Source organism: Coregonus clupeaformis, chromosome 30, assembly GCF_020615455.1.
Source record: "Coregonus clupeaformis isolate EN_2021a chromosome 30, ASM2061545v1, whole genome shotgun sequence".
NCBI lineage: Eukaryota > Metazoa > Chordata > Actinopteri > Salmoniformes > Salmonidae > Coregonus > Coregonus clupeaformis.
In genome coordinates, this window is record NC_059221.1 from 30,536,627 (window position 1) to 31,002,398 (window position 465,772).

Consider the following 465,772-nt stretch of genomic DNA (forward strand, 5'->3'; position numbering starts at 1 on the left):
GACCCCCTCTCAATCAGAAAGATTTCTGGCTCCCAGGTGTCTTTTATACAGGTAACAAGCTGAGATTAGGAGCGCACTCTTAAAGGGAGTGCTCCTAATCTCAGTTTGTTACCTGTATAAAAGACACCTGTCCACAGAAGCAATCAATCAATCAGATTCCAAACTCTCCACCATGGCCAAGACCAAAGAGCTCTCCAAGGATGTCAGGGACAAGATTGTAGACCTACACAAGGCTGGAATGGGCTAAAAGACCATCGCCAAGCAGCTTGGTGAGAAGGTGACAACATTTGGTGCGATTATTTGCAAATGGAAGAAACACAAAATAACTGTCAATCTCCCTCGGCCTGGGGCTCCATGCAAGATCTCACCTCGTGGAGTTGCAATGATCATGAGAACGGTGAGGAATCAGCCCAGAACTACACGGGAGGATCTTGTCAATGATCTCAAGGCAGCTGGGACCACAGTCACCAAGAAAACAAAGGACTGAAATCATGCAGCGCCCGCAAGGTCCCCCTGCTCAAGAAAGCACATATACATGCCCGTCTGAAGTTTGCCAATGAACATCTGAATGATTCAGAGGAGAACTGGGTGAAAGTGTTGCGGTCAGATGAGACCAAAATGGAGCTCTTTGGCATCAACTCAACTCGCCGTGTTTGGAGGAGGAGGAATGCTGCCTATGACCCCAAGAACACCATCCCCACCGTCAAACATGAAGGTGGAAACATTATGCTTTGGGGGTGTTTTTCTGCTAAGGGGACAGGACAACTTCACCGCATCAAAGGGACGATGGACGGGGCCATGTACCGTCAAATCTTGGGTGAGAATCTCCTTCCCTCAGCCAGGGCATTGAAAATGTGTCGTGGATGGGTATTCCAGCATGACAATGACCCAAAACACACGGCCAAGGCAACAAAGGAGTGGCTCAAGAAGAAGCACATTAAGGTCCTGGAGTGGCCTAGCCAGTCTCCAGACCTTAATCCCATAGAAAATCTGTGGAGAGAGCTGAAGGTTCGAGTTGCCAAACGTCAGCCTTGAAACCTTAATGACTTGGAGAAGATCTGCAAAGAGGAGTGGGACAAAATCCCTCCTGAGATGTGTGCAAACCTGGTGGCCAACTACAAGAAACATCTGACCTCTGTGATTGCCAACAAGGGTTTTGCCACCAAGTACTAAGTCATGTTTTGCAGAGGGGTCAAATACTTATTTCCCTCATTAAAATGCAAATCAATTTATAACATTTTTGATTTTTTTGTTGTTATTCTGTCTTTTTTGTCGTTAGAGAATTGAATTGTCTTAAAATATTGTTTAGATGTGACGCTTGGCATTCAGGCCAAAGAGTTCAATCTTGGTTTCATCAGACCAGAGAATCTTGTTTCTCATGGTCTGGGAGTCCTTTAGGTGCCTTTTGGCAAACTCCAAGCGGGCTGTTTTTTACTGAGGAGTGGATTCCATCTGGCCACTCTACCATAAAGGCCTGATTGGTGGTGTGCTGCAGAGATGTTTATCCTTCTGGAAGGTTCTCCCATCTCCACAGAGGAACTATGGAGCGCTGTCAGAGTGACCATCGGGTTCTTGGTCACCTCCCGGACCAAGGCCCTTCTCCTCCGATTGCTCAGTTTGGCCGGGCGGCCAGCTCTAGGTAGAGTCTTGGTGGTTCCAAACTTCTTCTATTTAAGAATGATGTAAGCCACTGTGTTCTTGGGGACCTTCAATGATGCAGAAATGTTTTGGTACCCTTCCTGTCAAGCCTACTCCTGCTCCCTCCCTCCGGCGCTCGACATCGCCGGTTTACTAACCACCGGCCCTGGCATCTATTATTACGCACACCTGGTCATCATTTACTCCGTGATTACTCCCCTTTTATTTAGCCCTCAGGTAACATTAGTCATTAGGTAGTATTGTTTTCTCTCACATTCTGTATGCCTCTCATGTTTGTTCATCTGTATAGTTTCTTTATTAAACTCACCTTCTGCACCTGCTTCCTGACGTATTACGTTACAGAATACTACCTCCGAAAAATGGAAGCAGCAGAGGATAACATCATCTTCCAGACGGTCAAGGAACAGATATTCTAATCCACCAACACCACGACCAGCTGGCGCAACTGGGTGCGGAGGACCAGCTTTCCTGCACCCTGTGGTTCCATGTCGGTGGAGGGTCCTGTGAGTGTCCTCCAGCCCATCAATCTGTCCACCTGTATCATTGGCCCCGTGTTTTGGAACGTAGATGTGGACATCCGCCAGGCTCTGGAGAGGGAACCCACTCCTGCTACCTGCCCTCCAGACCGCATCTACGTCCCCAAGGGGGTGAGACATCTGCTGTTGACCTGGGCACACACATCCCTCGCCGCTGGACACCAAGGTATCACCCCCACCATCCAATCCCTCTCCAATAAGTACTGGTGGCCCACCTTGGCGCAGGACGTCGCCTATTATGTTAACTCATGCTCCGTATGTACCCAATCCAAATCTCCCCGGCACAGTGGTGGCTGCATCATGTTATGGGTATGCTTGTAATCATTAAGGCCAGGGGAGTTTTTCAGTATAAAAAATAAAGCGGAATGGAGCTAAGCACATGCAAAATCCTAGAAGAGAACCTGGTTCAGTCTGCTTTCCACCAGACACCGGGAGATTAATTCACCTTTCAGCAGGACAATAACCTAAAACACAAGGTCAAATCTACACTGGAGTTGTTTACCAAGAAGACAGTGAATGTTTCTGAGTGGGCGAGTTACAGTTTTGACTTAAATCTACTTGAAAATCTATGGCAAGACCTGAAAATGGTTGTGTAGCTTGCGTTCTTCTTTGCAGCTTTCCAGACAGAATCCCTGTAGAATCTGGCGGCGAAGAAGATGATGATGCCCCTTGGTCTTGAATCGTTTTGCTGTTTCTTTTTGCTGAGGCGATGCACAACATCGGTGCTATCAGCAACTTTGTTCTTCTCTGCAGGCAGAACGTCTTGGCAGATGCGGATAGCCTTGCGTTGCACTTCCTCATTCTCTACCTCGGGCACACTGTAGAGTCTCAGGTTCCATCTTCTCGTGTATTGCGCCAGATCAGTGAAATGTCTATGGTAGACATTGGTCTTCTGTTCCACCTTTTCTACACTCTTTCCAATGTTAGCCACTCATTTTCACATCCTTGATTAAACCACATGCAAACTCCACAGTCTTTTTCAAGCATTCGATTACCATGGTGTTTGCGCCTACCATTTTCTCAGCCATGGAAAGCGTGAGATTATCCATGGGGCCAGCATAGTTGGTCCGTATGCTTATGGATAATTCCTATTTCCTTTCATCATGGCAAGGCCAAACAAGAGGAAATGTATCGTTTTATCAAAAACCCCCAAAAAATATTTGCCAATTTCAAAGATAAAAATTATAAAACGCTAAACGCTTGGATATCCCACTTTTCCACTTATTTCAAAATTTGATAACGGTAGCAGACAAAATCTAAAAATGTGATTGTTCTATTCGGATCTTTCAATCAATATCCAAACTTAAACAACGAAGACGGATAATCATTTTGACTGCATGAATTCATTTTTCCACAAGATTGAATTAATGAACAGAGACGGTGTTGGCCTGGAGAGGAGGGGCTGCCACAGGATACAGTGGTTCTTCCTTTAAAAGTTTTGAGCTTATACCACGACCGTTTGTGGTAGATGGTGGCAGATTGTGGTAAATTGCGTCATTCTGTCATTGCACCACACTTTCACAAGGGGGAGTTAGAACGCTGATCTGTCGGTCTAAACTGTGGCATAAATTGTCTATCTTTTCGTAAGTTAATGGAAGTGTTTTCAGTCCGAGTGTCTCTCTTCTCTGGCACTAGAGTCCTGCATCAGGCAACAACAAAACAATGTGCTGGCGGTGGTCCTGGAGTTGAGAGAGAATTTGGGTAAATACAATGGCGTAATTAAACTTGATATGTGGACTGACGATTTTCGAAAAATAGGCACGGTGGGCTTTCGGTTTCTCTCCCTCTAAAACCAGAAATAAATCATTCTAAATAACTGGCTTTTTTACCACAGTGTGAAAGAGTGTTAGCCCCCCTATATAAAGTGAGTTTCTGAAACACTGAGTCCTTCTTTGCTGATGTGAAGAAGAAACGGAATGAAAGAGAGTCCAGTGAGGATTTGTCAGCATAAAGCTGAGTGACTCACTCATTCGTTGCTTTGGATCAAAATAAATAAAGTACCAACATTCTTTCTGATAGTCTTTAATAAAGAAATGTTTTGACTGTTTTGACCAAGTCATGTTGTGTGTGTTCAATTATGTGACATTGTGGTTACAATGAAGAATGTAAACGAAATAAATCAAATAAATCCTATTCATAATGAATAATCAGATGTGTGTTGCAAGCTTTTCATTTTTCCTTATTTATTTATTTTTGTACGAATTTATTGTATATTTTTAGACAATACAAAACATACACATACAAACGACAACTACATCACACCTGCCCAGACCCACCTGCTCACACCCCCATCTCCAGTGCCCGCATCACTCTCTGCCACATTGCCTCAAACTGCACCATTTTGTTTCTCTCTGTCGCCCACACACACTTTAAACATTTGGATAATAAAGCATTGGTTGATTTTAATTCTTCTGACAGCCACATTTCTAATTCCACCCATAACTTTTGGACTTTTTAACATTCCCAGAAGGCATGGATTATTATAACCTAATGAAAAATGAACCTGGTAATCTAACTTAATTTACTGCATCCTAAAAGCTGTGGGTTTAAACTTCTGAATTAATGATTATATTGAAGATAGAAGCCGCCTCTTAATGAGTACTGAGAGCCGATCTGTTACCCAAAAAATAATATCAATTTATTTAGCCTAATTGTTTTTATGACTACAGACAGTAGGCTATTATTCCTAAAAAAATAAATAGAAAATTATTACAATGTAAATCCAATGACATTTTATTGATCTGCCAGTATTTTAATTGACAGATTCCGGAAAACTCTTTGATGTTTCATTTTATGTGTCATACCAATTATTATTGGATTATTCACCATGGCAACCACTTGTTAGTATAAAACCAAAACTTATTTCTCAGTTCAGTTGGCTTTAGTGGAGATCAGACCGTTTTCATTTGCAGGGATATTTGTGCATTTTTGACCAAATGTAAGTCACGAGTGGACACAGAATACCAACTGGGATGGATCCCGAGGCAAATGTGGCTTTTTAAAAATAAATTCAATAATATATTTGTACCAATGTAGATGCTGTGTTTTTATTTACATTAGTGATGGACAGATGGAGGCATTTTGAAAACATGTTTTCAAACACTAGTTTTTCACAAGTGTAGGAGGTTGTGAACTCTGCAAATAAAGTTTCAATGATGGGCTAATAGCAGGACAATAGACTCTTCATATCTCCATTAATTTACAAAGAGCTCGGCTAGGTGTGAAAAATCCCCCTTACCGTGAAATGCTAATTTACAAGCCCTTAACCAACAATGCAGTTCAAGAAATAGAGTTAAGAAAATATTTACTAAGTAAACTAAAGTAAAAAATAAAAAGTTACACAATAAAATTCCATAACAATAACGAGGCTATAGACAGGGGGTACCGGTACCGAGTCAATGTGCGGGGGTAAAGGTTAGTCGAGGTAGTTTGTACATGTAGGTTGGGGCAAAGTGACTATGCATAGATAATAGGGCGGCAGGTAGCTTAGTGGTTAAGAGCGTTGTGCCAGTAACCGAAAGGTCGCTGGTTCTAATCCCCGAGCCGACTAGGTGAAAAATCTGTCGATGTGCCCTTGAGCAAGGCACTTAACCCTAATTGCTCCTATAAGTCGCTCTGGATAAGAGCGTCTGCTAAATGACCAATTATTATATAATAAACAGTGAGTAGCAGCAGAGTAAATAGTCCAGGTAGCCATTTTATTAATTGTTCAGCAGTCTTATAGCTTGGGGGTAGAAGCTGTTAAGGAGCCTTTGGACCTAGACTTGGCGCTCTGGTACCGCCTGCCATGTGGTAGCAGAGAGCAGTCTATGACTTGGGTGACTGGAGTCATTGACAATTTTTTGGGCCTTCCTCTGACACCGTCTAGTATATAGGTCCTGGATGGCAGGAAGCTTGGCCCCAGTGATGTATTGGGCCGTACGCACTACCCTCTGTAGCGCCTTACGGTCGGATGCTGGGGGGGAAAATATGTTGTCGTGCCCTCTTCACGACTGTCTTGGTGTGTTTGGACCATGATAGTTTGTTGGCGATGTGGACACCAAGGAACTTGAAACTCTCGACACGCTCCAGTACAGCCTCGTCGATGTTAATGGGGGCCTGTTCGGCCCTCCTTTTCCTGTTGTCCACGATCATCTCCTTTGTCTTGCTCACATTGACGTAGAGGTTGTTGTCCTGGCACCACACTGCCAGGTCTCTGACCTCCTCCCTACAGGCTGTCTCATCGTTGTCGGTGATCAGGCCTACCACTGTTGTGTCGTCAGCAAACTTAATGATGGTGTTGGCCGCGCAGTCGTGGGTGAATAGGGAGTACAGGAGGGGACTAAGCACGCACCCCTGAGGGGCCCCGGTTTTGAGGATCAGCGTGGCAGATGTGTTGTTGCCTACCCTTACCACCTGGTGGCAGCCAGTTGGGAAGTCCAGGATCCAGTTGCAGAGGGAGGTGCGAATTAGAGTGGGTCTAAGGTTTCCGGGATGATGGTATTGATGTGAGCCATGACCAGCCTTTCAAAGCACTTCATGGCTACCGACATGAGTAGTCATTTAGGCAGGTTTCCTTCGCATTCTTGGGCACAGGGACTATGGTGGTCTGCTTGAAACATGTGGGTATTACAGACTCGGTCAGGGAGAGGTTGAAAATGTCAATGAAGACACTTGCCAGTTGGTCCGCGCATGCGCTGAGTACACACCCTGGTAATCCGTCTGGCCCCGCGGCCTTGTGAATGTTGACCTGTTTTAAGGTCTTGCTCACATCGGCTACAGAGAGTGTGATCACACAGTCGTCCGGAACAGCTGGCGCTCTCATGCATTCTTCAGTGTTGCTTGCCTCGAAGCGAGCATAAAAGGCATTTAGCTTGTCCGGTAGGCTTGCGTCACTGGACAACTCGCGGCTGGGTTTCCCCTTTGTAGTCCGTAATAGTTTGCAAGCCCTGCCACATCCAACGAGCATCAGAGCCGGTGTAGTAGGATTCAATCTTAGTCCTGCATTGACGCTTTGCCTGTTTGATGGTTCGTCTGAGGTCATAGCAGGGTTTCTTATAAGTGTCCGGATTAGTGTCCCGCTCCTTGAAAGCGGCAGCTCTAGCCTTTAGCTCGGTGCGGATGTTGCCTGTAATCCATGGCTTCTGGTTGGATATGTACATACGGTCACTGTGGGGACGACGTCGTAAATGCACTTATTGATGAAGCCGGTGACTGAGGTGGTATACTCCTCAATGCCATTGGATGAATCACAGAACATATTTCTAGCAAAACAGTTCTGTAGCGTAGCATCCGCGTCATCTGACCACTTCCGTATTGAGCGAGTCACTGGTACTTCCTGCTTTAGTTTTTGCTTGTAAGCAGGAATCAGGAGGATATAATTATGGTCAGATTTGCCAAATGGAGGGCGAGGGAGAGCTTTGTATGCGTGTCTGTGTGTGGAGTAAAGGTGGTCTAGAGTTTTTTTGCCTCTGGTTGCACATGTTACTTGCGGGTAGAAATTAGGTAAAACGGATGTAAGTTTGCCTGCATTAAAGTCCCTGGCCACTAGGAGCGCCGCTTCTGGATGAGCATTTTCTTGTTTGCTTATGGCCTTATACAGCTCGTTGAGTGCAGTCTTAGTGCCAGCATCGGTTTGTGGTGGTAAATAGACGGCTACGAATAATATAGATGAGAACTCTCTTGGTAGATAGTGTGGTCTACAGCTTATCATGAGGTACTCTACCTCAGACGAGCAATACCTCGAGACTTCTTTAATATTCGACATCGCGCACCAGCTGTTATTGACAAATAGACAGACACCCCTGCCCCTTGTCTTACCAGACATAGCTGCTCTGTCCTGCCGATGCATGGAAAACCCAGCCAGCACTATATTATCCATGTCGTCATTCAGCCACGACTTGATGAAACATAAGATATTACTGTTCATTTTCCTGGGCTTTCGCGTTCGGCGTAACACAAGCATCTGATGACAGTGTTTGTGAATAGCACTGTCATTGTTTAATTATTCAAGGCTCCTTTCTCTTCTCTGTGCTGGAGTTCTTTTAAGAATAAAAAAGAAGCCATCCATCCTTGATGGGCTATCAGCAGGACAATAGACTCTTGCAGAGTGTAGGGACTTTAAATGTATTAATGGATGTTTTCGAGGCATGTCACTTCTCCCATCTTTTTTGCATAGCCCACCAAATGCAGTTTTCTGACCACATCTGGATGGATCTATAACAAATTACTATGGGAATAAATATCACTGAATGAATATTGGAATAAAGTAGGCAAATGAAGGCAACATATTGTTGCTTACTGAAACACCCAAAGTCATCCAATTGTTATAATAGGATTTGAAGCAATAGCCTACCCTCATGTGGTCAACTATTTCAGCATCGTTCCGCGCTACTCTGTGACAAGCATGGGGACTGTTCTTGATATATCAATCAGATTTTTATTTTCACTGAATCTCCGTTTGGGTATTGGTTAGCCTATGTGTTTTAGCGGTTTCAACGTAGACCTAAAAGCTGTGTGACCACAGACAGAAGGGGAAACCTGCCGTCTGCACCCCAGCTCCCTCCAACCACAGATAGACCACACATTAACCACACAACATGGTCAATACACTGTCAAATCAAACATGACCTCATCCCCAGGCTATTGAGCACAGTGCATATAAGCCTGGGATATCAACAACTCAAAGTTGGCCTTACTTGGAGTGACCATAGAATTCTATGGGACCTACTGAGTAAAGTATTTGCATGCCTCTGTGCTTGTGGTGTGCTAGCATACAAGGGAGGGTTAGGGGGATGGTGTTGTGGGAGATGATTGGTTGGTAGATTAAGCCAATTAAGCCAATGCCTATGTGCCAGGAGATTCTCCCGGCACTCTGTATTGGATAACGAAGGCCAAGTTTGACGTGTTGGCCCATCAGACTCTTCGCCCATTTGGGCAGAAGTGTCTGGGAACAAGATTAAACATGGCAACAGTAAACATGTCGTCCCCCAAGAATCCCCCACGAATTATGACCGTCTGTGTATCTGTGTGTTCCTCCATTCCTGTGTGCATGTTACCTGTAGGAAGCTCAATTTCTATGAAAGTTATTCTCTACTGAACATGTGGGATATGAGGGATCGTAAGGGACTGTAACTCTGCATCCAGCGTCTCTATGGAGAATGAAGATTATACACAAATGCAAAGTCAATTTAGTTACTCGCACATTACACACTGTCTGTGTCCTTCTCTAGAAAAGCTACTCTAGTATATACAGAGCCATACCATGCAAGGCAGGGAAGGGAAGCAGTTTTGTGAAAGCCTATATGTGTAGTGTCACTGTCAACACTGCCAGCTTCAATCTCACCCAGTGGTGCAGGTGTAGTGGTTGCCATACGCAGGCATACGCAGTATGCCCACCTATTTCTGGTGTTGGTTTTCAAGGAGAAAAATTATTGTTGCCTCTTGTTTGGCCTTGCTGAGATGAAAGGAAATAGGAATTATCCATAAGCATACGTACTTACTATGCTGGCCCCCTTGGACTATCTGGCCCCATGGATAAAGTACATGGACCCAGCAGTTGTCTCCAAGCACATTCCTCTCTTGTTGATTAGCAGTAGAACGGCCTGCTTCATCCTTTATCTTTCTGTCACGACTTCGCATGGATGAGCCGCAAGAAATTAGCCACTTCTCATTCCAGTCACAGGGAAGTTCTTATACTTGAGCAAATAAAAACAAATAAAAACAGGAAAGTAGTGTTTTTTTCTCAAACATTTTCTGAAGTTTGGTGCGCAGCTCGGTAAAAAGCATCTGTTCAAGCCGTCATCTTGGCCCTCTCCAACTCAGTGATGGTTATAAGATGCCCCAACCAGATTTAAACCAGTAAAATATGTCTTTATCACATTTTATGCCCACTGGGCAGAGACTGAAGAGGAGGGTGGGGGGTGGGGGGGGTTAATGCAAGTCAATTAACTACAAGTAGACCAGACCCAGCTGCTATTGTGTTGGTGTCTATGGGAGACACATCCAGTTAAAGTGGAACTGACAGCATTTTAGCAACATTACATGTTCATATACACCTCCAGGAAGAATATTTGTACATTTTCTGACAAGCAAGCACTTAGATATGTTCATTTTCATAGAATGTTTGGGAATAGTAAGGCATTTGTGAAAATTCTATAGCAATATAGAAAAGCGGCCATGCGTTTGGACAATTAATAGACACTGCAGTAAATAAAACATCTGCCTGCCAATGCATGCTTGTCCCAACCCATGTTTTGACAACTGAATGTGAACTTGCCTGCCCGCCCATTTGATTGATGCCAAATACATTTGATTAACAACTAAGGGTGCTTTCATAAATTGCCTCCAGTGTGTCAGTGCGCTCTGGGGACAGAGGAACAGGTATAATTAAGATGATTTAATGTAGGTAGGCCATGCGCCTGACCACCTGACTGATGTATAATGTATGCGGTGCCATCAATGAAGGCGGAAGTCTTCTTCTGACGACAATTGTTTTGGAAAAAAGGCTGATCGAGGTGGACGAGGAAGAGGTTTGTGCCACACGTTGGCTCTCCATTAATATATTATTATTAAACCCACGGTTTCACACATTTTGGACCAGTGGGAGGAGCTTAGGCTGCATTTCGCAGTCACCAAGTCCAGTGAACACTGCTACATGGCTGAGGTTTTATACTCCATGTACAGTGATCCTCAAAACATATTGTATCTGACTTTTTTGAAGTCAGTGCTGGGTGAGGTACAGTTGGCCATCAAGGCTTTTGAGGGAGAGCAAGTAGATCCTCTTAAGCTACTTGACAGCTTCGTTAGCCTGATCAAGTCTGTGAGCAGCAGGGTGCTGAATCCACTGGCAAATGTTGATGTACTCAAAGGGCCAATAGATGGATACATCAGTCCCAAACCGTACCTTGGTTACCTTTTTGAGTCAAAGGCAGCTGAGCTCCACCTTGCGCCTGAGGATGAAAACAATGTCAGAAAACGGTGTGTAGTTTTCACCATCTCCCTCACTAATGAGTTGAGGGTGAGACTGCCGGACAACATCGAAGCATTGCAGTACATGTCAGTTTTCAATGTGGAGGAAACTCTAAAGCACAATAAGAGCCCTGGAGAAATAGAAAAGCTCCTTGGCTACTCCCCTGCGAGATAGACAAGATTGTCCAGCAATGGCATACCATCCATCTTAGTAAATGTAATGAGACAAAAAACACACTGGGCTTCTGGAGTGAGATTTGGAAGTTCAGGGATGCAGCTGATATCAACCCGTTTCAAGAACTTGCCATGGCTGCTGTGTCTGTGTTGTCCTTGCCACACTCGAATGCTGAAGTCGAGAGAGTATTCAGCCAGATGAGTGTGGTAAAAAGCAAACTTAGAAATCGGATGACCTTGCAGACCCTTAACTCCATCCTGTACATTCGATATGGACTGAAGCTGTCTGGTGAGGCTTGCTATGAGCACCAGCTGCCTGATATTGTTTTGCAGCTGCTAACTAATTTAAGTCAGCTCCCTCAGTTGCTGAACCTGCCATAGAGAGCCTTGACCAAAATGACAAGGACCCACTCTTTCTGTGAGCCAGCACAGCCTGTGTGTGTGTGGAGGGGGGTCTGAATATTTTTTTTTTTAACCTGAATTAGGGCCAGACTAGTTACCATCATTTTCTCACATTGCCATTGACAGTTTTTTCTGTTGTCTCTTTTTGGTACTGTGATGTCACGAGAGGCTGTGTCCTGGAGGGACGTTACATCCCCCTGAGGTGGCTGCAAACCCAGACAGCTATGGCTCCATCTGCTGGTATGGTCGGGAACTCCACCCCTCTATGGCCAATCTTCCCACGCAGCTGAAACAAATGAGGAGCTGATGAGCTGAAGGTTTGGGAAGTGAAGAGACACACTGAGGGAGTGTGTGGGGGGTGAAGAGACACAGTCTCCAACCTGGGCTCTCTGGAGGACAAGAGTGCTGCACGTCCACTTCCATGAGGAATATAAGGATTTGGAGATACTTACCTTTGGGAAATACTCACCTTTGGATATATGCACCTGTGGAAATACGTGTGGGACATTTGGAAGGACGTTTTGCTGGGTTGGCCACTAGCTGCAACGTGGAATACAGTAAGACTGGGGAAAAGTTATTTGAGCGAGGGAGAGTTATGATTTTGGATGTGGAAGAGACATCCCTGAACTGTTAACCCTTAAAGAGCCACCAGAGAACAGAATTGTGTTATAATTTCGTTAGTTTCCCAAGACCTTTAATAAAATCCTTGTTTTGGTTGAACCTGGTCTCCTTGCACTACTTGAGCAATCCCGCTGAAAGCTGTGTAGCCTCTCGTGACATCACAGATGGTGGAGAATACGGGCACGCTCAAGCGTTAATAGTGCATGTCAGAGGAGGATACCGAAGGTTTGATCACCCAGTTTTCCAAGTTGGCCGTAGGCTCCCCGCCCGACTGAAATGGAGGACATATTGAAAGCCCTTGTTGCTGGCCAGCAAGCCCAGATGCAAGCAAACGTGGCTCTCTTGGAGGAGCAAAAGAAAGCCAACCTTCTGAAGGCAGAGGAATTGCAGTTGCAGAGACAGAGGGTGGTCCAAAATACCCGCCCAATAAAGGCAAGTGACTTTATATCTAAGATGGGAGCTACCGATGACATTGAGGCATACCTGCATGCATTTGAGGCCACGGCCACTAGGGGAAGCCTGGCCCAAGCAACAGTGGGTTGGTCTGTTAGCCCCCTTTCTAACCGGGGAATCACTGAATGCTGTCCGGGACCTGGGCCCTGACCAGGTTACTGACTATGATGCCCTGAAGTCTGAGATCCTCAGCAGATATGGACTCACAAAGTTTGGTATGGCCCAGCGCTTTCACAGCTGGACCTTCCAACCAGACCAACCTCCTCGGGGCGCAGATGCATGAACTTGTCCGAATCGCAAGGAAATGGCTGGATCCGCAGAGGAATACAGCAGCGGCGGTGGTGGAGGCCGTTGTGGTGGATCGTTACCTACGCGCCCTGCCTTATGAGGCAAAACGGTTCATCAGTCAACAGGCCTTGACCACGGCTGATCTGACCGTGGAAGCTGTGGAAAAGTACCAGGCCACAGCGGAGATGCTGAATGCTTCCCGAAAAGACCCCAGGAGTGCGGCCCCACCACAAATGGGAAGAACCCGTCCAAAGGACCCCAAGGTCTCGAACCCAGCCACGTCAGGACTTATCCCGGCTCCAGGGGGAGCCAGAAACCAGGCGGGTCCAAGAAGAGTACACCAGGAGGGGGAAACTCGACAGTGTTACCGGTGTGGGGAGATGGGACATATCTCCTGGCAGTGTGGGAAACCAGCCGAGGAACCTATGCCCACTGCGGAGTCCTCCAGCTCAGCACCCACACACCGTTTTGCCTCGCTCTTGGGAGTCGTGGATGGCGGCCCAGATCGACCCCCCACCTGCCCGGTAACTGTGAATCACCATGATGTGGAGGCCTTACTGGATTCTGGTAGCCGGGCCACCCTGGTGCGTAAGGATTTGGTGGGCCCAACGTGTCTGACCCCGGGGAAAGTCCTCCCAGTTTCCTGTGTCCATGGGGACACCAGAGAATACCCCATTACTGAACTTACAATGACCAGCACACGGGGAACCATACACACGACGGCGGGGTGGTTGATTCCCTCCCGTCCCTGTCCTAATTGGACGAGACTGCCCAGCCTTTTACCCACTCTGGAGAGAGTCTCAGGAGAGGATAACCCGAGTACCTCGGAAACGGAGAGGCAAGACTCATCCTGGGAAGGCTCCGGTACAATCCTCCGAGTTACTCACTCCCGCCCGGGCTCTGATAGGGATGGCAGGTGCCCAGACCGACACAGAGACGGAGCTACAGAATCTGGACAAAGAAATGTCTGGTCTGAAGGGGACCGCTGAGAGGTATCGTTTGTTAAAGCAACAGTTAGACATGAAGACAGAAGAGTTAGATATCCTCCAGGCTAAACTCCAACAGAGCTCCTTCCATAAGCAACAGGAGGAGCTGGAGAGGCTGCGCAGGACCATCGAGGAGTGTGAGGAGACCCTGCGCAGTAGTAAGGAGGTCCAGAAGAAGGCAGAGGAGAAGTACAAGGTGTTGGAGAACAAGATGAAGAATGCGGAGGCAGAGAGAGAGAAGGAACTGAAAGCTGCTCAACAGAAGCTAAACTCTGCTAAAACCAAGGCTGATGCGTTCAGTAAGAAACTCAAGGAGAGACAACAGGAGGCTGAGTCCCTGGGCCTAGAGTTGGAGGAGTTGAAGAGAGAGCAGTCTGGCAAGCACCACGGCAATGCGGACGCCCTCTCCCGGCGTGATGCCTTCTTCGCTGCCTTTACCCCGACGAGGACGTCGGTCCCGAGGAGGGGGATGTGTGATGTCACGAGAGGCTGTGTCCTGGAGGGACGTTACATCCCCCTGAGGTGGCTGCAAACCCAGACAGCTATGGCTCCATCTGCTGGTATGGTCGGGAACTCCACCCCTCTATGGCCAATCTTCCCACGCAGCTGAAACAAATGAGGAGCTGATGAGCTGAAGGTTTGGGAAGTGAAGAGACACACTGAGGGAGTGTGTGGGGGGTGAAGAGACACAGTCTCCAACCTGGGCTCTCTGGAGGACAAGAGTGCTGCACGTCCACTTCCATGAGGAATATAAGGATTTGGAGATACTTACCTTTGGGAAATACTCACCTTTGGATATATGCACCTGTGGAAATACGTGTGGGACATTTGGAAGGACGTTTTGCTGGGTTGGCCACTAGCTGCAACGTGGAATACAGTAAGACTGGGGAAAAGTTATTTGAGCGAGGGAGAGTTATGATTTTGGATGTGGAAGAGACATCCCTGAACTGTTAACCCTTAAAGAGCCACCAGAGAACAGAATTGTGTTATAATTTCGTTAGTTTCCCAAGACCTTTAATAAAATCCTTGTTTTGGTTGAACCTGGTCTCCTTGCACTACTTGAGCAATCCCGCTGAAAGCTGTGTAGCCTCTCGTGACATCACAGTACATTTAGATTGTTCATGTAGATTGTATACAAAAAAATGTTTTAAATGTTATGGTTAAAAATGTTCATGTTTTACTGTGACTTGTTGTAGGCTCCTAAGTGGACCATAAGGTTAAAAACCAAACCAAACTTAAGAAAACTAAAAAAATAATGAAATAAAAAATGTTTGCCGGTCCCAAGCCCGGATAAAGGAGGATGGTTGGAATTGTGACATAAAAAAAAACAAGAACCGACAGAAGAAAGTTCATTTGTATTTGAAATAATATTTAGCGTGTTTTTTTACTCACTTTTTGTCCTTCCCACAACGTTATTCCTCTCTCCTACAGCGTCCATCACAATAACATGCACATGGCCAATTATGAAATCGGAGTAGATAACCAGAGTGAATTTGCAAACGCAAGCCAAGAGATATGCTAACTGGATAACAGTCGTTCAAGTGCAGCATAGCTAGCAAAGCGATTCACATTTGTTGCCAGCTAACCAAATTACACCTGCATCTCTAGCTGTAGCCACCAAAAAATTATATGAGGGGAGAAGTCGGTCACCCACCCACTTCTCCAATGACATGACATCCTCCCAGCTGCTAGCTGGCTAGCTAACGGTAGGCGCCGTGTTTGTAGCTTGCTACATAAATAGATACGCTAGCCTATTAGTCATGTTATGACTGACTTTTGATCATTTCCCTTGCTAGTTTGATTGTAGTGACCTCCCCAGCCTTAGTTTTTGTCATGAAACTGAAATAGTACATCCCGAATGGGTGGAGGCAGCAAACAATGTACCAGGCCAGCAGTGATTTACAACCTGATACCAATATTTTATGGACTACTAACAAATCTATTGGTGAATTATATTAATCATGCATTGAACTGCATCCATCTATTCTGCCAACAATGCCTTACTGTACGTCATGGAATCTTTGGTCAAATAGAACCTATTTTTAAACCTCTTATAAAGTTGGTTTTGTAGCATAAACTGGGAATTTGAAAATGTTTATATATATGCAAAGTAGTTAAAACGTTGTCAGTTCCACTTTAAGTAGACCAGAACTGACTATTTATTTTCCAATGGTAAACGGCCTGAGTGAACTATCTTCATTTATCCACCATCTTTGATGACATTACTGGTGTGTGACACATCTGATTCAGTATAAGCAGGCCCTGGTGAGGCAAAGAGGTCATGGCAATTGGAAGGGCTGTGGGAGATGATTAAGAGGATGAGTGGGGTCAGAAGGGAGTGGGATTACCCAGTGTTGACGAGTGGGGCGGATATGGCAGTAACATGAGGAGAAGGCAGAGATGATGGCCAAAGCTTTTGTCCAAGTGCATAGCTCGGCAAATTTTGTCAGAGAAGGGGCAGAGGGGGAGAGACAGAAAGAGAGAGGAGGACCCTGGAGTGCTGGATAGGAGGGGGGATGTAAATGGCAATAGGTAAAGCTGGGTTATCTTCACCTGGGAAAGATGAGGTATGCTATGTTATGTTGGCCCGTCTTAGTGATGAGGCACTGGATAAGGTATTGGTGTTGTACAACAGAGTGTGGGAGGAGGGGAAACTACCAGGCAGCTGGAAGGAGGCAGGAGTGGTACCAATCCGGAAGCCAGGGAAGGACCCAACGAGGCCATCAAGCTATCGGCCAATATCTTTAACATCACATGTATGTAAGATTATGGAACGTATGATTTCGGAGAGGTAAACTTACTTCCTGGAGAGCAGGGGGCTAGTATCGTCACATCAGAGTGGGTTCAGGAAGGGGAGGGGAACTATGGACCTAGTGTTCTGCTTAGAAGCAGAGATCAGGAAGGCTCAGGTGAACAAGGAGCCTGTTGTAGCTGTCTTTTTTGATGTGGAGAAGGCATATGGTATGATGTGGAAGGGAACTGGATAAAGGATTTCCTGTTTGGAAGGTCTATTCAGGTGAGGGTGGGGAAGTCTGTATCAGGCAGCTACCTGGTGGATAACAGTACACCGCAGGGGAGAGTGATTCAGTGGCTCTGTTGTTCTCAATCATGATCAATGATGTTTACTCTCAGGTGCGGCCGGATATTGGGAGGTTGTTATTTGCAGATGATGGGGCCTTATGGAAGAGGGGAAGAAATGTGCCATACATAGTCAGGAAGGTACAGGAAGCAATTGATGAGCTAGAGCGGTGGGCATTAATGTGGGGATTCAGGTTCTCTGTAGAGAAAACTCAGACAGTGTTCTTTACCAGGAGGAAGGTGGGAGATGAGGTACACTTGAGGTTATATGGGAGAAACTTGGAGAGGGTGGGGCCCTTAGTGTACTTTGACACTAGGCTGACCTGGGCAGAACACATTGAGAGAGTGGTGGGAAAGTGTAAGAAGGTGCTAAATGTAATGCGCTGTCTGACGGGGAAGGAGTGGGGGGCTGGCCGTTCCTCATTGAGGACCATGTATGTTGCATTAATCTGATCTGTAATAGACTATGGCAGTATAGCATATGGTTCGGCAGCCCGGACCTCATTAGAAAGGCTAGATGTCATACAGGGGCAAGGACACAAAATATGTAGTGGGGTGTTTCAGACCTCCCCAGTGTCTGCACTACAGGTGGAGATGGGGGATATGCCATTGCAGGTTAGGAGACAGCAGCTGGCAATTAATTATTGGGTGTTGATCAATCTGATTTGTTTAATGGACGTCTGGATACTGTGTATCAGGATTTTGTGGCCATTTACACAGATGGTTCAAACGACAGGACGTACTGGATCAGCATTTGTAGTGCAGGAATGTGGGGTGGTAGTCAGGAAACATATTACAGGTCATCTGGCTCTATATACGGCGGAGCTGATGGCCATACTGTTGGCCTTGCAGTGGGTGGAGGAAGTCAAGCCAGATAGAGTAGTTATTTGCTCTGATTCATGTGCAGTGTTGATGAGTCTGCAGTTCTTTAGCTCACGTAGCAGACAATACCTGCTTTATGATGTACTACAAACCCATGGCAGGATTAGACAGATGGGTATACAGATCATATTTACTTGGGGGTGGAGGGGAATGAGGCAGTTGATGTACTGACTAAACAAGCACTTAGTAGTGGGGATGTTGATGTTGTAGTTTCAATAAGCAAGGCAGTGGCAAAAAGCCTGATATGGACAGTGGTGGTGCAGAGATGGCAGGAGCAGTGCAATAGAGATACTAAGAGCAGGCATTTATTTCAAGTACATAGGAAAGTTGGGGAGGACGGCAGGAAGGGACAGAAGAGAGGAGGCTATTTATTAAGGGTGGGACACAGCCGATTGAATAAGACTTTAATGTTATAGGAATGCATGCAACAGGAAGGTGTGATTATTGCCAGGAAACAGAAACAGTGGAGCATGTATTGATACAGTGTGGGCAGTATGAGAGGGAAAGAGAGGCTGAGATCTAGTATGAGGGAGAAGGGGATACAGGAAATTAGTTTAAAGAGTATATTGAGTAGAAGGTAATTAGATACATTCTCTAATATTTTGTTTATTTTTTAAGAGAAACGGGGCTCACCGGTAGGATTTAGTTTATCCGTCTCTGGCCCACACAGCTAGCGAGATCCTATTGGCCCCTTCTAGCATGCATCTGCATATTTCCGTTAGAGAACGTCTACTCTGTGAAGTGTGCGTGTGCAATAACTCAATTCGCCTCTGTACTCCTTCTAAACAACGCAAGTTTTAACAACTTTGGCAAAGGGTAAAGTCTACAAAACTTAGTACACTCTGTTCTTAACAGATTGTAGTTTTGGGAACAGAAAACTCTATTGAGATGAAATGATTCATCGATGAGAAAACTTTCAGAATGTCAGTCAAAATCCATCTTCCCCCACTGCCGGCCACTGGGCTTCCTCTTACTACCATATTTGATAGTGAGCGGAAACGCAAAGCGGATGCTTCACATTTATACATCCGGTGAAATATCTGTCTCATTGTTCTATCTGTGTTACCGTGTGTGCATCGTCAGTCATTGCGCATGTTGATTTCCTTCCCGCAGTGTCGGGGGGGAGGAGCCAAACAATAGAATACCTCGGAGCGTGAGAGCAGACAGATGAAATAGCTACTGTACAGAGTGGTTACAAAGTGACATATTGTGTCTGTCGACTCACTTGTTGTCATTTTGGTAAGTGCTTCTGTAAATTATCCGTCGTGCTGAGGTGAAACGGTTGTTGTTGCATAGTATGAAGTTGTAGCTGAACCGGTCTTATGTCTTCAAGTTGTTGTAGATAGAACAAGCGTGTCATATGAACGTGTGAAAAAAAATAAACTGTCACTTTCTTCAGATGTAAAGGATATGTATTATGCTTAGCTAGCTAGACATATTTTGCACTGTAACAGTAGCTAGGCGTATTTATAGGTTAACTAGCTAAACTAATTGTGTAAAATATTTACTCAGCTAGCTAGCTATGATTGTTTGAAAGTAAACAATTTATGGAATCTGGGAAGATAGACTAAACAACTATGTTATCTGCAGAATCTTCTGCAGAGATGATGACCTCACTTAGCTAGAGTGTCCTGACCTCCCAGTCCCAGAGAGAGCCCCCAGCCAGGCGACCCTGCCGTGACAGGACTAGCCAGGCGACCCTGCCGTGACAGGACCAGTCATTGGACAGCACAGTGACAGTGTGCTGTGTCTACTAGCATCATGGCTGCCCGCCAACAGAAAGGCAGTGCAGTGCTGGAAAGTTCAGCAGAGGGGAAGAGAACGGAACTCAGGGCTAATGAAGTACTGAAGAAATGCTGTAAGTACTAGTGTCTTGTCTGCCTGCCTCATATGCTCCAGTCTATTCTGGTCCCTTTCCTGTATTAACCCAATTAGGTTAAATGTCAACCTGATCTTTGGGTATTCATTGCAAGCTGCTGCATAACCAATGTGAGCTATGTTCCTAACGACACAAGGCAATTACATTGATTACATGGAATTGAATTGGGCTGTGCAGAATCTGACATTTAGAAATGAACACAAAATGCAATTTTTTAGCAAGTAATCAGCCCTATTTTTTTGCCTCGCTGGCTTGTCACTTGGACAAACGTCCCCTTCCTCCCCTGTCATGCAATGTGAAACTAGGCATCTCTTGTCTCCCTACCTGCATACAACATGTGAAAGGTGCTCTGATAGTTTACCTTAGGCATAGAGCCTTTCTTCACACTTCTGTTCAAACTAGATTAGATGTGATGTGTGCAGTCATCAGCGCATGTGTTTTTGCGATCACCCCCAGTGAAATAAATCTAGCATTAAAGGCACAGTGCAGTCAACTAGATTTCCGGGTGTCTTTATATATATATTTCCACACTATGAGGTTAGAATGATACTGTGAAATTGTGAAAATTATGATAATGCCCTTTTAGTTTAAGAGCTGTTTGAAAATACCACCTAAAACTTCTTCCTGTTTTGGTGGGATGGAGTTTCAGCCTTCCATGTTGACATCACCATGTGGAAAATTAGTTAAATACCAATATGAAAGAGTTCCATACTCTGCCAATAACAGCTAATTGTCAGTTTTCCCCTCCCCATTCAGACCATGCAGACAGTCCCAGCAAAATTCTTGCTCGAGAAATTGCCCTAAGATGCTATTTTTGTTTATTTTTGACCATTTTAATTGAAAACAATCACAGTAAGGTACTTAATTGTTACCCAGAAATGATTTGATATTGAGATAAAAGCTGCTGCATTGGACCTTTAACTAGCCAGTCCAGTCCACTCTGAGGAATCTGTAATTAGGAACTGGAGATGGTTCCAAGATATCCCGAACACACTCATACCTCATACTCGCATTCACACACACAAATCTGTTGCGGTTGGCTGCTTGCTAACCACTGCATTTTTAAGCCACAGGGCTGGTTTAAGGAATGTGTAGCATGCAAATGTAATGCCTGGTCTTGTTAAGCATAGCAAGGGTTTGTGTGCAAAGGACTGAGGATTGGTGTTGGTGGTTTTTTAAATCTATCTGCATTAACAGACCAAAGGAGAGAGAGAGACACACACTAACAATAACATTCTTCAGAACACCAGGCTTAATTTTTACATTTCTGGGCAAGGACTTAACAGTGTCTGTGGACAGTCAGTTGCTAAGCAGCTGCTGTTTGAAAAACATTAACCACTGCTAGTGAGAAGATCTGGATGAAAAAAGAAACCCAAAGGAATAATTGAAAATAGATCAACTCTCTAAACATATTGGCCTTTTTTTTTTAACAATGATAAAATATAATGGAGTTACTGTGCCATGGTAAAATACTTAGCCTACGTTCTATTGACATTTCAAAGTAAGTTGTTTGGTTGGGATTTATGTTTCTCTGTCTGTGTGAACAGCATGGGCCTCTTACATGACCAACTCCCCCACTGTGATTGTGATGATTGGTCTTCCTGCCAGAGGGAAAACCTACATGTCCAAAAAGCTGACCCGCTACCTCAACTGGATAGGAGTGCCAACCAAGGGTTAGTATAAAGGCCTCACTCTATGTACTATACTGTATTTTCATTCAATATTTTTCCAGACCTGCCCAACCGGAAGATAAACATTGAAGCCACACTTTCCTCATTATTCATGTTACTGTATTCAATACAAACATAATCCTCTATACGATGTGTAAATTAATTCCTTTGTGTGGACTACCAATCAAAGGGCTCTTTTGTGTAGATATATTTACAGTATAGTGAATGATGTAATTGAACTGCGATGCTGCAGAACCCATGTCTTCCTTCCACAGTTCAGGAAAATGTCACATGACATTGTACTGATTACAAGAACATGTTGTGCCTTTCATCACCTGATGAAGGCCCTGTATTGTGTTGCAGTATTCAACCTGGGGGTCTACAGGCGAGAGGCTGTGAAAGCCTACAAGTCCTATGACTTCTTCAGACATGACAACGAGGAGGCCATGGAAATCAGGAAGTATAGTATTTTTGGACCTGTGGCAGAAGAATTAGGTTCCTTTGAGTTGTTCAGTATTACAGTAACCCTTTTTTTTTCTAGAATATGCCCTCCATGTTTTCTCCAGCTCCAGGCAGGTGTTATCTGTATTGAAAACCCTGCTGAGGTTTATAAGGCCCCCTACTGGATTGAGACAATTAATGTAATTACTTTTTTAGTGAGGATCTCAATGGTAGTGAGTCACCTGGCCGCCCGCCATTTTCCTTTCTCTCAGTTTAATGCTAGCTGCTAGACCAACAGGTATGATACTTGTTATAAGCGTTATATGAACCCTATAATGTATTATTATAAGGCTTGTAATATATTGCGTATTTCTATGCTATAATTCTTCAACAGATTGAACATAAATGTTACTAAGACATAATGGGGTCATCATACATGGTCTTACAATGCATTATAGCAACATAATGCATTATATCTGTCGGCTTTAAGTGAAGTGTTACTGATTTTTCATTTCAATTGTTATTGATGTGGGTCACTGTGTCCCTACAGGCAGTGTGCTCTGGTGGCTCTGCAGGATGTCAAAGCTTATCTGACTGAAGAGGGGGGCCAGATCGCTGTGAGTATCTACTCTCTGCTCTCTCTGCTGTTTTGAGTAATTGGAGACAAAATAGTAATATTAAACTGAAAAGACAAGCTTACTTTGAGATATCAGTGAGATGTGATTATGTCTTTCAGGTCTTTGATGCCACAAACACCACCCGAGAGAGGAGAGAATTAATCCTTAGTTTTGCAAAGGAACATGCTTACAAGGTCAGTGTTATTATTATTATTATTATTCCCAATTATTGTTGTCAAAATGGTTTAGTGAAGTGTATCTTCAAAGATTGGTCTCTTTCGCAGGTGTTTTTTGTGGAGTCATTGTGTGACGACCCTGATGTCATTGCTGCTAATATTATGGTAAATTAACTTGCATATTTAAAAACTTAACTACATTATGAGTTTTATTTCTCATTAAAACATTCTATAATAATCTTCTTAAGGATTTCCACACTTTAAGTCTTGTGCACCTCCCTCTCCTCCCCAGGATGTGAAGGTGTCCAGTCCAGACTACCCAGAAAGAGACAGAGAGAGTGTGATGGAGGACTTCCTGAAGAGAATAGAATGTTATAAAGTCATGTACCAACCATTAGACCCTGATGAACACGACAAGTAAGACGTTCTCTATTTTAAATGGTTAATACTGCATTTTGTACACTACCGTTCAAAAGTTTGCCTCTTCCATTTTTGTGGCAGAGCTGCGAAGAGTTGGTTATACTTTTGTATTGAGTATACATCTCCATAAACCTTTGTTCATTGCTTGTGTGACAATTTTACCGTCCTTACTTACAATTTAGAAACATACCATCCTTATACATTTCTTCCTAGAAAATTGGTCTTTCCTCTCAATACGTTGGAGTTTAGCCATATTATTTGCTGTAATATTTGTTCTGCCTCTTCTGGAGGATGAAATTGGAATTGTAACCAACTCTGTATGACTTCATCTAAAAAGGACAATACTTTAAACAGGGATCCATTGTCAATCCTCCGGAAATGGTTGGTTTTAATATGTTTAACAGCAAAAAGCCCCCATTTGAACATTGGATGTGCCTCTTAGTAGCGTGCTGGAAAACCAGTTTGGCTTTAGATATAATTTCAGTATAATGGAGGCTTTAAGAGGGAGGTTTAATGCCTTTAATATTTAATCGTTTTAACCCTTCAAACTCATGTTCACTATATACATATGCCCATTTAACTTTATCTGTTTTGCAATTCCAAATAAAATGAGATATATTTTTCTTGCATGATTTGAAAAAGGATTCTTCTGAAGTCGGTAGAGCCATGAATAAATATGGAAACTGCGATATCACTAGAGAATTAATAAGAGTAATTTTCCCGTAGATGGACAGGTGTTTCCCTCTCCACAGTTTCAAGATCCTATCTATTTTGCAAAGTTTTCTATCAAAGTTAATAGTTGCAAAATCGCTCAACTTTTCCGGGATATGTATACCAAGCACATCCACTTCACCATCCATCCATTTAATCGGGAGACCACATGGCAATGTTAAAGTTTAGATCTTTAAGAGACCCAATCCGTAATATAATACACTTATCATAGTTGGGTTTTAGTCCAAAGAAACAGAATACATTATCCAGGTCCTCAATAAGGCCCTTCAAGGTTGAAGATTAAGGACTCAAGAGAGAACTTTAATCACCGGCTTGCATTGATACTTTTGTCTCTAATGCATAATCTTTTGCCCTGTAATGTTATCATTAAATCAGATTTTTATAGCTAACTGTTCAATGGCCATAATAAATAAGTATGGCAACCTTGTTTTATGCCTCTTGACAATTCAAGGTTCTCAGAGAAGTAACCGTTATTTATTATTTTACATAAAGGATTGTTGTACATGACTGTTACCCATCTTAGAAAATCCAGGCACTTATAAACAGATTCAAAATCTGCTCTAAAGAGTATACCTGGTTTCCCTGCATTCTCATAGTTTTCAATTATTTCTAGTAGTTGTCTAATGTTGTCTCTAATATATCTTCCTTTTAAGAATCCTGTCTGATCGTGATGAGTAATGTCTGGTAGGACCTTTTTTAATTCTATGAGCAATACATTTTGCCAATATTTTTCCCGACGCAACATTGAAGGGTGAGGGGCCTCCAATTTTTTTAGAGACAGGGTCTTCAGTAGGAGAGAGATCAGTCACTCTTTTTGTGTGTCCGACAATTTGCCATTTATATAACAGTAATTTAAACATGATAGTAATGGATCTTTCAGTAGTTCAAAAAAGTTTGATATATCTCTATTGGAATGCCATCGAGGCCAGGGGTTTTCCCCGTCTGAAAGGAATCAATTGCCAACCATAGTTCGTCCTGTGTAATTAGGCCTTCACAATATTTGTTTTCTGTCACAGATAGTTTAATATGATTTTTTGGGAGAAGGATATCACAAAACTCATCATCAAGTGAGGTTGGAGGTACAGTGAGGGAAAAAAGTATTTGATCCCCTGCTGATTTTGTACGTTTGCCCACTGACAAAGAAATGATCAGTCTATAATTTTAATGGTAGGTTTATTTGAACAGTGAGAGACAGAATAACAACAAAACAATCCAGAAAAACGTATGTCAAAAATGTTATAAATTGATTTGCATTTTAATGAGGGAAATAAGTATTTAACCCCCTCTCAATCAGAAAGATTTCTGGCTCCCAGGTGTCTTTTATACAGGTAACAAGCTGAGATTAGGAGCACACTCTTAAAGGGAGTGCTCCTAATCTCAGCTTGTTACCTGTATAAAAGACACCTGTCCACAGAAGCAATCAATCAATCAGATTCCAAACTCTCCACCATGGCCAAGACCAAAGAGCTCTCCAAGGATGTCAGGGACAAGATTGTAGACCTACACAAGGCTGGAATGGGCTACAAGACCATCGCCAAGCAGCTTGGTGAGAAGGTGACAACACAGAAATAGAAACACAAAATAACTGTCAATCTCCCTCAGCCTGGGGCTCCATGCAAGATCTCACCTCGTGGAGTTGCAATGATCATGAGAACGGTGAGGAATCAGCCCAGAACTACACGGGAGGATCTTGTCAATTATCTCAAGGCAGCTGGGACCATAGTCACCAAGAAAACAATTGGTAACACACTACGCCGTGAAGGACTGAAATCCTGCAGCGCCCGCAAGGTCCCCCTGCTCAAGAAAGCACATATACAGGGCCGTCTGAAGTTTGCCAATGAACATCTGAATGATTCAGAGGAGAACTGGGTGAAAGTGTTGTGGTCAGATGAGACCAAAATCGAGCTCTTTGGCATCAACTCAACTCGCTGTGTTTGGAGGAGGAGGAATGCTGCCAATGACCCCAAGAACACCATCCCCACCGTCAAACATGGAGGTGGAAACATTATACTTTGGGGGTGTTTTTCTGCTAAGGGGACAGGACAACTTCACCGCATCAAAGGGACGATGGACGGGGCATTGAAATCTTGGGTGAGAACCTCCTTCCCTCAGCCAGGGCATTGAAAATGTGTCGTGGGTGGGTATTCCAGCATGACAATGACCCAAAACACACGGCCAAGGCAACAAAGGAGTGGCTCAATAAGAAGCACATGAAGGTCCTGGAGTGGCCTAGCCAGTCTCCAGACCTTAATCCCATAGAAAATCTGTGGAGGGAGCTGAAGGTTCGAGTTGCCAAACGTCAGCCTCGACACCTTAAGGACTTGGAGAAGATCTGCAAAGAGGAGTGGGACAAAATCCCTCCTGAGATGTGTGCAAACCTGGTGGCCAACTACAAGAAACGTCTGACCTCTGTGATTGCCAACAAGGGTTTTGCCACCAAGTACTAAGTCATGTTTTGCAGAGGGGTCAAATACTTATTTCCGTCATTAAAATGCAAAATCAATTTATAACATTTTTGACATGCGTTTTTCTGGATTTTTTTGTTGTTATTCTGTCTCTCACTGTTCAAATAAACCTACCATTAAAATTATAGACTGATCATGTCTTTGTCAGTGGGCAAACGTACAAAATCAGCTGGGGATCAAATACTTTTTTCCCTCACTGTACCAACTCTGGGGTCAATTTGACTAATGGTTTGAAATATTGTGAAATATTTTCAGCGTTAGTGTATTGGTATATTGCGGTCATCTTTGAATTCTGGTACATTATTTTGTTGAAATCTGTTTGTTTAAATTATCTAAATCTCAGTTGGTACACTCCACAATACTTCAATACACTCTCACAGCTGTAATATGCAGACTGCGCAAGCAGCAGAATTTTTCACTACATTCAGATCACATAATAGGGCAACTGTGATTATACAGATATACTAATCACGGTATTTCACATTATTCGTCTGCATAATTTAAACCCAACATTCATTTGCATGAGACAAAGTTCACTTGATCAGTAGATATTGCTCTAGTATCCTATGGTGCCAATTATGTGTGGTCCTCTGTAGCTCAATTGGTAGAGCACGGCGCTTGTAACGCCAGGGTAGTGGGTTCGATCCCCGTGACCACCCATACGTAAAAATGTATGCGCACATGACTGTAAGTCGCTTTGGATAACAGCATCTGCTAAATGGCATATTATAGTGCCACCAACTAGTTTGGTGCAACAATCAGGGTTAAAGTGACTTTATATTCACACAGCTTGAACTGAACCGATGGCCCCATGTCCATCGGTTCAGTTCTTATAGCCCTGGTGTGATATGGTGCCATCTAGTGCTGTAGCGTGGCCGACTTTGAATGCAGCAACTAATCATTCTCAAATTCATTAGAGGCTAATTTATTGAGTCTATACAGTATACCAAATCTGGAGTCAATCTGATTTATGGTTCATGAGAAGGAGATTTCTTAAGTATTTCTTGCGTTAGCATATGTGCTAACGTGCATCTATAAGTACAGTGCGGCCATATTTGAATGCAGCCACAATTATTTCGTAAAACCATTAAATACTAATGTAATGAGTCTAAATACAAAATCTGGAGTGAATCTGACATGGTTCATGAGGAGCAGATGATTTTGAGCATTAACGTTACATATGCAAAGAATTAGTTGTTAATAGTTTCCTCTTTTTTTATATATATATATATCAAATTCAGTGTGGTTCGTCTTAGAGACGTCAAAGATAGTGATGACAAATTTTAAGTTGATAGGCCACTGTGGAGTGGATTTACAGTGGTTGAAATGGACATATAAAATCCGATTTTTGATTTCTCAATAACTCAGCCATCTTTTGACCAATCTCTTAGCTTTTCTCAAACTTTTAGTCCATGAGAAGATTGTTTGTGTGATTATATTAAGCATTAGCGTTACATAGTCAAAAAAGTGAATTGTTAATAGTTTATTTTCTTTTAAAGATATCAATGCCAAAATTAACATGGTTCATCATTGTAATGTCTTTGATGATCCTAAAAAGTTGATAGGCTATTGTGGAGTGGATTTACAAAGGATTTAAATAGGCACGTAAAATATTCCTATTGTCAGACTTGGTTGCTCCCGGGAAGTGTGAAAACGTACGTAGTACTCAGAAGTCTTTACCAAGTTAGCTAGCTTGCTAGCTATCTTCAGATAGCTATCTAATCTTTTACCAGGCAGAGAAATTCATGGTAGCTATAACATTATTACAATGTACCCATAGCTGCGGGAAGTAGGGGTGTTGAGGGTGCTGCTGCACCCCGTGATAAATCACCAATAAAAAATAATTCATATATTAAAAAACCTTTTTGAGAAAATTGTGTTTTTCCACTAAATTAGTGCACTAGGCCTTTGACTCCTATATGAGCTGAGAAAAATACTTGCCAACAGAGCAGGGAGAAATCAGCCTATACTCTCTTTAGAGAGGATGTTGATGGACTACGTCATTCTAGCGACTACCCATGAGAGCGGGGGTTTCTGGGGAATTGTGTTCAAATCTAGATTATTTTTTGCATTCTTGCCACAGGGGTCTCTAAAAACACCAGTACATACAAAGTTCCACAGTGTAGCTTTAATTTATACATTTTGTCAGTCAAGCCATTTGTATTTACAAACCTTCATCAATAGTTCCATCGTTTGTCCAGTAGGTGGAGACAACACACAAGGTTGACAAAGGTGTTTTTTCAGATTATGGCCTGCTTTGTCACCACATTGACTCCTCATCCTAACATCATTGGTCTGATTTCCAATTCTAAATCTCCTGACAGAAAATTGTTTCTGCTTCATTGGTAATTATTCCTAATTCACCATAGTATTATTAGATATAGACCCTCATATGATAAGCCTTATAAAACAACACAATGATTTTGTACTGAAGTTAATCTTCTTCAAGAAATGTACAAAATACAATTTTATCTCGAGCCTGAGCTCTCCTCAAGCCTGGGCCTCCAAGTCATAACATCAGTAAATTCCTCTGGACATTGTCCCAGTTAGAGAAGAGGAACAGTTGCTTCACCTCTTACTGGGCCAGCCAGGGCCTTGCGAAAGCCTTTGTTTTCAGCAGTTCGGGCCATTTAATACATACAGATAGCAGGCACTGAATAGCTACTGTATATTCTACACAGAGAAATGTGTTAATATTTGAGAGAAGCTAATTTTATTATTAAAAGTTATTGTCAATTTCTTTGATTTCTCCGAACTATTGTATTGAGAATACATTTTGCTAATGAGTAGATCTTCATGATGATCATTATTAGCGTCATTAGCAATCAGTCTGCATAGGATCAAGATGCTATCAGGTCACTGATCAATTCCATCTTGACCTCCATTCTAACCTCTGACCCTTAGGGACCTGTCCTTCATCCAGGTCATCAATGTGGGCCGGAGCTTCCTGGTAAACAGGGTGCAGGACTACATCCAGAGCAAGATCGTGTACTACCTGATGAACATCCACGTGCACTCTCACTCTATCTACCTGTGTCGGCACGGAGAGAGCGACCACAACATGAAGGGACGCATCGGGGGTGACGCAATGCTGTCTGTTCAAGGGAAAAAGGTATAGATCGACTTTTCCTTTAGTATATCATTACAAGTACAGAAACCATTGTGCCACTTCATGCTATGTTGCTCTATGTTCTATATATATATTCATCTTGCACACTCAATAACTGTATGACTTCATCTCACTTACATACTGTCTACAAATAAACCTACAATGCCGATTCTAATCCTCTCTCAGTTTGCTGGAGCGCTGAAGGGTTTTGTGGAGGAGCATGGTCTGCCAGACCTAAAGGTGTGGACCAGCCAGCTGAGACGGACTATCCAGACTGCGGAGGAGCTCGGGGTGCCCTACGAGCAGTGGAAGATACTCAACGAGATCGATGCCGTCAGTACCACAACACCACGGTTCAATAGTGACCCATAGACGAAACATGGTAGGGGTTACATTTTTTAATAATGATTGTCGATAAATAAACGTATTTATGTTTCTCAGGGTGTTTGTGAGGAGATGACCTATGAGATGATTGAGGAATTCTACCCTGCGGAGTTTGCCTTAAGAGAGCAGGACAAGTACCACTACCGCTACCCAGGAGGAGAGGTACAGTTACTCCTTATCTCTCTACAGAGATCTGTCGCATTCATCTGAAGCAGTGAGCTCAGTTTGTTCCTCTCCTCTCTCTGTAGTCCTACCAGGACCTGGTGCAGAGGTTAGAGCCGGTCATCATGGAGCTGGAAAGACAGGGCAACGTGCTGGTCATCTGTCACCAGGCTGTCATGCGCTGCCTGCTCGCTTACTTCCTGGATAAGAGTGCTGGTACAAACACACAAACTCACTTACAGTGCCTTCGGAAAGTATTCAGACCCCTTGACTTTTTCCACATTTTGTTACGTTATAGCCTTATTCTAAAATTGATTAAATAATTATTTTTCCTCAGCAAACCCCATAATGACAAAGCGAAAACAGGTTTTTAGATAATTTAGATAAACAGAAATACCTTACTTACATAAGTATTCAGACCATGCTATGAGACTCGAAATTGAGCTCAGGTGCATCCTGTTTCCATTGATCATCCTTGAGATGTTTCTACAACTTGATTGGAGACCACCTGTGGTAAATTCAATTGATTGGACATGATTTGGAAAGGCACACACCTTTCTATATAAGGTCCCACAGTTGACAGTGCATGTCAGAGCAAAAACCAAGCCATGAGGTCGAAGGAATTGTCCGTAGAGCTCTCCGAGACAGGATTGTGTCGAGGCACAGATCTGGGGAAGGGTACCAAAAAATGTCTGCAGCATTGAAGGTCCCCAAGAACACAGTGGCCCCCATCATTCTTAAATGGAAGAAGTTTGGAACCACCAAGACTCTTCCTAGAGCTGGCCGCCCGGCCTAACTGAGAAATCGGGGGAGAAGGACCTTGGTCAGGGAGGTGACCAAGAACCCGATGGTCACTCTGACAGAGCTCTAGAGTTCCTCTGTGGAGATGGGAGAACCTTCCAGAAGGACAACCATCTCTGCAGCACTCCACCAATCAGGCCTTTATGGTAGAGTGGCCAGACATTTACATTTACGTCATTTAGCAGACGCTCTTATCCAGAGCGACTTACAAATTGGTGCATTCACCTTATAGCCAGTGGGATAACCACTTTACAATGTTTTTTTTTTTTTTTTTGGGGGGTTAGAAGGATTACTTTATCCTATCCCAGGTATTCCTTAAAGAGGTGGGGTTTCAAGTGTCTCCGGAAGGTGGTGAGTGACTCTGCTGTCCTGGCGTCGTGAGGGAGCTTGTTCCACCATTTGGGTGCCAGAGCAGCGAACAGTTTTGACTGGGCTGAGCGGGAACTGTGCTTCCGCAGAGGTAGGGGGGCCAGCAGGCCAGAGGTGGATGAACGCAATGCCCTCGTTTGGGTGTAGGGACTGATCAGAGCCGTTCCCCTCACAGCTCCGTAGGCAAGCACCATGGTCTTGTAGCAGATGCGAGCTTCAACTGGAAGCCAGTGGAGTGTGCGGAGGAGCGGGGTGACGTGAGAGAACTTGTGAAGGTTGAACACCAGACGGGCTGCGGCATTCTGGATGAGTTGTAGGGGTTTAATGGCACAGGCAGGGAGCCCAGCCAACAGCGAGTTGCAGTAATCCAGACGGGAGATGACAAGTGCCTGGATTAGGACCTGTGCCGCTTCCTGTGTAAGGCAGGGTCGTACTCTCCGAATGTTGTAGAGCATGAACCTACAGGATCGGGTCACCGCCTTGATGTTAGCGGAGAACGACAGGGTGTTGTCCAGGGTCACGCCAAGGCTCTTCGCACTCTGGGAGGAGGACACAACGGAGTTGTCAACCGTGATGGCGAGATCATGGAACGGGCAGTCCTTCCCCGGGAGGAAGAGCAGCTCCGTCTTGCCAAGGTTCAGCTTGAGGTGGTGATCCGTCATCCACACTGATATGTCTGCCAGACATGCAGAGATGCGATTCGCCACCTGGTTATCAGAAGGGGGAAAGGAGAAGATTAGTTGTGTGTTGTCTGCGTAGCAATGATAGGAGAGGCCATGTGAGGATATGACAGAGCCAAGTGACTTGGTGTATAGCGAGAATAGGAGAGGGCCTAGAACTGAGCCCTGGGGGACACCAGTGGTGAGAGCACGTGGTGCGGAGACAGCCCTTCGCCACGCCACTTGGTAGGAGCGACCGGTCAGGTAGGACGCAATCCAAGAGTGAGCCGCGCCGGAGATGCCCAGCTTGGAGAGGGTGGAGAGGAGGATCTGATGGTTCACAGTATCAAAGGCAGCAGACAGGTCTAGAAGGACAAGAGCAGAGGAGAGAGAGTTAGCTTTAGCAGTGCGGAGAGCCTCCGTGACACAGAGAAGAGCAGTCTCAGTTGAATGACCAGTCTTGAAACCTGACTGGTTTGGATCAAGAAGGTCATTCTGAGAGAGATAGCAAGAGAGTTGGCTAAAGACGGCACGCTCAAGAGTTTTGGCGAGAAAAGAAAGAAGGGATACTGGTCTGTAGTTGTTGACATCAGAGGGATCGAGTGTTGGTTTTTTGAGAAGGGGTACAACTCTCGCTCTCTTGAAGACGGAAGGGACATAGCCAGCGGTCAAGGATGAGTTGATGAGCGTGAGGTAAGGGAGAAGGTCACCGTAGATGGTCTGGAGAAGAGAGGAGGGGATAGGGTCAAGCGGGCAGGTTGTTGGGCGGCCGGCCGTCACAAGTCGCAAGATTTTATCTGGAGAGAGAGGGGAGAAAGAAGTCAAAGCATAGGGTAGGGCAGTGTGAGCAGGACAAGCAGTGTCATTTGACTTAACAAACGAGGATCGGATGTCGTCAACCTTCTTTTCAAAATGGTTGACGAAGTCATCCACAGAGAGGGAGAGGGGGGGATTCAGCAGGGAGGAGAAGGTGGCAAAGAGCTTCCTAGGGTTAGAGGCAGATGCTTGGAATTTAGAGTGGACAGACAGAAGCCATCCTCAGTAAAAGGCACATGACAGCCCGCTTGGAGTTTGCCAAAAGGCACCTAAAGACTCTGACAATGAGAAACAAGATTCTCTGGTCTGATGAAACCAAGATTGAACTCTTTGGCCTGAATGCCAAGCGTCACGTCTGGAGGAAACCTGGCACCATCCCTACACAGCCAAGACAACGCAGGAGTGGCTTCGGGACAAGTCTCTGAATGTCCTTGAGTGGCCCAGCCAGAGCCCGGACTTGAACTCGATCGAACATCTCTGGAGAGACCTGAAAATAGCTGTGCAGCGACGCTCCCCATTCAACCTGACAGAGTTTGAGAGGGTGTGCAGAGAAGAATGGGGAAAAACTTCCCAAATACAGGTGTGCCAAGCTTGTAGCGTCATACCCAAGAAGACTCGATGCTGTAATCGCTGCCAAAGGTGCTTCAACAAAGTACTGAGTAAAGTGTCTGAATACTTATGTAAATGTGATATTTCAGTTTATTATTTTTTATAAATTAGCAAAAATGTCTAAAAGCTGTTTTTGCTTTGTCATTATGGGGCATTGTGTGTAGATTAATGAGGGAAAAAAACTATTTAATACATTTTTGAATAAGGTTGTAACGTAAGAAAATGTGGAAAAAGTCAAGGTGTCTGAATACTTTACGAAGGCCCTGTATATACACAGATTCACAGACACACACACTGCCCCTCGTTAGGAAAATCAATTACTTTAGCCAGGATACAAGCATACAAACACACAATTTGACTTCTGCTTGTTTTGAGTGGAAAAGTTTGCCTTTGCTGATGTTCATCCTGGATGAAGGACAGAAATAGAAGTTGAGGCTAAACAGAATGTCACATGGCTCTCTTAAAGGTCTGCCAAGTCAGGAAAGGAAGTGGTTTGTGCCTTAAGGGGCATTTTAAAGGCTAGTAAAGCCATCCACACTGTGACTGTGCAGTGGGCACCTCTGACTGTCACTGCCCGATCCCTAATGTCAGGAAAGAGAAGTAATGAAATCTATTGAGTAATTATATCGGCTAATCTAAATATAATCTCTAAATATATATATATATATGTATTATTAACTCTATCATGTGCCATTAACTGCATAAGATTGAGTCCTTTTGAGATGACGCATTGATCTCACATGCAATGTTCTAAAGACAGTCATTGTGTCTTTGTTTCTGTTGGCACAGATGACCTGCCCTACTTGAAGTGTCCCCTCCACACGGTTCTAAAGCTCACCCCCATGGCTTATGGTAGGATATCTCATCCAAGACTACCCTGTGTCAGTCTCAGACACAACAACTTTCTCTCTCCTCCCTCTCTCTCATGTTAACATTGACTGTTATTTTCTCTCTCTCTCTCTCTCTCTCGCTCTCTCTCTGTTGTTGTTGGTTTTTCTCGGCCAGGTTGTAAAGTGGACACGTTTGACCTCAAAGTGGAGGCTGTGAACACTCACCGGGACAGGCCATTAGTGAGTTGCTCTCCTTGCCAAATCTCTGTTCAATCTACTGTGCGTTCTACTTAATTTCATAGGTTCATATACTGTATCCCTCTCTTAACGGTAACGCATGTGGCCAGTTCTGGCCACTGTTCCAACGACTTTCCATCAAGGGTCATTTTGATGTTTTAGTACAGTAAACGGCCGAGTCATAACAAACTGGCTGATCTGGGAAGTTGTCGTTGGAAGAGTTCTAGGTAGTAGTGAGTCAATCCTCAGAATATGAAGTTACAGTGGCTTGCGAAAGTATTCACCCCTCTTGGCATTTTTCCTATTAGGGGTTTGTATCATTTTATTTACACAACATGCCTACCACTTTGAAGATGCAAAATAAAAAGAATTGTGAAACAAGAAATAAGACAAAAAAACAGAACTTGAGCGTGCATAACTATTCACCCCCCCAAAGTCAATACTTTGTAGAGCCACCTTTTGCAGCAATTACAGCTGCAAGTCTCTTGGGGTATGTCTCTATAAGCTTGGCACATCTAGCCACTGGGATTTTTGCCCATTCTTCAAGGCAAAACTGCTCCAGCTACTTCAAGTTGGATGGGTTCCGCTGGTGTACAGCAATCTTTAAGTCATACCACATATTCTCAATTGGATTGAGGTCTGGACTTTGACTAGGCCATTCCAAGACATTTAAATATTTCCCCATAAACCACTCAAGTGTTGCTTTAGCAGTATGCTTAGGGTCATTGTCCTGCTGGAAGGTGAACCTCCGTCCCAGGCTCAAATCTCTGGAAGACTGAGACAGGTTTCCCTCAAGAACTTCCCTGTATTTAGCGCCATCCATCATTCCTTCAATTCTGACCAGTTTCCCAGTCCCTGCCGATGAAAAAACATGGTGTTCTCGGGGTGATGAAAGGTGTTGGGTTTGCGCCAGACATAGTGCGATGGCCAAAAGGCTCAATTTCTGTCTCATCTGACCAGAATACCTTCTTCCATATGTTTGGGGAGTCTCCCACATGCCTTTTGGCGAACACCAAACGTGTTTGCTTATTTTTTTCTTTAAGCAATGGCTTTTTTCTGGCCACTCTTCAGTAAAGCCCAGCTCTGTGGAGTGTATGGCTTAAAGTGGTCCTATGGACAGATACTCCAATCTCCGCTGTGGAGCTTTTCAGCTCCTTCAGGGTTATCTTTGGTCTCTTTGTTGCCTCTGATTAATGGCGTCCTTGCCTGGTCCGTGAGTTTTGGTGGGCAGCCCTCTGGCAGGTTTGTTGGGGTGCCATATTCTTTCAAATTTTTTTATAATGGATTTAATGGTGCTCTGTGGGATGTTCAAAGTTTCTGATATGTTTTTATAACCCAACCCTGATCTTTACTTCTCCACAACTTTGTCCCTGACCTGTTTGGAGAGCTCCTTAGTCTTCATGGTGCCGCTTGCTGCTTGGTGGTGCCCCTTGCTTAAAGGTGACTGGGGCCTTTCAGAACAGGTGTGTATATATACTAAGATCATGTGACAGATCATGTGATACTTGGATTGCACACAGGTGGACTTTATTTAACTAATTATGTGACTTCTGAAGGTAATTGGTTGCACCAGATCTTATTTAGGGACTTCAGAGCAAAGGGGGTGAATACATATGCACGCACCACCTTTCCGTTATTTATTTTGTAGACATTTTTGGACTATTTTGTGTATGTCCATTACATGAAATCCAAATAAAAATCCATTTAAATTACAGGTTGTAATGCAACAAAATAGGAAAAACGCCAAGGGGGATGAATACTTTTGCAAGGCACTGTATATACAAAATAGTGTGAGAAATTGCTCCAAAAAAAAGACCAGAGTACAGTTTCCACCCTCAACAATACAAAGGGCCTATTTTATGTAATTTCTTCTAATTTGGAGATCTGCTCTGCTTATACAGTACAGTATGTAGTTCTGGTATGAACAGGCCACACAGTGTCTCAGTGCTGTCCCCAGTACACTGTGTTTACCAGATGTCCCTTGTGGTGTGGGCGTCACACTCATAAACATGACCAGTGACCACACTGCCTTTTACTGAGCGTAGCCCTGCTAACATGTCTGGGAAAGGAACCGCGACACTGCCTTCAATATTCTGTTGTTTGTTCAAGCTGTATTGTTTTCACAAGATGTGTAGCATGCAAGACACGCGCACACACACAGTGAAACTTTATTTATCTCTGATTCTGATGCTCCTTCTCTTTCCTCCATCCTCTCTATCCAGGATAAAGTTCGTAATGACGTCGTTCCCAACACATTCCTCCGGAGGAACAGTTTCACCCCTCTGTCCAGTCACGACCAGGTGAAGCGTCCGCGCCTCTACAGCGCTGGCAACCCATCTCAATCTCGACGGCCCCTGGCCCCCTTTATACCCAGCATGCAGTCCTTCGAGGACCCTGAGGGAGCAGAGTTGACACAAAACCAAGTTAGTGTTGTCTTTCTGCATGAATGATGTCTCTCTCTCTCTTCATATGTTTTTATGATGTTACTTATGTCCTTAAACTGAATGTTCTAAAAACAGCAACTTCTAAAAACAGAGTAAGTTGTGTCTTGTGATTGACCTTACCCTCCTCTGTCTGAGCTCAAGTGTAGTAGAGGCCAGACAAAACAAACTGTATGGTGACGGCGCTCGGCCTTGGCACAGCTTAGCATGAGGTAACACTGTCTCTCCCTCCTTCTGCCTCCTGAAGGAGTCTCTCAACTGCTTCAGCCCAGGGGACTCAGAAGATGCTGTTCGCAGTTGAAGAGGACGGAGACAGGCGTCTCCACTCCCCAACATCCTCTCTGCCATCAGACCTGGGTTCAAATACTATTTTCAGTATTTGTAAATACCTTGAGTGTTTGCTTTAGCCTGCCAGGAGTGCCAGATGAGCAGTGTTTGCACTTTGGGGACTTTTCTATTGGTTCCATTTCAACATGCAAGCACTGTAAAACACAGCTAAAGTATTTGACATGATTTCAAATAGTATTTGAACCCAGGTGCCCTCTGTCTGTACCTAGTCCCTCCACTCCAGGAGGAATCATCACCTAACGCTCAGGCCTGCTACATACCATGCCAGCCTTACCATTTTGATTGTCAAGCAGTGGTTCAAGCACACCACCTCAGCCGCAAATGGTCACAGCGTGTGGTTGTTGTAGTGGCCAGAATTTGTTCTACAGCTGTTTCGTTTCTGTTGACATCTGTTAGATAGATATTGTGACTATTGTGTGTGGGTGAAGAGTGATATGATTTGAGAAAAACATGGCCTTGTTTGCACACACACTTATCAACATTCAAAGTTGAATTTACTGTAAACAGAACTTTTGGATGTTAAATAGAGGATATCTTTGAGGATATTTGTCTTAGTAGATTTTAGAGTAATTCAGTGATTTGTCTATTGCAATTTATTTTACATGGTAACTGAACATTTTATCAAAAACAAAGCACTGACTACAAACACTGTCGTATCCTTTAAGTCTATAATGTACAATTACTTAAGCTCTTATGAATGATATATGTATGTCTTAAATTGGATAGTTGAATATCATTGTTTTTGAACAGCGTTGTGACCAGCTTTGTTTTTCCTCAGTTAGGCTGAAAGACCACCATATAGGATTGAAAATTTCAGCTCAGGGATTCATGTTATTAGTTAGTCACATGTTACATGTTACATTACTGTGTGTGTGTATAGAGTTCACATTTTACTCTGCAATTCAGTTACATATTCATGGTCATGTTGTGAAATGCCAATTTATTTGCATTATAGATGCATTCATTACACGTCCTCAGCTAAAATGGCAACTACTATTGTAGTTACAGTTAATGGCAGCATTTATTCTTAAATTTGTTAAACTGACATTGTGTTTTTACTTTTCCTGATGTTATCTGCATGATTTTGCATCCTGAAAAAGCACAGCATAAGGAAAGATACCGTAGGTACTTTCATACTTACACATGGGTGGGCAAGATCAGTGAAGTGTATCTTATTGTTTATTACTGCCATAATGATATATGTTCAATGTAATGCTGCTCTAAAGTGCCTCTGTGACTGTTTAGTACATTTTAGTAATTTAGCAGACGCTCTTATCCAGAGCGATTTACAGTTAGTGAGTGCATAAATTTGTTCATACTGGTCCCCCGTGGGAATTGAACCCACAACCCTGGCGTTGCAAGCGCCATGCTCTACCAACTGAGCTACAGGGACTTCTAGCATTACTTTTGTGGCTCTTACAAGACATTGTTATTATATAAATAGGCAGAAGACAAGTAGCCTGTAAGACTACAGTATACTGATCTATATACTGGCACAATGCTGTAAAATGTTTTAAATCACTGGAATATTAATCTGATATGAGTGTAAATGATTCAATAAATAATGTATCTGTCAGAACGTCTTGCTCATGGCAGTTAGACTTGACTTGGTCCTCTGGTACACAGTGTGGGTGTGTCCAGATTTATTGAGCTCATTGGGTGGTATCTTCCTGTTTAGATGTTTCCAGCAATACTTCCTGTCTTATCTAAAGCCAGGGCATGCATGTGGCAGAACCCTGGCAATAGGGCAAGATTCTGAGGGATGCTTCCTGGGAATAATAACCTACAGTGCATTCGGAAAGAATTCAGACAACTGTTTTTGCTTTGTCATTATGGGGTATTGTGTGTAGATTGATGAGGAATATATATATATTTTTAAATCAATTTTAGAATAAGGCTGTAACGTAACAATGTGGAAAAGGGGAAGGGATCTGAATACTTTCCGAATTCACTGTAGGTCCAATAAATCACTCAACCTTCTTATATTAGACCTAGGATATGACCTGTGACACATCTAGGACTAATATAAGTAGCGTCTGTCAAAGACGTAAAGGACAGGTGGCGGGGATTGGGACCGTTAACTGATTGCAACCATAAACTTGTTTCCAGACTGGTCTGTCATAGGGGAAATGGGTTGGTGCCCTTGTACAGTAAACAAAAACATTCTCAGGGATGTTTCAATGGTTCAGTCAGCTAGGGGTTTCTAACAGTTCTTTGATATAATGTATTACTGATTACATTTACATTTTAGTCATTTAGCAGACGCTCTTATCCAGAGCGACTCACATTTGAAAAGGTACAGCCAGGGAAGAGACAACCACTAAATGCTGAAATTAAAGTAGCTGCTTTGTGGTGCACTGTAACATAGTTGTCATGCTATACCCACCCCTTTCACACCCTTCTTGTTTGTGTATCAGTGTAGGCATCTTCCACAAGACTGTTCAAGACTTCATTGTACCACAACAGGAGCTACCCTCTATCTAAAGTCCTAAACCAACAACACTTGAAGGTGTAATGCAATGTCATGAGTCACATAGAAACTTGTATTACACTATTTGTAATTGAGGAAAATTCTGATTCTCATTGTTGAATGGTGAAAGTACAAAATGTTGTGTTTTTTTTAATAGTGATAGTGTAGTTAGTAGATTGACACTGAAATTATGAGCTGTTCATCATTAATCAAATGCTGATACGGGCCTGGCTCCATGAGTGGGCTACAGGAGGCTTAGCCCCCTCAGTTTTAGTTTTATGTCCCTATATAAAAATATCAAAAAAATTCAAATGACTGAGTGACAGGTTGGCGCAAAACAAATCTATCTCCCCAGCGCACAATGGACAGGGCGCGCTGCGGTTTTAACAGGGCTATGGAAAGCCACTGGGAAGTTAGGTACGAGTCGTATGACACCTTTGGGTTTCTTGTAATATTTTATTTTGATTTATAAGGGCAGGGTCAAGTTTACAGTTGAAGCTGCTTCACTCTTAGCTAGCTAGCTGTAAAAAGTGTTAGTGTTATTAGCCTTAGCCTATTTAGCTAGCTCGAAGCAGCTAATCTACCACGATGGATATAAAAAAATTGGCTTCGCCAAAGTACCCAAACAAAGGAGGAGAACGATGAGCAGCAGCATTAAACCACTGAGGCCGCTGCCGAGCTCCAGCTATCTGTATGCAGAGCCCCACCCTTCCACAAGTGCCGCCAGGATAATGGCTCCACAGCCGCCTCCACCTCCGACTGTTCCTGATGATCTTGGAACAGAAGACTCAGCCCACGTTAGCCTAGAATCCTACCCTAGCCGCAGGTTTTCTGTCGAAAAATGTTAATTTAATAGCAACTGGTTCATAGGAAGAGAGTGGCTGGAGTACTCGGTTACTGCAGATGCTATTATAGTTTTCTTAGTAGCCTATTGGTTTTCGTTGCTGTAAACTGAACCGTATGTATTGGAAACGTGTTTATGGTAAGCTGGCATTGCTTAATTGATTAAGTGGGTCGAATTTGATTCACAGAAGTGTGTTCTGCGCAACCAAGCAAAAGAGCAGTAACTGCTCATAGAGTGAAACTGAGAAAAATGACTTCAGGTTTTTTTATTGTCCAGCCAAATTAATTGTATGCAGATCATTGGAGATGTGGTTATCTGTTGTCTTACTATGAGGTTATTTTTTATTCATATTGACGCCGACCTCTGACATGACCTTTGACCCTAGACGGCAGTTACTACCTTCTTGCTTGGTACACCCAATGGAATATGTTTCCATGACAAACATTTTTCAACACAAACTTTTGTTCATATATTTATTTGTATGTGACTGGTAGTGTCATATAGTTTGATACTTGTATCAGCGAAAAACAATAAATAATACCAAGGTAAACAGTAGACACTGCATGTGATGCGTGATTTGAAGGAGTCAGGCGCAGGAGGGTAAATCACAGTATACAGAGTTTATTCCGTAATCCATCGTAACCAGTCCAGTGCGCAAAACAGGCGCACTGGAACAAACATACACATGGGGAAAATACCCCGGCAATATAAAATACTGAGCTCAACCGAGCTACTAATCCTCACAATGAACAATCACCCACAAGGACAAGGGGGCAGAGGGAACACTTAAACACATACTAATGAGGGGAACAACAACCAGGTGTGTGCAATTGACAAGACAAGACAAATGGAATGATGAGATATGGAGCGGCAGTGGCTAGAAGGCCGGTGACGACGAACGCCGAAGCCTGCCCGAACAAGGAGGGGAGGCAGCTTCGGAGGAAGTCGTGACACTGCAGCCCAAAGCTCAGTGAAACCAAGGTAAAATGCAGTAACTGATGTGACTGATGGCAGTTACTGCCTTTTTCCTTGGTTTCACTGTAACTTTTTGCAGTTACTGTAAACATGACCCCCACATTTTCTCCATAACACAACACAATGGAGGCAGGATATTTCTCCACATGATAAAGCAGTTACAAGCATTTCGCTACACCCGCAATAACATCTGCTAAACAGGTGTATGTGACAAATGAAAAATGTGATTTGATTTGAAAGCATGTATTTAATGTACAGTGAGGGAAAAAAGTATTTGATCCCCTGCTGATTTGGTACGTTTGCCCACTGACAAAGAAATTATCAGTCTATAATTTTAATGGTAGGTTTATTTGAACAGTGAGAGACAGAATAACAACAAAAAAATCCAGAATAACGCATGTCAAAAATGTTATAAATTGATTCGCATTTTAATGAGGGAAATAAGTATTTGACCCCCTCTCAATCAGAAAGATTTCTGGCTCCCAGGTGTCTTTTATACAGGTAACGAGCTGAGATTAGGAGCACACTCTTAAAGGGAGTGCTCCTAATCTCAGCTTGTTACCTGTATAAAAGACACCTGTCCACAGAAGCAATCAATCAATCAGATTCCAAACTCTCCACCATGGCCAAGACCAAAGAGCTCTCCAAGGATGTCAGGGACAAGATTGTAGACCTACACAAGGCTGGAATGGGCTACAAGTCCATCGCCAAGCAGCTTGGTGAGAAGGTGACAACAGTTGGTGCGATTATTTGCAAATGGAAGAAACACAAAATAACTGTCAATCTCCCTCGGCCTGGGGCTCCATGCAAGATCTCACCTCGTGGAGTTGCAATGATCATGAGAACGGTGAGGAATCAGCCCATAACTACACGGGAGGATCTTGTCAATGATCTCAAGGCAGCTGGGACCATAGTCACCAAGAAAACAATTGGTAATACACTACGCCGTGAAGGACTGAAATCCTGCAGCGCCCGCAAGGTCCCCCTGCTCAAGAAAGCACATATACAGGCCCGTCTGAAGTTTGCCAATGAACATCTGAATGATTCAGAGGAGAACTGGGAGAAAGTGTTGTGGTCAGATGAGACCAAAATGGAGCTCTTTGGCATCAACTCAACTCGCCGTGTTTGGAGGAGGAGGAATGCTGCCTATGACCCCAAGAACACCATCCCCACCGTCAAACATGGAGGTGGAAACATTATGCTTGGGGGTGTTTTACTGCTAAGGGGACAGGACAACTTCACCGCATCAAAGGGACGATGGACGGGGCCATGTACCGTCAAATCTTGGGTGAGAACCTCCTTCCCTCAGCCAGGGCATTGAAAATGTGTCGTGGATGGGTATTCCAGCATGACAATGACCCAACACACACGGCCAAGGCAACAAAGGAGTGGCTCAAGAAGAAGCACATGAAGGTCCTGGAGTGGCCTAGCCAGTCTCCAGACCTTAATCCCATAGAAAATCTGTGGAGGGAGCTGAAGGTTCGAGTTGCCAAACGTCAGCCTCGAAACCTTAATGACTTGGAGAAGATCTGCAAAGAGGAGTGGGACAAAATCCCTCCTGAGATGTGTGCAAACCTGGTGGCCAACTACAAGAAACGTCTGACCTCTGTGATTGCCAACAAGGGTTTTGCCACCAAGTACTAAGTCATGTTTGAGCGCCATGATTTTTCATGTTTGAAGCGGGCCTGTATAAACCTATTTATTTGGCAAAACAGCTGTGCATGGCTGCATCTCACTGTAGGCTATGTTTTGGTTATTTGGATCTCCATTAGCCTTTTGTTTACTGCGCTTGTTTACTGTTAATGTAACTAGCCTAAATATAGATTGCCTTTATCGATCTGATATTTAGTTTACTAGGCCTACTACTTGGTACCGCTATTTTGTTCTGTTTGCATTCGTTCGCATTCACAGTTGGAGGAGAGCAACCCGGCTCTATGTATTTTACTGGTTTGTGACCTACTGACACCGCCCACGGTGAGAGGGGAATAAAGTAGCCCAAGAGTTCACACACACAGGAACTTTATTCACACACAGGAGAAGATGAATATGGGGATGTACATGGGGATGAAAAGCGGGAAAGGTAGTGGAACGGTAGTGGTTCTGTAGAAGGAAATGAAAGTCAATGAATATACTGTACATACGGTATCACAAGAGAAGTAATAAAGGACTGTATAAATGGTATATTATCCCTGAACATGTTTACAGGGTACAAGCTATACAGAGGCAGCATACATAATGCAACAACTAACTATTAAGCACAATATACAGTTGAAGTCGGAAGTTTACATACACCTTAGCCAAATATATTTAAACTCAGTTTTTCACAATTCCTGACATTTAATCCTAGTAAATATTCCCTGTCTTAGGTCAGTTAGGATCACCACTTTATTTTAAGAATGTGAAATGTCAGAATAATAGTAGAGAGAATGATTTATTTCAGCTTTCATTTCTTTCATCACATTCCCAGTGGGTCAGAAGTTTACATACACTCAATTAGTATTTGGTAGCATTGCCTTTAAATTGGGTCAAACATTTCGGGTAGCCTTCCACAAGCTTCCCACAATAAGTTGGGTGAATTTTGGCCCATTCCTCCTGACAGAGCTGGTGTAACTGAGTTAGGTTTGTAGGCCTCCTTGCTCGCACACGCTTTTCCAGTTCTGCCCACAAATGTTCTATAGGATTGAGGTCAGGACTTTGTGATGGCCACTCCAATACCTTGACTTTGTTGTCCATAAGCCATTTGCCACAACTTTGGAAGTATGCTTGGGGTCATTGTCCATTTGGAAGACCCATTTGCGACCAAGATTTAACTTCCTGACTGATGTCTTGAGATGTTGCGTCAATATATCCACATCATTTTCCTTCCTCATGATGCCATCTATTTTGTGAAGTGCACCAGTCCCTCCTGCAGCAAAGCACCCCCACAGCATGATGCTGCCACCCCCGTGCTTCACGGTTGGGATGGTGTTCTTCCCCCCTTTTTCCTCCAAACATAACGATGGTCATTATAGCCAAACAGTTCTATTTTTGTTTCATCAGACCAGAGGACATTTCTAAAAAAAGTACGATCTTTGTCCCCATGTGCAGTTGTAAACCGTAGTCTGGCTTTTTTATTACGGTTTTGGAGCAGTGGCTTCTTCCTTGCTGAGCGGCCTTTCAGGTTATGTCGATATAGGACTGGTTTTACTGTGGATATAGATACTTTTGTACCTGTTTCCTCCAACATCTTCATAAGGTCCTTTGCTGTTGTTCTGGGATTGATTTGCACTTTTTGCACCCAAGTACGTTAATCTCTAGGAGACAGAATGCGTCTCCTTCCTGAGCGGTATGACGGCTGCGTGGTCCCATGGTGTTTATACTTGCAAACTATTGTTTGTAAAGATGAACGTGGTACCTTCAGGCGTTTGGAAATTGCTTCCAAGGATGAACCAGACTTGTGGAGGTCTACAATTTTGTTTCTGAGGTCTTGGCTGATTTCTTTTGATTTTCCCATGATGTCAAGCAAAGAGGCACTGAGTTAGAAGGTAGGCCTTGAAATACATCCACAGGTACACCTCCAATTGACTCAAATGGTGTCAATTAGCCTATCAGAAGCTTCTAAAACCATGACATCATTTTCTGGAATTTTCCAAGCTGTTTAAAGGCACAGTCAACTTAGTATATGTAAACTTCTGACCCACTGGAATAAATAATCTGTCTGTAAATAATCGTTGGAAAAATTACTTGTGTCATGCACAAAGTAGATGTCCTAACCGACTTGCCAAAACTATAGTTTGTTAAAAATAAATTTGTGGAGTGGTTGAAAAACAAGTTTTAATGACTCCAACCTAAGTGTATGTAAACTTCCGACTTCAACTGTATACAGTACCATTCAAAAGTTTGGACACACCTACTCATTCAAGGGTTTTTCTTTATTTTTACAATTTTCTACTGTAGTGTCGAGAAAACGATGCTGAGATGCTGTGAGAACAAGGAAATCCGCTGACACTGTACTTTGATTATAAAGGTTTATTATATCAAAAGATTTCAGCGTCAATTTACAGGTATCTGCAGACATCTGGAGAATAACCGGTCCAATCTCTAATATGTTATTCTCCCCTCCTTTGTCCCAAACCATAGTATATATATCCTATGTAACCTGATATGGGTGTTTTCCCCTACAGACCATTCCCAGGACTCCACCTAACAGACTTCCTCTGTTTTAGGGTGCCCCTATAGAAATACTCTCCAGATGCTCCCTTAAGCTGAGTCAACATCCTCTAAGACCATTTGCAACCGTCAGCAAAGTCATAAATTGTTCAGACACTACATATTTTCCCCCTTCGAGACTAACTAAGTCTCGAAAACAAAAAGAATAGGATTATGACAAATAACAATTTTTCGCTTATTGAGTAACTTTAACAATAAACCAAAAACACATTTTTCTATGGAGTGTAAATACATTTCTATGAAATATGAACAAATCTTTATGGAGTGTGAGAGCGAAAAACCTGTCTGGCAGCTTTCTTTCCAAATATCCATCAATCAATCAAGACAGTAATATTCTCTCACGGCCCCTCTGCCCCAGGCAACCACTTAAGTACTCCAGATCAATTCATAAATCTTTAGCAATGCATTTTAATCTATGATGCAATTAAATACACATGAAAGCCTCAGCAAACAAAATACAATCAAATTTGTCCACATTCAGGCTGGTCGACCCATCGGACCCTCCTGTGGATTCTCTCTGTCCCTGCCTAGATCCAATATCCCTAAGCATCAACGAAATAAACAAAAACATCTGAGATCCCCACATGTACCCAACTACAGCAAATATCATTCTTCAAAAATTAATACAGAAAGAATATGACACAAATTATGTATTACACATGCAAATATGTCTATATATCATTGCAGACACTGGAATGTAGTCCACTACACTTCATCTCCTCAGCAGTGTTGACTTTCAATGCATCGTCGATGATGGAATCTGAACATTTCCACACCTTCATTGTTCCACTTCCTCCAGTCCACTCATATTGTCCCTTCATATTGTCCCCTCTACACATTCCCCCATATACTTCTGGAAGAAAAGAAAAGACCAAACAGTATCTTTTGCAAAACAACACATTCAAATTAAAACATCAATATCAACTAAAAATGATATATACAATTATATATAAAATGAATCACATTCCATTTCCCCCCTTTGATTCATCACAAAATACTAACTATCACAATAAGACGTAAAAACATGTGAAAAATGATCGGATATTCAAAATTGATATCTATCCATCAACACTCCTTTGAGTATTTGACAAAAGGTTAAACCCTCTTATCGTTTCATTCGCAAAACCCTTCAAAGTATAGGTAATATTATCTATGTGATATTCAAAGAATTTCACACCATACCATGGAAAAAGTCCAAGTCCCCACTTCTCTCCTAGACTTATCCTCCAATGGTAGGCTTCCAGACTATTAAACTTCTCTCTTTCAGAATCAGATTTATCTGTTTCCAGTCCTTCCCCTCTTTTAATTGTAAAAACCTCATATGGAAGCTTCAACATCGACATGTAACAACATCCTTTCCATCCATAGGGTAAGAATATATTCTTTCTCACCACAAACCCCCTAAATATCTCTAAAATTCCCAATAGTCACATTACCATGCAAAAACGTATCTTTCACCATCAAAGTCCTGCTCTTCTTACTAACTTCAACATAAAAAGTTACATTATATTTCTCATTACTAACCTTATGTTCATGCTTACCCCAAGTCATCATATAATCATCACCATCTGATATTCCCCTAAACATCCCCTTTCCGTCATATGTTTTATTTGAACAAAAACAGCTTTTAGCCCTCACGGGTTTCACCTCCAATGCTTCATGAAGCGCTGTTAACTGATTTTCCTTCCTATCTAACAAATTCACATAGGGTAATTCATTTAACCAAGAACACTTAAATCTAGGCCTAAACAAATGCTTCCACAACAACATTATTATATCTGTTAATGATTGTTGCTGATACAACAGCCATGATAAAGCATAAGATTTACACATACTTGATAAAGGTTGAGCTACCTTCTCTAAGATTCAACCCCATGTTCCTGGTGCTGGAATTCTCAACAGACATGGACCCTCAAGATTCCTCACTGATCTTACAGAATGAGGTAACTGCTTGAACCAAAGATTCCTACCTGCCCATCTATCTTTAATTTGCAAAACAGAAGAATCAAATCCATATGCCTTCCATTTAGTTTCTCTCTTCCCTAACGAGCGGTATTGATCAGATATATCTTCTTGTCTTCCATCAAAATCAAAGAACTCATCCTGTACCTCCATGATAGTATTCTCCCTGATCTTCCCCTCTAACATTACTCAAAATAAGTTAGCAATCACTCATAACCCTCTTCCACTTCATATCGTTGTACAAAATATACTTCCTTTGACTAGGTGAAACAGCTTCTACTTCTTATCCTGATAACAACACTTCTTCTCCATAATTATCTCTCCACATGAGAGGAATGTCACCTCCCCCACTCCTTCTCTCACATCTACAAGGAAGATGAGCTGTACCACCCATCCTAACCCTAATGACAGTCTTTTCCTCTAAAATTGGTGCTGGAGCGATTGGCTCCCTTGTAATCAAATGTGATACATTTATAGCTTTAATAACTGTCAATGTTGAAAGAGTTGAATTTCTTCTCACTGTTGTTGTAATAGGCTGAAGTGTTGATGTCATTGTTGTTGATTAATCTATTTTCCCTAAAGCTTTGAACTCTTTACTTGTATTTCCATCTATCACCACTAGTGTCACTACATTAACTCAGTCCCAACTCTAATCCCTCACTTTCAAACTGTGGATTATAAAAAAATACATTTATAATCACCTTGATCCCCCTGCTGGGAATTGTACACATAGAGACTACAATCACCCTCAATCTTCATTCTTCTCTTATCATTCAGCAATGCATACTTTCTTAATGCAACTGCTCCTAACCGATCTAAACTCCTACCATACCTATCTTCCCACTGAACTCTAAATTTCCCTTTACCACTGTTCTCTCTCGTGCACTTACATTGAAGCTGAGCTGACTGTCCTAGAGTTCCTTCAACCCTAGTTTTCATAACTTTTTAGTCTGACTTTTTCTCCTAATTCCTTTCCCACTAATTTTTTCAAAAACCATTTCACTGATTTATCCACAAATTCCTTTCCCACTAATTTTAGGATATTTGATCGGGAAGTCCCCACCTGCTTATGACTTCTTTACACAAAAACTTGGCAAACGATTGAGCATCTTTTAACTTAGTTTGAAATCTTATTCCCCTCTTGGTGTAGGAATGTAACCAAGAATAACAGTCACACCCCTGCAAACATTATTTTTCAGACAGATTGTGCACCTTCCTATGACATAGTCAATCTGTTCAAGCAAATATGGTTCCCAAAAACCCTACTCCTTTGTGATCTTTCTCCTAACCTCCCCCCTTGCAACATTAGCTAACCCATAGCTTCCTAAATCATCAGACCTAATAGGTCTAGAGGCGCTACTATTAACCCCTCATGGTTTCTCCAAAGACAACAATAGATTGCTACTCTAAGGATTTTTTCTATTGTCTTCAAAACACCTGCTTTTGAAAGTCCTTCAATTTATGGTTCAATCCCTTGGATTGCTTCATCTTTCAATGGATACTGATTCTTCCAAGGAGGTCTGCCTCCTAGTTGAAGTTCAACTTTCACCTCAATTGGGCTGATTTCACAAGTCCAATATCAGTACTACTTTGAGATCACAAACATTCTTGAACTTTTTGCAACATCTTCTCTTTAATAGATTCTTAATCCATCTTCACACTGCAAATAGATTAATGTGTCATCTGTACAGCTTATGACTCTCCTTGTCCTTGAGCCAAAATCATCATTTTGAGAAATCGCTGATCTTCACTCCTCCAAATCCCCATTCATCAGAACAAAAACAGCTTTCTCTGCTTCTGTCATCATTTCTCCTATTTGCTTCTGCTCATAGCCTTCAGAAACCAACAAGGTCACATTTACATTTAGCAGACGCTCTTATCCAGAGCGACTTACAGTTAGTGCATACATTATTCTTTTTTATTTTCATACCCCATGGGAATCGAACCCACAACCCTGGCGTTGCAAACGCCATGCTCTACCAACTGAGCTACCTCCCTGCCGGCCATTCCCTCCCCTACCCTGGACAACGCTGGGCCAATTGTGCGCCGCCCCATTGGTCTCCCGGTTGCGGCCAGCTACAGCAGAGCCTGGATTCGAACCAGGATCTCTAGTGGCACAGCTAGCACTGCGATGCAGTGCCTTAGACCACTGCGCCACTCGGGAGACATGTTGCACACTCTTCTCAATCTCAAATTCTTTATCCAGATAATCGTCTATGTTTATCTTCATAGCTGCTCCTTGTAGTCCTAAAATAATGCAACATAAGCTGAGTTGAACTTTCTTTGGTTGATGACTCAACCATTCCTCTGAGTTCAATTGGGCAGCATTCTTGAAATACTTTAGCTGAGTTGAAATGGATATTCCAGAAGCCTCGCATCTGGCATATTTTCCCCTTAAATTACTTCCATATCTTAGCCTGCTTCAAAAAATCTTCACTGAAATTTCCAATCCAGAATACTGAAGACGAATCCATCTCTGTCATCATCAACAATTGGTAAACCTTTTCCTTTGGCACTTCTACCAGACAGCCGTCTGATGTACATCTTATTGTACAGTTCAACTTACACAATGCAGCTCTTCCCAACAATGCAATAGGTGTATGTTCTGATACCAGTATGGGTATTGTAATTTTCTAATTTTCATAGCAGAGCTCAATTGGTTCCTTAAGAGTAATCAACTGTTTTACTCCCTCAAATCCCTATCCTAATTAGTTGATTGGACATAGTGAGATGTGTAACATCTTCAGGCTGAACACAGATAGAAGCCGTTCCGCTATCCACCATCACTTCCAATAGTCAGTTGTTTATTTTCACCTCAATTGTTGGATCTTTTTCCCCTAACTGGTGCTACCAGCTGACACCCCCCTTTCGGATCTTCTAGGCACCCCTAGAATCCTTGCTCCTGGCCCCTATAAGGGTTCACCTGTCCTCCAGATGATCTTCACTTGCCCCTGTATCTTCCTCTGAAATTCCCTCTTGTGTTTCCTTCTGGCCCATTGCACTCACAGGCAAAATCACCAACCTGTCCACAATCATAACACACTTCTGAAGATTGTTGGAAGTATGGCTTAAATCTTCCTCCTCTTCCTAAGCCTTCTCGTCCTCTTCCTCTCCAATTCTGTGTCTGTCCAGAAACTGGCTGTGGATATGAAACAACTTGTACCACTAGTTGTGGCTGGTACAATTGCATTTGACCTGGTTCAGTTGAAGCTGTAGCAGTGATTGTTGATTTGGTGCACACTGATTCTTCAAAACCAAAGCTTATTTCTTCTCCTTCTTATTCTCCCCAGTTGTATTTCATTGAGTTTTCTGAGAGTTTCTTGGTCCTGTTCTTTCTAGTTGTGTTCCTTTTTCCTGTACAGATCCACTTGATGGGCTATATGATCTATATAGACACCTTTTGTCATGCTTCCAAGTCCAACCACCTCTGCCAGTTTGCTCCTTACTTGTGAGGGCAGTCCCATCTGCAGTTTAGCTCTCAAAATTGACTGCTCAATTTGACTTACATCTGGATCATTTCCGGTAACATTTCTCCACACTTGATGAACTCTTGACACATAGGCTCTCTGATTTTCTTGTTGTCCTAGTGGGTCAATCAGAATGTTGTCAGGATACACATTTGTTGGAAATGTATCTTTCAGTGCTCTCCACAGCCGATTTCTACTTGCAGCCAACAATTCAGGGTCATTCACAGCAGTCCCCACATATCTATTAAGTCCAGCTCTCTGAAAAATGTCTTCCATATCTGGAATCCCAAGGAGATTAGCCAAAAGTCTCTTAATGTCTCCTATGGCAGACTGTGTTCCCACCGTAATTTCTTCAAATTTTGAAATCCAAGGATATGCTCCATCTTGAAGAGTAGGCAGCTTCTCAAGTATATCTGACATATCGGTATTCTTCAAAGGCTTATATTCTAGGTTCTGTCCTCAAAATATCATCTGGCATCATCTTCTTACTTGTGCTCTCTTTCCTTGGCCTCAATGTATACTTCTTCTCCAATTCTTGGGATCCTTTTCTCAGCAGTTTTTTCTTCTGTATCTTCAGCTTCTTGAGTTGTTCTTCCAGTTCTCTTACTTCTTCTAAATTATTCTCCTTATCCAGGCATGATACACATCGGTCTATATCTCTTTCTATTTATTTTGTGCTAATCATTGTAGGATAAAATCCTCCTGAAAGCACCTTTAATCTCCAAATCTTCATCGCTTTCTCCATCTTCACTTTCATCAGAGATCAAATCTCTTCCTTCTTCTTTCATCTCCCAACTTCCATCTCCCCTTCTTTCCTTTCTTGCCAACCTCCTTCTGATCACAGAGTCATATCCACCCATGATCTTTTCTGAATCACTCTGATCATCATCATCATCTTCAAGTTCCATCCTCCTGAACCTCACTCCACCCTTAGTTTCTAGACATCTCGTTTTCTTCTTACTTTTGGAATTTGGATTCATCTTTATAGTTGTTTCTGCTTCTCCTCTCTCTATTATTCAAGCACTTTCATTATGTTGATGACGTCTGGATTAAGATTCCCTTCCACTGGCCATGGTTGTTCAATGTCAGGCCAACGTTTATTCCACTTTCCAGATAACCTTGCAATACCATTAACTAAAGGATTACTATTTTCTACTACATCAACAGGAGTAATTACTTTCATAGTTTTGATGTCCTTTTCCCCCTTGTAACAACTCTTTTATATTCCTTTATTGTGAATTATTTTATTATTTTAGACTATGTAGCTTATTTTTCCCTCCCTTTTTTCTCTTTTCTTTTTTTTCTTCCCAAATTAATTAACCAAATAATTAATTAATTTATTAATTTATTCATCAATTTATTTATTTACCCATTTTATTTTATTTTATTTTACCAAATTATTGATTAGTGGCAATCTTACCACATCCGATCAGGAAAGTAAATGAAAGTAGTCAACTTCAGAGCAATCCAAAAAAAGAAAGACCTCTAATCCAGCAACACTACAGCACTCACAAACCAATTGCTTAATAAGCACCCAATTACCTTAATTTTACAGAATAATGTCAGTGCTGGATTTCCCCACTCAACTCTAATCAAACCCAACTCATTCACAAAAACTCCAAAATGCAATTCTTAATTACATCAATTGATCAGTCTGTTGCCAAGTCCCTGTCAAATTGTCACAACATGAAATATGCTAGGCACCCAAAATATCCTCTATGGGAAGGTAAGTTTTGTGAATAGAACAGTACTACCCTTGATTATACTTGATCCTTTGCAGCACACCCTGTCGCGTTATGCACTCGTCAGCACCTCCTCTCTCACTCTGTCTCCTCCTTATCGTCTCTCATATCACAGAAGAACAAAGAACAGACAATAATTTAGTATTTTATGCACTCATTTACATTTACATTTACATTTACGTCATTTAGCAGACGCTCTTATCCAGAGCGACTTACAAATTGGTGCATTCACCTTATAGCCAGTGGGATAACCACTTTACAATTATTATAATATTTTTTTTTGGGGGGGGGGGGTAGAAGGATTACTTTATCCTATCCCAGGTGTTACTTAAAGAGGTGGGGTTTCAAATGTCTCCGGAAGGTGGTGAGTGACTCTGCTGTCCTGGCGTCGTGAGGGAGCTTGTTCCACCATTGGGGTGCCAGAGCAGCGAACAGTTTTGACTGGGCTGAGCGGGAACTGTGCTTCAGCAGAGGTAGGGGAGCCAGCAGGCCAGAGGTGGATGAACGCAATGCCCTCGTTTGGGTGTAGGGACTGATCAGAGCCTGAAGGTACGGAGGTGCCGTTCCCCTCACAGCTCCGTAGGCAAGCACCATGGTCTTGTAGCAGATGCGAGCTTCAACTGGAAGCCAGTGTGCAGAGGAGCGGGGTGACGTGAGAGAACTTGGGAAGGTTGAACACCAGACGGGCTGCGGCATTCTGGATGAGTTGTAGGGGTTTAATGGCACAGGCAGGGAGCCCAGCCAACAGCGAGTTGCAGTAATCCAGACGGGAGATGACAAGTGCCTGGATTAGGACCTGTGCCGCTTCCTGTGTAAGGCAGGGTCGTACTCTCCGAATGTTGTAGAGCATGAACCTACAGGATTGGGTCACCCCCTTGATGTTAGCGGAGAACGACAGGGTGTTGTCCAGGGTCACGCCAAGGCTCTTCGCACTCTGGGAGGAGGACACAACGGAGTTGTCAACCGTGATGGCAAGATCATGGAACGGGCAGTCCTTCCCCGGGAGGAAGAGCAGCTCCGTCTTGCCAAGGTTCAGCTTGAGGTGGTGATCCGTCATCCATACTGATATGTCTGCCAGACATGCAGAGATGCGATTCGCCACCTGGTTATCAGAAGGGGGAAAGGAGAAGATTAGTTGTGTGTCGTCTGCGTAGCAATGATAGGAGAGGCCATGTGAGGATATGACAGAGCCAAGTGACTTGGTGTATAGCGAGAATAGGAGAGGGCCTAGAACTGAGCCCTGGGGGACACCAGTGGTGAGAGCACGTGGTGCGGAGACAGCTTCTCGCCACGCCACTTGGTAGGAGCGACCGGTCAGGTAGGACGCAATCCAAGAGTGAGCCGCGCCGGAGATGCCCAGCTCGGAGAGGGTGGAGAGGAGGATCTGATGGTTCACAGTATCAAAGGCAGCAGACAAGTCTAGAAGGACAAGAGCAGAGGAGAGAGAGTTAGCTTTAGCAGTGCGGAGAGCCTCCGTGACACAGAGAAGAGCAGTCTCAGTTGAATGACCAGTCTTGAAACCTGACTGGTTTGGATCAAGAAGGTCATTCTGAGAGAGATAGCAAGAGAGTTGGCTAAAGACGGCACGCAATACTCCTCTGTTCACATTCGCGCTAAGAAATAAGCAAACAGCTTAACTCAGGAATATTTATAAATAGCTCAATAACTTTTTATTTTATTTATTTATTTAATTATTTTTTATTTTTAATCCGTCAACATATCTCTCATTTATCAATTCAATAGATCTCAATCAAATAGTTTCATCATTAAGCAACAGCCGATTTAACAAACAGAACACTCCATTCGTGTGTAAGTCTCCCCCTCCTTCTCTGTCTGCTCTGAGTCTGCGTCTCCCAGCAGCTCAGTGCAGGCAGGGGAGTGGCATATTTGCTCTACGTAACTCTAAACTCATAAAATCACACGCATGCGTAGTTCATTCACCAATGCGATTTCAGAGTATGAAGAGCTCCCAAGCAGCTCTCTCCAAGCTAAACAGAAAGTAGACAGATCAGCTGTCGCTCCATTATTTCCCCCATATACAAACAGTAACACTTAACAGAACTCACAAACCAACACAAAACATAGAACACAAATCCTACTCTCTTCCACACACACACACACACACAATTTAAAAGGCTTATTTCCGTTCCTACGGACCTCTAAGGCAGCATTCTACCTCCATCGCGCCATTTTTTCCTTTGTTCCTAAATTTCTGCTACCTTGAGTTCGCGGATATTCAATGAGCGGTTACATCGAACATATACCTCGTCAGCTATAAGTCGAGCGGTAACTTGCAACCGAATGTATGTACCACAATCTCCAGTTCCCAGAACTGACCTCAAAAACCAACCTAATGAGCTTTCAGGATTTTCGGCCCATCCTAATGATCGCCTCGTTTGAGGGCTTGCCATAGATTCGCGATGTCCTAATTTGTATACATTTTCCTTAGTTCCTGGCCTTTCCTTCATTATATACTTTTTTGAATTTTATTCAAGCAAAATATCCCTTTGTCCAGTATTATCAATTCTTATAGACACTCCCCCCTGTTTGCGTTGTTACCAGCGCAAACAAATTTAGAAATTTAGAACGGACTCTTATCCCACAGCAAATAACAGCAAAGCACACACGCAAGTTCTTAACGGTGCATTCATTCAACGCACACACACGCAGACACACGAACTGACCAGTGCCCAAAGTAGTGAGAAAACTCACCCTTATCTGCCGGACTCTGGAGCGAGAGTCAGCTCGGCGCCCATGAATGGAACACTGAGAAAAGACGCAACACGACCCAAATACCTCGTCGCCATTAATGTAGTGTCGAGAAAACGATGCTGAGATGTTGTGAGAACAAGGAAATCCACTGACACTGTACTTTGATTATAAAGGTTTATTATATCAAAAGATTTCAGCGTCAATTTCAGATATCTGCAGACATCTGGAGAATAACCGGTCCAATCTCTAATATGTTATTCTCCCCTCCTTTGTCCCAAACCATAGTATAGATATCCTATGTAACCTGATATGGGTGTTTTCCCCTACAGACCAATCCCAGGACTCCACCTAACAGACTTCCTCTGTTTTAGGGTGCCCCTATAGAAATACTCTCCAGATGCTCCCTTAAGCTGAGTCAACATCCTCTAAGACCATTTGCAACCATCAGCAAAGTCATAAATTGTTCGGACACTACACTACATTGTAGAATAATAGTGAAGACATCAAAACTATGAAATAACACATATGGAATCATGTAGTAACCAAAAAAGTGTTGAACAAATCAAAATATATTTTATATTTGAGATTCTTCCAAGTCGCCACCCTTTGCCTTGATGACAGCTTTGCACACTCTTGGCATTCTCTCAACCAGCTTCATGAGGTAGTCACCTGGAATGCATTTCAATTAACAGGTGTGCCTTGTTAAAAGTTAATTTGTGGAATTGATTTCCTTCTTAATGCGTTTGAGCCAATCAGTTGTGTTGTGACAAGGTAGAGTTGGTATACAGAAGATAGCCCTATTTGGTAAAAGACCAAGTCCATATTATGGCAAGAACAACTCAAATAAGCAAAGAGAAACGACAGTCCATCATTACTTTAAGACATGAAGGTCAGTCAATCCGGAAAATTTCAAGAACTTTTACATTTACATTTTAGCAGACGCTCTTATCCAGAGCGACTTACAGTTAGTGAGTGCATACATTATTTTTATTTTTTCATACTGGCCCCCCATGGGAATCAAACCCACAACCCTGGCGTTGCAAACGCCATGTTCTACCAACTGAGCTACATCCCTGCCGGCCATTCCCTCCCCTACCCTGGGCCAATTGTGCGCCACCCCATGGGTCTCCCGGTCGCGGCCGGCTATGACAGAGCCTGGATTCAAACCAGGATCTCTAGTGGCACAGCTAGCACTGCAATGCAGTGCCTTAGACCACTGCACCACTCGGGAGTTTATTTATTTTAAAGTTTCTTCAAGTGCAGTCGCAAAAACCATCATGATGAAACTGGCTCTCATGAGAACCGCCACAGGAAAGGAAGATCCAGAGTTACCTCTGCTGCAGAGGATAAATTCATTAGAGTTACCAGCCTCAGAAATTGCAGCCCAAATAAATGCTTCATAGAGTTCAAGTAACAGACACTTCTCAAAATCAACTGTTCAGAGGAGACTGCGTGAATCAGGCCTCCATGGTCGAATTGCTCCAAAGAAACCACTACTAAAGGACACCAATAAGAAGCAGAGACTTGCTTGGGCCAAGAAACACGAGCAATGGACATTAGACCGGTGGAAATCTGTCCTTTGGTCTGTTGAGTCCAGATTTGAGATTTTTGGTTCCAACCACCGTGTCTTTGTGAGACGCAGAGTAGGTGAACGAATGATCACCGCATGTGTGGTTCCCACCGTGAAGCATGGTGTTGGGGTGCTTTGCTGTTGACACTGTCTGTGATTTATTTAGAATTCAAAGCACACTTAACCAGCATGGCTGCGTGCAGCGATACGCCATCCCATCTGGTTTGCGCTTAGTGGGACTATCATTTGTTTTTCAACAGGACAATGACCCAACACACCTCCAGGCTGTGTAAGGGCTTTTTGACCAAGAAGGAGAGTGATGGAATGCTGCATCAGATGACCTGGCCTCCACAATCACCCGACCTCAACCCAATTGAGATGGTTTGGGATGAGTTGGACCACAGAGTGAAGGAAAAGCAGCCAATAAGTGCTCAGCATATGTGGGAAGTCCTTCAAGACTGTTGGAAAAGCATTCCTCATGAAGCTGGTTGAGAGAATGCCAAGAGTGTGCAAAGCTGTCATCAAGGCAAAGGGTAACTACTTTGAAGAATCTAAAATCTAAAATATATTTTGATTTGTTTAACACTTTTTTGGTTACTACATGATTCTATATGTGTTATTTCATAGTTGTTATGTCTTCACTATTATTCTACAATGTAGAAAATATTAAAAAACAAAGAAAAACCCTTGATTGAGTAGGTGTGTCCAAACTTTTGACTGGTACTGTACATGTCACACAACTCACTTTGGGTATGCACTTCATCCCACAAGTCCAGAGATACGAGTGAGTCCAGTTGTTGCTCTCTGCCACTGCTTGAGGGAGACTGCAAGTGTTGTGTGACCTGTATAGTCAAAAGTATAGGCAGATGTCCAGCCCCCTAGTAACATCCCTAGCAACCTATCAGGGCACAGGTCACACAGGTCAGAGAGAGTTTGAGAGGCAGGTTTATGGTACCCCCTTGTCACGAATTCAGCCGAGGCTGCCCCTCCTCCTTGCTCGGGCAGGCTTCGGCGTTCGTCGTCACCGGAGTACTAGCTACTACCGATCCATGTTTCTATGTTCGACTTGTTTTGTCTTTATTGGTCACACCTGTTTCCCATCATGTAGTTATGTCTTCCCTATTTAACCCTCTGTCTCACAGTGTGTGTTGTGCATGTTTGTTCATGTTTTGGTTGTCGTAAGTGAGCGGGTTTGTTCCTCCCTGCGTGGAGGTTTGTTCTTTCTATTACCTACGAGTAAAGTATGTTTTTTCGATTAGCTCTGTGTCCTACGCCGGACTTCTTCCTACCGCATTACACTGACGCCTTGACAGAAACACGCACCAAAATATGGAGTCAGTAGGTATAGCAATGCTAGCCGGATCGATGGAGGACCGCGTCCAACAACAAGCGACCATGATCCAGGCTCTCGGCACCGCTATGGAACGAGTGGTGAATACTATGGAGCGATGGGAGAGAGGAGGTTTCCCTTTACTTCTTCCAATTACACCACCACCTACACTGCTGTCCACCGTTTCACCATCTGGGTCCAGTGGGTTCGGCTCTCGCTCCCGAGGGCATATGACGGTACAGCTGCCGGGTGTCAGGGTTTTCTGCTCCAGGTAGAGCTCTACCTGGCAACCATCCACCCGGTTCCCTCGGGATATGAGAGCGTGTCCGCCCTCATCTCCTGTCTGTCCGGTAAAGCGCTCGAGTGGGCCAACGCCTAGTGGGGAGGAATAGACGCAGCAACTGTAAGTTATGAGGAGTTTACCTGCCGCTTTAGGGCGGTATTCGATCATCCACCAGCGGGGAGAGTGGCGGGTGAGCGTCTATTCCACCTTAGACAGGGGAAGAGGAGTGCACAGGAGTTTGCCCTCATCGACCACTACCGTTGCAGCTTAAGGGAGGATGTTCGTCGGGAACTGGCCTGCAGGGACACCAACCTTAACCTGAACCAACTGGTGGATATGTCAATCCGACTGGATAACCTGTTGGCCACCCGCGGACGTCCGGATCAGGGGCCGTCCATTCCATCCCCCAGTACCTCCGACCCTACCCCTATGGAGCTCGGAGGTGCTGCTCTTAGGGAGACCAGTAGCGGGGCCGTCCCCTGCACCAACTGTGGCCGCAGAGGACACACTGCTGGTCGGTGCTGGGGAGGGTCTTTAAGGAGTCGAGGCAGTAGGCAGAGCACTGGTGGACCGTTTCAGGTGAGTAGGCACCCAACTCACCCAGAGCCCTCTGTTGCGCATATGTGTATAGATGTTGTATTTCCAGAGTTTTCTTCTCATTCCCAGCATAAGGCACTAGTAGATTCAGGCGCTGCTGGGAACTTTATTGATCGTCAGTTTACCCATTAGGTTAGGGATTCCTATTGTGCCAGTTGATGTGCCCTTCCCTATACATGCCCTTTAGGGTCTGATTAGGGAGGTCACAGCTCCACTCTGGATGAAGACGCAGGAGGGGCATGAGGATAAAATTAGTCTCTATCTGATTGATTCTCCTGCGTTTCCAGTGGTATTGGGGCTTTCCTGGTTAACCTCTCATGACCCCACTATTTCATGGCAACGGAGGGCTCTCAAGGGATGGTCAAGTCAGTGCTCGGGGAGGTGTGTAGGTGTTTCCGTAGGGGCAACTACGGTGGAAAGTCCAAACCAGGTTTCCACCATGCACATTCCGCCTGAATATGCCGATTTGGCTCTCGCCTTCTGTAAAAAGAAGGCGACTCAATTACCACCCCATCGACAGGGGGATTGTGCGATAAACCTCCAAGTAGGTGCTGCTCTTCCCCGGAGTCACGTGTATCCTCTGTCACAGGAAGAGACGGCGGCTATGGAAACATATGTCACCGAATCTCTGAGGCAAGGATACATTTGGCCTTCCATTTCCCCTATGTCATCGAGTTTATTTTTTGTGAAGAAGAAGGATGGTGGCTTACGCCCGTGCATTGACTACCGTGGTCTTAATCAGATCACTGTAAAGTACAGCTATCCACTACCTCTGATTGCTAGTATGATGGAGTCATTGCATGGGGCGCGCTTCTTCACTAAATTGGATCTCAGGCGCGCGTACAACCTGGTGCGTATCCGGGAGGGAGATGAGTGGAAGACAGCATTCAGTACCACCTCTGGGCACTACGAGTACCTCGTCATGCCATACGGTTTGATGAATGCTCCATCAGTCTTCCAATCCTTTGTTGATGAGATTTTCAGGGACCTGCACGGACAGGGTGTAGTGGTGTATATTGATGACATTCTCATATATTCCGCTACACGGGCCGAGCATGTGTCCCTGGTGCGTCAGGTGCTTGGTCGACTGTTGGAGCATGACCTGTATGTGAAGGCGGAGAGATATGTCTGTTCTTCCAAGAGTCCATCACCTTCCTAGGACACCGCCTGTCCGCGTCAGGTGTGGAGATGGAGATTGACTGCATTTCGGCCATGTGTAATTGGCCGACTCCAACCACGGTGAAGGAGGTGCAGTGACTCTTGGGTTTTGCCAACTACTACCGGAGGTTTATCCGGGGCTTTGGTCAGGTAGCGGCTCCCATTACCTCCTTGCTGAAGGGAGGACCGGTGCGTCTACAGTGGTCAGCTGAGGCGGACAGGGCTTTTGGTCATCTGAAGGACCTGTTTACTTCAGCTCCAGTGCTGGCTCATCCGGATCCCTCCTTGGCATTCCAGGTTGAGGTGGACACGTCCGAGGCTGGGATAGGTGCTGAACTGTCTCAGTGCTCGGCTACGCCACCAAAACTCCGCCCCTGTGCTTTATTTTCTAAGAAGCTCAGTCCGGCGGAGCGCAACTATGATGTGGGGGACCGTTAGCTGTGGTTAAAGCTCTGAAAGTGTGGAGGCATTGGCTTGAGGGGGCTAAACACCCTTTTCTCATTTTGACTGACCATCGCAATCTGGAGTACATCCGGGCGGCGAGGAGGTTGAACCCTCGCCAGGCAAGGTGGGCCATGTTCTTCACTCGTTTTGTGTTTACTCTGACTTACAGACCAGGTTCCCAGAACGCTAAGGCAGACGCCCTGTCCCGACTGTATGACAGAGGAGAGGTCCATTGAGCCCACTCCCATACTTCCGGCGTCGTGTCTGGTGGCACTGGTGGTGTGGGAGGTTGACACGGACATCGAGCGGGCGTTACGTACCGAGCCCACTCCCCCCAGTGTCCAGAGGGTCGTATGTACGTGCCGCTCGAGGTTCGCGATCGATTGATCTATTGGGCTCACACGTCACCCTCCTCTGGTCATCCTGGCATCGGTCGAACAGTACATTGTCTTAGTGGGAAGTACTGGTGGCCCACTTTAGCCAAGGACGTGAGGGTTTATGTTTCCTCCTGCTTGGTGTGCGCCCAGTGTAAGGCACCTAGTCACCTGCCCAGAGGGAAATTACAACCCCTACCCGTTCCACAACGGCCGTGGTCCCACCTATCGGTGGATTTTGTTATGGACCTTCCCCCCTCACAAGGGAACACCACGATCCTGGTCGTTGTGGATCGGTTTTCTAAGTCCTGCCGTCTCATTCCTATGCCAGGTCTCCCTACAGCCCTACAAACTGCTGAGGCCCTATTTACATACGTCTTCCGGCACTACGGGGTACCTGAGGATATTGTGTCGGATCGGGGTCCCCAGTTCACCTCAAGGGTCTGGAGGGCGTTCATGGAACGTCTGGGGGTCACGATCAGCCTGACCTCAGGTTTTCACCCTGAGAGTAATGGGCAGGTGGAGAGAGTTAACCAGGATGTGGGTAGGTTTCTGCAGTCCTATTGCCAGGACCGGCAGGGGGAGTGGTCAGGTTTTATCCCCTGAGCAGAGATGGCCCAAAACTCACTCCGCCACTCCTCTACTAACCTTACTCCTTTCCAGTGTGTGTTAGGTTATCAGCCGGTCCTGGCACCTTGGCATCAGAGTGGTTTCGGCGCTCGGAAGAGACCTGGAACGCTGCTCATGTACACCTGCAGCGGGCCATCAGGCGACAAAAGCCGATCGCCACCGCAGTGAGGCCCCGGTGTATGCACCGGGGGACCTGGTCTAGCTCTCGACCCGAAACCTGCCCCTTCGCCTGCCCTGCCGGATGCTGGGTCGGCAGTTTGTGGGGCCAAGTTTGAAATTGACACAATACCTGTTAGCAAAGGTGTCAGCTAGAGATGATGTGCAGAAGCTTGGGATTTGTAGTTTTGTATAATATCTACTTTGACGCTTATTACTGTAGCAGTGTCGAATCTGAGAGTAAATAGAGCCAACTGATTTATTTACATGGTTTTCAAAGCGTCACACCAGGGTAAGCCTACACGAAACACAGCCCTTATTTTAAGTGTTTCTAAAATCCCCTATGGAAAAAATGAATGGTGGAAAATTGTTCCTAATGTTTTGTCCACTCAGTGTACTCGATCGTATACTTTGAAATAAATCTAGTTGATGATCCCTGCACTACAATTTCATACTGTGACATAATCTTGCCTCTGCTTTTTGTGGGCAGAAGTTAGAAGTTTATAATCCTACTAAAATGGGAGTGTTGCTCTAGGTGGACGTGCTATAGGCTGGATCAGAAATGTGGGTGAAATTGAAGGATGGAGAGTGGAGGGGAAATCGGTGACGAGAAAGAATAGGCAGCTATGACAATGTTAATTTAAACAAAACATTTTCTGTAAAGTAAAAATTTTTTGCATCTTGTGCCTGTATCTTTGGCTTCGAGATTTGTCCCCAAAGTAAAATTGGCCGTTGAGTCAAAGGGCTGTCTTACACCTATCCACTCTTATTTGACAGACATGGGTGCGATACAAATTAAAGGATACAATTGGATATGTAAAACATACAACCCACTGGGCACAGACGTCAGTTCAACGTCTAGTTTTGATTTACATTTGCTTGAGTTGTCAACTAACTTGAATTCAACATGAAGTAAAAAAAAGTTGGGTGAAAACAATATGAAATGTCTTTATGTTGATGACTTTTTGCAAATCCAATTAGTTTTCCACATTGATTCAACATCCTCATGTAGATTTTGGGAGTTGAAATGATGTGGAAAGATGTTGATTTAACCAGTTTTCTGCCAGTGGTGAAAAAAGTAAGCAATTGTCATGCTTGAGTAAAAGTAAAGATACCTTAAATAAAATTACTCAATTAAAGTGAAAGTCACCCAGTAAAATACTACTTGAGTAAAAGTCTAAAAGTATTTGGTTTTCAAAATACTTAAGTATCAAAAGTAAATGCAATTGCTAAAATGTACTTAAGTATCAAAAGTGAAAGTATTAATCATTTCAAATTCCTTATATTAAGCAAACCAGACACCACCATTTTCTATTTTTATTTTAAGGACAGCCAGGGGCACACTTCAACACTTAGACATAATTTTAAAATGAAGCATTTGTGTTTAGTGAGTCCACCAGATCTCTTGATAACTGTGGGAATTGGACCATTTTCCTGTCCTGCTAAGCATTCAAAATGTAATGAGTACTTTTTGGTTGTTAGGGAAAATGTATGGAGTAAAAAGTACAGTATTTCCTTTAGGAATGTAGTGGAGTAAAAGTGAAAGTTGTCTAATATAAATAGTTAAGTAAAGTACAGATACCCCAAAAAACGACTTAAGTAGTACTTTAAAGTATTTTGACCGAAGTACTTTACACCACTGATTTTTGCCCTGTGGGAAACTTTGACTCACTCCTATTTTGGAGTGTCTTGATCCACTTATCAGACATGATTTCTGAATGTCATTGGAAAAACTCATTGTAAGCCAAGTAGTTGACGTAAATAAAATTATGAATAGCCTAGCTGCGTAGGCCTTGCAAGGCTACTCCCCCTCCAACTATAAGATACAACTCACTCGAGATACTATTTCATTAAGCGCAAAAACATTTCAACGGGTAAGCGTACAGATCCGAATGCACATGAAACGATGAATCTGGGATATAATGTCGTGTTCTTCTTATCAATTCCCCTATATGACTCAGGTAAGATTGTTGTATTCGTAAAAATAACATTGCACAGTCCACTCTAACACAGACAGTGTCATTTGTAGCATATTTACATATTCATCGGATGAACGCAGTGATTTAAATTGCCACTGTTGCTGATGTGGCTCATTTGTACTAAACAGCTCAAGTTCCATCGAAATGTGATACGCCGTCGTCCTATCCACACACGCAAGTCGATGACATATACCTAAAACCGAAAAATGGTATATTCAGCCATGGATATAAAGTCGTCTACAGATGCGCGGAGGGCTACACTCCGAACAGTCGTATTCGCTCTATCAAGTGTGAAGCTGGAAAATGGACACAACTAAACATGAAGTGTGAAAGTAAGTAATTGCCTACAGCTAAGCGTTTAGATCAGTATATATTGTTATTGTGCATAACACTGGTTCAATGAATGTCATGTCATCATATCATTATGGTTGTAACAGTCTCTGGGATGAGATTGTTGTGGCAAGGAGATGTCATTTGACACTTACATTTACTGGGGCCTTATGGTGGTTGCAAAGAGAGAACATTTGGGAATAACATTTATATTCAATCCAGTCATTGAGGACTGCAGTGTGCCTGTCTTAGTGCTTTTTGGCACAAAAACTTCCCTGTGGTTATTTATGTTGAGTTTGGCACAGTATCTCAACCTGGATTCATTCCCTGACTGCCTTGCTGTTTTCTAATGTGTCCCCTCCTCCTCTCTTCAGAGAAGAACTGTGGATCTGCTGGGGAGTTATTCAATGGGTACTTTAAATATATGGGGGCCTTGTTCGGGGACAAGGCATATGCAGTGTGCAATGAGGGGTAAGTAAGTGTCTTGAATGTAGTGAAATAGGGCTATAGCCTGAGCTTTTTCATAATCTCTGTGATATTTGCACAGGTTTACACTGAAGGGGATGGAATACAGAATATGTAAGGACTCTGGCTGGAGTGGAGAGATTCCCACTTGTGAAGGTATGTACCGTTCAATGATCAATCGTAAAGTAATATGCAGCAATAAGGTCTGGCCCTTTCTAAGTAGGACATAACATGCATCCTAATCAATTTAGTAGGTTCTGCTGTATGAAATACCAGACTGGCATGCCCTGTACTTGTCTAGGAGATTGTAGGCACGACACGCCAAGGTCCTGTTGTTGAGACTTGACCATGTTGGCCTTGGACATTCAGTCCGTAATTGTCCCATCCTTACAAAAGCATTATAATGTAATGTAAACAAATGTTCCTTTAGGCTACCACAGCATGGATAGTAATGTCCTATCTAATGTACTGTAAGGGTGATTTCTCACCAAACTAGAACAAAACAAGACCATTATTTTTTTTTGATTTTCACAAAAGTTAATCCATAGAAGGTTCCTTTGGAGGAAGGATTGTTGACATATTTGCCAATTGTATCTTAAAGCATAACTGAGAAATAATAAATTGAAGTTGGACTATTTGTGACATTTTGGCCTAACCCAGGCCTCCTTTAAATGGGCAATCTGCTGCTACATCATTTTTTAAAACGTATAAATGAATTATATGTACCCATTGAATCTTATAGAATATAACTTATAAATGCCGCATAGGCTTAGTTCAACTGTCTTGCCCCATCAGAACCCTAAAGATAAGCTTGTTTTACTCCAATGTTTGTAAACAAAGTAAATGTAAACAAACACTATGTAGCCTTATTACATGGTTAAAACTATCATGTTGATATCATGGATGGTCAGTCCTTGCATCCATAGCTCTGTCTATGAATTTGAGAGTGCTTACATTTCTCCAGCCCCATCCCTCAGCTTTTTACCGAAACAGGGCCGGGAAAAACGCTTTGTTATTGCTTCAACTGCTTATTACTGCTTTAAGACTCCACAATGTTTTATCTGTAGGTACTACAAAGTAAACATTGGTGTCATATGAATATCAATATATTGTTGAACATAATAAACTCTATGGGCATATCAAAGTTCCAGAGTGGGATCTCTGCTACTTTTAGAGTTATGATCAAGGGGCCAGCGTTCTTGTCTAGAAGCACAGTTTTGACTGCGCCTACAGTTTTGCTTTGGTACTGCAGTTTGTGACGCCTGGCCCAGAAAGACCGTTTCATAAATGGCCACATAGAGAAGTGAGATATGAAAATTCCTAATAAGACACTTTAGTCATCACCTTTGTGCACAAAACATCCATTGAATTATTCAAATAATTTCCACTCAGGCAGATTAAAAAAATATATATATATATATATTTTTTTTCACTCATAGACGAAGATATTAACATTTTATATTCATCCAAGGTCTGCCATGTTTTTGGATGACGTGATGACGTCGTCGCTGCTCCCTGTGCGCACTGAGTGCTAATGCGCATGTGATGTTGGTCAGTATAAACCGGATGCAACCCGGATATAGACGGTTCATGAATTGGAACTTGAGTAGATTACCTTGAAAACAACGGTCGGACATCTTTGACGCAGTTTCTAGTTCTTATTATACCTTAGTGGTTATGATCCAATTTGTAAGCATTACCAACATAGTGAATGTGAAATTGGATTCAAAATGGTCGCCCTCTGCTGGTAATTTACAGGATGTGCAGTGATACAAGTAAAACTAGGGCTTCAATTGGTTACATTGCCTACTATGCCAATTTCTCTGTATAAAATGGGCCGTAACTTTCAAACTAGCAGAGATCCTACTCTGGAACTTTGATATGCCTGTAGAGTATATTATGTTCAACAATATATTTTTAAAAATGTAGCCAACTAAAAAATGTTATTTTCAATATTCATGTTTATATTTTAAAACATTTGTAAATTAATGCAAGGAAATTGTTATTGAAATGAAATTACTACTCATATTACAGAGCAAATGGTAAATCTTCATATGACATCAATTTCTAGCTTTCTAGCGTTTACAGATGAAACATTATGGCATCTTAAAGGAGGCCTGGGTAAGGCCAAAAAGTCACAAATGTTCCAACTTCAATTAGTTATTTCTCAATTATGCTTTAAGATACAAATGTGAAATATATGTCAACAATCCTTCCTCCAAAGGACCCCTCTATGGATGACATTTTGTGAAAATCGCCCAAATCATAGTCACCCGTAATGTTGTTGTGCTTTTTACCAAAGCATGAGGTCATTGTCTCAATGGAGGCATCTGTTTTTCCTCTTTATCTCCAAGATGAGGCACACATTTTTTTCATGTCATTATAGATGCAAGAATGAATTGAACAAAACCACAGTAACATTTGAAATGTCATCATTCTAGAGGGAGGTGAACCACAAGTGGTTCCAGCAGAAGTGACCTGCCCGGCTCCTTCAGTGGCCAACGGTGTGAAGTTGAGTGAGACTGTCTCAGTGTACAGGGTCAGAGACTCAGTGACCTTGGCCTGCTCCGAGGGTTTCCTCCTGACTGGAGCCCAGCAGCTCACCTGTGGACCAGACGGTCAGTGGCAGCCCCAGCTCCCACGATGTCTGCCCTCTGTCAGAGGTGAGGTCCATCCTGGTTTGAATAACACATTGACTCAGTAGGGGTGCCCAACATCTCTTAAGGGTTCCCAAAGTTGAAATCTTTTCACTTTTCTGGGGTGTCCGGCCCATAATCATTGCTGTGGGTGCCTTGATATGTTATGGGTGTGCCTAGTCCTTGTAATTCCAACTCCCACTCTATGGAGACATTGCTGTGTCTGTTGCATAGTCTCTTGAAACTCTAATTATCATTCTTCAGTGATGATTTGTATGGAGTGCTCTGTAATGATAGGGCATGGCCGTCTGCCACAGAGACACCAAACTTCTATGAGCTATGTTCTTTTTTCTTTTTCTAGAGATCACTTGCAATGCCCCCAAGGCACAGGAATGGAGGTTGATCAACGGGTTGAAGCCAGTTTATAGATCTGGAGATTCTTTGTCTTTTTCCTGCAAGGACCTTTATTATTTGAATGGATCAATCACTGTTACATGTGGGGTGAAAGGAAAATGGACTCCTTCTATTCCACAGTGCACACGTAAGTATCTTGACATGATTAGGACAACTGCAATACAGACTCCGTGTCAAATGTGTTGTAACTCTGTTTTAACCTGCTTCTATCTTTTTTACCGATGTAGTGATCAAGTGCCCTATATTAAACATAACAAATGGTATGCCATCAAGCAAGCACAGAAGACCTGGATTAAATGTAACCATAAACTGCTCTAAAGGAAACCAGCTAAAAGGTGCTGCCCTCATAAAATGTTCAAGATCTGGGGAATGGATGGAGGAGATTCCACAATGTGTGTCAGGTAAAGGATCTCTAGTTTTCGAAGGCTTGAATGTACTGTAAGCCTAGTCTCTTTGTCCCTTTATAATAGCCTATGCATCTTTCCTATGATAATTTAAAACACTGACATTTTAAACTAAAATCCCAGCCGACTGGTTCAGCATTGGCATCTCCACATACCATTCATATTTTTGATTGATGTACAGTATTAGTAAATCTATCAAGGTCACATTTGGTTGTTATTTGAAAAGTTTTGTCATGTCATAAATGTCTCAATCCAGAGGGAAGACAGGCTCAAACTGTGGTTCCAGCAGAAGTGACTTGCCCTGCTCCTTCAGTGGCCAACGGTGTGAAGTTGAGTGAGGTCTCAGTGTACAGGGTCAAAGACTCAGTGACCTTGGCCTGCTCCGAGGGCTTCCTCCTGACTGGAGCCCAGCAGCTCACCTGTGGACCAGACGGCCAGTGGCAGCCCAAGCTTCCACTTTGTCAGCCCTCTAATGATGTAATTGAAATCCCCAAGCCTGATGGTAAACACAACACCAGCCAAGATCTGTCTCTATGATCATTGAAATATATAATAAATGTTATGATGCATTGGTTTTATACCAGATGTGATTTCTATCTATTGTCAAAATGGTCCATCTCCCTTTCCTGTAGGCAGATGTGGAGTGCCACCGTACCTCTCCAACGCACACATTTCTGACAGCTTTAGAGCACAGACATATTTTGGTCCTGGTGACCGGGTCAGGTACAGTTGTGCCTTGGGATATGTGAGAACAAGAGGCCCTAACCATAGTACCTGCATCAGTGGGAGGTGGACACCAGTAACTCTGAGATGTGAACGTAAGAAACCATAGGAAGTAGTATTAATGATGTGCCAGAATATATGAAAGTATATGTACAGTTAGTTACTCTACACATACTTTTCATATATTCTGGCACATCATTAATACTTCTTCCTATGTACTACAGTATTTAAAGTACATTCAACAAAAATGCAACTGCGCTGTCTCAGGCAGCACGTTCAGGAGGTTGCACTTGTCTTGTTTAAGCATTAGGTGGCAGCAGAGCCATAGATTATTTATAATATATCACTCTGGAGTGAATGTTTGTGTGTTTTGTGCCTTCTAAAAAAATGTAATTTAATGAAAGTTTCTTGTCCAAAGGCAAATTATGTGGATCGGCTGGAGAGATCTCTTTTGGTCAATTTGTCTATACCGGTGCAGAGTTTGGAGATAAAGCCACAGGGGTTTGTGATGAGGGGTAAGTTCTATTCTGCTAGTATGTCTATTTGCTCTCGAGGCTACTCTCATAATTGTTGCAGTGTACAAATAAAATGATGCTTTGTCAGATGAAATCACTTTTTGTACCCATTATTACACCAGGTATCAACTGGTTGGACATGATGTAAGAAATTGCATGAATGATGGCTGGGATGGGCGTGTTCCTGTCTGTGAAGGTAGGCTGTCACATTTATTTTTTAGATAGGCTACTGCACCACACAGTATTACACCTGGGTCATAGGTAAATTGCTTTAGGTAGCTTTGCTTTAGTTTATAACATCCCTGAACTTCCAGTTCTGTCGCCATAATCGTAAAACAATTTTTATAATGTTAATTGTGTGTGTGTTTCAGCTGTGCAGTGTGCTGAACTTCCTGAGGTGGTAAATGGAGTGACAAATGGCCGTTTGGAACCACCTTACGTTTTCAGTACTGTGATTGGCTATCGGTGTCGCGTAGGTAAACTGATTGGAGCGAGTGAGATCTACTGTACCAAAGATGGGACATGGAGTGCGCCACCTCCAGAGTGCAAAGGTGCCAATAGCTGTTCAACTCTATAGCTTCTATAGCTGCACTATTTTGCTATGTTTTTGTTCCCTTTAGCAAACTATGAACATCCCTTAAGTGTTGAGAACTTGGCCCTGAGAGTAATATTAAGGAACAAACCCCTCAACCCCTTTAAAACCAATAGAATAAAAGCATATGTTGACATTTTAATCTCTGTTCACAGACATTAAATGTCCCTATCCCAGAGTACAATATGCCCGAAGGACAAGAGGAATTAGAATGCCACTTGAGTTTGGTGACTCTGTGACATTTGTCTGTGATAGAGACATGGTGATGAATGGATCAGGCACCGTCACATGCAGCCTGGATGGGACATGGTCTCCTGCCCTTCCCACATGTGAATGTGAGTAATTCTGAAGGTTCTATTCACTGACAATATAACCCTTTGTAGGCTTGGCTTATACATAACTGGAGTGCATTGTATAAAATTGTCTCATTTTTTTCTTTTTTTACAGATTGGCAGCGCTGAAGGTCTGCTACCATTGATCATTATACTGAATGTTGCTAAATCAACCATTTTACCATATACTTTACCATAATAAATTAATATCCTAATGACTGTTTTCTTTAAATACCCCTTATGTCTTCTGGAATCATGTTATTAAACCCCCCCCCCCAATAAAATATTGCATCAGAGATGACACATTAACTTTTTTTTTTTTTTTTTGCTCTTTCACGTTTTTGTCTGTGGAATTTTGCTCCCTTTCCCTGAGAGGCAGGGCAGCTTTGAGGGGCATGTTGCTTCAGGAATTAATGAGTCGGTGATAAACTGCCAATACGTGCTGGACGAGCCCAGCCCAACCCAAGGGCAGCACTTTTTGTACATACAGTGAGGGAAAAAAGTATTTGATCCCCTGCTGATTTTGTACGTTTGCCCACTGACAAAGACATGATCAGTCTATAATTTTAATGGTAGGTTTATTTGAACAGTGAGAGACAAAATAACAACAAAAAAATCCATAAAAACGCATGTCAAAAATTTTATAAATTCATTTGCATTTTAATGAGGGAAATAAGTATTTGACCCCTCTGAAAAACATGACTTGGTACTTGGTGGCAAAACCCTTGTTGGCAATCACAGAGGTCAGACGTTTCTTGTAGTTGGCCACCAGGTTTGCACACATCTCAGGAGGGATTTTGTTCCACTCCTCTTTGCAGATCTTCTCCAAGTCATTAAGGTTTCGAGGCTGACGTTTGGCAACTCGAACCTTCAGCTCCCTCCACAGATTTTCTATGGGATTAAGGTCTGGAGACTGGCTAGACCACTCCAGGACCTTAATGTGCTTCTTCTTAAGCCACTCCTTTGTTGCCTTGGCCATGTGTTTTGGGTCATTGTCATGCTGGAATATCCATCCACGACCCATTTTCAATGCCCTGGCTGAGGGAAGGAGGTTCTCACCCAAGATTTGACGGTACATGGCCCCGTCCATCGTCCCTTTGATGCGGTGAAGTTGTCCTGTTCCCTTTAGCAGAAAAACACCCCAAAGCATAATGTTTCCACCTTCATGTTTGACGGTGGGGATGGTGTTCTTGTGGTCATAGGCAGCATTCCTCCTCCTCCAAACACGGCGAGTTGAGTTGATGCCAAAGAGCTTGATTTTGATCTCATCTGACCACAACACTTTCACCCAGTTCTCCTCTGAATCATTCAAAACTTCAGATGGCCCTGTATATGTGCTTTCTTGAGCAGGGGGACCTTGCGGGCACTGCAGGATGTCAGTCCTTCAAGGTGTAGTGTGTTACCAATTGTTTTCTTGGTGACTATGGTCCCAGCTGCTTTAAGATCATTGACAAGATCCTCCCGTGTAGTTCTGGGCTGATTCCTCACTGTTCTCATGATCATTGCAACTCCACGAGGTGAGACCTTGCATGGAGCCTCAGGCCGAGGGAGATTGACAGGTCTTTTGTGTTTCTTCCATTTGCGAATAATCGCACCAACTGTTGTCACCTTCTCACCAAGCTGCTTGGCGATGGTCTAGTAGCCCATTCCAGCCGTGTGTAGGTCTACAATCTTGTCCCTGACATCCTTGGAGAGCTCTTTGGTCTTGGCCATGGTGGAGAGTTTGGAATCTGATTGATTGATTGCTTCTGTGGACAGGTGTCTTTTGTACAGGTAACAAGCTGAGATTAGGAGCACACTCTTAAAGGGAGTGCTCCTAATCTCAGCTCGTTACCTGTATAAAAGACACCTGGGAGCCAGAAATCTTTCTGATTGAGAGGGGGTCAAATACTTATTTCCCTCATTAAAATGCAAATCAATTTATATAAATTTTGATGTGTTTTTCTGGATTTTTGTTTTGTTATTCTGTCTCTCACTGTTCAAATAAACCTACCATTAAAATTATAGACTGATCATTTCTTTGTCAGTGGGCAAACGTACAAAATCAGCAGGGGATCAAATACTTTTTTCCCTCACTGTAGACCCCCATTTTAGGGGACCAAAAGCATTGGGAAAAATTAACTTGTGTATTAAAGTAGTCAAAAGTTCAGTATTTGGTCCCATATTCATAGCACAATGACTGCATCAAGCTTGTGACTACAAATTTGTTAGATGCATTTGCTGTTTGTGTTTCTGATTATTTTGTTTCCAATAAAAATGTATGGTAAATAATGTATTGTGTCATTTTGGAGTCACTTTTATTGTGAATAGAATATGTTTCTAAACACATCTACAGATGCAAAAATATCATAGTGTCATAGTGTCTCCTGTAGCTCAGTTGGTAGAGCATGGCGGTTGCAACGCCCAGGGTTGTAGGTTTGATTCCCACGGGACCAGTATGAAAATATATATACAGTGGGGAGAACAAGTATTTGATACACTGCAGGTTTTCCAATTTACAAAGCATGTAGAGGTCTGTAATTTTTATCATAGGTACACTTCAACTGTGAGAGATGGAATCTAAAACAAAAATCCAGAAAATCACAATGTATGAATTTAAAGTAATTAATTTGCATTTCATTGCATGACATAAGTATTTGATACATCAGAAAAGCAGAACTTAATATTTGGTACAGAAACCTTTGTTTGCAATTACAGAGATCATACGTTTCCTGTAGATCTTGACCAGGTTTGTACACACTGCAGCAGGGATTTTGGCCCACTCCTCCATACAGACCTTCTCCAGATCCTTCAGGTTTCGGGGCTGTCGCTGGGCAATACGGACTTTCAGCTCCCCTCCAAATATTTTCTTTTGGGTTCAGGTCTGGAGACTGGCTAGGCCACTCCAGGACCTTGAGATGCTTCTACGGAGCCACTCCTTAGTTGCCCTAGCTGTGTGTTTTGGGTCGTTGTCATGCTGGAAGACCCAGCCACGACCCATCTTCAATGCTCATACTAAGGGAAGGAGGTTGTTGGCCAAGATCTTGTGATACATGGCCCCATCCATCCTCCCCTCAATACGGTGCAGTCGTCCTGTCCCCTTTGCAGAAAAGCATCCCCAAAGAATGATATTTCCACCTCCATGCGGTTGGGATGGTGTTCTTGAGGTTGTACTCATCCTTCTTCTTCCTCCAAACATGGCGAGTGGAGTTTAGACCAAAAAGCTATATTCTTGTCTCATGAGACCACATGACCTTCTCCCATTCCTCCACTGGATCATCCAGATGGTCATTGGCAAACTTCAGACGGGCCTGGACATGCGCTGGCTTGAGCAGGGGGACCTTGCGTGCGCTGCAGGATTTTAATCCATGACGGCATAGTGTGTTACTAATGGTTTTCTTTGAGACTGTGGTCCCAGCTCTCTTCAGGTCATTGACCAGGTCCTGCCGTGTAGTTCTGGGCTGATCCCTCACCTTCCTCATGATCATTGATGCCCCACGAGGTGAGATCTTGCATGGAGCCCCAGACTGAGGGTGATTGACCGTCATCTTGAACTTCTTCCATTTTTCTAATAATTGCGCCAACAGTTGTTGCCTTCTCACCAAGCTGCTTGCCTATTGTCCTGTAGCCCATCCCAGCCTTGTGCAGGTCTACAGTTGTATCCCTGATGTCCTTACACAGCTCTCTAGTCTTGGCCATTGTGGAGAGGTTGGAGTCTGTTTGATTGAGTGTGTGGACAGGTGTCTTTTATACAGGTAACGAGTTTAAACAGGTGCAGTTAATACAGGTAATGAGTGGAGAACAGGAGGGCTTCTTAAAGAAAAACTAAAAGGTCTGTGAGAGCCGGAATTCTTACTGGTTGGTAGGTGATCAAATACTTATTTCATGCAATAAAATGCAAATTAATTACTTAAAAATCATACAATGTGATTTTCTAGATTTTTGTTTTAGATTCCGTTTCTCACAGTTGAAGTGTACCTATGATAAAAATTACAGACCTCTACATGCTTTGTAAGTAGGAAAACCTGCAAAATCGGCAGTGTATCAAATACTTGTTCTCCCCACTGTATATATGAAAATGTATGCACCCACTACTGTAAGTTGCTCTGGATAAGCGCATTGCTAAATTACAAAAAAGAAATATCACACCAAATATGGAAATATTCTAACCTCCACTCTTATTGTAATAATGGTGAGAGGGTAGCATGTATTGGGGGTATGATATTTGTGCGTCTAACTTTCTCACTTAACGGTTCACCCGATATGGATGAAAATACCCTCAAATTAAAGATGACAGTCTGCACTTTAACTTTAACATAGTCATTGTATCATTTCAAAGTGCTGGAGTACAGAGCCAATACAAAACAAAAAATTGGTGCTCACTGTATATGTATATAATGGTGTGTATAGACCGTATCAAAGAAAACATTTTTTGTCACATGCGCCGAATACAACAGGTGTAGGTAGCAGAGGTGTGGACTCGAGTCATGTGACTTGGACTCGAGTCAGACTCGAGTCATGAATTTGATGACTTCAGACTCGACTCGACAAAATGTACAAAGACTTGCAACTCGACTTGGACTTTAACATCAATGACTCGTGACTTGACTTGGACTTGCGCCTTATGACTCGAGAAGACTTGCTACGAGGACTTGTAATGACTTGCAAAGGCTTGCTAAGAGGACTTGAAATGACTCGAAACTAAAATGTAGGACTTTGGACTCGACTTGAGACTTGATGGCTTTGACTTTTGACTCGACTTGGGACTTGCCTCATCTTTGACTCGACTTGACTCGGGACTCGAGGGCAAAGACTTGAGACTTACTTGTGACTTGCATAACAATGACTTTGTCCCACCTCTGGTAGGTAGACCTTACCATGAAATGCTTACTTATTGTATGGACAGTATATGAGTAGAAAAAGTGTGTACAGCAGTAGTTACAGTGCATTCGGAAAGTATTAAGACCCCTTTCCCTTTTCCACATTTTGTTACGTTACAGCCTTATTCTAAAACTCATTAAATTAATTGTTCCTCATCAATCTACACACAATACACCATAATGACAAATGAAAACAGTTTTTTTGTGTGTGTGGAAATTTATAAAAATAGAAACAGAAATACCTCATTTACATAAGTATTCAGACCCTTTGCTATGAGACTCGAAATTGAGCTCAGGTACATCCTGTTTCCATTGATTATCATTGAGATGTTTCTACAACTTGATTGGAGTCCACCTGCGGTAAATTAAATTGATTGGAAATTATTTGGAAAGGTACACACCTGCCTATATAAGGTCCCACAGTTGACAGTGCATGTCAGAGCAAAAACCAAGCCATGAGGTCGAAGGAATTGTTCGTAGAGCTCCGAGACAGAGATCTGGGGAAGGGTACCAAAAAGTTTGGATGCCAAGCGTCACTTCTGGAGGAAACCTGGCACTATCTCTACGGTGAAGCATGATAATAATATAATAAATAATATGCCATTTAGCAGACACTTTTATCCAAAGCGACTTACAGTCATGCGTACATAAAAAAAAAAAATTGTATGGGTGGTCCCGGGGATCGAACCCACTACCTTGGCGTTACAAGCACCGTGCTCTACCAGCTGAGCTACAGAGGACCACATGATGAGGACCACATGATGGTGGCAGCATCATGCTGTGGGGATGTTTTTCAGGGGCAGGGACTGGGAGACTAGTCAGGATCGAGGGAAAGATGAACGGAGCAAAGTACAGAGAGATCCTTGATGAAAACCTGCTCCAGAGTGCTCAGAACCTCACACTGGGGCAAAGGTTCACCTTCCAACAGGACAATGACCCTAAGCACACAGCCAAGACAATGCAGGAGTGGCTTCGGGACAAGTCTTTGAATGTCTTTGAGTGGCCCAGTCAGAGCCCAGACTTGAACCCAATCGAACATCTCTGGAGAAACCTGAAAATAGCTGTGCAGCGACGCTCCCCATCCAACGTGACAGAGCTTGAGAGGATCTGCAGAGAAGAATGGGAGAAACTCCCCAAATACAGGTGTGCCAAGCTTGTAGCGTCATACCGAAGAAGGCTCGAAGCTGTAATTGCTGCCAAAGGTGCTTCAACAAAGAACTGAGTAAAGGGTCTGAATACTTATGTAAATGTGCTATTTCAGTTTTATTTATTTTTTTACATTTGCAAAAAATTCTATAAACCAGTTTTTGCTTTGTCATTATGGGTTTTTGTATGTAGATTGATGAGGGGGAAAAAAACAATTTAATACATTTTAGAATAATACTTTCCGAATGCACTGTATATAAGATGAGCCTTGACTAGAATACACTATATACATATGAAGTGGGTAAAACAGTATGTAAACAGAATAAAAAATCACCAGTGTTCAATGACTATGTACATAGGGCAGCAATCTCTAAGGTGAAGGGTAGCGTACCGGGTGGTAGCCGACTAGTAACTGTGACTAATTTCAGGGCAGGGTACTGGGCGGAGGCCGGATAGTGGTAACTATTTAACAGTCTGATGGCCTGGAGATAGAAGCTATTTTTCAGTCTCTCAGTCCCAGCATTGATGCACCTGCACTCAGTGGTGGAAATATACTGTGATGGAAATGTTTATGTTGGTACTTTTCGATCTACCAATTTCTATGTTCTATGTTTGTGCTTTTCTATAAACCAATTTCTGTGTTCATCCTCTGTGTTCATGCAAGTGACTGACTGAACAAATCCTCAGTAGCTGCAATTTGGCAGTACGCCCAGACCTTGTTTGAGAACCAAAGACATCTCAGTTTCAAGGTCTCAGGTTACAGAGAAGAAGCCTCGTGAGGTATTGGTCTGTCACATGTTATGAACCAGTATTTGTCGGTCACATGAATGAAACAAAACGGTAATGATTAATTAATGATGCTAAATCATGCAAATATAAATTGTCTGTGTATAGCCGTATATAAGACAACTGCTGGGACTGCCCCAGCAGAGCTCCTGATTGACGTGTACTATGGTGCATTGAGTTGGTTGGAACCTCTCCAGCGCGCTGACAATAAACTATGATTCATTTAAGATTGACTTTGAGTGTCCCTGTGTAAGAATTTCCATGACAGTACCTTAATAGAAAATTACTCAAGTAAAACTGAAAGTCACCAAGCAAAATACTACATGAGTAAAAGTATTTGGTTTTAAATATACTTTAGTATCAAACGTCAATGTAATTGCTAAAATATACATCAGTATCAAAAGTAAAAGTATAAATCATTTCACATTCCTTATATTAAGCAAATCAGACAGCACGATTTTCTAGTTTTTTATTTTATTTACGGCTAGCCAGGGGCACACTCCAACATTTACAAACAAGGCATTTGTGTTTAGTGAGTCCGCCAGATCAGAGGCAGTAGGGATGAGCAGGGATGTCCTCTTGATAAGTGCGTGAATTGGACCATTTTCCTGCCCTGCTAAGCATTTAAAATGTAACGAGTACTTTTGGGTGTCAGGGAAAATATATGAAGTAAAAAGTACATTATTTTCTTTAGGAATGTAGTGAAGTAAAAGTTGTCAAAAATATAAATAGTAAAGTAAAGTACAGATACCCCCAAAAACTACTCAAGTTGTATTTTTTACTTGTACTTCATATTTAATTTCTGCTTAAGTACTTTACATCACTGCCTGTACTGTCTCCACCTTCTAGATGGTACAGGGGTGAACAGGCCATGGCTTGGGTGGCTGAGGTCCTTGATTATCTTCTTGGCCTTCCTGTGACACCGGGTGATGTAGAGGTCCTGGAGGGCAGGCAGTGTGCCCCCGGTGATGAGTTGGGCTAACTGCACCATCCTCTGGAGAGCCCTGCTGTTGCGGACGATGCAATTGTCGTACCAGGCGGTGATACAACCCGACAGGATGCTCTCAATGGTGCATATGTAGAAGTTTGTGAGGGTCTTAGGGGCCAAGCCGGATTTCTCCAGCCTCCTGAGGTTGAAGAGGCACTATTGTGCCTTCTTCACCACTCTGTGTGGGTGGACCATTTCAGGTTGTCAGTGATGTGCATGCTGACGAACTTGAAGCTTTTCACCCTCTCCACTGCGGCCCCGTTGATGTGAATGGGGGCATGCTCTGTCTGCTGTCTCCTGAAGTCCACGATCAGCTCTTTTGTTTTGTTGACGTTTAGGAAGAGGTTATTTTCATAGCACCATTCCGCCAGGGCCCTCACCTCCTCCCTGTATGGTGTCTCGTCGTTGTTGCTAGTCAGGCCTACCACTGTTGTGTTGTCAGCAAACTTGATGATTGAGTTGGAGTTGTGCGTGGCCACGCAGTCATGGGTGAACAGGGAGTACAGGAGGGGGCCGATTACGTCATTTGTGGATCTGTTTAGGCAGTATGCAAATTGTAGTGGGTCTAGGGTGTCAGGTAAGAGGGAGGTGATATGATCCTTAACTAGCCTCTCAAAGCACTTCATGATGACAGAAGTGAGTGCTAGGGGGCGATAGTAATTTAGTTCAGTTACCTTCGCTTTCTTGGGTACAAGAACAATGGTGGACACCTTGAAGCAAGTGGGGACAACAGACTGGGATAGGGAGAGGTTGAATATGTCCCTAAACCCTCCAGCAAGCTGGTCTGCACCGGTTTGTGTGAAGAACTGCAACGCTGCTGGGTTTTTCACGCTCAACAGTTTCCCGCGTGTGTCAAGAATGGTCCACCACCCAAAGGACATCCAGCCAACTTGACACAACTGTGGGAAGCATTGGAGTCAACATGGGCCAGCATCCCTGTGGAATGCTTTCGACACCTTGTAGAGTCCATGCCCGACGAATTTAGGCTGTTCTGAGGGCAAATAAATTCATAAGGTATCATTGTTTTTCATTTGTTTGACAGGTTTTCTAAATGGCTACTGCGATTGAGAGAGCCATTGAGAAGAGTACTGACATTTGTCATAGGGCATGTACAGCAGGACGCAACATTTTGGAACGTTCGGATATAAATATACTATCGATGTAGAACAAATATGCATCCCTGACATGTGGAATAAGGAATCACGTCGGCTCTATTTGTGGTATTTCTATCTGCAACGTTCAAGAACGTTTAGTAGTGAACGTGACCATAAACAGGTGGTCAACCTTCAGAGCTTGTGTGAGCACCATGTTGCAACTAGAGGGCACTCCAGGGTTGTGCTGGATAGGTGTGTATGTAGGCAGGTGTCTGTGTGAGCCTATGCAGACTAGTCTCTCCTCACAGCAGCTGTATATGCAGACAGGCACAGTGAGAGACTACAGAGCGGTGAGGTAATTGCACAGTCATGATTGAGGCTGTAACCTATTTTTCTACTTTTTGATTATTATTTGTGTACTACTTGTTCAACATTTTTGCTAGACTGTTAGGAGCTAGTAACACAAGCATTTCGCTGCACTCGCTACAACATCTGCTAAACTGTGTACACATCCAATAAACTTTGATTTGATTTGTGTGATATTATTATAATGCCTCATGTGATGATGGAAGACAACATACTGTTTACAGACCACTTTTCGGTGGACTGCTGGTGTTGTCCTTACTTTGATCTGCAGTCTGGTTAGGACCATTGGAATAAAGTGTTAGGAATGCCTCCAAAGGTTTCCACTACAGTATGTGATCCACTATGATCTTTGAAGTGTGGAAGATGATGATTAGTCCAGCCATAGCCTTACCACTCACTTAACAACTGTTGCGTTTAGCGGGACCATGTCTACAGTGCATTCGGAAAGTATTCAGACCCCTTGACTTTTTCCACATTTTGTTACGTTACAGCCTTATTCTAAAATGGATTAAATCGTTTTTTTCACCTCATCAAACTACACACAATGCCCCATAATGACAAAGCAAAAACAGTTTTTTAGACATTTTAGCAAATGTATTAAAAATAAAAAACGGAAATATCAAATGTACATAAGTATTCAGACCCTTTACTCAGTTCTTTGTTGAAGCACCTTTGGCAGCGATTACAGCCTCGAGTCTTCTTGGGTATGACGCTACAAGCTTGGCACACCTGTATTTGGGGAGTTTCTCCCATTCTTCTCTGCAGATCCTCTCAAGTTCTGTCAGGTTGGATGGGGAGAGTCGCTGCACTGCTATTTTCAGGTCTCTCCAGAGATGTTTGATCGGGTTCAAGTCCAGGCTCTGGCTGGGCCTCTCAAGGACATTCAGAGACTCCCGAAGCCAATCCTGCGTTGTCTTGGTTGTGTGCTTAGGGTCGTTGTCCTGTTGGAAGGTGAACCTTTGCCCCAGTCTGAGGTCCTGAGCGCTCTGGACCATGTTTTCATCAAAGATTTCTCTGTACTTTGCTCTGTTCTTCTTTCCCTCGATCCTGACTAATCTCCCAGTCCCTGCCGCTGAAAAACATCCCCACAGCATGATGCTGCCACCACCATGCTTCACCATAGGGATGGTGCCAGGTTTCCTCCAGACGTGACGCTTGGCATTCAGGCCAAAGAGTTCAATCTTGGTTTCATCAGACCAGGGAATCTTATTTCTCAAGGTCTGAGAGTCTTTAGATGCCTTTTTCAAGCGGGCTGCCATGTGCCTTTTACTGAGGAGTGGCTTCCGTCTGAACACTCTACCATGAAGGCCTGATTGGTGGAGTGCTGCAAAGATGGTTGTCCTTCTGGAAGGTTCTCCCATCTCCACAGAGGAACTCTGGAGCTCTGTCAGAGTGACCATTGGGTTCTTCGTCACCTCCCTGACCAAGGCCCTTGCTCCCCGATTGCTCAGTTTGGCCGGGCGGCCAGCTCTAAGAAGAGTCTTTGTGGTTCCAAACTTCTTCCATTTAAGAATGATGAAGGCCACTGTGTTCTTGGGGACCTTCAATGCTGCAGACAGTTTTTGATACCCTTCCCCAGATCTGTGCCTCGACACAATCCTGTCTCGGAGCTCTACGGACAATTGCTTTGACCTCAGGGCTTGGTTTTTGCTCTGACATGCACTGTCAACTGTGGGACCTTATATAGACAGGTGTGTGCCTTTCCAAATCATGGCCAATCAATTGAATTTACCACAGGTGGACTCCAATAAAGTTGTAGAAACATCTCAAGGATGATCAATGGAAACAGGATGCACCTGAGCTCAATTTCGAGCAAAGGGTCTGAATACTTATGTAAATAAGGTATTTCTGTTTTTATTTTTTATAAATTTGCAAAAATGTCTAAAAACCTATTTTTGCTTTGTCATTATGGGGTATTGTGTGTAGATTGATGAGGAAAAAAATGTATTTAATCCATTTTAGAATAAGGCTGTAACGTAACAAAATGTGGAAAAAGTCAAGGGGTCTGAATACTTTCCGAATGCACTGTATATTCCCTCAGCCCTATGTTCCCTGGGCCCCTATGTTCCCTCACCCCTATGTTCCCTCGGCCCTATGTTCCCTCAGCCCTATGTTCCCTCAGCCCTATGTTCCCTCAGCCCTATGTTCCCTGGGCCCCATGTTCCCTCACCCCTATGTTCCCTCACCCCTATGTTCCCTCAGCCCTATGTTCCCTCAGCCCTATGATCCTTCAGCCCTATGTTTCCTCGGCCCGATATTCCCTCAGCCCTATGTTCCCTCAACCAATGTTGCCTCAGCCCTATGTGCCCTCTGCCTTATGATCCATCAACCTTATATTTTTCACACACTTGTTGGTTGGTTTTGGTAAGTTGATCCACTGTTGCATGATGGAACAGAGACGACAGAATTTCTGTTACATGTTTTTGAAATACGTATTTTTTAATTTGTATTTCACTGGCCTGAACTCAAATGCAATGTATTTTGTAATAACACAATTACAAAATGCTTTTCTATATCGTTTTTTATAGCAGCTCACAATTTTGTGGCCCCTTAGCTCCCCCAAATTACTGCATTGGTGTCAGAAGTGTGATGGCACTATGGTGTGATAAAAGCATCTGCTAAATGACGAAAATGTTATGTGAAAATGAACTCTTTCAAAGCACACTGGGTATTATTTGAATGTTCTCCGTCCCCAAAAAAGGCCACATTTGATTACAATACAAATTATTTGGACAATAACCAGTTGTGCCAATTTTAATTGAAATGTATTAAGTTGGTACTGAGGGAACACATGGCCCAGGGAACATAGGGCTGAGGGAACAAATCAAATCAAATCAAATCAAATTTTATTGGCCACATGCGCTGAATACAACAGGTGCAGACATTACGGTGAAATGCTTACTTACAGCCCTTAACCAACAGTGCATTTATTTTAAATAAAAAAGTAGAGTAAAACAACAAAAAAGTGTTGAGAAAAAAAGAGCAGAAGTAAAATAAAATAACAGTAGGGAGGCTATATATACAGGGGGGTACCGGTGCAGAGTCAATGTGCAGGGGCACCGGCTAGTTGAGGTAGTTGAAGTAATATGTACATGTGGGTAGAGTTAAAGTGACTATGCATAAATAATTAACAGAGTAGCAGCAGCGTAAAAAGATGGGGTGGGGGGGCAGTGCAAATAGTCTGGGTAGCCATGATTAGCTATTCAGGAGTCTTATGGCTTGGGGGTAGAAGCTGTTGAGAAGTCTTTTGGACCTAGACTTGGCACTCCGGTACCGCTTGCCGTGCGGTAGCAGAGAGAACAGTCTATGACTAGGGTGGCTGGAGTCTTTGACAATTTTGAGGGCCTTCCTCTGACACCACCTGGTATAGAGGTCCTGGATGGCAGGAAGCTTGGCCCCAGTGATGTACTGGGCCGTACGCACTACCCTCTGTAGTGCCTTGCGGTCGGAGGCCAAGCAGTTGCCATACCAGGCGGTGATGCAACCAGTCAGGATGCTCTCGATGGTGCAGCTGTAGAATTCTTTGAGGACATAGAACATAGGGTGGACCCCCGTTTAGTTGCCTGTTGTCATCTTAATGTAATCTTTATTCATTTCAGGCAGGCAGACCAAATAGTCTTCAAAACGAACTGATGGGTTTACCGTCATCCTCTTTCATAACCCCCTGTAAGATGTTCATAATGACCTAATTGCTTCATTTCAGACAGGATTATGCTGCATATAGTGTGGATTTCTTATTTTATTTTCTATTGTTGCCGAGGAATGACGTGATGTGAGCACCGTCATCTAAAAACAAAAGCTACGGGAGGAGAAACAGTCTGCAATGTTGTTCTCTCATAGGAAAGAATGCTCCCCGTTAGTGTCAGACTTATATTTATATAATACCATTAGAATTCTCTGTCTGAAGGTTGCGAGAGGGAAATAATTAAGTTTTAACAGCTTTCTCTTTGGCGATAACACAGAGCAATAAATGAGCAGTGAATGAATGACTAATGCCCACTAATGCAATATCCATTTTGTGTTTTATGTATTTCATATTCCATACCGTTTATCATGAGCCATTAAGTAATACATTTTGTACAAAATGTTGGTAATTTGTAACTCACTAATAAGAAGAATTGCCTCCAGTTAACAGTATGAATGTTGAACTGTTGAATTGTGTTTTCTTCCCCTTGTATCAAATTGAACCTGCTTCCTCTGGAGATTTGAAATTAAGTATTTTGCTTGGGCCCTGGCCACAGTGCAGCGAGGCAGGCTGGATAACAATAACCAATTTCTTTTGAACTGAAAAGTGAAACCTTGGGTGACCCAGAGAGCTCAGAGTGGCGTGGTTGTTTTTATCTCTTTCAGAGGAAATCATTTATTTTCTCCAGAGTCAAAAACAAAAAGGTGTTAGGACTGGTCCTGACCTGTGGCACTTAGTCTGAATGTTTTGTATGAAAACTATTACTCAACAAAGCATCAATTGTGCATTCATCTTTTATCTAGTCTGATGCCTGTCAAGGTAAAGTTATAGGAATATTTTCACATAACATTTCTTAAAAGGATCAAAAATGTGTCTAGTCTACAAGTTTTCTGTTATTCTATCATCAGCATCCTTTTCTACTTTGTGAAGATACAAACCTCCAGGTTTATGACGCTCCTCTAAGCCTTGTCAGATGCTGACTGGGATAAAGGCATAAACCTTGTTGGTGTATGGCTACACATTGAGGTCATGGTCGTCTGTGTCGGTTGCTGTCTTGGGCGGTCGGTCGTCCTTTGACTGTATCTGTGTGGGAGGTTGCCAGATCTCATCCTCTGACCGTACCTGTGTGGGAGGTTGCCAGATCTCATCCTCTGACTGTACTTGTGTGGGAGGTTGCCAGATCTCATCCTCTGACTGTACCTGTGTGGGTGGTTGCCAGATCTCATCCTCTGACTGTACTTGTGTGGGTGGTTGCCAGGTCTGTCTCAGGCTGGATCTTAGATGATCATAGGGGGATTAGTGCAGATGCTCTGTACAGTAAAGCCACTGCTGAGTGTGCAGCTACCCAGCCCATTTAGCTCATTCAAACAGGTCACAAACAAAACATGTGGGAGGCATCGCCATTATCCTCCCTGCCTAGTCATCTACAGACTTGTGATTGTATGTGTGCAGACAGATAATAGTTAAGTACAACTGTAAAAGTTGATGACATAATAGCATGATATGACGATAATGCCTTTAGTAATGTGAGCACTCATACATTTAAGAAGGACTTAGCAGGATTAGGCATATCCTTTGGTTTTCCTGTCTGCAGTTACCTGTCCCTTATCGCGCACGCACACACCCACCCACACACACACACACACACACACACACACACAGACACACACGTCAATCCTGATGCACATCTTATCTGCCCCTCCCCTCCACTCTCATCTACATGATAAGACTCTAGCTCACACACAATCTACTCTGCACTGGAAAACAAGCCCTCATCACCCATAGCCTTAGAGCACAGTAATGACGTTCACTCATGCTGAGGTTCCAACTCATCTAACCCTCACTCAATTTTAAGTTTACCTGTCCAAATACCCAAAGAGCTCACATTTACTGGGGGGATTTCCTTCACTTATTCTTTCTGAAAAGACACACCTCTGAGAAAACAACAAGAGTGCGTTTTATTTCACCTACAGTCTGATAATGTTCCTTAGATTAGAACCATTCACATTCTTGCATGCATAGTAATACTGTATCCTAGCCTACCTGCTGACCAACCAGAGAAGGGCGGTCTTTCTCTCTCTCGTGGTGCCAGCGCCTGGGGCTGTGGTCAGGTGAATTCCTGGGGCCAGCCCACAATGTTCTCCGGGTTGCCAGTGCTGAAATGTGGTGTGCACCCCCCCTCCCAATCTGATCCCCTGTGGAGTTGGCATGGTCAATGCCAGAGACCCTGCTGGGCCTGTGGTGGTGACTGAAACCCAGCCGGTGTTGCCTGGAGGGGAAAAGCTGGGCACCATCTCGGTCCTGTGTGGCTCAGGCACTTGCAACATCAGGGTTGTGGGTTCGTTTCCCTCTGGGGCCACCCATACGAAATGTATGTTGCTTTGGATACATGTACAATGGTGTGGTAGAGTCCCATTGCCGAAGTATATGATGCCATTTGGTTGCATAGTGGGGCTGTGTGCTTATCTAATAGGAGAAGCCTGTATTGCAGCCTGCAGCTGTATTTTCTCACTCTCTTTCTTTACCCTTTCCTTTTCCTCCGGATTCACAGTTTAACTGAAGTCCTTTCATGACGACTAGGGTCATAAATTAAACATTACCTGGGCTTCCCCTATGTGTCTGTTCAAGTAAAAATAGCCCAGTTTGTGTGTAGAGTGATGCCCATGCACACCCCTCGGCCCTTAATTAAGTAAGTATTACTGCCGTACCCATATGAAAAACTATGCTGATGCTTGTGCATCACTTACAGCTCCCAGGCTCCCCTGCCACGGTGGCCTGACTTCCTCTGGCTCCCCAGTGACTCTCAGTTCATCTGGTTGTATAAGGGCTCACAATTACCTGGAGATTTGGGTTTAGGATATTTCCATATTTCATGTGGAGGATGTTATTATAATTACACAGGCCAGGCTGACAGACTTCACAGTTTGGATATGAATGGTCATTACTATGAATCCTTTCAAATGATGTATGTTACAAGCCAGGAGGGATTTCTTTTAAAGGGCATTTTTATACTTTGTCTGATTATTCCTGGTTATAAATACAACTCTAGGGAAACCATTAAGATTCACGAAATGAAGGTTCATGACAGAAGAGTTCCGCCCATGCCATGGTGATTCTTTATTCTAAATTCCAACACATCCTCAGATTTAAGAAAAAGTGTATGATCAGGCTTAATTTTACCCCCCAAATGTTAATAAGGAGCATTAGACATTCCCAGAAAGTGGCTTCCCCCCTGCAAGGTAAAAACACTTCAAAGATTAAACCTGGGTAAACCTCTGTTTCTCTGTACCTTTGAACTCTTGAACGTTTCAAATCTATCAGCCACAGAGATATCCATCTTTATGGACAAGCTTTTATCAGATTGCCTTCTATCAAATGTTCATCATTACCTGACTTAGCCTGTAGTAGATTGATTTGGAGATAACAATTATATCTTAATGCGAGACCATAATTGCACTTTTGATTGAAGAGAAATAACACAGAGGAGCTATGGAACATAATTATAGAGCATTATCTGTCTCAAAACATACATGTAAACATAAATGCATCAGCACAGCAGATTAATTCCTAGAGGAAAGAGAATATAATAAGCATATCTTCTGTCTGATACTGATGCCGTGCTGAATCTAATCACCATGTTCCAAAAGGCAAGGTGTGAAAAAGCAGCTCAGTTTTTAGGCTTTTGTTCCAGGTAACGTGGGAAGGAAGGAACAGATAGCTAGTGCTTTGATTCAAGCACATTTCAAGTCTCATTCCCAGTAGGCTCTCACTGCTAATGGTGAATAAAGCACATGATCAGTGATACAGTGTTCTGGAGGAGAGTGGAAAAGCAAACTGTCTTCTTTACCCTCTTTCAAGTTGAAAAGCAGCCATGGTATAATGAAAGAACAGGAACATGCTGATTCTTGTTTGTTTCCTTTTGTTCGGCTTTTATTGATTCTTGAAAATAGAAAAGGAAGAGATAGAGGCGGTAACACAAAGACATTTAAATATGGGACAATATCCTCTGGAGAAGGAAAACAGAGTCCTGCTGTGAATTGAAAGGAAATGTATTATTTGAGGGATGTTACAGGCAGATGATGTGAAGTTTAGACTGCTTGGAGATATCTCTTGCTATCTCTTGCTCTCAGAAGATATGAAAACCTTTTTGTGAGCTGTGGCCAGGTCAATCTAATAATTGTTCTGTGTCTATCTATGCCTTGTGTACTTCGGCTGTCCCCATAGGAGAACGCTTTTTGGTTCCAGGTAGAACCCTTTTTGATCCAGGTAGAACTCTTTTGGGTTCCATGTAGAACCCTCTGGGGAAAGGTTCTACATGGAACCCAATAGGGTTCTACCTGGAACCAAAAATGGTTCTTCAAAGGGTTCTCCTATGAGGACAGACAAAGAACCATTTTAGGTTTTAGATTTTTTCTAAGAGTGTACACATGGGTATAGCAATAGGCACATCCAGGCAGTGGTGCATACAAATTGGACAGGGTACAAACTAATTTCAAAAAGGAGTATGTATAGGCTTGAATAATCATGTCTAGATCAGGAAGATCATGATAATAGTGATAATCTTACACCAGACTTGTGGGGGCACAAAGATATAGGGAAGATGTGATAATTAAACAGAATTTTGGTGTTTGTCTCTGGATCTCTTAGAAATATGATTGGCTCATGGCTTTTTCTTTGGAGCTTGTGTTGGATTGACAGCCTACTACAACTACATTAGGCTATTAGATATCATCAAATCAAATTCTGATGACTGCTGGATATATAGTTAGTTCCAAGTTGAGTTGACAAAAAGGATGATACTTTAGTAGGCTTATGAGAGCCAATCATGGGAGATGGTGCAAGCGCAGGGGCTACAAGTCGCTATAACGAACCTACAGTGGCTACAACCTGTGCACTCCTTTATTTGTAAATCACCATATGTGTCTCTTGCACGTTTCGAGTATTTTTCCCTCGCACAATGCTCATTTCCCTTGTCAATTAATGAGAAAAGTGGCCTACTTGATGGTGGTGGTGTGGCGCGCAGTCCATTGTTTGCACATGGTCCCAGAGTCTGACCTCTCAACCGCGGAAGCTGTCTCCATGGCAACCTCCGACTACGGTCCAACCAGCAGCTGATTGTAAATTCCTGCAGAAAAAGAAATCCTTGCAAGTAGTTGGAAAAAGAGAGAGAGCGTGAGGGAGAGCGAGAGCAGGAGCAATGCGCGGATCCTAATCTCTCCTCCCCCTTCTCCTCTCCGCTCCACTCCATCTCTCTCAACCCTCTCTCTCCCTCTGTCTTATATTGAAATTGGTCTGGGTAGAACATGATCACAGAACACCGCTTCAGTATTGCTGCACATTGTCGGGCATTTCGCAAAACCCGATCACTTGAAACAGAATAAGCAGACATAAAGGAAAGGATTTCAGAGTCCCACATTATATTTTTAAAGGTGGACCAACACTTTTAAAAAAAAGACCGTCCGTTTGCGCGTGATAAGCGTTGCAAAGTAGCTAGGTGTTTAACTATAACAGTCTAACTACAGTATCAAGTAGCCATGCATATGCACGTTATAATGCGCGCAAGCATTGGATTAGTCGGTTTCTGTCTTGTCGCCTTTGTCCAACAGCCAGCTCGCGCTTCAGGAAGCAAATCCACTCAAGGTACGTTTTCCCATCAAAATACCTTTATTCCTTCACGCTTTATTTTTCTGGAGTAGCCTAACCCTAGACTATGCATGGTGATTTAGTGCAGATATTACTACTTCAATTTGCAGTGCATGGTGAATATGTAGGCTAATACCTGACCAATGTTTTATTAAGTTACAAATTAGTTAATTGTTAAAGATTACACACGCACTTGCACACACACACACACCAATAACTTCAATATAAAAATATAAGTATGGCTCATTAATCCTACTCAAAATGATATAAAGGTTACATTTTAAAAGAATAGGCACACTTGGTGAAGAACATTTAAAACTATTTTTTTGTATGCTAAATTCTACCAAGGAAATTCCACTCTGTTTAAATATTGTTTTTGCACTGGCATTTGTCAGAGTGCTGTTACAGAGATATAAAGGATTCTGGGAATTTCACCAACTACAGTACTCAATTATTCTCACATTGCATGCCCAGACTATATTTGTCTCTCCACAATGGTTAAACTACTGCTGCACTTTTCTGAGACTTAGGCACAACATTTTCAAATTAACCTGTTTTATAGGTCTGATTTAAAACTGTTAATACATGTTTAAATCCCCCTGACACTCCCATTCTCTAACCATGAAGAATAACTGGTGACACTTCAAACCGCAACAACAACAACAGTGTGAACAGAACAGGTTTGTTGCGAACTTCAGCAGAGGAGTAGTTAATGAAAGAGAGACCATGAGGAGGTATTTGTCACTACCAAGGCAAGTATTTGACACTACTCTGTAACACTCACATGGAGTGGCATGGCTCTCTCTCTGTCAAAGCCTCCACTGAGCTAGCCTACAGTACTGCACCCAGTTTTCTTCCATGACTTGCCTTCTCTTTCTGATTCATCATACACTGTGCCTGAAGAGTTTAAGGTGAAACAACTCTAAATCCTCATTGAGTGTTCAGACTCAAAATATGACGATGGTTATCAGGATTAGGGCAATGAAAGCCAATGAAAATGCATGCATGATGCATGTCATTGGACAACATTTTACTTGCAGTAATAAAAGTAATCCATTCACACAATAAAAGGACTGAAATATGTTGCTGCCTGGGTGCTGTTTTCTTATCCATTTACTATTTCCCCTATTCTGCTTGTTTTTCTCTTGAAATAATAATAGGAAGAAGAAGAAGGAGAAGAAGTTTATGTATGTCAATCTGTAGCCACTGTGCAAGCCTTAGCAGCTTTGATTGTGTTTGGTGCTGTTTCACACGCAGAGAGACACAAAAAGACATCCCTCTGCCCATAGGCAAGGAGTGAAGGAGGAGGGGGGAGGGGGAGTGACTATTTTGCATCCTGGGTGGTCTGCCCCTACTTGTGGGAAAACCCAATATTTACATTTTGCAATTAGAACTACTTTTTTCTCACTTAATTTTCCACAACATCGATTATACACTCCCTTATCTTGCGGAATGTTACCAGAACAGTGTTTTCACTCAGTAATGGCATGCACCTGTTTGTAGCCTAGGTGACAAGCAGCGCCACCATCATAGCCTGGCATTGGCTCTAGAAATGTCTGTCAGTCTACTATTGATAAGATATGGCATAGCACAGTCTAGGCTTTTTGACATGAGAAGTCTGAAGCGCAGGGAGGAATGTGTTAGTATAGTATGTGCCAAACTAAGCATGGCCTGATAGTGATCATGTATTGTTCATGTTCATGGACATATTTTTTTGATGGACCCTGGTTGTTGAGTGTAATCTTTAATGCAGAAGAGTGAAAAATGAACATTCAGTAGTGAGAATAGACTCAACAGAAATCTTAAGACTGGGAAGATAGTCTATGAATAATGTGCAGTTAGTAATATTTGTATGGCTTTTTATCTTTGGACATTTAGAAGAGAGAGAGAGAGAGATGCTGATCAAAAAGAAGCACAATTTGTCAGCTTAATATTTGTTTAACACAGATGTTGGCGACAAGCCTCTTTGTCCTTTATCCTTGTCATCTTAATTACAGGTCTGACTTCAGGCCAGGGCATCAATCGTTAGCTCATCTAAAAAGAGAAATGGAACAAAGGAGTGATGCGGAGGATGTGGTGAAGAAGAGGTAGAAAAAGAGGGAGATGAAGAAGGGAAATTGGACAGATTAGAGGGGCAGGCTGAGAGAGAGAGAGAGAGAGAGAGAGAGAGAGAAAGAAAAAAAAGGGAAAGAGTGAAGGGCCTTGGACGACAAGGCTAATCACTGAGCCTTTGAGCTAAGCTCAAGTCGAAAGCTCCTGGCTAGGTAATACAGCGCCAAGGCAACCGTTGGTGAGGTTCTGATATGCTGTGGTGCGGTGCAGAGCGGTGGCTTCGTTGGTGTAACCTCTGCTGGTGTAACCTGGGGGTCTCTCTGGCAGGCAGAGTGCCTACTACAGCCATGGAGGGAGCCAGAGGCAGCAGACCTGAGCCCTGGGTCTGGCCACAGTGTGGGAACCAACCAGCCCTGGCCTGGAGGGAACGACTCAGCAAAATGAGGCCCGAGGGAGGGAGGCCTACCTAGAAGTGGTGTGTCTCCCCCCCCCCCCCTTCTTTTTCTCCCTCCTCTTCTTTGTTTGCTTTGTCTTCTTTTTCTTTAATTTATACTTAATGAAGTAGCCATGTCTTTTTCCTCTGTCTGTCATAGGCTATGTCTATGTGTGTTACAGGCATCCACAAGCTCTTGTAAATGGGGCTCCTATTCCTCATTTTCTTATCCTCTGGTTTAAAATATTTAAACCTGTCCAGTCCTCATACATTCCCTGTTGTGGAAGATCAAAATGTTGATAGATTTGCTTTGCTTTTTGTCAGCAAAGGTTGCAGGCATTTACCTGTGAAAATCAAAGCTGTACAATTCATGAAGATGTCAAATACAGACATCTCTTGTGATCTCTTAGTAATAGTTCCTGGTAACCACATATGAAGTCACATGAAAAGATCTGCAAATATGTTTTCTTCCTGCTCATCTTTCTGGGCTTAGACCACCCTAAGAACACCACAGAAGAAGAATGCAACTCTTGTGGAGACAGCATTCTGTTCTCTGTGAATGTGATCATCGTGGCCAGTCCTTTCCCACCACTTCCCAATCATATTGTGACAACACTTCGACACACTTTTCTCATCACATTCACTCTGTTAGGTGCTGTTTGTGTGCTTCATGCATTGCTCTAGAGAACAGTGGTATTTGTTGTGCCATTACATGACTGTTATCTACTCACAGAGTGGATATGTGCCTTAAAGCGTACTGATGCAAAAGTCCCTTTCTGTTTGCCAACTCAGGGGTTTTGACACACAGAACACTTTGTCTTTATTATTTACTCAATATAGCTCCAGGTCACATGGTTGAATAGATGTTCTCTTGAGATACTGTCCTTTTCTTCTTGTTAATCTATACATCACCGTCCCCGTGGAAGTCTGTCAGGGTCATTGATCTTCATCAGTGTAGAGCAGACGATCAATTAAGTCATGCTTACCCACCCAGAGAATGGATATTCCGATACAATCTTCCTGAGAAGTGGTGCTCCAATACCACTGTACATGTTGTTACAGAGCAGTTGTGTGAAAGGAGGGAGATAATAATCTTTGCAGTGCAGTTGAGTAGTTGAAACCATTGATGACAGTTCTATCCAAGACAAATATACTGTATGAATAGTGAAAATAGCTTTGATCTTTAAGGACATGTGGTGGTGAGGTTAAGACAAGCATATAACTGATACTAGTTTAGTTTGCATATTGATATACTGTATTTACCCACTAAGTGTATTTACAGGAAAGGTGCTTTCACCACTAGACTGCCTTTTACAGTATAGTGTCTGGTGTATAGTAATGAGCAAGTTTTCAGTATTCGGAGGGATAGATTGGCCTATTTATTCTTAGTGAATAGGTGAAGAGGTATGCATGCAACTAATTGAACACAATCTTATATTGAGGACAAAAAAAAGACCATGATTTGGGGGATTTTCACAAAATTGAATTCATAGAATGATCCTTTGGAGGAAGGATTGTTGACATATATTTGACATTTGTATCTAAAAGCATAATTGAGAAATAATTAATCAAAGTTGGCATATTTATGACAATTTGGCCTGACCCAGGCCTCCTTTAAGTGTCCTAAATGTTTAATATGTAGGTGCAAAGCAAAAATTGGTGCCATATGAAGCTTTACTGCTGTAATATGAGTAGAATTTTGATTTAAAAAAATAATAAACAAATAAATGTATGAATATTGAAAATAATAAAAAATAATAATGAAAAAATAAATTTTTAGATTTAGCAAATTGTTCAATATATTGTTGAACATAATATACTCTACGGGCATATCGAAGATCCAGAGTGAGATTGTTGCTTTGTAGCACCTACAGAAAAGTTATGGAGTCTTAAAGGAGGCCTGGGTAATGCCTACAGAAAAGTTATGGAGTCTTAAAGGAGGCCTGGGTAATGCCAAAATGTTTTAGATTCAAATATATGTCAACAATCCTTCCTCCAAATGAATGTCATGAAAATCCCCCAAATCATGGTATTTTTTGTCCTGTTTTCATATGGAATCACTTTTCTATGTTTATTGTCAATGCTGTTATTGTTTCTAAGTTGCTGTTTGACAGAGGTTCTAGAGGGGCATACTGTAGTCAGAGCATGGTAGAGATCCACACAGTCGGACAGAGGGGCATACTGTAGTCAGAGCATGGTAGAGATCCACACAGTCGGACAGTTATCATGCATGTTTACAGCCATGTGTAAAAGCTGGGATGTCTGGTGCAGGCCATGACCCAGAGCAGTTCAGTAGCCCCAGTACTGGTCAGTCACTCACTTTCATTCTGGCTGCTGGAATTTAAAACCAATACATATTATTTTGCCAACAGTGTGTCAAAGATTCAGAGTCAGGCCAAGGGAAATACTGTAAGGCATCCCTATTCTTTCTCTGTAACTGATCCACTCTTGGTTACTAAAGAGTTAATGTCCAAAGCATTTGTGGCAAATTGATAGATCTGGCCTGGGTGATGGGGAGTTTTATTAGTCTGACCCTCTGGGTAAAATGTTTTGTTGTTGTGTTGAGTTCAAGAAAAACACAGGCTCTGTTTTCGCTTGAAGGTGTTTGTTACACTCTAGGTTGTACACTGCTTGTGGTAGCCAGAGAAAACGGTTTGCCATTCCACAGTGCTGTCAGACACAGGTTGAATTATACTGCAGGATATGGTGCTCTGAAAATGAAATATGTATCTATAAAGTTATTTAGCTTTAATTTGTGAAAAGCCTCCTGGAGTCGATATGGGGGTTTGACTGAAGTAGTGGAATTTCTGGCTCCTGCCTTAGTAACTGAGCATTGTTCTGGACATGTCGGATTGAGTCTGAGGGTTTGTGTCGTCACGGGGCATTCAGAACCTGCCTATGGCTGCCGACAGCATACGTACCTGCCCAGTGCCCAGGGGAAGCAATCTTTTTTTTTTTTTTTTTTTACACGCCTCGTAACTCTGTCATGGCACCTTTTCTTCTCCCCTGAAGCAGAGAAACCACTATATCAGCACCCAGCAGATCAACCCCCCAGTGACCAGCGTTCCAGCATTCCTAGTCTCAATTAGATGGTCTTAATGCTGACAGAGCTTCCACATGGACAGGACAGGAGGAGTGAAACTCCTCTTGAAACAGACTGAAATATTGGACCAATAACATCTCACACTCTCAGAAAACCTACATGATATTTTACCTTTCCCTTCCTACACACATGGACAAACACGTGAAAACACCAACATTAACTGACAAGATTACACACAACACACACATGAAGACACACGAGTCCAAACAATGTGGGCAGACTCAGGCTGTTCCTCCACACGCTCCCTGACTGAGACCCCTAGCTCTTAGAAGCCCATTTATTTATTGGGCCGTAATGTAAACAGCGTGCTCCAAATGAGGCTTGTAATACTTTTCCTTTGCGCTGTGGTGGGACGTCTGATAGCTCTCTCTCTCTCTCTCTCTCTCTCTCTCTCTCTCTCTCTCTCTCTCTCTCTCTCTCTCTCTCTCTCTCTCTCTCTCTCTCACCCTCTCTCACTCTCTCTCTCTTTATTTCTCTATCTCTCTGTGCTCTTTGTTCTCTGTGCGGATGTGGAGGCACTGCGTCCCCATTGGTTAGTGGGAGGATAAAGAGCAGAGTTGATGGTACACTGAACCCCAGCCCCGAGCCACTCTACAACTCCCTCTCAAAGTGCTGATGGCTCCAGCGAGGACAGGGGAGAGCTTCCAAGGCCGGCCTGTCCATCCCCCGTTAGGAGCCGACAGCTGGGGCTGCTCTCAGATCATTAAACCCCTCATTTGTTTTTCTGTTCCATGATTCACTGATTGGCAATGGTGTGATCCAGGACCAGAAGTGAGTGTCTGCTCTGTGGGATTGTCTGCTTTAGTTCTCTGTTCTCTCCACTGCTGAGGCTCAACATGGTTTGAGTGGAGAGGAGTGGAGTGGAGAAGAGCCTAGCTGCCATTGTCCCAGACCGTTCCTCCTCCTCCTCCTCCTCCTCACACCACTCCCTCCTGAGACCCCTTTGGCCTGGCCTAATAATGCGAGGGATGTCATTAGACTGGTCTGTGATGGTCAGTCAGTCAGTGTTGTTGGAGGGGGGTTGGGGGGCCAGAGAGAGCTCTGTTTACACACTGCTGTGTTTACATTCCTTGAGGCTAGAGCCAGCTTTGGGGACTGCTGTAAATGAAAGGAAATGCTCTTATTCTGCTTAGTAATAGAAAAACCCAACACATCAAGGATTGTTTCGGACAAATAAAATGAACTCATTTATTTGGTGCAGTACATGGGGTTTGGCTGAAGCTTTTTGGGGCTGAAATGATGGGGGTGACGTCACTGATGAAACAGATACTTACTTGGTGAGTAGTACTGAGCGATTAACCAACATTTATTTTTTGGGGGGTTATTAAACAACTAATTGACCGATGTCGGTTCAATTACTTGAATGTTTTTTTTGTGAGCCCAACGCTGTTTCTCTAGAGAGAAATCAAATAATTCACGAGAGAAATCAACTCAAGAACTATGTGGGACGCTGTGCTGAAGGGAGTTGTAGTTTTCACTATGCAAATATTCGACCTAGTTCAGCGCAGAAACGTTATAATTCCTCTCTCAAGCAGAGAGGGATACACTTTTACGCCTGCTACATTAGGTTAGATACACACAGACCGCATAGACCACATGAGAGAGGAATGTACACAACACAATGTCAAGAGAGAGGGATAGAGACAGTTTGTGAAAGTATGCCTTATCTTCTTTGAAGAACTAGTAAAATGATTTAGTCAGACAGCTCTGCAGCTAGGCTAGCTAAATAGGATGACTAAAGAGAGAACAGTATGGGAAGTACAGAGATAACGTTGTCTGGCTGTTTGGCTGCTACTACCTGAGCAGAGATGAGATGATGACTTTAAGGAATGAAAAATAATAAAGTCATCATATAAAAACTAAGTAATATACAACTGAAATATTTTATTATTTCATAGTAATGTCTACCCAATGTGGACCTGACAGAGACAATGGAATATTTTAAATGAGTTTGCAATTTAATGTATACTATTTTTGGCTTTGGGACTTGCATTAAAAAGCAACCAAAAAATGTGTGCCATTATTTCATAATGCATTTAATGTTATTTATTTTTATTGAAATTATTTTTTAAATAATCGAACTGAAACCAAACCGACCTAGAAAAGCACTAATCGCTCAGGACTATTGGTGAGAGGAGTCATAGGGAAAGCTGGGATCTTCTCAAATTGAGGATAATGTAGGAAGATATCCCAGGATGTTAACACTTGATATGTACAAAACATTAGGAACACCTACTCTTTCCTTGACATAGACTGACCAGGTGAAAGCTATGATCCCTTATTGATGTCACCTGTTAAATCCACTTCAATCAGTGTAGATGAAGGGGAGGAGACAGGTTAAATAATAATTTTTAAGCCTTGAGACAATTGAGACATGGATTGTGTGCGTGCCATTCAGAGAGTGAGTGGGAAAGACAAAGATTTAAGTGCCTTTGAACGGGGTATGGGGGTAGGTGCCAGGCGCACCGGTTCGAGTGTGTCAAGAACTGCAACGCTGCTGGATTTTTCACGCTCAACAGTTTCCCATGTGTATCAAGAATGGTCCACCACCCAAAGGACATCCAGCCAACTTGACACAACTGTGGGAAGCATTGGAGTCAACATGGGCCAGCATCCCTGTGGAACGCTTTCGGCACCTTGTAGAGTCCATGCCCCAACAAATTGAGGCTGTTCTGAGGCCAAAAGGGGGTGCAACTCAATATTAGGAAGGTGTTCCTAATGTTTTGTACACTCAGATGTGATAACATGCTTTTTGTTTGACCCTTAACCGGTAAGAGCATAATCTTGTTAGGAGGTGCCAGACGTTGCACTACCCCCATTTGGCAACCAATATCTTCCATGTACTCTAAGATTGACATTTTTCTGCTCTATTTACCTTTTATTTTATCCTTAGTAGTTTGAAGTGTGTTGGAGTTCTAATAGGAGAAGCCAGATGGACTGTCTCTCATTGGAATTCTGTTCTTGTGAAACAGAGATGTCTAATGAATGTCAGTAACACGTCAAAATTAACTATTGTTCCATATGGTGTTTGTCTCTAATGACACTTTTATGATGTCATTAGAACAAGTATTTCACTCCTCTGGCATTACCTCCTTGAGCTGTATATTTCAGATAAGAACTGCCATGCTCTACTCCGCATCTCACTCACACACAGAGAGCCATTCACTTTATACCTCATAGTTTCACAGGAAGCAGCTAAAAATATCAGACTAACACTTCTGCTGTAATTGCTATGTTTCCCTCTTTATAGTAGGTTCTGTATCTTGCTAAAGCAGCCGCCAATGAATGTAATTGCTGTGTGCACAGGGGAGAGTGTCATGTCATTTAGCTCTGGCTGTATAAATAATAAGGTATATAACAGCACTAAGTACCACCCTCCTCGTATATAAAATGAAATGTTATGTTATAGAGCTAGAGGCCAAGAAAACATTAGGAGTTTGTAAATTGAGGACATATGCCAAGATCGAAGAAACAGTGCATTAACCTTGTGAATGAACTACTTGTACTCTTCAAAACTTTGGATGCATTGTCATCATGTATGCAAAATTATAGGAAAGATGTATGCGATATTCTAGGAATATACGCAGTGGCAAAGAATGGACAAAAAATATTCCACACTGGCCTTTCTGAATGAAAGTGTCATGGTCCACTTACTTACTGTAAAAGGTGTTTTCCGCAGTATAGGAGGGTCTATGAGTCATAGATCAGTATGGCCACCCATGGCACAGCCATTCATTCTAATTCTATGGGCACAGCACAGCATGGTACCGCACACGCCGGATGCAGCCCATCAAAGTCACAGAGCATTGACCAGAAAGGTTGAGCTGAAGCTATAAGGTAGCTGCTCATTCAAAGATGTAAAAATAGAATGTTCACTCGAAGCATCTCCGTGCACTGTGGTCTCCAAGCAACACATGCTGAGCGAGGACATTATATCTATTCAGACTTTTAATGATCTTAGTTCTTCAGTAGAGAGAGGCACACGTTAATGCACTCCCAGGTCTTATGAGAGCTATACTGTTCTAGTATAACATTTAAGTCATTTAGCACACACTCTTATCCAGAGCGACAGCCAGGAGTAATTAGGGTTAAATGCCTTGCTCAAGGACATACAGTGAGGGAAAAAAGTATTTGATCCCCTGCTGATTTTGTACGTTTGCCCACTGACAAAGACATGATCAGTCTATACTTTTAATGGTAGGTTTATTTTAACAGTGAGAGACAGAATAACAGCAACAAAATCCAGAAAAACGCATGTCACAAATGTTATAAATTTATTTGCATTTTAATGAGGGAAATAAGTATTTGACCCCTCTGCAAAACATGACTTAGTACTTGGTGGCAAAACCCTTGTTGGCAATCACAGAGGTCAGACGTTTCTTGTAGTTGGCCACCAGGTTTGCACACATCTCAGGAGGGATTTTGTTCCACTCCTCTTTGCAGATCTTCTCCAAGTCATTAAGGTTTCGAGGCTGACGTTTGGCAACTCGAACCTTCAGCTCCTTCCACAGATTTTCTATGGGATTAAGGTCTGGAGACTGGCTAGGCCACTCCAGGACATTAATGTGCTTCTTCTTGAGCCACTCCTTTGTTGCCTTGGCCGTGTGTTTTGGGTCATTGTCATGCTGGAATACCCATCCACGACCCATTTTCAATGCCCTGGTTAAGGGAAGGAGTTCTCACCCAAGATTTGACGGTACATGGCCCCGTCCATCGTCCCTTTGATGCGGTGAAGTTGTCCTGTCCCCTTAGCAGAAAAACACCCCCAAAGCATAATGTTTCCACCTCCATGTTTGACGGTGGGGATGGTGTTCTTGGGGTCTTAGGCAGCATTCCTCCTCCTCCAAACACGTGAGTTGAGTTGATGCCAAAGAGCTCGATTTTGGTCTCATCTGACCACAACACTTTCACCTAGTTCTCCTCTGAATCATTCAGATGTTCATTGGCAAACTTCAGACGGTCCTGTATATGTGCTTTCTTGAGCAGGGTGACCTTGCGGGCGCTGCAGGATTTCAGTCCTTCACGGCGTAGTGTGTTACCAATTGTTTTCTTGGTGACTATGGTCCCAGCTGCCTTGTGATCATTGACAAGATCCGCCCGTGTAGTTATGGGCTGATTCCTCACCGTTCTCATGATCATTGCAACTCCACGAGGTGAAATCTTGCATGGAGCCCCAGGCCGAGGGAGATTGACAGTTCTTTTGTGTTTCCACCATTTGCGAATAATCGCACCAACTGTTGTCACCTCTCACCAAGCTGCTTGGCGATGGTCTTCTAGCCCATTCCAGCCTTGTGTAGGTCTACAATCTTGTCCCTGACATCCTTGGAGAGCTCTTTGGTCTTGGTCATGGTGGAGAGTTTGGAATCTGATAGATTGATTGCTTCTGTGGACAGGTGTCTTTTATACAGGTAACAAGCTGAGATTAGAAGCACTCCCTTTAAGAGTGTGCTCCTAATCTCAGCTCGTTATCTGTATAAAAGACACCTGGGAGCCAGAAATCTTTCTGATTGAGAGGGGATCAAATACTTATTTCCCTCATTAAAATGCAAATCAATTTATAACATTTTTGACATGTGTTTTTCTGGATTGTTTTGTTGTTATTCTGTCTCTCACTGTTCAAATAAACCTACCATTAAAATTATAGACTGATACTTTTTTTGTCAGTGGGCAAACGTACAAAATCAGCAGGGGATCAAATACTTTTTTCCCTCACTGTATCAACAGATTTTTCACCTAGTCGGACTTCAGGATTCAAATCAGCAACCTTTTGTTTACAGGACCAATGCTCTTAACCACTACCTGCCGCCCATAAAATGAGCTTGAGTTGCCCAACATGTCACAATGTAAGATTGTCAACATGCTGCCTTGTGAGGTTCCTACCCAGCAGGGTATTTATTTATTTTGTATTTTTGTCATGAGATGTTAGGTTGTTCCGTTCCTTTCAGGAGTGTTTGATCTAATGCATTCTGGGATATGTATTTTTTGTTTAATATTTAATATTTAAGTGGATTATGAATTATTATAAACAACCTACAAAAAAATCTAACAATATTTCCAGACCACTATACTTTAAAAAAACTACCTACAGAGGTGGTGATTTAGAATGTATCAGCAACTACCACCTACACACAGTACTAGGTGTTATTGACTGTGGTATACAATATTTACCATAACTGTCACTGAATAATCATTTTATAGTTGCTGCTACAGCTCTTATTTACAGTACAGTTTTAACTGTTTGTTTTGTTCTTGCCGTTTTGTTCTTGCCATTTTGTTCCATTTTGTTTATTACCGTACAGTAAGATCCATCTACAGTAGACTCTTTCGCTGCATGGTTGGTGGACCCAGCTAGGGAGGGGTCCAGCCAGGTTTGAAGTTGGTGTCATTGTTTTTAGAAGACCAGGATCAAGTCAGTGGTCATGATTCCTAAACATTTAGAGTGTGTGAAGGATGAGTGTAAATAGCCCAAATGGAAGCAGTTTATATTTTTATTCACAACTTTTAAAAGCTTTGCCGGACGTCAAACAGTGTATCCCTTCATTAGCTGGGGGGGATTTGGGTGGGGGCGGGGGAGGATGCTAAAATTTGCACTACTGTTGACGTCTGCATTTCATCAAACCCTTTTTTGGACCACCAGTCTCCTTCCCTAGTCGGCCTAATAACCCATGAGACGTGCACTGTGTGCTGTGAGGGGCTGTGACATTCTGCCATGGCTCACACTCACACCCTCCCCTCCTCTTCACCCTCCACTTCCGCTGCCTAGCTCCATGAAGGAAGGCAAGGCTAGCAGCACTTTATGGACCTGACCCCTGCTTCTTCTCCTCCTCTCTCATCATGGGTCAAGGGTCAACTGCTAGTCCAGCTCAGAGGGCGTGTTGATGTACTGATGGTGCTGGCCCCCTAAGCCCCATCAATACGGCCACTGATATTCTTTTTGTTGTTGTTGTTAAGAGCGATGATGGACTGGCCATCCTGTTTATTGTAAGTTTATCTCAAACTATTATGACTGTTAGTCTATTACTGTATGACTCAAAAATGATCTGCATTCATGTCTGGATTTGGGATTACTCATTTTAGTCTCAGACTCTTGACATTCCTGTTGGACTGATAAACATCTATTTCGTTTTGCATTGGTGAGCCACAACAACCCTGGCCTGGACTCATCACTGTTCTGTTTGCCTTAGTCCAGTGGTATTCAAACTTTTTCCACTGGGACCCCATTTTTTCCACTAGAATTTCTGGGGACCCCAACCCTATCCCAAATCTAATGACACAACCTTAAAATTGGTCAATAAAATGTTTTACATCTACAAATAACCTTAAATTCATTACATTTAAATCTCTTATCAAAATTAAAAGACACCAATAAATACATTTACTCAATAAAATTGTATTTTTCAAATTATCGTTATAAAAAACATTGTCCCATACAATAATCTGTACTCTTTTTGTTCGGAAATGTTGTATTATTATTTTTTAAAAGACCCCACTGCAGTTCCAGGTCATGACCCCGACTTCGAATACCACTGCCTTAGTCCTAACATGCCGTTCTGTTCTGCCAAGGGTCTACCCTATAGGGTGTCCCAGCGTTATTCACTCTATTTCTGTGGCAGGAGGAGGAAGGGGGATGGGCCGGGACAGGGCAGGGGGTGGTCTGGGGGGCTTGAGCAAACAGTGAGGGTCTCAACACACAAAGTAAACATTGCCCTGTGTTTGAACTGTACACCTTGGGTCCGGCAAGTCTCCCACACACTCACTCTCCCCTCAGCCCTATTCCCACTCACATCCCCCTTCCCTTCAGCCGACCGGCCCAGCTAAATACACTGCTTATCCCCCCGCTGAAGAAATCTGCATAGACCAGCATAGGCTAGTCATGCTGGTCACCAGTGCTCGTTTTGCTGGTGACTAGCCTTTCGCTGTGTTTTTGCTGGTGACCAGCCTTCGCTACGTTTTTGCTGGTGATCAACATTCGCTGTGTTTTTGCTGGTGACCAGCCTTTGCTGTGTTTTTGCTGGTGGCCAGCCATCGCTGTGTTTTTGCTGGTGACCAACCTTTTCTGTGTTTTTGCTGGTGACCAGCCTTCTGTGTATTTTGGACAATGGTGACCAGCAAAGGGTCACCAGCAAAACCAGCATCAAGTCACATTATGTTAGTTTGCAAAGTTATGGTCAATTCCTATTGGAATCCAGCCAGAGTGGGGATATCCAACAATTTGACATTTTATTCACCCACAATCTGTATTCAGAATGACTGCCAGGGTTAGAAAGATTAATACATTTGACTACCTAAACCATCTAAACTGGAAAAACTATTTCAGTAATGGGTGAAGTCTAACTAACAGATTGGATTAGTTTAGAAAAGGTGTATTTGTGTAGCAAAATATTAATTCATCAATCAATGTACTGTACATGCAAAAACACAACAAACAATAAATAATTCAAAAAAACTATTCTAAAAATCAAATTGCAATAGAGCATGCTGGGAAATATGATAATGATGGGCGTGGTTTTGCAGACAGGCTTGACCAGCTAGACCATGCTGGACCAGCATAGACCAGCATGGGCCAGCTTGGTCACCAGCATACCAGCATCACCAGCATACCAGCATAAGCTGCTCACTAGCAAAAACACAGCAAAGACTTTTCACCAGCAAAAACATAGCGAAGGCACCAGCAAAAACAGAGCGAAGGCTGGTCACCAGCATCACCAGCTTGACCAGCTAGTCGGCAAGCCTAACCATGCTGGTCAGACAAGCTTGACCAGCTAGACCATGCTGGTCAACCAGCATAACCAGCTAGACCAGTGGTTCCCAAACTGTGGGGCGCGCCGGGTCTTGAAAGTTGTAATATGGGTAGTGCATAATCAGTTCCTCTTGTCATGTTTGTCATTGCATACCTTAGAGAGCTATTTATAACTTGTCAGAAATGTCCAGATCAACTCGTTTTCTTGTTTAGGTTTTTTAGCCCATAGATATTGTTGTAATTTTTTTGTCACTCAAATATCACATGAATACACATTAGACATAGCAAAATGTATAGAATTGCAAGAATAATGAGCTTTAAACTGCAAAATGTTCTTTGCACCCCAAAACTAAATGTTTAGAATTGCAGGAAATAAGCTTTAAACCTGCAAAATTCTCTCCACCAACAAGAGGGGTGTGAACAGTTTGTGTCATGAACAGTGCTTGTGCCCATAGAAATAGACGTGGCGCGTGCGCACAGGGGGGGCACGGGATGTTCCCCAATGCTGGAAGGGGGACCCAGAGTGAAAACGTTTGGGAACCCCTGAGCTAGACCATGCTGGTCAGACCAGCTTGACCAACATCCGACCAGCACTGACCAGCATAGACCAGTATGGACCAACTTGAAATGTATGCTGGTCTATGCTGTTTTTCTGCAGGATCTGTCAATGTCTCACCTCCATGGCCAACAGCTCTCTCTGGCTCGCATGTGGGGGGTGCATTGGAACATGGCTGCACAGCAGTGGACTCAGAGAGTTGTACGGTTGTTCTTCTTTCAATATCAGAAAAAAATCCTTGACTTATATCTGAGTACTATAATGCTGAGGATGGAACCACATTTGTCTGCAGGTCTTTGTTAAACCAAAGCACTAATCAACATGATTATATAAATTAACTATCTCCCCTCCGGAACTTTAGACAAGACTAGAGCATGCGCAGTCACAGTGTCTTACAGGCTGACGATAGCAAAACCCTGGAGACACAGCGGCACTTTTCGATTTGGGTTTGATAAACCAGGGCTTAGTGCATGAAATGCTCTCTTTTTCACTTAATGTGGTATTAAGAGCAGCCAACTATCCTGGCCCAGTTATGAAGGGAAGAGACTGAATGATGTGCCTCATTATAGGGCTACCACTCAGACAAAGTGTACTGGCCTACTTCTTCCTAGGACATCCAACCGTGGGTTCAACCAAAGCGTTGAGCAGAAAGGTTAACTAACGTACATACAGTATGTAATTCTGGGCTCCTAAACTCGAAACTTCATGTCTACATGCACAGACCTACAGCAACAATAAAATATTGACACACATTCATTCCCCAAAGGAAATTGGGTAAACGTCTGAGCATTTCCCCCAAACATTTTTTTCCGTTCTTTAGTTTTGTTGTTTTGACTTTGTTTATTCATCCCTGTCTCAAATCACTGAATTCAATCTCTGCTGCTTAAACTTGTTCCCAACAACTTTGATACATCAGTGCCAAAGAAAAAAAGCCACATACACGGACAGCCTGAAAAAGCAAAGCTTTTCATATGTTGCATGAGTCAATTAGGAGGGCAGCGTTACTGAACACATTCGGCAACTTTGTTTCTGAAGTGTTCCGAGGAATGTCCTCGGGACTGTACCGTAGGACCTATTGATTCTGACATGTTTATTTTCACGGCAAAGGCCTTTTTTCGATTTGTAACAGATCCAGCATATTTTCAGCATTTGTTGTGCATGTGTCGGAGGGAATGCACCCAATTCCCCAGTTAGGTGCCTTTTTATTTAAACCACCAACCCAGCATCTGACATGTTCTTTTTACATGGCCAAGGTTCTATTTTGTTCAAAGTGCCACTTTATTGAACTACTCCTGAAGTTTGAGTGAGTGACTAACTGGACGTCTTTGTGAGCCGTTTAAAAAATGTCTGTTTCTGTAAACGAGAGATGTACTCAAGAGATTAAAAAAAGAAATAACTTACTCAATTTTATATTTTTGTTCCCTGACCTAAGCTGACAGCTCATGAAAAGTTATTGATTAAGCTCTTCTCAAAGTTCAGAATTATTTCTTAAAGATAAAGTGTTGGTATAATTACCCACTTTCCCCTCTATTGTTTGGCTAATGAGGGGACACAAATTGCTGTTGTCTTCAAGAACACTCAGCACTAGCAGAGTTGTGCTCGGCCCATGCTAGTTAGAAATGAATTAGTTATAGGGGTTTATCAAACTGCAAGCACTCTCCTATATAATGCTATATAATTGTAACATATCATGTGCATTGCAGAGATGTTGAAGTTGGAGAGCCTTGGCCTTACACAGCGAACACTGAACTTTGCTAAGGAGAGAGAGGTTCAGTGTTAGTGAATGTTGTTGTCCAGATCTGGGGAAATATACAAGGCTGTATAAAGTATGGCAGTGCTTGTTGAAATGTTGAGCTTGGCTTCAGCCGATGTTGTCAAAAGATTAGTTTGTGTAGGCTTGGCTTAAAAGTTAGTTCCTTACATACTCTTGTGCGTTGTGAGTGAACTGCTTGCTCGTGATGGTTGGGTCTGCTGTTACAGGTACGGTTGAGGAGGTTGATCTATGATGGCACTGGCAGTTAGATTGGAGATACAAGAGCAAATAGAAAGTTGAGAACAGTGCCACTGCTCAGTGAAGTTGTGTTCTAGAATGTGATTTTGATAATATAATACAACCATTATTATGGTTTATAAAGTCAAAGAAACATGAGAAGGTGAGAAAATAACTTTTCTTTTTCTAGGAACCCAATTCAATAATTTGCAGGTCATAGAGATCATAATTAAACTGCACTGTCGTTTTTAAAGTCTATTTGAAGGTTTTTTTGACAAATTGTTTTATTGATTTAGTACGTCTGTTACCAACAGTGAGATTTGTTGAGGAAATATGTTATACTGTCAACAGCTCAGAGATGCAAATCAAGCATGATACATTCAATACAGTGAGACATCTTGATGCTACACTCTGTGTCCTCTCTAATAGTATTATGTCTGAATCACTTCAGATATACTCAAAAACATATTCATAAATGGTTGAACATAAAATAAATGGTTGATTATTCAAAGTATATTACCACAGGTTATCTTGTTGTGTAAAGTATTGTATTGCATTTTTTAGAACAATGTTTCAGTGAAAGGCAATATTTAGCAGTAAAACCAAGTGCACCTTCTCCAGACAGTTAATTGTAAATGATCTGGAGTTCATGACCCGGATAGGAGCATTAATGTAGGCTAAAGTGGAAATGTGAGATTCTTTCGTTTTAGTTTTTAATGAATATTAATCACCATAGAGCCTTAGAATCCTTAATTTTTATTTTTTATTTTATTTCACCTTTATTTAACCAGGTAAGCCAGTTGAGAACAAGTTCTCATTTACAACTGCGACCTGGCCAAGATAAAGCAAAGCAGTGCGATAAAAACAACAACAACACAGAGTTAAATATGGAATAAACAAAACGTACAGTCAATAACACAATAGAAAATCTATATATAGTGTGTGCAAATGTAGTAAGTTATGACGGTAAGGCAATAAATAGGCCATAGTGCAAAATAATTACAATGTAGTATTAACACTGGAGTGATAGATGTGCAGAAGATGATGCGCAAATAGAGATACTGGGGTGCAAATGAGCAAAATAAATAACAATGTAAATAACAATATGGGGATGAGGTAGTTGGGTGGGCTAATTACAGATGGGCTGTGTACAGGTGCAGTGATCGGTAAGCTGCTCTGACAACTGATGCTTAAAGTTAGTGAGGGAGATAAGAGTCTCCAGCTTCAGAGATTTTTGCAGTTTGTTCCAGTCATTTGCAGCAGACAACTGGAAGAAATGGCGGCCAAAGGAGGTGTTGGCTTTGGGGATGACCAGTGAGATATACCTGCTGGAACGCATACTACGGGTGGGTGTTGCTATGGTGACCAATGATCTAAGATAAGGCGGGGATTTGCCTAGAAGTGATTCATTTATAGATGACCTGGAGCCATTGGATTTGGCGACAAACATGTAGTGAGAGCCAGCCAACAAGAGCGTACAGGTCACAATGGTGGGTAGTATATGGGGTTTTGGTGACCAAACGGATGGCACTGTGATAGACTACATCCAATTTGCTGAGTAGAGTGTTGGAAGCTATTTTGTAAATGACATCGCCGAAGTCAAGGATCGGTAGGATAGTCAGTTTTACGAGGGCATGTTTAGCAGCATGAGTGAAGGAGGCTTTGTTGCGAAATAGGAAGCCGATTCTAGATTTAACTTTGGATTGGAAATGCTTAATGTGAGTCTGGAAGGAGAGTTTACAGTCTAACCAGACACCTAGGTATTTGTAGTTGTCCACATATTCTAAGTCAGACCCGCCGAGAGTAGTGATTCTAGTCGGGCGGGCGGGTGCAAACAGCGTTCGATTGAAGAGCATGCATTTAGTTTTACTAGCGTTTAAGAGCAGTTGGAGGCCACGGAAGGAGTGTTGTATGGCACTGAAGCTTGTTTGGAGGTTTGTTAACACAGTGTCCAATGAAGGGACAGATGTATACAAAATGGTGTCGTCTGCGTAAAGGTGGATCTGAGAGTCACCAGCAGCAAGAGCGACATCATTGATATACACAGAGAATAGAGTTGGCCCGAGAATTGAACCCTGTGGCACCTCCATAGAGACTGCCAGAGGTCCAGACAACAGGTCCTCCGATTTGACACATTGAACTCTATCTGAGAAGTAGTTGGTGAACCAGGCGAGGCAGTCATTTGAGAAACCAAGGTTATTTAGTCTGCCAATAAGAATGCGGTGATTGACAGAGTCAAAAGCCTTGGCCAGGTCGATGAAGACGGCTGCACAGTACTGTCTTTTATAAATCGCGGTTATTATATCATTTAGGACCTTGAGCGTGGCTGAGGTGTACCCATGACCAGCTCGGAAACCAGATTGCATAGCGGAGAAGGTACGGTGGGATTCGAAATGGTCGGTGATCTGCTTGTTAACTTGGCTTTCAAATACTTTCGAAAGGCAGGGAGGATGGATATAGGTCTGTAACAGTTTGGATCTAGAGTGTCACCCCCTTTGAAGAGGGGGATGACCGGGGCAGCTTTCCAATCTCTGGGGATCTCAGATGATACGAAAGAGAGGTTGAACAGGCTAGTAATAGGGGTTGCGACAATTTCGGCGGCTAATTTTTTAGAAAGAAAGGGTCCAGATTGTCTAGCCCATCTGATTTGTAGGGGTCCAGATTTAGCAGCTCTTTCAGGACATCAGCTATCTGAATTTGGGTGGGGGGGCATGGGCAAGTTGCAGCGGAGGGTGCAGAGCTGGTGGCTGGGGTAGCCAGGTGGAAAGCATGGCCAAGGGAATTCTCGATTATCGTAGATTTATCGGTGGTGACAGTGTTTCCTAGCCTCAGTGCAGTGGGTAGCTGGGAGGAGGTGCTCTTATTCTCCATGGACTTTACAGAGTCCCAAAACTTTTTGGAGTTAGTGCTACAGGATATACATTTCTGTTTGAAAAAGCTAGCCTTTGCTTTCCTAACTGATTGTGTATATTGGTTCCTGACTTCCCTGAAAAGTTGCATATCGCGGGGGCTGTTCGATGCTAATGCAGTACGCCACAGGATGTTTTTGTGCTGGTCAAGGGCAGTCATGTCTGGGGTGAACCAGGGGCTATATCTGTTCTTAGTTCTGAATTTTTTGAATGGGGCATGCTTATTTAAGATGGAGAGGAAAGCACTTTTGAAGAACATCCAGGCATCCTCTACTGACGGAATGAGGTCAATATCCATCCAGGATACCCGGGCCAGGTCAATTAGAAAGGCCTGCTCACTGAAGTGTTTTAGGGAGCATTTGACAGTGATGAGGGGTGGTCGTTTGACCGCAGACCCATTACGGACGCAGGCAATGAGGCAGTGATCGCTGAAATCCTGGTTGAAGACAGCGGAGGTGTATTTAAAGGGTAAATTAGTCAGTATAATATCTATGAGGGTGCCCATGTTTACGGATTTAGGGTTGTACCTGGTAGGTTCCTTGATAATTTGTGTGAGATTAAGGGCATCTAGTTTAGATTGTAGGACGGCCGGGGTGTTAAGCATATCCCAGTTTAGGTCACCAAGCAGTACGATCTCTGAGGAGAGATGGGGGCAAGCAATTCACATATGGTGTCCAGGGCACAACTGGGGGCTGAGGGGGTTCTGTAGCAAGTGGCAACAGTGAGAGACTTATTTCTGGAAAGGTGGATTTTTAGAAGTAGAAGCTCAAACTGTAGATTGCAACTCCGCCCCCTTTGGCAGTTCTATCTAGATGGAAAATGTTGTAGTTCGGAATGGAAATGTTTGAATTTTTGGTGACCTTCCTAAGCCAAGGTTCAGACACTGCTAGAACATCAGGGTTGGCAGAGTGTGCTAACGCAGTGAATAACTCAATCTTGGGGAGGAGGCTTCTAATGTTAACATTTTACATTTTAGTCATTTAGCAGACGCTCTTATCCAGAGCGACTTACAGTTAGTGAGTGCATACATCATTTTTTATATTGGCCCCCCATGGGAATCGAACCCATAAACCTGGCGTTGCAAACGCCATGCTCTACCAACTGAGCTACATCCCTGCCGGCCATTCCCTACCCTACCCTGGACAACGCTGGGCCAATTGTGCGCCGCCCCAGTGCCTTAGATCACTGCACCACTCGGGAGGTATGCAAGAAACCAAGGCTTTTACGGTTACAGAAGTCAACAAATGATAGCGCCTGGGGGGTAGGAGTGATACTGGGGGCTACAGGGCCTGGGTTAACCTCTACATCGCCAGAGGAACAGAGGAGGAATAGAATAAGGATACGGCTAAAGGCTTTATGAACTGGTCTTCTAGTGCGTTGGGTACAGAGAATAAAAGGGGCAGATTTCCGGGCGTTGTAGAATAGATTCAGGGCATTATGTACAGACAAGGATATGGAAGGATATGAGTACAGTGGAGGTACACCTAAGCATTGGGTAACTATGAAAGAGATAGCATCACTGGAGGTACCGATTGAGCCGGACTCTGCGTGTATGGGGGGTGGGACAAAGGAGCTCTCTGAGGCTGGTTGAGCAGAACTTGTGGCTCTACAGTGAAATTGTATAATAAGAACTAACCCAAACAGCAATAGGCTAGGCATATTGACATGGGAGAGAGGCATAACGCAATCACAGGTATTATTTGAGAGGGCTGAGACAACAACTGGTAATGGCGACGAAAGTTTGGGCTGAGGCTAAATGGATAAACAGGATGGGGTACCGTGTAAAGGAACAGTCCAGCAGGCATTAGCTGTGTAGCTGAGTGATCATAAGGTCCAGTGAACAGCACTAAGTAAGTCCGGGAGCAGTTCGTAGGCTGCTACAGCACAGGCGAGCAGAAGGCACGGCAGTTGATTGCGTGTGCTAGCGGGCCGGGGCTAGCAGATGGATCTTCGTGGTCGTCGCAACGGGAAGCCTGTTGAAACCACATCAGACGATTACGTTAGCAGACCAGTCGTGATGGATTGGCGGGGCTCTGTGTCGACACTAGGAGGTCCCGTCCGGTTGACAGAGAGGTAGATAGCCGGGAGATGGGCCTGTCTCGAGGCTGGCTCAAGGCTAACTGATACGTCGGGCCAGTGGTGATTAGCCAACAACAGCCATTCGGTTGCAGCTAGCTAGTTGCGATGGTCCGGTGTTAAGGTCCAGTGATTCAGTGATTCCGGCAGAAAATCCGATATGCTCTGGGTCGATAGCACGCTGTGCAGACTGGCCGATAATTGTCCAGGCTAGAGCTGGCTGGTAGGTAGTGCAGGCCACGGACAGTGGTGAAGACCGCTAACGGTGGCAAATAGCAAGTAGCTAGTTAGCTGGCTAGTTTCAGCCGTAGGTTCTTGATAAAAATAAAGAAATAATAGAATCCGTTCCACATTGGGTGAGGCGGGTTGCAGGAAAGTATATTTAGTTAAAGGATGGAAAGTTAGAGAGAGAAATATATACGAAAAAAAAAAAAAACAGGCTATTTACATGAGGACACAACAGAATACACGACCGTACTACTACGTCATCTTGGAGACCTGACTAAAAGATGAATATGTTTTTACTCGACTATCAAAGGAACGTTGTCCTATTCATCCTTCAGGATAATCAGTGAGGAGAAAATATCTAGCTTGTGTTTCTATCCCTGAGGATTCCCATTGTTACCACTTCATATAAATCAATATGGATAAATAAATTACTTTGAGCCTTTGGGACTTGTGGTATTGCAAATGCTTGTGTGACTGAGAAAAGTATTCTACTAAACTCCTGTAGTCAACATGGCTTGGGATGGGGACAGATTTACAGATTGCGCAATAAAAATGTAAAGGTAATTTCCGATTGAGCCGACATATGCAGCGTCTACCATGAATGCATTCTCCGCTGACGCGGGAGCTTTTAAATTTCAATCTCACTGTAACGCTGAACTTCTGCGATACAGATTGAATAGAGCCAGATTAAAACATTATTTTCTAATTTAACCTCAAAAGGTCAAACGTGTGTGTAGTTGGCCTTACAGACTTCCCTTGGACAGGAAAAAATAAAAGCTTCTCCAAGGATTATTGAGACCTGACCTCTCCAAAGAACAGCATGGGTTTTTAATGTCATTGTCTTCTGTGGTCAGGCCCATGGAAGTGATGGCCTATGGCTCCCAGGGTAGATGCTAAACTAACAGGTCTCAGATTGCAGGCAGTGTACTCCTGGGATCAGTCCTCCGTGACCCTGCAGAGAGAGGACTTGTGATAAGGGTCGATATTGGAAGCTGTGTAAACCTTGTTAAGCTTTTCCCCCCTGCGAGCAGGGGTAATCCCAAACACCTGGGCTGGTTAACCGGGATCAGGTGGGATTAGAGAGGAGGGGGCCATAGAACCCACTCTGCCCCCACTTCACTCCGCAGTTCCCTGTTTTAATCAAGCCCATAATTTCACTTTTATGATAATATTTTATAAAAGATTGGGATTTTTACATTATCCTTTATTCATAAAGTATTGAAATTGATCTCAAACTAATATCCTATTTTTCCTGAGTTTATACGATTTCCTGATCACATCCCTGATTATACTTTTCTGGACTTCATCCTTCACTCTAACCTAACTCTGGTCCATGACCATGGCAGAGGGCTATCTATCCTACCATCCCAATGAAAACATTGACTTTTTACTCAATTTCTTGACCCGTGTATCAGAGGTACAGGTTATCCAAGCCAGCAGCCAGTCAAACAGAGGTTCATCACAGGTCAATCAATGATAGACTGTTTATTTACACGTTATAGTAATTAGTCAACTGCTTGTTTATTGTTATGAAGCAATCGGTTCTTCAAAAACGCATGAATTAACTGTTTATTTGTACAAGGGTTTCCGAGAACTATTAAGCTGTCAAACATACCACAGTGTAGCGGGGTTTATTGAGCTGAGTTGTTTTGTCTTTATCAAGTGTGACTGCTTCTATTCTCATGGTGGTCTGTCTGTCTGACAAGGTACTTTACAGGGGTTGTATATCCACAGTAAACATCCTATATGGTGAATACCTTGTCAGATTGATGATTGACCCTCCTCCCCTAATGTACACTACATTAGCCACTTGGGGAAATTAAACATTGTTAGTTGTTATTGTCCTTAGACGTCACTGTTCCCTCCATCTCTCCCTCTCTGTCAGATGTGGACGAGTGTGCAGAGCAAATTGACAACTGCAGCATCGATGCCATCTGCCAGAATACGCTCAAGTCATACAAATGTATCTGCAAGTCAGGCTACAAGGGGGATGGCAAGCACTGCGAAGGTAAGGTGTCAGAGACGCACACACACACACACACACACACACACACACACACAATTTTATACTTTACATGTCTTATTGGCTTTAAAACTTTAAAGCTGGAATCCTTCATGGGGAAACTGCCACATCCATTTGGGATATTACAACAACAAAGAAGTTACTGCAAACAACGAACACTGTTTTTTTCCCTCTGACATCATTGCATGCCCGATAGAACAGCAGAATATGTACTGCAATTTCATTTACCACACTGCTCGACGCACCTCACCTCTGTTTCGTCCACAAAACAAAAACAATAATAAAGGTGCTGGGGCGGACAGTGGCGCTGTTTTCCCTAATCCATCTTTAAATCCCAAACTCACCTGAAGAGTGAGGATAGAGATGCTGTGTAAAAGGAGAGAGAGGACAGAGATGCTGTGTAAAAGGAGAGAGAGGATAGAGATGCTGTGTAAAAGGAGAGAGAGGATAGAGATGCTGTGTAAAAGGAGAGAGATGATAGATGCTGTGTAAAAGAGAGAGAGGATAGAGATGCTGTGTAAAAGGAGAGAGAGGATAGAGATGCTGTGTAAAAGGAGAGAGAGGATAGAGATGCTGTGTAAAAGGAGAGAGAGGATAGAGATGCTGTGTAAAAGAGAGAGAGAGGATAGAGGTGCTGTGTAAAAGGAGAGAGAGGTTAGAGATGCTGTGTAAAAGGAGAGAGAGGATAGAGATGCTGTGTAAAAGGAGAGAGAGGATAGAGATGCTGTGTAAAAGAGAGAGAGGATAGAGATGCTGTGTAAAAGGAGAGAGAGGATAGAGATGCTGTGTAAAAGAGAGAGAGAAGATAGAGATGCTGTGTAAAAGGAAAGAGAGGATAGAGATGCTGTGTAAAAGAGAGAGAGAGGATAGAGGTGCTGTGTAAAAGGAGAGAGAGAGAAAAAAAGACAGGTGCAGCCGACTGCTCTTTTGTGTCAAAGATTAAATGAAGCAGTACATTTCGTACACGTTAGAGAAGAGAATTAAGATAGCGGTTGAAAAAGCAATCAGAGGCCTCTGTCTGCCAAGAAGTCAGGAAAGTTTCCATAACCCTGTTTTTGTAGTAGGGAGTGTTCAAAGCCTCTGGATCGTTATTTCCCCCTGTTTTTATTAGTATTACTGCAGAACCATATTCACAATGTCACCCCCCTAAGATTATTCTTAAATGTATTTGATTGTGTTTTTCATGGCTGTTTGCCTTCAGGTTATAAGTGCCCACTTGAAAGTCTAAACTGAGGAGAGAGTAGAGCGCTGATGCCTGAAAGAGTCTGTGCCTCTCTCTCTTCATTAGCAGCATGTCTGTAAAGACTCCTCAAGGCAGATAAACACCATAAGTGTAGTTGATGGCCATGAGCTGCCTGCCTCTCCTATACTGACTGTGGTAAATAATCATAGCAGGTATAAGGCAGTGCAGTACAGCACATGGCTGTTGGTCCTGCCCAGGTTTCTACACAGCGAGTTGTTATTGACTTTACCTGGTTTAAACTAAGGACAGGAGGAGTATGGCCTGAAATAAAATGTATGATCGCGATTTGGTTGAATCTCTTTGCCAATCATCAGAGTTTACATTACTGTGATTATTGTCAACTGTTAACCGATCCGTAATGAAACCATTGACTAGTAAGATTTTTAAAAAATTGTTATTACATAAATCATTTTCAAAGACAAACCTGCTGTTTTCTGCTACGGGCAACAAATCTGGTATTACTGAAACAAACCTTAAACCCTGGCAAAACATGGGCCAATGGGTTCAGCCGCTTGTACAGTTGAAGTCGAAAGTTTACATACACTTAGGTTGGAGTCATTAAAACTCATTTTTCAACCACTCCACAAATGTCTTGTTAACAAACAATAGGTTTGGCAAGTCGGTTAGGACATCTACTTTGTTCACAAGTAATTTTTCCAACAATTGTTTACAGACAGATTTGAAAAAATTATTGTAGACCTCCACAAGTTTGGTTCATCCTTGGGAGCAATTTCCAAACACCTGAAGGTACCACGTTCATCTGTACAAACAATAGTACGCAAGTATAAACACCATGGGACCACACAGCCATCATACCGCTCAGGAAGGAGACGCGTTCTGTCTCCTAGAGATGAACGTACTTTGGTGTGATAAGTGCAAATCAATCCCATAACAACAGCAAAGGACCTTGTGAAGATGCTGGAGGAAACAGGTACAAAAGTATCTATATCCACAGTAAAACGGGTCCTATATCGACATAACCTGAAAGGCCGCTCAGCAAGGAAGAAACCACTATTCCAAAACCGCCATAAAAAAAACTGACTACGGTTTTCAACTGCACATGGGGACAAAGATCGTACTTTTTGGAGAAATGTCCTCTGGTCTGATTAAACAAAAATAGAACTGTTTGGCCATAATGACCATCGTTATGTTTGGAGGAAAAAGGGGGAGCTTGCAAGCCGAAGAACACCATCCCAACCGTGAAGCATGGGGGTGGCAGCATCATGCTGTGGGGGTGCTTTGCTGCAGGAGGGACTGGTGCACTTCACAAAATAGATGGCATCATGAGGAAGGAAAATTATGTGGATATATTGAAGCAACATCTCAAGACATCAGTCAGGAAGTTAAAGCTTGGTCGCAAATGGGTCTTCCAAATGGACAATGACTCCAAGCATACTTCCAAAGTTGTGGCAAAATGGCATAAGGACAACAAAGTCAAGGTATTGGAGTGGCCATCACAAAGCCCTGACCTCAATCCTATAGAAAATGTGTGTGCAGAACTGAAAAAGCGTGTGCGAGCAAGGAGGCCTACAAACCTGACTCAGTTACACCAGCTCTGTCAGGAGGAATGGGCCAAAATTCACCCAACTTATTGTGGGAAGCTTGTGGAAGGCTACCCGAAACGTTTGACCCAAGTTAAACAATTTAAAGGCAATGCTACCAAATACTAATTGAGTGTATGTAAACTTCTGACCCACTGGGAATGTGATGAAAGAAATAAAAGCTGAAATAAATAATTCTCTCTACTATTATTCTGACATTTCACATGCTTAAAATAAAGTGGTGATCCTAACTAACCTAAGACAGGGAATTTTTACTAGGATTAGATGTCAAGAATTGTGGAAAACTGAGTTTAAATGTATTTGGCTAAGGTGCATGTAAACTTCCGACTTCAACTGTATATGCTGAGGTGGAATTACAGCCTTTGCTATCATAACATTTGCCTTGTGATTGTGGAAGAAGAAGTGTGGAAATTGAGATATTAGGATAGCTGTACAAATATACTCTTCCTGTGTTGCTTCTCAGTTCTTTCTGCAACGGTACACACATTAGAAGATTACTCAAATCAAATCAAATGTATTTGTCACATGCACCGAATACAACAGGTGTAGACTTTGCCATGAAATGCTTACTTATGAGCCTTTTCCCAACAATGCAGAGTTAAAAAGTAAGAAACATTAGCAAAAAACAAGTAACACAATAAAATAACAATAACGAGGCTATATACAAGGAGTAGCAGTACCACGTCAATGTGCAGGGGTACGAGGTAGTTGAGGTAATTGAGGTAGTATGTACATGTAGGTAGCGGTAAAAGTGACTAGGCAATCAAGACGTGGAGAGTGTGAAAGTGTGTCTATGTGTGAGTGTGTGTGGCGTCAATATGCATGTGTGTGTGTATTTTGTGTTTGTGAGCGTATGTGGTGTATGAGTGTGTGTTTGTGTGTGTGTGTGTGTGTGTATGTGTGTGTTGGAGTGTCAGTGTAGTATGTGTGAGTGTGTGGGTAGAGTCCAGTGAGTGTGCATAGAGCCAGTGCAAGAGAGTCAGGGCAACAAAAAAAAAACAAACATACAAAGCCATTTGATTAACTGTTCAGCAGTCTGATGGCTTACTGGTAGTATATGTAGTGTATGTTTGTAAGCTATCGCATGTCTTTGTTATCCCCAAGTCATGAGTGAAAATATACTATAATTGTTTTATGCATAAGCAATTTGAAAGAGTAGTTGAAATACAAGAGGGCAAGTCTAAACTCAGTCCAAACTCAAAATGGAGCATCCAGTCCAACTAGCTGATGTGTCTGTCTATCATCTACTCTCTATCCCACGTCAGGTACAGGATGAGGATTATTTCTATTGGAGGCTAAAGGAGCTATTGTCCCTCATACGGTAAAGGGATTATCATCTGCAGAGGCCTCATTATGACCGTAATGATGCGGAAACAATCTGATTTGAATGACTGACACACACACCAGACGCTCCTTTTCTCCCTCACACACTCTCATATACTCACACTACACCAGCCCAGAGCGCCCTGTAGGTGATGCTTGGATATACTGCATTGCATTTTATAAACTGGGTGGTTCGAGCCCTGAATGCTGATTGGCTGACAGCCGTGGTATATCAGGCCTCCTGTAGCTCAGTTGGTAGAGCATGGCGCTTGCAACGCCAGGGTTGTGGGTTCGATTCCCACGGGGGGCCAGTATGAAAAATGCATGCACTCACTAACTGTAAGTCGCTCTGGATAAGAGCATCTGCTAAATGACTAAAATGTAAATGTATACCACCGGTATGATTTTTATTTTATTTTTACTGCTCTAATTACGTTGGTAACAGTTTATAATAGCAATAAGGCACCTCAGGGTTTGTGATATATGGCCAATATACCACGGCTAAGGCCTGTGTCCAGGGACTCCGCGTTGCGTCGTGAATAAGAACAGCCCTTAACCGTGGTATATTGGCCATATACCACACCCCCTCAGGCTGTATTGCTTAATTATACTGTATGTTTTTGCCTATGTCTCTGCAGGTGTACCCATACAATAACACTAAGGTTGAGCATTCTGTATTCAACATTAGAATTCCATTGAAATACATAAGCATGTATACATAAAGACTGTTAGTGTTTCTACCCTGCTAATAGAGGTCCTTAGAGTCCTGCTGAGAGAGGGGGAGATAAATAAAGCATAACAGGGAGACAGGATAATAATACATATTGATGTACTTGTTCTATATGTGGTACTTGTTCTTCTGTTGCTGTTGAGTCCTGACTCATGGTGTGTGGAGGGAACTTTGGTCCTTAGTGTGGTCTCAGGTGACGTGCTGCTCTGAGACACCCGTTGACATGCTGGCAGACACGAGACTGGCACACACACCTTGGCAGTGGCACAGCCTCTGTCTGAGGATGCCAAGGAGGTTGTCTGGGAGAGCAGGGAACAGGGAACATGACAGGCTGGTTCAGAACCATTCTATCCACTCAATCTTCTAGTCCATCAGCATGAGAACCACTGCACTGCAGCATCATGCCTCAGTGCCTGTTAGCAGTCCCCTGACCAAGTCATCACAGAAACCGCTCTCTCTCATTTTCTCTCTCTCTCTCTTTCTCTTTCTCCCCTCTCTCTCTCCCCCCTCCCTTGCTCTCTCTCTTTTCTCTCTCTCTCTCTCTCTCTCTCTCTCTCTCTCTCTCTCTCTCTCTCTCTCTCTCTCTCTCTCTCTCTCTCTCTCTCTCTCTTGCTCTCTCGCTCTCTCTCTTGCTCTCTCGCTCTTATTGTCTCTTCCTCTCTCTCTTGATCTCTCTTTCTTTTAACCCCTAGAACATTACTTAGTTTTTATCTCACTGGTATTGCCCATGGAATAAATCCACCAGTTTGATAGGAATTTGATGGTGCTGCATTTAATGTGAATTAGTCAAATTGGTCTGTAACAGACTGAATAGTGAACAGACTGAACAATGGTGTTGGGTGGATATAATCATGTTGATCTTGAGAAATGTCAGTGTTGTGAACAAGAGGGAGGAAGCCTCCTCTCGTTGAGGGAATAAGATGCTCTTAGCCTGGGGTAGATGAGAGTAAGACTGGCATTAGTGTGTCTCCTGTGTGACATCATGGGATGGAGCAGCAGAACGTTGTGGTGGCAGGCAGCTCTGGGAGTTAGAGGGAGAGTGCACTGGTCCAGGCTCAGCCCATTGCTGTCGAGTCAAATCAAGCACTGAGGCATCTGTACCAGGCAACTACAAAGAGGAGCCGAACCACCCAGATCATTGGCCCTAAATGGGTCAGAAAATAAGAGATGGGGTGCATCTCCAATTCCGTCTGTCTCCCTGCCTGTCTGTCTCCCTGCCTGTCTGCCTCAGCTCCCTACCTGTCTTCCTCAGCTCCATGCCTGTCTTCCTTAGCTCCATGCCTGTCTCCCTGCCTGTCTACCTCCATGCCTGTCTCCCTGCCTGCCTGTCTCCCTGCCTATCTGCCTACCTCCATGCCTGTCTTCCTGCCTGTTTGCCTCCCTGCCTGTCTGCCTACCTCCCTGCCTGTCTCCCTGCCTGTCTCCCTGCCTGTTTGCCTCCCTGCCTGTCTGCCTACCTCCCTGCCTGTCTCCCTGCCTATCTGCCTGCCTCCATGCCTGTCTCCCTGCCTGTCTGCCTCCCTGCCTGTCTGCCTGCCTCTCTGCCTGTCTCCCTGCCTGTCTGTCTCCCTGCCTGTCTGCCTCCCTGCCTGCCTCCCTGCCTGCCAGCGCATCACCAGAGCCTCTTCAGCCACCTCCACAACAGGCCACTCTACTCCTCTGTCATCTTTATGTTGCTCGCTGACTGGAGTATTGGTTCAGCTGCACGTCTGCTTCTCCTCAGTATTACTCATGTCCTTTGCTTCTTTCTTTCTTTCATTTTTCTTTCTTTCTTTCTTTCTCTCGCTCTCTCCCACTCCCTCTCCCTCTCCCCCCTCTCTCTCTCCCACTCTAACTCTCTTTCTCTCTCTCTATCCTACCATCCATCATCTCATCTATAATATCACCTTGTGTTCATGGCCACATTCACATTCCCCATCCACACACTGTACCCCCAATACACTTAATGTACTGTACCCTCTCTGCCTGCTTCTAAAGTTTGAGAAAACTTCACTTACTCTGTCTGTCTACCATTATTTATAGAACATTGCAACACTGTATATTTCCCTTTTTATCTTATGCTCTTGGATTTGTAGTACTTATGCGGATTTCATGAGGGATACATGCACCAATGTTTCGGACTAAAATGCAAACTATTTTTGAAATAACATACTCCTTAAACGTCTTACAGGTAGCTACGTTTGTCATATCGATCTCTGAGTCCAAACATTGGGTGGTGGGGTGCAGGTCAAACATTAAAAGCCCATAGTCCTAACTCATCCCTCTGTCTCTACCTCCCTGCAGATTTAGACGAGTGTGCGAGTGAGTACAATGGTGGCTGTGTCCATGACTGCATCAACATCCCGGGGAACTACAGGTGCACATGCTATGACGGTTTCCGCCTTGCACACGACGGACACAACTGCCTCGGTGAGTGTGTGTTAGCTGATGATCAGCTTTATGACATTTTAGTCATTTAGCAGACACTGTCATACAGAGCAATTGCATACATTTACATACTGGTCCCAGTGGGAATCGAACCAATGACCCTGGTGTTGTAAGCACCATGCTCTACCAACTGAGCTACACGGGATCTTGTGTCCTTTCAGTCACTTTGCTTAGCATAGCCCAAGGAGAGAACTAAAGTACTGCCTACAGAAGGTCCCTGAGTAGGAAATGCCTGGTTTCCATTCAACTGCACATGTGCAAGTCCTAAACATTGAACTTGACATAATTCATGTTGTTGCATGAATTAATCTTCCAGACTGGATGTCTATCATACCTCAGAAAAGGACTTTGGGGGAGGGATCATTTATTTGTCAGGGCTAATGTGTGATGTTTAGACTACTACTGTAGTTCACTTCTGGCAGACGTTTCCTGGTCCCACATAGCAGGATGAAACTCTCACGCCTTCTGTTTTCCACATACAAAAAAAGCCCCCTGTTTTTTCAACAAGTCTGGGTAAAAATAGTGAATTTATGAAGAGCTTGACCCTGGGCTCAGGGCTCTGAGTGAGCTGTCAGTGGACCGTACTTTCTCATGGTTTAATATTACACCAGTGTGCCATTCATATTAGCCCCTTAGAGCACACATTCAACTTAAAAGGCTACAAAATTAAGGGAAAGTAATTCTGCTCAGCTGCTTAGCATAGCCACCCTCTCACCTCTCTCCTCTCCCTTCTCCCCCTCTCTCCCACAGTCTCTCTCTCCCTGCTCCAAAACCTCAAGTCAAACCTGGCTTCTCCTCAGACAGAAACATTTTATTTGAACCTCATCATAAAACATTTGAACCTTTGATGTTGTTTGTTGCTGTGTGTTGACCGTGAATGAGAATAGCAAGTGTGATATGATATAACTACTCATATTTCATAGACAGGTTATGTGTTGACAGATGTCTCTCTCTCTAATCTGTCTGTGAATCCTGTACTGTCTCTTTAGGTATTATTGTTGGTTTACAAAATGCTTCATTGGTGATAGGATAGAGTGATGTGTTGGTGGTGAATTAGATCAGTGTGTTCTTTCTTACACGCTAACATGAACAGTAGATAAACTATTTCTCAGCACAACCTACAACTTTACTTATCAACACGGTAAACATGCCATGGACAGTCAACAAGGACTCATATCTATTTCTCATGCCCTTACAGAACTGAAAGTAGCAAAGTGTCTCCGTAGACTGATAAACATGTACAGGCTTGAGGGGGCCGCTGTCTGCCTCGCTTTGTTACGCCAGTTTCTCTCTCTCTCTCTCTCTCTCTCTCTCTCTCTCTCTCTCTCTCTCTCTCTCTCTCTCTCTCTCTCTCTCTCTCTCTCTCTCTCTCTCTTTCTCTCTCTATCTCTTTCTCTCTCTCTCTCTCTCTCTCTCTCTTCCTTCACACACACACAAGCGCACACAACATGCATAGTCTGAAGCAGGGTTATTTTCCAAGTCATTTAGCAGAGCCCATTTATTTGTGTGTGGATCATTTGCTTTGCCTTGCATGCAGGTGTGTATCTGTGGTTATGGGCCTGCTGCCTCTTCAGGCCATGCTTCCATCAATCCCTTTGATATACAGTCTCTTCAGAAAGTATTCATACCCCTTCACTTATTCCACATTTTATTTTGTTACAGCCTGAATACAAAATGTATTACATTAATTTTTTTTCTCACCGATCTACACAAAATAGCCCATAATGACAAAGTGAAAAAATGTTTTTAGAATTCTTTGTGAATTTATTGAAAATTAAATACAGAAATATCTAATTTACATAAGTATTCACACCGGTGAATCGATACGTGTTAGAATCACCTTTGGCCACGATTAAAGCTGTGAGTCTTTCTGGGTAAGTCTCTAAGAGCTTTGCACACCTGGATTGTACAATATTTGCACATTATTCTTTAAAAAATGATTCAGGCTCTGTCAAGTTGGTTGTTGATCATTGCTAGACAGCCATTTTCAAGTCTTGCATTAGATTTTCAAGCCAATTTAAGTCAAAACTGTATCTAGGCCACTTTTTTTCAAAAGAAAAAACTCCCTAGTCTTTGCCGATGACAAGCATACCCATAACATGATGCAGCCACCTCCATGCTTGAAAATATGAAGAGTGGTACTCAGTGATGTGTTGTGTTGTGTTGGATTTTCCCCAAACATAACACTTTGTATTCAGGACATAAAGTTAATTTCAGTTTGACTTTAGTGCCTTATTGCAAACAGGATTCATGTTTTGAAATAGTTTTATTCTGCACAGACTTCCTTCTTTTCACTCTGTCATTTAGGTTTCTATTGTGGAGTAACTGGAATGTTGTTGATCCCTCCTAATTTTTCTCCTATCACAGCCATTAAACTCTGTAACTGTTTTAAAGTCACCATTGGCCTCATGGTGAAATCCCTGAGTGGTTTCCTTCCTCTCCGGCAACTGAGTTATGAAGGACGACTATATCTTTGTAGTGACTGGGTGTATTGATACACCATCCAAAGTGTAATTAATAACTGCACCATGCTAAAAGGGATATTCAATGTCTGCTTCCCCCCCCCCATCTATCAATAGGTGACCTTCTTTGCGAGGCATTGGAAAACCTCCCTGGTCTTTGTAGTTGAATCTGTGTTTGAAATTTACTTAAAGACAATTGTATGTGTGGGGTACAGAGACGAGGTAGTCATTCAAAAATCATGTTAAACACTATTTTTGTCCCCCAATGGTTGTGAGTAACGTGGATGAATCATTATTGTATCATTGAATCATTTTACCTCCATTAGAAACAATACAATAACACACGCAATGAAACATATTTTTATTTTTGTTGCACACATTCAACGATTAACAAAAGTAAAACATATGTATTTAGCGATGAACTCTTTTGATCAAATCTTTTGAGTGGGTCAAGTATTAACTAAATGGTGCTGAAAAGGTTTCTAGCTTTCTAGTGTCGCCTATTCTTTCCTAGCAATTACCCTAGCCTAGTCTTCTGGGCTTGATGAGAGTTTGGAGGATTTGGGAAGAAAACTGTCTTATACATCCCCGCTCTGGAATTCTAAGTGATTCATTCTTACCACAGAAGCATGAGAGGAAGAGGCATTGTGGCGGTTTCATGTTCCCCCTTAACTTCCTAGAGGTTTAAGCGCCTTTGGCCCCCTTCGATAAGATTAGTTCTATTGGCCTGTAACTGGAGTGGCTGTGCAGATGGTGCTCAGAGAAGCTCAGACCTAATAGAGGCTCTGGCTAGTGGGCTGGAGAGCAGACTGATACCTGGACAGTATCACTGTAATCAGTGAGTCACTCACTCCTAGACCCACCTGATCCGATCCTCCGAAGTTCACTTGTATAAGACATGAGGTTGATGATCCACATGCTTAGGTTGGCTTTGACTCCCTCACTCCTCTCTCACACGTCCCTGGCCCCTACTCTCCTCTCCTGTTGCCCTCTCTTACACGGCCCTGGCCCCAGCCAGCAGGGGGTGCTGTGTCTGCTAATCAGTCCAGGGGCCGGGTTGGGATAGACAGGGAAAGGGGAAAGGGGGATACCTAGTCAGTTGTGAGTCGCTAACAAGGCGTTCTCCTGGCCCCTGCCGACCGACCCGCACCACATGTCCTTGTAATTGGCCGCTCTAGCAGTGTTAATGATGTTGGGCGGCAGGTGGCAGAGCGTGCAGTCGACCGTAGCCTCACTGGGCTGCTCAGGTTTCTGTGGCCTCCCTTGTCTCCCCTGAATGCCCTAGACACCTCACAAAGACATCAGGAAGTCAGGAATTCAGGTGGAACCAATGTGATGTCACAGCACAGTGAATCTGTGCATGTGGAGTAAGACGTCGCTGTGGGTCGCTGTATAATTTACCTCATGGTGCGCTCTTGTATTCACTGATGTCTCGAGATCTCTACAAAGAGGCACACTGCAGTGAAGTAGTGAAGCAGAAACAATGTTATTATATTCTTTATGAGTGAAATGGCTTTTGTTTTGAAGACCTTTACTGAATTACCACACCTAGTTCATAATGGTGTTTGGGACAGAAGGGCTTTTTTAGGCACTTAAAAAGGAGCCTATAGCGATTCATAGATGCATGATGTCCATTATTCCCCGCTAAAGTGCAAATGTCCCTACATTTATGAGCTATGTGTTTTCTTTTAGGACCTCTAGAAACCTAAATTCCTTCTTATCATTGGTATGGTCCATTGGAATCACTCAAGTAGGGCTATGTGGTGCCAAATATCATTAACATCTGTGCAAATACACCCTGATGGATTTACAGCTAGCAAACCACAAATCACATCTTTACTAACCTTTGGCCCCGGCAGAAAAACATTATAGGGGATCACATTACTGATATTATGTCAAGCATGGCCAGGTCAAAGAGAGACACAGCACAGCAGAATGGACATAGACAAATAAAACACAGATGCCCTGTCTGTCTGTGTTCTCTGAATGGAAAAAGCACTGCCAAAACATGGCCGCCCCTGCTCCTACCCTACCACCACCACCACAGAGCCTGAAAGCCCACAGATAAACAATGGCAGACCCAGAATAGAACCACACGCCACAGATGGATGTGTGGAAGGCAGCAATGTCTCCAAAGCAGTGTGCAGTAATGATTCAGGTCCTGTCCTCTCCAGCTGGCCAGCTGTCCGAGCTGTTATCATCATCGCATTATGTTTACTTATTCATCGACATCACCTCTCTCTCTCTCTCTCTTTCTCTCTCTCTCTCTCTTTATCTCTCTCTTTATCTCTCTCTTTCTCTCTCTCTCTCTCTCTCTCTCTCTCTCTCTCTCTCTTTTCTTTCTCTCTCTCTCTCTGGTATCGTCCTGTCAGTTGTAGGAGCAGATCCTCAGGACTCACACAATTTATGCTCACTCAAAAGATCATCTCAGCAACAATATCAATACTATTACTGTGGTACACTTTATTTGTTAAACACTGTTTATAAAGGCTTTGCATAATGCTTATAATAATAATAATATAATATGCCATTTAGCAGACGCTTTTATCCAAAGCGACTTACAGTCATGCGTGCATACATTTATTTTTTTGTGTATGGGTGGTCCCGGGGATCGAACCCACTACCTTGGCGTTACAAGCGCCGTGCTCTACCAGCTGAGCTGGTAGATGCTTCACATCATACTAATACAAGTTTATGTCAGTGAAGAGCATGAATTTGTGTCATAGTATTCACTGTTCAAACCAAAGTTGTATGTGATTTCCGTATTATCTTATGTGATAATCCCATTCCCATGGCAACGGCCCCTCTGACTAAGTGGAAAAACGTTGTTTTCTCCCCAATCTAGTGTGACAGCTTTGAGTGATCGCTTGGTTGAGCCTGTATACCTCTAATCCCCAGGGATTTTGTTCTAAGGCTGGCTAATCAAACTGCCAGGATTCAGCCTGATGTATTATTGACCAGGGGGCTGTTGTTAAAGTGCAGTCATCAGAGAGCCTCACGTTGATTCGCTACATCCTCATTCTTTGAAGCAAGCACCCTTTAATGCAACACTTTTAAGTGCACTTGTTACAATTTAATGGTAGTGTAATAACCCCCCCCCATCCCCCATCACCACCCCTCACTCTCAACAGATCGTATTTGATTCTTTCCTGGACATGAGGAGATGACCTTAACCTCACTGTTCCCCTATGTGTGTCAATATGGTGGCTGTCTGAGAGGGGGCCCAGATAATGATGCTCTGGTAAAGTAAAGGCCATCACTCCTCTGGTTTGATCCAGGGGAAATCACAAATCCCAGGTTCTCTGGGAGCTTAGTAATAACCCTCCCCTCCACCATCTCTCCATTGCAGATGTAGATACCCAGAGCACTCTGGTCAGATACCATTCTCTCCCCAGAGTGCAATCACTTTTCTGTTGTTGTAACACGCACAGATCAGGTTTTGGCAGAGAGGCTTTCCACAGTCCAGGTAGGGGAGATGGAAGGTGGAGGGTGGAGTGATGAGTTGTAAGGGAGGAGGAGGATTTGGGTTTGGTGCATTAGCTAGCTCCTGAAGAGTATATCAACACTCTCTCTCCCTCAGGATTGTTCGGCCCCATCCACCATGAAATTAAGAATTCCATCTGAACCGACTGGCAGGGCTTGGGGGGAAACTCAAGCCTGGGATTGGGCTTTATGGATGTAAGCATCCAGCAGACAGCGAGCCGTCAGGCTGCAGACGTCAGAGCCTCTTGTCTTCTTGGCACGAGCCTGTCCACCCAAACACACATTCTGGGGTTTGTTTTTAAAATACTTCAACTTGTTTTGAAGGAACAGAGGAATACCATTTGGTATGACCAAAGCAACTTTTTTATTATGGAATAACCGAGTGAGACAGTGGAAGTTCAGGTTCTCTCTGTGTATATTTACCAAAAACTGTTACCTGAGCGACGAGTGCATCGTTGGAGACTGGGCTTCGATCAAAGCAGCATTAGCTTTGTTTATATCGTGTTAGTATGACAATAAACGGTTCCACTGAATTATCCCCCTAGAGTCAATCTAAGTAGCATAATAAAAAAATCCCAATCAAAATCCATCAGTTTTGCATTGGATGCATCTCAATCCACCGCATCCGCCTATGCTGAGCACTTGTTGGCTGCTTTTCCTTCACTCTGCGGTCCAACTCATCCCAAACCATCTCAATTGGGTTGAGGTTGGGTGATTGTGGAGGCTAGGTCATCTGATGCAGCACTCCATCACTCTCCTTCTTGGTCAAATAGCCCTTACACAGCCTGGAGGTGTGTTGGGTCATTGTCCTGTTGAAAAACAAATGATAGTCCCACTAAGCGCAAACCAGATGGGATGGCGTATTGCTGCAGCAAATGCTGTGGTTGCCATGCTGGTTAAGTGTGCCTTGAATTCTAAATAAATCACAGACAGTGTCACCACACCATCACACCTCCTCCTCCATGCTTCACAATGGGAACCACACATAAAGGAAAAGCAGCTAACAAGTGCTCAGCATATGTGGCAACTCTTTCAAGACTGTTGGAAAAGCATTACAGGTGAAGCTGGTTGAGAGAATACCAAGAGTGTGCAGAGCTGTCATCAAGGCAAAGGGTGGCTACTTTGAAGAATCTCAAATATATTTGTTTAACACTTTTTTGGTTACTACATGATTCCATATGTGTTATTTCATAGTTTTGATGTCTTCACTATTATTCTACAGTGTAGAAAATAATAAAAATAAAGAATAAACCCTTGAATGTGTAGGTGTGTCAAACTTTTGACTGGTACTGTAAATATATATATTTCCTGAGCTTTCTTATATCTCCTAGATAAAGGACAAACACTTCAAAATCTTGTTTCTTATGATTTTGTTTTTCACTGTCTTTTATGCCATTTATGAATGGTTTATTCAATGCGTTTTCTCTGGGTAAAGGCCAAATTCAATATTTTATCAAATAATTTGTTATATATTTTTTATACCTAAATTCAAAATCAAATAGCTAAATGATCCATAGTATGACCATCTTAAAACAATTCCATATGTCAGCTTAGAACCCCCCCCCCTCCACCCAACGGCTTAGACTTTTAAGAATTCAAATAAAAATGCAGCCTAAGCAAAGGCTTTGTTTGTGTCTGTGTGTTGTGGTCGGGCTAGTCAGGTTTAAATCAGCTTGAATAACACCTACACATTGGCTTAACCTAAGGAAGTGCATTGTCTAACCGATAAAAAGTATCTCTAGTCTAGTAGCTCTCCCACTGCTCAGAGTTTAGTTTCTCAACCACCCACCTAATAGACAGAGAGTGTTTGTGCTCAGGCAACACATTCACTTGTGCAACCTCCTGCTGACATGTGCCTGATAAGCGCAACGTGTTTGTTTACGCGTGGCCAGTGTCTGTGTGCACTCAGGGCTCCTCTCAGAGCGCCTCGGCTCAGTTCAAACCTGGCGCCGTGGTCACTGTTCAGTCAAGAGGGTGGAAAGAACGAGCCATGTCATTGAACTCCAGGGGCAACGGAGAGGAAAGAGGAAATCCCCTAATCCTGTTTAAAAAATAAAGGATCTTGTTTTAATTTGGGACTAGCTCTCTATGCTCCCGTCCCTCCCTCCCTCCTCCCACCTACCGATGCTCGGCAAAGCCAATGGGATGTTTATCCTCATAATGTCTCCCTCACCTACCAGGGCAGCTCAGGCAGCACAGCATGCTGTTTGTGTGCTGCCTTCAGCCTGGCCCTTATTGCTGCCTTATTAGGGAGTGTGTGTTTCTTATACCCCTGTAAAGGAAAAGCACAAACAGTGAGATTTCACCTCATGTCTCTGGGCTGTCTGCTCTGGTCTGGACCCCAAAGATATGTATGTCTGTCTGCCTGTCTGTCTGCCTGCCTGTCTGTTGGGTCTGTGGAAGCACAACTCTTGGTCAGCACTGTGGAGGAGATCCACATTGTTTTTTATTTTCCCCTCAATACACTGGTGCTGGGTCAGCAATAAATGTCCCGAGAGTAACTGAACCCTTTTAGAAAAAGACATGAGCGCGTCTCCAAAATAAGGGTTGAGGAGTTTCTGTAACTCAACCGCCATGTTTACACGGCTCCGAAGCTCAGCACAAGGCCAAATGTTATATATACAGTCAAGGCTATCTGAGAAACCAGCGGACATGGCCTCTGCAAACACAACCAATCTCTTAATCTCCCTCTGTTTGAATCTTCCCTTTTTCCCCTCTCCTCCTCGTAGCAAAGCGAGGGATAGAGGGAGAGATCTCATTTTTCATAACTGAGGCAACCCTTTTAACTTGATTAAGACATTTTTTCCATCCTCTCAAGATAATAAAAAAAAAATAACATGATCACTTCTCCTGGCCGTGCCAGAATCCCTTTCCGCTTGGAAATATTTGCTTTGGACGCCAGCCTTGCCTAGCCCACAACACAGGCAATTATTGCAGCTATTTGAACAGGAGAGATCTACTGACAGGCAACGCCTCATTTGGAGGGATGAAGGAATCAGGAAATGAAACCTTCATTGATGCGCTGGAGGTTTGGAAAGAGAATTCCTGATTGGCTTTTTGTGGCTGACTGCTTGTTTGGTGTGTATTCATGCATGTGTCATGCGTTTATTTCTCTCTATCTATGTGTCTGTGTGTGTGCCCACTTATTTTGGTGTGTGTTTATTTGGGTGTGTGTGTCATACAGGTTGGTGTTTGACTTTACGGTTTATCTGCAAAGGTGCAGCTGCAGGTTCCTTGCAGCTAAGCTGAAAGGTGTTACCCCTGCCACTCTCCCTTTCTTTCACTGTGGAGAAAGACTGTTAAGTTAAAGCCAAAGCATCTGCACTGAGGCTGTGGTGGATTGCAGCTCTGCTGCTCAAATGGAGTACACTTCACTCTGAAACAGCTCCAACTTCAACCTTCATAGGCCTTCCGGTCGGTACTTATAACACTAACTTTATTTAGCATCTCTTTTCAAGAATGCAGGGACAGACACGTCACCTGGCCAGCGATAGTGCTCAGGTTTTCTCAGTGGGCCTGAGTGACATGATGACATTGTTTTGAGAGGAGGCAGGCAGCGGTGCTGATGGACTAGACCTGGAGGTCAGGAGGGTCACATGCCACTAACCCACTTAGCTACCCCAGAGGTTTCTGTCTAGTCAGGTTCCACTATGACATCACTCAAGGGATCACTCTGGAGTTGGAGGTGTGTGTTTGCATGCATGTGTGTGTGTGCATCGGTGTGTGTCTATGTCTGTGTGAAAGAGAGGAGGACAGAGTGAAGTTTAATTTCTAACTATGCTGAGCTGAGTATCCCCCAGAAAGGAAACTTAATCCAGAGGCGTTCTCAGACTGGACAAATAGACAGAAAATCTGTTTCGCATGACGGTTTATTAAAAAAAGCCTTGTGTATACAGCAGATTATTGATGCGCTGAGCATGGTGATAGATAGGGTTCCAGCGCTGTCCGTTGTCAGGGACAGAGCACAGGTCTCCAGGGGAGGAGGAGGCCAAGCCAAGGCACTGTCACGCATAGGGAATGCTGGGATGGCTGGTAACATTACTAACATCTAATCCTGTAGACAGGTCTCTCTTGGGAAAGAGGTCTTCTGACCTCAATGGGACTTCCTGGTTAAATAAAGGTTAAATAAAAAATATACTGTATATAATATTGTATGACACTGTGCAAGACCTTCCATTTAAAAGGTCTTCAAAGATTAATGGATGGCCCCAAACGTCTTTAATTTGATACTGTTAAATCATTTTAGGGCTATGTTTGGATTTTTCCCACCGTAAGGATGGTGGCTTGATGCTATACATTCAAAAGAGTTTACATCTGGTTTCTCTATGGTCCGATACCCCATGTAGTTACTGGTGTGCTCTGACGTTTTTAACAAGTTGTTAATGAATAGATGTTGTGCTGTTAACACTGATTGGGTGTAGTCTCAGTTGGCTTCAGACAGAGAGTACCGAACACCTTTAGTAGTATCTTACGTAGAGTAAGGGGCCCAATGAAGTCTCAATGGGATTAAATGCTATGTCAGCACCTACCGGTTAGTACCTACTCATTAGTCTACGGCTCTACGCCCAGTGGCAAAGCATAGCCTCAGGAGATACCTCTGTACAGATTGCTGCTGTGTGCTGCACTTCACTAGGCTTCAAGTGCCTCAACTCCCTCTGCACTCCTCTCCTCTCCTCCCTCCCTTTCATTACCCCCTCCTTCCCCTTCCTCCCTCTCCCCTCTCTCACCTTCTCCTTCCACTCCCTCTCCTCCCCTCCGTTTCTTCTCACTCTTTTCCCTCCTCTCCTGGCATTCTTTCAGTGGAGGGGCTGACAGACGCTCGTCATCGACAGGTACTCTGTTCCAGGTGGATCAGGTTACCACAGTTGCCAGAGGATTGTGCTGCTCAGGCTTAGTGCTACACAGTTGGAGGCTTTCAAACCGTTAGCCCTCCGCTCCGTCTGCTGCCACGCCAGATAACTATTAACTGAGACACCAACTCTTCAGACACCTTTAGACATCCCCCTCTGGCTTCTCTTGACTATGTCTCATATCTCCCCCTCATTTTATGACCTCTGCAGTTTGCACTGCTGAAAACCACTCCCTTGGTTCTATTGCATTGATATGAATGTTATTAGACTCATACTTTTTCAGAAATGATCATGAACTCTTGTATTCTCCTGTGTCAACCCTTCCATGCCAACAAACTTGCGTTTTGTTATGTTGCTGTCATATCATCATATATAGTTTCCTTCAGTAAAATCTAACTGACTGGGTGCAAAAAAGTAACTGCAGAAGAAGATCCCTTATTCCAATTGACACTAATGGTCTATCTCCTCATTCCTGGACCCATTTCGGTGCAATGATAGTAATGATTGTTCTCTCTTCCTGTTTCATTGCAGATGTGGATGAGTGTTCGGAGGGTAATGGTGGTTGTCAGCAGATCTGTGTCAACATGATGGGCAGCTACGAGTGCCGCTGCAGAGAAGGATTCTTCCTGAGCGACAACCAGCACACCTGCATCCAAAGGCCCAAAGGTTAGCCTTGCATCCTCAACACACACACATTCCATTTATGGTGCAAGAGAGGATACCAGTATGAGCTCATTAGTCCTGCTCTCTGACCTGAGGGGGGACTTTAAACTGTTGGGGTCATGATCTCATTTTGGTTCCATTCAGGGAAAGTATCATTTACACTGCAGATGGTGAATTTTCAGTAAGCCTTGTTTAGGGTTTTACTACAAGTCATAGGCTATAGGCTGAGTCCCAAATGCCACAATATTCCCTATTGTCACGATCGTCGTTAAGAGAGGAGGACCAAGGCGCAGCGTGATGAACGAACATGTTTATTTATCATTAGCGATAAACACGGACAGTAAACAAAAACAACAAACGACTCGTAACGTCCTAGGTAACATAGACCAACACGGAACAAGAACCCACAACCACAAAGGGAAAACAGACAGTTTAAATATGGCTCCCAATCAGAGACAACCAGCCCCAGCTGACACTCGTTGCCTCTGATTGGGAGTCACTCTAGCCAACATAGAAATAAACACAACTAGAACTCCCAACATAGAAATATAACACATAGAAAGAACACACCCTGGCTCAACATATAGAGTCCCAGAGCCAGGGTGTTACACCTATATAGTGCACCCATAGGGATCTGGTCAAAAGTAGTGCACTATATAAGGAAAAGGGTGCTATTTGGGATGTACACATACTGTAGCAATACTGCAGGCCTACAGGTATGTATTCTGTGACTGGTCTGATATGATAGGGAATCAAACCGGGTCTTTGACAGCAGGATCCGCCCTAGCAGGCCTGCCCTGCAACAAAGGTGAACAAAGGTAAAAGTATGAGTGGTTAGAAAACACCTGAGCTGTAAGGAAAGCTGTGTGTTGTTCTTTTCAGTCCTTTTCAAATTGGACCGATCTGATCTGGCAGAGTCTGGCAGCTTTTTTAAAGCATCAGTTGTATGAATGGCCTCGGGACAGCTGAGATAAAGAAAGAAAGATTAATTGTGTAGCCAGAAGCGGGAACAATACTTGTTTATGGAGCTTTCCTTTGGAATTGGGATGGATGTGTCAGAGAAGGGAAGGCGTGGAGCCAATCTGTTCAGAGCCATACATATACAGTGCCTTCAGAAATTATTCACACCCCTGGACTTTTTTTCACATTTTGTTGTGTTACAGCCTGAATTTAAAATGGATTAAATTGAGATTGTGTGTCACTGGCCTACACACAATACCCCATAATGTCAAAGTGGAATTATGTTTTTAGACATTTTTACAAATTAATAAAAAATTAGAGCTGAAATGTCTTGAGTCAATAAGTATTCAACTCCTTTGTTATGGCAAGCCTCAGTTACAGTGTTTAATGGCTGTGATAGGAGAAAACTGAGGATGGATCAACAACATTGTAGTTACTCCACAATACTAAACTAAATGATAGAGTGAAAAGAAGGAAGCCTGTACAAAACATGTATCCTGTTTGCAACAAGGCACTAAATTAATACTGCAAAATACGTCCTGAATCAAAGCGTTATGTATGGGGAAAAAACATTACAACAAATTACTGAGTTCCACTCTTCATATTTTCAAGCAATGGTGTTGGCTGCATCATGTTATGGGTATGCTTGTCATAAGTAAGGACTAGGGAGTTGTTTAGAATAAAAAGAAATGGAATAGAGCTGAGCACAGGCAAAATCCTAGAGGAAAACCTGATTCAGTCTTTTTTCCAACAGACACTGGGAGATAAATTCACCTTTCAGCAGGACAATAACCTAAAACACAAGGCCAAATATACACCGGAATTGCTTACAGTTTTGACTTAAATCAGCGTGAAAATCTATGGCAAGACTTGAAAATGGCTGTCTAGCAATGATCAACAATCAACTTGACAGAGCTTGAAGAATTTTTTAATGAATAATGTGCAAATATTGTACAATCCAGGTGTGCAAAACTCTTAGAGACTTACCCAGAAAGACTCACAGCTGTAATCCCTGCCAAAGGTGATTCTAACATATATTGACTCAGGGGTGTGAATACTTATGTAAATGTGATATTTCTGTATTTAATTTTCAATACATTTGCAAACATTTCTAAAAACATGTTTTCACTTTGCCATTGTGGGGTATTGTGTGTAGATGGGTGAGATTATTATTTTTAGTTTGACCCATTTTGCATTCAGGCTGTAACAAAAGAAAATGTGGAATAAGTCAAGGCGTATGAATACTTTCTGAAGACACTGTAGATACCTGTAGAGGAACAGCAGCAATGAAATCCCCTCATCAACTTGACTGATAAGTACTATTATCATGCTTTTAGTTTGAGTAGCATGTCAATTCATGAATTACAAGATTATTATCACTGAATACGTCTTACCCTGACATTGAGATGAACTGTGCTATCAGAAAGCCACAAGGCCTCTTTCACAAGATGCCATTTTACCCTATTGTTCAGCGAAAATGTAGTCATCAGTATAGAAGGCCAGGGATCTTGGAAGCATGGTTTATGAGATCAATCTGGCCTAGTGAACTGTGAATGTTTACATTTCATAAGCACAGTGTTATTTGAGTGTAGTAAATGGCTGGATCGTGTGTTTCATTGGGAAGGGACTGCCCCCTCAGCTCCAGTGCTGTCTGTCTGTCTGTCTGCGATACCATCCTCAGGACCAGGCACCTAGCTCTCTCTCTCTCTCTCTCTCTCTCTCTCTCTCTCTCTCTCTCTCTCTCTCTCTCTCTCTCTCTCTCTCTCTCTCTCTCTCTCTCTCTCTCTCTCTCTCTCTCTCTCTCTCTCTCTCTCTCTCTCTCTCTCTCTCTCTGTCTCTCTCTCCCTCTCTTTCGCTCTCTCTCGATAAAGTACCCTGTTAATGTTCCATTTGTCATGTTAATATTGGTTTCATTGCTTCCAGATGAGCTCCATTTGGACGGAGAGATTAAAGCTGCCATACATCTACAAACTCACTCACTCAACAGATCACCGCCCTGTCATTTTTTCATTATTCTAGAAAAAACATTCGGAACATCTGCTTATTATTATTACAACAGTGTGTGCTAAGAGGAAAAGGGAAGTGAAGGAGGAAGCCAGTCCGCCGAGTTATTGAACAATAACCCTGACTCATCCTCAGCATTAACATTCTTGCTTATTGAAAAATGATGTTTAAGTGTCAAAGGCTACACTAAAAGTCATAGAGAGAAAATATGGAATTAAACATGAAATATTATTGAGTGTCTTTGCCAAGTCTGCTTAGAGGAGACCCTCAGTACTTCCTAAATACGGCCCTGGCCAGCCCTCCTCTTACACGCGCTAGGCCTGGGGTGCAGTTAGCTCATGAGTTCTATCACCCTCATTAAAAAGACATCAGCTTCCCATTCCTTTCATCATTGGATCAGGTGTTCCCCGGGTGAGTTAGGGAATGGAGAGGCTGATAAGGGACGTTGCAGCTGGGCTGGGGCAGGGGCTGGGCACTATCAGGCTATTCCCCTGCTGGCTGAGAGCCCTTGTTAGTAGAGAGCTTTGCCAATTAGGCAGCAGGGAGCTGCCAGCCTCCACAGCTAATGACAAGGTGTCTGCTGCTTGCCTGGCTGTCTCTTATTAGACCCCCCCATGAAAGGAATGAACAACTCTCCGTCCAAATAAAGGCTCCCATCGTTTTGCTGGACAGAATGTAACAGTTCATTTATTCTCCCCAAACATTTCTTCCCAGTCAAGACATAAAGTCTTTGAAAGACCAGCCAAGGTGCTTAGCGGTTGATAGGAATGCCATTCAGGTCAGTGAGGGTTCCACTTATTTGTGGTTTTCTTTTTTTTTGGGGGGGGGGATAACAGGGTCCCTGCTACCCACATATGTGTGTGAGATTGAGTCTGGCAGATGGGAATGCCTCCTTCAGGAATTCCGTGCTGCTCAGTCAACTCAGACATCTATAATTTTAGTTTCAGTATGTTTTAAAATATCCAGTATGACAGTACCTATGGTGTACACTGATGGGCTATATTCCATTTCAGACTGTCTACTTGTTTAACTGGCAAACTGCTGATTTTTCAACATTCATTACACCAAAACGTAACATAATATTGTAGAGAAAATAGGTATTTATTGTAGCATGCAGCGTGTATATGGTTGTTCTATACCTACACTGATGATTATAATCTCCTAGAGCAGATGTTCTGTGGGAACCCATTAGAGCCTTTCATCAGAGAGACGAGAACAGATATTATTTTAATGACCTCACACTCCCAATCACACAATCAAACTGATCAAATGACAGATGCTTCATGACACAAGGCCTTGGCAGCGCATGACACAGTACCCACAATTACTTGGTTACTGCACTCTCATCGATGTAGTCTCAGGATATCAGGTTTACAGAGATCTTGGAGAGGGCCATGAGAATTGTGTGGTATACACTAATCATACCAATCAATGTGCTATAGTCTTGAAGTGGGTTGTTGGCTGACAAGTGTCTAGCACATAATTTTCCTCAGCTCTTTCAAACATGGTTACCATAGCTACATATACATTCTGTTGATTAATCAGAGAATATAACTAAATGTCCTTTGTTTGCAATATTACACTGGACGTTTACCACTAAATTCACATCCAGTCATTTCTAGTCAGCTACCTGACCATTGGGATGACCAATGAATTCCTAATAATCTCTTCCCTTTACTGTAGAACATGACTATCTTTGCCATTCCTGGAAATGTTTACTTCGTCATTGAAAACCACTTCCTGTGTTTGGAGCTTTCATTAGCTTCCCAGGGGGGTTGTTTGCCCTTGTGCAATGAGACTTGCTGGCAGGGTCTCTCATCTCATCTAACACACACACACACACACACGCACACAGACACACACCCAGACGCATGTGCACACACACATACAGACGCATGCACACACTCAAGCATGAATATAGGCACACACGCACACGCACGCAAACACACACACACATGCACGTACACAAGAGTTTTTAATTTACTTTAGCTTTAGGCACAGTTTTTGAGACACATTCTATTATAGCATTTGGAGGCAGAACACGCCATGTGTACGTCAGGACATTTGATTTCATGTCCAGGCCATAACTGCAGCAGGAATTTTGCCATAAATATGATCAAATCCATTACACATGGTGGCATCATAGTTTTGCTGCTTCACTGCGGCTACATTATTTTTGTATGAGAGAAGCTGAGATAGGTGCCAGTGATCCCTGACTTGAAACATTCTTCATCACCAGGGGACATGTAACCCACTTGCTTTAACAGAGTAGCAGCTAATTGTCCCTAATTTATCAAACTCCTTTATCTGTGTTGCCATGGAGAGTATCAGGTGCTTGTTTTATACACGGCACACAGGACTATGACTGTTATTTCTATTTCTGGTTATTTTCTATAAGCGTTGATAGATTATTTGTATTCTTAAATGTTTCCCATTATATGATATGGTGTGCCATGGCTGGCTATAGGCAGTCGTGTGAAAAGAGAAGCCTCTCTTTCTCCTGCCTGGAGCCCCTACTGTGAAGGGCTTGTAGTGTCCCTTCCCTTCCCATTCCTGGAGCTGGATCTCAGCATGCCTGCCTGTCTGGCTCTATGCTGGCCGCAGAGCTGTTTTTACAAGTGCAGGAGTGGCTGCTCCATTGCTATGCAGCCCGACCGTATAACTAGGCTCTTTTCCTATTCTGGGGAAGTGGAGCGAGTGGAACGTCCCGCACTCCCATGGCTACCTATTAATTCTCACCATTAGTCCAGCATCAAAGACTGTTTCTCTATGAGACCTACAGGACGCTGCCCCTCTCCTCCATTCTGGCTTTTTCTCTCTCTCCCTCTTACTTTCTCTTTCTCTGCAATTCTCTCCCTCTCACCCTCTTTTTCATTCCTTCTCTCTCACTCTCCTTCATCCTCTCACTCTCTCTCTCTCTCCCTCCCTCGCTCTCTCTTTCGCTCCTCACTCTCTTCCTCTCTCTCCCCCTCTCCCCCCTCTCTCTCCCTCCCTCTCTCTGTCTCTTTTACTCCTCACTCTCTTCCTCTCTCTCCCCCTCTCCCCCCCTCTCTCTCCCTCTCTCTGTCTCTTTCGCTCCTCACTCTCTTCCTCTCTCTCACCCTCTCCTCTCCCCCCTCCCCCCCTCTCTCTAATTCTCTCTCATCTCCATTTCTAATTTACCTTCAGTTGCTATCCCCTCTTTGTCTAGACTGGGCTTTCATTGGCCCCATGGCTCCCCACGCTTCAACAAATATATACATCAGTGGCTTGGGCTCTACCAAGTTTTGGCTGCCCTACTGCTGAATCCTCCATACTTCTTTTGTGGCGGGCATCCCTTTTCATAGTCGGGTTTGTTGAAGGCCATTTCTAAGCTAGCTGGGCCAGCATGCCGCAGTGGACTGCCTTAGTGTCAGTGGGGGTTTTCCACTAACACTTTGTCGTCATTGCTTTACCCAGAGGGCCAGCCTGAATCCTGTCTCCTTCTCCTGTCAGACAGACGGCTGCTTTCAGCTGGTCTACCTTTGATTTCAGAAAGAATGTGGCATTGAAATGACATTTTTCTTTTTATTTAAGAGAGAGGATGGCCTCCTTTATTTGTGCAGGTATTCTGGTAAGCCTCTGGTGTGTTGTGTTGCTCTATTTTGTTCTGTGTGCCCTTCTCTGTCGGGGGGGGGGGGGGGACGATGGATTGGTGGTCCGCTGGGAGAGGGAGAGCAGAGGTGACCTTGAAATTATGAGAGGAGGAGTGAGAGGGAGAGGGGCATGTCCCACAGTAGCAGGGTTTTGGATGTTTTAACTGTCTTAAAATAATGCTTTTTATTCATTGATGAAAATACCAGTTGATGGAAATACATTTCACCATCATGCTTATCGGTCAATAGGTTAATTTTCTTAATTTAGTGGAATTAAATGTGCCTGTGTCCAACACAACTATCACACTCGCACAGCATAAAGAGCCTATTTTGAGCGAGACTTCTCCTGCTGCTCCTCAGCTGGTTGCTGCTGGAGTAAAACATGTGCTTTTATAACTCCATTCATTGCGCAACAATTCTAAATGAATGGTACATTTACTATTGGTGACATATGGAATGGGGAATTGATTAAATAAATCAAAACTCAAAGGGCAAACATTTCACACAATGAAACAATGAATGCACAAGAATTAGCGTGAGACAGCTGAGCCATTCTGGAGAGAGACTCGTCTATATCTTCGCCATACACCCCTCCCTTTCTTCTTGTCTCAACATTTTAAATTGTACTCAAGACATTATCATCACACATATTTTAGATGCTTTTCACTAACAGCCGCTGTTCAATAATCAGCTAGCCTATTGCCAGGCGCTCTGCCCAAATAGGCATAGACCTACAAACTATTATTTCCATTTACCTCCCTATTGAACCCACCGCTATGCCATTTCTCTCCTGTTCTATTGGTTTTCATATCAACTTTCTTTCGTTGTCCAGAAGTCAAAGGCACAATCCTAGTCATATTAGCAACCCATCCCCCTCTTTTCTAACAGAGATTTTCATCTCTGTCACATATGGAACCGCTATCAGGTGTGCTGTTTAGAATGGTGTTTTCCCGTTAATTGCATTTTGGCAAATGTTTGAAAATGACGTTTTATTGTCTGCTTCATTACATGAGTTGCATGTTTTGTTAAGATGCATTACCATAATCTAAATGTGATTTCTGTCATTCTGAGCACCGTGGGTGGACGCCCTAATGGGTTATGCACCCAATACATATGGGTCTGGTAAATTTCTCAAATGGCCGGTAAATTAAAATCTTCCCGGTCACGTTGTCTGGCACCACATTTTCCTAACGGAAAACCCTGCACTACAGGGGCTGCAGAATAGACACACATACAGATGGATGCAGTCACAAACACACACAAACACACACATGCATGTAAACTTGCGTGCGCACACACACACAGTATTCACACTGAAAGGCACATATACACAAAATAATACAAAGACATACACACCATCAACAGCAACAACAATAACAACAACATCAAGAACAGCAACAAGAAATAAACCATACACCCACAGGTAGAGAAGCAGAGACAAGTGAGAAAAGCCTTCAAAATCATGTCTTATCTAGTCTCTTAAACCAAAAGTATTTAAACCACTTAGCTATACAATAGTTAGGATCATTAGGAAACTATGCAAGTATTGTTTTGGAAACATAGTATAGAAATAATGTCATTAGGTTGTTGGTAGTTTAGGTGCCTTTCATCCTAACCACAGACATGCAGATGTATCCTATGGGAAAATATAATTCCACAATCAACTGCCACTTTCCCTGGCTGGGACTGTTTATGCCCTCTCTCTCTTCCCAATAAGTGAATAAGCTGCTGCTGTAACTGGGCCTTTGGGAGTTGAAGGGAACCAACGGTTGGAAGAAGGGCCCAAACAGTAGCACTTGGCTCAGTGGGCTGGCTCTGCTGTCTCTTTGAGGGCAGCCGCTTGCCGTCGGGACGGCGCTAGGTCGCGACGCGGACCCCCTGGATGCCCTGTTGCTCCCCGGGCCCATCTGCACCCTGGCCCGGTCCCGGCTCCCTCTTCGGCTCCTCTCCGCCTTTTCCATGCGCTGACATTTTTATCCTCCTGTTAAAAAGTTTTAACGGCCCATTATCTAAGAGGAAGGAATGCTGCTTTAATTGCCTGGTCGCTCTATGTTTAGGCCCTGTTCCCCTAGCAACCAACAGTGCCCGTACGCCGCATCGCTACGGCAGCCAGCATCAAGTCCATGGGGCTTTCCTCTCCCCTCCAGGGGCTTCTGTCCTGTATGACGGAGTCTGGGCCCCTACCGTACAACGAGTCCTCCTTTTACCAGCCCAAACACTTATACTGACTACGCCAATAAAACCCCAGCATGAGCTACCACTTTACAATCTATTGTGTGGGACTCTCCACTACATGGCCCCTAAAGTGGAACTGACCAGGCCCTCATGTTGTTGGGGAGCTCTGGTGAAGAGGCTCCCTGGATTAGGGCTTTGTTCCAGGAGCCCAACTGTCTCCACCGCAGTGAGAATTGGGGACTATATAACATGTTTCTTCTTTATTAGCTGAGGGCCACTTCCCACATGTCATTTTCAACATGCTGCAGTGCTTTGCATTGCAAGTTTTAAGTTGACCCATTTGGGATAGTAGCCAATATTGTAGCCAAAGTTGGAATGTTTTGTCCTGCAAAACATTTAAAAATAATTTACAGAAACAAAAGGCTGCCTTAATCCTACTGTTCCAGTCTATGGCTATGATTGTATCAAATTAATTTTACAACCTGTTGTATATGACAGGTTGTAATAACAATTTCCTAAATTTCTCCATTTAGTTGATAGTTTTAATGAAGCGCTACAGTGAGCTACAGAGGTATTGCGACAGTGACACATTTTGTTGTTGTTTTGGCTCTGTACTCCAGCACTTTGGATGAAATGATAACTATGAGGTTAAAGTGCAGCCTTTCAGCTTTAATTTGAGGGTATTTTTATCCATATCGGGTGAACATTTCTTGATAAATGTTTTGCTTCTTTTACTTTGTTAAACTGCACTTTAAAAGCCTTAGCCTTGAGCCTGAACACGGTTGTGTCGAGAGCTGGAGCAGGGAGGGAGAGGTTGGTTCTAGATTGTTTAGCTTTGGGCTGCTGCGGTGGCACTGCAGTACAGTAGTCCCTGAGTTACAAGCCTCTCCTGAGTGTCTGGTGTGCAGGTCACGACCTGGTTGGGTGGATACTGCTGCTGTGGCTACGTCGCTTCTGGGGAAAAGCTCTCTCCTTCTCTTGCTGTTCTTTGCGCTAATTGCCGGGTGTTCTTTTTTGTACCACTGCAGTCAGTGGTTTTCGATGATCGTTCTCCGTGTTCAATAGTGTGAGAACCAATGTCTAGTCTGACCCCTGGTAACCATTTGGAAGGTTCCCCTCTGGCTCCATGACTTTAACCCATATTGCTTATCCAGCGGTCTGTCTATAAAGTGCCCTGTGATATTTGTATTGGTTTCTACATATAGAGTTATGTTTTATGGGTCTTGTTTCAGTGGACCGGTGGTGTTCCTTATTTTCCTCCATCACTTCTCCCAGCTACTTTGCGATGGGCCATTTTTCTTTCTGCATCCCTATTATTTATTTATATTTCATTTCTCGACAAGAGACCCTGCATAAATTATAATAGCTGTAGTAGTAATGATAAAAACTGTAGGTATTTGGCAGCCAGTTGAAGGGAACTGCAGAGGGTGGTTCCATAGCTTGGCCAGGGAGAAAAGGACCATTGTGTCAGCACTTTGGCTTTTATAGGTCCTCAGAGAGAACAGGGCCCAGGTTCTGGCTCTGGCCCGGTCCGCTATTGATGGATTGGTCTGCGGTATTAGGGGAGAGGGGTGTCATATAGGTCTCATATAGGTGGGGAGAGAGTGGGGGGACTTTGGGGATGCATGTTGTGACCCTGGTAAGTGATCTTGAGTCTCTTAGGGGCTGCCAAGTGTTAAACTCTACCCCTCTCCGTCTTCACAGACCTCTCTGTCTGTGTGTTGGGTTCACCTCCCTTCTGTCTGTGTGTTGGGTTCACCTCCCTTCTGTCTGTGTGTTGGGTTCACCTCTCTTCTGTGTGTTGGGTTCACTGTCTGTCTGTGTGTTGGGTTCACTGTCTGTCTGTGTGTTGGGTTCACTGTCTGTCTGTGTGTTGGGTTCACCTCCCGTCTGTCTGTGTGTTGGGTTTGGCAATGAATTCCAACTTCTGCTTGAGTTTCCCACCGCCCTGACCTCCTGAGGTTTGCTGCACCTTAAAGAGGGTGTGTTGTTATATGGTCAGTGGACTCCAGTCATCGTCCCTGTACTTAATGTGTCTCAACGGCTGTGGTGGTGGAATGGGTTTTTTGTTCCGAGTTGACCCTCTGTCCTCGGTCTGTTTTTGCAGTCAGTGTCTGATTGCTCAGCCTCTACCATCTTTCTGACTGGGCCATCACCCCTTTTTACGGATCAGGAAAGCAAAAGCTGGGAAGCCTGACAGAAAGGCTGAAGCCTGACAACGTAACACCTCTTAACAGACTTTAGGTGATGGACAACACTAATGCAACACATCAACATCAGCTAGACAAAAAGTAGAGAGGGACTGTCTCTCTGACATCAGCCTAACTAAGTGAAACTAAATAAAAGGGCCAGTTCAGTTTGTTGGCACAACACATGGAAAACAAGAGGGTGTAATTATGGAAGGCTATGAAGGCAGGCGTTAAAGTATATAAATAAGGCATTAAGGATAAAACTAGGCTCAGCTCTTGTCTCTTTGCCATGGTTCGTCAGCACATTTACAATGATATAATTTTCTCATCATCACATCATACAGTATGTCCACAGGGCACGCACATGAAAACTGTAGAATGATTGTCCATGTACAGTACATTGCAGTACATATGGAATGTAATATATAATAATAACATATACAAATTAGCAGACATCTTTATCCAAAGCAACTTACAGTAGTGCGTGCATACATTTTTGTATGGGTGGCCTGTAAGACTTTTGGCCCTTGGGCATTCTGAGATGTACTTACAGTCATGTGCGCATGCACTGACAAAAAAAGGTGATTTACAATATGAATGTGTGTGACTGGAACAGTATACAGCGCTGAAGTGTAGACCCAAACATCCTTCTGAGTGTCAGCAGGTCCAATGAGACCTGGGTTTTGTCCCAAATGGGCCCTTGTCAAAAGTAGTGCACTAAATATGGAATAGGGAGGGACAGGGGTGGGGGATTAGAGATGTGTTTGGTTTTTAATGAGACAGTGGGTTTGGGGCTTGTCACTACAGCTGTAATAGTGACACTGTCTCACATCGCATGGAGTCAAATCTCTGCCTGTGATCTCTAAAGGTGTCATCCATAATACATAGTAGCATAACAGATGTGCCACTGACTCCTGTTATAATTTATAACACAAGTGAGATCTGGGATGGAACCCTCTTGAGTCATGGACGGTGTTGTACAAGTGACCTTCATACATACATGAGATCAAAATGCTGTATCTGCATGGCACTTTGAGTTTAGCTTTGAATGGCTAAAACACTCAGCTATTGTAAGATGGCTGTATATAATGGAGTCCAACAAAAGCATCCCTTTGTTGTGTTTGGAGAAACAATGGATCCATGCATCCACAGTAAACGGACCCATTTGAACTGAACCAAAGCATTGAGGTTAGAGTGTAGTAAACCTCTGGAAATAGGCTGTGTTTTTAGGCCTCTCCCCTCACGCCTCGGAGTTTGAAGAATTTGGCTGAAAGTTGAAATGTCTCCTTTGTGTCCTCTTTTCAGTTAGGGATTACCTCAATTAAGCTTACATGACTGCAGGATCAACTCCTGGTGGGAGTTACATCCTTTCTCTAGGCGGGCTAGTTTTTATAGCCTGGCACAATGCAGTGTGTTCTAACAGGCTATCATCAACACTGGAAATTTGGAACAGGGGCAATTGTGGATGTCAGTCACCAGGAGTAGACAGGGTTAGGGAGTCTGTGTGTGTGTGTATGCGTGTGCAGGAGGAGGCTGGTGGGAGGAGCTATAGGAGGATGGGCTCATTGTAATGACTGGAATGGAATCAATGGAACGGTATCGAACACATCAAACATATGGAAACCACATGTTTGATTCCGTTCCATTTCTTCCATTCCAACTATTACAATGAGCCGGTCCTCCTATAGCTCCTCCCACCAGCCTCCTCTGATGGAGGCGTGGGATCTGGACAAGGAGTAGTTAGTAGCACATAGTGTAAATCTATCAGGTCACCTCTAACTCACTTCTCCCTCTCTGTTTTCTCTCTGCAGTGCGATCAGAGGGCACCAAAGAGGGCCCCACCTGCATGGATAAGAACCATGGCTGTGCTCACATCTGCCGGGAGACACCAAAGGGAGGCATTGCCTGCGAGTGCAGACCTGGCTTCCAGCTCACCAGGAACATGAGGGACTGCAAATGTAAGTGGGCCCCCTGCTCCTCTCTACACATGATGTAGAGTCATTATAGTATTGCTCCATATAAACCACTTATTATCATGGAAGGTGGAGCAGATCATTCAGCTCATTCTACAAATACCTTCCAATAGATGCATCCAACAGATTTTTAAAACAGTGCCAGAAACAAACATTTTACATCAGTTATTTCCAAATGAAACTGCCAGTTTATCACACCAAATGATTTATAGCGTCTGATAATCGACACAAATAGAGTAACTAAGGGAGCGGTCAGCAGGTTTCTGTGAGACAGAGCCATTGTGATGGACAGCACATGCTTCCTGTTGCCTTCCAACAGGGCTCATCCTGTCAGGGCTGGGGCCGGGGCTGATGGGGGATTTGCCTGTGTTTGGATAAGGATTGGAGAAGTGTTATAAAAAAATAAATATGTGACAGCCCAGGAAAAGGGCAAAAGGTGCGGGGGTAGTGGAATGCAGACATCAGGATGGAGGATGAAGCCTTGGCTCTCACCCTTTGGCAGTCTGACATCGCAGGTGTATTTAGAATGCTAATGTCGACACAATCAACACACCACAAACAGACTCACGCATGTGCACACACACACACACACACACACATAAACACACAAACACACACACTAAAGAAGCGGTACTCTCATTCCAATGTGGAACTACAGTAGTGTTTTCAAGTGAGAATAAAACCCTGAACTCGGCAGTTCTGCTCCATTCCACTAAGTAGGTGATGGTTTAGGGGTGTGAGATCCTTCACACCAAGGTGTAAATGGGAGGACTGCCTAAACGTCTCCATCATACTGAGGTTGAGAGGGTGATGGTGTCACAGCACACGGACGACTGTGCAGCATGTTCCTACTGCTCTAACTGTGTGCTCCTTGGCAGTGACCTGTAACTACGGCAACGGGGGTTGCCAGCACATCTGTGAGGAGACGGACCACGGCCCCAGATGTGCGTGTCACATGAAGTTTGCCCTGCACACTGATGGAAAGACATGTGTAGGTGAGTCAGCACACATTTGACGGGTTGTGGGGGATAACTAAATGAAGGATGTGCTCTGAGATAGAATATTACATGTACTGTATCAATCATATCCACAACCTTACTCACATATTACCAGGTAGTTCCAGAGGCATCTGCATCTCCAAGTCGCCTTCTGCTGCTTCAGCTATTACACACAAAGACAAAAGCTGTGCCTCTCTCTGCTGCTACTGCTGCAGTCTACAGCTGTGACCCTCTCTCTCTCTCTCTCTCTCTCTCTCTCTCTCTCTCTCTCTCTCTCTCTCTCTCTCTCTCTCTCTCTCTCTCTCTCTCTCTCTCTCTCTCTCTCTCTCTCTCTCTCTCTGGCTACATTTGCTTTGGTCTTTCCTCTCTCCCTGCTTTGCTGGACACTGTGCTTCCTCTGCTTCTGCTTCACCACCCCATGTAGCCAGATGCAGCTCCTCTACTCTCTTAGGCCTTTGGTCAACTCCTCAATTATGTTACACTAAAAGTATACCTAATCAAACCCAATCTAAACCTTCATTGACATTTGTAAATGTTGTTTGCTTCGGTTGACATTAAGTAATTAAATAGAGGCTGTGTAGAATGACCCATGGAAAGAGACACGTTGAACCAGACTGACTGGTGTTTTCTGTCAGGTGGATATATAGTATATTTGTAGTTCACCTCTTGGCGTTTTGTAAGTGAATTGAGGCTGTGTGTAGGCTGGTTGGCTGGTTTCGGTGGCTGGTTGATTGGTTTGGGCGGCTGGTTGGCTGGTGTCGGTGGCTGGTCAGCTGTTTTGGTTGTCTGGTTGGCTGGTTTCAGTGGCTGGTTGTCTGGTTGGCTCAGTGTGTCTAGTCCCCCCCTCTCCACCATGGTGCTGATGAGATCCAGGCCCATGTCAAGGCCTGGTCAACCACCCTATCATTACCACCGTACTCTAGCGAGGCTGCCAGGACGCCACAAAGTCTGCTGTGGCCAAATTCAATGTCTGAGCCACCATTACCAAGATGAAGAGAACTGCGCCTGACGTGACAGATTAGGGAGCGCTCAGGCAGTTAGAGTCTTGGGTTTCCCTCCACAGGCTCTGGGGGTACGGTGGATTGCAGTGGGGGGAGACAAGGGGGACGGGGAGTTGTGGTAGCAGCCCACTCTGCGGTTTGGTGCTGGTGCGCTCCATCTCTCCGAGAGGCGCTATTAGTTAATAAAACCACAATAAAATAAACAAACCACCAAACGAGCCCCTGACAACGGGCTGACTGACAGGATGATTGGGACTGCTTCAGCCAGGCACTAACATTACTAAAGACAGCCAGACAGGACAGATTGGGAGATGGAGACTCCCAGTGAAAATGAATTTCCTCAGTGAAAATGTGACCAAATAAGGATGGGAGAGAATTTTTTTTATAGCAGTAATGTAGGATGATTCAAAGCTGAAAAACAACCAAAGCAACCTTTATGTAAGCTAGAGTATTCTGTTCATATAGCCCCAATATACTAAACTACAGTAGTTTAATTGAACCGGGACTACCACTTCAATGCTCTCAGTCCCATGAATGACACTGGAACAGGACCAACTAAACCATTGTTGACCATAGTAGTCCTACGGTGTGTATTTCTTTAGTGGGCTATTGATTTCGTAGTTGTTTTTTAGGTTTTTTTTGCTCATCGTGCCACGTCTTCATTCATTCTGTTGTTGTGACACTCTGGCTCCATGGACTTTGATTATTGAGCCAGGGTTGTTCATTTTCTTTTGGGTGTATTTCTATGTTGGTTTCTAGTTGTTCATTTCTATGTTTGGTGATTAGTCATATGACTCCCAATCGGAGGTAACGAGTGTCAGCTGTCGGCTCGTTATCTCTGATTGGGAGCCATATTTAAACTGTTGTGGTTTCACTGTGTGTTTGTGGGTTTTTGTTCCATGTACAGTCATTTGTCACTGTGGACTTCACTATCGTCATTCGTTTATTTGTTTTCGTGGTTGCTTTGATTAAATAAAGTCATCATGTTCACTCAACGCGCTGCGTATTGGTCCGCTTCCTCAGACGATCGTGACAGAAAAACCCACCATAAAAGGACCAAGCAGCGTGTCCAGGAGCAAAGAGACTGGACATGGGAGGAGGCGCCTGGTAAGGAGATTGAGAGGCTGGCGATGGCCCAGGTGGGCAAATCGTGGTCCTGGGAGGACATGCTCGGGGGCAAGGGACCTTGGGGGAAGATCAAGGCCCTGGCGAGAGAGGAGCAACGGCGTCAGCAGGGCCATCATCGTTGGAAGGACGAGAGGCAACCCCAAAAAGTTTTTTTGGGGGGGCACATGGCTTGGGCGGCTGGGCAGCAGGAGGCTGCTACAGGGAGACGTGGAGAGAAGGCTATCGGATTACGGGAGCCATTGGCGAGTAGAGGAAGGGAAGTTGTTGCGGCACGGCGTGAGAGACTGATGTGTGTTACCAGTCCGGTCCGGCCCGTTCCTGATCCCCAGTTAAAGCCAGTGGTGTGTGTTCCCAATACGGACCGGCCTGTTCCTACTCCACGCATCAAGCCCATGGTGTGCGTCGCCAGCCCAGCCCGGCCTGTTCCTGCTCCACGCACAGAACCTACGGTGTGCGTCGCCAGCCCAGCCCGGCCTGTTCCTGCTCCACGCACCAGGGATACGGTGTGCGTCGACAGCCCTGCCCGGCCTGTTCCTGCTCCACGCACCAAGGATACGGTGTGCGTCGACAGCCCTGCCCGGCCTGTTCCTGCTCCACGCACCAAGCCCACGGTGTGCGTCGCCAGCCCAGCCCGGCCTGTTCCTGCTCCACGCACAGAACCTACGGTGTGCGTCGCCAGCCCGGCCCGGCCTGTTCCTGCTCCACGCACCAAGGATACGGTGTGCGTCGACAGCCCTGCCCGGCCTGTTCCTGCTCCACGCACCAAGCCCACGGTGTGCGTCGCCAGCCCAGCCCGGCCTGTTCCTGCTCCACGCACAGAACCTACGGTGTGCGTCGCCAGCCCAGCCCGGCCTGTTCCTGCTCCACGCACAGAACCTACGGTGTGCGTCGCCAGCCCAGCCCGGCCTGTTCCTGCTCCACGCACCAAGGATACGGTGTGCGTCGACAGCCCTGCCCGGCCTGTTCCTGCTCCACGCACCAAGGATACGGTGTGCGTCGACAGCCCTGCCCGGCCTGTTCCTGCTCCACGCACCAAGCCCACGGTGTGCGTCGCCAGCCCAGCCCGGCCTGTTCCTGCTCCACGCACAGAACCTACGGTGTGCGTCGCCAGCCCAGCCCGGCCTGTTCCTGCTCCACGCACAGAACCTACGGTGTGCGTCGCCAGCCCAGCCCGGCCTGTTCCTGCTCCACGCACAGAGGATACGGTGTGCGTCGACAGCCCCTGCCCGGCCTGTTCCTGCTCCACGCACCAAGGATACGGTGTGCGTCGACAGCCCTGCCCGGCCTGTTCCTGCCACCCGCACCAAGTCTACGGTGTGCGTCGCCAGCCCGGTCCGGCCTGTTCCTTCTCCCCGCACTAGCCCTGAGATGCGTGTCCTCAGCCCGGTACCTCCAGTTCCGGCACTACGCGCCAGGCCTAAGGTGCGCCTCAGACGGCCAGAGTCTGCCGTCTGCCCAACGGCGCCTGAACTGCCCGTCTGCCCAACGGCGCCTGAACTGCCCGTCTGCCCAACGGCGCCTGAACTGCCCGTCTGCCCAACGGGCGCCTGAACTGCCCGTCTGCCCAACGGCGCCTGGACTGCCCGTCTGCCCAACGGGCGCCTGAACTGCCCGTCTGCCCAACGGCGCTTGAACTGCCCGTCTGCCCAACGGGCGCTAAAGCCGCCCGTCTGTACTGAACCTGCAAAGCCGCCCGTCTGCCATGAGCCTTCAGAGCCGTCCGCCAGACCGGAGCCGCTAGAGCCTTCCGCCAGACAGGAGCCGCTAGAGCCTTCCGCCAGACAGGATCAGCCAGAGCCTTCGGCCAGACAGGATCAGCCAGAGCCTTCCGCCAGACAGGATCAGCCAGAGCCTTCCGCCAGACAGGATCAGCCAGAGCCTTCCGCCAGACAGGATCAGCCAGAGCCTTCCGCCAGACAGGATCAGCCAGATCCGTCAGCCAGCCATGAGCAGCCAGATCCGTCAGCCAGCCATGAGCAGCCAGGTCCGTCAGCCAGCCATGAGCAGCCAGATCCGTCAGCCAGCCATGAGCAGCCAGATCCGTCAGCCAGCCATGAGCCGTCCAGCCAGGATCCGCCAGAGCCGTCCAGCCAGGATCCGGCCAGAGCCGTCCAGCAAGGATCCGCCAGAGCCGTCCAGCCAGGATCCGCCAGAGCCAGCCAGCCAGGATCCGCCATTCAGTCCGGTGCTGCCCCTTAGTCCGGTGCTGCCCCTTAGCCCGGTGCTGCCCCTTAGCCCGGTGCTGCCCCTTAGTCCGGTGCTGCCCCTGAGTCCGGTGATGCCTCTTAGTCCAGTGCTGTCCCTTAATCCTGTGGGGTTTAGTTGGGGGTGGTCATTTGGAGGAGGCTACGTAAGCGGGTAGTGACTATGGTGGGGTGGGGACCACGACCAGTGCCAGAGCCGCCACCATGGACAGACGCCCACCCAGACCCTCCCCTAGACTGTATGCTGGTGCGCCCGGAGTTCGCACCTTTAGGGGGGGGTACTGTGACACTCTGGCTCCATGGACTTTGATTATTGAGCCAGGGTTGTTCATTTTCTTTTGGGTGTATTTCTATGTTGGTTTCTAGTTGTTCATTTCTATGTTTGGTGATTAGTCATATGACTCCCAATCGGAGGTAACGAGTGTCAGCTGTCGGCTCGTTATCTCTGATTGGGAGCCATATTTAAACTGTTGTGGTTTCACTGTGTGTTTGTGGGTTTTTGTTCCATGTACAGTCATTTGTCACTGTGGACTTCACTATCGTCATTCGTTTATTTGTTTTCGTGGTTGCTTTGATTAAATAAAGTCATCATGTTCACTCAACGCGCTGCGTATTGGTCCGCTTCCTCAGACGATCGTGACAGTTGTCTCAAGTCTCTCCACCCAAACTCAGTCAATATTCAATGGGCAATGCATAGCCTTCTTTTATTTGAAACAGTTTGCCTTTCATCTTTCCTATCAGTCACTTTTGTTTGGGGTTTAGAGTTTATGGTGCAAGTCTCAACACATTTACTTCTACATGCTGTAAATGTACACTACCGCTCAAAAGTTGGGGTCACTTAGAAATGTCCTTGTTTTCGAAAGAAAAAAGCAATTTCTTTGTCCATTAAAATAACATCAAATTGATCAGAAATACAGTGTAGACATTGTTAATGTTGTAAATGGCTATTGTAGCTGGAAACGGCTGATTTTTTATGGAATATCTACATAGGTGTACAGAGGCCCATTATCAGCAACCATCAGTCCTGTGTTCCAATGGCACGTTGTGTTTGCTAATCCAAGTTTATTATTTTAAAAGGCTAATTGATCATTAGAAAACCATTTTGCAATTATGTTAGCACAGCTGAAAACTGTTGTGCTGATTAAAGAAGCAATAAAACTGGCCTTGAGACTAGTTGAGTATCTGGAGCATCAGCAATTGTGGGTTCAATTACAGGATCAAAATGGCCAGAAACAAATAACTTTCTTCTGAAACTCGTCAGTCTATTCTTGTTCTGAGAAATGAAGGCTATTCCATGCGAGAAATTGCCAAGAAACTGAAGATCTCGTACAACGCTGTGTATTACTCCCTTCACAGAACAGCGCAAACTGTCTCTAACCAGAATAGAAAGAGGAGTGGGAGGCCCCGGTGCACAACTGAGCAAGAGGACAAATACATTAGAGTGTCTAGTTTGAGAAACAGATGCCTCACAGGTCCTCAACTGGCAGCTTCATTAAATAGTACCTGCAAAACACCAGCCTCAACGTCAACAGTGAAGAGGCGACTCCGGGATGCTGACCTTCTAGGCAGAGTTGCAAAGAAAAAGCCATATCTCAGACTGGCCAATAAAAATAAAAGATTAAGATGGGCAAAAGAACACAGACATTGGACAGAGGAAGATTGGAAAAAAGTGTTATGGACAGACGAATCGAAGTTTGAGGTGTTCAAATCACAAAGAAGAACATTTGTGAGACGCAGACCAAACGAAAAGATGCTGGAGGAGTGCTTGATGCCATCTGTCAAGCATGGTGGAGGCAATGTGATGGTCTGGGGGTGCTTTGGTGATGGTAAAGTGGGAGATTTGTACAGGGTAAAAGGGATCTTGAAGAAGGAAGGCTATCACTCCATTTTGCAACGCCATGCCATACCCTGTGGACGGCGCTTGATTGGAGCCAATTTCCTCCTACAACAGGACAATGACCCAAAGCACAGCTCCAAACTATGCAATAACTATTTAGGGAAGAAGCAGTCAGCTGGTATTCTGTCTATAATGGAGTGCCCAGCACAGTCATCTCAACCCTATTGAGCTGTTGTGGGGGCAGCTTATAATAATAATAATAATAATATGCCATTTAGCAGACACTTTTATCCAAAGCGACTTACAGTCATGTGTGCATACATTTTTACGTATGGGTGGTCCCGGGGATCGAACCCACTACCCTGGCATTACAAGCGCCATGCTCTACCAATTGAGCTACAGAGGACCACGCTTGACTGTATGGTACGAAAGAAGTGCCCATCAAGCCAATCCAACTTGTGGGAGGTGCTTCAGGAAGCATGGGGTGAAATCTCTTCAGATTACCTCAACAAATTGACAGCTAGAATGCCAAAGGTCTGCAAGGCTGTAATTGCTACAAATTGAGGATTCTTTGACGAAAGCAAAGTTTGAAGGACACAATTATTATTTCAATTAAAAAAATCATTATTTCTAACCTTGTCAATGACTACATTTCCTATGCATTTTTCTATATTTCCTGTTCAAATTCATTTAATGTATGTTTTCATGGAAAACAAGGACATTTCTAAGTGGCCCCAAACTTTTGAACGGTAGTGTATGTATCAGTAGAGCTCCCCTATATGGGGAAAAACAGACATATCAAATTAGCATGGTGCAATATATCTAAACATATGGCTTACTTATTCCCGTCACAGACACGCAAATAAGCACACACACACACACACACTCAGTAAGTGATGTATGATCTGATTTACTATAAGGGAAACTCATCAGTTTACCAAATCTTCCATTAAAGTTGAATTAACACACTGTAAACTTCCCTCTTGGACTGGTCTCCAGTGTGTTTGCACATACAGTACGTTTCTGTAAAGCAAGAAACTTAACAAAACAGAAAGGAGCAGCCATCATGTGGAAGTATTCAAGCTGTTAGTACAGCAAATCATAAACATCTCCAAATAGCAGGCAGATGCAGACATGCTCAGGAACTAGTCACACTATGCCGTCCATACACACACACACACACACACACACACACACACACACACATATACACACAGTGGTGGAAAAAGTACCCAATTACAATACTTGAGTAAAAGTAAAGATACCTTAATAGAAAATGACTCAAGTAAAAGTGAAAGTCACCCAGTAAAATACTATTTGAGTAAAAGTTTAAAAGTATTTGGTTTTAAATATACTTATGTATCAAAAGTAAATGTAATTGCTAAAATATACTTAAGTATCAAAAGTAAAAGTATAAATCCTTTCAAATTCCTTATATTAAGCAAACCAGACGGCACAATTTTCTTGTTTTCTTTATTTACTGATAGCCAGGGGCACACTCCAACACATAATTTACAAACAAAGTATTTGTGTTTAGTGAGTCCGCCAGATCAGAGGCAGTAGGGATGACCAGGGAGGTTCTCTTGATATGTGTGTGAATTGGACCATTTTCCTGTCCTGCTAAGAATTCAAAATGTAATGAGTACTTCTGGGTGTCAGGGAAAATGTATGGAGTAAAAAGTACATTATTTTCTTTAGGAATGTAGCGGAGTAAAAGTAAAAGTTGTAAAAAATATAAATAGTAAAGTACAGATACCCCCAAAAACTACTTAAGTAGTACTTTAAAGTATTTTTACTTAATTACTTTACACCTCTGCATACACACACAGAAACACATACACACACATGCACACACACGTATATGGACATACATTCACGATCGCATGCATGCACAAAAGCGCACACACATACACTACCGGTCAAAGGTTTTAGAACACCTACTCATTCAAGGGTTTTTCTTTATTTTGACTGTTTTCTACATTGTAGAATAATAGTGAAGACATCAAAACTATGAAATAACACATATGGAATCATGTAGTAACCAAAAAAAGTGTTAAACAAATCTAAATATATTTTATATTTGAGATTCTTCAAATAGCCACCCTTTGCCTTGATGACAGCTTTGCACACTCTTGGCATTATCTCAACCAGCTTCATGAGGTAGTCACCTGGAATGCATTTCAATTAACAGGTGTGCCTTCTTAAAAGTACATTTGTGTAATTTCTTTCCTTCTTAATGCGTTTGAGCCAATCAGTTGTGTTGTGACAAGGTAGGGGGCGTATACAGAAGATAGCCCTATTTGGTAAAAGACTAAGTCCATATTATGACAAGAACAGCTCAAATAAGCAAAGAGAAACGACAGTCCATCATTACTTTAAGACATGAAGGTTAGTCAATCCGGAAAATTTCAAGAACTTTGAAAGTTTCTTCAAGTGCAGTCGCAAAAACCATCAAGCGCTATGATCAAACTGGCTCTCATGAGGACCGCCACAAGAATGGAAGACCCAGAGTTACCTCTGCTGCAGAGGATAAGTTCATTAGAGTTACCAGCCTCAGAAATTGCAGCCCAAATAAATGCTTCACAGTGTTCAAGTAACAGGCACATCTCAACATCAACTGTTCAGAGGAAACTATGTGAATCAGGCTTTCATGGTCGAATTGCTGCAAAGAAACCACTACTAAAGGACACCAATAAGAAGAAGAGACTTGCTTGGGCCAAGAAACACGAGCAATGGACATTAGACCGGTGGAAATTAGTCCTCTGGTCTGGAGTCCAAATTTGAGATTTTTTGTTCCAACCGATGATCTCCGCATGTGTATTTCCCACCGTAAAGCATGGAGGAGGAGGTGTTATGGTGTGGGGGTGCTTTGCTGGTGACACTGTCTGTGATTTATTTAGAATTCAAGGCACACTTAACCAGCATGGCTACCACAGCATTCTGCAGCGATACGCCATCCCATCTGGTTTGGGCTTAGTGGGACTATCATTTGTTTTTCAACAGGACAATGACCCAACACACTTCCAGGCTGTGTAAGGGCTATTTTACCAAGAAGGAGAGTGATGGAGTGCTGCATCAGATGACTTGGCCTCCACAATCCCCCGACCTCAACCAAATTTACATTGACATTTACATTTTAGTCATTTAGCTGACACTCTTATCCAGAGCGACTTACAGTTAGTGAGTGCATACATTTTTTTTTTCATACTGGCCCCCCGTGAGATGGTTTGGGATGAGTCGGACCGCAGAGTGAAGAAAAAGCAGCCAACAAGTGCTCAGCATATGTGGGAACTCTTTCAAGACTGTTGGAAAAGCATTCCAGGTGAAGCAGGTTGAGAGAATGCCAAGAGTGTGCAAAGCTGTCATCAAGGCAAAGGGTGGCTATTTGAAGAATCTCAAATATAAAATATATTTTCATTTGTTTAACACTTTTTTGGTTACTACATGATTCCATATGTGTTATTTCATAGTTTTGATGTCTTCACTATTATTCTACAATGTAGAAAATAGTAAAATTAAAGAAAAACCCTTGAATGAGTAGGTGTTCTAAAACTTTTGACTGGTAGTGTATATGCTAACGGGTGGTCCATACTGTATATTCATTCTTATGGTAGTTGTGTGTTGGAATACTTTTGACATCGGTCTGTCTTTCTGCCTAGAAGCATGGTTGTTGGATGGGGCATGTTAGGATGGAGTTGAACGATTCTACGCCAGCGTATGCCGAAAATATTTTTGGTATCTCAGATTGTTCTGGCAATTCTCACATAGTAACTTCATTGAGATACAATGATTACAAATGATTCAAATGTAAAAAGCATGTCAAACATCCTTCCTCCCAATTAAGTTTATATGTGAGAATTGCCAGAACAATCTGAGATACCCAAAATATTTTCGGGCTATGCTGGCATGGAATCACCCAGTCATGTTGGTATATCTATGGCAACAGTGGATGTAAACAGTGCATGCTGTGTGTGCGGTCTCCTCGCTGAGGTATAAAATCCTCAATGGTTCTCATGCGTTTCTATGAAAACAGAGAGTGACATGGAAATGTATAATCCCTCATTCACCTGAATGACATCAGAGGAATACATGTTCTAAGCATGTTGAGGAGAGTAGAGTGTCACACAACATTACACAACAGTAGCACCATGCTGTGAGACGTCACAACTTCTTCTTTTTAACCCTGAATGCCTGGCAGCAAAGCATGAGGGTGAATCTGTTTGTCTCTGACCTGTCTTCTCTTACAAACCACTAACTATCTGACTCTTGCTATAATGGCTTGCAGAGTTTGCACTAACTTGGCTTTACCTCAAGTCTGCCTCCTCTTGAACGTGTGGCTCTTGTATGTGCATGATTGCATGGTGTGGGTTTCTGCCTTTGTTTGCCTTTGTCATTAGAGGTGACCCTCTTGTTCTAGCGAGTTATCTATCATAGCCATTTTCTGTTTAGATTTAGAATGTACACAACATTGTCTGGCCAGCCGTCCATTCATTATCAATAGTACAATTATTATCAATAGTTTTGCCCTTGTGACAAATCAATGGTTTTCTGCAACTCCTCTGGGCATTGATTTTGAGTGTTACATCTAGTAGAGATGGATGACTTATGTGTTTCATGAATATGCTTAGTGAACCAGCCCAGAAATGGGGGCAATTGCATTGAACAGTACACCACTAATGTACAGTATTATATACATACAGGATTATTCTCATGATGACATCACAGATGTTCGGCCCATGTTTCTAAATGAAGCACTAAAGCAGTATTTTTGCAATGTATGTGTATGTGTGTGCAGGGGAGAGGAGTGTCCAGAACCAGGCAGCCCCACAGCTGTTCCCCAATGGTAAATATCTCTGTTCCTCTGGCTCCTCTCTGGGGGGCTCCACTGACCCCCTGACTCCTCCTGACTGCGCCCCTCTGTCCTTCCATGTGGGTGTGGGGTGTAGGCCGAAAGGACCCGGGGGAAACTAACTAACCTAACACACATTGCACCCCTCCCAAAGGGGCATCATCCCTCTCTGACCCCTGACCTTTGACACCTCTCCACCTTCCTCTTCCTTCTGTGAATGCCCTTTCAATAACAATGGTTGCTGCCCATGTCAAACCTCGCCTTTTCAAAACACAGCTGCTGTTAGGAAAAGAAGCCTTCAACTTACAAGCACAAAACAATATGATAAAAATTAAAGACAGATAAGAGATATATGGCATGTACTGAATGCTACAATATTGAGGCTTTAGAACAGACTTCCTTCCCTACCTAGAGTTAATCCCTGGCCAATCTGTTCTGTCTGACACATAAACGTTCTATGCCTCCTTTGATAGCTGTATGTAGATGTACTGGTGAAAGCTAGGCTAAGTGAATGGCCTGACTCAAAGTCCTCAACCTCTCTCTTCCAATTACTGTGATGGCTCTTTAGAAACAGGCCAAGCCAAGGGCCCTGAGGTTTATTTGTGTTTTGATACAGCTGCTATGAAGAGAATTAAGCCCTGTGCTGTGACGAGCACCTATCCGTGGCCGGTTTTGGAACGCTATCACAGAGTATTAGTGCTTGGAAGGGGGCCAGAGCCACGTCCATGACTTGACACTCAGCCACACAATAGACTGAACATAGAATACCTCTCTGTTCTAAAGTTTCACGTAGAGTGGAATGTATACTTCCACTTGGAGAAATGTACAGTACGGGTTTGATGTTTCTCAAGATTACTCTTAACATTTAAGAGGAGGTGCAGAGTATACAAAAGTCACTCTCTCTATCGAGCTCAATATTATGTGTTGCTGTATAAATTATGAGAGAGAGAGAGAGAGAGAGAGAGAGCGAGAGAGAGAGAGAGAGCGAGAGAGAGAGAGAGAGAGAGAGAGAGAGAGAGAGAGAGAGAGAGAGAGAGAGAGAGAGAGAGAGAGAGAGAGAGAGAGAGAGAGAGAGAGAGAGAGAGAGAGAGCGCGAGAGAGAGGGAGAGAGAGAGAGAGAGAGAGAGAGAGAGAGAGAGAGAGAGAGAGAGAGAGCGCGAGAGAGAGAGAGAGAGAGGGAAAATAGATAATTGTGAGTGAGTTGTTACCATGGCTCATGCTTTCTGCTGAGGTTTCAGTCAGCTCAAACTGAGCTCAAAGAGCATTGCTTAATGAGCCCAGAAATCCATACAGCCAAGCCTGACAAAAGCTCGCTCTTGGGGTTGCTTTCAAAGCTACAGCGGTAAAGGAAATTTGCAGACCATTTTCAGGGGTTGTTATTATCCTATTTCTTTTATTTTATGTTTATTGAAAAAGCATTCACTACATAATTTTTCTTCTGTCTGAAATAACCTTTTTGTGTACTATTTTCTGAATAACCCAATTCTAACTGCATGTCTGCTGCTAGGTGAACTCAGAGGCTTGGATTTTGAGGAGTATGTGTGTGTGTGTCTGTGTTTCTTTGTCGTTGTTCAAATAAACCATATATAACTCAATGATGATTTCTATAAAATCTTTGGTTCAACTATCCAATTGGTGGTAACAGCCACTTTGGACTTGTTGCCTATGTCATCCCAAACTCAAATGTATGTTATTGTCAGCCAGCAAGAGGTATGTCGCCCCTTGGAAAGCAACCAAAGCTTTTCACCACGTAGGTGTAATATAGCAGTCGAATGACAAAACGTTGTTATTGCTTCAGGGAGAGAGGTGCACTGTACATTACATCAACATATGGAACTGATAAAAATAAACACTGTACATATCAGAGCCTTCATATTGTGAATACTTACAAAAGTCTGTCCATATAACCCAATACACTGACTGTGGACGTGGCTGGTCTGCATCCTGCATTCAGAAAACACAACCCACACACATACCAGAGTGTGTCTCCCTCTTCATAAATATTTCTCTACCCTTATGATCATTACTGTTTGGTGTGATACTGCCTCTCTAAGCGTTTTGGAGGCATGTCGTGACAGTGCTGCATCACCCTGTCTGCCAACTCTCAGTCAGTGTGCAATTTGGACAAACACACTGGCTGTGCCACTCTCCCCCGCACAGCACCACCGTGGTTCACTAGGAATGCTCTCTCTCTCTACCCCAGCACAGCGCCCATGGACTTCCACAGGATGGCTGAGTCATGGCCTTTAAGTTACAGCCAGAGCCAGCCCCACGCCCATATCAGCACCAAACTGCCTGGGGTCTCTGTCACAGTGTCGCCATGATGCCACTGTCACCAGATGTGAAACAAGCAATAAACGCTTAAACACTTTCTCCCACCTAAATAGCATTCCATGATCTATGACTTGCAGTAGAGTTGATGTGTATCAAGAGGGTTTGGCCTGCCCCATCATGGCAGTTTCATGTTAGCTTAGGTATTCCTCACAGAGATCCAGTTATTCTCTGTGGAGACTGGGGCAGCTGTGCTTCCTCTGTGTTGCCACGTGTGAGAAGCCCTCTCCATACCAGTCTCAACCCTCTCAGCAGTCTGTGGTGAAGCCCACAGCCAGGCCAGCTGTTCTGGTGCACTTTATGAGATAGGCTCTTGGGTATTTAATAGACCTAGTTTGTGAAATAACTGCCGACTGGTATCCCTCAGCTTATTAGAGGAAAAGTGATGCTATGTGCTTCTCTGAGAGTGACCAGATGCCCTTGTAGCAAGGTATCGTGATTTCCCAGAGTAGATCAGGTTTTGTTTTTTAATGGTGTTATTTTTCCAGAGTGTTTGAAGCTATTGGCGATGCTACAGGCCACAGACGGACACCAAGCTCTTTAAAGTGGGAACACATTTCTTCTCTTCTGCCTTTTGTTAAAAGTCAGTCTTCTCTGTGAAATGTGTGGCAGTGCCTAATCTCTAATGTGTCTAGAGATGAGGCACTGCCAGGCAGCCGGGTGCCCTCCCTTCCCTGACTAAATAACCTCCATTCTTCAAATCAATCACGCTGACTGGCCTGGTGAAATTGCTTTTTTATCCCCAAAATGCCTGGAAGCTCTTGTCAAAGCCAGGGTAAAGAAAATGATTTTGACCGCAGCTGTCTGGAGGAAGAGCTGCTGTCCTCATGATAGGAGTTGGTTGATGTCCTATGAGGATGTTGGGGGAGTAATGGGGGTGGGGGTGTTTTAACTCACCTTGTCCGAAGAGCAGCCAAACATCCACGTGTGCACACACTCATTCATTTATGTCATGGCACTATGTTCTTAGTACTCTGATCCTCTATCATCCATAGTATCAGGTGTTGAATTACCTAACTGTGCTCTCTTGTTCACTTCCATTGTTCCACACAGGAGCAAACTACTGAAGCACTTTCCTGTCTCTTCTCTGTCTTTTTCTTATCCTCTTTGGAACTGCACTGTATAATAGACATCTTTTTTAAATGATAATGGAAAAGCAACCGATTTTGGGACCAGTTCCACCACCTATAGATCCCAGTGTGTGTGTCTAACTGTGATGTACTGCATGTGTGTTTCTCTCTGCAGAGACGTGTGCAGTGAACAACGGTGGCTGTGACAGCACGTGTCATGACGCGGTGACAGGAGTCCGCTGCAGCTGTCCTGTAGGCTTCACTCTCCAGCCAGACCGCAAGACCTGCAAAGGTAACCTAACACACACAGCCAGTCTCCCTCCCTCACCTCTCATCCTCTCAAACAGCAACTATCCACCTGTCAATTACATGATCTCCACCCCTTTCACATTGTCAATCATACAGTCTCCCAACCTCTCACACTGTCAGTCACATACAATGTGTTATCACTACTCACTAGACTTAACCCACACTTTGTCCTTCATGTTCTAAACCGTATTATTCTGTCAGTCACCCAAGCTCCACAATGTTACAGTACCAGTTAAACCTGTCAATCATTATTTTCCTTCCTAAACTATCCACTGATTCTTTCTATATTTTCCCTTTGATCTATCTTGCTGGTTCCTAAGCTTTTACTGGCCTCCCTCCAGCCCCCACAGCCCTCCATACACATTGTGTCCACCCACACACACACACACGGTGGCCATGGAGAGCAGGGACCTGACACTCTAATCAGAGATGCATTGTGGGCTCGTTGAGGCGTGTAGGACTGCTGCTGTCTGGTTCCCCAGTGGCGACTGACCTCGCCTTGCCACCCTGCTCTGCCTCATCCCCTCTGTCTCATCGGCTGCCTCTGCCTCTGTCACAACTCTCACATTGGGATGGAGTGGAGAGTTGAGGTCTAATGATGCCAACACTTCAACACTGTATATAGTCGAATGACCCTGCTGTTCTGGGTACTGCTTTGGCAGCAAATCCGTTTGTCAAGGTACCCATATGCTGTTGCTGCTGTCAAACACAAATAGCTTGATATCCTCACAATTTATCAAAAGCTGTTCTTAATTTATACAAACAAGAGCATGGGAGTAAGAACGGTTTAGATTAGGAGTACATTTCAGGGAGATAATAGCAAAGAGACAGAGCGAGGAGAGAGAGAGAGAGAGAGAGAGAGAGAGAGAGAGAAGAGCTCGGTGGAGAAACTCAAGACTGCTGCCAAAAAGCCTAGAATATGAGTCTGCTTCCCCTTCAGTGCTCATAACTTTACGCTAACAACTCTGATAAAAGTACATTGGGTTTATTAGTTTGGTTTGAGAGGAAAGAAAAGGAAAACAACCTCAGACAGCACTGGCAAGAGAAAACAGAGGCCCGCTGCGGGCAAGGGACCTCTCAGGGGGGAGAGACAAAGAGAGAGACAGGAGAGTATTATTATTTTATTCAATTTCTGATGCATTTATTTTAACCAGATGATGTACTGAACTCTCCCTCAAGAGACGGATGCCTCATTTACAATGATGATTCAGAGTAAATCTGATCGAAGCTGCTTGGCCAAGTCCCGATCAAAGCCCGGGTGAGCCATATGATGTATTGATTTGTTATTGACGATGAAAAGAATGGTCGAGCTGTGGTCGGTCTGTGCTGAGACATAGTTCTCCCCTGGCTGTCTCTGTAAGGGCTGTGATCTATTCTAACCACATACAGACCCAGATCATACCCATCCCAGATCTAAGGAGAAATCCTTAGTGCACTTTCCCTGTGCATCTCTCTCTTCTCTCTCTGGGATGGATCTCCAGTCAGCCATGTGGATCATCATCCTCTACTTAACACCCTGACTGCTCTCGACTGCTAGGCCCCAGAGTCATCCATCACACATACATATTTCAGCCCTCAAACGTACACCACATCCTTGCCATCTCTCTCTCTCTCTCTCTCTCTCTCTCTCTCTCTCTCTCTCTCTCTCTCTCTCTCTCTCTCTCTCTCTCTCTCTCTCTCTCTCTCTCTCTCTCTCTCTCTCTCTCTCTCTCCTGCACTTTCTCTTGTTCTTTCTCTCTCTTCCTGTCTGTGCGTTGAAGTGAGTTCTCTACTGTATGTGTTTTCTGTCCTCAGACATTGACGAGTGCCGCCTGAACAACGGGGGATGTGACCACGTGTGTCGGAACACAGTGGGCAGCTTCGAGTGCAGCTGCAAGAAGGGCTACAAGCTGCTGACCAATGAGAGGACTTGCCAAGGTAGGCCTAGAAAACAGCCATAACAAGACTCTATCATACTGCTCATGATCCAATGTCCCAGTGGCTACTGCCTGTTCTGTGTGCCCTTCACCTAATGACATAGATTTAGATGGTTATGAGTTAGGCAGGTTTATTCACCCTGTTACTGAGGTGAATGGGAAGGTAATAGCATTGTCGTGATAATAATAAGTCGTCTTCCTCCTCCCAAATTGTTTTGGCTTCAGCTCGCTGAGAGGAACTGCCAAACCAGGCCTCTCTCTAGCTTGTTTGTTTCTAAGATTCGGTGGTAGCCATAGCTCAGCGGGAGCCGGGGGAGCCAGCCGCAGAGCAAATAAAGAGTTTGCCATACAGGCCTACTACTACAGGTGTGGAATAAGAGCTCCAAGTCTAAAAAACCTCTGGGTCTTGACTTGGGCAAACCATCCCCCTCCCAAACATCTGGCACTGCTGGGAAGAGAAGCCAAGGCAAGAACTATGGAACCATGGAACTATGGAAATTAGTGGAAAAACAGATGATGTGCCTTTTATTCTCTCTCTGTATTGATGTGGTCAATCAGTATCAAGGCTGGTACATATCAGCGACATGCCTTGGGCTCAACATTGAAACACAGCATCCTAAACATGTACATCTATCCAAAGTATGGGCATTTAAAGTGTATGTTGTCCAACTCACTGTAAAGAGACCAACTGTTTCTGTAATTGAACTTGAGAACTTGTAAAGGTACATCAATCTGACTATTTGGGGGTCAGCTCTTTCTCTCCTCATTTGGAATCTATCTAAATAATGCTGTCATTTGGCACATGCTTTTAGCCAAAGCCTCTCACATTTAACACAAACAATATGACCCAAGGGAGAATTGAAAACACATCTTTAATGTTCCTATAGCACTTCCCAAAAACCAATTCAGCCACATGGTCTTGGGAATATTCCAAGCTGAGAGGAGGAGGGTGGTGTTGTGTTGTATGTGAGTGGGGCTACTTGGGAACAGTGTTGAGATTGTTAGGAACAGTTTGTTTTGTCTGCAGAGTAGGGGTGTTGATAAAACTGGCCTCCAGTTGAGTGAGGCGTTGTCAAGCCAACATGCTCGGCGGCACCCCTGTGCTACACTACACCTCACTACACCACACCACACTACACCACACTACACCACACCACACTACACCGCACAACAACACACCACACTACACTACACCACACCACACTACACTACACACACTACACACCACACTACACTACACTACAACACACCACACTACAACACACCACACCACACTACACTACACCACACCACACTACACCGCACTACAACACACCACACTACACTACACCACACCACACCACACTACACCACACTACAACACACTACACCACACCACACTATACTATACCACACTACACTACACTACAACACACCACACTACACCACACTATACTATACCACACTACACTACAACACACCACACTACAACACACCACACCACACTACACCACACTACACTACACTACACTACACTACACCACACCACACTACACCACACTACACACCACACTACACTACACTGTACACTGATCCGTCTAGTCTACTCTTCCTCATGCTCCTATCCCACCATCCCTTGCTCCGTGCCAACTGAAAAGAAGTAGAGAGAGCACGCCCAACAATAAAAGCTTAATTTCTCTAAATTGCTCTCCGGTTGGTGCAGCTGGTAGGGTAATTCTGGGTGTTTTCTACATGTAGGTGGCAGACTGACTGACTCACTAACTGACTGGGCCATGGAAGGGAGCCATAGGTTTCAGCAGGTCTATAGTGTGACTCTAGTTGACTGTTGGCTTTACAGTGCTTCTGATTCCCCCCTCTTATTTTATTTAATGAGATGTTTTGCCCGTCAGGATATCATGTTTAGGTAGTCCCACATGATCATACAGTATTTCCATGACAGGTAACTGCCTGGGAACCTCAGTGTTTTCAGCCCAGCACCAGCCACTTGGCTTTTGCTCAATGACTTCTTATATGCAGCAGACAGACAGCAGACAAAACATCACACCACCACAAGCACCACAGAGTATCACAGCAGAACGGGCTTATGGGTGAATATACTGCTTGGCCATTTTTTCTTAGCTGTGTTTTTCATGCAGATATTTTTTTGAGTGGACAATGTCCTAAGATCAACAGCAATTTACTCATTCTTAGGTAAGTGGTGTGTGGTCAGCACTTTCTCAGGCCCAGCTGGGTGACTGTTGCATGCTAGCTGAGATCTGGCCAACTGGCCATTGTTATTGGGAAGTTTGGGGTGCAAAAAGGAAGAAGGAAATGTGGTGAGCATAAAGCTAAATAACACTTTTATCTACACTACTTAAAGCCAGTGCCATGAGTGAATAAAAGAGCTATAAACTCAATCATAATATGTCCTGCCTTATCAGAGATGTGGTTGTGCTGTAACATTCTGTAAAAAAATGACCTACTACAGTACACAAAGTGCATAGTACAGTGTTGGGATATATAAACTGAACAGTCAGTATTTCCCAGCTGTCAGCGGCCCACGCGTGGCCCATCAATCAAGACGTGACATGTCTGTCCCAGCCAGGTCCAGGGCCTGGAGGCATTCCTTACCCCTTCCTCCCCCCTATCCTCCCCCATCCCCTGCTGATCCCAATGAGGGCATGGTGGGAGTGTCCTTATCAGATCCTACTAGGTCTCCCCCAGAAGGAGCATCACTGATAAAGGCCTTATCTACTCTGTGTAAACAGCCTTGGCCAGGCATTGTTTCACCATTCTATTGTTGTAACATTTATTTGTTCTGAAGGATTGTTATTTTGTGTAACTGAGGGGGGAAGAGGAGGTGATGGGGTGAGTCGTAGGCCAGTCTGGGACACTGTGAGTCTGCTACGGAGGAGGATTGTCGAAAGAAACCTGTGGCCTTAGGTTTTTTAATTTTCATCTTTCTCTTTCAATCTTACACTGTAAGGGCGATATGTCTGCCATAAATAACACACTTACAGAAATGTGAGATTGTTCAGATTGAAGGGCAAGACGAGGGTGTTTCTGTCTGTATTCTATTTAAAAACAGCAGCCACTGTTCTTTCAGTGTGTCCCTCATCTCTGGTCCCGTGGCCCCTTGCACGTACATGGGCCTCTAGCGCTGCCAACCCCCGCATACCTCACCGTACCTGCTGGTAAACAACAACCATAGTCCCAGGTATCCTGACACATCCAAGCCCATCCCTTGCTTTGTACAGTGCAGTACAATACAACGCTGCAGGTTTCTTCTTCCCATTGAATCCTATTGATCAGAGATGAATAGACTATGTCCCAGCAGCAAAGCATGTCCCAGTCAACACCAGTCCTGAGATGGTGGCTAGCATCCCAATATCCCAGAGGAGTGCCTTCAAACAAAACAAATGATGCTAGTTCATTTCTATTTTTGACTGGAGTTGAGAGCTCAGTAAAAGTTAGCTTTATTTAGCACCAAAATAATAAACCAATGTGGTAATACATCAAATCAAATCAAATCAAATCAAATTTTATTGGTCACATGCGCCGAATACAACAGGTGCAGACATTACAGTGAAATGCTTACTTACAGCCCTTAACCAACAGTGCATTTATTTTAAACAAAAAAGTAAGAATAAAACAACAACAAAAAAGTGTTGAGAAAAAAAGAGCAGAAGTAAAAAATAAAGTGACAGTAGGGAGGCTATATATACAATAGAATAAAGTGACAGTAGGGAGGCTATATATACAGGGGGGTACCGTTGCATAGTCAATGTGCGGGGGCACCGGCTAGTTGAGGTAATATGTACATGTGGGTAGAGTTAAAGTGACTATGCATAAATACTTAACAGAGTAGCAGCAGCGTAAAAGGGATGGGGTGGGGGGCAGTGCAAATAGTCCGGGTAGCCATGATTAGCTGTTCAGGAGTCTTATGGCTTGGGGGTAGAAGCTGTTGAGAAGTCTTTTGGACCTAGACTTGGCACTCCGGGTACCGCTTGCCGTGCGGTAGCAGAGAGAACAGTCTATGACTAGGGTGACTGGAGTCTTTGACAATTTTGAGGGCCTTCCTCTGACACCGCCTGGTATAGAGGTCCTGGATGGCAGGGAGCTTTGCCCCAGTGATGTACTGGGCCGTACGCACTACCCTCTGTAGTGCCTTGCGGTCAGAGGCCAAGCAGTTGCCATACCAGGCGGTGATGCAACCAGTCAGGATGCTCTCGATGGTGCAGCTGTAGAATTTTTTGAGGATCTGAGGACCCATGCCAAATCTTTTTAGTCTCCTGAGGGGGAATAGGCTTTGTCGTGCCCTCTTCACGACTGTCTTGGTGTGTTTGGACCATGATAGTTCGTTGGTGATGTGGACACCAAGGAACTTGAAGCTCTCAACCTGTTCCACTACAGCCCCGTCGATGAGAATGGGGGCGTGCTCAGTCCTCTTTTTTTTCCTGTAGTCCACAATCATCTCCTTTGTCTTGGTCACGTTGAGGGAGAGGTTGTTGTCCTGGCACCACACGGCCAGATCTCTGACCTCCTCCCTATAGGCTGTCTCATCGTTGTCGGTGATCAGGCCTACCACTGTTGTGTCGTCGGCAAACTTAATGATGGTGTTGGAGTCGTGCCTGGCCATGCAGTCATGGGTGAACAGAGAGTACAGGAGGGGGACTGAGCACGCACCCCTGAGGGGCCCCCGTGTTGAGGATCAGTGTGGCAGATGTGTTGTTACCTACCCTTACCACCTGGGGGCGGCCCGTCAGGAAGTCCAGGATCCAGTTGCAGAGGGAGGTGTTTAGTCCCAGGATCCTTAGCTTAGTGATGAGCTTTGAGGGCACTATGGTGTTGAATGCTGAGCTGTAGTCAATGAATAGCATTCTCACGTAGGTGTTCCTCTTGTCCAAACTCATCATCTCTCATTTCTCAGTGGCCCAGTGTTAAACAGTAACACTATAAGATTCCATTCAAGTTATTGTGAAAGTGAGTTCACAAAGTGAACATAAAGTGGAGATCACTTCCACTTCTTTAGTTGGATGAATATCTACTCTTTATGCCAAGTTGCCTTTTAGGGTTTTTTGAAATGTTCGACATCACCCTGTATTCCTCCTGAAACACTGAAGATAGGTGTTTAATCTCAACCCAATCCCACTTCTTTCGTTGGAGGTGTTGTCACAAGAGGCTTGCCAAAACTCCTTGGTTGTGTCTCAAATGGCACCCTATTCCCCATATAATGGCACCCTATGGGCTCTGGTCAAAAGTAGTGCAATAATAGGAAATGGTGTGCCATTTGTGACGCATCCCTAGACTAGTAGCTTCTCTCTCAAGGCTGGACAGAGTTCAATGGTATAAGGGATTACACCTCACATACGAACATATGGGGATGTCCACTGTGCTAAAAGGTAAAAAGAGAAAGAAAAATCCCTATATTGCAGCTGACAAAGTTAAGATATTCCTTCTGGTTTTTGGTAACCCAGTATTTTTTTGCTTTAGCAGTATTCCTATAATTGCCATGTAATGTATACTATCAAACCATTATCATCCTTTTGATGTTGGGCTGACAGTGCCTTAATGTCAGGTAAGACAAGGTTCAGGATGGGGAGAATATAGACTATGAAATGCCTGGGAACCTCCCTACCTTTTCTATCCTTTTCAATTTAGCCAATTAAATGTCCAGTAAAGATGTAACTAGGCCCCGTTCTCTCCAGTTCCCAGCTCTCTTCTCTGTAGAAGCTGTCTGGACTTGACATATGTAATTGCTGACATTTAAACATCGGATAGTAGGCTACCGAACCCAAATGTCCTCCACATTACTTCCTGTATTATTTTAATGGTCTCAGCCAGGGTTCCATTGTATTCACAGGCATGGAGAGTGATATTAGAGGTACATGTATGAGAGTCCAGTGGTGTTCCAATTATCTGATAAAGACAGGCAGGGAATAAGGATAGAGGAGGTAACAATAGACAGGAAGTTATTATTGTGCACCCAGTGCAAGGTGGTGGGGCTGGGAGGCAGGGGTCAGGGTCAGGGAAGATGGCTGGAGAGCTTCTTTAGACAGACAGATTCATGACCCTTTCTGGTCTCAAGTTACAGCATATTCCTAGATAAGCAGGACTGCTTCTCAGACAAATGATTTCCACAGAACACAATAATGAGACATTTGAGATAGTGAGACAGAGAGAAGTTTCATTAAATGGTTATTTTTTAGTGGACGAAACAGTGGTATAGTGAAATGATTGACAGGTAATTTGGGAATTGAAAAATGGCCCAGAGCTCCTGTTATCAGTAGGTGAAACAGTCTTGCTACTGCTCAGACTAGCAACCAATGTCTCATACCAAACAAAATGATATTCAATTTAAAAAACATTATTTATTTATTTTCCTGGGTCCCATTTCAAATTATTTATAATCCAAGTTGTCATAAATAGATTTGTTTATATTATAAAATCTCAAATGAGTTTTGAGAAGTTGTGTAAGTGAATAATGTGAACTCATACCTGTCTCTCTGTATATTCCCCCTCTTCCCAGACATTGATGAGTGTTCTTTTGACCGGACGTGTGACCATTCCTGCGTCAACTCCCCCGGCAGCTTCCAGTGCTTCTGTCATAAAGGCTATGTTCTCTACGGTCTGGCACATTGTGGAGGTGAGGTGACACTTATTCCCCCTCTCCACGTCTCTGTGCACCATTACTCACCCAGTCCACCTCACTTTCTCTAGAAACCACACCTTCCTGCTAAGTTATCCCTAATAATGTGAATCTTCATGATCATTACTTCAGCTAGCTTTGTAACCTGTTTGTATGGCTCCCTAGTTCATATTGCTTACCAGACCAGTCAGTCTAATGCTAGCAATCCCGAGGTGGAGGAAGACTGACACGTTAGCCTTGAGTAGTACACAGTAGCACACATGACTCCACCTGTTGCACTTAAACAAACAATTATTATAAGAGGTATGTGCTTGATGCTGTGGTAAAGTTGTTGATCTATTCCAGTGTGGTAGAGATAAAGGAGGCAGTCTCATGTTCCAGGCGGCTGGTGTGTGCCAGATCTGCAGGGTAGAGAGAGAGGGGGGCCCGTTTGAGCGCATCAGGCTGTTTCAGCGGCCCTTTCATGGTCTGTGTATCACGACTCTGAATCTGCTGCTGGCTTCAGAGCCTGAGGGCCTCTCAGAGGAGGTGTAGGTTAGAAAGAGAGAGAGAGAGAGAGGGGGTGCAGAGTATACAAAAGTCACTCTCTCTATGATCTGACAGAAGTGACAAGAAAAATAAGCAGAGAGAGAGAGAGAGAGAGAGAGAGAGAGAGAGAGAGAGAGAGAGAGAGAGCCTACTGTATGTACACACCCAACACATAGCTTTGCAATTATTTATTCTCCATTCTTGTTCGTTTTGACAGGTCTACCAATGCAGGAATGTTATGATAGCATATTTCCAGGACATGGAATGTGGTAATATGTGTGAATTAGAGGGATCGAGAGGGCAGGAAAATTGCCTGGCATAAGAGTTGTGTGTGTATCTGTGTGCCATTGTAGAGTCCTCCTAATGATGAATGACTCTCCCCTCCCTCTTACCTCCTAGTCTATGCTGTCGGAACTGTTAGATAACCCTGAAATGTATGTTGCTTCCCCTGCACCTCCTCTTCTACAGCAGTGACCAAGGTTGTCTTATTCCCCGCCATAGCTTATCAGTTGAAATATAGCTGCCAAACACTCCAGAGACTGCTGCTCAGTGCTTAACAATGGACTCACCCCAAACAACCCCTATAAGGTCAGTGACCTGCTGTCAAGGAAAGTGTGGAGGCCTGTCATCACTGGCTTCAGCTGACATCTGAGAGAGACTTTCCTGACTGAGACATTCTCTTCCAAGCCATTAGGAAAACGACATGTTAGAGTTACACTGTGGCGTTAAAGTGAGAGGCATGATATGAGGTGGCACGCTAGTAGATAGATCTGAATGAATCATCTGAATAAATCAATATGTTGTTTACATAAAACCAAGTTGATATTTGATAATTAAGAAACAATTTTATGTTCTATTTGACTCGGTTACAATCACGTGATAAGCATTGAGCAGACTTATGAAGACAAGAAAGGTCCCAAAGAACCTATCTTTGAGACAAGGTACCCCATTATAGCTAACAGCCCTAGATCTGTGCTCTACAGACGTGGTGCTCTCTGTCTACTGTTGACCTTCACAGTCAAACTGTGATTAGCCTATTCTACAGCCTCTCAGTCTCACCGGAGTCTGGGGCAGAAGAATGTGTGTCTGCGTGTCAGGGAGATGACAGGTATTGATGTCTATTGAAGAAAGCAAGAGCCGCCGGCTGAGCTAGCTTATTTTCATATTTATTTTTGTTCCCCCCTGGAATTGGAGTAATGCCTTCGACACTAGCGGATGATAGCAGCCACATACAATTTTCAGCATGCATGCCAATCTGAAAGTATTTTTCTTCTCTCTCTTTGACTCTCCCTCCTTATGTTCCTGTCCCACATTGGCCTCTGGGATACATGAGTTGATTTCCTCTGAGCATGCAGAAACAGAAACAGACAGAGCTAGCTCTAGAGATGGGTTGATAAAAGTATACTCAAAGTCTATTCACATTTCAAGCTTGTGAAGAATAAGAGAAAAAAGAAACTTTGGTTGGCATAGAGAAGTGAATCTCTCTCCATCTCCCTCTATTATTTAAATGGAGTTCTTCAATATGTTCAGACTTAAGACAAGTTGTTTGACAGACTGATGCATCTCCTTTGCATTGAGCGGAGCTGGCAACTCAACACCAGCCAAACACTTTTGATGAAGTCATCATCTCTATCGTGGGAGAGAGCAGCGGAGGCTCGCAGACTGTTTTTATTCACGCCGTACGGAACAGGGATGAACATTTTCTATCAGCAGGCCACATCATCAATCACTGTCATTATCTGTGTTCCTCTGCTGGTGTCCTTGTCACTTAGCCTGGCTGAGTGCTCAGCCCCGAGCCACACCGCCTTGCCTTGTCCCCCTCATCACACTAATAATGTAATTTTCTAGGCAACCTCCATCTGGTTCCTGTATGGTTTGAGTGGTTTTGGTTTCTGTGTGTTAAAAAGTGATTATAATTTACTCCTATCTGGCTCTGCAAAGTCCCTCCAAATGTTATTATTCCCAAAGAGAGTGAGCTTTGGTGGAAGAGAAGTTGAAGTTCCAACCAAGGGGAAATGCAGAGCAGTGATATCACATGCCCTGGATTAGACTTCAAATGAGCAGTCAGCCCGGTTTACCATAACACACATTCATCTTCTGTAGAAGTGATCACTGACAGTAGAATTGACCTCACATAAATTCTGTTCATGTGCAGCTGTCAGAAACTGTTCATTTGCAGCTGTCAGAAACTGTTGATTTGCAGCTGTCAGAAACTCTGTTGATTTGCAGCTGTCAGAACACGTTCTCTTTTGTTTCTTTCGATTATTCTCTCTCATCTATCATGATAGCTCCGTTATATTGATGCAACCAGGTTTACGGAGTGAGTGAGTGTTTGTGCATATGTCTATGCGTTTGGTGTGTTTTGGATTTCCACTCATATGAGTGTGGGGCAGCAAGTAGCCTAGCGGTTAAGAGTATTGGGACAGTAACCAAAAGGTTGCTGGTTCGAATCCCTGAGCTGACTAGGTGAAAAATCGGTCTATGTGCCATTGAGCAAGGCACTTAACCCTAATTTTTCCTGTAAGTCGCTCTGGATAAGTGTCTGCTAAAATGTAAAAGAGTGTATTGGACTCTGTGTCTAGACATACATGGTCATAACGCTCTGTTTCCCTTTGCAGATATTGATGAGTGCAGTATAAACCGCGGTGGCTGTAAATATGGCTGTGTCAACACTCTGGGCAGCTACGAGTGTACCTGTCCACCTGGATACAAGCTTCACTGGAACAAGAAGGACTGCATTGGTATGTAACAACACCGCCACCCAGTGGTCAGAAGATAGAAACATTGGTTTGGTTCCAAGTCATGGAAAGGATGGTGTAATTAAAGCGGAAATGTGTAACTTTTTGGGCGACCTGACCAAATTCACATAGAAATAAGAGTTATAGATCTGTCATTCTCATTGAAAGCAAGTCTAAGAAGCGGTTATTGAAAATATATTTCACAGCGGTTTAGATGGTACAATGATTCTCTACACTATTAATTGCTTTTTTTGTCACGTAAACTGAAATTAGGCAAACTATTCATATGCAATATGCGATTTCTGCATATTGCACCTTTAAAGAGTAGTGTATGATTGTGTGATGTTGTTTTTATGTTCATCCAGAGCTGGTGAAATGTCTGACTGGCCTAGCTCCCAAGACCACTCTGACCTGCAGTAAAACGGGCAAGAAAGAGAGCTGCTCCCTCACCTGTGCCTCCAAGGCTCACTATCTGGCAGGTAGTGACATCCACATACAATAAGTCCATTCACATTGCTGCAGCTCTTATTCTCTTAAAGTGATATGCTATTATTGATTTGAATTACTTCTGACTGAAGCTGTAACGATATGTTTCATCCTTTGCAGAATCTGACAGCAGCTATACAGTGAGCTGTGGCATCCCCATCCTTCGAGGCAAAACCCCAGCCAGACTGAACACAAGCAGCAGTCAGAGCTGCATAGGTACGGTGTCCCACAGAAACAGACTCATTCTTAGGACTTTGGTAGAAGGTTGTGTCTGGAGTTAGGGTTAGGGATAGGGCTATATCTGGAGCTAGGGTTAGGGATCGGGTTACATCTGGAGCTAGGGTTAGGGATCGGGTTACATCTGGAGCTAGGGTTAGGGATAGGGTTACATCTGGAGCTAGGGTTAGGGATAGGGCTATATCTGGAGCTAGGGTTAGGGATAGGGTTACATCTGGAGCTAGGGTTAGGGATAGGGCTACATCTGGAGCTAGGGTTATGGATAGGGCTACATCTGGAGCTAGGGTTTGGGATAGGGCTACATCTGGAGCTAGGGTTAGGGATATGGTTACATCTGGAGCTAGGGTTAGGGATAGGGTTACATCTGGAGTTAGGGTTAGGGATAGGGTTACATCTGGAGCTAGGGTTAGGAATAGGGTTACATCTGGAGTTAGGGTTAGGGATAGGGTTACATCTGGAGCTAGTGCTAGGGATAGGGTTACATCTGGAGCTAGGGTTAGGGATAGGGTTACATCTGGAGCTAGGGTTAGGGATAGGGTTACATCTGGAGCTAGGGTTAGGGATAGGGTTACATCTGGAGCTAGGGTTAGGGATAGGGTCACATCTGGAGCTAGGGTTAGGGATAGGGTTACATCTGGAGCTAGGGTTAGGGATAGGGTTACATCTGGAGCTGGGGTTAGGGATAGGGTTACATCTGGAGCTAGGGTTAGGGATAGGGTTACATCTGGAGCTAGGGTTAGGGATAGGGTTACATCTGGAGCTAGGGTTAGGGATAGGGTTACATCTGGAGCTAGGGTTAGGGATAGGGTTACATCTGGAGCTATGGTTAGGGATAGGGTTACATCTGGAGCTAGGGTTAGGGATAGGGCTATATCTGGAGCTAGGGTTAGGGATAGGGCTATATCTGGAGCTAGGGTTAGGGATAGGGTTACATCTGGAGCTAGGGTTAGGGACAGGGCTATATCTGGAGCTAGGGTTAGGGATAGGGTTATATCTGGAGCTAGGGTTAGGGATAGGGTTACATCTGGAGCTAGGGTTAGGGATAGGGTTACATCTGGAGCTAGGGTTAGGGATAGGGTTACAGCTGGAGCTAGGGTTAGGGATATGGTTACATCAGGAGCTATGGTTAGAGATAGGGTTACATCTGGAGCTAGGGTTAGGGTTAGGGATAGGGTTACATATGGAGCTAGGGTTAGGGATCGGGTTACATCTGGAGCTAGGGTTCGGGATAGGGTTACATCTGTAGCTAGGGTTAGGGATAAGGTTACATCTGGAGCTAGGGCTAGGGATAGAGTTACATCTGGAGCTAGGGTTAGGGATAGAGTTACATCTGGAGCTAGGGTTAGGGATAGGGTTACATCTGGAGCTAGGGTTAGGGATAGGGTTACATCTGGAGCTAGGGTTAGGGATAGGGTTACATCTGGAGCTAGGGTTAGGGATAGGGTTACAGCTGGAGCTAGGGATAGGGATAGGGTTACATCTGGAGCTAGGGTTAGGGATAGGGTTACATCTGGAGCTGGGATTAGGGATAGGGTTACATCTGGAGCTAGGGTTAGGGATAGGATTACATCTGGAGCTGGGGTTAGGGATATGGTTACATCTGGAGCTAGGGTTAGGGATAGGGTTACATCTGGAGCTAGGGTTAGGGATAGGGTTACATCTGGAGCTAGGGTTAGGGATAGGGCTACATCTGGAGCTAGGGTTAGGGATAGGGTTACATCTGGAGCTAGGGTTAGGGCTATATCTGGAGCTAGGGTTAGGGATAGGGTTACATCTGGAGCTAGGGTTAGGGACAGGGCTATATCTGGAGCTAGGGTTAGGGATAGGGCTATATCTGGAGCTAGGGTTAGGGATAATAATAATAATAATAATATGCCATTTAGCAGACGCTTTTATCCAAAGCGACTTACAGTCATGTGTGCATACATTTTTACATATGGGTGGTCCCGGGGATCGAACCCACAACCCTGGCGTTACAAGCTCCATGCTCTACCAATTGAGCTACAGAGGACCACGGGATAGGGTTACATCTGGAGCTAGGCTTAGGGATAGGGTTACATCAGGAGCTATGGTTAGATATAGGGTTACATCTGGAGCTAGGGTTAGGGTTAGGGATAGGGTTACATATGGAGCTAGGGTTAGGGATAGGGTTACATCTGGAGCTAGGGTTAGGGATATGGTTACATCTGGAGCTAGGGTTAGGGATAGGGTTACATCTGGAGCTAGGGTTACATCTGGAGCTAGGGTTAGGGATATGGTTACATCTGGAGTTAGGGTTAGGGATAGGGTTACATCTGGAGCTAGGGTTAGGGATAGGGTTACATCTGGAGCTAGGGTTAGGGATAGGGTTACATCTGTAGCTAGGGTTAGGGATAGGGTTACATCTGGAGCTAGGGTTAGGGATAGGGTTACATCTGGAGCTAGGGTTAGGGATAGGGCTACATCTGGAGCTAGGGTTAGGGATAGGGTTACATCTGGAGCTAGGGTTAGGGATAGGGTTACATCTGGAGCTAGGGTTCGGGATAGGGTTACATCTGGAGCTAGGGTTAGGGATAAGGTTACATCTGGAGCTAGGGCTAGGGATAGAGTTACATCTGGAGCTAGGGTTAGGGATAGAGTTACATCTGGAGCTAGGGTTAGGGATAGGGTTACATCTGGAGCTAGGGTTAGGGATAGGGCTACATCTGGAGCTAGGGTTATGGATAGGGTTACATCTGGAGCTAGGGTTAGGGATAAGGTTACATCTGGAGCTAGGGCTAGGGATAGAGTTACATCTGGAGCTAGGGTTAGGGATAGAGTTACATCTGGAGCTAGGGTTAGGGATAGGGTTACATCTGGAGCTAGGGTTATGGATAGGGTTACATCTGGAGCTAGGGTTATGGATAGGGCTACATCTGGAGCTAGGGTTAGGGATAGGGCTACATCTGGAGCTAGGGTTAGGGATAAGGTTACATCTGGAGCTAGGGCTAGGGATAGAGTTACATCTGGAGCTAGGGTTAGGGATAGAGTTACATCTGGAGCTAGGGTTAGGGATAGGGTTACATCTGGAGCTAGGGTTAGGGATAGGGTTACATCTGGAGCTAGGGTTAGGGATAGGGCTACATCTGGAGCTAGGGTTATGGATAGGGTTACATCTGGAGCTAGGGTTAGGGATAGGGCTACATCTGGAGCTAGGGTTAGGGATAGGGCTACATCTGGAGCTAGGGTTAGGGATAGGGTTACATCTGGAGCTAGGGTTAGGGATAGGGCTATATCTGGAGCTAGGGTTAGGGATAGGGCTATATCTGGAGCTAGGGTTAGGGATAGGGCTACATCTGGAGCTAGGGTTAGGGATAGGGTTACATCTGGAGCTAGGGTTAGGGATAGGGCTATATCTGGAGCTAGGGTTAGGGATAGGGCTATATCTGGAGCTAGGGTTAGGGATAGGGCTATATCTGGAGCTAGGGTTAGGATTGTGGTCAGTATCAATGTATTTGTATCGTGTTCCTATCTTTGCCACTGTTTCTTGGACTGAATGGTTCTATTCAAGTGTAATCCTTCTTTACACCCATCCACCTACACTGCTCTGTTTACCTGTAGAGACAGGGGCCCCTCCAGTGAAGCAGACTGCCTCTTTCAAGATCAAAGATGCCAAGTGCCACCTGCACCCCAAGCTGACGGGCCGGGCCGAGGACAGGGGCCGAGCGCTGGGGCCAGGTGAGGGGCCACATCCGGCCTACATGCCAGACCTTGGTAATGATGGCCTTACAGAAAGACCTGCATTATTTTTCTCTGTATGTCTTATATTCAGTATGTGCATATCAAGCAGCACATTTGGGGGTTTGTGGGCTGTTATGTACGCTACATAGCAACTATCAATGTGATTGTGCCTTGAAGCCAGTAATCTGTCTAATATGCTGTTGTTAACAGACCAGTGCTCCCCTAACTAACCCATGAAAGACCTCAAATGGATCCTAATTCCTGACACAAGGTAACATTTATGCCCCTAGGAGGTGGACAGCCCTGCAATAATTGCCTGGTGACGTTTGTCAACCTCAAATGTGACTCTACCAAGAAGACCAAAGGGCGTCGTGCCCGCAACCCCACCAACAAGGAAGTGACACGCATCACCCTTGAGTTGGAGGCGGAGGTCAAGCCAGGGGACACCACAGGTCAGTCTGTCTGTACACCATTACTGGGATTTACAAGATGTCCTCTTTGATATACCTCCTTGCCACTGTGCTGCTGCTTGCTCTTTGTGGGTCTGGGCCGGGTTAAGCACTTGATGCAAAAAAGGCTTTATAAATATATTTTGATTGATTGATTGATCTGCTGGCACAGTTACAGATAATATTGCCCTGTACTGCCCCTTCTCCCCCATAGGGAGCTGTAACCTGAGTTGCCTGCGCCAGCGCATGGAAAAGCAAGTGAAGACGTACATCAAGGCCCTGAAGAAGTCGATCAACCAGGACCGTTTCCTGATCCGCGTGGCTGGGCTGGAGTATGAGGTGGCCCAGAAGCTGCCCCAGGTCGCCTCAGGCCATGAGAACTGTGGGCCAGGCCGTGAGAAGGATAGCGGACACTGTGGTAAGAACAGTTAGTCAGACATCTTTCTCTGTCACTAGTTACCACCACCAGACTCTGCCTGAAACTGATATAATGCTAATATAACAGATGTTATAAACAGTCAAGACAATGTCATGACACAAACCATAAGCTGACATCCGTTGTCATGACTATTTATGACTCTTATGTATTTATGTACTGAATACACAAACATCTCCTGAGCTGTGTTAGTTAGTTTGGAGCCAGGAGTGTTTGGTGTCAGTGTATGTACTGGTCTGTATAGCTCTCTCACCAGAGACCCCCTGGCTATTCTCTCAGTCAGATGTTTGCCGGGATCATACTACCACGGGGAACAGGAGCGCTGCGTCCAGTGCCCACCTGGCACCTTCCAGGAGAGGGAGGGGCAGCTGGCCTGTGACCTGTGCCCTGGAAGTGACGGGCATGGACCTGCCGGGGCACGCAACATCTCCTCCTGCGCAGGTACATACACACCCCTTATGGCAGAGCGCACTAATGTCCATGTCTGCATGTGCCAACATTGTGCAATAGCCTATAGTGGAGTGTAGCACAGTGTACTGTACATCTCTATCTGACTGAAAATGTTTATTGTCACTGTTGTCTACATCAAGGTCAGTGCCCTACTGGGTACTACTCCAGTGATGGGTTTAAACCATGCCAGCCATGCCCGTATGGCTCCTACCAGCCAGACCTGGGACGGACCCTATGCTTCCCCTGCGGAGGGGGGCTGAGCACCAAGCGGGAGGGGGCCAGCTCCTTCCACGACTGTGAGGTCAAAGGTCAGTGGTTTATCCAACCAGTTACATCATATTTATTTAACCTTTAACTAGGCAAGTCAATTAAGAACAAATTCTTATTTACTATGATGGCCTACCAAGAGGCAAAAGGCCTCCTGTGGGGACCGGTGATTAAAATGAAAAATGTAGGACAAAACACACATCACCACAAGAGAGATCCTCAGATTTGTGCAATTGGTTCAATATTTAATCTCAGATCTGGTTTGTAAATGTGTGTATGCGTCGTCCCTCTCCTCTCTGCAGTTCAGTGCTCCCCTGGCCACTACTACAACACTACGGTGCACCGGTGTATTCGTTGCCCTCTGGGCACCTACCAGACAGAGTTCAGACAGAACTATTGCATCACCTGTCCTGGCAACACCACTACAGACTTTGATGGGGCCACCAGTGTCTCTCAGTGCAAGAGTAAGGGCCTGATTGTATAAACCTGCTATCTGCATACAGGATGCATTTTCAAAAGGAAAATCTTTCACTTTTGGACTTTCAAAAGGTCCATGCCTTTTCTCAGAATATAAAATTCAAAATACAGGATGCATAAATTATCAAAATGTATCCGAAATCCCCACCTGACTAATTGAAAAATGTTTCATTTATCCAGCCAAATGAAAATCTATTTTATTTTTTAAATATTGTCTCTCTTTCCAAGGCTCCAGATGGATTCACTAATAATGTGCATTTTTGTGTGTATATGTTAGACCGAGAATGCGGAGGAGAGATGGGCGAGTTCACAGGTTACATTGAGTCCCCCAACTACCCCGGGAACTACCCAGCTAACGTGGAATGCATCTGGAACATCAACCCGCCCAGCAAGCGCAAGATCCTCATCGTGGTGCCTGAGATCTTCCTGCCCTCAGAGGATGAGTGTGGAGACGTACTGGTTATGAGGAAGAACTGTGAGAACCTCTCATATATCCCAGCACGTGTTTGATACCATTCCATTTGATCCAGACATTATTATGAGCCGTCCTCCCCTGACCAGCCTCCTCTATAAACCAGTGTGGTGTTCCACAACCATAATATAAATCCAATATGCCAAGTTAGAGTATTTAGTCAATCTTCTCTGTCTTTCATGTCCGTTCTTCCAGGGTCGGCCACGTCCATCACCACCTATGAGACGTGTCAGACGTATGAGCGACCCATCGCCTTCACCGCCCGCTCCCGCAGACTCTGGATCAACTTCAAGTCCAACGAGGCTAACAGTGCCCGAGGCTTCCAGATCCCCTATGTTACTTATGACGGTAAACTCTCACCCACCACATGAACTCTCAATGATGAAACAGAGTGGGTAAGTCCTCCGATTCTGAGATGTTTGGTGTTTAATGTATCATGTTTTTTTGTGTATTTACAGAGGATTATGAACAGCTTGTAGAGGACATTGTCAGGGATGGACGACTCTATGCCTCTGAAAACCATCAAGAAATCCTAAAGGTTAGTGCCTGTTGCTAAGATACGTACTACTGCATCCCTCCGTGGGTCATGTTCATGTTCAAGTCAGGTATTCTCTGAATAAATAATTGTATACTTGTCATATAATTGTTTAAGTGTGCTGTGTTGTTGTCTTCTTCCTATCAGGATAAAAAGCTGATTAAAACTCTCTTCGACGTGCTGGCCCACCCAAACAACTACTTCAAGTACACCACTCGGGAGTCCAACGAGATGCTGCCGCGCTCCTTCATACGCCTCATAAGCAGCAAAGTCTCCGGCTTCTTGCGACCATATAAGTAGTTGCCACACCAAACCCCGCCCCTAAAGCACCAGACCCCGCCCCCTCGTACAGGCCAAACACCGAACTCTCACAGGACTTTAAACAAGTTGACAAAATTACTATTTTTTCTTCTATTTTTTCAAACTGTAGGCTTTGACGACACACTTCACTATGCAGTCTCATATGTTGATCTTCTTCATCTGTTTGGTTTTAAGCCGTTTCATTTCCTCCAAAACCATACAGTCTCTGAAGTCAACCAACTTGAGTCAAAGTACAGTACAGGCTGTCTTGCTCATCTCTTCTTTCTGAATATTTATCACCACTACAATATGTTGGTGTCTTTCTTAGTTTTTTTGCTGTTGTCATTCATGTTTCTATTAGCATATATGACCTTGTATGTCATTTTCACAGCAATCCCCAATGAGAAGGATGTGTGCGTATTTCAGATGACGCATGTTAAGTCTGTGTTGACAAAATGGACAACGGTAGTGGCATTTATGTCAGACAAGAAGAAGGATGTTACAAGGGTAATATGTTTGTCACATTTGTTTAGAGCTGGAACGGAGTTATCGTAAATGTGCTTTAATAAATAGTATTTCACTTGAGTTCCAGCTTCAGCTCTATCCATGCCAGGACGAGTCTGTTTTGATAAATGTATAACCTTTTGTAGATCTATATCCTCCATGAACACTCCTCAAGGAGAAGGACCTGTCAGTTTCATGTCATAGTTACATTCCACAACATTCAAAGCCTTACTATATTTGAGCTCTTAGAGCAACTTCTTGTTAAGGTATTACTGTTAAAACAGTTATTCTATGTTTTTTTTCTTCTTTCCAGATTGTATAACTGTCTGTTCCCTACCTTCAGACATTTTCTGTTATTCTATGTCCAAGTTAACTTAACAAAGCGCATACAATGTAGTTTATAATTTTTTCCAGAACGTGATGGACATTTTGGAAAATAAATAGAAAACTAGATTTGTGAAAGCCACAGGAGAGAGAGAGAGAAATATCTCTATGTCTCTGTGGACCATGACTGGTGAGGGAGAGACAGAGAGACGTTTTAATTAAGGGACACGCCTCTGTGATACAGACAATGTCTTTGTTGGACACGACTCTGTGAGAGAGAGACAGAGAAATGTCTTTGTTGGACACGACTCTGTGAGAGAGAGACAGAGAAATGTCTTTGAGGGACATACGTTTGCTGCTTCTTTTAAAAAGGTCACTTTAATTATTCAATCTCAAGTTCTCTTTCTGGTGTTTTCTGACCTCGCATCACACTAATAGTCCATTGCTTTAATACAGGGGTGTCAAACTCATTTTGCTCCGGGGGCCGCATTCGGTCTTCAACAAGGTCCGGAGGGCCGCACTGAATTGTTTAAATATTTTTTTTGCTGTCAAAAATTTCAAAATATTGTCCTCTATCGATCGTTTTGGGAATTTTCAATGCTCCCTGACTGTCTAGTGATTATTAGCGATCTGGACACAGTCAAGAAACTGTATGAATATAGGTCCATTATCATTTCTACACAGTTTCAATTTGGTTTTAGTCATTTTAACGTTTATGTTTTTATTGTTTTACTCAAACCACCCGCGGGCCGGATTGGACCTCCTCACAGGCTGTATGTTTGACACTCCTGCTTTAATATAAAATAAAGTTGAGAGAGATGCATCATAAATACAATTCTACCACCTGTCCTCATGTAAATTGATAGTCACATCACATTTGTCTCTTCATCCGTGGACTACCAACCAATTTTATTGAATTTGTCTTTCAATCTTGTAAATAATGAAAATAAATTTGATGAGGATTGAATCCTTTTAATCCTAATTAACTTGAGCAGGACCCCAAACTATTTTCCACCCATGTCCTCTTCACCCTCTCCCTAATCCAAGGACCCCAGCCAGCCCCCTTCCTTCCCAAACGCCCATGTCAGATTCTGTCCCAATAAGACCAGCTCTTCCAAAGACTGCCTGCACGGCAGGCCAAGTTATTATCTTGTGCACTAGATCTAGAGCCTGTCATCCTACCTTTGTTGTATAAGTGCAATGAATTAAGTCTCCATTGTGTTACTCCTCTCTCTGTGTCCAGAGAAATACTACAAAACAATGTTTAAATCTGCCAACACATATTGAGAACATATTATTGGATCTCCTAGGGTTGTGAATAAAGTTCAGCATCCCACTACAATAATGTTGAAATACCAATATAGTTGATCAATACAATAATATTGCAATTTAATTATTGCTAACAATTGCATTGTCAATGTAAAAGCTGATGACAATGATAACAAGTAATCCTAACACTCTCAAACCCTCGTTGAAGACAAATAAATATATTACTGCTCCTAAACATCATATGGATTTCCCTTGCAAACTCTGATGGTTAGTTGTTTTTCAGGTTTTTTTTTTGTATATAAAAGAGAAATTAAACAGTGTAAACAGTAAAAGCTACTGTACATGACCTTTAGATAGTTGTAAGCACATGTGCTTATGGATAAGGGAAAGGGATTTTGACCACATTGCTAAATTGTAAGACAAGGGTGGCCTAGCTTTGCAAACCTCATACGAGGAACTGTTTAATACACGTCACACATAATGCCATTATCTGTATCCCTTTGAATGTTTCCAAAAAAAGCCTAGCTACATTTATGGTTTTCTTAAGTTGCCATTAGTATTTATATCATCCTGTTTGCTTTTTAATTTCAGCATTTCGATGTCAATAGCAACAGTCCATAGCGCTCACTGCTCCCACATACCCCAACACACCATTCCCTCTCTCCTTCATCATCCTCCCTCTGTCCCTGCAACCTGAACACATCATATGTTTCTGTTTTGTAGTTTTTTTTAAAAACATGCGTTTGCTATGATGTATCATAGAGTTGATAATGGTATTTGCACTTGAAAATTGTTATTGCTCATGTAAAAATGTCTGGATTTTGTATTGTCTTTTTAAATGAATGGAATTGGTGTTCTTACATTTCTTGTAGCTCTCGTTTGTTCTTTAAAATGCTCGTCCACTGTGTTCAACCCATAAAGATGAAGATGCACACGTACATGTAACTTTATCAACAGTTAAAAAAAAAGTAAAAAAAATAAGTGTATGTACAGAGGTGAAATGAAAACACTTATCAAAATAAACATACTGTAATTGAGTTTAATTTCAAATATTATTTGATGTCTTAAGGTAGTCATTTTCTTTAAAGATGTGTATGAGACTGAGGACATCTCAGTCAATAACCATTTCTTAAAATCAATCAATAAGGGGTGTGTCAGGTAGTATTTTGTGTACTGGGTTAGGGTACTGGTCTTTCTGACTGACCCTTGAAACTGGGACAAGAAAATCCTTCTCGCATCAATTTAATCCAAAATTGTACTGAGATTGTATGCAGTGCTGTAGAATTTAATTTATGGCTGGATCCACTACGTATCGCGGAAGATCTGATTTAAAATGTAAAGGTAATTTCCGATTGAGCCGACATATGCAATGTTTACTGTGAATGCAGTCTCTGCGAACATTGCCTTAAAATTTCTATCGAGCTATAACGTGGATCTTCCGTGATACAGTGGCGAAAAAAAGTATTTAGTCAGCCACCAATTGTGCAAGTTCTCCCACTTAAAAAGATGAGAGAGGCCTGTAATTTTCATCATAGGTACACATCAACTATGACAGACAAATTGAGAAGAAAAAAAAATCCAGAAAATCACATTGTAGGATTTTTAATGAATTTATTTGCAAATTATGGTGGAAAATAAGTATTTGGTCACCTACAAACAAGCAAGATTTCTGGCTCTCACAGACCTGTAACTTCTTCTTTAAGAGGCTCCTCTGTCCTCCACTCGTTACCTGTATTAATGGCACCTGTTTGAACTTGTTATCAGTATAAAAGACACCTGTCCACAACCTCAAACAGTCACACTCCAAACTCCACTATGGCCAAGACCAAAGAGCTGTCAAAGGACACCAGAAACAAAATTGTAGACCTGCACCAGGCTGGGAAGACTGAATCTGCAATAGGTAAGCAGCTTGGTTTGAAGAAATTAACTGTGGGAGCAATTATTAGGAAATGGAAGACATACAAGACCACTGATAATCTCCCTCGATCTGGGGCTCCACGCAAGATCTCAACCCGTGGGGTCAAAATGATCACAAGAACGGTGAGCAAAAATCCCAGAACCACACGGGGGGACCTAGTGAATGACCTGTAGAGAGCTGGGACCAAAGTAACAAAGCCTACCATCAGTAACACACTACGCCGCCAGGGACTCAAATCCTGCAGTGCCAGACGTGTCCCCCCTGCTTAAGCCAGTACATGTCCAGGCCCATCTGAAGTTTGCTAGAGTGCATTTGGATGATCCAGAAGAGGATTGGGAGAATGTCATATGGTCAGATGAAACCAAAATAGAACTTTTGGTAAAAACTCAACTCGTCGTGTTTGGAGGACAAAGAATGCTGAGTTGCATCCAAAGAACACCATACCTACTGTGAAGCATGGGGGTGGAAACATCATGCTTTGGGGCTGTTTTTCTGCAAAGGGACCAGGACGACTGATCCGTGTAAAGGAAAGAATGAATGGGGCCATGTATCGTGAGATTGAGTGAAAACCTCCTTCCATCAGCAAGGGCATTGAAGATGAAACGTGGCTGGGTCTTTCAGCATGACAATGATCCCAAACACACCGCCCGGGCAACGAAGGAGTGGCTTCGTAAGAAGCATTTCAAGGTCCTGGAGTGGCCTAGCCAGTCTCCAGATCTCAACCCCATAGAAAATCTTTGGAGGGAGTTGAAAGTCCGTGTTGCCCAGCGACAGCCCCAAAACATCACTGCTCTAGAGGAGATCTGCATGGAGGAATGGGCCAAAATACCAGCAACAGTGTGTGAAAACCTTGTGAAGACTTACAGAAAACGTTTGACCTGTGTCATTGCCAACAAAGGGTATATAACAAAGTATTGAGAAACTTTTGTTATTGACCAAATACTTATTTTCCACCATAATTTGCAAATAAATTCATAAAAAATCCTACAATGTGATTTTCTGGATTTTCTTCTCTCATTTTGTCTGTCATAGTTGACGTGTACCTATGATGAAAATTACAGGCCTCTCTCATCTTTTTAAGTGGGAGAACTTGCACAATTGGTGGCTGACTAAATACTTTTTTCCCCCACTGTACTTATGTGATACAGATTGAATCCAGCCCTAATACACATTGTCAAAATGCTACGGTGAGCAGCTATATTTAGTACCCCTTAATAACAAGGGTGTGTAAACCATGTTTAAAATTTGAATCACAAATCTTTCTAAATGATAAACCATTGAATCAAGTCATACAGAGCTTGAACAATAATAGATGGAATAGAAAGGTTGTTGCAGCACAGAAAGGTTGATATGAGTTAATGAAAGGTTCCTCCAGTTTTGTGTCACATCCATTGGACCAACCATTTCATATTATATAGCACTATACCATACTCATCACGTTAAAAGTGTTGTATAAATTTAAGAGTTCATATGAAGATAGTTTCAAGGTTTATTCTCTATTTACAAACCAAACCATTGACATGGTTTAGAAAGTCCTGCCACGGGTAACACTTAATGAACCACTTCTGATTCAGAGGGGTTGGGTTAAATGCGGAAGACATTTGAATGCCTTTAGTTGTGCAACTGACTAGGCATTCCCTTTCCCTTGTCTTTCAATTCTAAATGCTATGCTAACAGTTTGAGTGTGATGGCCCTGTGTAGCTCAGTTGGTAGAGCATGGCGTTTGCAAAGCCAGGGTTGTGGGTTCGATTCCCACGGGGGGCCAGTATGAAAAATGTATGTACTCACTAACTGTAAGTCGCTCTGGATAAGAGTGTCTGCTAAAATGACTAAAATGTAAAAAATGAATTTTGACAGACAATGAATAGTAACTACATGAACTGATACAATCTTAGAACCATCAGGAACTCGCTCTCTCAACTAGAAAAACAGTATTTCAATCATCTCTCATGCTTACCACTGACAGACCTATATTGGACATTGTGGCTGCTGCTCAGCAACCAGTTTGTATTGGTTGTGATGTGCGTCACACCTAAAACCATGTTTCAGATTCCTATCACTGACTGGCCACTGACTGACTGAAGCTTCTATCTACGTACTGTACTATAGGCTATGTAGTAGTGAATTTTTCTACCTTTTAATTTGGTTCCATGAAAACTGCCAATCACTACATCAAACAAATTATTTTGACACATTGAATTGAGTCAGAGAGTCAAATTGCAAATCAGCAGCAACATTTATTTACTGGTTGCCATGGTCCTCCAAAAAACAATAACTTTAAGGTGAGGTTAGAGGAATTTTAGGAAGTTAAAACAATGGTATTCTTGTCAAAGGTTACGTGAAAGGAGAAGTTATAAAGGCACATCCCTAACTGTAACAATACCATCAGGTGTATTCGCCATTTGAGAAAACAGATTGTGTATTGGTCTGCCATACAATTTTATAACACACAAACATCCCTACATGGAGTTTATATTATTTTATTTAGAAAATTACTGAATATGTCAAATGAGGTTCACAAACAGCCTTTCATTTACCTACTGTACTGCATACTGTAGTTAGTGTAGTATCTCATAGTAGTATGATACTGTAATCATGATATTCATTAAAAGGCAGTCTTGGGGGTACATACAGCATTTCTATGCAGTAAGAAGGCAAAAAGACACTCCCCTCTATAAATATACACTATAGCTGTCTGTAGAGCCAAGCAATCCTCCATCAATCAAATAGTGCTCCTTGCATATTGCTTCAAAGAAGGCATTTTTATGGGGAGAATAATCTTCCCATAAATGTAAGTGTCCCAGTGACCAAATACTAGAGGAGGGCTTAGTTGTACGGAATCCATATTAAGAACATTCCTCCTCCTCAGAACTCACCCCTCATATGGATTCCGTAATGGTGCAGTTCCATTGCCCCTCTTCATGCCCTCAGTCCCTCAGCAGTCCTAGCTTCTTCAGGGCCTCCCGCCGGGCCTCTCCACTCTTGCTTTTGGGGCAGATGAGCACACTGATGCCATGGGAGCAGGGCAGCTTGTTCTGGGACCCCCCATGACCTGGCTGGGGGTGGGAGGCCTCACCCTGAACATTCACAAAGTCTTTCCCAGTTCCTAGGGAGGCGGGGCGGGGTCTAGAGTTGCGCAGGTCGCCAGGGAACAGTGGGACATTGGGACCTCGGTTAGCCCTGAGGGAGGCATTGCTGGCCATGTAGCTGCTCAGGCCCATGCCAGAGCGCTCCAGAGTGGCTGATCTAACCCTTATGGGAGGGGGAATATGCTTGGGTGGTGAAGGAAGTGTAGCAGGTGAGGGCAGAGGTTTGGCATTGTCACTGAATTGGGCTGGGACTGGGGCTGGGGTAGTGGCTGGGACGGGGACTGGGGCTGGGATTGGGGTAGTGGGAGGGGCTGGGGTAGTCGCTGAAACTGGGGCTGGGACTAGGGCTGGGGTTAGTGCTGGGGCAGGGACTGGGGTAAAGGTGATGGCAGGGACTGGGGTAAGGGTGATGGCTGGGACTGGAGCTGGGGTAAGGATTTGGGCTGAGGCTTTGGTCTGGGTGGCAACCAGGCTGCGAGGAGAAGGAGGGGGTGCACATGACTTCTGGGATTTGGATGAAACTACAGAGTCTCCATCCTCAGTCTTCAGGAGCCCGAGCTTCCGTAGGGCCTCCAAGCGCACCTTATGGGGGTCAATCATCGACCTGTCAATGGGCGAGGGCAGAGAGGGGCCTGGGTGACTGTCTAACTTGTGGAACTTCAGTATGATGTTGTAGGGAAGCCTCTTGGGCTTAGGGGCCACAGCGGGCCGGCTCTTTGGTTCCAGGGCCTCAGTAATGGGGGTGGGTAGGACATCTGAGGGGGAGAGTGGTGCTTGGGTACTGACAGGCAGATCAACATGGGGTTTAGAAGGTGGTGCCTCTTGGGTTCCAGGTGAGGCTGGTGCAGCTCTCTTCATGGAGACCTGCCTGCGTAGCTGCTCCAGCTCACTGTAGGTCAGAGGACCTCTGAGTTCTGCAGGCACTGGAGGATCACTCTCTTCCTCTAGCTCAACATCCCTGAAGTCTGAGGGAGGGGGAATCAGCTTCAGATCCAGCTCAGAGGGAACCTTAATGTTGCACTTCGCAGGCTTGCTGTCTACAGAGACTCCTTTGGGCATGTTGTCCACAGAATCATCTTTGGGTAAATCTGAGGTGGCTGAGGAAGGAGTTGTTTCCGATCCAGAGACTTGAAAATTAACGGCATACTCAAAAGCTTTGGGGTCTGTAGCTAACTCTGGGGTTTTAGACTCAGTGGACAGCACCGGAACTTTTGTGATAGTGGCCAACCCAGGAGCTTTGATGTCAGAAGTCAACTCTGAGGTCTTGGGCACAGTTGCTTTCTTTGGAGCTTTAGGGTCTGTGACTACCTCTGGGACTGTGGGTTCAGTGATTACCTTTGGGGGTTTTAGATCAGTGACTGCCCCTGCGGTACTGGGCTGGGTTGCTACTACTGGGGCTTTGGGCTCAATTGCTGCAGTTGGGACACTGGGCTGTGTGGCTTCCCCTGGAGCCTTGGGATGGGTGGTTGCCCCTGTGGCTTTGATCTGGATACTGGCAAGGCCATTTGCCAGTAGAAGTGGTGTAGGCACTCTGCAGTTCAGAAAGGACTTCTGATCTCTTCCTGAGTCATCATGCTGGAGTTTTGACACATCTAGAAGACACGCAGAAACAGCAGGAATTATTTTACTATAAAATTCTCACAGGTTGCTAAGCTTGGCTCGCACAATCCTGACCCAAAACCTGGACACATTAGTTAGTCTCCTGCATGGGAAAATCCTGATAAAACAACTGCATAGACGTGAACAAACTATTTTTAGTCGTACTCACCCTCCAGTCTAGTCTGTGCCATAGAGAGGTGGCCATGTTTGGCTGCCAGGCTGCTGGGGTCTGGCTCATCATTGGACAGGCCACTGTCCTCCTCCATCTCCAGAGACTCAATGGTGGACTCCAGAAACATGAGGCACGCCCGCTCCTCAATAGAGAGGTGCTCCAGACTGTCATCACTCTACCTCACACACACGCACACCCACACACAAACACAAACACAAAGACGACAAAAAGAAGAAACCCGTAAACATAGACAACCTGGAACTGTAGAGAACAAACAGATTCAGAATAAAATAACAATGCAATTAATTGCTACCCTTTAATCAAGATTACATAACTACTGTATGTAGAACTGTATGACAGCCCAGCTAGCACATAATGTTCTGAGAACCATATGTGGTTGTCCTATGGTTATTTTGTATAGAACCTTCCCACAACTTCTGGGAATGGTGCAGGACAGTTGCTTGGCTTTGGAACATTCTCAGCACATTTAAGGAACTTGACAAAAAAAAAGATATATATTCTTGGTATTTCATTACTTTAACAGAACGTTTCCTAAAAGTTAGAACATGGTTACATTTCATTTGAATTTTGGTAATGTTCTAGGAACGTTCTCTAACTGGTTTGACGTTGAGAATGTTCTCAAATAGTTTAGAGAATGTTAAGAAACAATGTTCTTCTGTGGGAATTTCAGTTCTTCAGCATAATGTTTCCTACAGGTTTCCTCATGGTTCTATTTAAAGTAATGTTCTCAAATTGTTCCAAGAAGGTTAAGAAACAATGTTTTTCTGTGAGAATTTCAGTCCTTCAGAATAACATTTCCTACAGGTTTCCTCATGGTTCTATTTAAAGTAATGTTCTCAAATTGTTCCGAGAACGTTAAGAAAACATTCCATAAAAACCACAAGAAAACTTTGGTAATGTTCAGAGAACGTTCTAAGAATGTTATTTTAAAACATTTACATTCCGTTCTCAGCATCAACAAAACTCTCTCTATCCTCAATCATGTTAAGTGTGTTCAGGTGTGTTGGCCATGCCCCCTAATTGGCAACTCCTGATCTTAATGAGTGCTTATATGGGGTGTGTTTGAATAGACTAAAATTAACAGCTTTGTATGCGTAAAAAAACATGGCATGCTAGCGCCATCCTGGTGGCGCAGTGGATTAATTCCATGGATAGAGAACAGAAGATTATAGGTTTGAATCTCACTGATGCCGTGTCACAATAAAAAATACATGATTAATGCCTAAGGAAATGAATTTCCATCTGTGCTTGAAGTTCAAAAAAGTTAACCCAAAATAAGTTAGCAGTGTTATTAAAACATTCAGTGAAAGTTTTAAGGAAGTTATTAAAAAACCTCCAAATAACCTATCATTTCTGTTCTCAGAGCATTAATAAAACCTCCCAGGAACACTTTCAAGGAACCAGAGGAAAATGTTCTCAGATCCTCCCTGCAACCTAAAAATAAACATTCCCAGAACAGGCGAAATGTTCACTTCTGTTCTCAGAATGTTTAAAAAACAATCAGTTTTACCAGTCAGGAAACGTATGGCTTTGTTCCCACAACCAATGTGAAACCAAAAATATACGTTCCCACAACTTCCAAGGAACCAAATGTGCTAGCTGGGAGGTATGTCTGTGTACAATATATCCTTGTATAAAGTTAGGTGAGGCCTTCAAACTCTTTTGGCTTGGTTTTCAGTTCTTAATAGTCAGTCTATGTGTTGCTTTCAGCTAGGCTGAACAGCACATTGAGGCCCAGTGAGACTGTAGACACAGAGCGGATCAAAGTTACGTTTACCTTTCACACAGCAGGGATGGAATTAGAAATTACCTCAGCACTCCTCCCGGCTAGCTTTTAGCTTTCATCCTATACTGCACTGCCAGAGGAATGTATTGCAGTGGATTTTAGTGAGGGGCCTCTGAACAGCTCTGAAATGAACAGACTGGGTCCTCAAAGCAGTCGCTCTCTCTAATGTCTCTCTCATTCTGTGGAACCCCTCAAAGGCCCCTCTCTGAACAAACATCTGAATCTCTCACCCACAACATGAACAAGCCCTGGAGCCCACTGACTTAGCATTGGGAGACAGTGGTACTACTGTATATAAACATATCAATTTATAGTCAATACATCCATTCCAAGACGGGAGCGAGAAAGGCGCTCTTTCAATTTTTGACACATTGCCTCTAGCTAGATCAATTCCAAAATGTTTACCACAAAGGCAGCAGTGCAGCACATAAACAAAATAAACAATAAACTGGTGAAATCAGGGTCTCAGCTATTCTCCTGGTTAGTGGTTAAGGGTAAAGGGGGAAATAGCTTCTGCACGCACAAAGCCAGAGTTCATGCTGACCACACTGTCATAGCTCCCAGCGCTGTCCATATTGATCAGTGATTCCATGGCAACGCCACCCGGCCACGTGTCACTCTTCGGCATGGCACAGGGACAGCGGGAGGGGCCAGGGCTTCAGGGGGCCTCTGCTAATTGGCTGGAAGTCACAGATGGGGAAGTAACTGGGGGAAAAAAGGAAGGAAATAAATGTTAACACTTGAGGCAAAAATCATCATGATGATCCATTCTGCAGAGCTTCCCTTGTGTAAATTGTGGCATTTCTCTATTACAGCCTATGTGGTTAAAGATTAGGAAATGTTACATACTCATGCTATTGCTTTTAAGCCAGGCCTTTTTTAGCAGTGACAAAGTTTGATCAGTGATATCATGGTAGAGTTCCACAACACACAGCCATCCTCAACGGCAGCAAGACAAATGAGCTGATCGTGGACTACAGGAAACAGAGGGCCGAGCACGCCCCCATCTACATCGACGGGGCTGTAGTGGAGCGGGTTGAGAGCTAAAGTTCCTCGGTGTACACATCACTAAGGAATTATCATGGTCCACACACACCAACACAGTTGTGAAGAAGGCACGACAACGCCTCTTCCCTCAGATCCTCAAAAAGTTCTACAGCTGCACCATTGAAAGCATCTTGACTGGCTGCATCACCACTTGGTATGGCAACTGGTTGTCATCCAACCGCAAGGTGCTACAGAGGGTAGTGCGTACGACCTGTGCTTCTTCATCTGCATTACTTGCTGTTTGGGGTGTTAGGCTGGGTTTCTGTATAGCACTTTGGGACATCTGCTGATGTAAAAAGGGTTTATAAATACATTTGATTGATTGATTGATTGATTGAGTACATCACTGGGGCCGAGCTCCCTGCAATCCAGGACCTCTATATCATGCGGTGTCATAGGAAGGCCCAAAAAATTGTCAAAAGTCATCTAAGTCATAGACTGTTCCCTCTGCTACAGCACGGCAAGCGGTACCGATGCACCAAGTCGGGAATCAACAGGACCCTGAACAGCTTCTATAAGACTGCTAAATAGCCATAAGACTGCTAAATAGTTAACCAAATAGCTACCCGGACTACCTGCATTGACCCCTCTTTGTACCAACTCTTTTGACTCATCACATATGCTGCTGCTACCGCTTATTATCTACCTCAATTACCTTGTACACCTGCACATCAACTCGGTACTGGTACTCCGTATATATAGCCAAGTTATCGTTACTCATTGTGTATTTATTCCTTGTGATTGTGTTATCTTTCTACTATTTTTCTCTCTGCATTGTTGGGAAGAGCCCATAAGTAAGCATTTCACTGTTAATCTACATCTGTTGTTTACGAACCATGTGACAAATCAAATTTGATATCTCTAATACAGTACTGTATATCTGTGTACAGGAGTGACAATAGTATGCCAAACAACAGCTTACAGGCAGGATTATTACATCACCAACACTGTCTCTCTATTTAGCATCTATGTGCCCTTATCCAATAGAGGGATACACGGACAAAGCCCTGGCCAAATCTCAAGCAGTGAGAAAAGGAAAGACTATTATTAGCCTTTGATTCACATTCGGAAAGTATTCAGACCCCTTGACTTTTTCCACATTTGTTTCATTACAGCCTTATTCTAAAATGGATTAAGTATTTTTTTCCCCTCATCAATCTACACACAATACCCCATAATGACAAAGCAAAAACAGGTTTTTAGAATTGTTTGCAAATTTATTAAAAATCAAAAACAGTAATACCTTATTTACATAAGTATTCAGACCCTTTGCTATGAGACTCAGAATTGAGCTTAGGTGCGTCCTGTTTCCATTAATCATCCTTGAGATGTTTCTACAACTTGATTGGAGTCCACCTGTGGGAAATTCAATTGATTGGACATGATTTGGAAAGGCACACACCTGTCTATATAAGGTCCCACAGTTGACAGTGCATTCCAGAGCAAAAACCAAGCCATGAGGTCGAAGGAATTGTCCGCAGAGCTCCGGGACTGGATTGTGTCGAGGCACAGATCATGGAATGGGTACCAAAAAAATTATGCAACATTGAAGGTCCCCAAGAACACAGCGGCCTCCATCATTCTATAATGGAAGAAGTTTGGAACCACCAAGACTCTTCCTAGAGCTGGCCGCCCGGGCCAAACTAAGCAATCGGGGGAGAAGGGCCTTGGTCAAGGAGGTGACCAAGAACCCGATGGCCACTCTGACAAGAGGTCCAGAGTTCCTCTGTGAAGATGGGAGAACCTTCCAGAAGGACAACCATCTCTGCAGCATTCCACCAATCACCCCTTTATGGTAGAGTGGCCAGACAAAAGCCACTCCTCAGTAAAAGGCACAACAGCCCGCTTGGAGTTAGCCAAAAGGCACCTAAAGGACTCTCAGACCATGAGAAACAAGATTCTCTGGTCTGATGAAACCAAGATTGAACTCTTTGGCCTGAATGCCAAGCGTCACGTCTGGAGGAAACCTGGCACGATCCCTACGGTGAAGCATGGTGGTGGCACCATCATGCTGTGGGGATGTTTTCAGTGGCAGGGACTGGGAGACTAGTCAGGATCTAGGGAAAGATGAACGGAGCAAAGTACAGAGAGATCCTTGATGAAAACCTGCTCCAGAGCGCTCAGGACCTCAGACTGGGGCGAAGGTTCACCTTTCAACAGGACAACGACCCTAAGCACACAGCCAAGACAAGGCAGGAGTGGCTTCGGGACAAGTCTCTGAATGTCCTTGAGTGGCCCAGCCAGAGCCCGGACTTAAACCCGATCAAACATCTCTAGAGAGACCTGAAAATAGCTGTGAAGCGACGCTCCCCATCCATCCTGACAGAGCTTGAGAGGATCTGCAGAGAAGAAAGGGAGAAACTCCCCGAATACAGGTGTGCCAAGCTTGTAGCGTCATACCTAAGAAGACTTGAGGCTGTAATCGCTGCCAAAGGTGTTTCAACAAAGTACTAAGTAAAGGGTCTGAATACTTATGTAAATGTTTTCAGTTTTAAATTTTTTATACATTTGCAAAAAATTCTAAAAACCTGTTTTTGCTTTGTCATTACGGGGTATTGTGTGTAGACTGATGAGGGGAAAAAAATATTTAATCAATTTTAGAATAAGGCTGTAACATAACAACATTTGGAAAAAGTCAAGGGACCTGAATACTTTCCGAATGCACTGTATATCTTTAAACTGTAAAGGAGCGTCCGGCATATGGCGTGGTCTTGTTGTGGGCTTAAGCTCCACATGGAGCAAAGACGAGTAAGATCTTTAAACGCACAAGATTCTTAGTCGGGCTAAGCTCCTTCTAAACCTTATCAAGTAGCACTGTGTGAACCCCATCACTCCATGCCAAGCCAGGCCACCAACAACCTGTTGACATCCAGGATATACTGTAGCCAAAATACTGTAGATGTACTAGTGTTGACAAAATATGCATGCAGGTTTTTTTATAGCAATTTCATTAGAACATAAAATATCTAATTACATTTGACCATCAGTTACTATTCAGATTGTTTTCATTCATTTTGCCCAGACATAGAGCTAATGGCCTATACTGTTGCTCAACTCTTTCAGGTGTGTAAGTGGCAATATAACTGTGTTTTATTGACTTCTATCATGAGACCATTTGATTACACATACAGAAGCAGAGAGGAACAGTAATGATAGTGAATTTCCATTGAAGTCTACAGTGCGTTATTTCCACCCAAACCCTGAAGATCCGTCAACAGGCCACACAATGCTGCTGAATTACCTTGGGGTTTGGGTTGGGACAATTATTACATAATATATTAATTACACTAATATTAAGCTATTGCCAAATATATCCTGGCGCTCTGTACAGAATATCACCCCACCCAATGAAACAACGGCAGCTTAAGAAACATGTGGGTCAATATAGGCCACACAGTACGGTGTTGTCAACAACAGATAGTGGGCTTTCTAGTTGGTTCACACAGCATCTCAGGGCTCCCTTGCAGTTAGTCTAGTGGCTGATAATTAGGCCTTCTGCCTGCCCCTCCCGTGAGGACATAATAGTATGAGCAACAGAGTGAAAGAGAATGTCCCAGCACCTCCCTGACCCAGCCTACACACCTACAGGGCGGTAGTGGGAGAGACAGCAGCCTATACTCACTACACCCACCACAGACATTTAATACACCTAGGAATGTCACTTTGCCTACTTCCTTGAAAACATGGTTTGTCATTGAACTAAGCGCCCTGGCTGGCACCCTATGCTCTGATGTAAAGTACCAGTCATAAATTTGGACACACCTCCTCATTCAAGGGTTTGTCTTTATTTTTACATTGTAGAATAATAGTGAAGACATTAAAACTATGAAGTAACACATATGGAATCATGTAGTAACCAAAAAAGTGTTAAACAAATCAAAATATATTTTTTATTGGAGATTCTTCAAATAGCCACCCTTTGCCTTGATGAAAGCTTTGCACACTCTTGGCATTCTCTCAACCAGCTTCACCTGGAATGCTGAGCACTTGTTGGCTGTTTTCCCTTCACTCTGCCGTCCGACTCATCCCAAACCATCTCAATTGGGTTGAGGTCGGGGGATTGTGGAGGCCAGATCATTTGATTCAGCACTCCATCACGCTCCTTCTTGGTAAAATAGCCCTTACACAGCCTGGAGTCATTGTCCTGTTGAAAAACAAATGATAGTCCCACTAAGTCCAAACCAGAAGGGATGGCGTATTGCTGCAGAATGCTGTGGTAGCCATGCTGGTTAAGTGTGCCTTGAATTCTAAATAAATCACAGACAGTGTCACCAGCAAAGCACCCCCACACCATAACACCTCCTCCTCCATGCTTTACGGTGGGAACTACACATGCGGAGATCATCCGTTCACCCACACCGCGTCTTACAAAGACACGGCAGTTGCAACCAGAAATCTCCAATTTGGACTCCAGACCAAAGGACTAATTTCCACCAGTCTAATGTCCATTGCTCATGTTTCTTGGCCCAAGCAGGTCTCTTCTTCTTATTGGTGTCCTTTAGTAGTGGTTTCTTTAGAGCAATTCAACTATGAAGGCCTGATTCACACAGTCCCCTCTGAACAGTTGATGTTGAGATGTGTCTGTTACTTGAACTCTGTGAAGCATTTATTTGGGCTGCAATTTCTGAGGCTGGTAACTCTAATGAACTTATCCTCTGCAGCAAAGGTAACTATGGGTCTTCCATTCATGTGGTGGTCCTCATGAGAGCCAGTTTCATCATAGCGCTTGATGGTTTTTGCGACTGCACTTGAATAAACGGCAACTCCTGGACAGTCTGTGGTGCAACGTGGCGTTGGTGGATGGAGCGAGACATGATGTCCCAGATGTGCTCAATTGGATTCAGGTCTGGGGAACGGGCGGGCCAGTCCATAGCATCAATGCCTTCCTCTTGCAGGAACTGCTGACACACTCCAGCCACATGCTTTAGTCCAGGTCTGGGAGGAGATCCCTCAGGAGACCATCCACCACCTCATCAGGAGCATGCCCAGGCGTTGTAGGGAGGTCATACAGGCACGTGGAGGCCACACACACTACTGAGCCTCATTTTGACTTGTTTTAAGGACATTACATCAAAGTTGGATCAGCCTGTAGTGTGGTTTTCCACTTTAATTTTGAGGGTGACTCCAAATCCAGACCTCCATGGGTTGATAAATTTGATTTCCATTGATAATTTTTGTGTGATTTTGTTGTCAGCACATTCAACTATGTAAAGAAAAAAGTATTTAATAAGATTATTTCATTCATTCAGATCTAGGATATGTTATTTTAGTGTTCCCTTTATTTTTTGAGCAGTGTAGTTAATGGTTTACAGTAAATAAACGTTCATAACAGACATTCACACCATGTTGTGCAACTCCCAACCTGCACAGAGAACATGCATGAATAAATATTCCATGAATATTCCTTGGTATTGTCACGATCGTTGAGGAACGGGTCAGACCAAGGTGCAGCGTGGTATGCGAACATGTTTATTAAACTGGATAAACACTCGACAAAACAACGTAACGTGACTTGACGTGAAGGTCCTATGGGCTATACAACAACCAGCCTACACGGAACAAGATCCCACAACTAAGGTAGGCAAACAGGCTACTTAAGTATGATCCCCAATCAGAGACAACGAGCGACAGCTGTCTCTGATTGGGAATCACACCCGGCCAAACATAGACACACAACCTAGAACTGAAACATAGAAATAGACTAACTTGAATGTAAACATAGAATATACAGTGGGGGAAAAAAGTATTTAGTCAGCCACCAATTGTGCAAGTTCTCCCACTTAAAAAGATGAGAGAGGCCTGTAATTTTCATCATAGGTACACGTCAACTATGACAGACAAAATGAGAATTTTTTTTCCAGAAAATCACATTGTAGGATTTTTAATGAACATATTTGCAAATTATGGTGGAAAATAAGTATTTGGTCAATAACAAAAGTTTCTCAATACTTTGTTATATACCCTTTGTTGGCAATGACACAGGTCAAACTTTTTCTGTAAGTCTTCACAAGGTTTTCACCCACTGTTGCTGGTATTTTGGCCCATTCCTCCATGCAGATCTCCTCTAGAGCAGTGATGTTTTGGGGCTGTCGCTGGGCAACACAGACTTTCAACTCCCTCCAAAGATTTTCTATGGGGTTGAGATCAGGAGACTGGCTAGGCCACTCCAGGACCTTGAAATGATTCTTACGAAGCCACTCCTTCATTGCCCGGGCGGTGTGTTTGGGATCATTGTCATGCTGAAAGACCCAGCCACGTTTCATCTTCAATGCCCTTGCTGATGGAAGGAGGTTTTCACTCAAAATCTCACGATACATGGCCCCATTCATTCGTTCCTTTACACGGATCAGTCGTCCTGGTCCCTTTGCAGTAAAACAGCCCCAAAGCATGATGTTTCCACCCCCATACTTCACAGTAGGTATGGTGTTATTTGGATGCAACTCAGCATTCTTTGTCCTCCAAACACGACGAGTTGAGTTTTTACCAAAAAGTTATATTTTGGTTTCATCTGACCATATGACATTCTCCCAATCCTCTTCTGGATCATCCAAATGCACTCTAGCAAACTTCAGACAGGCCTGGACATGTACTGGCTTAAGCAGGCGGACACGTCTTGCACTGCAGGATTTGAGTCCCTGGCGGCGTAGTGTGTTACTGATGGTAGGCTTTGTTACTTTGGTCCCAGCTCTCTGCAGGTCATTCACTAGGTCCCCCCGTGTGGTTCTGGGATTTTTGCTCACCGTTCTTGTGATCATTTTGACCCTACGGGGTGAGATCTTGCGTGGAGCCCCAGATCGAGGGAGATTATCAGTGGTCTTGTATGTCTTCCATTTCCTAATAATTGCTCCCACAGTTGATTTCTTCAAACCAAGCTGCTTACCTATTGCAGATTCAGTCTTCCCAGCCTGGTGCAGGTCTACAATTTTGTTTCTGGTGTCCTTTGTCAGCTCTTTGGTCTTGGCCATAGTGGAGTTTGGAGTGTGACTGTTTGAGGTTGTGGACAGGTGTCTTTTATACTGATAACAAGTTCAAACAGATGCCATTAATACAGGTAACGAGTGGAGGACAGAGGAGCCTCTTAAAGAAGAAGTTACAGGTCTGTGAGAGCCAGAAATCTTGCTTGTTTGTAGGTGACCAAATACTTATTTTCCACCATAATTTGCAAATAAATTCATTAAAAATCCTACAATGTGATTTTCTGGATTTTTTTTTCTCAATTTGTCTTTCATAGTTGACATGTACCTATGATGAAAATTACAGGCCTCTCTCATCTTTTTAAGTGGGAGAACTTGCACAAATAGTGGCTGACTAAATACTTTTTTCCCCCACTGTATAACATAGAAACTCACGCCCTGACCAAACCAACTAAAGACAACAGGCCTCTCGCGGCCAGGGCGTGACAGGTATTGAGTCAGTTTGCACCTGCACAATTATAATGTCAATGTTGGGCCGGCTTCGGGAGTGGTTTTGTTGATTGGCAAACATTGAAATCTCAGGTATGCATTGGCACATATTACTAACCTATTGCTCACATTAGAGCACACCCTTTGGTTTGGCCACCATACCACATAACAGTGATTATGATGTTGAATTATGTGTCAATCATCTCTCATGGGAAAACCTTCCCACGGTACACCTGTCTGACTCTATTAACCAACATGTTGGAGCAAGTCGGACAATTTTTATCCCCAGAATGCAACACATTTGAAAGGCGGTGACCATCGAGATGAGCATGAGGCAAGAGTTTGTTATCAGACAGTCACACAGAGTATCTGCGCATGTGTCCGGGTGCACTTCACGCTGCTACAACGTGGTAGCTGGGTCCTTCCTACCATGCCTTTTCTGTCCCCAGGAAATATCACTTCTCATTTAGTGTAAAATGTGGATTCCAAAAGGCTTTAAATATAAGGTCAGGTGTCCTTTACCTTAAAAACACATAAATATGGATGTTGAAATGGAATGTTATACATTATGAACACTTTTCTTCAGTGGATGTAGGTGTTTTGCCATGTACCCGGATGTTAATCATCAACAACTTCACACAATAAATATAAGACATAAAATAATAAAATACAGTTGAAGTCGGAAGTTTACATACACCTTAGCCAAATACACTTAAACTCAGTTTTTTTTTTTTTTTTTTTACAATTCCTGACATTTAATCCTGTAAAACTTCCCTGTTTTAGGTCAGTTAGGATCACCACTTTATTTTAAGAATGTGAAATGTCAGAATAATAGCAGAGAGAATGATTTATTTCAGCTTTTATTTCTTTCATCACATTCCCAGTGGGTCAGAAGTTTACATACAATCAATTAGTATTTGGTAGCATTGCCTTTCAATTGTTTAACATGTTTCAAACTTTTCGGGTAGCTTTCCACAAGCTTCCCACAATAAGTTGGGTGAATGTTGGCCCATTCCTCCTGACAGAGCTGGTGTAACTGAGTCAGGTTTGTAGGCCTCCTTGCTCGCACACGCATTTTCAGTTCTGGCCACAAATGTTCTATAGGGTTGAGGTCAGGGCTTTGTGATGGCCACTCCAATACCTTGACTTTGTTGTCCTTAAGCCATTTTGCCACAACTTTGGAAGTATGCTTGGGGTCATTGTCCATTTGGAAGACTGATTTGCGACCAAGCTTTAACTTCCTGACTGATGTCTTGAGATGTTGCTTCAATATATCCACATCATTTTCCTTCCTCATGATGCCATCTATTTTGTGAAGTGCACCAGTCTCTCCTGCAGTAAAGCACCCCCACAGCATGATGCTGCCACCCCAGTGCTTCACGGTTGGGATGGTGTTCTTCGGCTTGCAAGCCTTCCCCTTTTTCCTCCAAACATAACAATGGTCATTATGGCCAAACAGATCTATTTTTGTTTAATCAGACCAGAGGACATTTCTCCAAAAAGTACGATCTTTGTCCGCATGTGCAATTGCAAACCGTAGTCTGTCTTTTTTATGGCGGTTTTGGAGCAGTGGCTTCTTCCTTGCTGAGTGGCCTTTCAGGTTATGTCGATATAGGGCTCATTTTACTGTGATATAGATACTTTTGTACCTATTTCCTCCAGCATCTTCACAAGGTCCTTTGCTGTTGTTCTGGGATTGATTTGCACTTTTTGCACCAAAGTACGTTCATCTCTAGGAGACAGAACGCGTCTCCTTCCTGAGCGGTATGGCGGCTGCGTGGTCCCATGGTGTTTATACTTGCATACTATTGTTTGTACAGATGAACGTGGTACCTTCAGGCATTTGGAAATTGCTCCCAAGGATGAACCAGACTTGTGGAGGTCTACAATTTTCTTTCCGAGGTCTTGGCTGATTTCTTTTGATTTTCCCATGATGTCAAGCAAATAGGCACTGAGTTTGAAGGTAGGCCTTGAAATACATCCACAGGTACACCTCCAATTGTCTCAAAGTATGTCAATTAGCCTATCAGAAGCTTCTAAAGCCATGACATCATTAACTGGAATTTTCCAAGCTGTTTAAAGGCACAGTCAACTTAGTGTATGTAAACTTCTGACCCACTGGAATTGTGATACAGTGAATTATAAGTGAAATAATCTGTCTGTAAACAATTGTTGGAAAAATTACTTGCCAAAACTATAGTTTGTTAACAAGAAATTTGTGGAGTGGTTCAAAAACAAGTTTTAATGACTCCAACCTAAGTGTATGTAAACTTCCGACTTCAACCGTATTTATAGTCCTAGTTAAATTCTCTCTCATTAATATGTTTTTTTTAAACTGATTATTGTATTTATGATGATTTTATATTAGATTTTCTGTGTGTCCCTGATATCACTTTCCATCGTTAGTTTGTTGTAATTCTCCATTTAAGAAAACAACCCAGTCCTACAATGACACCACATTCAGGAAGTGTCACCATTTCTTAGCTGGGAAAACAATGGTGCAAAGCTAAATATAAACACTCAGTTTTATCAATTTTTCCATGTTTCATGTTGTTAGTCTGCATGTCCCACTCATAATTGTCCACCCTGTTAGGCTAAACTATAGAGACATTTTACCAAATGTAAAAATGCTCAAATACACTACCAGTCAAAAGTTTGGACATACAGAAGGTATACAGAAGATAGCCCTATTTGGTAAAATACCAAGTCCCATATTGTGGCAAGAACAGCTCACAAAAGCAAAGAGAAACGACAGTCCATCATTACTTTAAGACATGAAGGTCAGTCAATACTGAACATTTCAAGAACTTTGAACGTTTCTTCAAGTGCAGTCGCAAAAACCATCAAACGCTATGATGAAACTGGCTGTCATGAGGACCGCCACAGGAATGGAAGACCCAGAGTTACCTCTGCTACAGAGGATAAGTTCATTAGAGTTACCAGCCTCAGATATTGCAGCCCAAATAAATGCTTCACAGAGTTCAAGTAACAGACACTTCTCAACATCAACTGTTCAGAGGGGACTGTGTGAATCAGGCCTTCATGGTCGAATTGCTGCAAAGAAACCACTACTAAAGGACACCAATAAGAAGAAGCGACCTGCTTGGGCCAAGAAACACAAGCAATGGACATTAGACCAGTGGAAATGGGTCCTTTGGTCTGGAGTCCAAATTTGAGATTTTTGGTTCAAACCACTGTGTCTTTGTGAGACGCGGTGTGGGTGAACAGATTATCTCCACATGTGTAGTTCCCACCGTAAAGCATGGAGGAGGAGGTGTTATGGTGTGGGGGTGCTTTGCTGGTGACACTGTCTGTGATTTATTTAGAATTCAAGGCACACTTAACCAGCATGGCTACCACAGCATTCTGCAGTGATACACCATCCCATCTGGTTTGGGCTTAGTGGGACTATCATTTGTTTTTCAACAGGACAATGACCCAACACACCTCCAGGCTGTGTAAGGGCTATTTTACCAAGAAGGAGAGTGATGGAGTGCTGCATCAGATGACCTGGCCTCCACAATCCCCCGACCTCAACCCAATTGAGATGGTTTGGGATGAGTCGGACGGCAGAGTGAAGGAAAAGCAGCCAACAAGTGCTCAGCATATGTGGGAACTCCTTCAAGACTGTTGGAAAAGCATTCCAGGTGAAGCTGGTTGAGAGTGCCAAGAGTGTGCAAAGCTGTCATCAAGGCTAAGGGTGGCTATTTGAAGAATCTCAAAATATATATATATATTTTGATTTGTTTACCACTTTTTTGGTTACTACATGATTCTATATGTGTTATTTCATAGTTTTGATGTCTTCACTATTATTTTACAATGTAAAAAAATCATAAAAATAAACCATTGAATGAGTAGGTGTGTCCAAACTTTTGACTGGTACTGTACGTTTGATAGAGAAGTTAAAATCCTGTTCAAGTGTTCACCATTATGCTAGCTCAGTCTTGTTCACTCACAGAGCTATGGCTAATTTAGGCTCCAAATTTCCACCCTGTTAAGTTCCACTCTGTTAGGATTATGCAGGTTGGAAAATGCACCTAAAAAATTTTTAAGTGTCAGCTTGACCAATATATTTTAGTATATATATATATATATATGTTCTTTTTCTGAATGAATACAAAAAAAACATAACTTTTTTCCCCAAAAGCTATGATGTCCAAAAGAAACCGCATGCATTATAGGAACCTACACTATGACCTGACCCATCACCTTATGCATTACTGACCCAAAGTGGCAAGGATGACATCCCTAAAAACACAAAACTGGCTCCTAGCCTCCCAGGCATAGGCTTTTCTGTCCCTAACACTAAAACTAAAACTATAAATATAAATGTTTTTATAAAATTTAACTAAATAAAAACTATTAAAGTGGGTCTGAAAACTAACTGAATTTCAAAATGAATAGAAATAAAAACGAACATAAAAACACAAAACTGTTATAACCTTGCCCCTGACAGCATGACAGCCATGTAAATTAAGCCTCTGTCCAAGGCTAACCTGTATCCAACACACATCCACAACGGACCAACAGTCAAACTTTGGTCATAATGATATAAAAACATCTGTTGAGTAAAATATTGTTTTCCTGTTCCATTACCAAGAATAGTGTAGCCTCATAGACTATGGATTATCTACACATCACATAGATTCAAACCTTGTGTCAATTCATGCGTAGAGCCTAAAGACTTAAAAGGAGAATGCAAGTATAAAAAAGAAACGTACCTGAGAGCAGTAGAATATTACTATTCCCTTTTCACAAAGTTAATTTGCACTCAAAGAAACGTGGTATCTTCAAAATTATCCAAAGTCATTTAAATACAATTCCGGTTTTCTGTGCAACTATCCTATCTGCCTTGTTAAAGCAGTCTTGTTGAAGTTCAGGTGAGTGCGACAGGCTCACTTTGTCCGGCACCCTAATTCCTTTGTGTCCAATCAGCACATATCTCATTTACCGTGTCTTTGGTAGAGCCAATGGGATAGCCCATGTTTCAAGCAGGATAATGACACTGTATTACTGGGGTAATAATGGTAATACGGGTATTATAAATATTTTCTTATTAACTCTCAGTGAACCTGGATTCATACTTGCATATTATTACGCACAAATAATTTATTAGGCCTCATTGACATGTAGGCTAATGGTATGATATATTACATATGATACATTTATGATACATTTATTTGTATTGCACATATCTTAAGTGCAGTACAAAGTCGTTGGACTGTATGCAACACACATGAACTGCAATGGATTTGCAATTACATAACTCCAATTGTTGTCATTCCAAAAACAGCATGTACATTTTATCAACTCTTGCGATAACAGGTCTTTTAAGGAGAATGAAGGCAGTTTATTGACGTCTTTAGCATTTCTATGAAAATCAATAACTTTGCATAGAGTATTTCCGCCGCACACATTATAACACATTTTTATGACCAATCAATCAAATTGTATTTATAAAGCCCTTTTTACATCAACAGATGTCACAAAGTGCTATACAGAAACCCAGCCTAAAACCCCAAACAGCAAGCAATACAGATGTGGAAGCACGGTGGCTAGGAAAAACTCCCTAGATGATGGTTGTCCTATCATACAACGGGTGAGTCTAATCCTGGATGCTGATTGGTTAAAACCGCATTCCAGCCGGTGTCTATTACATAAATTACCACTGGCTAAATCTATGAAGTTGAAATGCCTATTTACTCTGTTCCATCTGACTGCGCAATCCACTGTCTCATCAGCTCTGCGAGGCAATTTATATACTAGATCTACACTGTGAAAAGCATCTAGACATTATCTCCCATTTCTTTTAGACTAGCATTTGGTTTTCAACAGCAGATATTTGTAATAACCTTGCTGTCTGTCTCTCCGACATTTGCAACATTGAAAATCGATCTCCAGCTGTCCCTATATATGGTAATGAAAGTGTTCGGAATCTGGACGAGACAGGCAGCTTTTCTCAGTCAGTCAAAATAACGTTTTTAATGAAAATATGTCAATCATTATTTGAGTATGTTGGTAACCCGTTATATAAAAGTGATAATGCCCTCAAAGCCGGTGTTTGGAGGATATATTGGCAAGGTATGCTGGCCCTCCACAAACACCAGTGCCAATATAAAGCAACTGTACACAAGAGGGCGTGCTAAACAACTTTTTTAGCACGGTTGTTTTGCACAACCTCGAATGTACAATTGCTTTTCTACAATGGGTTAACAAATAAATAAATAACATTATTTTGATAAATGTATTCATAGGCTACTATTTCATCCCCTATTTCATCCCTCAACAAAAATATAGGCTTAGTCCTGACACATCTAGGGTTGCTAGCCAAGCCGGCTGGCCATTCATTCATTCTATCGGCTAGGTTGCCAGAGATTCGACCCAGTCGTTAAGTCTTTTTGTTCTATATCTATAGACGCGACATAGTCGTTCACCCGGCTGGCAACGCTCTTACCCCTTGCTTGCTAGCTAGCCAACTACGGCTAACACAGTCAGGTCAAACAGTGCAGCTAGAATAACAGCAAGGTAGCTGCATTTGCTTAAGCTGTTTTGGATGCATCCATAACAATGAGCTAATGATGCGCAATTTCGCCTAGCATAGAAAATGTGCTCTCTCGTCAGGACACTGTTCAGAGGAGCTAGCCAACTACACAGCATTCACTTCAAACTGAAGCTGGTAAGACAGCAAACTAGCTGTATTTCATGTCGTTTGACCTGTTTTGCTATTTACATTTATTTGTATATATCAAATCAAATGTTATTCGTCACATGCGCCGAATACATTACATTTACATTTTAGTCATTTAGCAGACGCTCTTATCCAGAGCGATTTACAGGAGCAATTAGGGTTAAGTGCCTTGCTCAAGGGCACATCGACAGATTTTTCACCTAGTAGGCTCAGGGATTAGAACCAGCGACCTTTCGGTTACTGGCACAACGCTCTTAACCACTAAGCTACCTGCCGCCCTGTATACAACAGGTGTAGACCTTACAGTGAAATGCTTACTTACAAGCCCTTGACCAACAATGCAGTTTTAAGAAAGAATACCAAATTAATCATAAAAAAATACAATATAAAATAATACGAAATAAAAGTAACAAATAATTAAAGAGCAGCAGTAAAAGAAGAATAGAAACCCCTGTAATGAGGCTGGTATGATGAATACAGTAGCTTGCATACCTGTTCCCTGTTATTAATGAAAATCATAAATCAATGCTTGTCTTGGCATTGTGCAACTGAATTTCCAATTATCATTTAGTAACAATACATACAGTGGCTTGCGAAAGTATTCACCCCACTTGGCATTTTTCCTATTTTGTTGTCTTACAACCTGGAATTAAAATTGATTTTTTTGGGGTTTGTATCACTTGATTTACACAACATGCCTACCACTTTGAAGATGCAAAATATTTTTGGGGTGAAACAAACAAGAAATAAGACAAAAAAACAGAAACCTTGAGCGTGAACCTCTGTCCCCAGTCTCAAATCTCTGGAAGACTGAAACAGGTTTCTCTCAAGAATTTCCCTGTATTTAGCGCCATCCATCATTCCTTCAATTCTGACCAGTTTCCCAGTCCCTGCCGATGAAAAACATCCCCACAGCATGATGCTGCCACCACCATGCTTTACTGTGGGGATGATGTTCTCGGGGTGATGAGAGGTGTTGGGTTTGCACCAGACATAGCGTTTTGCTTGATGGCCAAAAAGCTCAATTTTAGTCTCATCTGACCAGAGTACCATCTTCTATATGTTTGGGGAGTCTCCCACATGGTTTTGGCGAACACCAAACGTGTTTGCTTATTGTTTTTTTAAAGCAATGGCTTCTTTCTGGCAACTCTTCCGTAAAGCCCAGCTCTGTGGAGTGTACAGCTTAAAGTGGTCCTATGGACAGATACTCCAATCTCCGCTGTGGAGCTTTGCAGCTCCTTCAGGGTTATCTTTGGTCTCTTTGTTGCCTCTCTGATTAATGTCCTCCTTGCCTGGTCCGTGAGTTTTGGTGGGTGGCCCTCTCTTGGCAGGTTTGTTGTGGTGCCATATTCTTTCAATTTTTTAATAATGGATTTAATGGTGCTCCGTGGGATGTTCAATGTTTCGGATATATTTTTATAACCGGCAGGTAGCTTAGTGGTTAAGAGCGTTGTGCCAGTAACCGAAAGGTCGCTGGTTCTAATCCCCGAGCCGACTAGGTGAAAAATCTGTCGATGTGCCCTTGAGCAAGGTACTTAACCCTAATTGCTCCTGTAAGTCGCTCTGGATAAGAGCGTCTGCTAAATGACGTAAATGTAAAATAACCCAACCCTGATCTGTACATCTCCACAACTTTTCTCCCTGACCTGTTTGGAGAGCTCATTGGTCTTCATGGTGCCCCTTGCTTAGTGGTGTTGCAGACTCTGGGGCCTTTCAGAATAGGTGTATATATACTGAGATCATGTGACACTTAGATTGCACACAGTTGGACTATATTTAACTAATTATGTGACTTCTGAAGGTAATTGGTTGCACCAGATCTTATTTAGGAGCTTCATAGCTTCATACTTTTTTCCCTCACTGTATATATATATATAATAAAATATGTTGTGTATACAATATTGAATAAAAGGGGACTTATTTGAGGTGTTTTATTGACACACGTCTTGTGTTGACATGGTGCACCCTGCTGTTCCAGAATAGCATGTATTTCCACACACACGCACGCACACACACACACACACACACACAAACATGCACACAGAGAGGCTTGGAGAATAGCAGGAATGCTGTTCTGGAGAGAGATGAAGGGCTGATGGGAAATCATTACCCATACACTCTCTGTCAGAGGGAGGAGAGCAACACATTCTCAGTAATGACTTTTTGAATTCACTCTAGTACTTACCTATGGGCATATAACTAGTAGATAAACCTTTCGGAGTGACATGAGACAGTTGTGTAGTACAGTCCTTCTCTTGTCCTATTTTCAGGTCAATGATTAACCAAAATAACACAGGCATAATCCCTATAAATTAGTGGTGGCTTAATCCTCCTTGGTGGTTTTAGGATACTTAGGTCAGTGATACACGATCTACCTTCTGCCACATACTCAGCGAGAGCATACAGTGATTCAAATTGGATGGGGGGAGTTGAGCCTTATTGTCAATTTGCACCTCCATCAATTATGGATTATTCTGAACAATTTCAGATGAAAAAGCATGGATTGATTCATTGAATTTATTTGACAATTTAAGAAATACATATTATACAGCTAGTACATGTACTATTATTTACATTTTACAGTATAAAATATAACACAATAAAATTATATATTATTTCTCATTGGACTTATTTCCATTGTGGTCATTTTTCGATAATTGCCAGACATGGCAAGACTGGCAATACACTACAGGTAATAGTCTACAGTTACAGATATCAGACTTTTAATGATTCCTACAGTCCTCATTTGAAAGTGCATGGTGCAATACAATGGATGGACTTACTTGTTTTATATTGTATTTGATTTGTCTTATGAAATTGTATATGCAGAGCTCCCATGTAAAAGAGACCCAGTTTAAATAAAGGTAAAATAAAAAAAATATAAAAACTTGTATGTTGATGAAATCATACTGTATAACATTCAGCTACACAGTTCAGGCTATCTCTGTGCCATTAACCATATTAGTGAGTTACCCTGGACATCACTGGAGTGCAAAGCTTGCTTGTTGATTAGTTCTGGATTTGTTCATTTCACTTTTGAAATAGGTGACCATCATCCACTTCCTTTCATCTTCAGCAGAAATGGTATGAGTACAGTAGTATCAATAATCTGTTGATTCTGTCTCTAAAGATTAGTTGATCTGTTCTGTCTCTGGAGGAGAATGGTTAACACGTTACGATATGAGTAGTATTGGACAGGAATTATTGAGTACAAGCCATAATGATATGGTATAGAGACAAATAAAAAATTAATTTAAACATACTTACCAGTATCTTTGGCAGCAGAGTATATATGTCCAGAAAATGGAGGAAAGCCTAGAAAAACACATTGACACAGGTAGGTCACCAATGGGACATGTCCTATCTTATTAGGATCCCCGTTAGGTGAGGTCTAGAGTTTAGGGAATGATTTGTATCAAATACAATGCTCTTGGTTTTAGAGATGTTCAGGACCAGTTTATTACTGGCCACCCATTCCAAAACTTACTGCAACTCCTTGTTAACGGTTTCAGTGACTTAATTAGCTGTGGTTGCTGACATGTATATTTTTACATTTACATTTTTAGTCATTTAGCAGACACTCTTATCCAGAGCGACTTACAGGAGCAATTAGGGTTAAGTGCCTTGCTCAAGGGCACATCGGCAGACTTTTCACCTAGTCGCCTCGGGGATTAGAACCAGCGACCTTTCGGTTACTGGCACAACGCTCTTAACCACTAAGCATACATGGACACACAGGCTTTGTTTAATGCCAGTGGCAGGTCATTGGTAAAAATAGAAAAGAGTAGAGGACCTAGAGAGCTGCCCTGCGGTACACCACACCCTACATGTTTGACATTAGAGAGGCTTAAGTTAAAGAAAACCCTCTGAGTTCTATTAGATAGATAGCTCTTAATCCAAGATATGGCAGAGGTTGAAAAGCCAAAAAACATGGTCCATAATATCAAAGGCTGCACTGAAATCTAACAGTTTATTTATTATTATTATTATCCATTTCTTTCAACCAATCATCAGTCATTTGTGTCAGTGCAATACATGTTGACTTCCCTTTTCTATAAGCATGCTGAAAGTCTGTTGTCAATTTGTTTACAGAGAAACAGCATTGTATTTGGTCAAACACAATTTTTTCCAACAGTTTGCTAAGAGCTGGCAACAAGCTGTTAGGTCTGCTGTTAGAACCGGTAAAGGCCGCTTTACCGCTCTTGGGTAGTGGAATGACTTTGGCTTCCCTCCAGGCCTGAGGACAAACCTTCCTCTATACTCAGATTAAAATATGATAGATAGGAGTGGTCATAGAGTCATCTACCATCCTCAGTAGCTTTCTATCGAAGTTGTCAATGCCAGGAGGTTGTCATTATTGATCGATAACAAATTTTCCACCTCTCCCACACTAACTTTACAAAATTCAAACTTACAAAGCTTTTCTTACATTATTTGTTTTTTAATGCATGAATAAGATGGCTCACTGTTCGTTGTTGGCATTTCCTACCAAAATTTGCCCACTTTGCCAAAATTATTGGCAACATAAAATGGTTTTGTGATAAGCCATCTGGATTCAATGAAAGATTGAGTTGAATTTGTCTGTCTGCCCATAATTTCATTTAAAGTACTCCAAAAACAATTTATTCTTTTTGTTGAGTTTAGTCACATAATTTCTTAATTTGCAGTAAGTCAGATGTGCAGCCAGACTTATTAGACACTCCTTTTGCCCCATCTCTTTCAACCATACAGTTTTTCAATTCTTCATCAATCCATGGATGATATGTCCATGTAAGACCATTCTCCACCTCAAGAGGGCAGCCTTATTTAATCAGTTATTGCATTAGTTCAACCAATGAAATCCATCACTCCAAATACAGAAGTTATCAGCATCAAAACACTTTCTGCATCTGTAGCCACGATTCTCTTCTTCTAACCCCAACTCACCTGTGTGTTTCCACTTCCACATGCCAAAAACAAGGCCCCCAATCAGAATTAACACAACTGCCATCACCAGGACAACTGGAAGGATGAAGGCGCTATCTGGGCCAGTATCAGGATCTGTCAATGAAAACAAACACAAGATTATCATTACATTATATTGTAAAAATGATGTATACATGACAGTATTACATGACTAATATTTATTATTGGAACAACTTTGTAATTTGTTATCTCTAACAGAGGTGGACCATAGTGTTTGCTAAAAAGCACATAATCTGATGATACTGTATGTCAGAGCATCCCTTGACTCCTAGTCTTACCCCAACTGACATCAAGCTTGTTGTCCATACTGAGGTGAGTGGCAGTGCAGGTGTAGTGGTGTCTCTCTCTCAGCTCCTGGACACTGATTGTCAGACTCTTTCTCAGCTGGTACGTCCTGTCTCCATTTGGCAGCGATTGCCCCCCTGTGAGCTCATGCTCTGCCACAGGCTGGCCGTCTCTCAGCAGGGTGAGGTTGATGTGGCGGGGGTAGAAACCAAAGGCCAGGCAGGTGATCTTGGACCCTTCAGAATCTGTGCTTTCTTTTGAAATGAGTCTTACTCTAGGATGCACTGAGGAGGAGGAAATGTGTATCAATGGATCAACTGTAGATTTGCTCCAGTTGTATTCCTGATGCTTTTTACACATGGTATAATAATGGCATAACAATAATATTTGGTTCTATTGTTTATGCATTGGCATGACTCTATTTATTTTTATAGTCCACAAAGCCTACCTTTTCTCATGACAAGTTTCTCCTCTTTCTTCAGGTAGTCCTTTAATGATTTAATGCAAATAGGGAGATAAACCTTGTCAAGACCCATTTGAACGTAATGTGTCCTTTGTTGATTAAACTCAAGTTCTGGCCACTTAGGATGGTAATTGTACTGCAGTTTGTTGAAATTGAGAACACCTCCATCAACTCCATTGAACGCTTCCTTTATCATGAGTTGGCCTTGCTTTTCATTGCCCATCAATTCACAACCAACAAGTCTCTGATGAACAAATAATCCTGTAATAATTTAAAAGCAAAGAACCAATATTTTCGATAATAATGACAAAAAACAATTTTAAAACATGAGCTGTCCAGCTTATTTAACACTTAGCAGAGAGAGGTCAATTGAGCCATTTATTACATTTACCATAACTGTGGTAAAGGAATTATAGTATTCACTTTATTATATATATATATATATATATATATATATATATATATATATATATATATATATATATATATATATATATACTACCAGTCAAAGTTTGGACACACCTACTCATTCAATAATTTTTCTTTATTTTTACATTGTAGAATAATAGTGAAGACATCAAAACTGAAATAACGCACATGGAATCATGTAGTAAACAAAAAAGTGTTAAACAAATCAAAATATATTTTATATTTGAGATTCTTCAAATAGCCACCCTTTGCCTTGATGGCAGCTTTGCACACTCTTGGCATTCTCTCAACCAGCTTCACCTGGAATGCTTTTCCAACAGTCTTGAAGGAGTTCCCACATATGCTGAGCACTTGTTGGCTGCTTTTCCCTCACTCTGCGGTCCAACTCATTTCAAACCATCTCAATTGGGTTGAGGTTGGGGGATTGTGATGCAGCACTCCATCACTCTCGTTCTTGGTAAAATAGCCCTTACATTGTCCTGTTGAAAAATAAATGATAGTCCCACTAAGCCCAAACCAGAAGGGATGGCGTATCGCTGCAGAATGATGTGGTAGCCATGCTGGTTAAGTGTGCCTTGAATTCTAAATAAATCACAGACAGTGTCACCAGAAAAGCACCACACAACATAACACCTCCTCCTCCATGCTTTACGGTGGGAAATACACATGCAGAGATCATCCATTCACCCACACCGCGTCTCACAAAGACATGGCGGTTGGAACCAAAAATCTCCAATTTGGACTAATTTCCACCGGTCTAATGTCCATTGCTCGTGTTTCTTGGCCCAAGTAGGTCTCTTCTTCTTATTGGTGTCCTTTATTCATGGTTTCTTTGCAGCAATTCGACCATGAAGGCCTGATTCACACAGTCCCCTCTGAACGGTTGATGTTGAGATGTGTCTGTTACTTGAACTCTGTGAAGCATTTATTTGGGCAGCAATTTCTGAGGCTGGTAACTCAAATGAACTTATCCTCTGCAGCAGAGGTAACTCTGGGTCTTCCTTTCCTGTGGCGGTCCTCATGAGAGCCAGTTTCATCATAGCACTTGATGGTTTTTGTGACTGCACTTGAAGAAACATGTCTTAAAGTAATGATGGACTGTCATTTATCTTTGCTTATTTGAGCTGTTCTTGCCATAATATGGACTTGGTCTTTTACCAAATAGGGCTATCTTCTGTATACCCCCCCCACCTTGTCACAACACAACTGATTGGCTCAAACGCAGTAAGAAGCACACCTGTTAATTGAAATGCATTCCAGGTGACTACCTCATGAAGCTGGTTGAGAGAATGCCAAGAGTGTGCAAAGCTGTCATCAAGGCAAACGGTGGCTATTTGAAGAATCTCAAATCTCAAATATATTTAGATTTGGTTAACACTTTTTTGGTTACTACATGATTCCATGTGTTATTTCATAGTTTTGATGTCTTCACTATTATTCTACAATGTAGAAAATAGTAAAAATAAAGAAAAACCCTTGAATGAGTAGGTGTGTCCAAACTTTTGACTGGTACTGTATGTATGTATACACTTCAAGATCTTGGGCATCCATGGAAACCGATATATTTCATTCTGACACCATAGTTAAAATCTGTTTGGTTATCTAGATTTTAGATAATGGGGGTGGCTGAATTTACACTGGCTCAATTTACCCTGTTCTCCCCATATTTATGGTCACAGAATAGAGAGTGTGGGGATCTAGATGTGATGACTAGCTTAGAAAGAATGCATTAATGATTAAACATAAAAGGTTTGTACTGTACTGATATAAATTGTTTCACATAACAAGCTGTGATTCATGTGAGGAACGTTAGGGGGTAGGATGAGATAAGACTTGTATTTCTCACAGACACGAACACTGCCTCTTTGTGATCTGTGAACCGTCCAAGGACGTGTACTGCAAAAAGGTGCTGACTCTACAGGTTGTGATGATAACAACTTATGCCTGGCAACAGTGTGCAACGGTGGAGCGCCAAGGAGCTGGGACCAGCCTGTGCGCCAACGGATAGGCTGAGTAAGTCTAAACCACGCTCAGTCTCTACTCTGATTGGCCAGCAGGGAGCAGGAACTATCTCTGTCTGAGTATTTTAAGAAGAACTCATAACAATGGCTTAGTTCTCTGAGTGCCCTGCGTGGTATTTCAGTGGACCCGTATTTACGAACATCATATTTACCATTGAAGTGGTTTGCATTAATTAAAATACTAGTCTATTTTAGAAGACGTGTATTGACCTCTTTTGTTCCTAATACCAGATTTGAATTGACGCAACTTAACAAGAGAGATATGGATCCACTCTTTTCCTGTTACTTCCTCATTCTACCAATAATTTAAATTGCAATGTGTGGCCAATGCATAGCATGAATCTAATCTCTATCTAATGCTCTTTGAGTGCCCCTTTATGTCCATTTATCGAACCCCACAATATTACTGTCCATTTAGGGGAACCGTTATGGCTCCGGCTTGTTCGGAATCTGAGAAACATCTGTTTATTACAGTTTGCTCACCTGTTGTGGAGTTAAAGCGGTGCTGTAAGAGGGACGACCGCTTCCTCATGCTGAGGTACATGTCCCAAGACACACCCTGAGCTACTCCTTCGTACTCATCTGTGTTCCCATCGGTCCTAGAGATAAATCTCCAGGAATTGGAGTCATAGTATCCCACCTGAATATCATCCAGCATCCACAAAACACAGAATTCAGGAAACTCTGTCTCTCCAAGTATGTGTGACGCTAACGCCCACAGAGAGTGGGAACCTTTACCTGTGAGGTGAGAGATCAATTAGTAATTCTCAGCAAGACTACATTCCAACAATCCACTTATGAAAAAGCAATAGACCTTACCTGCATTAACAGTTGTAAGATATATGAGAAATAACGTGTAGGTGTAAAGCTTCATTTCAAAATACTCCAGTTTCCATACAGCAGGTGTAGACGACCATGAAGCTCTGTAATCCTGTAAACTGATTGCGTACTTTCTTTAGCTGTGTCTTGAAAAATACCGGCACGCTCGTTTTGCATCCCAGTGCGCCGGATGTGTGAAGATTTCACTTAAGAACCAATAGATGGTCTAAAATGTGCAAGCTCTGCCCACTCAGGGCACCGGGCAATACAAAACTAACGCCTACCCGTTCTCAGAAAGTCACAGGTTTGCCTTTTACCGTCACACACAAGCTCTTACATGTTTATTGACACCCGATAAGCACGGGACATTTCAGCTTTTATAGTTACACATTAAAAGTGTTAAGCAATAAAATGAAACATTTTTATACAAATGTAGTTAGATTTTATGTTATTGACTATCCTGGCCTTCAGTAAACATTAACCACTAAAGTCCAAAGGGGGAATTCAGTTTGGTAATTGTCTGAATACCAACTTGATTGTGTCAGTAGATGCAACACCAAGCCTGTCAGGTAACCATGCTAAGACGTGATCATGTTGGTTCATCATACTATCATCATTACCTTTTCTCTGTCTTGTTGTGACTACACAAATGTAAGCCTACAGTACCAAGAATAGTATGAAATTCTTCAAGGCTGAATGATTGTCAAGCACACACAAAAAAAGACCAGAGGAATCTGGTTAATAATGTCTTCATTTATTAGTTGTACAATTATGGAAAATAATAGTCATAAAAAAGGACTGGAAGCCCAAGATTATTTACAATCTTTTTTCTTTGTTTCTGTAGTGAGGTCCCTCTGAGTTCTTTCTCTCAGTCTGTTTTCAATCGTAGGGTATCATGATATGTTGCACTTTATAAGACAGTCCTTTTTCTCTTTTCGACAAATGTGGCAAAACAATTACATTCGTACATACATACATATATATAGATATCTATAAAAGCAAAATCATTCAAGTATCAAAATACAGATTGCTAGAGATTAATTTACAATCCAATATCATTGTTCTCATCATCATCATCATAGTCTTCATCAATATCATCAGAATAGTCCCATTGTACTACCCATGATCCTTATGTGCAAACGAGGAGACAGGATCAGGTTGATGGCTGCAGGTGCTCACATCAACCAGCTAAAGACAGCTGTATCATATAGAGTGAGTACCATATAGCTAGTTTATGTACCCACAGAGGCTCAACACTCCAGCTGACCACAGAGTACCCAAAACAGTCAACGTACCAGGAGAGATACCATATGGGGAGAAAACGCTGTGTACCATATTGTACCTACAATCTTACATGACTGGTTTTCTGGATTGACTAGTTTAAAATAAAACAGAAATAGAATCAGGGGGAATAAAAGGCCATCAGTACCTCCTAACAGGTCCTATAGTTTCCAGTATCAGAACAGTTAAAACATACAAAAAGACAATCCCCGTTTTTTAAAAGTTGCTGTAGTGTCAGTTGAACGGCCCTCCAAACTTCATCCATGTCAGATAATTCCTCCTGTACACTATTTCATTAATTATCACGGTTCTGTGTGTTATGAATGAGAAAATGAAGATAACAAAGAGCTGCTTTGATGTAACTGACCCGGTGCTTGAACGGAGGGACAGGAGAAAGCCTGTGAACTGCTGTATCTCTCATTGTAATTATTCTGCCCAATCGTACCCTAGTGAGTAAAGCATACCGAGGACAACTTTAATGTATTCCTTTATCTAAATCTGTCTCCCATTTCCCATTGAGATATCAAGGTAGATCTCGATCTACTTCTCTGCTCAAAAAACTATTTTTATGTTGATTACCACTGTCTGTACCTTTATAAAATTCCCTGTCAGAGTAAACATTAGCTTAGCGTAGCCCTCAGTGAAGACACATGTATGTGTATGGGAAAGGCCCCTCTGAGGGAGAGTTGTGTGAGGGATCGCTCTAGAGAGGCATCTATCTTCACCTCTCATGGAATGGATACACGTCACAAAATGTCAGGGAAAAACAACAACTGGGAACATGACACTCTCGTACCCCCATTGATAGAATACACTGTCTGAACAGCATTCACTGGCCTGTCAAGGATAAACATGTTTTCATTTGTAACAAAAACAGAAAAGGAGGGACGTTGAAGTCGAGTGCTTCACATTGAAAGAGAGATGCCTACCAAACAAACACCCACCTTTCAATCTCTGGATAACTGACCAAGCTTTGACATATGGAGTCCATTTTCCAGCGTAAGTAAGTGGATGCAGTGAGGATATTGGTTGTTTGGGCCTACTGCCTGGGGGCTGACTTCCTGTCTGTTTGATACAGAGCTACAGCGCTGACCCCTGGAGCTGAACACCTCTCTCAGTGGAGGTGAGAAGGAGTGGAGCATGAGGAGAGGGCCAGGGGTGTCAGAGAGGAGGTAGGGCCTTCCTGGTGTATGCAAGCACAGTCCCCAGTGTTACTGGTAGGAAGGGTGCATGGAAAGTGGCCTTTCTCCTGGTTCCAAAAATGCATCCTGCCCAACAACACAACCCCATGGGTATGGGTCACCCCTGACCTCTCACTCTGGCTGGGTGTCTGGTCATGGTAGTCAGCTACATGGAAGGGAGACACACACCAACACAGCACTGGGGTTAAAATAATGTAAAAACATGACTGAGCCAACTGAAAACAAAATCAAAATAACTGATTTTTCTAGATAATGATTAACTTCCGCTTCCATGTTAGCACTGAATATCGACTGAGGCAGGGTGAATAGTAAAACAAACAGACAGGCATTAATGACAACATGATGAACATAAAGAAGGTACTGTATGAGTAGGAAAAGTCAAGTCCCTTATTCCACTGATTAGTTGAACAGAGTGGGTTGATTGGATCTTGGCACTACTTGGAATATGGCGATGACTTTGAAATTTAGATTGATGCAAACAGTGATATGATTTCAAATGAGAACACTGAATGCACTATCCCTAAAGTATTAGCAACATTATGTAATGCTGTACTTTTAATCTGCATATATATCAGCCTCTTTTTAACCACATTTACATAAGTATTCAGACCCTTTACTCAGTACTTTGTTGAAGTACCTTTGGCAGCGATTACCGCCTTGAGGGTTCTTGGGTATGACACTACAAGCTTGGCACACCTTTACTTGGGGAGTTTCTCCCATTCTTCTCCGCAGATCCTCTCAAGCTCTGTCAGGTTGGATGGGGAGCGTCGCTGCACAGCTATTTTCAGGTAAATTACCAAGTAAAACATTTTTAAAATCTAAAGCAAAGCAAATAAATCCAAACATAATTTCTGCACCCATCACACTACAATGTCAACCCAGTTTACAGAATCCAACAAAGACCACAACATACTCAAGGACATTCAGAGACTTGTCACAAAGCCACTCCTGCATTGTCTTGGCTGTGTGCTTAGGGTCGTTGTCCTGTTGGAAGATGATCTTTCGCCCCAGTCTGAGGTCCTGAGCGCTCTGGAGCAGGTTTTCATCAAAGATCTCTCTGTACTTTGCTCCGTTCATCTTTTCTTCGATCCTAACTAGTCGCCCAGTCCCTGCCGCTGAAAAACATCCCCACAGCATGATGCTGCCACCACCATGCTTCACCATAGGGATGGTGCCAGGTTTCCTCCAGATGTGACGCTTGGCATTCAGGCCAAAGAGTTCAGTCTTGGTTTCATCAGACCAGAGAATCTTGTTTCTCATGGTCAGAGTCTTTAGGTGCCTTCTGGCAAACTCCAAGCAGGCTGTCATGCCTTTTCCTGAGGAGTGGCTTTTGTCTGGCCACTCCACCATAAAGGCCTGATTGGTGGAGTGCTGCAGAGATGGTTGTCCTTCTGGAAGGTTCTCCCATCTCCACAGAGGATCTCTGGAGCTCTGTCAGAGCGACCATCGGGTTCTTGGTCACCTCCCTGACCAAGGCCCTTCCCCCCGCGATTGCTTAGTTTGGCCGGGCGGCCAGCTCTAGGTAGAGTCTTGGCGGTTCCAAACTTCTTCCATTTAAGAATGATAGAGGCCACTGTTCTTGGGGACCTTCAATGCTGCAGACATTTTTTGGTACCCTTCCCCAGATCTGGGCCTCAACACAATCCTGTCTCGGAGCTCTGCGGACAATTCCTTCGACCTCATGGCTTGGTTTTTGCTCTGGCATGCACTGTCAACTGTGGGACCTTATATAGACAGGTGTGTGCCTTTCCAAATCATGTCCAATCAATGGAATTTCCCACAGGTGGACTCCAATCAAGTTGTAGAAACATTTCAAGGATGATCAATGGAAACAGGACGAACCTGAGCTCAATGTCGAGTCTCATAGCAAAGGGTCTGAATACTTATGTAAATAAGGTATTTCTGTTTTTGATTTTTAATACATTTGCAAAAATGTCTAAAAACCTGTTTTCGCTTTGTCATTATGGGTTATTGTGTGTAGATTGATGAGGAAATGTTTTTATTTAATCCATTTTAGAAGAAGGCTGTAATTTAACAAAATGTGGAAAAAGGGAAGGGGTCCTATCTATCCCCCAGTAGACATCTCCTATCACAGTGCTGGACCCTTGCCTACTTTGGCAGTATGACACAGAGGGCCAGTTTCCTGGACTCAGATTAAGTCCGGGGAAACCTACACAAAGAGCGTAAATAAGTCAGGCTTATTCCAGGGTTGTCTTCCATCCCCTTGCAGAGAAACAGCCAATGTTCCTACTAATGTGCATAGAACTACAACAATGGAACAGGGAGTCTCTCACAGATGAATCTTCTGGAAACAATGTTCATCCAGGTAGTTGATCCTTGGCTGTAGAGAATCATATATATTTTTCTGAGCACTGGAGTCAGGAGTTTAAAGTTCCGAAAACAAGGAGGGGGAAAGTTTGTCAACAGTGCCTCACAGTGGCCGTCGCCTGGTAGAGCAGGAAAAGCACCCAGAGTAGAAAACAAGATTGATTAATAAAAGAAAGGATAGTAGTTTGTAAGAGGGAAAGAGGAATGGTGAGGAGTGGGGAGGTAGAATGGAGTTAGCCGCCACTGAACAACCTTAATCAGTGACTGGATTTGTGGGTTACATTAGCTGTCCTACACACATCACAGCTAGGGTACTGGATAACAGCACCATACATTAGAACACTTTAAGCAGAACTAACCGTGTCAATGTGAGGGAAGTGGAAAGACAAGGTACAGTATCATGCTTCACAGAGGCAATGGGAACCAAATGCCTAGGAACATACTGTATGATGATCACAGAGCAATGATTGAGGGCCCAGAGGAGGCAGCAGTTTAACACAGAGGAAAGGAGCAGGGACCAAGGTGTAGTCCAGGAGGAGTGGTCCAGTTAGTCCCCACAAACAGAGCTGTGGTCAGGGGGAGAGGCAGTGGCGAGGCAAGGACAGAAGAGGTAGGTCTCATAATGGTAGACTAAATGACAGACAGGGGGAGGAGAGAAGTTGAGTCTCTCAGCAGACAGAGGAGAGGAGGTGTAGGCAGAGGGGTGCGGTAGAGACAGAGGAGGGCAGGACGGGTCTGGCCCAGAGAGAGAGGCAGGACGTAGAGTGACAGTGAAAGGCACACAGGAGGAGGAGGAAAGGTACAGTAAGTCAGGTCAGGCCCAGGAGAGGAATCAGGTCCACTCAGAATATGGTGGTCTCATACTTAGTGCTGATGGTCCTCTTGGAATCTTTGGGGACAGGTTCCACCAGCCACGTGGTGCTGCCCTGGGACTGGGAGTCCACCTCCAGGTCCAACGGGTCCACCTGGAGGGGGGGGATCAGATACAGGTACAGGATTTGACACTTCTTAGGGTGAGAGAGTCCGACAAATAAATGCAATTAGTGTGCTGAACTACATCTTAGTCATTCAAGGTCCCGGTTTCCATTGACTGAACATGTTGTGCAAACAAAAAGATCATGACAGAAACTGATGACTCATTGAAGCACAGTGAAAAGTACTAAGCGTGAGTAAGAAAATCTTAACAGAGGAACCAGTGAGGACCAAGATATACCACATCACCAAATCAAGTTTGATTCCCAACCTGGAATGTTTATACCTCTAGGGGGCTCCCAAGGGCCTTACAACTATCAAGGGTTCTAGTAAAGAACAACACAGTAACCAACAGAGAACTGATGGCGTCTCAAAATGACGTCATCTTTTGAAAGAAAAAAATAATAATGTGACTCCAGGATGGGAACCCCACTGAGACAAAAACAGAGAGGAAATGAGGCGTGAAGAGGAGAGACAAAGGAGTAATGTGGATGGATTGAAGGGGAGGAGATACAAATGTGAGAGCTTTTGGTAAAGGATTGGTAATGGGGGGATAGATCAAGCCAAGGCAGTAACACATACAATTATGTAGAAAGGGTGGATGATAGAAGGATGAGGAGAGAGGGAGAGAGCAGCACCTGGGCAACAGGGCTGGCAGAGTTGTGCAGCGAGAGGAAGGAGGGACGGTGGGTGGTGCAGGTGTGACAGTAACAGCAGGAGCGACTGTCCAGCAGGGGAGGAGAGTCCTTGGAGAGAGACAGGACAGCCAGTACAGGAGGACAGCCAGGAAGAGAGAGAGAGAGAGAGACACACATACAGACAGACATTAACACAGGGGAAGTGAAAAGACAAGAGAGAGAGAAGAAATAAGAAAAGGCCAGGGAGGATGGAACAACAGAATGGGGAGGACTGAAACAGAACAGGAAGAAGGGACAGATTCTCACAACACCCTGCTTAGTCCAGCAACTGGGGGACATGAGATGTGTTGATTTCAGGTATGTGTACCGATGGGAGCGATGGGAGTGGCACTTGCCATTTGATACCTCCTGCAGAGAAAGGCTTTCCAGAATGAAACCCCTCTGCTAGTAGCGTCAGTATATATCTATTAATCCCAAAGCACAGCTATGATGACGGTGTGGTAGGTTGTTTTTAGGGGTGTTCGTCATTGTGTTGTTTTCATGCTATGCCAAAATCACACAATTTTCCTAAGGGAAAGGATTGTGTATGAACACACCTTCTGTTTGTTATATATAATAAATAGTCTAAGCAGCCCTGTGATCATCACATTATCATTCAGTGGCACAGGAGACTTGCACTGGTGAGAGCAGGACAGCTCATAATAGTGGCTGGGATGGTACAGGTAACTGCCAAAATAAAGAAACCCTTGAGTAAATGAGGGATACAAAGTATATTGAAAGCAGGTGATCCCACACAGGTGTGGTTCCTGAGTTAATTAAGCAATTAAAACATCCCATCATGCTTAGGGTCATGTCTAAAAATGGCCAGTTGCCCATTATCTTAGTGATGTTGAAAGAAGGGTCTCAAAGGAGCATAGGGGGTTCAAAGGGTGTGTGTGTGTGTGTGTGTGTGTGTGTCAGTCACCAGATCAACCCAATTGAACACTTAAGAGAGATTTTGGAGCGGCGCCTGAGACAGCATTTTCCACCACCATCAACAAAACACTAAATCACATATGTCAGAGTCAAGGCCCGCGGGCCACATCCGGCCCGCGAGAAGGTTTTTTACGGCCCCTGGGATGATCTTGATTTATTATTAGAACCGGCCCGCAGACCGCAGCAAGCCGGCAGCCCGCAGATCTTTTACACGCACCAATACTACATTTCCCACAATGCAACGGTGACGCACCGAGCAGTAGGCTGCTTCATTTCAATATTTATTGGCACAGCAGTCGTCAGCATCACAGTAAAATTAACTTTCAGATACCCATCAAAAATGGCAAAACGGAAGGTGGACACTGAGAACCGGGGGGTTTCAAACAAGGTGGGAGTCGGAGTATATGTTCACGGAGGTAGCTGGAAAACCTGTGTGTCTTCTGTGTGGAGAAAGTGTGGCGGTACTGAAAGAGTATAATCTGAGACGACATTATGAAACGAAACACGCGGACAAAAACAAGAATATGGACATGGAACAAAGGCTACAAAAGGCAGAGGAATTAAAACGAGGCCTCAAATCTCGACAGGCTCTGTTCAAAAAAGCCAAATCACAAGGCCAGGCTGCTGTCAAGGCCAGTTTTATTTTGGCAGAAGAGATCGCTAAATCAGCCCGGCCATTTACTGAGTAGGTAGTGCTGAACACCTCCACTCAATTCTGAGGATTTCCTCAGCTCAGAGCCTTACCCCCGAACATTGATGAACTTGTGGAAAAGATGGGACACCACCAAGTATCACCCTCAACCTCAAACAAGTGAACATTACTGTGCAATCACATATTTAGAGTTTTTACTCAGTTCAAGTTTAAAAGTTAAAGTTTAATATTTGTTTTCACTGCATGTTACTTCTCCTTAAACAAAGTGTTGTTTTTGATTAATAGATTTTTGCACTTTATTTTATTGTATTTCAATCCAATTATATTTTAAAAATATTTCAGTTGAGTGGATGATAGAAAATTGCTATTATTGTTTTTTTCTTTGAAGTAAATTTAGCCCACTTTTGCTAAAATAGAAAATATAGGCTACTGATGGTGCCTTGAATACCGGTTTCTTTCATTTAATGTTCATGTTATGGGGATTTTTATATAAAGGAAATTTGTCTTTTGTGTCTGTTGAAAATTAAAGATTACTGACAGAGCCATAAGAAAATATTGCTTTATTTATCTGATCATATTGGAATATATTTGTTAGGTTTTCAGTAGGTTCAATTAGGTTCACTAGACTATATGCGTCATTTAAAAAATTTTCAATGAACATTCGAACAGTCCGGCCCTCGGCTTGTAGCTAAATGTTTTATTTGGCCCTCCGTCCATTTGACTTTGACACCCCTGCACTAAATGATGGAATTTCGTGGAAGAATGTTGAGGCATCACTCCAAGACACTTAAAGAATCTATGCCAAGGTGCATTGAAGCTGTTCTGGCTCGTGGTGCCCAACGCCCTATTAAGACGCTTTATGTTGGTGTTCCCTTTATTTTGGCAGTTACCTGTATCAAACTCATGGAAATCACGTGTTTGATACCATTCCATTTATTCCGTTCATGCAATCATAATGAGCCCGTCCTCCCCAATTAAGGTACCACCAGCCGTATGTGTTCAGTGGCAATCCATTCATTAAATGTTTTAATGCTACTGACAGATTTTCACAATGTATTCACAATGATGTGAGGAGCTGCAGGCTAATTTTGATAAATTACTTGTTTGTTTCCTGTCCAAATCAGAAGAGAATTGTGTGTGTGTGTGTGTGTGTGTGACAAACTCACCCCTGATTTCCTTACGCTACCCCGTGGTTTGGGAACGGGCCGGCTGGATTTGGTCTCGATGACCTCTGTCCCGGGTCCTGCTGGGATGCCCTGGTGCTGTTTGGACCTCTGGGCCTGGAGAGCTAACTGATAGGCCACCTCAAACGCCTGTCCCAGTGTCAGGATGATTTCATAGGTCAGGTTCTACCAGAGGGGGTGGAGACAGAATGTAGAATCCTGCTCAGTATTCTACTCCCTCCTCCAGTCTCTCATATCAACAGACAGACAGACAGACATGCACCAGTGCTCCTGAATAGGAAGCTGCTGCATCACTCAGACTGAAGTGGAGAAGTCTAACGGCAGACTGAGTCTTAGTCATCATGAAAGTAAAACATCAAATTCACTATAGGCATATGCTGCATCTTTAATTCCTAGGTAAGACAAGGCAAGGGCTAAGTATGCATTTAAAAGCATACACATTGAGTGAATGAAACACAACAAGCCACAATCTCATCCCAGTGAAGAGTAACTTCCAGGAGAGATGCTCTTAGTCAGACAATGCAATCTAAGACTTAATTTGTTATGTTTATTTGCCTGCACCACTTTGTAAACAGACCCAACTCAGCGGCAGGCTGAGCTGTCAGGTAGAGAGGAAGTGTAGCGAGACAGCAAGCTGTTCCCGCTCTGTCCCGACTGCAAACACCTGCTACTGAAAACCCACTGGGAGCTGCATCACATTAAAACACTCGGACAGATTCTAAATAGTGGATAGGAGCAGGTGAAGGTAAACACACACTCAGGACCAGAGACTGAGACAAAAACATTGGGGGGTCCATGTGTGTCTGTGGTGTGTTTATTTGTACACCCCAAAAGTCCTTGATTTTTTTTACAAAAGAAAGATGGATTTTAATGGCTTCCTCTGATGCTCCTCCTTGTCCCTGACACATACAGCACCACTGGGCAGCTCAACCCACTCCAGTGAGACACCAAACATATTATTGTAAAGTTAAGTGACAAAACAACTCCACCCTAAGAAAAACAGATCACTGCTTATTCCTCTGTGTTTCTGAGGAACTTTATGTCTGTTTATATCCTTTGATCTGATCTGGGATCTGTACTATTGTGTGGGCTGGTGAAAAATGAGCCTGTGGAGTCTGGGGGAGTCCAGTTGCAGCCTGGTCAATACTGTTTAAAAGCTCTGATCACATCTCAGGGCTATTATACTCCCCCACCTCAGATAGTCATCAGCCTACTGCATTACCCCTGAGGCTATTCAGTTCACAGCCCTATGAAGGACAACACAGGCCACAGAGCCATCAGCAGACCTCTCAGAAAGGTGGAACCAGCCACAGACCAACAACCATTGACTTGAATGGGGATGTCCATTCTATGAATTGTATTTCTATGGGACCAGACTCTCTAGCAGTTAGTCAGTGGCCTTTGATGACCCCTGCAGTATTAAATGTGAGAAGCCTTAAGAGTTTAGTCAGATAATCATTTATCAGGAGGAATGGTGTGGTGGGGAATGATGGTTGTCTAGTGAAGACAACATAGCTCCATGACTCTTCCGGAAAAAGGCCATCAGTGTTGACGAAGTGTGAAACCTCACAGTGACATAAGTGGGTCTAGAGAGTAAAGATAACAGTGATGCAGTGCTGCTGCCAGTCAGAGTCACATCTCCTCTGAGGATTAAAGACGGTGGCTGGGAAGTATCCCATATGAGGACAAAGGAGAGAACATAGAGGAACTAGGCTCTGTGGTCAGGACAGGGGAACAGTGTCTCTGCATTGAATTGTCACACCGCAGTGCAATACTTCAGCAGTAGAGCTATTATGAGCAGTCTTAAGTTGGATGTATTCTGCAACTAATACAATAGCATAGTATACAATGAAGTCACTGCAGGCTAGAGTAGATGAGTGGGCTGATGTGTAGGCAGGTATTCTCACCACGTCCACTGTGCTGAACACATGGCAGTAGTGGTGGTTGGTCTGCAGGTCCTTGGTGATGTAGGCAAACGTGCACAGATCTTCTGGGTCCTGGGCCGCGCACGAGATGTTCCGGATTTCATGTTCTGCAATGATGTTCTGTATTTGGAGGAGGAAGCAAGATGAATGTGGAGTCACAGCGGCAATAACACCTATCACTTTCACATCTCCATCATGGAAAAAATTGCAATATGACAAATACAAACTTCAACCCTGTGACCCCTCGACCTTCTGCCTTATTAAAGGACTATCTGTCATGTCTTAGACACACTTAATAGACGGGTGAAATTTAGTAGGAGGGAGAGGGTTGGGCTGGATCAATGTGATAGCTGTGGTGTGATACCGGGCAGCTTCCTCTGGTGTCAAGCCTCCATGGCTGGGGTGTGTGTGTATGAGAGAGACTAATCTGTCTAGTTCTCAGATATCGCTGTATGGATCAGGTCTAAGGTGAAAAGGGGGCACCCCGCCAACCAACCTTATTGGCCGCATCGATGAACTTCACCCCTTTATAGGTGATGGACAGGACGATGGTGGGGACCTTCTTCATCTGCTCTGTTGACCTCTGAGAGACAGAGATGTAGAGCATGAAAATGAGAACATTAGTTTGGGTGATCAGGAAAGCTCAGGCCCCAATGAAGAGCAACAGATGGTACAATGAATCAAGTTTAAGACAATACAAGTTGCAACAAAGGGGAGAAAAATCAACAGATATAAACTGAAATGTTAGAGAAGAGTCCCTCTCTGATAATGAGGAGACTGGAGAAACAGAGGCTAGACCTACCCTCATTTTGGCACAGGCATCCTGGGTGGACTCGGTCCCCCGTAGCTCGTTGATGAGCATTGATCCCAGATACTGGAGAGAAGAGAGGGGAGAGCAGCACATTAATATAGTAGTACAGAGAGTGGGAGACCATCTGTATTAAAGAAAGCCATTAGTGAGTTACAACAAGAAGAGAAGAGAGTGCCCTTACATTGGCTTCATATCCACAGGATTCAAAGATGAGCTTCTCAGGCTGGTGGTGCCAGTTCTGTACAGGGGTGTAGGGTGCTGCCAGGCTGGGGGGTCGCAGGGTCAGACGAGGCTCCCGATGCCGCTCCTCATACCTCTCATGTGATCGGTGTCGTTCACTGCGGGACCGGTGGGGGGCCACATCATATTCGGGTTCGGGCCCCTTCCTCCCCCCAGGCTCCCCCAGGGGCAGGATGGGGTCCATGGAGCGGCCCGTATAGGAGTCCATGTGACTGATGGGAGAGGAGGTCTGGGATACCAGGTCCTGACACCTGATCTGGGACAGGCGGGGGGGCTTGACAGGAGGTTCCTCATAGGGCTGCTCTGCCAGCGAGGCGATGATGCGTTTCCTGTGTCCCAGCAGGGAGATCTTCAGCACCTGGAGAGACACAGGTAAACACAGCCATAGAGCATTTTGTCATTTGGCACATATTAACTATTGAATTAAATAGTTATTTCAAAATGTTCTCTCTCAAACAAAATTTCATAGAGACACTCACGTTGACGATCTCCAGCTCCCACAGGTTCTTGACACAGTCGAGGCTGCGGTATCCACTGGACAGGAAGTTGTGTAGGTACTCCTGTAGGCCCAGGAGGTCCAGCCAGGAGGACAGAGAGCTGCTGCCGTCGCAGCCCAGGGCCTTTACCTGCATGGGGAGACACACAGTCACACAATGATCACTTCACACAGTCAGGGCCAGTCACACTAGCTAGTAGAGCTATAATGCTGCATTGGGGCCATGGGGAACCTTAGGTAGGGATCGAGCTGCATGCAGGATCTTCCTCCGATGTCCTGGGTCTGTGATGCCTATCTCCCTCAGGTCCTGCTCCTCCATCACATTACTACCCTGTAACAGAGAGAGGAAGGTCAGGTTAGAATGACATACATCACAATGATCCTACCGACATGGTCTCAATGTTGCCATAACGTCAGGCTTAGCTGCGTAAACTGGACAAGGAATTTGATAACACAATGATTAATTCAATGGAGGTAGTGGTTTTCTCCATATCATCTATGGAAATCTAACACATTATCTTAGTGTTGGATGGCTTTTAGGTTAAATCTAATACAATAAAATGGGACTAAGACAAAGATGCAACCACATGGTTGGTTATTGATCTGCCTGCCCTAATGCTGTCATTGCGGAAAGAAGGGATCAATTCCTGTGGGGTGTCAAGAACTTCGACCCTTCTCTCCCATAGAGTTCACATACAGTTGACTACAGCACTGAAATAAACGTCAATACATTCTTTTCTTTTTTTTCTTTTTTTAAAATGTTTTTATTGGGGGTACATTCTTAGAGTAAATTTAATTTAAGTGTATGGGGAGGGAGGGAGACAGGCATTGGAAAGGGGTGAGAGGGGGTCAAACCCATCTACAGTCCCACACAATACCATCTCCAAGGCTGGCACAGCCAGGCAGGAGCAATGGATGGCTAATCAATGGATCAATCAGGGAACGGCAGGACAGTAGGCTGAAGGGGACTGAAAGGAGCCTCCATCCACCGAGCACCATTTATCAGGGTCACTTGATGGGTCCATCCATTGGCCTGAAGTGGTCACATTAGGTGGAATCATTTGCCATTACTCAAATGACCAATTAGCTAGGCGAGGTACTGTACACACCGTGCATTAAGTTGCTAGAAGTCTGCTACTGTATGAGCATCGACTTGGGAGGTGACACACACTTAGGCGCTTCTGCAGTGTTGTGTATGAGCCCTATGTTAATCCCACCATGAGAGCAGAGTCAGGGGGATGGAAGGATGGAAAGATGGAGAGGGGAGGGAAAGAGTTGGTTGGTCAGGAGCTTACAAGCTGCTTTCCTGCAGGGGCAAGGGGAGTGTGTTGGAGATGGATAGGAGAGAGGGGGCATCAGTGTGTGTGTGTGTGTGCCTGTGGCACAGTGGAATCTATACAGGGGTGAAATTAGTCATTAAGACAAAAGGCTGCTGAGTGGACTGCTGTTCCCTGTGGCTCAGCCATGGCAGGGAGGCAGGCACCTAGGGAGTGACTATGTTTGTATGTGTGTATATAACTGTGTGCGTGTGCACTTTCTTTTGGCTCTACTGTATTAACCTGAGCATGTGCAGTGTGTAAAGATCAGGACTACGGTATTTTCCACTCTGTTAGGATTATGTATGTGTTTATGGGAGATAGGCAAAGGGGAAAACAAGGGTAGAGAGAGAGATGAGAGAGAGAGAGAGGAGAGAGAGACCTTCAAAAGAAAGACAAGGGGAAATATTTATTTTTAATTTTTATCAGTTTCCTTTATTAATCTAATAACTCATAGTGGATGACTGCTCAGAGCACACCTACACTCAGACCTGAACTGATCAATTCATTAATCTCTCTCCAGCCGATGATGAAGGGGAATGAAGCCAGAGCAGAGCTGCCCACACCATTTAGACAACGAGTGTTTGGAGCACACTGCTGATAGTGTGTTTGGAATGCTAAAGGAGGAGGAGCTACCGTTCACATCAGCACCAGGATTCAATAACGTTACCCAACACAGGTACAGTATACCAAAGAGCTCTTTGGAACACATACTGCCACAGACTGGTATACTGCTACTGCTGGGCCAGGGAGTCAGTGAGTGGCAAAATGCTCCAAGCCAATGGTAAATAATACATATCAGTTTATTTTCAAATGAGGCCATATGATGATAAAAAATGTAAAGGGTGAGTTATTCAACAGAGTGATAGCATTCATAAGACATTCATAATGTTGTTCTCAATAGATGGGTTGGTTGTTTAGCAACAAAACTGACGCGTGCACAACTATGGGGCAAAACAGACAGGGTTGGCATAGATTGTTGACAATATGTAAACTATATTTTGTCTCCAATATTTACTGAAAACATAAATACATTTGTATTTGATGAGCACTTGTTGTTTCTCAAATACATTGTTACAGACGGCTCTCAATGAACTACACTGGACTTTGCACAAACTGGAAACCGTATATCCTGAGGCCGCATTTATTGTAGCTGGGGACTTTATTAAAGCAAATCTGAAGAAAATGCTAGCGAAGTTTTAACACATTGCCTGCGCCACTCGCCTTTCAAAAACTCTCTACCATTGCTACTCTCCCTTCCAGGACGTCTACAAGGCCCTCCCATTTGCAAATCAGATCACACCTCCAGCCTGCTCCTCCCTTCCTATAGCCAGAAACTCAAACAGGAAGTACCCGTGGTAAGGACTGTTCAACGCTGGTCTGACCAATCAGAAATGTTGTGTGTTTGCAGTGTTATTGTCAGTCACTGATGGAGCAGGGGGTTCCATCCATTTCGACACAGAGCTGATTTCTAGGTCTAACACAGTAACACACAATCCCTCATCCCTGGCTGACTGCATTTCTCTGATCCTGACACTCATACTAAAACCGCTCTGACAACACCCCACATCTACCCAAGTTACCACAGCGACTAGAGGAGTGCCCTTGCCTCATTGACAAAGGACACTTGAAGGGGATTATCCAATTCCTATTAAAAGGCAATTGAGTGGATGAAATTCTCCAACTGCCTGATGTGAGACAAAATGCAACATTCACCTCAACCTCCCCCTGTATAAGGATTATTCTATTCCCTCCACCCATGGCCTCAAACTGCAGGAGAACTTGTGATAAACAGTCTCAATCAGACTCAAATGACTAGGAACTCTATGGGGAAATCTCGTTAATGCACTTTGACTAATGTTCTCTCTTTGCAGGTTATAGTGAGAATACATTACAGAGAGGGAGCTGACTTCAGCATAGGGGACCGAACCATGAACTGCATGTGTATGTTGTTGTGTACCTGTGTCCATCCATTGGTATGCATAGTATGTGCAATGTACAGTATGTTTAATGCATAGTAAAGTAGCATGTGAGTGTGCGTGGGTGTTTATAAAACAGTAACCTCTACATCAAATGAGCTCGACACAAAATGATCAAAACTGACTTATTCATCTCAGGGAATGCAAAACATTTTCTAACAAGTGCTAAGGGTGAGTAAGGGGAAGCCAAACAGTCCTGTGTGCTATTGATAAGCTTCAGTGAATGATGAGAGGAGCTAGAACGCCAGAGGGGTGATAAAGGACATCTTAGATTATACCACCAGGGAACACAACTCAATTCAACAATGCAAGGGACCTCAAAAAGTTATAAAACTCCTACAAATTACCTTACTTTTAAACTATACAGAGACATGAAGGACCAGCTGTATAGGAACCTACAGTATTCTACCCCAATTACACAATGCTTTGTTCAAAAACAGTCCTTGCTAACCTTTGTTACAACATATAATGTACCTAATCGATCAAACTGTTGTTTTTCTGTCATAGTTTCTCCTCCGTTCCATACATCTCAGTACAGCTCCATACATCTCAGTACCCCCTCTGCTCTCCCTGGTCCTTCATTAGAATTCTGCATTCTCTCTGCTTGGCTTGTTCTGCCCAGTGTTACACCTGAGGGGCATGACTGCTCCAGACTAAGTGCTAACTCTCAGAAGCAGGGCCATGAGCATGGGGGACTGAGGCAGTTAGCCTGGCTATGGACTAGCCCACCTACAGTATGTTATGCCAACTAAAGAAGAAAATGCCTGGAGGGGCGTCAAATGTGTTGTGTTTGTGTGGGGTTATGTATGCAATCAATTAACTTCCAACTTTGAGCGAATCCTTTTTAAAATGTCTAAATGCACACAACAACAATGTAAAAATCACTTAGGCCCTTCCTCCGCTATACTTGAGTTGATCAGGCATGGCAGTAAGTCTGTCCTGCCATTACCATATTACCATTACCTAGTCATCAGAGGCTGCAGTGTGTTCATTATGTGACTGATTTGTGCCGAGAGAACAAAGAAACAGAAGAGATGAAGAGAGACAGACTGGACTGTGAGGGTCACACAGGCTGGCGTATTCACAGAGGAAGACTGTTTGGCTGGCTGCTCCTCTCCTCTGATGTAGCTCATTGCCATCATTGTGATGTTTGATTACAAGCCGAGCAGCAGTCTAAGCCTCTTCCCTGGGCAATCATTACCGCTACTGTGTGTGCCTGCGACTCCTCTGCTGACCTCAGAGACTTCAAGGAAATTAATTATTTCTGACTGCATTGATGAACAAACGTTGTGAAGGCCAACTCACTCTTGTTTCTCTCACAGTTCCGCCTGCCACTAGTACGATGCTCTTTGACTTAGACTAGTAATTTATGTACAAAGAAGAAGTGTCATTTTTTTGCGACAGGCATTACCAGTTAAACTGTCAGCATGCAGAGTAGAGAGAGTCTTAGAAGTGATACTTGCTTGCTTCTTTGACTCGTTCTCTCTGGGTCAATAGAGAAACGCATCTCATTTATTTTATAAAGGGCTTCTCCTTCGCTTGTATCCGACAACGCAATACAATCACTGTTATTGTATTGATCTGGTGCTGGGAGCGGCCAAGGAGAGATCACAGTACTCTGACTGCTGGAATAAATTGAGTTTAATTAGGAACTGTCAAGGCTGCTCTGTACACCATACATCAAGACACTACAACACTGACTCACCCCATAACAAGGGGTAAAAGCTTCAATTTCACATGTATTGTTGTGCAGTCAGTATGATTTGAAGGGGGGAAAATGTCATTTCATTTTCTGACAGCACATGGATAGTGCATAGGGAGGGATGTAGAGTCACTGGTGCTTAGCATGCATGAAATGGTACTTGTTGTAGAGCCAATACTGTCACATCCCTGGGTAAATATATTATTTGTTTATATGCGTCTCAAGCTTGAAATGCTTGATTGATTACAAACCAATCCACACACATTTGAGAGACGGTACTGAGTCCTGGGGGTGGAAGCACTTTGGAAAGTAACAGGGAACTTTAGATTTCAAGGCACAAATTGAGAACCCTTAAAAGGTCACCATTTACTGAAATAGCTGACAAGAAGCAATGTTACAAAAATGTTACTGCTTTTGTCCAAATCCCTCCTATAGAATGGAGCAAAGCAGGTGCTCTGAGACCAGTAAAATAGATAGGAAATTGGCAGTGCCGAGAATTGCGAGAAAGAGGAGGAAGAAAATGAGGGGATAAGGGAGGGGTGAGGAAGGCAGGGAGGGAGAGTAGAAGAGGAGACAGATTAGAGCTTCTAGTCAGAGAATACAGCTCAGCCCTTTTGAAATGATAACACACAGACAGACAAGTTTGTAAAGAGTGTCTGGACTCTGGAGCTTGGGGGAAGGATGTGGTGTTGGGAAGGGGTGACAGGTTTTGATGTTAAGAGAGGGAGGGATGGAGAGAGGGAGAGAGAGAAAGGCTGAGTAATCTTAGCCCAAAACCTGTCACCCCTTCCCAACACCACATCCTTCCCCCAAGCTCCAGAGTCCAGACACTCTTTACAAACGTCTGTCTGTGTGTTATAATTTCAAAAGGGCTGAGCTGGATTGTGCATAAACCAAGAGAAATAAACAAATCAGGAGGTGTGAGAGAGCAGCCCTCTAAAATCACACTGGAGAATGATCTGCAATTTGCTGGCCTATGCTGAATATGCTCCCATTATGTAGCAGTTCATTAAAGATAATCATAGCAGGTGCATTTTAATTTAGCGTATCCACTCTGACACAGCTGGTCCATTCAGTCATCAAACCAAAGTGCCAATATAGACAAGGCCAGGGCCAGGGCTGGGAATCATAAACCCAGGCCAAACAGCTCATGGTCAGGCTGCTGCCTCTGAGGTTGTGTTTAAGCCATGGGTGACTTTTATCCAGCCTAGCGTGACTAGATCAGAGACCAAGAAAAACCACTGAGGGAGGATAAAAATGAACAGGAAATACAACGAGAGAGAACAAGGAAATGCTGTCTGTTCCATAGACCGGAGACCCACTCCGGCTACAATTTATGACCGCCCCTCACGTAAATCACTGTTACCACGGCAGACAATCAACACTTCCCATTGACCTTCACTGTCTGGAGAAGAGAGGGAAAACATTGGAAACAGAAAGTGCTGTGACTGCATCCCTTTACAAACACTCTGCTAAAAACGATGGGTAATGCATAAATTGTCACCTCTAAGTAGGGAAGGACACATTCAGCACCTTTGACTGTCACTGTAAATATTTTAAGGGGGAAGCACACACACACACACACACACACACACACACACACACACACACACACACACACACACACACACACACACACACACACACACTCTCTTCTGAGAGTGAGATGAATGTTTCAGGGGAGGTGTGTGTGTGTTTGTGTACATGTTTTCCTACCTTATCAGGACCACAATGTCCTGACAAGTCACCAGAATGTCCTGAATTTGTTAAAATGCAATTTTCGGTTTAGGGTTAAGGTTAGGGTTAAGGTTAGGTTCAGGGGTTAGGGAAAATAGGATTTTAAATGGGAATACATTTTACTCCCCAAAAAGTCCAGAGAATTCACAAAAACAAAGCTGTGTGTGTGTAGGACACAGAGGTAAGCCCTGGTGAGATGGGATATGTCTCCACAACATGGCCCTCTAATTTACATCTTGCGGCCCACTCCCCTGCCTGGCCAGCTGGGACCTCCATCCTCCCCTGCATCAATACCCCCCTGCAGCTGGTAAAAACCAAACAGGGCTGGAAAACAACAACACAGCACATTGGGGGCTGGATAACCCCCGTCAGCCCGGCAACACCAGCCCGCCGGTTATTGAGATACAGTTATATTATGGTGAGGCAGCAGCTGGTACTCAGGCAGCCAACTGATTGCGAGTGAAATAATTTGAGACCGTGCCGATATTGGCTGAGCAGCTGTAAGGTGAGAGTGTGGTAGGAGGTAAATGGTGCTCCCAACAGCAATAATGACATCAAACACATAACTGCTGACAGCAGGGTGATAACACAGGTCATGTTGGACTTGAAAACTTGGGAGTAGGCTGAATAGGTTTGGTGTGAACTGTGCAGCTCTCTGTTCTGTTAACACAGAGCCTAGTTAGCTCACGTGTTAACCATTTCCACGTGCCCCCCTTGCTCAAGCCTGACTTCTCCATTTGCTGTGCTGTGACGTGTTCTTGACTGCAGCTCTTTTTTATTATGGCAGAGTCTTTGAAAATATTTGACAGTCATTTATTCAAAGCAGTTGTGACTGACTGTCAGTGTGTGTGTGAGAGATAGAAAGGGAGCCTAGGGAGTTCGCTGGTCTTTTTATCTTTAAAGGCTTTGGTTTAATTGCGTTTAAAGAGGTATTTAGAGCCGCTGGCCCAGTAAACAAGAACATCACATTATTGGGATGTGATGCCAATGCCCTCTGTCACCACCAGCCATGTGAACATCATCTAAATCAGACAGCCACTGAGTGGAGGGGCCCCAATAAATCTAATCAACGTCCAGTCTGATCCAGGCATCAAACCAATTAACTGTTTCAGTCCTGTCAGGAGGGCTAGGCTAAAGGCCTACCTTTCTGAGATGAACGTTGTTGATGTCATCTGAGCAGGTAATTTAATGTACAGTATGAACTGTATTCAATTTTCCAACGAGGCAAATTGGATGGAATGTTTGCTACATAAACAAACACCTTTTTCAAATATTTTAAAGGAAAAGCTTAATCATCATGCAATTCAGGCATAACCTTTGTGATTGAACAAAAGGCTTGCATGTGAATGACATCTCTCAAAAAGACATTACACAAGGAAGGACAGGACCCCTTGAGGAAGTGGGTCTTAATGCAGAGAGGAGAATCAAAAAGGTGTGATTGAATGAAAGGGGGAGGCAGGAATATCAGGGGGGTTTAAGTCAATTGGAATTTACAGGGAAAGCTAATGGGATCTGCGAAGGCTAATGGATGGCTGCATCGATATTTGATGAATACCCATTGAAGGAGAAGGAGAAGACTGACTCGCTGACTGACTTTGAAAGTAGGTAGGCAGGTAGAACAGAAGGGACAGAGTTCCAGAAGATGAGATAGTGAGACAGAGACGGTGAGAGACAGTGAGACATACAGTGAGGGAAAAAAGTATTTGATCCCCTGCTGATTTTGTATGTTTGCCCACTGACAAAGAAATGATCAGTCTATAATTTTAATGGTAGGTTTTTTTGAACAGTGAGAGACAGAATAACAACTAAAAAATCCAGAAAAACGCATGTAAAAAATGTTATACATTGATTTGCATTTTAATTAGGGAAATAAGTATTTGACCAACCTCTCAATCAGAAAGATTTCTGGCTCCCAGGTGTCTTTTATACAGGTAACGAGCTGAGATTAGGAGCACACTCTTAAAGGGACAAGATTGTAGACCTACACAAGGCTGGAATGGGCTACAAGACCATCGCCAAGCAGCTTGGTGAGAAGGTGTCAACAGTTGGTGCGATTATTCGTAAATGGAAGAAACACAAAATAACTGTCAATCTCCCTCGGCCTGGGGCTCCATGCAAGATCTCACCTCGTGGAGTTGCAATGATCATGAGAACGGTGAGGAATCAGCCCAGAACTACACGGGAGGATCTTGTCAATGATCTCAAGGCAGCTGGGACCATAGTCACCAAGAAAACAATTGGTAACACACTACGCCGCGAAGGACTGAAATCCTGCAGCGCCCGCAAGGTCAAGAAAGCACATATACATGCCCGTCTGAAGTTTGCCAATGAACATCTGAATGATTCAGAGGAGAACTGGGTGAAAGTGTTGTGGTCAGATGAGACCAAAATCGAGCTCTTTGGCATCAACTCAACTCGCCGTGTTTGGAGGAAGAGGAATGCTGCCTATGACCCCAAGAACACCATCCCCACCATCAAACATGGTGGAAACATTATGCTTTGGGGTTTTTTTTCTGCTAAGGGGACAGGACAACTTAACCGCATCAAAGGGACGATGGACGGGGCCATGTACCGTCTAATCTTGGGTGAAAACCTCCTTCCCTCAGCCAGGGCATTGAAAATGGGTCGTGGATGGGTATTCCAGCATGACAATGACCCAAAACACACGGCCAAGGCAACAAAGGAGTGGCTCAAGAAGAAGCACATTAAGGTCCTGGAGTGGCCTAGCCAGTCTCCAGACCTTAATCCCATAGAAAATCTGTGGAGGGAGCTGAAGGTTCGAGTTGCCAAACGTCAGTCTCGAAACCTTAATGACTTGGAGAAGATCTGCAAAGAGGAGTGGGACAAAATCCCTCCTGAGATGTGTGCAAACCTGGTGGCCAACTACAAGAAACGTCTGACCTCTGTGATTGCCAACAAGGGTTTTGCCACCAAGTACTAAGTCATGTTTTGCAGAGGGGTCAAATACTTATTTCCCTCATTAAAATGCTAATCAATTTATAACATTTTTGATATGCGTTTTTCTGGATTTTTTTGTTGTTATTCTGTCTCTCACTGTTCAAATAAACCTACCATTAAAATTATAGACTGATCATTTCTTTGTCAGTGGGCAAACTTACAAAATCAGCAGGGGATCAAATACTTTTTTCCCTCACTGTAGATGGTGAGAGACAGTGAGACAGAGATGGTGAGAGACAGTGAGACAGCAGGAGAGAGACAGTGAGACAGAGCCGGTGCGAGACAGAGCCGGTGCGAGACAGTGAGACAGAGCCGGTGAGAGACAGTGAGACAGAGTCGGTGAGAGACAGTGAGACAGAGCCGGTGAGAGACAGTGAGAGATAGTGAGACAGAGACAGTGAGACAGAGCCGGTGAGAGACAGTGAGACAGAGCCGGTGAGAGAGTGAAACAGAGCCGGTGAGAGACAGTGAGACAGAGCTGGTGAGAGACAGTGAGACAGAGCCGGTGAGAGACAGTGGGACAGAGACGGTGAGAGACAGTGGGACAGAGAAGGTGAGAGAAAAAGGAGGGGATGAGACAGCCCCAGATTAGCCCAGAAGGAGTGAGGCGTAGGTACAATATATGAGGACAGAGAGAGCGAGAGAGGAAGGAGGGGTGTGTGTACTAGTGACTCACCATGTAGTGCAGGTCGTCGAAGCCATTGAGAAGCAGCTTGCTCTCGTACTGCGGCAGCCCCACGTGCTCCAGCCAGTCTCCCACGGGCTGGTCCAGCAGCCGCCCAGCCGCCCCACCTGTAGATAGAGGGAAGCGCTTGAGCAGGGAGAAGCCTTTGAGCCGGTAGCAGCGGCACTCTGACGACGACACATGGCACTGCCACATCATCCTGGGCCAGCAGAGCCGAGCGCACCAGCACCACGAGGGCAGGGGAGACAGCTTGGCGGTGGCACCACAGCAGGCAGGCGTCGGCTCCCGCACAGCAGCGGGGGCCAAACCACTGACTTAAGATCGGGTTTAATAACGAACCCCTGGGTCTCAGGGACTTAGGGGGTTGGGTGTCGAGGGGGTTTGGGGTCCCCTCTGCTGGTTAACAGTATGAGTCCTGTGTCCAGACTGCTGTGTTCACCAGCTCAAACCCACTCAAAAACAGGTGTAGATTGAACAGAGTCAAGAACAGCCACACGTGTAACACTGTTCTGCTTAGAACGACAACCATAGACAAAATGTTCCATATCCACAAAAATTGCATTAACACTCCAAGATGAGTTCTCTTAAAACAGGAAATAGGCTATTCTGTCTAAAGTTGCAAGCATGCAGATTCATCTTCCTGCTAATTTGCTCTAGTTGTTAATGAGGGAGAGTGTCTCTGAATCACAGAAGTTAAGCGATTTGTTCCGGCACAGTGAAAAGTTCTTTAGAACTCGCACAGAGCAGCAGGAGCAGGGAGCTGGGTGATTAAAACTGTGCATCCCATGGCCCATCCCCGTTCCTCCCCAGTCCTCTTCACAGTCAGCAGGTCACACACACTGTCACACACCAGGCAGGAATCTCCCACCTGGATCACATGACGTGTGAATCAGCAAACCCAGCGTGGCAGAGAGGAGCGACAGGGAGGTACTAATAGAAAACCCTGGAGTGACGATAACGAGCTTTAGATGACTATGATGAATCAATCAAGTGTACCAGCTATGCTTGGTATTAACTCAAGGCCTCCTTGTGGCTCCTGAAACAGGGAATACACTATGCTGTGATGAGTAACTGCTGAGATGGTGCTTTGACTCTGGACCTGTGAACAATTTAATCTAATACATTAACTAGTTAATTCTGATAAAAGCTAACTCAAAGCATGAACCTTTGCGTTAATCCTAATGGTTTAGAATCCTAAGTGGTCAGAAACTTTCATGACTTGTGATCAACATGACTAATTTAAGGCATAGCTGAATATTAAAACATTCCAGCTAAAATAATCTGTCCCCCAGTTCAGCCATCTGCCATCGCCACTCATACAGTTGGTCTCGTATCATTCAAATGAATTGCAAATCATTTAAATATTTAAATAGGAGCACTTGAGAAGCTATGTTTTTTCTGTGCCTCAATGACGTATTAGATATATCTAACTCATCAATACAAAGATATAAAATCCTCCAACTGACTGTAATACAAAAACGATCTATATTACAATCAATACGGGTTGGTACCCTATATAAATGCTCCTACAAACCCTGACACTATCCTACACAGAGTTCTGCTCCTGTCATTCCACACAGCACACACACACACTTTAGTCCTCACAGTACACACACACACACTTCAGTCCTTTCCACAGCCAGCACACAGGAACAAATCTAGCAAGTATCCAGAGTCTTATACTTCATCCGGCTTTTTAGACCCGTTTCAAGTCTCCATGCTACACTGCTCTTCAGGCTCACTCTTCATGCACACAGTGTCAGTCACTGGCTCCCTCCCTTAAAACGGCAGCTCCTTCTGTTTAAACTCCGATACACCACACAAGGTGTTCAGGGAAACGAACGGTCCACACACAATCCTAGAGATGCTCGGGGTGGTGTCCTTCCATTGTCCTGACTGTTCACTGTACTTCTGCCTGCGATTCCTCTCCTCTATCTCCCTCTCTCTTTTGCTCGCTCTCACTCCCCTCCTCTTCTCACTCACGCTTCCCCATTACTCCCTCCCTCCCGTTCCCTCTCTCGCTCCCCCCTCTCTCTCTGATACACTGCAGGGCTGCTGTTCATTGTCTGTGAATGTGAGCTGCTGCCATTCCAAGCACCTACATGGACCCCTGTCCCTCACTACATCCACGTTTGCTCCCTGCTCTTCTGATTTCAATTATTTTTTGTTTTTTATTTCCTACTCTCAATATCTCTCCATCTGTCCTTGCTAAGAAACTCATCAGCTAGCAGGAAATGAAGGACATGGGTGTTGGGACTGGTATTATAGGGACCAGCAAGAGGGAACTTCACAGCACCCCCTGCTAGCTACCACCACTACTGTGGAGAAAGAGGAAAACACTGGAATACTTTGGGCTCGATCAGGAGAGAGAGAGAGAGAACAGTACAGCGCATCTTCTCATGGTGAGCATAAAAAATAGCCTTTCTCAAAGAAGTCTTTCCTAGCTGCAGGTCCCATGAAGATCTCCTGACAGCAGTGGCGTGTACACATGATTGCCAAGGGAAGCCAGGCTTCCCCAAAACATTGACCCACAACAAAAAAAAAATATTGTGTCTCTCTGTGTTTCATAATTTTCCTTCAATTTCGGAAGAGGCTGAATGTATCTCACCAGAGAAAGCATCCGAGCGAGTGAGACAGAGCCCCTCTGTCTCTGTATGTGTAGCCCAAGCCCATCTATCTGATGCTGTCTGGTCAAAAATAATATGACATTGTTGCCGCCCATAGCATTGAATGCAAGGGACGCCAGCAAGCATATTTTACATATTTTTTTACAATAAAATAATAGCCAATCAGCGTTGAGCTAAACTAAGTGAGCTCAACTGTGAATGGTCTGGCGCACGAAAAAGAAAGTGTCAAGGGAAGCCAGTTTGAATTAGGCTTCACACCAATCACATCAAAAGCAGAATGTAATTTACAGAAAAAACTTGAATTGTTGCATCTCGTTGTGTCGTTGTCCTCTGGTGGCTAGCTAGCTAGCTAAAATTGTCGATTTCCTAAAGTAGCCATGAATGGAGATAGGGATTTGGACTTGTGGTTTTACTTAATTCTCCATACTGGCCAACCATAAATTCATACATTGTACCCCGGCCTGAGAGGATGGAAGTTCAATATGTAGCTAGATATAGTAGGCTAATGTTAACTAGCTGGCCTGGCGCATCGTTACCCATGAAAGGAAGTTAGGCTAGCGAGCAAGTATTTTAGCCAGGTAGCCTAGGACAACAAAAACTAAAAGCGTGTACTGTATGACAGAGTGATAGACGCTTTAGGCAACATGAAAGAGGAGGATGTCATTGGCATTTCTCTACAAGTAGGGTGAGTCAACATGTTTTTTCTACATGCACGCACACACAAATCAGTACCATGGACAGCCACATGATATTTAGCTTACGTTGATTGGACTAAATTGTTTTTGGTATCTTTTAGTTGTCTCTGTATTAAACTAAGCACAGGTGATTTGATGATGTTGAAATATTGAACTTAAAATGGTGTTGGAACAGTGGAGGCAGCTCTTTTCGACCTGCGGTAACTCTCCGTGGTTCTAAAGTAATGGTTGTTTAGTAGTCCGAAAATGTCGGAAACATTAACTTGCTTGACCATGCTGTTGGTCATGCTGTTTTTTAATTTTTTAATTTTTAATTTTTGGGGGGGGGTCGATCAGCTTTAATATTGCAGATAGATTGTAACTGTTTGTTACATGTAAAATGCTTTGTATTTGTATTTATTAGGGATCCCCATTAGCAGCTACTCTTCCCGGGGTCCTAACACATTAAGGCACTTACATCACACATAAAACAAAATATAAAACAGTACATCATATAACATTATTACAGCACTACATAGCTACAATACAAAATGTATAATACCACCATACAACAATATTACAATGTACGTGTGTGTAGAATGCGTGTGCTAGCGTGTGTGTGCGTATGCATGTGTCTATACCTGTGTGTGTGTGTGTCTCTTCACCGTCCCTGCTGTTCCATAAGATGTATTTTTATCTGTTTTTATAAATCTGATTCTACTGCTTGCATCAGTTACCTGATGGGGAATACAGTTTAATGTGGTCATGGCTCTATGTAGTACTATGCGCCTCCCATAGTCTGTTCTGGACTTGGGGATTGTGAAGAGACCTCTGGTGCCATGTCTTGTGGGGTATGCATGGGTGTCTGAGCTGTGTACTAGTAGTTTAAATAGACAGCTCGGTGCATTCAGCATGTCAATACTTCTTACAAAAACAAGTAGGGATGAGGTCAATCTCTCCTCCACTTTGAGCCAAGAGAGATTGACACGCATATCATTAATGTTAGCACCCCGTGCACATTTAAGGGCCAGCCGTGCTGCACTGTTTTGAGCCAATTGTAATTTTCCTGACCAGACGACTGAAAAATAGTCCAGGTGCGAAAAAACTAGGGCCTGTAGGACCTGCCTTGCTGATAGTGTTGTTAAGAAGGCAGAGCAGCGCTTTATTATGGACAAACTCCCCATCTTAGCTACTGTAGTATCAATATGTATTTTTAATTTTTTTTACCCCCTTTTCTCCCAAATGTCGATCTTGTCTCATCGCTGCAACTCCACAACAGGCACGGGAGGCAAAGGTCGAGTCATGCGTCCTTCGAAACATGACCCACCTAACAGCGCTTCTTAACACCCGCCCGCTTAACCCGGGAGCCAGCCGCACCAATGTGTCAGAGGAAACAAAGTTCACCTGCAGGCGCACGGCCAGCCACAAGGAGTCGCTAGAGCGCGATGAGCCAAGTAAAGCCCCCCCAGCCAAACCCTCCCCTAACCCAGATGACGCTGGGCCAATATCGCGCCACACTATGGGACTCCCGATCACGGCCGGTTGTGAAGTATAAATATGTTTTGACCATGACAGTTTACAATCCAGAGGTACTCCAAGCAGTTTAAATCACCTCAAGTTGCTCAATTTCCACATTATTCATTACAAGATTTGGCTGAGGTTTAGGGTTTAGTGAATGATTTGTCCCAAATACAATGCTTTTAGTTTTAGAAATATTTAGGACTAACTTATTTCTTGCCACCCATTCTGAAACTAACTGCAGCTCTTTGTTAAGTGTTGTAGTCATTTCAGTTGCTGTAGAAGCTGACGTGTATAGTGTTGTCATCTGCATACATACACACTGGCTTTACTCAATGCCAGTGGCATGTCGCTAGTAAAGATTGAAAAAAAGTAAGGGGCCTAGACAGCTGCCCTGGGGAATTCCTGATTCTACCTGGATTATGTGGACTTCACCGGACAGATGTCTAGGCCCCTTACTCCGTTTTTGTGATTAAAGCACTGTCTTCTGATTGTCTCGGCCTTAAGCCTATATATCACGGTGGCAAGGCATATGAACTAACAGGTTATAGAGCAAACGCAATTATCACAACACATAAGTGTAATATGGCTTTTTGTCCCTGGCTTGGCTTCCCCAGTGATTTTACCCAAGCACCGTTACTGCTCATTGAGATAGTGCTGGGGGAGTGGGAGCCATAGAGATAGCACCAGTTTTACCTCTATGGTGGGAGCTGAGGGGGTCTAACTGGTGGTTAAGATGCTGTAGTTGAATTAGGATCTAATTCAGTGGCAGGTTAACAACCCAAACAACACATGGACCACAGCAGGAGCAGACAAGGGTAAAAACAACAGCTTTACTGCCGTGGGCTTGCCTAATTCTTGCCTTATTGCAAGTCTGCAAGGGAAAATGAGCTCATCCCCTAACATACATGCTTGTTCATATTTTAACAGCTCACTTCAATGCAGACCACAACAAACAAGCAAAAAACTGCCAGAATGCAATAACGAGATGGCCAACTGTTTTCATTTTTTCTCTTTTCATTGGAATATAGCCGTCAGCTTAAGAGTCAGGGTTAGGCTAGTTCATCTTCTTTCTGTGACTTTAAAGGAGAAGCATATTGTGGAGAAGAAAATGGGAGGATGGGAAGGACGCTGACAGGGATTGAGGCCATGGTTCTGGTTCACTACCACAGTCCCCGAGTGACCATCCATCAGTCCTAAAGGACAGGCCAGCTTCATGCTATAGGTGTGCTGCAGACAGTATTGCAGGCTAACATGTGTGGTATACAGTATTCACTGCACTGTGACTGCAAAGAGATTTGTTAAAATGGGTATATAGTAAATCCAATTTACGGTAATGCACCTGGTCCCGTCCTAGTTTAGCCATATTGTCCAACAGCCACAAAGGAAACAAGGGCAAAACCAGCAGAAGTGGGGTACCAATCTGAGTCAGAAAACAGTGTCTGAATAGACAGCCTTAAACCAAGGACAGCCACAGTGTGGGCCAAATGGATCCATGTCCTTAAACCTTCTGCTTAGGCTACATATAACACACTGGGAATTGTTGAAGGTCATTTCTAACAATGGTCGATTCAACTCAACTATTGATCTACATTCAAAATATGGCCATGTCCTTCACTGGCACTAAAGTAATCGCTTGTGACCCACTATTATAACGGGTCCCTCTTATGTGCTATTCAAAGAGCCAGCTGTCCACCCGGATGGTACATTTGTGTCTCTGACTCAGTCATCACTAACATCACTCCATTCATCACTTCCCACATGCTCTCTATACCGTCAGTGTGGGTATCATTATTCAGGCATTTACTGTATCTTTCAATAGCCGGCTCAGTTCCCCGGCTTTAAGCTATTCACATGGATCAAATGACTGGTCTCCAGGGACCATTACAAAGCCCAAATAGCATACACATGAAGTGGTGGTGGTGGTGGGTTCACACACAAGCACAAATAGGATTCCAAGGCGTGAACAACAATGCCAGCTGCATTATACACTTTATTAAGACTAATCGATATGGCTTTGAAGAAAACAGAAAGCTGTGAAATGGAAAATACTAAAAATCATGAGGTACTTGTTGAATCATCTCGGCCAAAATAGCCAAGTGTGTAATGAAGAGTTTTATCTTAAAGCATCAGGGACACAGGGTTGGATTCACAGAGCACTTAATTCTAACTGTGGGATGGATTTTATTACACAAGAGGATAAAAGGAACATAAAACCTAGAAAAAATAAACTCATTTATTTATTCTATATATACCCATCAACATGCAGCGCTGACTATAGGAAGGATAATACAAAGCTGGACATTAGAAAGATGGGTTTTGAGTCTTAACGAGAATGAGTTGTCATATTTATGTAAAGTATGTAAATGTGTGTAAAGTACACTATATTATACAAAAGTATGTGGACACCCCTTCAGATGAGTGGATTGTGCTATTTCAGCCACACCCGTTGATGACAGGTGTATATAATCGAGCACAAAGCCATGCAATCTCCATAGACAAACATTGGCAGTAGAATGGGCTTACTGAAGAGCTCAGTGACTTTCTACGTGGCACCGTCATAGGATGCCACCTTTCCAACAAGTCAGTTCATCAAATGTCTGCCCTGCTAGAGCTGCCCCGGTCAACTGTAAGTGCTGTTATTGTGAAGTGGAAACATTTAGGAGCAACAACGGCTCAGCCGCGAACTGGTAGGCCACACAAGCACACAGAACGGGCCGCCGAGTGTTGAAGCGCGTAAAAATCGCCTGTCCTCGGTTGTAACACTCACTACCGAGTTCCAAACTGCCTCTGGAAGCAACGTCAGCACAAGAACTGTTCACCGGGAGCTTCATGAAATGGGTTTCCATGGCCGAGTGATGAATCACGCTTCACCATCTGGCAGTCCAACGGTCGAATCTGGGTTTGGCGGATGCCAGGAGAACAATTGTAAATTTTGGTGGAGGAGGAATAATGGTCTGGGGCTGTTTTTCATGGTTTGGGCTAGGCCCCTTAGTTCCAGTGAAGGGAAATCTTAACGCTACAGCATACAATGACATTCTAGACAATTCTGTGCTTCAAACTTTGCGGCAACAGTTTGGGGAAGGCCCTTTCCTGTTTCAGCATGATAATGCACCCATGCACAAAGCGAGGTCCATACAGAAATGGTTTGTCGAGATCGGTGTGGAAGAACTTGACTGGCCTGCACAGAGCCCTGACCTCAACCCCATCCAACACCTTTGGGATAAATTGGAACGCTGACTGCGAGCCAGGCCTAATCGCCCAACATCAGTACCCGACCTCACTAATGCTCTTGTGGCTGAATGTAAGTAAGTAAGTCCCCGCAGCAATGTTCCAACATCTAGTGGAAAGCCTTCCCAGAAGAGTGGAGGCTGTTATAGCAGCAAAGGGGGGACCAACTCCATATTAATGCCCATGATTTTGGAATGAGATGTTCGATGAGCAGGTGTCCACATACTTTTGGTCACGTAGTGTATATTAGAATAGGTTTAGTTCAAAATCCAGTTTTCAGTAGTGCAGGGAAATAAAAGTTGAATTTAGGTATGGATGTTCTTAAATAAAAGTGACGGGAAATTTAACCTGTACCATCTTCACTAAGCGGAGTAAGTGGATGAATTGCATATGCTATGATAATATCTTTAGTCATGTAAAATGCTTAGGGTGAGGGACTGTCATCTTACCTGGGGTAGCGTACTGCTGGTCTCTGGAGAAATCAATGCCTGCACCAATCAGCGTCATGATCTTCTCAATCTGAGGAGAGGAACAGAGCAGAGCGTCAGAGGACAAGACAAGATGGCTGCCACACCTCTCACCACCAAAGGGACAAGAGTTACCCCCATGCATTGAACACCACACTGCAGTACAGTAGCCCAAAATGAACCCTTATCAAAGCAGAACTTGGCTACATTACTTCAAATGAACCCTGAAAACTTTTAAGATAACGGTAGACAAATAATGTATAATCTTGCTGGCCAGACAGACCTGGGGGCTATGTGAAGAGAATTGGCTAACCAATATATAGACATGTTAGTAAGAATTGATACAAAATGACTGAGTGTCATGCTACAACTGTATTTTTAGAGGGACTGCAGTGTAGCCTGGTTCATTTCATTTCAACATTTCTTTCTTATGAGTCTTTGCAGCCTGCAGCCAAAACAATGTAACAATGTAGCTAGTCTCAATATTACAGCATGAGGAGCGAGCCATTTTTTCATTAATTCATTTACAGTAATTGATGGCAAACTGAATCAGACTTCAGTGGGACAGAACACACATTTCACTGGAGAAAAGGAACTGGGGTTGCATCATAAAGATGATTTAGGTGTTATTTCCCTACTTCTGGGACCTTTGGGTTTCCTGCTGTCTGCTTTCTAAATTTACAATAGACCACAATATGACCACCACCAGGCGATACATGCAAACCCAAGAGAGACTTGTTATTGAATATTCCCCAACTGAGCATGCCTCTGATACACACAGTACACACATTCCCCATCACGTGCATCATCCACCTATACTATAGAGAGGATACACGGGTACACAAATCACCCATGCACATGAAAGCAAACCCACATACACCCACGCAGACACCCCCAGAGCCATCTCGACACTCATTCAGCAGCACAGCAAAGAAACAGCAGCAGCGGACCGTACAGCAGGGAGATTACACCTGTCACACACCACAGACCACTGTCACAGCCAGCCCTGGGATGGGGACAGAGGAGGGCCAACAAAGACTGCTGTCAGAGCTGTCAGCCACTGTCAGCCAAACACTTTCATCTCCACCATACAGGATAGTATGTGCTCTGTCATGAGAGACAGGCTCTTTTCCTACGAGGCCCCTTTTTCATAGTTTGGAATGGATGGTTATTTCACGACTGACACTTCATTTTATCAGTGATCTGTGATCACTTTCAATGAGAGAAGTCATTTCACACAGGACTAATTTTATGGTTTTGATGTGAAAATCCTTGTGTTTGATGATGTGGTCAAATATCAACAGTTATTTTGTACAGTTGTAAAGAAAAAGGCTAACACTTTAAAAGCAATGGAATTTCGCTGCCTAAAGCACTTTATCATTTATGAAAGAGCTCTCTCTATTCTTTTTCGACTGCATCCAGGTGGGAGGTCAGATGCAGTGCAGATTCTGTTCCCCCCTCTCTCAGAAATTAGCTAAGGGTTACATTAGCATATTGTCTGATTTCACCTCTGGTAGAGACTGCATGCTGCCTAGAGGCACAACAATACACTCCTGTAAATAGCACAACTACCATCTACTGTTCTGTACCACTACAGTAGACTAATTGAAATAAGGGGAATTATCCCAAATTATACACATTAGACCAGAATAATGGACTTTTAATGATATGTGCTTTTTTCCCAGTTTGTAGAAATGTGATTGTCCGTTTCTCAGGTCAATGCACAAAGAACCGGCCTGGCCTTTTATGTAACCTTAAAGTGGAAGAGGAGAGTGATGCATTAGCCCCACTTTGACAGGAGAAGACTACCTTGGAAATTATTTTAATTGGATACCTTAGTCAGTTTGCCACTTGAAGAGTCCATGCATTATTCCCAGCAAAAAGATAAGAGTGGAAATTAGTGTTGAGAGTGATTACTGTTCAATCATCATGGGAAGAGGTAGCTAACAATGATGGACACAATAAAACCAGGTGAATATGAAATGTCTAGCAATTGAGCATGAGTATACTTTGAGGAATCTCACTCACTAGGGGCTTGCCTTGCAGACAAAGCAGTGAACAACAGACTACAGGTTAGACTGATGGAGTTAAAAGAGTATCCCAAAAAGGTTATTCCCAAAAAGAACACTCCTATTCACCTTCATCAAAAAGAAGAAGAGGAAGGCCCCACCACAGAAAGAGAAGAGGACCAGAGGAGGACCAAAAGATGTATGAAGGACGTGCGCTCTTACACTTTCAAAGGACTGAGATCTCAGAAGAGGTAGTGTAGGAGGCATCTGCTGAGAGAGAGTCAGGTTGTTTTCATTTTCATGTTCATTTCTATCCACAAATCATTTTTGGCCCAGCAGAGCAAAATGTGTGAGACCAGACCAGACTCCTCAAAATGGAAAACATAAAACCAAAGTCCCATATGGCCTTGGCAAAGTTTCTCACTGAAAAGAAGAACATCCTGCATCAAAAACTGAACTGCAATTGTGAGAGTACTTTGTTGATGAGCGATGCCCGGCTGTTTAAGATCTTAATGCATATTAGGTCATTACAGCATCAAAACAATTTTGTAAACCTATGAACCGGCATCATACAGCCATCCTGACGATCATTTAAAGAGCTGAAGTGTGTGGTAGTGTGTGTGTGTGGTATTACTCTTCTGAAGTCGCCTTTTCCATGATTCATTTTTGAAAGTTAATCACGATTACCTGCACGGAAGACACTGCATTTTCACTTCAATGCAGTGTGAAAGATGGAGATGAGAGAGAAATGACTTTGATCCCTTTCATGCTCTATCTCCCAATTCTACCACCCTACACTGTGAGGAGCAACACTCCATACAGAACAATAACCAGCCTCACCGTCACCCTAGACAGATCAGGAGCTGGGCGAGTCAGAAACAGCTTTAACACACTCACAAACCTCCCCACGCAGTGCCATCCGAGATAGCTCTCGTTTTACTGAGGGTTTTACCCTCCAGGTGTCAAAAAAAGGTATGTGCTTTCTGCCATTTACAACAATACTGGAGGCTCTGCTGACAAACAAAAATTAAAATAGCATAACAATCACAAACAGAAACACAAGCAACAGCTGGCAAATGGGGCTTTTTATGACAGCTAGCGAAACGCTGGCTGACTCAGTCAGGTGATTTGAAAGAGAGGGGACCTAACTTCCCATCATCATCTGCTGCTTCTCCATCCCAGCCTCCACACTGGCTCTCCTCTCTGTGTGCTCACTAAGGATGAGGCAGATGCTCAAAAGAAGGGGGACAAGAGGGGTTAGCCTGAACCATCTGTGGAATAGGGGGGTTCACTGAGCTTATGATCCCACTCTATTCTCCTTTCCCCTCTCTCCTCATTAAGCAGTCCCCTCCATGGCGCTGGCATTGATATCTTTACAATGTACACAGCATGGAATGACAGATCCCTCCTCCCATTGTATATCGCCATGCTGATGGGAAACCAATCTCTACCGCAGATAGACAGGCTATGTATGTGTTCATGAATGTGAATTCAATTAACCATCTTGACACTCATGGACAGTGATATTTATTTTCAAACAGGACAAGTTTATTATATAGGACTCAGTCGGGATAGAGGAGAGTTGGTAATGAGACATAAATACAAATAATAAATGAGAACAATGAACTTGAACAACAGCTAGATGTAATAACCATAAATCATGCTGGATAAAAGACAGGAAAGGGTAATACGGTCATGAACATTGTTGTAGGCTATTATTCAAAAGGACACATACTGTATTTTCCAAATATCTATTTATAGCTAGTGCAAAATATATTTTCTCAATGTTTATAACAAACGTCCATGGTCTCATAAGCTTCACTGTAAAATGTCTTCCCTTCCAGCCCTTATGTTGTAATTAACAGGAGAGATTGATAAATTGGGACAATAATTACTCTGTGGAGGAATGCTGGATCTCCTGTAAAATGGATACATAAAGCTCTAACTGTGGCAAATTGGGACAATAAAGATGACAGGACTGTGGCTTCATTAAGTGCTCCAGGCTCTGTGTTTGCCTAAGAATAAAACCTTGGGAGGGTCATCAGTTCCTAGTAATGAGCAGTGTTGGCCAATCCACCCCAGCAGCCCCTGTCTCTGTCTGTACTGTACACTGGTAATCTGTCTAGGAGCTGTGGCTCTTAGGGGAAAGTACTGGACTAATGCTATGCTACACCCTCGGATCTTATGGAGGAATCTGCATTCTATGTCCTCCTTTCAACCTCAGGACGTTACCCTGACACCCCCCTCCAGCATGAGACTCCCAAGGTGCCAATAGCAGTGATTGGTGATATCACACAGATGTAGACACATCAAGCTGAGCTCCTAAACATACACACACAAAAGAACACTATGCTAGCACCATTCAACCTGGGGATTTCGGCTCTCCCTATCCGAAATAGAAATGGTATATGGTAAAGGGGGGAACTCCTGGTCCAATCCCTTTTAGAGGCCTTGACAGGCAGGTCTAATATACTGTGAGAGGCTGAGTAAATAAATCCTTATCTGAGCCGCCGATATAACAGCCTTGTGGTTCCTCAAGGGAGCGCTTATAGACCTACACACAACCAAGGGAGCGCTTATAGACCTACACACAACCAAGGGAGCGCTTATAGACCTACACACAACCAAGGGAGCGCTTATAGACCTACACACAACCAAGGGAGCGCTTATAGACCTACACACAACCAAGGGAGCGCTTATAGACCTACACACAACCAAGGGAGCGCTTATAGACCTACACACAACCAAGGAGGCTTCCCACTGGGACAGATACTCATGGCGAAACACAGCACAGACTAGAGAGAGTTAATATCAGAGATGAAGAACGAGAGCTGCAGAGCAGTGTGGGGTTTTACAGATTTAATCCATAAATAGACCTAGAGAGTCTCCCATTGTGAGGGGCTCTAGTCTCTATGAGCAGCATCTGCCTGTTACAATGACCAGGGGTCAGAGGTCAGCAGGGTGTTAAAGGTCAACAGCTAAGGAGAGAGTGGGTTTGCTACCAGGTGGGAGGGGGGTTGGTCAGAGTGACGCAAATAAAAAATTGAGAGAGAGAGAGAAGAGGGAGAGAGAGCAGAGAGGAGAGGCCATTTAGAGAGCCTGAACACAAAGATCACCCCCTCTAGGCTACACTGATGCATGCACAGTGGCTATCAACAGTCCCCAGAACACTTGATATATCAAGATAGCACAGTTCATTCCAAATCAAAATTAAATGAAAGTTTATTGGTCGCATCCACAGATTTTCAGATGTTATAGCAGGTGCAGCAAAATGCTTGTGTTTCTAGCTTTAACAGTGCAGTAATAGCAAAGTTGTCTAGGAGCTAGAAAACAGCACCATCTTGTCATCAATGACTTGCAAACTTCGTATGAAAGCCTTCCACTATCTCTGAAGTAGAAGTCTTCACGGATCCACCTGTACCCGAACACCCGAGAACCGAGCGGGTCCGGATCCAGAATTCTAAATAATGTCACGGGTCTGGGTCAGATCTGTTATGATTGTCACGGGTCTCGAGTATGTTTAACTGACTTGTCTGGAAGGACCCATATACAGTTGAAGTTGGAAGTTTACAAACACTTAGGTTGGAGTCATTAAAACTTGTTTTTCAACCACTCCACACATTTCTTGTTAACAAACTATAGTTTTGGCAAGTCGGTTAGGACATCTACTTTGTGCATGACACAAGTAATTTTTCCAACAATTGTTTACAGACAGATTATTTCACTTATAATTCACTGTATCACAATTCCAGTGGGTCAAAAGTTGACTGTGCCTTTAAACAGCTTGGAAAATTCAAGAAAATGATGTCATGACATTAGAAGCTTCTGATAGGCTAATTGACATCATTTGAGTCAATTGGAGGTGTACTTGTGGATGTATTTCAAGGCCTACCTTCAAACTCAGTGCCTCTTTGCTTGACATCATGGGAAAATCAAAAGAAATCAGCCAAGACCTCAGAAAAAAACTATAGACCTCCACAAGTCTGGTTCATCCTTGGGAGCAATTTCCAAATGCCTGAAGGTACCACGTTCATCTGTACAAACAATAGTACGCAAGTATAAACACCATGGGACCACGCAGCCGTCATACCGCTCAGGAAGGAGACGCGTTCTGTCTCCTAGAGATTAACGTACTTTGGTGCGAAAAGTGCAAATCAATCCCAGAACAACAGCAAAGGACCTTGTGAAGATGCTGGAGGAAACAGGTACAAAAGTATCTATATCCACAGTAAAACGTGTCCTATATCGACATAACCTGAAAGGCCTCTCAGCAAGGAAGAAGCCACTGCTCCAAAACCTCCATATAAAGCCAGACTACGGTTTGCAACTGCACATGGGGACAAAGATCGTACTTTTTGGAGAAATATCCTCTGGTCTGATGAAACAGAAATATAACTGTTTGGTCATAATGACCATCATTATGTTTGGAGGAAAAAGGGGGGACTTGCAAGCCGAAGAACACCATCCCAACCGTGAAGCACTGGGGTGGCAGCATCATGCTGTGGGGGTGCTTTGCTGCAGGAGGGACTGGTGCACTTCACAAAATAGATGGCATCATGAGGAAGGAAAATTATGTGGATATATTGAAGCAACATCTCAAGACATCAGTCAGGAAGTTAAAGCTTGGTCACAAATGGGTCTTCCAAATGGACAATGACCCCAAGCATACTTCCAAAGTTGTGGCAAAATGGCTTAAGGACAACAAAGTCAAGTTATTGGAGTGGCCATCACAAAGCCCTGACCTCAATCCTATAGAACATTTGTGGCCATAACTGAAAAAGTGTGTGCGAGCAAGGAGGCCTACAAACCTGACTCAGTTACACCAGCTCTGTCAGGAGGAATGGGCCAAAATTCACCCAACTTATTGTGGGAAGCTTGTGGAAGGCTACCAGAAACTATTCACCCAAGTTAAACAATTTAAAGGCAATGCTACCAAATACTAATTGAGTGTATGTAAACTTCTGACCCAATGGGAATGTGATGAAATAAATAAAAGCTGAAATAAATCATTCTTTCTACTATTATTCTGACATTTCCCATTCTTAAAATAAAGTGGTGATCCTAACTGACCTAAAACAGGGAATTTTTACTAGGATTAAATGTCAGGAATTGTGAAAAACTGAGTTCAAATGTATTTGGCTAAGGTGTATGTAAACTTCCGACTTCAACTCTAGATCCGAACGTGACTACTGCAGTAGAAAGGGTGAGAGCGAGAGAGCGAGAGAGATAAATTATATAATTTATGCTGCTGCTTTTTGCTTTTCACGAAAGTGGCACGTGTAGCTTGTTGTTGTTGGCCAATCATAAGTAATCAAAGTGGCAATAGGCTACAGTCATTGAGCCTCTGTGTGGGGCAAAAGTTGGGAGATATCTAATCAATGGAAGATGGAATTAAAATGATGGAATTAAAAGTTAAAAGGGAAGGATAGGCTACAATGACCCAGAGTCAACAGGTAGGCTGCTACATTATATTCTGAATGGAGTTGTTTGTAACTGTGTAGGATGAGAAAGCTCATGCAGCCTCAATTAGCCTAGCTAGCTAGCTTAACTAGCTTCTCCCGGTTTGATGCAGTCAAGACAGGTACCACGTAATTATATTGGATGATAAATAACCCAGCTAAGGCAGCTATTAGTCTACTAGAGCGCAAGTCGGCTTGGTTGGTTGCGGTCTCTCGTCTCTCCCTCCCTGTTCCCCGTGTCACTCGCTCACACTCACAGTAGCATACACACACAGCATGGCCGCTGCTAGAGCGTCACCTCTCACTACCTCCTCTCCCTGGTGGTTTATCAGCTCAGGTTAATAAAGTAGCTTAAAACATTTTATTTTCTGCTGCTTCCCTCACTCGGATCGGATCAGGTCTGGATCAGACCAGGTCTATACGGAACAGGTCTAGTTGTCCTCTGGTCAGGATGGGAAAGCATATTGGGTCCGGATGGGAAAGCCCCATGTCCATTTCGGAACAGGTCCATCTTTGTGGACCCGTGAAGGCCTCTACTCTGAAGCTCAAATCTGCATAAGAGAATGGAATCCAACTGCAGAGGACAACTCCCAGAATGGAATCCAACTACAGAGGACAACTCCCAGAATGGGAATCCAACTACAGAGGACAACTCCCAGAATGGAAATCCAACTACAGAGGACAACTCCCAGAATGGAATCCAATTACAGAGGACAACTCCCAGAATGGAATCCAACTACAGAGGACAACTCCCAGAATGGAATCCAACTACAGAGGACAACACCTAGAATGGAATCCAACTACAGAGGACAACTCCCAGAATGGAATCCAACTACAGAGGACAACACCCAGAATGGAATCCAACTACAGAGGACAACTCCCAGAATGGTCCAAACAAAGAAAAAGGTAGGGGAGAATGAGTGTCCTCTCTATCCACCAGCCATATCTTCAGAGGATTGTCTGTTCTATAAGAGTTCTACAGAGTCCCCCGTGGTCCTCTGTAGCTCAGCTGGTAGAGCACGGCGCTTGTAACGCCAAGGTAGTGGGTTCGATCCCCGGGACCACCCATACACACAAAAAAAATGTATTATGCACGCATGACTGTAAGTCGCTTTGGATAAAAGTGTCTGCTAAATGGCATATTATTATCACACTTCAAAAGTCCAGAGGGTCCTTGTGGTTCTCCATTAGGGATAAGTGTACAGAGTCCCCCGCTGACCACCCCCGGTGATGACACACACCATACAGAGTTTGTTTTGATCCCAGCAGCATGTCCCATACAGCATGAGAGATTCATTGCTCTTATTATCCAGGGTCTCTAGCGCTCTCCTCTCAGGCACACAGAGAGTCTGTAAAAAGAGCTTAACCATCACTAAACAACCAGAGTTTACATTCAACATGCCAACAGATGCAGAACAATATCATAGCAACATGGATATAATCTCAAAACACAGCCTGTGGAGTTTAAAATGCCACAGAAGATAAACCTTTCAAGCTCGTTGGCTTTTTCCCATTTTATACTCCAATTTCAAGTTAATCAAATGCAAAAGCAAATATTTATCTGGAAATAAGGCCTATCCTTAAAGGGGCAATAAGCAGTTGCTACATCAATTTTTTGACTTATAAATTAATTATATGTACCCATTGATTCTTGAAGAATATAACTTAGAAATGCCTCATGAGCTTAGTTCAACTGTCATACTCCATCAAAACCCAAAATATAAGCATGTTTTACGCCAATGTTTGTAAACAAAGTCAATGTAAACAAACACCGTTTAGCCTCAAAACATGGTTAAAACTATACTTTTTTTTTTATTATGGATGGTCAGTCCTTGCATCCATGAATTTGAGCGTGATCACATTTCTCCAGCCGCATCCCCCATCTTTTTACCAAAACAGTGGTGGGGAAGACACTTTGTTATTGTTTCAACTGCTGATTGACCCTTTAAAGAAAGAACTACACAACACAATTTATCAACCCCATTAATGGCAGGTAAATGAAAAGACTTGAGCTGCACTATGTAAATCAGATAATTGATACTCACAAAGGCTGGCTTCATAGTGGTCATTGGATCCGTGGGGAGCGGGACAGAAAACGAAGCAAAAGTGAAGTGGGCTGTTAGATGACTGCCCTCTCTTCTCTAGTCTGTCAATACGTCGCTCTCTCACTCCCCTCCCATCTGTGGATCTACTCTAACTGGCCCACACAATGTGCCCCCTGGGTTGTCATGTTCAGTCTGATCCCAAGACCGAGACAAACCTGCATTAGCATGCGCCTTAAACACAAGCGCACACACCCTAACAGACAGACACACACACACCCTAACAGACAGACACACACACACACCCTTAAATGTGGGCATGTAGGCCAAGACCTCATGCAAGTCAAATCTCCTTGTCGCCTTGCAAGAAGAGGCAGGCTATAGTCTTGTGTGTGTGTGTATGTGTGTGTGAGAGAGAAAGAGAAGAGGGTGTGAGAAAAGGAAGAGTTAGCAGACCCAGACACACAATTAAATAGCTTTTTTGGTGTCCTGGGACCCCTCGCCCACACACTGTCACACAGCTCAGTAGAGTGTTCCAGAGCAGCCAGCCGTGACCAGCAAGATGGCCGCCTGCACCCGTTAGCCGGGCTGCTTCTCTTATCCTCACAGCAACAGATGGAGAGACAGGAGAGAGGGAAGGAAAACACAATAGAGAAAAGGGGAAGAAAAACTGCCCTACTTTCAGAGGATAGGCTATTCAAAATACAAAACAAAAGGGCAAGGAAACTTTAAAACAACCAAACCTTTGGTTAGTTTGCCTGCCTATTGCTTTAACTTGCAATGCACTTTCCATGAATGGTGTGGTGCAATGTACTTTTCCTGACTGATGTTTTCTTGAAAGGAGAAACATATGAGGAGAGGCACAGTCAGTGTGCTTCGGTGTTCCAGAGCAAAGATCTGAGATTCAGAGCTCATTAATATTAACCCAGCTCCTCTGAGACTGCAATAGGTTGAAGAGTACTGTAGGATTTTTTTATATTCTTCTCTTTCAATAAATTTTTCTAATTTTTTCATCTAGGCACACTTTCAAAGAAAACTGTAGAATAGGTGATGTGTCAGGTGTCCTGTAACCCAGCACAACCCTTCCTGGGTGACAGAGAATCACAGCCCTAGTAATAGTCCACCCACTCCTAGTGAAAGAAAAATGGATTAACTATTCAATAGACTTAAAAAGGCAATGAATAGTCATGAAGACGAGGACATCAAAAATGCAGAAAAATGAACTATTTCTTGCCACAGAAAATAACTTGCATACTGTACTCTCTCACACACAAACACACAAATACGCATAGGCTACATGCTAATCCGTGTGATGCGTTGAAAGGCAGCGCTGGGCTGTTATCTTGAACACTGCAGCTCAGAGTTTCTGCATTATGTGGTTGAGCAAACTGTCAACAGTGTGGCAGCTCTTCGGGCTGCTACACCACAATGAGAGATCCTATCTGACCAGCTGAAATCCTGCAGGCTGAGGGGGTGACAGAGAGATTGACAGGGAGCCTGTGCATACACAGACAAGAAGGCAATGATGGGTGTTGACTGCCTGGGACACATTTACATTTACATTTTAGTCATTTAGCAGACGCTCTTATCCAGAGCGACTTACAGGAGCAATTAGGGTTAAGTGCCTTGCTCAAGGGACACGTCAGCTTCTGTAGGAACTAAGATCTTTGGTAACCTTGACATGAAAAGTGTCTGGATTTTCTCAAAATCTGTAGGTTTCAAAGACAGATCTCCAAAAACGGCACTACTTAAAGGCGGTACAATAACTCAAAACAGATCAGGGCATTCAAGAGGCCAAAGAACCTAAACGAGGTCTCCTCCTATCACCACCCAGGTTTGACTTAATTCACAGCCTGCCTCTAGGAAAGGCCACATGACATCTCCCAGCTCGATGACTCTATGAGGTGAGGTGTTAATCAAACTGTGGGTAATTACAGTGCAGTGTCTGATCTGACTCCTGTCTCACTCATAATGTAGGCTAGCCCCAGAAGCTACACTATCATCAGGAGGCTATAAAGTAGTCACATATTGCTGAAAGTTTCAGCAGGAGAATTAAAGATTCAAGCAGAAAGCTGTTCCAGTCTGGTGACACCATTACCCACTTGGGCCTGACTGCTCTGCACTACAGGAAGAAGAACCAGTGATAACCGTAAGACCTGCCTACTGGAGGTGACTGGATTGACAGAACACTTTGAGCTAATGGGACAAAGTTCATTCCGCGCAACTTCTAATGAACTGTCAACTTGGAGTCACTTTGAGAGAGCATGTAAGTCTTGTTAGTCAAGTGAGGTAATTCGATATTGAAGAACGACGTATCTATTTAGAAGGTGAACTCTGAATGACCTTGACGACGGTTGTGAAACAGACCGTTCAGAGCAAACATTTCAACAGTTGCTTCATGAAAGTAGGGTTTATATAATCATTTCTTAAAGTGTTCTTGTCTTACAGCTGTGCAAACAGAATTGTATGACTGCGGTCTCGATTCGAAAGTCTGTTCCCTTCAGTTCATCTCCCACCTCCTCTCTGTCAAGAGTGTAATAGCCTTTCTAGATGAGGGCTATTAAATAGGTGAGTGTGTTGAGGGGAGGTTTCACTGGCTCAGATAAACAGGCTATTGAGATAATGATCTGTGGTTCAGTTCCCTGAGTGGTGGTTGTGTGTCACACACTGACTGTCCCCCCCTTAATTCCTCTCTACAGCTGTCATCACAGCTATACTACTGGGGCTGAGTCTGAGTCATATGTGAGTCCGAAATGACACCCTATTCCCTAGGCCTATACAGAGCCCTGGCCAAAAGTAGTGCACTATATAGGGAAAAAGGTGCCATTTTGGATACAGCCATAACCTAGCTATTGCTATCATTCCTCTCAGTTGAGATGGAGGTGGGACACAAAAGGTTCTACTTGGGGTCGACTACAATTATTTTGGCTGATGGAACAAAAACAAAATTCTCCCCTGCTCCGCCACCCCTCCTGGTGAGGTCAGGGAAAGGGGTCATCTATACTGAACAAAAATATAAAATGCAACATGCAACAATATCAATGATTTTACTGAGTTACAGTTCATATAAGGAAATCAGACAATTGAAATAAATTCCTTAGGCCCTAATCTATTGATTTCCCATTAATGGGCAGGGGCGCAGCCATGGGTGGGCCTCGGAGGGCATTAGACCACCCACATAGGGGACTGTCCCACCCACTGGGGAGCAAGGTCAAGCCAATCAGAATTAGTTTTCCCCCACAAAAGGGCTTCTCAGTTTCATTAGCTGTCCGGGTGGCTGGTCTCAGACGATCCTGCAGGTGAAGAAGCCGGATGTGGAGGTCCTGGGGTGGTGTGGTTACACGTGGTCTGCAGTTGTGAGGCCGGTTGGAGGTACTGCCAAATTCTCTAAAATGACGTTGGAGGCGGCTTATGGTAGAGAAATGAACACATTATCTGGCAACAGCTCTGGTGGACATTCCTGCATTCAGCATGCCAAGTGCACACTCCCTCAAAACTGCATTGTGTTGTGTGACAAAATTGCACATTTTAGAGTGGCCTTTTATTGTCCCCAGCACAAGGTGCACCTGTATAATGATCATGCTGTTTAATCAGCTTGTTGATATGCCATGCCTGTCACGTGGACAAATTATCTTGGCAAAGGAGAGATGCTCACTAACAGGGATGTAAACTAATTTGTGCACAACATTTGAGAGAAATATGCTTTTTGTGCATATGGAAGATTTCTGGGATCTTTTATTTCAGCTCATGAAACATGGGACCAACACTTTACATGTTGCGTTTATATTTTTGTTCAGTATAGAAGCATACTGCTGTGCAGGACACTCAAGGTCGGGCACACAGGCAGGCTCTGCTCTGGCCACCTGCATACTAATGACAGAAACAATGAGCCAAGATATCGACCCCATCTCTAGGGTTGTGTAAAGGAACACCGACTGACCGCAGAGCAACGTGATCTGGTCACCGTGGAGAGGCTGCTACTTGAGCCCATGGCTTACTCTCTCTGCCTGGCATCACAGATGCATCATGGCATAATTCTGCCACAGACAGAATAGAGGAATGGAGTCATGTGGAGACGTTACATTGCCAGTTTGCAGACAATGCATTTAAATACCGAATCACTAAACAGAGGGAAGACAAAAAATCAAAGGTGGATTCAACGATCCATGCAGATAGCATCTCAAAATGCTATAATGGTGCAGTTACATGCATTCACAATTTGTTGTGGATAACAATTATTGCAAATGGCTCTATTTTAGAATACTGAATGGAAAATGTGTGTCTGTGTTCCAGGCAGCTCTATAAACAGTGTGCCCATCTCCAGGTGAACTCAGGTTACGTTGGAGTGTAACACCATGGCAACCTGAGGAGGCGGGGTCAGTCCTGAATGGAGGATAGAGCTACAGCTCAATGGCCCTCTCCTCCTCTCACTTCCCAAACCTTTTGTCTAGACCTATCTATCCTGTTACTTTTTCCGCTCATCCTCACTTTTTATCCCCATCTTTTCTTCACTTCTAATATCTCTCTCTCTTCTTTATTCTTCATTATCTGCCCCTCAGACAGGCTATTTCAGTTCTGAATGGCTGGATATATAAAATCAAGAAAATGATCTTCTCAGCGACAGAATTACTGCAGTGATAGACTAGGTAGGGTTCCTATTCCAGCAGGGTTATTATACAGTTTTCAGGCAGAAAATGGCAGATATTAATGATTTCCTGACAGAGAGCTAACTTGGCTAAAGAGAGGGATTTGTGTGGATATCACTCATGCATGCCTAATGTTCCTGACTGTAGCTGAATACAGCTTAACCCCTCCAACTCTACATGACAACTCCATGATGAGGTCTATAGTGTCACTTCAGACACTATGGTATATAATTCCCCCTTGATTTCTGGCCTATTAACGCTGGAGGGCTAGAGTTCTGTATATAGTAGAGGGCATGTGACTGTATCAATAGCAACAAGCATATAATAACATCTAACAAACAAACAGTGAGACTGAGCTCTTACCTCGTCCCATTCAGAGGCGAACGAGGGTGACTTCTCCAGCCTCTTTTTGGCTGCGCTGCAGTTAGAGACGGACTCGCTGCGGCTGCCCAGCCCTCCCTCCTCCTCGCTAGGCGGCGACACCAGCAGGTCTGAGTCCGACTTGGAAAAGCTGCGAGCCAGCTTCAAATCCCCAGGGGGGCGCATCCTGCCAGCAGGCACAGCCCCAGACCCAAAGTCCCTGTCTCTGTCCCTGGGCTCCCCCTTGGACACGGTGGCATAGATGGCTTTGGGGTCACAGTCTGTCAGGATGGCAGCCATGTTGATTGGATTGCTTGGAGGAGGCAGAGGCGGCGGCGGTTCTTCTGTTGCTTTGGTGGGTGCCGTTGGAGCTGGCGCGGGCTGTTGGCTGGACTGTGTCAGTACTCCACCTGGCAGGCTGCTGAGGGACTCTTCCCGACAGTCAAAGACGGGCGAGGATCCGTGCAGGAGGCCTGTAAACACTTCAGGTACTGCGACCAGGTCCTGGCCGAGCAGGGAGTTATCTGCAAAGTAGAGAGGGGAGAAAGAGAGTTAGGGCGAGAGACTAAAGAAGAGGGAGCAGGGAGTAAGGAGTTGTGCGTCAGGGAAGGCAGGAGGCCAGACTGAGACAGAGGGGAGATATCTACCAGGGCTAATATGAACAACACCCACACAGCCCCAGAAACAGATCTGTGATTGTTTTCAAATGGGCATGAGAGAGAGGGAAAGAGAGCGAGAGGCAGACCTAGAGAATGCTGTCCGAAGCACTTGGAGAGTTACAGAATTCCAATCCCAGCTTGCAGCCATCTGACATCTCTCCGGGTGCTTGGAAGTTTGTTACATTACTCAATGCTCTGCAGTTCATTCACTCTTTCCATCCCTGCCTGTCTCTCTCTGTGTCTCAATCCCTATGAGCTAACCAGCAGCAGCCCCTGTATGAGGTCAGGTTCTACAGCAATGATACAGCACTGAGGAATCCCCACAGGAAATCAGCAGAGGAAGAAACAGGATATGAGCAAGACAACAAGCATACTGCATATACTGTGCGCGCGCACACACACACTAAAACACATAGACAAACAGAAACGTACTTCCTCCGCCTTGAGTATATTCTGTACAGTTGATTCAGTTGAAAACAATACGCTTTCACCTCACAAAAACAGGTTCTCTCTCTCACTCGCTCTCCAAGGAGCTACTGCCACCCAAGCCTGTTTTTCCGCCATCAAATCGACCACAGGATGAGAGTTGAGCCAGGTTGTGCCTCTGTTCCCCTTCTGCCTGTCAAGCTCCCCCCTCTGTCCCTCCCTGCTAGCTAGTACTTCTTCCTGAGCCGGAGCTGTGTTGAGACAAAGCTGCAGCTGTATGACTGACTAGACCCCGACTGACTAGACCCCGACTGACTAGACCCCGACTGACTAGCCCTTGACTGACTAGACTGACTAGCCCTTGACTGACTAGACTGACTAGCCCTTGACTGACTAGCCCCCGACTGGCTGCTGACTGACTGGCCGCTGACTGACTGGCTGCTGACTGACTGGCCGCTGACTGACTGGCCGCTGACTGACTGGCCGCTGACTGACTGGCCGCTGACTGACTGGCCGCTGACTGACTGGCTGCTGACTGACTGGCCGCTGACTGACTGGCCGCTGACTGACTGGCCGCTGACTGCAGCTCCGGGAATGGAAACTCTGGGAACACTCGATCCACTCAAAAGTCTGACTCTTAGACACAATCCTGATAATTAGGCTTCGGAGTCTGACACATGGTAAGTGTGTGTGTGTTGGAGTAGGGTGGGGGGCTGCTCTGTGCCGTACTGCCCTGTGTGTGTGTGTTCTCACTGCCACTCTGACATTCAGGGTGAGAGGGTCGTGGTGTTTGGTGACAGGGAAACTGGGAGGGTGTCAGTGACGTCACAGCGGGGCAGTGACCCAGTTGGTCTGTTTTAGTTTTTCCTTCAGAGCAGAGGACAGATAGACAGAGACTGCAGATACACCAAGCATTCTCTCTCAACAGGACATAGGGTAGCCAATACCATTCAGTCATTCAAACAGCTATCAAAGGGATATATTAAACTCTATAAAGAGCTGCTGCGTTAGAGATGAATATCTGTCCGGGGGAAACAGTAACAGTTACTCCACCCTGTATGTCAACTGGGTAGTGATAAATACATTTCAACTAGGAGCTGGTACACTATGCTCTCTATGCACTGTTTAGCTCACAGGCCATTTGCAGTGAGGCAGAGTACCACCGCCCTGTGCCCATCTACGCTCAGCTGCCTGCTACTCAATTTGGAAAGATATGTGTGCCAGTGTGTGTGTGTGTGTGTGTGTGTGTGTATGTACGTGTGTGTGTGTGTATAAACATATGGAGAGACCACAGCCAAACACCCACCCAGTCCTTGGAAGCTGGAGAGCGTGAACGCCCAATGAGCGAATCGCTATGGCTCCCTCCAACAATACCCCACTGGGCTAACCCTAGAGCAGGGCGATATGGCCAAAACTCCATATAAATTGTGATAAATTGCCTGAATTGATGCGATATCGATAAATTGAATGATACGTTTGTAAAATGATTGTGCACCAGTTTTATTTTATTATCCTTTAAACTACTAGTTTGATGGTTGTAGCCATCAATTGTCCAATTAACAATCACCCATATTAGCAAACTTATTTCATTTCAAACTTCACATTTCTCTAGTATAGGCTACTTATCGTAATGAACAATATCAGCAAAATGCCTGCGATAAGTGATCGGTATGGTCGGTGTCAATAATTTTCGGTTTATCGTCCCAGCTCTAGTAACCATTTCCTTAAACCCCAGGACCCAGACTTTTATACTCCCCAAGATTCAACGGTCTGACTGGGGCTGGAAACACTGAGCCAGTCAGTAACCCCTAATGAAAGACAAACGGATATTTACACAGCTTTTATGGAGGGATGAGGTCACTGGTTCCAGAACATGTGTGTGTGTGTGTGTGTGTGTGTGTGTGTGTGTTTCATTTGGCCTTGTGAGCTGCGAGTTTTACAAGTGATGTCATGCTAAGTCTTCAGTTACTGCTGTGTTTGATGTCACAGACAGTCTGCAGACCAAAGTAAATGTATTTCCAGGCCCTGGGGAAATTGCTTTTCGTTACTCAGATTGGAGAGCATATTTAGCTCTGTCTGTCATATGTTAGAATTCAATTTAGAACTACAGGCAAAAGTATTGATATTCTGACCTCAATCTTAATGGAAGAAAACAAATTATTCCATTTGACGTTATTTGTTAGAGGGGAACTTTTAAGTATGCATGTGTATAATTACGAGAAGGGGAGTACTTTATAATGGACAATGTTGATGTAAACTATCCATTGTGTGACATATGAGACATACATTGATTAGTCTGAGTGTGTGCTGGAGAACACCCGAATTCCAGTCATTCACTATTGGCCAAGTGCAAGGCCAGAGAGGCTACTCTCCCCAGGTCCCCACAGCAGGCAGAAATCGATAAACGCATATGTGGTTTTCACTAGCAAAATAGATATGCCCTAAGAACTTAGCATTTCTATCTAGTGATGTTAGCCTCACGTATGGGTCGACTCTGGCCAAGGCCACATAACCTGATAGTCATAGGATATTGTTATGACTACGGCAGATAACTTTATCACTACGGGGTATGTGAAATCTCTTTAGCACCCAATTTCTTCCGTGTGTGAGAGTAGTGCACTATGCGTTGTAAGATGCCTGTGAAACAGGAGGCATGTGGAATCTATTGGACGTCTTCTGAGATTCCTTCCTGCTGAGGAAGACAAAGTGTGTGTGACAGGTGCTCTGGTCCCTCTCTGCTGCTACTGACATAGCATGTCTCCATCATACAAATCAAATCTTATTTGTCACATGCGTGAATACAACATGTGTAGACCTTACCGTGAAATGCTTACTTACAAGCACTTAACCAACAAAGCAGTTTTTTTAAAGTAAGAAATACAATCTTTTTTGATGTAATCTTTTTTAAATCAAAAATAAACTAAAGTTCTTAAAAGTAACACAATAAAATAACAATAACGAGGCTATATACAGGGGGTACCGGTACCCAGTCAATGTGCGGGGGTACAGGTTAGTTGAGATAATTGAGGTAATATGTACATGTAGTTAGGGGTAAAGTGAATATGCATTGATAATAAACAGTAGTAGCAGCAGCGTAAAAAAGGGGGTCAAAGCAAATAGTCCAGGTAGCCATTTTATTATCTGTTCAGCAGTCTTATGGCTTGGGGTAGAAGCTGTTAAGGAGCCATTTGGACCTAGACTTGGTGCTCTGGTACTGCTTGCCGTGCGGTGGCAGAGAGAACAGTCTACACACACACACAATATGGAGGGGGAGAGATGTGACGGGGAGGGGGCAGAGAGTAGCAGGGAGCGTGAGCAGAGCCCTAATTCCCATCCCTGAGAGGCAGCTGCTTTCAGATGGAAATGGAGAGGGACTGGGCCCACTTCTGTTTCTATTAGAGTCCCCAAACAGCACACATCTCTATCACAGACACAGCATGCTTAGTAGCTACAGTGGGGAGAACAAGTATTTGATACACTGCCGATTTTGCAGGTTTTCCTACTTACAAAGCATGTAGAGGTCTGTAACTTTTATCACAGGTACACTTCAACTGTGAGAGACGGAATCTAAAAACAAAAATCCAGAAATTCACATTGTATGATTTTTAAGTAATTCATTTGCATTTTATTGCATGACATAAGTATTTGATACATCAGAAAAGCAGAACTTAATATTTGGTACAGAAACCTTTGTTTGCAATTACAGAGATCATACGTTTCCTGTAGGTCTTGACCAGGTTTGCACACACTGCAGCAGGGATTTTGGCCCACTCCTCCATACAGACCTTCTCCAGATCCTTCAGGTTTTGGGGCTGTCGCTGGGCAATACGGACTTTCAGCTTTTCTATTGGGTTCAGGTCTGGAGGACCTTGAGATGCTTCTTACTCCAGGACCTTGAGATGCTTCTTACGGAGCCACTCCTTAGTTGCCCTGGCTGTGTGTTTCGGGTCGTTGTCATGCTGGAAGACCCAGCCACGACCCATCTTCAATGCTCTTACTGAGGGAAGGAGGTTGTTGGTCAAGATCTCGCGATACATGGCCCCATCCATCCTCCCCTCAATACGGTGCAGTCGTCCTGTCCCCTTTGCAGAAAAGCATCCCCAAAGAATGATGTTTCCACCTCCATGCTTCACGGTTGGGATGGTGTTCTTGGGTTGTACTCATCCTTCTTCTTCCTTCAAACACAGCGAGTGGAGTTTAGACCAAAAAGCTATATTTTTGTCTCATCAGACCACATGACCTTCTCCCATTCCTCCTCTGGATCATCCAGATGGTCATTGGCAAACTTCAGACGGGCCTGGACATGCGCTGGCTTGAGCAGGGGGACCTTGCGTGCGCTGCAGGATTTTAATCCATGACGGCGTAATGTGTTACTAATGGTTTTCTTTGAGACTGTGGTCCCAGCTCTCTTCAGATCATTGACCAGGTCCTGCCGTGTAGTTCTGGGCTGATCCCTCACCTTCCTCATGATCATTGATGCCCCACGAGGTGAGATCTTGCATGGAGCCCCAGACCGAGGGTGATTGACCGTCATCTTGAACTTCCATTTTCTAATAATTGCACCAACAGTTGTTGCCTTCTCACCAAGCTGCTTGCCTATTGTCCTGTAGCCCATTCCAGCCTTGTGCAGGTCTACAATTTTATCCCTGATGTCCTTACACAGCTCTCTGGTCTTGGCCATTGTGGAGAGGTTGGAGTCTGTTTGATTGAGTATGTGGACAGGTGTCTTTTATACAGGTAACGAGTTCAAACAGGTGCAGTTAATACAGGTAATGAGTGGAGAACAGGAGGGCTTCTTAAAGAAAAATGAACAGGTCTGTGAGAGCCGGAATTCTTATTGGTTGGTAGGTGATCAAATACTTATGTCATGCAATAAAATGCATATGTATTACTTAAAAATCATACAATGTGATTTTCTGGATTTTTGTTTTAGATTCCGTCTCTCACAGTTGAAGTGTACCTATGATAAAAATTACAGACCTCTACATGCTTTGTAAGTAGGAAAACCTGCAAAATCGGCAGTGTATCAAATACTTGTTCTCCCCACTGTATGTGTCGGTATGTGTCTGTGTTGTGTGTATGATTATTCCCTGCTTGGATATGCATGAGTCTTCTATGGTGTCCGTATGAGAGAACGGGAGAACGCAGCAAGATAAACACAGAACTAGAGGGAAGAGAATGAGAGAGAAATTGTCCCATCATCTCCAACCAACGCAACGTGTATATGCTGCTTTACTAGTACTGTATTAAAGTAAGTAGGCTGGGGGTTCTTAGATAGGAATATGGTCAAATCTGATCAGGGATTCTGTTCCACGTGACAAACCAAACTAGTTTTCTACAGCTGGCTTGCCATTGAATGTCAATCAGCCTGTTCTAAACACGCCTAATCCAGACCCAGAGCTGCTGAGCCTCTGGAACTCCCAGGCAGCACTAACCCAACCCGACCAATCTCACGCTGCAGTCAGATGCTAATGCATTTCTCACATTACAGTTAGAGCGACATGCATGGCTTATGTTTGGCGAAGTCAGGCTTGTTCCTCAAGCAAATAGCCTCTCTCATTTGGCTCCTCAGAGTCAGATGAGAACACATATTTGCTCATGACCTGGGAGCTCTAACTGTAGTATAGAAGTGAGTAATTACTTCTGTAAGATTCGTTTTTTGGGGCACTGTGGTTCTAGGCCTCACATGGTCAATGTGGAGCTTAGAAACAAACCTCCCACACCAGGGACCTGCCGTCCAGCAGGTAGAGCATGTGAGTGTGTAACTCACCACCAGTGGGACGGAGGCCCGTCCGTCCAGGCCCAACCACAGGAGGTCCGGCGGGCTTCAGGGTGTCGCCCGTCTGGCCTGACGGTCTGAGGTCACTAGGGGCAGTGGGCTTCCGCTGCTGGAGGAGACCAGTGGAGAGATGATGAACACACTGACAGCTGTCAATCACAACTAAAACCATCACATTTTTACATTTACATTTTAGTAATTTAGCAGACGCTCTTATCCAGAGCGACTTACAGTTAGTGAGTGCATACATTTTTCATACTGGCCCCCCGTGGGAAACGAACCCACAACCCTGGTGTTGCAAGCGCCATGCTCTACCAACTGAGCTACAGGGGACTAACACCACACTGACAGCGGTCAATCACAACTAAAAACACCACCACACTCACTGCTGCCATCATAGTGAGTGACGTGTTGCGTTTACATTCAATAGCATCTATGCATCATATGATTATGCATAATACTGACGTCAGACAGAAGGACCAAGGATGGTAAACACATGATTCTGCCAGTGTCTATTTGTGTTAAATTGAGGATCTTAGACTTCAATGTTTGACTCAAAGTTCATACGGTATCTGTTAATAATATTGGCGTCAGACTGCTGAAAGTACAAGGACAGGAATTGTTGCTGTTATCGTATCGTGAGACTTCCTAATGTTTAGAGAACACTGGCGCAGTGAGATTTGGATATCATGGCCAGCTTAGAGAAAGCAATTGTATCTGTAGAGCATGTATGGTAAAAATGAATGGCCGTAGTATAGCCGTTAACATTGATGATGATTATTAGTACATGATACATGGAAATGTAAGGCATAAATGTACGAAAGCATGTTTTCTTATTTTAATGTATGTAGTTCTGTCCTTGAGCTGTTCTATTAATGTTCTGTAATATGTCATGTGTTATGTTTTGTGTGGACCCCAGGAATAGCTGCTGCTTTAGCACTAGCTAATGGGGATCCTAATAAAACACTAAATACAGCAAAGCAGACTATTACCACAGCTCTAATTACCCCCACACTCTGATATTAAGTGAAGAAAGTGTCCCAGTGATTGCTTCCATTGCCGCCGCCAGCGACAGTTGCCATGCATCATCATTCCTAATATGGATGATAGCCTCAGACGGCTGGCTGCTGATTAGAACACAGAGGACGTCAGCCAGCCAGCCACTGAGACTTGTTTTTTTATAATTAGGCACCAAATGGACAGTCACTCCAAATTGGAAGAAAACTGATGTGAGCAGAGGTTATAGGAGGAGAGGGCAACGCAGATAAAACCTTGTGGCAGCTAACTGGATAATAAAAAGGCAGTATAAATAGATATGATAGGATAATAAATAGAAAGCACAGCTTCATAGGGTCCTCGAGTTACATCTCAGGAAAGGAGGAATTAAAAGAGATGGAGAGAAGAGAGCAGCGAGGGTGAGGCTGTAAATCTCCAGGAGTCCCGGTGGCCAGGATCGGCTACAGAGTCACTAAACAGAGAGAAATTGACAGAGGACCTCGGTCAGGGAGCCATATTGCCTGATGAAGTACCTGTATGTGGAGAGATTTACACCTCACATGGAGCAGCACCATAGAGGGAAAATAAATGTTTAGAGAAACATGTCAAAGCAGAATGTGGAGGAGCCCAGGGACCTTTTCCGTTGCCCTTTGTCAGTGTCTTGCTCTGGGTCAATGTAGCTCAGTTGGTAGAGCATGGCACTTGCAACGCCACGGTTGTGGGTTCGATTCCCACGGGAGGCCAGTATGAAAAATGTATGCACTCACTAAATGTAACTGTAAGTCGCTCTGGATAAGAGCGTCTGCTAAAATGACTAAAATCTATAATGTAAATGTCTTACTCTGGGTCAATGTCTTGCTCTGTGCCACTGAGAGGAAAGTAGTGTGTGACTGAGGGAAACTGATATGTAGCTAGCTGGCTGTAAATAACTTCTTGTTCATCACAGTGTTCCATACTCTGAGCACAGGTAAGCTAGAGCCTGCTGCTGGAATCTCGCTCTCTACACTGACTCAGATGACAGGTTGCATGGGAAAGAGATGGAAGGATGAGAGAAGGAGGGGAGAGGAGAGGTACAGCAGAGGTACAGCAGGTCATACCTGAGGTGGAAGACTGTTGGAAGATTGTTGGGAAGTAGCGTTCTCATCTGGGGAAACAGGACAGACAGCAGTTAGTTAGATCATCATGAGTAAGGCAGTCAATTAATATAATACCCTTTAATTTCTATTCAATTCAGTTTCTCAAGATTTCCAGGGGTGATATTATACAAAGTGAATAGGAAAGGGAAGTATAATGAAGCTCATGTTTTATGCATATGGTAGAATGGGTAGTGTTGGTGAACACTTTTAAAACAGAGAGAATAGCGGCCTATTAAGCAGCCATTGAAAACAAACCTTCCTCCAACCAACCCATTTAACATCTTAACAACATTACGGAGGACTGCAAGTTAAGGATTGGATGTCATCCTTTCGCCAACAGTCATTCATCCACATAAAAAGGGACGTGATTACATCAGCAATTAGACCCTCCACATTCATTCCTATGACAGTATTTAATGACATCCTATTAATTTATTATGAATGTGACAGAACAGAAAGCCTGGGGGCCTGTTAAAACATCTACAGTGCTATGAAAGAGTATTTGCCCCCTTTCTAATTTTCTCGACTTTTGCATATTTGTGATACTGAATGTTATCAGATATTCAACCAAAACCTAATATTAGATAAAGGGAACATAAGTGAACAATTAACACAACAATTACATATTTATTTCATAAACAAAGTTATGCAACACCCAATTCCCCTGTGTGAAAAAGTAATTGCCCCCTTACACTCAATAGCTGGTTGTGCCACCTTTAGCTGCAATGACTCCAACCAAATGCTTCCTGTAGTTGTTGATCAGTCTCTCACGTCGCTGTGGAGGAATTTTGGCCCACTCTTCCATGCAGAACTGTTTTAACTCAGTGACGTGTGGGTTTTCAAGCATGAACTGCTCGTTTCAAGTCCTGCCACAACATCTCAATTAGGATTAGGTCTGGACTTTGACTAGGCCATTCCAAAACTTCCAATTTGTTGCTTTTTAGCAATTTTCATGTAGACTTGATTGTGTGTTTTGGATCATTGTCTTGCTGCATGACCCAGCTGCGCTTCAGCTTCAGCTCACAGACGGATGGTCTGACATTCTCCTGTAGAATTCTCTGATACAGAGCAGAATTCATGGTTCCTTCTATTAAGGCAAGTCGTCCAGGTCCTGAGGCAGCAAAGCATCCCCAAACCATCACACCACCACCACGCTTGACCTTTGGTATGATGTTCTTACTGTGGAATGCAGTGTTTGGTTTTCGGCAGGCATAATGGGACTGTGTGTGGTTGGAGTGCGGGAGAGGTGAAAGGTTAGCAAGTGCTCCTTATTCTCCAGGCTGAGGGTGCAATGTTTACTCCCACATAAACTGCTATTGGTCAGGAACCATGAAGGGAATTGGAATATCCTAACCGTTTTCTACACTCCTTGTCCCACTGTATGTACAGTTGAAGTCGGAAGTTTACATACACCTTAGCCAAATACATTTAAACTCAGTTTTTCACAATTCCTGACATTTAATCCTAGTAAAAATTCCCTGTCTTAGGTCAGTTAGGATTACCACTTTATTTTAAGAATGTGAAATGTCAGAATAATAGTAGAGAGAATGATTTATTTCAACTTTTATTTATTTCATCATATTCCCAGTGGGTCTGAAGTTTGTATACACTCAATTAGTATTTGGTAACATTACCTTTAAATTGTTTAACTTGGGTCAAACGTTTCGGGTAGCCTTCCACAAGCTTCCCACAATAAGTTGGGTGAATTTTGGCCCATTCCTCCTGACAGAGCTGGTGTAACTGAGTCAGGTTTATAGGCCTCCTTGCTCGCACACGCTTTTTCAGTTCGCCCACACATTTTCTATAGGATTGAGGTCAGGGCTTTGTGATGGCCACTCCAATACCTTGACTTTGTTGTCCTTAAGCCATTTTGCCACAACTTTGGAAGTGTGCTTGGGGTCATTGTCCATTTGGAAGACCCATTTGCAACCAAGCTTCCTGACTAATGTCTTAAGATGTTGCGTCAATATATCCACATAATTTTCCTTCCTCATGATGCCATCTATTTTTGAAGTGCACCAGTCCCTCCTGCAGCAAAGCACCCCCACAGTATGATGCTGCCACTCCCGTGCTTCACGGTTGGGATGGTGTTCTTCAGCTTGCAAGCACCCCCTTTTTCCTCCAAACATAACGATGGTCATTATGGCCAAACAGTTCTATTTTTGTTTCATCAGACCAGAGGACATTTCTCCAAAAAGTACGATCTTTGTCCCCATGTGCAGTTGCAAACCGTAGTCTGGCATTTTTATGGCGGTTTTGGTGCAGTGGCTTCTTCCTTGCTGAACGGCCTTTCAGGTTACGTCGATATAGGACTCGTTTTACTGTGGATATAAATACTTTTGTACCTGTTTCCTCCAGCATCTTCACAAGGTCCTTTGCTGTTGTTCTGGGATTGATTTGGACTTTTCGCACTAAATACATTCATCTCTAGGAGACAGAACGCGTCTCCTTCCTGAGTGGTATGACGGCTTCGTGGTCCCATAGTGTTTATACTTGCGTACGATTGTTTGTACAGATGAACGTGGTACCTCCAGGCGTTTGGAAATTGCTCCCAAGGATGAACAAGACTTGTGGAGGTCTATCATTTTTTTCTGAGGTCTTGGCTGATTTATTTTATTTTCCCATGATGTCAAGCAAAGAGGCACTGAGTTTGAAGGTAGGCCTTGAAATACATCCACAGGTACACCTACAATTGACTCAAATGATGTCAATTAGCCTATCAGAAGCTTCTAAAGCCATGACATCATTTTCTGGAATTTTCCAAGCTGTTTAAAGGCACAGTCAACTTAGTGAATGTAAACTTCTGACCCACTGGAATTGTGACACAGTGAATTATAAGTGAAATAATCTGTCTGTAAACAATTGTTGGAAAAATTACTTGTGTCATGCACAAAGTAGATGTCCTAACCGACTTGCCAAAACTATAGTTTGTTAAGAATACATTTGTGGAGTGGTTGAAAAACAAGTTTAAATGACTCCAACCTAAGTGTATGTAAACTTACGACTTCAACTGTATGTTGTACCTGTATGTTTCTGGGATGGGGGGTCCTGTGCACACTGGGGGACTTTGGTCTGGGCGGAGAGCAGCAGTTCATACGTGTGATCCTTCTCCTCCTCTGCCTCCCCTCTCTCATCGATGCTGCTGTTAGTGTACAGGGCCTGTAGGTAGAGGGAAGTCAGGTCAACAACAAAGCATCATTATCATTTGTATAAGGCTAATCAATATTTTTCTCACTGTCCTGTGATGCTGGTACCTCCTACAGTGAGGTGAAAGTCCCTCCCGAGTGCCCTCTAATGGTTGTTCTAAGACTCTTGGCCACAGTTGTCAGCTCATGCATAGCACACTAAAGAAGCAGGAATTATGGTATATGGGGCTGCTAAAAAATTCCAAAATTACCCCAAAACCACAGAGGGTGGAGTGCATATATGATTATTGTACAGTTGGGTAAACACTACCCTAGCTTTTAAGGGGAAGCCATTCATTAAAAGGGTGTGACTAACGGCACTAGTGTATTTCAAACTAACACCATATATATAATCCCAACACTGGCAGTACTTTTTCATGATTCCACAACAGTCTCATGCTACCATGTTTACCCCCTTGTCAGCCACTGAATAGACCGAGCCTGCTCCCTCTCTCCCATAACCAGTACCTTTCTACTTCACTTCACCCCCATCCCGCCTCCTATTCTCTTCCTTGCTCTAACCAGCGCCACATTCAGATTCATATTCATGAAGGGTTTGTGTGATTTGCACAGATGTGGAGAGAATCGTCCGCAGCACCACTGACATTCTAAGTAGTTGACTAACATTTGCTAATGCCACATGCCAACAGTGACATTCCAGGTAAAGCCTATCAGTACTCTGGCCAATAGCAATGGCAACATAGTACTGCAAAGAGGAGCTCTAATGACCATAGATACTGACCTCCTCTTCCTGGCCTGGGGCATGTTGGGATTGGTGAGCCAGCCGATCTTTCTGTAATTGACAAACAGAGAATGAAATCGGTGACTGTGCTCAGACTGTGCTCAGACATTAGAATGACATATATCTTGAAGTACAAGGTTGGCTGAAAAGATGAGAACTGGAGCCTTGAATTCAAACATAGATTTAGGCTTTAAGAAATATGCTGTCAAATTTCTGACAGGAAGATTTGTAAGTCCAGTCCACTCAACAATTCAATGCAGAGAACCATTGCCCTCTAGTGGAGGAAAAGTATTTTAGATGCCCATCCACACAAACCTCTGTCACATGTTGTGTGTTTCTGTGGTGTAAGGCAGTTCCAGACCAACCTTTCCGGCTTCACTGTCAGGTCGTCCAGAGTCCCTGTCGGAGGACTTGCCGCTGGCCAGGCTGTCCAGAGAGTGACAGGAGGTGGCCTCGAACAGAGCCTCATACGGGCTCTCCTCCTCAGGCCCCGGGGCCAGCCCCGAGATCAGCTCACTCACCAACTCCAGCTCACCTACAACACACATACACATTTTAATATATTGGACATGCACAGCTTCACACCAGTACACAGCCTTGGCTGGTGGTTACGTGTTAACACCTTATCCTGTCACTGCTCACTCAACTTAAGGTTTTCTGTATTGCTATGACATACCTTTTGTCCTCGGGCTAGGGCTCTCATTAGGCGGAGGGACAGGGGGAGGAGGCAAGTCTAAAACAGGGGGATTTCCTGACATATGACCTTAGGAGAGATAGGGAAGAAAAGGTCATTTGCATAACACAATTAGTCAGATAAAAACATACTTTAAAAAAAAAAAAATCAGTTCGTGGTCAAGGTAAGGTCAAGGTAACCTTTTTTAAAATCCCATAGGGAACCATTGATCTCGGTCTGTATTTCTTACCCAGGATTAGAGCTGCTATCTGCCGGCTCTTCTGAGAGGGCATCTCTCTGACAGTGTCCAGCGCTGTCAGGCCCTTGTCGTCCACCATGTTCACATTAACCCCTGGAGCAGGACAAACAGAGACATGAGGAGAGACACAGAGGACAGAGCAGGGGATTAGGAGAGGAGTGACAGCTGAGGAGAGGGTTAGGCCATATATCTGCATTATTCGGCTGTTATAAAAATGTGTTGTGTTGTGTCTTGTAGGCATCAGTGTCTGACCTGCACTCAGCAGTTTCTGCACCACGTCAGTCTTCCCAAAGAGAGCTGCTTCATGGAGGGCACTGCCCTTCTCCGTCTGCAGAGAGACACAACAAACACACCATAATAAAACCATAATTGAAACAGTGCGAGGTTGAGCAATAACAAAACATGTAAAGACATCAAAGTAGACTCCCTGCCAGCAACATACACCACAGCAGAGGTCAGATCTCTAACCCTAACCCTCCCTGCTGAGAGGAACAGGTATCTACACCACCTCACTGCTTTGACTTTGATTCCACTCCTCTTATCTTGGTCAGCTAGGACATACAGCTTAATGCTAAACCTGCAGGATACTTCCTGAACACACAGGGCAGGGTTGACCTGCGTGGAATAGAAGTTTGACGAGTTATTTATACCCCGCCGAACGCCACCCCTGCATGTTTTGCTATGGACAATTATTTGGTTGAGGAATCAAATTAGATCATTTTCCTACTCGTAGCACCATGCTAATGGAAACCTGCAGGAAGCAGAGCCTGAAGGACACTTGACATTGGCCCAGACCTGCTATAGAGCAGAGAGGAGGGGAGTGTAGGTTGGACAGGACAGATGGATGGCACAGTTTGGTATAAGAAGGGGAGAGTGCCAAAAGCCCCCATTAAAACTGTTTCTTTAGCCTAAATAAAAGAGCTCAAGAGGTTTGTATCAAGAGTCTATCAGTATATGTAGGCCTAAATGCTGCAAACAGCAGATGAAGCCATCAATGATCCAACATAATTTGACACTATCACAACATACATCGTGTTTATACAAAATATTACTATACAAAATATTATTATGGACACTCTCACACCAACACACTGAAACTGATCATTGAGCATGCAGGAGAGACAACAGACCGAGTGCTCTCCTCAGTCCTCACCTCGTAGTTGATGTCCATGCCGGCTGCTAGCAGAACCTCCACCACGGCCAGGTGTCCGTTGCGTGACGCCAGGTGCAGCGGCGTGTGTTTCTTGGTGTTGCAGCAGAGAAGGTTGGGGTGGGCGGTGAGCAGCAGCTTGACCACCTCCAGCCGGCCGTAGAGTGCGGCCAGGTCCAGCGGCGTCTCAAACTTGTTGTTCCTCATGGTGGGGTCGGTCAGCTCCTCCAGCAGCAGACGCACCACCTGGGTGTGGCCGTACTGGGCGGCACAGTGGAGGGGGGTCTCATTATCGTTGTTCTGTTGGGGGGGGGACCAGGAATGGGAGGCAAGGGGTGAGCATCAACATAGAGGAGGTTGAGAAATAGGTAGGAGTGGTGGATATTGGGAGAACGGAAGGAAGGGGCCATTAAGTGAGTCATGGTCAGATCAGGGATGGGCAACTGGTGGCCCACATTTTTTGTAGGCCCGCGGATCGATTTCCAAAAAGGTGGCCACTGTTTAGGAACTCAGCTGGGGTCTCAACTTACTGTTGATGGTTAGAATAGTAGAATACAATAGGTGCAATTTAGAAATTTGGTTGTGCATCAGCAGTTTTTCAGGAGCACCAATCAGGAGCACTGGCTGGCTGAGAGCAGGGGGTGCTGGGAGAATGCTGGGGAGTGGGTACTGAAGTCGTGATTGGGAACAGTCCCTGTTGAGTAGAGCTGGCTAACAGCTGCTTCTTATAGGGCATGGCCTGCTATAAATGTGATGAAAGGACAGTCTGTTGACATTTAGTAAAGGCCACCACACTCAGGAAAGACACACTTCTGTGATGACAATACGTCATGTGTTGCTTGGTTGTTTAAGTAACTGCTTCATGCAGACAGAGATAGGGGTGACCACCAGTGTGAGAGAGAGGTGAGTGTTGTGGTGACAGGCACAAAGCGTGGTGAGTGTGATCAATGCAGCGCTTCACATGCAGAGGCAGCAAGCATACGTTACCAGGGCGACCCAGCGAGCTAGAGTGCTAGAGGGACAAGACTCATGTCAATTCAGTCAGTGTCCCTGAGAGCAGAGCAGTGGATGGATGGGGATTTGGCTTGACTAGTAACAGAGACATGATGGCAAAACTAAGGTCAAATTTCTAACTACACAGGAAGGCAGACTGAGTGCAACGGACAGAGGAAAGATCTTTAAATACAGATCATCTCCAAGTGCAGACAGAAAGGATCAAACCAACATGTTCACTATGACAACATTATAACAATATTATTACAAACAGGCTTTTCCACTCAAAAAGCAACCACAATACTAGCAATAAAGCCGATGCTGAGTGAGTTGCAGCATATGCCGTAGCCAAATGTAATCTCTATATCATATAGAGAATATTAGAGATAATTTCACAGTGAAATAGAGGATCAGAGCCATATATTAATATTGTAACAACATGTTAACATCATTACAAACGTCATCTAGCCTATGTCAGCAGCATACTCAGTAGGGGCTTGTTTTCAAATCTCCACTCTTATTAACAAGTACTACCATCAGCAGCCAGAAGAGGGCGGACAATACATTGAGCCTGACGGATCAGCTGAACTGAATAATGGTCTTAATAACCATTGCATATCCAACTCAGAACAATTGATAGATATATAAATGATATATGCCCTCTCACATTAATTACAAAGGGAATGTGATGCTAGGTCATAGAAGGGCAGACTGGGAACACTCCAAAGTCATCTCAATGGCTAACAGCAGCGTTTCCCAACTGTAGCTCAGTTGGTAGAGCATGGCGCTTGCAACGCCAGGGTTGTGGGTTCGATTCCCACGGGGGGCCAGTATGAAAAATGTATGCACTCACTAACTGTAAGTCTCTCTGGATAAGAGCGTCTGCTAAATGACTAAAATGTAAAATGGGGTAGCGAGAGAAGCTCTGAAATAAAACATTTTAAAACCAAGCTTGGTTCACAGAACGGGGGTTACCTCAGTAACCTCCAGTAGCCGCTAGATGCGGTTGTAATAAACAGAGCGGTTTCTGTTTTCTTCCTACAAATGTGTCTCTATCCTTTCAACCGTTTAAGCTACAAAAACTCAGGAACACGTCTTCTGTTTCCCTCTACAATGCCTATAAGCTGCGCAGGACTCATTAAAACAGAGTGGACAAGACCAGGCACTAAATCTAACTGGGGGGAAAATAACAATCAATCAATGATGATGTTCTTATCTACACAGAAGATTATACAAAACTAATGCCTGATGATCTTCTGAACTTCCCAATACCATTCTGATGAATTTCAGTCACTTCAAACAATACTTCCTTCAGATTGAAATACTGTCAAGAGCACTCTGACTGATTTGTAAGAGTGTAATAGCCCTAATTAAAAAAGTAAACAATGGCCGTTGATTCTTTTTTTACATGGTGGTGTTGCTCTTTTTTTTAAATATCCAAATAGGGTCGCGGGCCAAAAAAGTTTGGGAACCCCTGGCTTACAGGCAGTATGCTGTCGACGACAGGTCTGAGAGCAAACATACAGGTTTTGCATACAGGTTTAACGATAAACATAATGCAAGCCTAAAGGTAATGAATTAATTACTGATCCTGTTGTAAGAGACAAACCCCTAGACCCCCCTAGCCTAGCTTCTCTGTGCCAATCAACAATAAATGTGCCCGGAGTGTCAGTCATGCCACAGCGGGGTAGCCGACAGCTGGCAGGAGAATACCCACACACAGTGTGCCAGGTTGGATCACACCCTATGGGAGGAGGTGCCAGCTGGGCCTGTGGAGTTATGGAGTCACCGAAGCAGGGCCATGAGACAGGGACTGTGGATTAGGGGGAGGTTACAGGGCACCCAGGACAGGTGTTGGCCCCTCCCCCCTGAGAAAGTAAAAAAAATAAGATCAGAGCTGAGGGAAAACAAAACGCCACCTGCTTTTCTGGAGAGACAGGGAAAGACAGGCTGAGAGTAGCTGAGTCTGGCCTTGTGTGAACTGCACTACACAAACACAATAAAGACCACAGCACAGACGAAAACACTCGAAAACAAAAAGCCTCTGTTAGTGGAAATAAACCACAAGCTTCCGCGACTTTAATTCTGCTGTGGTTTTGTCGGTTTGGGATTTGACGACTTGTTTCTTCCTGCTTCTCCTATGTGTTTTTGGTCTAAATTAAGGTTTGGATCTCTCTTTCTTGGTTTCTCTCGGTCTCCCTCTCTTTCTCTCTGTCTGTTTCTCTCCCTCTTTCTGCTGCAGGGGCATGGCACGACCACACACAAAGGAGCATGCCGTCTCGCATCTGTGACACACCGTCAACTGTTTTGTCATCCCAAGCGTTATAAAAAGAGATTTACTCCCTACTGTTAGATGCGGGCTACTTCAGAGGAACATGTTCTATAGCCTTGGGTATACTTGCAAAGCCTGGATAAATCAGCCATAACAATATCCAAATAGAAACCAGCTTCAACCTTCACACAGTATGTGTGCTGGCTAACCACTGATAATGGCCTATTGAATACTACCTGCAAAAACCTAGACTTTCTTAAGACTTACAGCAAGATGGGAGACAGATTTGCCATGGCATGAACACATGATCAGAGTCTAGCTTTAAGACACAAACAAATCACAGCATCACCAATGAGGTTAGAGACTCGAGAGGATCCCTTCCCCTCCTCTCCATCCCAGAGGTGTGGCCAGTGCTGTTCGTTCCATGGCTGTGAGTCTGACATCTGATCGTATTAGCCATGGCTTGCCTCTGTGCCGATGCAGAGTGGAGGGTGAGCAGCATGAATCAGACCTACCCTGAGCCGCCTCCTTCACTAGCTTACTGCACACAGGGGTCCACGTCGTTCAAATGCTAATATAAAGGACAAAGCCTCACACACACACACACATACACGTCCTGGTCATCCACAGGGCAGAGTTGACTGATGTAATGGGCAGCTACAATCAAGACAAGGATAAGTACATTATGTAAATCAAGTACAGTGGGGAGAACAAGTATTTGATACACTGTCGATTTTGCAGGTTTTCCTACTTACAAAGCATGTAGAGGTCTGTAATTTTTATCATAGGTACACTTCAAATGTGAGAGACGGAATCTAAAACAAAAATCCAGAAAATCACATTGTATGATTTTTAAGTAATTAATTTGCATTTTATTGCATGACATAAGTATTTGATCACCAACCAACCAGTATGAATTCCGGCTCTCACAGACCTGTTCGTTTTTCTTTAAGAAGCCCTCCTGTTCTCCACTCATTACCTGTATTAACTGCACCTGTTTGACCTCGTTACCTGTATAAAATACACCTGTCCACACACTCAATCAAACAGACTCCAACCTCTCCACAATGGCCAAGATCAGAGAGCTGTGTAAGGACATCAGGGATAAAATGTAGACCTGCACAAGGCTGGGATGGGCTACAGGACAATAGGCAAGCAGCTTGGTGAGAAGGCAACAACTGTTGGCGCAATTATTAGAAAATGGAAGAAGTTCAAGATGACGGTCAATCACCCTCGGTCTGGGGCTCCATGCAAGATCTCACCTCGTGGGGCATCAATGATCATGAGGAAGGTGAGGGATCAGCCCAGAACTACACGGCAGGACCTGCTCAATGACCTGAAGAGAGCTGGGACCACAGTCTCAAAGAAAACCATTAGTAACACACTACGCCATCATGGATTAAAATCCTGCAGCGCATGCAAGGTCCCCCTGCTCAAGCCAGCGCATGTCCAGGCCCGTCTGAAGTTTGCCAATGACCATCTGGATGATCCAGAGGAGGAATGGGAGAAGGTCATGTGGTCTGATGAGACAAAAATAGAGCTTTTTGGTCTAAACTCCACTCGCCATGTTTGAAGGAAGAAGAAGGATGAGTACAACCCCAAGAACACCATCCCAACCGTGAAGCAAGGAGGTGGAAACATCATTCTTTGGGGATGCTTTTCTGCAAAGGGGACAGGACGACTGCACCGTATTGAGGGGAGGATGGATGGGGCCATGTATCGCGAGATCTTGGCCAACAACCTCCTTCCCTCAGTAAGAGCATTGAAGATGGGTCGTGGCTGGGTCTTCCAGCATGACAACGACCAGAAACACACAGCCAGGGCAACTAAGGAGTGGCTCCGTAAGATGCATCTCAAGGTCCTCGAGTGGCCTAGCCAGTCTCCAGACCTGAACCCAATAGAAAATCTTTGGAGGGAGCTGAAAGTCCGTATTGCCCAGCGACAGCCCCGAAACCTGAAGGATCTGGAGAAGGTCTGTATGGAGGAGTGGGCCAAAATCCCTGCTGCAGTGTGTGCAAACCTGGTCAAGACCTACAGGAAACATATGATCTCTGTAATTGCAAACAAAGGTTTCTGTACCAAATATTAAGTTCTGCTTTTCTGATGTATCAAATACTTATGTCATGCAATAAAATGCAAATGAATTACTTAAAAATCATACAATGTGATTTTCTGGATTTTTGTTTTAGATTCCGTCTCTCACAGTTGAAGTGTACCTATGATAAAATTACAGACCTCTACATGCTTTGTAAGTAGGAAAACCTGCAAAATCCGCAGTGTATCAAATACTTGTTCTCCCCACTGTATGTGTGTTAGTGTGTAGGTATTCCTGGACACTACATTCAATATGAACCCTGTATGAACAGACAGTCGTAGATTCCACAATAGTACGGTACATGACAAATGTGCCTTTGTCCTAATCTAGACTCAGATTAAAGCGCTTTTTCTGTGACATTTGAAAAGCTCAACAGAACACTAACCAGGAACATGTGGAGATCAGGCCTAATCTCTGGCCTGTTGTGATGCCAGTCACACTCACACTAGAATGTTCCAGTTCCGGAAGATAAGAAACGTAGGTAGGGCTACTGGCTGAGATGCTAACGCGGAGCGACTAGTGACCTCTGGCATGTGACGTGCTCACGCGGCGCGAAGGATAGGCGGGATTACGTCACTCTCTGCCCGGAGGGGGGCGGGGGATGGAGGGGCAAGGAGCTGTTGCAGCCACTGGGTTGCCCACACCGCTGCACGCAGTACACACACATCATTGTAAATCTCTGTTTCTCATGCAGTGCACACATATCAAGAGAGAAACACACACACAGATACTAGGCAAGATCATCTCAGATGCCTGGAGACTGAAGATAGTCAAGATACACATCTCTGCTTTCTCCAGCACCTCTCTCTCTCCTCCCCCACTGGCCTCAAGGAAGAAGGACCCCAGGAAGAGTAGCCACTGCTTTTGCAACAGCTAAATGGGGTTCCTAATAAAATACCCTCCAAAAACGAATACCAAATACCAAGCAACAGCTGGTTCTACAGCACAAAACCAAACATATACTGCATGTGATTATGCTTCCAAGAAAATGAACAGAAAGGCAACCTGCCTATCAAATGGACAGATGCCCTCCTCAGTCTCAAGCATGTAATATCTGTATGGCAGTGGAGAAATGAATGATGAGGCAGATATGAGAGAGAAAAGGGGCTAGTGTCGGATGTGATGTGTGGCAATAGACAGATGTACACAACGGCTGAGCTGAAGCCAGTGTGAACGCTAGGAGTGTGTCCGCGGCAAGCAAGACCTCCCCTCCTCAGACAAGCTGACCACTCTGATAAAGACATCACATTGTCATTCATTATTAGGTATCATACCTGGTGTGAAACACAGCCTGACTGAATTTGCTGAAATTCCACCCGGTTCTCTTTTTAGGTTCTCTGGTATTATTTTCAGGACACGGTCTGTCTACTGCAAGCAGTGTGTATATTACACTGTGTCTTTAAGTCAGTGCTACTGCCATCTCATTCTCCCTCTATAGAGTGCTGGGAAGCTGGCTGCGTGACTGTGTCTGTGTTCATATTTACAGCAGTAACCCAACCATCTGAAGGTACATTCTGTTAGACAGGTGACCTATATTGGAGACAGAGGACTATTAGACATGCAGCATTTAAATACTTCATCATGAGCAGCACGTACATTGCAAATACCACCACTATCAGACACCAGGCTTTTCCTTTAGAAAACATTGTTTTTAAAATAGGAGACAGAGAATAACAATAAGCAGGGAAACGATGACTAAGTGTTATATTTTACTCCCCAGATGAATATTAACAGACAAATCTAGGTTATCTAGGTTGGTCTGGGTGAGAGGGGCTCCCTGGGGGCACAATCAAGCTTCCATGGATGCGCTAAAGGAGTTAATGGAATGCAGACCATTCCATTGACCAGATTGGCGCACCTTCAACAAATCTGGATATTCGTAACAGGGCCACAATGTGGTTACTTCAGCCAAATATATCCAAATTGGACTTTTTTCGTTGCATAACATTTAGAAGCTGTCCCTTTCAGGTTTAGAAGAAGTGACTGCTAAATGCTAACTCCTGTTCATATAAACTGGTTAGCATAGCTAGCATACAGAAACCGGTGGTGGTAGTCAAAGTCATTTTTAACTGTAATGCAGCTGATTGGTGATGATGACATGAACAAGTGTTGGGGTTGACATCCATACAAGCATTATACTTCGATTTTCACCTCAACATAGTGTGAAATACACATATAAACAATAACCTAAATGTAGGATAATTCTGCTGGGGGCAATGAGGAGTTTGGGGATCTTTCCCCCACGTGTTTTCATGGCAATTCCATTGTTTTGGTCGAGTTCGATTGACCTCTTTACCACATCTACGATTAATCGCTTTTCCTTATTGGGGCACTATCGGAATATCATCAAAGTGGCAAGCCTATTGTAGATGTTAACACTAGGAGAGCATTGCTGAAGCAAAGCTAAATAAACATTACAGTTGGGAAGCACTGGGGCAAGGAGGACTGAGAGAGAGGGGCTGTTTGAGCAGTGTCCAAGATGAGCTACGGTGCTTCCCTGAGTGGGAGAGCTTGCACTTAAAGGCCCCTCCTCCATAAACCCATGCCCATACCCACAACCGCCCATACCATCTCTAGCTAGCTAACTCCTGGTCTGTGTTCCGCTGGGTCAGTCACCGCCGCTGCACGACCAATCAGCCGTGGCGCGGTTACCATGACGATGTCCCACCTCTCCCTTGCTCTCTTCCATGGTGGTGCAAACTCACAGGCAGAAAAACAGAGAGAGGGAGAGACACACACTGAGCAGAGAGCCGCTCTGCCTGACATTGATGTAAATAGACAGGTACACAGAGAAGCTCCCTCTCCTTGGAAGACGTTTCTCTGGTTCTAGCAACACTACTGAGATGGTAGGAACTGGAAGGCTCTGTGGGGGGACCCAGAGAGAGATCCCCAGTCATATGATGCCATCACAATAACCACCACCGTGACCACTGCCAGAGCATCCATTCAGACTGCATCCATCCATGTTTCTGATTTACAGTGTATTCATTACAGCTTATCCATTATTTAGGTCTGCTGTGGCCAGGTATTGGAGCCGATCCTACTGTATTCCAAAACCAACAGCGAACCTAACCCCCACAGACAACAACTGGTCAGTCTGTCAACTAAACCACATTCTAAATGTTTGCATTAAGAAGAGCAATAATTATACAGCACTAGAGGACATGTAAGATGGTCCCAACCCCATGATGCAGTTTTTGGTAAAACATATGCTGTATGTCACTTTAAGGCACCCAAAGCTAAGAGGCTTAAGTTAGCACTGAGGAAATGTGACACCATTAAAAAAATTGCTTAATTTAGGAGACGCTTTCCTCAAAACACAAGATTTGAACTTTGAACACTCCAGTGATGGTGTTAGCCTCAATTTGCTGTGAAGGTGACATTGCCTCTGTCAGTAGGCTAGATTAAAATGTTGATCCTGTTGATCTATTTAGCCTCAGCCCAAACTTTCGTCGCCATTACCAGTTGTTGTCTTAGCCCTCTCGAATAACACCTGTGATTGCGTTATGCCTCTCTCCCATGTCAATATGCCTAGCCTATTGCTGTTTGGGTTAGTTATTTTTATACAATTTCACTGTAGAGCTCCAAGTTCCGCTCAACCAGCCTCAGAGAGCTCCTTTGTCCCACCCCCTATACACGCGGAGACCGGCTCAATTGGTACCTCCAGTGATGCTCTCTCTTTCATAGTTACCCAATGCTTAGGTGTACCTCCACTGTACTCATATCCTTCCATATCCTTGTCTGTACATAATGCCCTGAATGTATTCTACAACGCCCGGAAATCTGCCCCCTTTCTCTGTACCCAACGCACTAGCAGACCAGTTCTTAAAGCCTTTAGCCGTATCCTATTCTATTCCTCCTCTGTTCCTCTGGTGATGTAGAGGTTAACCCAGGCCCTGTAGCCCCCAGTATCACTCCTACCCCCCAGGCGCTATCATTTGTTGACTTCTGTAACCATAAAAGCCTTGGTTTCTTGCATATTAATATCAGAAGTCTCCTCCCCAAGATTGAGTTATTCACTGCGTTAGCACACTCTGCCAACCCTGATGTTCTAGCAGTGGCTTAGGAAGGCCACCAAAGATTCAGAAATGTCCATTCCAAACTACAACATTTTCGTCTAGATAGAACTGCCAAAGGGGGCGGAGTTGCAATCTACTGTAGAGATAGCCTGCAGAGCTCTATCATACTATCCAGGTCTGTGCCAAAACAGTTTGAGCTTCTACTTCTAAAAATCCACCTTTCCAGAAATAAGTCTCTCACTGTTGCCGCTTGCTACAGACCCCCCTCAGCCCCCAGTTGTGCCCTGGACACCATATGTGAATTGCTTGTGACCTAAACTGGGATATGCTTAACACCCCGGCCATCCTACAATCTAAACTAGATCCCCTCAATCTCACACAAATTATCAAGGAACCTACCAGGTACAACCCTAAATCCGTAAACATGGGCACCCTCATAGATATCATCCTGACTAATTTACCCTCTAAATACACCTCCGCTGTCTTCAACCAGGATCTCAGCGATCACTGCCTTTTTGCCTGCGTCCGTAATGGGTCCGCGGTCAAACATCCACCCCTCATCACTGTCAAACGCTCCCTAAAACACTTCAGCGAGCAGGCCTTTCTAATTGACCTGGCCCAGGTATCCTGGATGGATATTGACCTCATTCCGTCGGTAGAGGATGCCTGGATGTTCTTCAAAATTGCTTTCCTCTCCATCTTAAATAAGCATGCCCCATTCAAATAATTCAGAACTAAGAACAGATATAGCCTCTGGTTCACCCCAGACTTGACTGCCCTTGACCAGCACAAAAACATCCTGTGGCGTACTGCATTAGCATCGAACAGCCCCCGCGAAATGCAACTTTTCATGGAAGTCAGGAACCAATATACACAATCAGTTAGGAAAGCTAGGCTAGCTTTTTCAAACAGAAATTTGCATCCTGTAGCACTAACTCCAAAAAGTTTTGGGACACTAAAGTCAATGGAGAATAAGAGCACCTCCTCCCAGCTACCCACTGCACTGAGGCTAGGAAACACTGTCACCACCGATAAATCTATGATAATTGAGAATTTCAATAAGCATTTTGCTACGGCTGGCCATGCTTTCCACCTGGCTACCCCTACCCTGGCCACCAGCTCTGCACCCTCCGCTGCAACCTGCCCATGCCCCCCCCGCTTCTCCTTCACCCAAATTCAGATAGCTGATGTCCTGAAAGAGCTGCTAAATCTAGACCCCTACAAATCAGCTGGGCTAGACAATCTGGACCCTTTCTTTCTAAAATTAGCCGCTGATATTGTCGCAACCCCTATTACTAGCCTGTTCAACCTCTCTTTCGTATCGTCTGAGATCCCCAGAGATTGGAAAGCTGCCGCGGTCATCCCCCTCTTCAAAGGGGGTGACACTCTAGATCCAAACTGTTACAGACCTATATCCTTCCTGCCCTGCCTTTCGAAAGTATTTGAAAGCCTAGTTAACAAACAGATCACCGACCATTTCAAATCCCACCATACTTTCTCCGCTATGCAATCTGGTTTCCGAGCTAGTCATGGGTGCACCTCAGCGACGCTCAAGGTCCTAAACGATATAATAACCGCGATCAATAAAAGACAGTACTGTGCAGCAGTCTTCATCGACCTGGCCAAGGCTTTTGACTCTGTCAATCACCGCATTCTTATTGGCAGACTAAATAGCTTTGGTTTCTCAAATGACTGCCTCGCCTGGTTCACCAACTACTTCTCAGATAAAGTTCAATGTGTCAAATCAGAGGGCCTGTTGTCTGGACCTCTGGCAGTCTATGGAGGTGCCACAGGGTTCAATTCTCGGGCCGACTCTATTCTCTGTGTATATCAATGATGTCACTCTTGCTGCTGGTGACTCTCAGATCCACCTCTATGCAGACGACACCATTTTGTATACATCTGGCCCTTCATTGGACACTGTGTTATCAAATCTCCAAACAAGCTTCAATGCCATACAACACTCCTTCTGTGGCCTACAACTGCTCTTAAAACGCTAGTAAAACTAAATGCATGCTCTTCAATCGAACGCTGCTTGCACCCGCCCGCCCAACTAGAATCACTACTCTCGACGGGTCTGACTTAGAATATGTGGACAACTACAAATACCTAGGTGTCTGGTTAGACCCTAAACTCTCCTTCCAGACTCACATTAAGCATCTCCAATCCAAAGTTAAATCTAGAATCGGCATCCTATTTCGCAACAAAGCCTCCTTCACTCATGCTGCTAAACATGCCCTCGTAAAACTGACTATCCTATCGATCCTTGACTTCGGCAATGTCATTTACAAAATAGCTTCCAACACTCTACTCAGCAAATTGGATGTAGTCTATCACAGTGCCATCCGTTTTGTCACCAAAGCCCCATATACTACCTACCATTGTGACCTGTACGCTCTCATCGGCTGGCCCTCACTACATATTTGTCGCCAAACCCACTTGCTCCAGGTCATCTATAAAATCACTTCTAGGCAAATCCCTGCCTTATCTTAGCTCATTGGTCACCATAGCAACACCCACCCGTAGTATGCGTTCCAGCAGGTATATCTCACTGGTCATCCCCAAAGCCAACACCTCCTTTGGCCGCCATTCCTTCCAATTCTCTGCTGCAAATGACTGGAACGAACTGCAAAAATCTCTGAAGCTGGAGACACTTATCTCCCTCACTAACTTTAAACATCAGTTGTCAGAGCAGCTTACCGATCACTGCACCTGTACACAGCCCATCTGTAATTAGCCCACCCAACTACCTCATCCCCATATTGTTATTTACATTGTTATTTATTTTGCTTATTTGCACCCCAGTATCTCTATTTGCACATCATCTTCTGCACATCTATCACTCCAGTGTTAATACTAATTGTAACTATTTTGCACTATGCCCTATTTATTGCCTTACCGCCATAACTTACTACATTTGCACACACTGTATACAGATTTTCTATTGTGTTATTGACTGTACGTTTTGTTTTTGTTTATTCCATATGTAACTGTGTTGTTGTTGTTTTTAATCGCACTGCTTTGCTTTATCTTGGCCAGGTCGCAGTTGTAAATGAGAACTTGTTCTCAACTGGCTTACCTGGTTAAATAAAGGTGAAATAATTATTTTTTATTTTTTTATTTTTTTATTCATGGTGCTTCTATACATTAAGCAGGACATAAATGAACCTAGACAAACATGAGCACACAAAGTAAAATGTAAACAGCAAACACCAAGGAACACGAACAGGTCAGAAGTGACTCAGACACACAACACCTACGTCACTAAAATCTCATTGTAAGGATGGATAAACATACATGCATCCATTCCAAGTTGTGGTTCTGTCCTAGGGCTGCTGCAGTGCCTGTAATACCGCAACACTGGCAGTCAAGAGTCATGACCGCAGTAAAATTCCACGTGAGTCACGGTAATCTCCTCTTAAGCACTCTGGACATGCTTTGGTAGTACCCAACTTGCTACTGACCATCAGGTCCTAATGGCCTGGTACTCAGGGCTCTGTTGTCCCTCTAACCACTCTGACATCAATGCAAATGCAATCGAAAATCACATCAAAACAGTAGGCCTATCCTACTTTTAAAACTCACCTCACTGTGATGATCAATTTGAAGAAAGAAGTTAAACAGCAGGTTGAAACAGTGTAAAACATGGTTGTTAGGTGTATGTTTTTTCAAAGCCTAACACAACAAAACAAACAGCGCTTTCTAAGGTGATGATTAATTAAAAACACCAATACACATATTAGAGCTTATGCATAGGCTTATGAGCCCAACCCATTTGAGACCAACCTTTAACTTCCTGACTGATGTCTTGAGATGTTGCTTCAATATATCCACATAATTTTCCTTCCTCATGATGCCATCTATTTGCCATGTCCCTCCTGCAGCAAAGCACCCCCACAGCATGATGCTGCCACCCCCGTGCTTCACGGTTGGAATGGTGTTCTTCGGCTTGCAAGCATCCCCCTTTTTCCTCCAAACATAACGATGGTCATTATGGCCGAACAGTTCTATTTTTGTTTCATCAGACTAGAGGACATTTCTCCAAAAAGTACGATCTTTGTCCCCATGTGCAGTTGCAAACCATAGACTGGCTTTTTTATGGCGGTTTTGGAGCAGTGGCTTCTTCCTTGCTGAGCGGCCTTTCAGGTTATGTCGATATAGGACTCGTTTTACTGTGGATATAGATACCTTTGTACCTGTTTCCTCCAGCATCTTCATAAGGTCCTTTGCTGTTGTTCTGGGATTGATTTGCACTTTTCGCACCAAAGTACGTTCATTTCTAGGAGACAGAACACGTCTCCTTCCTGAGCGGTATGACGGGTGCGTGGTCCCATGGTGTTTATACTTGCGTAATATTGTTTGTACAGATGAACGTGGTACCTTCAGGCATTTGAAAATTGCTCCCAAAGATGAACCAGACTGTTGTGGAGGTCTACACATTCTCTTTTGAGGTCTTGGCTGATTTCTTTTGAATTTCCCATGATGTCAAGCAAAGAGGCACTGAGTTTGAAGGTAGGCCTTGAAATACATCCACAGGTACACCTCCAATTGACTCAAATGATGTCAATTAGCCTATCAGAAGCTTCTAAAGCCATGACATCATTTTCTGGAATTTTCGAAGCTGTTTAAAGGCACAGTCAACCACTGGAATTGTGATACAGAGAATTATAAGTGAAATAATCTGTCTCTAAACAGTTGTTGGAAAAATTACTTGTGTCATGCACAAAGTAGATGTCCTAACTGACTTGCCAAAACTATAGTTTTTTAACAAGACATTTGTGGAGTGGTTGAAAAACGAATTTTAATGACTCCAACCTAAGTGTATGTAAACTTCCGACTTCAACTGTAACTGGTCCAGCCTATACTAAAATATTGAACAAATGTGAGTAATCGCCTTTGAGTGTGGATATATTATTATGCATACTGGATGGACTGGTTACCTAATTGAGCTACTCCAAAATGTATATCCATGAGTCTGGGAGGGAACGTATAGCCCTAGGCGATGCTGTTGGTTCTTTGATTGTGCAGGGCAGCTTACAATTAGTGAATTTGTATTTGATTTTGAATAGCCTAGTAATAGGGAATATTTTATATTTTCATAATTAATTGGTTGACACATTACCTTTAGCTATATAGAATATCTCACCACCATGCGTTTCCGTCTCCTCCTCTCTCTCCTTTATTCCTTTCTCCAGCGTGCAGATGGGCTGTCAACAGTTTAGAGAAATATGTTTCGTTCTGAAAACATGTTACTATTGATGTTCCCGAACAGACTTCACTTGGTTTCCCAAATTAAGCACTGGGAGTTGCAGGAAGAAGGTTGGAGAGCCCATGGCATACAGAGTTTGGGCGGAATATCACCTGTCGTGCAGCGAGAGAATGCTCCTCAAACAGTGGTTGATGCGTGGAGTGAAGTAAGTGTACTTATTTATTTCTCAGCTGCTCATATTAAGCACATGCTCCGTTATAAAACCAAAGTACCCTACCGGGCATCATTGAAAAACGGACCTGTGGGAAAGCGCGCGGCCTCCATTCACTATTTGAGTGAATACAGGTGACGTGTCTTTTTCCCTGCCCCTGTTCCTGCCCATAATTTTACATATTAGTAAAGACAAGATTAAATTGAGAATAGTCTGATGGGTGAAAATATGATCACTTGATGAGAGAACAGCTGTGCAGGCTGAGGCAAGGAACAGAGCACAAGCTTTTTTTGCTACTTTCTCAAATCATCAATAGCCTATAGTCGCATCATGCAGCCCATTATCCTTTGATTTCTAAGACATTCTAAGGTTTGTATTATTCACAACTAAAGTTGCCAAATAACTCTAAATCTATATAGCATATAGGACCTCTTTCAAATGATCACTTTTACGCTCAACATAGCCACTTCATATGCGCACTCGTTCCGTAATGGGAAAAATATCCTTTCTATTTTATTCAACTAAGTGAAATTATATTCTTCTTACTATAAAATCATATAAAATAAAATAAATGCACGATACTTATAAGCATATCTTGTGATCTAAATGAACAAGCCTACAGCATATGGCATGGCACAAAGCCAGATAACTAACTTACAGTCGGCCAACTCATATTCCGTTCCAAAGGTCCGCATCAGCGTCTTGTATGGGTGGAGGCCTGGAGATGCTAAACGTGTTCATGTTAATTAACGGTAAATTACCGTGAGACCGGCAGTCTTTTGCATGACAATAACCGGATGACAAAATGTAATGACCTCCACAGCCCTATTCTGTCCCCAAGGGACTAATTCATATTCATGACTAATGACAGAGGATAATCCCAAAGAGATGTACATCAAAGTCCTTCAACGTCACGTGACTGTGTAAACAGGAAAACTGACTATGGAACAACAACAGCAGTAATAACATTGCAAATCACCTTTAACAATTTCTTCTCAGTTACCAGAAGGCAGGGGTGACAGTATAATTAATTTCTTCCCCGTACAGACCTCCAAAATGTTTTATGGGCCTAATCATATAATTATATATACTGTATAATATCAACATGATCTCTGAGGGCCTAGTCGTAAAGATTTATCATTTAAACTTTTAAAATGTATTACCTTTTATTGTGGCATAAACGCAGCCAGACATGATGTTTTCATCTGATTGTCAAACAATCACTTCAAAAGACTCCTTTACTAGGCTACCCGTGCACGTTCATCCACTCGCAACATATTTCCAGCCTCCAAACAGTGGTGAATGGAAAGAGACATTTGTTACACAAAACACCAAAAAGTATAAGGACATTTGGCGATTGTCATTAGGCCAGAATTTATGTGTCTACTGCTGTCGGCGCGCGTCTCGATGTCAGCCACTCATCTCTGCCTTGGCAAACATGTCAGTGTTCTGGTCGAACTACACTGCATTTTAAAGTGTAGGATATAAATCAAGTCCATTCGCTCATTTTTCATGCGTCTGACATGGGGTAATGATCAAAAGTGGTGTAATAGTCTACAGTTTTGTTGACATTTTGTTTTAATTATTGTGCTGGGCTCATGTTTTACCGGTACGGCGTACCCCCACTATTTATTTTGCCGTGACACCGTACCGACTTACTTTCACCCCTGCCCGAAGGTGAAACTATCTAGAGAACTATCTAGAGAGAGAACCCCAAGAAATCAAAAGAAATGTGCCCAGAAGAAGTCAAAGTCAGTGTCCAGTTCCCATATCTTTGAAACAGACTGGCAGTGAAAGCTCAGCATCAAACCCAAGCATCAAACCCAAGCATCAAACCCAAGCATCAAACCCAAGCATCAAACCCAAGCATCAAACCCAAGCATCAAACCCAAGCATCAAACCCAAGCAATGCTAACAGCTGGTGCGCAACTAGCTGTGTGAGTACTTTGGAAGCAAGAAAGAGCATAATAGGGCAGCAGCGTTCTGTCTGTCTGTGTCTGTCTGTCTGTCTGTCTGTCTGTCTGTCTGTGTACACACCTTGGCATTAATATGTAGGTCAAAGGGCCCACAGCGTTTCAACTCTTTGTGCTCTACAGAGGAGCTCTAGGAGGGAAGATAGATGAGGCAATGGTTTTTCACTCACATACAGGCAATGAATGACAGTCAGTTGCAAAAATTAGTCAAAATAAATTAAGAGAAATATGAACAAAGTTGAGTTAATGAATGAACAGGTGTCATGAATAGGCATAGTGGTGAAGAGAAATGACACAAAATGAGTTGGCAATGGATCAAAGAAATACATGAACATGGCTGCAAACAGTGGGAGTCTATTACACTCAAATGTCTCTGAAGTACTATTGGTAAGTACTGCAGTGATGTTGGACTTTAGCAATAGCATCTTGGCTCTATGGCTATGATTGCATTTGTTCCATTGCCTCATAAAATGGGTCATTTCTTCCCAAATGGTAAAGATACTGAGATCACAGACAGGACAGGTTAAAGACTGAAGGTGCTGCTGGTGGCTGTGCAGTTAGCAGTCTCTACACACCATGCCTGGTTTTAACACATCACAACATAACAACCAGATCAAATCAAGACACATTCACTTGGCTGCCGTCAAGTTACTTCAAGACAAATAAGTTCATTTGAACTCATGATGCAATGCAGTTCATGTGTATGTTCTTGCACTGAAAAAACAAGCTATGTCATACTGCATTCAAAAAAAAAAAATCAATTCTCAAAGAAAGGCAAATGGTTTCAGCAAACCACAGACAGAGTGAGTCGAGTAAGACCGTCCATATTGTACTTAGTTAAAAATTAATTACATAGAAAGTAGCTCAGTGAGGTCAATAGTGTAAATGAATGATGAGCTGTATAGGCTAGATCTCTGGGAGTAACACTAGAGTTCACTGACTAGTTAACAAGGGAAGTGTTGTGAAGAGTTATGGGGTGTTAACCGCACAGACCTGTTCCTTCCTTCACATACTCAGATCAGACTAATAAAAATAACTAAAACATTGCTACTCTGAGCAGAGGAAGACTGATTCATCGAGGCGTGGGGAAGGGGAACATGGAGAGTGAGAAGGAAAAAGGAGCTACAGGTAGTGGGGGGGAAGTCAGACCTGCTCGTTGAGTTTGGGGTGTGAGGGGCCTTGGTGAATGAGCAGCCTGACGATCTGTTGGTCCCCCTTCCATGCGGCCAGGTGCAGGGGGTAGCAGCCCTTATTGTCAGCGATGTTGGTCAAGGCCTCGTTACGTAGCAGCGCCTCCACTATCTCACTGTGGATGGGACAAACGGGGTCAGAAGAGTTGAACAGGTTCATTACGTAGGTAATGTTGACAGTAAACTGTGTCATTGTTTACCACATAAGTATGGCATTTCAGGACTCAACATTAATGCTTGTCCTCTTGCCAAGGCCAAGTCAAACAAATTGTCGGACAAGCAGAATATAGATTTAAGTTGTCTGAATGAACAAGTTTCACGTGGATGCGATGTGTTGCGCACTGTCCTCCCAATCTCTACAGAGCGCATCGCAAAATGATTATTGTAGGCCTGCATTGACAGGCACGAGCGGTCCATCAATCATGCAGTCACAAGATGCATTTTTTGATTAAAGCGAGCCGTGTGTGCACATTTGTTGATATTCATTGCTAGTTAGTGAGTTATTTGCCCAGTTATAGTTCATTTCTGGTCAACAATGAAATTCCTGCAAAAGTAATGGTGTGTACATCACCTGTGTGCGTGCCAGTGAGGAGGGGTGGGGGGGTAAAATAATGACAAACAACAGACAAACATATAGTGTAGTTTGGCTGGTTATCTCGCTGGTTAACTATTTAGGTATTAGCATGTATTAATGTTATTGTCATATCCAATGTCCTAAACAACTTCCCACGGTCACTTGTGTACATCCACAAATGGCCGTCACACACATGATACGGGTTTGCAGTTGATGAAACTAATGCTGCATACTCCGGTTGTAAAACAGTCTCTCAAGCGCTCAAAATTGGGTGAAATAATTCTGACACCGTTGGAAAACTGGGATTTTCCTCTATTCAATACTGGCCATGTAATTCTGACAACGTAAAAAAATATTGTTAGATTAGCCTAATTGGCAAGTAACTCATATTCTCCCCTGAAAACTGCATATTCTAGCCATACAAATAGATAAACGTCTTAGTTACTACCTTGCTTTGAAGTCACCCACCTTAGCCATTTGATCCCTGGTTCATTGAATGAGGGAATTATTTTATATATAGACATAAATGTATTGGGCTGTAATGTTGCAGAGTCGCCAACCATCCTCCAGGAGAGTCCTGGAGAGCTACTGGGTGTGCAGGCTTTTGCTCCAGCCCTGCTCTAACACATTGTAAAGAATAATCTGCTTAAGAGTCCCTTGATAAGCTGACTCGGGTGTGTTTGAGCAGGGTTGGATCAAAAGCCTGCAGACCCAGTAGCTCTCCAGATGGAGGGTTGACCACATATGTTTTATACAGTAGCCTATCAGTGCAGTATTTTACTTTGTGGGGTGACTTGCTCAAGGCCACAACGGCAGGAGATATAATACATGGGATCATAGACCAACAGCCTTCCATTGTCAATACCAGTGATAATAATGAAGTGGTTCCTTGCATGACACAATACACTTTTCAGTCACCGTTTTGGCACATGGTGTTACAGATTTGTTTTAAATTGTTGGATAAGAGAGCTTTCGGACAAGTAAAAAAAAAAAAAATATATATATATTTTTTTTTTAAAAGACAAACATTTTTTTTCGGTCCTACTTATCCAATGGACAAGTGCCAAAACAAGTTAATGTCAAGCCCTGCATTTCACACAGGGTGGCCCCACTCACACCAATGGGAATCAATCTAAACTATCATGACAAGAGAACAGGACTCGCTATAGTAGACCTACCTGTGTCCGTTTAGGGCAGCATGGTGTAGAGGAGTGTATCCAGTGCTGTCCACACAGTTCACATTAGGACCCCTCCAGATACTGTGGAGAGAAAGAGGGAACATTAGATCATGTAACACTCACACAGTATAATTCAGGTGAGGGAAGAGCTTAAAGCTAGTGTGAGCAAAGAGAACCAACACAAGACTGTTCAGTAGGCAAACGGTGTAAAATGTTGCTGATAGAAACGTCACAAAAAAAGAGGACGACTCCATTTCCTGCATGAGATGCATGTTTTATCATTCAACATAATTTACAGTGCCTTCAGAAATTATTCACACACATTGACTTTTCCACATTTTGCTGTGTTCCATCCTGAATTTAAAATTGATTAAATTGAGATGTTTTTGTCATTGGCCTACACACACACAATACCCAATAATGTGAAAGTGGAATTAAGTTTTTTGAAATTTTTACAAATTAATAAAAAATTAAAAGCTGAAATGTCTTGAGTCAATAAGTATTCAACCCCTTTGTTATGGCACGCCTAAATAAGTTCAGGAGTAAGTGAATTTCAAAAACAGATTCAACCACAAAGACCAGGAAGGTTTTCTAATGCCTCGCATAGAAGGGCACATATTGAGCATGGTGAAGTTATTAATTACACTTTGGATGGTGTATCAATACACCCAGTCACTACAAAAAAGATACAGGCGTCCTTCCTAACTCAGTTGCCGGAGAATAAGGAAACACCTCAGGGATTTCACCATGAGGCCAATGGTGACTTTAAAACAGTTACACAGTTTAATGGCTGTGATAACACTAAGGATGGATCAACAACATTGTAGTTACTGCACAATACTAACCTAATTGACAGAGTGAAAAGAAGGAAGCATGTACAGAATAAAAATATTCCAAAACACGCATCCTGTTTGCAACAAGGCACTAAAGTACTACTGCAAAAAATGTGGCAAAGCAATTAACTTTTTTTCCTCAATACAAAGTGTTATATTTGGGGCAAATCCAATACAACACATTACTGAGTACCACTCTCCAGATTTTCAAGCATAGTGGTGGCTGCATCATGTTATGGGTATGCATGTAATTGTTAAGGACTGGGGTGTTTTTCAGGATAAAAAATATCCTGAAAAACTAAATGGAGCTAAGCACAGGCAAAATCATAGCGGAAAAACTGGTTCAGTCTGCTTTCCACCAGACACTGGGAAATTAATTCACATTTCAGCAGGACAATAACCTAAAACACAAGGCCAAATCTAAACTGGAGTTGCTTATCAATAAGACAATGAATGTTCCTGAGTGGCAGAGTTACAGTTTTGACTTAAATCTGCTTGAAAATCTATGGCAAGACTTGAAATTGGCTGTCTTGCAATGATCAACAACCAATTTGACCGAGCATGAATAATTTTTTTAAGAATAATGGACAAATATTGTACAATCCAGTTGTGTAAAGATCTTAGAGACTTACCCAGAAAGACTCACAGCTGTAATCGCTGCCAAAGGTGATTCTAACATGCATTGACTCAGAGGTGTGAATACTTATGTAAATTAGATATTTTGTCTACCACTGCTAGAAGAAGAGATCTCAGTGACTTTGAAAGAGGGGTCTCGAAGGAGCATAGGGGGTTTAAAGTGTGTGTCTCAGTCAACAGATCAACCCAATTGAACACTTAAGAGAGATTCTGGAGCGGCGGCTGAGACAGCATTTTCCACCACCATCAACAAAACACTAAATGATGGAATTTCTCGTGGAAGAATGGTGGATCATCCCTCCGATAGAGTTCCAGACACTTGCAGAATCTATGCCAAGGCGCATTGAAGCTGTTCTGGTGGCCCAACGCCCCCTATTAAGACACTATGTTGGTGTTCCCTTTATTTTGGCAGTTACCTACATTTCTATCTGAATGATCCACAATGTTATCTCCCTGCTGAATGAGATCTGAGTGTGTTCCCACACAGCCCGAGGGATGGCCTATACAGGGCAAAGAATACTAGGTGGGTGTGGCTGAACAAAACTGATAACATCTCAGGTCCCAGCCCCTCAGTGTTGATGGCAGTCAAGCTGTATTGTTGTGAACCATGGTTCACAGCCTAGCCCAGGCCAGCTCAAACCCAGGTGGGAGGCATTCCCTAAGGAATTCTACCACAGGACTGAGGGAAAGGAATGAGGAAGCATGGGCCAAGCCAGCAGCACTAGGCAGTGGAGGAGGGAGGGGGTTGGTACAGTATGTACACACAAACACTAACACAGCAGGTGGGCAGCAAGGTTGGTGTCATATCAGGTCAGTGACCACCAAGCACCATAGCTCAGCCACATCCACAAACCCCCCCCCTCTACATCAACAAACATACAAGTGCAAACCATGCCGAGTCACTCAGTGCCTAGAGCAAACATAGGCCTATCAGGAAGGAACATAGTAACTTAATTCAGTCATTATCAACATAGCCCTGGAAAACACTACTCTATCATAATAAAACTTCTCTGTTCAGCCTCAGTGCAGTGGAATGGCCATAGTTATCCAATATTTGTGTAACACAATCTGAAAAAGAACCTAATTTCTGTATGCACATAATTATAGTGCATTCATGTCATTATCAACCCACCCCCCGATCACTTTGTTCCACCCCCACTGCATCAAATGTGGTTAGAGAGCTTTTATTGAAGGGTCTGGACTGGAGGATATACAGGCCTAATGGTATATAGCTGTAGATCTCTCATCCACTTAAAACTGAACTCAGCTGTCAGCTGAGATGGCTTGTTTCTTTTAATCAGCAGATAGAGAGATAGAGGGAGTAATTAAACAGGCAAATGGAAGCCTGGGTCCTGGGAGGATAGCATGCCATGCCAGCAGCAGGCCTACAGTACCACTGGGATGTGACTGCACAGTGAGCACATTCTAAATAAATCATGTGACAAGAAAATCCCAGCACAGCACTGGAAAAACAATGGTCTGAGAGAGGAGAGATGGGATGGCTCACATGAAGAGAAAGGAGAAGGAGAAGAAAGCACACTTAAGTGGAACCTAGAGAGGGATTCTATCAAGAGTAGGGATGATCATGATGCTGCTGCAGCACCATGCTACCATTTAATCTAGCCAAAATAAAACCATTTGACCCAGATAAGAAAAGGCAACAGAGTTCACATAACATTAATCCATATCATACATGCGCACATAACCTGAAAAAGTCACTGAGGGCGGGTACGCAACACACACACATACTTTACAGTGCTGACATCATGATGCTCAATCTCAGAAAGGTCTTATGAATGGGGCGATGATGGTGACATCACCATTGCCAGTGGAGAGGGGGGCACAAGACAGTAAGAGAAAACGCGCAACAGGATGCTCCCTTCATAGCGCCACACTGGCATCACTCTGATGAGCCACTCGTTTTTGTCACTTGGCTGTAATGGTTGCTTTTGCCCCCTAAAATACGTCTCCCATAATAACTCAGAACAGCCTGCAATAACCCAATCGGAGAAGTCTCATTAAATAAGTATCTCCATTCTAGCCTCCAGAATAATACAGGTCGAAGCTCTGCACCACGAAGTAGAGATGCTTTAAGATTCATCCTTCCCTATATAGTGTTACATCAGCAGTCATTCCCATAGCCTAATCAACCCCAACTGCAGGCCTGTATGGACCCATATGCCTGCTACAGGCATCACAGTCAGCAGGAGAGGAAGATACCAGTGGCTCAGTCTGCGGCACAGGCTAGTGCTACACTAGCAGAGGGACCAAGGAGGAGGATATACAGTGCCTTCAGAAAGTATTCAAACCCCTTGACTTATTCCACATTGTGTTGTGTTACAGCCTGAATTCAAAATTGATTAAATGCATTTTTCAACCATCTACACACAATACCCCATAATAACTAAGTGAAAGCATGTTTTTCGAGAGAAAGTTGTATATTTAGTGAAAATGAAATACAGAAATCACATTTGCATAAGTATTCACACCCCTGAGTCAATACTTTGTGTAAGTACCTTTGGCAGCAATTACAGCTGTGAGCCTGTCTTTCTGGGCAAGTCTCTAAGAGCTTTCCACACCTGGATTACGCAACATTTGCCCACTATTCTTAAAACAATTATTCACGCTCTGTCTAATTGGTTGTTGATCATTACAAACATTTTCAGGTCTTGCCATAGATTTTCAAGCAGATTTAAGTCAAAACTAACTCAGCCACTCAGGAACATTTACGGTCTTCTTGGTATTTTACAACGTTTCCACACAAGCGTAGCCTAGGTTGTGCGGTCCGCAAACAACGTGTCCATTCCGACAATGAGAACGGTAAAAGACCGTAACATTGTAGATTAGAACAGTAAATGTACTAGTGGTGATACTGGTGTGCCTCCGCAATGCATTAGTCCACTGAGACGGGCATGAATCAGACGGGTGTCTCGTGTGCCATAAAAAACATATATTCGCGACTGCTGGAATAAAAAAAATCTTGCTTGACCAACAGCCTATCGACCAAACAATCGACCAGTTGACAAAATGGATAATTTTACTTTGACATTATGGGGTATTGTGTGTAGGCCAGTGACCAAAAATCGCAATTTATCCCATTTTAAATTCAGGCTGTAACACAAAATGTGGAAAAAGTCAAGGGGTGTGAATACTTTCTGAAGGGAAAGTGTAGTCTTCTGCCAGGAGAAGGAAATCCCCTAGAGGTCCAATGCAAATCCCTCCACACCAGTACCCCCAAGCACCTCAGCTAAGTAGTGAGGAGTACTGCACAGGACACTGGATTTGCACATTTCCAGTTTCATGCCCAATGAACATATCACACACAAAAACTGAGCGGAAGAAAAAACAAAAAATGTCCGCTTGCTAGTTGCTGTCCCAGATAATAAAAAATATTTTATATAACAGATTACTGCAAATAATGCATAACCAAAATCAGAGAACTGCTCTGGTCTGGTTGTGCTGCCTGCATGATTACATACAGTATATGCAAGGTCTGACTGCAAGCATGAAAGGCTGTTATAGAATGCAGGATAGACACTTACTGGAAGCAGTTTGAAATACAGCCTAAAATGTGGAAGCAAGAGGCCCTTCTAGCGTCACCTCTAAGTGTAAGGCTCACCACCTCCCTGAGCATCTTAACAGGGCGGAACTCAAAGGCATGAGTCAGTGCCAGTGGCACTTGACAATCCACTTCATTCTCTTATAGCTAGAGCGATTCAGAACCAACTGGACTGAGGGACAGTCAGCGCTTAAAGAAGGGGGGTGGGGGGGACAGAATGGAGTTGATTTGGTTGGGGTTGGGGAGGGAGTATGATGCATGGCAACTGATTGAAGAATTCCTCTTTGAAAGGAAAGAGCTAATCCCTAACTTCCCTGAGGGAATATCAGCTTGATGAGGCTGAAGTCTGAAAGAGATTATGGGGGCTGTAATGCCGCGTTGCACAAAGCCTGGCCAGTAAAAGGACGAATTATAATAATACCCCTCTCCCTCTATCTTGCATTCTTTGTGTATAAGGAGAGGACTGCTGAAGCTGCTCACGGATGCCCAAGACGTCTTCACGGACCCCATTCTCTGCGTTTATCCTCTGTGTCAATCTCCCAAAATCTCTAAAGGAAATCCCTTTTTAGCCTCTGTTGCTGCCCTCTTCTTGCCATCTGTCTTTGTCTCTTTCGGATCCACTACAGCAGCATCTACAGTACTGTGAGCCAAACAACCCTGTGGTTTTCAAGTTAGTAGTTATGTCAAAACAAACTCAATTTCAACAGTACTACAACATGACAAGGTGAAGTGGAGCAGTGGAAGGGGAAAGCAGCAGTCCTGGGACTAAAGGGATCTGGTTGCTGTGCTGCTGGGAGGAAAGACCAGGTGAGGCTGTGCCTCAGTGTCAAATAAACAGATTTGTCCTCAGGCCAATTAAGCAGTGCGACCACACAGCTAGGGATTAGCGGTGCGGCAGTGCCCTTGGGCAGGCTGTCCAGCGGTGCCTTGCGCATAGCGGGGACACTGCCAAAGCAATTGGGCTTAATTAAGCGGAGGGACGGATGCCGGACGGGCATTGAGACCAGATGCGCCATTTGCCAAACAGTAGCTCAGCAAGCCCCCCAGTGACAATGTCCACAACCTGTACTGTACACAGTCTCCAGTCCCCATTAGAGAGACTGGCACTACTCTACCTGCCAATGTCCTAGCTCCCACAGTGGATTATACTGAATCACATTGACTTAATGAGGTCAGGGCTGTAGCGTACAGCAGCTTGAGGTAAGACTGACAATTGTGCATGTCAGGGCTGAGTCGTTCCATGTCATTTCAACAAGCCATGACACCCACCATCTCAGATTATTCTAAAATTGCTGGTTGACACGGAAATGCGCCATTCTCCTGATTGATGGGCCGGGCGCTTCTTGTAATAGACTTGCACGTAGGGTTCCAAAATTCCGCTAACTTTTAATAAATTCCCTGTTTTTTCCCGAAATCACGGTTGGAGGATTCCTGGAATCAGGAGGGAATAAGCAGGAAATCCAGAATTCTCCAATCTGGATGTCTGGAAAAACAGGGAAGTTATTGAAAGTTCCCGTAATTTTGCAACCCTACTTAAACACCCCCGTCTCCGCATTTTCAGCGCCATGGCCAACTTTCAAGTACTACTACGGTAATTTCAATAAATCAATCACTAGCAATAAGTAGTTCAAAGAGGTAGCCTACCTTTGGATGGCTGTCATGCAACAGTGGCCCATGTTGACTCCAATGCTTTTCACAGTTGAGTCAAGTTGGCTGGATGTCCTTTGGGTGGTGAACCATTCTTGATACACACGGGAAACTATCGAATGTGAAAAACCAGCAGCGTTGCAGTTCTTGACACACTCAAACCATGCGCCTGGCCTACTACCATACCCCGTTCAAAGGCACTTCAATCTTTTGTCTTGCCCATTCATGCTCTGAATGGCACACACACACACACATTTACATTTTAGTCATTTAGCAGACGCTCTTATCCAGAGCGACTTACAGTTAGTGAGTGCATACATTTTTTATACTGGCCCCCCGTGGGAAACGAACCCACAACCCTGGCGTTGCAAGCGCCATGCTCTACCAACTGAGCTACAGGGGACCTGTCTCAATCCATGCCTCAATTTGACCTAGATAGTTTGTGTGTATGTATTGATATGTAGGCTACGTGTGCCTTTTGTAATAAATAAAAAAAGTATGTAGTTCTGTCCTTGAGCGGTTCTCTAATAATGTTATGCATTATGTCATGTTTCATGTTTTGTGTGGAACCCAGGAAGAGTAGTTGCTGCTTTTGCAACAGCTAATGGGGATCCTAATAAAATAACCAAAAATACAAAAAAATTGTCTCAAGGCTTAAAATCCCTTCTTTAACCTATCTCCTTCCCTTCATCTGCACTGATTGAAGTGGATTTAACATGTGACAACAATAAGGGATCATAGCTTTCACCTGGTCAGTTTATGCCATGGAAAGAGAAGGCGTTTGTACACTCAGTGTATGTTGCAGTTGCTTGACTGGTTCCCCTACTGATGTCAAAGTCCATTGTTTCAGAACGCCAAAACGTCCTGAACGCTCAAAAGTACTTTAAGTGACTGGGAATACAGATATGCATCTGTTGGTCATAGATACCTACAAAAAAGATGGTAGGGGCGTGGATCAGAAAACCAGTCAGGTGTCTGGTGTGACCACCATTTGCCTCATGCAGCGCGACACATCTCCTTCGCATAGAGTTGATCAGGCTGTTGATTGTGGCCTGTGGAATGTTGTCCCACTCCTCTTCAATGGCTGTGAGAAGTTGCTGGATATTGGCGGGAACTGGTAAACGTTGTCATACACATTGATCCAGAGCATCCCAAACATGCTCAATGGGTGACATGTCTGGTGAGTATGCGGGAGATGGAAGAACTGGGACATTTTCAGCTTCCAGGAATTGTGTACAGATCCTTGCGACATGGGGCCATGCATTATCATACTGAAACTTGAGGTGATTGCGGCAGATGAATGGCACGACAATGGGCCTCAGAATCTCGTCACAGTATCTCTGTGCATTGAAAATGCAATTGTGTTCGTTGTCGGTAGCTTATGCCTGTCCATACCATAACCCCACCATGAGGCACTCCGTTCACAACGTTGACATCAGCAAACCGCTCGCCCACACGACGCCACACACGCTGTTTGCCATCTGCCCGGTACAGTTCAAACCGGGATTCATCCATGAAGGGCACACTTATCCAGCCTGCCAGTGGCCATCGTCGGTTACAACGTCGAACTGCAGTCAGGTCAAGACCCTGGTGAGGACAACGAACACGCAGATGAGCTTCCTTGAGACAGTTTCTGACAGTTTGTGCAGAAATTCTTTGGGTTGTGGAAACCCACAGTTTCATCAGCTGTCCGGTTGGCTGGTCTCAAACGATCCCGCAAGTGGAAGAAGCCGGATGTGGAGGTTCTGGGCTGGTGTGGTTACACGTGCTCTGCGGTTGTGAGGTGGGTTGGACGAACTGCCAAATTCTCTAAAACGACATACGGTAGAGAAATGAACATTCAATTCTCTGGCACAGCTCTGGTGGACATTCCTGCAGTCAGCATGCCAATTGCACACTCCCTCAAAACTTGAAACATCTGTGGCATTGTGTTGTGTGACAAAACATTTGTGGCCTTTTATTGTCCCCAGCACACCGTGCACCTGTGGAATGATCATGCTGTTTAAATAAGCTTCCAACTTTGTGGCAACAGTTTGAGGAAGGCCCTTTCCTGTTTCAGCATGACAATGCCTGCACAGAGCCCTGACCTCAACCCCATTGAACACCTTTGGGAAGAATTGGAACGTCGTTTGGGAGCCAGGTCTAATCGCCCAACATCAGTGCCCGACCTCACTAATGCTCTTGTGGCCGAATGGAAGCAAGTCTCCCCAGCAATGTTCCAACATCTAGTGGAAAGCCTTCCCAGAAGAGTGGAGGCTGTTATAGCTGCAAAGAGGGGACCACCTCCATATTAATGGCCATAATTTTGGAATTAGATGTTCGACAAGTAGGTGTCCACATACTTTTGGACATGTAGTGTATGTTTGTTTTTGGTAAAGGAATTTAGGCACAGGCAATGTTTCTTAAACTTACAGAAAGCATGTAAGCAATGTTCCCTCAAAGCTGCGTGGGTGTGCAGCTCCCCCGGGACTGCCACGCAGAAGAAATATCAGCCCGTGCAGAGAAGCAAGAGATTGAACTTCACGCAACTAGAGTTTTCCCCATTAGTTAACGCTATCAACGTTTCCCTTTACTGTTGGAATTGTGATAGAATCAACACAATATTAGCAACTTTCAATTCAACATACCGAAACAAAACAAACTATGCAAGAGATTTTGTTGCAGGCAGAACACATCGGATTAGGATTCTATTGCATTGACAAGCAGGACTCAGGTCCACACTCTACACAGACCGGTGCACCATAACCAATCAGAGCTACAGTAGGCTTATATGCAAATCGACCATTTCCATATACAGTGAGGGAAAAAAGTATTTGATCCCCTGCTGATTTTGTACGTTTGCCCACTGACAAAGAAATGATCAGTCTATAATTTTAATGGTAGGTTTATTTGAACAGTGAGAGACAGAATAACAACAACAAATCCAGAAAAACGCATGTCAAAAATGTTATAAATTTATTTGCATTTTAATGAGGGAAATAAGTATTTGACCCCCTCTCAATCAGAAAGATTTCTGGCTCCCAGGTGTCTTTTATACCAGGTAACAAGCTGAGATTAGGAGCACACACTTAAAGGGAGTGCTCCTAATCTCAGGTTGTTACCTGTATAAAAGACACCTGTCCACAGAAGCAATCAATCAATCAGATTCCAAACTCTCCACCATGGCCAAGACCAAACAGCTCTCCAAGGATGTCAGGGACAAGATTGTAGACCTACACAAGGCTGGAATGGGCTACAAACAAGACCATCGCCAAGCAGCTTGGTGAGAAGGTGACAACAGTTGGTGCGATTATTCGCAAATGGAAGAAACACAAAAGAACTGTCAATCTCCCTCGGCCTGGGGCTCCATGCAAGATCTCACCTCGTGGAGGTGAGGAATCAGCCCAGAACTACGCGGGAGGATCTTGTCAATGATTTCAAGGCAGCTGGGACCATAGTCACCAAGAAAACAATTGGTAACACACTACGCCGTGAAGGACTGAAATCCTGCAGCGCCCGCAAGGTCCCCCTGCTCAAGAAAGCACATATACAGGCCCGTCTGAAGTTTGCCAATGAACATCTGAATGATTCAGAGGAGAACTGGGTGAAAGTGTTGTGGTCAGATGAGACCAAAATTGAGCTCTTTGGCATCAACTCAACTCGCCGTGTTTGGAGGAGGAGGAATGCTGCCTATGACACCATCCCCACCGTCAAACATGGAGGTGGAAACATTATGCTTTGGGGGTGTTTTTCTGCTAAGGGGACAGGACAACTTCACCGCATCGAAGGGACGATGGACGGGGCCATGTACCGTCAAATCTTGGGTGAGAACCTCCTTCCCTCAGCCAGGGCATTGAAAATGGGTCGTGGATGGGTATTCCAGCATGACAATGACCCAAAACACACGGCCAAGGCAACAAAACACACGGCCAAGGCATGTTTATTCAACTTGGAGTCAACCAAGCCATGAGGTCGAAGGAATTGTCTGTAGAACTCCGAGACAGGATTGTGTCGAGGCACAGATCTGGGGAAGGGTACCAACAAATTTCTGCAGCATTGAAGGTCCCTGTCAGAGTGCTGTGTGTGGATGAGTGTAGGGAATCAAGCGCAGGAACCAGGATGACTTCAACAGACTTTAGTAATTCCAAAAACAGGTAAAGAGTCGCCAACCCAACCGGGCGGCGCGAACAATTACGCACAAACACAGTGCGGAAAACAAGAAAAAGCGCACGCAGTGCGAACTCTCGAAAATGACAATAAACGAGAGAGAACAAACTCCTCTGTGGCAAGCTGACAAAATACAATCACGCATAACACCTGACCCAAACAAACGAAACTAAATAGGGAACATAATCAAACACAAACAAGGGACAGGTGTTACAAAGAGACAAAACCAAACGAACATGAAACATAGAACGGTGGCAGCTAGTACTCCGGAGACGACGACCGCCGAAGCCTGCCCGAACAAGGAAGAGGAGCAGCCTCGGCGAAACCGTGACAGTACCCCCCCTTGACGCGCGGCTCCAGCCGTGCGCCGACCCGGGGCTCGGGACGACCCGGACGACGCGGAGCAGGGCGCGCAGGATGACCCCGATGGAACTCGGTCAGCAGGGACTGGTCCAATATGTCCCTCCTTAGCACCCAGCACCGCTCCTCCGGGCCGTACCCCTCCCACTCCACGAGATATTGAAGACCCCCCATCCGGCGTCTCGAATCAAGGATGGACCTCACGGTGTGCGCCGGAGCCCCTCGATGTCCAACGGGGGCGGAGGAGTCTCCTCTATCTCATACTTCTGGAGTGGACCAGCTACCACCGGCCTGAGGAGAGACACATGGAACGAGGGGTTAATATTCCTATAGTCAATAGGCAGTTCTAACCTGTAACACACCTCGTTCAACCTCCTCAGGACTTTGAATGGCCCCACAAACCGCCGACCCAGCTTCCGGCAGGGCAGGCGGAGGGGCAGGTTTCTGGTCGAGAGCCAGACTCGATCTCCAGGTGCGTACACAGGCCCCTCACTGCGGTGGAGATCGGCGCTCGTTTTCTGCCGACGGATGGCCCGCTGCAGATGTACGTGGGCAGCGTTCCATGTTTCCTCCGAGCGCCGTACCCATTCATCCACCGCAGGGGCCTCGATCTGGCTCTCGTGTCAAGGTGCCAGAACCAGCTGGTACCCTAACACACACTGGAAAGGGGTTAGTTGGGTGGAGGAGTGGCGGAGAGAGTTCTGTGCCATTTCGGCCCACGGAACGTATCTCGCCCACTCCTCCGGCCGGCCCTGGCAATAAGACCTCAGAAACCTACCCACCTCCTGGTTAACACGTTCAACCTGCCCATTACTCTCCGGGTGGTAACCCGAGGTAAGGCTTACCGAAACCCCCAACCGTTCCATAAACGCTCTCCACACTCTGGAGGTGAACTGGGGGCCTCGGTCAGACACTATATCCTCGGGTACCCCGTAATGCCGGAAGACATGGGTAAACAGAGCCTCAGCGGTCTGTAGGGCAGTGGGTAGACCCGGCATGGGAAGGAGACGACAGGCCTTCGAGAACCGATCCACAACGACCAGGATGGTAGTATTCCCCTGTGAGGGGGGAAGGTCGGTAACAAAATCCACCGAGAGGTGGGACCAGGGTCGTTGTGGAATAGGCAGGGGTTGTAGCTTACCCCTGGGCAAATGTCTGGGCGCCTTACACTGGGCACACACCGAACAGGAGGAGACATAAATCCTCACATCCCTAGCTAACGTTGGCCACCAGTACTTCGTGCTAAGGCAGTGCACTGTCCGGCCGATACCCGGATGGCCAGAGGAGGGGGACGTATGAGCCCAACAAATGAGGCGATCGCGTACCTCGAGCGGAACGTACGTCCGACCCACTGGACACTGTGGAGGACTTGGGTCGGTGCGTAACGCCCGCTCGATCTCGCCATCAACCTCCCACACCACCGGTGCAACCAGACAAGACTCTGGTAGTATGGGCGTGGGCTCAACGGACCTCTCCTCCGCGTCATACCGCCGAGACAGAGCATCTGCCTTCCCGTTCTGGGACCCAGGGATGTATGTGATTTTAAACACAAACCGGGCTAGAAACATAGTCCAGCGGGCCTGGCGAGGATTCAGTCTCCTAGCTGCCCGGATGTACTCCAGGTTACGATGGTCAGTTAGAATGAGGAAAGGGTGTTGAGCCCCCTCGAGCCAATGCCGCCACACCTTTAGGGCCTGTACCACGGCTAACAGCTCCCTGTCTCCTACGTCATAATTCCGCTCCGCCGGACTGAGCTTTTTAGAATAAAATGCACAGGGACGGAGTTTAGGTGGAGTGCCAGAACGTTGGGAAAGAACGGCCCCTATACCGGCCTCTGACGCGTCCATCTCTACCTGGAACGGTAAAGAGGGATCCGGATGCGCCAACACCGGCGCCGAGGTAAACCGGTCCTTCAGTCTCCCAAAAGCCCTGTCCGCCTCAGCTGACCACCGCAAGCGCACCGGACCCCCCTTTAACAGAGACGTTATGGGAGCTGCCACCTGTCCAAAACCCCGGATAAACCTCCGGTAATAATTCGCAAAACCCAAGAACTGTTGCACCTCCTTCACAGTGGTTGGGGTCTGCCAATTACGCACAGCTGACACCCGGTCTACCTCCATCTTCACCCCTGACGCAGACAACTGGTAACCCAGAAAGGAGACCGACTTCTGGAAAAACAGACATTTCTCTGCCTTGACATATAGGTCATGCTCCAACAGCCTCCTCAATACTCGGCGCACCAGGGCTACATGCTCTGCTCGGGTAGGACTGTACACCAGAATGTCGTCGATGTACACGACTACTCCCTGTCCCTGCATGTCCCGGAAAATCTCATCGACGAAGGATTGGAAGACTGAGGGAGCATTCATTAACCCATATGGCATGACTAGATACTCGTAGTGTCCGGAAGTCGTGCTAAACGCTGTCTTCCATTCATCGCCCTCTCTAATGCGCACCAAGTTATATGCGCTCCTGAGATCCAATTTTGTAAAGAACTGCGCACCGTGCAGTGACTCCGTCATAGTCGCAATCAGAGGAAGTGGATAGCTGTACTTCACCGTAATCTGATTGAGACCGCGGTAATCAATACACGGGCGCAGACCTCCATCCTTTTTCTTCACAAAAAAGAAACTTGAGGAAGCGGGTGAAGTGGAGGCCCGTATGTATCCCTGTCTCAGAGACTCAGCGATGTACGTCTCCATTGCCTTCCTCTCCTCTTGAGACAAGGGATACACATGGCTCCGCGGGAGAGCTGCTCCTGACTGGAGATCTATCGCACAATCCCCCCGTCTATGAGGCGGCAGCTGCGCCGCCCTAGTCTTACTAAACACCAGTTTCAAATCCTCATACTCGGGGGGAATATGCAGTGCTGTCATTAGATTCGGACTTTCCACCGAGGTCGCCCCTATGGAAACACCCAGACACCGCCCCTCACACTGGGCAGACCACCCTTTAAGAGCTTTCTCTCGCCACATAATAGTAGGGTCATGGGTCATCAACCAGGGAAGGCCCAGCACTACCGGATACGCAGGAGAGTCAATCAGATAGAGCTGAATCGTCTCCTCATGACCCTCCTGCGCCATCATTTGAAGGGGCGCTGTGACCTCCCTAATCAACCCAGACCCTAACGGACGGCTATCTAGGGCATGAACAGGGAAAGGCTTATCAACTGGAAGGAGGGGAATCCCTAACTCTATACAAAACTGGCGATCTACAAAATTCCCAGCTGCGCCTGAATCTACCAGCGCCTTATGCTGGGAACGAGGTGCAACCTGTGGAAAACAAACAGGCAAGGTTAGGTGCACGACAGAAAGCTCTGGGTAAGTAGGGCGCCTACTCACCTGGGGGACCCCCCAATGCGTGACCTGCCTTCTCCTCCACCGGGGGACCCTCCCCAACACCTAGCCGCGGTGTGCCCTCCACGGCCACAGTTAGTGCAGGGAACGGCCCCCTCGGGTTCCTACTCCTCCGTTCTCTAGCGCCAGCACCCCCGAGCTCCATAGGGCTCGGCTCGGAGGTGCTGGAGAGTGGAATGGGCGAACCCCACCCGGGGACGTCCACGGGTGGCGAGCAGGGTATCCAGCCGAATGGCCATGTCGACAAGTTGTTCAAAGGTCAACGAGGTGTCCCTGCACGCCAACTCTCGCTGGACGTCCTCCCCGGAGGCTGCAACGGAAGTGGTCTATATGGGCCCGCTCATTCCACCCTGCATCGGCCGCTAGAGTCCGGAATTCCAAGGCAAAGTCCTGGGCGCTCCTCATCCCCTGTCGGAGGTAGAACAGAGCGCTCCCCCCGCCGCCTTCCCCTCTGGTGGATGGTCAAACACAGCACGGAAGCGGCGGGAGAACTCCGCATAGGTAGTGGTAGCGGCGTCCATTCTCCTCCATTCGGCGTTGGCCCACTCCAACGCCTTGCCGGTGAGACAGGAGATGAGGGCTGAGACGCTCTCGTGTCCCGAGGGCGCCGGGTGTACGGTGGCGAGGTAGAGCTCCACTTGCAGCAGGAACCCTTGACACCCGGCAGTGGAGCCGTCGCACGCCCTCGGGAGCGAGAGCCGAATCCCACTGGGTTCCGGAGATGGGACAGGAGGACTGACCGATGGGGATGGTTCGGTAGGTGGGGTCGTGGGTACCCCGCTGGTTTCCCATCGGTGGAGAGTGTTCATCACCCCCTCCAGGGCATGACAGACCTGGTTAATCCGATCCTCCTGCCCACGAAGACGTTCCTCCATACCTGCTGTTGGCGCGGTCGCTCCTGCTGATTCCATGGAATGATGCGTGATTCTGTCAGAGTGCTGTGTGTGGATGAGTGTAGGGAATCAAGCGCAGGAACCAGGATGACTTCAACAGACTTTAGTAATTCCAAAAACAGGTAAAGAGTCGCCAACCCAACCGGGCGGGCGCGAACAATTACGCACAAACACAGTGCGGAAAACAAGAAAAAGCGCACGCAGTCGAACTCTCGAAAATGACAATAAACGAGAGAGAACAAACTCCTCTGTGGCAAGCTGACAAAATACAATCACGCATAACACCTGACCCAAACAAACGAAACTAAATAGGGAACATAATCAAACACAAACAAGGGACAGGTGTTACAAAGAGACAAAACCAAACGAACATGAAACATAGAACGGTGGCAGCTAGTACTCCGGAGACGACGACCGCCGAAGCCTGCCCGAACAAGGAAGAGGAGCAGCCTCGGCCGAAACCGTGACAGTCCCCAAGAACCACCAAGACTCTTCCTAGAGCTGGCCCCACAGCCGAACTGAGCAATCGGCCTTGGTCAGGGAGGTGATCAAGAACCCGATGGTTACTCTGACAGAGCTCTAGAGTTCCTCTGTGGAGATGGGAGAACCGTCCAGAAGGACAACCATCTCTGCAGCACTCCACCAATCAAGGCTTTTATGGTAGAGTGGCCAGACGGAAGCCACTCCTCAGTAAAAGCCACAACAGCTCGCTTGGAGTTTGCCAAAAGGCACCTAAAGACTCTCAGATCATGAGAAACAAGATCCTCTGGTCTGATGAAACCAATATATAACTATTTGGCCTGAATGCCAAGCATCATGTCTGGAGGAAACCTGGCAAGATCCCTACGGTGAAGCATGGTGGTGGCAGCATCATGCTGCGGGGATGGTTTTCAGCGGCAGGGACTGGTGGACTAGTCAGGATCGAGGCAAAGATGAACGGAGCAAAGTACAGAGAGATCCTTGATGAAAACCTGCTCCAGAGTGCTCAGGACCTCAGACTGGTGCAAAGGATCACCTTCCAACAGGACAATGACCATAAGCACACAGCCAGGACAACGCAGGAGTGGCTTTGGGTCGAGTCTATGAATGTCCATGAGTGGCCCAGCCAGAGCCCGGACAAGAACCCGATCGAACATCTCTGGAGAGACCTGAAAATAGCTGAGCAGCAACGCTCCCCATTCAACCTGACAGAGCTTGAGAGGATCTGCAGAGAAGAATGGGAGAAACTCCCCAAATACAGGTGTGCCAAGTTTGTAGCGTCATACCCAAGAAGACTTGACGCTGTAATCGCTGCCCAATGTGCTTCAACAAAGTACTGAGTAAAGGGTCAGAATACTTATGTAAATGTAATATCAGTGTTGTATTTTTAATAAATTAGCAAACATTTCTAAAAACCTGTTTTTGCTTTGTCATTATGGGGTATTGTGTGTAGATTGATGAGGGGAAAAAAAATATTTAATAAATTTAGAATAAGGCTGTAACCTAACAAAATGTGGAAAAAGTCAAGGGGTCTGAATACTTTCCGAAGGCACTGTATGGATCTGTGCCATTCACTTTGAACTGGACTGTGTTTACAGCATGAGCGGACATGAGTAGATGCGCTTGTTTTGAGATCAAAGCGAGAGCTACATGTAGCCAAGTGTGCACATTTTTGCATTTCCTTTGCTAGTTAGTGAGTCATTAGCACATTCATAGATAATGTGTAGTCAGCAATGGGAGAGTGATTGCATCCAACAAGAGCACAAAACGTGCATTTCTAGCCATCTTTGAAAAGTGTGTCTGGTAAATAGCTTTTTTTTGTCTTAAAGGGGCAGTGTTGTATTTTGAGACAGGCTTGAATAAGCTAAGTAGCCAATAGGCAGAGGGTAGCATGATTTGTCTGATTCTATGTAATAATGGTATGGGAATAATGATGCATTTTATTTTGCTAAGTAGTTTCTTGCATCAAACAACAACATTTCCAGTCACCTTCTCTAAAGGACAAGTGGATAAACAAGTTAATGTCAAGCCCTGCATGTTTTTTTTCAAAACTCTCATGGAATGTAGGCCTACATTAAACACCACACATTGGCTGCTACTATAGGCTGAATGATAGAAGAGCTATTTCCATGTTAAAATGTTATGGGATTTTGTCGATTGTTTTTGATGGTAGACCACTCTTGTAGGCCTACATTATGATCAAATAGCCACAGTAGCCTACTTGACTACTGTTAAAACTGTAACTTAAAGCGAATACAGCCTCAGTGTTCACAGTAAACGCGGCGGAAGTTGCACAGCATTTTCACAATGTTCAAGTTTGCGCCCAGCAGACCAGAAATTTGCTCAGTGCCTAAAAAAAATGAGGCAACATTGCATGTAAGTAGGTTTTGATGTATTTGTAATATCTTAAGACTTTCTCTGGTAGATGTTTTCTAAGACCCATTTTCCATCTGTGTGAAAAAAAAAACAGTCTTTGCTTATTCCAAATTTGTAGGAGCAAAAATCGTAGAACATTTTAAATATGCCTTAATTTCTCAAGACTCTTAGATTTCATTTGAAACCCAATTTGACATGCTCCTATGAACTTCACATAATGTTGGTCATTGGTCCTTTTACATGGAAATTACAATTTATCCTGGAAAGCACACATTGCATTTCTTTACTAGAATATTGCATTCAGCAAAAAAACCTCCAGAGTAAGAGCTTACAAAGCTCTGACTTTAAAAAGCAGTCCTAAAATCACTCACAATGAGATGTTTGACAAGAGGGACATCATTGGCATTAGCTCAATGCCATTTCAGCAGTACTAGGCATTTCGGCCAAATCACTGAAGCCCTAGAAATGATACCCAATGCCTTACAGTCGATAGGGAGTGGAAGCAAAATCCCTGCAATGAACATATAATAGTTATGGACAGAGGCAGTCTGTCAGGTTTAGCTCATTAGCAATCAGAGTTAGTTTACAGCTTTAGCTAGTTGTTAATTCAGAATATTTTACCAACATTTCAGCCTGTGTGTATGGCTGTGCAGCATGATTGAGTCTTTATGGCACGTGAACAACTCTCAGTGAGCGTCTGTTTCACACAGCATCTGTGATGCAGGAGGCAAGGATAAACCGCTTATGCCACACGCCGCTCTGATAGCAGAGCATGTTAACGGGCCAAAGGAAAACCAGAAAAACCACGTCCCCTAACAAAGACACACTGGTGCCAAAGAGATGGGAAAAAAAGTTACAGAATTTGAAAGATGAAGAGGATCAGATGGTGTGAGAAAAGAATAATTTTCTTTCAGCATGTCCCTCAAACAGGCTGGCGTTTCCCACACTGATTTCCCAACAGATGCCATGGAAGTAACTACACAGCCCTGCCAACCTCACCCTCCATGCTATATCCCAAGAGTATCCAACCGTTTCTAGAATGAGAGCTACTTCAAAAAAGTAAACGTGTCACGAGCTACTCATTTTTTTCTAGCTTTCAAATAGGCACATTCGTCTTTTCGGCCCTGCAACTCTTCCCCGGGTTCTTAGAGTACAAGAGAAAGTAGTGCACTCTTTTCTGTCAATATAACTGGTCAAATAATGGTTAATAAACAACTCTAAAGGAGGCCCTATAAAATCTGTGATTTTTCCCCCAAATTATATGTTTTGTATTTTCCCAAATTAGGTTCTCAGTTTTATTTTTCCTGGTTTTAGATTTTTATTATTTTTCAGAGAAACAACCAAATTGGATGTTCTGAGTCCATGTCAATCCCTACATCGCATCAAGAAACATTTTGTTAGTTCTGGAAGAAAACTAGTTGTGCATCTAGCCCTTTAATTGTGCATCTAGCGAGTGAGGAATGTGCCGTCTAATGTGCCGGTCCAGCGATGCTTCTGTACCGCTGCTGCTCATTTCATGGCGAAGTTAGCAAAATACTAATTATCGATACAAATTATACAGTGCATTCGGAAAGTATTCAGACCCCTTGACTTTTCCACATTTTGTTACGTTACAGCCTTTTTCTGAAATGGATTTAATTGTCCCCCCCCCCCTCCTCAATCTACACACAATACCCCATAATGACAAAGCAAAAACAGGCTTTTAGAAATGTTAGCAAATGTATAAAAACAACTGAAACATCACATTTACATAAGTATTCAGACCCTTTACTCAGTACTTTGTTGAAGCACCTTTGGCAGCAATTACAGCCTAGAGTCTTCTTGGGTATGACGCTACAAGCTTGGCACACCTGTATTTGGGGAGTTTCTCCCATTCTTCTCTGCAGATCCTCTCAAGCTCTGTCAGGTTGGATGGGGAGCGTAGCTGCCCCGCTATTTTCAGGTCTCTCCAGAGATGTCCGATCGGGTTCAAGTCCGGGCTCTGGCTGGGCCACTCAAGGACATTCAGAGACGTGTCCCGAAGCCACTCCTGCGTTGTCTTGGCTGTGTGCTTAGGGTCGTTGTCCTGTTGGAAGGTGAACCTTCGCACCAGTCTGAGGTCCTGAGCACTCTGGAGCAGGTTTTCATCAAGCATCTCGCTGTACTTTGCTCCGTTCATCTTTCCCTCGATCCTGACTAGTCTCCCAGTCCCTGCCACTGAAAAACATCCCCACAGCATGATGCTGCCCCCAAGCTTCACCGTAGGGATGGTGCCAGGTTTCCTCCAAACGTGACGCTTGGCATTCAGGCCAAAGAGTTCAATCTTAGTTTCATCAGACCAGAGAACCTTGTTTCTCATGGTCTGAGAGTCTTTAGGTGCCTTTTGGCAAACTCCAAGCAGGCTGTCATGTGCCTTTTACTGAGGAGTGGCTTCCGTCTGGACATTCTACCATAAAGGCCTGATTGGTGGAGTGCTGCAGAGATGGTTGTCCTTCTGGAAGGTTATCCCATCTCCACAGAGGATCTCTGGATCTCTGTCAGAGTGACCATCAGGTTCTTGGTCACCTGCCTGACCAAGGCCCTTCTCCCCCGATTTCTCAGTTTGGCCAGGCGGCCAGGTCTAGGAAGAGTCTTGGTGGTACCAAACTTCTTCCATTTAAGAATGATGGAGGCCACTGTGTTCTTGGGGACCTTCAATGCTGCAGAAATATTTTGGTACCCTTCCCCAGATCTGTGCCTCGACACAATCCTGTCTCAGAGCTCTTTGGACAATTCCTTCGACCTCATGGCTTGGTTTTTGCTCTGACATGCACTGTCAACTGTGGGACCTTATATTGACAGGTGTGTGCCTTTCCAAATCATGTCCAAGCAATTGAATTTACCACAGTGGACTCCAATGAAGTTGTAGGAACATCCCAAGGATGATCAATGGAAACAGGATGCACCTGAGCTCAATTTCGAGTCTCATAGCAAAGAGTCTGAATACTTATATAAAAAAGGTATCTGTTTTTTTGTTGTAAACATTTCTAAAAAATGGTTTTCGCTTTGTCATTATGGGGTATCGTGTGTAGATTGATGAGGAATTTTTTTTATTTAATCAATGTTGGAATAAGGCTGTAACATAACAAAATGTGGAAAAAGGGGACTGAATACTTATTCATGATATACCTCTGCCAGGTAAGCCTACTTTGCAGTTAACATTTAGTTGAGAAGGTTTTGGGGAAAGTATTTCTGTTAACCCACAAGACAGGGGCAATATTTCTGGAAATTAATGAGCAGATATTGCGTTAGGTTTGGCTTTTTAAGCCAATAGTGGCTAGCCTACTAACTGTAAGTCGCTCTGGATAAGAGCGTCTGCTAAATGACTAAAAATGTAAAAATGTAGCCAGGAGTGGGATAATGTCAATGTTGAGTTGATTATATAGTAGCTGGGAGCTTGCAATGTCTGATACTTGTGAGATATGTTTATGACAGTTTGCGGTGGAACACATGAAAATTGCATGTATTTTCAGAATTGTTTGATGAGCTACTCATAGGTGGGCGGCGATCGACCTGTTGGAGACCCCTGCTATATCCTCTACCAACATTTTATTTGAAAGAGAAAGCTGCTTTTTAGTTTCAGCTACAATCCAACCGGACGGACCAGGCAGCAGCAATTCCCAGTGATGCCGACGACCCAAGGTTTCTCCTTGTGCATCTCTGTGTTTCCTCCCAGCTCTGCTAGATGTTGGCCACAGACACCACATCAGACGTATGTTGTATGCACAGAGAGGTGTGGAGAGAGAGAGAGGTGTGGAGAGAGAGAGAGAGAGGGAGAGAGAGAGAGATGTGGGGGGAGAGGAGGGGGGGAGAGAGAGAGAGAGAGAGAGAGAGAGACTGGATATATATATACAGTGGGGAAAAAAAGTATTTAGTCAGCCACCAATTGTGCAAGTTCTCCCACTTAAAAAGATGAGAGAGGCCTGTAATTTTCATCATAGGTACACGTCAACTATGACAGACAAAATGAGAAAAAAAATTCCAGAAAATCAAATTGTAGGATTTTTAATGAATTTATTTGCAAATTATGGTGGAAAATAAGTATTTGGTCAATAACAAAAATTTCTCAATACTTTGTTATATACCATTTGTTGGCAATGACACAGGTCAAACTTTTTCTGTAAGTCTTCACAAGGTTTTCACACACTGTTGCTGGTATTTTGGCCCATTCCTCCATGCAGATCTCCTCTAGAGCAGTGATATTTTGGGGCTGTCGCTGGGCAACACGGACTTTCAACTCCCTCCAAAGATTTTCTATGGGGTTGAGATCTGGAGACTGGCTAGGCCACTCCAGGACCTTGAAATGCTTCTTACGAAGCCACTCCTTCGTTGCCCGGGCGGTGTGTTTGGGATCATTGTCATGCTGAAAGACCCAGCCACGTTTCATCTTCAATGCCCTTGCTGATGGAAGGAGGTTTTCACTCAAAATCTCACGATACATGGCCCCATTCATTCTTTCCTTTACACGGATCAGTCGTCCTGGTCCCTTTGCAGAAAAACAGCCCCAAAGCATGATGTTTCCACCCCCATGCTTCACAGTAGGTATGGTGTTCTTTGGATGCAACTCAGCATTCTTTGTCCTCCAAACACGACGAGTTGAGTTTTTACCAAAAAGTTCTATTTTGGTTTCATCTGACCATATGACATTCTCCCAATCCTCTTCTGGATCATCCAAATGCACTCTAGCAAACTTCAGACGTGCCTGGACATGTACTGGTTTAAGCAGGGGGACTGCAGGATGAGAGTCTCTGGCGGCGTAGTGTGTTACTGATGGTAGGCTTTGTTACTTTGGTCCCAGCTCTCTGCAGGTCATTCCCCAGGTCCCCCCGTGTGGTTCTGGGATTTTTGCTCACCGTTCTTGGGATCATTTTGACCCCACGGGGTGAGATCTTGTGTGGAGCCCCAGATCGAGGGAGATTATCAGTGGTCTTGTATGTCTTCCATTTCCTAATAATTGCTCCCACAGTTGATTTCTTCAAACCAAGCTGCTTACCTATTGCAGATTCAGTCTTCCCAGCCTGGTGCAGGTCTACAATTTTGTTTCTGGTGTCCTTTGACAGCTCTTTGGTCTTGGCCATAGTGGAGTTTGGAGTGTGACTGTTTGAGGTTGTGGACAGGTGTCTTTTATACTGATAACAAGTTCAAACAGGTGCCATTAATACAGGTAACGAGTGGAGGACAGAGGAGCCTCTTAAAGAAGAAGTTACAGGTCTGTGAGAGCCAGAAATCTTGCTTGTTTGTAGGTGACCAAATACTTATTTTCCACCATAATTTGCAAATAAATTCATTACAAATCCTACAATGTGATCTTCTGGAATTTTTTTTCTCAATTTGTCTGTCATAGTTGACGTGTACCTATGATGAAATTTACAGGCCTCTCTCATCTTTTTAAGTGGGAGAACTTGCACAATTGGTGGCTGACTAAATACTTTTTTTCCCCACTGTATACATAATATGACATTTGAAATGTCTTTATTCTTTTGGAACTTCTGAGTTTAATGTTTACTGTTAATATTTATTGTTTATTTCACTTTTGTTTACTATCAACTTCAAATGCTTTGGAAATGTTAACATACGTTTCTCATGCCAATAAAGCCCTTACATTGAATTGAAATTGAATTGAAGAGTGAGATTGAGAGTGAGAGAGGATCTCAACAGTTCAGAAAGTGAATAATAAAATGTTTACGTCTACCACCAGTCCAGAATAAACTGAAGAAACCTGCTCTAATAACAGTGTATCCATCAATGTTCACATCAATATGATGGTGGGAAGTGCACATAGACTCTGGAGAATACAGATTAGCTTGGTTTGTTCAATACAACCATTTTAGCATTGACATTTCTTAATATAAAAATACTTCCTCACACAAAATAAACAAGACTGAGCTTGGAAAAGCAAGAAAATGTCAGCAAAGCAGAAGTTAAAACGAGCTGGGGCTAATTGGTAGCCTGTGTGCATATTATTGAGGACAATTTTCTCTGACTCCAAGTAAAACATCTTTGAAGTCTGGGAGTAGGGGGTTGGTGCTTTCAGAAGTCTGGCTGGGGTCCCAGCAGGTGGGCAGGAGACCACTGAGAGCAGCAGGGAGGGAGAAGGAGACAGAGAGGGAGACACACCAGGCCAGGCCAGGGAGACCATAACCTCTGGGGCAGGAGCTCCCATGCTGCCAGGGCTCGGAAACATGCCTGGATGAAACTGTTAATGTATGTCTCTGGACCTAGTTACAAACAGACCTTTTCAAATACTAATGCACACATCACGCCACACACAACTCTGTCTCTCATTTTAGGAGGACACACATTTTGTCCTCCAGTGCTACTGAGGCTACTCACTCTGTGGGGTGAAAGAAGGGTCGTACAAACAAACACATCGTAGTGGAGGGTTCATTAGAGGTGTCTGTTTCTCTTGTGAAATACCAGGCTCAGAGTGGCGAGGCGGGGGCCTTTTCCATTTGTTTTAACAGAGTAACCGCAGTGGGAGCCTATAAATAACACTGGTTTCTGTCGGGATCCAAGTTCTTATCTGGAACTAATGCGCTGTAGTTTTCCTGTCAAGATTAGCTTCTATTTCTGCCTTCTCATTTTGGGCAGAGAAAATAACATTGGAACACTTGAGACATAAAAGTTGTGTAATTGTCTTTCTGGAAACTACCCACCCAAATCTCAAAATCTAATTTGATAACCCAATTGGGGGAGGGTTCTATTCGGTTTAGGCCCTCAGTCCACAATGATGATCATTTAAGGCAAGGACTTAAAACTAGCCCTTTTCTTACATACAGTCGTATTGTTTTTTAAAAGATGAACAGTGAGCACAATCAAAGTTATGCAGTGAAACAACCTATTTATAGATGTGTAGCGGCAGCAATGGTCATGAAAAAAGCATGAAATGGCGCACACCCAGAGAAAATTATTTTGTGTAGAGGTGCTGTATAACGGCGAATAATCTGTAAACTATCAAAATAAAGAGTCGCACACTATATATAAACTCAGCAAAAAAAGAAACATCCCTTTTTCAGGACCCTGTCTTTCAAAGATAATTCGTAAAAATCCAAATAACTTCACAGATCTTCATTGTAAAGGGTTTAAACACTGTTTTGCATGCTAGTTCAATGATCCATAAACAATTAATGAACATGCACCTGTGGAACGGTCGTTAAGGCACTAACAGCTTACAGACGGTAGGCAATTAAGGTCACAGTTATGAAGACTTAGGACACTAAAAGAGGCCTTTCTACTGACTCTGAAAAACACCAAAAGAAAGATGCCCAGGGTCCCTGCTCGTCTGCGTGAACGTGCCTTAGGCATGCTGCAAGGAAGCATGAGGACTGCAGATGTGGCCAGGGCAATAAATTGCAATGTCCGTACTGTGAGACGCCTAAGACAGCGCTACAGGGAGACAGGACGGACAGCTGATCGTCCTCGCAGTGGCAGACCATGTGTAACAACACCTGCACAGGATCGGTACATCCAAACATCACACCTGCGGGACAGGTACAGGATGGCAACAACAACTGCCCGAGTTACACCAGGAACGCACAATCCCTCCATCAGTGCTCAGACTGTCCACAATAGGCTGAGAGAGACTGGACTGAGGGCTTGTAGGCCTGTTGTAAGGAAGGTCTTCACCAGACATCACCAGCAACGTTGTCGCCTATGGGCACAAATCCACCATCGCTGGACCTGACAGGACAGGCAAAAAGTGCTCTTCACTGACGAGTCGCGGTTTTGTCTCACCAGGGGTGATGGTCGGATTCACGTTTATCGTCGAAGGAATGAGCGTTACACCGAGGCCTGTACTCTAGAGCGGGATCGATTTGGAGGTGGAGGGTCCGTCATGGTCTGGGGCGGCGTGTCACAGCATCATCGGACTGAGCTTGTTGTAATCGCAAGCAATCTCAACGCTGTGCGTTACAGGGAAGACATCCTCCTCCCTCATGTGCTACCCTTCCTGCAGGCTCATCCTGACATGACCCTCCAGCATGACAATGCCACCTGCCATACTGCTCGTTCTGTGTGTGATTTCCTGCAAGACAGGAATGTCAGTGATCTGCCATGGCCAGCGAGGAGCCCGGATCTCAATCCCATTGAGCACGTCTGGGACCTGTTGGATAGGAGGGTAAGGGCTAGGGCCATTCCCCAGAGAAATGTCCGGGAACTTGCAGGTGCCTTGGTGGAAGAGTGGGGTAACATCTCACAGAAAGAACTGGCAAATCTGGTGCAGTCCATGAGGAGGAGATGCACTGCAGTACTTAATGCAGCTGTTGGCCACACCAGTGAGAGGACATTTCTTTTTTTGCTGAGTTATATACAGTGGGGGGAAAAAGTATTTAGTCAGCCACCAATTGTGCAAGTTCTCCCACTTAAGAAGATGAGAGAGGCCTGTAATTTTCATCATAGGTACACGTAAACTATGACAGACTAAATAAGAAAAAAAAATCCAGAAAATCACATTGTAGGATTTTTAATAAATTTATTTGCAAATTATGGTGGAAAAAAGGTATTTGGTCAATAACAAAAGTTTCTCAATACTTTGTTATATACCCTTTGTTGGCAATGACACAGGTCAAACGTTTTCTGTAAGTCTTCACAAGGTTTTCACACACTGTTGCTGGTATTTTGGCCCATTCCTCCATGCAGATCTCCTCTAGAGCAGTGATGTTTTGGGGCTGTCGATGGGCAACACAGACTTTCAACTCCCTCCAAAGATTTTCTATGGGGTTGAGATCTGGAGACTGGCTAGGCCAATCCAGGACCTTGAAATGCTTCTTACGAAGCCACTCCTTCGTTGCCCGGGCGGTGTGTTTGGGATCATTGTCATGCTGAAAGACCCAGCCACGTTTCATCTTCAATGCCCTTGCTGATGGAAGGAGGTTTTCACTCAAAATCTCACAATACATGGCCCCATTCATTCTTTCCTTTAAAACGGATCAGTCGTCCTGGTCCCTTTGCAGAAAAACAGCCCCAAAGCATGATGTTTCCACCCCCATGCTTCACAGTAGGTATGGTGTTCTTTGGATGCAACTCAGCATTCTTTGTCCTCCAAACACGACGAGTTGAGTTTTTACCAAAAATTTATATTTTGGTTTCATCTGACCATATGACATTCTCCCAATCCTCTTCTGGATCATCCAAATGCACTCTAGCAAACTTCAGACGTGCCTGGACATGTACTTGCTTAAGCAGGGGGACACGTCTCGCACTGCAGGATTTGAGTCCCTGGCGGCGTAGTGTGTTACTGATGGTAGGCTTTGTTACTTTGGTCCCAGCTCTCTGCAGGTCATTCACTAGGTCCCCCCCTTGTGGTTCTGGGATTTTTGCTCACCGTTCTTGTGATCATTTTGACCCCACGGGGTGAGATCTTGCGTGGAGCCCCAGATCAAGGGAGATTATCAGTGGTCTTGTATGTCTTCCATTTCCTAATAATTGCTCCCACAGTTGATTTCTTCAAACCAAGCTGCTTACCTATTGCAGATTCAGTCTTCCCAGCCTGGTGCAGGTCTACAATTTTGTTTCTGGTGTCCTTTGACAGCTCTTTGGTCTTGGCCATAGTGGAGTTTGGAGTGTGACTCTTTGAGGTTGTGGACAGGTGTCTTTTATACTGATAACAAGTTCAAACAGGTGCCATTAATACAGGTAACGAGTGGAGGACAGAGGAGCCTCTTAAAGAAGAAGTTACAGGTCTGTGAGAGCCAGAAATCTTGCTTGTTTGTAGGTGACCAAATACTTATTTCCCACCATAATTTGCAAATAAATTCATAAAAAATCCTACATTGTGATTTTCTGGATTTTTTTTCCTCAATTTGTCTGTCATAGTTGACCTGTACCTATGATGGACATTACAGGCCTCTCTCATCTTTTTAAGTGGGGGAACTTGCACAATTGGTGGCTGACTAAATACTTTTTTTCCCCACTGTATATATATATATATATATATATACAGTGAGCGAAAAAAGTATTTGATCCCCTGCTGATTTTGTATGTTTGCCTACTGACAAAGAAATGATCAGTCTATAATTTTAATGGTAGGTTTATTTGAACATTGAGAGACAGAATAACAACAACAAAATCCAGAAAAACGCATGTCAAAAATGTTATAAATTGATTTGCATTTCAATGAGGGAAATAAGTATTTGACCCCCTCTCAATCAGAAAGATTTCTGGCTCCCAGGTGTCTTTTATACAGGTAACGAGCTGAGATTAGGAGCACACTCTTAAAGGGAGTGCTCCTAATCTCAGTTTGTTACCTGTATAAAAGACACCTGTCCACAGAAGCAATCAATCAATCAGATTCCAAACTCTCCACCATGGCCAAGACCAAAGAGCTCTCCAAGGATGTCAGGGACAAGACTGTAGACCTACACAAGGCTGGAATGGGCTACAAGACCATCGCCAAGCAGCTTGGTGAGAAGGTGACAAGTTGGTGCGATTATTCGCAAATGGAAGAAACACAAAAGAAATGTCAATCTCCCTCGGCCTGGGGCTCCATGCAAGATCTCACCTCGTGGAGTTGCAATGATCATGAGAACGGTGAGGAATCAGCCCAGAACTACACGGGAGGAACTTGTCAATGATCTCAAGGCAGCTGGAACCATAGTCACCAAGAAAACAATTGGTAACACACTACGCCGTGAAGGACTGAAATCCTGCAGTGCCCGCAAGGTCCCCCTGCTCAAGAAAGCACATATACAGGCCCGTCTGAAGTTTGCCAATGAACATCTGAATGATTCAGAGGAGAACTGGGTGAAAGTGTTGTGGTCAGATGAGACCAAAATTGAGCTCTTTGGCATCAACTCATCTCGCCGTGTTTGGAGAAGGAGGAATGCTGCCTATGACCCCAAGAACACCACCCCCACCGTCAAACATGGAGGTGGAAACATTATGCTTTGGGGGTGTTTTTCTGCTAAGGGGACAGGACAACTTCACTGCATCAAAGGGACGATGGACGGGGCCATGTACCGTCAAATCTTGGGTGAGAACCTCCTTCCCTCAGCCAGGGCATTGAAAATGGGTCGTGGATGGTTATTCCAGCATGACAATGACCCAAAACACACGGCCAAGGCAACAAAGGAGTGGCTCAAGAAGAAGCACATTAAGGTCCTGGAGTGGCCTAGCCGAAGGTTCGAGTTGCCAAACATTAGCCCTGAAACCTTAATGACTTGGAGAAGATCTGCAAAGAGGAGTGGGACAAAATCCCTCCTGAGATGTGTGCAAACCTGGTGGCCAACTACAAGAAACGTCTGACCTCTGTGATTGCCAACAAGGGTTTTTCCACCAAGTACTAAGTCATGTTTTGCAGAGGGGTCAAATACTTATTTCCCTCATTAAAATGCAAATCAATTCATAACATTTTTGACATGTGTTTTTCAGGATTTTTGTTGTTGTTATTCTGTCTCTCACTGTTCAAATAAACCTACCATTAAAATTATAGACTGATCATGTCTTTGTCAGTGGGCAAACGTACAAAATCAGCAGGGGATCAAATACGTTTTCCCCCTCACGGTATATCTAATATATATATATATATATATATATATATGAGAGAGAGAGATAAATATATTTTTTAATAGTTTACAGCAATGGTCATGGTCACAGCAAAGATAATCTGCCACTGTCACATGACAGGGCCAAGAGAGGCCTCTGCACAGAAGCATCTCTCCGTCTTCATCCCACACACACTCCTCCCCACATCTGTGGAATTCATCATGGGTAAAGGAGGCCTGCCACCTACGTCTATTAGCCTACTGCTTTCTCCAGCTTTCTCTGACAAGACAAACATGCTGGTTGTAAATCTTAAATGGCCTCACATTCAAACTGTCATCCCAAATTCAAATACTTCAGGAATGTCAACACATGGGTGTTAGATTTCCCAGCTACCACTTCTCTCTCCTGGATGGAACAAGGAAGAAGTAGTTCAGAGGTCACCCTTCCATCCCCTGAACATGACACTCATTGCATGCTTTTTGCCAAACTTCTAACTTAGCTCTTAGCTACTGGAGACACTACCTGGGTGACAGGCATTCATTCCACTGAACTACCATTTCATTTGCATTCTCTTCCTGGTTCACCACATGCCTGAGTGGATAGTGTCATGTTGCTGTTTATATTAAACCACAGACAGATGCTAGGAATTCATAAGTGATTCCTGCAGAGAGCTCTATGGTCTATGGAGACACCATGGTCTCGAGTGGCTGAAATGACTGAGTGAATACTCATCACGACACCCTCTGATTCACTGCCTCTCTGCCACGGACAGATATGAACATTAAATTGCACAAAGTGGACAAACCAGTCATGCTAAATGAAAGATAGAACATGCATGCATAACAGAGAAGCCAAATGGCCTTGTTTGTTTAAATGTGCGCATCATTCCATTGCAACCACTTTTGTTGTTATTGAACAAAAAATGTATAAAAACATATACACTACATTTACATTTAAGTCATTTAGCAGACCAGTCAAAGGTTTGGACACACCTCATTACAGGATTAATCTTTATTTTTACTATTTTCTACATTGTAGAATAATAGTGAAGACATCAAAATTACGAAATAACATATTTGGAATCATGTAGTACCCAAAAAGTGTTAAACAAATCGAAATATATTTTATATTTGAGATTCTTTAAATAGCCAGTTTGCCTTGATGACAGCTTTGCACACTCTTGGCATTCTCTCAACCAACTTCATGAGGTAGTCACCTGGAATGCATTTCAATTAACAGGTGTGCCTTGTTAAAAGTTAATTTGTGGAATTTCTTTCCTTCTTAATGCGTTTGAGCCAATCAGTTGTGTTGTGACAAGGTAGGGGTGGTATACAGAAGATAGCCCTATTTGGTAAAAGACCAAGTCCATTATGGCAAGAACAGCTCAAATAAGCAAAGAGAAACGACAGTCCATCATTACTTTAAAACATGAAAGTCAGTCAATAACGAAAATGTCAATAACCTTGAAAGTTTATCAAGTGCAGTCGCAAAAGCCATCAAGCGCTATGATGAAACTGGCTCTCATGAGGACCGCCACAGGCATGGAAGACCCAGAGTTACCTCTGCTGCAGAGGATAAGTTCATTAGTTGTTTTTTTAGGGGGTAGATCAGCTTTAATATTGCAGATAGATTGTAACTTCCATCAATGTAATTGTCTGCATCACTTCCAATCCAACATATGTTTTTATACACACATATACACACACACACACACACATACATACATACAGTGGGGAGAACAAGTATTTGATACACTGCCGATTTTGCAGGATTTCCTACTTACAAAGCATGTAGAGGTCTGTAATTTTTATCATAGGTACACTTCAACTGTGAGAGACGGAATCTAAAACAAAAATCCAGAAAATCACATTGTATGATTTTTAAGTAATTAATTTGCATTTTATTGCATGACATAAGTATTTGATACAGCAGAAAAGCAGAACTTAATATTTGGTACAGAAACCTTTGTTTGCAATTACAGAGATTTTTCCTGTAAGTCTTGACCAGGTTTGCACACACTGCAGCAGGGATTTTGGCCCACTTCTGCATACAGACCTTCTCCAGATCCTTCAGGTTTCGGGGCTGTCGCTGGGCAATACAGACTTTCAGCTCCCTCCAAGGATTTTCTATTGGGTTCAGGTCTGGAGACTGGCTAGGCCACTCCAGGACCTTGAGATGCTTCTTACGGAGCCTTCTTACTTCATTCCTCTGCTACTTCAGGCTTATACATACTATATACATTTTATGGACACAGTCAATTTTACAATAATTATATTAGACCGGTGGTAATCTGTCCTTTGGTCTGATGAGTCCAAATTTGAGATGTTTGGTTCCAACCGCCGTGTCTTTGAGATGCAGAGTAGGTGAATGGATGATCTCCGCATGTGGTTCCCACCATGAAGCATAGAGGAGGTGGTGTGATGGTGCGGGGGTGCTTTGTTGATGACACGGTCTGTGATTTATTTAGAATTCAAAGCACACTTAACCAGCATGGCTACCACAGCATTCTGCAGCAATACGCCATCCCATCTGGTTTGGGCTTAGTGGGACTATCATTTGTTTTTCAGCAGGACAATGACCCAAAACACACCTCCAGGCTGTGTAAAGGCTATTTGACCAATGAGAGTGATGGAGTGCTGCATCAGATGACCTGGCCTCCACAATCACCTGACCTCAACCCATTAGACATGGTTTGGGATTAGTTGGACTGCAGAGTGAAGGAAAAGCAGCCAACAAGTGCTCACCATCTGTGGGAACTCCTTCAAGACAGTTGGAAAAGCATCCCTCATGAAGCTGGTTGAGAGAATGCCAAGAGTGTGCAAGGCTGTCACCAAGGCAAAAGGTGGCTACTTTGAAGAATCTCAAATATAAACTATAAATATAACACTTTGTGGTTACTACATGAATCCATATGTGTTATTTCATAGTTTTGATGTCTCCACTATTATTCTACAATGTAGAAAATAGTAAAAATAAAGAAAAACCTTTGAATGAGTAGGTGTGTCCAAACTTCTGACTGGTACTGTATGTCAGAGTTTACACTTCCTCTTCCAATGAACTGTGGGGAGGTCAAAATAATGAAACGTTCTACCAAATCTATTCATTTTAAAATGCATTACTTCTACTTGTCATTATCATTCACCTGATGATAAGACATGTATTTTTTTGGCTAACATGAGGGGATCCCTGGGTTGCCGGTTTGAAAACCTCTGGACTAAGCTAAAATATGTGCTAACATGTCATTGGCTATTTGGTCTGGAGCTGGTAGCTAGCAAGTTACATTTTCTGAGTAGCTTCCCCAACACTGCTAACAGGGCGAAATTCTGACGAGATAGCAGCACAAGCCACAAGGGTGGTCCAACTACGCAGGGACCGACCAGAAACCCTACATGAAGAAGATTTGAGAGGAAGCACAATTCACTTGCTGCGACTGTTGTTGCACAATTGCAGCTTTGGGCTTATTATAATCACCACTCTGATTTGAGCAGAAGAGACCTCCACAGCTGAGCAAGCTGAGCCTGGCTGGCACACGCCTCTTTCCTCCCAGTACCTTCCTCTGTGGTTACTGGTTAGGATCCATCTGACGTTTGCACTCCGCAAGCTCTGTCTAGCCCACATTTTTCTTCAAATTTGTTTTTTATGCATATTTTAGCAAAACAAGACCAACAAACCTGCAGAACTTAGGGGCCTCAGTGTGTATGTAGCCTACACTCTGAGTCACTCAATGCAAAAACTTAATTCAAACTTCCTAAAATCTCCTCTGGCAACAGGTCCTGTCCCTTGACCACTTCCCCACAATGACATTTCACTAACAGTGACAAAGAGGCTAAACACAAGCTTACATTTCAGTTGGCCTACTTGAACAACCTAATCCCGACTGCCACAGTATCTAGGTACAAAATAGCCAAAGTCTATTCAGCTTCCTTGACTGACTGAGGACCTACAGTACTATTAAAACAGTCAATTTGGAGAAAAGGGAATGCATTTAAAAAGGTGTTTTGTACCACTGCACTGACAGCTCTCTTTATCCATTTGGACACTTTGTCTAGAAAAAGCCCAAACCGTTCCTTGGGGACTGATAAATATGAAAAGCGATCCTCTCTGTGCTGTGTCAATGGGAGAAAGGAGCTGGCTGTGAATTTAGGAGACAACACACAACCCTTCATCTGGCTACACTCTGTGAGTGTCAGTTCTGTCAGTGCTGCTCCACGCATTCCTCTGTTAATTTCCCCTCAATGGGCAGGCCAGGCTCCCTCTCTCTCCCTGGCCTGCCATGGACTCAGCTTACCCCGGCCTCCAGCCCAGCAACAGCAGCTGGGGTTGTTTGGACAACCTGGGACAGGAAGTGCCAGAGAGGAGCTCTTCCTGTGAACCTCCAGGATCAAGACGGATCATGGGGCCAGAGTGAGATCCTGGCAGTATGTTGCAATAAGTGTACAGTACACTATTTGTAAAGGCATAGCTTGCAGTTAGTGTATGACATAGTGCTTCACCACTTCTGCTTCTTTGTTGATCTTGAGCAACTAGATTAAACTACATCCACTCACACATAGCCTAGGCCCCATCACATGTTCTATTGTAGAGAGGTTTGCACAGTGGCAGTCAAAAAGCCATATAAGCAATCTAAAATAACAGAGGTAAATTCTACTTAAATGGAAGTCAATTCAGGAACTTGTCAACTGAATACCACATGCGTATTCTGGCATTGACTGGCAGTGAAATGTCATTGAACCCAACCATGGTAAACAGGAAAGCCTTATCAGGCGTCAGTCTGCTGCTGTTCAGACTGGAAGGTTATTATTGATGCTGAGCAGGTAATGTTGACGCCTTGGGCTCCCTGTCTCTCACCATGATAGCCGTGCGGAATGCTATCCAGTGTCAGTGTCATTCCATCTATTTCTGTTTCAGAGTAACACAAAGCACATGTGGTGCTTCTGAACATGATGGACTCAGTGTCTGTTCAATTGTATCTTCCATTCAGGTGTTCAGGAAGAGCAGCCATTCTGCAGAGCGAAGCTGTGCTCCTGCCTGGCTACAAAAACACCACAAGTCTCAACATGTACTCCAGTCCAAAGGAAGAATGGCAAAAATTCTGCACAAACACAACACACCATCACCAATGCTGACAGTTACTGTGGGAATACAAAATACTGTTGCATGCATTATGCAAAGAAGGGCAACTACCTATGCCGTGCTATGAACAGATGTCAGTGTAACAACAACTTAGATGGGTTTTCTGGAAATAATATTGCACCATGTCAAATTTCTACGTCAGTTGTAACAACAACCACATTTTGCAGGTGAAGTAGTTCAACATGAAAGTTGAACATGCACAGATGTGGGCCTAGGCCTAAACATCAGTTATTTTCCACCATGTAAATAAGCTGAGCAAGCTGCACACTACACAGACCAACCATCTTTAGTGAAAGAACTCTATTGAACCGATGTCTGAATCAGAATGGTAATTTCACATCGATGCTCCTAAACCAGGGGGGTCAAACTCATTCGACGGAGGGCCGAGTGTCTGCAGGTTTTTGGTCATCAATTAAGACCTAGACAACCAGGTGAGGGGATTTCCTTACTAATTAGTGACCTTAATTCATCAATCAAGTGCAAGGGTGGAGCAAAAACACTCTGTGGAATGAGTTTGTCACATGTGCCCTAAGCGTAGTCATTTTCATTACATGCGCTAAATCAAATGTCACATACAATAGCAAAATCTCCCCCTGGGCCACTATCTCAAATACCTCTGCACATTGATCTGGTACTGGTACTCCCTGTATATAGCTCCATTCTTGTGTCTTTTATTTTATTCCTCATGTTAGTAACTTTTTATTTATTTTTTACTCTGCATCGTTGAGAAAGGTTCGTAAGCAAGCATTTTACTGTAAAGTCTACACCAGTTATATTCGGCATGTGTGATAAATAAAATGTGATTTGATACAATGGGCTCTTCAGTCCGTGTCCGCCCACAGATCCATAACAGACAGGCAGGGATGGAGGCAGCCTTGAATGCATCATGACATCCCTGAATTGGATTTCCGATTAATAGGGTTTATTGTAATTAGCTAGAGTACATTCAGTGTAGTGTACAGCCTGGCATGAGTAGCACAGTGATACATCACCTAAGGGCTTTTAGCAAACACTTGTCTCAGCCATGGGCTGTAGGCACCCTGATGAGGCTTTTAGGAGGTTGATTGACAGGGCTGCTATGCATCTGTGTGTGGCCAGCATTCTAATTGCAACTGGTTTATCTAGTCCTAGCGTGAAAAACAGGAAATAATGAAAAACCTCTCTCGTTGGCATGTGTATTGTGGCATAGACCTCAAGAGATACATGTTCTCAACATGTTATCCCCAATCTTTTCCATGTTTACTCTGTAGGGTTGGTCCTTGTGTGTAGCCTAGTTTCAGACAAGGTGCTTCCACTACCCCAACAGCACACTGCCCTTTTTCTTGTTTACCAAGCATGCACCATAATGTACCATGGCCTCTTTAAAAAGCACCTTGAGGTATGTTACTGAGTACACAATAAAGGGCACCACAGGTCCCAGGGCAATGACTACTAGCCCAGTGTCTCATAGAGCTTGAGTTAGCCTAGGTCATTGTGTATTCCCTTTGTCCCATTTCTCATGCAACCTTTACCTGAAAGGGCTGTAGAACGAGTGTCACCAAAATTAGTCTCTCTGACATTATTTCCCACTGCTCTCAGTGGGCATCTATCTAATCCCAAAAGCACAACATGTATTATTTATTTAATAACCTTGAGCAAGATGGAAAAAAACGTACAAATAGCATGCAACTGCCCAGTCCACCGACAAACTCCATTCCTCCCACTTGCTAGTAGAGACAAGTTTCGGGAGGGCATGGTGCAACAAAATGTAGGGGGAAGAATCATGACCCATTTCACCGAAAGATCCTGTTTCATTGCCTTTTTCGTGGTTTATGTAAACCAATTTCACCGTGGCATAGGAAAATTAATGGGTCTGGCGTCAGACATTAATAGGCAGGTAGCCTATCGGTTAGAGCGTTGGGCCAGTAACCTAAAGGTCCCATGTTTGAATACAGAGCCGACAATACGACAAATCTGTCGATGTGCCCTTGAGCAAGACACTTACCCTAATTCCGTAATACTATGCCTGACCCTGTATAAAACAACACATTTCACTGCACCGGTGACAAAAAAAAAACATTTTTATAATTATGTTAGGGCGTTCGTAGACTTTTTCTCAATGGTCCAAAATGTCTAGACAAACCAAAACCCATTGAGTAGTTTAGCTGCCCACACAAACAAATGAGGACTAGAGGTTGAAATATATTACATATGAATATCTTTGAGTATGTAATGAGTTTTATGTTGCATTCCATTTATTTATTTTTCACTGACGATCATTAACAAAGAGGCACTTTATTGCGCGTGCATGGCAACGTGGATGTGTTATTAAACATGGCGAAGCAAGGGTCCACTGCATGGATGCAAACTAACAAATGAATAGCCGCTGCTGTAATTACAACCGAAATACAATAAACTGATTGATCCGGGGGGTTGTTTACTGAATGTGGCTGTGCCGTTTACAACGTGCCCATGAGCACCGACGTTCCTAGTCGGAACACCTCGCGCTCTGCCTCCCATTCATTCACTGATCTCCCCTACCTGAGAAGGCTGGAAAGCGGGTGAGAAGCATTGTGACCACTGCTATTGCTGCTTCCACCAGTCCCCGATGATCCACTGCCACTTCCAGTCGATTGTCTTTTCCCAGAGAGAAGCTTTTCCACGGCGGCAAGATTCCCTGTGCGCGCCGCCTCTAGGAGTTCCTGCTCCTTCCCCATCTCGGATAGAGTAGGGGGTCGGAGGATTGGGGAAAGAGGGTTTTAGAACACGGGAGAAAAAATCCTTTGCTCTCCTCTACCAATCTCACAGGCGTACTCGTTCTTTCAACGCCGATGAAAACAATGGTTCCCCGCACGACTGGATCAGTCTCCCCCAGCAGCAAAATTCTCCAGGATTGTTCTGACCTTCCACTGTAGCTCCAGGGAAAAGTTTCGTTCAGTACCACGGAGCAAACTTCCTTCGCCCAGTCTCAAGTGCGCGTCACTTCCTCGAAACTGCCCCTATCTGACGTCGATCAAGTCATTTTTTTCATAATTTCTCATTTTTGTGAATTAGTTGGTGATTATTCTATTCTATTACCAATATGCACAAAATATATATTTCTACTAAATACAATAAGTGCACAGTACACTGTGCATGTGCACATGATTGTACATTCAATAATCAGCTGTGTTGACATCCTTTATCTCTCCTGAAAAAAAAAAAAACAGTAGGATCATAAAACACAAAATATGTGGGTGCCAGCGAGTTAAATGTATTTTCCAGTTAATAATGGAGGGTATTGACATATTGATATAATTTAAAAACTTCCATTACCAAATGACATTTAGCCAGAGCATCATCTGAAAAAAAGCATAGTATTTTATTTCCCATTTACAAGCCAAGCATTTTAACATGTATGACTAGTTGAATAGAAATACTCCACTAAAGCACTGGACCAAAGATAACTGAGTGTGTGTATCTTTACTCAACTGACAGAGAAAAGACAGAACTATAAACAAAAAAAATCTAATTTTGTTTTCAGTGTTCTCTCAATAAAGAACAATAAAGTTTGAAAAGGGTTGTCACTAGTTACCACAAGCACAATGTCAAAATTGGCTATATCGTAAAAATTCATGAAAATAAAAATGTGCTTTTGTCTTAATTTAACGTTAGGGTTAGGCATAAGGTTAGCAGTGTGAAGTGCCTCTTTCATCAAGTATGTAAGTCGCTCTGGATAAGAGCGTCTGCTAAAATGACTAAAATGATTAAGGTTAGGTTTAAAAAATACATTTTAGAAATAGGCGGGGTTTATGACTTTGTGGCTGTGGTAACTAGTGACGACACGGGAAAAGGACGTGGATTTCAGCAGCAGCTTCCGGCCGCGAATGTTCTCACATTTTTATTTTGGTGTTGCTTCAAAACATTTCACTTTCGCACTTTAGCTAGTATTTTGCCAAAGCAGCTAACGATCATCTAACGACATACTAGCCTCGTAGAATTCTGTGTAAGTGAGCGTAGCTAGCTGTGAAGTTATTTTGTTGTTGTTTCTCGAGTCAACTATTGCTGCTTTGACTGTTGCAGAATTATAAATTCGATTGGTGTGGTAAGATTTCAAATGAGCTATGGCAGACCCGGCTCGGATGGTAAGATTTCAAATGAGCTATGGCAGACCCGGCTCGGATAAAGACTGAATCCAACTCTGAGCAATCATTGGCTGCTGGAGAAAGCCCTAAAACCGAAGACACTGAAGAAGTGCCCGTGACCTCTGCAGACACTGAATCAAAAGATACATCCTCACAATCAATCATACACGAAAACAAACAGGTCAGTGTGTTGGAATAACTATAACTTATAAAGAGTGTCATGATATAGAAAATGGCCCCAAAAGTACTGGAACCCTACAACAACCTTCCAACAGAGCTCACGAGCCGCATTCAAGATATAGTCAACTATTTGTTACATCTTCCGTACAATATCTACAATCCTCTGTTTACTTTGCATGACCTGCTGAAGGACTCTGTGGCTGAGGATGAGGGAACCGCATGTCATCCTGCTTCCAAAAAGCTGAAAGTGGAGCCTGAGAAGAAAAAGGACAGGCGCCAAAAGGTTGACGAGGATGAGATACAGAAGATGCAGTAAGATTCAGATACTGTACATTCTATTAACAAAGTGTTTGTGTGGTAACTGCACAAAGATATTTGTTGCAAGCATTCGTACATGACAAATTTTCCCTCTCGTGTTGTCCAGGGTTTTAGTCTCCTCCTTTTCCGAGGAGCAGCTTAACCGCTATGAGATGTACAGACGCTCGGCCTTCCCCAAAGCTGCTATCAAGAGGGTAAGACCTTTAGGCAGTTGAATGTAATATTTCAGTTCAATTTCAAATCAACAAATTCACTGATGCATGTATGCTGTATTTCAACATATGTTGTCTTTACCTGGTTGATACAGCTGATACAGTCCATCACAGGATCCTCAGTCTCTCAAAATGTGGTTATCGCCATGTCCGGTATTTCCAAGGTCTTTGCTGGAGAAATAGTGGAAGAAGGTGAGTAAGGGACATCACTGGGTTAATATTGACCAGACATGAGATCTTGATTGTCTTGCATCTCCACCAACAAAGACTTTGAGGCATTTTGACTACTGACATGCTTCTGTTTGGCCCTGCAGCTCTGGACGTGTGTGAGAAGTGGGGGGACATGCCTCCCCTGCAGCCCAAGCACATGAGGGAGGCTGTCAGGAGGCTGAAGAGCAGAGAGCAGATCCCCAATATAAAGCACAATAACATTCTCTTCCACTGAGCCACACATGCCTTGCTGATTATAGACGGACAGAGCCAAGCTGGGATGTATTCCACCTTTCAGATAGTGGCAACTTACACACCACTTTATCATGTTCATTCTCTCTATTCTAATGTCCACTGGCATTGAGAATGTTTGGCCATGAAGGCAAATGCAGTATACTGCTGTCAGGAATAGTCCAACTCCAAAGTCAACCACTGTGTTAGTTGAGGGTATTTCTTGGATATACTTGTCAATAATAGAACAGCATCAAGGTTTGATGAAAATATTAGATCTACTTAGTGTTTGTATATTTGACGCTTTATTATTTGAGCTGTTGCTGAAGCATAAAGTTGAAATTATGTATCCAAAACTGGTCCATTCTAGTGCCTCATGGGAAAAAGTTGTTTTTTGTTTCAGTTAAAGCATTTTAATACAGAACTCAGGTTGATAACTATGGGCCACATTTCAATAAATAAAATGACATTTGTTAATTATGTATTATCTTCTCGTTAGATGACAGGTGAAGTTTCGTAAATTGAGCTTGTGTGTGCATGTTGTAGACACTAACCTCAAACCTGCTCTCTGGCCAATAAATCAGTTCAGTCACCAACCTACACTAGGAGAATAGAGGGCACACAAATAAAGGTTGGTTTGATATTTTATCACTTTGAAAAATTCTCACATACTCATTTGGTTCACAGAACCAAGTTTACATGGGTCTTATTGCATGATGCAATGACAAACCATCTTAGGTGAGGAATTCTAAGCAAGTGTTACACAAACATTACATAAAAAAGTGGCTCAACAAATTTTGTTATCAGGTAATTATCTTCTCAGGGATGATTCTCTCACTGTCACACTAAGCAAGTGCAATTTCCAGTGAATGTACCAAACTTAAAAGTGCAAATAATCCACATATAACAAAATAACAATCAGTTCAGTTATAACATGCACACACTCACTCCTTCCACGACAATGAGAATACAGTATTTTTGCAAAGTCATTCTGATAACTAAAGGGTCGGAGTATCCCAGTCCCACCCCTTATTAATGCATGGCACTATTTGGCTGGATCGAGGCTGTGTTGTCATGGTAACCCAGGCAAATTGAAAGGGGAGCAGAAGTGTAACTTGACAGGCTGTCCCCTGTGAAGAGGGAGCTAACTGGGGGCTGAGTGGTCACCCTGCTGCGGACAGGGAGGGCTAACATGGTTGTTCTAAGGAGGGGGTGGATTTTAGACGAGCTTAGTCACATTCAGTCAGATAACTGCAGTTTTCTAACTAGGGACATAATTTTCCTTCCACATCACTTACAATAACCAGGTTTAGACGGGTTGGCTGACAACGTCAAGAAAATTATGTGCGCGCATCGATGCGGCAGGAAGGCGTGCATTATGATTCTGAAAGGTCAGATAGCTAGCAGCAATGACAAGAAGCTGCCATGTGGGGAATCAAAGGTGGCTCGTTTCAGCTCGTATCACAGATTATCCATTATATCGACTAGATACTCTAGTGGCCGCTCAAACAATGAAAAGAAACGTCTACAAAAATGGAAGGCTGTCGGGAGGCGGTGGGACCATTCTTACCACAGCCACAAAGTCAAAATTGGCTACGTAAAAATGTATGAAAACAAAAATGTGCTTTTTGGTCTTATTTTAAGGTTAGGCATACGGTCAGGAGTGTGGTTGAGGTTACGTTTAAAATCACATTTTAAGAAGATACATTTTAGAAATAGGCGGTGTTTGACTTTGTGGCTGTGGTAGCTAGTGACGACCAGGCACAACTACAGTATATAAAGTGGTTTTTCTCAAAGTTACCAGGTTGTCACGTGTCCTACTCAGATCAGTACACTTTTAACAACCTAATCTGGAGAAGACAGGTTTTGGGCCAAGTTATCCCTCTCGCTTCGCCTCTTCCTCTCTGGTTGTATCTTGTTATTGATCTTGTTTGGAGGGTTTTGACCAATGTCATGTCTATGCTAATATAGCAAAAATTCGCTAGCTAACCAATAACTGTAACAATGTATTTGAGAGACAAGTGCTCATTTTGCAAATGTATTTACGTTTAAAAATAAATACATTTTGAGACAAAATAAAGTGTACATTTGGTCAAGTGTCTAAGCCAACCCTGTCTGTTTTGCCCCATAGTAGCGCACGCGTCGCTTGTTGTTCTGGGTGGGTCGAGCCCTGAATGCCGATTGGCTGAAATCTGTGGTATATCAGACCGTATGTCACTGGTATGACAAAACATTTATTTGTACTGTTCTAATTACGTTGGTAACCAGTTTATAATGGCAATAAGGCACCTCGGGGTTTGTGGCCTTATTGCTTAAACAACCTATATAACGCAAATTTTTTTGTGACAAAACCATCTGTAGAGTTGAAAATCCGATGAAAACTTTATTTTTTATTTGGTCAATGGGAAAAGTTATTTTTATGTGCACTAACTACATCATCACGCACAACCTTTAACCTCAACAAATCAATTTGATGGAAACGACTCTGGTGGGAAAATGGGCATATTGTTTTAATGCGGATGATAGAATATTCACATGAAAATCTGTCGCCAATTGGATGGAAACCTAGCTACTGACAGACAAGGCCATGCAAAAAAAACTAAAAGCAAATATCTACAATCAAAAAAATTATTGGGGAGCAGTATGTATTTTCTGAGAGTTGTTGATATTATTGACAACGGAATCACTGCTTTGTTACACTGAATGTGACCTTGAAGGAATGTTCAAATACAAACATGCATGACGGGGAGAAAAACAGACACATTAGACAATTGTTAATTTGTTAACCTTAGGCATTGGTACTTTTGCATAAAAATAAAATAAAAAAAAAACTCAAAACTGTTCTCAGGCTATGGGTAAAACAGAATTCATCCTTTGTTTCATTCTACAGCCCTCAATCAGAATGTAACACTGTCATTCATACATTAAAATCGGAAGGCAACCAGAGAAACAGACCCGGAGGCTTGGTACAGTGGTATATTATTATGGCCACCAGAGGTCTTGCAGTTCCACTCAGAAGAGAGTGGAGAAGATGCTAAAAGCTCAACTGAGGGTTAGTCAACTTGTTAGCACCATACCACATACACAAGCCTCTTCTTGATCCATTTGAGTTTCTCACTATTAACACTTGTTTTGCTGAGTGTGACTTTGATCTAAGTAACGTTAACCCAATGTCTATCCTCTCTGTCATCAGGACCAAGTACCAATCTTCTGAGACAACAGAAAAAAAAAACATACAAATAATAAACGTTGTCACCTCCACATTAGATATCTTATAATTACTAACAAAAATCTAATTAAATAACCACATTAAATAATATAACTCCAATTAGTACAAAGGCTTTACAGGTGTTACATAGTAATAGAAAGGTACCCAATGGGTGGAATACAACAACACATTGGCATTAGTGCACCTGTCAGTTTTAGTGTAGATAAAAGCATTAGTATTATACATGCTTTGTGTATATATACGCAATTAAGATGCAGTATCTCTATCTATTCTTTGATCTGATGGCTGTGTAATGTGTTTGTTGAGATGGCTAGTAGCCACACTGTCTTATCAAAAATTATTTTAAAAAGCTGCAAAAAGTTAATATTCATGACTGCCTGTAACAGTTCATATCAAAATAATAACACTACATTTCATCCATATTGGGATCCAAAACAGGTGCTTCTAACCATAGATTAATATACCCCAATCCATTCATCTGTATCTAAAAGTTAGGGATAGGAGAAGGACTTATAGAAGTCTAATTCTATGGATGGACCACAGCTGTGGTCAGTGAGGTATTAGTATATACCTAGATGGTGTTTTTCCATGCAGATGGGTGAGTAAAGGAGATCAAGTCATACCCGTCTGAGTGCAGGGTACACCTCTCAAGTAACAAACTAAACCAGTTAATGTACTGTAACTATTGTGTAAACTTTCCTCAAAAGATCAAAAAGCATGTGTCATCTGAACATTCAACCAAGAATGCAAATTTTGTTTTACAGTAACAAAAATTCATATACATTTTTTTTTTTTTTATAATGGAAAGAAAAATAACACTGGGGAATGTTTTGACCTGGTGTCTGAGAAGAGTGGAGAGAGCTTTCCCCTTCTCTGATACACAACCATTCAAAAGGATAGGTATGCGGAGGTGTGTCTGGTGATCCCATAGACAGGAGCTCCATGTATACAGTGCAGTACTGCTTGAAGTCAGTGTTTTTCTTTCCCTACTCTTCTATTTAATACACAATAGTCCTAAATAATGTTACATGAATGCATCTAAAACACCAGCTACTAACTATACATACCTACAGTTATGTACAACTATGGACAGGATCTACTTTACATTAGTGAGCAGTTTTATAGTTGCAGCTTGGTGGGTGTTTGTAAACCCACACACCAACATTCCTAGAACTCTAGTGGTCTTCACAGGGCATGCCTGACAGTGAAAGATTTGTACAGGAAACAACATCAACGGACTCTTAAAACTACTAAACTGACAGTTCTTTTGGCATGTGTTCTTCAAATCAAAGATTTGCTAAAGATAGATGGCCAGTGAGATGCAGCACAATAATGAGTTAACTATTCTATATGGTGGTTTAAATTAAAACTAGGTGTGAATTGCTTTTTATGTACAGAAATACCTGTCATATACCTTAGCTTGTAAAGAGTGACTACAATAGGGCTCCTGTTTACTACATGTGTTCTCTGGAAGTGATACACTGTTTTTTTGTGCAATTCATTACAAGAGCTTGAACTTTGGAACCACCAGGGTGGATTCCACTGTTATGTGCTCATCACTGTTCTTTAGAAATTGTCATATTCCTGGGTCCAGACAGAGCTAATTTTGTCCAGACATTTCTTTCAGTTCCTTTACACCCTTATTGATGCAGTGCAAGTATATTGCCCTCTGCTGGCCGGGGAAGTAAAGCTGTCACAGGTCAAACATGGGGTGGTACTTCCTAACCTCCAGGAGGAGACGCTCTCGGTCAGTGAGGGCTTGAGAGAGGGCTGCCTGAGCCTCCGTTAGCTGGGACTCCAGGAACGTATTCTGTAGGGAAAAGGTTGTTGTCTTTATTGCTTTTCACTTCTAAATAATGTTTATTTGCTAGGGCAGGTAGCCAAATCTCATCAGCTGTAATTGCTGCCCTGATTTGGCCCCTCTTAGCCTTAATAAGATAACCAGACAAGAACAGGAGTACATGTGTTTCTATATCAACCATTTCACACACATTTAAGGTTAAAAACCAACATAAGTACAATGCAACTATTGTAGGGACTGTGCTATCACGAATAAGCACTTTATGTACAGTGGGGGAAAAAAGTATTTAGTCAGCCACCAATTGTGCAAGTTCTCTCACTTAAAAAGATGAGAGAGGCCTGTAATTTTCATCATAGGTACACGTCAACTATGACAGACAAAATGAGAAAATAAAATCCAGAAAATCACATTGTAGAATTTTTAATGAATTTATTTGCAAATGATGGTGGAAAATAAGTATTTGGTCAATAACAAAAGTTTCTCAATACTTTGTTATATACCCTTTGTTGGCAATGACACAGGTCAAACGTTTTCTGTAAGTCTTCACAAGGTTTTCACACACTGTTGCTGGTATTTTGGCCCATTCCTCCATGCAGATCTCCTCTAGAGCAGTGATGTTTTGGGGCTGTCGCTGGGCAACACAGACTTTCAACTCCCTCCAAATATTTTCTATGGGGTTGAGATCTGGAGACTGGCTAGGCCACTCCAGGACCTTGAAATGCTTCTTACGAAGCCACTTCTTCGTTGCCCGGGCGGTGTGTTTGGGATCATTGTCATGCTGAAAGACCCAGCCACGTTTCATCTTCAATGCCCTTGCTGATGGAAGGAGGTTTTCACTCAAAATCTCACGATACATGGCCCCATTCATTCTTTCCTTTACACGGATCAGTCGTCCTGGTCCCTTTGCAGAAAAACAGCCCCAAAGCATGATGTTTCCACCCCCATGCTTCACAGTAGGTATGGTGTTCTTTGGATGCAACTCAGCATTCTTTGTCCTCCAAACACGACGAGTTGAGTTTTTACCAAAAAGTTATATTTTGGTTTCATCTGACCATATGACATTCTCCCAATCCTCTTCTGGATCATCCAAATGCACTCTAGCAAACTTCAGACGGGCCTGGACATGTACTGGCTTAAGCAGGGGGACACGTCTGGCACTGCAGGATTTGAGTCCCTGGCGGCGTAGTGTGTTACTGATGGTAGGCTTTGTTTCTTTGGTCCCAGCTCTCTGCAGGTCATTCACTAGGTCCCCCCTTGTGGTTCTGGGATTTTTGCTCACCGTTCTTGTGATAATTTTGACCCCACGGGGTGAGATCTTGCGTGGAGCCCCAGATCGAGGGAGATTATCAGTGGTCTTGTATGTCTTCCATTTCCTAATAATTGCTCCCACAGTTGATTTCTTCAAACCAAGCTGCTTACCTATTGCAGATTCAGTCTTCCCAGCCTGGTGCAGGTCTACAATTTTGTTTCTGGTGTCCTTTGACAGCTCTTTGGTCTTGGCCATAGTGGAGTTTGGAGTGTGACTGTTTGAGGTTGTGGACAGGTGTCTTTTATACTGATAACAAGTTCAAACAGGTGCCATTAATACAGGTAACGAGTGGAGGACAGAGGAGCCTCTTAAAGAAGAAGTTACAGGTCTGTGAGAGCCAGAAATCTTGCTTGTTTGTAGGTGACCAAATACTTATTTTCCACCATAATTTGCAAATAAATTCATTAAAAATCCTACAATGTGATTTTCTGGATTTTTTTTCTCTCAATTTGTCTGTCATAGTTGACGTGTACCTATGATGAAAATTACAGGCCTCTCTCATCTTTTTAAGTGGGAGAACTTGCACAATTGGTGGCTGACTAAATACTTTTTTCCCCACTGTATGCTACGCTTTCATTTTACATGGTGGTTCGAACTAGCCTAATCCTTACTGACACTGGTGATACCCTAACACAATCATGTTTTTGTTGACAGCTTGTGTTTTGGTTCAATGGCTGTTTTTCTTTGAGTCACTCATCTTATAAACCCTGTGATAATCTCATGAGTAATGACTGAGTGAGCCAGAGTGAGTGGGTGTAGAGATCTGCTGTTGTTGGACAGAACAAAAACTGTCTGGCTTCTCCAAACATACCACAGCACCACCTACAGAGTCTCTTGGGACTGGGCCTTCACCACCTGCAAGACAGACAATACATATTTAGAAATACAGATGACTCCTGTTATTGCATGTCATTCAAGCAGTGAGAGACAAAATCATTGTAATCATAGTGATATTCAAAGATATGTCTGTCTCCTCTCCCCCAATCACCTTTGATTCTCAAAATGCCGTCATCAGATCGCTCTACAACCACCTGGTCCACGGTAAAGGTGGCAGGTTGGGGCTGGGGGGCCGTGGGGTAGATCTTGGGACCATCATCCTAAACAGGAGGGGAAAACACTGGTTAACTCCATTGCATGGATGGCAGGCTAACTGTCATTTATTCAATCTGTATCCTATGGAACGCTGTTGGGGTCTTACCACGTATAAAAACATAGGCTACACGTCAAATAACATTATCTGACCCCAACAGAGTTCCATTGTCTCCCTGTCACCAGCTGACCTTCAGAGTGATGGTGACGTTTTCCAGCCGGATCTTAATGGGTTGGACATCGCCACTGAGCTCATCCTCCAGGAATGGCCCCAGGGTGGCCAGGGTAGAGACCAACAGCTCCACCCGACAGCCTCGCACTCCCAGCTCCAGGTGACCCACCAACGCAGACAGGGAACCATGCCGCGCTGCAGAAGGACCCATCTCCATCCGCATGCCCACCACGGGAGCTGCCCTGCAGCCTTGCCTCTGGCCCACGGTAGACCCACCAGGAGCTACAGACATCATGGAAAAAATTGTGTGTTGTGTAGTCAGAGAATGGGTACTATGGATGCGGAGTGGTCTAATAGTAGCATTGAGAGTCTTTACTGGGTTGAGAGAGTGAGGTGATTACAGGAGTGATTAAATCACAATATGAGTGTGAATTTGTATTTATTATGGAACCCCATTAGCTGCTCTCTTCCTGGGGTCCAAGCACATAAAAAAAAAAACACTACATTTCTACAACACAAAATGTATAATACCACAATATATTCAATATTAAAATGTACAGTGCCTTGCAAAAGTATTCAACCCCCTTGGCGTTTTTCCTATTTTGTTACATTACAACCTGTAATTTAAATGAATTTTTATTTGGATTTCATGTAATGGACATAAACAAAATAGTTCAAATTGGTGAAGTGAAATGAAAAAAATAACTTGTTTCAAAAAATGCTAAAAAATAAATTACGGAATAGTAGTGCGTGCATATGTATTCACCCCCCTTTGCTATGAAGTTCCTAAATAAGATCTGGTGCAACCAATTACCTTCCGAAGTGACATAATTAGTTAAATAAAGTCCACCTGTGTGCAATCTAAGTGTCACATGATCTGTCACATGATCTCAGTATATATACCCCTGTTCTGAAAGGTCCCAGAGTCTGCAACACCACTAAGCAAGGGGCACCACCAAGCAAGCGGCACCATGAAGACCAAGGAGCTCTCCAAACAGGTCAGGGACAAAGTTGTGGAGAAGTACAGATCAGCGTTGGGTTATAAAAAAATATCAGGCACTTTGAACATCCCACGGAGCACCATTAAATCCATTATAAAAAAATTGAAAGAATAAGGCACCACAACAAACCTGCCAAGAGAGGGCCGCCCACCAAAACTCACGGACCAGGCAAGGAGGGCATTAATCAGAGAGGCAACAAAGAGACCAAAGATAACCCTGAAGGAGCTGCAAAGCTCCACATCGGAGATTGGAGTATCTGTCCATAGGACCACTTTAAGCCGTACACTCCACAGAGCTGGGCTTTACGGAAGAGTGGCCAGAAAAAAGCCAATGCTTAAAGAAAAAAATATGCAAACACGTTTGGTGTTCCCCAAAAGGCATGTGGGAGACTCCCCAAACATATGGAAGAAGGTACTCTGGTCAGATGAGACTAAAATTGAGCTTTTTGGCCATCAAGGAAAACTATGTCTGGCGCAAACCCAACACCTCTCTAAACCCCGAGAACACCATCCCCTTGTTTTTCATCAGCAGGGACTGGGAAACTGGTCAGAATAGAAGGAATGATGGATGGCCCTAAATACAGCGAAATTCTTGAGGGAAACCTGTTTCAGTCTTCCAGAGATGAGACTAGGATGGAGGTTCACCTTCCAGCAGGACAATGACCCTAAGCATACTGCTAAAGCAACACTCAAGTGGTTTAAAGGGAAACATTTAAATGTCTTGGAATGGCCTAGTCAAAGCCCAGACCTCAATCCAATTGAGAATCTGTGGTATGACTTAAAGATTGCTGTACACCAGCGGAACCCATCCAAATTGAAGGAGCTGGAACAGTTTTGCCTTGAAGAATGGGCAAAAATCCCAGTGGCTAGATGTGCCAAGCTTATAGAGACATACCCCAAGAGACTTGCAGCTGTAATTGCTGCAAAAGGTGGCTCTACAAAGTATTGACTTTGGGGGGGTGAATAGTTATGCACGCTCAAGTTCTGTTTTTTGTCTTATTTCTTGTTTGTTTCACAATAAAAAATATTTTGCATCTTCAAAGTGGTAGGCATGTTGTATAAATCAAATGATACAAACCCCCCAAAAATCCATTTTAATTCCAGGTTGTAAGGCAACAAAATAGGAAAAATGCCAAGGGGGGTGAATACTTTCGCAAGCCACTGTATGTGTGTGTAGCATGCGTGTGCTAGCCTGTGTGTGAGTGTGCCTGTGTGCCTCTTCACAGTCCGCGTTGTTCCATAAGGTGTAGTTTTTCTTTTTTTGTGTGTGCAGGTGATTCACAGGGAATCTGAGAGAATGTGGGTTGGGAGGACAGTGTTCTCTGACAAAAGGAACCATTTTTATTTGAAATTGAGAGCCAGTGTGTTGAGACAGATGTTGAGTGTGACTGATGCTAAGTAAGGTGCAGGGTCTTTAGGTAGATAAATTCTATTTCATTTTCGGTGACTGTCAGAGGTAATGTTTACGCTGGATTATTATCCAAATCTGCCTCTGGCGGTCATCCAGAATGAATAAAAGCATATAGTTCCATCCGTAGCTTGCAGTTACCTGGCACCAGTCCGGCCAGCAGGTCAGAGACCTTGACGTTGCCCATCTGTCTGAGGGTGAGGTCTTGGGCCTCCACTGCCACCACCAGGTCCTCTCCCTTCAGGTCCGTCACACAGGCCATCCCACTGAGCACCAGCAACAACACAGAGGTCTGCACAGCACAGCAGAATCATTTAACCACAATAAGAATTCTGCATTGCTCAGCTTACAGTATGATTGCTGAGCATATACAGTGAAAATGCTGACAATGCTTCTGTAATGTCACACTGGACAGCGTGTGTATGTAAATGGGACCCACTGTGTCCTGTGTGATGTCCTCAATGCTCTGGGACAGGGAGCTGCTCAGGTCAGCTAAGGACCCCCCCTCTGTACCCAGGGCAGGGCTGCCTCCACTGGGCTCCTGGGTGCCGTTGGGTCGCATCATGGACTCTACTCCTGACTCTGAAACCACAACAGAAAAACAAAACTCTTACTTATGGCCAGGGGGATTCAAGATTAAGCAGCCTATTGTTTTTAATCATCTTACTAGATAGATAGTGTATCTTTTTTTTTTAATGTTCTGCATTCCCTTGATACAATACGCACATGTGTTGTATAGTTTGGATGGTATTAAAGTGACTGATGATATTGTGGGGAGTTACCATCCATGAGGATGACAAAGTTCTCGCTGGTGTCGCTTTCCACTGAGAGGTGGTCGTTGGGCAGGCTGCCGTCCAGGATAGCGCTGTCAAATGAGTGCTGTGAGAAAGAGTGGTTCATGGACTGGAGCCGCAGGCTGGCCATGGGGGACCCCTCCTCAGGGCGCTGCTCCCTACACAAACAGAAACAGGGTGAGTTAGGGTCAACAGCCTTTATATTCATTCACACCAGTAAAACCACATCCATACAGTTTACACTATGGACCTGAACCATATGGTGTAATGACAACAGCACAGCAGGAGAGCATGCTGGGAAACCTACTTTGCCTGTGGATTGAACAGCTTGCTCATCCCCGACCCGCGACTCATGAAGCTGAAGGCATCTTTTGTGATGGAGAACGCCCCTTTAGTCAGGTCCAGGGAGGCGCTAAAGGCATCTTTGGTGACGTCCTTGGTGGCGGTGAGGGCAGTGGACAGCTCTCCCTCCAGGCTGAAGGTAGAGGGGTCCCTGGACAGGAGAGAGGGATGGTGTTCAGGGGAGAAGGGAGGAGAGAGAACAGGACCATTGCCATCCCCCTGGGCCATCTCCCCCTCCATGCCCTCTACTGCCTCGCTGGCCTCCTCTACCACACCATCCACCTCCTGCTCAAGGGGAGGAGAGCTGTTGACGGTGGCAGTGGCGTTTCCTATCCCACTATCCTCCAGAGGGCCTGGCAATGTAGCCTGGTGAGTGGGGGAGAGGTCGGAGTCTGTCAGGCTGGGGCTTTCAGACCCTGGGGTGTGGGCCTCCTCCTCCTCTGGTTCAGTGGCTGCAGGTGGTAGCAGGAGCCCCAGCTCCACTGAGTCCATTAGGAGGGCTAGGCACACCGTAGGGCGGTCAGCCTCCTGGCCCCTGGCTTGCTTAGCGTCCCTGGTGTCCCGGCCCAGCTCATCCCCCAGCCTGGCCAGGGTTTCCTTCATCCGCAACAGGGCAACATACTGGTAGTGGTTGAGCCACACCTTGACAGGTGTGATGGCCTGGGCCAGGAAATGGATAGAAGCCACTGGAGCCTCCTGTTGACTGTCCTGGTTGTGTTCCAGGTTGGGCGGGAGGTGGTTCTCCTGCTGCTCTGGGGTTTTATGATCGGGATCAACAGGAGCTGGTTCACTGGGGGAGGAGACCAGGGAACTGCCCTTAAACTCAGACGGACGACACATCCACACAGAAATTGTGAAAGGCTCCACGAAGGGGTGAGCTCTGCCCCTGTTGCTTTTCCGCGCCCCCTCGAAGCTCATGGACAGACTGGACAGGCTGAGGAACCAGACATCCTTGGCCCTGAGGGGCCTCCTCTCAGACAGGGGCAGGGGCTCCATCTCCAGGGAGTGCTGGAGGAAGGCAGAGGGTAGGGGGAGGAAGAAGCTCTGGTCTCGGGGGAAGGAGCAGGGGGGAGTTGACTGGAAGAAGTGGCAGGTGGAGAAGCTGCTGTAGGTGGTGTGGAGGTCGGTCCGGGCGCCGTGGGGGAAGTGGCGGGTGTTGCTGAGGACCGTCTGAGGGACGGTGATGCTCAGGGACTGGGGCCGGTCCTGGTGGTCCATGATGGACGACTCCAGGGGAATGATCAGCTGTAGACAGACAGGGGGGAGGCACAGAAACAGGAACACAGTCATCTCCTGACCTGATACACTAACCTTGCAATAACATCAACACCAAAGTTTAAATGATGTGCCCCTTTCATTTCATTGGAAAGAAAACTGTTCATCATAAAGACGAAAGACATAAATATTACAAAACTGTGAACTGCATACTCATTACCAAATAAAGTAGTGTTTCTACACAAAAGTCCCGAAGGGCAAACATCTGGAAGGTTTTCCAGGTTTTCATCCAGTTTTCATGAGCAACACTAGAAACACTTCAAATTACTTAAAGTTGTGTAATGAGCTGTAATACCCTGCTGCCAAAAGGGACACTGACTGCAACGATGCAACTCTCCTTCTGACAGCTTGGTCTGGGTTTATTCAACCAGCCTCACCTTGATCTGAGCTGCGTCCATGTGCATGTCCATGTGCTCCTCTGCCTTGCCACTGTCCTGGAGGTGGTAGAAGGCTTTGACCTGCTCCAGGGTATGCAGCAGGCCCCTAGAGAACAGGTTGACCCACAGCAGACTGGCTGGGTCCAGGCACAGCTGTAGGCCGTTCAGTTGGGCATACAGGTTCGTATTGGGTACTGGGGAAGGAGAGGGGGATGAAGAGAGGGATATACAGTGCCTTCGGAAAGTATTCAGACCCCTTGACTTTTTCCACATTTTGTTATTCCAAAATTAATTAAATAGTTTTTTTTCTTCATCAATCTACACATAATGACACAGCAAAAACAGGTTTTTAGAAATGTCTGCAAATTTATAAAACTAAAAAAATGGAAATACACATTTACATAAGTATTCAGACCCTTTACTCAGTACTTTGTTGAAGTACCTTTGGCAGCGATTACAGCCTTGAGTCTTCTTGGGTGTGATTCTACAAGCTTGGCGCAACTGTATTTGGGGAGTTTCTCCCATTCTTCTCTGCAGATCCTCTCAAGCTCTGTCAGGTTGGATGGGGAGTGTTGCTGCACAGCTATTTCCAGGTCTCTACAGAGATGTTTGATCAGGTTCAAGTCCGGGCTCTGGCTGGGCCACACAAGGACATTTAGAGACTTGTCCCGAAGCCACTCCTGCGTTGTTTTGGCTGTGTGCTTAGGGTCGTTGTCCTGTTGGAAGGTGAAACTTCGCCCCAGTCTGAGGTCCTGAGTGCTCTGGAGCAGGTTTTCATTAAGGATCTCTCTGTACTTTGCTCCGTTCATCTTTGCCTCGATCCAGACTAGTCTTCCAGTCCCTGCCGCTGAAAAACATCCCCACAGCATGATGCTGCCACCACAATGCTTCACCGTAGGGATGGTGCCAGGTTTCCTCCAGTCGTGACGCTTGGCATTCAGGCCAAAGAGTTCAATCTTGGTTTCATCAGACCAGAGAATCTTGTTTCTCATGGTCAGAGAGTCTTTAGGTGCCTTTTGGCAAACTCCAAGCGGGCTGTCATGTGCCTTTTACTGCTTCTGTCTGGCCACTCTACCATAAATGCCTGATTGGTGGAGTGCTGCAGAGATGGTTGTCCTTCTGGAAGGTTCTCCCATCTCCACAGAGGAACTCTGGCGCTCTGTCAGAGTGACCATCTGGTTCTTGGTCACCTCCCTGACCAAAGCCCTTCTCCCCCGATTGCTCAGCTTGGCGGGGCGGCCAGCTCTAGGAAGAGTCTTGGTGGTTCCAAACTTCTTCCGATTAAGAATGATGGAGCCCACTGTGTTCTTGGGGACCTTCAATGCTTCAGAAATGTTTGGTACCCTTCCCCAGATCTGTGCCTCGACACAATCCTGTCTCGGAGCTCTAAGGACAATTCCTTCGACCTCATGGCTTGGTTTTTCCTCTGACATGTACTGTCAACTGTGGGACCTTATATAGACAGGTGTGTGCCTTTCCAAATCCAATGTCCAATCAATTGAATTTACCACAGGTGGACTCAAATCAAGTTGTAGAAACATCTCAAGGATGATCAATGGAAACAGGATGCACCTGAGCTCAATTTCGAGTCTCATAGCAAAGGGTCTGAATACTTATGTAAATAAGGTATCTGTTTTTTATTTTTAATACATTTGCAAAAAAAATGCTAAATCTGTTTTCGCTTTGTCATTATGGGGTATTATGTGTAGATTGCTGAGATAAAAAAATATAATAAAAAAAATCAATTTTAGAATAAGGCTGTAACGTAACAAAATGTGGAAAAAGTATTTCAACACAAGAGAACTGAATATTGAATTGGAGGATCAGCAAGAAACTACCGTTTGAATAATTTACTAGGATATTGACTAAATACCAGTTTGCAAGAAACACAAACAACAGTATATGGTTAGCTCATACCAGGCAAACCGGGGTTGTCAGGGAAGTAATACTCTGTGAATTGCAGGTGGATGGCTGGTATACTGTCTGCTAGGTTGAGGGCCTTGCGGTTACAGGATAGTAACGACTGGGTCTTGCTGTGGCGTCCCCCTGTAGACACCTGTTTGAGGGGAGGGGGTGGTAATAATGATTCATGTGAATTTGATTTCTAAAGTGCTTTTCTCACACGAAAACTTAAAATTGGCATTGGAGTGAAGTAATGATGAGTTTTCTGACTGTCAGAGTGAAAGTAATTTAAGAGGAACTTAATGCAGTATTAACTACAGTAAGCTCCAAAAGTATTGGGACTGTGACCATTTTGTTGTTGTTTTGGCTCTGTCCTCTAGCACTTTGGATGAAATTATACAATGACTATGAGGTTAAAGTGCAGACTGTCAGCTTTAATAAGAATATAATATGTTTCTAAACACTTCTACATTCATGTGGATGCCACCATGATTATGGATAATCCTGAATGAATCGTGAATAATGATGAGTGAGAAAGTTAGACGCAGAAATATCATACCGCCAAGACATGCTAACCTCTCACCATTACAATAACAAGGGAGGTTAGCATTTTTGGGGGGGTATGATATTTGTGCTTCAGTCACTTTGATTTACTATGAAAGTGACTGAAATTACACAATACATGATTTACCATTCATTTCTATTGGGCACAAAATAATCTGAAACACAAACAAAACAAACAGCAAATGCATCCAAGAAATGTGTACAGTAACAAGCTTGATGTAGTCATTGCATGCTATGAATATGGGACTAAATACTTAACTTTTTACTATTTTAATACACGTGAATTTATCTCAATACTTTTGGTCCCCTAAAATGGGGGGACTATGTACAAAAAGTGCTGTAATTTCTAAACGGTTCACCTGATATTGATGAAAATACCCTCAAATTAAAGCTGACAATCTGCACTTTAACCTCATAGTCACTGTATCATTTCAAATCCAAAGTGCTGGAGTACAGAGCCAAAACAACAAAAAATGTGTCACTGTCCCAATACCTCTGGAGCTCAATCTCATGAAATGACACAGGTCTTACTTTAAAAAATATATTTTTTTTTTCAGAGAAAAAGGGGAACAACCACCAACTCAACCCCAAAATACCCATTATCTTGTCATGCTGCATTTTATACCGGATTTCCTCTATGGCTGTAAAAGTAGGAACTGCTAAGCTCTATTTGTGTTTGCAGGGGTTTTCTACGTCACAGCTGACAAGCTTTAGGGCAGTCGAGCGTGGCGAGGAGAAAAGGGTTTTCCCCGCTTACTGTAATATAACTAAAACTACATTGCCAGGTTAGGAATTAATGTAATAGTGCATAGAGAGTATTCCATATTCTTCACATGGCTTTCCTGTCTTCAACCGGTCTCTATTCTGTGCAACATGCTGCATTCAATGTCTTCTGTCCTTGCCATTGATAGCTTGAATGAATGGCATACTTTGACTGCCTTTATTACAGAAAACAAAATGTCAGAAGAAGCCTTACGGAGAGATGTACATAGGTAGTCCTGTCTCACCTGATGGATATCCAGGTCATCCATTCGTACCACCACACAGCTGGAGCGGAGCCTCTTAAAAGGGTTCCCTGGGTGAGGAGGTGCTATTGAGTTCCTCTTGGAGATTTGCTCCCTTTCAGGCGGGCTAGCCGTGGGGGTGGGCTGTCCATCTGTGTATATCATAAGTCAAACTTTTAGCATCAGTGTCTGTGACTTGTAACTAACCATATATTCTCATCACTAGGTACACTACATGACCAAAAGTATGTGGACACCTGCTTGTCGAACATCTCATTCCAAAATCATGGGCATTCATATGGAGTTGGTCCCCTCCCTTTGCTGCTATAACAGACTCCCCTCTTCTGGGAAGGCTTTCCACTAGATGTTGGTACATTGCTGTGGGGACTTTCTTCCATTCAGCCACAAGAGCATTAGTGAGGTTGGGCACTGATGTTGGGCGATTAGGCTAGGCTCGCAGTCAGCTTTCCAATTCATCCCAAAGGTGTTCGATGGAGTTGAGGTCAGGGCTCTGTGCAGGCCAGTCAAGTTCTTCCAAAACGATCTCGACAAACCATTTCTGTATGGACTTGTCATGCTGAAATAGGAAAGGGCCTTCCCCAAACTGTTGCCACAAAGTTGGAAGCACAGAATTGTCTAGAATGCCATTGTATGCTGTAGTGTTAAGATTTCCCTTCACTGGAAATAGGGGGCCTAGCCCGAACCATGAAAAACAGCCCCAGACCATTATTCCTTCTCCACCAAACTTTACAGTTGGCACTCTGCATTCAGGCAGGTAGCATTCTCCTAGCATCCGCCAAGCCCAGATTTGTCCGTTGGACTGCCAGATGGTGAAGTGTGATTCATTACTCCAGAGAACGCATTTCCACTGTTCTAGAGTCCAATGGCGGCGAGCTTTACACCACTCCAGCCGACGCTTGGCATTGCGCATGGTGATCTTAGGCTTGTGTGCAGATGCTCGGCCATGGAAACCCATTTCATTAAGCTCCCGACTAACAGTTCTTGTGCTGACGTTGCTTCCAGAGGCAGTTTGGAACTCGGCAGTGAGTGTTGCACCCGAGGACAGACGATTTTACACAATACATTCTTCAGCACTCGGCGGTCCCGTTCTATGAGCTTGCGTGGCCTACCATTTCGTGGCTGAGCCGTTGTTGCTCGTAGACGTTTCCACTTCACATTGACCGGGGCAGCTCTAGCAGAGCAGAAATTTAACGAACTGACTTGTTGGAAAGGTGGAATCCTATGACGGTGCCACGTTGAAAGTCACTGAGATCTTCAGTAAGGCCATTCTACTGCCAATGTTTGTCTGTGGAGATTGCATGGCTGTGTGCTCGATTTTATACACCTGTCAGCAAAGGTTTTTGCTGAAATAGCTGAATCCACTAATTTGAAGGGGGGGTCCACATACTTTTGTATATATAGTGTATGTCTGTTGGTGGATCAGATTCCTACTACAGTAAGATAACCTGGCAGTGTGTTGTAGTAAGTCTCACCCTGGGCCCTCTTGGCGGGGAAGTCCTTGGCCTGGTTGGGGACCTCAGAGTGTGGCACAGGGATCCCTGACACTTCCACCCTCCTCTGGAACTCCTGCAGTAGTATGCCAGCCCACTGGGCCCGGGCCTCCATCGCCCCACAGTGACGCTCCCAATGCCGACAGCCATCACCTGCATGTCATATTATTCAAAGTCATACATTAGGGTTATACAACAGGATCCAGTGCATCACCAGGGTTATTGTTGAAAAGATTCCATCTCTCATCCTAGTAAAAATATATAACATGCCAGTTATACACATCAACTTCAAGTATTTTTAGTTTGCATGAATGAATAGAGAGGAGGCTTACTAGAAGTCTGAATGGAGGTTGAGGTTTCATATACTAGGAATCATGTTACCATGATTATGGATAAACCTGAAATAATCGTGAATAATGAGTGAGAAAGTTACAGATGCAAAATATCATACCCCCAAGACATGCTAACCTCTCACCATTACAATAACAGGGGAAGTTAGCATTTTTTTGGAGGTGTATGATATTTGTGCATCTGTAACTTTCTCACTCATCATTATTCACGATTCATTCAGGATTTTCCATAATAATGGTAGCATCCACATTCATGTAGAAGTGTTTAGAAACATATTATATTCTTATTTACAATAAAAGTGACTCCAAAATGACACAATACATTATTTACCATTCATTTCTATTGGGCATAAAATAATCTGAAACACAACCAAAACAAACAGCAAATGCATCCAACAAATTTGTAGTCACAAGATTGATGTAGTCATTGCCTGCTATGAATATGGGACCAAATACTAAACTTTTGACTACTTTAATACACATAAGTGAATTTGTCCCAATAATTTTGGTCCCCTAAAATGGGGGGACTATGTACAAAAAGGCTATTAGCTTGCATGAATGAATGGAGAATAGGCTTACTAGAAGTCTGAATGGAGGTTGAGATTTCAGTGTGAGCACTAACAAAGGACGTTGTGGACAGCAGTGAATAAACGTGAGCTCTAATTATAACAAATAGGAGTCTCTTGACCGAAAGGGGGAAGTACACTCACCAGGCCTGTGGATGGGGTAGTAGTCAAAACCAAGCTTGCGGAAGGTCAGCTGCATTGCACCCTGGGAGCCTGGAGGAGGAGGCTCATCTGTGTGACATGAGAGGTCAGAGGTCAAAAGCTTTGTTCACCTCTGACAACTAAGTTTCACCATCAAGAGCCTAATTGGAGGGTGTCCAATCAAAACGCATCTTTTGACCAATGGGTAAAATAATATGTTAATTGTGTAGATACTCCTCTAAGAAAAAAAAAATGTGATCTTGGTAGAATTTCCAAAATCCTGAAGAATAAAATAATATATACAAAAATATATATATTATAATATCGTCTTTCTATCTCAAAATCATTGTAATGTGGTTAACCTTAAAAATCTGAAAATTATTCAAATCTAAAAGATAAAATTCAAAACGAGAGTGCCCTTAGATCATGGGAAAAGGCCGCACTTGACCGTTGCACTTGAATCCTTCCCACGGTGAATGGCTATGTCCGCTACGCTATGAAACTACACATTATTACAAAGACTTTGATATTACCGTACGCAACTGATATGGTGAAAACAATGTGTGGGGAGTTAGAGGCACAGAAACTCACATCAATACTTTGTCAGACAAATAATTTATGCTCTGACTGAACGACTCAAACTCCCCAGCTTATGCTCTCTAAATGGACGTTAGCTGTGAGGGCCGAGATGCATTGACTTTTGTTCGCTATACATGTTGGGGGAAGCTATTCACGAGGACATATGTTCTGTTTTACGATTCCCGAGCATGAAACCACATATTCCACAGTTCAGTGTGCTGCGTGGCTATATTGACGAAAAACTGATTCCATATGGGATCGAATGGTAGGCTTTTGCACAGATGGGGCTCCATCTATGGTGGGACGTGGGCAGGCCTCTGCGCTCTAGTTATTAATTTGTCTCCTATTTCACACCAAGGCTTAGTGGTTATCCAGGGGGAGTGTTGGAAAGATTTTTCACATTGAGAGAGGAACTGTTGTCATTCCCAATGGATGTAAAAAAAACAAAAAACAGACTTGGCTGACTTTCTGTGTAATGAAAAGAAAATGACAAAAAAACAGCATCAGTAAGTGCCCACACGAGTGATGACTGCTCACCTCTAACGCTTGGAAGAGCACTTTGGGACCTACTTCCCAATCCGTTTGACTGTGATCCTGGGTCAGTCGACATGCCGGTAAGTGAAATCGAACAGCTGGTCGAGCTGTCATGTGACCGAATGCTGCAGACAACGCATTCACGGGTCACTACTTAGGAGTTTTGGTTCCTGACTCAAAGGGAATACCGTGCAGTCTCCCTCTGTGCATTAATGCCGCATTCAAAACAACTGGGAACTTGGAACTCTGAAATCTCCGACTTCCGACTTCAGTGCATTCAAGACACTCTGAAAGAAACGAGCTCCAACTGGGAAAAATAGTTTTCAATAGCCATCCAACTCGGAATTCCAACTCGGGAACTCGGGCCTCTTTCTAGAGCTCCGACTTTCCGACCTAAAGAGCACTGACGTCATGATTTGATCTCGTATTTTTTTAAAGAGTTCCCAATTGTCTTGAAAACACCATAAAACTCATGGCAGGCTACCCTTTGCCAGCTCATATCTGTGTGAAGCTGGATACAGCGCTCTCGTCTGCATTAAAACCAAATATCGATCCAGGTTGGATGTGACAGCAGAGATGAGGTGAGCACTGTCGACCACTCCCCCTGACTTTGAGAAGCTCCGACACGATATGCATCAAGCACAGCCATCTCATTAGTGATGGTGAGATAAGAGATGTTATGTCAGACTAATTTGCAATTGACTGTCATAGCCCCACATTAAAAGTATGTGATGATGAGTTGAGAAGACAATCATAAATACTGTTAGAATGCTTTTCAATTGACTGCCATAGCACCAAATAAAAAAGTAAACATTGGCTGTTAATGACATTATTTTTTTCACATGGTTGGGGTCGCGAGAATTTTCAGATTTCAAAACGGGGTCGTGGGCCAAAAAAGTTTGGGAATCCCTGCTCTATCATAATCTGTTCAAAAGTTATTGGAGTTTTTTTACCCTTGCAGGATGGCCAGAGAAAAAAAGTGGTCAACAATCTAGAAAACAGCATTGCGTCAGCTAGGCTGGATGCTGTGAGAAAATTAAGGCAAACTGACAGGCTCACCGTTGAACTCGTCATTTTATCCAATCCGGAGGACATAAAACAATATAGAGGTAAGACCGATATCGATTTTGAGACATGAAATGTAGTATTTTCATATTTTAGTATACGCTTTCCATATAAAGATTTATCTGAAAAACAAGCGTATCTCTGAAATTTCAACGGAGCACTGAACGTACCGCAAGCTGTTTATTTTCAAAGCCTTTTACATTTAATTCAGCTCGTGTCATATTCATTTAGCTTTTTGCAACCCGTGGAAACAACTTTGCAGAAGACCACCACACCACCATGTAAAATCCTCAAAAGTCGCTGCGCGTCACTGTGACACTCTGGCTCCATGGACTTTGATTATTGAGCCAGGGTTGTTCATTTTCATTGTTTGGGTGTATTTCTATGTTGGGTATTCTAGTTGTTCATTTCTATGTTTGGTGATTGTTCTTGATTAGTCATATGACTCCCAATCGGAGGTAACGAGTGTCAGCTGTCGGCTCGTTATCTCTGATTGGGAGCCATATTTAAACTGTGTGGTTTCTCCTTGGTTTTGTGGGTTTTTGTTCCGTTTCAGTCATAGTCACTGTTGGACTTCACTATCGTCTTTTGTTTTGTAGTTACGTGCTTTCTTTATTAAAGTCATCATGTTCACTCAACGCGCTGCGTATTGGTCTGCTCCCTTTATAGACGATCGTGACAGAAAAACCCACCATAAGAGGACCAAGCAGCGTGTCAAGCGGCAACAGGACCCAGCTCCAAAGGATTCCTGGACATGGGAGGAGATTTTGGACGGAAAAGGGTCCTGGACTTGGGAGGAAATCCTGGAGGGGATGGATCGCCGTCCATGGAGCGAAACAGTGGAGAGGCGACGGAGAGAGGAGCAACGGCGTCGGCAGGGCCATCGTCGGAGGGACGAGAGGCAACCCCAAAAAGTTTTTTGGGGGGGGCACATGGCTTGGGCGGCTGGGCAGCAGGAGGCTGCCACAGGGAGACGTGGAGAGAAGGCTATCGGATTACGGGAGCCATTGGCGAGTAGGGGAAGGGAAGTTGTTGCGGCACGGCGTGAGAGACTGATGTGTGTTACCAGTCCGGTCCGGCCCGTTCCTGATCCCCAGTTAAGGCCAGTGGTGTGTGTTCCCAGTACGGACCGGCCTGTTCCTACTCCACGCACCAAGCCCACGGTGTGCGTCGCCAGCCCAGCCCGGCCTGTTCCTGCTCCACGCACAAAACCTACGGTGTGCGTCGCCAGCCCAGCCCGGCCTGTTCCTGCTCCACGCACAGAACCTACGGTGTGCGTCGCCAGCCCGGTTCGGCCTGTTCCTGCTCAACGCACCAAGGCTATGGTGTGCGTCGACAGCCCAGCCCGGCCTGTTCCTGCTCCACGCACAGAACCTACGGTGTGCGTCGCCAGCCCAGCCCGGCCTGTTCCTGCTCCACGCACAGAACCTACGGTGTGCGTCGCCAGCCCGGTTCGGCCTGTTCCTGCTCAACGCACCAAGGCTATGGTGTGCGTCGACAGCCCAGCCCGGCCTGTTCCTGCTCCACGCACAGAACCTACGGTGTGCGTCGCCACCCCAGCCCGGCCTGTTCCTGCTCCACGCACAGAACCTACGGTGCGCGTCGCCAGCCCGACCCGGCCTGTTCCTGCCACTCGCACCAAACCGACGGTGCGCTGTCGCCAGCCCGGTCCGGCCTGTTCCTGCCACCCGCACCAAGTCTACGGTGCGCGTCGCCAGCCCGACCCGGCCTGTTCCTGCCACTGCACCAAACCTACGGTGCGCGTCGCCAGCCCGGTCCGGCCTGTTCCTTCTCCCCGCACTAGCCCTGAGATGCGTGTCCTCAGCCTGGGACCACCAGTTCCGGCACCACGCACTAGGCCTTATGTGCGTTCCCAGGGTCCAGCATGCCCTGTTGCTTCTCCCCGCACTAGCCCTGAGATGCGTGTCCTCAGCCCGGGACCACCAGTTCCGGCACCACGCACCAGGCCTATAGTGCGTCTCGGCCGGCCAGAGTCTGCCGTCTGCCCAACGGGCGCCTGAACTGCCCGTCTGCCCAACGGGCGCCTGAACTGCCCGTCTGCCCAACGGCGCTTGAACTGCCCGTCTGCCCAACGCCGTCTGAACTGCCCGTCTGCCCAACGCCGTCTGAACTGTCCGTCTGCCAAGCGCCGCAGGAACTGCCCGTCTGTACTGAGCCTGCAAAGCCGCCCGTCTGCCATGAGCCTTCAGAGCCGTCCGCCAGACCGGAGCCGCTAGAGCTCTCCGCCAGACAGGAGCAGCCAGAGCCTTCCGCCAGACAGGATCAGCCAGAGCCTTCCGCCAGACAGGATCAGCCAGAGCCTTCCGCCAGACAGGATCAGCCAGAGCCTTCCGCCAGACAGGATCAGCCAGAGCCTTCCGCCAGACAGGATCAGCCAGAGCCTTCCGCCAGACAGGATCAGCCAGAGCCTTCCGCCAGACAGGATCAGCCAGAGCCTTCCGCCAGACAGGATCAGCCAGAGCCTTCTGCCAGACAGGATCAGCCAGAGCCTTCCGCCAGCCAGGATCCGCCAGAGCCGTCCAGCCAGGATCCGCCAGAGCCAGCCAGCCAGGATCCGCCATTCAGTCCGGTGCTGCCCCTCAGGCCGGTGCTGCCCCTTAGTCAGGTACTGTCCCTTAGTCCGGTGCTGCCCCTTAGTCCGGTGCTGCCCCTTAGTCCGGTGCCGCCCCTTAATCCAGTGGGGTTTAGTCGGGGGGTGGTCATGTGGAGGGGGCTACGGAAGCGGATAGTGACTAAGGTGGGGTGGGGACCACGACCTGGGCCAGAGCCGCCACCATGGACAGACGCCCACCCAGACCCTCCCCTAGACTGTATGCTGGTGCGCCCGGAGTTCGCACCTTTAGGGGGGGGTACTGTGACACTCTGGCTCCATGGACTTTGATTATTGAGCCAGGGTTGTTCATTTTCATTGTTTGGGTGTATTTCTATGTTGGGTATTCTAGTTGTTCATTTCTATGTTTGGTGATTGTTCTTGATTAGTCATATGACTCCCAATCGGAGGTAACGAGTGTCAGCTGTCGGCTCGTTATCTCTGATTGGGAGCCATATTTAAACTGTGTGGTTTCTCCTTGGTTTTGTGGGTTTTTGTTCCGTTTCAGTCATAGTCACTGTTGGACTTCACTATCGTCTTTTGTTTTGTAGTTACGTGCTTTCTTTATTAAAGTCATCATGTTCACTCAACGCGCTGCGTATTGGTCTGCTCCCTTTATAGACGATCGTGACAGTCACCGCTCTGTCAGAGGTGCTTATTATTGGATGTATTAGGTTACGAAATCCAACTTTTTGGATAATGCTAATGATGTGTTAGAAAAGACACCACTGAACAATTCAGAACATGAAGAATCATATTTGTCTTGGTAAAATGTGTTTTATAACAATAGGAAGTGAAATTTCATCACCAAAGCATGTTTTCACCCACTAATTGTCTCAATTAAAGACAACCAGAAAGTAGAGATAAGATCACTTTAGGCAGAAAAGCTACAAAGGTCAGGGTTATTCAACTCTTACCCTACGAGGTCTGGAGCCTGGTGGTTTTCTGTTCTACCTGATAATTAATTGCACACACCTGGTGTCCCAGTTCTAAACGAGTCCCTGATTAGAGGGCAACAATTATAAAACGCAGTGGAACTGGCTTCAAGGTACAGAGTTGAGTTTGAGGTTCATAGGTTATAATCTAATTCTGTGCATGGCATATCTTTGGGGTGTCTGTGGGACTAACCGGGGTCTGCTGAGGAACTGTCGTTGCATATGTGCAGGTCCAGACGAGAGATGAAGGTGTGGTAGGAGGACTCTTTGACGTCGTGTTGATCAAAGTACTGGTCCAGGGTACTGGGGACACCACCACTGGGAGAGGGTGGAGGGTCTGTCCATAGAGCGTGGATACCAGGGGACGGGGGTGCAGTCTAACACAGAGAGAATAATATCAGCAATATGACTGCAATTATTACACAGACTATTATAATATCTAGACAAAATGTTTAAATGAGTAGATAGGCAGCAGTTCAGTAATATAGTTAGATTTGACAAAGAACTGCAGGGCAAAATAAGTGTGGGCTGCAGACTCTGTACTGGTTCTAACAAATATAAGAGAAAGGTGGGAGGATGGTACCTGTAGGGACTTTGCGGCCATGCTCTTCCTCTGTTGGGCAGACTTCTCCATGGCCTCACTCAGGGACTTGGCGTAGTGGATGACAGCTTTGAGCTGAGAGTCCGTCAGCACCCACAGCAGGTCGTCCAGGATGAAGAGCAGCTTAGAGGCCAGCACATTACAGTCCTTCAACTGGGGTATGATTAAATAGAGGAGAAACCTGGTTAGTCGTCATAAGACAATCATTTTACAATCATTTTACTGGTTAGTCATCATTTTACAATGACACAATGGTTGTTTGTTTATTTATCTCTGATACACCATGAGAACAGTTGCATTTGAGAAAGTGTAACATGGGTAAACTGTTGGGGAAAAGTCACATCAAGTAAAGCCCACCCCCATGGTCCAGTCTTACCCTGCGCTTCAGGGCGATGCGGATGCGTCCTTGGTTGGTGATGAGGCGTAGTGGGGTACTGTTCAGGTCCTGGTCCTCACTCTCTATGGCATCGGCCTCGATACGCAGACTCTGCCAGTTGATCTCCTTAAACGTCAACACCTGGAAGGTTGGACAAAACACACAGAGACAGACAGACACAGACACAATATACATATTAAGGAACAAGTGTATAGGTGGAGCCAGAAGTACACTGGCCTAACAATCTTTGTCTTTACGAGACAAACAGGGAGACCATGTAAAAGAGGTAATCACTGAGGTTTACGCATATGCATTTCCTGATAACTTGATTACTGGATCTCATTTAGAGGGGCAGAAAATCTTGATTAAATAAAACACTAAACAATAGGCCTAATTAAGTGATTTACTGCTGGCCTGAAAAATAGATACAGTGACTCTGTAGCCTAGACTAACTGTACCATGTAACCTGGACATGCTGTACTAACTGTACCATGTAACCTGGACATGCTGTACTAACTGTACCATGTAACCTGGACATGCTGTACTAACTGTACCATGTAACCTGGACATGCTGTACTAACTGTACCATGTAACCTGGACATGCTGTACTAACTGTACCATGTAACCTGGACATGCTGTACTAACTGTACCATGTAACCTGGACATGCTGTACTAACTGTACCATGTAACCTGGACATGCTGTACTAACTGTACCATGTAACCTGGACATGCTGTACTAACTGTACCATGTAACCTGGACATGCTGTACTAACTGTACCATGTAACCTGGACATGCTGTACTAACTGTACCATGTAACCTGGACATGCTGTACAAACTGTATCATGTAACCTGGACATGCTGTACTAACTGTACCATGTAACCTGGACATGCTGTACTAACTGTACCATGTAACCTGGACATGCTGTACTAACTGTACCATGTAACCTGGACATGCTGTACTAACTGTACCATGTAACCTGGACATGCTGTACTAACTGTATCATGTAACCTGGACATGCTGTACAAACTGTATCATGTAACCTGGACATGCTGTACTAACTGTACCATGTAACCTGGACATGCTGTACTAACTGTACCATGTAACCTGGACATGCTGTACTAACTGTACCATGTAACCTGGACATGCTGTACTAACTGTACCATGTAACCTGGACATGCTGTACTAACTGTACCATGTAACCTGGACATGCTGTACTAACTGTACCATGTAACCTGGACATGCTGTACTAACTGTACCATGTAACCTGGACATGCTGTACTAACTGTACCATGTAACCTGGACATGCTGTACTAACTGTACCATGTAACCTGGACATGCTGTACTAACTGTACCATGTAACCTGGACATGCTGTACTAACTGTACCATGTAACCTGGACATGCTGTACTAACTGTACCATGTAACCTGGACATGCTGTACTAACTGTACCATGTAACCTGGACATGCTGTACTAACTGTACCATGTAACCTGGACATGCTGTACTAACTGTATCATGTAACCTGGACATGCTGTACAATATATACTGTGGCTTGACAGAAAGGAAGGTGAACACAGGTGGTATAAATACAATATAATCGTGGTAAGTTAATTATGTGAGTGTACCTCTCCTCTCTTGGGGTCTGTGATGCGGGTGTAGCGGAGGTCAGTTTTCTGCCATTTGGGGTTGAGACTGTTACCCTGGAGCTGCCAGAGCTCGAAGGAAGCATGGAAGGCACGGGACTGCACTTTGATGGTGATGGAGTTGATGATGACTGACATACCCTCCACCACCTTCTCAGCAAAGCCATACTCACTGCAAAAAGATGAGAATCTAGACTTTACATCACATTATTACTAACAACATATGAACAATTGCATATAACTATGTATCTATCCTTTCACTAGTAAAGAGCATGAACAGTGAAATCCCTCAAAAGGTTCCAAACAGACAGAACAGATAAGGCGTACCTCTGGCCAGCAGTGATGGCAATAGGGGAGGGACCATTTGGGGCGCGGGGCTCCTCACACGTTCTCATCTCCACCTCTACCTTGTCCAGGAACTGCAAGGATACCATGGGTCAACATTGTAGGCTATAGCCTGAGGCCACACCCTGATAGCAGTATAACAACATGAAACCATACAATCTGTTACAAGAGAAAGAAAGGGCGAGAGACAGAAGGAGAGCGAGAGAAAGAAAAAGAGAAAAGTCAACAAACTCATGGAGGAATAGAACAAAGAGCAGAATTCATACCAGGCAGATAGGGCTGGTCTTCAACTTTGTCCATTGTATCTAAGGGAGACAAAACAGCAGGGGACCAGTCATGCACAAACACTTTCCTCAGCACTGTTCTACTGGAATGTTTATCATTCACTGTGCACAAGATAGCCTACACCAAGAAACAATGAGGCTTGTGCTTTTAGACCTCTCCTTGTAGACTAATATCTGACCTAGACTGGCTTCAAACTAGTAATATTGGAGATAAAAGGGACACCAGGGCCCTCAAGAGGCAACCCACGCAGAGCTCATCTCCTCTGATCTAGTCCACATCTCCCTAAACAGGTTGCTCCATTCAGGCCTGTCCGGTGCTGTTGCTAGCCTCTGACCTTTTGTGTTCTTCCACACTGTTTCTCTCTCTCTGTTATCTGGAGATAGCAGTGGGTCTAGAGATGTGTGCACTGATCTCAGTGTTATCAGACAGCAGTACTGCTTATCTCTGGACTGCTGGCAGGGAGCGTGTGTAGCTTATGCCCTCTGTGGCTTTCATTGATGGAGCTAAAGGCTACACAGTGAAACCACGATAACATGGTCTTGTCAAACCACTCACCATATGTTTTGCTTGGCAGTGCTTTACTGCTTTCATGTTAATCTTCCTTTGGTCAGCATATACTGACATTAAAGATGGAATCCGCAGTAGGGGGAAACAGTGCCACTGGCCGCCCCACCACCGCTCTTATTGTTTTTGTGTCAACAGCATGGGGGAAAAAATTGCAGTACATATTGTGCTCTTCTATAACGCGTGCAATGATATCTGAGGGGGGAAAACACTGTTTTCGTTGTTTGCGGTAACGGACGTGGCAAACGGACGTGGCTGTTTCACCATTAAGGATTCAAGCTTTAACTACAAAATTAATGCAGTGATATAATTCTGGAAAACCCTTTCTTATCTGTATGCAGCAATTTCCATTGGGGAAAGATAGGGCTGTTGCGGTGATCGTATTACCGCCACACCGGCAGTCATGAGTCATGACCGCAGTAAAATTCCACGTGACCGTTGAGTCACTGTAATCTCCTCTTATGCACTCTGGACATGCGTTGGTAGTACTCAACTTGCTAACGACCATCAGGTCCTAATGGCCTGGTACTCAGGGCTCTATTGTCCCCCTAACCACACTGACATCAATGCAAATGCCAACGAAAACCACATCAAACACTTGTCATCAAAACAGTGTGTGCTTTTAAAACTCACCTCACTGTGATGATCAATTAGATGAAATGAAAGAAGTTCAACAGCAGGTTGAAACTGAGTGTAAAACATGGTTGTTGTGGATGTTGATTCAAAGCCTAACACAACGAAATGGACAGCGCTTTCTAAGGTGATGATTAATTCAAACACCCATACACATATTAGAGCACACAGTGACTTCGGAAAGTATTCAGACCCCTTCACTTTTTCCACATTTTGTTACGTTACAGCATTATTCTAAAATTGATTAAATAAAAACATTTCCTCATCAATCTACACACAATACCCCATAATGACAAAGCAAAAACAGGTTTTTAGAAATGTTTGCTAATTTATAAAATAAATCAAACTGAAATACCTTATTTACATAAGTATTCAGACCCTTTGCTATGAGACTCGAAATTGAGCTCAGGTGCATCCTGTTTCCATTGATCATCCTTGAGATGTTTCTGCAACTTGACTGGAGTCGACCTGTGGTAAATTCAATGGATTGCACATGATTTGGAAAGGCACACACCTGTCTATATAAGGTCCCACAGTTGACAGTGAATGTCAGAGCAAAAACCAAGCCATGAGGTCGAAGGAATTGTCCGTAGAGCTCCGAGACAGGATTGTGTCGAGGCACAGATCTGGGGAAGGGTACCAAAACATCCCTGCAGCACTGAAGGTCCCCAAGAACAAAGTGTCCTCCATCATTCTTAAATGGAAGAAGTTTGGAACCACCAAGACTCTTCCTAGAGCTGGCTGCCCCGCCAATCTGAGCAATTGGGGGAGAAGGACCTTGGTCAGGGAGGTGACCAAGAACCTGATTGGTCACTCTGACAGAGCGCCAGAGTTCCTCTGTGGAGATGAGAGAACCTTCCAGAAGAACAACCATCTCTGCAGCACTCCACCAATCAGGCATTTATGGTAGAGTGGCCAGACGGAAGCCATTCCTCAGGAAAAGGCACAACAGCCCCCTTGGAGTTTGCCAAAAGGCACCTAAAGGACTCTCAGACCATAAGAAACAAGATTCTCTGGTCTGATGAAACCAAGATTGAACTCTTTGGCCTGAATGCCAAGCGTCATGTCTGGAGGAAACCTGGCACCATCCCTATGGTGAAGCATGGTAGTGGCAGCAATGTCCTTGAGTAGCCCTGCCAGAGCCCGGACTTTAACCCGATCGAACATCTCTGGAGAGACCTGAAAATAGCTGTGCAGCAACACTCCCCATCCAACCTGATAGAGCTTGAGAGGATCTGCAGAGAAGATTGGGAGAAACTCCCCAAATACAGGTGTGCCAAGCTTGTAGCGTCATACCCAAGAAGACTCGAGGCTTTAATCGCTGCCAAAGGTGCTTCAACCAAGTACTGAGTAAAGGGTCTGAATACTTATGTAACTTTTATATTTATTTATTTTATTTATTTTTAAGTTAAGCAAACATTTCTAAAAACCTGTTTTTGCTGTGTCATTATGGGGTATTGTGTGTAGATTGATAAGAAGAAAAAAAATGATTCCCTTTTAGAGTAAGGCTGTAAATTAACAAAATGTGGAGAAAGTCAAGGGGTATGAAAACTTTCAGAATGCACTGTATGCATAGGCTTATGAGCCCAACCATCCCCTACCCCCCTTATACAATACATAGTCTACCGCATATTACACATGGCAGAAAAACATACAACAAAACTGATTTAAGATGTCTTTGGTACATAACTGGTCTAGCCTATACAAAAAAATTTAACAAATTCGAGTAATCGCCTTTGAGTGTGGATATATTATTATGCATACTGGATGGACTGGTTACCTTATGCTATGCTCCAAAATGTATATCCATGAGTCTGGGAGGGAACGTATAGCCCTAGGCAATGCTGTATGTGTGGAGGCCTGGAGATGCTAAACGTGTTTATGTTAATTAACTGTAAATTACCGTGAGACCGGCAGTATTTTGCATGACAATAACCAACTGACAAAATGACATGACTGCCACAGCCCTAGGGAAAGACTGATATGGATTTGACATGGTTTATTATCAGAAGAACACAGTTGTCTCACCCTGATTGCAGCCTTGTTGCAGTAGACCCGGGTGACCGCCAACCAGGTGGGCAGGTCCAGCATGTTCTGCAGCACCTCTTCATCCAGCTCCAGGTTGGACAGCTGGCCCTCGCCCTTCAGCGTGCTCAGGTTGATCTTGTCTGGGGACAGGTTCTTGGTGAACCTTCATACAAAAGGAATGAGAGAGAGAGGTTAGTTCAGGAAACCGTTGTGTGTGTGTGACATAAAACACACTGATTGCTGCGTTCACATATATATATATATTTTTTTTTACATATGTTTGTGTGGTTTAGGAGGCTATGTGAGACACGGAGGTTGAAATGAGATGATAGTCGGACCAAGGTCAGCTTTTTGCAGTGATATTGGCAGTGAGATGTAATTGTGAGGTTCATGCTGTAGTTCTAATTGAATCCCAGGCTGTAGTAACAGTCTGTGTCTTGGCCAGAGTCCCACCATAGCTCTCCATCTGGCTTCATTGACCTTACCCTCCACTACAGCTTAAAATTAACTGCTGAGACATTTGCCAGAGCAAAACCACACAGTGAAACGGTGGTGAGGAGTAGGCTAGCTGTAACATATTCTGAAAAGATGATTACCAGTATGTGGCAACAAACAGACCAGTTAGTGTTCCAATCTACCACACTCACCATGACTGACAATTATGACCTTAATTGCACACTCCTTAAAACTAAAACCTGACATTTCAGACTCCAACACAAAGGCTGGTGTTGCTTGGTTTTTTTAAATCTTTCGGATCCATTTGGGTCGGATACAGGCCCGACCCAATTTGGAGCCGATTCGCTCTCAGCTCTGACATGTTTTGGGGTCGGATCTAGGGTGACCACATTTAAAATACCCAAATGCGGGACAACAGGATGATTTTGCGGGACAGTGTAGCCTACATGAATAAAAACATTTGACTAGTTGTGGAAAATACTGGAGATCAAGAAAAATAAGGTATGGAGCAAGCGCTGCGTGCATATTATGTGTGCCAAACAGGTGCTGTATAGATTACAATATAATTTCTCTGACCGTTTGGAACGATGTAAACAACACTAAATGCATTATAAGCTTACCAGAGAGTCTGTTGTAACGTTTTTTTGCTAAGCCTTTATTACAGCAAAGACAAAAAATGGTCACATTCATTTGTGAATGCAATTGCCGAAATTGTACTATAACCATATACAATTTCAGTAGCACGTCTTTGAGTGATGGACTGTGCCATCCCCACGGCCTCCACAATGGATTAGTCCACTCAGACAGGCACGAATCAGACAGCTATACCATGAGATCTTTTTTAAATATATTGCTCAACAAAAAAAAAATTGGTCGACCAACAGCCTACCAACCAAACAATCGACCAGTCGACTAAATGGAGTCAGCCCTACTATACATTTACATTTACATTTTAGTCATTTAGCAGACGCTCTTATCCAGAGCGACTTACAATTAGTGAGTGCATACATTTTTCATACTATACATTTCGATATGTTATGTCAAATACTAATTAATCATTATGTGCTCTTACAAGACATTGATTCAGTTTTGACCTGAAGTGGCGGAGCGAAGCTCCTGCAGTCCGTGCAACGAATGAGCAATAGAAGCGCACCTAGCCTACTCTTTTGCCTGCGCAAAATTTGGTGATGCAGAAACGAGAGACCACAAAATCTGCAAATATTTGGCCAAGAAACTTTCTGGTTGGTCTCAGGGAATGTAAAACAGTTAGGAAGGGAGACTTTTAAAAACAGGATTGAGTGAAGTAGCAGCAAATTTGTTGAATGAGCAACTGATGAGCATGCAGAGCCTCAAAAGTTTGATGAAATTACCTTATCTTTCAGTCTACAGCTATTTATACTGAACAGAAATATAAAACGCAACATGTAACAATTTATAATATTTTACAGAATTACAGTTCATATAAGGAAATCACATTTTCGTAAGTAGTTAGGCCTAACTGTCCTCTCCAAGTTTAGCTGGAATTTAGCCTGAAAGGGTTTGAGAAATATGATTGGTTGATGATAGGCCAATTACATTACTTTTCCTCTTGCGCGGCGCAGAATACCAGATCTCAAGAACGACTGGAGAACTGGGCTTCACCAGTAGGCTTAGGCTACCACATCCTTATGATATATGCATTTTCATAAGCGCAACGTGACTGCAAGGGACAGGTCAGAATGTCTGACTGAAATACGGGACAAATTGACCATTGTTTCTAAATGAGTGGTGTCTGAATGTGTTGATAAAATGCGGGACATGATTGTTTGGTTGCGGGACGGCAGGGCCCAAATGCGGGACTGTCCTGCACAATCCGGGACATGTGGTCCAACTCGGATCCGAATTGGGCTGTTGACGGTTGGTGCACTTGATTCAAAAGCCCTGCGCACTGGGTAAGCAAAGTGTTCCCATTTTTAACCATTTCATTTGTCTAAAAGACAAACTCCGCTATCTATGGCTAAATCGAGTTCGCCTACTGCGCTGGCCAATCGGATAGCTCAAATCACTGTGCATACAGCGCTTCCACAAACCCCGCCAACGCAAAGTTTGATACTAGCCTACGTAAGATTGAATCACTTTTAAAACCATGACCACAGAGAGACTGCCAAAGAATACAGCAAAGAGATGCTGTTTTTATGAGTGAGTTCATGTTAAACATTTTATTCAGCACTGTCACTGTTTTTATTCAACACTATTACAAAACGCTCTTCTCCCTACATCCCCTCGCGCTGCAGCTACAATGAATGAGTAGCCAAGTGTATCGATAGCCCTGTGTTTTTATTATTATTATTAGCAGCTCGTCGTGTTTATTTTAAAGTCGAGGAATATTTCACTTTCTCTGGTCATAGGAACAACATGAATTTGTGCATGAGGCAGATGCGGTGGGGTGCGACTCGACTTTTGCCATCAGGTGGAAGACGGTGTCCCCTCTCTCTGGTCAGTCTCACCGGAGGAAAGGAAGGACAGAGCAAGGACCATGAGAGACGTACCCTCTGCTGCTCTCTCCCTCCCTCCCTACCTCCGCTGAGACTAACGCCGTGTTCAAAACAACTGGGAACTCGGAAATCTCCGACTTCCGACTTCAGTGTGTTCAAGACAACTGAATTCCAAGTCGGAATCTCTGACATCTTTTTAGACCTCCGATTTTCCAACCTGAAGATCACTGACGTCATTATTTGACCTAGTTTTTTTTCCGTGTTCCCAGTTGTCTTGAAAGCACCATGACCATCAGATGCAGGTACCATCAGTCCAGTAAAATAAAAAAGCAAATTATTTGCAAATTATTTCAATTTATGCTCAGCTGTGCCTCGCAGGTGCTACACCAACTGATCTATTTTGTAATCAAAGTTTGTGTTTTGAAATATAATATGGTCTGAGAAGAACAATATTGGCAGGCCAGGCATATAGCCAATATGCTGTGATAATGCATTAGGCCTACTGCCCAAACCCCATTCTTACATAACTGTTTTTATTAGGTTAATGTAAAAATCTGCTCTAGAACCTTGTTAAACTGAGTGCACATAGCCTGGACCCTCTCTCTCCCTGAAGGAGCACTTTCACTCCACCCCTCTCCTCAAGACCACTTTAGCAACCCATAATGAAATGTCCATGTCTGAAAATAGACCATGTTACCCTACACGTCTCCCCTTTGACCACCTCCTCCCTCCACTGACCTCAATCAAGCCATGAACTTTCTCAATCTCTTGAACTACACATGATGATTAATGATCTTGTTTTTAAATAGCTTGTTTTTTGTTGTTGATTTACAGCGCTTTGAGATTTCTTTATGTAATGAATATCACTTTAAAAGTTGAATAAATTATATTATTACACTGCCTCCCGGAGAGCTACTGGGTACGCAGGGGTTTTGTTACAGCCTTTAGAGCAGGGCTGGACAAAAGCCTGCACACTCAGTAGCTTTGATGTAAACTAACCAAGATCAATAATGAGAAGAAGAAGAAAAATATATATTATTCAAAACACAGCATCCAACACGTCCTATCTGGGGGATCCAACCCTTTTAACAATGCCGTGCATTGTAATATATTCGGGTGGAAATAATAAAGAATAGGCTGTAATCTGGAACACCACACAGACCATCAGGGTATTCATTAAAACTAGGCCACAGCAATGTTTTGGGGATTAGCATTGTTTTTAAGAGGTACAACAATTCTAGGGCTTATTCAACCCATAATGGCCTGGCTATGAATGAAAGGGAGAACAAAATGTATCCTGGAAAAGTGTTATTTGTCTTGATAAAAAAAAAGAGGGTTCAAGCCATGTACCAGACAGTATGAAATATGCTGAGTAAAAACATGTTTTTAGTACCAAAGTGAGCTTCCCTTGTCCATCAACCAGGATCAAGGCACATCACGGACAGTGATCACTCACAGATGTGCCCATAGCCTGCTAACTCAAATCAAATGTTATTGGTTGCGTACAGTTTAGCAGCTGACCGCATCATCCTCTGGGGAGACCTGCGGTTGCAGACAATGCAAATGCCATACCAGGCAGTGATACAGCCGGACAGAATGCTCTCAATCGTGCATCTGTAGAAGTTTGTGAGGGTCTTAGGGGCCAAGCCGAATTTCTTCAGTCTCCTGAGGTTGAAGAGGCGCTCTTGTGCCTTCTTCGCCACACTGTAGGTGTGAAGGGACCATTTTAGGTCCTCAGTGATGTTCACGCAAAGGAACTTGAACCTTTTGACCCTCTCCTGTCAATGTGGATGGGGGCGTGCTCTGTCTGCTGTGTCCTGTAGTCCACAATCAGCTCCTTCCTTTTGTTGACATTGAGGGAGAGGTTATTTTGCTGGCACCACTCTGCCAGGGCTCTCACCTCCTTCCTGTAGGCTGTCTCATCGTTGTTGGTAATCAGGCCTATCACTGCTGTGTCGTCAGCAAACTTAATGATTGAGTTGGAGATGTGCATGGCTACGCAGTCATGGGTGAACAGGAAGTACAGGAGGGGGCTGAGCACACACCCCTGTGGGGCCACCGTGTTGAGGATCAACGTGGCGGAGGTGTTGTTGCCTACCTTCACCACCTGGGGTCGGCCCGTCAGGAAGTCCAGGACCCAGTTGCACAGGGAGGGGTTCAGACCCAGGGCCCTGAGCTTAGTGATGAGCTTGGAGGGGCACTATGGTGTTGAAAGGCTGAGCTGTAGTCGATGAACAGCATTCTAACATAGGTATTTCTCTTGTCCAGGTGGGATAGGGCAGTGTGCAGTGCAATGGCCATTGCGTCATCCGTGAATCTGTTGGGGCGGTATGCAAATTGTAGTGGGTCTAGGGTGTCAGGTAAGATGGAGGAGATACAGTGAGGGAAAAAAGTATTTAATCCCCTGCTGATTTTGTATGTTTGCCCACTGACAAAGAAATGATCAGTCTATAATTTTAATGGTAGGTTTATTTGAACAGTGAGAGACAGAAAAAATCCAGAAAAACGCATGTCAAAAATGTTATAAATTGATTTGCATTTTAATGAGGGAAATAAGTATTTGACCCCCTCTCAATCAGAAAGATTTCTGGCTCCCAGGTGTCTTTTATACAGGTAACGAGCTGAGATTAGGAGCACACTCTTAAAGGGAGTGCTCCTAATCTCAGCTTGTTAACTGTATAGAAGACACCTGTCCACAGAAGCAATCAATCAATCAGATTCCAAACTCTCCACTTTGGCCAAGACCAAAGAGCTCTCCAAGGATGTCAGGGACAAGATTGTAGACCTACACAAGGCTGGAATGGGCTACAAGACCATCGCCAAGCAGCTTGGTGAGAAGGTGACAACAGTTGGTGCGATTATTTGCAAATGGAAGAAACACAAAACTGTCAATCTCCCTCGGCCTGGGGCTCCATGCAAGATCTCACCTCGTGGAGTTGCAATGATCATGAGAATGGTGAGGAATCAGCCCAGAACTACACGGGAGGATCTAGTCAATGATCTCATGGCAGCTGGGACCATAGTCACCAAGAAAACAATTGATAACACACTACGCCGTGAAGGACTGAAATCCTGCAGCACCCGCAAGGTCCCCCTGCTCAAGAAAGCACATATACAGGGCCGTCTGAAGTTTGCCAATGAACATCTGAATGATTCAGAGGAGAACTGGGTGAAAGTGTTGTGGTCAGATGAGACCAAAATCGAGCTCTTTGGCATCAACTCAACTCGCCGTGTTTGGAGGAGGAGGAATGCTGCCTATGACCCCAAGAACACCATCAAACATGGAGGTGAAAACATTATGCTTTGGGGGTGTTTTTCTGCTAAGGGGACAGGACAACTTCACCGTATCAAAGGGACGATGGACGGGGCCATGTACCGTCAAATATTGGGTGAGAACCTCCTTGGCCAACTACTTGTAGTTGGCCAACTACCTCCGTGGCCAACTACAAGAAACGTCTGACCTCTGTGATTGCCAACAAGGGTTTTGCCACCAAGTACTAAGTCATGTTTTGCAGAGGGGTCAAATACTTATTTCCCTCATTAAAATTCAAATCAATTTATAACTTTTTTGACATGCGTTTTTCTGGATTTTTTTGTTGTTATTCTGTCTCTCACTGTTCAAATAAACCTACCATTAAAATTATAGACTGATCATGTCTTTGTCAGTGGGCAAACTTACAAAATCAGCAAGGGATCAAATACTTTCTTCCCTCACTGTATGGTCCTTAACTAGCCTTTCAAATCACTTCATAACAGACGTCTACTTCAGGGCATTCTCTCAAAACAGAGGGAAGCCAACCAGCCACAAACGGCTGAGCACCCCATTAACCTCTGCTGTGGGAGAGCAGCTCCTGTCTACTACAGTGTGTGGGAGTCCACCATGAAGTCGACACAAACTACCTGAGGGTTTAGCTTTGCAGCACAACTCAGTGTTTCACTTGACGCTTGTTGCTCACAGGCCCCATGTAAAATCCAGGGAAGTATGTCAAACCTCCCTCTTCTCAAAATCAAAATACTCCAGAATAACTCATGAGGAGCTGGAGAGGATGCTGTTTAGCTGTTTTCAGTACAGTGCTGGTCAGTGTTTAATAGTCTCATGTCCAATGGGGTTGAAGACACAAGGAATGTGGAAAGGTCAAAAAAGCTTTTGAAAGCAACATTTTGTTATAGTCAAGGTTTAAAGCTTGTCATATCCCTTTCTACCGATCTTTTGCCACAACATAGGGCCTAGATTTGGTCAATTTTAGGCCAAGATGTTATCTTCCTGTTTTATATGATATGCACAGCCAAAACAGGGCTCCCGGTCATCTCAGTAACAGAGCCTGTCACTAGCGGTGATGTGTCCAGCGCTTGGTTGAGCCTGGTGATTTTGATTCTGTTGTCATTCTGCCCAGGGAAAGACCATGATTGAGTGAGAGTTAAGGAATGGATTGGGTGGAAATTGGACATAACAGAATTGTGCACTGAGGTTGACCTCCACTCGATTTGGCCAACAAAACAGTGCCACAACAAGACCGCTGACTGGGTGGGGCAGTTCCGCAGGGCCGGGGAGTTGCTGAGTGGGTGGGGCAGTTCCGCAGGGCCGGGGAGTTGCTGACTGGGTGGGGCAGTTCCGCAGGGCCGGGGAGTTGCTGAGTGGGTGGGGCAGTTCCGCAGGGCCGGGGCGTTGCTGACTGGGTGGGGCAGTTCCGCAGGGCCGGGGCGTTGCTGACTGGGTGGGGCAGTTCCGCAGGGCCGGGGAGTTGCTGAGTGGGTGGGGCAGTTCCGCAGGGCCGGGGCGTTGCTGACTGGGTGGGGCAGTTCCGCAGGGCCGGGCGTTGCTGACTGGGTGGGGCAGTTCCGCAGGGCCGGGGAGTTGCTGACTGGGTGGGGCAGTTCCGCAGGGCCGGGGCGTTGCTGACTGGGTGGGGCAGTTCCGCAGGGCCGGGGCGTTGCTGACTGGGTGGGGCAGTTCCGCAGGGCCGGGGAGTTGCTGACTGGGTGGGGCAGTTCCGCAGGGCCGGGGCGTTGCTGAGTGGGTAACATGGAACTGACCTAGAGGACAAACTCAAACATGATGTTTGCATCTTCCAAACACTTGCAGCACTGAAACGGCAAAGCTAGCTATTCTATTCTAGTACAGTTTCTCTTGTGTGCTAACACTCCAAGAGAGCTATGTTTTCTGACAAGTCCTTATTATATTTTATGCAAGGAGGGGGAATGAAACAGTCATACTAATACACTCGTAGTCTTGAATAAGCTACAGTCGAAAGCAACATTGCGTCTCTGACGAAATAAAGCCCTAAGCCACACCAAAGGCTGGATACAATTTCCAATAATAATAGATGTCTTTTATATAGCGCTTTTCATTACAAAGAGAATCTCAAAGACACTTTAAAAACAAAACAAAACAAAATGTAGGGTTCGGGCAGTGGCAGGTCTTGTTTTAGGCGATGGTCTTCCACAGCTGATAGTTAGTGTTGATAGTGATAGCCGAATGTCCATAGTACAGCTGATAGTTAGTGTTGATAGTGATAGCCGAATGTCCATAGTACAGCTGATAGTTAGTGTTGATAGTGATAGCCGAATGTCCATAGTACAGCTGATAGTTAGTGTTGATAGTGATAGCCGAATGTCCATAGTACAGGGAGGGAGAACCCTCAGTCGGATAGACAGACCCGGAGCTCTTCAGGCTAATTACCAAAGACAAATCAATAAATAAGCCATTATCCTAATTTTGTCCAATAACAGAGAGAAAAGGTGAGGACATTTACCATTTGTCAGAATGCAGTTGAGAGGCTACAGTATGTTCTCAATGTCATTGTGAATTTGCTCTTTTACCTCCTATCTAGTGTAGTGAACAATCTTTCTGATTTATTTAACAGTCACCACAATTGACAAAGCAAAAAAATGTGTGTCAAAATGACACACTGGAGTTAGGCCAATGCCTCTTAGCCTTTGCCCCATACAGCTGAGCTGAGTGAGCGCTCAACAAATTTCAACACAAAAACCCTTCCCTTACCTTCAGAGAGTGAGAGTAATTGCCAGGCATGCAAGAAGAGAGAGAACAGTCAGAGCTAGGCCTAAACCGGTATTGCTGCAAACAAAAGCTTGACGCTTCTACGTAACTCAAAATGCAAAGGTGTGCAACTGTAGGCTACATTTAAAGACAGATGATGACGTTGTAAGCCTACGTAGTGGCTTCAGTAAGTGGGATGCAGCCTAGCCTTCCCTATGGCTATTGTCTGATATACACAATCACAACAGTATGAGTAACCGTCTCTATTCTCTAATCTAATCTTGCACAGATCAAATCAAATCGTATTTGTCACATGCGCCGATTACAACAGGTGTAGGTAGACCTTACAGTGAAATGCTTACTTACAAGCCCTTAACCAACAATGCAGTTTGAAGAAAGAATACCCAAATAAAAATCACAAAAATATTCAATATAAAATAATACGAAATAAAAAGTAACAAGGTAGCCTAATACCCAAATCACTTTACTGATGCAGGTCCAGATTCAGCTCCTCTGTATGGCAGGGAGAGAACAGTCAGACACTCTGTGACTAGGGATGGGCATGAGTACTCGAACAGACGTCAAAGCAGGGATCTTTAACCAGAGATAAAAAAAACTAATATTGTAAAACTATTTGGTGGAATGTGCTTTGTGGCTGCCCGAACGGGCAAGTGACATTTTGTCTTGAAAACAACGTTAATTTGCTTTAACTCTAGTGTTCCATTTGTGCATGTGTATGTGCATTTGCGGGGCACAACAAAAAAATAAACCAAGCCAAGCATCACACTGTTCTTCTCCCTAAATTCCCTTTCCCCTCAGTGTCTCATTCACTCAGTTGCGTTCCGACCGCTCCCTCCACACGCATGCTGAGTGTGCACACAAGCTCCCGTTAGGCCTACAGAAATAAATACCTATAAAAACGTATCTAACTGATGGGACACACAAGCTACATTCCTTGCAAAATGACATTTATTTTACAAATTCAAAATAGACTGGTTGACTGAAGTAGGAGAAAGTGTTCCAACAACGAGCTGCAGTTTTGAAATAAATCAGCTTAAGCTACTTTGCGAACTGCTAGTGCCATTCAGAATTGGTTAGCCTACGCTATAACCCCCTCCTAAACATGTACTGAACAAAAATATAAACGCAACATGTAAAGTGTTGGTCCCATGTTTCATGAGCTGAAATAAAAGATCCCAGAAATTTTCCATACGCACAAAAAGCTTATTTCTCTCACATTTTGTGCACACATTTGTTTACATCCCTGTTACTGAGCGTGCTAGTTGAGGGAGCGTACAATTGGCATGCTGACTGCAGGTATCTCCACCGTAGCTGTTGCCAGAAAACTGAATGTTCATTTCTCTACCATAAGCCGCCTCCAACCGGCTGACATTGCCAACTACTTTAATTATTTTTTCATTGGCAAGATTAGCAAACTTCGGCATGACATGCCAGCAACAAAACGCTGACACTACACATCCAAATATATCTGACCAAATTATGAAAGACAAGATTTGTAATTTTGAATTCCGTAAAGTGAGTGTGGAAGAGGTGAAAAAAAGTATTGTTGTCTATCAACAATGACAAACCACCGGGGTGTGACAACTTGGATGGAAAATTACTGAGGATAATAGCAGTCGATATTGCCACTCCTATTTGCCATATCTTCAATTTAAGCCTACTAGAAAGTGTGTGCCCTCATGCCTGGAGGGAAGCAAAAGTCATTCCGCTACCTAATAGTAAAGCCCCATTTACTGGCTCAAATAGCCGACCAATCAGCCTGTTACCAACCCTTAGTAAAGTTTTGGAAAAAATTGTGTTTGAACAGATACAATGCTATTTTACAGTAAACAAATTGGCAACAGACTTTCAGCACGCTTAAAGGGAAGGACATTCAACAAGCACAGCACTGACACAAACGACTGATGATTGGCTGAGAGAAATTGATGATATAAAGATTGTGGGAGCTGTTTTGTTAGACTTCAGTGCGGCTTTTGACATTATCGATCATAGTCTGCTGCTGGAAAAACTAATGTGTTATGGCTTTACATCTCCTGCTGTATTGTGGATAAAGAGTTACCTGTCTAACAGAACACAGAGGGTGTTCTTTAATGGAAGCATCATCATTAACAAAGAGCTGCAGTTATTTTCAGAATGGGTGGCAAGGAATAAGTTAGTCCTAAATATTTCAAAATCTAAAAGCATTGTATTTGGGACAAATCATTCACTAAACCCTAAACCTCAACTAAATATAGTAATAAATAATGTGGAAATTGAGCAAGTTGAGGTGACTAAACTGATTGGAGTAACCCTGGATTGTAAACTGTCATGGTCAAAACATATTGATACAACAGTAGCTAAGATGGGGAGAAGTCTGTCCATAATAAAGCGCTGCTCTACCTTCTTAACAGCACTATCAACAAGGCACGTCCTACAGACTCTAGTTTTGTCGCACCTAGACTACTGTTCAGTCATGTGGTCAGGTGCCACAAAGAGGGACTTAGGAAAATTGCAATTGGCTCAGAACAGGGCAGCACGGTTGGCCCTTGGATGTACACAGAGAGCAAACATTAATAATATGCATGTCAATCTCTCCTGGCTCAAAGTGGAGGAGAGATTGACTTCATCACTACTTGTATTTGTGAGCGGTATTGACATGTTGAAAGCACCGAGCTGTCTGTTTAAATGACTAGCACACAGCTCAGACACCCATGCATACCCCACAAGACATGCCACCAGAGGTCTCTTCACAGTCCCCAAGTCCAGAACAGACTATGGGAGGCGCACAGTACTATAGAGCCATGACTACATGGAACTCTATTCCACATCAGGTAACTGATGCAAGCAGTAGAATCAGATTTAAAAAACAGATAAAAATACACCTTATGGAATAGCGGAGACTGTGAAGCAACACAAACATAGGCACAGACACATGCATACACACACGATAACATACGCACTATACACACACACACATGGATTTTGTGTTGTAGATATGTGGTGGTGGAGTAGGGGCCTGAGGGCACACACCAATCTGTTATGAATGTATTGTAGGGTTTTTAAAATGGTATAACTGCCTTAATTTTGCCGGACCCCAGGAAGAGCAGCTGCTGCCTTGGCAGCAGCTAATGGGGATCCATAATAAATACAAATACAAATACAACATCGTTTTAGAGAATTTGGCAGTACGTCCAACCGTCCTCACAACCACAGACCACTTGTATGGCGTTGTGTGGGCGAGCGGTTTGCTGATGTCTGGAAGGTGGCAGTGGAGTTATGGTATGGGCAGGCATAAGCTACAGACAACGAACAAAATTGCATTTTATCGATGGCAATTTGAATGCACAGAGATGACGTGATAGGATCCTGAGGTCCATTGTCGTGCCATTCATCCGCCACCATCACCTCATGTTTCAGCATGATAATGCACGACCCCATGTCACAAGGATCTCTACACAATTCCTGAAAGCTGAAAATGTCCAGGTTCTTCCATGGCCTGCATACTCACCAGACATGTCACCCATTGAGCATGTTTGGAATGCTCAGGATCGACGTGTACAACAGTGTGTTCCAGTTCCCGCCAATATCCAGCAACTTCACACAGCAATTGAAGAGTGGGACAACATTCCACAGTCCACAATCAACAGCCTGATCAACTCTATGCGAAGGATATGTGTCGCGCTGCATGAGGCAAATGGTGGTCAAGACACACCTATTTTATTTTATTTGAGTACTCGAGAGAAAAAAATCAGGCGAGTACTCGAACAGTCAAAACATTTCAAATGCCCATCGGTGACATCAACAAATAAAATACCATCTCAAAATAGCACAGCAGCAGCACTACACTCATTCAGCAGTGGCAGGCACACTAATTGATGTTAATTCTATCACATGATGAGATCCTTGTGAGGTGTAATGCCAAGTTATTCTATCCACTGTAAGTGAAGACAAATTACACTGAATGAAGGGCTGATGGCAGTTCATCACTGACATGGAATGACACCCACAGTCAACATGTGCTCTCATAACCTGACTCAAACGAGGGACAGGAATGTAGTAATAGTCCTGAAGCCACTTGAGCTTCATTGTTCTCTATCCGGACCTCGGTAATTGTTTCTAAATGTTTTTTACCCTATTGTTTAAGCCCAATTCAGGTGCTTATATTGTGCCTGTAAATTACCGCTGTCCCGTCCATAGGCACTCACTGCTGACAGGTCCTGAAAAGTCTGCATCTCTGTTGAATGACTGACTGTGATCAGGTCCAAGCAGAGAACTTGAAGGTAAACATAATAAATTCCACTCCATTCATACTCTATTACACAGTCACACTCCTGAGAAATGGTACCATTATGCTGGATTATTTTATTTACAGTCAGCAGTATTGATTCGTTATGTAAGGTGACTGACGTTAATAAAATCTATCTTCCACTAAAATGTATGTTGGCACGCAAGGCTATGCATCAGCCTTGCTTGGTGTTGCACTACTAGCATGCGAGATTGCCAGCAGATTTATCCAACACACAAGACATAACTAGTGGGCTGTGTCACAAGTATCCTGCTATCTGGCCATCTTTGGTTGACATACCTAGCCAGTATTACACGTAGCTGGCCCATCCAAATTAAAGCAGATGTCTAGCTAACGTTAGCCAAGCTAGCTAGCAATCTTTCTTACCTGGACAAATGTTTCAATATTTGCTTTTTGATTATTCCTGCCATTGCGGTGTTGGGGAGAATAAGCTAGCTATCTAAATCATTTAGTTATTTGTAGCTAGCTAGCGTATAGGTATCTTCTCTTCACATTCCACTCCACCTCATCTTCAGCGAAATGACAAGCTACCTCTCATTCACCACCGGTAATTTCTGTGTAATTGTATTTTTCCCATAAAACATAGCAAGCAAAAAACATAGTGCCACAAATATTCCGTTAGCGCCATCTGCTGAATTTATACCGAACAGCAAGGGATACAAAATACTACTTGGTGTTCAAATAGACGAAAACCTTATCGACCAGACAAATAAGTTATCATTTTCGTTTAATAGACCGTTATAAAATAAATTCACAGTCAATAGCATCAGCTATTTTTTTTAAACAGTTGATACAATGCTTCATCGTACTGGTACTGCCAACTGAAAATAAAAACATATAACTTAATACACTTCTAGGTGAATGATAGAAACACATTCAACAACCTTTTCATACGTTCCTGTTGTCTTTAGCATGTGCCAAGACACCAAACTAACAATGATGAGCAGGGAAATTGGAATGAGTAGAGGGGATCGTTATAAAATCTGTAGCATAATAAAAATGAAATCCACCCAGGGAAAATGGGTGAGAGTACAGCAAAGAAATGATGACCAAAACAGTATTATGTAAAGTGAAGTCCAAGAGACAGCTGTAGAGTGGGGAGGGATTTGCCAAAAGGTTAGTTCCACAGAATCTGTTCCTCACCTTCAAATCTACTTTGTAGTTTGACATAAAATTAACAATGATTCTAAGATCAAGTGGATACATGTGAGGACTGTGGCACTTGTCAGCGACTTCATGAAATATTTTAGACCAACTTAATCAACCATAGATTTCCCTAATCAAATTACTTTAGGGGAGAAGTGAGAACATAAGATTTACTGATCATGTGGAACAAACCCACAGTGTGTGTTTGAGGGAGTCGGGGAGAGTTTATCGGTCTGGCCGTGCCATCATTGGCCGCATCATCATTGGGTGACCGGGAGGTCGCATCATGTGATGTCCAGGCATCATCTGCATTCGGCCACCCATTGGAGGTCGCATACCTGAGAATGTAGGAAAGAAAGCATTTACAGGTTATGGTTTTAATCATTCCTGTTTTCAGATTATACTATTTAGTTTAAGATGGTATAACGTTTCCTCAATACTGGCAAACTCTGAAGCACACTCGTCCCTTGTTTGAGTCTATGTATGTACAGTGCATTCGAAAAGTATTTAGACACCTAGACTTTTTCCACATTTTGTTACGTTACAGCTTTGTTCTAAAATTGATTAAATTATTTCTCAGCAATCTACACACAACACCCCATAACGACAAAGCGAAAAAAGGTTTTTAGAAATTATAGCAAATGTATTAAAAATAAAAAAATACAGAAATACATTGAGAATAATAGTGAAGATATCAAAACTATGAAATAACACATATGGAATCATGTAGTAACCAAAATATTTGTTTATTTGAGATTCTTCAAATAGCCACCCTTTGCCTTGATGACAGCTTTGCACATTCTTGGCATTCTCTCAACCAGCTTCACCTGGAATGCTTTTCCAACAGTCTTGAAGGAGTTCCCACATATGCTGAGCACTTGTTGGCTGCTTTTCCTTCACTTTGCGGTCCGACTCATCCCAAACCATCTCAAATTGGGTTGAGGTCGGGGGATTGTCTCACAAAGACACGGCGGTTGGAACCAAAAATCTTACATTTGGACTCCAGACCAAAGGACACGTTTCAACTGGTCTAATGTCCATTGCTCCTAATTGGAGATTTTTGGTTCCAACCGCCGTGTCTTTGTGAGGCGTTGTGTGGGTGAACGGATGATCTCCGCATGTGTATTTCCCACCGTAAAGCATGGAGAAGGAGGTGTTATGGTGTGGGGGTGCTTTGCTGGTAAGGGCTATTTTACCAAGAAGGAGAGTGATGGAGTGCTGCATCAGATGACCTGGCCTCCACAATCCCCCAACCTCAACCAAATTGAGATGGTTTGGGATGAGTCGGACCGCAGAATTAAGGAAAAGCAGCCAACAAGTGCTCAGCATATGTGGGAACTCTTTCAAGACAGTTGGAAAAGCATTCCAGGTGAAGCTGGTTGAGAGAATGCCAAGTGTGTGCAAAGCTATCATCAAGGCAAAAGGTGGCTATTTGAAGAATCTCAAATATAACATATTTAGATTTGTTTAACACTTTATTGGTTACTACATGATTCCATGTGTGTTACTTCATAGTTTTGATGTCTTCACTATTATTCTACAATGTGGAAAATAGTAAAAATAAAGAAACCCTTGAATGAGTAGGTGTTCAAAAAATGTTGACCGGTAGTGTATATTTTCAAAAATGTCTAAACCTGTTTTTGCTTTGTCATTATGGGGTATCATGCGTAGATTGAGGGGGAAAAATATTTAATCAATTTTAGAATACGGCTGTAATGTAACAAAATGGGGAAAAAGTCAAGGGGTCTGAATACTTTCCGAATGCACTGTATATCACAGAAATAACCGTTTGAGGTTATCCTACCTGGTCCACCCATCATTCCAGGTGGGGGTGGTCCCATTCCGCCCATCATGGGCATCATTGGAGGACCACCCATCTGGGGTGTTGGTAGCATCCCTGGACGTGGTGGGCCATCTATTGGTAAAACATCATCAACAACAATAACTACCAGGAAACTCAGACCTTTTATTAGTGGCAAAATATTTGTGTATATAAAGTCATTTTTGTAAATGAGTGGTAAGATTTACTCTCCAACTGAGGAATTTGGTCGAGCTTGGATGTGCTCTTTGCATACTAACTGAAATGTACATGGCGCTAGTGCCCTTACTGAGGTTTGGTGGCGGGATCATGGCACCCCCTGGAGGTGGGGCTCCTGGGAATGGTGTTGGGGGCATCTTCCCTTGTTGGAAGGCAGCAGCTAAGAGAAACAAAATTAGTTAGAACTCCTGACATAATAGCCTTCCGGCCCCTCTTCACCTAAGATGGTCATGGTGGCTGAACACGTCAAGGTAAAAAAGACTGGTCAAAGTATGTATTTTTCTTGTGTTACTTACTTGTTTTGTCAATGAGGCTCTGTGCTTGTTCTTCCATCCATTTCTGGTAATAGTCTTTTACATTTTCTTTGTGTTTGCGGCCACTGCAGTGTGTTTTCCTCACAGAGGGCTACCAAACACAGAACAGTCATCAATGTTGACCTTGAAACAATCTGAATATACAATAAGGTTAGAGAATAAATACTCATCACATGTGGCTTCAAGACAGAATCAACCACATACAATCAGGAAACACTTCTACTAGCAATGTTGTGCAGACTTACCGAGTCATGAGTTAGGTAGGTGTCACAGTAGTCACAATAAAACCTGATGGATAAACAGACATTGAGTGCTAGATCAACTTCATCAATGTAGGTAGAACCAGAGTATAAAAACCTCTACACCTCTGGACAAAATCGTCAGAGCAAATGTTTCAGCTCCCATAACAGAACCAAATAAAAGTATGATCAGGGAGCAAAACAGGTATGCTATGAATGATCATACTGCTGCTACTGGCTACACTTCCTTCCCAGGATTGAAGCTCTGGCTGAAGCCGATTAAATTAGACAACTAACTTCCATTAGTTCTGAACATCTATTAGATATACATGTCCAGTGTTCATTAAGGTAAAATCCCTTTATAATGGATGAAATATGCAACTGAGAGTCAAAAGATAAAACACTTACTTCGGCATTTTGATCAGCCTGGTTTACAACAAACGTTGAAAAACCTTTTCCCTTTACCGGAAGTCTATGTAAACAACGACTGCTTTAAGGCGAGAGGAGACTTGTCCTCATGAGGGTCCGCATAATAACTGCAGCGCCACCACCCCCCACTATCGGTATTGCACATAATGCAAACAATACGGGCACAGAATCAATGTCTTGTAAATTGTATGACACATTTCTGTATTGGCCATTTGGCATTACATTTTGTGAATACTGCATGCATTTATAAGAAATAATTTTGTAGTGCAAAAAGTTATTCTGAGATCTGATAATGCGCAGTACATCTGCAATGTAGGCGACCTGGAACGCCAACCTGGCTTAGTTCAAGAGGTTCGGCCAGAGCTGGGCGCTGCGCGGATTCGATTACAAAATACAGTGTATCTGTTTCATAGTTGCAGCGATTTACAGATTATATAATCTATTAAGGAAACTAAAATAAATAGTTGACAGTTTTAGGTGTGACCTCCGAGTTTGCTGATTATTTCGCTACATCGACCCTCTTGGATAGGCTATGGTTTGACGTATGCTGCGTTCAAAACAACAGAACAGGGAACTCGGAAATCTCTGACTTAAAAACTAGAAAGAGGCCCAAGTTCCCGAGGTGAAATTCCGAGTCGGATGATCATTTAAATCGATTTTTCCCAGTCGGGGTTCATTTTTTTCCCCGAGTACCCAAGTGTTTTGAACGCACTGAGGTTGGAAGTCGGAGATTTCCGAGTACCCAGTTCCGAGTTCCCAGTTGTTTTGAACGCGGCATCAGTCGTGGAATTGTCACTGTCATGCGCATTTGGGTTGTTGTTGACTTTTTTTTTATGACAAGTTGAGGCCTCGGACTAAATTAGGAAAGGAACCCTGTCCCTTGTCAGGGAAATCCGCGATGGAGGGCATGGATTTGGATCTGGACCCGGAGCTTATGCAGAAATTTAGCTGCATGGGCACTACCGATAAAGACATCCTCATAGCCGAGTTTCAGAGACTGCTTGGGTTTCAACTGAACCCCGCTGGATGCGCCTTCTTCCTGGACATGACCAATTGGTGAGCTCGGGGACTTGTGGCCTCTCTGTGTTTGCTAATGCTAACTTAGCTAGCTAGGTAGAGGATTGAGCTAGTTAGTTAGTTGCATAACGGATAGTCAGCCAACAGTTTGTTTGTGATTTTTATTTTTATTTACAATTCAACGAGCAACAACTATTTTGTGTGTCTATTCTTAGATGTAAAATGTATTTAATTGGATTGTCATTTGGATTGCTAGCTAGCTAATTGGCTACAGCTAGGACTTCCTTGGTTGAAATATCATTGACAGATGAGATGTGGGTCTATTTACTATCATTCTATAACGTTACTGGGGGACGTGTAAATTGCATATCTGCATTTTCTAGTATACATGTATGTTACCGTCAGACTAATTATAATGTCTGGAGAGGGTCTTCTTGAATTAACGTTAGCCTGGCATCTTTAGCAAGAGTTGTCATCATAGCTAGCTAGGCAACTACAACCAATGAGGCTCGTTGGTCCACTCTGATTTTCTTTTTCAACAATACATTTATTTATTTCCACATGAAAGTGTCCAGGCATTACAAGACCCCGGCCTAGGTCACAACAAGTTACCAAGCATATAATTAGAATACCAGAATGGACATGATTGTTATTATGACAGTATAAAAGGTCAGCCGTTTTGCCGGTTAGGGAGAGTATAGATCAGCCATGGTCTGCCAGTGCTGTGATAAGATATTGTGTAAAACAATTAATTGTATTATTATATGCACAGCATGTTTGTTAGCCAGCCAACCAGTTTAAAGGTGCAATATGCGGACATTTCCTGGTTGCTACAATTCTAATAGTTTGCCTAATTTCAGTTTATGTAACAAAAGAAGCAGTCATTCTATGGAGAATCATTGTACCATTTAAACCACTGTGAAATATAACCAAAACCAAAAATAAAACATTTTCAGCTGTTTGAAGCTGGTGTGAAAAATAAAAACCGAAAGTAAAATACACAAAAAAACGAAACATAAGAACGTGTAGCATATAAATAGCTCACATAGAACATCTACCGTGTCTTAGACTTGCTTTCAACGAGAATGACAGATCTATAACTCACATTTCTATGTGAATTTGGTAGTTGCCCAAGAAGTTACATATTGTAGCTTTAAGGCTTTGTCTAGACTTGACAGTTCATGCAGCTTTAGTATTCTGATCATAGAGTTCTGATCATGGAATTCCAAGCGTGTCATGCATCTACAACCACATTTAAAAGTCTACCGTGTCTACAGTGTGTCCGGATTCCCTTTTCCCGCGCTATATTCAAATGCCAGTATGCATTCTACAAACAGTGGAATAGGCAAAATACGATAACACAACAAACTATTATGACACCTCTATCGAAAGGTGAGTCTCTCACGAAGACATACATGTCAGTTGCACTAGGACACCCACAAGACTCACCTGAAGTTAGCCCGGTACCACACTTCAAAACTTCCTTTTGATATTTTCTTTGACTAGCTGTTTTTCCATGTATGAATCTGTTATTCAATGCGTTTCTATGGGCTAATAGCAGTAAGGCCAAATTCAGTATTTCATCAAATAATTTGGTTATTTTCTATGCCTAAAGGGGTCCTAAAATTCCAAATCAAATAGCTAAATGATGCTTGCTATGGCCATCTTAAAACAATTCCATTTGTTAGCTTAGTAGAACCCTCCCCCAGGCTTAGACACTAGAGGAGTCATTGGATGTGTCTTCTGTACGGAGGAGTTTTGTTAAGAGCCCCAATGCTCGTTCTGAACATTAACACGCATCGCTTGCGGTATGGTTTTGGAAGCATAAGGACCTTTCATATCAGCGAGAAATAATTGTCAAAAGGTTAAATTGATACACACCTTTTTATAGGGTTAGCGTTCCCACATGGCCATATCTCCATGTTACAGCGCATGTTTACGGAAGACAGAGGGACCACCTGTGATAATTAGTTATCTAGCATGCTCCGAACACCTGTGTGCAACAGAAGAAGCCTGCCAGAAACGTGTTGTCACTGAAAAATACTGTTGGTTGCAACTGTGATAAAGCCGGTTAAAACAGTGTACAGTAAGTGTATATTTAGCATTTGTGAAATTATTTTGATGTGATATGAAAGTAAAGGGCTTTATGTTTCTTGAACCGTATCACAATTGAGAATCATTTCACGTTTAGATAGACTTTTTGGCTGCCAGAGCCAGTCTACCTTTGAAAATAACATAACTTCCTTGGACCTTAAGGAGTAACCGTAGGCTCCTTAAGAGTACGTCTTGGGCTAACTGCTGATATGCCAACATTCCATACATACAGTGCAGTCAATCCACAGCCATACACTGGCTGAAATCAGTTGATGATAGGACTTATAAATGCAACAATTACTGATATTGTATCATTATAACACAGCTTTACAAGAAAACAAACACTAAGACATTTATGATCTGTCTACATATATTTTAAAGCTATTTATACAGAAAATTGGTATAACACCTGTATAAACTATTTATAGGCCTAACTTTGACAATATTTTAGGTTGACAATAATTATATTCCACAATATCTTATCACATGCCTTACTTTTATTTTCCTGCATAAGTAAAGCAGGAAATGCATCTCCAATGCCTCTACTGCCATTCATTCCAATTAGACTGTTTTGGATTTCTCCCTGACCACCATAATGGCTGCCGCTTTCATACCATTCTGGAACTTTTAAGGGTTATGACATAGCCCCTCTAGTAATTTAATAGGATCTCTATGGTACCAAGACCCTCCTTTAGATCATGGGCACGTACTGCAGTCAGCATGTTGTGCAGTTCAAGTTTCACATGCAGCAATGTTGCAGGTGGAAGTTTTGCCCCCACACAGCAGTGTTCTGCTGTGGAAACGTTTCACAATTTGTTTATTAATGTAACTATGTACACAATACACATCATCATGTCTCGCCGTTGTTTGTCCTTGGTAATGTTACTGGACAGTTTATCTTCCATGGTTGTGAACTTTATAACCCCATTCATTGACTGTTAAATGTTTACAGTTTTGCTTTGCTACTGACTAGGACTAGTTAACTAACAACATCATGGCAAATGGGCATTCGAAGGCCTTGATTTGGAATCATGTGAGACTATGTATTTGCACTTCCAGAATGCGCTGTCTAAAATTAGAACTGCTGCACTCACGTATGACAGTAGGTATGTTGCTGTACATTCAGCTTGCAGCATTTCTGTAGTGTTGCTCTGAGGAACATGCATAATTCAAAAGGTCAATGTCCACTAAAATACATCTGGCCAAATTGTATGAGCAAGGAACATTTTGAAAGGGACTAAAAAAACTTCTCAGAGCATGTAATTCCTGTTGACCGGCTTGTTAGTTAGTAAAGGCCTTTAGGGGTGGTGGCTTCAGTGGGCTTGGCTCCCTCTCGTTATCAGTGTGTCCCTGTCCTTATTAGTGTGTCTGATTTAAACAAAAATAGAACTGTTTGGCCATAATGACCATCGTTATGTTTGGGGGTGCTTGCAAGCTGAAGAACACCATCCCAACCGTGAAGCACGGGGGTGGCAGCATCATGCTGTGGGGGTGCTTTGCTGCAGGAGGGACTGGTGCTCTTCACAAAATAGATGGCATCATGAGGAAGAAAAATTATGTGGATATATTGAAGCAACATCTCAAGACATCAGTCAGGAAGTTAAAGCTTGGTCGCAAATGGGTCTTGAAAATGGACAATGACCACAAGCATACTTCCAAAGTTGTGGCAAAATGGCTTAAGGACAACAAAGTCAAGGTATTGGATTGGCCATCACAAAGCCCTGACCTCAATCCTATAGAAAATTAGTGGGCAGAACTGAAAAAGCGTGTGCAAGCAAGGAGGCCTACAAACCTGACTCAGTCTTTTATCTTTGAGATGATTGTCTTTGTTAGGCAATCCATAAAATAAAGCCTGCGAACTACTGAGGAAAGCCTCCTTGATATATTTATTCCCCATTAGTAAATGGTTTTACATGTTTAGCAATACACTGCGCAACTTTATAGCTCCCCTCTGTAGCTTGATTTTTGACTGCATGTAGATTTGTAAACACACTGCTTTGCTTTTCATACCTGGACACGGCCCTCTTGATTCCTTCAGCCGTGTCCACCTCATCCTTTAAGTTTTTCTCATGTCTCGTTTCAAAATAACGCTGTACACTTCATGTCCGACGAACAACAGTTTTACAACAGAGCGCAAACAGACCGGTCCTTCAGTAAAACGTATCCATATTTATCCAAGAGGCAATAAATGAGCGGACATCTGCCTTTTCTTTCATTGCTGATGACATTTTGTGCCCTGAACTTTTTTAAATAACAAAATAAGGCTTGCTAGCTTCTAGCCATGTGAAAACGAATCTCATCTTATAATAATAATAATAATAATATAATAATAATAATATGCCATTTAGCAGACGCTTTTATCCAAAGCGACTTACAGTCATGCGTGCATACATTTTTGTGTATGGGTGGTCCCGGGGATCGAACCCACTACCTTGGCGTTACAAGCGCCGTGCTCTACCAGCTGAGCTACAGATATAACCAATCTTCAGTGCTTCCTTGGTTTTGAATTTGGCGTGAGAGGCGAGGCGGGTCGTCTAGCGCTGAACTAATAATATGAAACTCCTGCAAAATCATGAAAGCCCATTGGCTAATCAGGATTTGACATACCTTGAACTACAACGTTGCAATGAATACCAATGCAATTTCGAAACGAATGCATGCAATTTCAATTATTTTGTCCAGTTTATTTTTTAAAAAATTAACCGGCAAAAATAAGTGAGATAATAAACGTCCAGCCAAGGCTTAGCACGCCACGCAAAAAAAGTAATATATATATATATATATATATATATATATACATTTTCTTAAATCAGCATCTCTACATGTATGACAGCCATTCCATTCCAGTGTCTGTTGAATTCCAACCCAGGCACACCTCATTTTACTGAATTAGGTGCTGATTAGGTGATCACCTGAACCAAATCTTATTTAACGAGGAAAAGTATAAAGACCACTGCTGTGGTCATCACTGTCCTCTTGCAATAGGACCAGCTGGATGGCAAAAACAGTGCTAATAGTACCTCAAAAGTAATATTAATAAAAAAATAACTATTGCCAAAAGAGTTGAAAAGGAACGTTTTGGGTGAGGAAAAGAAGGGTTCAATTCTGGCTTTACTGGCAGAGGGATACAGTGAGCGTCAGGTTGCTTCCATCCTTAAAATTTCAAAGATGGCGGTTCATAAGAACAAGGTCAAGCAACAGACATTGGAGACAACAAAGCTACAGACCGGCAGAGGGCGAAAACGACTCTACTGACCGGGATGACCGCCAACTCATTCGAATGTCACTCAACAACTGTAGGTCCAGAGACACTTGAAACCCAACCAATTTTTAAAAAAATAAATAAAGGTGGTTGTCCCACTGGCTGTCCTAAGTTGAATGCACCAATTTGTAAGTCGCTCTGGATAAGAGCTTCTGCTAAATGACTTAAATGTAAATGTAGAATGACATCAAGTGACCTACAAAAATAATGGCAAACGGCAGCTGGGGTGTGAAGTGCACGGCGAGGACGGTTCGAAACAGGCTCCTAGGGGCAGGGCTGAAGTCGTGCAAAGCTAGAAAAAAGCCCTTATTACCTTTTTACATTTTAGTCATTTAGCAGACGCTCTTATCCAGAGCGACTTACAGTTAGTGAGTGCATACATTTTTCATACTGGCCCCCCGTGGGAATCGAACACACAACCCTGGCGTTGCAAGCGCCATGTTCTATCAACTGAGCTACAGGAGACCTTGTCACAACACAACTGATTGGCTCAAACGCATTAAGAAGGAAAGAAATTCCACAAATTAACTTTTAAGAAGGCACACCTGTTAATTGAAATGAATTCCAGGTGACTACCTCATGAAGCTGGTTGAGAGAATGCCAAGAGTGTGCAAAGCTGTCATCAAGGCAAAGGGTGGCTACTTTGAAGAATCTCAAATATAAAATATATTTTGATTTGTTTAACACTTATTTTTTTTGGTTACTACATGATTCCATATGTGTTATTTCATAGTTTTGATGTCTTCACTATTATTCCACAATGTAGAAAGTAGTAAAAATAAAGAAAATCCCTTTAATGAGTAGGTGTGTCCAAACTTTTGACTGGTACTGTATATAACAAATATTTCATGAAGCATTGAATTTGGCCTCACTGCTATTAGCCCATAGAAACACATTTAATAACAGATTCATACATGGAAAAACAAGATGGTCAAATATGTTATCAAACTTGTCTCTCCTACAGTGCATTCTGAAAAAATTATTCATCAATCTACACACAATAACCCATAATGACAAAGCGAAAACAGTTTTTTTTAAATTGTATTTTGCTAATGTTTAAAAAATAAAAAACAGAAGTACCTTAAGTATTCAGACCCTTTGCTATGAGACTTTAAATTAAGCTCCGGTGCATCATGTTTCCATTTAGCATCCTTGAGATGTTTCTACAACTTGATTGAAGTCCACTTGTGGTAAATTCAATTGATTGGACGTGATTTGGAAAGGCACACTCTTGTCTATATAAGGTCCCACAGTTGACAGTGCATGTCAGAGCGAAAACCAATCCATGAGGTCGAAGGAATTGTCCTTAGAGCTCTGAGACAGAATTGTGTGGAAGGGTACCAAAACATTTCTACAGCATTGAAGGTCTCCAAGAACACAGTTGCCTCCATCATTCTTAAATGGAAGAAGTTTGGAACCACCAAGACTCTTCCTAGAGCTGGCCGCCCAGACAAACTGAGCAATCGGGGAGAGAAGGGCCTTGGTCAGGGAGGTGACCAAGAACCTGATGGTCACTCTGACAGAGCTCCAGAGTTCATCTGTGGAGATGGGAGAACCTTCCAGAAGGACAACCATCTCTGCAGCACTCCACCAATTAGGCCTTTATGGTAGAGTGGCCAGACAGGAGTCACTCCTCAGTAATTGGCACATGATCCCCGCTTGGAGTTTGTCAAAGGGCACCTAAAGGACTCCCAGACCATGAGAAACAAGATTCTCTCGTCAGATGAAACCAAGATTGAACTCTTTGGCCTGAATGCCAAGCGTCACGTCTGGAGGAAACCTGAAACCATCCCTACCCGTGACTCATGGTGGTGGCAGTATCGTGCTGTGGGGATGTCTTTCAGCGGAAGAGACTGGGAGACTAGTCAGGATCGAGGGAAAGATGAACGGAGCAAAGTACATTGAGATCCTTGATGAAAACTCTGACTGGGGGGGAAGATTCAACTTCCAACAGGATAACAACCCTAAGCACACAGCCAAGACAACGCAGGAGTGGCTTCGGGACAAGTCTCTGAATGTCCTTGAGTGGCCCAGCCAGAGCCCGGACTTGAACCCGATCTAACATCTCTGGAGAGACCTGTAAATAGCTGTGCAGAGACGCTCCCCATCCAACCTGAAAGAGCTTGAGAGGATCTGCAGAGAAGAATGGGAGAAACTCCCCATATACGGGTGTGCCAAGCTTGTAGCGTCATACCCAAGAAGACTTGAGGCTGTAATCACTGCCAAAGGTGCTTCAACAAAGTACTGAGTAAAGGGTCTGAATACCCTTAAAACATTTACAAATAAACGTTTTTGCTTTGTCATTATGGGGTTGTGTGTGTGTGTTTGTTGATTAAAAAAAAGTATTATTATTTCTTTTTTTACTAAGGCTGTAACAAAACGTGGAAAAAGTCAAGGGGTCTGAATACTTTCCAAAAGCACTAATATCTGAAAGATGTATAAGAAAGTTCAGAAAAATATAAATCGTAATTTACCATGGAATTACCTGTACACTGTGTGCACAATTATTAGGCAAGTCAGTATTTTGACCATATCATCATTTATTATGCATATTTCCCAACTCCAAGCTGTATAAACTGGAATGCTTATTGGATTTAAGCATATCAGGTGATGTGTAATGATGGAGGGTGTGGCCTAAGGAGATCAACTCCCTATATCAAGGTGTGTATAATTATTAGGCAGCTTCTTTTCCTCAGGCAAAATGGGCCAAAAAAGAGATTTAACTGACTCTGAAAAGTCAAAAATGGTAAAAAGTATTTCAGAGGGATGCAGCACTCTTGAAATAGCTAAGAAATTGGGGCGTGATCACAGAACCATCAAACGTTTTGTTGCAAATAGTCAACAGGGTCGCAAGAACCGTGTTGAGAGAAAAAAAGACGCAAATGAACTGCCAAATATTTGAGAAGAATCAAACGTGAAGCTACCAGGAACCCCATTATCCTCCAGTGCTGTCATATTCCAAAACTGCAACCTACCTGGTGCCCAGAAGTACAAGGTGTTCAGTGCTCAGAGACATGGCCAAGGTAAGGAAGGCTGAAACCCGACCACCACTGAACAAGACACATAAGTTGAAACGTCAAGACTGGGCCAAGAAATATCTGAAGACAGATTTTTCAAAGGTTTTATGGACTGATGAGATGAGAGTGACTCTTGACGGACCAGATGGATGGGCCCATGGCTGGATCCGTAACGGGCACGGAGCTCCACTTCGACTCAGACGCCAGCAAGGTGGAGGTGGGGTACTGGAATGGGCTGGTATTATTAAAGATTAGCTAGTTGGACCTTTTTGGGTTGAAGATGGACTCAAACTCAACTCCCAAACCTACTGCCAGTTTTTAGAAGACACTTTCTTCAAGCAGTGGTACAGGAAAAAGTCTGCATCTTTCAAGAAGACCATGATTTTTATGCAGGACAATGCTCCATCGCATGCATCAAAGTACTCCACTGCGTGGCTAGCCATTAAAGGCCTTAATGATGAAAGAGTAATGACATGGCCCCCTTCCTCACCTGACCTAAACCCTATTGAGAACTTGTGGTCCCTTCTTAAACCGTCAATTTACGGTGAAGGAAAACAGTACACCTCTCTGACCAGTGTCTGGGAGGCTGTGGTTGCTGCTGCACAAAAAGTTGATTATCAACAGATCAAGAAACTGACAGACGCCATGGATGGAAGGCTTATGACTGTTATTGAAAAGAAGGGTGGCTATATCGGTCACTGAAAATGTCAAATGTTTATTTGTAAATTTTGAGTTGTTTGTTTATTATTCTCACATTAACAGATGAAAATAAACAAGTGAGATGGGGAACTTTTTGTTTTTCATTTAGTTGCATAATAATTCTGCACACTAATAGTTGCCCAATAATTGTGTGCACACAGATATTCTCCAAAGAAAGCCAAAACCTCACTTTTACTTTCTTAAATATTCAGGTTTGAGGTTTTATTAACATTTTGGATTGACCGAGAGCACTGTAGTTGTTAAATAATACAATGAATCTTCAAACATACAACTTGCCTAATAATTGTGCACACAGTGTATACCTTTTTACGTGGAAAGGCCCTATTCACTTCCATTCATTTGTTGGCCCGGTACTGTGAGAAGACCGATTTTCCGGGATGTCTCCTGGTCTGACAAACTCGGCCACCTATCATTGCAGACGGATGTTGATGGGGATTTTTTTTGCTTTGAGCCAAGTATGAGGGGGGCCTCAAGCAGAGAAATTATATTTATAAAAAAAAATATATATATATATATATATATATATATATACAGTGAGGGGGAAAAAAGTATTTGATCCCCTGCTGATTTTGTACGTTTGCCCACTGACAAAGACATGATCAGTCTATAATTTGAATGGTAGGTTTATTTGAACAGTGAGAGACAGAATAACAACAAAAAAATCCTGAAAAACAAATGTCAAAAATGTTATAAATTGATTTGCCTTTTAATGAGGGAAATAAGTATTTGACCCCTCTGCAAAACATGACTTAGTACTTGGTGGCATTGACAAGATCCTCCCGTGTAGTTCTGGGCTGATTCCTCACCGTTCTCATGATCATTGCAACTCCACGAGGTGAGATCTTTCATGGAGCCCCAGGCCGAGGGAGATTTGACAGTTATTTTGTGTTTCTTCTATTTGCAAATAATCACACCAACTGTTGTCACCTTCTCACCAAGCTGCTTGGCGATGGTCTTGTAGCCCATTCCATCCTTGTGTAGGTCTACAATCTTGTCCCTGACATCCTTGGAGAGCTCTCTGGTCTTGGCCATGGTGGAGAGTTTGGAATCTGATTGATTAATTGCTTCTGGCTCCCAGGTGTCTTTTATACAGGTAACAAACTGAGATTAGGAGCACTCCCTTTAAGAGTGTGCTCCTAATCTCAACTTGTTACCTGTATAAAAGACACCTGGGAGCCAGAATTCTTTCTGATTGAGAGGGGGTCAAATACTTATTTCCCTCATTAAAATGCAAATCAATTTATAACATTTTTGACATGCGTTTTTCTGGATTTTGTTGTTGTTATTCTGTCTCTCACTGTTCAAATAAACCTACCATTAATATTATAGACTGATCATTTCTTTGTCAGTGGGAAAACGTACAAAATCAGCTGGGGATCAAATACTTTTTTCCCTCACTGTATGTGTGTGTGTGTGTGTGTGTGTGTGTGTGTGTGTTTCATATGGTATGTATTAATTTGTAGATGTCCATCATCCATTTCACATATGTTATGAATTTGCAAAACGTATATGTTACGAATTCCAATTTGTTGCGGCTAACGTTAGCTTGGTGGCTAACGTTCGCTAGGCTATGGGTAAGGTTTAGAAGTTAGGTTAAACTATTAAGGTTAGGGGAATGGTTAGCTAACATGCAAAGTAGCTCAAAGGTAGGCCACTAAAATGTGCAGTTTTGTCACAACACAATGCCACAGATGTCTCAAGCTTTGAGTGAGTGTGCAGTTGGCATGCTGACTGGAGGATTGTCCACCATAGCTGTTGACAGATAATTTAATGTTAATTTCTCTACCATAAGCCGCCTCAACGTTTTTTTTAATAGAAACCGGCGAGTGGTTTGCTGATGTCAACGTTGTGAACAGAGTGCCCCATGGTGGCTGTGGGGGTTATGGTATGGGCAGGCATAAGCTACGGACAACGAACACAATTGCATTTTATCAATGGCAATTTGAATGCACAGAGATACCGTGACGAGATCTTGAGGCCCATTGTCATGCCAGTCATCTGCCGCCATCACCTCATGTTTCAGCATGATAATGTACGGCCCCATTTCGCTAAAATCTGTACACAATTCCTGGAAGCTGAAAATGTCCCAGTTCTTCTATGGCCTGCATACTCACCAGAGATGTCACCCATTGAGCATGTTTGAGATGCTCTGGATCGACGTGTACGACCACATGTTCCAGTTCCCGCCAATCACCAGCAACTTCGCACAGCCATTGAAGAGGAGTGGGACAACATTCCACAGGCCCCAATCAACAGCCTTATCAACTCTATGTGAAGGAGATGTCGCGCTGCATGAGGCAAATGGTGGTCACACCAAATACTGACTGGTTTTCTGATCCATGCCCCTACCTTATTTTTTATTTCTTTTTTATTTTAATTTTTTTAAGGTATCTGTGACCAACAGATGCATATCTCTATTCCCAGTCATGTGAAATCCATAGATCAGGGACTAATGAATTTGTTTCAATTGACTGATTTCCTTTATATGAACTGTAACTCAGTAAAATCTTTGAAATTGTTGTTTCTTATATTTTTGTTCAGTATATTTGCGTTTACTATGTTACGTCTAATCTATGAGACCAAGCTTAATTCAGGCACTTATGTGCTCAAATCTGCCATTTTCAACCCGTATACGGGTACGAGTGTAACGGGTTAAGTTTACTTCAATAAACAGCCCTTCCTTTAGTAGAAATATGATCTTTTTGCTTCTGATTTCCTTGCTTTATTTCCCCCTCTTTTCAACCTCCACCCTGTGCATCAAAACGGGGATAGTTGTGTTTTAACTGATATCCATTCCTTTCCCCCATTTACGTCTCTCATAGGAACTTACAAGCAGCCATCGGAGCCTACTATGACTTTGAAAGCCCCAACATCAATGCACCATGCATGTCTTTTGTTGGGGATGTGACGATCGGTGAGGGGGAGTCTGTTCCCCCTGACACACCATTCACTAAGACGTGGAGGATACAGAACACAGGTTGGTTGAAGTGAAAAGACCCTTTAGGAACTGCACACAGTCACAGCCAGTGTTGACAAGGCCTTATTGTGCTCTCATAGCTCTCAGGCTTTGAAGTTCCACCCTAGTAGTAAACAGCATCCCTAACAAGCTACTGATTGTTACTGCGGCTGGCAATTGAGGTTATGGTTTATTAATTTCTTCGTGTAATTTGTTTGTCTCTTGCAGGAACAGAGTCGTGGCCCCCTGGGGTATGTCTGAAGTATGTTGGAGGGGACCAGTTTGGTCATGTGAACATGGTGATGGTGCGCTCATTAGACCCCCAGGAGATGGCTGACGTCAGTGTGCAGATGCGCAGCCCAGTGGCTCCTGGCATGTACCAAGGCCAGTGGAGGATGTGCACAGCCACCGGACTCTTCTATGGGGGTGAGAAACTTTATTTGGCAACCAACTAAATGACTAGCACATAACTGTTTATAACTGTTTATTACAGATTAATAAACTATCTATAAATGTATTTATTGTTCAAACCACTCATAAACCTTTTTTACAGCCTTTATAAAGTATACTTTGATGTAACGTGTTACCGCAGTCTAATGTTGAATTCACCAAAGGCAACGTTTTCATCACTTGAATATATTGAAGGTCTAATGCTTATACTGGGTGTAGTTTTAGAATACCTTTCCCCCAGTGGAGTGTTAACATTGTTCTTTCCCCACTGTAGATGTGATCTGGGTGATCCTCAGCGTGGAGGTGGGAGGCCTCCTGGGTGTGACGCAGCAGCTGTCCTCCTTCCAGGCAGAGTTTAACACCCAGCCTGCCCGCAACGTGGAGGGAGACTACAACCCCTTCGCCTCTCCACAGAAACACGCCGGCAGCAACGACAACAGTCACCGTGACGATAGCGGTCTCAAGGACCCCGCGGACACCTGGGAGGGTGGCCCGGACCAAATGCAGCAAGAGCAAAATGGACGGTCACAAAACTCTGTGAATATAGCAACAAACGGTCTCCAAAGCAACCTATCAGTAGTGACTTACAGCCAGGTAAGGCCTAATGAAGCAACAATACCCTTCAATGTTTAATATACTATAGCTCATCAGTATAACCAAAACTTTGTATTTATTAATATTTTTCTATATCCACAAAATGTTTCTTTATTTTCCCCACAGGGTATTCACGGACCCTATCCTTTTGGGCAGTCTTAAAACATGGGAAACATCTTCACAGCCAGGCAGCACTGTGTTCCTGGATTCACACCAACTAATGAGGGAGGAGGCTTTACCTGTGGCTGGTGGAGTATCCTGAGATTCATATAAACACTTATGCAAAGTCCCCCCTCCACTTTACCGCAAAACAAACAGAAACCAGAAGACAAAGCTGCTCTGTTCTGTCCCAGCATACGACTCAACCAACAACATCCCACATCCAGTGTATGCATGTGTGAATGCTAAGTTAAAAATGAGAGTGCTACAAATCTTTTTAAAAGAGATGAGACAGGTTTTTTTTCTGATCTTTATTTTTTGTTTTTTAGTTGTCGTGTCTGAATGCAGTTGAGACTACAGTGTTGAAAGGAGGAGTGTGTGTCTGTTTGCGTCAGTGTGCTTGCGCGTGGGTGGGTGTGTTTGCGTGTGTTCTGCAACCTGAAAGAGACAGACTAGGGAGGAAAAGCCATTTATTTTGCGTACTGGTCCTCTAGTTCTTAAACTGACTTTTAAAATTGTAATCTCTGTTCTCTTCTTACTTTTTTATCCTAATTTCACAGTGTATACTTTTCAGGGACAGGAGAGTAATTCCACAAATTCAGCAGCCTGATATGTATGTGTTGTTGTTGATGTTTTCTGGTAACATCAAATGAAGAACAGCTTATTCACATACAAATCCTGTTCACTATTTGCTGTAGCTTCACTTTTGATTATGTTACTCTGAAGTTGAGCTAAAGTATATCCATCCACTAGAGGGAGGTCTTTATCAAAATTGCAGTTGCCCAGTCCTGTCAACAACAAAAAAGAAACATGAACTAACATCTACTCAAATCAGGGTCAATAAGTGGAAAGTAGATTTGAATCACCACCCTGTAGGTTCAATTTGTTTTCATATGGCTTCATTTGTTCTGTGAGATTGCAAAAGTCCCCATGTTGCAAAGCAGTGACGTTTCTGGCTTTTATCATCTTGAGTTGAATGTATTTGCTGAATGTAGAGCTATGTTGTTTTGAAGCATCTTTGCTTATTTTGCCCAAAGATCTTATACATTTGCCTTGAAAAAGACAGCTTGATTTAATAATGTTTTCTGATTTTTCTAGCAATTTTGCTAATGATGCATTGTCCTGGGCTTTGGAATAAACTGTTGAGGGAAAATTCTGAATTCACAATTAGTGTCCTCTTGCTCAGACATTAAAATGTTAAACAACTCATTCATTTAAATATTTGTTTGTACCGGTAGTCAATTCATTAGTTCCCCAACAGTTATGTAAAGAATGTGTTAAAGGTTCTGAACAGTCATTCAGAAAAGTACTTTTTCTCTCATGGCTAACTACCAGGAAGTTTGAAGAGACAGGCTGAGTGGGCAGGGCGCTTCTATTCATGACTGACAGCTCGGCTTGACTGACAGCTCTTTGAAATGCCTATGTCAAGCAACTTGGATGCAGTGAGCGGTGTTGCAATACAATTATCTCAAGCTAATTTGGTAATACATAAAGCAACTCAAACAACATTGAAATTTGCATCAATGATATAATTAGTTTTTATACATCTCCCATTTGGCATGTCTCTTGTGATGCGGTTCACAGCAGCACTGACGGATGTGTTGACATGACAACTACGTCAGAACTACGTTTTGAACGACCCCCCCCCCTTTTGTTCCATGCTGACTGAAGATCTAGCTAGCCAGAAACTAGCTAACACCAGACACAGATGAATGGGGAGACATATGTGTCTTTTCCACAGATGAATAGGGGAAACTTTTAATTATATTTGCTGATACCCTACAGTAAAGTGTTGGCACCAGTAGAGTAGCTATCTAGCTATATAAACCAAGCCCCTCCTTAAACACGCCTTCTCCGATGTTGGTTACAAGGCGGTAATTATATAAATTAGGTAAGAGAATATCATGTTACCATTAGTGTACTTAAAATGAGAGTTAAGGTGATGACACCTTCTCCCCTTAATAATGAATCCAAGTGTTTGACATGGGGGAGGGGACCAGTAACTTTATGATCAAACTTTATCATTGTAGAAGCAACGGTCATTTTTCATACTTTGGTCATCATACTTTGTTCTAGTTTCATCCAAATCTCATTCAATTTCATGAAAAACATGATTTTGACTGTTCATGACCTTTAAGTTACTTGCACTAACTGGCTAATCTCTATGCACTGAGTAGTTTGGCCTCCAGCCCAAACGTGAGATATTTTACTATTGCTCCTTATGATGGCCAGTTGTCTTTTCGCTTCAGTTTCATGCCTGGAAGGCTACATGCCTTGACCTCTTGGTTTTGTTATCTTTCCATCTGCAACCAGTGAAGACTTTGACAACCTGGCTAGCGAGATTACCTTTTTCAAATATTCACTTTGCAACAAACAGCAGCACACTCATTTACCCCCAGGGATGACTGTGTGTACTATGACAATGTCACAGCAGTATCATTGTCCAGAACCACACCTCCTGTCATGGTTAATCTGCCAAGGTAACAGTTTCCCTGAAGGCAGTTGGAAATATCTTAGATCAATTGCATGTGCTCTTGAAACTTATGAAGCATGGTAATGACAGAAACATTTCTCCTCGTGGTAAAAAAAAACGTATACACTGCCCTCTAATCTCCCTGGTTGCGTCTCAAATTGCCCCCAATTCCCTTTTATAGTTCCCTTACTAGATAGGGAATAGGGTACCATACCATTTGGGACACATCCCCATTCTTATCTTTTTCATTTACAATCGGATGTCATGTATGTACTGAGTGATATGTTTGCTTCTTTTTGGGTTTGGTAGATTTTTCTTTTCTTTCTATGAAGTTTTCAGGGGTCAGAGTGGTGAATGGATGACTTGGCGCTAGAGTTCTACAGCAGCACATTTATGAGACACAGAGTCAGAGCAAAGAAATAAAAGCCCTTTTCCTGTATGTTTGAATTAACATTTGTATGATTAAATTATCACTGAAAACCAAATGCTGGCTGTTTCTCCATGGTCTTTATTTTTTACATACTTTATCTTGCTTTCACTAGTTTTGCAGTAACAGTAATACATTTCTCTCCAAATTAAATTTTTTCAACTGATCACATTTAATCATGCACTAAAGACACAAACATGTATTTATTGTGTACAGGTAGTGGAAATTGATGCCTGTAACATTTACCAAGCAAGCAGCTTAAGAATGAATAACTTGCATTCATCAACTGTAACTTTTCCTCTACTAATGTCAATAAGCTTTCCAAATCAAAGGTTATGATGACTAAAGCCACTGGTTTTTGTTCAGGTTCCCACTACACTATAACTGATTACTTTCCCTGCACCAAATGTAACAGAGGCTCATTCATAAATTAATCCCAGCCATCAGTCTGGGTGATTGTATCTTAGGTGTGGCACTGATCAACATTTTTGGCATGGTCAAATTAAAATACTGAAAATCTTATGAATAACTAGACAAGGAGTTAGACAAGGACATAAATGTCATTATTAGAAGGTAAAGCTACATAAAGCCTATGTCTGAGGTATGGGATAGCTTCCACATACAGTAGACTAAAACATTTCAGGAGATTGAAGGAGATTCTCGAGAGGTATAAAAAAAATCCTGAGAATAGATGTATTACTGTAATGTAAAGCTGTGAATTTCTCACGTCTCGACCACCGGAGGTAGCACACGACCCTCGCCCGAGAGTTGCCCCCCTCCAAGAAGGACAATGTAAACAGAATTGTCTCGTTGAGCCCAACACTCCTACAGTAAAAATCTTAATAGCTGAGCAATGTTTTTGCTACGTCACTCTTCAATCTGAATAAGTGTTCAACTCCCAGGGCAGAAAGTACAGTTGAAGTCAGAAGTTTACATACACCTTACCCAAATACATTTAAACTCAGTTTTTCACAATTTCTGACATTTAATCCTAGTAAGATTTCCTGTCTTAGGTCAGTTAGGATCACCACTTTATTTTAAGAATGATTTATTTCAGCTTTTATTTCTTTCATTACATTCCCAGTGGGTCAGAAGTTTACATACACTCAATTAGTATTTGGTAGCGTTGCCTTTAAATTGTTTAACTTGGGTCAAACGTTTCAGGTAGCCTTCCACAATAAGTTGGGTGAATTTTGGCCCATTCCTCCTGACAGAGCTGGTGTAACTGAGTCAGGTTTGTAGGCCTCCTTGCTCGCACACGCTTTTTCAGTTCTGCCCACACATTTTCTATAGGATTGAGGTCAGGGCTTTGTGATGGCCACTCCAATACCTTGACTTTGTTGTTCTTAAGCCATTTTGCCACAACTTTGGAAGTATGCTTGGGGTCATTGTCCATTTGGAAGACCCATTTGCAACCAAGCTTTAACTTCCTGACTGATGTCTTGAGATGTTGCTTCAACATATCCACATAATTTTCCTTCCTCATAATGCCATCTATTTTGTGAAGTGCACCAGTCCCTCCTACAGCAAAGCACCCCCACAGCATGATGCTGCCACCCCCGTGCTTCACGGTTGGGATGGTGTTCTTCGGCTTGCAAGCCACCCCCTTTTTCCTCAAAACATAACGATGGTCATTATGGTCATTAACATTTCTATTTTTGTTTAATCAGACCAGAGGACATTTCTCCAAAAATTACGATCTTTGTCCCCATGTGCAGTTGCAAACCGTAGTCTGGCTATTTTTTGGCGGTTTTGGAGCAGTGGCTTCTTCCTTGCTGAGCGGCCTTTCAGGTTATGTCGATATAGGACTCGTTTTACTGTGGATATAGATACTTTTGTACCTGTTTCCTCCAGCATCTTCACAAGGTCCTTTGCTGTTGTTCTGGGATTGATTTGCACTTTTCGCACCAAAGTACGTTAATCTCTAGGAGACAGAACGCGTCTCCTTCCTGAGCAGTATGACAGCTGCGTGGTCCCATAGTGTTTATACTTGCGTACTATTGTTTGTACAGATGAAGGGCTCCCGAGTGGCGCAGCGGTCTAAGGCACTGCATCTCAGTACTTGAGGCGTCACTACAGACCCCCTGGTTCGATTCCAGGCTGTATCACAACCGGCCGTGATTGGGAGTCCCATAGGGCGGCGCACAATAGGCCCAGGGTCGTCCGGGTTTGGCCGGTGGAGGCCGTCATTGTAAATAAGAATTTGTTCTTAATTGACTTGCCTAGTTAAATAAAGGTTAAATAAATAAAAAAAAGTGGTACCTTCAGGCGTTTGGAAATTGCTCCCAAGGATGAACCAGACTTGTGGAGGTCTACAATTTTTTTTCTGAGGTCTTGGCTGATTTCTTTTGATTATCCCATGATGTCAAGCAAAGAGGCACTGAGTTTGAAGGTAGGCCTTGAAATACATCCACAGGTACACCTCCAATTGACTCAAATGATGTCTATTAGCCTATCAGAAGCTTCTAAAGCCATGACATCATTTTCTGGAATTTTCCAGGCTGTTTAAAGGCACAATCAACTTAGTGTATGTAAACTTCTGACCCACTGGAATTGCGATACAGTGAATTATAAGTGAAATAATCTGTCTGTAAACAATTGTTGGAAAAATTACTTGTGTCATGCACAAAGTAGATGTCCTAACCGACTTGCCAAAACGATAGTTTGTTAACAAGAAATTTGTGGAGTGGTTGAAAAACAAGTTTTCCGACTTCCGACTTCAACTGTACACACAGACACATATATCGACACAACACAAACAAACATGCACACTCACACACGCACACTCATGCACCTCTACACTCATAATTTGCTGCTGCTACTCTTTATTCTTTATTTTCCTCTTATTATTATCTATCCGGATGCCTAGTCACTTTACCCTCCCTGTATATAGCTCCATTCTTGTGTATTTTATTTTGTCCCTCTTGTGTTAGTTACTATTTTTTTAAACTCTGCATTGATGGGAAAGGTTCGTAAGGAAGCATTTCACTGTAATGTATACACCAGTTGTATTCGGCGGATGTGATAAATACAATTTGATTTGATTTGATTTACGTGACTGCAGCTAATAGCATACCGTAAATACCATAGTATATAGACAAACAAAATAAGGATAGCAATTCAAACTATACAGGAGCTTATTGTCTAAACCATTTTGTACGTAGTGCTGCACACTTGATTAATGCAATTATTCATAAATGTGTGTTCAATCTGGGATATAAAATAGAAGTGTAACAGCGTTGTTACTCTTCTGCACTTTCAACTCTTCAATTAAAATATATTACAAAAAGAAAGTGTATGTTGTTGCAAGGTGGGGCCCATTGAATATGCATCAACAACTTCCATGACAGGTTTAGTTTTTTAAATATTTTCATTGGTATAGGTAACCAAGGGGAAAATCTGTAATTGGTGTCAAACCAACACTCAAATGTTAGATGTGTCTGTCAACTTACTATTCCAAGATGATTCATCTGACTGTGCTCTTTAGAATATTTCAATAGAACTGCACAAACATTGCTCTTTTGTTTAAGCAAACATTTGCACTTGTTCTCTTACTATGTTGATGTTACACAAGTTCCCTGAGCATTTAAATAAGGCATATCACCTTTTCAGTAACAGATCCTTCAACATCTCATAAATGTTTCTGTCTTTTCAGTCCAGTCCTCACACATCCAAGTCCTGATGAATTGGTCATTGTGATTCCTTGGGCCAAGATTTAGTCTCTTGTACTGTACCTTTGTCCCCTGGCTCTGAGCATGCATGATAATCAAGAACACTGACTGTAACTTACCCCTAACCCTGACTGGTTAGTTAGTTAGTTAGTTCCCAACCTCACCAGGCTGCTCGATAGCTGTGCCGAGACTTCTTATCATTTCTCTAACCCTTTCAAAATGATTTCACCCAAAGTTGACCCCCTTTCCAAATAAAAGCATATCCTGGTACTTGGACGGTTTAACTCTTGACAACTATGTATTAAGATTTGATTGGCATGATACTTGTAGATGGAAGATTGCTAGAAGTTGCAGGAAGACATCCCGAGGGGGAAAGAGGTAAATTTGCATGTGTACTTCCCTGTGGAAGGCTGCATTGCCTAGTGTCATTTGATCCTGGTGATATCGCTCTTTAACATGAAATGGGGGGATTTAAAACTGTTCACTGGAAAATGGCAGAACCTCCACGACTTCACCGCAAACTGTTGTCATGAGCAAACATAGTTTGGCAAGTAGCCATATCAGACAATGGAAAAGGCCTGCAATTAATCGTCTTGGATGCAACAACGACAGTTTCAGTTAATATGTTTCAAGGAAGTAGGTTTCACATTTAGAAAATTCCCTGATCTGTATCTTGTGAGTTGTTTCTGGCAGCAAATTGCTTCTGTTTCCCCCCTCCCTCCTCACTGGCTCTCTTGAGCTCTGCAATAAGTTTCTGAACGTTTAATTTTTTTGGGGTCTAAAATTGAATCCATCTACCAGCAGCTTCAGCTATCCTAAGTATACCTACTCTCATGAAGCATGTTCCTCAGATGTGCATGTTCCCTTATGTGAAATAAACAATCATTATCATTAGCTAGGTTTCCATCCAATTGGCAACAGATTTATTGTGAATATTCTAAAATCTGCATAAATAAAATATGCAAATCTTCCCACCAGAGATGTTTCCATCAAGTTGGGCGTTTCTCAATATGCATACTACCATACTACACACTCTCATGTTCCAAGTGCATTCTCCGAGAATGTTCTCTTGAGTACGTTCTTGTGAGGACAAGAGTGTGGAGAACGCATAAAACATTTAATTTGAGAAGCACTCACACTCCCCCTACCCTATTACCTCACGCTGCATCTCCCCATTAACTGAACCTTCTTCCAGCCAGAACAATGGCAACAATAGAGACTAAACAAGATATACACAAAGCAAACATTTTACTTCATAATTATCAGCTAGATATATGTGAATCATAATAATGTAACTAACCAGATAGTATAACAGGCAAAAATGACCTAAAACCAATGTTATCCAAGTTAGATGTCAATCCTTTGTCCAAACTCCTGTTTCTTGCCAGAATCCTGGAGCGAGCAGTTGCCACCCAACTATAATGTCACATGACCAACTACGACCTGTACCGTACGAACCTCTCCAATCGGGGTTCTGGGCCAAGCACAGCACAGAGACTGCACGGGTAAAAGTAAACAACGACCTCCACATTGTCGCTGACTCTCGCCACTTCAATATCCTCATCCTCCTTGACCTCTCCGCTGCATTTGTCACTGTCTGCCACAGTATCCTTCTCGACTACATGGAAACTGTTCTGGGCATCACCGAAACTCTGCTCAGCTGGTTCCAGTCCTACCTGGCTGACAGAAAGCAATTTGTGTCCCTTGGAGACTCCAAATCGCCCCCAACCCCTGTCAACCAAGGCGTGCCTCAAGGTTCCGTGCTTGGACCCCTGCAGTTCATCATCTACATGCTTCCCCTGAGCCAAATCATCCGCCTCTATGGTCCTAACTTACACTGCTATGCAGATGACAACCAGATTTACATTCACACCAAACCCACAGATTTACACTCACACCAAACCCACCTCTCACCTCCCTCCCCCGTCTTTGATCAACAGTCTCCAGGACATAAAAAACTGGATGGCATCTAATATTTTCAAACTGAACACTGTCAAAACAGAGGTCATGCTGGTGGCTCCCAAGGCTCTCCTAAAGAAATTGGGTGACCTTGTGATGTCTATCGACGGCTGCTCCATCTGCCCATCATCTGAGGTCAGAAATGGGTGTCATCCTGGACCCCACATGAAATCCATCACCAAATCCACCTTCTTCCACCTCCGTAACATCTCCCGACTCTGACCATCCCTCACAGACCTGGTAGCGGAGACCCTCATACATGCCTTTGTTACATCACATCTGGACTACTGCAATGGAGTCCTATTCAGGGTGTCCAGCAAAGCCCTGGATAGGCTTAAGTACGTCCAGATCTCTGCTGCTAGGGTCCTCACATGCACCAAACCCTGGGAACACATCACCCCCACTCTGCACCACTTTCACTTTAGGACAACAAAGTCAAGGTATTGGAGTGGCCATCACAAAGCCCTGACCTCAATCCTATAGAACATTTGTGGGCAGAACTGAAAAAGTGTGTGAGATCAAGGAGGCCAACAAACCTGACTCAGTTACACCAACTCTGTCAGGAGGAATGGGCCAAAATTCACCCAACTTATTGTGGGAAGCTTGTGGAAGGCTACCCGACACGTTTGACCCAAGTTAAACAATTTAAAGGCAATGCTACCAAATACTAATTGAGTGTATGTAAACTTCTGACCCACTGGGAATGTGATTAAATAAATAAAAGCTGAAATAAATCATTCTCTCTTCTATAATTCGGACATTTCAGATTCTTAAAATAAAGTGGTGATCCTAACTGACCTAAGACAGGGAATTTTTACTAGGATTCAATGTCAGGAATTGTGAAAAACTGAGTTTAAATGTATTTGGCTAAGGTGTATGTAAACTTCCGACTTCAACTGTACACTGAGTGTACAAAACATTAGGAACTACTCTTTCCATGACATAGACTGACCAGGTGAATCCAGGCGAAAGCTATGATCCCTTATTGATGTCACTTGTTAAATCCACTTCAATCAGTGTAGATGAAGGGGAGGAGACAGGTTAAAGAAGGATTTCTAAGCCTTGAGACAATTGAGACATGGATTGTGTATGTGTGCCATTCAGAGTGTGAATGGGCAACACAAAAAATGGAAGTGCTTTTGAACGTGGTATGGTAGTAGGTGCTGGGTTTTACACGCTCCACAGGTTCCCGTGTATATCAAGAATGGTCTATACTGCGCGTGTCTCGGTCAAAGAAATTACCAATATTTCAATATTTTATTTGGATGGGCAAGGCGGTACGGTAGGGCGGGCCAGGCCCCTAATGCCCGCCCTGGGTCAGAGGGGAGGGCGCGTTGTTGTGCCCCAGGGTGGAGAGCAATTTTGGGGTTAAATGCCTTTCTATTTTTTGTAAGATTTTATTTTTTAAACAAAACATATACATAAAAATGACAACATACAGAAGCACACAGACATCCACAACATCACACCTTCCCAGACACACCTGCTCACACCCCCTTCTAGAAGCGCCAGCAACACTTTCCACCACATGGCCTCAAACTGCACCATTTTGTTTCTCTCCATCGCCCACGCACTTTCAACATTTAGATCACGTGTCAACACACAAGGCCAGTGGGGCGAATCCGGCCCGTGACAAATGTATATTTGCCGGCGCAATGATTTGGGTTGTCAACGCATTTTTGCCCGCTTACATATAGCCAGAGATGCGCTTAACTACAAGTCACAGCAAGCACTGCCAATTTGCTGCACGATAAACGGCAGTGCATTGCCAACACACACCTCTCTTCCCAGACCCACATACCCACACCCACACATGAGCCTGCCAGTGAGCCGTATCATATTATCACCAATGGCACTGACCGAATCTTCTACCGCACCGAAGGCTTAAACATTTTGTAGGCTAAATGTCCATGCCAAGTTTCGGTTCCAATGGTCATTGCTGTAGCCTACAGAAAATGTCATCTTGGTTGTCAAAAAGTTATAAGATAAAGGATTCACACACCATGCGGGTATACATTACTACTAAAGGACAATAGGACACACTAGCAAGTATAAATGAGTCAACCGTTGAGTAATTATGAAATTACAGTGTTGTAAAGTACTTAAGTGAAAATACTTTAAGGTACTACTTAAGTCGTTTTTTGGGATGTCTGTACTTTACTTTACTATTTATATTTTTGACAACTTTTACTTTTACTTCACTACATTCCTAAAGAAAACAATGTACTTTTTACTCCATACATTTTCCCTGACACCCAAAAGTACTAGTTACATTTTGAATGCTTAGCAGGACAGGAAGATGGTCCAATTCATGCACTTATCAAGAGAACATTTACTTTTGATACTTAAGTATATTTAAAACCAAATACTTTTAGACTTTTACTCAAGTAGTATTTTACTGGATGACTTTCACTTTTACTTGAGTCATTTTCCATTAAGGTATCTTTACTTTTACTCATGTATGACAATTGGGTACTTTTTCCACCACTGTAAAATTACAGGCTGATGCAACTTCAATTGCACTGCCAATTGCACACTGCTATAGTGTGTCCAGTTTACCGCACAGCGGAAGGAACGTATACAGACAGACAAATGCCACAGTCCTAGCTAGGCTACTAAAATGTTGCAGTATGGATTCGGTTTTTAAAGATTGACAATTAATAACCGAAAAACAAAACCTGCAACAAAACACAATGCAAAGGAGAAACATGTGGGCCTATTACAGCAACATTTAAGCAGTAACCTAGGCTGGTTTATCAACTACAAGACATTTTGAGTGTGCCATACAGAAATGCTGCATTCAACTGCACTGGTGATCCATGCAGTGCAACATAAAAAATAAAAAAATGTTTTTAGTTTAATGTTACACAACCTAGCTACATTTTTGTTATTTTGTTTTTTCAATATTGCCCTTGCTCTGATTAAGTTTGACACCCCTGATTTAGATAATAACACAATTTGACCTTTCCATTATGTTAATGATGGAGGATTGGTTGATTTCCAGTTTTTAAGTATATGTTTTTTCAAGATGATTGACAAGAAAATTATTTTCCAACCCATCTCACTTCACCCTCATATGCCATGTCTTGAAATATGCAAACAGACGGATTAAAAGTAAATTTACATTGTAATACTTCTGACAGCCAACTTTCTAACTCCTCCCATAACTTTTGGACTTCATAGCATTCCCTGAAGGCATAGATTATTGAGTAATTGTTAGTTTTACACTTAAGGTCTGACTTTGCGATTGTGCTGTAGAATTTCTGAATTTTGTCGCTAGTGTGAAATACATTATATACTTTAGTTTATACTGGATTAAGCATACATTTTAGTTAACTGTATTTTGTTAGTTATGTTCCAACGCTCCCTCAACCTTGTGCCAATATCAGTTATTTTTAGGTCTTGGTTCCAATAGTAACTCATATAAAGTATTTTATTAACAAGTATACTTTTTTTAAAGAATGTCTTTGGTGGGGTAATTGGTATTACCGAGAATAAATATAATTACTTCTACTTATTTTATTTATTAAACTTAGCAGGGGACTCTCCAGATGTTCCTGTTTTTAATATAACTGAAATAACTGTTTGATACATGTGCTTTTCTCCAAGCAAATTTTTGAAAAGTGTCTAATATTTATTTTTGGGTGATCTCTGTTTTTAGTGATTCTTTTTTTTCTGATGATAATTGCTTCAGGGTTGTTGAGTCTAAGAAGGCTGTAGGATCAGTCCAACTGATTTATATAGATTTTATAAAAACGTTTAAAATTGTAATTAATCGGGTTGTTGTTTCTAATTAATGCATTTGTATCTTTCTTTTTTATAACTGGTGTGTATTTGTTTTGTGAGGGCTGCAAGATGTTTACCAGGTTTGTTTGCCATTATGTGAGTTGAAAATGTATTTGTTGGCTCTCTTCAAAAGTAAAAAATCATATTTGTCACGTACGTCGTATCGAGTAGACCAAGGCGCAGCGTGTTGAACGAACATACTTTATTTAATTAAAGTGCACACACGAATAACAAAACAACAAACGATACCGTGACGTCCTAAGTCTAAACACAACCAACTGGAACAAGATCCCACAAACACTAAGGGAAAACCGACGGTTTAAATATGGCTCCCAATCAGAGACAACCAGCCACAGCTGACACTCGTTGCCTCTGATTGGGAGTCACTCAGGCCAACATAGAAATAAACAAACTAGAACTCCCAACAAAGAAATACAACACATAGAATGAACACACCCTGGCTCAACATATAGAGTCCCAGAGCCAGGGTGTGACAATATTCCTGCTTAATTTCAGAAATGTAATTAGATTCTTTATTTGTAAAGATTTGTTATGGGTTTTTTCTAAAATAGTGATTTATAAAATTACCAAAAAGCATTCCAGGTGAAGCTGGTTGAGAGAATGCCAAGAGTGTGCAAAGCTGTCATCAAGGCAAAGGGTGGCTATTTGAAGAATCTCAAATATAAAATATATTTTGATTTGTTTAACACTTTTTTGGTTACTAAATGATTCCATATGTGTTATTTCTTAGTTTTGATGCCTTCACTATTATTCTACAATGTAAACAAATTTTAAAATAAAGAAAAAACGTTGAATGAGTAGGTGTGTCCAAACTTTTGACTGGTAGTGTATGTATTTAATACATGTCGGGACTTGAAGATGCTCTCTGTTCATTCTCCATATTCTGTCTCTAGCATGCTGACTAGACCGGGCGCGTGCGTGCATCCACGTGCGCCATCGCACGCATGTTGATTTTGTCCATCCACACCAGTCGTGATCAGGACACGCAGGTTGAAATATCAAAAAGGAACTCTGAACCAACTATTTTAATTTGGGGACAGGTCGAAATGCATGAAACATTCATGCCAATTTCGCGAGCTAGCTTGTTGTTGCTAGCTAATTTGTCCTGGGATATAAACATTGGGTTGTTATTTTACCTGAAATGCACAAGGTCCTCTACTCTGACAATTAATCTGCAGATAAAAGGGTAAACCTAGTTAGTTTCTAGTAATCTCTCCTCCTTCAGTCTTCTTCTTCTTCTTTGGATTTCATATGGCGGTTGGCAGCCAACTTTAAGGTGCATTACCACCACCAACTCGACTGGAGTGTGGACCTCAGTTCATCTTTCAATCACCCACATGGGTATATGCTCCTAAAAACCAATGAGAAAAAAAGGAGTAGTCTTTTGTAGTTGGGAATAGTAATCTCTAGGTGTCCTGTAAATTATTTGTAGAGATTACATTTTTCAGCCTCTTTGGAGGTTCCTTGAATTTGCCTTTTTTATTGCTACGTCTGTCAATTTAAATTGATTTTTATTTGGATTTCATGTAATGGACATACACAAAATAGTCCAAATTGGTGAAGTGAAGTGAAAATAATAACTTGTTTCAAGAAATTCAAAAAAATAAATTACGGAAAAGTGGTGCGTGCATATGTATTCACCCCCTTTGCTATGAAGCCCCTAAATAAGATCTGGTGCAACCAATTACCTTCAGAAGTCACATAATTAGTTAAATAAAGTCCACCTGTGTGCAATCTAAGTGTCACATGATATGTCACATGACCTCAGTATATATACAACTGTTCTGAAAGGCCCCAGAGTCTGCAACACCACTAAGCAAGGGGCACCACCAAGCAAGCGGCACCATGAAGACCAAGGAGCTCTCCAAACAGGTCAGGGACAACGTTGTGGAGAAGTACAGATCAGGGTTGGGTTATAAAAAAATATCTGAAACTTTGAACATCCCACGGAGCACCATTAAATCCATTATTAAAAAATGGAAAGAATATGGCACCCCAACAAACCTGCCAAGAGAGGGCTGCCCACCAAAACTCACGGACCAGGCAAGGAGGGCATTAATCAGAGAGGCAACAAAGAGACCAAAGATAACCCTGAAGGAGCTGCAAAGTTCCACATCGGAGATTGGAGTACCTGTCCATAGGACCACAGAGCTGGCCTTTACGGAAGACTGGCCAGAAAAAAGCCATTGCTTAAAGAAGAAAATAAGCAAACACGTTTGGTGTTCGCCAAAAGGCATGTGGGAGACTCCCCAAACATACGGAATAAGATACTCTGGTCAGATGAGACTAAAATTGAGCTTTTTGGCCATCAAGGAAAACGCTATGTCTGGCGCAAACCCAACACCTCTCATCACCCAGAGAACACCATCCCCACAGTGAAGCATGGTGGTGGCAGCATCATGAAGTGGGGATGTTTTTCATCGGCAGGGACTGGGAAACTAATCAGAATTGAAGGAATGATGGATGGTGCTAAATACAGGGACATTCTTGAGGGAAACCTGTTTCAGTCTTCCAGAGATTTGAGACTGGGACGAAGGTTCACCTTCCAGCAGGACAATGACCCTAAGCATACTGCTAAAGCAACACTTGAGTGGTTTAAGGGGAAACATTTAAATGTCTTGGAATCGCCTAGTTAAAGCCCAGACCGCAATCCAATTGAGAATCTGTGGTATGACTTAAAGATTGCTGTACACCAGCGGAACCCATCCAACTTGAAGGAGCTGGAGCAGTTTTGCCTTGAAGAATGGGCAAAAATCCCAGTGGCTAGATGTGCCAAGCTTATAGAGACATACCCCACGAGACTTGCAGGTGTAATTGCTGCAAAAGGTGGCTCTACAAAGTATTGACTTTGGGGGGATGAATAGTTATGCACGCTCAAGTTTTCTGTTTTTTTTGTCTTATTTCTTGTTTGTTTCACAATAACAAATATTTAGCATCTTCAAAGTGGTAGGCATGTTGTGTAAATCAAATGATACAAACCCCCCAAAAATCAATTTTAACTCCAGGTTGTAAGGCAACAAAATAGGAAAAATGCCACGGGGGGTGAATACTTTCGCAAGCCACTGTATACAATAACTATGTCTTCCTACTATGACTAGTTAAGGATCAAGTCACCTCCACCTTACCTGACACCCAAGACCCACTACAAAGCCATCCCTTTCTCTAGGGCACAACGGCAGTGGTTCAGTCCTGGGATGAGAGACCAAAAGCCCTTCAACCGCCAATCTAGTTCTCTATTTTATGAATCGCCCAGACCAGATCTTGCAGATCATGGCTGTCCTCCATTGTTGAATAGGCTGGGTAACACTAAATCCAGGAAAAGGACAAACAAATAGTTATGTAAATGTTCATTTTGTAAATGTGTTGCAAATGTTCACAAAGTTGATACATGTCCAACCATTGTTACTGTAGTCATTTGTGCTGTTTAGGAGGGTTATTTTATATTTTACATTTTTTACAAAGAAAACCCTATAGGCTATGTACTCCAAATTATTTAAAGGAGAAAAATATACTGTATACAGTGGGGTCAGAAATTATTGACAGCCTTGATAAAGATGAGAAAAAATGACTGTAAAATAAAAAATGCAATTACTAAGCTATATGGTGTGCAAAAGAAGAAGGAAATTATATAATTTTTATACTAATACAATTGCTCGCAGAAATAGATGTTGTTTAACAAGTAAAACCAAAAAATCTCAAAACAGTAGGGGTCAAAATTATTGATACCTCTGTTTTCAATACCTCACCTTGCGAGGATAACGGCACTGAGCCTTTTATGAGTTGGAGAACACATTGGGAGGGATCTTAGACCATTCCTCCATACAGAATCCTTCCAGATCCTTGATATCCTTTGTTTACTCTTATGGATTGCCCTGTTCAATTCAAACCACAGGTTTTCAATGGCTTTCAAGTCCAGACAATGTTGATTTTGTGGCCGATTAACCATTTCTTTGTGGATTTTGATGTGTGCTTGGGGTTATTGCCTTGCTGGAAGATCCACTTGCGGCCAAGTTTTAGCCTCCTGGCAGAGGCAACCAGGTTTTTATCTAAAATGTCCTGGTACTGGGCACTGCCATACCACATACCCCCACAGCCTTCTGGGGCCCCCGTGTTAAGGATCAGCATGGCGGAGGTGTTGTTACCTACCTTCACCACCTGGGGTTGGCCCGTCAGGAAGTCCAGGACCCAGTTGCACAGGTCAGGGTTCAGACCCAGGGCCCCGAGCATAGTGATGTGTTTGAAGGGCACTGTGGTGTTGAAGGCTGAGCTGTAGTCGATGAACAGCATTCTTACATAGGTATTCCTCTTGTCCAGATGGGATAGGACAGTGTGCAGTGTGATGGCGGTTGCGTCATCCGGGGATCTGTTGGGGTGGTATGCAAATTGTAGTGGGTTTAGGGTGTCAGTTAAGGTGGAGGTGATATGATCCTTAACTAGCCTCTCAAGGCTTTGTCCTTGTACTATCGTTTTGCCTCTTTGATTGCCTTACAGAGGGCATAGCTGGCCTGTTTGTACACTTCCATGTTCTTAGTCACCTTGTCGTGGTTAAATGCGGTGGTTCGCGCTTTCAGTTTTGCACGAATGCTGTCATCTATCCCCAGTTTTTGGTTTGGATAAGTTCTAATTGTCACAATGGGAACAACATCATCTATGCACTTCCTGATGAACTCATTCACAGAGTCAGTGTACACGTTGATACTATTCTCGGAGACAACCTGGAACATTTCCCAGTCCATGTGATCAAAACAATCTTGAAGCATAGATTCCGATTGGTCAGACGACTCAGGATATGACCTAGATGCAGACACAGGAGACGGAAGGTTCAATACACAGAGTAGTTTATTAAACTACAGGAGGCAGGCAAAGGGCAGGTTGAGGACAGGCAGAGGTTCTTAACCAGGTCCGAGTCCGACAGGTACAAGGCGGAAGGCAGGCTCAGGTTCAGGGCAGGCAGAAGTTTGTAAACCAGGTCAGAGTCATATAGGTACAGGGCAGGCAGAATGGTATGGCAGGCGGGCTCTGGGTCAGGGCAGGCAGAAATGGTCGGAACCGAGAGGACTAGAAAACAGGGACTAGAGAAAACAGTACGGAAAAACATGCTGGTAGGCTTGACGAGACAAGACCAACTGGCAACAGACAAACAGAAAACGCGGGTATAAATGCACAGGGGATAATGGGGAAAATGGGGGACACCTGGAGGGGGTGGAGACAAGCAAAAGACAGGTGAAACAGATCAGGGTGTGACACCAACGTTGAACAGTCCTTACCACGGGTGCTTCCCGTTTAAGTATAGGAGGGGAGTAGCAAAATGGAGGCGTGATCTGATTTACCGAAGGGAGGGCAGGGGAGGGCCTTGTAGCCGTCCTGGAAGGCGGAGTAGCAATGGTCAAGAGTACTCGATGAGCGAGTAGTGAAGGAGATGTGTTGATAGAACTTCAGTAGCGTTTTCCTCAGATTTCCTTTATTAAAGTCAATAATTGTGGCCTCAGGATATACCGTTTCCAGTTTGCACAAAGTCCAGTGAAGTTCCTTAGAGCCATCGCGGTGTCAGCTTTGGGGGGAATATACAGGGCCGTGACGATGATCTAATAAAATTGTCTCGGGAGGTAATGCGGTCGGCTTTTGATGGTGAGGTATTCCAGATCGGGAGAACTAAATGACTTGAGTTCCTGTACGTTACCGCAATCACATCATGAGTAGTTAATCATGAAACATACACCTCCACCTTTCTTGTTGACCTTATGGTAACATCGCTGATCAGTTTAATTCCTGTCCTGCAGCTCAGTTCAAAAGGACGACTGTATCTTTGATGTGTCTGGGTGGTTTAATATATAATCCACAGCTTAATTATTAACTTGACCATGCTTAAAGAGATATTCAATATCTGATTTGTTATTGTTACCCATTTACCAATTACTGCCCTTCTTTATGAGATTTTGAAAAGCTCCCTGGTCTTTGCAGTTGAATCTTAGCTTGAAATTCAATACTTGACTGAGGGACTTTACAGATGTTGTATGTATGCGGGACAGAAGAAGGGTTATTCATAAAAAAATAATGTCAACCCCTATTATTTCACACAGACATACTTTATGAGTACGACAACACTGTAGCGATCCAAATAATATCCAGGTGTGGCTCTGTTCTCTTGCAGATCATGGTTGTCCTCCATTGTTGAATAGGCTAGGTAACACTATATCCAGGAAAAGGACAAACAAATAGTTATGTGGTGTAAATGTTCATTTTGTAAATGTGTTGCAAATGTTCACAAAGTTGATACATTTCCAACCATTATTACTGTAGTCATTTGTGCTGTTTAGGAGGGTTATTTAAAAAAAATTACAAAGAACACCCTATAGGCTATGTACTCCAAATTATTTAAAGGAGAAAAATATACTGTATACAGTGGGGTCAGAAATTATTGACACCCTTGATAAAGATGAGAAAAAATGACTGTAAAATAAAAAATGCAATTACTAAGCTATATGGTGTGCTAAAAAAGGGGAAATTATATAATTTTTATACTAATACAATTGCTCGGAGAAATAGATGTTGTTTAACAAGTAAAACCAAAAAATCTCAAAACGGTAGGGGTCAAAATTATTGATACCTCTGTTTTCAATACCTTTCAACACCTCACCTTGCGAGGATAACGGCACTGAGTCTTTTATGAGTTGGAGAACACATTGGGAGGGATCTTAGACCATTCCTCCATACAGAATCCTTCCAGATCCTTGATATCCTTTGTTTACGCTTATGGATTGCCCTGTTCAATTCAAACCACAGGTTTTCAATGTGTTTCAAGTCCAGACAATGTTGATTTTGTGCCGATAAACCATTTCTTTGTGGATTTTGATGTGTGCTTGGGGTTATTGCCTTGCTGGAAGATCCACTTGCGGCCAAGTTTTAGCCTCCTGGCAGAGGCAACCAGGTTTTTATCTAAAGGGACTTTACAGACGTTGTATGTATGGGGGACAGAGGAAGGGTTATTCATAAAAAAATAATGTCAACCCCTATTATTTCACACAGACATACTTTATGAGTACGACAACACTGTAGCGATCCAAAGAATATCCAGGTGTGGCTCTGTTCTCTTGCAGATCATGGCTGTCCTCCATTGTTGAATAGGCTAGGTAACACTATATCCAGGAAAAGGACAAACAAATAGTTATGTGGTGTAAATGTTCATTTTGTAAATGTGTTGCAAATGTTCACAAAGTTGATACATTTCCAACCATTATTACTGTAGTCATTTGTGCTGTTTAGGAGGGTTATAAAAAAAAAAATACAAAGTACACCCTATAGGCTATGTACTCCAAATTATTTAAAGGAGAAAAATATACTGTATACAGTGGGGTCAGAAATTATTGACACCCTTGATAAAGATGAGAAAAAATGACTGTAAAATAAAAAATGCAATTACTAAGCTATATGGTGTGCTAAAAAAGGGGAAATTATATTATTTTTATACTAATACAATTGCTCGGAGAAATAGATGTTGTTTAACAAGTAAAACCAAAAAATCTCAAAACGGTAGGGGTCAAAATTATTGATACCTCTGTTTTCAATACCTTTCAACACCTCACCTTGCGAGGATAACGGCACTGAGTCTTTTATGAGTTGGAGAACACATTGGGAGGGATCTTAGACCATTCCTCCATACAGAATCCTTCCAGATCCTTGATATCCTTTGTTTACGCTTATGGATTGCCCTGTTCAATTCAAACCACAGGTTTTCAAAGGGTTTCAAGTCCAGACAATGTTGATTTTGTGCCGATAAACCATTTCTTTGTGGATTTTGATGTGTGCTTGGGGTTATTGCCTTGCCGGAAGATCCACTTGCGGCCAAGTTTTAGCCTCCTGGCAGAGGCAACCAGGTTTTTATCTAAAGGGACTTTACAGACGTTGTATGTATGGGGGACAGAGGAAGGGTTATTCATAAAAAAATAATGTCAACCCCTATTATTTCACACAGTGTGAGTCCATGTAACTTCGATCCCCGGGACCACCCATACACAAAAATGTATGCACGCATGACTGTAAGTCGCTTTGGATAAAAGCGTCTGCTAAATGGCATTATTATTATTATTATTATTATTATTATTATTATTATTATTATTATTATTATTATGTGATTTGTTAAGCCAAATTTTACTCCTGAACTAATTTAGGTTTGTCTAAACAAAGGGGCTGAATACTTATGCAACAACTATGTTTTAGTTATGAATGTTTTATTTATCTTTAAAAAATGAATTTTTGTGTAGATTGTTTTGTGTAGATGTTTGACCAAAAATGACAATTAAATACATTTTAATCTCACTTTGTAACACAATAAAATGTGAAGAAATCCAAGATGTCTGAATACTTTTGCAAGGCACTGTATATTTTCTTTGGGGGGGAGGGGGTTGTGGGCCCCCTGGAAGTCACCCCCCCCTCCCCAGATAGCATATGAACATGTCATAAACCATGGCAAAACATTTGTGAATTACAGGAAATTTGCTGTAAAACCTCAGCCTCATTGCAAAATGTGTAGAATAGCAGGAAATTAGCTTTAAAAATGCAAAATTATCTCGAACTCATTGTAAAATGCAGAAAGTAAACAGCAGGGTGGGTCAATTTCCGCAACAACTGAGAGTGTTGAAGCACAAGCCTTAACTTCGCCGCTGTTTTGGTCCTGTACATACCACGCTCTAACAGTGTTAAGCGAACCAGTCTGCATGTGCAGATACTGTGTGTGACTGTGTGAGAGCGAAGTCTTGCATCTTGCTCATCTCAATATCTGCGGTGCTGCTCGTTGCAACGTGATTTAGCTGACTCTACCTCTAAAACAGCAACATTGTCTCAGCCTCATGGCAAAATGTGTAGAATAGCATGAGATTAGCTATGAAACTGCAAATTGTTATCTTTGCCTCATGGCAAACTGTGTAGAATTGTATGTCATTTGACCAAATCACCGGTTCCAATCCATATGTCAATGCTGTTTAGCAAACTCCAGGCGTTTACATTTATTGGATGACATTAAAATAAAGCCCTTTGGCAATGCACACCAGTGGTGGGTTTGGCGTCGAAATGAGAATGCATGAGCAGAAAAGAACCCCATACCTACTGTAAAATATGGTGGTGGATCTTTGATGCTATGGGGCTATTTTGCTTTCACTGGTGCTGGGGCCCTTGGTCAACGGCATCATGAACCCAGTACCAGGATATTTTAGCCAAAAACCTGGTTGCCTCTGCCAGGAGGCTAAAACGTGGCCCCAAGTGGATATTCCAGCAAGACAATAACCCCAAGCACACATCAAAATACACAAATAAATTGTTAATTGTCCACAAAATCAAAATTTTGCAATGGCCATCTGAGTCTCCGGACTTCAAAACCATGGAAAATATGTGGTTTGAACTGAAGAGGGCAGTCCACAAGCACAGACGAAGGATATCAAGGCTCTTGAAGGATTCTGTATGGAGGAATGGTCTAAGATTCCTCCCAATGTGTTCTCCAACTCAGAAAACATTTCAGAAAAAGGCTCAGTGCCGTTATCCTTGCAAGGTGAGGTATGAAAACATGGGTGTCAATAATTTAGACCTCTACCTTTTTGAGATTTTTTTTATTATTTTCTCTGAGCAATTGTATTAGTATAGAATAATATAATTTCCCTTTGTTTTTAGCAGACAATATAGCTCAGTATTTGAATCATGTATTTTATACAGTCATTTTTGCTAATCTTTATCAAGGGTGTCAATAATTTCGGATCCCATTGTATATAGAGAGTGTGCGTGTCACGATCGTCGGGAACAGAGGACCAAGGCGCAGCGTGGAAGGTGAACATATTTTTTTATTAAATGATTACACGAACAAAACAACAAATCGATATGTGACGTCCAAAGGTGCAAAACAAAAACCTACACAGGAACAAGATCCCACACCCCACTGTGGCAAACAGACTGAATAAATATGGTTCCCAATCAGAGACAACCAGCAACAGCTGACACTAGTTGCCTCTGATTGAGAACCACTTTGGCCAACCTAGAAACACAACAACTAGAATCGACAAAGGAAACTCACACCCTGGCTCAACATACAAGTGTCCCCAGAGCCAGGGCGTGACAGTACCCCCCTCTAAAGGCGCGGACTCCGACCGCGCCAACCAAATACCACAGGGGAGGGACCGGGTGGGCACTCCGCCTTGGTGGCGGATCCGGCTCCGGGCATGATCCCCACTCCCTCTCTAACCCCCCAAAGTACCCCTGGTCCGGTCTGGCCCTACTGGCCAGAGCTGGACCGAACACTGGTGGAGCGGATTGCTCCAGCTCCGGCGTGGAGCAGCTGACCGGTGCCGGACCAGGCACCGGTGGAACAGGCACGGGCCGTGCCGGACTGACGACGCACACGACTGGCTTGGTGTGGGGAGCAGGAACAGGCCGGGCCGGGGTGGCGACGCGCACCACTGGCTTGGTGCGGGGAGCAGGAACAGGCCGGGCCGGGCTGGCGACGCGCACCACTGGTTGGTGCGGGGAGCAGGAACAGGCCGGGCCGGGCTGGCGACGCGCACCCCTGGCTTGGTGCGTGGAGCAGGAACTGGCCGGGCCGGGCTGGCGACGCGCACCCCTGGCTTGGTGCGTGGAGCAGGAACTGGCCGGGCCGGGCTGGCAACGCGCACCACTGGCTTGGTGCGGGGAGCAGGAACTGGCCGGGCCGGGCTGGCGACGCGCACCACTGGCTTGGTGCGGGGAGCAGGAACTGGCCGGACCGGGCTGGCGACGCGCACCATTGGCTTGGTGCGGGGAGCAGGAACAGGCCGGGCCGGGCTGGCGACGCGCACCATTGGCTTGGTGCGGGGAGCAGGAACAGGCCGGACCGGGCTGGCGACGCGCACCATTGGCTTGGTGTGGGGAGCAGGAACAGGCCGGACCGGGCTGGCGACGCGCACCACAGGCTCGATGCGAGGGACAGGAACAAGACGGACCGTACTGGGGACACACACCACTGGCCCTACGCGGGGATCAGGAACGGGCCGGACCGGACTGGTAACACACCCCAGTACCTCTCGCCGTGCCTCTACACTTTCCTTCCCCTTTAATACCAGTGGCCCCCGTAACCTGGCGGCCTCCTCTGCCAACCCGCTGGACCGCTCTATCGCAGCCTCCTGCTGCCCCGTCGTCCACGGCGTGAGCCCCCCCCTAAAAAAATTATGGGCGGCTCTCCTCTTGGACCAGGCCTCCATGTCTCTAGCCAGACACTCACTCCACTGCTTCAAAGTCCAACCTCTCTGCTCTTCACTTGGCTTGGCCCAGTCGAGACTCTTACTCCACTGCTCCAACGTCCAACCTCTCTCCTCTTCACGCTGCTTGGTCCAGTTATGGTGGGATCTTCTGTCACGATCGTCGGGAACAGAGGACCAAGGCGCAGCGTGGAAGGTGAACATATTTTTTTATTAAATGATTACACGAACCAAACAACAAATCGAAACGTGACGTCCAAAGGTGCAAACCACAAACCTACACAGGAACAAGATCCCACACCCCACTGTGGCAAACAGACTGAATAAATATGGTTCCCAATCAGAGACAACCAGCAACAGCTGACACTAGTTGCCTCTGATTGAGAACCACTTTGGCCAACCTAGAAACACAACAACTAGAATCGACAAAGGAAACTCACACCCTGGCTCAACATACAAGTGTCCCCAGAGCCAGGGCGTGACAGTGCGACTCTATAAAAAAAAAAAAATCAACTTCACTTAAAATCACAAAAAGTAGAACGCTTGGATTTTAAAAAACATATATGTAATTTCTCATTTGGTAGGCAAATGTGGTGTTACCTGGCTTAGACAATGCAGCCTGGTTCATTATGTAAATATTTGAGTGATAAGAATCCTTTGAAAATTCTCTCAGCCCAATGGGATGTTGTTTTATTCACAAATCACAAACATTGTATAGATTACATCAAAATACTGAAGGGAACACGTTTAGGAAACTCATCCTTTCACTATGAGAAGCCATGGCTGACAGCAAAGAGTTAACTGCCACTCTTCTTAAGAGGGGAGGGAAGTTACAGATGTCGTCACAGAGTTGCTCATACACCTGAAGCTAGGTAGAACCACATTCATCATACTGTTTACTTAGGTTAAAATAGCTCCTTATAAATATGACCTGAAGTCACATTGAAGCAAGCATTCCTACGCACACACCCTCTGGCATGAATTTGTCAGTATTGTGAGAACTTTATCACAGATAAGGCTGGCTGGCCATGATGACCAACAACCTCACCTCACACACCAACAAGCAAGCCAGCTGAGGACTCTCTCTCAACTGTCAGAGCAGAAGAAAGTGCTCCGACCACCTGAGAGTGTTTGAGACACGGCTCCAGGTATCCTGCCTAATCACCCTTTCTCTCTCTGACACATTACTGCCTCCTGACCTGAGGGCCACAATCATCTGTTACAACCTGAAGACTGAAACAGCCAACCAGAGAAGACCACTAGAGCAGAGCATACATATTCAACTCATCCACCACCAGAGGAGCTTGGGACTTGAGCTTCTGCCTGTCTGTATTGTGACTCGCTGTGGATCTCTTCAGCACCTGTACAAGAAGTCATTTGACAGACGCGAAGACAGATATCCAGAGTGACAGTCTACCAGCTCAGGCATCATCAGCAGCCTGCACCTCTGACCAGGTACGTCTATGGGCACGCCTGGGTTTGGGACAGATATTGAGGAGGACTTTTTTATATTGAAGTGGTAGACTGGCTTGAACTATGCAAGGTGGGGATGGTGGAGATTTTGATCAGTATGATTAATATGAGTTATATTCTTGAGGATAACAAACTATGGAACCAGTTTGATAGGAAAAGTTTCAGCCAGGGATTTACTCTGTAGCAGTGGACTGTTGGAGTGCTGTATCTACCAGGCCACTCTTTACAGAAGGGGTCACAGTTGTACTAGACAAAGTGTAATCAAGACACTGATGATGTACTGTATGTTTGAAGGAAACACTGTATTCACTTTTTCACTCTGTTACTGTTTCTGGCCATTACGAATTCACTCCGATTTTATTTGCAATATCAGAGGTGATTCTCTTTCTTGTGGCATTTTCATGCACCTCGGATATAAAGTTCACGTCTTCTTTTTCCTTTTGATGCACAGACATTTCCTTATTTTTCCTTGCGTCCATGGCAAGTGCACAAAACTGCTTTTTAGTGTGCACAGGTTAATCACACACTAGCAATGTTTTTCAGTTTTATTAAGCAGGCCCCAAGGGACACCAAACCAGTTCAACAGGTTTAATGAGAGTTTAACCACCCTCTTCTAATGAATGTGTGCCTGAATACTGTTTGGAGGGTTAGAAGAACACACACACACACACACACATGCACCCACACACACATACACACTGATAAATTATTTTTTAATGCTAGTAAAGTAGCTAGATAAAGAAATAGGTGTGAATTTAAAGTAGCCCTCCCTTTGTTTAATGTGTAGGGGAATGCAGTGAGTAATAAATGACCAAATATCTTTCATATGGACTGAATGCCTCTGATATCAGTTTAGCCATTGTTATCTATCAAGGTGTATTTTTTAACCCAGTGCTTTGTTCTATAGCAGTATTTATTTCATGTGTATACAATAGTCACACACACACACGCACACATACCCACCAGGAAAAGATAGAAATGGAGCGTGATTGTAAGACACTACATTCTTCATTAGAATCAATCAATCTCAATTCTCAAACTATGAAAACATTCATGATTTGTACATGATGTTATACTCAAACAATACCTTCCCTTTATTGAGCTATTTCATTTTCCATAGAAGGCCCCCATTTTACAATATTTGGTCAATAATGACCTCCTGCTATTTTAACTTCCCTGTAATAACTCACCAATTATGTTACACGTAGTATTGGAAATGATAAGCCATCTGCCCAAACCCCTCAAGCACTAAATAGTAATAAAAAAGCATTTCACACTTTATCATACAGCTGTACTATACTGTCATTTATACACCTTAGTGTCAATAGCAAGATACAGCACAAGTCATACATAGGTTGGTACATTCTGGTTCTAGTGCACAGAGGCACAGCACTTCTCAACAATCTCAATATTGGATGTATGAACAGTTTTTCATCTGAGCCCTCCCATTTGCTGGATCATTCTATACTATGTGAGTACGGCCAGGGCAGTATTATGAGCTGTTGCGGTTAAACCAGCACGTCAGAGGATATAATGCCACCTCCACTTCAGCTGTTACTCACACCATGGATATGGGCTGGGTTATTCATTGTCCACCTTTTGTCTAATATGCTGTGAGGGCAGGTACTTTCTTTTTGCAATTAACCTCAAATACGTTTTGGTGACCTAAAAAGCCATCGTCGTCCGGGTTAGGGGAGGGTTTGGCCGGCCGGGATTTCCTTGTCCCATCGCACTCTAGTGACTCCTTGTGGTGGGCCGGGCGCCTGCAAGCTGACTTCGGTCGCCAGTTGGACTGTGTTTCATCCGACACATTGGTGTGGCTGGCTTCCGGGTTAAGCGAGCAGTGTGTCAAGAAGCAGTGCAGCTTGGTAGGGTCGTGTTTCGGAGGACGCATGGCTCTCGACCTTCGCCTCTCCCAAGTCCGTAGGGGAGTTGCAGCGATGGGACAAGACTGTAATTGGATATCACGAAATTGGGGAGAGAAATTGGTAAAAGTACCAAAAACATATCAAGTTTAATAAGTGCTGAACACTGTACAATTCAATATTTTTAGTATTAATTGAAATCCATTTATGTTGGAAGGTAAAACCAAATCATATATGGATGTGGGATCATCATCCTCCATTAACCAGTGTGCTTCAATATGACAAAGTGGAAAGAGTCACTATGTGCTACCATTTGGAATTATAGTGTGTTGTACAATGCACTGCTAAAATACCTGGGTTGTGTATAACAATATATTCCACTCATAATCTGAATTTCATTGATATACTGTAAACTGATTAATTTTGCCAAGGAGAGAGACGATGCTCTATCAGCTTAGAAGTCACTTAAAAAGGTGATCTTCTACAATGTTACATAGGGCAGAAATGGCATACAAACACTGTGCTACACAAATATATGTTTTTACAGTAGCCAACTGCTTTACAATATCCCCACAATACCCTTATTTCTGATGATTTGTTCCATGTATGTACTGTATAAAGATAATGAAAGCGTAAGACTGACATATTTCTCAACATGGTCCCAACCTGCCATCGGTTTGCAAAAAAAAAAGTGCATGTGAAGTTATAGTAATTTACTGTATAGAAAACATTTACGTTTCGAAATGTGTATCTTGTATTTTTTGCTATTGGATTAAATGGTAGTTAAAATGACTAAATAATTAGCCTATTATTATTTGGTCCCGTGTGGCTCAATTGGTAGAGCATGGCGCTTGCAACACCAGAGTTGTGGGTTCGATTTGTGGGTTGTGGGTTCGATTCCCATGGGGGACCAGTTAAACAGTTTATCCCATATGTAACTCTGTGTTGTTGTTGTTTTTATCGCACTGCTTTGCTTTATCTTGGCCAGGTCGCAGTTGTAAATGAGAACTTGTTCTCAACTGGCTTACCTGGTTAAATAAAGGTGAAATTAAATAAAAAATAATAATAATTCCCACGGGGGGGCAGTATGAAAATTGTATGCACTCACTACTTTAAATCGCTCTGGATAAGAGCGTCTGCTAAATGACGTAAATGTAAATTTGATGTATTGGTGACTAAACAAAATGTTCTCATGGTATTTCACCGAAAATCAAATCAAATTTTATTGGTCGCATACACATATTTAGCAGATGTTATTGCGGGTGTAGAGAAATGCTTGTGAAGATAATGTGAGGAATAACACACACAAAAAAAAACACTGCTAAGTTGCTTAGGAGCCAGGAACCAGGCGACCATGTGTATCGGCACCATATTGTTTTTATTAACTCTAATCAAGGGTTCTGAACATAAGATAAGGGACATTACAGGTGTTATCAGTTTAGAGTTTTGTAGAGTTTTGAAAATACACCACTTACATCTGAAAAATTTGCCAAAGTGATTGAAAAAAACGTAAATGACATACAGTGCCTTCGGAAAGTATTCAGATCCCTTGACTTCTTTCACATTTTGTTCTGTTACAGCTTTATTCTAAAATTGATGAAATTATTATTTTTCCTAATCAATCTACACACAATACCCCATAATGACAAAGCAAAAACAGGTTTTTAGAATTCATTTAAAATAAAAAACTGAAATATTCAGTATTCAGACCCTTTACTCAGTACTTTGTTGAAGCACCTTTGGCAGCGATTACAGCTTCAACTCTTCTTGGGTATGACGCTACAAGCTTGGCACACCTGTATTTGGGGAGTTTCTCCCATTCTTCTCTGCAGATCCTCTCAAGCTCTGTCAGGTTGGATGGGGAGCGTCGCTGCAACGCTATTTTCAGGTCTCTCCAGAGATGTCCGATCGGGTTCAAGTCTGGGCTCTGGCTGGGCCACTCAAGGACATTCAGAGACTTGTCCCGAAGCTACTCCTGCGTTGTCTTGGCTGTGTGCTTAGGGTCGTTGTCCTGTTGGAAGGTGAACCTTCGCCCCAGTCTGAGGTCCTGAGTGCTCTGGAGCAGGTTTTCATCAAGGATATCTTTGTACTTCGCTTTGTTCATCTTTCCCTTGATCCTGACTAGTCTCCCAGTCCCTGCCACTGAAAAACATCCCCACAGCATGATGCTACCACCACCATGCTTCACCGTAGGGTTTTTGTCAGGTTTCCTCCAGATGTAACGCATGGCATTCAAGGCCAAAGAGTTTAATCTTGGTTTCATCAGACCAGAGAATCTTATTTATCATGGTCTGAGAGTCTTTAGGTGCCTTTTGGCAAACTCCAAGCGGACTGTCTTGTGCCTTTTACTGATGAGTGGCTTCCGTCTGGCCACTCTACCATAAAGGCCTGATTGGTGGAGTGCTACAGAGATGGTTGTCCTTCTGGAAGGTTCTCCCATCTCCACAGAGGAACTCTGGAGCTCTGTCAGAGTGACCATCGGGTTCTTGGTCACCTCCCTGACCAAGGCCCTTCTCCCTTGATTGCGGCCAGCTATAGGAAGAGTCTTGGTGGTTCCAAACTTCTTCCATTTAAGAATGGTGGAGGCCACTGTGTTCTTGGGGACCTTCAATGCTGCAGACATTTTTTGTTACCCTTCCCCAGATCTGTTTCTCGACACAATCCTGTCTCGGAGCTCTATGGAGAATTCCTTCGACCTCATGGCTTGGTTTTTGCTCTGACATGCACTGTCAACTGTGGGACCTTATATAGACAGGTGTGTGCCTTTCCATATCATGTCCAATCAATTGAATTTACCACAGGTGGACTCCAATAAATTTGTAGAAACATCTCAAGGATGATCAATGGAAACAGGATGCACCTGAGCTCAATTTAGAGTCTCATGGCAAAGGGTCTGAATACTTTTGTAAATAAGGTATTTCTGTTTTCAAAAACCTGTTTTCACTTTGTCATGGGGTATTGTGTGTAGACTGATGAGGAAAAACATTTATTTAATCAATTTTAGAATAAGGCTGTAACGTAACAAAATGTGGAAAAAGTCAAGGGGTCTGATTTCTCGAAGAATATAACTTATAAATGTCTCATGAGTTTACCCCATCAGAACCCAAAATATAAGCTTGTTTTAATCCAATGTTTGTAAACAATGTCAAGGTAAACAAGCGCTGTATAGCCTTAAAACATGGTTAAAACGATCATTTTGATATCATGGATGGTCGGTCCTTGCATCCATAGCTCTGTCTATGAATTTGAAAGTGGTTACATTCCTCCAGGCCCATCCTTCAGCTTTTTTAAAAACCAAAACAGAGTGGTGACCTCTTTATTATCGTTTCAATTAACCTCTTAAGGATCGGACCCTTTTTTTTCCCATTTTCGCCTAAACTGACATACCCAAATCTAACTGCCTGTAGCTCAGGACCTGAAGCAAGGATATGCATATTATTGATACCATTTGAAAGGAAACACTTTGAAGTTTGTGTAAATGTGAAATTAATATAGGAGAATATAACACATTAGATCTGGTAAAAAATAATACAAACAAAAAAACATGCGTTTTCTATTATTATTTTTTGTTCCATCATCTTTGAAATGCAAGACGAAAGGCCACAATATAATATTGCAGTTTAGGCACAATGTCGATTTGGGCCACTAGATGGCAGCAGTGTGCGCGCAAAGTTTCAGATTGATCCAGTGAAGCGTTGCAATACTGGACTATTTTGTATCAAGTCTGCCCAAATGTGCCGAATTGGTCAATTGATACATTTTCAAGTACATAACTATAGAGAACATATAAAAATGATATGGTGGTACAAAATGTAAGTTTAAACACTCCCAGGAATGTCATACATGATGGATCATTAGCTTATACACTAACCTTCACACCTCTAGATGGCCGGGCGGAGTGGGTGTGGAGCCAGAGACAGCAGGGGTTCAAGCTGTAGAACCCAGTTCCTACATTTTGATATAAAAATGGCTTTTATCAAACAAAACTATGCTACATTTGATCTCTGGGACCCTTAGGATGACAAATCAGAGTAAGATTACTGAATGTAAGTACATTATCCAGGCTCTGTCGCAGCCGGCCGCGACCGGGAGACTCATGGGCGACGCACAATTGGCCCAGCGTTGTCCAGGGTAGGGGAGGGAATGGCCGGCAGGGATGTAGCTCAGTTGATAGAGCATGGCGTTTGCAACACCAGGGTTGTGGGTTCGATTCCCACGGGGGACCAGTATAAAAAAAAAAATGTATTCACTAACTGTAAGTCGCTCTGGATAAGAGCGTCTGCTAAATGACTAAAATGTAAATGTAAAAATTATTTGTGGTAGGTGGGGGCGGGAGGTCCTGTATAAACACAAACTCACTTCCTTGACAACATCCCTCACAACAGCTCTGCTCAACAGCTCTGCGCTGCTCCGCGAAGCGCTTAAAGTATGAATGCCCTGACATCTGCGGAGGCCGTATCACCGTAAATGCTGCACGGCCAATGCAGACATCAGATTGACCATGCAGCATCTGCATTGGCCTTGCAGCGACTTTCAGGGTTTCTATAGCTCTGACTAGGGGAAGAGGTTACTGATAACATGACAAAAAGTCAGCCCTTTGAAATTCTTACACACCATACACAAACGTGCTACTCTACATAACGAAGTCTTGTTTTTATGAAAAGAGATTGGTTAATTCAACATTTCAAAGAAAGTACCAACAGAACAAACAACATTAATGAAATGTCATGTTTGCTTTAGGATTACTACTGTTTAAATATTTTGACATTTGGATATGGTTTCAATGAAGCATTAAGACAGCACTGTCTGAGGGAAAAGCTTGCCATTTGAATTGTAAAGGAAAATAAGTCAGTCAAACAAAGGGAATATAAAATTGTAAGTGTCACTTATGGATGACAGTTAATGTTTTGTCACCAGACATGATAAAAAAAAACACTGTTCTTACACCTGTAATTTACTATGTCAATATATGAACAGTTTGCCATCGAGTTCACTATTGTTTCCAATTATGCCTCATGAGACATTCGGAAAGGATATTTTGGTGTATCCCTTTATATAACATGCCTGATGAAAGTCTTCCTTTCTGATCTCCAGCACTGTTGAAGCTATGGGGAGTCCAGGCTGTGACCGCGTGGGGCGCACAGTGCACCTTCCCCTGATGAGTTTCAATGACTACCCCTACAGTGTGTCTGCCCTGAGGGCCTGGGAGGAGGAGGACACCAAGCCGCCCCGTGGACTGATAAGTGTGCCTAAACACATTGTTCCTGAACGTAGCCTGCAAGGAGTCTTCCTGCCCTGCTCCGACATGCTCCTCACTGAAGACAGCTCGTGGTTGTTGAAGAAGAAAGAGACAGCGCCCCCTGAGCCCCCCTGTAAGCCCCTGGAGCAGTGCCCTGTCATCGACAGCCAGGGCCTGGGGGTGGGCCTGGGATTGGGGGTCCCCTCTGGGCTGGAGGGACAGGTGGAGGAACGCTGTCTAGAGCAGGTCCAGAGCATGGTGTTGGGAGAGGTAATGAAGGACATAGAGACCGCCTGCAAGCTGCTCAACATTACCCCAGGTAAGAAAACTGTTTAACTATGAAGTTATTGTGTGCCTATAATTTCTTACCATATTGTTACCATGGTATTATGGTTATTATTACTGTTATTACTGTGCTGTAAACTATGCTACCGTATCATATGTTACGTTCTCCAAAAGGGATAGACCACATGTCTCCATCAGTCTCAGGGTCTGTCATGTTCACCACAGTTGAACATGGGACCTGTCACTGTCTGTAGATTGACAGAGAATAAGGATAAAAGAGCACTGAGAAAATATAACCTTTTGTGCAATACTCTCACTGTTGAAATACCCCATTATCTACTGTCAGATCTTACTTATAGCAAAGCAAACAAAACAGTAAAGGTCACCATTTACTGTAGGTTGCCCTTTCTTTATACTGCGACTTTTATCGTAATAAATAGGACTTCTATGCTAATAATATATTATTATTATTATCACTGCATTGTTGGGAAAGAGCTCTCAAGGTAAGAATTTCACTGTACTGTTTTACACCTGTTGTATCCTGTGCACATGGCGAATAAACTTCAAAACTTGAATAAACGTTGAAACTTGAAACTTGAATACCACTGACGCTGGGCTAAGCGCAATGACAGAAGTGTCTGTGGCCTCCCCGCCCTGTGCAAATGGCTCTGTTGACAATTCATCATTTCACATGCTTCATTTCACATGCTCAATCACTCACTACCTGTCATTGGGAACACAAATATGAGTTCAGAAATTGCATACAGTACAATGTACACTCACACACATCTCCCCCGTAAAGATACACCACCCTTCGTTTAAATGGGTAACCTATGCATTTGCATGAGTGCCAACAGTGCCATTGTATGTAACTGTATATATGATGGATACAATTTGCTGTGGATAAATGTTTAACATTGATTGGTCAATCATGAATCAAATAAAATAAAATTGTATTTGCCACATGCGCTGAATACAACAGGTGTAGACATTACAGTGAAATGCTTACTTACAACACTTCATCGCCTCTGCAGAACCCATGGAGTGGAACTGTGGGAACGTTCAGAAGTGGCTGCTGTGGACGGAGCACCTGTACAGACTACCCCAGGTGGGCAAGGTGTTCCATGAGCTCAGTGGGAAGGACCTGTGCTCCATGACAGAGGAGGACTTCAGGCAGCGCTCAATGCAGTGTGGAGACCTGCTGTTTGCGCACCTGGACATCTGGAGATCAGGTAGGGCAACTGACAACCTTGAACGGATCCGTTATTCGGACTGTGGTATATATACACTGAGTGTACAAAACATTAGGAACACCTTCCTAATGTTGAGTTGCACCCCCTTTTGCCCTCAGAATAGCCGAGGCATGGACTCTACAAGGTGTCGAAAGCATTCCACAGGGATGCTGGCCCATGTTGACTCCAATGCTTCCCACAGTTGTGTCAAGTTGGCTGGATGTCCTTTGGGTGGTGGGCCATTCTTGATACACATGGGAAACTGTTGAGCGTGAAAAACCCAGCAGCCTTGCAGTTCTTGACACACTCAAACCGGTGCGCCTGGCACATACTACCATACCCCGTTCAAAGGCACTTACATCTTTTGTCTTGCCCATTCACCCTCTGAGTGGCACACACACAATCCATGTCTCAATATTCTCAAGGCTTAAAAATCCTTCTTTAACCTGTTTCATCCCCTTCATCTACACTGATTGGTGGATTTAACATTTGACATCAATAAGGGATCATAGCTTTCACCTGGATTCACCTGGTCAGTCTATGGCATGGAAAGAGCAGGTGTTCCTAATGTTTTGTACACTTAGTGTATATAATATGGCATGTATTTCATTTATGGTGTGGGTCATTCCATTGAAAAGTATTGAATGTTTTATAGCCACAAGCCAAAGGACTACTTGGCTATTCACTATATAGATTGTGCTATAGTTTTCAGGTATTTTCTTAGTCTTATGTTGAGATAACAAATGTGTAATCCTGTTCAATGATGTTTTTGTCACAGCTGCGTGCATGAAGGAGTGCTGCACACCAGGAGATACCAGGTTACATGATGCTGAGGAGACGTATCCAGAGGCTGATTCCTCCTGCTCAAGCCAGCCCATCCACCTGTGGCAGTTCCTTAGACAGCTGCTCCTCAAGCCACACAACTATGGACGATGCATCCGCTGGCTCAACAAGGAGAAAGGTGAGTGGGCAGGGGAAAGGTGGGAGAGGGCAGACAGGTGTATGGTGTACATGTTAGGGCACACTCCTGGGTTTAAAGGGGCAGTGAAGTCAAAAATGTGGTTTTCCAGTTTTTTTAAATGCTAATTCAACACTACAAGGTCAAAATAACACTGAAATTGTGAAAATGATGATTATGCCCTTTTTGTGTAAGAGCTGCCAAAAAAAAAGAACAAGACAAAAGCCTGGAATTTCAGCCTGTTCAGGTGGGATAGAGTTTTTGGCCCAGATCATGACATCACAATCTGATCTGATTATTCTGACCAATGACCAGTCATCTTTTATTTGCATATGATTCCTCCTACTTTGAAAGGGTAAGCTGGGTAGGCTCTAGATTCAAGGCGATCCTATGGGCCAATCAGGGCGGTGTATATAAATATATTTACATTTCTATAAACATGCCCACAGGATCAGACTGAGCATTTCAATGGCAAAAGGAGGCTCAGGGAAATAAATTATAAAAATATATTTGGAATTATTTTCATGAAATAAACACACACAGTGATTTATTAGACATATAGTGATGATTTAAAAATAAAAAGACTGCATGGGGGTTTTAAGGCTGAGGGTGTCCTAAAATGTACACTGTAAGGGTGAGAGAATTTGGCCATGGGAGCTGACTTGGGTTATTTGGGGCTTATTGTCCATTGGTTGCTGAAAAGGGTGAAATGTTCCATCTCTTGCATTCTATTTTTTCTATATTCATCAGGTATCTTCAAAATCGAAAACTCGGCTCATGTGGCCAGGTTATGGGGCCTCAGGAAGAACCGTCCAGCTATGAACTATGACAAGCTGAGTCGCTCTATCCGACAGTACTACAAGAAGGGTATCATCCGCAAACCTGATGTGTCCCAGAGACTGGTCTATCAGTTTGTCCACCCTGTATGAAGCTGTGGAGCAGCCAGCCAGAAGAGGAGAAGACGAGTGGTGATGATGACTGTTGACAACTAAATGAAAAGAAGCCTCTAACTGCTGTTTTAGCTCCAGCAAAAACAATGCACTGTATAGACTGCCTCCTGCATTGTGCACTCCTGCCTAATTTCAATATTCTTATGTGTAACCTGATTGCATATGGGGATTTATTGTCACGTTGCATTAGATATGTAATGTTTTACATTTCCAATATTGTTTAAACAATTTTTATATTTAATTGTCCAATATTTCATTTTCACAAATATCAATTCCATGTTTGTATACTTTTTCTCTGATTATGAACTCACATGAATCACCAGTACATCTGCTACTATTTATTTTTTCATTTGTAATGGTTGCTCTTTTTAGTGCCATTTACATTTCAACATGTCCCTCCTTACAACCCATAGCACTTACACATGTTACATTTGACATAATTAGTTATCTGAAGCTTGCTTTGGAAACTACAGGGGACTAAGCTATGGTGAATATGTAATGTACTATAGAATGGATTTAATATGTTCACTACTGATCTCTAGTAGTAGTCCAATGTTAAGGCCACTTCATAGGTCACAGTCACAGCTGTTTACCACATAGGGCCAATTATGATCCTGATGTACATTTGTAATATCACCGATCTCATTGAATTGAAGAGAAATGATTTGACTCCAGTGCCCATTCCCTGGTGGAAGAATAAAGTCTAATAGAAATGTGTAAATACAGTGAACTACTGTAATATAAGCATTTCAATACCACTGCCACATTTCAAGTGCTAGGATCTGTATGTAGAGACGAACACCAGTGACAGAGATTAGTGACTGGATACATACAAATGTTGGAATATAATATTGAATATTTATAAATGAGAATCTGTGTGTAAGAATGTATTTAAATACTGAATGTGTTTAAAATAACATGACATAATAATGTGTGTTTTTATGCTTTTTTCATCAAGCATACCATAACCCATAACGCACAGTCAAAATCCATTCAAAAAACACACACAGACACAAAACGTTTTGTTTGTATTCTCAACAAACTTGTTTTCCCCTTTCAAACCAATATCGTAATATTGACACCATCACAATAACTTTGATTCAGAATATCATAATTATTATCATAATCATAATAATCTTTATGCATATTTAAATGAACCTTGTGTAACATTAAGATGAACAGGCACTACACCAGTTAGGAGATAAAATTACATCACTAACTATAAACATACATACGTCTGCTAATACAGGGGTTTCACAACATGAGCCGTTGCCCCATTGTGTGCATAAGGAAGAGAAAAATCAACATAAAAAACATTTACATATACACCATTTTTACTGCCTCAACGTAGTTAGGTTTAATTTCCAACTCAACACAGTTGTACAGTTACAATAGAATATAATCCTTAAATTACATCATCATATACAAATCTGACAGCGTGGGGTAACATCACGCTCTTATATGGTACATTGACAATTCCACTGCGATGCAATTCAAACGATATGGTACCTATTACTTAATATGCTTTCCATTGCTGTTATTTTGTTGTAACACATTTGCATGTATGACACTACATTTTGTCTTAATTGATCACTTGCATTTTTGTCCTTTTTTTTTCTCTTTACAATTACACAACTCATACACGCTGGATGATAAAGATGTTTGTTTTCCCCAAAAATATCTACTCGAGGTGTGTGTGTGTGTGTGTAAAGGATATAAGATCATTCGATGATATTAGTTATTTTTGCTAGGCAGCTTACACTAAGACACATAACTTGTGAGCAGGTGATGTGTTCTCCCAACAGTGAAACCAAGACCTGGTGAATTCTCATCTGAAACCATAACCTAAACACATCTTGCCACTATATAAATGTTCTATGACATAAAACTTGAGGTCTAACCTCATGTCCATGACCCATGTTCTGTGCAAAGCATTCTGCTCTCACAACATTATTGCATGTCTGATTTAGATAGCCCACCATTGGCAACAATATTTGCATCGGACATCTGATAAGCTAGATTTCTCAGCAAGTAACGTTACTGTAGTATTTTCTGTATATACAGTATATGTATTTAAAGCAGGGGCTGAGTTAGGTGTGTGCATGTGAAGTATACTACCAGGAGCAATCTAAAGTAGAGTTAATTACTGCTGACAAATACATTATTTCTGATATACTGTAGTCACTGTGGTATGCGCTCGTCTTCCCCCTGTGGACCACATATTAAATGATCAAAGAAATACTGAGACAACAGGAAGCAGTTAGTTGTATGACAGGGTTATGTGATATGGGAGTTATTGCATGGAGAAAATCATTTTATGCATTTCAGATTTCGGTCATTCTGACCCGAGTTAAATGCGCGTAAATGGAACCTAATTCCATTTTTATGCACTTTTCTCTCTTTGCATATTCTGACCTTGAACTTAAGCATGAGAATATCATGCTATTCACCCGCTATTCGTTCGGGGTAGAGATCTAAGAAATGAAGGTGTGTCTACAGATACACCGTATTCTGACCTTGACATAATTCCTTAATAATTCCACTACCTTTACGCGCGAGGAAACCATGAATAATCTGTAGCGAACCTACCGGTTCCAATTGGAAAAAGCATTCTCCATGCACTGTAATTTATAAATAGATAATAGCTATTGATAAGATCTAGGTAAATGAGTAATCCGTTTGGAGAAGGGGATTGTAAATACACATAGAAAATGTTTTAGATAATTTTTCCTTATGATCACTGGAGACGAATGTGAAACCAGCCATATGGAAGCAAACTGAAAATCATATCAACATGACATGTATTGCTGCCTCTTTTCCACAGTGAAATAGGCTATAAATAGCTGGGCCATTATTTACAAATGTAATTGTGTACCTAATAATTTGTGTGGATGAAATTTGGAGACCCAAGCTATAGGCTTCTGTAGGGCTGAACTTGCCTAGTTGATGATGTATGCACATTAGAATGTTTTAATTATATACCCGGTATTTTCTCCTTTTTATTTTACAATTTGTATAATGTTAAATATTAGCCACTATCGGGAGGCACCGTCAGTAATACCCACATACATTTATAACTGTCACTTTAGTGTTCGTTTTTCAAAAATGTGTAGCCTACATTTTGCATCATTCAATTCCATTCTGTTTACCTTTCTTTCCTCTGTCACGTCTGTGTAGTTGTTCCTGAGGCTCGCTAGCATTAGTGGATCATATTAGGCTAACATTGTGCAATAATTTGGGACATGTAGCCTATTTGAATCATTATGGAACTCAGACCACACATAGCAGGTTAAACCTGGAGCCTGGCGCACGGTTCACAACGACTGGACCATTGTCATACAGTTCCATGATTAGTGAGAATTAGGGTAGATTTATAGGACTATTGTTCAACCTTTATTAAAAAAATTATTACACCTTCCAATATTTCATGGATTGAACTTGAATATGACAACCTTCAGAATGAATCAAACCACTGTATTTTTGAGTCATCAATATATTTAGTGCATAAAGGTTCCCAAAACTTTTTACAAAAAATTATTCATACATACTTTCCTAACCCTACAAGTTGCCTAAATAATCTACAAGAACAGAGTATTTTTAAATCTACCAGTTGGTGCTGAAACGGAGATGAATATGCATATATTTAGATGGCTTTCTTTCATTGATCCCTATATTCTGAACCCCTTCTCTCGATGTATTCTAGTCTGTTGACAAAGTTCTAATTAAAGGTACACCGTATTTAAAGGGATGGCTTAAGATAAATGTACTGAAAACCCTATTGAATGTAAACTGCACGAGAAAATCTGTTGGCCAGCAAGTGGGAGGGTTTTTTAGCGGTTGAATTAAATGTATTCAGCGCGCACAAGGGAACCACGCCTGCAAAGCCCGTGACGCCCCTTCACAAGGTAAGTATGAATACCAACTACTGAGTAGTGCATAGGAAAGGCATGTGTAGGAAAGGGCATACATTTCCTAAGTCAGAATCGGGCCCCAGGTGAATGGGCTCATAAGTGCTTTTTGCCTTGTAGGGTTCTCTATGACAGTGGAATACAACATGCCTAGTTAAAAACAGCATGTCTCCTTCCAGGCCCCTACAACTACATTCATGTCCACATTCCCATTTTAAGACCAGGATCTGCAGCATGGCACCATCAAGATTGATGCCCCTATCTTACCAGGAGACAAGAATCAAACACGAACATAGTTCAAAACCATTTTTCCTATATCCTGAAAACAACTACATTTACATTTAATATGCCTGATTACATCACCTGAACAATCAAATCTTTCTTGTCAGCACTGACAGATAAAATAAAAGCAAGCTGGTGATAATATCTTGCCTACTGACCAAGAAAATACAGAATTCTAGATAATACCCTGCAATTAATTGAAATTAGATGTTATGATTCAAGGGTGGTGATGGGAAGAGAGAAAAATTGTCTATACACCAACTCCACTTCCGGCTATGAAGTCAGACACAAGCTTGTGGTGCTATTCCAATGCTTTGTCTGTGTCTAATGGTGAACTCTGATCCTCTGCATTGGTTTTCATATCAGCGGATTTGTTGCATCTTGTAGCCTTAATATGGCTTGGAGGTTTAGGGAAAGCATGTTGCATAGCACATGCTGCTATAGCAAACCAACTGAGAAACAGAGATAAACACATACTGTAGCAATGCACACACTGGTAAAAGGGATTAGACCAAATCACAAAAAATAAAATAATAAAATCTAGGATACATTTTGTGGTACTTTTAACAATACACAGCATTCCCAATGTAAGCATGAGGACTGAACACACAGCATTGAAAATGCTACACAAAATGGCGCCATATATACACAATGTAGGCTTAGTAGCTTGTTCTGGTTAAACGGGTAGGTAGGTATAATTGGTTACATTATTGTCACACTGTTACAGGAGAATGTAGTGCAAAAAAAAAGTTACATCATCTGCATGATCTTTATATCAAACACAGCACAGATATGCAAAATGTGTCCCTGCATTGGCTCAATGTTATGTTTGAGTTTGTGAAGACTGGAATAAATGCTGCTCCTGTTTTAGTGTTTAAATCCTCCCCACCTCAAATACTGGATAAATATAATATTTATATATTGTCTTTTCTTACGTTACTAAGATTATATTTAGTCAAGACTGCTTGGCGCATCTGTTGGGCAAGGGATGTGTTGTTCGTAAGTCTCTGGCTATGTGCAGTGCGATTGGATGGGACAGTCTGAGCTGCCTCCAATGGCATATCCTCCTCCTCTGGGGTCATTAAATCTCCTCAACGTAATTGGCCGGGTACAGTCCCTCTCGGCCTGTATCCAGGCGACCTCGACACCAGCCTTGGTCATCTTCATCCTCAGTCTTGGTCAGTTCATCACCTGTGAAGAACATATGTACATCTCCTTAATCAACATGCATTCTATGCTCTTTCCACGACTGAACAATATTATGGTCAATAGTACATTTAGACATCTTTGTTCTTTCCTTTATCATGTCACTATTAGCAAAGATCAGGCAGGATGTGCATCATGTTGTTATGAAGGCCCTACTAACACCCTCTAATATAGGGACAGTCAGAAGACAATTGCTAATGACTAGCAGGTGCCTGTAATTGGAGGAAGTAGAATGTGGCCATTATTGACTAATCACTACTATCTTCCTCTGGGAATAGAGTGGCTTTGGAATGGAATGCACAGAGATAGCAGGTCATTTCCTGTGACCTCATCTCCACCCCCCTATCAAGTCAGCTTGGCCATAATAAACCATGTGGTAATAATAATAATAATAATATGTCATTTAGCAGACGCTTTTATCCAAAGTGACTTACAGTCATGTGTGCATACATTTTTACGTATGGGTGGTCCCGGGGATCGAACCCACTACCTTGGCGTTACAAGCGCCATGCTATACCAATTGAGCTACTGATAGTTGAGCTAAACTGCACTGTTGGACTCAAATCTTAGGGCCAAGAATAGGGTTAAACTGGAAATACATCGTAGCCAAATCAAGAGACATCAAAGATGGTGAAGTGTTGTCGTTGCTTACCAGCTTTGAAGGTGAGCTCATCTTGTTCCTGTCCGTCATAATCATACAGAGCACGCACCCGGACCCCAGACGCAGTTCCGGTCCCAGCACCCCCTTTTCCGGCACTGCCAGAGTCTTCCTCAAAGGAGTTTTCATTCCCACCCCCGTTGGTCTCACCGCCTGAATGGGCTGCAGGCGCCTCATCATCGGACCAATCAGTAGAGTAGGCCTGGTTCTTTTCATAACTGCTCACACTGCAACAGAACGGTTAGGAAGATACATTGGTTTGATCAGGAGAATTTCATGAAAAATACAAACAAGACTACTGTAGACTAGAGCAACTGTAATTAACAGAGTATATGAAAGACATCTATATAATCAATATATATCCAGTTAATTAAATGGAGACAGCAAACAAAAGGCATGTTAGATCCCAGGGTGTATGATGCCATTTAAATGGTTTGACTAGGGTAGGTCCCGGTGTAGCAGTAGATGGTGTTTGGCAGTAGATGGTGTGTGTGGCAGTAGATGGTGTTTGGCAGTACCTGGTGTTTGGCAGTACCTGGTGTTTGGCAGTACCTGGTGTGTGGCAGTAGATTGTGTTTGGCAGTAGATGGTGTGTGGCAGTAGATGGTGTGTGTGGCAGTAGATGGTGTTTGGCAGTAGATGGTGAGTCTGGCAGTAGATGGTGCGGCAGGTAGCTTAGTGGTTAAGAGCGTTGTGCCAGTAACCGAAAGGTCGCTGGTTCTAATGCCCGAGCCGACTAGGTGAAAAACCTGTCGATGTGCCCTTGAGCAAGGCACTTAACCCTAATTGCTCCTGTAAGTTGCTCTGGATAAGAGCGTCTGCTAAATGACTAAAAATAAAAAATAAAAATAATGGTGTGTGGCAGTAGATGGTGTTTGGCAGTATATGGTGTGTGTGGCAGTAGATGGTGTTTGGCAGTAGATGGTGTGTGTGGCAGTAGATGGTGTTTGGCAGTAGATGGTGTGTGTGGCAGTAGATGGTATGTGGCAGTCATGGTGTGTGGCAGTAGATGGTGTGTGGCAGTAGATGGTGTGTGTGGCAGTATATGGTGTGTGTGGCAGTAGATGGTGTGTGGCAGTAGATGGTGTGTGTAGTGTTTGATCAGTGTTGTGGTCCTCTCACCTGCCACGGTCACCAGGCAGTGCCACATGATCAGTGCTGATGCTGATCAATTGAAGGAAGATAGAAAAACAAATGATATGGCATCATGAGAGATATTGATGAACCCTGGCATGTCATTTTGTGTGTGTGTGTGTGTGTGTGTGTGTGTGTGTGTGTGTGTGTGTGTGTGTTTGTCAGTAGTAGTTTGACCAGTGGAGTGGTCCTCTCACCTGCCGCGGTCTCCAGGCGGTGCGACATGGTCAGTGCTGGGGGTTGGTGGGGCCCCAGCCGGCTTCTGCACCTTCTCCCTTTTAACAACAGCAGCAGTGGCATCTGGGTTGTAGTCCTGGAAGGCAGAGCAGAGGATAAATACTTCTGAAAGTCTATACTGAAGCGGAGACTCAGATCTGGCCAATGGCCTTAACTTTTCCTTTTACATCAGTCAGTAAATCAACAATCTTCCAACTACAAGCAACTGTATTGAACTGTGTTATTAAAAATGCATGCTTGTATCTGGGGAGAAATGTATATAAATACCTGAACCTTTGCTAGCCTACATGTTGTTATAAATATTCCTGAACAGACAACTATGTTGATGTAATGCAGAGTACAGTACCTCAAACATGGGCCAGTTCATATGCATGCCAGGGCCATGGTGGTTGCTGAACCACTGCAGGTCCTCCTGTGTGTTGGCAGCCAGGATGGTGCGCTCCAGTTCTCTGTATACCGTGCCATAGCTGGGGAGAGGAGGACAGAGAGCACATTGTGACACGCAGAGAGAGAGGGGGCCTGTTTAAGGGACAATAATACAGTAGGGCTGCCAGTGCCAACTGTCCAGCGCTGATGGTGCTGTTTTCCTGGAGGGTTTCTAGTTGTTTATGAAGCTCCAGTACTCAGAACAACAGAGTGGAATGGTTCAAAGACAAGGTAATTCGGGCCAATTCATAACATGAGGTGAGGCTACACAGAACACACACAGCACATTTGCATTCAAATTGGCGTAGTGAGATATGAGGTAGAGTCACGACAGACGGCATTATTCCACCAGAAGGTGGAGACAGAAACACAGAATCACTGACAGTCAAGCTCTACAGATGATGACATTTCATGGGTGATATTGCAAAAAATATAAGCGTAAGATGCTATGATGGACAATCAAATGGACGATTCAAGTTAAAAGGGATTTTTCTGCTTTCACTGCTGTCACTGAGACACGCTGTCTGTATTTGCATGAGTGTATTAGAGGGAGCTGAGGCCTGGATTTGTAGTTGCTAGCTTACCATTCCCTGTCTATGGTTGATTTATGTATCACCAATACTGTGGTCCGAAAGGCCAGTGTTCTTAGTACTCCACACCACACTATAAAAGCATGCACTCATCCTCCATACTAATCATAAACCAAGACCAAACACCCAGGAAACAGCTTGAATGAACTCCTTATTCCAATCACCATGGAACCTGGCTTTGTATCACATGCAATGTGATTCACAGCCAAGAATATGACAAGCATTACCTCTGACATGGTGCAATTTGGCTGAAATGTCATTAACTGCATCATCGGCGTAATTGGTGTTGTGACCGAAAGACTGAAATGTGTTGAAATTAATCTATTTGAAATTAACTGTAATGAAAGCGACATCATAAATAAAGCACATTGGGAGTAGATTCCCTCTGAATGTGATATTTAAAATAATCCATAGACTCAACTAATAACAGAAAATAATGCAGATAAGCACTTAAAGAGATCAATGCTGTAATTAGCTACACTAATGTAGATTTGTTTGTCAAGGCAGATTTGCTGTTGTGTAAATGAAACCAATTTCATTATATTGTGCTTTCGGAAAGAACCCTAGACTTTTTCCACATTTTGTTACGTTACAGCTTTATTCTAAAATGGATGAAATCGTTTTTTCCCCTCATCAATCTACACACAATACCCCATAATGGCGAAGCAAAAACAGGTTTTAAGAATTGTTTGTAAATTCATTTAAAAAAAAAACTGTAATATCACATTTACATAAGTATTCAGACCCTTTACTTTGTTGAAGCACCTTTGGCAGCGATTACAGCCTCGAGTCTTCTTGGGTATGACGCTACAAACTTGGCACACCTGTATTTGGGGAGTTTCTCCCATTCTTCTCTGCAGATCCTTTTAACCTCTGTCAGGTTGGATGGGGAGCGTCGCTGCACAGCTATTTTCAGGTCTCTCCAGAGATGTTCGATCGGGTTCAAGTCCGGGCTGTGGCTAGCCACTCAAGGACATTCAGAGACTTGTCCTGAAGCCACTCCTGCATTGTCTTGGCTGTGTGCTTAGGGTTGTTGTCCTGTTGGAAGGGGAACATTTGCCCGAGTCTGAGGTCCTGAGCACTCTGGAGCAGGTTTTCATTAAAGGATCTCTCTGTACTTAGCTCCGTTCATCTTTCCCTTGATCCTGACTAGTCTCCCAGTCCCTGCCGCTGAAAAACATCTCCACAGCATGATACTGCCACCACCATGCTTCACCGTAGGGATGGTGCCAGGTTTCTTCCAGACGTGATGCTTGGCATTCAGGCCAAAGAGTTTAATCTTGGTTTCATCAGACCAGAGAATCTTGTTTCTCATGGTCTGAGAGTCCTTTAGGTGCCTTTTGGCAAACTCCAAGCGGGCTGTCAGGTGCCTTTTACCGAGGAGTGGCTTCCGTCTGGCCACTCTACCATAAAGGCCTGATTAGTGCTGCAGAGATGGTTGTCCTTCTGGAAGGTTCTCCCATCTCCACAGAGTGACCATCGGGTTCTTGGTCACCTCCCTGACCAAGGCCCTTCTCCCTTGATTGCTCAGTTTGGCCAGGCGGCCAGCTCTAGGAAGAGTCTTGGTGGTTCCAAAATTCTTCCATTTAAAAATGATGGAGGCCACTGTGTTCTTGGGGACCTTCAATGCTGCAGACATTTTTTGATACCCTTCCCCAGATCTGTACCTCGACACAATCCTGTCTCGGACAATTCCTTCAACCTCATGACTTGGTTTTTCCTCTGACATGCACTGTCAACATGGGACCTTATATAGACAGGTGTGTGTGCCTTTCCAAATCATGTCCAATCAATTGAATTTACCACAGGTGGACTAAAATCTAGTTGTAGAAACATCTAAAGGATTTAGGCCATCATTGTAAATAAGAATTAGTTCTTAACTTACTTGCCTAGTTAAATAAAGGTTAAATAAAAATACAATAAAATAAAAAATTATAAATGGAAACAGGATGCACCTGAGCTCAATTTCGAGTCTCATAGCAAAGGGTCTGAATCCTTATGTAAATAAGGTATTTCAGTTTTTTATTTGTAATACATTTGCAAAAATTTCTAAAAACCTGTTTTCGCTTTGTCATTTTGGGGTATTGTGTGTAGACTGATGATGAAAAAACATGATTTAATCCATTTTAGAAAAAGGCTGTAACGTAACAAAATGTGAAGAGGTCTGAATACTTTCCGAATGCACTGTAAGTAAATCGTCTTGGCTATTTATAGAAGGTTATTTGAAATTATTTTCAAATACTTCAAATAGAAGTAGCTGATTTGGCCACATTATTTATAAATACTCAGAAAATAAACATTTAAATAACAAATACTTAAATACTCATGTGTTTTAACCCAGGCTTGTACAGTATACAGCGTACATACTGTATTTCCAATTACATTATTTCAAATACCCCTACGACCAAACAGACCTGGGTTCGAATGCATTGAGTATTTAAATATCTGCATTTGAAAATACACTTTTCTGTGTCTGTGTATTTTGAAATACACGCCAATACTTTTCCAAGTGTATTTCCAAAGACATTCCAATATTCAACTACTTTTATTTTCCAAGTAAAAAATATCAAAATATTTACTTCAAAATGTCTTTAAAAGTAATTGAAATACCCTAAATAGTATTTGAACACAGGTCTGATACTGTACCAACTGAAATGTTTTCCTCTGTAACCCTTTCATTCAAAGGCCATGTGGGAAGATAGGTTGATATAGGTTATGTAATAGAGCATGGGCTACAGTAAGTATGGGACGATAGAGGACAACACCAGTCACTGACCTTTGGTTCTCAGTGAGATTGAGGTGGCGTTTAATGTCCAGCAGGATCTCCTTGAGGAAGGTGAGCCTCTTGACCTCATGCTGCTGGCACTGGTCAAACACCTGCTCCATGCTCTCCTGGTATGGGGGCGTGACAGCACTCAGCTCCGACAGAGACTTCTCATACTTCTCCTTAGCCTGGGGGATGATAAGGACAACATCAGCTCTGACAGATAATGATGTCATTATGACGCCATTACAATCAGACATTTTGCACTCTGGGTTGAATACCAAGCAACCTGCATCCGTACACCGTATGTTTATACTGTAAGCACCTTACTCTCCCTGGCTCAGAGTAATCTGCTTTTGTCATTACCAGGGCTCCGTGAATAGTGGGAGATCCACCCTGCTGGATTATGTCCTGTGTGATCACCACGGTAATCTCACTGAGTCGTCCTAAATAGTCCTGCATTGATTCTGTTTTTTCACAGCTTTATTTCACTTGAGCCACTAACAGAAACAGATACTCAAAATAATGATCAGTCTGTTTGAGATATGATGTACTTAGTATACTGCAATAGCACACACACTCACCACAGTGTTAATAGCACTATATATATTTTCAAACAGTTGGAATGACACTAGATAAAATTGAATTGTCACCTGTTTGGTTGTGGTTGTCTCACCTAGCTATCTTAAGGTGAATGCACCAACTGTAAGTCACTCTGGATAAGAGTGTTTGCTAAATGACTAAAATGTAAATGTAAATGTTTGATATGCACAACGTCAAATTGTATGGCGTAAATTCTGCTGGAAGTCTTACATTTTCATACATTTGTACAAAAAAGGTTGTCATGTCATTTTTTTCCATTTGTTGGACCCTGAGCCTCGCTGTCTCACCTTCTGCACGTCATGTTTGCACTTGTCTGTTTTCTCGTGGAGTTTCTTCTGCTGGTCAGTTGTGACGGAGGCCTGTGTCTTCCCGTCTGCCTCTCGGGTTGCGGCCAGTTTCTCCTCCTTACACGCCATGTGGTACGTTTTCTTAGCAGTCTCCATCTGTGGAAGCACGTATAGAATCTTAGTATCCCTATAGATAAATAGTAAAAATACTATTAAATCTAAGCATGCCGGTGACTTAATTTAGTTATTGTTGCAAGGGCAATGTTCTTCTCTGATGCTCAGCTTGGATGAGTGACGCAGCAAGAGTCATTATGGTACACAAAACAGAACTAACACATAAATCAAATCAAATCAAATTTTATTGGTCACATGCGCCGAATACAACAGGTGCAGACATTACAGTGAAATGCTTACTTACAGCCCTTAACCAACAGTGCATTTATAAAATAAAACAACAACAAAAAAAGTGTTGAGAAAAAAAAGAGCAGAAGTAAAATAAAATAACAGTAGGGAGGCTATATATACAGGGGGGTACCGTTGCAGAGTCAATGTGCGGGGGCACCGGCTAGTTGAGGTAGTTGAGGTAATATGTACATGTGGGTAGAGTTAAAGTGACTATGCATAAGCGGTACCGGCACTCCGGTACCGCTTGCCGTGCGGTAGCAGAGAGAACAGTCTATGACTAGGGTGGCTGAAGTCTTTGACAATTTTGAGGGCCTTCCTCTGACACCGCCTGGTATAGAGGTCCTGGATGGCAGGAAGCTTGGCCCCAGTGATGTACTGGGCTGTACGCACTACCCTCTGTAGTGCCTTGCGGTCGGAGGCCAAGCAGTTGCCATACCAGGCGGTGATGCAACCAGTTAGGATGCTCTCGATGGTGCAGCTGTAGAATTCTTTGAGGATCTGAGGACCCATGCCAAATCGTTTCAGTCTCCTGAGGGGGAATAGGCTTTGTCGTGCCCTCTTCACGACTGTCTTGGTGTGTTTGGACCATGATAGTTCGTTGGTGATGTGGACACCAAGGAACTTGAAGCTCTCAACCTGTTCCACTACAGCCCCGTCGATGAGAATGGGGGCGTGCTCAGTCCTCTTTTTTTTTCCTGTAGTCCACAATCATCTCCTTTGTCTTGGTCACGTTGAGGGAGAGGTTGTTGTCCTGGCACCACACGGCCAGGTCTCTGACCTCCTCCCTATAGGCTGTCTCATCGTTGTCGGTGATCAGGCCTACCACTGTTGTGTCGTCGGCAAACTTAATGATGGTGTTGGAGTCGTGCCTGGCCATGCAGTCATGGGTGAACAGAGAGTACAGGAGGGGACTGAGCACGCACCCCTGAGGGGCCCCCGTGTTGAGGATCAGTGTGGCAGATGTGTTGTTACCAACCCTTACCACCTGGGGGTCAGGAAGTCCAGGATCCAGTTGCAGAGGGAGGTGTTTAGTCCCAGGATCCTTAGCTTAGTGATGAGCTTAGAGGGCACTATGGTGTTGAATGCTGAGCTGTAGTCAATGAATAGCATTCTCACGTAGGTGTTCCTCTTGTCCAGGTGGGAAAGGGCAGTGTGGAGTGCAATAGAGATTGCATCATCTGTGGATCTGTTGGGGCGGTATGCAAATTGGAGTGGGTCTAGGGTTTCTGGGATAATGCTGTTGATGTGAGCCATGACCAGCCTTTCAAAGCACTTCATGGCTACAGACGTCAGTGCTACGGGTCGGTAGTCATTTAGGCAGGTTATCTTAGAGTCCTTGGGCACGGGGACTATAGTGGTCTGCTTGAAACATGTTGGTATTACAGACTCAGTCAGGGACATGTTGAAAATGTCAGTGAAGATATTTGCCAGTTGGTCAGCACATGCTCGGAGTACACGTCCTGGTAATCCGTCTGGCCCTGCGGCCTTGTGAATGTTGACCTGCTTAAAAGTCTTACTCACATCGGCTACGGAGAGCGTGATCACATAGTCATCCGGAACAGCTGGTGCTCTCATGCATGCTTCAGTGTTGCTTGCCTTGAAGCGAGCATAGAAGTGGTTTAGCTCGTCTGGTAGGCTTGTGTCACTGGGCAGCTCGCGGCTGTGCTTCCCTTTGTAGTCTGTAATAGTTTTTCAAGCCCTGCCACATCCGACGAGCGTCAGAGCCAGTGTAGTACGATTCAATCTTAGTCCTGTATTGACTCTTTGCCTGTTTGATGGTTCGTCGGAGGGCATAGCGGGATTTCTTATAAGCGTCCGGGTTAGAGTCCCGTTCCTTGAAAGTGGCAGCTCTACCCTTTAGCTCAGTGCGGATGTTTCCTGTAATCCATGGCTTCTGGTTGGGGTATGTACGTACGGTCACTGTGGGGGACGACATCATCGATGCACTTATTGATGAAGCCAGTGACTGATGTGGTGTACTCCTCAATGCTGTCTGAAGAATCCCGGAACATGTTCCAGTCTGTGCTAGCAAAACAGTCCTGTAGCTTAGCATCTGCGTCATCTGACCACTTTTCTATTAACCGAGTCACTGGTGCTTCCTGCTTTAGTTTTTGCTTATAAGCAGGAATCAGGAGGATAGAGTTATGGTCAGATTTGCCAAATGGAGGGCGAGGGAGAGCTTTGTATGCGTCTCTGTGTGTGGAGTAAAGGTGGTCTAGAGTTTTTTTTCCTCTGGTTGCACATTTAACATGCTGGTAGAAATTAGGTAGAACGGATTTAAGTTTCCCTGCATTAAAGTCCCCGGCCACTAGGAGCGCTGCATCTGGATGAGCGTTTTCCTGTTGATTTATGGCCTTGTACAACTCATTCAGTGCAATCTTAATGCCAGCATTGGTTTGTGGTGGTAAATAGACAGCTATGAAAAATATAGATGAAAACTCTCTTGGTAAATAGTGTGGTCTACAGCTTATCATAAGATACTCTACCTCAGGCGAGCAAAACCTCGAGACTTCCTTAGTATTTGATTTTGTGCACCAGCTGTTGTTTACAAATATACACAGACCGCCACCCCTTGTCTTACCGGAGTCAGCCGTTCTATCCTGCCGATGTAGCGTATAGCCCGCTAGCTGTATGTTATCCATGTCGTCGTTCAGCCACGACTCGGTGAAACATAAGATATTACAGTTTTTAATGTCCCGTTGGTAGGATAACCGTAATCTTAGGTCATCCAATTTGTTATCCAATGATTGAAGATTGGCTAATAGGATTGATGGAAGAGGCAGTTTACTCGCTCGCCGTCGGATCCTTACAAGGCACCCCGATCTACGTCCACGATATCTCCGTCTCTTCCTCACGCGAATGACGGGGATTTGGGCCTTGTCGGGTGTCTGTATGATATCCTTCGCGGCCGCCTCGTTGAAGAAAAAATCTTCGTCCAATAGGAGGTGAGTAATCGCTGTCCTGATATCCAGAAGCTCTTTTTGGTTATAAGAGACGATGGCAGAAACATTATGTACAAAATAAATTACAAATAACGCGGAAAAACACACATAATAGTACAATTGGTTAGAGGGCTGTAAAACGGCAGCCATCTTCTCCGGTGCTGTAGCTATAGTACCTAGCTGTTTGGTAGCTCAAATGGCCAATGTTTTAATGTTGGCCTAAACACTATTAGGCCTGACTCCAGTGGGTCCCAGTCCAATGACAGCTGTGTAATGTCTGCGTCACCCATCCTACGCCCATGCAGTACCTTTGTAGCCAGACAGACTGACGCACAACCAAATGGACTAATCAACCAGTTGTAGTCTCAGAGGTCAGTCATGAAGACAGCCAAGTGTGTCAAATACCTACTCACATTCATACAGTCACTGAATTGTCCACTTTGTATTTAATAATAAAGTGGTTTTCCCGATCACTCTAAAAGTTATTGATATTCATGTTAGCAATGCAAGTACACATGATGTTGCAATAAGGAGGATACAACAGATTCCCTTCCCTTCCTGTCCACTTACCTCTTTGAGCTTCTTGGCCCATGGTTTCTGGGCCTTCTTGAAGCCCTCGTCGGCCTCTTTGGCCTCCTTGAAGCCTCCGATCATCTGCTTGTGGTAGGCCTCCTTCTGCCAGTTCTTGACCTTCTCCAGGTCTTCGTTGAGCAGGCTGTTCTTCACCTCCTGGTGCAGCTCACTCACCTTTTCAGCCTCGGTCATCACACCCAGCCACGCCCTCTCCACAGTGCCATACTGGGGTCCTGGGGTTAGACAATATCACAGGGGGACATTCAATCAAAACATATAGGTGGAAGAAAATATGATTGAAAATATGAATGTGACCAACTCAGTGGCCTTGTGGTTAGTGTCCACCCTGAGATTGGAAGGTTGGGAGTTCGATCCCCAACCGAGTCATACCAAAGACTGTAGAAATGGGACCCGATGCGTCTCTGCTTGTCCTTCAGCATTAAGGAGATAGATTGGGGGTAAGGCCCTGCGATAGACTATCGTCCTGTCCAGGGGGTGTACTTGTACATCAAGCTGCCTCACGCTACAGAAACAGGAGATAGGCTCCTGCTCCTATGAGCCGTTCCAGCTCGCACAAGCTAAGCCTCATCATCTTACAGAAAACACTCACAATACAATCGGGACAAGTGGAGCTGAGCAGTGAGTTAAATCAAATGAATTTAACATTGGATGAAGACCTCAAAACAGACACCACCATATGAGTAGCTTCTAATCAACACAGTAGGGTTTGGTTCATTGATTGAACCCCTCCAATCCCAATACTGGCCTTTCTCGATCAGCTGTCTCCATCTCTTGGACCAGGCGGTCAGCTGGTCACCATAGGACTTCTCAATCTTGGCACGTTCTTGAAGGCAGCCCATGAGGTCATTGCAGAGCCGGTGGCCGTCGTCAATCCGCTTGACGGCACGCTTGTAGTTCCCCACCTGAGAATGGTCAGAGGAGGTTAGACTATAGAGGTACAAGAGCAAAACAGAAGGCTTCCCTACATATCAATGATTGCAGTCATTTGCACACAAAAAACATCTAAAATGTGCAAGTGCAATTCTCAATATGCCAAATCTCTAAGAGCACTAAGATATCTTTAGATGGAAATAACTAATCTGAGGGGCCAACATAAACTGTAAAATCATTTTCTCTCTTGAGATAGTCAAATAAGAAATGGAGATAAAATAAATTGTATAACTCTGGTGTAGTGATGAAAATTATATATTATCTACTAATACTCTTGAGTAACAATAAAGAATCACCTGTACTCACTTTCATCATTCTCATACCACCTTAAGAGATGCCACCTTAACATAGTCAGTACTGACCTCTGAGGCCCCTCCCCCCAGTGCCTGCAGGGGGCGTGAGCTCATGGTGCATGACAGAGGGAGGGGGAGGGGGACAGACGGCTCGTGCCTGTGCATGTGTAGTTATGCAATGGCAGCGGCTTTGAGTGTGTAATGGCCCGCGCGTGTATGTGTGTGTGTCCCTGTGTGTGCACGTCCCTGTGCGAGTGCTCGTGCACTGACTGCTATAATCCTTTACTCTGCTCTAATGCAGGCAGACAGATTATCAGGGATAGGACACTGACAGGATGAGGCAGAGACAGGAATGCAGCCCACAGACACAGACCACTCAGTCCACTCAGAGAGGATGGGCACTAGGCTGGGAGGGACTGGTGTGGGGTACAGTGTCTGTTTTTCATTTTAAAACAAAACATCTAGACCTACGAGAGTCATTATGCTATTCAGTATGCTGTGGCCAGAGCTTTCTTGGCCGTATATAGATCTTAGGGCAGGTGCATGTGGGCTGAATGGCTGCCTCAGTGCTGCTTCTAACTGAGAGGCTCTGTCTGTCTCTGTGACCCTCCTCCTACGATGACACAAAAGGGACTCTATAGTGCGCTATAGTGAATTCATTAGCACTAATTGGATATTTTCTGTGCAACAACACCAACGTACTGGATTAACCAACCATATTCCTATGGATCCTCATGGAAATGAAATTACACAACCTATAGTATCATGTTTTCTGTTGTCAAGAACGTTTTCAAACAGAGAGAGGAGAATGTTGGCCAGAGATGCCTATGACTCATGTCTCCTAAAGAGGGATCGTTGTGTGTGACTTGGCTGATAAAGGCCTATAGGTTTTCCTTCATAGACCAGATGACCTGTATGGATGGTGTTTCTGAAGTACCTCCCAAAAGCTGTCCATAGCGTCGTCAGCAGCAGCAGCAGATTCATCGTAGGACCCCGACATCTTCCTGGTTGTGGCAAAGCAGGCTAAACTCTAAATGTGTCAGCAGCAGAGCTGGGTCCCTCATGCACTGGAATAGAAAGAGAGAGAGAAAGAGGAGAGAGTGAGATTGCATAGATATACAGTTGAAGTCAGAAGTTTACATACACTGAGGTTGGAGTCATTAAAACTCGTTTTTCAACCACTCCACAAATTTCTTTTTAACAAACTATAGTTTTGGCAAGTCGGTTAGGACATCTACTTTGTGCATGACACAAGTAATTTTTCCAACAATTGTTTACATACAGATTATTTCACTTATAATTCACTGTATCACAATTCCAGTGGGTCAGAAGTTTACATACAATAAGTTGACTGTGCCTTTAAACAGCTTGGAAAATTCCAGAAAATTATGTCATGGCTTTAGAAGCTTCTGATAGGCTAATTGACATCATTTGAGTCAATTGGAGGTGTACCTGTGGATGTATTTCAAGGCCTACCTTCAAACTCAGTGCCTATTTGCTTGACATCATGGGGAAATCAAAAGAAATCAGCCAAGACCTCAGAAAAAAAATTGTAGACCTCCACAAGTCTGGTTCATCCTTGGGAGCAATTTCCAAAAGCCTGAATGTACCACGTTCATCTGTACAAACAATAGTACGCAAGTATAAACACCATGGGACCACGCAGCCGTCATACCGCTCAGGAAGGAGACACGTTCTGTCTCCTAGAGATGAACGTACTTTGGTGCGAAAAGTGCAAATCAATCCCAGAACAACAGCAAAGGACCTTGTGAAGATGCTGGAGGAAACAGGTACAAAAGTATCTATATCCACAGTAAAACGAGTCCTATATCGACATAACCTGAAAGGCCGTGTTGTGTCTCCCGAGTGGCGCAGTGGTCTAAGGCACTGCATCGCTGTGCCACTAGAGATCCTGGTTCGAATCCAGGCTCTGTCGTAGCCGGCCGCGACCGGGAGACCCATGGGGCGGCGCAAAATTGGCCCAGCGTCGTCCAGGGTAGGGGAGGGAATGGCCGGCAGGGATGTAGCTCAGTTGGTAGAGCATGGCATTTGCAATGCCAGGGTTGTGGGTTAGATTCCCACGGGGGGCCAGTATGAAAAAAAATTATTCACTAACTGTAAGTCGCTCTGGATAAGAGCGTCTGCTAAATGACTAAAATGTAAATGTGTCGAGAATACGTTGCTAATTATGCTGTGAGACCAAGGAAATCCGCTGACGCTGTACTTTGATCATAAAGCTTTATTTATATCAAAGGGTTACAGCTTCAATTTACAGATACCTGCCGGCATCTGGAGAACAGCCAACCCAAATTCTAAATATGCTATTCTGACCTCCTTTGTCCCAAACCATAGTATATATCCTATGTAATCTGATATGGGTGTTTCCCCTACAGACCAATCCCAGGAGGTCACCTAACATACTTCCTCTGCTTTAGGGTACTCCTATAGAACTGCTCTCCAGATGTCTCCCTGGGCCAAATCAACATTCTCTAAGCTACCATTTGCAAACATTAACAAAGTCATAAATTCCTCAGATACTACAGCCGCTCAGCAAGGAAGAAGCCACTGCTCCAAAACCGCAATAAAAAAGCCAGACTATGGTTTGCAACTGCACATGGGGACAAAGATCGTACTTTTTGGAGAAATGTCCTCTGGTCTGATGTAACAAAAATAGAACTGTTTGGCCATAATGACCATCGTTATGTTTGGAGGAAAAAGGGGGACGCTTGCAAGCCGAAGAACACCATCCCAACCGTGAAGCATGGGGGTGGCAGCATCATGCTGTGGGGGTGCTTTGCTGCAGGAGGGACTGGTGCACTTCACAAAATAGATGGCATCATGAGGAAGGAAAATTATGTGGATATAACATCTTAAGACATCAGTCAGGAAGTTAAAGCTTGGTCGCAAATGGGTCTTCCAAATGGACAATGACCCCAAGCAGACTTCCAAAGTTGTGGCAAAATGGCTTAAGGACAACAAAGTCAAGGTATTGGAGTGGCCATCACAAAGCCCTGACCTCAATCATATAGAGAATGTGTGGGCAGAACTGAAAAAGCGTGTGCGAGCAAGGAGGCCTACAAACCTGACTCAGTTACACCAACTCTGTCAGGAGGAATGGGCCAAAATTCACCCAACTTATTGTGGGAGGCTTGTGGAAGGCTACCCGAAACGTTTGACCCAAGTTAAACAATTTAAAGGCAATGCTACCTAATTCTAATTGAGTGTTTGTAAACTTCTGACCCACTGGGAATGTGATGAAAGAAATAAAAGCTGAAATAAATAATTCTCTCTACTATTATTCTGACATTTCACATTCTTAAAATAAAGTGGTGATCCTAACTGACCTAAGACAGGGAATTTTTACTAGGATTCAATGTCAGGAATTGTGAAAAACTGAGTTTAAATATATTTGGCTAAGGTGTATGTAAACCTCCGACTTCCAACTGTAAATACATAGAAATGTAGAAAATGCAGTAGAATATCCTACAACATTCATCATTTACAACATGATATGCTATGAAATACGATACTTGGGCTCTCTATGGTATTCAGAAACCATTTGTTTTCCATAGCCACTCAGTGAGCAGCACTGATGAAAGGCTTCCTTTGGAGGCTCTGAGACAGCTCTAATAATGAAGTAAAAATGGGTACTCTATCCCCATGCATACTGCTCTGTGGCCCCGAGGAACAGAAAGGCCATCTTCCACACGCGTGTCCCAGAAACCAGAGCACACCACAGGGAGCACAGCATCACTGTCATCATGGAGTTATGACCCTGTATCATACTTTACAGTAGCTCTGCATAAACAACTGTCCCATGACATGTTCCTTCAAGAAGAGTGCTACACTGCACACAGACTCACTGCACACAGACTCACTGCACACAGACACACATGCATACTGTATTAACACACATGCACATGCAGACATGCACGCACAGCGCGAGCACATGGACGCAGGCACACACATAGACACACACACACACAGACACACACACAGACCCACACAGACAGACAGGCAGGTACACACACGCACCCACACACACACACTATATCCTTTCTCTAAAAAATCTACATGAAGATACACAGCCCAGAGATCAGAAAAGAGACCAAAATAAACATGACCTTGCAGTCCTGGTTTAATTTATTTCACATAAACATCTAAGGTTATACAACTGTAGGTGCCCTCTAAAAATGTGATTAAACTGCCAATTACTTTGTAAACATTTAGTGCTTCGTGGCTTTTCTCCAAGATTTGAGACGATTTGTATCTATTCCTTTGACGGCTGGTCGATTCTTCCCCACAAATAATAAAATAGCACAGACTAGTTGGTGTTTATTCTTGTATTGAGCTCTAATTGAAACCTAATTCATTTTGCTCTCCTTTACTGTCTCAATGAACTGTTCATTAGTGGCACCTCCTTCAGGCCTGGAAGTCTCCACAACAACTACCCAGCGCAAAATAGCAAGCACTACATTAAACAATGTTAAATGGTCCCGAAACAAGGTAGGAAATGAATTAAATCCATAATCCTGAGTATGTGTACCAGCCCAACAACAGCCCCTACACTTGGTTTGGAACAGAACATGCTATTGTATGTTTCCAAAAACATAAATGACAACTAAAACATAGAACATTGAGCAAAAACCTCAGATTTGGAGTTATCATAGAGTAAGACACTTACTGGGTAAGTGACAGCACATGTTCAACTTAATAAAAAACATGTTTTCCCATCCCAACTGTTAAATTAAAAAATGGACTATAGTAAGTGCCTATTTAATGCCAAACAAAGGAACAGCGTTGACCGTAACAAGGTTGGTGATTTCATCTTAAATCAGCCATAAATCCCCTTGTGACAGGGGGAATGGAATATTGTGTGCAAAAGGGAGGGGCAATTGAATGCAAGCTTCACCAAAAATGGTTTATTGTTAAAACATTTCTAGCCTGTCTATCTATGGGTAACAGGGTTGACGTGATATGCTCGACCCACTTCAGCTTTCCACCACAAAACACCAGACAATGGCTAAAAAGAGTAGAACCATCTCACCTGATTTTACACAATGATTTAACTATTAGATATTTACAAAGGTATAGTTTCACTATATTAAAATGAGAGTTCACGTAACAGGGTTGACCTTAAAATGAGGGCCAGGTTTTTTTAAACCTTAAAATGAACCGCTAATCACATGAACTAAAAAACAATCTTCAGAAATGACTTTGTCGAAGCAACAAAACTAGGGTTTTACAATGATGGTGAAAACATGGATACATTTTGGGGTTAAGTGGGTACAAATATTTTTTGAAATCACAGAGTGTACATACGGACATGTCAATATGCTGAATTTGGGCACTTTAAGTGTTTACTCATTAAAAATCAGATTTATTGCATTTTCTATGTGGTCTATTTTAAATGGCACTTCATTCAATATGACATGCTTTTAAAATCCAATATTGGTGCCAAATTTCTACTTAAAATATCAAAGGGACGCAAAAGGGACTCATTTCGTGGAACGACCCTACTAAGTTAGTAAGGCATTTATACATTATATTATTCTCTGGTAATGCTCCCTAAGAGGACAGGAGTATAGGTGATAACCTATGTCTGTTTGGCCTTATGCTGACTTTGCCATCTAGCATATGTGTCACAGGGAATCACCTGGTGAACTAAGTAACACTCTGACCATGTTCAGTAAATCTTCAGAGGGAGCAGCATAAGGTGAGTGCTGTGATCAGTTTGAGCGAACCTGACAAATTAGTGACTTTTACACCTGAAAGATGGGACTGGTGGAACTCAGAGTCCAATTTATATGCACATGATAGATAACAGCTCCAACCTTTCAGTCTTAATCTGTCACAATGCCACAATAATCATGAGCAGTCTGCATTAAGACTGAATTTGTGTGGTTTGTGAGACTGTGCCTGCTACTTGAAAGGGTATGCAATAGAAAGGTACAGTATTTCTACAGTGTGTTTACTTCTTTGAACACATTTCTGCAGTTTATGACCTCGAAGCCTCGATGATGGGCTACTCATCTCAATCTGAACCGGGGAACATGTTGTACCCTGTGTGATGAATCGTGACAGTAACAGGAGCACCGAGGAGCACATGCAGGGCAGCTATACTGCAGCTACCGCACAGCAGTGGCTGAATCAGCCACACAGTAATGCAGTGCAGTTTGTCAAACACAATATTTACTGTCACTGCGCATCACACTGAGTTGTGTAAACCCAAGGCAGTTAGCCTTACATTCTGTACTCAACCAGATCACACATTCTTTGTAGGGCATAAGTCTAAAATACTCTGTGTTGAAATCATCCTCTTTTAACTTCTTTAGCTCTGTGGCAAGGTTAAACTTTGAGGATCAAAAGAATGGGAATTTACTAGGCTAATGTGCCGCAATAATGTATTTACAATAGCATATACAAGAGCCATTTTATACCACCAAGTTATTGAGCATGTTCATTTTGAACCATCTAATGTAAAATAATGTTCCAGTCAACTCAAGGCCTTCTAACAAATTAGGTAACTGTGATTTAAGCATCAGAGGTGGGAAGGCCAAGTAGAAGTCTCTCAGTATCAGAATCACAGATGTACTATGAGAGAGACCTTTAAATACTGTTGTTCGAAGATGAAATAATATTACCAGCTCTTTTCATCTCCTCCGTGAAAAGAGAACACGGTTTGCCCTCCGCCTCGAGAACGTTAGCTTTCTGCTACGACAATTAGCATTTCCTTGCCAGAGTTAAGGTTACAGCTGTGCTGAAGAGCAGGTGTATACACAGAGACCTGTGGGTGAAGAAGGAGCTCAGGGTCTCTCTGTCTACTGTCAGAGTCATTGCTCTGTAGTTCTTTTGGGCAATAAGATCTATATCAGGCATAATAATCAGAAGTCGTGACTCAGCAAAGGCATTACATCTGTTTGATATGCTGCAGACAATGTTTCAGCCAGGTGAGCCAAGACAACACAATGTCACGATCGTCGGATATAGAGGACCAAGGCGCAGCGTGGAAGGTGAACATACTTATTTATTAAATGATACACGAACAAAACAACAAATCGATACGTGACGTCCACAGGTGCAAAACACAAACCAACACGGAACAAGATCCCACAAACACTGTGGGAAAACTGGCTGCTTAAGTATGGTTCCCAATCAGAGACAACAAGCAACAGCTGATACACGTTGCCTCTGATTGAGAACCACACTGGCCAACATAGAACTACAAAACTAGAACGAAAAACAAATGAAAACTCACACCCTGGCTCAACATACTAGAGTCCCCAGAGCCAGGGCATGACAGTACCCCCCCCCAAAGGCGCGGACTCCGGCCGCGCCAACCAAACACCACAGGGGAGGGACCGGGTGGGCACTCCGCCTTGGCGGCGGATCCGGCTCCGGGCATGATTCCCACTCCCTCTCCAACCCCCCAAAGTACCCCTGGTCCGGTCTGACCCTGCTGGCCGGAGCTGGACTGAACACCGGTGGAGCGGATTGCTCTAGCTCCGGCGTGGAGCAGCTGACACCGGTGGAACAGGCACGGGCTGTGCCGGACTGACGACGCACACCACTGGTTTGGTGTGGGGAGCAGGAACAGGCCGAACCGGGCTGACGATGCGCACCATAGGCTTGGTGCGTGGAGCAGGAACAGGCCGGGCCGGGCTGACGATGCGCACCATAGGCTTGGTGCGTGGAGCAGGAACAGGCCGGGCCGGGCTGACGACGCGCACCACAGGCTCGATGCGAGGAACAGGAACAGGCCGGACCGTACTGGGGACACACACCACTGGCCCTACGCAGGGATCAGGAACGGGCCGGACCGGACTGGTAACACACCCCAGTACCTCTCGCCGTGCCTCTACACTTTCCCTCTCCTCTGTGACCAGTGGCCCCCTTAACCTGGCGGCCTCCTCTGCAAACCCGCTGGACCGCTCTATCGCGGCCTCCTGCTGCCCCGTCGTCCACGGCGTGAGCCCCCCCCTAAAAAATTTCTGGGGGTCTCTCCGCCCCGTGGGCCAGGCCCAGTCGAGGTTGATGTCCTTTAGCGATACCTCTGGCGCTGGCTCCTGGACACGCTGCTTGGTCCAGTGTTGGTGGGATCTTCTGTCCCTGTGTAGGTTTGTGTTTTGCACCTTTGGACGTCACGTATCGATTTGTTGTTTTATTCGTGTATCATTTAATAAATAAGTATGTTCACCTTCCACGCTGCGCCTTGGTCCTCTATATCCGACGAGCGTGACACACAAGAGTGAGAATCTACTTATTTTCACCTAGCTTTCCACACTGTTCATACTATAACACTCACAATACTTACATCTTTCAAGATGTCAATAGGCCTATGAGAAAGTAAGGGATGAAATTCCACACTTCAACCTGCTGATCCAGTTCTCTAGATAACCTCACTCACAAGCTATGACCCACACATTATTATTGGTGTGCTTCTCATTTCAGTGAGATCATAGGTCCGTCTACCTGTCTGTCAGTCTGGCCGTCAGTCTGGCCCTCCAATTAGCCTCTGGATCCCTGGATCCTCCAGAGCCGGCTAAGCCCCTGCAAGACTCTAAACGCTGAGCTCATGAAGAAACCCACATGGCTCTACACTACACTACACAGCACTATAATATGGTTATTATACTATAGTGAAGCAGTTTCTAAATGTGAGTAAAGCTGTTGGCCAATATACCACGGTTAAGGGCTGTTCTTATTCACGACGCAACGCAGAGTGCCTGGACACAGGCCTTAGCCGTGGTATATTGGCCATATATCACAAACCCCCGAGGTGCCTTATTGCTATTATAAACTGGTTACCAACGTAATTAGAGCAGTAAAAATAAATGTTTTGTCATACCCGTGTTATACCACAGCTGTCAGCCAAACAGCATTCAGGGCTCGAACCACCCAGTTTCTAATATGTTTTAAACATTCATTCATTTGGGTGAATGTGAAATGTTATGTCAAACATGCTCCATTTTACAGGCATCCCTACATGGAATTATATTGGATAAACACAAACCACACTTAAATACAGTGGGGGAAAAAAAGTATTTAGTCAGCCACCAATTGTGCAAGTTCTCCCACTTAAAAAGATGAGAGAGGCCTGTAATTTTCATCATAGGTACACGTCAACTATGACAGACAAAATGAGGAAAAAAAATCCAGAAAATCACATGGTAGGATTTTTAATGAATTTATTTGCAAATTATGGTGGAAAATAAGTATTTGGTCAATAACAAAAGTTTCTCAATACTTTGTTATATACCCTTTGTTGGCAATGACACAGGTCAAACGTTTTCTGTAAGTCTTCACAAGGTTTTCACACACTGTTGCTGGTATTTTGGCCCATTCCTCCATGCAGATCTCCTCTAGAGCAGTGATGTTTTGGGGCTGTCGCTGGGCAACACGGACTTTCAACTCCCTCCAAAGATTTTCTATGGGGTTGAGATCTGGAGACTGGCTAGGCCACTCCAGGACCTTGAAATGCTTCTTACGAAGCCACTCCTTCGTTGCCCGGGCGGTGTGTTTGGGATCATTGTCATGCTGAAAGACCCAGCCACGTTTCATCTTCAATGCCCTTGCTGATGGAAGGAGGTTTTCACTCAAAATCTCACGATACATGGCCCCATTCATTCTTTCCTTTACAAGGATCAGTCGTCCTGGTCCCTTTGCAGAAAAACAGCCCCAAAGCATGATGTTTCCACCCCCATGCTTCACAGTAGGTATGGTGTTCTTTGGATGCAACTCAGCATTCTTTGTCCTCCAAACACGACGAGTTGAGTTTTTACCAAAAAGTTCTATTTTGGTTTCATCTGACCATATGACATTCTCCCAATCCTCTTCTGGATCATCCAAATGCACTCTAGCAAACTTCAGACGGGCCTGGACATGTACTGGCTTAAGCAGGGGGACACGTCTGGCACTGCAGGATTTGAGTCCCTGGCGGCGTAGTGTGTTACTGATGGTAGGCTTTGTTACTTTGGTCCCAGCTCTCTGCAGGTCATTCACTAGGTCCCCCCGTGTGGTTCTGGGATTTTTGCTCACCGTTCTGGTGATCATTTTGACCCCACGGGGTGAGATCTTGCGTGGAGCCCCAGATCGAGGGAGATTATCAGTGGTCTTGTATGTCTTCCATTTCCTAATAATTGCTCCCACAGTTGATTTCTTCAAACCAAGCTGCTTACCTATTGCAGATTCAGTCTTCCCAGCCTGGTGCAGGTCTACAATTTTGTTTCTGGTGTCCTTTGACAGCTCTTTGGTCTTGGCCATAGTGGAGTTTGGAGTGTGACTGTTTGAGGTTGTGGACAGGTGTCTTTTATACTGATAACAAGTTCAAACAGGTGCCATTAATACAGGTAACGAGTGGAGGACAGAGGAGCCTCTTAAAGAAGAAGTTACAGGTCTGTGAGAGCCAGAAATCTTGCTTGTTTGTAGGTGACCAAATACTTATTTTCCACCATAATTTGCAAATAAATTCATTAAAAATCCTACAATGTGATTTTCAGGATTTTATTTTCTCAATTTGTCTGTCATAGTTGACGTGTACCTATGATAAAAATTACAGGCCTCTCTCATCTTTTTAAGTGGGAGAACATGCACAATTGGTGGCTGACTAAATACTTTTTTCCCCCACTGTATAACTGTATACTCTTTGAATAAACTGTAATAAACGGTATAAAACCTTGTGACATTGAAAAGCTAACTAAATCACACCTAACCTTCAGCAGCATTACCATTATTGTGAAATAACAAGGGGAAAACAGAACTCATACCATTTCAAAATCCTCTTGTGAGAAAAGCTACATGGAAGGTCAGTCTTTTCATGCATTGCAACCTCTCAAACTATTATAGTGTCAAGGGCGTATTGATAGATTGGGCACTGGCACAATGTTTGTTGATACTAAAGGACAATGTGGACACAAAGGTCCTCAGGCTCAGATGATCACTAGGCCACACTACAGAATGAGAATAAATCATCCTCTGGTACTCAGGGTTGTGGAGAGGCATGTGTCACAAACAAAAGTAATCATCACTTGAGGGGAAGTGTGTGGGGGTCAGGAGACATGCTGCTTAGTTATTTGGGTCAATTCCGCCAGCAGGTTGCCTTCCTTCACAATGGATGGTGAGGAGTAGACGGGAATAAGAAAGGAAGAGGGAGAGAATAATTGATTGATTCATCAATTGACGTTAAGTATGACAGGTGTCATATCTAAACATGACAATATGTATATCAAGGCTTCAATATATTGCACATCATTTTCGTGTTGCTTGTGGCTTCAAGGCCGGTAATTGTGCCAATCCAAACAGATGAATACCCATTCTACTTCCTTTTTAGGACAAGACTCAGAAGGTTCTTTTCACTTATTGTATCTGAACTGATTCAGTAAGCTGATCTAAGTAATTCACCACAGAAAAGTATTCAGTATCTCAGAGAAACCCCCACAAATCTTTCAAACCATAAGTCTATATCAAACCACATGTCTACTATAAACTAGGTGTTCATATAAGAAAAACTACCAGAACACAGTCTCCCTCAATAACTAGACTTAAATACAAGAGGACAGACCATTTAACCAACTGAAGGCAATTCAAATGACTTGGATAAGAGACATACATCCGAATGTTATATAATGTTAACGTTTTGATCCAATCCTTGGGCAATAAATTAATCAATGACTGCTCTTGAAGACAAAGCTTGCAGGATATTGCACTGTACAATAAACATACTACCATCTGTCTAACAGTACAACAACAAGGAAATAAACTAAGGCAAAAGGCAAAGCCAGTATGGCTCATAAATGAGCAACAATATTCATTGTTTTCGCTTACCCTATTTGCACCCATGAAAACAGATTGAAGGACACTATCAAACAGAAACGTATATCCACAAGCCCTTGTGGGAACCATGCACGGGCTACTCCCTCTTCAAGTATTATTTTGTAGTCCAGATCTGGCTTCTGTTTGAATACATCAACAGAGAGAACAGAGGCCTCTTGAATTTCTTTGTTTTGGGCCGTTTTAGCCAGACCCAGTGTGAACAAGCCAGTGTTTCTCAATGGTGGAAAGATAATCCTAAAACGTTCCAGTTGAATGGCTTAGAAGGGGAGGGAGGGTGAAGAAGAGGATAGGAGAAGATAGGAGGAGCAATAGAATATAAATGCATTGCAGAGAGAGAAAGAGAGAAGGATGCAATGAAGGAGTCTGAAATTACACTACCTAGCAAGGTGTGATTATGTATTGATAGACTAGCTAGATAAACGTGCCAGGCATCACACATTTGTGTGTGAGAGAGAGATAGGGGCTGTGCTCTGTGTATGTGATTGTGTGTACATGCAAAAAACTACCAGAATGTTGGTATCTTTCAAGGATTGTATGTAATTTATCATAAGAACTCTACACAGGCAATAACATCTGCTAAATATGTGTATGCAACCAATACAATTGATTTGATTTGGTACTTCAGATTTTGACTGGTGTTTGAAATTATCTCTGGCCCTTTGTGTGGCCTTATCACATGTAAAATATATGAAATAATTAAATAAGATAATTTTCAAATTTAAAAAATGAATGACAAAGCTGTAAAACATTATCCTAAATATAAACCATCAACTTAGTAAATACCATTGGTGTTTAATTTGAGGGTTTCAGCATGAAATATCCTTTATATGCTTTCGGTAATAATTTATATAAAGGATACACCATCGTAATAGGGCTGTTCATGGCTCTTCTAAAGCCTTGAGTGACAACCACAACACACATGCAAACCTATTATAGTAATTAGATTTCAGTCAGGTTCTAACTTGAATCCCTTACACCTTACCATCCCCCTTTCTGCCACTGATTTGAAAGTAGGCTGATTACCAAACCAGGTAGCTTACTCAAATACACCTGAACTCATCTATAACTCACTCTTATCCAAACAATATGAATTCCATAAACACTTGAATGGTGGTTGTTTGGCACCCAACTATCTGCCATGTACTTTCTTGAACATGTTGGGCTCTTGATACACTCTACCTGTCATGGCTGCTGTTAGACAGAAAAACACACAAGGAGAGAGAGGAGGAAAGAGAGGCAAAGGCTTCTTAAGGGGAGAGAGAAGAAATTAGAGAGGAAAAGCTAGGGAGGGAGAGAGTGAGGCTTCTAAGAGAGAGGGAGAGGGAGAGAGTGAGGCTTCTGAGAGAGAGGGAGAGAGGTGAGGGAGAGGGAGAGAGAGAGGGAGAGGGAGAGAGTGAGGCTTCTGAGAGAGAGGGAGAGAGGTGAGGGAGAGGGAGAGGGAAAGGGAGAGAGTGAGGCTTCTGAGAGAGAGGGAGAGGGAGAGAGAGGGGGAGAGAGTGAGGCTTCTGAGGGAGAGGGAGAGGGAGAGGGAGAGAGTGAGGCTTCTGAGAGATTGAGAGGGAGAGAGAGAGAGGGAGAGGGAGAGAGTGAGGCTTCTGAGAGAGAGGGAGAGAGTGAGGCTTCTGAGGGAGAGGGAGAGGGAGAGAGTGAGGCTTCTGAGAGATTGAGAGGGAGAGAGAGAGAGGGAGAGAGTGAGGCTTCTGAGAGAGAGGGAGGGAGGGAGAGAGAGAGAGAGAGAGAGAGAGAGAGAGAGAGAGAGAGAGAGAGAGAGAGAGAGAGAGAGAGAGAGAAACCGAGGTATTTTGACAGGGACAGAGGGACAAATCTGTCTGTGCCCCTGGAGTCCTAACAAGATCACAGAGCCCAATACTGACCAGGCTCAACATGGCTAAGCCTGTCCCAGGTGATACTGGGTGGAGCAGGTGCAGAGAGCAGAGGAAGCTGTTGTGAGCAAGCCAGTTGGTGAGCGGAATAGAGAGTGCCACTGGGTCAGAGTGGTAGCTAAATAGATCAGGACAGAGATGGGATTCATCTCCGGGGCGGGCGATGCGGTTACAGCAGTAGGGTGGAATAAACAGGCTGTTGAATGTTGCCAGGAGACAGACAGCGCTACAGAGCTGTGTGCATGGTGCTTGCATCATCACAGATACCATGACAGCCAAGGCCATCAATAAGCCTGTCACGTGACAGAAGGTTGGAGGGGTCAGTGGAGATGATATGAGGGTGTGAAGCTGGCCATTACACAGATGAATCAGGCGAGAACATGAGGGGTGGTTAAGTGGATGAGTGTCATCAGGCCACTCTTTAATCAACTCCTATAGGGCCTCCTCATGTCCATAACCGCATAGCACCTGCACTCCAGTGAAAAAGAGCAGGCTAGCTCCGTAAACACATCAGGCATTCAGTGGTGTGTGTGTGAGTGAGTGAATGAGCATGAGAGAGAGAGAGAGAGAGAGAGAGAGAGAGAGAGAGAGAGAGAGAGAGAGAGAGAGAGAGAGAGAGAGAGAGAGAGAGAGAGAGAGAGAGAGAGAGAGAGAGAGTAACGGGTGTTTGAAAAAAAGTGTTAGCGAGGAAGGGGCAGAGTGTGAATGTGATAAAGAGAGTGAGCGAGATAGAGGAGGGGGCTTCTATTTATCAGTGGAACGTGTCCTGCCGTGGGCCGTGTGATCTGTTCTGTTCTGCTCTGTTCTGCTTGTTGGGCTGTGGAATGATCAGAGCTGACGTGACCACCCAGATGAGGAGTCTGCAGCAAAGTTAAAAAAATAGCCTCCCTCCCCAGCTCTCCCCCAGTACCTGCTATCCAGACAACAGAATATGTTCCTATAACCTTCCTCTACCCTATACCTGTGCTGCGATACCCAGACAACATAAATGTTCCTATAACCTTTCTCTACCCTATACCTGTACTGCTATACCCAGACAACAGAATATG

The 465,772-nt window shown here is 43.6% G+C and overlaps 11 protein-coding genes across 25 annotated transcripts in view; 6 read left to right on the forward strand and 5 right to left on the reverse strand.

Annotated features, from left to right (window-relative positions):
* Positions 1-19,146: 19,146 nt before the first annotated feature.
* On the forward strand, positions 19,147-38,514 carry LOC121545606 (6-phosphofructo-2-kinase/fructose-2,6-bisphosphatase 2). Of its 2 annotated transcripts, XM_041856270.2 has the most exons (16): positions 19,147-19,267; positions 19,619-19,886; positions 21,455-21,580; positions 21,941-22,037; positions 22,569-22,635; positions 22,755-22,829; positions 22,920-22,976; positions 23,104-23,228; positions 29,333-29,540; positions 29,724-29,870; positions 29,979-30,083; positions 30,170-30,299; positions 34,127-34,189; positions 34,343-34,407; positions 36,627-36,827; positions 37,093-38,514. In XM_041856270.2, exons 2-16 carry the CDS (start codon positions 19,790-19,792, stop codon positions 37,144-37,146), a joined length of 1,617 nt encoding a protein of 538 aa, XP_041712204.1. In that variant the 5' UTR covers positions 19,147-19,267; positions 19,619-19,789; the 3' UTR covers positions 37,147-38,514. The 2 variants fall into 2 exon arrangements, with proteins under 2 accessions (XP_041712204.1, XP_041712205.1); XM_041856271.2 differs by lacking the exons at positions 19,147-19,267; positions 19,619-19,886; positions 21,455-21,580; positions 21,941-22,037 and adding an exon at positions 22,135-22,218.
* Positions 38,515-63,918: 25,404 nt separating this feature from the next.
* LOC121545607 (complement receptor type 2) lies at positions 63,919-70,807 on the forward strand. Of its 3 annotated transcripts, XM_041856272.2 has the most exons (14): positions 63,920-64,077; positions 64,224-64,427; positions 64,800-64,896; positions 64,973-65,046; positions 67,332-67,553; positions 67,888-68,067; positions 68,168-68,341; positions 68,601-68,846; positions 68,977-69,162; positions 69,486-69,582; positions 69,705-69,778; positions 69,954-70,133; positions 70,330-70,509; positions 70,622-70,807. In XM_041856272.2, exons 1-14 carry the CDS (start codon positions 64,023-64,025, stop codon positions 70,633-70,635), a joined length of 1,983 nt encoding a protein of 660 aa, XP_041712206.2. In that variant the 5' UTR covers positions 63,920-64,022; the 3' UTR covers positions 70,636-70,807. The 3 variants fall into 3 exon arrangements, with proteins under 3 accessions (XP_041712208.2, XP_041712207.2, XP_041712206.2); XM_041856274.2 differs by lacking the exon at positions 68,977-69,162 and having other exon boundaries at positions 63,919-64,077; XM_041856273.2 differs by lacking the exon at positions 70,622-70,807 and having other exon boundaries at positions 63,919-64,077; positions 70,430-70,509.
* Positions 70,808-88,667: 17,860 nt separating this feature from the next.
* On the forward strand, positions 88,668-183,145 carry scube3 (signal peptide, CUB domain, EGF-like 3). 4 transcript variants are annotated; one of them, XM_041856275.2, is made up of 23 exons: positions 88,668-89,070; positions 113,046-113,168; positions 120,325-120,450; positions 131,795-131,929; positions 144,680-144,826; positions 145,720-145,836; positions 156,805-156,852; positions 160,435-160,551; positions 162,363-162,485; positions 168,993-169,109; positions 172,259-172,381; positions 172,744-172,857; positions 172,985-173,080; positions 176,681-176,833; positions 177,091-177,252; positions 177,464-177,667; positions 177,965-178,126; positions 178,276-178,443; positions 178,705-178,866; positions 179,157-179,354; positions 179,547-179,699; positions 179,810-179,889; positions 180,034-183,145. In XM_041856275.2, exons 1-23 carry the CDS (start codon positions 88,965-88,967, stop codon positions 180,184-180,186), a joined length of 3,087 nt encoding a protein of 1,028 aa, XP_041712209.1. In that variant the 5' UTR covers positions 88,668-88,964; the 3' UTR covers positions 180,187-183,145. The 4 variants fall into 4 exon arrangements, with proteins under 4 accessions (XP_041712209.1, XP_041712210.1, XP_041712212.1 ...); XM_041856276.2 differs by having other exon boundaries at positions 176,681-176,797; XM_041856278.2 differs by lacking the exon at positions 156,805-156,852 and having other exon boundaries at positions 176,681-176,797.
* A 3,297-nt stretch (positions 183,146-186,442) lies between these two features.
* On the reverse strand, positions 186,443-189,222 carry LOC121546467 (SH3 domain-containing protein C23A1.17-like). Its single transcript, XM_041857738.2, has 2 exons — positions 189,059-189,222; positions 186,443-188,882 (listed from the first exon to the last, which is right to left on the reverse strand). Exons 1-2 carry the CDS (start codon positions 189,186-189,188, stop codon positions 187,129-187,131), a joined length of 1,884 nt encoding a protein of 627 aa, XP_041713672.2. The 5' UTR covers positions 189,189-189,222; the 3' UTR covers positions 186,443-187,128.
* A 19,308-nt stretch (positions 189,223-208,530) lies between these two features.
* LOC121546683 (zinc-alpha-2-glycoprotein) lies at positions 208,531-215,149 on the reverse strand. The gene is made up of 7 exons (XM_041857906.1): positions 214,992-215,149; positions 214,656-214,910; positions 211,708-211,983; positions 211,253-211,543; positions 210,936-211,049; positions 209,277-209,324; positions 208,531-209,160 (listed from the first exon to the last, which is right to left on the reverse strand). Exons 1-7 carry the CDS (start codon positions 215,044-215,046, stop codon positions 209,141-209,143), a joined length of 1,059 nt encoding a protein of 352 aa, XP_041713840.1. The 5' UTR covers positions 215,047-215,149; the 3' UTR covers positions 208,531-209,140.
* Positions 215,150-215,729: 580 nt separating this feature from the next.
* LOC121545611 (ankyrin repeat and SAM domain-containing protein 1A) lies at positions 215,730-333,173 on the reverse strand. Of its 5 annotated transcripts, XM_041856281.2 has the most exons (27): positions 332,762-333,173; positions 295,825-295,905; positions 294,032-294,188; positions 292,947-293,012; positions 276,114-276,410; positions 275,213-275,288; positions 274,952-275,053; positions 274,705-274,791; positions 274,394-274,563; positions 274,029-274,079; positions 273,125-273,260; positions 270,063-270,109; positions 267,961-268,078; positions 261,109-261,629; positions 248,821-248,868; positions 246,572-246,641; positions 238,064-238,179; positions 227,928-228,026; positions 227,679-227,825; positions 227,141-227,557; positions 226,951-227,022; positions 226,645-226,731; positions 226,131-226,268; positions 224,206-224,388; positions 221,413-221,520; positions 220,667-220,767; positions 215,730-217,619 (listed from the first exon to the last, which is right to left on the reverse strand). In XM_041856281.2, exons 1-27 carry the CDS (start codon positions 332,935-332,937, stop codon positions 217,616-217,618), a joined length of 3,675 nt encoding a protein of 1,224 aa, XP_041712215.1. In that variant the 5' UTR covers positions 332,938-333,173; the 3' UTR covers positions 215,730-217,615. The 5 variants fall into 5 exon arrangements, with proteins under 5 accessions (XP_041712215.1, XP_041712216.1, XP_041712219.1 ...); XM_041856282.2 differs by lacking the exons at positions 215,730-217,619; positions 292,947-293,012 and having other exon boundaries at positions 219,465-220,767; XM_041856285.2 differs by lacking the exons at positions 215,730-217,619; positions 248,821-248,868; positions 292,947-293,012 and having other exon boundaries at positions 219,465-220,767.
* Positions 333,174-334,045: 872 nt separating this feature from the next.
* Positions 334,046-337,743, forward strand: LOC121545617 (transcription initiation factor TFIID subunit 11-like). The gene is made up of 5 exons (XM_041856295.1): positions 334,046-334,525; positions 334,715-334,836; positions 334,949-335,036; positions 335,150-335,246; positions 335,369-337,743. The coding sequence occupies exons 1-5, from the start codon at positions 334,364-334,366 to the stop codon at positions 335,497-335,499; spliced, it is 600 nt and encodes a 199-aa protein (XP_041712229.1). The 5' UTR covers positions 334,046-334,363; the 3' UTR covers positions 335,500-337,743.
* A 236-nt stretch (positions 337,744-337,979) lies between these two features.
* LOC121545610 (UHRF1-binding protein 1) lies at positions 337,980-384,006 on the reverse strand. Its single transcript, XM_041856280.2, has 26 exons — positions 383,908-384,006; positions 383,506-383,548; positions 383,243-383,351; positions 383,017-383,106; positions 382,713-382,823; positions 380,129-381,246; positions 366,529-366,691; positions 363,285-363,323; positions 363,001-363,092; positions 362,656-362,845; positions 361,031-361,171; positions 360,637-360,807; positions 360,247-360,430; positions 354,333-354,419; positions 353,255-353,425; positions 351,765-351,913; positions 350,209-350,347; positions 348,292-348,485; positions 346,605-347,884; positions 346,286-346,455; positions 345,943-346,085; positions 345,645-345,795; positions 343,115-343,377; positions 342,823-342,931; positions 342,646-342,689; positions 337,980-340,534 (listed from the first exon to the last, which is right to left on the reverse strand). The coding sequence occupies exons 6-26, from the start codon at positions 380,170-380,172 to the stop codon at positions 340,418-340,420; spliced, it is 4,041 nt and encodes a 1,346-aa protein (XP_041712214.1). The 5' UTR covers positions 380,173-381,246; positions 382,713-382,823; positions 383,017-383,106; positions 383,243-383,351; positions 383,506-383,548; positions 383,908-384,006; the 3' UTR covers positions 337,980-340,417.
* Positions 384,007-384,262: 256 nt separating this feature from the next.
* LOC121545615 (protein ILRUN) lies at positions 384,263-401,155 on the forward strand. Its single transcript, XM_041856292.2, has 5 exons — positions 384,263-384,984; positions 396,861-397,015; positions 397,223-397,420; positions 397,719-398,038; positions 398,165-401,155. The coding sequence occupies exons 1-5, from the start codon at positions 384,827-384,829 to the stop codon at positions 398,198-398,200; spliced, it is 867 nt and encodes a 288-aa protein (XP_041712226.1). The 5' UTR covers positions 384,263-384,826; the 3' UTR covers positions 398,201-401,155.
* A 29,059-nt stretch (positions 401,156-430,214) lies between these two features.
* Positions 430,215-436,785, forward strand: LOC121545614 (SAM pointed domain-containing Ets transcription factor-like). Its single transcript, XM_041856291.2, has 4 exons — positions 430,215-430,643; positions 431,644-431,841; positions 432,620-432,802; positions 433,550-436,785. Exons 1-4 carry the CDS (start codon positions 430,244-430,246, stop codon positions 433,726-433,728), a joined length of 960 nt encoding a protein of 319 aa, XP_041712225.1. The 5' UTR covers positions 430,215-430,243; the 3' UTR covers positions 433,729-436,785.
* Positions 436,786-437,560: 775 nt separating this feature from the next.
* LOC121545612 (protein kinase C and casein kinase substrate in neurons protein 1) overlaps positions 437,561-465,772 on the reverse strand; it is a 69,208-nt gene continuing 40,996 nt past the window's right edge. For 3 of the 5 annotated variants that reach the window (XM_041856288.1, XM_041856286.1, XM_041856287.1), the window contains 10 exons: positions 451,946-452,075; positions 450,531-450,687; positions 449,762-449,997; positions 445,845-446,000; positions 444,967-445,142; positions 441,521-441,641; positions 441,135-441,250; positions 440,926-440,967; positions 439,798-440,030; positions 437,561-439,130 (listed from right to left, as the gene is read on the reverse strand). In XM_041856288.1, the coding sequence (XP_041712222.1) occupies positions 439,021-439,130; positions 439,798-440,030; positions 440,926-440,967; positions 441,135-441,250; positions 441,521-441,641; positions 444,967-445,142; positions 445,845-446,000; positions 449,762-449,997; positions 450,531-450,687; positions 451,946-452,008 (1,410 nt within the window). In that variant the 5' untranslated portion in view covers positions 452,009-452,075 and the 3' untranslated portion in view covers positions 437,561-439,020. Of the gene's footprint in view, positions 439,131-439,797; positions 440,031-440,925; positions 440,968-441,134; positions 441,251-441,520; positions 441,642-444,966; positions 445,143-445,844; positions 446,001-449,761; positions 449,998-450,530; positions 450,688-451,945; positions 452,076-462,831; positions 463,046-465,772 lie in introns of those variants that run through there. The other 2 variants (XM_041856289.2, XM_041856290.1) reach the window with 2 other exon arrangements.

Excerpts from the sequence above, each read along its gene's own strand:
- LOC121545606 (XM_041856270.2), top strand. The coding sequence starts at position 19,790 with ATGGCTGCCCGCCAACAGAAAGGCAGTGCAGTGCTGGAAAGTTCAGCA. Across the intron at positions 22,636-22,754 it reads AAGAGGGGGGCCAGATCGCT|GTCTTTGATGCCACAAACAC; the intron begins GTGAGTATCTAC and ends TATGTCTTTCAG. Across the intron at positions 29,871-29,978 it reads TACTCAACGAGATCGATGCC|GGTGTTTGTGAGGAGATGAC; the intron begins GTCAGTACCACA and ends TATGTTTCTCAG.
- LOC121545607 (XM_041856272.2), top strand. The coding sequence starts at position 64,023 with ATGAATCTGGGATATAATGTCGTGTTCTTCTTATCAATTCCCCTATAT. Across the intron at positions 64,428-64,799 it reads ACTAAACATGAAGTGTGAAA|AGAAGAACTGTGGATCTGCT; the intron begins GTAAGTAATTGC and ends TCCTCTCTTCAG. Across the intron at positions 70,134-70,329 it reads GCCACCTCCAGAGTGCAAAG|ACATTAAATGTCCCTATCCC; the intron begins GTGCCAATAGCT and ends CTCTGTTCACAG.
- scube3 (XM_041856275.2), top strand. The coding sequence starts at position 88,965 with ATGCATATGCACGTTATAATGCGCGCAAGCATTGGATTAGTCGGTTTC. Across the intron at positions 120,451-131,794 it reads CGACGGACACAACTGCCTCG|ATGTGGATGAGTGTTCGGAG; the intron begins GTGAGTGTGTGT and ends GTTTCATTGCAG. Across the intron at positions 179,355-179,546 it reads ACTGGTTATGAGGAAGAACT|GGTCGGCCACGTCCATCACC; the intron begins GTGAGAACCTCT and ends CCGTTCTTCCAG.
- LOC121546467 (XM_041857738.2), bottom strand. The coding sequence starts at position 189,188 with ATGTTTCTGGAGTCCACCATTGAGTCTCTGGAGATGGAGGAGGACAGT. Across the intron at positions 188,883-189,058 it reads GGCACAGACTAGACTGGAGG|ATGTGTCAAAACTCCAGCAT; the intron begins GTGAGTACGACT and ends CGTGTCTTCTAG.
- LOC121546683 (XM_041857906.1), bottom strand. The coding sequence starts at position 215,046 with ATGAAGCTTTACACCTACACGTTATTTCTCATATATCTTACAACTGTT. Across the intron at positions 211,984-214,655 it reads CCGCTTTAACTCCACAACAG|GATTATTTGTTCATCAGAGA; the intron begins GTGAGCAAACTG and ends AAATTATTACAG. Across the intron at positions 211,544-211,707 it reads GAAACTTGTCATGAGAAAAG|TGCATCCTAGAGTAAGACTC; the intron begins GTAGGCTTTGTG and ends CCTCCTCCTCAG.
- LOC121545611 (XM_041856281.2), bottom strand. The coding sequence starts at position 332,937 with ATGGGGAAGGAGCAGGAACTCCTAGAGGCGGCGCGCACAGGGAATCTT. Across the intron at positions 295,906-332,761 it reads CCGCTTTCCAGCCTTCTCAG|TATCTGGAGGGGTCCTAATG; the intron begins GTAGGGGAGATC and ends TTCTCTCCACAG. Across the intron at positions 270,110-273,124 it reads CCCATCCCAGAAACATACAG|ATGAGAACGCTACTTCCCAA; the intron begins GTACAACATACA and ends CTGTTTCCCCAG.
- LOC121545617 (XM_041856295.1), top strand. The coding sequence starts at position 334,364 with ATGGCAGACCCGGCTCGGATAAAGACTGAATCCAACTCTGAGCAATCA. Across the intron at positions 334,526-334,714 it reads TCATACACGAAAACAAACAG|GACTCTGTGGCTGAGGATGA; the intron begins GTCAGTGTGTTG and ends GACCTGCTGAAG. Across the intron at positions 334,837-334,948 it reads GATGAGATACAGAAGATGCA|GGTTTTAGTCTCCTCCTTTT; the intron begins GTAAGATTCAGA and ends CGTGTTGTCCAG.
- LOC121545610 (XM_041856280.2), bottom strand. The coding sequence starts at position 380,172 with ATGGCAGGAATAATCAAAAAGCAAATATTGAAACATTTGTCCAG. Across the intron at positions 362,846-363,000 it reads GCCATCACTGCTGGCCAGAG|TGAGTATGGCTTTGCTGAGA; the intron begins GTACGCCTTATC and ends ATCTTTTTGCAG. Across the intron at positions 353,426-354,332 it reads CTACCCCATCCACAGGCCTG|GTGATGGCTGTCGGCATTGG; the intron begins GTGAGTGTACTT and ends TATGACATGCAG.
- LOC121545615 (XM_041856292.2), top strand. The coding sequence starts at position 384,827 with ATGGAGGGCATGGATTTGGATCTGGACCCGGAGCTTATGCAGAAATTT. Across the intron at positions 384,985-396,860 it reads TTCCTGGACATGACCAATTG|GAACTTACAAGCAGCCATCG; the intron begins GTGAGCTCGGGG and ends CGTCTCTCATAG. Across the intron at positions 398,039-398,164 it reads CAGTAGTGACTTACAGCCAG|GGTATTCACGGACCCTATCC; the intron begins GTAAGGCCTAAT and ends TTTTCCCCACAG.
- LOC121545614 (XM_041856291.2), top strand. The coding sequence starts at position 430,244 with ATGAGTTTCAATGACTACCCCTACAGTGTGTCTGCCCTGAGGGCCTGG. Across the intron at positions 430,644-431,643 it reads GCTGCTCAACATTACCCCAG|AACCCATGGAGTGGAACTGT; the intron begins GTAAGAAAACTG and ends TCGCCTCTGCAG. Across the intron at positions 431,842-432,619 it reads CCTGGACATCTGGAGATCAG|CTGCGTGCATGAAGGAGTGC; the intron begins GTAGGGCAACTG and ends TTTTTGTCACAG.